The sequence below is a fragment of the Bos mutus genome, chromosome 8 (assembly GCF_027580195.1).
Source record: "Bos mutus isolate GX-2022 chromosome 8, NWIPB_WYAK_1.1, whole genome shotgun sequence".
NCBI classification, from domain to species: Eukaryota; Metazoa; Chordata; class Mammalia; order Artiodactyla; family Bovidae; genus Bos; species Bos mutus.
The window spans coordinates 10,804,727-11,381,442 of NC_091624.1; the positions used below are offsets into that span (position 1 = coordinate 10,804,727).

The following is a 576,716-nucleotide window of genomic DNA, read 5'->3' on the forward strand; positions in this document are numbered from 1 at the left end:
GCCGGCTCTGGTCGTGGTTCATCCGCACCCATCCTTTCTGCTTTACTTGCTGAACATTGTCGGCCCACCTCCTCTCCCCCTTCACTGGTCTCTATTCAATCTCCCTTCCTAAATGGGACCATCCATGCATGTTTTCTTCACCATCACTCTGCCATCCTGGAGCCGTGAGGAAGACTCTCCTACAACACTCAGGAGCCCTGAGACTCTGCGGGGTGTTGGCCTGCCCTCTCCTGCTCTGCTACAGGTACCCTAGCTGGTGAGGCTCTTTCCTAGCCTAGGATCATACACAGAAGCTACCTACAAGTTCACGGTTAGAAGCTTGTCTGGTGCTTTTTTTTTTTTTTGCCATAGTGTGCAGCAGGCAGGATCTTAGTTTGCCCACAAAGAGGAACATAGTCCCCACCCTGCAGTGGAAGCATGAAGTCCTACTCACTGGTCTACCGGGGAAGTCCCCTGGGGCTTCTCGTGTGACTCCACTCTTCAGGAAGGGGAAGTAGCTCAGAAAGCAGGGACAGGCAAGGGTGGGATGACCTGGGAGATTAGGATTGACATACATACACTACTATATGTAAAATAGATAACTAATGAGAATCTCCTGATAGTACAGGGAACTCTACTCAATGCTCTGTGGTGACCTAAATGGTAAAGGAATCCAAGAGAGGGGATATGTGGATACGCGTAGCTGATTCACTTTGCTGTACAGTAGAAACTAACATGACATTGTAAAGCAACTATAATCCAATGACAATTAAATAATTTAAAAATTAAAATCAGGAAATAGCTCAGGGTCACTCAGGAACACTCACTAACAGAATTCTCTTAATATTTTCTTCCGTGGTTGGAAACATTTTTCTTCCAGGCCCTTTGTTATTAGTCAGGGAGTGCCTTCTAGACAGGGGCACCTATGAGTACAGCATCCAAGCCAAGGGGCCCTGCTTTGGGCTCCACTTGTGGTATCCATAATCGGAGGCTCTGAGGGAAGAAGAAGCCTGCTGCTGCTGCTGCTGTTAAGTCGCTTCAGTCGTGTCCGACTCTGTGCAACCCCATAGACGGAAGCCCACCAGGCTCCCCTGTCCCTGAGATTCTCCAGGCAAGAACACTGGAGTGGGTTGCCATTTCCTTCTCCAATGCATGAAAGTGAAAAGTGAAAGGGAAGTTGCTCAGTCATGTCCGACTCTTAGCGACCCCATGGACTACAGCCTACCAGGCTCCTCCATCCATGGGATTTTCCAGGCAAGAGTACTAGAGTGGGGTGCCATCTCCTTCTCCGAGAAGAAGCCTATTAGGCATTAAGTCATGTTGTGGTGTTAAGTAGACAGAGGAAGGAGGAGGTCACAAAGGCAGGGGGAAAGCCTGCTTCATTGCTGCAGCTGACTGACTATCGAGGGGGAGCCAGCTGCTGCTGGGGTTCTGGGGTGACCCCTGAGAGCTATTGCTATGAACCCTGCCAGAGCTTCCTGCTTTTCTAAGAAAAGCCAGGAACCTGGAGATGTGTGTGAAATGTCCTGGTTTTAAGAAATGCCAAGGTTGTGTGGACCCAGTGAGACCAGTTTGTGGGCCTGTGGGCTTCAGGTTGGTTTGCAGCTGCCCCCTCAGTCCAGCACCATGGCTGACAGGGCCTGATAAGTGCAGAGAGAGACAGCAGGGCTGCCAGGGTGCCAGCATGGCGCTTACCCACCCACAGTCTCTCTCGCAGCCAGGAATCCCACTGCCAGTGGCCTGGAGTCCACACTCGTTATTCCTTTAGCTGCTAAGGCCAGGAGTTCTGATGTTCTGCCATGGTAGGGCTCCTGGGCTTAAATACTTTCCTCCTCTGACCAGCTCTCAGTTGGAGTGTAGGCCAGGCTTCGGACTGTAGGTGAGTCAAATGACCCCTTCTGTTTCTACTGGAAGCAGAAGCAGCAGCTTATAATCTGTAGATTGAAAGGGCTGACTGGTTCTAGAGGCTTTAAGGAGCCAACCTTTGAGGGAAGGTGTTTTCGTTGTTGCTCAATTGCCAAGTCCTGTCGGACTCTTTGCAACCCCATGGACTGCAGCACACCAGGTCTCCCTGTCCTTCACTATCTCCTGGAGTTTGCTCAAACCCATGTCCCTTGAGCCATCTCACCCTCTGCTGCCCCATTCTCCTCTTGCCCTCAATTTTTCCCAACATCGGGGTCTCTTCCAATGATCTTTGCATCAGGTGGCCAACGTATTGGAGCTTAGGCTTCAACATCAGTTCTTCCGATGAATATTCAGGGTTGATTTCCTTTAGGATTGACTGGTTTGATCTCCTTGCAGTCCAAGGGACTCTCGAGATGATTCTCTGGAAAGTACTGGTGCACCTGGGATTCATTGTTAAATACCTTGGACTTGAAAAACTGGTTTTGCCCTTCTCCTTGCCCCATGCGTATGGTAAGCCTTTTGCTACATATACATGGCTTCTTGAAAAACATGTAGCATAATTGGCGTGAACTGAAACTCCATATCAGTAGCACCATACCATACTCTTCCTTCTCCAGCTGCTTTTTCCCACTCAGATCCTGATTGTAAGATTTAGATAAACAGAAATGGGTAAAATCAGAATTATAATGAAAATGTTTTCAAGTTGTGGTAAAATACACAAAAAAATTTTATGTAAAATAAAATAACAACATAAAATTTTATCATCTTAAGCACTTTAAAACATACAGCTTATTGGTATTAAATACATTTATAATGTTGTTTAACCCTCACCACATCCATCTCCAAAACTCTTTTCATTTTATAAAACCCAAAGTCTATACCTACCATCTTGGACTATTTTAACCTAGAAAATGACAGATCAAATAAATAAAAAATAAGAGTATAGAATTTTTAAATAATCATTATTAATAACACAAATATAGTACACAAATATAAGAAGACTGTGAAAAGAACATATATTCACTATTTGGAGAGTACAAATACCTTTGGTCATTTTTTAGACTACAAGGAAATTCTTCATTAATTCTGTGGATATAGAGAATATAAAACTAAAACTTTGATTTCATCTTTTAAAAATACTTTTTAGACTATAGGTGTTAAATCACACTGGTATTAAATGGGAAGCCTTGAAAAACTGCATCCTTGTTCAAACAAGTACTTTGAGAATTAAGAGTTTAAGTGAAACACCTATAGGGTGCTAACCATGCCCTATATAACTCATGCTTTGAGATGATCACCCTCAAATAATCAGGGTTTCAGAGGGAGGTGTTGAAAGCCTGCCTGTCCAAATGCCTGTAAGCTAAAACCAACTTAAAATTTCCTGCTTATCATGGGATATGCCCTTTTTGTTTATAAGTGAAATTGTTTAAAGGGATTCAGTCCATTCAGTTGAATTAATCAAGCATCAGCCAAAGAACATATGAATGACTAAATAGGAAGTCTAATGGAAAAACAAAACATGAAAAATCCAGTTATATTAACCAAGTGCATGTGGAAATTTCACGTAAATTAAGACGGCATAGTTGACACACACCACTGTGTAAGTGTAGGGTATACAGTGTAATGATTGACTTACACGGTACCGTGAAATGATGGTCACAGTGAGTTTAGCGAACACCCATCATCTCATATGGATGTAAAATTAAACAAAAGAAAAAAGGATTGCTTCCATATGATGAGAACACTTAGAAGTGTTCTTTTAATGACTTTCATTTATAACATACAGCAGTGTTAATTATATTAATAATGTTGTACATTATATTCCTGGTACATATTTATCTTATTTAATTAGAAGCTTGTACTTTTTTACCACCTTCATCCAGTTCTCCCTTCCCCTATACCTCCAGGGTAGACTTTTAATAAGTGGTGTTGTCACAACTAATTAGAAAAAGATAACACTAGTATAAACTTCAGCTAAATTAGAGAGCTGTATGTAAAGGAACAAAACAGAAGAAAATCTGGGTGGATTTCTTTACACTCGGCAATAAGGAAAACTTTGCTAATTATTCAAAATATAGCCATGAAATAATATGTTGATAAAATTGACTACACAATAACCAGAAAACTTTTGCATGCAAAAATACTATGTGGAAAATCAAAGGATAAATGACAGACTTGAGCAAACAATTTACTACCACGTCACAAAGTGTTATTGTCACTAAGATAAAAAGCTTTTTAAAATTTTTAATTGAAGTTTAGTTGATTGACATTATTGTGTTAATTTAAGGTGTAAAACACAGTGATTCAGTTATATATATATATTTTCAGATAGTCTTCCTTTATAGATTATTATAAGATATTATATATAAATTTTTGTCCTGTATAGTAAATCCTTGTTTCTTATCTATTTTATGTATAGCAGTTTGTATTTGTTAATCCCATACTCCTAATTTATCCCTCTTATTTTCCTTTGGTAATTGTAAGTTTATTTTCTGTCTGTGAGTCTGTTTCTGTTTTATATATAGATTTATTATATTATTTTTTAGATTCCAATAACCTTTTTTTTAACAGTTGCTTAAGAGCACCAAAAGGAATGATGATTGTGATGGATTGAATATATGAATATAAGAAATCTACAAGTGAGATATCTAACATCATGCTGTACCTCTTGTCTACATGTTTTTGCCATTTAAAGATGATTTACAGAGCACCACATCAAGATGACAAAGTGAGCCCCAAGTCCATTAAAGTATGGGGGTGTTTTAAAGCCCTAAGTAAGAGTGTTTGTTAATGAACATATTTTTCAAGCAACTCCACTTTATAGGCTTCCCTGGTGGCTCAGACAGTAAAGAATCTGCTTGCAGTGCAGGAGACCCAGGTCCAATCCCCTGAAGAAGGGAATGGCTACCCACTCCAGTATTCTTGCCTGGAGAATTCCATGGAGGAATTCCATGGAGGAGCCTAGTGAGCTATAGTCCAAGGGGTTGCAAAGTCAGACACGACTGAGGGACTAACATACACAGCACTTTATAATTGCAGCACACAAACCATACTTTACAATGGTGACATCTAGTGGCCACCATCTTAACCAAATGACTAAAGCGTCACCAGGAGTGAGACAATATGAGGTCATGTGGCTCTTTGTGAGTTACAAAATGAAATATATTGCACCACCTATGACCAATTCTTGCCCAAAATGTTTAACTCGAAGTTAATCAAGCCTTTAGTTCTAGTCTCTACTTTACAGGAAACCCAGGAGATACAAGAACAGGTTAAACAGCACTATGAAAAAAGACAAATCCAGAAGGTAGGGCATTAAAAAAAAAAAGGACTGGTCTATTATTTTCAAAAAGTCCATACTATGACAGTAATGGTACATCAAAAAGCAATGATGTAGAGAAAAGGGGGAGAACTGTTCCCAGAGAACTATTAATCATTGATCTGTTACTTGAAGTTTCTAATAAAGGTTCACTGCGATTAATTGGGTTTTGATAGATGAAATAAAGAACTATGTCATGCCTTTTCTTTCATTGCTTCCCCTAGTTATGCCAGCTAGAAAGAAGCCTCTCCAAGGTTTAAAAAAGTCAGGTTCTATTTGACTTAATATCTTCATCAACAAGATAACTACATTAGTCCCATAGTTTGGAAAAGATTGCAAAGAGCCAAGGGGAACAGTAGTAGCAGAGTGCTCCTCATAGAATAGCACTGAATGGTTACTCTCCCCTCCCTTTGCCCCAGTCAGCCTTCAAGGCCCCAGTGAGCCCCAGAAGCATGAAATCAGATCTAGCTCCAGTGTCCATCACCTCACAAGCTCAAAACAGTTTTCTCCTTTCCCGCTCTAAGATCATCACACTCTTTCTTTGAAGCCCAGAGTCAGACTGTTATCCTCTTTTCCCAGACAATGAGGCTACTTACATGCCTCTGCCAAAGGGAGGCTACAATTAGGAACACCAGGCAAACCCATCTCTACCCTCCTAAGGAATACTTCTAAGGAAACTACTTCAAAGTTCTGGGGTGCTACCTTTAATGATCCAAGGGGTGGAATTGCTGGTCCTTTTTTATAACTGAAAGTTGATTAGGGAGGGGAATCCACAAATTTGATCTTGGTAACACATCACTTTTGGTAAGACAAACCACTACATCTTATTTTGAAAGATGGCTTTTTAACCTAAAGAATAATGTAGACACCACACCCACTAGGCTGGTTATAATAAGAATACATTCTTAAAAGGAAATATAAGTGTTGGGGATACTCAGAAATTTCAGGGATTCAGTTGATCTAAATCCAAACAACTGATTTTAAGTATTCATATCTGGTTATGTTTCAACAGCTCCTTTGAGTTAAGTTTTCAGAGACCAGGTCCCAGTTCCTCTTTAATGTCTCCTAAACAATAGGTCTGTGAAGAATTGACTCATTGAGAAAGACCCCGATGCTGGGAAAGATTGAAGGCAGGAGGAGAAGGGGATGACAGAGGATGAGATGGTTGGATGGCATCACTGACTCAACGGACATGAGTTTGAGTAAGCTCTGGGAGTTGGTGATAGGGAGGCCTGGCCTGCTGTAGTCCATGGGGTCACAAAGAGTTGGATACGACTGAGTGATTGAACTGAACTGAAACAATAAGTCAACAATTGAGGAGTAGATACTTCTAACTGTTAGTGGAATAAGGAAGGAAGATCTGGAATTTTTTATTGAAGTATAGTTGATTTGTAATGTTATGTTAATTTATGCTGCATAGCAAAGTGATTCAGTTATATACATATATGTGAATATATATATGTATACAAATGTATATATACACTCTTCTTTTATACATATATATATTGGAGAAGGAAATGGCAACCCACTCCAGTATTCTTGCCTGGAAAACCCCACGGATGGAGGAGCCTTGTTGGCTAATGTCCGTGGGGTTGCAAAGAGTCAGACACAACTGAGCGACTTCACTATCACTATATATATATATTCTTTTCCAGTATGGTTTATTGTAGGATATTGAGTATAATTCTCTGTGGTATACAGTAGGAACTTCTTGCTTATCCACTCTATATATTTAGATATAGAAGCTTACCCCTGCTAACCCAAACCTCCCATTCCGTTCCTCCCCCTGAAAACCACAAGTCTGTTCCCTATGTCCATGATTCTGTTTAATTCACAGTATCATTTGTGTCATATTTTAGATTCCACACGTTAGTGATATCATGTGGTTTTTGTCTTTCTCTTTCTGACTTCCTTCACTTAGTATGGTAATCTCTAGCTGCATCCACATTGCTGTACATGGCATTATTTCACTCTTTTCATGGCTGAATCGTGTTCCATTGTATATACGCATTTTCTTTATCCATTCATCAGTCAATGGACATTTAGGTTGTTTCCATGTCTTGATTATTGTGAGCGGTGCCGCTGTGAACATAGGCGTCCTTGTATCTTTCTGAATTATACTTTTGTCTGGATATATGCCCAGGAGTGGGGTTGCTAGAGAAGATTTAAAAATTTAAGAAACCATCCCAGATAACATCTACCCAGGGAAAACTGTCCACACATACACTGAGATAACAATAACTCCTTCGTTCAATACAGTCTTCCCTTGAAAAATACACAATAGGGACCTCCCTGGTGGTCCAGGTGTTAAGAATCCACCTTGTAATGCAGGGTCCATGGGTTCAATCCCTGGTCTGGGAACTAAGAACCCACATACCATGGGGCAACTAAGCCCATGTGCCACAACTAAGACCCATTGCAGCCAAATAAATAAATTTTACAAAAGAAAAAGACACCATAGATGTATATGAAAAGTCCCTTTATATCAGGTTAGGGTATAAGAAGTGATTTTCTACAAAGCTGACTCAGGACCAACATTCAAACCTTCCCCCTTCAGATTACCAAGCATTACAGTCTTCCCTTCCTGCAATCCATCTTCTCTGCAGTCCCTCACCAGGGTGGCTGCTAGTCACAGAGTCCATAGACTTACTGCCAAGTCAGTTTTACCTTAAAAAAAAAAGCTGATATACCTACTCAATTCTCCCAAAGCCTTGCTTTCCCCAATTTCCCACAGATTTAATATGGAGTCTCTAGGGCACAATGAAACCATCTGAACAGGGCTTCCAGGCCTCCTCTTCCCTAGGAACCACTGTGGATAGAGGTTGAGTGGTGTGACAGCAAGATTGAAAGCAGAAGATTCAGTTCTCAGTAATACCTAGTCAAACAAGAAAATCCGTGGGATAATGCAGACCAATTATAGATGTTTCATGAATAGGTTATTATATTACTTAATAAGCCAATGAATAAGAAAGAATGAATTATAGGAACATATAAGAAAAAGATTTTAATGTCTTGATGACTTGACATGAAATAGTGACATCAATAAAGACAGCGTAATATCTCATATAGTAAGACCATCATCCATAAATAGGCTCACATGCCATTAATTTAAAGATTATGTAATATTAGTTACTGCCCAGTAAAAAATGAATTGCCCTGAAATCTCGCAGCTCATATTTGAAAGAACTTGTTAAAGTCTCCATATGTGACAAAAAATCCCAGAAAGTTGTATTACCAATGAGGTGAAAAGTTGAAAGAAACAAGAAGCTTCTCTAAACTATTGACTAAAAAATTATTGTCATGTCAAAAGGTGATCAAACAGTATGAAAAAGACCTGAAGGGGGAAAAGAGTATTACAGAACGGTGTCAGACAGCTAATTAATAGAAATATTAAGTAAAATTCAGAAAAATAATTCTGAATTTTGTGATATTTAAGTTATATTTTAGCTTTGTGGAATTTGTGTTTTGTTGTGATTTATTTTCTCATTCCCTTTCTTCAGTGTTTAGTTTTATTTGGGTAATTTAGAATTTGGTTAAGGAGGTTTCCCAAATTACATAAGCTTAAGGCCCCACCAAACTTTGATTTCAGGAAATTCCCTGGCGGTCCAGTGGTTAGAATTCTGGCACTTTCACTTCCGGGGCCTGAGTTTCATCCCTGATTGGGGAACTAAGATCCCACAAGACATGCAGCATGGCCAAAAAAAGAAAAAACTGATTTCAACGTGATGTCCAGTAAGTTACTTTCTCTCTGAGCTGAGAAACTAAAGAGGGTCTGTGGGGAAGCGGCAGTGATGAAGTTGGAAAAGGGGATTGAGGCTGAGCCACAAAGGGTCTTGATGCTAAGGACTTGAGGTCTTCTCTCCTGCAGAAAGCAGGGACAGAGGAAGAGTTTTAGGCAAGGGACTACCGTGATCAGAACTTCTATGAACACTGTGGAGGAGGCTATGGAGTCAAGGAGGCCATCACTCACCCAATGCCAGAGTCCAGGTGAGAAAGCAAAAGGATCAGCTTATGCCCTTCGACAGCAATGATCCAGCTGTGAACTTACCCCACCTTCGGGAGGCCTGGGGCAAGAAGACTGTGCTTCCCTTTTAAAGTGTCTATTTAACTATCCACTTGCTTTTTATACTCCCTTTAGATGTCTCTGTAGAAACAGTGTAGTACATGATTCTACAACTGAATCAGATTGCTCACAGTTTTTCGATTGAGTCTTCACACAGGGAGTTTACTTCATTTCACTTAAAAGCTATTATAAAGGTGCTGCAGCTCAAGCATCAGACCACCCTTCAGCACAACATGTAGCATAAAGCTATTTAAAACATTTCACAGTATCGCTTTTCTAAATCAAATTGGATCCCAATATGCAAATATGTTTCACACCATGGACAGGTGTTCCTCCTACCACAGTCAACCTGGGCCAACTTTCTATTTTATAAAACAATCTAGCTCTGTTGACCTGGGATGCCTCTTTGTTTGGAGACTTCCCCAAGTGGCCATTGTTTTTGACAGAAACATAAGTCATTTAGTAGTTTCTCAAAGGAAATCAGATACACTCAACAGTCATTTTTCCAAATACCAAATGCATCTGTGCAGGCACAGTCTGAGGGGAGGGGAAGGCAGATTGTAAAACAAGCTGGAATCAAGATTGCGGGAGAAATATCAATAACCTCAGATGTGCAGATGACACCACGCTTATGGCAGAAAGTGAAGAGGAACTAAAAAGCCTCTTGATGAAAGTGAAAGAGAAGAGTGAAAAAGTTGGCTTAAAGCTCAACATTCAGAAAACTAAGATCATGGCATCTGGTCCCATCACTTCATGGGAAATAGATGGGGAAACAGTGGAAACAGTGGCAGACTTTATTTTTTGGGGGCTCCAAAATCACTACAGATGGTGATTGCAGCCATGAAATTAAAAGACGCTTACTCCTTGGAAGAAAAGTTATGACCAACCTAGATAGCATATTGAAAAGCAGAGGCATTACTTTGCCAACAAAGGTCAATCTAGTCAAGGCTATGGTTTTTCCAGTGGTCATGTAAGGATGTAAGAGTTGGACTGTGAAGAAAGCTGAGCGCCGAAGAATTGATGCTTTTGAACTGTGGTGTTGGAGAAGACTCTTGAGAGTCCCTTGGACTGCAAGGAGATCCAACCAGTCCATTCTAAAGGAGATCAGTCCTGGGTGTTCTTTGGAAGGAATGATGCTAAAGCTGAAGCTCCAGTACTTTGGCCACCTGATGCGAAGAGTTGACTCATTGGGAAAGACTCTGATGCTGGGAGGGATTGGAGGCAGGAGGAGAAGGGGACAACAGAGGATGAGATGGCTGGATGGCATCACTGACTCGATGGACGTGAGTCTCAGTGAACTCTGGGAGTTGGTGATGGACAGGGAGGCCTGGCATGCTGCGATTCATGGGGTCGCAAAGAGTCAGACACGACTGAGCGACTGAACTGAACTGAACTGAACTGAAGAGGATTATTCATTACACAGAAGTGTTATACTTTAATTTGACTCAATAGCTAAACTAATATATCTCTGGCCTTTATTTATCAAGTAATAATCCAGAATCCATAAAGCCAGAATCCATAAAGATTTTGATTAGGTGTAAGCAAATAAGAAAGATAAGGAACTCATACATACAGATGCTGAACTTGAGTACTTTCTGTTGAGTCTCAGATCATGTTTTTAAGCAAATAAGAAAGATAAGGAACTCATACATACAGATGCTGAACTTGAGTACTTTCTGTTGAGTCTCAGATCATATTTTTAAACTAAAAACCTTTTATACTAATTAACCTGTCAAAGCATGAATACAAAAATTGTTCTTTTCAAATAATGGAAAATGAGTACTAGAATTTGTAATGGATAGTAGTAACACACTGTGAGATGCTCAATTATATGCCATTTTAACTATTAATATGTAAACAACATCTAGAGTCATCAAAACACCAAGAAATTTTTCTATGACCTTGTATGAGGAGAGCTTAAATGATAGGTAATAAACATGTATTTTCTACTTTAAGTACATACTCCTCCCAAATAAAGTAGGTTCTTGGGAAACACGGTCTGAGCTGGAAACAGGTAAGGCTTGTGGGGTACTCATGGCTGATCAGGATGAGCCCTCTGCTCTAAGATCTCAAAAACATGTGAGGGGCAAGGGAGGCTGCAAGTGAGGGAGAATGAGGTCAAACTGTTGCCACAAGGAGGAGAATGAGAACAGTCTCTCTGCCTCTTCTGCCTGTACAGTGTCCTCATCAATAGAGGGTCATCTAATCAACCACCCCTTTATATGCCAGGGGTTCCTTCAAGTTACAAACAGAGTCTTAATGCTGCAACTAGAATGTCCACTTCAAAATATTTATTGACGTTTCTGTTTATTTCAAAGATAGGCCTTCACCCTTCTCCCAGGGCCAAGTCCACTGCAGGCTACAAGAGAACGTGTCCTCCTTTCCCCCTCTTCTCCTCTCTCAGATTCCTCAGGGCAGTTTCTGGCTCTCTGAGGAGCACAGGGAGGGGCAAGGAGCAGGCAGGAGTGGAAAAGTTCACACTTGGCTGATACTATCCTAAGGTGACTTTGTGTTCTCTGGACTTGACTCTGTTTAAGGCAGATCCTTTCTCATGGTGATCCCCCTGAGTGTCCACTGAGTGCCATCCACATGCTGGGAGCAGCGCTGCTTTGACTGATTTCTTCCTATCTATACTTCACACCCCTACTTAGCATCTTCCTATAGCACATCACAGAATGTCCCCTGGAAGGCCATCCACTTGGGCAGGATTCTTGATACTCCTGGCCGACATTTTCTGTAACCATTTCTGAGAATGTGTGAGCTTTGCCCTGCCTTTTGGAGAGAAGGTGGTTATTGTCCAAATGCTGACTGTTCCAAGGCAGCTTTGGCTTTCTTAGCCCAAACTGGCTTCTGCATCTCTCTGGATCCCCAACAGCAGAGAGTGGGTGTTCAGACCCATCGGAAGATGTACTGGATCTCTGAAGGAGGCCAAACTGGGACGATGGAGCAACCACAGATAGAGAAGCCTGGCAGAACAGACCAGGTGAGAGCGACAAGCCTAGAGTTTGGAGTGAGCAGTCATTTCAAGCACAGAATATGATTTTCAGGATTTGACCATGAAAAGGAGCAAGCTCAAGTACAAAACGAACTAGAGACCCAACTGACAGGTGTCCTGTAAGAAAAACATCTCTCCTCTACCTTCCTTTCTCAGGATTCCAAGAGGATAAGTGATTCTAATATAAGTGGGCTATATTTGCAAGGATCCCTGAAAATGTCTGGGACTATTTAGGGAGCTGTTTCTAGGAAAATAACGTGCTTCAGACTAATAAACCAGTAGGGGCTTGGAGCATGCAACTGTGGGCAGTCTTCTAAATGTGATCATGGAATCCAGGAGGGTAGAGACTTGATGTTTTTTGTTTGTTTCTGTTTTTTATAAATTGGAGTATAAATGCTTAACAATCTTGTGTTGGTTTCTGCTGTACAACAGCATGAATGAGTCATAATTCTATACATATATCCCTCTGGAGCGTCCCTCCCGCTTCCTGTCCCACCCCTCCAGGCGAGGCTTCCTCTGTTATGCGGCAGCTGCCCACTAGCCGTCTATTTTATACATGGTAGAGTATATGTCAATCTACTCTCTCCATTTGATCCCCCCTCTCCTTCCCCGCTGCACCCATAAGTCCTTCCTCTACATCCGCATCTCCATCCTTTCCCTGCAAACAGGTTCCTCGGTACCATTTTTCTAGATTCCATATGTGTGCATTAATATACAATATTTGTTTTTCTCTTTCTGACTTACTTCATTCCGTATAACAGGCTCTAGGTTCAGCCACCTCAAGGACCACTGACTCTGCTTTCATTGCTGCTATATCCTCAGAGCCTAGAACACTCTTGTGTTAGTAAAGAATTAACCTTGCCCAAAGAGAATTCTGGCCTTTGCCCTTAGTGACTGGAAGGTGATCTCCAGGTGATCTCGTTTATAATATCCTACCAGAGAAGAGTGTCTTTGTTTACTGTAAGATGAGTGCAGAGAAAAAGAAAGTGAGCTGGGCAGTCAGGCAAGAAAAGGGAAATTTATTAGAGTGAAAAGAGAGGGTGGCCCTTAAGGAGAACCAGCATTCTCCCTTTCTGACAGAGTCCTTCTTATACCCCACCGATGACAAATTCTCTGAAGGGATGGTCACATAGCCGGAGGTCTGGAATCTGGTGGTCTCGAAGCTTTGAGAAGATAGGTGCCAGTGAGATAACAGGATGGCATTTGGTCAATTTGGTCAGTCTCACAGATCACTGTGATTTATTCTTTGTTTGCGAGGCTGACATAAAGAGCCATCTTACCAATGAGACCCCCTGAGGACCCTATCATTTACCTAGGGGCCTTGGGCCACCCAAGGTCGTTTGACAGTGTTGTGTATGATAGGGGTTTTGGGCTATGCAGTATTAGCCTTCAGAGGGGCTAGAAATTATAGGTCAGCCACATGTGCTGTCAACCATGTCTGCATGGTTGCTCCAGTAAAGTCTCTGGATACCAAGTCCCAGATGGGCCTCTCCAGCTGGCCCTACTCCAAGCACACTGGCACACATCTTTGCCAGGAGAGCAGTCTACCCATGACTCCACTGGGAGAGGACTGTTGCAGGTTCTACTCTTGGAAACTTCCTGGACTCTGCCCTGTGCATCTCTTCTTTGGGCTAATTTTAATTTGTGTTCTTTCACTGTAACAAAGCATAATTGTGAGTGTTACAGCTTTCAGTGAATTCTGCAAGTCTTTTGAGTGAATTATCAAACCCAAGGGTGGACTTGAGAACCCCCACCCCCGAATTTTCCCTTGCTGTCAAAAGTGAGGATGGTCTGGCAGTCTCCCTAACACTGCAAGTGCCTTGCACAAGCAGATGTTCAATAAGTGTTCACTGAAGGAAGGAAAGGATGAAGGTATTTGTATATACCAACTGAGGAAGCCATGCTAGTTACCTAAGGGTTCAGTTCAGTTCAGTTCAGTCGCTCAGTCGTGTCCGACTCTTTGTGACCCCATGAATTGCAGCACGCCAGGCCTCCCTGTCCATCACCAACTCCCAGAGTTCACTCAAACTCACGTCCATCAAGTCAGTGATGCCATCCAGCCATCTCATCCTCTGTTGTCCCCTTCTCCTCCTGCCCCCAATCCCTCCCAGCATCAGAGTCTTTTCCAATGAGTCAACTCTTCGAATGAGGGGGCCAAAGTACTGGAGTTTCAGCTTTAGCATCATTCCTTCCAAAGAAATCCCAGGACTGATCTCCTTTAGAATGGACTGGTTGGATCTCCTTGCAGTCCAAAGGACTCTCAAGAGTCTTCTCCAACACCACAGTTCAAAAGCATCAATTCAGCACTCAGCTTTCTTCACTGTCCAACTCTCACATCCATACATGACCACAGGAAAAACCAAAGCCTTGACTAGACGGACCTTTATTGGCAAAGGAATGTCTCTGCTTTTGAATATGCTATCTACGTTGGTCATAACTTTTCTTCCAAGGAGTAAGCATCTTCTAATTTCATGGCTGCAATCACCATCTGCAGTGATTTTGGAGCCCCCAAAAATAAAGTCTGCCACTGTTTCCACTGTTTCCCCATCTATTTCCCATAAAGTGATGGGACCAGATGCCATGATCTTTGTTTTCTGAATGTTGAGCTTTAAGCCACCTTTTTCATTCTCCTCTTTCACTTTCATCAAGAGGCTTTTTAGTTCCTCTTCACTTTCTGCCATAAGGGTGGTGTCATCTGCACATCTGAGGTTATTGATTGTCTTCTTAAATATAGCATCATCATAACGTTTTGTGTTTACACAATTTACATGACAAAATTAGACTTTTTAATCCTATGGTGTTCTTCCCAAGTATACTTGGACTTTGCTTGTCATTTCGTAAACATATTTCAATTACCACATTATTTCAAAAACCAAACACCAAGCAGATTTCTGCTTGAAGAGTGAGAATAACAGCAGTGTCATAAACGTCTTTACAGAGCATAGGTGGGGTGGAGGCTCGCCCGGAAGGAAGATGCCACTGCAAGTCCTCCTCCGGAGCTACTCCAACATGAATACGTGGAGGGCAGCTGGCCATGGGTAAACGCACCCTCCATCCATGGTTAGCTGAAGCTTCACACGAGAGCTCCTCACAGGCATAGCACACTCTCGAGAGTGCTATGGACATGGTGAGGTCTATCCTCAGTGTGTGAGACCATGTTATTTATGACCCCAGAGCAGGAGAAAGCCTAAAGGTGTAACTTTGAGGGCTTGTCCCTGCTCTCCCTTCTTCGGTGAACCAGAAAAGTTCTCTGTCTCCTCTGGCAGCTTCAACTTTAGAGTCCAATACATCCCCATTAGCAGGTTACTCTCCAGGGACTTTTCAGAGCTGCGATTTCCTCCCACGAGGTTTTCAGCAGTGAATAGCTGGGAGGCAGTTGCTCTCAAATCAGTAGCAGAGAACAGAGTGTTTGTATGATAATGAGGCATAGCCATGGGGGGAAAAGAACTTCTTATTCCTGATTCCTATCAGCTTTTTGGTGGTTTGGTATTTGAGTTTTCTCCCAGGATGTAATTCTGGCCTCGGAAATCACCAAAGAAATATTGGTTCCCCTACCCAGACCTGGGCTCACCGACCTTTCAACCTTTAGATCCCCGGTTTTGATCTGATATCCTCAGGTGATGCAAAATTTTGCCATAGATACCCATCAGTCTCTTTCTAAGAATTCCTACTTCAATTCCAGAAACATCCAACTTGTATTTTTAAACTTTGCTAGTGGGTCAGTTCCGCTTGAATGTAACCCAGATCTTATTAGGTGGTGCTTCTAGCCCTTTAAGTTCTACAGAACACTGGCTTGAACCGCCCTCTTCTAGAGTCTAGGATGAGTCTGTGCTAAGCCGCTTCAGTGATATCTGACTCTTGGCAACTCCATGAACTGTAGCCTGCCAGGCTCCTCTGTCCATGGGATTTTCCAAGCAAAAATGCTAAAGTGGGTTGTCATTTCCTTCTCCAGATCTTCCCATCCAGGGGTTGAACCTGAGTCTCTTACGTCTCCTGCATTGGCAGGCAAATTCTTTATTGCTAGTGTCACCTGGGGAGTCCATGGAGTCTATGGAGTCTAAAGCTTTTCAACATTTCCTACAAGTTCCCAGAGGGTACATTCTCATGGTCACTCAGCTTCCATGCTCCAGCCTCCTCATGGGCTACTGTTCTCTGTTCAACTCCTTCTACAGTTATCACAGAATTCCCATTTACATAAACAGTTTAAGTGTTTTATATTGTCTTCAAAATTTGGAGTAAGTTAGTAATGGAAACAACCTCACTTGACATCTCAGTTGAACTTGAGATCTCTCTCCCTTCTTAAAAATATCCATTAACTACCAGCTACATAGAACTGCCCATCTGATCATATACCTCTCTCTATCCCTTCTTTTCCAACCTCTCCAAACAAATTTCATTCTTTATTGCAGCAGAGCAATTTATTTATTTATTTATTTTGGATTGTTTCTCTTTTTTATTTTTTATTATTATAATTTTTTTTACTTTACAATATTGTATTGGTTTTGCCATACATCAACATGCATCCGCCACGGGTGTACACGTGTTCCCCATCCTGAACCCCCCTCCCACCTCCCTCCCCATACCGTCCCTCTGGGTCATCCCAGCGCACCAGCCCCAGGCTTCCTGTACCCTGCATCAAATGTTATTTAGCTGCTTCGGGTCTTGGTGGTGGCACACGGATCTTCGTGGCAGTGCGGGATTCTCTAACTGTGGTGCACAGGCTCAGTAGTTGCAGTGCTCAGGATTAGTTTCTCCGGGGCATGTGGGGTCTAGGTTCCCTAACCAAGAATCAAACCCATGTTCCCTGCATTGCAAGGCGAATTCTTAACCACTGGACCACTTGGGAAGCCTCTGCAGCAGAGCAGTGTAATCATTCCACTTTGTGGCCATGCTTCTTGCTATTGAGTTCCACTCTCTACCAATCAATTTATCAAGATATTTTCCTAAACCAAAAACAGCTCTCTGCCTGGAGAGAATCCTGGTGTAATCAATTCACGTGTTTTTCTTCGTTTCATAAAGAAGTACAGCTTACACTTGAACAACACGGGGGTTAGGGACGCCACCCTCTGTGCAATGGAAACCTGTGCAGTTGGCTCCGTATCTACACTTCCCCTGTATACTTGTTCCTCCCTAAACGTGGTTCCATACGCATGGATTCAACCAACCCCGGATTGTATAGTACTGTAGTATATACTACTGAAAAACCCTGGTATGAATGAACCCATGCCGTTCGAATCCATGTTATTCAAGGGTCAACTGTATTTTGCCTCTATTGGGTCCAATCAGTCAACGATCACTCCTTATCATTCATTGCTCATTCGTGGAGATGGGCACTGTTTTATTGGATTCCCTGGAGAAAGACTCTGAGACAGAGAACTGCTTGCAGAAGGCTTATCAAGGAGTGTTCTTGGAGGTATCCTTGTAAGGAAATCAGGAAGGCGGGGCTGGGCATAGGGAGCTGCTGACCTGCAGTGAGGCTGCAATGGACACCAGCTCTGTGAAGCTTGAACAACTCTGATAAGGACTTTGGAGCTGTCCCAAATTGAAGCAAAGGAATTGGACCTTTGTATCCTTTCAGTTGCCAGTTGTTCGTTGAGGGGATGATCCCCGGGAAGGGTGTAGAAGCTTGGGCAAAGCAGCCCATTGTGTGAGTGGACGCAGCTGTGGGCGGGCAGTACTTGATACTCAGCTGGGGGTTAGGTGCATTGGCTCTGAAGAGGGGATTTGGGTAAACACTACAATATTTGCTGCAGCTCACCTCTCACATCTCTCAGATCCAGCTGGGAATGACTTCCACAATTCTGGCTGACCTAGTTTACTAGGAAACTGACAAGAGATGGGTTAGTGTGACAAACTACAGATCCCACAGCCACAGCTAAATAGAGGCCATGAATGATACTCTCTCCTCCCCATCCCTTTATATATTCCTCTCACCACCCTTGCTGGTCTAACAGGCTGGTGAGGAGACCCGGATCATTGTTCCTGAGGTGTTTGTGCCTAAATCTGCTGTCTTACTCTGTCTGGCCACTGCACGTGTCCATTTACTATCATTAACGTGGGGCATGGGAACTCTGAGAGACACCCCATGGAACTCCTGAGCACCAAATATTCTTTCCTGTGTCACTGAGTAGCTTCAGCCCTAATTACCCCTACCTTTCCTTTTTTTTCCTGCTGTTCTCTTGTCACATGGGCCTGAGCAACAGCCATAGCTTAAAGTTTGATGGGATTCTGTGTCTCCTGATGGTATTGGCCCCTTCTAGATGCTAAAGCTGAAACTCCAGTACTTTGGCCACCTCATGCGAAGAGTTGATTCATTGGAAAAGACCCTGATGCTGGGAGGGATTGGGGGCAGGAGGGGAAGGGGACGACAGAGGATGAGATGGCTGGGTGGCATCACTGACTCGATGGACGTGAGTCTCAGTGAACTCCGGGAGTTGGTGATGGACAGGGAGGCCTGGCGTGCTTCGATTCATGGGGTCGCAGAGTTGGACACGACTGAGTGACTGATCTGATCTGATCTGATCTGAGACCTGCAGAGCTAAAGCTGCAGGGTTGAGAAACAGAAATTCCCCAAGAGGGTCACTGGAAGTGCTGATAAGAGGTGTCACACTTACTTCCACCTTTTAGTTTTCAGACCCACGTAGTCCACATTTTAAGGGTCAGAAAACAGCATCATGGGCCTCCTAGGTGGCGCTAGTGTTAAAGAACCTGCCGGCCATTGCAGGAGACAAGATACACTGGTTCCCTTCCTGGGTCAGGAAGATCCCCTGGAGGAGAGCATGGCAACCCACTCCGGTATTCTCGCCTGGAGAATCCCATGGAGAGAGGAGCCTGGAGGGTGACAATTTTCAACTACCCACGGTGGCAGTGGTGGAGCAGTTCCATCCAGTGAGCTCACTGCCATTTTTTTAGCAGTGTAAATCTTTTAAACACAAGGGTCCTGGGATTAGAGTCAGATTCTAAAAGAAACTTTAAGTTTCGCATCACCTCAGCTTAAAAAAAATTCTTCCGATGGAAGGAGTACAGTTCCCACTTAGCTTAGCCAGCTGTTCAGTCCTTTCTTTGTCCAGTCAGTGAAGAAGCCTTGACTGAGCACCTCCTATCTCTCAGGCACTGTGCTCCATGCTAAAGATTCAGGTGAGGATAAAAAGAAAAAAGCGTGGGCCTTTCTGATATTAATAAAAAATTCATACAAGCACCATTAAATTACAACAGTGGATATAATTACAGGTTTAAAGTACATGATGTTATGAGGACATCTAATAGACCAAAACAAGAAGTTCAAGGAAGACTTCCTTGAGAATGGGATGGCTGAGTTAACCTTTGAAGGGAGAGTAAGTGTTATTGATTGGATAACATGGAATGGAAATATCCTAAGCAGAGAAAAAAGCATGTTCTAGGGGCCCTGTGGGGGGTTCAGAGAAGGGAATGATGAAAACCAATGTGGCTGGACCACTGTGGGCAAGAAGGAGGGTCAAGTGAAATGAGACTGGGGGATAGGGAGGACCCGGCCTCATAAACAAGTTGGGAGATTATTGAAAGAGACCACAGGAGAGAAACCAGTGGCTTGTATGGAGTTGGCTTTGAAAAGCTCTATTAGAAATTCATTCCTTATATCAAACATGCGTACTGGCCCCCAGATCTTTCTCTGGAACCACAAAGAACAAGCAACTCCACATCAGTATGGCAGACTTTTCAGTAGATTGGGGAATGCATTGTGCTACACATACTTTACTTCTTGTACTCTGCCCCTTCCTGCCCTTACCACTTAGTCTCCTTGCTTTTTTTTTGGTCGCACCGAGTCTTCCTTGTTAGGGACGGACTTTCTCTAGTTATGCCGATTGGGAGTTCCTCTCTGTTGGTGGTGGGCAGGCTTCTCACTGCAGCGGCTTCTCTTGTGGAGCTCAGGTCCAGGTGCACAGGCTTCAGCAGTTGCTGCACACGGGCTCAGTAGCCGCACACGGGCTCAGTAGTTGCCGCACACGGGCTCAGTAGTTGCCGCACACGGGCTCAGCAGTTCCCGCAAACGGGCTCAGTAGTTGCCGCACACGGGCTTAGTTGCCCTGCAGCGTGTGGAATCTTCCCAGACCAGGGATCGAACCTGTATCCCCTGCCTTGGCAGGTGGGTTCTTATCCACGGGACCACCAAGAAAGTCCTCCTTTCTTCTTGTTTAAAAAGCATGATTCTTTTAACAGGTCCTCAAATGGCCTGAAAATGAATTCCCTTTGCCATCCTCACTGCCCTTCCCAGAACAGTCTCAGTTGGTTAATAAAGACTAAATCTCATGATGAGACAAAGCTTCTAGAGATTAAGATTAATATAAAAGATAGGCTTGATATGTTAAACTTTAATCACAGTATGAAAATAAACAAGGAAGTGTTAAACCTACAGCCCGACAGCAAGAAAAATCATAAATTAACTTCTGACTTCTCCATCAGGCTATTACTAATAGAAGTCAACATTTATTGAGACTTTTAAAAATATATTATGTACATTGACTCATTTAGTCCTCAAAACAACCCTTGAGGTAGGTCCTAATATTATTCCCATTTTACAGATGGGAAAAATAAGGTATGAGAGACTAAGGTTATGTAATCAGTCATCATGAAAGCCTAGACTCAAGCACTAATCCGATTTCAGGGATTGTGCTCTTACCACTACACTACACTGCCTTCCAAGGCTAGAAAAACTATCTTCAAACTTTTATAAGGGAAAAATATAAACATGATTAAAAGGAATTAAAGCCCAAAGTTAGAGAAGAAGATAATCAGAGAGTTGATAATTATTTGACTTTAATCTAAAGCCCAGATGAAGAATATTTTAAGACACTGAAAGAACAGTCAGACATAAACCCAAAATAATAATTGGTTATCTTTTAGAGGGCTTCTCTGGTGGCTCAGTGGTAAAGAATCCACCTGCAATGTAGGAGATGCAGGAGACGTAGATTCGATCCCTGGATCAGGAAGATCTCTGGGTCGGGAAGATCCCCTGGGGAAAGAAATGGCAACCCACTCCAATATTCTTGCCTAGGAAATCTCATGGACAGAGGAGCCTGGCCAGCTACAGTCCATGGGGTCACAAAGAGTTGGACATAACTTAGCTACTAAAAAACAACAACAAATATTGGAAGATGATTGGAGATGTCCAGTATATTGTCAGGCCACTCAAAATGGCTGTTTTATTGCTCTTTGTACATCCCCTGACCCTCAGCCCCTACTCACATGAGGGCTGTCCCAATGCCTCAGCGAGTAAAAAATCCACCAGCAATGCAGGAGACGTAAGAAATGCAAGTTCCATCTCTGGGCCAGGAAGATCCCCTGGAGGAGGAAATGGCAACCCACTCCAGTATTCTTGCCCGAAAAAACCCACAGAGAAGCCTGGCAGGCCATAGCACAAAAGGTGGCAGAGAGTCTTAAGCGCTTGTCAACATGAAGGCCCTTTGCCACTTACCCCAGCTAGTGCTTATTCGAATCCTTAAGCCAGAATGGCTCCATGTGCTAGTATATTGAGGGAAAGTTCTGCGCTTGGGATGATTGTTAATCCAAGGGGCTATGAGGGACACGCCCTAACTGCTGGTTTCCCTGGTAACTGATGAGCCAACCCAATGTTAATTCCCCCTATAAATGGTAGCCACGCCCCCAGTAGCGAAGTTTGCTGCCATTGCCTTCCTTCCTGCCTCCTCTGGGTGTTGCTCCCGGACCTTTCCTTCAGGCATATGAGATCCCCCTGTCCAACAAACCACTGGTGTCTCTGCCATTATCTCTGGGTTCTTTCTTTGGTCTTGAGGCTGGGCAGCTACGAGGCTTGCAGGCCTTTGGGGTGCAGCCCAACAACTGGCAAACCAGCTGGGAGGCCGAGGAAACTCTGATGAGTGCCAAGATGTTGGGAAATAAGAATGGGGAAGGGAAAGTGGTGGGGGTAATCCCACCCACTAGCATATGGGACCCTGTGGCAGCTGACCACCACAAGAGGTGTCTTTCTCTTATATTGATTGTGCATTATTAACCTCAGTCTCTTTCAAGTTTAAAAGTAGCAGCCCTGTGCTCGTGGCTCATCTGATTGCACAGAGGGTGGCTGGTGAATATACACAAAACATAAGGACCTGGAATATCTACAAAATACATGCATACTGCCTACTCACCACACCTAAACAACTACAGGCATGGGCATTGGGAATATTAACTCAGGGACAGGCTTATGAATTGGACATGGCCAATTCCCTGGAAGGGTTTGGAGGGGACCTGTGGCAACAGCAAAATAATAAAAGTACCCTTGGGCTTTTAGTCCTAGATGATGCTGTGAAAGTGCTGCACTCAATATGCCAGCAAATTTGGAAAACTCAGCAGTGGCCACAGGACTGGAAAAGGTCAGTTTTCATTCCAATCCCAAACAAAGGCAATGCCAAAGAATGCTCAAACTACCGCACAATTGCACTCATCTCACACGCTAATAAAGTAATGTTCAAAATTCTCCAAGCCAGGCTTCAGCAATACGTGAACTGTGAACTTCCAGATGTTCAAGCTGGTTTTAGAAAAGGCAGAGGAACCAGAGATCAAATTGCCAACGTCCGCTGGATCATGGAAAAAGCAAGAGAGTTCCAGAAAAACATCTATTTCTGCTTTATTGACTATGCCAAAGCCTTTGACTGTGTGGATCACAATAAACTGTGGAAAATTCTGAAAGACATGGGAATACCAGATCACCTGATCTGCCTCTTGAGAAATTTGTATGCAGGTCAGGAAGCAACAGTTAGAACTGGACATGGAACAACAGACTGGTTCCAAGTAGGAAAAGGAGTATGTCAAGGCTGTATATTGTCACCCTGTTTATTTAACTTATATGCAGAGTACATCATGAGAAACGCTGGACTGGAAGAAACACAAGCTGGAATCAAGATTGCTGGAAGAAATCTCAATAATCTCAGATATGCAAATGACACCACCCTATGGCAGAAAGTGAAGAGGAACTCAAAAGCCTCTTGATGAAAGTGAAAGTGAAGAGTGAAAAAGTTGGCTTAAAGCTCAACATTCAGAAAACGAAGATCATGGCATCCAGTCCCACCACTTCTTGGGAAATAGATGGGGAAACAGTGGAAACAGTGTCACACTTTATTTTTCTGGGCTCCAAAATCACTACAGATGGTGACTGCAGCCATGAAATTAAAAGATGCTTACTCCTTGGAAGGAAAGTTATGACCAACCTAGATAGCATATTGAAAAGCAGAGACATTACTTTGCCAACAAAAGTTCGTCTAGTCAAGGCTATGGTTTTTCCTGTGGTCATGTATGGATGTGAGAGTTGGACTGTGAAGAAGGCTGAGTGCTGAAGAATTGATGCTTTTGAACTGTGGTGTTGGAGAAGACTCTTGAGAGTCCCTTGGACTGCAAGGAGATCCAACCAGTCCATTCTGTAGGAGATCAGCCCTGGGATTTCTTTGGAAGGAATGATGCTAAAGCTGAAACTCCAGTACTTTGGCCACCTCATGTGAAGAGTTGACTCATTGAAAAAGACTCCAATGCTGGGAGGAATTGGGGGCAGGAGGAGAAGGGAATGACAGAGGATGAGATGGCTGGATGGCATCACTGACTTGATGGACATGACTCTCAGTGAACTCCAGGAGTTGGTGATGGACAGGGAGGCCTGGCGTGCTGCAATTCATGGGGTCTCAAAGAGTCAGACACGACTGAGCGACTGATCTGATCTGATCTGATCTGATGGGAAGGGACAGAGGAAAGATGTACGTGATGGAAAATAGCTACATGCTGAATACGATGTGTTACAACAGGTGGAAGACATCATGAAAGGCTACTTGAGTTGTCAAGCGATGCAGGAAAACATTATTTGGGGTCTAGAATGGCTGTGTGTAATAATACTGGACCACCGTGAACATGGATTGCAACCACTTCACCAGCCAGCTATGGGTCAGGACACTAACTTTTGCCTTTGTCACAGGATCTACCCCCAGGGAACACATTATCAAATGGCCCTGGGACTGGCAGATAAGTTCCAGAAGGTCTGGGTTTGCTGCCCAGTGGGAAATAGGGCTGGGAAGGGGTTTACAGAGCTCATCAGCCCCACCTGAGACTACTAAAGTTTATATGGGCCCCTCAGGGAGGAAGGCACCGTTGTATTAACCGGTGGTCTGTTGTCACACAGCCTAACCAGGATTTGGCCCCAGCTGTGGGGACTGGAGGTGGACAGGCAGTGTGGTCCTGCAGGCTGGGACAAAAATCACAAGCAGGGGTGGTGCTCTCTCAGAAAGCTGTTACTTCTTGCATTTGGCTTAATGGTCATGATCTTCCCTGTAATATGCTTATTAAACATCTTTCCACTCTAGTCTGAGAGGAGGGAATCTGTTTGCAAACTGGGTGACAGTGTTGGCCTTACTGTGAACTGAGTCTGGTTGCTGGGTCTACAGTGAGATGCAGTTGTTGTCCTCCTCTGGCCATGAAAAACTGACCTGATAAGCATCTGGCTTCCTCTTGCTACTTGTTAGCTGCTGGTAATCTGTATTGTATTTGTGGTATTCAGTTGGACTGCGTCTCTACAGACTGACCTCAAGGATTTAGCAGAAGAGGGGTGGACCAAGGGTCCACCATTGCAAGGGTCATGCAGAGTATGTAGGGACGGAGTGTATAGTCAGGCCATTCAAGATGGCTGTTCTCTTGCTCTTTGGACATCCCCTGCTTGACCAGTCCCCACTTTGCCTGCCCACTAATCACATGAAAGTGCTTTGCCCCGTTCCCCAGCTAGTGATTGTTGGAATCCTTAGGCCAGGCTGGCTCTACCTGCTAGCTTATTGAAGGGAAGCAATAAGTTAAACAATTAACTAAACGAGAGCAGAAACATCTGCTCTCCTGGTGGTCCTTAATCTGTAAGGTCTGCAAGGGACTTTCCCTTCCTGGTGATTTCCTTGGTAATTGATGAGTCAACCTGACATCAATTACCCCTATAAATGGTAGCCACACCCCCGAGTAGTGAAGTTTGCTTCCATGGCCTGCCTGCCTCATCCGGGTGTTGCTTCAGACCTATAAGATCCCCCTGTCCAATAAACTACTGATGTCTCCATCACTGTCTGTAGGCTCTTTCTTTGGTCTCGAAGCTGGGCAACAGGCTTGCAGGCCTGCAGGCTGCAGACCAACATCCAACAAATTAAAAAAAACATGCTTTCAAAACATAGGGTCAATTTTAGAAAATTGACTTTATCTTCATCATTCACCTTTCCTTTCATCTGTGTTAGTATCTTATATTATTGACCAGGAAGTGCTAAATGGCTTTAGAAAAAACTTTGGAATTGTAACTCTTAACTAATCATCCACTGATTTATTCACACATACTTAATATCTGCTGAATGTCAGAGATTGCTAGGTTCTGGAGAGTTAGAACAGGGTTTTTCCTCATGGAAATCTCGTGAGGAATATCATTATTGATATAACAATAACATAAATGTGGGCATAATGACACACTAAATCATATGCTACAATTTAAAATTGTGTCCAGAGCAATTTTTAATTTTAAGTGGCAAGCAAGAATTTTAATGACTATTATGCATTTTTAACGAAATTTATACAAGGAAAAAATCTTTATAATCTTTCGATGATTTAAAAGTTTGGTCATACACAAAGAGTAAGACAATGTCTAAAATTAGAATAATAGTAGTGAGATTCCATGGGGTCGCAAAGAGTCAGACACAACTGAGCGACTGAACTGATGGGCATCCTTGTCTTCCTGATTTTAGAGAAAATGCTTTCAGTTTTTTGCCATTGAGGATAATGTTTGCTGTGGGTTTGTCATATATGACCTTTATTATGTTATGTTCCTCTATGCTTACGTTCTGGAGAGTTTTTATCATAAATGGGTGTTGAATTTTGTCAAAAGCTTTTTCTGCACCTGTTGAAATGATCATATGGTTTTTATCTCTTGATTTGTTAATATGGTGTATCACATTGATTGATTTGCATACAGTGAAGAATCCTTGTATCCTGGGATAAAGCCCACTGGATAATGATGTATGATCTTTTTAATGTGTTGTTGGATTCTGTTCACTAGAATTTTGTTGAGGATTTTTGCATCTATGTTTATCAGTGATACTGGCTTGTAATTTTCTAAATGAAATTAAAGAATCTGTTTAGAGTCCACCTTAAAAATTGAGATAATTTATACATCATAAAATTTATCTTTTTAAGTATATAATGCACATGTGGTATATTTAGCAGTGGAATATTACTCATCCATTCAAAAAATGAAATAATGCCATTTACAGCAACATGAATGAACCTATGGATAATCATGCCAAGTGAAGCAACACAGACAAGAGACAAATATCATATTGCTTACATGTGGAATCTAAAAAAGATACAAATGAACTTATATTCAAGACAGAAATAGACTCACAGATACAGAAAACAAACTTATGGTCCCAAGGGAAAATGCAAGGGGAAGGATAAATTAGAGTTTGGGATTAACATATACACACTACTATATATAAAATAAATAACCAATAAGGACCTACTGTATAGCACAAGTAACCACACTCAGTATTGTGTAATAACCTATAAGGGAAAAGAATAAGAAAAAAATAGATGTGTATAACTGACTCTCTGCTGTATACCTGAAACTAATACAATATGTAAATAAACCATACTTCAATAAAAGCTTACAATGCAGTGGCTTTTAAATATTAACAAGGTTGTATAACCATCACCACCATATAATTCCAGAACACTTATCACCCAAAAGAAATCTGCTACCCATGAACAGGCTTTCCATTTCCCTCCTTGCAGTCCCTGGCAACCACCAGTCTATTTTCTCTCCCTATGGATTTGCCTAATCTGCATATAAGTGGAATCATAGAATACAGGGCCTTTTGTGCCTCATCTTCACTTAGAATGTTTTCAAGCTTTATCCATGTTGTAGTGTGAATCAGCACTTCATTCCTTTTTATGATAAAGTATTCCATTGTAAGGATATAACACATTTTTTAATCTGGTCATCAGTTGATGGATATTTGGGTTCCTTCCACTTTTTGGCTATTGTGAATGCTACTATGAACATTCATGTTCAAGTTTTTGTAGAGGCATATGTTTTCAGTATTCTTATATAAATATCTAGGACTAGAATTGCTGGATCATATAGTAACTCTGTGTGTAACCTTTTGAGGAATTGCTGGAATGTTTTCCAAAGTGGATGCACAACTTTACATTCAACCACCAAACTAGAGATCTCTTCAAGAAAATTAGAGATACCAAGGGAACATTCATGCAAAGATGGGCTCGATAAAGGACAGAAATGGTATGGACCTAACAGAAGTAGAAGATATTAAGAAGAGGTGGCAAGAATACACAGAAGAACTGTACAAAAAAGATCTTCACGACCCAGATAATCACGATGGTGTGATCACTCATCTAGAGCCAGACATCCTGGAATGTGAAGTCAAGCGGGCCTTAGAAAGCATCACTACGAACAAAGCTAGTGGAGGTGATAGAATTCCAGTTCAGCTATTCCAAATCCTGAAAGATGATGCTGTGAAAGTGCTGCACTCAATATGCCAGCTAATTTGGAAAACTCAGCAGTGGCCACAGGACTGGAAAAGGTCACTTTTCATTCCAATCCCAAAGAAAGGCAATGTCAAAGAATGTTCAAACTACCGCACAATTGCACTCATCTCACACGCTAGTAAAGTAATGCTCAAAATTCTCCAAGCCAGGTTTCAACAATATGTGAACCGTGAACTTCAAGTTGTTCAAACTGGATTTAGAAAAGGCAGAGGAACCAGAGATCAAATTGCCAGCATCCACTGGATCATGGAAAAAGCAAGAGAGTTCCAGAAAAACATCTATTTCTGCTTTATTGACTATGCCAAAGCCTTTGACTGTGTGGATCACAATAAACTGTGGAAAATTCTGAAAGAGATGGGAATACCAGACCACCTGACCTGCCTCTTGAGAAACCTATATGCAGGTCAGGAAGCAACAGTTAGAACTGGACATGGAACAACAGACTGGTTCCAAATAGGAAAAGGAGTACATCAAGGCTGTATATTGTCACCCTGCTTATTTAACTTAAATGCAGAGTACATCATGAGAAACGCTGGACTGGAAGAAGCACAAGCTTGAATCAAGATTGCTGGGAGAAATATCAATAACCTCAGATATGCAGATGACACCACCCTTATGGCGGATAGTGAAGAACTAAAGGGCCTCTTGATGAAAGTGAAAGAGGAAAGTAAAAAAGTTGGCTTAAAGCTCAACATTCAGAAAACTAAGACCAGGGCATCTGGTCCCATCATTTAATGGGAAATAGATGGGGAAACAGTGGAAATAGTGTCAGACTTTATTTTTGGGGGCTCCAAAATCACTGCAGATGGTGATTGCAGCCACGAAATTAAAAGACACTTTCTCCTTGGAAGGAAAGTTATGACCAACCTAGATAGCATATTCAAAAGCAGAGACATTACTTTGCCAACAAAGGTCCGTCTAGTCAAGGCTATGGTTGTTCCTGTAGTCATGTATGGATGTGAGAGTTGGACTGTGAAGAAAGCTGAGCGCTGAAGAATTGATGCTTTTGAACTGTGGTGTTGGAGAAGACTCTTTTTTTTTTTTTTTTTTTTTTAAACGCCCACCGGGAACTGCAAGCCTGCGCGAGACGAGCGCGACTTGGCCTTGGCGCGGGACTTGCCGCCTTGCTTGCCACGACCAGACATGACAGCGACACCCACTAACAGTTGCTCCAGCCAAACGCCCGACAAACTCTGGAGAAGACTCTTGAGAGTCCCTTGGACTGTAAGGAGATCCAACCAGTCCATTCTAAAGGAGATCAGGTCTGGGTGTTCATTGGAAGAACTGATGCTAAAGCTGAAACTCCAATACTTTGGCCACCTCATGCAAAGAGTTGACTCATGGAAAAGACTCTGATGCTGGGAGGGATTGGGGCAGGAGGAGAAGGGGATGACAGAGGATGAGATGGCTGTTTGGCATCACCGACTTGATGGACATGAGTTTGGGTAAACTCCGGGAGTTGGTGATGGACAGGGAGGCCTGGCATGCTGCAATTCATGGGGTCTCAAAGAGTTGGACACAACTGAGTGACTCAACTGAACTGAACCAAGTGAAGTGAAGTGAAGTGAAGTGATAGCTGCACTATTGTGTCCGACTCTTTTCGGCCCCATGGACTGTAGCCTTCCAGGCTCCTTTGTCCATGGGATTCTCCAGGCAAGAATACTGGAGTGGGTTGCCATTTCCTTCTCCAGGGTCTTCCCAACCCAGGGGTTGAACTTGGGTCTCCCACACTGCAGGCAGATTCTTTACCACTGATCCACCAGGGAAGTACTGTGTCTAGTTTTGTAAGTTACCTTCATACTGTTCTCCATAATAGTTGTACCAATGTACATTCCCACCAACAGTGTAGTAGGGTTTCCTTTTCTCCACACCCTCACTAGCATTTATTGCTTGCAGATTTTTTGATGATGACCATTCTGGACTGTGTGAGGTGATACCTCATTGTAGCTTTCATTTGCATTTCTCTAATAATTAGTGATGCTGAGCATCTTTACATATGCTATTTTGGCCATCTGTATGTCTTCTTTAGAGAAAAGTGTATTTAGACCTTCCACCTATTTGTTATTGAGCTGCATGAGAGTGTATATTTTGGAGATTAAATCCCTTGTAGGTCATTTCATTTCTCTGATTCTGTGGGTTGTTTTTTCATTTTGTTTATGGTTTCCTTTGCTGTACAAAAGCTTTTAAGTTTAATTAAGTTCCACTTGTTTACTTTTGTTATTATTTTCATCACTCTAGGAGGTAGATAAAAAAATGATACTCCTGAGATTTATGTCAGAGTGCTTTGCCTATGTTTTCCTCTAAGAGTTTTATAGTATCCAACCTTACATGTATGTCTTTGATCCATTTTGAGTTTATTTTTGTATATGGTGTTAGTGTTTTAATTTCATTCTTTTACATGTAACAGTCCACTTTTCCCAGGATTGAAGAAACTTTCTTTTCTCCACCATGTATTTTTGCCCCCTTTGTCACAGATTAGGTAACCACAAGTGCATGTGTTTATCTCTGGACTTCTAGCCTGTTCCACTGATTCACATTTCTGTTTTTGTGCCAGTACTATACTGTTTTAATAACCATAGCTTTGTAGTATAGTCTGAAGTCAGAGAGCCTGATTCCTCCAGCTCATTTTCTTTCTTAAGATTGCTCAGGCTATTTGGGGTCTTTTTTGTTTCCATACAGATTGTAGAATACTTTGTTTTAGTTCTGTGAAAAATGCCATTGGTAATTTTATAGCATTGCATTGAATCTGCAGATTATTTGGGGTTGTATAATCATTTTCACGATATTGATTCTTCAATTCAAGGACGTGGTATATCTCTTCTGTTTGTGCCATCTTTGATTTCTTTCATCAGCATTCTGTAGTTTTCTGAATAGAGGTTTTTGCCTCCTTAGGTTTATTCCTAGGTATTTTATTCCTTTGTATGTGATGGCAAATGAGATTGTTTCCTTGATTTCTCTTTTAAATCTTTTGTTAGTATATAGAAATATAAGAGATTTTTGTGTATTTTATATCCTGCAAAATTCCAAATTTATTGATGAGTTCTAGAAGTTTTCTGGTAGCATAGAAAATCCTAAAATGCTACCAGAAAACTTCTAGAACTCATCAATAAATTTGGAATATTGCAGGATATAAAATACACAGAAATCTCTTATATTTCTATACACTAACAAAAGATTTAAAAGAGAAATCAAGTCTATGCCCCAACCAGTAATGCTGAAGAAGCTGAAGTTGAACGATTCTATGAAGACCTACAAGACCTTTTAGAACTAACACCCAAAAAAGATGTCCTTTTCATTATAGGGGACTGGAATGCAAAAGTAGGAAGTCAAGAAACACCTGGAATAACAGGCAAATTTGGCCTTGGAATACAGAATGAAGCAGGGCAAAGACTAATAGAGTTTTGCCAAGAAAATGCACTGGTCATAACAAACACCCTCTTCCAACAACACAAGAGAAGACTCTATACATGGACAACACCAGATGGTCAACACCGAAATTAGATTGATTATATTCTTTGCAGCCAAAGATGGAGAAGCTCTATACAGGCAGCAAAAACAAGACCAGGAGCTGACTGTGGCTCAGACCATGAACTCCTTATTGCCAAAATCAGACTTAAATTGAAGAAAGTAGGGAAAACCACTAGACGATTCAGGTATGACCTAAGTCAAATCCCTTATGATTATACAGTGGAAGTGAGAAATAGATTTAAGGGCCTAGATCTGATAGAGTGCCTGATGAACTATGGAATGAGGTTCTTGACATTGTACAAGAGACAGGGATCAAGACCATCCCCATGGAAAAGAAATGCAAAAAAGCAAGATGGCTGTCTGGGGAGGCCTTACAAATAGCTGTGAAAAGAAGAGAAGCAAAAACCAAAGGGAAAAAGGAAAGATATAAACATCTGAATGCAGAGTTCCAAATAATAGCAAGAAGAGATAAGAAAGCCTTCTTCAGCGATCAATACAAAGAAATAGAGGAAAACAACAGAATGGGAAAGACTAGAGATCTCTTCAAGAAAATCAGAGATACCAAAGGAACATTTCATGCAAAGATGGGCTCTATAAAGGACAGAAATGGTATGGACCTAACAGAAGTAGAAGATATTAAGAAGAGATGGCAAGAATACACAGAAGAACTGTACAAAAAGATCTTCACGACCCAGATAATCACGATGGTGTGATCACTCACCTAGAGCCAGACATCCTGGAATGTGAAGTCAAGTGGGCCTTAGAAAGCATCACTACGAACAAAGCTAGTGGAGGTGATAGAATTCCAGTTGAGCTATTCCAAATCCTGAAAGATGATGCTGTGAAAGTGCTGCACTCAATATGCCAGCAAATTTGGAAAACTCAGCAGTGGCCACAAGACTGGAAAAGGTCAGTTTTCATTCCAATCCCAAAGAAAGGCAATACCAAAGAATGCTCAAACTACTGCACTGCTGTTGCTGCTAAGTCGCTTCAGTCGTGTCTGACTCTGTGCGACCCCAGAGACGGCAGCCCACCAGGCTCCCCCATCCCTGGGATTCTCCAGGCAAGAACACTGGAGTGGGTTGCCATTTCCTTCTCCAATGCATGAAAGTGAAAAGTGAAAGTGAAGTCACTCAGTTGTGTCCGACTCTTAGTGACCCCATGGACTGCAGCCTATTAGGCTCCTCTGTCCATGGGATTTTCCAGGCAAGAGTACTGTAGTGGGGTGCCATTGCCTTCTCCCAAACTACTGCACAATTGCACTCATCTCACACGCTAGTAAAGTAATGCTCAAAATTCTCCAAGCCAGGCTTCAGCAATATGTGAACCGGGAACTTCCTGATGTTCAAGCTGGTTTTAGAAAAGGCAGAGGAACCAGAGATCAAATTGCCAGCATCCACTGGATCATGGAAAAAGCAAGAGAGTTCCAGAAAAACATCTATTTCTGCTTTATTGACTATGCCAAAGCCTTTGACTGTGTGGATCACAATAAACTGTGGAAAATTCTGAAAGAGATGGGAATACCAGACCACCTGATCTGCCTCTTGAGAAATCTGTATGCAGGTCAGGAAGCAACAGTTAGAACTGGACATGGAACAACAGACTGGTTCCAAATAGGAAAAGGAGTACGTCAAGGCTGTATATTGTCACCCTGCTTATTTAACTTCTATGCAGAGTACATCATGAGAAATGCTGGGCTGGAAGAAGCACAAGCTGGAATCAAGATTGCTGGGAGAAATATCAATAACCTCAGATATGCAGATGACACCACCCTTATGGCAGAAAGTGAAGAGGAACTCAAAGCCTCTTGATGAAAGTGAAAGTGAAGAGTGAAAAACTTGGCTTAAAGCTCAACATTCAGAAAACAAAGATCATGGCATCTGGTCCCATCACTTCATGGGAAATAGATGGGGAAACAGTGGAAACAGTGTCACACTTTATTTTTCTGGGCTCCAAAATCACTACAGATGGTGACTGCAGCCATGAAATTAAAAGACGCTTACTCCTTGGAAGGAAAGTTATGACCAACCTAGATAGCATATTGAAAAGCAGAGACATTCCTTTGCCAACAAAGGTCCGTCTAGTCAAGGCTATGGTTTTTCCTGTGGTCATGTATGGATGTGAGAGTTGGACTGTGAAGAAGGCTGAGTGCTGAAGAATTGATGCTTTTGAACTATGATGTTGGAGAAGACTCTTGGGAGTCCCTTGGACTGCAAGGAGATCCAACCAGTCCATTCTGAAGGAGATCAGCCCCAGGATTTCTTTGGAAGGAATGATGCTAAAGCTGAAACTCCAGTACTTTGGCCACCTCATGCGAAGAGTTGACTCATTGGAAAAGACTCTGATGCTGGGAGGGATTGGGGGCAAGAGGAAAAGGGGACAACAGAGGATGAGATGGCTGGATGGCATCACTGACTCGATGGACGTGAGTCTGAGTGAACTCCGGGAGTTGGTGATGGACAGGGAGGCCTGGCGTGCTGCGATTCATGGGGTCGCAAAGAGTCAGACACGACTGAGTGACTGATCTGATCTGATGTATAGTATCACATCATTTTCAGACAGTGACAGTTTTACTTTTCCAATTTGGATTCTTTTTTTTCTTCTCTGATTGCTATGACTAAGACAAGGGAATTCCATAAGGCTATGAGCTGACTTCAGCAGAAACTGCAGGGCAGAAGGGAGTGGCATGATGTACTGATGTATTTAAAGTGATAAAAGGGAAAAAACCTACAATCAAGAATACTCTACCCAGCAAGGCTCCAAGTCAGATTTGACTGAGAGATCAAAAGATTTACAGACAAGCAAAAGCTAAAAGAGTTTGGTACCACCAAACCAGCTTTACGGCACATGTTAAGGGAACTTGCCTAAGTGAAAAAGGAAAGGGCACAACTAGAAACAAGAAAATTATGAAATAGCTCAATAGTAAAGGCCAACATACAGAAAAGGTAGGAAATCATCCACACACACAGTTAGCAGGGGGATAAAAGACAAAAGTACTAAATCAACTATATCCACAATAAGCAGTTAAGGGATACACAAAAATGGAGGTGTAACATAATATTAAGATCAGTAATCATAAGAGGAGAAGAGTACAAATGCAGGGCTGTTAAAATGCATTTAAAATTAAGAAGTCAGAAACTTTATCATGTATATAGACTGCTATATTAAAAAACCTCATGATAACCACAAAACAAAAAATATATAGTAAATACACACAGAGAAAGAAAAAAGGAATCCAAATATAACACTAAAGAAAGTCATCAAAGCACAGGAGAAAACAACCAAAAAAAAAAAAAATCACACACTATAAAAACAACCCCAAAACAATTAAAATGGCAATAAGAACATACATATCAGTAATTACTCTAAATGTAAATGGATGAAAGGTTTCAACCAAAAGACAGCTTTTATAGTGTTATCTCACTATCTAACAAAGGTCATAAAAAATCATGACAAAAATTTTTACCATAATCAATAATATTTTGTATAATATTTTAAGTGGTTAACCAAAAGGACACAATTTTACATGCAGTAAGTATCAGTGCAAATGTTGTTATTATTGTTCAGTTGCTAAGTCATATCCAACTCTTTGTGACCCCATGGACTGCAGCACACAGGCTCCTTGGTACTGAACTATCTCTGAGTTTGAGCAAATTCATGTCCATTGAGTTAGTGATGCTATCTAACCATCTCATCCTCTGCCACTCCCTCCTTTTGCCTTCAGCCTTTCTCAGCATCAGGGCCTTTTCCAATGAGTCAGCTGTTTGCATCAGTTGGCCAGAGTATTGGAGCTTCACCATCAGTACTTCCAGTGAGTATTCAGGGTTGATTTCCCCTAGGATTGACTGGTCTGATTGGACTGCAAGGGACTCTCAAGAGTCTTCTCCAGCACCACAGTTTGAAAGCATAAATTCTTCGGCACTCAGCCTTCTTTATGGTCCAACTCTCACATCCACACATGACTACTAGAAAAACCATAGCTTTAACTATATGGACCTTCGTTGGCAAAGTGACGTCTCTGCTTTTTAATACACTGTCTAGGTTTGTCATAGCTTTCCTTCCAAGGAGAAACCATCTTTTAATTCCATGGCTGCAGTCACCATCTGTAGTGATTTTGGAGCCCCTCCCTCATTAAAGGGAAGCGATGTGGAATAAACTAACTCAGATCTATTATGACTCAGCCTAAATCTTGAAAACATTAAATTGATTTCCGAAAGGAAAAGAAGATGGTCTTTTCAGTCCTACGGTGATTCTATAAGTTGGCGATATCTACACGTGGGAAAATGCCCTTGATTGTTTCTTTCTTCCTCTGGACTAGTTTCGGCCTTCCTCATAGTGTTTGAAATCAGAAAATGGTCATGTCCTAAGTTGATTTACCGCACTACAGAGGTGTTCCCAGGCCTATGCCCTTCATGTGTCTCTAAGATCTACTTTTTCTGTTTCACACACACAAGAAAATTTGAGTCGTAAAAATGATAGTGCAAACCAAGAAAAAAAAAATCGTGCGTCAGGATGACTCATATATGTGTATATTTCAGCTTTAAAATAGCAATAATGCTGCTTCCCCCTTTTTCCTTGCCTTCTTCCTGAATTATGAAAGATGGTTTTTGAGACAAAACTTCTTTAACTAGGAACAGACACTGTATTTTAATTTCTTAAATTTGGGGGGTGACATTTTGGAGATTTTTTTCACTCAGAGGTGGCTGAGCATGTGTTGGGTAAGGGGCATAATTACCGCACTCCTAAATTAGGGAACTTCAAGTTTCTGTCAGCTCCTGAAATGTAGGGATCTTTCCCCCTAGAGAATCGATATGGTGAAGTACCTGAGTGGAGGGAATGGTGGCATTAGCTCTTTTTATTTTTTTAATTGGAGGATAATTGCTTTATAATAGTATGTTGGTTTCTGCTGTACAACAATGCAAATCAGTCATAATTATATCTCCCCTCCCTCATAGCCTGCCTCCCCGCTCCCATCCCACCCCTCTAGGTGGCCATAGAGTGCTGGACTCGGGCTCCCTGTGTTATACAGAAGCTTCCCACTAGTTATTTATTTTAGCCACGATAGTGTATATATGTCAATACTACTTTCTCAATTCATCCCATCCTCTCCTTCCCCTGCTGTGTCCACAAGTCCATTATCCACCTGTGTCTCCATTCCTTCCCTGCAAATAGGTTCATCAGTACTATTTTTTCTGGATTCCATATATATGCATTAATATGATATTTGTTTTTCTCTTTCTGACTTGCTTTAAACAGGCTCTAGCTTCATCCACCTCACTGCCACTGACTCAAATCCGTTCCTTTCTGTGGCTGAGGAACATTCCATTGTGTGTATGGACTACACTGTCTTCATCCATTCGTCTGTCGATGGACATCTAGGTTGCTTCCACATCCTGGCTGTTGTAAATAGTGCTGCAGTGAACATTAGGGCCCATGTGTCTTTCTGAATTGTGGTTTTTCTCTGGGTAACACCCAGTAGCAGGACTGCTGGGTCATATGGTAGTTTTATTCCTAGTTTTTAAAGGAATCTCCATACTGTTCTCCAAAATGGCTGTATCAATTTACATTCATTAGCTTTTGACTGAGACAAGAAGCAAGGTAGGTGTATGTGTGTGTGTATTTTAAAAGTTGCTATATCCTGACCTAGGAGAACCAACAAGGGCTGATTTGCTAAGATTTATGTGATCCCTGAAGCACCTTTGCCAAAGAAGTTTCTTGGTTTATCAGGAGCTGCCAGAAGGTGATGAGATAGGAAATACGGGCTGTAGCCCCTGCCTCTACATCCAGCCCCACTGACTGCAAAGTTTTCAGCAAAGCAGGGCTTGCAGGATAGAAGGGTCGTGAGTTCTCCTTTGTCAGCACTCAGTAGAGTCTACTATGTGTCCAAAGTGTGGTGCTAATGAGCTCAAGCACCTCACCCCTAAGATACCAGTCAGTCAAACTGAGCCCCTTGGTCACGTGCTACTCTGCAGCAAACACACTCTACGTCGGAGGGTTTAAGCACAACCCATCACCACAGCCTGATGGGAGGGAGAGTGATACAACGGAAGGTGTGGGTCACATAATTAGACTAGGGTTAACATAACTATGGATAGGGGGCCTAAAGTTCCTTATAATGACTAATATTTAATTTTCCTGTCTCTAAAAGTCTAAACCCATAGGTTCCTCAGACAGTGGGAATGTAACATCTTTATTCACTTACCTAACAAATATTGATCCCATGCCTTCTAGATGCCAGACAATATATTAGGCTCTGGGGCTTTGGCAATGAAAATATGGTCTCAGTCCTCGTTGCTTTTTTTTTTTTTTAACAATCTGATGGCATCAAAAGACATGAAATAAATTTACCACCAAAAGTGAAAATTACAACTTTGACAAAAGGGATTATGAGGTGCTAAGGGACCCTCTAATGGGTGCAGTGACAGCTAGGAAAGTTGGGGAATGCTTTCCTGAGGAAGTGGTACTTGAGCTAAGACCCAAAGGATAAGTCAATGTGAACCAGTCAAAAATAGAACTTTAGTAGCTTCTAGAGCAGAGAAGACAATGGCACCCCACTCCAGTACTCTTGCCTGGAAAATCCCATGGATGGAGGAGCCTGGTAGACTGCAGTCCATGGGGTCGCTAAGAGTCGGACACGACTGAGCGACTTCTTTCACTTTTCACTTTAATGCATTGGAGAAGGAAATGGCAACCCACTCCAGTATTCTTGCCTGGAGAATCCCAGGGACGGGGGAGCCTGTTGGGCTGCCATCTATGGGGTCGCACAGAGTCGGACACGACTGAAGTGACTTAGCAGCAGCAGCAGCAGCTTCTAGAGAGAAGGAATTAATTACATGTGCAAAAGCCTATGATAGGAGTGCAAAGAATATTTGAGAAATAGAAACCCAATATGGCTGGAGTAGAGACAGCAAGGAATGTGGTGCATGAAGGGGGAAAGGAAGATAACAACCAGACTATGCGAGGCTGGCAGACCCTGGTAAGAGGATTTGTCATTCAAACAGGATATGTGTCTTGAAAAGAGAAATTTGATTTCATTCCTGAAGAAGAAAGAAAATAAGTAAAGATCAATTAGTAGTTGATTGTGTGGGTTAAACAAGAGATAATGATACTTTGAACTAGGGTGCTAATATCAAAAGGGAAAGAGCTCAATGGATCCTGGAGATGTTTAAGAGATTAAGAAAAGATGATTTGGTGAAGAATTGCATAAATAAGGCAAGAGAGAAAGATATCAAGGATACTTTTATAACATATATCCAGACGGATGGATGGTAGTACTGTTCACAATAACAGGGAATGCTGTAATGGGGCTGGGGAAAGGAGACTATGAGTATGGACTTGTACACGTTAGAAAGATATCAAGTAGGGAGTTGATATGTGGGTCTGGAGTTCAGAAGGGTCTGGATTGGAGGCAGAGCAATGAGTCATCTATGTATGAAAGTGAAAGTGTGAGTTGCTCAATCCTGTCCGCCTCTTTGGGACCCTCTGGACTGTAGCCTGCCAGGCTCCTCTGTCCATGGGCTTCTCCAGGCACAAATACTGAAAAGGATTGCTGTGCCTTTCTTCAGGGGATCTTCCCAACCCAGGGATTGAACTTGGGTCTCCTGCATTGCAGGCAGATATATATAAATGGTACTTAAAGCTATATGTGTAGGTGAAACAACCCAATCAAAAAATGAGCCAAAGAACTAAACGGACATTTCTCCAAAGAAGACATACAGATGGCTAACAAACACGTGAAAAGATGCTCAACATCACTCATTATCAGAGAAATGCAAATCAAAACCACAATGAGGTACCGTCTCACTCCGGTCAGAATGGCTGCTATCAAAAAGCCTATAAACAATAAATGCTGGAGAGGGTGTGGAGAAAAGGGAACCCTCTTACACTGTTGGTGGGAATGCAAACTAGTACAGCCACTATGGAGAACAGTATGGAGACTCCTTAAAAAACTGGAAATAGAATTGCCAAACGACCTAGCAATCCCACTGCTGGGCATACACACTGAGGAAACCAGAATTGAAAGAAACACAAGTACTGTTTACAATAGCCAGGACATGGAAGCAACCTAGATGTCCATTGGCAGACAAATGGATAAGAAAACTGTGGTACATATGCACAATGGAATATTACTCAGCCATTAAAAAGAATACATTTGAATCAGTTCTAATGAGGTGGATGAAACTGGAGCCTATTACACAGAGTGAAGTAAATCAGAAAGAAAAACACCAATAACAGTATATTAATGCACATATTTGGAATTTAGAAAGATGGTAACAATGACCCTATACATAAGACAGTAAGAGAGACACAGATATAAAGAACAGACTTTTGGACTCTGTGGGAGAAGGTGAGGGTGGGATGATTTGAGAGAATTGCATTGAAACCTGTATATTACCATATGTGAAGTAGATGACCAGTCCAAGTTTGAAGCATGAAACAGGGCACTCAAAGCCTGTGCACTGGGACAACCCTGAGGGATGGGATGGGAGGGAGGGGCGTTTGGGATAGGCGACCATGTACGCCCGTGGCGGATTCATGTCAATGTGTGGCAAAATCCACCACAATGTTGTAATTAGCCTCCAATTAAAATAAATAATTTTTTTTTTAAAAAGCTATATGTGTAGGTGAGATTGTTTAGAGAAGACACTGAGATGAAAGCCTGTGACTGAGCCAATAAAGAATTTTAACTTTATATTCATTTTTACATTCTTTCCCATTATGGTTCATCATCAGATCAGATCAGATCAGTCGCTCAGTTGTGTCTGACTCTTTGCGACCCCATGAATCGCAGCATGCCAGGCCTCCCTGTCCATCACCAACTCCTGGAGTTCACTGAGACCCACATTCATCAAGTCAGTGATGCCATCAAGCCATCTCATCCTCTGTCGTCCCCTTCTCCTCCTGCCCCCAATCCCTCCCAGCATCAGAGTCTTTTCCAATGAGTCAACTCTTCGCATCAGGTGGCCAAAGTACTGGAGTTTCAGCTTTAGCATCATTCCTTCCAAAGAAATCCCAGGGCTGATCTCCTTCAGAATGGACTGGTTGGATCTCCTTGCAGTCCAAGGGACTCCCAAGAGTCTTCTCCAACACCATAGTTCAAAAGAATCAATTCTTCAGCACTCAGCCTTCTTCACAGTCCAACTCTCACATCCATACATGACCACAGGAAAAACCATAGCCTTGACTAGACGAAACTTTGTTGGCAAAGGAATGTCTCTGCTTTTCAATATGCTATCTAGGTTGGTCATAACTTTCCTTCCAAGGAGTGTCTTTTAATTTCATGGCTGCAGTCACCATCTGTAGTGATTTTGGAGCCCAGAAAAATAAAGTGTGACACTGTTTCCACTGTTTCCCCATCTATTTCCCATGAAGTGGTGGGACCGGATGCCATGATCTTCGTTTTCTGAATGTTGAGCTTTAAGCCAACTTTTTCACTCTTCACTTTCACTTTCATCAAGAGGCTTTTTAGTTCCTCTTCACTTTCTGCCATAGGGTGGTGTCATTTGCATATCTGAGATTATTGAGATTTCTTCCAGCAATCTTGATTCCAGCTTGTGTTTCTTCCAGTCCAGCGTTTCTCATGATGTACTCTGCATATAAGTTAAATAAGCAGGGTGACAATATACAGCCTTGACGAACTCCTTTTCCTACTTGGAACCAGTCTGTTGTTCCATGTCCAGTTCTAACTGTTGCTTCCTGACCTGCATACAAATTTCTCAAGAGGCAGATCAGGTGGTCTAGTATTCCCATCTCTTTCAGAATTTTCCACAGTTTGTTGTGATCCACACAGTCAAAGGCTTTGGCATAGTCAGTGAAGCAGAAATAGATGTTTTTCTGGAACTCTCTTGCTTTTTTGATGACCCAGCAGATGTTAGCAATTTGATCTCTGGTTGCTCTGCCTTTTCTAAAACCAGCTTGAACATCAGGAAGTTCACGGTTCACATATTGCTGAAGCCTGGCTTGGAGAATTTTGAACATTACTTTATTAGCGTGTGAGATGAGTGCAATTGTGCGGTAGTTTGAGCATTCTTTGGCATTGCCTTTCTTTGGGATTGGAATGAAAACTGACCTTTTCCAGTCCTGTGGCCACTGCTGAGTTTTCCAAATTAGCTGGCATATTGAGTGCAGCACTTTCACAGCGTCATCTTTCAGGATTTGGAATAGCTCAACTGGAATTCCATCACCTCCACTAGCTTTGTTCATAGTGATGCTTTCTAAGGCCCACTTGACTTCGTAGGATACTATATATAGTTCTCTGTGTAAAAAGCAAGACTTTGTTGTTAATCCAGTCTATATATAAAAGCTTACATGCACTAACCCCAACATCCCACTCCATCCCTCCTCCAACCTCCTCCACTTTGGCAATCACCAGTCTATTCTCAGTGATTCTATTTCATAGATTAGATTCATTTGTGTCATAGTTTCTGACTGACTTCACTTATGATAATCCCTGGGTCCATGCTGCAAATGGCATTATTTCGTGTTTTTGTGGCTGAGTAATATTCCATTGTATATGGTACCGCATTTCCTTTATCCGTTCATCCATCAACGGATGTTTAGATTGTTTCCATGTCTTGGCTACTGTGAATAAAGTTATGGACATAGAGGTGCATGTATTTTTTAAAATTATAGTTCTGTCTGGATATATGCACATCATATCATAATTCTATATTTAGTTTTCTATACTATAGAAGCTAGTTTCTGTATAGTTTCTGAGGAGTCTGTATACTGTTTTCTACAGTGGCTGCACCAACTTACAAGGAATTTTAACTTTTGAAGGCTGGTTAGGGTTTGAATCTCCAAAAGTGAAAGAAAGAGTGGTTATAGAGAAAGGAGAGAAACCAGGAAGTGTGGTATAGGCAAAGCAAGAGCATAAACTCTCAAAGGTGTAAAAGAGAGGGCAAAACTCTCCATGGCTGCTCAGTAAAGTAGGCTGAGGACAGGAAACGTCCATTAGATTTAATGACATGGAATCAATGATCTCAGAAAATCCATTTTGTGACAGAGCTGAAGATAGAAAATTGTAGAGGTGAAAAGTTTGAATCGACTGTCTAGAAGTAAAATGGAAAGTAAAGTTTGAAGGGAATGGCAAAGTTCTGAACTTGTAATTTTGGAGGATGAAAGAGTGAGAGTTGACTGGAGAAATATCATAGGACTGCTGGGTAGCTTAGAGGGCCCATTTGAGATTGGAGTCAATAAATTTATAGTTCAAAATCTGCCTTATTGTTACACTTACAAGTCCTCAGCTACCTGAATACCAGCAGATAACCAGGTTCATCCAAGGTTGACATGCAAAGATAGAAAAACCAGAGAGTTTGATATGTGGAAAAGTGTATTGGTAAAATGATGTAAAATCCAAGATGGGAAAGAAGGAAAAATCATACATTGATTTGGAAAGTCATACATTAATGTAGGAGTGAGAAGGTCCTGAAAAAAGAAACAATTAAATAGAAATAGCTGAACAAGAAACACAGGAAAGGGGACTGTAGTCAGAATTTTGTTGTTCAGTTGCTCAGTCTTGTCCGAATCTTTATGACCCCATGAACGGCAGCATGCCAGGCTTCCCTGTCCTTCACTATCTCCCAGAGTTTGCTCAAATTCATGTCCATTGAGTCAGTGATGTCATCCAACCATCTCATCCTGTTGCCCCCTTCTCCTCCTGCCTTCAATCTTTCCCAGCATCAGGGTCTACTCCAATGAGTCAGCTCTTTGCATTAGGTGGCTAAAGTATTGGAGCTTCAGATTCAGCATCAGTGCTTCTAATGAATATTCAGGGTTGATTCCCTTTAGGATTGACTGGTTTGATTTCCTTGCCATCTAAGGGACTCTCAAGAGTCTTCTCCAGCACCACAGTTTGAAAGCATCAATTCTTTGGCACTCAGCCTTCTTTACAACTCAAACTCTCACATCCATACATGACTACTGGAAAAACCATAACTTTGACTATATGGACTTTTGTTGGTAAAGTGATGTCTCTGCTTTTTAATACACTGCTGCTGCTGCTGCTAAGTTGCTTCAGTCGTGTCCGACTCTGTTCGATCCCAGAGATAGCAGCCCACCAGGCTCCCCCATCCCTGGGATTCTCCAGGCAAGAACACTGGAGTGGGTTGCCATTGCCTTCTCCAATGCATGAAAGTGAAAAGTGAAAGGGAAGTCGCTCAGTCGTGTCCAACTCCTAGCAATCCCAGAGACAGCAGCTCACCAGGCTCCTCCGTCCATGGGATTTTCCAGGCAAGAACACTGGAGTGGGTTGCCGTTGCCTTCTCCGAATACACTGTCTAGGTTTGTCAAAGCTTTCATCCCAAGGAGAAAGTGTCTTTTAATTCATGGCTGCAGGAACCATCCATGGTGATTTTGGAACCCAAGAAAATAAAGTCTAACACTGTTTCCATTTATCCCCCATCTATTTGCCATGATGTGATGGGACCAGATGCCATGATCTTAGTTTTTGGAGTGTTGAGTTTTAAGTCAGCTTTTTCACTCTTCTCTTTCACCTTCATCAAGAGGCTCTTTAGTTCCTCTTTGCTTTCTGCCATTAGGGTGGTGTTATTTGCATGTCTGAGGTCATTGATATTTCTCCTGGCAATCTTGTTTCCAGCTTGTGCTTCATCTAGCCTGGCATTTTGCATGATATACTCTGCACATAAGTTAAATAAGCAGGGTGACAATATACAGCCTTGACATATTCCTTTCCCAATTTTGAACCAGTCCATCCTTCCATGTCCAGTTCTGTTGTTTCTTGGCCTGCATACAGGTTTCTCAGGAGACTGATAAGGTGATCTGGTATTCCCACATCTGTAAGTATTTTTCGTAGTTTGTTGTGATCCACACAGCCAAAGGCTTTGGCGTAGTCAATGAAGCAGAAGTAGATGTTTTTCTGGAATTCCCTTGCTTGCTCTATGATCCAATGGACGTTGGCAATTTGATCTCTGGGTTCCTTTGCCTTTTCTAAATCTAGCTTGTACATCTGGAAGTTCTCAGTTCACATACCGTTGAAGCCTCGCTTGAAGGATTTTGAATATTACTTTGCTAGCATGTGAACTGAGTCCAATTGTGGGGTAGTTTGAACATTCTTTGGCATTGTCCTTCTTTGGGACTGGAATGAAAACTGACCTTTTCTAGTTCTGTGGCCACTGCTGAGTTACCCAAATTTGCTGGCATATTGAGTGCAACACTTTCACAGCATCATCTTTTAGGATTTGAAATAGCTCAGCTGGAATTCCATCACCTCCACTAACTTTGTTTGTAGTGAGGCTTCCTAAGGCCCACTTGACTTCACACTCCAGGATGTCTGGCTCTAGGTGGATGATCACACCATTGTGGTTATCTGGGTCCTTAAACATTTTTTTGTACAGTTCTTCTATGTATTCTTGCCACCTCTTCTTAATATCTTCTGCTTCTATTAGGTCCATACTGTTTATGTCCTTTATTGTGCCCATTTTTCCATGAAATGTTTCCTTGGTATCTCTAATTTTCTTGAAGAGACCACTAGTCTTTCCCATTCTATTATTTTTCTCTATTTCTTTGCATTATTCACTTAAGAAGGCTTTCTTATCTCTCCTTGCTGTTCTTTGGAAATCTGCATTTAGATGGGTATAGCATATTCAAAGGCAGAGACATTACTTTGCCAACAAAGGTCCGTCTAGTCAAGGCTATGGTTTTTCCAGTGGTCATGTATGGATGTGAGAGTTGGACTGTGAAGAAGGCTGAGCACCGAAGAATTGATGCTTTTGAACTGTGGTGTTGGAGAAGACTCCTGAGAGTCCCTTGGACTGCAAGGAGATCCAACCAGTCCATTCTAAAGGAGATCAGTCCTGGGTGTTCTTTGGAAGGAATGATGATAAAGCTGAAACTCCAGTACTTTGGCCACCTGATGCGAAGAGTTGACTCATTGGAAAAGACTCTGATGCTGGGAGGGATTGGGGGCAGGAAGAAAAGGGGATGACAGAGGATGAGATGGCTGGATGGCATCACTGACTCAATGGACATGAGTTTGGGTAAACTCCAGGAGTTGGTGATGGACAGGGAGGCCTGGCATGCTGCAATTCATGGGGTCGAAAAGAGTCGGACACGACTGAGTGACTGAACTGAAATGAACTGATCTTTCCTTTTCTCCTTTTCCTTTCACTTCTCTTGTTTTCTCAGCTGTTTGTAAGGCCTTCTCAGACAACCATTTTTGCTTTCTTAAATTTCTTTTTCTTGGGGATGGTTTTGGTCACCACCTCCTGTACAATGTTATGAACCTCCATCCATAGTTCTTCAGGTACTCTGTCTACGAGATCTAATCCCTTGAATCTATTTGTCATTTCCACTGTATAATCATAAGGGATTTGATTTAGATCATACCTGAATGGCCTAGTGGTTTTCCCTACTTTCTTCAATTTAAGTCTGAATTTTGCAATAAGGAGTTCATGATCTGAGTCACAGTCAGCTCCCAGTTTTATTTTTGCTGACTGTATAGAACTCCATCTTTGGCTTCAAAGAATATAATCAATCTGGTTTCAGTATTGACCATCTGGTGATGTCCATGTGTAGAGTCATCTCTTGTGTTGTTGGAAGAGGGTTTTTTGTATGACTAATGCGTACCTTGACCAAACTCTGTTAGCCTTTGCTGTGTTTCATTTTGTACTCCAAGGCCAAACTTGCCTGTTACTCCAGGCTAGATACTCCAGGTATCTCTTGACAGTCCCCTATGATGAAAAGGACATTTTTTTTTTTTTTTGGTCTTGTAGAAGGTCTTGTAGGTCTTCATAGAACTGTTCAACTTCAGCTTCTTCAGCATTACTGGTTGGGGCATAGACTTGGATTAGTGTGATTTTGAATGGCTTGCCTTGGAAATGAACCAATATCATCTGGTCATTTTTGAGATTGTACCCAGGTACTGCATTTCAGCGGAGAAGGCAATGGCACCCCACTCCAGTACTCTTGCCTGGAAAATCCCATGGACGGAGGAGCCTGGTAGGCTGCAGTCCATGGGGTCGATAAGAGTCAGACATGACTGAACGACTTCACTTTGACTTTTCACTTTCATGCATTGGAGAAGGAAATGGCAACTCACTCCAGTGTTCTTGCCTGGAGAATCCCAGGGACAAAGGAGCCTAGTGGGCTGCTGTCTATGGGGTCACACCGAGTCGGGCATGACTGAAGTGACTTAGCAGCAGCAGCAGCAGCAGCAACTGCATTTCAGACTCTTTGTTGACCATGAGGGCTACTCCATTTCTTCTAAGGGGCTCTTGCCCACAGTAGTAGATATAATGGTCATCTGAATTAAATTCACCCACTCCTGTCCATTCTAGTTTCAAATATTGATGTTCACTCTTGCCATCTCTGTGTTTGACCACTTCCAACTTACCTTGATTCATGGACCTAACATTTCAGGTTCCTATGCAATATTTTTCTTTACAGCATTGGACTTTACTTTCACCAGCAGACACATCCACAACTGGGTGTCCTTTCTGCTTCGGCTCAGCCTTTTCATTCCTTCTGGAGCTATTTCTCTTCTCCAGTAGCATACTGGACACCTACTGGCCTGGCAGGGGGTTTATCTTTCAGTGTCATATCTTTTTGCCTTTTCATACTCTTCATGGGGTTCTCAAGGCAGGAATGGTGAGTGGTTTGCCATTACCTTTTCCACGACTTTAGAGGTGGTACAGGTACCGTTGATGATCAGACTCAGGATCCAAGGGAGTTTGTGGCTGAAGAAGGGTAGACGTCACAAGAGATAAGGGGTCATGTGCTTGGCTCCATCAAATCTTTTTCATTTGCAGCTGGTGGAAAACCCAAATCAAACTGGGATTGGGAAAGAATACAGAAACTTTTGTGATCAAAAAGTGAAGAGGTAGTTTAGGTTAGGCACAGCTCACAGGATGCCATCAGGGTCTAACTGTCCATTTTCCAGCTCTGATGTCCTTGATAAGGACTTCAATTTCAGGCAAGCTCTGCCTTAGTGAGAGCAAAACAGCTGCCAGCAACTCCAAGTTTTCATCCTTATCAGTCTAAGATGAGCAGAGAAGAATAAATGTCTCTTCCCTAACTATTTAAGCCAGTGTCCTGGGCCAATTCTTATTGGTCCAAATTTGGGTCATATTTCTATCTATGATCCAGTCACTATGATCACAAGCAGTCAGTGCTGTGATTGGCTAGAACTGAGTCTCATCTACCCTTGGAATGGTTCATCAGAGGGAAAATGGGGTGTAATATCAGAAGAAGAATCAGTGTGTCCTGGCTAGTAAAAACAGATGTCTTACTTCTACAGTATTGACCAGGTTGTTCATCAGGCCATTCAGTTTGGGAAATGAGCTTGGGGTGGAGAGGAACCTCATTAAGCCAGAATCTTTGAAAGAGGAGTTATGGGCTGGCATTAGTGACTTCATGTGTAAAATAGAATTTGGAGTGTTAGTACCCACTCCAGTGTTCTTGCCTGGAGAATCCCAGGGATGGGGGAGCCTGGTGGGCTGCTGTCTATGGGGTCGCACAGAGTCAGACATGACTGAAGCGACTTAGCAGCAGCAGCAGTACAGTGCCTGTTGATAACTCTTCAGACTGAAAGATCCTTGAGGGCAAAGGGTGTGCCTCCTTGGTACCAAATAGTGATCCTGATCCTCAAAAAATGCTGTAAATGATGGATGGATGATGAATGAATTAATGAATTAATTAATCACTGAGTTTGAAAATACCGTAGATAGAAACAGGCTCACAGTACTTGACAAAGTGTTCAATAAATACATGCCTTTTCAAAATGTATCTCTTCTATTCAACTATGTCAGAAGTGGAACATTGTGAAAATAGCATAGACTTTGAAGTTAAACAAATCAAGATTTAACTTCTAGCTCTGTGTGAAGAGAATGAAGCAAATGACTTCACTACCCTAGGTCTCAGTTTTCTCATCTGTAAAATTGGGCAGGGCCACCAATTGGTTAGAGTGCCACGTAGAGGGGGAATGGCCAATAAAATAATTTCCCAAGGGGATCCGTGGAGTGCATTCATTATTTTGATAACTTATTATAGTCAAGGCCTAGCTCTCAGCCTGACAGAGTAAAAAACTTCATTTCATCAGCACATAAAGAGGGAAGTCATTTCCCAAAAAGAGGTCCACATTGACCAAATTAGAAAGGCAGAGAATTCAGAATACCAGTGTATTAACTTACTATGAGAAATTATTTATTCATATAACTAGCGTATCTTCTCCCTGTGTGCAGCTATATAAGATTGATTGTGCTCAGGCACGGGTACTCGGGCTGCCTCCTGCATGCAGAGGTGGCCCAGCCATTAGGAAAGTTCTTGGATGGTCACTGACAAGATTCATCTCTGTATCTTAGGATGAGTTTGTGCATCTTTGTTCATTACATAGTTAAGTCTTGAAAGGCATCTTCTTTCTTTCACTTGCATTGTCTTGGGAAAAGGCTCTTCTCAGCCCCTAAAACATCAGCAATAAAGAACACCTTTCCCATCAATGCAGGCTGCATCAGCCACCAGGGTCTCCTTGGCGGTCAATGTCAGACGGCTTAACTCCCGCAGTCCACAGCCTGTGACAAGCCCATCCCAGATTACAGCCAGTCCTTGGGAGACTGGTGTTCCTATGGTCTCTTTCTGCTCATGTGATTTCTGCCCAGTTACGTTAATCCAGACTTGAATCACAGCTCCTTCACCAGTTTCTACCAAAGTAAAAAAATCCTACTCACACAATCCGTTCACAGGTAGACTTTTCTGTAGAACCAAGGAGGCGCGAGTGAGGTCTCAGGAAGCATTTATATACACAGGAGAGACTATAAGCTCTTTAAAGCCCTGTTAGACCTTCCTATTCTTTTAAAGTTCCTCTGACAGCCCTGACAAGGGAGTTCCTGTTCTCAACAGACCGGACTCTCACTTCCCCACATCTCCTGTCCACCTCCCCTCCTCCCCACCCCCTCTAAACTCCCCGCACCACTCCCCCTCCCTCCAAAGCAGCAAGCAGTGGCTCTCCTGACTCAGGCACAGAGGCTCCACCCCTTCTCTGGTGCCTCCTCCACAGCTGAAACCCAGGCCTGGGGATTTCGCCTTCTAAACAACCCAAGGCATTTTCCAAACAAAGACTGACTGTTCCTTTCTTTGGGGGCCGTCTGTTGAGAAAACAGATGTCCTGTTTGATTGAGAAGTGCCTGGGATACACATTCAATCAATAGATTTCATCCACCCCTCTGAGTCCTCTCCATTTGTTCATACACTGTTGATCAAGAAAGGTTTCATTATGACTTAAGTGTTCCTGCCCCTCTCCACATTCCTGCGCAGGTTGGGAGGACGCCCTCAAATAACATTCCCTGTCACCATATTTCCCCTATAGCTACAGGCTTTCAAAGACAAGTGCTAAATGCTGGCTCCCCAACTTCCTAGCTGTGTTATCTTGTGTGAATAACTTCACCTCTCTGGCCTCAGTTTCTCCTCTGACAAAATGAAGTGATTATAGTTTATCTATATTATAGATATAGATATAGAAACTATTATAGACTAGTTTATAGACTTTTGGCGTGGGGGGTGGGAGATGAAATTTATTCCTGTAGATTGCTTTGGGCGTGCTCAGTCACTTTAGTCCGACTCTGCGACCCTACGGACTGTAGCTGGCCAGGCTCCTCTGTCCATGGGATTTCCCAGGCAAGTGTACTGGAGTGGGTTGCTATTTCCTACTCCGACCCAGGGATCGAACCCACATCTCTTTTGTCTCCTGCATTGGCAGATGGATTCTTTGCCGCTGAGCCACCGGGAAGCCCCTGTAAATTGCTTAGTACATAATACAGGCTCAGTAAATGTTGCTGCTCCTTTTTATAAGTCCCTTTTTTCTCAAATAGTGTGACTTTATCAATGTAAAAAAATGAGAATTTAACCTTTGCAGTTGAATAAAGCCAGCCTTGTGCTAGAGACTAAAGTGTCAGGGTCAGGCCTCAACTTGGCTTAAGGGCTATACCTGCTGGTAGCCTAGACTACACAGGATGGCCAGGCATTCACTTAGCTATATCCTGCTTCAGAGATGGAGAGAGGAGTGGGACATGATGAAAGATACAGTGCTAACCTCAGTAGCCTAAACTGGGAGAGGTGCCAATTGCCCTGATAATAGTTCATTTCTGGGCCAGAGAATTCAGGTCCCAGGGCTGGCTAGCACCATGATGACACAGCTCTCATTAAATGTGTCCTGGACTGGGCATGAATCTCTCAGAGGCCCCTCTAATTTCCCTGGTTTCACAAAGTATGGGAAGAAGTGAGAGCCCAGGGACCCTCCCAGACCTCTAGGGCTGTCTTCTAGGCTCTGTGGCCCCAAGAAAAGACAGACCTCTTGATTAAATCGCTAAAGTGATCCATCTGGTCCAGGCTGTTGTTCTGGTGGCCATATCTGATGGGTGAATACCATCTTCCTCCACAAGCTATCCATCCCGTGGAGCCTCTGCCCGTTACAGGTACAGGCTGGTCGGACTGCTTTGTTGTTGTAGCCTCTGGAAGAACACGGTTAAGAATAGAGTGGGAGAGCCAGGCATGGGTTGGGTGAAACCAGCACCTCCCAAGGTGGGCCTCTGTGACGGAGTGCAAGAGGGCAGTGTGGGAGTTTTGAGGGACTGCCCGGCTTGTAAGGGAGACAAGGTGGGACGTTCTCTTTGCAGAAGGCAGAGCTGACTGGACCTGGACACAGGGCCCTGAGCACAGGGAGGGGTAGAGAAGATTATAGCTCATCTAAAAACTGTCTAAAGGGTGCACATCTACACGAAATCGTTTAGAGTTTAGTCCCTACTCCCACAGGTACATTATCCTTTTGACTTTATAAACTCTCCATGCAGATCTGATCCTCCCTTGTATGACTTCAGGTTCCTGCTTGCCTGAGCTGCGTCGGGGTTAAGCAGACAGGGAGAGAGCTGGAGTGTTCTGACTTTCCACCCCTGGGGATGATCCTGAAGAAGAAACGTTGCTCTCTGTGCTGCTCCTTTGCCCCAGTACCACCCATCGCCCTGGTCCTCTTTGCAGGAGTGTGTACAGGAAGCAAGCAGCCAGGGAAACCCGTCTCCACCTATCCAAGGCAGCGAGCCCATGAAATGGAAGAAGAACTGCAAAGAAAAGAGAAAGGGTCCTGGGGACTTTACTCAGAAGCAAATAATCCTGGTGACTCTTTTTGTGGAATCTGCCCCTGCCAGAGTCCAATTTAGCATCTGTAGGGACATGCCGGGCTGACAGGACCTCCCCGTCTCTTTCTCGGTCCTGCGGTTTGAGGCCAAAGCCTCCAGGCTGGGACCTATGCTGGCCTGGGTCCTGTCCTGGCTCCGGGCCCATTAATTCAGGTGCTCAAGCAGGACTCTTCTCTGAGAGGTCTTTGGTATGGAAGAAGGGCTAAGCATAGCTTCTCCTGAGGTTTTTGTTTGTTTTTTAATTATGGTAAGAATACTTAACATGAGAGCTCCTCTCTTAACAAACCTTTACATGTATAATGTTATTGACTATAAATACAACGTTGTACAGCAGGAGCTGTATGTAGCTTAACTGAAACTTTATGCTTGTTGATTAGTAATTCCCCATTTCTTCTTCCCTCTACCCCCATTCCTGGCAACCACCGCTCCACTCTGACGATTATAGATACCTCATATGGGAAATCATGCAGTATTTGTCTTTCTACAACTGGCTTATTTCACTTAGCATAATGTCCTCAGGTTTGATCCATGTTGACACAAATCTCAGGATTTCTTTTTTTTTAAATTTTATTTATTGGCTGCATCGGATTTTAGTTGCGGCATGCAGGTTCTTCACTGGGTCATGCAAGATCTTGTTGCGGCGCCCAGACTCTCTATTTGTGGCACATGCAGGCTCAGTTGCTCCTCAGTAGGCAGGATCTTAGTTATCTGACCAGGGACTGAACCCTCATCCCCTGCATTGCAAGGCAGATTTTTAACCACTGGACCACCTTCTTCTTAAAGGCCAAATAACATTCAGCTATATTTATATACCACATGTTCTTTTTCCACTCATCCATTAATACACATTTAGGTTGCTTCTATATCTTAGCTATTGTGAATAGTGCTACAATGAGCACAGGAGTGCTAATCTCTCTTCAAGAACCTAAAAATAAACAAGTGGGACTACATCAAACTAAAAAGCTTCTGCACAGCAAAAGAAAAAATTAACAGAGTCAAAAGGCAATTTACAGAATGGGAGAAAATAATGCACATCATATAGGAAGTTAATCTCCAAAATGTGTCAGGATTTCTACAATTCAGTCATAAAACAAAAATGTGCTGGCTTAGACAAAATAAAAAAAAGTTCTTTGGACAGAGATTTCTCCAAAGACAGACAAATGGCCAACATTCATATGAAAAGATACGCTAATCGTAGGAGTAATGCAAATCAAAACCACAATGAGGTATCACCTAATTCCTCTCAAGATGGCTATACCAGAATAGATATAGAGGTGATGGTGAGCCTGTGAGACACTAGAGCCCTTGTGCACTGTTGCTGTGAAAGGAAAGTGGGGCAGCTTCAATGGAAAACGATGTTTCCTCAAAAAAATGAAAGCAGAACTATCCTATGACCCAGCAATCCGGCGGCTAGGTATTTATCCACAAGATTGAAATCAGAGAGATTAGCGCTCCTGAGGGTTGATTGGTTTGTTTCTCTCGAAGTCTGGCGCTACCCGGGCTCCCTACAGCATGTAGGTCCCCGTTGCTTTTAAATCCCTTAAAACTTCACTGCCCTTCCCCTCCACTGATCCCAGGCAGATTCCTAGGCACCCCACTGCTTATTCCAAACTGCCTTCCAGGGCCAAAATTTTGCTTCCTGCCCGGGGGACTCCAGCCAGGCCTGGGCAAAGTCCCAGGGGAGAGCGCCCAGCGACATGCGCGCGGATCAGAGCAGCGTGACGCGAGCCGAGACTCGCTGTGCGCTCCCCAGACGCGTGGCTTCCCTGGGCCGCTGCCAGTCCCGCTCCCCCGGCAGGGGCGGAGCGTGGCCTTTTTTGGTCCGGGGAGGAGTGGCTGCGGTCCGGGAGGTCACCGGACCGCAGGGCGGGCTGCTGTCATTTGCGCCCTGTGCTCGGGTTCAGCTCGGCTCACCCGGTTCCCATGCGAACCCGGAGCCCCAGCCCTCGGGAATAGCAGCCGCAGCGCCAGCCCGCCAGTGCCTCCATCCCCCTATCAGAGGCCCTATCATGTGCCAGGGGAGCATCTGCCCGTGGCGGGACCCCCTGCCTCGCCTCCAGGTGTGGACCTGGATCGAGCCTGTGGTGGCCTCCACGCAGGTGGCCACCTCCCTCTACGATGCGGGGTTGCTCCTCGTGGTGAAAGCGTCCTTCGGAGTCGGGACCTCCTCTAATCACAGTTCCAGCCCGTCGCCTCGGGGGGCTCTTGAGGACGAACAGCAGAGGGCCATCTCCAATTTCTACATCGTCTACCACCTGGTGATGGGCCTGACGCCCCTGCTGTCGGCTTACGGGCTGGGCTGGCTCAGCGACCGCTACCACCGCAAGGTCTCCATCTGCGTGCCCCTGCTGGGCTTCCTGCTCTCCCGCCTCGTGCTGCTGCTCAAAGTGCTGCTGGACTGGCCCGTGGAGATCCTGTACGCAGGGGCTGCGCTGACCGGACTGTGCGGCGGCTTCTCTGCGTTCTGGTCGGGGGTCATGGCCCTGGGATCCCTCAGCTCCTCCGAGGGCCGCCGCTCCCTGCGCCTCATTGTGATTGACCTGATCCTGGGCTTGGCGGGGTTCTGCGGGAGCATGGTCTCGGGACATCTCTTCAAGCAGATGGTCGGGCACTCCAAGCAGGGCCTGGTGCTGACCGCCTGCAGTGTAAGCTGTGCCACCTGTGCCCTTTTGTACAGCCTGTTCGTGCTGAAGGTCCCCGAGTCCAAGGCCAAACCCCGCAAGGCCGTGGATATAGTGCCTGGCACTGTCGGCAGGTATGACACCCTGGATCCTGATCAGACAGACAAGCAGAATGTGGTGAGGCCCCCTCCACCTCCTGCAACGGCTAAGCCCAAACAAATCATCATTGGCCTGCTCTTTGTGGGAGCCATCATCTATGACCTGGCAGTGGTGGGCACCGTGGACGTGATGCCGCTTTTTGTGCTGAGGGAGCCTCTGAGTTGGAACCAAGTGCAGGTGGGCTATGGTATGGCTTCAGGGTACACCATCTTCATCACCAGCTTCCTGGGCGTGCTGGTCTTCTCCCGCTACCTCCAGGACACCACCATGATCATGATCGGAATGGTCTCCTTTGCGTCAGGAGCCCTCCTCTTGGCTTTTGTGAAAGAGACATACATGTTCTACATTGGTGAGTCCGGCATTCTTGGGGAGGCAGGACGAGGACACTGCTGATCCCCTAAGTAACGGGGCGTACACCCGAGGTGCTGTGGTCTGTCACAGCTCAGCACCAGAGATTACGTCTGTACCTAGGAGGCACAAGGGACAGAGGATTATGTGCACCTGAGTTTGGCTGTATTGTGCTATCTGTGTTGCCCACTGAAATGTAATCAGAGTGGGGTCCGTAGCTCTAGGAAGTCAAGGAAGAGATGGTCAGTGGTGCTGGGAGTCAGGAGAGGCTTTAGGATGGCCCTGAGTGGAAGAGATGGGGTTGAGTTTATCTCCCCGATTTAAAAGGGATAAAACATTTTCAAGTAATCCAGCTGAAAAGGTCCTTTAATTAAAATCATTTCAGGTCAAGCACAGGCTTTTCAAAAAGAGAAAAATCCTCCATAAATGCCTTCCACAACCAATATAATACATTCCCTCAAGGAAGCAGAATGAAGTTTCTGAGGACACAGACAACCACAAGCAGAGCACTCTGGAACAGGGCTCTAATAGAACTTTCTAGAGTGATAGAAATGTTCTGTAACATTTCCACCTAAAACAATAGCCATTAGCTGTGTGTGGCTATGAAGCCCTTAAAATGTGGCTAGTGCAACTTGAACAGAATTTTTCATTTTATTTCATTTAGGTAGTCATATGACTTGCCAGTGGCTAACGGAACAACTCTAGACAGTTCCCAGAGACCACCCTTTGACTGAGGTCACACAGCTCAGAAAAACATCTCACAAAATGGCTAGATTACTTTTAGCCAGCTCCCAGTTAAACAGGCCAAGTGCAAGCCTGAGTAACCTCTCCTCTTCCCTTCCCATCACTTATAGCCACTCCCACCCCACCCCACCCCTTCGCCACACACACACACACACACACACACGCATACACATCAGAATGATGAACAGGGCTACAGGGAAGAGCGGGGTGTAGTAGCTGTGGTAGTGGCACACGTTTCTGGATGCAGCTTGCCAAAGCTACTGGGACTGCGTCTCAGAGATGATGTAGGGTGAGGGCAGACACCTCCCTCCTGGGAGGCAAGGAGCTGAAAGTCACTTGAGTGACATCAGCTCCATTTCCTTAGAAACCACTTAACTCTGCCAATAAAGACGCCCTTCACCGCCTGTCACCATGTCCCAGGTGCCTTGCCACCTTCAAGATCGGTCTGCAGCATCTATAGCTCCATCTGGGAACTCAGGGAGTCAGCCTGCCCTGGGGCAGGGTGGGGCCACGAAAGGACTGTGGGAGGCGGCTTCTAAGGGAGGTTTTCCTGTTATTCTGATTTACTCTTTGGCCAAGGCTGGGCTCCAGTGAGGAGTGTTCTCATGTGCTTCTTTTCCAGCTCGGGCCATCATGCTGTTCGCTCTCATCCCTGTCACAACCATCCGATCAGCAATGTCCAAACTCATCAAGGGTTCCTCTTATGGTGAGTGAAAGGAATCTGAGAGGTTTCAGAGCCACTTCGTTTGAGGCACAGGGTTTGGACTGACAGAAGGCACAGGAGAGAGCTCCAGCAGCAGCCTTTAAGACACTGGGCACACATTAGTGTCCATCCAGGGCGGAAGGAGTGAGAGCAGGAGCAGGGAAAGACTGGGAAAGTCTGCCATTGAAAAGCCACAAAGGAAAATACTGCCACCCACGGGCCATGGGAAGAGCCAACTGGATGGAGGCCAGAATCCTGGTAACATGAGCCGTGAACACAGAGGGAATCAGGGAAGGGGAGGGGGCTCCGGAGAGCCTCCCAGAGACTCAGCTATCAGGGAACACGGAGCGACAGCACAGTAACCTCGGTAACCTCGGTCCCTTCCACAGGAAAGGTGTTCGTCATTCTGCAGCTGTCCCTGACGCTCACTGGGGTGGTGACATCCACGATGTACAACAAGATCTATCAGCTCACCATGGAGAAGTTCATCGGCACCTGCTTTGCACTCTCCTCTTTTCTCTCCTTCCTGGCCATCCTGCCGATTGGGTAAGACAGGAGCAGTTCCTGCTTTTTGGGCTGGGGCTGAGGTCAAGGACTGTTGGAGCCTTTCCAGCCTATTATCATAAAGTATTTACTTTTCACATTTACACAATGGGTTCTGAGTAGGCTCTCCCACTAAGAAAAACTTCTCCTGTGCCCCCAAACTAGTAATCTGGTAATTTGGGAATTCCCTAAAGTCATAAGTAATAAACAGAGGGCCTCAACATGCTGGCTCACTTCCTGGCAGTTTTGTAATAGGAGCCTCATACACTTTCTTGTAATCAGAGGCTGGGATAAAAAACCCTCTCGAATCACCCAGACCTCGTTGAGTCTCCTTTAGGTGACAGTCATCCGGCCTCACTTTCAAGTATTCTTTCTTCTCTGTATCTTGGGAGGGCTTTGAGCACCCCTGCAGGACATGGGTAATTCCTCTGAGCTCTCTGGGGAAATCGTCTCATTTGTAAATCAAGAGTGCTTACCTCCTGGGAGATAACAGGCAGGAGGAAGGCCGGAGATACAAAGGCCCACGGGGAGAGTTGCCAGCTGAGGTTATCACCAATATAGACCACAGGAAATAGTCTGGTCTTCAACCAGCCCCATTCAAAAGAAATACAAAACCACAAGCACAAGCCATATTATATGATTTTACATTTTCTAGTAGCCACGTTTAAATACAACACGAGTAACAGGTGAAATAATTTTAATAATATATTTGATTTGGCCCAATAGCTCCAAAATGTCTTTGTAATCAACCTACAAAATCAATGAGTTCTTTTGAATTAAGTCTTTGAAATCCCGTATGTATTTATACTGACAGCACATCCCAACTTGGACTCCATTTGAAGGCAAGAGTTCAGAAGCCAGTGTAACTAGTGGCTACATATTAGACAGCCGAGCTTTGGTCTGTTTAGGCCCTTTTCTCACGCTTGTACCAATCCCACAGAGGAGAAAGGAACACAGTAATGATATTGACAATAAGATACAAAGGACATGATACAGATTTGCTTTTTAAAGGGACCTGCTTGGTAGCACACTGGAGCCCTCCATATCATTAACGGTGGTGTTGTAGGCTGCAGAGTAGAAGGGCTGAAGGCAGGTTGGGAAAAGCTAAAGGTAGGTTGGAAAAAGTGGGAAGCGGATGGTGAAAAGGGCCGCCTTTGGATTCTCGCATCACATTGTATAGCTTGATGTGCTTGCATAGAAAGTTGAGCTTCCTAAGACAGAAGCCATCAATCATGAGGGTTCTTTGATTTCACAGTTGAGAGAATAAGATCAAACAGATGAGAGAATTTGTGCAAAACACCAGACTTGATTACCAGTGCCATCGCTGGCCAGTTTTCATTTTCAAACTGTCCAGGCCTTAGGCCTTTTCATGTGCCCCTGTTTTCATGAGAGTCTTGGCTGAATGGGTTGGGCTTAGCTAGACCTGACCCACAATGCAAACTTCTCTGGAGTGCCAGCTCTTTGTCCAAGTGAGTAGTGGATTAATAACTGTGCCACTTGGAAGTTACCCAGTTCTGTTTGATTGGCAGTTGCTTGAAATAGGCTCTTTGACCTAAACAGATAAACAAAAACAACAAAAGAAAACAAGTCTGACTAGACTAGTTAACATCTCATAGCTAGAGAGATAAACAGACAAATGAAAGCAATGAGAATGTGCAATAAATGGTTCCTTTCTACAGTTCCATTGCTTTCCCTTTTTAAAGCGCCTTTGGGGTATGTGAAGCAGGTGGGCTGCTCTCACCCCGGCTGGGGACACCTCACCCCAGTGGACTTGGGCCCTGTCCTACAATGTGTGCATGGAATTTTAAGATATACAGGATCTTCATCATCTTATACCACAGAAGCTGGGTCAGTATCTTGAACCAATCGTAAGGAGTAATGATTACATGAATTGAGGCACTCAAGTAGATGCCTCTGTTGGAGACATTTAGCAGTAGAGGGACTCACGTGCTAACAAAGCTTCCTTTGCCTGCTGTACATTGGAATCACTTGGAGAGATTTAAAAAACGACGACTGTCTGGATCCTACCTGCGGAGATTCTAACTCAGTTGATCTGGGATATAGCCTGGGCATGGGAATTTTTTAAAGCTCTCCAGTTTATTCGGATGTATAACCAAGGTTGAGAACCTTTGGTAGAAAGGGAGTGTTTCTAGTACTTTTCCCTCCACAAAGTCACTAAATGAACAAAATCTTGAAAAATTCTTTCAAGAGGCCAAGGCTGCACCACCAATCATTAAGCATGATCAACAGGAAAGACCAGTAGAACTCTCAAACTGCAGAAAGAAGAGCTACATTCCAAAGACAGAAAAGCCCAGGAAGACATGTCACAGCAGGGAGTGGAGGAGGGCAGAAGGTGGAGAGGAGAGGTTGCTGAGCCCAGCTGCCAACAGCTCAATTACAATAAGTGACTGTGGCCCCAGCCCTTCCTGGTACCGAAGTGAGCCAACTTCACGGCACTGTGAGAACCTGCCCTCTCGTCCTCACTCTTCTTTATGTGCAGCAGGGAGATGCTGAGGGAATGTCTGTCTGGTTCTGCCCATCCGCAAGCCCCCAACCCCTTGTCACACATGCACTCAGCTGCTGCCTGTGGTTCGTAGATGCCATCAGAAGCGAATGGGCTCATCTTCTTCAAAGTAGACCTCTAAGCCTGAGTTCTTCTGCACCCATCCTGATCCCCTCCCTCAATCTCTCAAAGATAGTAATAGCAGACATGTAAACAGCCTTGATTATGTGCCAGGCACTACTTTGAATGTTTCATATGTTTTAACCTTCTCAAACAATCCTCTGAAGCAATTACTATTTTATGCCCATTCTGCAGATGAAGAAACAAAATCTAAGGTGTCATGTAACTTGCCAAAGGTTACACAGTTAATAAGGGACAGTGGCAGGATTTGAACCCGGGAAGTTGGTTCTTAGTCACTATTTGACAGTGTGTCTCAGAAAAGTCCCTGGGTATCTGGATGCCACCTCTTTTCTCCCCTTAGAGTTCACTTGTACTACTTAGCAACTCCATCTCCTGAGTTCTTCCTATCAGAACTGACACGTGGTCTGCTACCCTCTCGCCTCCTCCTCCCCCCAGCCATGTTCTCCAGTGCTGGTCTGCATTTGCTTACTTCTCGTTCACTTTGAACCCACTCCAGACTGACTTCCCTGTTCATTGCCTCCAGGGCTGCGCTGAGATCCGACTTCCTCACAGCCGAGTACACTGGACTCCCTGCCATCCTCTCCCCATCAGTTCTCAGTGGCCCCCAACACTGTGGGTCACTCCTTCCTTGGAAGGCACTTGTCACTTGGCTTTCTTAACACCTCCTCTCCTGGGTTTCTCCTACCTCTCTGACTTCTCTACAAACCTCCACATGGAAGAATTCTTTGGGGCTCAGATCTGGGTTGTCTTTTCACTTCATCGTCTTGAAGTAATCTAAATTATTTTCAAAATTTCAAATTACCATCTCAGTTTCCAAAATTGCATCCTTGACGCCCTCCTAACATCTGCTCCCCTCCAGTCTTGCCCACCCCATTAAATGGCATCACACTCAGCCAGGAAAGAAATCTAAGAGTCACCAAAGTCCTCCTGTTTCTTCATCTTCCCGTACCTCCCATCCATCAAGCCTCATTGACCCTACCTCCAGTATATGCCTCAAACTACTGTGGCTACCCCTAGTCCAAATCACTTGGGGAATCAACTTCGCCCCTGAGCCAATCTCCCCGCATCCATCCACCCTCTTTTTACCAGGTGGCCTGAGAAACTTCCTTAGAGTGGACACCAGTTCGCATCATCTCCTGCTCAGAGCTCTGTACTTGGCTTTCACGGTTCTTAGGAGGAGCACCACTGTCTCACGGAGGACCACAGGTCCTGCATAGTCCAGCCTCACCCTCTTCTCCAGCCTGCTATTCCTGCCACTCACCACCCTCCCCTCTCCGCTTCAGCCCCAGGAGCCTCCCCCTCACGCCCTTCCCCGTTCCTTACCCACATGTCCCTTTTTCTTTGGCTGGGCTGGGTCTTTGTTCCTGCAGGGCCTTTTCACTGTGGTGGCTTCTCTCGTCCGAGTGCAGGTTCTAGGTCACGCGGGCTTCAGTAGTTGTGGCTCATGGGCTTAGTTGCTCCTTGGCATGTGGGATCTTCCCAGACCAGGGATCAAACCTGTGTCTCCTGCACTGGCAGGTGGATTCTTTACCACTGAGAAGCTGGACACCTCACATGTCTGTCTTAATATAGCTAGATGTGGTCTTAACTTGAACACCATTTTCTCAAAGAGGATTTGAGAAAATTCCCTTCCCAATCTAAGTTAGATCCTTCTATGATATGCTCCCCTAGCTTCCTATGGAGAAGGCAAATGGCACCCCACTCCAGTACTCTTGCCTGGAAAATCCTATGGGTGGAGGAGCCTGGAAGGCTGCAGTCCATGGGGTTGCGAAAAGTCGGACACGACTGAGCGACTTCACTTTCACTTTTCACTTTCATGCATTGGAGAAGGAAATGGCAACCCACTCCAATGTTCTTGCCTGGAGAATCCAGGGACCGGGGAGCCTGGTGGGCTGCCGTCTATGGGGTCGCACAGAGTCGGACACGACTGAAGCGACTTAGCAGCAGCACAGCTTCCTATACTTTTCCTTCAGAGCATGGCAGTTGATGATTACTTAGTGATTTAATTTTCCACAGGCTCCCTGAGGGCAGGAACCATGCCTGTTTGACCTTGTACCCTGTGTCCAGCAGAGAGCTTAGTGCATAAGCAGTACTCAGAGTCTTTAATGAAAGAACAATCTGACAGAGGGTGTGACACCAGCACTACTGACCACCCAGGAGCTGCCTGTTGAGCTGCCATGTCAGGGGTTGGCCACCACCATGATCAACAAAAGTTGATCAACAGTCAATCTAAGGAAGAAATAGAAAATTTTAGTCCTGCTAATCCAAGGATTATAACCCAGAGGGAGACTATTTCAGGAAAAGCCGAGTGTTCTACCTATAAGATGCCAAGGCACAGTTACAGTTCTATGTTTGTGAGACAACGTATTGTGGAGGGGGTGGGGGATAAATTAAAAGAGTTTGGGATTAACATATACACACTGCTGCTGATGCTGCTAAGTTGCTTCAGTCGTGTCCGACTCTGTGCGACCCCATAGACGGCAGCTCACCAGGCTCCTCTGTCCCTGGGATTCTCCAGGCAAGAACACTGGAGTGGGTTGCCATTTCCTTCTCCCATGCATGCATGCATGCTAAGTCGCTTCAGTTGTGCCCGACTCTGTGTGACCCTATGGACAGCAGCCCAACCAGGCTCTTCTGTCCACGGGATTCTCTGGGCAAGAGTACTGGAGTGGGTTGCCATCTCCTTCTCCTATATACACACTGCTGCTGCTGCTGCTAAGTCACTTCAGTTGTGTCCAACTCTGTGTGACCCCATAGACGGCAGCCCACTAGGCTCCCCCACCCCTGGGATCCTCCAGGCAAGAACATTGGAATGGGTTGCCATTTCCTTCTCCAATGCATGAAAGTGAAAAGTGAAAGTGAGGTCGCTCAGTCGTGTCCAACTCTTAGCGACCCCATGGACTGCAGCCTACCAGGCTCCTCCGTCCATGGGATTCTCCAGGCAAGAATACTGGAGTGGGGTGCCATCTCCTCCTCCTATAGACACACTACTATATATAAAATTGGAGAAGGCAATGGCACCCCACTCCAGTACTCTTGCCTGGAAAATCCCATGGATGGAGGAGCCTGGTAGGCTGCAGTCCATGGGGTCACTAAGAGTCAGAAATGACTGAGCGACCTCACTTTCACTTTTCAGTTTCATGCATTGGAGAAGGAAATGGCAACCCACTCCAGTGTTCTTGTCTGGAGAATCCCAGGGAGGGGGGAGCCTGGTAGGCTGCCGTGCATGGGGTCGCACAGAGTCGGACACGACTGAAGTGACTTAGCAGCAGCAGCAGCAGCAGCATATATAAAATAGGTAAACAGGGGCCTACTGTATAGCACAGGGAACTCAATATCTACTAACCTATAATGGAAGAGAATCCAAAAAAGAATATATATATCACTTTGCTGTACTCTTGAAAAAAACACATTATAAATGAACATACTTCAATTTTTAAACATTTCCCAAGAGGGACCGGGGCAGGACAAACCCAAGTAACATACTGACAGTTTACATAGTCCAACAAGGTGAGCGGTGGGTCGAGACCTATTACAAGATTGAGACAGGAATGTTATTTCCCAGGGGGTACTGCCACCAGGAAGAAATTCTTTTTTTTTTTTCCCCCAGCGAGTAGGAATTCCTGCGTCTTCTAAGGGGATCAAGTTAACACAATGCAGGTGCACAATACACTCTAAAGCGGAGGAGATAGTTACTCAAATGGGCAGAGAATCTTAAAGTTGAAAAGTTTTCTTGTCCTGCTTTAAAATAATCCACCAACCGCGGGGTTCTGCTGTCATGGTCCCACAGCTGGGGTGAGCTGTGGAGTCGGGCCTGGAACAGTTCATGTGGTCCTGGGCTGCCTGCCTCTACTCGCCTCTTGCCAGCTCTGACATACAGTGAGCTTTAAGAATAGTGAGTGGTCCTCCCTGGAGAGCCCTGGGGCTCACAGAGGGTAGGGAATCTGTGTTTGGAAGTTTCTACAAAGCTTTTCCTTAGAAGGATTTGGATTTCTGCCCACACCCCACCCACTAGCTCCAGATGTGGTCCATCCATTAGGAAGAACTGTGTTCCAGCTTAGAACCTGGGGTTCCTAGAGCTCAAACAGTTGAGAAAGAGAACGCCAGAGGTTAAAGGACATGTCAAACGTCACACAGATTCCAGACTTCAATACAGCTCTTCATTCCTAGGCGTCCATTTCATCTCCCAGTATTTTTAAACAATGTGATGATTTATGGAAGAGAGAAAAGGGCAATGCAAAGGCAGAAAGGGATGCAGCGAATTCCGCTTGGGATGAGTGAAGCTTGAGCTTGAGGTCCACATGGGAATGAATCATCAGACAGAAGTAAGATGGAAAGAGGCTCCAAGAAAGGGAAAATGTAGATGCAAATGGCTCTCCATATTATGGGACAGGAAGGAGGCTGGAGTGAGGGAAATTCTCTGGGGCCACTTTCCTCCAGAGAGTACAGCGGTTCTGCTGCCATGATGGACAGAGTCTCCGAGAGATGGCTAGAGACCCTCCCTCCCCATTCCAGCTGTTCCCCTGTAATTCTCTGTTGTAAATTCTTACAGCATCGTGGCCTATAAGCAAGCCTCGTGGTTGCAGCCTGGAGACATCACAGAGAAATGAAGGTGCTGATCTGCGGGAGCCAGAACACCAGCAACGGCCAGACTCCCTCTGAAGACCAAGGACGGGACCAGGAACTGGTGTCCACAGTAATCCATTGCTCAAGGAACCCAAGTTCCGGCCAGAGTCGGCCTCAGAATGACTTGCTGTGGCTCAGGGGTCCTGGGTGGGTGGGGGAAAGCACTTAACTGGTGATGGAGACACTTTCTCAGCTTTCGGATGTTGCTATTAGGCAGAGGTTGGGTTCTGCAGACAGTAGAGTGTGAACTTTCAAGGGAGATACACAGGCCACAGGCACAGCCATACCCAACATGGAAGCCAGTTTTTTTCCAGGAATGTTCTGGGGGCTCCACCCATCGTAACTAGTCACCCAGGAGTCCTGGGTGAGAACACAAAGGCAGTCAACCACCTGAGGGGGATGAGGAAGGGAATTTCGAAAGAACTGCCAACTGTGAACATCATTCAGTATTTTTAAAATTAAAACAGAACCTTGAAAACAAAGTTTAGCTTTCTTCCCTCAGGCCTTGTTAGCGTGAATGACTCGGGAGCTATCTAGGGCTCAGGCATTTGAAGTCAGCGTAGTTTTGTTTTTAAGAAGGCAATTATCAAAAAGGCTTTCTTCAAAGGAATACTTTCCATCAATAGCACTTCCCAAAGTGAGAGGTGTGAAAGGAGAGGGGAGATACGCTAACACCATTTTATTTTGAGGCACTTACTGTTTTAATTACGTGAATAAAAGACTCACCTCCTAATAAATCAACATCCGTAGCATGAGTGTGTGACTCACTGTCTCTTTGGTCAGCTTCCCTCTAGAACTCAGACATGGCATTCTCAGACTAGGATAAAACTTAAAGCTAGAGAATGCATTTAAATCTCAGAGCATTTGGGCTCAGAGTCTGTTATCATCACTGACGCCCTGCATGGACTGGTCCACAATTTCAAGGCACATCTACTCGGATCCTAGCACCATGCTAGGTGCTGAGGTGGAGCAAGCCTGTGACAGCTCCTACCCCACCAGTGTCTGACCTAGTGGGTGGAGCAGACAGAACAACAGGCAGTCATGTATCTTATAATGAACGCTAACATAAGGGAGCATATAACCCAAATCCAAGAGTGCAGAGAAGGCTTCTCGGGAGAAGTGGCATAAAACTGGAAAGATGAGTTACCAAGGCTGGATGTTGAGTGAAATTCCAGGCAGAAGGAACATGCTGGAAGATCTGATGGTGAAAATATCCCCCAATACAGAAAATCAACGTGAAGAGAGAAAAGAGGGATGGAGGGAGAGGTATCCAGGGGGCTGGAATCGAGAGGTGAGCTGGGACAGTGAGGAGGAACATCAAAACAGAGCCTTTAAAAAGTTTCTCTTTAGGGACTTCCGTGGTCGTACAGTGGATAAGAATCTGCCTCCCAATGCAAGGGACACAGGTTCGAGCCCTGGTCCGGGAAGATTTCACATGCCATGGGGCAACTAGGCCCATGTGCCACAACTTCTGAGCCTGTGCCCTACAGCCCAAACATTGCAACTACTGAAGCCCACATGCCTGGAGCCTGTGCTCCGAAATACCAGGAACAACCACGATGAGAAGCCCACGTACCGCAACCAGAGAAAGCCCTCACGCAGCAACAAAGGCACAGAGCAACCAAAAGTGAACACGTTCGTTTTTTAAAAAAAAATTTCTCTTTAGAAATGCAAATCAAAACTACAGTGAGGTACCTACCACCTCGCACCAGCCAGAATGACCATCGTTAAAAAGTCTACAAATAACACATGCTGGAGAGGGTGTGGAAACCCTCTTACACTGTTTCTGGGAACGTACATTGGGACAGCCACTATAGAGAACAGTATGGAGGTTCCTCAAAAACTAGAGTCGCCATATGATCCTGTAATCCCACTCCTGGGCATATGCCCAGACAAAACTGTAACTCAAAAAGATTCATGCACCCCTATGTTCATAGCACTATTTACAATAGCCAAGACAAGGAAAAGCCTAAAATGTCCATTGACAGATGAATGGATGAAGAAGATGTGGTACATATATACAATGGAATGCTAATCAGCCATAAAAAAGAATGAAGTAATGCCATTTGCATCAACATGGATAGACCTAGAGATCATCATACTAAGCAAAGTCAGAGAGAGAACGACAAATACCATATGATATCACTTACATAGTGGGATCTAAAATACAATACAAATCAACATATCTATGAAACAAAAACAGACCCATAGATACAGAGAGGAGACTTGAGGCTGCCAAGGCAGGGCGGCGGGGGTGGTGTAGAAGAGGGAAGGGACGGGAGTTTGGGTTTAGCAAACTATTATATATAGGATGGATAACAACAAGGTGCTACTGTATAACACAAGGAACTACATTTGATATCCTGTGACAAACAATAATGGAAAAGAATATGAAAAAGAATATATATATGTGTGTGTATAATTGAGTAACTTTGCTGTACAGAAGAAATTAACATTGTAAATCAACTATACTTCAATAAAATTTTTTTTAAAAAGGAAGAATCAGTTTCTCTTTAGAGTAATAGGCTAGCTGTTGAATGGTTTTGGGCAAGAATGTCGAATGCTTACATCTGTATATTAGAAAGAGGACCTTGGCAGCACTGAGAAGGAACTGGCTTTGGAAGGAGTGAGCAAGACTTGCAGAAAAGCGACAAGCAGAGAGGCCTGTTGAGGAATCCAGTTGAAGGTGATAGTGGGCTGCTACTAGGTAAGAAGCTATGAGGATGGAGAAAGTTAGACAGACTTGGGGGAATATTTGGAAGCTAGAGGTCAGCAGGAGTGGGTAGTGGATGAACTGCACAGAGAGAGGCATATGGAGGCAAGAATGATTCAGATTTGGGATTCAGGCAACTCGGAGGGAGGCAGAGGTCCTCGCTCAGACAGGCAACAGGAGCAGAGAACGTGCGATGGGGAAAATGAGTTCAAGGCCACGCTCTAGGCAAACTCTAATCAATATCCTCATTCCTCTTGAGGCCTTGCCTTCCACTCCAGCCCCTGACCAGTCCCCCAACCTAAATGAATCTAATCACTAGCTTCTCCATTCAAGCTTGCTCTCAACATCTAGAAAAATGTCCTTACTTGTCCATACTGACCCTGCCATGAGCTTGTGGGTGTTCACCTAAGCGGGGCTCACAACACCATAGTATTGACTTTTTCAACCCCATCTGTCACCAGGGTAGTAGTTTCAAAACTTTTCAGCTTTCTCCAGGTCTTTCCAGCAGATGTTCTAAACCATTAGTTCTCAGAGTGCGGTTCCTGTAACAGCTTCATCAACATCCAATGGGAACCTGTTAGAAAAGCAAATTCTCTAATTTGATCTGAGACCTAGAGATTACCATACTAAGCAAAGTCAATCAGAAAAAGACAAATACCATCAGACTCTAGGGGTGGGGCCCCCAAATTGGTGTTTTCACAAGTTCTCAAGCTTAGAAACCACTATTCAAATCTATGGAGATCTTTTTCTCTTTGGAACTTTCCCTGAGCCCCCCTCCACCTCTCCCAGGATCCCTAATTCCTGAGGACCCCAAAGCCCTGCCCTTGGTTTTCCTCCCAGGTAATCTAGTCTCCCAGAACTCTCTTTCCAACAATCTAGTCAACACCTCCCCCTGGGTCTCCTCAAATGTAAGTCCAAACCAAATTCTTCTCCTACCCCACCATCTAAGCCTACTCCATCTTTTACGTTTTTCTGCTGATTGATTTCCGTAAATGGCATCACCTCCCAGCTCCCAGGCTGGAAATCACCAAGTCATCTCTGACCTCTTTGCCTCACCACTGAAATCCATCTCCCTTTCCATCACTTCTAGTTTATCATCCACTCCCTTCTATTTCCCCAGACCTTCAGTCTGCCTACAATCCTCCAGCATACTATTTTCATAATCTTCTTAAAAGGAAAACAGTTTTAAAAAACGATATATCCCCCTTTAAAATTTTCAACTGGCAATACATAAATTTTCAGTAAAGCACACAGGAAGGATTCTTACGGGAACATCTCTGATATTTAAGTTGGCTGGATTTGAACAAGTAATAGGATAAGTCTTCCTATAAGGGTTATGACATAAGGAGGGCCCAGCAGACACTTAGGTGCTTTGTAGACATTATTGCTAGTCCTATCGGCCACCCTTCAGGAAAGGCATGTCTTCATTTCAAAGATAATAATGCTGAATTTCAGAGAGATGGCACTTGCCCAAAGCTACATAGCTAGTAAGTGGAAAAGCTAAGACTTGATCTCAAATCTCTTATCCCACACCTTACTGCCTCATTTTGTGTGACTCAAGTCTTATATTCATGATGTCTACTATCAAAAAGCCAAGCTTAGCACCTGTAGGAGTCTAGTTCCAGTGCATGGCCATCATTAGGTAAGTTTAACTGAGCATTGTGGTCTCTGATTTACAACACACGCAGATGCGCTAAAGAACCACAGATATTTCTCCTTTCTTTACAGATTTTTTTAAAAATAGCAATTAAAAAAAAAAAAAAGGCAATGACTGGCTCTGACTCAGAATATGACACTGTGCTTTGCTATGGGATAAAGTGGGAAGAAATCCCTCATGTAGTTACCTAGGCTGGCTGCCAGCCTTCCTGCCAATCACAGTTACAGATGGACAGTAGGTGGTTTCTTCATCTTCTCAGATCAGTGCCATCTTGTAAGATGTAGGAGAGGGTAAATTGAGGATAAGAAATGAAGAATAAAACAGTTGGTATTTTTTCCTGTTGCTTTGCATATCCTGATTCTTGCCTATAAACGGATACCTCCTTAGAGAAAATGAGAAAATACGATTAAAAGTCATGCATGTACTATAAAGCTGTACAAATGGAACATGACTCAAGGTAAAGAAAGCATCTTTTATAGGTTTATTGGTCCATTACTTTAAGTTAATTGAGGTAAAGAAACCTTTTTAAAATTTACAAGCTAATAGTTTTTATCAAGCAATACAAATTCATTTATCTTGAAATGTAATACTAATCCCATAGTAAACAATGGACAGAATTTTTTTTACAGATATGAAAAAAAGTGGACAAAATTCTCATGCCAGCATCAAAAATGCAACAAGAATTTTTTTTTTTTAATAATCTCTGGGTTCCGTAATAAAAAAAAAAAGTGACATTCTTTTTAAAGTTTGGTAGCTTCATGAAACAAAGACTTTGATCTGTAAATCACTTTCTCATCTACAACACACATTCTCAAGCACATTTTTTTTTTCACAGCTTTTAATTTGGCTTAATGGCAACATGGACAGAAGAGAACACATTTACACGGAGGACTTCATCAATACCTCAAGGATTTCCTTTTAAAATTTTAAATGTAAAGAATGATTTCTCAAATAATAAACAGTCGATAATTTGGACATGACCTAAGCAAAAAGGTTTGGTTTTTTTCCTCCCCCCGCCCCCAACAGTTAAAAGTTAGAAAGTTTGCTGGCAGTTTATTTCATGGGAATATATCAGATGTACCTCATGTCTGAACACATTCCCGACACACAGACATCAGGGAACAGGCACAGGGGACAGAGGACAGGGCCCTACAAGATGGGACCAAACCGCAGGGGTGCCCAGGGCAATGGCGCTGACTGTTCGGACATGCTGGTTTGTTATTTGACGAGGACCCAGCTGACACAGGCCTCACTCTATCCCACTGAGTCACGTTTTTGTTTGCAGTGTCCTATCTCCTCCTCACGTCCCCACTGGGGAAAACGCATCCCCCTTCCCTCCTTCCAGCAGCATCCGTGACTGGAGGGATGGTCTGAGACTGTGAGCCAGCCTGCCACACAGCCGTGTGGGCAGGGTCTGCCTGCTCACACCGGCCTCCAGGGAGCCCAGAATCACCTGGCGAGGGCTGCGCTGCCTGGAGAGGTGCACGTGCGGTACCCAGTCACTGGCTTTTATTAACAGCGAAAGCTCTGTGACAAAGGACGAGATTCTGTGAGTCAACACCGTGTGTTCGCTGTTTTTGGCATTTCGACCTGTGGAGAATTTCTATGTAAAATACACTGCTCGGAGGCCCCACAGTATCATTTAAAAAGCTCTTCTACAGAATCGGGGTAAACCTTTAATATTGTCATCATCTATAGAGTTCTTTGTATCTGTGATTTGTCGATGCTGATACCGTAATATCCTCTACAATAAAAAATGTGCCAAAAGGCACAAGATGCGTCTTCCACACTTGAAAACAACAACGAAAAAGGTTTTGTGGTCCCTGTATTTCCTGACATTATCAAAAAATATCATTTGGCAATAGCAGTACTTAGCTTTCTCTTCCCAAAAGGCAGCCCTAATTATGAACCTCACTTTCTGGCTTGTTTCTTTAAGTGGAATGAAGACTGGCTAGGTTAGGCCTCAAGTGTTTAAACTGAACAACTGATTACATCTCTAAAAACTCTTTTCTAACCAGAATCTAAACAACAGTAGTTGAAGAATAAGGCATATTAGTAGTTGTTGACAAATTCTCAAAAAGTACAGTTAGGCTTTTAACAGTCTGTGGCATGTCCAAAAGTCTGGATTTGTTGTTTTTCAAGTGCTAAATACACAATGTTTATGAATGAGACAAATATCTTACTGGTTTGTTAGAGTTATTTTTTCCAAGCACTTATTTACAGGCTACCTATGGTAATAAAAACTACCTGGATAACGTGTTTTTTTTTTTGCCACACAGAAAGGGTTAGGCAGTCATACCCAGAGAACATTTCAAACACGTATGATTGAGAGAACAGTCACACCCCCTGTAATACCCCTCCCCCAAAGCTTTTCTAACACACACAACCCTGTGCCTGCTGCGATCTGTGCAACATGAGGAGACCAGGGACCCTCAACCTAAAAAGCTGGCCACCTACTGGGTGGGCTGATGAAAAAAGTCAGGTTTCTTAAATTCACTGAATTCAAAACCGCAAGGAGGTGAGCAACTCCAACACACCCAGCTCCGTCTGTAGGTCTGGCCCAGAGGGTGGCAGGCAAATTCGAGGGAAACGCCGTCGGAAGAAGAGAGACCACAGTGAGTGAGTGGGTGCGTGGGCATGCTCCACCTGGTGGCCCTCGGGGACTCTGGGAAGGGAGAAGGCAGACCCAAATCCCCAACATAATCTTGTGTTACCCCAGCCTGATGATGAGACCATCCTATTTCCACAGACCTTGAGAGCAGGCCGTGAGTGAGGAGGCAGGGACCAGCACTGGCACGCCCTACCCTGACCACACACAGACCGACACTGGCCTCATCTGTTTGGGTCTTGGGATGGGTTGAAAATGGGCTCCACCCTGGCTGCTCTAAAGGGCTGTTTCTGCTCAGAAGATGGGCTAGTCTGGACTTTGCTCTCCCTTCACTCTCACCAGCTCAGGACACAGGGCAGAGAAGGACTCTCATGAGACTCAGTGAACGGCGTAGAAAAAGAATCAAGTGCTCTCGACTTGAATGCTGTCAATGGCAGGGCCAAGTCATACAAACTCCAGAGTGCCTCTTGGGCTGATACTGTCCCAAGAGCAAGTCCACGTGCAGACAGCCACACGGCAGGTTCCCTTCTCTAGGCTGAACTGCCCGGCATCCCAACGCAAATGGCAGCCTCGCAAGCAATGAGGGCCAGGTGTGCCTTTTATTCCCCCTGTTGCGGATGGCGACTGAGAAAACACATTCAAGTCAACAACATGTAAGACACCCTCTGGGTGTGGCTGAAATTTGGCATGAAGACACCCTTAGGTTACATTCACCACCATCCCTAGAGGTGTGCTGGTTTGTTATTTCAGCTAAAGAAAGGTGTGTGGCGGGTTCAATGAGCAGCACAGTGAAAACAAGCCAGTCACGTCCACAATTGCACTTATCTGAGCAATCATCATTAAGTCTTAATAAAGGGTAAAACCCAACCCCGAACCTGGCCTGAGCAGGAGTAGAGGTTCCTTGCTTTGAGCACAGTAGCTGAGAGCCTTCTTGGCAATCCAGCCCTGGGTAACGACGAGCAGTGTCCCTAAAATGCTATAAATCACCACTGCTCTCTTCAACCTCATCTGCATCTCTAAGATCGCTCAGTTTCTACAAGTTCTGTCTTCTGCCCTAGCCTGGACTTCTAACCCAGGTGAATGGAACCTTCCACTTCCCCAGCCCAGGGACAGTCAACAGGCTGACTTTCCACTCCACGGCCATGTACTCAAGTTTCAACCTGTCCACATGCGTCTACGGTTAAGACACAGCCTCAAGCAAACTTCTCCTGGAAAATAAACACAAGAGAGGACTTGGTGATTCAAGACTTTGTGGAGCCATGAAGGATGGGGTGACGAACCAGGAGGCAGTCTTTGGCACAGAGGTCTCTGGGTTACGCTTCTCATGGGGAATCACCTTTGTGATGATGGAGATAAAGAGGTGAATGCTTGGGGCTGCGGACCTTCGGTGGTGGGGCCCACGGGGATGCGAAGGGCTGGAGAGCCTCCACCACTGCCTACTATCCCTTGCCTTCTGGGCCAGCCTCCTCACCTCATCAGATGCCAGCCAGAAGTAAGGGACAAAGGTTCATTTTCTGGAACGACCACTCCTCCAAGGAAGGCTGCAAGGTACCCTGGTCCTCCAAGCTCTGCCACCAGTGGCAAGCTGGAGGTTGGTTTGCCTCATTCCAGCTCTCCCTGGAGGCTTAAAAGTACAGGCACTTCACTGAGGGACCACACAGAGAAAGAAAAAGCCCAAGATGCCTGCAGTGCTTCAGAACCAGTCTTCTGCCTCCAATCATGTAAGAGGATGACTGTGTACCCCACCTATCTCCATATGTCCCAGCAAGGAACCTGATGGGTTTCTTCTGAAGGGCTGCCTTCTTGCCCAACTGACCTCCCACAGGAACGTCCCTGGGCTCTGGCCAGTAGCAGCAGACCAGAGTCTAGTCTTCCTGTAACTCCTTCCATGGTTCTTCCCAAGCATTCGTCATGCTGGACATTTTTAAAGCATACGTTCCACCAGGCAAGACTTTGCACGTTTGCCAAGATAAGTGTTCACCTCTAGGACAGTCTAGTGTCTTCTGCAAAATATCCACAGAAGGCCATCAACCCACTATCAGATACACGCCCTGATTCTACCAGCAAGCTGTCAGGCTGGACCCGCACCACCTCAGCCACACCAACAGGATGGTTTAGAGGTAGAATGAAACACTGAATCACCACTCGGGGTCAATGAACTCTTCTTACCCTTTTTCTCCACTGAATCATCTCTAATTGTACCAAACGGAAGATTCACATCAGAGGATTTTAGAATGGCATGAACGGGGTCTAACAGTGCATGAAAGTACCAACTGACACACAAATTATCCCTTAAACCATGACTCTTTCAAACATGATGAAAACGAAACCAAACTCTTCTGGGCTGTCCAGTGGCTGCCCCAAGATCACCTCTGCAGCTGGAAGCAGGATGCAGTGCCCTCAGGAGGCTGCGTGCTGACCAGTATTTGCAGGTTCACTTGCAAACACAGCAGGGTCTCAGCACAGCTGTTTCATTAAAAAAAACAAACAAACAAAAAAATAATACCACTTATTTGAGGCTCAGATTTGTAATTTTATAGAGATGAGCCACAGACGAAAGAACACAAACATGACATAGGTAGTTTCACTTCAAGAGGGGAAAGATAACGAGCTGGAGGAAGAGATCCTTTTTGTCTACTTTGTGTTGACACACTTGAGAAGGAAACCTGTTAAGAGTCTGAAATGAAGCCTCAAATGGAGCCAGGAGGAGATGTGAGCTGAACTAGAAGCAAAGAGTTTGCTGTCACACGTGTCATCTTCGAGGCCCATCTAGATGCAGGCTCTTCTTTCTGACTAGGAAACAGTAAAGTTAAAGCACTTCACGTGGACCGTTCATTCACACTAGAGTTTACAAACCTTCACTGTATCCTGAGAACACGCCCACCTCTCTCCCAAAGGCTGACCAAACGTTCAGTGGACACAGGAGGAAACATTAAACCAGCAATGTTTGGTGAGGTAAAGGCAAACTGCAGAAAGTGGACGTGGGAGGTGGGGCTCGGTATACGCCCGCCGACCTCAGCAACTCTCAACAACTCGATTATTCCGACTTCAGGACAACAGATGACCCTTCTCAGGCCTGTCTCTCTACCCTGATGACATTTAACAAGCAAAAGAACGGTGAAGAACGTCACAGAGAAAAATGCACCCTTTTTTTCATTTTACATAAAACAGTTCCCAATCTACTACATTTTAGTGTCAGAAAACGAGTTTGGGGAACACTGCTCCCTCCACTTCCCAAGGCATTGGCATGAGGACAAAGACCCTGGCTGGCTGGCTGTAGCGTGGCTGCACCAAGACACCGATTTAAATGGTCCCACATGAACCAGAAACTGTAACATAGGTGTCACTCGTGACGGGCAGGCAGCAGGCCACACTCAGAGCCACACAGACCCCTGTACATTAAGGACTTTTCCTGGAGGCGCCGACACCACCTTCCAGGCCGAGACAAGTCAAGGCCCATGGAGGCTGATGTCAGAGCGGCCGGGCATCCACAGAAGGCAAGCGCTGCCTCCTGTTCATGCCTTCCTCATGGCCTTGCGAAGCAGGACCCGGTTATCTTCCTCAGCAGGCAACTCTGCTGGCCCCAGAGACGGGACTGTAACGAGATGTCAGAATGTCAGCTGAGGGCTGACGTGTCCCTCAGTTTCAAATCTTCGTAGTGTCCCACCGAGCAGGCTCCTTCACACCACCAAGGCAGCTTCTTCCACCGAGAGATGATGACAGCCCTTTACGGACTCCACCAAGGAATAAATACTCAGGGAAAACAACTGTTGGACAGAGGCAGGGGGAGGGGGAGGGAAAGGAATACACCGAGGAGAGATGCTGCTGCGACTGTTTTCTCGGTGCCACGTGTCTGGAACCGCAGGGACATTCCAGGGTGGGTGCCAGGCCCTGCGTAGGTAGGAGAGTCTCGGTCCCGAGAAGGAGCTTACTTGGCCTCTTGCTTCTCCTGCAGTAGCGGGATGATCGACTCCCACGCCATGAGGCACTGGAATGACAACACACACGCAGCGCGTCAGCGTGGAGATGCAGATTTCAGGGTCAGCTTTGAGCTACCCTCCCAGTCAGTCCTGCTGGGTCACCTTTGTCTAATGATGCCCTACACGGGTTATTCAGAGCTGGTGGAAAGAAGGGAGGCAATGGGTGTTTGTTTCGACTACATCCTCCTCCCCCATCTCTGTGAAAGACAGCAATGTCTCTACGAAGCCTAAGTGAACTATCTGTAAAGCTCATCCCAGTGAGTGGAAAGGTATTCACTGAAAGAAACCCCCTCCCTTTCAAAAGCAGAAGAGAAAGGCAGGCTGCAAACCCCTGGTGAGGCCCCAGGTTCCCATCCGGGATGGAGACACTGCTCCATGTGTGGGTGGGAGGTAGAAACCATCTTGGAATGGGCCAGACGTGTGACTCGGGGCGCTCTCGTTCAGCCACCTCGGATCTGAGGTGGAGAACTACACAAGGTCTTCCTGAGAGGCAGCACTGGGGTGAAGCAGGACTTCGTGCTGAGTCACTAGGGAGGAGGATACATGGCAGAGGGGAGCAGACACACATCCCCAAGTCAAGCCAGGGGAAGGGAGTGGTGAATGGCTCACTGCTTCCTTCCTTGGTGACTCTGAAGTTGGAGAAGAAGCTGGACTCAGACCCTGCCTTACAGAAGGAAGCCTGGGGAGCCTCAAGGAACTTGCTGTCAGAGAGAGACCCAGAGCGGGGTCCGTGGCATCCTGGATCCCGCTCTCTACCTCTGCCATCATCTCTCCTCTGGAAGGTTCTATGTCAGTGATGGGGACCAAGGCCATACCAGCTTGCCTGCTTGCTTTCTTCCTTTTTTAGCATTTTAAAGATATATTTTATTATACAACTATTACATGGAAACATTTTCACTGTAAAAAAAATTCAAACAATACAAATGAACCAACTAAATATGAGCTTTCTTTACCAAGTGAAATACTGGCCAAATGCTCAAGCTTTTCCCACCCAAGGACCCTTACACACGTTGCTCCCTTTGCCTGGAATACTTGTCCTTCGTCTCTGTGACTCAGGTTAAAAGTTGTGTCCTCAGACTGGCCTTTCCTGCCCACTCTGCTTGCCCCTTCCATCCTGATCTGAATGATGCCTCCCTCAACTTTTCTCCCAGCTTTCTGTTCTTTTCCTGGAGGGCCTGCATCTCTCTGAAGAGGTGGGATTCTTGGATTAACGTGTCTCCTCCACTAGACAGGGGCTTTCCTGATAGCTCAATGCAGGAGACCCCAGTTCAATTCCTGGGTCGGGAAGATCTGCTGGAGGGACAAGCTATCCACTTGAGTATTCTTGGGCTTCCCTTGTGGCTCAGCTGGTAAAGAATTCACCTGCAATGCAGGAGACCTGGGTTTGATTCCTGGGTTGGGAAGATCCCCTGGAGAAGGGAAAGGCTACCCACTCCAGTATTCTTGCCTAGAGAATTCCATGGACTGTATGGTCCATAGGCTTGCAAAGAGTAGGACGCGACTTTCACTTTCACTTACCACTAGACAAGGGGTCCTTATTGGAAGGACTGATGCTGAAGCTGAAACTCCAGTACTTTGGCCACCTCATGCGAAAAGTTGACTCATTGGAAAAGACTCTGATGCTGGGAGGGATTGGGGGCAGGAGGAGAAGGGGACGACAGAGGATGAGATGGCTGGATGGCATCACCGACTCGATGGACGTGAGTTTGAGTGAACTCCGGGAGTTGGTGATGGACAGGGAGGCCTGGCGTGCTGCGATTCATGGGGTCGCAAAGAGTCAGACATGACTGAGCGACTGAACTGAACTGAACTGAATGGCAGGAGTCCTGCTGCTCTGTGTATCGATGTGTGCAAGGGACCAGGTACACAGATAGTACACAAAAAGCATCTGCCAAGACGAGCCCCAGGGCAGGGGCCTGTTTGTGGTGTAGTGGGAGGACACAGATAAAGGCCCTGGGTTTGAGATCTGGGCCCTGGGAACACTGGAATTAATCACCAAGAAGAGGAGGACATCAGCTGAGTCAGCCCTGGTGCAGTGGGAAAGTGGGGGACAGTGAGGGTGGGAGGGAGGGAGGAATGGAAGCCCCATTCACTGCGTATCAACCACTTGCCAGGCACATTCCAGGTGCTCCGGCATCATTTCAGTGTTTCTTCACCATCACTCAGTGGAGGAGGATCACCCCCATTTTACAGATGAAGAAACAAAGGCAGAGAGAGGCACCCTGCCTAACAGCCCAGTCAGCAGACGAATGAAGCCTTGGCTGCACCTGGAATGATCTTTCCACCTGTGGGCAGGCAGGACTGTCCCCATCACTGACAGTGTGTGGGAATCCTCAGACCTGTGGACCCAGTGGAGCCAACTCTGACCCTAGTTCAGTCATTCACGAGTTGTGTGACCTTGGGCAGAGTTTTAAAACCTTGCTGAGCTTCCATGTCTTCAGCTTTAAATTGAGAGCCTCTAAAACCCACTTCACAGTGTTATGGTGAAGATTAAGTTTAAATTTAGCAAGCTGACATATGCAAAGCATCCAGCCCAATGTCAACTCAGACACACAGCGAGCATCCGGAAGAAAGATACCGAGAAAAGGAGGATGGCCCCTCCCGCTTCCCCGAAGCAGTCCATCCTTGACCTGGCAGGCAAGGGCCGTTCCATGACTCTTTCCCTTAACCCTCCTCCAAACTAAGACGCAGACACGCTGCCTCTGAGCAGTGGCCAGAGCATCAATGTTTTTGAAGGAGATGGATTCCTCCAGTTTGGGCCAAGGACGTGTTTCTAGAATTGTGGTGGGAGTAGCTGAGTTAATGCTTGTCCAGCTTGATTTCAAGTCTACAGGTTATTTGTTGAATTATGATTGGGCCATTCTTCATCTTCATTAAGCTTTTAACAAATTCATTAGGATTCATTAGCAACCATGCTCTAGAGTTGGATGTGCTAGGGGCAAACCTTGACTGAGGATATTCAGCTGCAGCTTGATGACAGTCGAGCCTGTGTGCGTGCGTGTGTGCGTGTGTGTTGGGGGGCTTAACCTGAAGTCCACAGATCAAGGGACTCGTGAAAAAAAAACCGTTTTTAGTGTTAATAGTTTTCCTTTGTAATCCTATATCCTTTTGTATTAGGTATTTAAAAACAGTATTTTAAAGTCTATTTTAAAAAACAGATAGTATTCTAATAAGGAGTCTCTAGGCTTCACCAGATGACCAAAGGGATCCATAGCAGAATAAACGTGACGAACCCTTGGGTGCAGAACCACAGAACAGCCTGACAGGGCCCCAAAGCCTCCATCAACTGGGCGCATCCATGTGCTACAGGCCTGACTGGGAAGCAGCTGCTAGAAGAACTAAGAGGGCTTGGAGGGTAAAACCAGTTTCATCAGCAGGGTGTGCAAGTGGAACCCCTGTGGGCACCTGAGGGGGACCCCTGGTTCCAAACCCAGCACCATATCTAGCAGATCGGGGCAAGGACACACGGGTTCACTAAGGCTAAACACGTAAATTAAGGGAAGGAGATGGGCCTGGCAGGATCCTTCTGGACTTCTGGCAGGCCCTGACCAGAGGCTCTGGCTATTAAGGGGAGGGCTGTCGTCTCATCATCAGCTCATTACCTTCTCGTAATACTGGATGTTCTTGTCAGCCATTCCCATGAGCAGCTGCCGAAAGTCCTGTCTCTTGTTGTTCTGCCACCTCTCCATGTCGGCTTTCAGATCAGCATTGAAACACTCCATCCGATCCTGACACTTCTCTACATCTGCTGGGACCTGGGAGGGGGATGCGTACATGAGAGCTCTGTATGTATAACAAGGACCTCATGCCCCGGGCTCATGTTTGTGAGAGGCCAGATTACTGTCTTATAATGCCACGAACACATTCCCTCCTCTGGAGGTGCAGGCATAGCCTTGGGTTTCCAAGTGAAAGAAGGAATTCTGAAAAGTGCCATCCCTGACCCAAATATTCAAACCCATCCAAGCTAAACAGTGACTCATGGGGGAAACACCTGCCTGTTTACAAACAGGAAGAAGAAACACTGTGATTCAGAGTCATTTGTCTTTGGTTCCTTTTAGGAGTTACCCATCTGTAAGTGAAAGTGTATGTAGGTTTTGCGAGTGTACAGCAGTGTTTGGTACCGCCCTGCTATTCTCCCATGCCCCATACTGAAAGCAGAAAATCGGTGTTTTCACATCACATGAACTGTCCCATTACCCATGATGTTTCTCATTAACCAGAGAATTCACTGCAATAAGAAGACAATTGGTCCACTTTACAAATCAGCTGGAGACTTATCCATGCACTCTCAGGTAGCAGATAATCAAAAATAAAGAGTCAAAGAGATTGTCTTTAATCCATTGTATATTCTTGCCTCCTTCAGAATGGGAGAAAATAATAGCAAATGAAGCAACTGACAAACAACTAATCTCAAAAATATACAAGCAACTCCTACAGCTCAACTCCAGAAAAATAAATGACCCAATCAAAAAATGGGCCAAAGAACTAAATAGACATTTCTCCAAAGAAGACATACAGATGGCTAACAAACACATGAAAAGATGCTCAACATCACTCATTATCAGAGAAATGCAAATCAAAACCACTATGAGGTACCATTTCACACCAGTCAGAATGGCTGTGATCCAAAAGTCTACAAGCAATAAATGCTGGAGAGGGTGTGGAGAAAAGGGAACCCTCTTACACTGTTGGTGGGAATGCAAACTAGTACAGCCACTATGAAGAACAGTGTGGAGATTCCTTAAAAAACTGGAAATAGAACTGCCTTATGATCCAGCAATCCCACTGCTGGGCATACACACTGAGGAAACCAGAAGGGAAAGAGACACGTGTACCCCCAATGTTCATCGCAGCACTGTTTATAATAGCCAGGACATGGAAGCAACCTAGATGCCCATCAGCAGATGAATGGATAAGAAAGCTGTGGTACATATACACAATGGAGTATTACTCAGCCATTAAAAAGAATACATTTGAATCAGTTCTAATGAGGTGGATGAAACTGGAGCCTATTATACAGAGTGAAGTAAGCCAGAAGGAAAAACACCAATACAGTATACTAATGCGTATATATGGAATTTAGAAAGATGGTAACAATAACCCTGTGTACGAGACAGCAAAAGAGACACTGATGTATAGAACAGTCTTAACTCTGTGGGAGAGGGAGAGGGTGGGAAGATTTGGGAGAATGGCATTGAAACATGTAAAATATCATGTATGAAATGAGTTGCCAGTCCAGGTTCAATGCACGATACTGGATGCTTGGGGCTGGTGCACTGGGACGACCCAGAGGGATGGTATGGGGAGGGAGGAGGGAGGAGGGTTCAGGATGGGGAACACATGTATACCTGTGGCGGATTCATTTTGATATTTGGCAAAACTAATACAATTTTGTAAAGTTTAAAAATAAAATAAAATTGTAGTTGGAAAAAAAAAGAGTCAAAACTGGGTAATTCTGGGGAAATGGAAGGCAAGTTGTTTATGAATGCCATAAACCATGAAATTCAAAGAAGAAATATACAGCAGGCTGGTTCTAGTTTTCCTTAAGGAAGTTTAGAAGACTTTCTCAAAATAGAACTAGGTTGCCTGAATTTCACAACTTTCACTTTGCTTTGGTGAGTTTCACCCACTCTACACCCAATATTGTTGGGTGTAGATAGTTGGATAGTATAGTTCCAATATAGTTGGAAAGAAAACACCCAATATTATAAGAAGGTAATAGGAAATGGTAACCCTAGTACCCAAAACATAAAGCTGGCTTCTCTCCTAACTCAAGAGGCTCCACTGGACTTTGATGGTGGCCAGGGGGTTGGGGGCAAGGAGGGAACCTGCCCAAAGCTGGGTCACACAGTCACCTACCAAATGCTTTCCCAAAACAAGTGAGGCCTTGTACATTTTGTGTGCTGGGGCCTCTGATCCCGAATGTAACCATCAAGGTCAATCTCTACCAACCAGGGAAGTTTTATACCCAGACATTATGGGCAAGGAGCCCAGAAACAAGGCCAAGCCTGGGGAAGTTGACTCCTTCAGGGCTTCCAAAGTGCTGAGGGCACTTGGCCATCTGCCAGCCAGACTACTTGGCCATGGCTGCAGTATACAAGAGCAGGGGAATGGGAGCCACCCAGGCGAGGGAATTCAAGAGTTACCTGGCATGGAAACTATCCTGGGAGAGACGAGGATGAGTGAGAGAAGAAGATACAGAAAGATATCCTAGGCAACTGAAAAGAAAAGAAATGTGGGGGATTCCCTGATGGTCCAGTGATTAGGACACTGATGGTCAGTGCTCTCACTGCTGTGGGCAGGTTCAATTCCTGATTGGGGAACTGAGGTCCTGCAAGTTACTCAGCAAAACAAAGTAAAACAAGCAAGGAACTTCTAAGGGCTGGGGTGAGTGTCCTCTAAAGCATGTATTCCTGGAGGAAATTTTAAAAAGGACTCGATTTTTATCTTCTCATGCCGGAACTGAAGTCACTTTTGCCTTTCCCTCCTGATTAACCTGTTACTGTTGGCCACCTTGGGGGGAAACTGAAGTAAAAACAATACTGCCTTGACTTTGCGTCTGCAAAGTCTGCAGAGCATCCCTGGCAAACACCCTGGGAACCAGCCTCCACCCAGCAAACCAGGCCTGGCCTCCCCGCCCTCCCGGCAGGCACAGTCCACTTCCCTTATTCCTCTTGCGACCACTGCTAATTATAGCATCTGGGGGAAAAGTGTCCAGAAACAACATCCTGTTTGCTTAACAAAACTGCTGCAGCAAGGAGGAAAGCCAGGCTCTGAAAGGAAGACTTCCTAGACACAGTGAGAAGAGGCGGGTAGGCTCTCTGATTCCAGGGAGTGCTCGCCTAGGAAAGATTCCTGGGTCTGGTCTGGGGATGGAAACTCTGGATTGTATGGTTGCCTGAGCCTCACTGTGGGAAATGTTTTTAGCTTATCATTTTCCCAACATATTCCACATGGGGCACAGAGGGGACATCAAAGTGCTTAGGTCTCAGCAGGCAGATCTTGTCTCAAGTCCCCCAGAGTCTAGGTGGGAAGAAAACAAACACAGCCGGACGTGGAGGCAGATGGTGCTTTCACTTCACTCGGAGCCTGTGGCACGCACACTGTGAGGAGAAGCTGGAGACTGAGGACAGCGCGGATGCGGGAGACGGGAGGGGTACCACTGAGGCGACCCCTCACAGAAGATGGAGGGACCTCGCAGCATCACTGTGGGGATTCACCTTGCAATGCAGGACGTGGGTTCAACCCCCCGTCCAGGAACTAAGATCCTACATGCCGAGGAGCAACTAAGCCTGCACCCCACAACTAGCAAGGCCGTGTACTGCAAGGAAGCATCCCACGTGACCTAGCAGAGATCCCAGTGCTACAACTAAGACCCAGCCAAACAAGTATTAAAAAAAAAAAAAAAGGTGGTGGAAGTGACTCCAGAGGGACAGACAAGCGTCAAGAGGTGAGACAACCCCTGGACCCACCTCAGGAACGGCTCACAGGCCACAGACCCCCAAAGACAGAGAGAGAGAGAGAACCCCAGCTGGCAGAGAACAAAGAGTAGAACTCATGGAAGGGCCTACACGCACAGGGTTACTAAAGGAGTTGGCAAAAGTTATTAAGAAACCTGGACACAGAAGCAGGAAACAAGTCAGACAGCAGAGCCATAGAAGCACAAGGATGGAGGAGGCGGGGGGGGGGGGAGGTGGGGGTGGAGTGGGATTTAAAAAGAAGAGAATAACAGCAATTTTGTGTTAAGAGGTGAGCTGTACTCTGAAGCAACCAGCTACCGAATTGCCCAACTTTATGGAGAGGAGGGCCACTGGGGCTTGCATTCCTCTCATTTTTGTTTCTTTCTGGATGATGTCTCAATTTACCCATGAGCAACAACCAGCATTCCCTCTTATCTCAGTGTTTTGACTTTTTGACTGAGGTACTCTTAGAGGTATTGTCTGGAGGGGTTAGAGATGGAAATATCCAGTGCTTAACGGTTGGGGGCTGCTGTTCACAACCCACCAAGGAGGACAAAAAACTCTCCAGATAAGACTTCGCTGTTAATTAGGTGCTAAGTCACGTACAACTCTTTTATGACTCTGTGGACTGTATTCTGCCAGGCTCCTCTGTTTATGGGATTATCCTGGCAAGAATACTGGAGAGGGTTGCTATTTCCTTCCCTAGGGAATCATCCCAACCCAGGGATCAAACCTGCATCTCCCCTGGCTCCTACACTGGCAGGTGGGTTCTTCACCACTGAGCACCTGGGAAGCCCCAGATAAGACTTCATGAGACCAAAATTTCTGAAGAGAGGACAAGGCTGCGTTCTTCTTATTGGTTCCCCTAACTCTCATGAGAAGTTCCATTATAGGATATGAGTTATGGAGTGAAGGGGGAAGGGTAACACAGGATGAGATAAAGCATATATCTGTGTTAGAGAGCAGGGCGGGAATGTGAGTTCACTCAGCATTCACTGAGAAATGTATCACTGAGCTCTTTCCATGAAACAGGCATTGCTCGGCCCTACATATAAATCTCTAAGTTTCCTTCTCAGGGGTAGGCTGGAGACATCATATTATCTGTTCCCATGATGACAGTAGGTGAATAAAGTCCTCAAAGATTACATAAGGCAGACATGACCCCAGTACTGGGGGAGAGAGGGGACTCACGGCTGCTGGGGGACAGGTGCCAGGACCAAGGACAGAGTCAATTCGAGACAGCTGTCTTCTCAGTCACATGCTGCCAACTGAAAAACGGGCAGAGCTTCCTAACTGGCGCCATGTGAACGACAGCAATACTGGTCCCCCCAGCCCCCAAGGAAGTCAGAGCTGGCCACCTCCAGTTTCAAGCAATCTGGTCTTCAATCCCAATGTTCCATACAAATATTTTCATTTTCTATGTGACCTGTGAAATGGAAGAGAAGTTGAGAAAACACTGAGGCAGGGTAAAGTTTGAGAAGAGACTACTGAATTTGGCAAATATTCAGTAAGAATGCTTTAAAAAAAAATAGATAAAAAGAAGCAAACTTCAGAGAATGGCTGGTGAGGAGGGAAAAATGAGCGCCCAAGATGTGTGGAGAGCGGACACACTGAGGAGGGGAGCCCTGGGCTCACATGCACGATGGCTTAATGGACGGCCAGACACAGGCTGAAGAGCCAAAGACAGGCCCAGGTTCTCCCCCCAAGTCGCTCCAGCATCAGCCACACATCTTCCAAAAGCAGGAAGCCTCCCCCTCAATGAAGCAAAGGTTGCTGGGAGCCCTTGCAGTGGGGATAAAGGGCTCCAACTTGGGAACCAGACATATCGGGGGTCCAATTCACCATGTGTGAGCTTTTGTGGGTGGGTCACATAAGTCCCCTGAGCCCTGGCTGCTCATCTGTAAGGTGGGAACCCCCTTGATAGAAGGCTGTTGTAGGAATTAAACAACGGAGGTGACAGAGCCCTTCCCTGCTGTGGTGCATTACTCTAGCTTCCTAAACCAGGCTGAGGTCATGGCTCCTGTGGAGAGAACTGGGAGTCATCAGGCGTGCCTCTCCTCACTCACCAGAGGTATCTGGAAACAACAGATATTCCTACAGAACTCTCAGGCCTACGGAGCTCCATATTCAGAAGTCCCCCGTTTCTATCTGCTATTTCAGAACTGGAGTTCTTGCTACCCACTGGCACATCCCCCTCATTCCAGAATGTTCACCATTCTGGTGGTTCTAAGAATTTGTAAAGGCCCACCGCCTTTGAGAGGCTTGTCCAAGTGGCCTCCAGCGCCCCTTCCCCTCCTCACCTGCGCTCACCCTGAGAAGTGGCACATCTTGCCTTCTGCTCCATCCACGTCCACACCACACGCCTCCCCCCATGATGGTGCTACCTACTTCCAACAGCCTCTGGAAGGATCCAGTATCAGGCTTCAGTGGGTCGGGGCCTGAAACAGCCCCTCTCTTTCCCTTTTAACCTTTCATAAAACATTTTCTCTTGGCATCCCTTCTTTTTTAATTTTTTGAATCAACGTGTGACTATATACGCATTTGAAGAGAGTCAAACACAGAATACCTGGTCCCCCAGGGTTTGCCCTCACAGGAGTCCACATTAGAGTGTGCATGCTTCCCGTCCAGTTTTAAATGCAATTCCTCAGGCCCCCTCTGTTTCCACTAACAGCTTTGATAGCTTCTAAGGAAGGGCAAATTGTCCGTGGTCCTGACAGAGGCAGCAAAAAGCAGTCAGCTCCCTCCCTGCTCAGAGCCTTTCATTTCTCCAAATTAAAATCAAAATTAAAATAAGGAAGCCAAGTCTGCACAACCAAAGCTCCACTTGCCTGAGAATAAACCACCTCAGGGTCTGCAGACTTTCCTTCACCTAAAACCAAAACAATCTTTAAATTCTACGATACAAACATTTTCCTCCGTTCCAGAGGCCTCATCACTGCCTGCCCCCAGCACAGCATACGCCTAGAAGCCGCAGCCACCAGGCTCCCATCCACCCGGCCAAGCCGGAGTCACAGGGCTCAGTCCTCTGTCCAAAGGCATCCATCCACACCCCTGTGAAATCCCAGTGAGGGACACTGAGACCCAAGAGGCCAACCCCTTCTCCTGGGTTACAGAGAAGTGGTCAGTTTTCAACACCTCTCCGTGGCTTCACATAAAATCAATTTTGCCTCACTCTTCAGAGCAACCTTTCAAGACTTCACCTCAAAAGGAAGTCAGCCCCCAGACTCCCTCAGATCTTCTGTTTTCCAGCCCAAACCCAGCCTCCCTGTGAGAACCCCCCATCTTCAGGTGGGAGTCCTTTCCTTGCCTACAGCCCTGGGATGGATCTGTGAGCAGTCTTGCTCCCACGACAGTTACCAACGGTAGAACCTGTTGAGTCCTGGGGGAATATCAGCCCTGACCCGCTTCCTGAAAGCCTGGCTCTTTTCTCACCAACAGCAGCTCTGGAAAGTGAAGCTCAAACGTAAGACATTAAACAGAACACAGCCAAACCTTAAGCTCCTCATTTCCCACAGCAGCTGTCTCTCTGTTGCGGGGACATCTGGGAGGCGTGGGGACGCAGGGGACACTTTGGGACACAAGGAAACAATGCCCCCAACAGTGCACTCAGAAAAAGAATTTTAATAATTAAAAAAAAAAAAAAAAAAGTGGCAACAAACCTGGAAAACGAAGTTCTCATTCAGCATTCCTGCTAGAAGCATGGGGAGCCAGTCGACAACAGAGGACCCACCAGCAGAGCATCTGTTATTGCATCAACTGATTCTCCCATCTTAACAGCAATCACATGGATGAATCCCACAGAGGCTGGTGAGCAAACCCAGTCTGAGCTGGGAGACAGAGTGGGGATTCAAACCCAGGGCCATCTGATTCCAATCCTATGCTCCGCCTACCAAATGGTGGTTGATTGAACAGGCCGCCAACCAAGCCCTCCACGCTCCACCAAAGCAGCGGCTGCTCCAGACCCCAAACTGGAGACGCAATTTCAGCTGACCCCGCTGTTGATTACACTTACCTGTGTTGTTAAATATCACCATTGCTATATGAGAAGCAAGTTCACTTTGGAGTGGCTCAGAATCCCACAAGACAGAGGGAAGACAGACACTGAGCCCTTCCCCGCCATGCTGTGCTTAGGGTGCAGGAATGTTTGGAACCTCCAGATTGGAAAGAAACCCTTCCCCTTTTTGGAAGAACTCTTGTGGCCAAGAGAATGAGTCGGATGGGTGAGCGAGTGATGCTCCGGGGAGGTGAGAGCAACAGCAGCAGGAAGATTTCAATACCCACTGGGAGGAGAGAAGTCACCCAGGCCAGCACAAAGGGTAGAACACAAGGCCCGAGCCCCACAGCTGAGGTGGGTGGGACGCGGGAGCCAGAACAGCAGCGTCCTCTGCTCCCGGGCGGGTGTGACCCGCAGGCAGCCCGCGATCCCGGGCACAGTCAGCACTTAATTCCGCCTATTAGTCATACCGTTTAGTTCCTGCCTTTGGTAAGGCGCCACCCCAAATCGGGCTGAACATCTACCAGAAGACAAAACTGGCCTCTGAGAAAGCTTGCACGGGGTGCTGAGTGAGTAGGACGGCTGATAGAACTATTTAAGTGACATCTTTTAAACTGGATTTTCAGCTTCCAAGCTGGGCTAGAGGCAGAACTTGTTCTCTCTCCTTCCATCCCTCGCCAGGAAAAGTGACTTCTGTACTTATATTTAGAAGCTAAATTGTTAAGAGTGAGATTTTTAAATACAGTATCCCTTGTCATTCTTTTAAATGAGACTGAGACGTGGGCTCAGCAGGCTGCATGTGTTCCAGAAAATCAGAGGAGCAGCTTGGAGCTGGCCAGCGGGACCGGCAGCTGCAGACAAAGGGCAGCTGGGCACACAGCACTTTAATAGTGTGCCTCTCAGCTTCGGTGCTTTTGGGTGGGTTACAGTTTTGACAACACTGATCTAGACTGTTCTCCTTTCTCGGTCCCATTTCATAGACAGGAACTGCCTCTGAATTGCGGAGCTGGAAACCTAAAAAAAAAAAAAAAAAAATCCCAGGAAAGAGTAAGAAAAAGCTCAACTCTCAATGTACATCAGACATAAAAGGGAGCAAAAAGAGGAAAAGGACAGCACCAACCCCATCCAGCTGGCACTGGTCACTATGGTCATCCCGATCAGGGGACGTGCATTCACCTGGCGCAGCTGTGGGGTGCCGCAGCCCGCCCGCCCCGGGGTCCCCTGACCTTGGGCCGCTCTTCCTTCTTCAGGGCCACAGCTTCCAGTTTGGTTTCGTACTCGGCTTGCACTTGGTCCCTCTTCTTCAGCACGCTCTGTGGGCGGGAGAAAGGGAGGCATGAGCACGCCACTGCTTCTGCACCCCGTACCTGCCCAAACCACCGCCACAAGCTCCCAGGATGGTCTGGCTGCAGCTGACATGGGCTCTGTGCTCCTAGGACTGTCTGGTCGTGGCTGACATGGGCTCTGGAGAGAGCAGTGGAGGAGGGAGAGGAGAATCGTGCTTAGAGAGGGAGCTTTCCAGCACAGTAACTCAGCCTGATGCTCAGTCACAGAATCCCCGGGAAGGGTGGGTGGGGGGAGCAGTGCCCACTCCATGGGTATGCGGATGAGGGGACCCTCAGCCCCACTGTGCACAGAGACCTCAGCTGTGCCGGGACATGGAGCCTGGCAGGTGCCAAGGTGGGATGTTGTCTGAACTGTTAATGGAAAAGTCTAAGGAGAGTTCTTGTCTCTTTAATTCATTGAGTTGACCCCTGGTGGACTGATCTGCTCATTGATCCACTATTAGCCACATATCTGTCCTCCACTCTGGGTCGGGTACTTGAAGAGCAAAGATACACAGCTCAGACCTGAGGGTTCTGTCTATGGGAGACGTGTGGACATGGAACAAGGATGCTTGTGCTCAAAGATCCATGGATGAGGCCAGAAGCCCTGCAACCACATGGGGAGACTGCCAGACCCAGGCTGGACGGGCACAGGGGCCAGCCTGGGCGGAATTAGGGGGAGGCAAGCCAGGCGCCCAGGATACAAACTCTAAGGAGACACTCAGTCCTGGGTCTGTGCAAGTTCAAGGCTGGCACCCGAGTGTGAGTCCCTAAACTTATGCCCTGGGCGCCTCCCTCTGTCTCTGCCGCTCAGATCCCAGCAGGTAGAACAGAAAAGCTTATGGTCAACCTTCTAGAAAAGCATGTTTCATCCAAAGGTTTCTTTTTCTTCTTTTAGTAGAACCACAAGTGGCAAACCAAGAGTAACAAGAACTTTCTTTGCCACTGACGCAGAAGCTTCTAATCTCTGAGTTTCTAATCTCCTGTTCTCCAGCAGAGCATGGGGTCCGGTGGGAGGGGGCCATTCCTCGGCCACCGCAGCGGACGCATTCAGTTGTACAACGTGCTGAAACGTGATGAGTGACTGAGTCACTGACAACACTCTGGGGACAACCTTCTCATGGAAGGTGTCAACATGGGGAACCCCAAGTCTCCCCTAAGTATTTACCTGGAGAAGTGTTTCTCCATGAGAAGTGTTTCACCACGAGAAGAACATGAGATGAAACCTGTAATAGCTTCGCTTTTCATTGTTTTGCTCTCAGCTTTCTTGTAGGTGCTCTGAGGTCTCCTCCCCACACTCATCAGCCTCTGGGCCTAGAGCCTTCTGCTATGATGGAGAGGATCCACGACCTGCATGGACCAGCTCAGCAGCTGCTGGCCCACATGCCGACTGAGCTCCTGAAATGTGGCTGGTGTGACTGAGGGACTGGATTTAAATCTTTATTTAATTTTCCTTAATTTGAGTTTAAACTGAAACAGCCACCAATGGCAAGCGGCTGTCGTACTGGACGGGACAAATCTATAAAGTAAACACAAAAGAACAAAAAAGCCAGGGCTCCTTTCTAGAAGTCACAGAGCCGAAAGCATTCTAAATCCACTGGTCTCGTATGAGCAGTAGCTGCTCTCTGTGGGGACACAAACGTGGTTCCCTGGGGGCCAGGAGGACAGGGCTGGGGGGTGTTGTTGAGGAGCCTGGTTCTGCCTTGCACTCCCTTCACAGGATGCCTCACGTGGTCTGGGGAAAAGCACGTGTATCCAGGCTAGGAACAGGCTCCACAAACGATGAGTTGTTCCAATGACACACCCCTATCAGTGTGGCAAGAAACTCCCAGCAAAGCTAGAAATGCTCTTAAACACCTTCCAAACACAGTAAGCACGGTGCGGCACGCTTCCAGCCCTCAGTTCTGCTGAGAGAGTCTCAAGTCTCTCTGATGAAGTTGCCTAGGCCCTCAGGCACGGTGCGGCACGCTCCCAGCCCTCAGTTCTGCTGAGAGAGTCTCAAGTCTCTCTGATGAAGTTGCCCAGGCCCTCAGGCAGGGAGAGACGGTGACAGGAGTCCTGTCAACTCCACTCAGCTCAGTGCGTGGCCTCTCCCCTGCCTCAAGGCAGACGAGGGGGCCCAAGACTCAGCCGCACTCCCTCCCTTCCTCAGGCCTGCCCTGGCGCCAAGGAGAGCTAAGGGCTCTTTCTCTTCAGCTGCTGCCAGTCCAGAGCAACCCGGACGCGGCCTTCTCCTGAAGCCTGAAGAGGGGCTCTGGGCTAACGCCCCTACCTCACTGGACTGCAGAAACAAACTCGTGACAACCACAAAAGCTCAGAACTCTGCGGAAGTGAAAGGGTGCTATCTCCGCTCTACAGGCAAGAACGCTGAGGCACCACAAAGAGACCTGGCTGAGGCCACACCACCAGCTAAGAGCACAGTGGTGACTCACTCGGGCCACCAGAGTGCGTGGTTCCTCAGCCTGCCAGCCAGCCAGCCAGGGCAACCTGTTCCGAATCAAGATAAACTGCTGAAGACTACCGTCCTTGTGGGAGCACCTTCGCACACCATGGGCGGTGGTCTGAAGGAACTGGCCTCCCTCCCCAAACAGCACAGGCTCTGCCGATAGACCCGGCCACGCTGGCCTCTGGTTGAAGGGGTCTCAGCCTACAATGGAGTGAAAGGGCCTTCAAGATACTGGGTCAGCATCTGCAGAGAAGTTTCTCCAGCACCGAGTGATGGGCAAAAGGCTTTTCCCCTCTGATGCCAGTGGATGGGGGGATACACGCTTCCCACCCTGTGTCCTTCTGCCCCGGGTCTGCATGGCCATCCCCACCCCATTTCTGTCTTGCCGTAACGTCTCTTCATTTACCCACGTGCTGGAGATACGGCAGAGAGCAAATTACACAGAACCCTCGCCTTCGTGGAGCTTACCTTCCAGGGAGGAGGCAGACAATACACAGATAAAATATAATCAGCATAAGAGTCTGGAAGGTAATGCTGGGTGTTCAGGAGGAGAAACAAAAACAGAAAGGAAGATGTGGGGCACTGAGGGTTTGGGAGATGGCGAATCGCACACGGGGTGGCCAGGGAGGACCTCGATGAAAGCAGACTTTTAATCAGAGACACGGAGTAAAGCTCTCTCAATGCTATATATAGATCTAACGTAGAGCATTTCATCATGATTTCGAAATGGGCCCAGTAACCTGGAACTTCACTACTTCTCTTTTCAAATGCAGAGGGGAAAAAAATGACTCCTTACTTTAATAAATAAATTGCAAGAAAGAAAGTGAAGTTGCTCAGTCATGTCCGACTCTCTGCGATCCCATGGACTGTAGTCTACCAGGCTTCTCTGTCCATGGGATTTTCCAGGCAAGAGTAGTGGAGTGGGTTGCCATTTCCTTCTCCAGGGGATCTTCCTGACCCAGGGATCGAACCCAGGTCTCCTGCATTGCAGGCAGATGCTTTACCCTCTGAGCCATTGCAAAGAAAAATAAATAGAGGGAGAGGTATTCTTAAAATACTTAAGAACTATATCAAGCAATGTATGGGTTTGATTTATATCCCACTTTGGAAAAAGCCTAGAAACAGTGCCTGAGACAACTGGGGAAACTGAACACTAACTGGATATTTGAGGAAATATAAAGGAAAAAAATATCTATTTAAGTGTGACACTACAAAGCTAGTGGAGGTGATGGAATTCCAGTTGAGTTATTTCAAATCCTAAAAGATGATGTTGTGAAAGTGCTGCACTCAATATGCCAGCAAATTTGGAAAACTCAGCAGCGGCCACAGGACTGGAAAAGGTCAGTTTTCATTCCAATCCCAAAGAAACGCAATGACAAAGAATGCTGAAACTACCACACAATTGCACTCATCTCACACGTTAGTAAAGTAATGCTCAAAATTCTCCAAGCCAGGCTTCAGCAATACGTGAACTGTGAACTTCCAGATGTTCAAGCTGGTTTTAGAAAAGGCAGAGGAACCAGAGATCAAATTGCCAACATCTGATGGATCATCAAAAAAGCAAGAGAGTTCCAGAAAAACATCTATTTCTGCTTTATTAACTATGCCAAATCCTTTGACTGCATGGATCACAATAAACTGTGGAAAATTCTGAAAGAGATGGAAATACCAGACCACCTGACCTGCCTCTTGAGAAACCTGTATACAGATCAGGAAGCAACAGTTAGAACTGGACATGGAACAACAGACTGGCTCCAAATAGGAAAAGGAGTATGTCAAGGCTGTATATTGTCACCCTGCTTATTTAACTTCTATGCAGAGTACATCATGAGAAACGCTGGACTGGAAGAAGCACAAGCTGGAATCAAGACTGCCAGGAGAAATATCAATAACCTCAGATATGCAGATGACACCACCCTTATGGCGGAAAGCGAAGAACTAAAGGGCCTCTTGATGAAAGTGAAAGAGGAGAGTGAAAAACTTGGCTTAAAACTCAACATTCAGAAAACTAAGATCGTGGCATCTGGTCCCATCACTTCATGGCAAATAGATGGGGAAACAGTGGAAACAGTTGCTGACTTTATTTTTTGGGGCTCCAAAATCACTGTAGATGGTGATTGCAGCCATGAAATTAAAAGACGCTTGCTCCTTGGAAGGAAAGTTATGACCAACCTAGACAGCATATTAAAAAGCAGAGACATTGTCCACAAAGGTCTGCCTAGTCAAGGCTATGGTTTTTCCAGTAGTCATGTAAGAGTTGGACTCTAAAGAAAGCTGAGCGCAGAAGAATTGATGCTTTTGAACTGTGGTGTTGGAGAAGACTATTGAGAGTCCCTTGGACTGGGAGGAGATCCAACCAGTCCATCCTAAAGGAGATCAGTCCTGGGTGTTCATTGGAAGGACTGATGTTGAAGCTGAAACTCCAATCCTTTGGCCACCTGATGCGAAGAGCTGACTCATTTGAAAAGACCCTGATGCTGGGAAAGATTGAGGGCAGGAGGAGAAGGGGATGACAGAGGATGAGATGGTTGGATGGCGTCACCAACTCAATGGACATGGGTTTGGGTGGACTCTGGGAGTTGGTGATGGACAGGGAAGCCTGGCGTGCTGTGGTCCACGGGGTCACAAAGAGCCAGACATGACTGAGCAACTGAACTGAACTGAATAATGTGGTCCTTTTTCTTTTTTAAAAGAATGTTTGGGGACTTCCCTGGTGGTCCAGTGGTTAAGACTTCACCTTCCAAAGCAGAGTGTATGGTTTCAATCCCGGCTGGGAAGCTGAGATCCCACATGCTACATGGTCAAAAAACCCCAAAATATAAATAGAACCGATATTGTAACAAATTCAATAAAGACTTTTAAAAATGATCCGCATTAAAAAAATTTTTTAAAGAATGTTTGTATTTTAGAGATATGTATTTTTGTACGAAATGATGTAATGCCTGGGATTTGGTTTAAAATAAGCCAGGGGGTGGGGGCTGGGAGCAGGTGGGAGGAGAGCTAGAATAAGACAGAACGTGAGTGGGCGAATGTTGGAGCAGGCTAATGGGTACATGGAGGTACACCTCCACTTTACTTTTGGATATGTTTGAGCATTTCTATAATAAAAAAGTTAAGCAATGGAAACATAATACGTGTCATCCAAAATGTTTACAGAGCAAACTAGTAACAGCTATTAAACAAAAGCATCAGGAAATTAGATCACAGATACTCGGCAGGCCAACACGTTTGTTCAGGTTTTTTTATACCATCTTACGGAAAAACCCAAAGTTACGGAAAACCCGAATGAACTTTTTTGGCCGACCCAGTACATCCTGTGGTTTGGCTCTCGGCATCTGCACTGGATGTTTTCCAAAGTGCCATGGTGGTCAGGATCAACCGGAAAGCCCGACACCCAGGAAACAGGAACGCCTCCCCTTAAGGAGGCTGTGGGTTCACAGACGTGGGGGCGGAGGAAAATGCAGTCCAAAGGCAGCCCCGGTGCAAATGGTCAGCAGCTATTCCGAAGGCTCCCAGGGTCCGGAAAGTTTTTAAGCATCAAATCCTTTTGCAAGAGGTGAAATGGGATTGAGAGAGTAAATGAGAGCAGCAGGAACAGCTCAGCCACATGAAGAGAATGACAGTCCAGAGTGGCCTATGGTCTGGCATGCCTAGAGCTGACAGCCCAAAACACCCAGGGGGAATTTGTGTACAATGATGAGTGTTCCATAACAAAGAAGCTCAAATGAGAATAAAACTCAAACACACAAAACCAAACCAAGTCCAGACTCACAGAGAACAGATCAGTGGTTGTCAGAGAGAAGAAGGGTTATTAGGAGGGTTACGAAATGGCTAAAGGGGATCCAGAGGTACAAAATTCCAGGGATAAAATAAATAAGTCATGAGGGTGTACTGTCAAGGAGAACACGGTTAATAACACTGCACTAACTTTGTTAGGTGACAGAAGTGTTAGCTGACACTTATCTTGGTGATCATTTTACAATGTATGTAAATGCGGGCTCATTATGGGGCACACAGGAAACTGATACATCAAATACACTTCAATTTTGAACATTTATAATCATTAAAAAACATCTGACACCCAACATAGTCCTGCGGCCTGTCTTTGGGTGTCTGTCTATGAGAGCATTTCCCTAGAGGCAAGAAAATCAGTCTGAATTTGACCTGGTGACATAATGTGTGATTAAATGGCCACACTTAGGTCGTCCTTCCCAACATGCTCTTTTTCACCCATTCCTTCTTTGATGACAGACCACCTGTGAGTTCAATTTTCTAGGACAATGTTGCTAATACTAAAACCATACATCATGCCTTCATTTTAAACAATATTTGTTACAGATAATTTGAAAAATAAAGAAAAATGTAGAGGAGGGGGTTAAGCATCAACCACCTCATCTTTCAGGCACGGCCTGCAACATGTCTTATCTTCACTTCCAGTTTTTTCTCTTGAATGCCTCTGATGCCCCCCCATTTCTCTGTTTTCTCTTCCTGTTTTTCAGATATTGGATCTGAAATATTAGATGTCTGGTCTGGTCCTCTCATTTTTACATATTTTTTTCTCCAATCCTCCATCTGTCTTTTTGTTTCATTTTATAGTCATTTCCGTAAACTGTTCTTCTAACTCTCCTGTTTGTGGTTTGTTTTTTTTTTTTTCCATTTCTATCCTGATCGTCATTCCATGAGCTCTTTGCTTATTCTCTGGAACTTTAAAAATGCTTGTTTTATACCTGTGACATCTCTTTCTGAAGACATCAGTGAGTTTGTTTCCCGGAAAAGTTCTTCTCCCTCAGTGATGTTTATGTTTTTCCTTCTTTGTATTTACTTGTATTCACATTAGAAGCTTCCCTTAAATATTTGGTGAGCCTTTTCTGCACACTCGCCCAAGAGGGAAACACTAAAAACTGGCTGAAAGTTCTCTGATATTGAGGGCTTCCTGACAGTTCTCTACAGGGACTCTGCTGGGTCCTTTCATTGAGGATTCCCTCTACCACTAAATATCAGTATATTCTAGTCTCTTCTCCCAGCCTGTTTAGATTTTTCTAAAAGGCCCTCCAACTCTACCAGGAAAGACAACCAAGAGTTTCAACATTTAGTGACCTTTTGCTCTTGATTTTAGGATTTCAGTCCCCACCCTCAACTGTGCCTGGCGTCCCTTGGAGCAGAGACCCTCTATGGGGACTTTCCCAGTGGCTCAATGGGTAAAAAACCCACCTGCAATGCAGAAGATACAGGAAACGTGGGTTCGATCCCTGGGTTGGGAAGATCCCCTGGAGGAGGAAAATGGCTACACGCTCCAGTATTCCTGCCTGGAGAAGCCCATGGACAGAGGAGCCTGGCGGGCTACAGTCCACGGAGTCGCAAAGAGTCGGACACGACTGAGCGACCAAGCTTGTGCAGCAGAGAATACACCTCCAGTTCTGCCCAAGTGGCGAAGGGACAGTGCCCCAGTGTTTGGAAGGAGGACAGAATTGGAAGCTCTAATTGCTTCTTAAACAGACTCCTGCTCAACCCTTGTCTTCAGCTCCCTCTTTCCCACAGTCCCAGGGGTAGCTGGTGCTGTCCACTCCTCACCTTTCTGAAGGAGTCCACAGTGTAAACTAGGTGGCTTCTCAGTTTTCCCCACAGTCAGCGTAAGCAGCTCTGAGTCACCTGAGTCTCTATCACCTCTCAATTCGCTTTTGGTTCCTAATTGTACTGCTGCTGTTTCCCTTCCTGCTGCTCTTCCCTCCCACCATACCCTCCTCGGCCCCTGGACTTAAGCCTTAAAGAAAAAAAAAAATCATTCTGGAGTCATTTTGATTGTATGAAAAGAGGAAGTTTCAATATGTATCCAGTCAGCCCTAACTGGGAATCTCAGAGTTTTGATTTTTATATTTTTCTAAATTTAAAAATATTTGAGATCATTATATACTTTGATACATTCCTAATTCTTCACATTTTCAAGAAATCAGGCCCTCAAGCCTATAGTCACTTTTGTTTAGGAAGGAGGACTTTCTTTCCCTCAAATTAGCCTTCTAGAAAATGTCTTTTTTAGGTTTTGAAAGGCACCCTAAGTGGGCAACCTAAAAGCATAGACTAGTCACTTGACTCATTAGCTCCACCTCGTGGTCTCTGGGGGAATACGCGCATAGGCCAAAGAAATCATCAGACTGGACCTGGACTTTACCATAGTAAGTGAAGTTTAAGTCAGACAGAGAAAGATAAATATCATATGTAGAATCCAATTTTTAAGAAATGATACACCTGAACTTACAAAACAGAAACAGACATATATATCAAAAACAAACATGGTTAACAAAAGGGAAATGTGGTGATCAGGAGCTTGGGATTAACATGCACACTACTATATATAAAATAGATAACCAAGAAGGACCTAGTGTATAGCACAGGGAACTCCACTCAGTATTCTGTAATAACTTACATGGGGGAAGGTCTGAAACAGAATGAATATACGTATAACTGAATCACTTTGTTGTACACCTGAAACAAACACAGCATGGAAAAATCAACTATACTCCAAAAAAATTTTTAAGAAAAATTAAAGTCAAAAAATCATATGGCAATGAAATAATCAGAATTTTTAAAACAAGCTGTCTTCCAACCCAAACTTCGTAGCTACATCTTACACCTTGAATCACGATGGCAGTGACTTCCACATTATTAATTCATATGGTCACTGCTTATCAAGCTCTTTCTAACAGTTGTTTCTCTTGGCTTCACTAAGGTCCTCCTTTACTCTTTCTCATATTACACTGACCATTCCTTCTCAGGCTCCTTCCTCCTACTTGTCCACCCCCCTAATTAGGCGTTAGACCGCTAAATACTGGAAGATACAAGGAACACTCCTGGACTATTTGCCTCAGTCTCATCTCACCAGATGATCGCCCCAACTCTCATAGATTTAAATGCCATCTATAAACAAATGACTCCCAAATTTCTATTCCTTCTGAACTCATAACCAGCTGCCATGACAGCTCTACTTTAATGTCTGATAGGCACTTTTTAAAAACTCAGTATGGCCAAAACAACTTGATTCCCAACTGTTCTTCTCCAAACTTCCCCACCTCACTAAACAGGACCACTATCAACACAGTTGCTGAAGCCCAAAACGCAGGAGTCATCCTCGATTCCCTCATTTCTCACTTCACATTAATGGAGCCGCAAGTCTAGCTGGTCCTGCACACAAAATACACCCCAAGTCTGCTCACTTCCCCAAGCTCTACCACTCAGTTATCTGCTACTCGGCTCCCTGCAACAGTTTGCTGATGGTCTCTGGACCTTTATCTCTTTCTCTCTCCCTCTCCCCGACCCTTTCTCTCCACAATCCATTCTTCATTATTATAGCACTAACTGTCTTCTTAAAAGTGCAAACCATAGCCTGTCATTTCCCTGCATGAAACCAAATGGCTGGTCTTTTATTCCTAAGAACAAAATCCAGACTTACCGACTGTGACCTTTAAGATACTACCGTGTATCTCCTCATATCTTATCCTTTACTTATCTGCCCTCCCCACTCCCACCTTGACTTATGTATCCTCCCCACCTCCCACCTTTACTTATCTGACCTCCCCACCTGCCACCCACTCCCTTGCTCAACTGGCTCCACTCACTTTGGCCTTTACCTTATCATTCTCTCCTTTGACTCTCATCTCACTAGTCATCACCAGTACCTCTGAGATAAGCATGCTCTTTGACTTGTAGATAAACCTACTACAAGTTATTAAAAATAACTAGATGGGTGTCATACAATAGTTATATATCTGTAAACATTCCAAACTGCACCACACTGTCAGCTTCAACTAAATATTCGCCGACTACCTTCCATGAATAAGGCAGTGTGAGATATGAAGTATAGGGCCCTTCCCTAACTTTCTTAAATAAAGCTTCTCCAACTCCTGGCCTGGTCATAATGACACCAGTGCTCAAAAAGCACTGCTAGAACTTTGCTAAAGACTCTAACGTGTTCTCTCTCCCAGCCCATCACTCTCATAATCATATTTTATATACACGCTGTGTATAGAATGTGAGCCCATATAAGGGGCTCACCTGCAGATGTCTATAGCATATTTGAGTCCTGGGCCTGAGGGTAACTTTGGTACCCTTCTCTCTCAAGCTCTGTTCACTCCACAGTGTTCTTGGAAACACACATCTTCAACCACCAATCCAGCACAAGCTGTCTTCTTTGTCCACTGAACATGATCCATCAGTTCCACGTGGCCTCCTAGGGCCCGTTTCCTGTGCTTTCTCTCTGCCTCTGAAGGGGACAGAACGTGCCGTGCCACGACGACACTTAAACACAGACAATGTGCACCGCAGCCTTGAAAAGCAGGAACTGATCCAGTTTCTCTCGCCAACAGTAAAGACACGAACATAAGGTGGCTGCTCATTAGAACTGGGACCGTGGAGCAGAGAAAAGGCCCACCCGTGAGCCTCTGCTTCTTCATCTATAAAAATGAGCCAGTTAGCCAAGATAAACCTTGCCCACCAGCATAGGAGTCCCCCGCAGCTACACTCTCCAACTGGTCTAAGTGCAGGCTGGGGCAGTTTCTAACGCAGACATTAAAGCATTTGATCCTGTACCTGAATCTTATCACTTCTGTCCTAAAATTTTACAATGATATGCTTTGGGTTGGTTTTCTGTCCAGTCCTTTTGCTGGGTAATCAACCTGTCCTTTTAATCTTATGTCCTTTAACTTATGCCCTTTGGTTCAGGGAAACTTTCTTGTACTGCTTCTTTCATAATTTTCCTTTCTCAGTTTTCTCTATTCTTTCAATCAGGAACTCTTATTAGTCGGTGATTAATTAACCTTTGAGATTAATCCTCTATGTCTTTTATCATTCTTTCACATTTTCAGTATTTTTGCATTTTTGTTCTACTTTCCAACTACATTTTAAGTTTGTTTTACAATACTTTCCAAGATTTCCTCAGCCTCATTTTCCAACTGTGCTCTTCAATTTTATTTTAGCAATCACACTTTAACTTCAAAGAGCTCTAATTATTATTCAATTGTTCTTTTCCCACAACATACTGTTCTTAATCAGATGTTATATCTCAAACTCTCAGAGAACTCTAGCTAGCTCCCCCTCTAAGATTCTAGTAAGAATCTTTTCCAAACTTTCTTTTTTTTTTTTCATTTAATTCACATACTTGGATTCACCATGTGTTCTTTTTACATGTTCAAGAAAGAGGTCAGTCCACACGTCTGATCCTGCCCATCTAGAAAGAAGGAAACCTAAATGAAGTGAAGTGAAGTGAAGGTAGCTCAGTCGTGTCTGACTCTTTGCAACTCCGTGGACTATACAGTCCATGGAATTCTCCAGGCCAGAATACTGGAGTGGGTAGCTGTTCCCTTCACCAGGGAATCTTTCCAACCCAGGGATCGAACCCAGGTCTACCACATTGCAGGCAGATTCTGTACCAGCTGAGCCACCAGGGAAGCCCAATACCACAAGCAAATAGGCAATAACCACTTAGTTACTGGTTAATGACCACAAAGAAAGTACCTGGGTACACAAGGAGGGAGCCAGCTCACCTTCATGGAGTCAGAGTACAAAATATATTCCCTGAGCACAGGTAGAAAGTCCTCTGTCATGTCATCGGTCAGTTCCTCCAAGGCTGTAGAGCAGTTGCCGATGCAGGCTGACACACCCTCCAGGGGCTCGGCCAGCTCCCCCTCTAAAGCGCTCCACGTGGAGTACACGGGCCCGTATTCTCTCAGCTCTACAAGATACTCTAAAAGGGGAAGAGAAACCAGTTGAGATCTGGCTGGGCAATAAACTGTGGAAAATTCTTCAAGAGATGGGAATACCAGACCACCTCACCTGCCTCTTGAGAAACCTGTATGCAGGTCAGGAAGCAACAGTTAGAACTGGACATGGAACAACACACTGGTTCCAAATAGGAAAAGGAGTACGTCAAGGCTGTGTATTGTCACCCCATTTATTTAAATTATATGCAGAGTACATCATGAGAAACACTGGGCTGGAAGAAGCACAAGCTGGAATCAAGATTGCTGGGAGAAATATCAATAACTTCAGATATGCAGATGACACTACCCTTATGGCAGAAAGTGAAGAAGAACTAAAGAGCCTCTTGATGAGACTGAAAGAGGAGAGTGAAAAAGTTGGCTTAAAGCTCAACATTCAGAAAACTAAGATCATGGCATCTGGTCCCATCACTTCATGGCAAATAGATGGGGAAACAATAGAAACAGTGGCTGACTAGTTTTTTGGGCTCCAAGGTCACTGCAGATGGTGATTGCAGCCATGAAATTAAAAGACACTTGCTCCTTGGAAGGAAAGTTATGACCAACCTAGACAGCATATTAAAAAGCAGAGACATTACTTTGTCAACAAAGGTCCGTCTAGTCAAGGCTATGGTTTTTCCAGTAGCCATGTATGGATATGAGAGTTGGACTATAAAAAAAGCTGAGTGCTAAAGAATTGATGTTTTTGAACTGTGGTGTTGGAGAAGACTCTTGAGAGTCCCTTGGACTGCAAGGAGATCCAACCAGTCCATCCTAAAGGAGATCAGTCCTGGGTGTTCATTGGAAGGACTGATGTTGAAGCTGAAACTCCAATACTTTGGCCACCTGATATGAAGAGCTGACTCATTTGAAAAGACCCTGATGCTGGGAAAGATTGAGAGCAGGAGGAGAAGGGGACGACAGAGGATGAGATGGTTGGATGGCATCACCGACTCAATAAACATGAGTTTGGGTAAACTCTAGGAGTTGGTGATGGACAAGGAGGCGTGGCGTGCTTCAGTCCATGGGGTCGCAAAGAGTCAGACACGACTGAGTGACTAAGAAACCAGTTGAGATCTGGCTGGGCAGCAATCACTGGTATTACTGACTCAGTAACTACTGCAGCAAAGAGCTCTCTGAGGATGCTTCCCTTTAAACACAGCACTGATGGTAACAGAATATTTTTTACAATCTCTGTAAGCTAATGTTACAGCTAACATCATAACATCAATCAACTCCACTCCATAGTGGAAATGTCATGCCTTTGGATAATGGGAGCCACTATGCCTTCGGGGGGAAAGTGCTGGGAGTGACATCCACTAAATATCTTCCCCAAAACCTACTCGCCTACCGCTACAGTGAAGCAGTATTTTGACAGGCCATGGAAGCAGAGTTTCATATAGGTTTGGGGGGATGTTTTCAAAAGGAAAAAAAGTAAAAAAAAGAAAATCAGTCACGAGGGAAAAACAATGGAATTTTAGGAAATTCTTGATATAAGAAAGTGTGGTCTTACATAGGCAGACTTGCTTCTCACTCAGGGCTCACCCCAACACCTTGGGCCCATCAGAAGGCGCTTCCCCAGGCAGGCTTCCTGGTCCCCAAACGCCCAGGAGAGGCGGCAGGACCCAGACCATGAGGTGCCGAGAGGTCATTGTGTTAGTGCGGGCAAGAAGCAGACTCTGGCCCCTGGCCCAGGTGCCAGAGGCAGCGTTGCTGCACGTCCTGTCAGGACCCCGAGAGTCAGCCCTCTAAAGCCATCTCTAAAACCTGCAGGCCCACATAAGACCAGCAGCAGGTAAAGGAGAATTAAAACACAGAACAGGGGAAAATGTCGTTTTATTTCTCCTCACAAAGAAAAGCTGGCCATCAATTGTCACCAGGATTCTTGCCATTACGATAAAATGTTGCTGCCATTTTTTAGTAACCAATGGACTGAAGCTACGGGGGAATCCTTTCCTACGTTTCACATCACGTGCCAGCGTGATCACTAATACTGTTCACGTGCGTTTGGCCTACACGTGTGGAAGACGACAAAAGGCCCCCACATTCTGGGATACAGAAAAGCAAGTGGCCAAGAGACGGGTGGGGATGAAGCAGTGGCAGCAACCAGGAAGGTTAAAGAAAGGCCTCATAGCTCTCAGGAAGAGCGGGCTTGAAATGAAGCCACGGCGAGGCAGGTGAGTCAGTTTCAAGTCTGAAACCTCCTTAGGATCAGAACTTTGGCAAACACAGGCTGTCCTTCTGAACTGCCTTTCTGCCAGAAAAGATACTCAAGTTTAATTTTTAAATGATCGTCCCTATAGATGAGAGAGAGGATGGCATCTAACCATCTCATCCTCTGGTGATGGAAGAAGGGAAGTTGAGAGAGAGATAAAACTAGAAAAGCCTAGCAGCTCAGAGTGGCTGTTTGCTGTGGGGAAATCAAACACAGGATGAAATGCAGGGCCAGGGATGGAGTCCAAAAGTCCCCTCTGGCCTTAACTACCTCCCCCGCTCCGTGTATATACATGTGTGTGTGTTGGTTTTATGGGCGTAGTGTGGCCTGGTGCTGCCACTCCCCTGGTTCAGCAGTTTGATTCTGCCTGGCACACATGTGCCATTTCTGCAAACGTGGTTTGCGGGCCTGATCCAGACCTTGACACAGAGCTCACCTATTTCTTCCTTGATGATCCGCTGGGCTATTCGATCGATGGTTCCCAGCTTGAGCGCAAACGTGTCTAAGTACTCGCCGATGGCTGCGAATTCAAGAGGCCGATTTCTCAGCTTGTAGCCGCCAGCGACATGCTTGACTGACTCACCCACTCGAGTCAGCAATGCCATCCCTTGCTTCTTGTGGGCGTTCAGGTCCTAAGGATGACACACGAAGAGACAGACTCAAAGGGCTCACCCGCTCACACGGCCAGGATTGGGTAAGCCAATTCCTTTAGGAAATGGAGGACACCAAAAATAAGGGACTGGGGTCTTCCCTGGTGGTCCGGTGGTTAAAAGTCCACCTCGTGATGCAGGAGAGGTGGGTTCAATCCCTGGCTGGGGAATTAAGCTCCTATACGCTGCAGTACAACTAAGATGCAACAAAGCCAAATAAATATATTTTTTTAATTATTAAAAAAGCAAAAGAAAAGTAGCTGCGTTAGGTAGGGCGCTAACCACACACACAGACACACACACGTCTCCTCCCCTGCGTCATCGTGGCCACCACGCTCACACCCCCGCACCTGCACACCAGGTCTCTCTCTCCAGAGCTGGACTCCTTCCTTTCCAATAAGGAACACTGACCCTGCACACATTCCTTTAATCACAACTTTTTTAAAGAGTCCCTTTCTCCTGTACAAAATATCCTAAACTGTCTTTAGGAGCAAAATTCAAGAGCTGAGATTCATTCATTTATACCCAACCGAAGCCACGTAAGGGAAGTAGAGGGTGGGAGGCAGGACGCAGTGACAGGAAAGGCTGTGCGACAAAACCCATCAGTGCTCTGCGATGCCAGAAATCGGGCCAGTGTTTATTCTAGGGAGGAGGAGGACGGGAGTGATTGGGAGCGGGGGCTTCCAGGGTGCTGGAGATTTTCTGTCTTGATACAGGTAGTGATCACAAAGGTGTGTTCATTTGCTGATCACTTACTGAGCTATGATTGGCATACTTTTCTGGACGTGTGTTCTTCTTCAATAACAAAACTGAAGACATTTTAAACATCATTTCATCTTGCTTGGCCCACAAATAAAAACCACACATACAAAAAAAAAAAAAACCTTCCTCCTTATTTTTCACACAAATTCCTAGTGACCAGGGGTCTAAGCTTTCTCCTGCTTTGTCCCTTTATTCAATAAAAATGATGAAACTTGAAGGCTTGCCTGGATGAAGAACCTGTGATCTGGGTGAAGCGGTGTGTTGTACTTCTGGAGAACAGGGGGGACTTCACTTTGTGTTTACTCTGGAAGAACTGTGCCTGAGGAGCAGTTCACCAGGAAATACTCTCATTTTTTAAAAAGAACACAAGTTTGAACTGTGGAGGGAAGGCTTCCAGGGAAAAGAGAAGATAAATAAGAATGTCATCCAGGAGGCTGAGTGCCAACTAAGATTTGGCAAAAAGAAAACAAACAAACAAACCACAACATGGGCGGACTTTGGCATGTGGTCCTCACTGTCTGGAGAACGGCATTCCCTCTAAGGTCTTTACGTCAGGTGACGCTGTTTGTAAATATTTCTCAATTTGGGATTTTGAAAAAGGAAACTGGAAAGTCCCTGGACCTCAGCATCCTCGCCGATGCGGGAGGAATTACCTATGGCCTGAATGTGAGACTAGGAGGCATGAGCGTAAACAGATAGGGGGTGGAAGGCAGCTGGCACAAGGGTCTGAACACGAGCTCTCACTTCTGCAGACGGTCAGAGTTGAGCACTCGGGTTCTGGACCAGCTCTGCCAACAGGGGAGTTCCGAGACTAGTCAGGGGGTGGCCACCTGGAGTCTGCTGCAGCCCACAGGTTTGCGGCTGTCATGTTCCCGTTGTCATTTGTTTCCAGGAATTTTTTTATTTCCCTTTTTATTTCTTCAGTAACCTTTTCGTTATTTAGAAATGTATTGTTTAATCTCCATGTGTTTGTGTTTTTTACAGCTTTTTTCCCCCTATAATTGATATCTAGTCTCATAGTATTGTAGCCAGAAAAGATGCCTGTTATGATTTCAATGATGTGTGATAATGATTTCAATTTTCTTAAATTTACGGAAGGGGAGACGGCCAACCTGAGTCTGACTATGTAGAATCCAGCACCTGTGTTTGTCCTAACTGTCCCTGGCAAGTGCCTGGAAAATGCCCGCCTGCTAGGAACTTGGCTGCAGGTAAGTAATGCTATATTCACTGGAAGGACGGATGCTGAAGCTGAAACTCCAATACTTTGGCCACCTGATGTGAAGAGCTGACTCATTGGAAAAGACCCTGATGCTGGGAAAGATTGAAGGCAGGAGGAGAAGGGGACAACAAAGGATGAGATGGTTGGATGGCATCACCGACTCAATGGACATGGGTTTGGGTGGACTCCGGGAGTTGGTGATGGACAGAAAGGCCTGGCGTGCCGCAGTTCATGGGTTCAAAAAGAGTCGGACACGACTGAGCAACTGAACTGAACTGAACTGAAGTAATGCTAAACTCCTCTTGGTCAGGTGGTCCAATACCCAGGAAAACTGTGGCCTCAGGAGCCACAAAGACCCAGTTTACATCCCAGTGATGCCAGCTGAACTCGTACACACGCCCTGAGCTTCAGTCTCCTCACCCGTGAAATGAGACTCTGAGCCAACACTCACGAAGTTCCTGTGAAAATGTCCTTACCAAACACTCAATGAACATTCTCACCCTTTCATGCCCACTGTTGATCAGAATGGCCTCGTCCGGTAACATCGCTGGTAAGTGTTCAGGAAAACATCTCTGCTTTTGGCAAGTGAAAATAGTCTAACTTTCTCAGCTGCAGCAGGGGGATATTTCTCCTGAACTCTAACACGGAAACCATGCCAGGGCAGATGAGCACCAAGAAAAAACACTAAAGACACAAACCCAGAGCAATTCTATGCCACCCACTAACTACACGTGTGCCTTGGAGAGATCAGAACAGCTTTTAAGGGAGAGTAGAAAGAATGCTAATTTGGGGGAGGAGTATGAAAGAGTCTGCCTTACCTTGGCCGTAAGGAAAACATTAAAGTGTTCATTGAAGGAGAGCACAGGGTGATCTGTAATTCTTTTCAGGAATTTATCCAAAGCTTTTCTTCTGGTCTCCACAAACTCTTCTGAAAATCGATCCACGACACCTTTCACCACAAACTTCTCAGGAAGTGGCTACAATGACATGAAGAAAAATATTCAGAATAATTGATTGGAAGGTGCAAAGAAAAACTAGGCTAGCAAATAAGTCCTGGGACCCATCCATCAAGAACGGTCTTTCTTAAATCAGTTAGATCTTTATGTAGTCATCAGTATAAACAAGCCTGAGAAAATGCCGGTGGAGTAAAATTACAACCACACTGTCAATTTCATAATAATAAAAAAATGAAACAGCAGAGCACGGTCTCTGGAACACCAACAATAGTCGGGTAACATCTACCAGTAAATCCAGTTGTTATCTTTATGCCGCTTGATGCACAGGTGACCTAGTGGGAAAGTTAAGGCAAGATAAGAAAGACAGGAAAGGAGCCAGACACAAATCATATTATTTAAATATCTCAAGATTCTACTTCCAGTTCAAGGAATAAAAGAATTTGGTAAATGAAAAAATAAGTGTATTAGGGAAACCCCTGTGTCTATAAAATACCCTCTTTTCCAGAGCCCCCCCCCTTTTTTTCATTTAGGTTTATGTTTAAAAGTTCTTAATGATAGAACTAACTTCCTTTACTCCTTACTTGAATTTCTCCATTGTATTTACTTTGAGCCAACACTGTGGGCAATTTAATACTACCTGGCCGCCAAGGGATCTTTGAGCTTTAACCTATTTCCGTAGCGGCTTCATTAAAAGGCCTTCCTCATCACTGCCCCACAGGGAAAGACAGTATCCACTAATGCACAATTTGGAAGTGTTTTGATTATGAAATATTAAAAGAACATTTACATTTTTAAAACGTTAAGTGACCCAGTAGACATTTGTCCAAAGAAGACAGACAAATGGCCAAAATGCACATGAAAAGATGCTCGACATTATTAGTCACTAGGGAAATACAAACCAAAATCACAGTGAGATGCCACTTCACTAGGATGATATCTCACTAGGATGACCAGAATGGAGATGGAGAACGACAGGAAAGGAAAAGAAACAACAAGTGCTGATGAGGAGACGGAAAACTGGAACAAGCATTTAAGTCTGCAACCTCCTAAAATTCTGTAATATGTCTAAAAAGAAAATTTTTTCTTTTAAGTTATAAACCCTTAAGCGCATGCGTGCACACACACACACACACACAAATGTTGAAATAAGTTACATGAACAGGAACTTAGCCCCCCAAAGTAGAATCCTAAGCACTTAAGTGTGGGGAAAGCCAAGAAGCAACCCAGATTTTATAACACAAGACATTTGAAATATTTAGGAATTGGCAATACCAGCACCCCTGGAAAAGAAGCACTTGGCTACTGACCATGAAAAAAAAATCTATCTCTTAACCTTATATCTTCTCCACTCTCCTTCCCATCTCATTCAACCCTTTTGAAAAGAATCATTTACCTTTACTTTCACTCTTTCCCCTTGATTTCTCCACCCCTAACCTTTCTTCACTGCAAAACGAAGCCATCTGTGGTACTGCCTTCAAGGCTGCATTTCTCTGCCCCATCCCTGCCTAATGCAGAAACCACTCTTCTCAAATCATCAAAACTTTCTAATTACCAAATCCAGTGACATTTTTATCTCATGAGTCCTGCTGCGCATACTCCCATCTGCTTATGCTGAACAAGAATTAGGGAAAAGGCCTAATGAACAAATAAGCAGTTAGGTGTGCCTCGTTTCACATAACAGACAACCTTTTGAAAAGAGTTATCCATTCTTCAGATTTAGTACCTTGAACGTGGTTTAATGAACCAAAGAAGCTTGCTAGTTAAAGGAACCTGGGAGTGAATCCTTCTGCAAACAGAATTTCCTTCTGTAATAAGCAATCTCATCGTCAGATGTCTGTGGCTTCATAAATTTGTTTCTTCCCATTTCAAGCTTCCTTAAAAGAATACACCTCTCTCTTCCTCACCCTTATAATTACCTACTGGGTTGCTTATGCATAGGAATCTGAAGTGAAAGTCACTCAGTTGTGTCCTACTCTTTGCGACCCCATGGACTATATAGGCCATGGAATTCTCTAGGCCAGAATGCTGGAATGGGTAGCCTTTCCCTTCTCCAGGGGATCTTCCCAACCCAGGGATTGAACCCAGGTCTCCCACATTGCAGGCGGATTCTTTACCAGCTGTGCCACAAGGGAAGTCCAAGAATACTGGAGTGGGTAGCCTATTCCTTCTCCAGAGGATCTTCTGGACCCAGGAATTGAACCCAGGTCTCCTGCACTGCAGGCGGCTTCTTTACCAACTGAGCTATCAGGGAAGCCCATATATGAATGTGGATTGCTGCCCAAGTCGAGGGTAACTACACCCCGTAAATGAAATAATACAAGTGAAGAGCTCAACACTGCTCCCAGCACATGGTAGATGTCAAATGAATGCCAACTATTTGTATTAACTTGTAAATTCTGAGGACAGAAAGCAAAAAAGGAAGTGGACTAAACAGCAGCACCTCCATATATGTTTTAAGCCAAAGTATTAACAAAAAATATCACCTGGGATAACATTTCAAATCCACTAGGATGGCCATAAAAGGCGGGAAAGAAAGGAAAATCACAAGTGTTGGCACACACATAGAGGAACGGGAATTCTCATACATTGCTGCAGGAATGTAAAATGGCACAGGCCCTGGCACAACAGTTTGGCAGTTTCTCAAAAACTTAAACTTAGAATTACCATAGGATCTAGCAATTCTATTCCTTGGTATATAGCCAAAATCACTGAAAGCAAGTTTTCACACAAAAGCTTGTATAGTAAATGTTCAAACAGCATTATTCATAATATTGGGGCTGGAGAAAAAGAAGGGATTGGATGTGATTACTTAATGGGTATGGGACTTCTTTTTGGGATGATGAAAATATTCTGAAATTAAATAGTGATGGTGATTGCAAAACACTGTGAATATAATAAAAGCCACTGAATTATACACTCTGGTGAATTTTATGTTATGTAAATTTTATCTTAATTTTAAAAAAACGGAAGGATGGAACCAGTTGTCAGAGAGGAGAGGAGATGCAATGCCACTGGCTTTGAAGATGGAGGAAGGGGCCTGAGCCAAGCAATGCAGGCAGCCTCCAGAAGATGGAAAACGGAAGAACAAGTTCCCCCTAGAAACTTGAGAAGGGATACAGCCCCGTGTACATTAATATACCAACTATTCTGCTAAGCCGCCTGCAGTGCAGGAGATCTGGGTTCAATTCCTGGGTCCAGAAGATCCGCTGGAGAAGGAACAGGCTATCCACTCCAGTATTCTTGATATTAATCCATGAAAACTGATTTTGCACTTTTGACTTCCAGAACTATTAGATTAAAAAATGTTGTTTAAGTCACTTTTTTGGGAAAAAAAAAAATCACCTGGTGTGAGGATGAGGGAGTAGCTAGGGACAGAGATGAAACAAGACTGGTTATGAGTTGATAGGTGCTAAAACTAGGTGATGAGTACATTGAGGGGTCACTGCACTGAAGCGACTCTGACATTTTCCATAATGAAGTTTTTAAAAAACTATATATGCATATATATATGTTGGAACCTTCAAATCCTATTTCCAAAACGTTACAACAATCTATTAAATATATCAAGGTTTAATCTTAAAACATTTACATTTTAGAGCACTAAATACTCTGGAAAAGTACTTTCATATATACCATACTTTATGTTAGTTTATAAGAAAGTATTTAATAATCTATGAAATAAAAGTATAGTAGATTGTCACAGAAAAGCTACTGTTTCTGGGTAGGAAATCTGAACGAAGATTTCAACTGCTCAGTCTTTATGTGTCCGATGTCCTCTTCTCATTTTTCTAATTGCTTCTTCTATACAATTTGACAGATATTTACTGCATAGCCACTATGTGACAGAAAACTATTTTTCCTAGTCATATCACACTAACAGAAAATATTGCTAACCAAAAATAAAACAAATAAAAGAGCATCAAGATTAAAAGGAAATCTTAACCATCTGAAACAACATAGATGGGCTTGGAGAGTATTATACTAAGCGAAACAAGTCACACAGAGAAAGGAGAATACTTATGATGCCACTTATATCCCCGTGGTCACGGACATTGTGAGAGCTGGACCGTAAAGAAGGCTGAGTGCTGAAGAACTGGTGCCTTTGAACTGTGGCGCTGGAAAAGACTCCTGAGACTCCCCTGCACAGCAAGGAGATCAAACCAGTCAATCTTAAGGGAAATCAACCCTGAATACTCATTGGAAGGACTGATGCTGAAGCTGAAACTCCAGTATTTTGGTCATCTGATGCGAACAGCTGACTCACTGGAAAAGTCCCTGATGCTGGGAACGACTGAGGGCAGAAGGAGAAGACAGCATCAGAGGATGAGATGGCTGGATCACCGATGCAACCGACATGAACTTGGGCAAAAGTCAGGAGATGGTGAGGGACGGAGAGGCCTGGCATGCTGCGGTCCATGGGGTCGTAAGGAGTCAAACGAGACTGGGAGACTGAACAACAACAACATCACTTATAGGTGGAATCTAAAGGATACAACCAGCTAGTGACTGTAACAAAAACGGAAACAGACTCACAGATACAGAGCGCGAACGAGCAGTTACAGCGGGGAGGGGGGGGCAGTCACAAAAGCAGGAGAGTAAGAGGTACAACTATCAGACTCACAGAGACAGAGCGCGAATGAGCAGTTACAGCGGGGAGAGAGGAGGGGCAATCACAGAAGCAGGAGAGTAAGAGGTACAACTATCAGACTCACAGAGATAGAGAGCGAACGAGCAGTTACAGCAGGGAGAGAGGAGGGGCAGTCACAGAAGCAGGAGAGTAAGAGGTACAACTATTCGGTGTAAAATAAGCTACAAGGAAATACTGTATGTACAACACTGGAGATATAGCCAGTATTCTATGGTAACTATAAGTGGAGCATAACCTTTAAAAACTGTGAGTCACTACACTGTATACCTGTCATTTATATAATATTGTACCTCAACTATACTTTAATAAAATTAAAAAAAAATTTGTTCCTAATAAAGAACAGTCACCAGGCCTGATTTAATTCAAGGTTCAACCAGTGAATTCACTGCTTATGAACTTACGTGCTTGATCAGCTAAAAGCACATATACTGAACAGTACAAAAAAAGGAGCCAACTAAAGAGTGAAGTGAGACATTTTACTGATTATTTCATATTAAGAAAAACAAACACTGCATTACAAATTTCTCCTTATTAATTCCTATGTGTTTACTGCTACCCAATACATAAATGGGTCCATAATACACACATATGCAGCCTTCTAGAAGGCTCCCATCATAAAAATTGAAGAATTAAATTTCCAAGTGAAATTAAAAACTAAAGATTTTAATAAATGTATTTGCTTCATCTCCAAAATCTGTGCCCATCGAGTTATGAAATCTCTCTGCTGTGTAATGAGTTGTGCCCTAGTTAATGAAGCAGTGTTAAAACCCACTTCTGAGACAAACTGTAAATTAAAAAGCAAAAACCATGTCACAGTGAAGATTCTGGTGGCTCCCACTGTCAGATTACAAAGAAAAACAAAGTGAACTGCCATTGCTGCTGCTGCTGCTGCTGCTGCTAAGTCACTCAGTAGTGTCCGACCCTCAGCGACCCCATGGACTGCAGCCTACCAGGCTTCTCCGTCCATGGGATTCTCCAGGCAAGAACACTGGAGTGGGGTGCCATTTCCTTCTCCAAGGCATGAAAGTGGAACTGCCATCACGAGATGACAAAATACACATCCAGCACAACTCTAGCTTTAGGGTGCCGCTTGAAAAACATTTGATTCTTTCTGCTTTTCAAATTCCAGAAAAGCAAAGCGATATAAAAAGAGAAAAATTTTTTGCAGCACTAGAGAACATAATGGTACTGTTAATAGGACAGAATTTGTTAAAGACACAAAGCAGAAAAGATTGGGTTGAGAGAAAAACCCATCACCATTAACCATCCTGTGATACTATTCAGGCAAAGCAACAGTCGACTTAGGAAGTAAGCGGTTGACTTTCCCTGGGAGAGCCCCAGAAGCTACCAAGTTCAGAGCCACTGGGGCTGAAAACAGCACAAGCCTCAGGGCAGCCAACGGGAAGAAGCAAACTTGGGGGCCCCCAAGAACCACAGTCTGGCTGGCTGTTTATCTACCATTTCACATGGCTCCAGCGAAGCCCTCCAAAAAGTGGGAACTTTATCTCTGTGCTCCTAACATAAGCAATAGGCTCTGAGAGCTCAGGAATTCTCACAAAGTTTTAACCATAGCCGACTAAAATTGTCAAAAAGAAAAAGCAAAAATTCCATTTCTCCACCATCATTCCCAGTTTTCCAGCTGATTCACTGAAGTTCTAAAGTTCACTTGAAAAATAAAGCATGTGCAAATAGCCATAAAAACTTGGAAAACAAAGAATACTGTGGGTAGATCCAACCAGATGCTGATACATTCTGTAAACTTATGTAATAAGTATATAAGTACATTCTGTTACACTATTACATTCAATAGTGTAGCAGGGATACCACACTAAAGAGATCGATGAACCAGAAGGTTCAGAAACAGCCCAAGACTATACAAATCTAAGGCATGACAGAGTCTAACACACGAGCTATGATATAGGTGACTGACTACTCCTAAGTGGCTGTGGGGCAACTCACCATCTGAAAAAAATAAGATCTTCCCATCTCACACCAAAATACACTCTAGCTTTAAGCACTAAACATAAGGACATAAAAGTAATAGAAGAAAAGAGATAACTTTTTTTTTTTAACATCCTAGGTTAGAAACAAGGTTCAAAGCCAGAAACTGTATGGGAAAAATTACCTTGGCTGGGAGGGAAGGGATATTACCTATTACAGAGTCAAGTTGAAGGAAAAAGGTAACTAAGAAAAAAATAGATATTCTCAACTGGGTTAATGGCCTTTGCAGATATACAGAGTATTCACAAAGCAATGAGTAAAAATGTTTAAATGAAGAGGCAATTCATAAAAGAAATGCCAACCTCCAGTAAAGTCACAGGAAGATATCCAGCTTCACTAACTGGATAATGAAAACTAACCGTACAAAAACAAACTCAAAATAGGTTAAAGACCTAAACATAAGAGCTAAAATTATAAAAACTTCAGCGAGCAACATACATGTGAATCTCTATGATCTGGGATAAGGCAACGGTCTCTTAGCTAAAACACCAGAAGCACACACACAGTAAAATAGGCAAACTGGACTTCATTAAATTTAAACTCTGTGCTTCACAGGACACCGTCAAGAAAATAAAGAGACAGGTCATTAAATGGGAGAAAGTTTTTGAAAATCATATACCTGAGAAGGGACTAGTATCCAGATTATATGAAGAACCATTTAAATGCAATACTAAAAGGACAACCTGGCGCTGGAGAAGATTCTTGGGAGTCGCTTGGACGGCAAGGAGCAAAGCAGCCAATCCTGAAGGAAATCAACCCTGACTATTCATTGGAAGGACTCATGCTGAAGCTCCAAAACTTTGGCCTCTTGATGCAAAGAGACGACTCACTGGGAAAAGACTGGAAAATGTTGGAAACTGGGAAATGCTGGGAAAGACTGAGGTAGAAGAAGAAGGGAGCGAACAAGGATGAGATGGTTGCATGTTAGCTGTCAGGGAAATGCAAATCAAAACCACAAAGAGATACCAATCCATCCCCACTAGGGTGGCTGTTATCAAAAAGAAAGGTTATAACCAGGGTTGATGCAGATGTGGAGGAAACAGAACGCTCATACACTACTGGCATGAACATAAAATGAAGCAGCCACTTTGGAAAACAGCCTGGCAGTTCCTCAAAAGGTTAAATACACAGTTAAACGTGATTCAGCAATTATAGTCTTAGGTATACACCCAAGAAAAATGAAAACAGACCCACACAATGACTTACACATAAACGTTCACAGCAGCATCACTCACAGCAGCCAAAAAGTGGAAACAACCCAACTGTCCATCAAAGGCAGCGAACAGGGAAAACGTGATACATCCATAGAAGGGACGCTCATCTGACAACAAAAACAAAGCACTGACTGACGCGTGCCAGAACATGAATGAACACTGAAAACATCATGCTATGAAAAAAAAAAAAACCTCACAAAAGACCATTGTGTATGATTCTCCTTATATCAAATGTCCAGTAATAGGCACACCTATAGAGACAGAACATAGAGCAGTGGTCGCCAGGCAATGGGGAAGACAGGGTTTGGAATTAACAGGCAAGGATTAAGAGGTTTCCTTTAGGGATGATGAAAGGGTTCTAAAACTGATCTGCTGATGGCTCTCTGAATACACTATAAGCTCTTGACTTGTATTTTCAAATAGGTAAATTGTATGGTATATTAATCAGATCTCAATAAAGCTTTTCTAAAAAAAAAAAAGAAATGAAAATTTAAACAATAATTATGCTGTATGTTTACTGGGTCTCCCTCTGAGAAGAAACTCTCCTGGATAGGAGTCTGTCTATGTCATAATCCCTCACCCTCCCAAGGGCGGTAAAAGGACCAACACAAAGTCGATTATTAATAACAGACAATCACCTCCTAGAAAAGCTGCTGTAAAGTGGACTTCTGGGGGGAAAAATGGTTTGTTTCCAGTCTGACTTTTATGTTTAAGTCAGAGATGCTCACCTACATTGACTCTCTCTCCTCCCCAGATATGCACTAAGAATTTACGAAGAAATTTAAATCTCTACATGCTTCAAAAGTACCTTCTACTCGATGCTTCCACCCAGACCGAAGGAAACCAGACTTAAAGATACTGGTTAAAGATACAGACTTAAAAATTCACCTTGGGCATTCTGGAAGACTCCAGTCTCCTGATTCTGGCTTGTGTCTGCACAAGAGGCTCCTATGTTTTACCAGCAGGTGTCGCTGTCTAACTTTGGTCTTTAAGGGCGGAACTTCAAATTCGCCTAGTTGCCAGGAGGTGGCGCATTAATTCCCCTTATGCATAGTATGAACTACACATAAAGAGCAACTTTCTTCCAATACAGTACAGAGAAGGAGAGAAATAAAAGAGGAACTGCACAGTGGAAAAATCTGACAAGCAATACCTCAAATCAGGTGAATAAGATTAACATCCACAGTGATAAATACCGTTCATGATAGTATGTACCCTTGACATGATGTAATGGGGATTGTACTTAACCTCTGTGCTTTTCCTCCACAAAACACATCACGCCTGGCTAACTGCAAGCAAAACACCAGACAAATCTCAACGGAGGGACATTCCACAAAAAGCCTGACCAGTACTCAAAGCTATCCAGGTCATCCCAAACCAGGAAAGCCTGAGAACCGTCACAACCAAGAACAGCCTGGGACTAAGGAAACGACGACTAAACGTAAAGTGGTTCGTTATTTGTGGCAAACGCGCCGTGCTAGTAGAAAATGTTAATAGTAAGCCAGACTGGCTGTGAGGCCTATGAGAAGTCACTGTACTGTCTCCTCAATAATTCTGTAAGTCTAAAACTGTTCTAAAATAAAAGTCTATTAAAAAAAAAATTCACTAGCCGCCAATTTTGCCAAATTAATATTTTTAAGGGATAGTTTCAACTGCTTACAAACTATTGGCTTTTCTTTTTTTCTTTTGGCATGTCTTTAAGTGATCAGAAGAAGGAAAAGGAAAACTTTAGGCCTCGAGAGCAAAGGGAACGGGAGTAGGGAGTAGGGGGTGGGGGGTGGGATTCATTCTCATCACAGCACTAGCAACATGGCCACTTGAAACAAGATGCCAGTCCAGGTTCAATGCACGATACTGGATGCTTGGGGCTAGTGCACTGGGACGACCCAGAGGGATGGTATGGGGAGGGAGGAGGGAGGAGGGTTCAGGATGGGGAGCACATGTATACCTGGGATGGATTCATTTTGATATTTGGCAAAACTAATACAATTATGTAAAGTTTAAAAAAAAAAAATTTGATCTGGCCCAACAAAGAAAAAAAAAAAAGAAAATTAAGAAAACTGCTGTAGTGTTCCCAGCATAGTCAGCCTGTTCCAACCACGAGGGGATGACTGGAAGACGCAGTAGGCAGTGCTGAGCAGTTACCCAGCCGAGGTTTTTACTGAAAGATAAAGCCCTGCTAAAGTGTTTCATGACCCAAATTTCCCTAAAGCCCCAAAGCTCAAGAAACATCTAGGATCTAAATAGTCATTTATACTTCAAATAGAAAGTAATCAGAGAAGTACTCCACATGTATGCTGATTTTAAGTAGTCTTTTAAATTTTATTTGCTCTAGTTTTTTTTTTTTAATGTGCAACTAAAGTAACGGATGAGTAGTATGTTTCTTCAATAAATAGAGCTAGGTGGCTTTGGGTTTGTTCTTTGAAAGGAAAAGCTATGGTTGATGGATTGTGCGCTAGATCCCTGCTCCCTGAATTACCCATGTCTAAAGAAAACCCGGCCAGCTGTAATCTGAGGCATCTCTCTCCACCTGGTGGCAGCTCTCCAAACCTCAGAACTGTATCTAGGGAGGGTGTGACAGCCAGCCTTTGAGGAGGCAGCAAAGGAGAACTAGGACTCTCCATACCTGAAAAAAATCAATCTCCTTCTCACAAGGAATATGAAAATCTACCCCACCCCATCCAAGAAACCAGCATACTGTATAGCAGATCAGAAGTCAAAACCCAAAATATGAACTAATTATACTGCATCCACAAAATGAACAGTTGCTGGGTGGATCTGGTAGCAAACGTAAGGCAGTGATTGCCCATAATTTGAGGGGTTAGAGTGAACACTGTCAGGAAAGAGAAAGAAGGAAAAGTGAGTAATAAGCTGTACTGACTTAGTACCTACGGGAATGAGATGAGTGGGCTGGGATTCTTCCAGTTTGTTCCTCAACCAGTCAAAATCCTGGTATCTTCGACGGACAGAATATTCTGGCAGGTCAAACTCCACCCGAGTACTCTGCAAATGAGAAGAGCAGAACAAAATCAGGGTAAGGAAAGAGCAGCTGTCTTGGCAGAAGGGAAGGAAAAAAGCTCTTTCTGGATAACCTAACTGGGCAAGAACACACTTTCCTTCCACCAAACACGCCAGCCACATGGCAGGGTTTACCAGGATGGAATGACGAGTCTAGGCGTGGGGTCCAGTTAAACATTTCAAGGATCTATAAGGAAAATGTTGAGATTTCATTCCCTTCCTTCAGGAATTGGAACTATCCCCCAGAACTGTGTTCAGAAAACATTTGATTCATCTTCTCCAAGCTTAACTTTGAAATTTTCTTTTAGTAGATCCCTGGAGAAGAAAATGGCAACTCACTCCAGTATTCTTGCCTGGAGAATTCCATGGACAGAGGAGCCTGGAGGGCTACAGTCCACGGGGTCGCAAAGAGTCGGACACAACTGAAGCGAATAACACACACACAGAGTAATTCCGCTGAGAATCCAAATCTGTGACTCTGTTTTAAAAAAAAATGTTTCCACCTTCTGCTAAATATGCTGACAGGTTTTGCCAAAGGCAGAGGAAAAACAAAAAGTAGAGATAACAGATTACCTGCTCATTTAGGAACCAGATTAGATGAAAATAGAAAAGGTTTCGCCTACTCTGCCATATCCTGCCAGGACCATAAGCCTGAAACTATACTGCATTTTAGATGATTTTTTTTTACTCTAGAAGGAAATAATACTAAAATATCATCTTTTGGCAGAAAAAATATTAATCACATCCCCTTCCCTGAATATAAGTTTTCTGAAATGTGATTTCAACACTTAACAATAAAAACCAATACTAAATAAAATAAATTTATACCAAAGCAAGATTTTCATTCATTAATTAGTCCAAACCAAAATTATGTCTCAGATACACCACTTTTCCCTGTGAGGGTACCGACTATATGACAGTCATAGTTCTCAGAATTTAAAGCACAAAATAAAAATGGCTCAAGCTATCTTTTATAAACTTATTGAACTCTTTCACATCAAAAGTCTGTTTTAATCCATGGAACCAAGAAAACCTTAAAAACACATAAACAAGAGTCATCCATCACAGAAGCAGCCACTGAACAGCTCTGGCATCAAAAATTATGATTTCATCCTCCCCAGAAGCCAGGCTCACAGACTGAGCAAAACTGTGAAGTCAAAGGACTCGATCTTGGACAAAACCCCAACTCTTTCTGCCTCTTTTCCCCTTGTCAAAGTTCTGCACAACAGCATATGCCCGTGAAACACAACCTTCCCCTGTGAAGCAGAGGCAGGAGCAGGAGACATGGGCACGTTTGTTTAATTAGGCATTTATGATTTATTAGAAGACTCCCCAGAGGAATCAGTGTTGTAGAACTAGAGAGAGAGAGAGGGGGGAGAAGGAAAAAACTTAAATCGAAATCACTATTTATGAATCTTTAGGCACAAGGGTGACAGAAACATGGGCAGTAGCCTGGCACTTTGGCTACTTGTTGCAAAGAGCCAACTCACTGGAAAAAAACCCTGATGCTACAAAAGTGAAGAGACGTGAAGTTGCTCAGTCGTGTCCGACTCTTTGCGACCCCGTGGACTGTAGCCCGCCAGGCTCCTCTGTCCATGGAATTTTCCAGGCAAGAATACTGGAGTGGGTTACCATTTCCTTCTCCAGGGGATCTTCCCGACCCAGGGATTGAACCTGGGTCTCCCAGGTTGGAGGCAGACGCTTTAAACTCTGAGCCACCAGGGAAGCCCCCTAGAGGCTGGGAAAAACTGAAGGCAACAGGAGAAGGGAGCAGCAGAGGACAAGACAATTGGATAGCACCACCGACTCAAAGGACGTGAGTTTGAACAAACTCGGGGAGACAGTGGAGGATAGAGGAGCCTGGTGTGCTTCAGTCCACGGGGTCACAGAGTCGGACACAACTGAGCAACTGAACAACAAGAATGATAACAGCAAAGCCCGGCACTGCACCAGAAGCAGGGCATGAGCAGTCCCAGCATCTCAGGATGCCACCAAGACTCCCAGAGGCGCAGTTCCCTCAACGATAGGAAGGCAGTTGGAATGGAAGATCTTCAAGCCCCTGCAGAGTGCCCCCAACAGACTCTGTCTGGGGACTTGCCAATGATTATGGGCTCATGAGAAGTAGATTTTTAAAGATGACAAATTAATGCAACTCCTTTTCATTGTAAACAGAACTGGTAAAAGGGCTCTGCTTTCTGCCCTCCTAAATGTTAAATGATATCAACTGGTTGCTCCTCTTTATTATAGTTTGCAAAACCATTTCACTGAATTATAGTCTATGCAACATTTCTACTCTTTGAAATCAATCTTTGATAACCACAAAAAGTAGTATGTATGATGAAACACAAGTTTTATTTCTGCTGTAACCAATTTTACTTTCAGGCAATTGCTTTTGTTTTTTTGTTTGTTTTTCCTTCTTATTTAGACTAGACACATTTATTTTTAAACTTCAGGAAAATTAAAGTAATATAAAATAAAAACCATAATCCCTCTAAACAGAGAAAAAATGCAATTATATTATGGTTTCCATGTTTTTTTCTATGCATAGTCACTCATATTTTCTCTCTCTTTAATACATCGGATATCTTTCTATATCAACAAGTTCAGATCTATATAATCATCTTTAATCCACATGGATATACCATAATTAAACCAAATACCTATCATGATTGCAGCAACCTATCATGATTGCCAAATAGCTTTTATTACACAGAATTTTTAAAATCATTAAACAGTCAAATTTATCCATTTTTCCCCCTGTAGGGTTACTACTTTTAGTGTTACTGGTAAGAAGGCTGCCCTCATTGTAAGCTTTTCAAAATTATCTTAATTATCTCCTTTATTTGTGGCTTATGTGTGTGTGCGTGTGTGTGTGTTCAGTCACTCAGTCATGTCGGACCCTTTGCAAACCCATGGACTGTATAGCCCATCAGGCTCCTCTGTCCATGGAATTTTCCAGGCAAGAATACTGGAGCAGGTTGCCATTCCTTCTCCAGGGGACCTTCCTCACCCAGGAACTGAACCCGCATCCCCTGAGTCTCCCGTACTGGCAGACAAATTCTTCACCACGTGCCACCTGGGAAGCCCTTTATATATTTGTCTTTAACTGCTACTATTCTATGTCTAGGGCTCTATCATTAGAAAATACTTTTTAAAATTGTGGCAAAGATATTTGTATAATGATGTTCACTGCAGTATTATTTAAAATAAATTCAAAGAAACTAAACATCCAACAATAAAAAAAATGGTCAAGGAAATTATGGTATAATTATTCTACGGTTATCAGTAATCATGCCTACAAGACGTTTTTAACAACAAAAATGTTTCAATATAGTTTTAAGGAAAAAAGCAGGATGCTAAGTCATTTCAGTTGTGTCCGACTCTATGCGACCCCATAGACGGTAGCCCACCAGCCTCCCCGTCCCTGGGGTTCTCCAGGCAAGAACACTGGAGTGGGTTTCCATTTCCTTCTCCAATGCTGCTGCTGCTGCTGCTAAGTCGATTCAGTCGTGTCGGACTGTGTGTGACCCCACAGACAGCAGCCCACTAGGCTCCCCCATCCCTGGGATTCTCCAGGCAAGAACACTGCAGTGGGTTGCCATTTCCTTCTCCAATGCATGAAAGTGAAAAGTGAAAGTGAAGTCTCTCAGTCGTGTCCGACTCTTAGTGACCCCATGGACCGCAGCCTACCAGGCTCCTCCGTCCATGGGATTTTCCAGGCAAGAGTACTGGAGTGGGGTGCCATTGCCTTCTCCGAAAAAGCAGGATACAAAATTGTGTATGATTTCATTGGTATTAAAATTTTGGACATAAAAAGTTAGAAGAAAAATCTAGAACTGATAATGACAACTATCTACTTTACATTCAACTTTACTTCCAAACTTTCTAATATTCTCCTATAATACTTTTAATAGTTACAAAAAACCTGCTCATTTAAAAAAATAACTCATTTAAGGACAGAGGACTTAAGAAATCAGTGAAACTTGTTTGATGCTTTGGAAAGCAGTAACATTAAAAAAAAATCATCATAAAACAGAAAGGATGCTCACAATTGCTGACCCAAAATTTATTTTACTTTTTACCACTTGTTCTAGAAAAGATATAGTGATACTTGGAATATGATCAAGTGACATAAATTAGAAGTAGGTGAGCAAGATAGAGGAAAAATAAGGACAGAAATAAAAAGTAGAGCTGAGAACGAGGCTAGCAACACGCACTCACCTTGGAATTCTGCATGCTTGTTAAAACTGGGCCACAGACATTACTGTGAATTTCTGGAGGGAAATCTAGTCTGTTGTAAGACACGTAGTGCTCGTAAAAGATGCAGGTCAATAAAACCCCAACTCTGAGTCTGTAATAAAATTTTCCTCTCTGAAATTCAGGGTCTAACTCAGAAAGAAAAATAAAGTACTAACAAGTGTTTATCTCTATTTTCTAGTATCTGTAGTCAACAAAACAATAAAAAAGGAAGTGTACACCCACAATCCCATGATGAGAGGCAACCACTTCACACCTTACTGTGTTCCACAGTCTAGAATGTTCCACAAAGACCACCAGATCATGTGTACACACCTAAAGTCAGATCTACAAATAGGCAACTGAGCACAAGAGTGGTAACGAAGAATATCCACTTTCACCGTTGCACCCTACGAGTATCTCCTTGGTCATTCTTAAGCATCTCCACCCTGTTTTGTTAACACTCTGGAAGACTACAGCACAGAGCCACAGTAAAATCAACCACCCAGGAGCTCACCCAGTCCCCCGGGCCTCACCTTCCCACAGAAGAACGCCTCTTTATTCCCTAGGGGCTGATGGGCCCAGTGACTGTGGACTGAAGCTTCTCCCAAGACTTTTCATTAAATTCAAAATTTACAGTCCTTTCACTCTAGAGAGATTCAGTCTTTTGTAATAAATGCCATCTATCTAGGCCACAGCTGAATCCTAAGAAGCCTAAGCAACTCCCTCCCTGTAGAAAGGACCTCTTCCCTTATCAAATGGTAGCTAGCTCCTCTCATTCTCAGAGAAGGCAATGGCACCCCACTCCAGTACTCTTGCCTGGAAAATCCTATGGACGGAGGGGCCTGGTGGGCTGCAGTCCATGGGGTCGCTGGGAGTCGGACACGACTGAGTGACTTCACTTTCACTTTTCACTTTCACGCACTGGAGAAGGAAATGGCAACCCACTCCAGTGTTCTTGCCTGGAGAATCCCAGGGACGGCAAAGCCTGGTGGGCTGCCATCTATGGGGTCACACAGAGTCGGACATGACTGAAGTGACTTAGCAGCAGCAGCAGCATCTCATTCTGCTTCAAAGCCCCGCGGCGCTCAGCACACCTGAAACGATACCTGAAGAGGCTTCTGGCTGCGTCCCTCTGAGCTTCCATCTACCTCCTCCTTAGATCTTCCCACCTGGTTCCCTGGGACTCCTGTTCCTTAAGTAACAACGTCCTGCAGTTCCCCGACCTGCTCAAATCCTGAAAGCTGGCTCTCCCCTGAGAATATACCCCGCCCTCCACCTTGCTGTGCCGTCAGGTGGAAAGCTGCAGGCGTTCTCACATCTCACAAACCTCTGAGAGCAAGACCGAGAGCCGCTGGTGACAGCCAGCTCACTCCTCCCACTCTGCCACGGCCCCCGAAAGTCCTAGCGAGGCCCCTGCCATCAGGACACAGACCTCTCTGCCTCTCCTCACACTGTCACCCGCTGACACACCGGCCCTTCTGCTGACTCCCTGACAGCACCAGGCTCTCAGGCTTCGTAACCGGGCTGCCCTCAAGACCCAGGTGTTCCCACACACAACACTCACCTCCAAGCCAACAGCGCCTTACCCCATGCCCACGGCCGCTCCACAGACGTTGCCATCATGCTGAAATTCAGATATCTCCCATACTAACTGGCACCTCCTACAGTACAGACTCTTCCATTTCCCAGGACCCTTGTTTATTCAGCCTCGGGATCTACAGTTCCTGACAATCCATCCACTCCTGTCTTCACTTTCTTCCTTATTCAGCCATCAGTTCCACGATGAATCACTTCAACCTCTGACCTGCTGATATCCTAAACACCCCTTCCAAGCTGTCATTCACGAGTGCGTGCGTGCTAAGTCGCTTCAGTCCTGTCTGACTCTTTGGGACCCTGTGGACTGTGCCCTCCAGGCTCCTCCATCCACGGGATTCTCCAGGCAAGAATACTGGAGTGGGTTGCCATACCCTCCTCCAGGGGACCTTCCCAACCGAGGGATAGAGCACGCGTCTCTCATGTCTCCTGCACTGGCAGGCAGGTTCTTTGCCACTAGCGCCATCTGGGAAGCCCATCATTTAAGCAGCTCTGGCAAAAATGCAACCACCTACTGCCTGCTTTTCCAGACTTAGGCACCGTCTGAAGGAAAAACAAAATCAGGGAAACACACGGAAACCATGAATTCTACAACTGGACCCGCAACACTGCCAAGCAATCTCTGGATACTTCCTTAGTCAAGTCTCTTCCCCATTTTTCCTGAGTTAATGCAGTTTTGAAAGCTTCTAAGCCCCACTTCAAAACCTCCCCCTTCACTCTTTGTAAAGACTTGGTTATCTCTTCATGGGAAAACTGAAGATATAAGCAAAAAATCCCTCAACTTCCTGCCACAAAAAACTCCTACTTTCCTTTTTCCTCCAGAAACAATGGGAAAAGTAGGCTCCCTCAATGGAGGCTGTTCCTTCCCCCAGTTCTGCTCAGGACTCTCTCCCCTCCTCAGTGGCTTCCATCCTTACCTCCAACCTCTGACCCAGTTCTTCTCTACCAACATTGGCCACGTGGCACTTATACAAGTGTCTTCCATCCTAACAAAATGCCTCTCCTATCAAAGCCACAACCCCACTACAGCCGTTGTTCTTTCTCTCGTTGACTTTCATTGCCAAACGGGGTGCTGTACCACCACTGCAGTGAAACTGCTCTCACCTTAGTCAACAACAGCCTTCTTGTCGTTAAATCTAACATTCACTTTGTAATCCTTATATATAACTTGACCTCAGCAGCATTTAGCCTCTTTTGACCACTGAGGCATTTGAAGAGAGGAATTAATTGGGGCATAAGCCTTGGGCTCCAAAATCACTGCATATTGTGACTGTAGCCATGAAATTAAAAGACGCTTGCTCTTTGAAAGGAAAGTTATAACAAACCTAGACAGCGTATTAAAAAGCAGAGACAACACTTTGCTGACAAAGGTCCGTATAATCAAAGTTACGGTTTTTCCAATAGTCATGTGCAGATGTGAGAGCTGGACCATAAAGAAGGTTGAGTGCCAAAGAACTGAAGCTTCTGAATTGTGGATCTGGAGAAGACTCTTGAGAGTCCCTTGGACTGCAAAGAGATCAAACTAGTCAATCCTAAAGGAAATCAGTCCTGAATATTCATTGAAAGGACTGATGCTGAAGCTCCAATACTTTGGCCCACCTGATGGGAAGAGCCAGTTCATTGGAAAAGACCCTGATGCTGGGAAAGATTGAAGGCAAAAGGAAAAGGGGGTGAGAGAGGATAAGATGGTTGGATAGCATCACCAACTCCATGGACATGAATTTGAGCAAACTCTGGGAGATCGTGAAGGACAAGGAGCTTGGCCTGCTGCAGTCTATGGAGTCGCAAAGAGTAGGCCACGACTTAGCAACTGAACAACAAAAAAGCTTTAGTGATGACTATCTGGTGATGGGATAAAAGTCAAGAAGAGGATGGCTTCTAAAGGGAGCAGAAGGCGCCTCTCTACTTCTAACACCCAGTCTACTTTCAATTTATCATCAGTTTCAACAGTCAGACCATGGTAGTAGACACCACAGTGTTGGGGGAGTAGGGGTGGGACTTTCTGGAAAATCATGCTTTTTGAAAGCACAGCACAAGACAGATCTGGGTTTAAGTTTCAACACATGTTAGCTGCATGTCTTTGAACAATTTTCTCAATTATTGCTGTGTCTTAGGTTCCTCATTTGCAAAAGTAAGAATACTATCAGTACCTACTTTGTAAGGATTAATGGGTGATATATTTAAAGCACTTTGCACAAAATAAATGACAGCTCATCCACAGAATGGGATACTGCTGCACTCTTAGAAATGATAGCATAAAAGTGTGCTCACTGGCATTTACTAGCAGAGAAAGACATTTGCAACATATTAAGTGAATTGGCCACTAGCAAAATACTCATTTTTGTGAATGGATAGAGACAAATAGTTCAGAGAATTCTAAATCATTATTTCTTGCTGGTGAGCTTGTGTTTTTTTATTTTATTGTTTTAACTTACTTGAGTTTTTTAATTTCTCTGTAATGGGTACATATTAGTTATATAAAATTTGAAGGGTTCTGACTGCAAAAAAAAAAAAGTACAGCATGTGGGAAATGCTCAGTAATTCTCTATATTATGATGTTATCTTCTAGAAGTTGTAGAGAAAACTGCTAGGATCTGCCAGCCCTGAGAAGGCTGCTCCCCACAAATGGAGAGATAAGACACCCATGACTTAGACCTGGGTGGGGAGCACTTTGCCTGCATTGTCTCCCAGCCATAGGTTCATCTGAGCTCAGGGAAAGCAACTCTGTACTTTGGCCAGTTTTTGTCATCAGAAATCTGAACTAGGCCTGGGAGTCAAAGCAATAAAGTATTTGTACAACCTCATCCTCGGACCATTAACTCTGCTTGATAATCTCACCAGGAGTGGGGGTCCTGGACAAGAGCAGGTGTTGGGAACCCGTGTTCCCATCTGTCCTCTCTCATCCACAAATATCCCTCAGTTCATTCAGTTCAGTCACTCAATCATGTCTGACTCTTTGCAACCCCATGGACTGTAGCACGCCAGGCCTCCCTGTCTATCACCAACTCCGGAGCTTGCGAAAACTCACGTCCATCGAGTTGATGATGCCATCCAACTATCTTATCCTCTGTTGTCCACTTCTCCTCCTGCCCTCAATATTTCCCAGCATCAGGGTCTTTTCCAATGAGTCAGTTGTTCACATCAGGTGGCCAAAGTACTAAAGCTTCAGCATCAGTCCTTGCAATGAATATTCAGGACCGATTTCCGTAACGATTGACTGGTTGGATCTCCTTGCAGCCCAAGGGACTCTCAAGAGTCTTTTCCAGCACCACAGTTCAAAAGCATCAATTCTTCAGCACTCAGCCTTCTTTATGGTCCAACTCTCACATCCATACATGACTACTGGAAAAACCATAGCTTTGACTAGATGGACCTTTCTCGGCAAAGTAATCCCTGCTTTTTAAAATGCTGTCTAGGTTGGTCATAGCCTTTCTTCAGAGGAGCAAGCATCTTTTAATTTCATGGTTGCAGTCACCATCTGCAGTAATTTTGGAGCCCAAGAAAATAAAGTCTGTTACTGTCATTGTTTCCCCATCTATTTGCCATAAAGTGATGGGACCAGATGCCATGATCTTAGCATAATCTTTCTAAATGTTGAGTTTTAAGCCAGCTTTTTTATTCTCTTCTTTCACTTTCATCAAGAGGCTCTTTAGTTCCTCTTCGTTTTCTGCCATAAGGGTGGTGTCATCTACATATCTGAGGTTATTGATATTTCTCTCTGAAATTTTGATTCCAGCTTGTACTTCATCCAGCCCGGCATTTTGCATGATGTACTCTGCATAAACAAGCAGGTTGACAATATACAGGCTTGATATACTCCTTTCCCAATTTGGAACCAGTCCGTTGTTCCATGTCCAGTTCTAACTGTTGCTACTTGACATACATACAGGTTTCTCAGAAGGCAGGTATGGTGGTCTGGTTTTCCATCTCTTTAAGAATTTTCCAGTTTGTTGTGATCTACAAAGTCAACAGCATAGTCAATGAAGCAGAAGTAAATTTGTTTTTGAATTCTCCTGCTTTTTCTATGACCCAAGGGATGTTGGCAATTTGATCTCTGGTTCCTCTGCCTTTTCTAAATCCAGCTTGAACATCTGCAAGTTCTCAGTTCACGTACTGTTGAAGCCTATCTTGGAGAATTTTGAGCATTACTTTAACAGCATGTGGGCTTCCCTGGTGGCTCAGACAGTAATGCATCTGCCTGCAATGCAGGAGACCTGGGTTCGATCCCTAGGTTGGGAAGTTCCCCTGGAGAAGGAAATGGCAATCCACTCCAATACTCTTGCCTGGAAAATCTCATGGACAGAGGAGCCTGGTATGCTACAGTCCATGAGGTTGCAAAACGTTGGACACAACTGAGTGACTTCACTTTCTTTCTTTCTTTCTTCCCTTCCTTCCCTTCTTTCCCTTCCTTCCCTCTTTCTTTCTTTTTTGCCAGCATGTGAGATGAGTGCAATTGTGCAGTAGTTTGAGCATTCTTTGGCATTGCCTTTCTTTGGGATTGGAATGAAAACTGAACTTTTCTAGTCCTGTGGCCACTGCTGAGTTTTCTAAATTTGCTGGCATATTGAGTGCAGCACTTTCACAGCATCATCTTTTAGGATTTGAAATAGCTCAACTGGAATTCCATCACCTTCACTAGCTTTGTTCGTAGTGATGCTTCCTAAGGCCCACTTGACTTCACATTCCAGGATGTCCAGCTCTAGGTGAGTGATCACACCATCGTGATTATCTGGGTCGTGAAGATCTTTTTTGTACCGTTTTTCTGTGTATTCTTGCCACCTCTTCTTAATATCTTCTGCTGTTAGGACAATGCTGTTTCTGTCCTTTATTGTGCCTATCTTCTGCATGAAATGTTCCCTTGGTATCTCTAATTTTCTTGAAGGGATCTCTAATCTTTCCCATTCTATTGTTTTCTTCTATTTCTTTGCATTGATCACTGAGGAAGGCTATCTTATCTCTCTTTGCTATTCTTTGGAACTCTGCATTCAGATGGATACATCCATCCTTTTCTCCTTTTCACATATCCCTAAGCGTCCTTTTTATATAACACTCAGAAATAAGGCTCCAGATGAATCACCAAGGTATTAAACCTGGTGTCACTATTTGACACAGGAGAAGAAAAGTACTCTGATTTGAGGTCAGAAGTGGAATTCACAGTAAGAAGTAAAAAACCAAACCTTGCAACAAGTTCAGCCTTGAGGTGTTGTCCTTGAAGCCAAGGGAAAATGTGGGATTGGAACTTGGAAGAGATCATTCTGAGATAATCCTGACTTAAGAGAAAATAAAATAACCCCAGGAAAAGAGGCAGAAGTAAGAGCACCACAGAGAAAGGGGCCAAGGGAGGGCAGAGAGGAGGCAGAGGAGAGCGTGGTGAGCTGCAGGACCGCGTCAGCCTGAGAGCCTGATGACAGGGAGGCACAGTGCAGGCGGAGGACAGAAGGGGCGGGGACGCGTCAAGACGGCGAGCGCTGCTGTGCCAGCAAGGTGGTCACCTTGTCATTCAGCTGTTTAGAGCGCAAATGCAAGAAAACCAGGTTTTGCATTTCACTGACTACAGGCTAAAAAATAAGTTGGCCCCAGGGTGAAAAACGCCAACAAAGGTACATATAGTCAAAGTTCTGGTTTTTCCAAGGCTTCCCTGGTGGCTCAGTGGTAAAGAACACACCTGCAATGTAGGAAATGCAGGTTCGATCCCTGGGTCAGGAAGATTCCCCGGAGAAGGAAATGGCAACCCACTCCAGTATTCTTGCCTGGGAAACCCCATGGACAGAGGAGCCTGGCTGGCTACAGTCCATGGGGTCGCAAAGAGTCAGACACGACTTAGCGACTGAACAACAACAAGGGGAAAAAAAATGAGTAGCTAGAAATGACTCATGGGAATACATGTATCAACCTAGGACCTCCGAGGACATAATACACACTGAAGCACCTGGCGATGCTGCGGAATATTACCCAGTGGCAAAAGAGATGGGGGAAACCATGTCAGCACATGTGCATGTACACCCGCACGAACTTTCAAATGTCAACCAGCGCAGAAAAGACCAGGCAGTTAAACAGTGGCACATGGCAGAAGGTCAATAGATATTAGTTCCCATCCTTTTTTGACATCAAGTCTAATGACACCAGATTAAAATCATGGTCTCATCACAGAACTTCAGGCTGATACAAGGACTCATAAATTTCAAGAGTAAAGAGATTCTGGGACTTCCGTGGCAGTCTAGGAGGCTCAGGTTCAATCCCTGTTTGGGGAACTAAGATCCCACATGTTACACAGTGCAGCCAAAAAAAAAAAAAAAGAGAGAGAGAGAGAGAAAGTAATGAGATATTAACATGTTAAACACTATCCCCATAGAAAGTAAGTGTCTTACTTTTTATGACTAAATTTGAAAGACTGGAGTCACAATTTCTCCTTCATTTTAAGATAAAAGAAAAAACTTGCATATAACCCTTTTAAATCTGAATATACCCACTCTCTGAAAAAGCTGTACCCATAGCTGTGATAAAGGTGAACAGAGTTGTGCGGACGAGGGAAAAGGAAAAGGCAGGGATCACGGCGGCAGGACGGCTTCTCCAAGCAGTGCACACAGGCGGACGAGGACACAGGGACCTACTTTGGTGGTGATCCTGTACGTGATGTAGGTCTCCATCGTACAGACATGCTTCTTGGGGTCGTCAACCGTGACAAAGAGGTCTCTGGTCTCACCATCCATGTCATCATCAAGCTGAAGTCTGTTGAGAAGGGAAGATGAAGAAGCTGGACTCGCCGTGCCTGCTGGAGTACCACCATTGGGCAAAATGAGATCCTGAGGGAAGAAAAGAATCACCTTACACGTGAGCTGAGACACTCGAGAACACCAGTGAAAGCGGCTGGTGGGGCCAAACCGAGAAACACCTTTAAATACAAAAAAAAACTTTCGGAGAATCTGATCCTCTCCTTTCTTAACATTTCTTAAGTGAACAGAGTCTTTTATGACCACAAGAAACACACAACAGGCAGCACTCTCCACCAAATCCTGTTGATTCATCTCCCAGCGCTGCAGGAACCAACAGTTCAGGGACGGAGAACCTAAGACCCACCTGCATCATCAGACTTGGACAGAGAAGGAACTTCTGAGCACGCCACAGTCTCTCATTTCCCCACTTTCTCAAGACCACCGCTTGGGCCCAGGTGTACATTAAAGGGCCAGAACCCTCTTAAATACCTAACACATTTGAAAACTCAACCAACCATCACAAAGAGATAATTAAACATTACATATCTGGAATAAGTCACACCATTACCTAGTAAGCATGCTTCCCAGAAAACTGAATCTATATCCCGAACAAAGCACCACATCAATTTACAGGAAACACAGAGGAGCGAGGAGCATGTTAAAACAATCTATAAGGACAAGATAAGCAGAGTCTACACTCTGTGACACTAAAGAGAACTAAAGATCCAGTTTTTTCAATAAATAAACTGCAAGGAGAAAAAAGAAAGAGATAGAAAGAACACCAATAGATGTAAAGAAATTCAAGAGATCTATCAACAATTGCAATGGGTCCTGATTAAAACATAGGATTAAAACATTTTTGGATACTCAGGAAAACTTTAATATCAAATAATTATTTGATGACATGAAGGAATTATTAGGTGTGGTAATGAAAGTATGATGATTTTACAAAGTCTTCATCTTTCAGTAACATGTAACTATGGTATTCATAGATTAAATGATAGAATGTGTGGTGTTAACATTTGTTTTAAAATAATTAAGGACAGATAGGTGGGTAATCGGAGAAGGCAATGGCAACCCACTCACTCCAGTACTCTTGCCTGGAAAATCCCATGGACGGAGGAGCCTGGTGGGCTGCAGTCCATGGGGTCGCTAAGAGTCAGACACGACTGAGCGACTTCAATTTCACTTTTCACTTTCATGCATTGGAGAAGGAAATGGCAACCCACTCCAGTGTTCTTGCCTGGAGAATCCCAGGGACAGAGGAGCCTAGTGGGCTGCCGTCTGTGGGATCCCACAGAGTCGGACACGACTGAAATGACTTAGCAGCAGCAGCAGCAGGTGGGTAATGGGCTTCCCTGGTGGCTCAGACAGTAAACAAACTGCAAAGCAGGAGACCCGGGTTCAGTCCCTGAATCAGGAAGATCCCCTGGAGAAGGGAATAGCTATCCACTCCAGAATTCTTTCTTGCCTGGAGAATTCCACAGTCAGAGGAGTCTGGTAGACAACAGTCCATGGGGTCACAAAGAGTCAAGATGCACCAAAGTTGATCATTATTGAAGCTGGTACTTGCAGATTCATTAAAAATTCTCTCCTCTTCCATATTTGTTTGAAAATTTCCCACAATAGAAAAGCTTAAAGGAGGTGGGGAGAGCAAATACCAGAAAAGAAAGGGAAGGAAAGGTTAAAAACTTAGGGACTTCTTTCTTCTTAGGTCTCAGCAGGAAGCCACTTGAATCAATTATGTCCCTTTAATATCAAAAAATATGTAGCCTTCCAGTTACCTTTTCTGCTTTTCTTCCAGTTACCTTATGCTACTGCTGCTTTTCTGGTTTTAAGATTTGACAAGAGAACAAAACCCTGTCCTAGCAGATGTGAATGTCACCTTGGAATAATTAGAAGGCAAAGACTAAGGAATATGGCAAGAAATGACATGATACTAAGCAAAGGGCCTGGTCAGGAATGCTGTCTGCATTCCTGGCCTGTGGGGCAGTCGGATCACAGGCTGCGAGTGGGGAGGTGCTTCCCCTGAATGAGGTCTCCTTGTGTGCAGGCTGGATATGACTTAGCCCCCAGAGAAAAGAACATACAGGAAATGAAAAGTCAACCAAGCCATCGTATCCAAGAGCTCCAGCTGAACATGGCACATCTGGGAACAGGGTCTGGAACAAGGCGGAGGGAAGCACGGCCTGGGGTCAAGGGCAATGTTACCCAACTCCATGGGTGACAGAAAGTAAATTAAAAAAGCACCTTCCTTTGTCTCCCTGACCACAGATAATTTAATCACATTCTTAACATATGCCATCAAAAATACTTTTGTAATTTCTGAAAGGGTAGCATTTCACAGAAGATACTCAATGGGAATGGACCCCACCCCTCCACTTCCCAGCCAAGGGGCTTGTTAGCTGGGAAGGCAAGCCCCTCAGCAGCTGCTCTTGTGTGGACCACAGAACCTTGATGCAGCAGTATCCTGCAAACTGCTTCCTCAGCACACTGATGCCACGGGGCATGCAGTGTCCCTAACACAGGGTCTAGGGATCCAGGAGAGGACATCTCTGGAGCTCTGAGACAACCATCACATCTTTATCTCTTCTGTAAATATTTAAACGCTGACCTCAGGCAAGACACTCAACTAGGCATTGAGGGGCTCCCCTCTGATTTTTTTTTTTTTTTTAATCAACTCTAGCTCACTGGGCCTCAGAAAAGCTTCATCACCTACGGCTAAACATTGCACAAAAGAATAAAAGAATTCAAAACCTTCAGTCAGATAAGCCAACATCAGCTCAGACAGCAATGTTCCACAATCTGGCCTGAACTGATCCTGGAACTCACTATGCTATTTCATATTCCTCATCATGGCTTGCACGGCATATACACACCCCTCTTTCTATGCAGGGGGCTCCAAGGATCTCACAGGAATCTGCCCAAATGACCCCCTCTTGGAATTCTTCCTAGATCCATGCCCAGGCAGAACAGCCACTCCCTTCTCAATACCTTAAAGATACATCCATGGAAGCAACTTTCATAGTTTTAATTATTTATTTACATATGTAGCTTTCCCACAAGCACTGTGCAGCCTCTGTAACTGTGCCTTGTTTGCGTGTGTGCGTGATTATCTGTTTGTTTGCAGGTCCCCCCATGACTCCAGCCAGCTCCCCTAACCTTTGTTCTGGGGACCTGAGTCAAAAACCCTCCAGGAAGAGCCCACAAGAAGGTCTAAAAAATCTTGGATGGAGAGTGGGAACTTCAGTTCTCAAGTCAGTGGGGTTTGGGGAGGACAAGAGCACGTCAACCAGACCCTGTCACATAGCAGACTCTTTCCTTTGGAACTACACGACCAGGAAAAACACCCGTGCCTATCCTACACGTGTTCCCTGGGGTGTTATTTGAGCATATATGCACAGCCAATGAGCGATATGCCCGGAATTTTCTAAAAAGGGAAGCTACGGTCCTCAAGTTCCACAGCACATCTGTGCATAGGGCTTCCACATTCTTATTTCACTGCCCCCTGCGTCAGCCTTGTGAGGTTAGCAAGCAAACACTATCTCTACCAATAAGGAAGCAGACTCGAAAAGTTGAGGACTGTGTTCAAACGTATGGAAGCCAGTCATCACTCTGCTGAGTTGAGCCCAGGCTTCTGGGGTCAAGGGTGTGATTGAGCTGAATCCCTTTTGTGTTTCCCAACCCAACATTGTCCCCTGTCTCCATTTTCAGGCCATAAATCCTTTTGGGTAAACATGAAGCATCTGTTTTTAAAACAAATCCAGGAATGCAAGCATTTTCCCTTAGGGTCTGAATACATTATTCCCCAGATAACCCCCTCAAGATACTGTCCCCATGAGGAACAAATGTAAAGAGAATATATGAAAATCTTCCGAGGAAGGGCAGGGGGTCAGATGGACACAGTGACCTGATTCCTCTGCCCCTGGAGTCCTCCGGCAGCGTGTCTGCTTCACTGAGACCTGAGCAGGTACTGTGGGAGAGCCGTGCCTTCGCAACTAGCGTAAATTACAGGACGGGAGAAGTGAGCCCCTTGGCTCAACACAAAAGCCTCCTATTTCCTTGCTGCTATCTTATGGTCAGTCCTCCTTACTGCAGCCAGAATGTGCTCTGAAAAATGTCATTCAAAACATGTCACACACACACATACACACACTGGCTCAAAACTCTCCAAGACTTCCATCCACTCACGTTCAGAATAAAATCCAGATTCCCTCCCATAACCCACCAGAGCCAGCATGATCTTACCAGTGTCTCTGACCTCCTCCCAGACATCCTCCCCTTCCCCCCAGCTCATCCTGCTCTCCACACTCTGGCCTTGGCTTATCCTGACCTCAGGGCCTTCATGCTTGTAGCTCACTCTGCCTGGACATGGCTCTCCCTGCTCTTGTTGCCACTGGGCTGGCTTTTCTCCTCAAACTGGTTTTTGCTCAAATGACACCCACTCGGAGAGGCATTCTCAGCCCACAAAAATCTAAAAACAGCCCTGCACCCCTCCAGCATTTTCCAGTCCCTTCCCTGGCTTTATTTTCATTGCAGGACTCACCTCTCTCTGAAAACGTATTGTATATTAATTGATCATCTGTCTGACTCCCCACCAGTCCATAAGTTCCACAGGAGCAGAGACATTGTCTTGTCCACTCCTCTGTTCTCTGACACATAGTAGGTACTCAGTAAGTATTTGATGAATGAATGAGTTTGGAAATGATCCAACTCAATCTCTTCCCAATATAACGTACTCAATAAATGCCAGTTGAATGAGAATGAAACAGGCCAACCTAGCCAGACTGCCTAGTTTTGAACCCCGGTTCCACTTCCCTGGTGGCTCAGATGGTAAAGCACCTGCCTACAATGCGGGAGACCCGGGTTCGATCCCTGGGTTGGGAAGATCCCCTGGAGAAGGAAATGGCTACCCACTCCAGTATTCTTGCCTGGAAAATCCCATGGACGGAGGAGCTTGGTTGGCTACTGTCCATGGGGTCGCAGAGTCAGACACGACTGAGCGACTTCACTGTCACTATCATTATGACTTCAGAAAATTCCTAATCTCTCTATGCCCCGATTTCCTCACTTATAAAATGGGCATAATGAGACTGAGTTAACATATGGAGCAACTGGAACAGTACCTGGAACACGGTAGGCTCTACATCACTATTAAAATACACACACACAAAAAAGTCAACTTGTCTGCACATATTCGTGCATACCCTTACCGACTATGGGGCTGGGTTCACAGTAGACAATAAATGCTGCTAAATTAAAATTAAAATTACACCTAGAGTCACAGTCCCTGCCTTAACCACATCTTTGTTAATATTTCACTGTAACAATAGATCTACCTACAGTAGCCCTTGTGAGAGTTACAACTGCAGAGTTGACAAATAAATAAAAACTTCTCATTGCTCCAAATGATCAATTCTTACTATGCAATTTCAGTTATAAGAGAATTTCTTCTCCCGGCTCCCCCTTTTTACTTAGGAAGAGAAATACATAATTAGGCCACTCTGGAAACTCCTCTTTTTCAAAGAATTTCAGTTAAAAGATCCAACATCATGGTCAGCCAACCGCAAGACAGGTTATTAAACTAACAGAAGTCACCAGTAAAATTCTATTGCTATATTAAACCCAGGGTTTAGGAAAGAAAGTAGTATGCATTAGGAGCCAACATGGATGTAATGAAAACAAGTCAAGCTAAAACACTGCAGTTTCTCTTTTTGATACCGTTAGAGAAATGTGGGCACCACGATGATCTAGTTTCAGAAGAGCCTGCCAAAGCCTCTCAAGGCACCCTGAACAGGAGAATGGTCAGAGGAACAAGAAGGTGCCTGCTTACACCTTCATGAAGTCAGCTGCCCTGGGTGGGTCCACCACACACAGAGGAGGCAAGATCGCACACTCTGAAAACGCTGGACGCTACGAGATGAGGCGAGCACCTAAAACGAGGAGGAGGCCAGGCTATACTGCACCCAAACAACAGAGGAACCAAGCCAAGTCTTCCTAACTGACTGTCCCTGACCTGGCTTGCTTTCTTCTAGAGCTTTTTCCCACAGACAGACCACTCAACTGACCTGTCAACTGGTCACTCAACTTAACCTACAGTCCAAGAAGACAAATGTTACTTTAAGTGCAAACAGGGTATCTGATTACTCACCTGTTCTGGTGAGAGGCAACTAGCGGGCCTGTATTACCTCATTAGACCCAAGAAAACCGAAAAGTTTATCCAGCCTATATTCACTCATCATTCAGGCCCAAGAAAGCTGAAACATGAGGAAAGCAATAGTCCTTAAGAGCAGATAAATGTATACATTTGAAAAAGATTTATCCCAAACAGTACACTTCAGTCCACATTTACTCTGTACTCTCATTTAAAAAGAAAAGTCAACAGAAAGTAGAAGAGGGAATAAAAAAATTAAAGCATAAGTTGAAAACAAACAGGGGACCTCCCTGGAGGTCCAGTGATTAGGACTCTGAGCTTCCAAGGCAGAGGGCACAGGTTCAATCCCAGGTCGGGGAACTAAGGCCCTACATGCTGCCTGGCCAAAAAATGGTGGTGTTTTTTTTTTTTTTTTTTTTTAATTTTGTAAGTTATAAATGAAACAAAAATTTAATTCTTCTAAAAGATGAATTACATAAACTAAAACTTAGGAAGCCTGATCAATACAGAAAGAGTGAGGGGAAAATGAGCAGGCAACAATGGTTTAAATCTTACCTCTATGTGTGATTATAAATTACAAGGGTGTGCTATGAATAGCTATGTTAATAAATCTGTAAGTCTCTATAAATTTGAATGACTTTGCAGGAAAATGTATGGCCAAGGAGAAATTAATTGAGGCAGAAAATCTAAACAAATAAATAACCTCAGAACTATGGTCAGAGAACTTTTACTGAAAGGTGAGCTAAGTCCCAATGGCTTTACAGCTGAGCTCTAATGAGCCTCAAGGAAAAAAGCTCTGTTTTGTTCAAACACTCCAAAACACTTCAAAAAATGAGGAAGGTTTCGAATCATTTTATTACAGGAGTTACCTATGAAAAACTGAAAGTGTTAGTCGCTTAGTCAAGTCCAACTCTGCAACACCATGGACAGTAGCCCACCAGGCTCCTTTATCCATGGGATTGTCCAGGCAAGAACACTGGAGTGGGTAGCCATTCCCTTCTCCAGGGATCTTCCCAACCCAGGGATTGAACAGGGTCTCCTGAATTGCAGACACATTCTTTACTGTCTGAGCCCTCAGAGAATATCTGATATCAAAATAGTAGGACAAAAAAAGGAAATTAGATTAAGTGTAAACTTTGTCAATAAAGTAACAGCAAATGATACATTAAAAGAATTGGTTTTTAAAAGAAAGAAAGAAAAATAATATATCAGGGTCGAGTCAAACATTCTCCAGGAAATCAAAAATTATTTAACATTAAGAAAGTTATAATGCTATGTATTACATTAACTGATCATTGTCAAATATAATAATGTCCACATCTGCCAAAATGTTTTTGTTGGCATCATTCACTGGTAAATATCACTCATTCCATTAAAATCTCTAAGAAAAAAAGATCCCGAAATATGTTAAAGAGTATATATCAGAAAACATCAGCTCTGAATCTTGAAAACACTGCTCTAAGTGAAAGAAGCCAGACACAAAAGGCCACATGTATAATTCCATTTACATGAAGAAGCCAGACAGGCAAATTAGACAGACAGAAAGCAGACTTTTGGTTGCCAGGGGCTGGAGGCAAGAGGAAATGGGAGTGAACACAATAAATATGAGGTTTCTTTTTTGGGTGACAAAATAATCTAGAATTCAACATTAATGATGGTTGCACAGTGCTGTGAGTACACTAAAAACCACTCAATTGTATAGTTTAAAATGATGAATTTTAGAGCATGTGAATTAGATCTCAGTAATATAGTTTTAAAGAATGAAGCAATATGAAACCCTGAAGGCATGTGTATTAAATTCAGAAACAAGACTCTGATGCCTAATATCACCCCTTTATTCATATCGCTCCGGAGACTTGAGCTGAAGCAACAATGCATGGCAGGGCTCCATGCACTGCAACCATTCAAGCCAGACACGCGCTGCTCTACCACATCACTTTCTGGCACAAGGCTGGTTTCGTCAAAAATTAATCTAAAATTGTGATACCCATAATAGGGAGAAAATGCATTTAAAGCACTTTAAACCGAGGTAAGGCATTTACTACATGGTTCAGCGACCAAAGGAGAGGACAGAAACCAAACCGTATGGTAGACTGTATTATTGTCCACAGCTATTCCCTCCGTACCTTTAAGAGGATTATATACCCTCACTAGTGCCAGTGACTGCCCCCAGGAAGGCTCATCCCCACTCCCTAAGTAACCTGTTTCGGCCAATGGCGCATGAGCAAATGAGACCTACGCCAGATGGGAGCAGACACGTTAGGAGCCACGGCATGTTTCCATCAGCTCTCATGGTCTCTTCCCTCCTCTGCAACGAGCATGTGCCAAACAGGCTGAGCTTTCAGAACGGAGACTTGTGGAAAAGAGCCATAGCAACGGACTCATAGCCACCAACACATAACTTGACCTAGAAATGAATGCTTGCTGCAAACCTCTGTATTTTGGGAGCTGTTCACTACCACAGCAAGGCTAATACATATAATTATAAAAATGTCTATGCAATTTATTTCGTGGCTGAGCTATGCAGCACGATGGACCTTAGTTACCCGACCAGAGATCAACCCCCGCCCTGCATTGGGAGTTCAGAATCTTAATCACTGGACCACCAGGAAGTCCCAAAAATGTCTGTGTAATTTTTTTTTTTTTAAATCTGGGTAGGAAATAGTGTATAAAGGACATGGAATTTTAAGAGGTACAGTTGTTGTTTTTTTTTTCCTGCAGAGTTACATAAAATTCATCTTAACCATGTGACCTAAGTCCTAGAACTCTTACTTGCTCATCAGCAGAAGTTCGGTCTTCCTTCCTTTCCACCCCTGCCCTACAGCCTCATCTCCAATATTCTCCCAGACCTCCAAGGTTGCTTGCACAAGCATCCCCAAGTTCCCACAGCCCAGCAGTCTGTGATTTCTAGGTTAGCATCTTCCCTGAGCAGACTTACATTTTCCCACTTTGGATTCTGAAGCATTACTTATAAGGGAAAGACTCTTCTTTAGACATGGGTTAAGAGATCACTTTTAATTATTTGTAGGTTAATAAAGTCATCTCAAATGAAACTGTTTCCCCAGCTTTTCTATTAGAAAAACTTCCTTCAAGTAAAATCCTCTATTGGCCTGACCCAAAAGACGACCTCCGACAAGATTACAAATGAAGAGCAAGAGCCCACGTCCACATTCTCCAGCTCAGCTTCCAATGTCTACTACCAGCTTTTTCTAAGACTCTTCAGACATTCCTGCGATTCTTGGGAGGAAAGGTTTTTCTCCTACCCTCAGATGAATTTAAACATGATCTCTTTCCATCCTTCTAAAGAGGATATATACTGTTCAACCACATAGTGAAACAGCTAACACACGTTAGTCAAAGTGCTGACAGGGAGCTACGAGGATGTGACACCTATGTTTAGATGACTCAATCTGGCTGGGCACATGGCCACAAAAACCTCTACCTATGACGCAAAAGAATATGGGATACAATGGAGGTCCATGCAAAATGAGGGAGGCACGCAAAGGCTGCTGGGGCAACTCGAGAATAACAAGAAAATCTGCTGAACAGGAAAACAAGATAGTGGGAGAGCTTGGTCTGCACATTCCAGGCTGAAGGAGGAGAGGTATTTCTGCAAGCTTGTCCCTAACTGAATGATACCTAGGACCAATATCACAAAGGTTGTAACTCTGTTGCTGGTCAAGTACATGCATGATGTAGAGGAATGAAAAGGCCAAGCAGACAGCTTTCTGAACACATGAATTAAACCTCAGCCAAAGTACCCAACAAAGAGAACATGACTCTAAAAACCTCTTTGAAAACCTCTTTCCTTTCCACCTTGATGCATTCTGCCAACTGAAAGCTCAGCAGTAAAGGCATTCCTCCCTGACGTTTCTACATCAAAATCATGCAGGGGCGGAGAACCCCTCAGATCATCCAAGTTGTTTGTGTCACTTATAAGAAAGACTCAGAAGTTGCACGTCAGCGGTCACGTAGGCAGTACTGTGAGGACGTCAGGTCTTTGCTCTCTCACCTAGTGCTGTGGTACACCACACAACCCAGACACCCCACACAAGAATGAGAGGGAGGCACAGGAGCACATAGGGAGCTCCACAAGACCAACTGAGAAAAAGTTACACGACGGGGGGCAATCAACAGAGGAGAAACAACGTTTCATAAAGACCTACTGGGGGCACTTCCCTCCAGGTCCAGAGACTAAGACACCAAGCTTGGGCCTGGGATGGCTCCCTAGTCAGGAGAACTGGATCCCACGAGCTGCAACTAAGATCCAGTGCAGTCAGATAAAATTAAAAAAAAAACCTACTGGGGATATTCAGTCTAAGGGTCTCATTTCTATACTCTCCCAACCCTGCTGCTGCTGCTGCTGCTGCTAAGTCACTTCAGTCGTGTCCGACTCTGTGCGACCCCATAGACGGCGCACTCCATCTACCTCTGGTCTTTCAACAGAAGAGGCAAGGCAGGAAGAAGACCTGGGCTTAGAGTCCAAATGACTGGGCTTGAATTCTGGCTTTGCTCCTCACCAGGCCTGGAGTAAGGTACTCAATCTCTCTGAGCCCCAGTTTCTCCATCTATGACACAGAGGGTGTAAGGATTCAAGGAAACACACAAGTAATGTGCCACCATAATCCCTTACATGTGTTAGTTCTTTCCCACCCTTCACATAACACTCCTTAACTGTACCATTTGTTCACCTCACAAACTGGTCCTAACTGACATGATTTTTGTTACCATCTGACACAGCACTGCACACGTGGAATGCACTCAAGAATTTGAGGTAATGAGTCAGACGCCTACGGAAAGATAAGGGAAGCATCTTGGTTTTCAGAACAAGGACTGAGACAAAACAATATACTTATATTGTTGAATATCTACTAGGGGATCAAACACTTGTTGATTAATCATCACTTCAGACCAAATCCCTTTCCAAGGACAAAAACCATTTAAGTGAGGAACAGACCAGGGCAAGACTCCACCACCAATTCAAGTGAAGTGGTTACTCTTAAGGCCACGCTTACACCATTCAGCTGTGCTTAAAACAGCCTGGAACATTGAGCAAGACTAAAAGCGTCTTGTCCTCAAAAATGACCTGAGGCTCACCATTCCTCCATAATCGGAACTCTTTCTCTAGAGTCCAAAGACACCCCATGCCAAAAATAATGTGCAAGATTTTGCACGTGCCCTTGTAAATCTGAATCTTCTTTTGGAGAGAACCTAGCATTTTTAGAGTCCCAAAGGTACCCATGGGGGATAAAGTTAAGCCCTACTGCTTCTAAACTGTCTCTCTCAATTAAAAAAGGAAGCAGAAGTATATCTGAACTTACATGAGCTCCCTAAATTCAAATCGCTCCTTAGTTGAGTACTGTCACACTCAATGATCTGTGCTCCTTAGCTGAGCACCCTCACGCTCAACGATCTGTGCTCCTTAACTGCATACTCTCACGCTCAACGATCTGTGACACACAGACCCTGCCTTTAGGGGCAGGGATGCCCTTGAACCTCCATCCAAGCCTAAAACTAACCTGAGGTGAGCAACTGTCAAATCAGAAGGAAATATGTGACTGTACTCAAATATGTCACAGTTGGTTGATCTATTAGGATTCTTTCCCTAATAGGATTCTCTCAATATTAGTCGTGTGGATTAAACACTGTTGTGTTGATTCAGGAATCTGCATCTAACTACAGAGGAGCTAAAAGAGATGGTTTTCTGAGAAATTCTTCAAAGCCTGAGATACGCAATCCCCATGGCATCCTTTTTAGAAGCCTGAAGCGTGCCCACCTCCCACCCAAAAGTACAGATGCATTTCCAGGCTTGAGACCTACCTGGCTACCTGGTTGCTCCAGATCTAATCCCCACACTCCTATTGACATGACTCGAACTGGACCGGGACATGGGGGATCTCTCTTTATTTCCATGGAGAATGGATTTACTGGAAAATAAGAAGGCACTCAACATCCAGCTGATCACAGTCCTAAACAACCAGGAGTGAAAGAAAAAGCCAGAGTAGGGCATTCTACACCAAAACAGCTCAAGAGAGTTTCACAACTAAGTAACCAGACAAGGAAAGTGGTGGAAAGGCAGAAACGAAGGACATGCAAGAAAAGGGCCCCCTGCTTCATACTGGTTGGTCTGGCCCTCTTACGTGGGTGTTCTGAGCTCAGAGGCAGAAATGAGCCCTATAAATATTAATATAAGGATGAGTGGAAGTATTTCAGACTGGGTACAAACGTAGAGGGCAGAAACAGATAAAAGAAGTCAAGGAATGAATGACAGGAAAAAAAAAAATACTGCGACCTTATCTGCCTATGAACTATGAGGATAAAACAAAGTCAGGGACTTCCTTGGTGGTCCAGTGGTTACAAATCCACATGCCAATGCAGGGGACACAGGTTCGATCCCTGATTCAGGAACAGCCCACATGTGGAGGAGCACCTAAGACCCTGCACCGCAACTCCTGAAGCCCGTGTGCCTAAAGCCCACACTCCAAAAACAAGAGAGGCCACCACAATGAGAAGCCTGAGCTTGGCAACTAAGAGAGTAGCCCCTGCTCACCGCAACTAGAAAGAAGCCTGCAGAGCAACCAAGGCCAGGCACAGCCAAAAATAAATAAATAAAATGACACATAAAAACAAAGTCAGAAAGCGGGCAGCTTCCCTGTGGTGGTGCAGCAGAGGCTGGAGGGTATGCATCCCCGTGGGGAGGTGAGGAGGTTTGTCTTGAAGCCAGTATACAAGAGAGCAAGACACAAGGATTTCTCAAGATGCTTTCATTTACACTTCACACACGACAGAGAAAGATGTCAACTGTCGACAGTAAAGATGCTTATTATTACTCTTCAGTTAAGGTGGTTGTTGTGGGGAGGTGGGGCCTGACAGATCAAGGGAGAGTTAGCTTTCTTCAAAGCCACTTTTAGGTATAGCTGTTGTTTGACAAAATTTAGCTGAAGGATTACCTTCTTACAATAGATATAATTAAATGTTTTCAGCATCTTACTTCAAGGAATCTCTGTGAGATGGCAGAGGGAATGGGACAAAATAATGGCCACTTTCTATTTCTTCTGTAGCCAAAAGAGATGTTTTCCTACACACAGGCATTTTAAGTAGCCTAATTACCAGGGTACCATCTTCCCTCAAACCACAAATTACAAGATATGGAAAGAAAAAAATCTACTCATTCATGTCTTCATCCAAACAAACATTTATCGAGTTCCCACTGAGTGCCAGGGGAATTTGAGGAATCAAGTTTCGGGGTGGAGTACGGGTGTGGCAGGGACCCAGGACAAACAGCAACATGATCTAGTGAGACACATACATGAATAAGGGAACAGCACTGTGCTGGAGTCCAGAGAAAGCGAGAGTAACTGCGCTCCAAGGCCGGCTCCAGAGAGGCACCCTGCCACCCCAGCCCTCCTACCAGCTCTGCGGCAGCAACAAAACCACTTGAATTCACCAATGCTCGCTGGAAAATGGTAAGGCCAACCCATCCAGGTGGCCAGGCAGCATGGAGGATACAGAGAATGCCTGTGAAAGCCCGTGTACACAGCGAAGAGCCACTTGAGGTGGGGCTGAGGTGTCCCCAGTGTGGAGCGCCGCCTCGGCAAGACAGACACAGGCTAAGAGGCAAAGGACACGGCTGGGGTCTGGCCTCGTGGGCTGAGCCAGGGGCAGCGGCTGGAAAGAAGGCCTAGAGGGCCGGTGAGCTCCAAACTCTGAAGGATCTCAAATACCAGGCTTAAGAATTTGTGGTGCACCCTACAGGCAGTAGCTAAGCTTGTAGGGCTTCCCTGTGGCTCAGAGGTTAAAGTGTCTGCCTCCAATGCGAGAGACCCCAGTTCAATCCCTGGGTCAGGAAGGTCCCCTGGAGAAGGAAATGGTAACCCACTCCAGCATTCTTGCCTGGAGAATCCCATGGACGGAGAAGCCTGGTAGGCTACATACAGTCCATGGGGCCGCAAAGAGTCGGACACGACTGAGCGACTTCACTTTCACTTTCAAGCTTTTAGGCAAGAAAGTAGCAATCATACGTAAGGTTTTCAAAAAGACTTCAGAAAGAAAAAAAAAAAAAAACACAGATCAAATAGAGAGGAGAAGAAATAGGAGACGAGAGAGGGATCCTTTGGGGAGCCCTTGTAATTGTCCAGGCACACCTCCCCTGCCCTGCCCCTGGTGGTACCTGAGTCAGGTGGAAGATGCCAGAGAAGAAAGGACAGGTGAGAAGAGTCGCCAACAATAATGTCGGGTGGCGTGGGAGACTCTGATGAATGTCTCCTTGGCAGGAAAAAAAAAAACAAACAGAGTCTGGCCACACTAGAGGGATCATGTTTCAAACATAGGTGAATTACAGAGGATTCGAAATTCCTGAAGTTCCAGCAAAACTGAGTAAGCAGAAGGTCAACAGCCCTGTGTGCTGTGGTTAAATCCATGAAGCCCATCCCTGGGACAAGCGGGCAAATCCTGCCAGAGTGACTGAGTTCAGCAAGGCTTACAGCAAGTGGCCAGGGACCTGCCACTCTGACCCGGGGGTGGGGAGCCGCCTCCATCCAGCAGACTCCACCCACTCACCTTCCATCACCTGCTGCCGGCATATCTGTCTCAGGTCATTTTTTCTCTGTCACAGCCAGCACACTCACTCAGGAACTCACGGGGGGAATCTCACATCAGCATCCACTTAAGGCCAGGTGAGACTGTCAGCACCGCCTGGTTCCAGCACCTGGCTAGAGGGTTCTGGCTGTCACCTGAACCCACCTTTGGCAGAGAGCCAGCTGAGTGCCCTGGGAGCCTGGGCTATAAAGCGACTCAAAACAAAACAAAATGCCAAAACCGAAAGCAAACCCTTGGGACTGAGAAAGATCACAAGACTTGGAGACAAAAATCCATACATACACGCACACCTCTAAGTCAAGGAAAAACAAATCAAATATTTTAAGCTCATACTCTCTGCTGAGCACCGTGCAAGCTTGACTTGGTACGTATCAACACTCAAAATAATACAGGGGTGGGATGGGGGGAGGTGAGCTTGATTATGCATGTTCCTACTAAGAGAACAGGTCCAGGGAAGGTTGAGGATGGGCCTAAGGTCACTCTGCCAGTACAAAGCAGAATGCACAACTGAAGCCCAGCCCCAAGAGACCAGAGCAGAGGCTATGGCTGTCGCGCACTGGCCCCTGGTCACAGCTCTCTCTGAACAAGGACCTACCCAACAAGAGACCCAGCACCACCGCGCTCACCTCGGAACCTGCAGCACAGCCTGGTCGTGAGCAATCCTTCACGTGTGTTCCTTCAAACCAGTAAATTCCCAATCTACCAGTGCCAGAGACCTTGCCTCTCAAAGGATGTTTTAAGAGCCAGCCAGCTCCAGAGAAGATCCAACATAAGGGACCAGAGACCATTAACCAACAGCTCCATGTGGCCAGCCATGATCCCCCACAGGCTCCAGAAGAATCAAGCCAGGGCCATCACAGGGTGTGCAGGCAGAAATAAACCTGCGAGGCCAGCCACCACTGTGCACGGGCACATCTGGCTTGAACACTTAGTGTTAATGCAGAAGGCGAGGGCTTCTCATCCCCAGAGAAATCCTGGGTAGAAAATACTCTGCCAAAGTAGCCTAATGATTAATCCCATCAATATCTAAATTGATGGAACAGATCTGAGTTTTTAGTATACAATAACTATGGAATTTCAAATAGTGAGGAAAGAACAGATTAGTCAATAAATGCTGATGAAGAATTTGGTTAACCAACCAGGAAACAATTAAGTCATATCCTTACAGCAAGTGCAAAAATAAATATCACGTCATGTACCAAATTAAATGAAATACATTGACCATACCTCAAATTGTTTAAAAAAGAATGAAACGCGAGATTAAAAAAGTAACCAGATGATGTTTTATATCAGAGGCTGGCAAGCTTTTCTGGTAAAGGACCAGACAGTACATATTTCCATCTTTTCGGGTCACACAGTCTCGGCTGCAGCAAGTCAAGTCTGCTGTTGGGGTACAGAAGTTGTCTTACACAGTACGTGGACAAACAGGTGCGGCTACATTCCAGTAAAACTTCAGTTATGGACACAGAAGGCTGAATTTCACTAATTTTCTTATGTCATGAAATATAAATTTTTTTCAGTCATTTAAAAATGCCATTCAAAATCTCTTAGGACTGAAGGTGTCATGGAGGACGGGGTGGGCGTGGTTATTAAAGGACAGCAGGAGGGAGCCCTGCTCAGCGTGGGGAGAGCCGGCGTGTTGACTGTGGTGGTCCTGGTTACAAAATCTACACACGTGATAGAAATGCACAAACAACGGGCACACGCGCGTACTCACAAAGGAGCGCTTGTGAAACGGGCGAAATCTGGACGAGTTCTGTGGATTGTACCAATGTCAGTGTGCTGGCACTGTTAAGCAAGAAGTTAGCTTTGGAGGAAAGTAGATGAAGAGCACCTGGAATCTTCTTATACACACTTTTGGTGAATCTATAATTGACTGTGAATTATAATTATTTCAAAATAGAAAGTTAACAACAACAATTCTTTACTCATGAGTTATATATATTTTAAAAAAAAACAAGGTAGCTGGCCAGAGTTAGCTTCTTGGATTTCATTTGCTGTTTCCTAATTTAGATGAAGTAATGCTAATTTAGTAAAGTAATGCTCAAAATTCTCCAAGCCAGGCTTCAGCAGGAAGCCTGAACTTCCAGATGTTCCAGCTGGTTTTAGAAAAGGCAGAGGAACCAGAGATCAAATTGCCAACATCTGCTGGATCACTGAAAAAGCAAGAGAGTTCCAGAAAAACATCTATTTCTGCTTTATTGACTAGGCCAAAGCCTTTGACTGTGTGGGTCACAATAAACTGTGGAAAATTCTGAAAGAGATGGGAATACCAGACCACCTGACCCGCCTCTTGAGAAACCTATATGCAGGTCAGAAAGCAACAGTTAGAACTGGACATGGAACAGACTGGTTCCAAATAGGAAAAGGAGTACGTCAAGGCTGTATATTGTCACCCTGCTTATTTAACTTCTATGCAGAGTACATCATGAGAAACGCTGGGCTGGAAGCAGCACAAGCTGGAATCAAGACTGCCGGGAGAAATATCAATTACCTCAGATATGGAGATGACACCACCCTTATGGCAGAAAGTGAAGAGGAACTAAAAAGCCTCTTGATGAAAGTGAAAGAGGAGAGTGAAAAAGTTGGCTTAAAGCTCAACATTCAGAAAACGAAGATCATGGCATCTGGTCTCATCACTTCATGGGAAATAGATGGGGAAACAGTGTCAGACTTTATTTTTGGGGGCTCCAAAATCACTGCAGATGGTGACTGCAGCCATGAAATTAAAAGACGCTTACTCCTTGGAAGGAAAGTTATGACCAACCTAGATAGCATACTGAAAAGTAGAGACATTACTTTGCCAACAAAGGTCTGTCTAGTCAAGGCTATGGTTTTTCCTGTGGTCATGTATGGATGTGAGAGTTGGACTGTGAAAAAAGCTGAGCGCCGAAGAATTGATGCTTTTGAACTGTGGTGTTGGAGAAGACTCTTGAGAGTCCCTCCTCTGCAGCCACACCTGCTGCTAAGTCACTTCAGTCGCGTCCAATTCTGTGTGACCCCATTGACAGCAGCCCCATCCCTGGGATTCTCCAGGCAAGAACACTGGAGTGGGTTGCCATTTCCTCCAATGCATGAAAGTGAAAAGTGAAAGTGAAGTCACTCAGTCGTGTCCGACTCTTGAAGAACCCATGGACTGCAGCCCACCAGGCTCCTCCGTCCATGGGATTTGTCAGGCAAGAGTACTGCAGTGGGGTGCCATTGCCTTGTCACCAATACCTCTCTCAAGAACAAAGACGCAGGAGGCATGACCCACATGTATCTGTCTCCAGTGACCCATGCTTTTCCTCTGTCAGCTGAGACTAACAGCAGATGGTAAATTTATACCCAGTGAGTTTCGTCTTCCTATGAAATTCAAGCCCAGTCCTCAAAATCACCCAACGAAGCAAAGGACACAAACGACAGTCAGCCAAACGGTGTACTAAAACTCAGAGTAAGGAGCAAGTTGTTTTACGCACGGTGGTGTTACTACAACAAGGGAGGAGTCTGTGTAAAGCAGGCAGGAAACCCATTCTTTGGGTGTAAAGATAATAGCTTCCAAAAGTGCAAGTAAAAGGCCCAGAGATCTCCTTCCAGCTGCTATCAGCAAATCCACACATCAAGTGTTCAGGACTCTAGAGTGATTTCCTTTTCCTTAGGCTGTGCCAAACAGGTCCCGTGCTTTCTTTTTTTTTTTTTTTTTTAACTGTGGCAAAATACACATAACATGAAACTTAACCATCTTAGTCATTTTTAAGTGTACAGTTCAACAGTGTTAAGTACATTCATACTGTTGTGCAATTGATCTCTAGAACTCTTTTCATAACCTTCACCTACCTAATGTCCCTGTGTGCTTTAAAACTCAGCTCCAGAGATATTCCTGCTAAGATGCCACCTTTCTTAACAGAGCCCCCCATCCGCACCAGCACTTGCCCAGTTTGGGTCAGATATCTCCCACACTGCTATCATGCCTGTGCCTACCGTTCTCAAAACACATTATCACCTGTGCTGTGACTGCCTGTTTATCCACCTGCCTCTGTCCCAGAAGGTCTGAGGATCTATGGTCCTGGGATTGGTTATCTTTGTGTTTGGGTCAGTTCATGTATTTTAAAGGACAGACATAATGGTATCTCCCATCCCACATGTTTACTGCAGTGTGCCCTGGCCACGTCCCCATCAAGACATGGAGGCTATCAACCCACCCTAATGAATCCGCGCAGGCCCCATGTATGCTTTGAACAAAAGAATATGGCGGAAGTGATGCTGTGCTGATTCTGGGCGCAGTCCTCACATGGCCCAGGAACTTCCATTTCCGATCTCTTGGGATGCTCATTTTTGGGACACATCCCCAGGAAGCCAGCCAGCCTGCCTGGAGCAGTCCAAGCCACATGAAAATGTCACTTGAGTTAACTGCCAGCCACGAGCCAACTCAGGCACCCAACTCAAGCAAGCCTTCAGATGACCACACGAGAGACACCAAGCAAGAACCATGTAGCTGAGTCCAGGGAACGCATGGAGCCACAAGGCATAAGAATAAACATATTTTGGGACTTCCCTGGTGGTCCAACGGCTAAGACTCCTCGTTTCCAACGCAGGAGGGCCAGGTTCGACTCCTGGTCAGAGAAGTAGATCCTGCATGCTGCAACAAAGACCTTGCATGTTGCAGTGAGAAGTGAAGCTCCCACATGCTGCAACTAGGGCCTGGTGCAGCCAAATAAACACATAATTTTGTTAATGTGTCTTTTAACCTGCCTCATTTGGGGTGGTCTGCTAAGCGCAGTGCGTAACCAAAACGCCGTCCACCTGGTACACAGGGGGCACAAAGTGAAGGAACAATTGAATCAGCTCTGATATAACATGCAGCCCAGAGCGCTCAATTTAACAGCTGCTGCTGCTGCTACTAGGAGAAGGCAACGGCACCCCACTCCAGTACTCTTGCCTAGAAACTCCCATGGACGGAGGAGCCTGGTAGGTTGCAGTCCATGGGGTTGCAAAGAGTCAGACACAACTGAGCGACTTCACTTTCACGTTTCACTTTCATGCATTGGAGAAGGAAATGGCAACCCACTCCAATGTTCTTGCCTGGAGAATCCCAGGGACGGAGGAGCCTGGTGGGCTGCTGTCTATGGGGTCGCACAGAGTCGGACACAACTGAAGGGACTTAGCAGCAGCAGAAGCTGCTGCTGCTACTGATTTTATGTGGAAGGGGAACAAAGAGAAACGGTAAAAGAGGCAGGTACATTCCTGCCAGTGAAAAATAACAAAATCCACTACGTCCACGGTGGGTATGAGCTGAGCCCTGGGCTTGACTCTTGCATTCCATCAAATTCCACAGAAATGACAAATGAAATACAAAATTAAGAATAAATCTGTTTTCAAAATCTGGAAAATGGGGATGGATGCCATCATTCAAAAAAAAATTTGCAGTATTTCTGGAAAAGGTGTGAAAAGACAGGATCAAATTTATATAAAAATCAAATTTAGCCAGAGTTGAGAGATCACAACCTAACTGGACCACAGTGGGAAATGCTGGATATGGGAATGGTCTGAGAAAACCCCAAATTCAGAAGTGAGTAAGAACAGAGCAGGCACTGAGTTGGCAGGTGGGGTAAGGAAAAGGGAGTGGAGTGCTGAGTTTCTAATGCAACTTGAAGAGAAGAGGAAGGGGGACTTCCCTGATGGCTCAGTGGTAAAGACTGTGCCTGCCAATGCAGTAGACAGGCGTTTGATCCCTGGTCTGAGAAAATCCCTTATGCCGCAGAGCAACTGAGCCCATGCACCACAACTATTAAGCCTGTGCTCTAGAGCCTGGGAACCACAGCTACCGAAAATCTCTCACTCCAGTGCCCAGGCTCCCCAGCAAGAGAAGCCACCGCAATGAGAAGCCAGTGCACCTCAACTAGAGAGCAGTCCCTGACTGTGGCAACTAGAGAAAAGCCTGCACAGCAATGAAGACCCAGCAAAAAGAAAAAAACAAAAGAAAGAAAAGAGGAAGGGTATTTTTGGATCAACTGTGAAGTTCTCCATCTGCAGGGCAACTCTCTCCCCACTTCCTCAATTAAGAAGGGTCCACCCAGCCTATTGTCCTGTTATCTGCCACCCACCCCGACAGGAAGCCTGCCCAAGAGCAAAGCCACGGAGCTCTTCTCCATCCTCTTCTTATCGCGTGGCATCCCATCCCAACCCAACCACTGCAGTCAGGCAGAGGCTGACTACACGGTCTCTGTGTATTGCTTATGGCCATGCTGCTGCTGCTGCTGAGTCGCTTCAGTCGTGTCCAACTCTGTGTGACCCCATAGACGGCAGCCCACCAGGCTCCTCCATCCCTGGGATTCTCCAGGCAAGAATAACTAGAGTGGGTTGCCATTTCCTTCTCCAATGCATGCACGCATGCTAAGTCGCTTCAGTCGTGTCCGACTCTGTGACCCCATGGACAGAAACCCACCAGGCTCCTCTGTCCACAGGATTTTCCAGGCAAGAATACTGGCGTGGGTTGCCATTTCCTTCTCCAGCTTATGGTCATATATGCATATATGGCCTATGTTTGTATGCAAACATAGGTATGACATGGCCAAACAAATGCATGCCCCAGAGGAGGCCCAAGAGCAAATCTCAGTACTTGGGACAACAGCATGTACCTCTCCAAGAAGGGAGAAGCAGCCAAACCCCAGGTGCAGACCAGAAGGTCCACGCACCTCCATCTAAAGGTGGTCAGCTCTTGCCCGACGCCAGGATCATCATTGTGGACACCACATTGTGAGAGCACGTCTAGAAACATGATTGCTAAAACAAGTTAGCTTCAATTTAAACAGAAAAGTAGAAATAGTGGAGTGGAATGAAATTAAAAATAAATCCATCATTCAGAAGATCAAATCAATGAATCTTCCCAACATAAAGAATGAAAATATAACCTGATAAAATCAGCCCAGAGTGGAGCCTCGAAAAGTACAGACTAAAATCCAAACAGCCACAAGTCCTTTCTTCTAAAAAAGAGAATGAAAAATAAAAAGGATGTAGACAAAGCAGAAAGGCTTTACAGTAGAAATACCTAAGAAAAACAGACACCTAAATACAAGCAGGCCGCTAAACTTCTCAATTGAAGAAGAAAACCCTAGGCATACATGGAAGATCGGGTAAAGAAGAAAAAGGCACTGGCACAGACTTCTCGCCTGGGACTCTAAGTTCTGAACTGAGACCAAGGAATACTATGCGGTCATTAACAGAAAAGGCAGGGAGGGGAGGGAGGAACAGACTTATGCACCATATGGAAGGGTCTCTGAGATCTGTAACAGTGTACAGCAAGGCACAAGACTCTGTGTACAGTATGCTGCCGTTTGACTTTCAAAAGGATTACATGTGTGTACTTTCACATTCGTGCATAACATCTGCCTCTAGGAAGTTTCTCCAGAAACTGGTAAAGCTGGTTGCTTCTGGGGAGGGAAACCTGCTGCCAGAGGAAGGGAAATGATGGGGCCTGGGCAAAGGGGACACTTTTCACCAGATAAAATTTTGTCTCTTCTGGATTTTGTGCCATGGCAATGCACTGGCTATACCACACACCAAAAATTTTCAGTCGTGCTCACTCTTTCCTCCCCTTCTCACACACATAGTCAAATTTAAAAAGGCAAGCTATAGAATGGGAGAAAATACAATACACATATCTGATGAGCACCTGTATCTAGAATATACCAAAAACTCTTAAAAAGAATATATGTGAGATACATATATATATATATACACACACACACAATGAAATGTTATTCAGCCTTAAAACAGAAAATTCTGCCATTTGCAATGACATGAAGGAACATGGAGAATATTATCAGTATTATGCGAAGTGAAATAAGTGGGTCACAAAAGGACAATGCTGCATGACCGCACTGATCTGAGGAATCTGAAATAGTCCATTTCATAGCTGCTAAGAGTAGAACGGTGACTACCATTCTCCTGGGAATGGGAAATGGGCTGGGGAACGGGAAGAAACGTTTCCATTATGCAAGATGCAAAGCACTAGAGATCTAATGTACAGCATAGCATCCATAGTTAACAGTGGTGAGGCTTCCCTGGTTAACACTCTGCACTTCACTACAGGGGGTGTGGGTTCCATCCTTGGTCAGGGAAATTCTGCATGCAGTGAGGTGTGGCCAAAGAAAAAACTTAAAAAGAAAAAAATTGTACACTTTAAAATTTGCTAAGAAGGTAGATCTTATTACAAATAACAATATTAGTAATAGCAATATAAAGAGGGTAGGAGGAAACTTTGGGACATGATGGACATGCTTATGGCATAGACTATAGTGACAATTTAAGCAGAAACATACTTATCTCCAAACTCAAATTATATACATTAAACATATACAGCTTTCTGTATGTCAACCATACCTCAGTAAAGTGATTTTTTAAAAAAGAAGACTATGTGACTCGTTCAATATATATAGTATATTCAATATATAGATACAGTATATATATTATATTCAAAATATAAATAGATATGTATATATCTCAATAAGAAAAACAACTCAATAAATACAGGCAAAAGATGTGAAGATACTTCGAAAACGTATACAAATGATCAATTAGCATTTGAAAAGAGGTTTAACATCGTTAGTAACCACATAAAAAAAACTAAAGTCACAATGAGACACTCCTATGCATCCACTAGAATCGATCAAACCACACCAAGCCTCAGCAAAGACGTGGAGCTGCTGGGACTCTGGGACACCGCAACTCTATTGTGAGGTACTTACCCAAGAGAAACGAAAACCTGTCAACTGAAGACATGGACGCGAATGTTCACAGCAGCTGTATGTGTGTCCGAGAATGTGTCCCTTCCCTCTAAGTCACACAGCTCACTGACACTGCTCACACCATGACTTTATAATCCTTCATTATTTCTGCAAGGTCAGGAACATGTACTCTTTCATGTATGATTTTAGTACTTTGAATCGTCTCTTTTTCTAGGTCAATTCCAGCTAAACGCTGCCAATTCTGTTGACTGTTTTCAAAGAATGAAATTTTGGTCCTATTAATTTTCTCTATTGTTTTCCTATCCTCTATTCCACTAATTTCCACTCTAATCTTAATTTCTTCCTTCTGTTTGCTTTAAAGGTCAGTTTGCTCTCCTTTCTTCAGTGTAGTAGCTTAATTTGTAACAGCCCAAAGCTCAAAACAACCTACATATTCATTAATGAGTGAACAGAGAAACAGATAGTGATTATATTCATTCAATGAATGAATGAATATACTCAATAATTTTTTTAAAAAAGAACTATAGATAGAGCAACAATATAAAGTCATCATGTTGAAAGAAACTAGAGAATAAGAGTATATATTTTATGATTCCAATTATACAAAATTCTAGAAAGTGCAAACTGACATAGTGACAGAAAGCAGATCAGTGGCTAACTAGGCCAAAGGTGGGGGAAAATATGAACGACAGAAGTGCATGGAAACCGCTGGAGAGGATGCTCTGTATCTGGATTGTGATAGTAGCTCCACAGGTATATATGCAAGAGTTAAAACTAATTGAATCACACACTTATTTTATATAAATTACACCCCAAGAAGTTACTTCTTAACAATGCTTTAAATTTATGTTTTTAAAGTGGAAAAGAAGGCAGTGGGGCAGTCTCTATATACGTCTCAAGAGGAAATACTCAGCCAAATTACCATTCAGACAAGAAAAGAATAATATATACCACTCAGCTGTTGTTATAGAATATATATCATCCAGGGTGGTTGTGTTTTTTTTCCTTAAGTTACTCTCAGACATAAAATATAGTATACTGAAAAACAGACAAAAATTTGTTTGAGAAAGAAAACATTAGTTTAAGGGAGAGCTGATGCTTCTGTGAAATTTGACTCAACTGTTAAAAAGAATTCATAAAATATTTATGATAAAAACTCTCCAGAAAGCAGGAATGGAAGGAACATACCTCAACATAATAAAAGCTATATATGACAAACCCACAGCAAACATTATCCTCAATGGTGAAAAATTGAAAGCATTTCCTCTAAAGTCAGGAACAAGACAAGGGTGCCCACTTTCACCATTACTATTCAACATAGTTTTGGAAGTTTTGGCCACAGCAATCAGAGCAGAAAAAGAAATAAAAGGAATCCAAATTGGAAAAGAAGAAGTAAAACTCTCACTGTTTGCAGATGACATGATCCTCTACATAGAAAACCCTAAAGACTCCACCAGAAAATTACTAGAACTAATCAATGATTATAGTAAAGTTGCAGGATATAAAATCAACACACAGAAATCCCTTGCATTCCTATACACTAATAATGAGAAAACAGAAAGAGAAATTAAGGAAACAATTCCATTCACCATTGCAACGGAAAGAATAAAATACTTAAGAATATATCTACCTAAAGAAACTAAAGACCTATACATAGAAAACTATAAAACACTAGTGAAAGAAATCAAAGAGGACACTAATAGATGGAGAAATATACCATGTTTATGGATTGGAAGAATAAATATAGTGAAAATGAGTATACTACCCAAAGCAATTTATAGATTCAATGCAATCCCTATCAAGCTACCAACGGTATTCTTCACAGAGCTAGAACAAATAATTTCACAATTTGTATGGAAATACAAAAAACCTCGAATAGCCAAAGTGATCTTGAGAAAGAAGAATGGAACTGGAGGAATCAACCTACCTGACTTCAGGCTCTATTACAAAGCCACAATTATCAAGACAGTATGGTATTGGCACAAAGACAGAAATATAGATCAATGGAACAAAATAGAAAGCCCAGAGATAAATCCACGCACATATGGACACCTTATCTTTGACAAAGGAGGCAAGAATATACAATGGATTAAAGACAATCTCTTTAACAAGTGGTGCTGGGAAATCTGGTCAACCACTTGTAAAAGAATGAAACTAGAACACTTTCTAACACCATACACAAAAATAAACTCAAAATGGATTAAAGGTCTAAACGTAAGACCAGAAACTATAAAACTCCTAGAGAAGAACATAGGCAAAACACTCTCCGACATACATCACAGCAGGATCCTCTATGACACACCTCCCAGAATATTGGAAATAAAAGCAGAAATAAACAAATGGGACCTAATTAAACTTAAAAGCTTCTGCACATCAAAGGAAACTATTAGCAAGGTGAAAAGACAGCCTTCAGAATGGGAGAAAATAATAGCAAATGAAGCAACTGACAAACAACTAATCTCAAATATATATAAGCAACTCCTACAGCTCAACTCCAGAAAAATAAATGACCCAATCAAAAAATGGGCCAAAGAACTAAATAGACATTTCTCCAAAGAAGACATACAGATGGCTAACAAACACATGAAAAGATGCTCAACATCACTCATTATCAGAGAAATGCAATCAAAACCACTATGAGGTACCATTTCACGCCAGTCAGAATGGCTGCGATCCAAAAGTCTACAAATAATAAATGCTGGAGAGGGTGTGGAGAAAAGGGAACCCTCTTACACTGTTGGTAGGAATGCAAACTAGTACAGCCACTATGGAGAACAGTGTGGAGATTCCTTAAAAAACTGGAAATAGAACTGCCTTATGATCCAGCAATCCCACTGCTGGGCATACACACTGAGGAAACCAGAAGGGAAAGAGACACGTGTACCCCAATGTTCATCGCAGCAATGTTTATAATAGCCAGGACATGGAAGCAACCCAGATGTCCATCAACAGATGAATGGATAAGAAAGCAGTGGTACATATACACAATGGAGTATTACTCAGCCATTAAAAAGAATACATTTGAATCAGTTCTAATGAGGTGGATGAAACTGGAGCCTATTATACAGAGTGAAGTAAGTCAGACAGAAAAACACCAATACAGTATACTAACGCATATATATGGAATTTAGAAAGATGGTAACAATAACCCTGTGTACCAGACAGCAAAAGAGACACTGATGTATAGAACAGTCTTATGGACTCTGTGGGAGAGGGAGAGGGTGGGAAGATTTGGGAGAATGGCATTGAAACATGTAAAATATTATGTATGAAACTAGTTGCCAGTCCAGGTTCGATGCACGATACTGGATGCTTGGGGCTGGTGCACTGGGATGACCCAGAGGGATGGTATGGGGAGGGAGGAGGGAGGAGGGTTCAGGATGGGGAACACATGTATACCTGTGGCAGATTCATTTTGATATTTGGCAGAACTAATACAATTATGTAAAGTTTAAAAATAAAATAAAATTTTAAAAAAACTGCACTATTAAAAAAAAAGAATTCATAAAATAGAAGAGGCATTAATCTAAAAAAAAAATTGATCACAATGAGGAACTCAGTAATTTCACTAAAACCTAAAAGAGGAAGTAAAAACTAACTCAAGGTCTCTCCTTGTTCTGGAGAAAGTTACAAATACTAATTAAACCTTGATTATGGTAGAAGAATATAATTATAAACTTTAGTCAAATAGAAACAGGAAACAGAATTTGCAAGAAAATAAAATTGAACAAAAGGACACTTGATCGATGTATCCAGAGTCAGGAAAAGGAGAAAGAAAACAAAAAGAAAGCATAATAAATAGAAAATAAAGAATAAAAGTAAAATTCCACACAAAATATTAGCAAACTGAATCCAAGACTAAGTAGGACTCATCCTGAGTATAAATATTAGGAAATTAACTATATTAAAATATCAATGCAGAAAAAAATAATTTTCATAGATGCTAATAAGGCATTTTATTAAACCCAATTCCATTCCTAATTTTTTTTAAATTGGTAAGCAATGAATTAAAAGTAAAACAAAACTTAACTTGATAAGAAAACAACAACAAACATATCTAATGAGAAAATACTCGATATATCCCCTTCAACAAGAAACAAGATAAAAATGCCCTCACTATTTTAAGAATTTCCATAGGTCTTGGTCAGTACAACAAAATGAAAAAAGTATATTTTAGGAGAGAAGCATTCAGTTGCAAAGTATATGATTCTCTTGGATTTCCAAGTAGAAAATAAATGAAAAATGATTCAAAACATGTTAGGAATTCAATAAGGTGGCTAAGTGCATGATAAAATTTCAAAAATAAATAGCTTCTCTATATACAGGCCATAAGAAACTGCAATTAATAGTAATTTTTATTTTAGAACTTTATCTTTTGATCTTGGGGCAGAGGAAGAGAAACAGGAACCTGAAAAGCCCAGAAATGCAATGGTCTGTCCAAAGGGGATTTGGCTAGAAGCACCTAGAACAGTGCCGGGCACTGGATAAATATTTTATGAATAAATGAATGGAATATGAGCTTCCTGATTAGGTCTGTTTCCTCTCATCTATTTCCTCTAGGAGGGAGTTCTGTTTTCTTGCCAGCTGAAACAGACCTTTCTTCTCAAGGTATATAGCTCACACATCAGAAAGATTTCTCCTTTCCTTTTTAGCACGTTGAATGAGCCAAGAGTAATTTACTCTTATTCAAACAAAATGAAAATCAAATAAAGGAGAGGAAGTGAAAACATCTACCATAATCAAGTCATGGCAATAATCAGATCAATGTTAATGTAAATATGACATGATTGTGAATGTTTATTGTGAGCTGTTTATTGGTTAAAGCTATCTATAATCTGGCCCTGAACTGCAGAAAATAACCCTAGAGCTGACTCAAGGTTTTCTTTCCCACAATTTATGCATTCTTTCTGTAGAACTGGGTCTGTTTCCTCTTCCTTCCGTGCAGTCTTATAAAAATTCTTAACTATACAACCTTGCTATAGTCCAGGAAGCATTTTTCTTTTCTTTCACCTGTATTATTATGTTCTGAATGTTAACACACCACATGATGCACATATGCCTACCACTGCTGCTGCTAAGTCACTAAGTCACTTCAGTCGTGTCCGACTCTGTGCAACCCCATAGACGGCAGCCCACCAGGCTCTGCTGTCCCTGGGAGTCTCCTGGCAAGAACACTGGAGTGGGTTGCCATTTCCTTCTCCAATGCAGGAAAGTGAAAAGTAAAAGTGAAGTCGCTCAGTTGTGTCTGACTCTTCGCAACCCCATAGCTGAAGCCTACCAGGCTCCTCCATCCATGGGATTTTCCAGGCAAGAGTACTGGAGTGGGGTGGCATTGCCTTCTCCACACCTACCACTGGTACCTATCAAAACAGGCAAGGAATCTTTGTAGTCATCTAAAATATGTTGTTCATATCAATTACAAGGATCAGTCATGGGGCCTTTCTGGTGGCTCAGTGGTGAAGAATCCATCTGCCAATGCCAAAGACATGGGTTCGATCCCTGATCCAGGAGATTCCACATGCCACGAAGGAACTAAGCCCATACACTACAACCACTGAAGCCCGCATGCCCTAGAGCTCATGCTTCACAAGAGAGGCCCCCACAGCCAGGAGCCTGCACACCACAACGAGAAAGCAGCCCTCGCTCTCCGCAGCTAGAGAAAAGCCCACGCAGCAACAAAGACCCAGCACAGCCAAAAATAACAACTAAATAAATAAAGTTATGAGAACAGCTTTTGGGGCCCACTATGCATGTCATTAAGTTATCAGAACCACCTTACTAACTCAGACGGTAAAGATCTGCCTGCAATGCAGGCGACCCAGGTTTGATCCCTGGGTTGGGAAGATCTCCTGGCTGAGGAAATGGCCACTCACTCCAGTATTCTTGCCTGGAGAATCCCACGGACAGAGGAGCGTGGCAGGCTACAGTCCATGGATCCCAAAGAGTCGGACATAACTGTGCAACTAAGCAGGTAGGCACGCACTATAATTCTCATTTTATTGACAGGATAACAGAGGCTCAGGGCAGGTAAGTGACTTCCCAGCCAGTAAGTGATTATATTAGGACTCCCTTGGCTAACTCTCAAGGTTCCATTTTTTTCTTTCTACTCAGTTGCACCAACTTCAAACCTACATTACTCTAACTTCTCTAATGTAACAGTTTGAAATTACATTGATTTGGAACCAGAGGAGCAAAAAAACTTTATTCCTCCTGCTGCTGGTAACATTGTTTCTCATGATGGACAGATTCTCTCTATCCATTTCCTGCAACATCACAGACCAACAGAGAAATGAAGTTTCCCTGATTCATGAATAAGTCAACAGCAAGACTCTTCTGTCAGTTTCATCATAATTTAACCTCCAAGAGAGTTTAAAGTGGACAGTATTGTGATTTTAAGTAAGCAGCCAGCCTGTCAAGGTTAATACCTGAAAACATATTCAGCTATGTGATACCAAAACTGGTTTATTTAAAATGCAAACACTGCTTCTACAGCTTACAATCTTGGGACGCTGTGGTGTGTCTTTAATGAATGTTATCCTTCTCCACTCACATGTTCAAGAGAAGAATGATTTGAGAGAAAAAACAAGTGGCTACCTTCTTCAGAGTCAGGTTGAAAGTGGAGATGTGACCATTTTGCTCAAACCACAGCACTTGAGACATGCTTAGTAATCTGCGGGGACTTTCCTGGTGGCTCAGTGGCTAAGGCTCCACACTCCCAAAGCAGCACGCCCAGATCTGATCCCTGGTCAAGAAACTAGATCCCACATACCACAGCCAAAAGGATCTCATATGCCAGGACTAAGACCCAGTACAGACAAATAAATAAATAAAAATAAAGATTAAAGAAAAAAAAAAGAAAGAAATCTGTAGATGCACGTTAGCCCCGAATTTGGATCTCAGTCTAAAAATCTAAACAGTCTAGTAAAAAATACTATATAAAATACTACCTAGGTTACTCAAAAGGCTCCATAGATACCTACAATAATGTGCCGAGCCTCCCAGAAGACCTGGGAAGGAGAATTTGGTTACACTGAAAAAGTCAAGTCCACTGCACTGTTTCAGACAGAGCTGTTGGTCTGCCCCTAACATAAGCATGCATACATGCAAAGTAAGTCGCCTCAGTCGTGTCCGATTCTGTGTGACCCCACGGACAGCAGCCCACCAGGCTCCCGTGTCCACGGGATTCTCCAGGCAAGAAGACTGGAGTGGGCTGCCATCTCCTTCTCCATCACTAACATATCCACCCCCTGGTACCACGTCTTCCATTTGCACTTGTTTGTAAGTTGGTCACCCCTCTCTCTAAAAAGCTGCAGCGAAGCCCAGAACCCCTCACCCGGATAAGGACTGCTATGAGGAAATCTGGAAGGGAGAAGAGCTCACATCACTGGCTGAAAACGTGTCTCTTTCATGGAGCCAAGCAAGGGCCACGGCAGCCCTGTGGTCAGGGAGGGAGGGGGCAAGAGCATGAAACAGGGTCTGACAAGGTCCAGACAGCTGGTGAAACACGGCAAGGTCCTGCTCCTCCTCGGTGACTTGAGGCAGGAAAGAAAAAATATCTTAACTCCAGGGGAAAAAAAGATAGTTCAGAAAATTGAATGATCATTGGGAGAAAAGGGTAAAAGCTCACTCTGAGCCAGTATTCACCTGTATTTGATGAGAACAGATTAAAATCTACAGAAAAGGGCTTTCCTGGTGGTCCGGTGGTTAAGAATCCACCTTGCGATGCAAGGGACACTGGTTCAATTCCTAGTCCGGGAAGATTCCACATGCCTCAGAGCAGCTAAGCCTGTGGGTCGTAACTACTGAAGCCTGCGTGCCCTAGAACGTGTGCCCCACGACAAGAAAAGCCACCACAATGAGAGGTCCGTGCACCACGAGAGCCTAGCCTCCACTCTCCACAACAAAAGAAAAGCCTGCACAGCAACGAAGACCCAGCAAAGCCAAAAATAAATATTAACAAAAAACGACAGAAGAGCACTGTCTCTTCCCTCCCCTCGGTTAACAGCTGAGTTGTGTCCTCTTTACGTCTAGCGCAGGTTTAATTGTTTTCAGGCAGGAACAACGTACACATCCCACTGCACGTGACTGCGAGTGAGAAGCCCCACTTTTCTTTCTTTAATAGTTTTTACTGGAGTACAGTTGCTTCACAATATTGCGTTAGTTTCTACTGTACAGCAAAGTGAATCAGCCACATGTATGCGTATGTGTCCTCTTTTTTGGATTTCCTTCCCATCTAGGTCACCAGAGAACACCAGAGTAGAGTTCCCTGTGTTATACGGTAGGTTCCCATTAGTTACCCACTTTACACATGGCATCAGTAGTGCATATATTGTCTATTTGAAACACTGAGTTACACAAGGGTTAATCAAGTTTTCCCCTTTTCATCAATACCAACTATTACTAACCAAACTAGAAAGAGAGAAGGAGCGCTCTTTCTCTCTGATTTGGTCAGAGAGCCTCCAAGGAAGGAAGACTACACTCTCAAAGGGTCAGAGAATTACCTTCTGAGACGCATCAGCGCACCCTTCCGAGGCCAGTATACACATGCACCCCTGAACTACTCTTGCACTTGCACACAAGCCACAGCAGGCCGCCTGTGGTTTGTAACGTTTCTTTTTTTACTTACTATATCTTGCCATTACTGCAAATGAGTATGTGTGTATACTCTTTATAATACATTTTAAAGATTATCATGGTTTACAAAACTAGCTCCCTATTGGTGGATATTTAGGCTCCTTATCTTTTGCCATTAAAAATAATATTGCAACAAATACAGTTGTGCACATGTCTCTTTATTGAGTCAGCACATACTTGGTACTCACCCCTCCTAGGCTTTGTTCACACGCTGCCATTACGGCATTAAGCAATGAGAGCCCCTGCCCTCACAGATTTTACAGTACAGTGTAGGAGATGCCAATGTCTGAGGGCGCGTTCCCTCTGAGTGGATCAGAGGATCCTTTTAAAGCAACTGATCTCTATCTTGGCTACATGTTATAATTCTCTGGAAAACCCTTTTTAAGAAATACTGGTCTCTGGACCATCCTAGATTCATGGGATCCAAATTTCTTGAGATGGGGCCCAGGTAACAACATTGTCTACAAAGTCCTCGGACGATGAGTGTTTAGCTGCATACACCTTGATTAGGGTATTCACAATGACAGTGGAAGTGAAGAAGGACATTTAAAGAACAGTGATGTCAGCCGTTCTCGCCTTCTGAGACGGCCTACACACTCTGTGGAGCGCGTTTCTTTCTAAATAAATCCGCTTCTTACCTATCACTTTGTCTCTTACTGAATTCTTTCTGCAGTGAGACATTGAGAATCTGAGCTTCACTGAGTCCTGAGACCAGTTGCAGGGGATCACACCTCGGTCACACCACACTGGAGTAAAGCAGACCTGGAGAGGTGACCTGCGGCAACAGACCTCCCTGACTGCTCACACGAACTGCTCTCTGGCCTGAGGCTTCTCGTCTGAAAACACAACAGAAGTGCAGCCAGGGATATGCAGGCCATAGCAGTGAGCCTCCACATCGGGCACACAGCTGCCTACAGGCAAAAGACCTAGATTCCTGCATTTTTAGGGAAAATCTGCTCTTGATAATACTTGGGCCCTGTATCTTTAGTATTTTTTCTCTTTAAAAAAGAAAAAGAACAGTGATGTTATATACAAAAACAGCATGTTTAAAAAAGAGACAAAGAAAGATGAGGTTTCAAATACTTTCACCATAGGGAGATTATAACGTGCTAAAAACAAGAATCACAGAAATACCTGGAAAGATGTGTTTAAAGCTAAAAAGGAAGATGTGGGAGTCCTAAGCCCTGCTGCAGTGGTAAAGTCCATCCAGAGACGAAACCTAAGGAACTAGCAAAGGGCAGGAAGCATGGCTGGATGGGCTTACCGTTGGAACTTAGAAGGAAAGAGAGGAGAGCCCAGCAAAGCGGGGCAGAGCAGGGGAAGGAAGGCCGAGAGAGGAGAGAATTAATTCATCCAGTGAATGAAGCATCCACTATGTGCCAGGCATTGGGCCGTGAACAGAGTTTAAGACCCTGAGGAAAAAAAGGCATAGAAAAAAAGCATTGAGGGGAAGCTAGCTAATGATATCACTCAAGGAAAATGAGCACTGAACCAAGGGTCTAGAAACCTGGGTCCTGACCTCAACTCTGCCACAAACCAGCCGGGTGACCCTATCTGATAAATCACTCCTCTCTCTGAGTCACAATTTCCTCTACTGAAAAGAGAGGGTCCTGGAGGGAGAGACCACGGAGTCCTCTGCGGCTCTAAAGGCCTGAGTTGTTAATGGCACAAAAACAGCTGCTGCGGTTCTCCCTGAGCTGTGAGAGGTCGAGGCAGGACCTGGCCCGTGGGGCTGGATGCTGAGGCAAGAGGAGGCAGATGGTGAGGCAGATGGAAGCACTGCACAAAGACTGCTCATCCAAGGAGCCTGACGGTGACGGGAGAGCGAGCAGGCAGCAGGCAGCGAGCCTTGGGAGACTTCTCTAACAAGGGAGGCTGCTAGGGGAGGAGGAAGAGGCTGGAAAAAACCAGAAACTGAGATGAGGGAAGAGACACAGGCTAAGATACACAGGGGTTGGTTTCATTTCCCTTGGCCTGAAACTGCGTTTTGTATAAGAAACGCAACCCACAGTGCCTGATGCAAATAAACGCTCAAACAGTGGGGAGCGGGTCGATGCCAGTTTGCAGCAGTCGTGGTGATGACGAGAACATGCTCTAAGGCGGGACAGATCCAAGTTCAAATCCCAGCCCCACTCTCTTCTAGCTCTGTGACCTTGAATATGTAAATACAACTTCATCTTTCAAAGCCTGTGTTTCCCCAGCTGTCAAAGGAAAAGGAGATAGTAAATGCATGCTAGGGGAGTGCTCTGGGAGGATGCAGTATGGCTCCCAACCAAAAGAAGTGCTCCCTAAAGGTTCGTAATGATCACAGACACATGGTACTATCATCGCTGGGTAAAGGTGATAACTGAGGGGACACCCTCGACAGGGAAGACATCAGAACAAAAGGAAAAGAGAAGAGAAGCAACAGTTAGGGACGTGACAACAGTCCCAAGCAGATGTTAAACGTGACAGTCTGGGCATACAGGAGACCGTGTTAAGTTAGTCTAGATGTTGACTGGGGGATGGAGTGTTCCGGGCAAGCCCCGCAGTCAACCCAGAATGGAGAAGCCAGTCGGGGGGACCCCGACTCACTGCAAGCATACCCCCAGAATGGCAACAGTCCTGAACCAGAAGACTGAGATGGTCAAGAGGTGATTTTAACAGGACCTGGAAACCAGGACATCCAAAGGGTACACTCAGGGCCAGCTTCACAGGGACCCCATGTGCCGAGGGATTTCACACTAGGTTTAACGCTCTGCTATTACTATCTTGAAATTCTTAACAATTTTTTTTTAACATGGGGTAAGAATTTTTATTTTGCACTGGGCCCCACAAATTACATGGCCAATCTTGGATATACATACACTGGTGAAGAACAGTCACTGCATTAACGTGCATATACTAAAAGCTAAAGGACTGAAAAATTTACTATTAACTCAGGCCAAAAAACAATTATTCAAATCATTGAAATCCCAACACTGACTAATTCAGAAGGCAAAATGCAGTTGTTATCTTTAATAGCTAACCCAAGACCTCCTTCCAACATGCTTCACTTAAAATTTTCTTTAATAAATTACTCTGACTACCCCCCTGGCATTCAGCACGTACCCCTGTTATAATGTTAAACAGCAGTGACTCACCTGTACCTCCCTGTCTCCCTTCCTGGACCTTGAGTGGCTAGAAGGTAAGGTCATCTGATCATCTTTGCATTCCCCAAGCATGGCACATGAGAGGCCCATATAAATCTCTGAGGAACGAACAAAAAGTCCAAGCGTCCTTCACTAGTGCTGATGCACGTCATGAAACAAACAAGATTTACTGGACCAGACAGTGCAGAAAAAAGGCTGCTATACTGCGTTTTTGCAGCACAGATGCTGACGCAGCAGGATGATAAGCCTAATTCCTTACAAATGTTGTTGTTGTTTATCACTAGTCGTACTCGACTCTTTTGTGACCCCATGGACTGCAGCCTGCTGGGTTCCTCTGTCCATGGGATTTTCCAGGCAAGAGTACTGGAGAGGGTTGCCATTTTTCCTTCTCCAGGGGATCTTCCTGCATTGGTAGGTGGATTCTTTACCACTGAGCCACCAGGGAAGCCCTCCTGAGAACATACCTCTTCCCTAATTAAATAGCCTGAAAAGGGCTAGTTCTCCATTTTCACAGTAAAAGAATTATTCTACAATCATTTTTATTCTATATATCCAGTAAGACATTTTTCACCTGGAATATCTGAGCCCTGACCTGTCCCAGGTAATTGTTATTTCCAAAATGTAGGTATCTTAACTCCCAAGGAACATAATGCCTCCCACTCCACAAGACAGAGGAGGTTCAAACACATGTACAAAAATTCATGTTAGCACTTCAAGTATTGATACGCTCTATTGATTCTAGTAAGAAATTATATTTAAAAGTATGTGTGTGTGTGAAGTCGCTCAGTCATGTCCAACTCTTTGCAACCCCGTGGACTGTAGCCCACGAGGCTCCTCTGTCCATGGGATTCTCCAGGAAAGAATACTTAAAAAGAATATACACCCTCAAAGGAGAAAGAATAATTTTTTCAGCAAGTGATACTGAGAAACTGGATATTCACATGCAAAAGAATGAAATTGGACCCTCTTCTTAACACCATATACAAAAATTAACTCAAAATGGATTAAAGACCCAAAACTACAAAACTTCTACAAGAAAACATGGTGGGGAAGCTTCATGCCACTGGAATTGGCAGTGATTTCTTGGATATGACACTAAAAACACAGATAACAAAAGCAAAAATAGACAAATGAGACTACATCAAACTTAAAAAAATTTGTGCAAAGGATTAAAATCAAAAGAGTTAATAGGCAAACTACGGAATGGGACAGAACATCTGTAAATCATATTTGATAAGGGGTTAATATCCAGGATATAAAAAGAACTCCTACAACTCAAAAATAAAAAAAATCAGATAATCTGATTTTGAATAGACATTTCTCCAAAGATGATATACAAACAGCCAACAAGAATATGAAAAGATGCCCAGCATCCTTAGTCAGAGAAGTGCAAATCAAAACCACAAGATACAACCTCATAGTCATTAGGATGGCCACTACCAAAAAGATAGGGAAAAAAACGCTGGTGAGGATGCAGAGGAATTGGAATCCTTGTGCACAGTTGGTGCGACTGTAAAATGGTGCAAACACTATAGAAAACAGTATGGAAGCTTCTCAAAACTTTAAAAATAGAATTAGCATATGATCCAGTTTTTATATATATAAACTTTTGGGTTTATACATCCAAAAAAAAAAAAACGAAGACAGGATCTTGGAGAGATAGCTGCACATCCACTGAGGCACTGGCAAGAGGTGGAAGCAACCTAAATGCCCATCAGTGGATAACTGATTTGTTAAATGTAGTAGTGTTCTTGCCTGGAGAATCCCACGGATGGCAGAGCCTTGTAGGCTGCCGTCTATGGGGTCGCACAGAGTCAGATACGACTGACACGACTTAGCAGCAGCAGCAGCAACATACATACAATGGAATATTTTTCAGTCTTAAAAAAGAATATCCTGTTACATGCTACAACATGGATGAACCTTCAGAACATTATTCTAAGTGAAATGAGCCAGTCACAAAAACACAAATACTGTTATGATTCTATTTATATGAAGAATCTAAAGTAGAGGCTTCAAAGTCATAGAGACAGTGGAATGGTGATTACCAGGGCCTGGGGGAGGGAGATAATGGGAGTTGTTATATTTAATGAGTACGGCGCTTCAGTTTTGCAAGATGAAGAACTTTGGAGATCAGTTTCACCACAATATGAATATACTTAACACTACCGAACTATATCCAATACTCTGGCCACCTGATGTAAAGAGCCAATTCACTGCAACAGACCCTGATGCTGGGAACGACTGAAGCCGAAGGGAATGACAGAGGATGATGTGGTTGGATGGCATCAACGACTCAATGGGAATGAGTGTGAGCAAACTCTGGGAGACAGTGAAAGACAAGGAAGGCTGGCATGCTGCAGTCCATGGATCGCAAAGAGTCAGACATGACTAAGCAACTGAACAACTGAACTATATACCTAAAAATGGCTGAGATGGTTAAAAAAAAAAATAATCAGGGTATTGACGACCACCTCATTGTACGTTCAAGTCTAAAACTACTACTAACTTCGAATGTCAAAATTATTGTAGAAAATTAAATAAATTGTATTTTCTTTTCTTTTTTTTTTTTTTTTTTTTGGCCTCACTACAGGGCAGCTGGAATCCGAGTTCCCAAACAGGAATCGAACCCAAGTCTCCTACATTGGAAGCATGGAGTCTTAATCACTGGAGCACCAGGAAGTCTAGTGTCTTTTTTTTTTTAAGTATACAGTGGACTGTTGAACAACATGTGGGTCCTCTTATTATTCGATTTTTCTCACTACAAAATCCAAGGTTGATTGAAACCGTGGATGTAGAACTGTACTGACTATAAGGTTAAAATGTGGATTTTCAACTGCGTTGGAGTCACCACCCTAATCCCCAAATTGTTCAAGGGTCAACCGTATGTATCTAAGAAACAAACCCAATGCTCATTAACTGCTGAATGGATAAACAGAAAGTCGTCTATCCATACAATGGAATATTATCCACCCATAAAAGGAATCAGTACTGACACACACAACATGGATAAACTTAAAAACATTAGACTGACGGCCACATATTCTGTAACTCCATTTTTATGAAATATCCAGAATAAAAAAATTCATTGAGAACAAAAGCAGATTAGTGATTGCCAGGGGTTGGGAGTCGGGGAAATGGAGTGTCTGCTAATGAGAATGAAGAGTTTTCTGGGGTCACAAGTTTTATGGGGTCCAGAGGGTCACAAAAACCCTCTGGAATTAGATAATGGTGTCTGTCAGCTGTACAACCTTGTGAATATACTAAAAATCACTACATTGTATGTTTCTAAAAGGTGGCTTTAATGGTCTGTGCATATGGTATTGCTTAAAGTAGTGTGAGCTGGGTTTCTATTGTTTGCAAACGAAACTCCTGACCAGTACACCCCCTGAATCCAGTGAGTCAAAGCCCTCCTGAAGCTGCCTCCCCTCTACCCACCACTCCTGCAAAAAGACACTGCCAAGCTTTGGCACAGACTGGTTCTTCTGCTCCAGTTACCCCTCTTTCCTGTCCATTTGGGAAACATCTACTTCAGCCTCCAGCTTAAACGGCATCTCCTTTGGAAAAGTCACCACGCTCCTGGAGCACGGTCACTCCTTACCACACTCCCTACACATTATTTCCATGTAGATGCCGTGGTGCCCATCTGTCTCCTCTCGCTGGCCAGTTCAGTGCACACTGGCCTGACTTCCAACCACCAACAACCCACACTTCTTGGCCCAACTGCTTCCTCCACTGCTGAACCTGCTTCACCCATCCATGGGCAGGCTGGAAAAGTGCTCAGAGTTTAATGCTCAAACACCACATCCATGCAGTGGTCAACCAGTAACGGACAAGGGCTGCTACAGGGTGGGGACAACTGAGGTGCATGTTCTGTACAGACTCCCAGGACCCCCAGTTATTGCTTCTAAGGCAGTAACAACACCTAGCACTTTCACAGTACTTACTATGTGCCAGACACTATTCTAAACTTCAGAACACTACTGTGCAATAATCCAAAATTTAACAAGGGAGACACTGAGGCATTACAAGGCTAAGGAACTTGCCCAAGGCCGCAGGGCCTTTTTTATTATCTAGGGTTTTCACGTTCTATTGCAAACCATCTGGGTATATGTCTCCTCTCTTCTGCACTGGACCATGACTCTCTCAGGAGACAGACATTTTTTTTTTTCGTTAAACCATGCAGCATGTAGAATCTTAGTTGCCCAACCAGGGATTGAACCCATTGCCCTCCGCAGTGAAAGTGCAGAGTCCTAACAACTGGACCACCAAGGAAGTCCCGAGAGATGTTTCTCTTTTTTTTTAATCTTTCTCAATGTCCCTAGCATCCAGCACAGAGCCAGGTATGTAACAGATACTCAAGAGGTTCAGGTTTTGAGAAGTGCCCAAACTTTGACACCCAAAGATGCCATATGCTTTTCCTGCCTCTGTGCCTTTTTTCAAATAAGAGTCCTGAAACACCTTTTCTGCATGTCACTCATGCCCTTGTCCCCTCCTGCCCCAACACATACACACACACACACACACTCACACAAATTCTTGATCCCTGCTCTGTGGCAGCCAAAATGAGGAATTCTGTGGGCAAGGCAAACGTGAGACAGTGTATGACTCCCCGCCCCAGGGCCTAGGAAACAAACCCAATTGCTCACATATGAGTTACTGCACCTTCGACTACCTGTTACTTAGGTACCTATTCTGAGAGACTCTCATTTACCAAGGAACATCTGTCTTCCTCCCCGTAACCTCTATTAATCCCTGATCCCCCATCCTAAAGACCTTCCCTCAACCCTGTTTTTCCCCCAAGCTACCACCTTTCGTCCTACAAACTGCTAGGATCGCCTGCCTTCCATTTGACGGCTAATATCCACTTTGTTTAAATTGTGACCTCAACCTCTGCATCTTCCACTCTCATCTTGCTTTGGATTGCTTGGAGTTACACATTCGTATAACAAAGAAGAGCTTCCCGGAGGCAGCACGGGTGCTAAACCTTGAAGTGTGAGTGGGCTTTTAGCAGCAGGGTTCAGACAAGCTGTCCCAACTTGACTTCATGCTGCATTCTGGCCATCTTTACACCTGCTCACGTGCGCTTCCCCAGCTGTGCTCTCCCTCTCAGTGAGGGCGCCAGTCTCTTTCTCAGACTAGAAAACCAGCCATCCCCACTGCACCAAAACTAGTCATCTTTTCATCTTCTCATTTTTCTTCTTCCAGGCCGCAACGGCAACCTAAACCAAACTGACACCTTTCTAACTTAGCTGTTTCACCGCCAGACTCTCCCCACCCCAAGCACTGATCACAACGCCCCTGCTCAAACATTCTCACGGGCTGGCTACTGCCTAAGAAATACAACTTCCACATCAGAGCATCCAAAGCAGTCTCAGCCTCCTCTTGCTCTGTCTTCCCACCTCCTCTCTCCCTGATCCCCATACTGGCTCTCCAAACCGACTCCCGACACACGACCTAATCCAACGCAACCCCAGTGGACACAAGTCTCTTCCATCTCAGGAACTTTGCTCTAGTTGCTCCCTGGGCCCATGATGCCCTCCCCACTCCGCATCTGAAAGCCTCCTTGAACTTCAAGGACCTGGTGAAAACACACCTCTGCCACCGAAGCTGATTTGCTGATAATACACTTGTATTTATAACATATCCAGCAGTGGGGGTGGCCAAGAGGAACTAATCATCCTCCACTCCAAGCTCCCAAAGTAAAATTTAATTTTCACTTCATGTTTTAAAGTAGACGTATTGGTCTTTTTTTTTTTTTTTAGGTTTCAAGGGACAAATCAAATTGAAAAGAGTATAAACAAAAAGGCAATCATGGAACTTCCCTGGTGGTCCAGTGGCTAAGAATCTGCCTGCCAGTGCAGGGACACGGGCTCTATCCCTGGTCCTGGAAGATCCCACGTGACGCGGCAACAACTAAGCCTCTGCACCGCAACTACTGAGCCCACTCTCTAGAGCCCAGGAGCCACAAGAGAGGCCACCGCAACGAGAAGCCCACGCACCGCAACTGGAGAGCAGCCCTCACTCACCGCAACTAGAGAGTAGTCCTCACTCTCCGCAACTAGAGAGCAGCCCTCACTCACCGCAACTAGAGAAAGCCCGCACGCAGCCACGGAGACCCAGCACAGCCAAAAATAAAAACGAACTTTTAAAAAGGGCATCACGCCCTCCTGTAACCAGGATGCCCGGGCAGCAGTGCTGGCTTCAGCCACAGTCGGCACAGGTGGATCCAGGCTTCAAGTGATCTTCAGCGATCGTCCCCCTCTTCCTCTCCAACTCCACCTTCCTCTCTGGCTCTACTCTCCACATCACAGGGAACAATGGCTCATGATCTAACAAAAAGAGAGATTCTTTGCCCCCAGCAGCCATCTGAGCAAATCTCTGTTTGGTTACTTGGCTCTGCTGGGATCACGTGTCCATCAAGGACGCTACGGGGGCCAATGGATGCCACAGATGAAAGGCCTTAAGCGAGAGGAGGAGAGAAGCCAGAGTGTTTCTCCCCAACCCTAAGCCCTCCTCTCTGGGTCACAGAGCATCCCTGGCCGCAGCTGCTTCCTCTCCAGCGCTCCCTCTTCCTGTGGTCTCTGCACTGGCTCAGCTGTCCAGCCATGGTCTAGTTCCCACAGAAGCTCCTGGATTCTGCTGACCTCACCTCCTCCGGCCCATCAACCCCCGCCGCTTGGGTGACTGCAGCTTCCGGCTATTCCTAGGCTCTGGGTTACCTCCCTGTCCTCGGCGTAACTTCAACATGTCTTCCAGCACCAATGTAATTACTGCATTATAGTCTCTCAGTTTGAAAAAACCTACTGTAGTTTTTAACTCCCTGACCAGACCACAACCAATATTCAAGTTGACAAAGAACAGACAGAAATGTACCAAGAAAATGTGAAGAGGTCAGTACCAGGGAATAACAAATCCCATTACTACCACCTCGCAGCTGTTCAAGGCTCACTTTGCATCAGGCGCTCCTCTAAGTGTGAATCACTGCATCTTCGTATCAATCCTGTGATGGAGGTACTCACTTCTGTTATCCCCTTTTCACAGAGGAGGAAACTGAGGCTCAGAGAGGTTGAATAACTTACTGTCACAAAGACTACACGTAGTGGAGCTGGGATTCAAATCTAGACAACCTGGCTCCAGAGAGCACACTCTAAAACACAAATCCCAGCGAGGAGAGAGTTTCAAACAGGGGGTTACTCAGCAGGATCGAGTGCTGTTCAACCTAAAAAGAAATCAGGGAAGGCAAAGATATGAAGTGCCTACTGGATTTAGCAATAAGGAAGTCACAAGGGACCTGTAGTAAAGCCAGAAGCCAGACAGCAGTAGGCTGAGTAAGCCAGAGGTTAGGAACTAGAGACAAGAGGAGCAAACCTTTCTTTCAAAAGGTTTGGCTCTGAAGAGGAGTCACAAAATAGGGCATGAGATGGAGAAGGAAGCATCATAAGAGTTTCCTTTGCTCTTTGTTTTAGAAGCAAGAACAACTTGAGGACGTGTAAACACCGATGGGAATGCAGACACAGACCTGCAGACATGGAAAACAAACGTATGGTTACCAAAGGGAAAAAGGGTAGGGGATGGATAAATTCAGAGCTTGGGATTAACATACACAATAGTATATTTAAAGCAGAAAACCAACAAGGGCCTACTGTATAGCACAGGGGACTACATTCAATATTTTTTAGTAACCTATATGGGAAAAGATTCTGAAAGATACATATGGATGTAGGTACATAAACTGAATCACTGTGCTTGTACCCCTGAAATTAACACACTGCTAATCAAACATACTTCAATTTTAAAAAATATTTTTAATAAAAATTTTCTTTAAATTTTTACAAAATTGATGGGAATGAGCCAGTTGACAGAGTGGGTGAAGACACAGGAGTGAGGCAGGCCAACAAAAAGCAGGGCCTCTGAGAGGCCAGAGCAGGTGGGCTGTACCTATAGTCCAGGATGGGCCTTGGAATCTCTTCTACTGCAACCCGGGTGGGAGGTACAGAAAGGGAGGCCACAGATTCTGATCATCCTGAGTTTGGTGAAAGGAAGTTCTTTTACAGCAGCTTCTAACTTCTCTAAGGCAGAAAGTGAGGCCAACAGAATGAGCGGGTAGAGTGGAGGTGGGGGGTGCAAGGTGTGAGGAGCAAAGCTTCCATCAGCCACGGTGCAGAATGGGAGGAAAGAAAGGAGGGCCCAGCCCAACATCCCCTAGGGAAGGAAATGGCAACCCACTCCAGTATTCTTGCCTGGGAAATCCCATGGGCAGAGGAGCCTGGTGGGGTCCTATAGTCCATACAGCCCCTCTTCCAGCACAATTGCAGAGGGGTGGAAAAGGGAATGTAAATATGAATGTAATGTGTGGATGTTAGGCTCATCAATTTGGGCTATAGTAAAGACAGGACTAACAGCCCCTCTAGTCCATGGGGTCGCAAAGAGTCAGACACGACTGAGCACAACACAACAAGCCCAACATCAGCAAGGCCCCGGCTGTGCTTGGAAGCTGTGAGGCTACACTGGCAGAAGCTCTCAAGGTACCTCGCCTCCCAAGGCACGGGCAAAAGACAGGAACAAACAGAAGGACCCAGACTGGATGTAGAGGAAGGAGAGTGAGGGGACTGCGTCAAGGACAGCAGCAGAAGAAACTGACAGGCTGAGCCATGGAATCTAAAGGAGTCCGGTGAGCACAGGCCTTTGGGGAACAGATGCAAGCAGTTCTCACTGACTGGCAGCAGGACAGGCAAGATAAGAGCTATATGATGGCACTATTTCAGAGTGGGCACAGCTGTGTCACGGTGTGAGGGTGTGGCCACAGAGAGGGCAACTGAACTGGGAAAAAGGATGGAGGTGAAAGACACGAGGTCAAGCAACTGACAGTTTCAGAGATTTGGACAGAGTTCTTGCAGTGAAGATGTAATTGGGGAAGATAGCTGGGGGTTTAAAGATTTTAACGAATAAGAGAAGCAGGGAAGTTACGAAGAAGTAGGGACGAAGGCGGCAGTGGGAGGTCTGTAACGGACAGTTGTGAAACAACAGATGCTTGTCCAACATTCATTCATTCCTCCTCCTCCTAGTAGCATCCTGACCCTGCTTCGGAAACCACCTCCTTCTTCCCAGGCACAAAGAGGGCTTCCAAAATATGAGTAAGAGTCTATGCCTTAACTCTATGTCCAGAGGGTGGGGGTAGGAACATAAGTGCTCATTTTATTATTCTTTAAACTGTATAGATACATTTTATTAATACAGATAACATTTATATACTTCATCTATATTTATATTCACAGTTAAAACATACATACAAAAACTTCCCTTCTCTACCCTCCAAAGATAAGGACCTGGCCCAGGCTTTGGGCAATCAGTTACAAAGATTCAGCACCTGACCCAATTTAGGCCCAGAAGACTGTAGCCCAGAGCTTTGGCTGGAATTATTAATATCAGGAAAGAGGTGCTCTCTTTCGGCTGGAGTTGCAAACCTTGTCTGTAGACTGTATCCCTTCACCGACTTGAGAACATCACTAGTTAACACAGAGAGAAGGAAGCAGAGCGAAGAGTCAGAAAGTGACAGACTCCCAGCATCGTTTGAATACCTTGTTCCAGCCATTCCAGAAACCAAAATACCTGTGGCTTTTCAACACGAGCCAAGAGATTTTTTTTTTCCCTTTTCTTCAGCCAGCTTGCACTCAGTTTATGTCCTTTTGACTAAAAGGAAACTAAACTCAGTGGAGCAAGCAAATAAAGGATTCTCAATTCAACAGCCTGTGTGATCCTTCAATACTTAAGTCAAATCATACCCTCCTACTGTTCAAGTCCCTGCAACGGTACTCAAGTCAAGGCAAAAGTTGAGAGTGGCATACCAGGCCCTAGATCATTGGCCCCTTCCCCCTTCTACCCATGGTCAAGGCCTCCCCACTAGCACTCTGCCCCTACACACTGGCTTCTAGGGTAGCCCCTGACACGCTGAGCAGGCACCTTGAGGACTTTGCTCTGGTTGTTTCTTCTACCAGGACACTCCTCCAGACATCCACTCGCTAACTCCCTCACCTCCTTCAAATTTTCTGCTCAAATCTCAAGTTCTCAATAAGGTTACCGAAACCCACCTCTGTACAGCCAGTGATCCTGAACACTTCCCCCGCCCCTCCAGTTTGACTTCCTTTCACAGCATTACTTAGGGACTTCCCTGGTGGCTCAGATGGTAAAGTGTCTGCCTGCAATGAGGGAGACCCGGGTTCGATCCCTGGGTCAGGAAGATCCCCTGGAGAAGGAAATGGCAACCCACTCCAGTACTCTTGCCTGGAAAATTCCATGGACAGAGGAGCCTTGTAGGCTACAGTCCATGGGGTCGCAAAGAGCGACTTCACTCACTCACTCACTCACTCACAGCATTACATAAAATCACTAAAAATATAACCAACCAGGACAGGGGTTTTCAGCTGGTTGACTCGAGTTCCTAGAACAGTGCCTGGCTTGTAGGAGGCCCTCAAACATATTCTGAGTGAGCAAATACAATGACATGAGCCTCAAAGGAGCAGCACTTGGTCTTTAAAAGGAAGTGGAGGAAAGGACACCGACCCCCATCGCCTGAACTTGAAATAAGCAGAGTGGAGGAGGAAAGGACCCCGACACCCATCGCCTCAACTTGAAATAAGCAGGGTGGAGGAGGAAAAGATACCTCCGTTTTGAAGACTTTGAAGGGGAAGTAGTTACCTAAGGGGGCAGAAAGTAGGTGGAAGAGCTCAGTGAAGAGGTTGAGGATGTGGGTAGAGGTGTTAACCACAGGTGGGGCTTGAGAGGACTTGGTGTTATGTTTTGGGAGGAACACAAGAGCTGGAGGCTGAGTTAGGGGGAAAGCAAGCCCAGAGTGGTTTGCAGGTGAAAGTAAAAAAGATAAATGGGCCGAGTGGTTTATTACATTTCAGGTGGCGATAAAAGATAGAGCGCTAGAAGACCTGGTGAGTTTAGCCAGCATCAAAAGCATTTCTAGCAACCCTTGGTCGATAGAAAGGATTCTGCCCTTCACACCAAGGTTTGAATGATTTTAGACTTTGTGGGTGAAAAGGCCATCACATTTGGTCTTTCCTTCCTTCCCCAAACCCCAGAGGCCACTGAGAAGTGTCTGCTGGACTGAGACGCAAGGCTTTCCCTTTCATAGCACTACAAAAAGCAATTCCCCTCTGCATAATACAATACCCCTGCACTATGAACAGCCTGTCAAACACTCATTCTCCAGGTCCAGAACTGACTATGAGTCAGGCATCCAGGGTCACAACCCCAGAGCCCCAAAAGGCAAGACGACACAGGCTCCTTTTCAAAGACAGACCATAGCACTCAATGCTCCTACCTGCTCTCCCATGACCCCGATATTTCCTGGGCAAGAGAAACCGGGACAAAGGGAAGGCTTCCTTCCATCGGTCCTGATTCACCTCCGTTGCTTGATAAGCTTCTCTCTGCAGAATTTTCTCCAGAGTTACAAGAACATATGTGTATGCCAAGCCTCAAGGAAAATGTTCCTCCCAGTCAAAGAAAGAAATTCTATTGCTCTATAAGCCTCTAAGGAAAAGTGGCTCACTATAAATCAGGCCCTTGGGAGGAAGGTCATTTTGATGCTCCTCATAGCTCTAATGAGACATTAAATATTCCAATAATTAATAATAATGCCTTCAAGTTTGTCTTTCTCAGGGAACGGTCCCTGTAAAGGAAGCAGGGATGATCAGACTTAAGCTTGACTTCAGGGCCACCAACTAGATCCTGGGGGCACAGGGCATCTGTCCTTTCAGTACTTAGCAAAGATGCCCACACTTCTGAGTCAGGTGTCCAACAGTGGTTCATTAAGCAGTCAACTTCCAAGACGGCCCCAACAACTCTCACTTCCTGGGATTTATACCTTCTTCCCAGACTGTACCAGTGATGACCGGTGTGGCCAATAGAATATGGCTCAGCTATGTCACTTCTGAGATTATGCATCTTGGGATCTCTCCATCTCTTGGATTCCTTGCTCTGGGGGAAACCAGTTGTCACCTCAAGCAGCCTTATGGAAAGGAACGAAGCCCTGACAACAGCCAAGTGAGTGAGCGTGGAAGCTGGAGTCCACTCCCCTATCCAGTCTTCAGTGACTACAGCCCGTGTCAAAGCTTGAAGGGAAGCTCGTGAAAGATCCGAGTCAGAACCACCGAGATTTAAGGTGCTCCCAGATTTCTGACCCAGACACTATTTTCAGATGCTCAATGTTGGAGTAATTGGTTACACAGCCATAGATAATTAATTCACTATCCTATATAGACCTGAGAAAGAAATCAGAAGTTTAACCTCAATTCCTGTTCTACATGCACACACAGGACCAAGTTCTCTGTCCCTAAGAAAGCAACAAATTATCATCATTCAACAATTACTTATTAAATAGCAAATATAGGCAAGGTATTTCCAAGCGACTGAAACCTTCATATAGTTTATAATCTATAAAATAAAGAGGAATATTTACAAACAGACACGCACATATCTCCAGTTGCTCAACCCATTGGTTTCCTTAGCTTTATAAGTTCCCTTACTCCTAATGCTGTCCCTTCCCTTGCTCCCCCAACTCTACTCTTTGCTTTCACAGAGCTCTTGGGAAGGTTCATCAAGTCCCACTCCCTGGCTATTCTGACTGCTCAGTGCTCTCACATTCATTTCACTCACCACCATATGTCCTCCCATCTAAGGGGGAAAGAAAGTTGGGTCTCCTGATTTCATTTAGTACTGGGACAAAGAGGCACTCATTTAGTATTTTACTAGGAGAGACTATCCTGATCACAGGTGTTGAGAACAACTCTAATTTCTGCAATTAGTGACTAAGTCACAACAGCAGCGCTGATAATGCCTGTGGGGGGAAGGGAGATGCCGTCCGTCCCTAACCGCTCACTGGACTCTCCTATCCCTCAAAGCAGCAGGAGGGTCATGCTGCTCTAAGAGAATCAGGAACCTCCCTCTACACAAAGGAGGTCAAAGGGCGACCTTTCTTCCCATCAGCCACAAAACCAGCCTCTGCCAAGCCTAAACAGCGTGGGAGACCGTCAGAGGTAAATGGAGCCCCAGACAGAAAACCACAGGGGCACTCTCCTCCCGCAGCCGGCAGGGATCTGAGTCAGGTGACTCTCCGGGGCACACAGCAAACCTAAACAAAGATCATTCCCCACGTGACAGACGGGGGGTAAGAAGCCTCTGGCAGTTAAGACCACGGAAACCATTAACTCTTTTTTCTTTGCAGTCCCAGCAAACTGGTGGAGCTACAAGTGACTGCATCTGGAGGAACCGGGACCCCATCCCCGGACACAGGCGCTGAGCACTGCACACACGCCTCCAGCCTCAGCGAGCAGGGACCCCTCCCCACCAGCTGTCACTGGCGCTCGAGACCAGCCAAGCCCGGCCAGCCCTCGACTCTGACCGCTCCCCCTGCGCGGCTGCGACCCCGCGGGGGCGGCAGAGAGGAGACGCTTCTTCCCAAGGCTCCGGGGTGAGGGCACGCCGGCCCCCGGGAAACGGGCGGCAGGGTGGGCGCGGCCCGGTGCCCAGCCGGGCTCTAGATCCTTCATCCCCCTCGGGAGCCCAACCAGTCTCCCAACCCGCAGCCCCGCGCGTCCCACCTTGTCGCCGAAGCTGCGGGCAGTCAGCAGGTCCGGGCTGGGCGTGCTGTCGCCGCCCACGGCCTCCTCGCTGCTGGAGCCGGCCAGCGGGTGCGGCATGTCGCGCAGAGACTGGGGCCCCGTGGACGGCAGGGCCTTGGGGGGCCCGCCAGACATGGCGCGCTCGGCTCGGGACGCGCCCGCCGCCGCCGCCGCTTCCTTCTACGGCCCGCCTCCGCGGGCTCCCCCAGCGCCCCGGCCGAGGCCGCGCTCGAACGGAGGCCCAGCACCAGCGGGGTCGGGAGCCGCCGCCACCGCCACCCGCCGGCTGCGTCTGCCCGCGCCGCGCTGGGCTGGGCTGCTCCGCTCCGAGCCGCGCCGCGCGCCCCCGCTCGGCACCCGAGCCTGCGGCGGGTCCGCTCGCACCTTATCCCGGGCGCCCGGCCCGCACCGCCACGCCGCCCAGCCAGCTCGCGGCCCCGCCCCCGCGGCGCCCGGCGGTCCCGGGAGGGGGAGGAGGAGGGGGAGGGGCGGGGAGAGCGCCGGAGGGGCGGGAAAGGGGAGGCGGTCAGCTCGGTCCCCGCCCGCCGTCCCGCAGGAAGTGCGCCCCCGGCCCTCTGCGGCGGTCGGGCTGGTGTCCAAGCTCCGTCCCCCGGAGGCCGGCCCCTTGGGGTCTGCGCAGAGCTAATGTTTAACGGAAATCAGAGGTGGAAACAGACGTTGGAGGACCCTGTTCTATTCCAGCCGCGTTTACTGCTGCGCCCAGGGGCAGCCACGCTTGGGGCTGGGGCGGGGGCTCTAGGGACACGCACGTGAGTTGAGATTTTCTGGCCTCTCAAACCCAAGATAGAAGGAACTACGAAGCAAGAATGGCATAAAAGGTTATGAGGCTCCTTGAGCACAGAGAACATCGGGCGGGGAATTCGAGGAGGCATTGTGGATTTCATCAGAGGCACGCTGAGATCCCTATGCCTTCTTGCTGCTGCTGTTCACCGGGTTTATGTAAGTTAGAACCTCAGAAGAGAGAGCATCAGTAAATAAAAAGCGAGTGCTACACTTGATCTATGACTCTTAAACACACACCTTGACCGAACTGCCGTTTGAAAGCATCGTGAGGTTCCCTGTTGTTGGTTTTCATGCTTCTGTGCTTCCTTTCCAGGCTTTTGGCTGGGCTGGATTCTGACCTTCGTTAGCAGGATGGAGATAGTTAAGGCGTTACTTGGCTATTTGAAGATGGTAGTTCACCTCCTTTCTCCACTTTACCTGGCTTCACTGCTTCTGTGTTCAGGGCCAAGTCAGTAGAGGTCATCAGCCCATGTTAGAAGAGATTGATACTACACTAACAGGGAGGGGGTCCTTGTAAGGGACCACATTTCCTGATCTATTTCCCAACTCTTTAGGTCTATCCAGTTTCACTTGACTAATTTTTTTTTTTTTTTGGCTCCCCTGGGTCTTAGTTGCAGCAGGTGGGATCTTTAGTTGCCTCCTATGGATTCCAGTTCCCTGAGGAGGAATCAAACCCAGCCCCCAGCGTTAGGAGCACAGTCTTAGCCACTGAACCACCAGGGGAGTCCCATCACCTGACTAATCTTGAAGCTGGGATTCACTGTGGTCTCCATCACATGTTTTGTTTTTTTTTTTCCCCACAGAAACAAATGATACTTTAGCAGGAGGAGAATGCCAAGAGCTAAAGCTGACCCAAAACATCTCCCAGGGATTCACTGAGACCTTCCCTTATTTCCCCTGGTCTAAATCATCCGACCTTAGTCCTCAAGTTATCATCTATTCCCTTCCCCGCACCCCCAATGTGGGTCTACCTTGGTGGAGGAGAATAGGACTCAGAGGATACTGGGAACAATTTTAAATACTAAATCTACCTCACAAGAATGCCAGTGTCCAGTCCTCTTGGAGTTGAATATAATTAATACTTCTATATTCAAGGGATGTTTACAACTATGACAGACCCTGTTCTTTCAATTAAAGCAAATAGCATGAATATAACTAGACATGAGAGTTCTACAGATGTACAACAGATTTTTTTTTTATTGAATGGTTTTTTTTTTTTTTAACACCCAGGCCACCTTCCCATAATCAAGATCTTATTTTATTCAGACTGCACACAGCTTTCTCTTCAGAATGCCAAGTAAGAGTGAAAAGGGACCAATATTTGAATTCATGATTGCAAACTCTAAGTGGGTGACCATGAGCAAGTCACCTAACCTAAATGAACCCATTTCCTAAACCAAAAAGGACAAGAAGCAGGTAATAAAACTTACTTTACTTGGTGGTTGTGAGAACAAAATAGCATTTGCTATCTAACATTCCCAGCAAAATGCTGGCATGGATAGATGTTCCCTAAATTTTAATCCCCTTTCTTTCCCTCTGTGCTTTCTCTACTATTCTTATGAAATGATAATCATAAAGCTTTCATAAACATGCTACTCTCCAAACTCCTCTATTTGCTCATTTGGGGTCAGTGTATCATTTTTCTATGCTCCTACCATTTAAAAAAACCAAAAACAAAACAAAGTCTCTGAAAGCCCATATGAAACAGTTTATTTTCCAGTTTCCTGGTTGGTCAATGGCTTGTGGCCACAATGATCCAGTGGGTAGTCATCAAAACTAAAGAAAGTGAACTTCTATGGAAAACATTTTAGAATACAGTTTCCACCATTCAAATTTAGCCCAGGATGGCCTATTCATACTTACCATTTCCTGTTGTATTTCAGTGTTCTTTGTGGTGGAAAACTGTCACTGAAATAGAGCCAGTGTCCCGGACTATGCGCCTGTGCTTCTACTAAAAGTTTTTCAGAGCAACATGGTGGCAAGGAGGAAATGTGAAGTGTCTGTGTCGGAGCGAAAGGTTGTACTGTTGACTGGAATTTATGGAAGGAAGCTTGGGTTTCTAGGGCTCAGCTCTGAGGAAAATGCACTGGATGTATGTGCATAGGGGAGGTGCCCGCAGAACCCAAGAACACAGCATGGGGCCTTCCCCCACCTCCCAGGCCCCTAATCCCTGTCCATAAGGACTCCCAGGCACTTAGGCTGGAACCTTGCAGAAGACAGGGCCTTAGGCCCCAGAATTCGGTAAGTACGCCTGAATCCTGAAACGTCATAGCAAGTCTCAGGGCTTTCCATGAGCACCCAGACCTCAGAAACAAAGCAGAGTCACAGCAAAGCATTCTCTCTTTCCCTCCCCTGGTACAGCATGTGCTTAGGCCTTATTCATGTTTGTGTTAGCTGCTTATCCTCTTCTGGTTTTTCATACAATCATAGCTTTATTTTATATGACATCCCAAACCCTGCCTCAAAATAACACCACCACTTCTGAAGTGGACGGCTGATGAGGACAAAGGAGGGTTTCAGAGGGCATTCAGAGTGACATGTAGAAAGCCACAGTGGGCCGCCTCCAACAAGAGGGGCAACTGAGAAGGCGCTATCGCCAACAGAGGCAAAATTGTGTGCACAGTTGAATTTAGCCAGTGATGTCCCAGGAGAAAGCAAAAGCCAGAAGGTCCACTGGAGGCCTTTTGCAAACAAGAAATTAGAACTTACCCCAGAAACAGCAGAGAAGCTTGTGGGTAAGTGAGAGGATTGTTTCATCTTTCCATGTAGAAACTCCTAGCTTGAAAGCGTGGAGACCCTCTGCAGCAGGGAATGTAATACAGATGGTGGAGTTGGTGCCTAAGAACCACCAGTGAGTTTGTTAAGATGCAACTTTCTAGACCCACCTAAGAGAGTCTGATTTAGGGATGATGGTGTCTGGAATCTGTATTTCTTAAAACAACATCCTAGTGATGCTGATTCTGGTCTATACAGACTATACTTTAAGAAATACTGTTTCTCATAGCTCCACCCATTTCTCTAAATCATATACTGATATGCCTCTTTTTGTCAATAGCACTTTTAAACTTGTTACTTTGGAAAATTTTCCTGTTTGATGAAAAGTTGCTTAGAAAGGCAATTTTCTCTTATAAAATTCTAATTATTTGGTCCTTTTGCCCTTAATTTTATGCTTATTTTTATTGACCATTTACCAGGTGCTTAAAATCTGGGCAAAGAGCTCAGATGAACTATCTGCTGACAGATTCATATCAGCTCTGGTTGTAAAGACCCTCACAATGAAGTAGATGTTTTCCAGAGCTCCCCACTCCAGACTTCTCTAGCTAACCCTGCAGGCTTCCCAGAGCTTCATCTGGCCACGGAAATGTGATTCATTGCCAGTACAGAGTTACCTGACTGTCTTTACAAGATGGCTCTGGAATGCGTAGGTGTATGTATATTCCTTGTAGTGTCTACCCATTTGAGAGGCTAGGCTGGAGAAGAGTATTGAGCTGACGAGTACTGGAAGCCTTGGTATTGAGGCTTATTAGTGAATCTTTGGACAGAATGGAAAGCCTGTTTATTAGCTGTGTGACCCGTGATAGTCTTTGGTTCCATCACGAGGAATGATCTTTAAAAAGCATCTAGAAAAGGAACATTCAGACATCATATGACTCAACAGTTCCACTCCTAAAACATACAAACAATGCATATGTATATTCATCAAAAGATGGATTCAAGAGGGACTTCCCTCATAGTCCAGTGGTTAAGACCCCTTGCTCCCAATGCAGGGGGTATGGGTTCCATCCCTGGTCAAGGAGCTAGATCGATCCCACAAGCTGCACAGCATGGTCCCCTCCCGCAAAAAAGAAAAGATGGATTCCAAAATCTCAAAAGAAGCAGATATTTATAGTAACCAAAACTAGAAAAAACCCACCTGTCAACAGCGTAGTGACACAAATATAATGTTATACCTCAAGGAGAATGAAGAAACACGTGGTGGGGAGATCCCTGGTGGTCCAGTGGTTAGGACTCTAGGCTTTCACTGTGTGCGGTGGTCTGGCTTCAATCACTGGTATGGGAAACTGAGATCCTGAAAGCTGCACAGCGTGGCCAAAAAAAAAAAAAAAAACCAAAACAGATGCAACATGGTGAATGAATTTCACAAACATAGTGTTGAGTGAAAAAAGCCAGATATGAAAGAATGTCTCCAGCTGATTCCATTTGTAAAAAGTTCAAAGACAGACAAAACTGATGTACTGAGGTAAAAGTGGGATAGTGTTACCTTTGTGAAGGTTTCTAAGGTAATGGTATTGTTTCTTAATAGGGAGGCTGCTGCTGCTGCTGCTAAGTCGATTCAGTCATGTCCGACTCTGTGCGACCCCATAGACGGCAGCCCACCAGGCTCCCCTGTCCCTGGGATTCTCCAGGCAAGAACACTGGAGTGGGTTGCCATTTCCTTCTCCAATGCATGAAAGTGAAAAGTGAAAGGGACGTTGCTCAGTCGTGTCCAACTCCTAGCGACCCCATGGACTGCAGCCTACCAGGCTCCTCCATCCATGGGATTTTCCAGGCAAGAGTACTGGAGTGGGGTGCCATTGCTTTCTAGTTCTTTGTAAAAATTCATCAAGCAATACCTTTCTGATCTGTGAGCCCTTATGTAATACATCAGTAAACAGCTTACCTACATAAGGCATCTAGTCTATGACCCTCACTTCCTAAGTGTGGAAGCTGAGGCTCAGCAGTGTTAAATAAACTGCGTGAGGTTGACCAGTTAATTCTACTGCTCGTGCCCCTCCTGATGTGGTGTGGGTTAGCAGAATGCTACTTCAGGTAAAGCCAAAAGGCAAAGGAGGGAGGAAGTAAGCAAGAAGGAAAGAAATGTGAGCAGCTGTGAGTTGGCTGTCCCTCCTTTGCCCCTCATGACTGCTTGTGTCCCTGTCTTCCTCTCCCTTCAAATGCAGCCTTGTGAGGCCCTGATGCCTGGAGCTGCTACTGCCATCTTGTGGCCACCAGCAAGACGTTCCCAATACCCCGAGGATCACTGAGCGCATAAATGTAAAGTGTGTCTTTGATGGCATCATTGAGCCACTACACTTAACTCCGGCCTTCTTAAATGGAAAATGCACATCCCAGGACTTCCCTAGTGGTGCAGTGGCTAAGACTCTGCACTCCCAATGCAGAGGGACCGCGTTCAATCTCGGGTCAGGGAACTAGATCCTACATGCTGCAACTAAGTTTGAATGCTGCAACAAAAGATTCTGCATGCCTTGTCAAAAGATCAAAGATCTTGTGAGCTGCAACCAAGTTAAGACCCAGCACAGCCAAATAAATAAATATTTTTAAACACAAACACACACACACACATCCCTAAAGTCTCAGGCAGTTTAATGGGGATCCCTGTAACATGCAGCTGAACTCATCCTTAGGGATTCAGAAGATGAGGAATACAAGCAGGCAGGGCAAAGTCTAAGAAGAGAGCATGCCTTGGTGGCAAGCAACGTTCCCAGCAGCAGCAGCATCCTTCAATAACATGCATTCCCAAAAATGCGAGGTGAAAACCAGTTCTTGGGTGCCGGTGAGGGGAGCAAATAGTCTTAGACATTACAATGGCTGTGGCCTGGCAAAGCTCAGTCCCCCCACCCCCAACAAAATCTGATTCCTTAGTATTTAGTTATTTATTTTCGCTTGGGAAATCTGAAATCTCATTAACCGTTCCCCTCTACAGGTAATGATAATGAAAAAGAAAAAAAGGTGGAAAGGAAAAAAACACTACTCTCTAAAGATGCAGGAAAAGCTCTAAAATAGAAGAGCAGTTTCATGCATTGGAGAAGGAAGTGGCAACCCACTCCAGCGTTCTTGCCTGGAGAATCCCAGGGACGGGGGAGCTTGGTGGGCTGCTGTCTATGGGGTCGCACAGAGTCGGACACAACTGAAGCGACTTAGAAGCAGCAGCAGCAGCAGAAGAGTTCCTGCTTCCCTAAGGCAGAGCTCCTGAGCCTTCCCCAAACCTTTGAACGCACCACCAGCTCTTCCCAGATCCTTGCCACCCTGGTGGCTCAGGGCAGGCCTGCTCTGCCCAGCCCCTTCTGTGCTTTATACACGGTGATAAACGATCATGCAGGCCCACAGACTCATCTTCATTATACAGAGGTAGTGAGACTGTGCAGGCATGAGGCCTTGTCTTTCTAACTGCTAAGCAGTGTAGCAAGATGGTGCTGAAAGTTACACTCAGGACCCAGATTTATGGGCTTCCCTGGTGGCTTAGATGATGAAGAGTCCACCCACCATGCAGGAGACCTGGGCCCAATCCCTGGGTTAGGAAGATCCCCTGGAGAAGGGAATGGCAACCCACTCCAGTATTCTTGCCTGGAGAATTCTATGCACAGAGAAGCCTGGCAGGCTACAGTACACAGGATTGCAAAGAATACAACATGACTGAGTGACTAACACACACACACAGCAGATCCAGATGACTGTGTGCGTATGCTCAGTTGTGTTCAACTCTTTGCAACCCCATGGACTGTAACCTGCCAGGCTCCTCTGTCCATGGAAAATTTCCAGGCAAGAATACTGCAGTAGGTTGCCATTTCCTTCTCCAGGGGATCTTTCTGACCCAGGGATAGAACCTGTGTCTCCTGCATTGGCTGGCAGATTCATTACCACAGTGCCACCTGGGAAGCCCCCAGATGACTGAAAACTGGCTAAATATCAAGGACAACAAACTTTATTTTTCATATCTGGGGGGGTCTGTTGATATTTAATATGAGTAGCAAAATAAATATATAAACAGTTTATAAAATTAATTTCTCTTGCCTTTATAGCAGCAAAATATTTACATTATAAGATGATAAGATTTTTCACATAAATGGTGTGTTCAAAGATAAACCAAGGTGACTGGGAGATTGGGATTGGCATATAAAACTACAATGTGTAAGATGGATGACTACAGAGAATGACTGTATAACACAGGGAACTCTACTCATTACTCTCGTGACCTGAATGGGAAGGAAATGCAAAGAAGAGGGGATATATGTGTACATACAGCTGCTTGACTTTGCTGTTCAGCAGGAACTAACACAACACTGAAAAGCAACTATGCTACAATTAAAAAAAAAAAAAGATGAACTGAGATGTATTCAAAGTTCTAAGAGTATTTCTCAAAAATTGTAAGAGTTTATTCAAGCAAAATCTACTTGAATCAGACAGCGCCAAACCGGAAGTGGTTAGGAGTGCTCCATGGATAGGAGCTGGGGAGAGACTTCAGGAGAAAGGGCAGAAGTAAAGAAATGATGGGTTGTCTCTAACTTAAAGACTACTTGGCTGTTAGTGATTGGTTGTTCAATTTCATAACCTTGAGTCATTTACAGGCTTACCTTTGGGTTTGCCACAGCTTTAGAGCCACCTCAGCCTAATGGCCTCCTTGTTTAATTTAACAAAAGTAACGTCAAACTGGACAAAGTCTTCCAAGTGATTGTACTTCTCAAGACAGTTTTAAAAATTAATTTCAATTTGAAGAAAACATGTTCTCTGGAAAGTAAACAACTGAAGTTGCTGATTAAATTCTTAATATTTAGATTCAGAAATGAACCAAATTTTATATATCATATTAAAACACGGAAATTGGGATACATATGATAAATGATTATCATAGTACATTAAAATATATTTTATATCATAAATTATCTTATATTGCAATTTTACCATCTCTTAAAGCAATAACTAGAGGCAGACAGTAAAGAATCAGTATTATGCTTCACTCTGGGTTGGGAAGATCCCCTGGAGAAAGGAAAGGCTACACACTCCAGTAATCTGGCCTGGAGAATTCCATGGACTTTATAGTCCATGGGGTCGCAAAGAGTCAGACACAACTGAGCCACTTTCACTTTCCTAGTACATATAAACCGATACATATACAAATATGAGAGTACAATTGTTTAATATTGCAAAAATGTCCCTCAGTCATAGTCCAACTGTACTAACTCATGAGCAACTCCAGAATCACAAGTGAGAATAAGAAGAAAAGCAAAGAAATGGACATTCAGCACTAAAGAGAAATGACTGTTGGTTGTGCAAGAATTTATTGAATTCACCTGGTATTTAGAAATTAATAATTTGTTTTCCTTCTTACCTAAGGACTTCTGCTCCTTAACTATTCCTTGCACCAAAAAGCAGTGTCCATTTTTGACCTTGTGAGAAAATAGAAAAAATATATATTGGTTTCTGCCTCCCATTCCCCACCTCGTTCCTGGCACAGAGTTCGTGAAACTCTTGTGAATTCCTAAGTGATAAGAACACTAGGAGCATCTGCTATTCTAATTGCTGGCCTTTGCCTCTGGTTTCTGAAACAGGGTTCTTAAATCCATTGGAAGTTTCTGGGTAATAGGATTGGGTTTGTTCTAATGAGGTGATTCTGGGTGGGCTCCTGGATGGTAGTTAAATCACCACCGGAAAGACCAAGTCATGATCAGAAGTTTGGGATTTTCAGCCCTATTCCCCAGTCTCCAGAGAGGGGAGAGGGGCTGGAAATGGAATTAATGATTCACCATGCCTACATGATAAGGCCTCCATAAACATCCCAAAGTATGGGATTTGGAGAGCTGCCAGGCTGGTGAAGTCCCCACATACCAGGAGGGTATACACCCCAACTCCACCGTGACAGAAGCCCTTAAGCTCAGGATCCTTCCAGACCTCACCTTATGTATCTCTATCTGGTTGTTCGACTGTATTCTTTATCACTGCTAAGCACAGGTGTTTCCCGGAGTTCTTTGAGTTCCTCTAGCATATAATCAAATCCTGGTGGAAAGGAGGTAACAGGAACTGCCAATTCGTAGCCAAGTCAGACAGAAGTTGTGGGTAACCTACTTGTGATTGAGGGGACTGGGGGTGGTGGTGGGGGCAGTCTCCTGAGACTGAGCCCTTACCCTATAGGGTCTAATGCTATCTTCAGGTGGATGGTGTCAGAATGGAGTTAAATTGCAGAGCACTCAGCTGGTATCCAGCTTCCCAGGTAGCTCAGCAGTAAAGAAGAATCTGCTGATGCAGGAGCCGCAGGTTTAATCTCTGGGTGCGGAAGATCCCCTGGAGGAAGGAATGGCAACCTGTTCCAGTACTCTTGCCTGGGAAATCCCCCGGACAGAGGAGCCTGGTGGGCTGCAGTCCACGGGGTCGCTAAGAGTCGGCATGACTGAGCAGCTTCACTTTCACTTTTCACTTTCATGCATTGGAGAAGGAAATGGCAACCCACTCCAGTGTTCTTGCCTGGAGAATCCCAGGGACGGGGGAGCCTGGTGGGCTGCCGTTTATGGGGTTGCACAGAGTTGGACACAATTGAAGCAACTTAGCAGCACCAGCAGCAGCAGCCTATAATCAAATCCTGGTGGAAAGGAGGTAACGGGAACCGCCAAATTGTAGCCAAGTCAGACAGAAGCTGTGGGTAACCTACTTGTGATTGAGGGGACTGGGGGTGGTGGTGGGGGCAGTCTCCTGAGACTGAGCCCTTACCCTGGAGGGTCTAATGCTATCTTCAGGTGGATGGTGTCAGAATGGAGTTAAATTGCAGAGCACTCAGCTGGTATCCAGCTTCCCAGGTAGCCCGGCAGTAAAGAAGAATCTGACTGCCGATGCAGGAACCGCAGGTTTAATCTCTGGGTCGGGAAGATCCCTGGAGGAAGGAATGGCAACCTGTTGCCAGTACTCTTGCCTGGGAAATCCCCTGGACAGAGGAGCCTGGCGGGCTGCAGTCCACGGAGTCACAAAGAGTAGGACACGACTGAGTGCAGCACAGCTGGTGTCTCAGAACAGTGTGAACCAGCCCCCCCCCACTTCTGCTGTCGGAAGTGTTGTGAGTGTGACAGTAGTGTAAAGGAGACATACAGGAGGGAGACTGCGTTTTTCCCCAACCCAGACCTCAGTGTGGACAAGACCAATAAACCTGCACAGGATTTCAGCCCAGCTGCCTTTCGCTTTAGAAGCAGAGGGCAAGAGATATGAAGTGTTTCCATGGGGCTTGAGTAGTGTTAGGAGCAGATGTTCTAGGCTCTAGGTTGTGTTGGGCCAGTGCCAAGGGCCAGAGGTTCTCATCTGTTCCTTAAAGAACGTGCGTGTGAATGGAATATTACTCAGCTATTAAAAAGAATGCATTTGAATCAGTTCTAATGAGATGGATGAAACTGGAGCCTATTATACAGAGTGAAGGAAGTCAGAAAGTAAAATACCAATACAGTATGTTAACAAATATATATGGAATTTAGAAAGATGGTAATGATGACCCTATATGCGAGACAGCAAAAGAGACACAAATATAAAGAACAGACTTTTGGACTCTGTGGGAGAAGATGAGGGTGGGATGATTTGAGAGAACAGCATTGAAACATGTATATTACCATATGTGAAATAGATCACCAGTCCAAGTTTGATGCATGAAACAGGGCACTCAAAGTCGGTGCACTGGGACAAACCAGAGGGATGGGATGGGAGGGAGGTGGGAGGGGGTTCAGGACGGGGGACACATGTACACTCATGGCTGATTCATGTCGAGCAAAAACCACTACAATATTGTAAAGTAATAACCCCCAATTTAAAAAAAAACAAACGTGTGTGTACATGTGTGTATTATGCAAGACCATCTAAAAGGTGGAGGCAGGAGCCTCTTTTGCTTGGGCCTATTGGTAGTACTGGGCCAAATGAAAGCCAAGTGACTTCACATTGTGCCAGAGATGAAAGTTTACAATCTTGAATAGAGAAAACTGGTGGAAGAGGCAAGCAAACCCAAAGATGCATGCAGCTGCTAAAGGCATCCTCTTGACACTGTGAATAGTGGCCAAGTTTGCCAATACATCAGTGTCACATAAAATTTAATGTAGTAATCTGAATGAATCAATTTTGTGAGTTTTTTTCTGTGATTAAGTTGTAAACAACTCTTACTTTTGATAAGTATTGTCATATTTACCTTGAAAATCTCATAAAGATAAGTGGGAGTTGTTGCCTTACAGGTGTTAGGAATAAAGTATAGAAAATGATCATACCTGGTGTTGCCAATGAAAAGATTTCTCAAAATGATAAAATGATGTTTGCTCTGGGATAATCACATGCTTTAAACTGCATCAGTGTAAGAAGAGAGGTAGGCATGTTATTAGCTCAAAGTTATAGTCACATATTTAGATATTAGATGGTAGATACTGTTCAAGAAAAATGAAAATGGAGTCAGAATTGCTAAAAGACCTCTTTAAGTATAGCCAGGGTAATTCCTGGAAGTCCAGTGGTTAGGACTCTGTGCTTTTACTACTGGGGAGTTGGGTCGGGTTTGATCCCTTGTGGGGGAACTAAGATCCTTCAAGCTGTGTAGTGGGACCTAAAAAATTTTTCTTTAAATAAAACACAGCTGGGAGGCCACTGAGGAAGTATGCCTTATGTACGTCTCAGCCCAGATGGCAATCTGACCTTTGACCACTTACTGTCTTATTAAGAAGCATCCAGAGCATCTGCCCAAAGTTCCAGAAATTCAAGATATTTAATGGACCCTCGCCTTAAAGCAACTTGTGACAGCCATCCCTTCAGGATACACATTCCCTTTCTTCTGTCCGAGCGCATGGCTCTGTACTTTGTACTCTTCTATTATGGCTTTTGCCTTTATAAGCCCCTGACACTTTATCTTCCCCAGAACACTCTTCTGGTTTTACCCAAATCTGTCTCCAGAACTGCAATTCTTAAACCCCCCAATAAACTCTTATTTGAAGCTTTCTGCATTATTTGGATTGACCTTACTGAGTAGGAGCCTTCCTTTAAAACCATGGGGAAATACTGTAATAGCTCTTTTAACAGGATAATGTTGGTGCAAAAATTTCCTGTCCAATTTGTCTAGTATCATCCACATTGCCCAATATGCTACTTTGCATGTAGAAAGTATTCAAGGAAATAGCTGCTGCTGCTGCTGCTAAGTCGCTTCAGTTGTGTCCGACTCTGTACGACCCTAGAGATGGCAGCCCACCAGGCTCCCCCGTCCGTGGGATTATCCAGGCAAGAACACTGGAGTGGGTTGCCATTTCCTTCTCCAATGGGTGAAAGTGAAAACTGAAAGTGAAGTCGCTCAGTCGTGTCCGACTCTTAGGCGACCCCATGGACTGCAGCCCACCAGGCTCCTCTGTCCATGGGATTTTCCAGGCAAGAGTACTGGAGTGGGGTGCCATTGCTTTCTCTGCAATTACCACAATTACGAAATAGCACAATTACCAAAAAAGAAGAAAAACTGCAAAACAATATATATACATATATATATATATCATATAGAGAGCAAGATAGAATGTTCACATTTTTATAAGTTTTAAACAATTGAATATGTTTTTTAGGAATTCAATGTAGCAAAATTTTAAAAATATGTATTGGAGCAATGACAACCAAATTCAGGAGAGTGACTTACCTCAGATATGGATTGAGAGGAACACAGTGGAGGAAGGGTGTCTGGAAGAATTCAAATATACTTGAAATGTTTTGTTTTTCAGCCAGTAAAGTAAGTTCCATGGTGTCTATTACATTATTATATATTTTTATAAGTCTGAATCATTTCATGAAAATGCAACCCAGACAAAAAAGTCTTTCCAGCATTTGTTTCTCAGGTACTCTCGAATGTGCTCTGAGTGAAAAGAAATGTATTACTTTCCTGTGAAGGCTGTAACAGATGACCACAGACTCGGTGTCTGTACACAATAGAAATTTATCCTCTCCCGGTGTTGGAGATGAGAAGTCCAAAATCAGTTCGTGCTGAAACTAATGGAGGGGAGAATATTCTTGCTTCTTTCGGCTCCTGGGAGCTGTCAGGAATTCACTGGTTTGTTGCTTCATCACTGCAGGCTCTGCCTCCGTGATCACACATCTTCTCTTCTGCCTGTGTCAACTCTCCCTCTCTCTCTTATAAGGATGTTTGTGATTGTGTTCAGGGTTCACCTGGGTAATCCAGGATACTCTCCCCACCTCAGTACCCTTAATGAAATCACATCTGCAGAGACCCTTCTCCCATATAAGATAACATTTATATGCATAGGTTCCAGAATTCAGGATTGCATGCTGACCACAAGGTCCTGGGGGGCTGCCCAGGTGGTGCCAGTGGTTAAGAATCAGCCTGCTAAAATCATTTGACGAAAGGATTAGATCAGCTTTTCAAGCAAAAGTGAGATTCTGGCCTACACACTCAAAAGCATCCTATAGAAAAGGACACATCATTCAGCCTGTATTTTTATTAAACTTCTATTGTAAATGAACGGAAGGGCACATTTATGCTTCATTATGTTTAAAGATCCATCAGCAGGTGTACCTGCTTAGCACTCTTCTGGGGATTTTGAGGACACTGGCATGTCCTGGAAACCTGGTCCCTTACATGACCACATTAGAGGAGATGACATGAAGCACTACACTGCATTCAGGCTGCCAGGCCCCAGAAGGGCTTAAAGAAGTGTCATGAATCCTCTATATAGCCCACTGAAAACAGTAGGGTTCAGTCTATTTAATTAAAGGGACAGAACAGTGGCAAAATAAAAGTTTCTATTTTAAGTCAATCAGTCTGGACTTCCCTGGTAGTCCAGCTGTTAAGAATTCTGCCAATGCAGGAGACACGGGTTTGATCCCTGGGTCAGGAAGCTGGAGAAGGAAATGGCAACCCACTCCAATATTCTTGCCTGGGAAACTCCATGGACAGAGGAGAATGGTGGGCTATAGTCTGTGAGGTCACAAAAGAGTTGGACACAACTTAGTGACTAAACAAGTTATCATACTGGCTTCAGAAGGAGGCACCTCACAGACTGTTACCTGGGAGTTTCCTTACCAGTTAACAGAGCCCCAGGTATATCACATGCATTCCTTTTGTCTTGGACTTTCCACTAGTAGATATGTAGGATTTACATACTTATCAAACCAGTCAATCCTAAAGGAACCAACCCTGAATACTCATTGGAAGGACTGATGCTGAAACTGAAGCTCTAATACTTTGTCCACCTGATGCAAAGAGCCAATTCATTGAAAGAACTTGATGCTGGGAACGACTGAGGGCAGAAGGACAAGGGGGTGACAGAGGACGAGACTGTTGGATGGCATCATCAATTCAACAGACATGAGTTTGAGCAAACTCCAGGATATAGTGAAGGACAGGAAAGCCTGGCATGCTGCAGTCCATGGGTTGCAAACAATTGGACACAGCTGTGAGACTGTACAACAACAACAAACTTACCTGAACTATTGACTAGATAGATGGGTGACACAGTGGTAAAGAATCTGCTTGCCAACGCAGGAGACTCAGGAGATGCAGGTTTGATCACTGGGTCGAGAAGATCCCCTGGAGGAGGAAATGGCAACCCACTCCAGTATTCTTGCTTGGAAAATTCCATGGACAGAGGAGTCTGGTGGGCTATATATAGTCCATGTCATGTCGAAAAGAGTCTGACATGACTGAGCAGGCACATTGACCAATATATCCAGTAAAACACAGATCTTTTTTTTCTTTTCTTTTTTAAGAGTTTACATTTTGAAAACTTTAACATTTTCCTTTTTCAAACTGTGGTTTCAGATCTGACCAGACAATGTATTGATAGGCATGCAGCTCTACTGTGCTGGCATCAGGCTATCCTACAAGGAGTGACTTCTTGATCTGAGATGTGGCATATCCACTCCTTAAATACACATTATTGCAACTGCACAGCAGTAAAAAATTTCTACAACTTTAGTGCTTATGTTTAATTAAAGTAGAAAAGTATCCCCGGGATTTGTGTACACTAAGATGCGCAACCCCAAGATGGTTGTTAAAGCTCGCTCTCCGAGTGCCAACCGCAGCTCCGCCTCAGTCCCAACCTAAGGGGATTCACACTTGCTGGGCTGGTGGCTTTTCTCCCCCCAGCGGTCTGGACGGAATAGCTACTTGCGGTGCTAGGGACCCATTCTGTCTCTGCCCCGCCCCTACGTCACTGCGCGCCCCGCCCTTTTCGGGCCCGCCCCCGGCCTGCAAGCTCCCTGAGCCTCTCTGGCTGCCACTCTTTGGAAAGGAAGTGGCGTATGCAGGAGGTTGGCAGTTAAAGTACGAATCACCGTGAGGAGCGGCAGTTGGGTCCAGGCGGGAGGCGGGACTTCCGCTCCCTCGTGGGTAAGTCTCCGGGAGGCGGAAGAGCAGCGGGCGCGGGAGGGTTGTAGAGTTGCAAGTTGAGCTCGAGTTGCGAGTCTTTAAGTGGTCGCGCCCCCTTGGAGAACGCGACCTGACGGCTAGGCGGTCCTGGCTCTTCCGCCTCGCGGTAAGTAGGATCGCCTGGCGGCACCGGTTATGGAGGTGTGTGGCCCCGTCGCTGACCTGCTGCCGCCATCCCTTGCTATAGGGTAGTGGCTTCCCTGTCAGCTTTGCCTCCCAGCATTCACTCCCCGTGTTGTCCTGGGTCTCGGCCGCAGCCGCAGTGCCAGCCCTCCACGCACGCCCCAGGGACCCTTCTGAGACGCTGGTACAACCTTGTCACGTCCCTGCTTGACGTCCCCCATCACAAGATGGCCCTCTTGTTCCTCCCTTCCTAACCCGGTTTCGCCTCCTCTGTACTTAAGCCGCAGGAGACACCTAACATTATTTTGTTCAAAACCGACATGTGTTTACTAGCTCTTGTCCTTTCGTGCGCATATTAAAAGGCATACCTCGTCGCCAGTAGAATCAGTTCGTCTCTGCTCACAGAGCGTTGTTTACGCCTTGTAAAAAGCGCGTGTTAAACTTTTAGTATGGTTGCTTGAATGAGACAGTGTTTTCCCACTGGATTATACATTTCATGAGAGCAAGAATAGGGTGTGCTCATTTGGGATCTACCCAAGGCCTAGTTCAAAAGCACGAAGTTTAAAACTAACTATTCGCACTAGCTTCGTGACCGTGGGCACAATCTCCCCATTTATAAAGTGGTGATAAATAAGATAACTAATTTCAGTCATATAGTGTAGAGTGCAGAGTATATACTGGAGAAATATTCGGCTTTTTTCCCTTTTTAGCCTTAAGTAGTATACACAGTAGTTGTTAGCTGCTGCTGCTGCCGCTGCCAAGTCGCTTCAGTCGTGTCCGACTCTGTGCGACCCCAGAGACGGCAGCCCACCAGGCTCCCCTGTCCCTGGGATTCTCCAGGCAAGAACACTGGAGTGGGGTGCCATTGCCTTCCCCGAGTTGTTAGCTAGGTATCTTAAATGAATCCAGAGGCACTATAGTTGAGAGGTTTTTGCTTCCTAGCCCTGTAATCGCATTGATACCATCAATTAGTTGATACATTTGGTAGTATTTGGTAAACATAACCTAATGATGTAATTAAAGAGAGTAATGCTAACTGTTGGTATCAACATCTGCAAGAATAAACATTTGACTTTCACTCTCTAAGTGGGCTTCCCAGGTGGTGCTAGAGGTAAAGAACCCATCTGACAATGTGGAAGACATATAAGACGCTGGTTCCATCCCTGGGTCAGGAAGATCTCCTGGAGTAGGAAATGGCAACCCACTCCAGTATTCTTGTCTGGAAAATCCCATGGACAGAGGACCTTGCAGGCTTTAAGGTCACAGAGTCAAACATGACTGGAGCAACTGAGCCCTCTAAATAACTTGAGGTTCTTGCTTTAAGTTGTGTGCCTTTCAGACATATGTTTCTGAAGAGATGAAGATAAGTGTGTACACATTATTTTTTACAGGTGTTTGTAAAGTGCTGACCCCTGAACATAGTTGAAACAGAAAATAGGAAGATGGCAGCAAACCCTTCAGGACAAGGTAAGTGCATCCTGGAATTTCTTTTATTCCTAGGAACTTTTCCCTTCTGTAGTAAAGTATTTTGATAGAAAATTTAGCATAGGGCAGTTATTGTAGGCAGAATTAAAAATGAGTAGCAAAAAAAAAGACTAGCAAAGTAAAATCGCATATTTGAAGCAATTCCATCATTTTGTCTATATGTCAGTCAGTTCAGTCACTCAGTCATGTCCGACTCTTTTCGACCCCATGAACCAAAGCCTGCCAGGCCTCCCTGTCCATCACCAACTCCCAGAGTCCATCCAAACCCATGTCCATTGAGTTGGTGATGCCATCCAACCATCTCATCCTCTGTCGTCCCCTTCTCCTCCTGCCCTCAATCTTTCCCAGCATCAGGGTCTTTTCAAATGAGTCAGCTCTTCACCTATATGTAACATCCTTAATATCTATTAATCCTATATATTCAGTTCAGTCACTCAGTCACGTCCGACTCCTTGTGACCCCATAGACTGCAACACGCAAGGCCTCCCTGTCCATCACCAACTCCCGGAGTTTACTCAAACTCAGGTCCATTGAGTCGGTGATGCCATCCAACCATCTCATCCTCTGTTGTCCCCCTTCTCCTCCCGCCTTCACTCTTTCCCAGCATCAGGGTCTTTTCAAATGAGTCGGTTCTTCACATCAGGTGGCCAAAGTATTGGAGCTTCAGCATCAGTCCTTCCAATGACTATTCAGGACTGATTTCCTTTAGGATGGACTGGATGGATCTCCTTGCTGTCCAAGGGACTCTCAAGAGTCTTCTGCAACACCACAGTTTAAAAGCATCAATTCTTTGGTGCTCAGCTTTCTTTATAGTCCAACTTTCACATCCATACATGACTACTGGGAAAACCATAGCTTTGACTAGATGGACCTTTGTTGGCAAAGTAATGTCTCTGCTTTTTAATATCTTGTCTAGGTTGGTCATAACTTTGCTTCCAAGGAACAAACGTCTTTTCAGTTCATGGCTGCAGTCACTATCTGTAATGATTTTGGAGCCCCCAAAAATGAAATCTGTCACGGTTTCCACTGTTTCCCCATATCCCATGAAGTGATGGGACCAGATGCCACGATCTTAGTTTTCTGAATGTTGAGTTTTAAACCAAATTTTCACTCTCCTGTTTCACTTTCATCAAGAGGCTCTTTTTTTCTTCTTTTTCTGCCATAAGCGTGGTGTCATCTGCATATCTGAGGTTATTGATATTTCTCCCGGTAATCTTGATTCCAGCTTGTGCTTCATGCACTCCAGCATTTCTCATGATGTACTCTGCATATAAGTTAAATAAGCAGGGTAACAATATACAGCCTTGATGTACTCCTTTCCCGATTTGGAACCAGTCTGTTGTTCCATGTCCAATTCTAACTGTTGCTTCTTGACCTGTGTATAGATTTCTCTGGTTAGGTGGTCTGGTATTCCCATCTCCGTAAGAATTTTCCAGAGTTTGTTGTGGTCCACACAGTCGAAGGCTTTGGCATAGTCAGTGAAACAGTAGATATTTTTATGGAACTCTCTTGATTTTTGATGATACAGCAGATGTTGGCAATTTGATCTCTGGTTTCTCCGCCTTTCCTAAATCCAGCTTGAACACCTGGAACATCTAAATCCTATATTTTAATCTGTGTTAATATTGCTCACATTGTAAACTTAGGTCCTCCTCTGACATTAGTTCTCTTACTTTTTTACTTGAGATAAGAACCACTTTTAAAGAAGTTAATGTTGTCATTGGGCCATATCCATGCCTTTATTTTCATTTGCTTGAAAAACTTTCCATACACATTTCATGTGTGTTAAGAGCTCCCTTAAGCAAATCAAGTTAGAAACATCCCGAGTAAGGAGTTTTTGTTTTGTTTAAAAATAAGTTTTCAAAAACAAAGTTTAATCTCCAGAAAGTATTCAGTTCCACCTTGTGAAACTTACAAACTTACAAACCTACTTGAAAAATTGAAACTTCTGTTTTCCTCTCCGTATCAAAATTAAGCGTCTATTTGACAGATCTTATTTTTAAACTAAGCTTAGTCGTGTTTCATTTTAAACGTCATGTAAACATGTTTGTGTCCAGCTCACACTCACTGTACTGTCTGTGAGAATCATCCATGTTGTGCCTTGTATCAACTGTTTATTCTTTTTTACTGCAGACTAGTATTCCATTGGGGAGAAGGCATTGGCACCCCATTCCAGTACTCTTGCCTGGAAAATCCCATGGACGGAGGAGCCTGGTAGGCTGCAGTCCATGGGGTCGCTAAGAGTCAGACACGACTGAGCGACTTCACTTTCACTTTTCACTTTCATGCATTGGAGAAGGAAATGGCAACCCACTCCAGTGTTCTTGCCTGGAGAATCCCAGGGACAGGGGAGCCGTCTCTGGGGTCGCACAGAGTCAGACACGACTGAAGCAACTTAGCAGCAGCAGCAGCAGTATCCCATTGCATGAATTTACCACAGTTTCCTTATTCGTTTTCCTTTTTGGAGACTTTGGGATTCTGTCAGTTTGCGTCATTGTGAATAAAACTGCTTTGAATATTTAAGTCCTTTTGCAGATATTTGGATAAATAGCTAGGAGTGGAGCAGTGGAGTGTACTTTACATTCCTTCTGGTAAAGTGTGATATTTCTGGTTGCTCCCTATAGAGCACTATTGGTCTTTTCAATTTTAGCCATTTTAGAGGGTGTAAAGTGACATCTCATTGTAGTATTAGCTTGCATTTCCCTGATGACAAATGTTGAGCACTTTTTAATATGCTTATTAGCCATTGCAAATCTTTGTGAAGTGTTTATTCAGACTTCCTTTTGCTTATTTTTTTAAAAAATTGTTTTTATTATCAGTTTTTTTTTAAGAGTCTAGATACAGGTTCTGTGTCACTGCTAATTACATCACCTAGATCATTTTGGAGTTGGTTTCTGTTGACCGCATTTTTTTTTTTTTTTTTTTTGGAGCATGGGTCACATTTTTCTTTTTCTTACTGTAAAAGTGAAAGTCACTCAGTCATGTCCGACTTTGTGACCCCATAGACTGTACAGTCCATGGAATTCTCTAGGCCAGAATACTGGAATGGGTAGTCTTTCCCATCTCCAGGGGATCTTCCCAACCCAGGGATGGAACCCAGGTCTCCCACATTGCAGGTGGATTCTTTACCAGCTGAGCCACCAGGGAAGCCCAAGTTTCTTACTACACTTAGTGACTTGTTATGAAATCTGGGTACTATGACTAATAGGTTATAGAGACCCTGGATTCTGTTATATTCCTCTGAAATGTGATTTTTGTTCTAGCAGATGGCTTGGCTCAACTCATACTCCAAACAAATTCTTGTCTCCTTTACGTTGGGCTGCAGCAGCTCAAATCTTGCTCACTTTTTTTTTTTTTGTCTTAAACAACAGTCTTTATTTTTACACAAAGCAGTCAAAATGGGGCAGTTCCTCAAAGGGTACTTGGAATTAGAAAATCCATCCTGGGTGTGAAAGTTTAAGTTGCTAAGTTGCGTCCAACACTTTGTGACCCCATGGACTGCAGCCTGCCAGGCTCCTCTGTCCATGGGATTTCCAGGCAAGAATACTGGAGTGAGTTCCCATTTCCTTCTCCAGGGAATGTTTCCCAGGATTGAACCTGAGTCTTCTGCCTTGGCAGGTAGGTTCTTTACCACCAAGCCACCTGGGAAGCCCTTTATAGAAGTGCGGTATTGTAAAAACCTAGCTGTGGTGACCGCTTTACTGGGTGTAACCAGCTAATGCAGTTCTGTTCTCTCAAATACCCAAGAGTGATTTGTGTGTTCTATGGACTAATTACAGGTCAGCCTTCCCCTGTGGTCTTTGACCTCTTTTCAACAGGTTATAGGGATTCAGATTAAAATTTTAATTTGAACCAAAATGAAACTAAGAGAAATCCATTTTGGAGAGAAAATATGCTTCCAAAAGTCACATCATGAAGTCCAAATGAAAACAAAATAAATGTTTTTATCCTTCTGTTGTAATAGCACAGATATTCAAGATTTATAATTTTTTTAAGCAGTTGGAATAAAACACAGTCATTTTTACTGTTGCCTTTGATTGATCCGTAGTCAAATCCACTATGAAACATCCCCTAAATAGAAGCAAATTTAGGTTAGTCCTTTGACTTCTGTTGCTCTTTTGTCAGTGATTTTTTGGTGTCATGAGCTGCTGCTATTAGACACCAGCAGAGGGAGTCCATATCATGTTGTGTAGACTCTGAGACTCTCAGGGAAAAGAAACTATTTGGAGCTACTGCATTTTACTCTTTATGTTAAATTACTTCTGTACTGTTTATGTGTATTGGAACTACTTACTATGAAGATTGAAGACAAAGTTCCATAATTATCTGACAATAATAACTGAAAGAACAATGACGTTTACAAAAATCTTCATCTGTGTGGTGTAATGTATTAATGTCTCTACTGTAGGGGACAGGCCATCTTTTATTTAGATCTAGCAGTCTTATCATACTACAGTAGCAATCTGAACTGCTAAATTTCACAGGCTCTTCAGACAGTTACTGAAGTCTCTCAATTCTCCTTAGCGTTCATCATAGTGTAGAACATTTGATGGGTTCATAACAATTATTTGATTGATAAGTAACATTTTGAGAATTTAATATGTAGAGGCAGATTGTCAAACTGGAATTTGGCCAAGTACCATTCCTATGGAAAGAGGCTCTCATGACTGGCAAATATCAGAGTCCTTGATCATGTGTTGGCAGTTGGGAGATTCGTCTAACCTGATTTTAGCTACACAGAGAAACCTGGTGAAAAACTAAGTAACATCCTAGTTCTTTTAGTTCTTTTATCGTTATCTCATAATGCTTGGAGTAATAACTGTAATTCCTGTAATCCAGTGATGGGAACTATTGATTTGGGCCCACTTCGGATGTTCGTGGCTGTGATTTCAGGATGCTGTGTAGGATTGGAGTAGCGTAGCTCCTGGGAGGTGTCTTGGTGACCTCAGACCCAAGTATCTAAACCATCTATGTTCCAGAAGGAAAGCAAATTTACCCTTCAGGCTTGTGCTAAGGTATGCTACCTCTCAATTAAGAATTTATCCTAGTGATGCATAAAAATCACCTTAAAATTCTTATATTTGTACCTTTTTTAAAGATGAGAGTGTGGATGCAAAGACACAATTTGGAGTTGATTTTTTAAAGCTAGATTTCTAAATAAATAAAGCGAGATTTTTTTTTGTCTCATTTTTCATTGCCAAGGCAAAGGCACTACAGTAGTTTTCTGGTGCTGGAATTGATCTATAGGCCCAGGTTCAAATAGGAATGAAACTGAATTGAGGCAGAATGTTACATAAACTAGAATGAGATTGTTTGTATAGTAAAAGAGAGCTTGTGATCCCCAGGTCCATTCAGACTGACCTGGGAGGCCAGTCATGTGAGTGTAACCTTGAAAGCTGTGCTAATCAGTTGTACCCTTTGTAATGGAAACCTGTTTACTGAAAGAGAATTGTCAGAATGGGGCTGACAAGAATCTAGTGAGGGACTTTTCCCTGGTAGTCCAGTGGCTAAAACTCTGGGCTCCCAATGCAGGGGGCCCAGGTTCGATCCCTGGTCAGGGAACTAGATCCCACATGCCTCGACTAAGACTCAGCGCAACCAAATAAATATATATATATATTTTTTTAAAGAATCTAGTGAGGTTAACAAACTAAATGACAGAGAACACTAAGTGATAATAAAAGTAATAGCTAGTATCTAGTAAGCATTGGAAGGACTGATGTTGAAGCTGAAACTCCAATACTTTGCCCACCTGATGCAAAGAACTGACTCCTTGGAAAGACCCTGATGCTGGGAAAGATTGAGGGCAGGAGGAGAAGGGGACGACAGAGGATGAGATGGTGGGATGGCATCACCGACTCAATGGACATGGGCTTGGGTGGACTCTGGGAGTTGGCGATGGCCAGGGAGGCCTGGCGTGCTGCGATTCATGGGGTCACAAAGAGTCGGACACGACTGAGTGACTGAACTGAACTGAATGAATCACGTGGCAGGCAGTATGCTAGGTACTTTATTTATATTTACTGTATTTCATATAACCATCCTTCAAAGTTGTCATTGTTATGCCCATTGGTCCTGCATAGTGAGGTAATTTTCCCAATATTAAATAGTAACTGGTAGTACTGAGATGAGAACCCAAATTGAGTCTGTGCCCAGGTTCCCTGTTGATTGTTTCCCACACTGCACTTTTGCTGTGGGTTAGAACATTCTAATTAGAGCATCCAAGAAAAAATTGGGAGCTCTAAACTAGGGGCAGAAGACCTCATCTTTATTTTTGTATCTCTTATGCAGCTGTTATTAAGCAGAAAATCCTTACTATAAACTCTAAAATATAAAATCTTAACTATAAAATCTAAAAATACTAAAACTATTTACTATAAATAAACTCAGAGAAATGAGTTTATCTGTAAGAGGAAATGAAAAATGAGTGAGGAGGAAAGGGTGATTCAAGCAGAAGAGATTTCATCATCTTATTTAGCCACTGATGAAGACAAGGAACCTCAATGGATAGAAAAAGAGGCAGCAGCTTAAAGGGATAAGTCCTTGGGGTCTAAGAGAGAAAGAACTTGAACACAGGGAGATCACCTGATCAGACATCAGGGCTTATTCTTTTCCCTGATCTGTGTTTTCAGTAAATTCTGAAAGGTGGCTAAGAGTTGAATAATTTTTTTTTAAGAGTTGAATTTTTTAATCTTGCAAGTTATAGGAAGTGTTTGCCATTAACTAGCAATCTAGAAGACCAGATACTGCTACTACTTAACTCAGACTTAGATGCAGGCAATCTCTCCTGAATTAGTATAAGCTTGAAACACTGAATACATTTTATGTATCATTAAGGAGGCAGAATAATATTCTGCCTTCCTACCCTCCAAAAACGTGGCAACCTGCTCCAGTATTCTTGCCTGGAAAATTCCATGGACAGAGGAGCCTGGCGGGCTACAGTATGGGGTTGCAAAGAGTTGGACATGATTATTCCTTATTTCCTATTGATTCTCTGATTGTCCCGTTGATTTAACTGCCCAAAAAGCTCTTGGGTTTGTTATGTCTGTTCATTTCTCTGGCCATAAACAACCTCTCATCTCTAGCTTGTTCTACTGGCTTTTTTTCTCTTATCTAGTCTATTCTCAACCTTGTAGCTTCCATGATCTTTCTACCAGGGGAAGGGTTATTTTGTCCCTCCACCCCTAGTTAAACTAATTCGTCTAACATTTCAGCTCAAGCATTCCTTCCTGGAGGAGACTGCTTTGACACTGCTCCCCCTCCTTCCAGTCTGAGTCAGGCTGATTCAACATTGAGTCCCACAGTGATTGTTATAAATGCTGATAGAATTTTATTTCTTTATTTCAGACTGCTCATCTTAGACTTTAATTATACATTCATCTGTGTAACTATTTGATAATCTCTATCTTCACTGGAATGTTTAAAGAACCATGAGAGCTAGAATGAAGTCAAGTTGTGACACATCGTTGCATTCTTAGCATCTGCCTTAGCGCCTGTATGTATGTCATTTATACACAATAAATAACTTAAAACATGTTGAACTAATAGTTTATTAGTAAACCAATAAACTAATTGGAGGAGTGGACTCCTCCAATACTAAACGGCTGTTTTGTTTTTTTGAGGACGGGACTCACTAAGCTTGTAGGGTCTCGGTTACCCAGTCAGGGATTGAACCTAGGCCATGGTACTGAGAGCGTGCCGTGCTGACCAGTAGGCCACCAGGGAACCTCCCCCTAAACAGCTCCCTCAGGATGATATAGTTCGATTCACTGTAGAGTTGTGAAGAGTATATAGCTTGTAAGATAACTATTTGAAAGATTTGAGTTTTTTAAATATCTTTAAAAATAATCAGTTATGAAAGCAGTATAATAACTGTAATTGGAAAGTATATTATCCATACCCGCACTTATCAAACAGTAATTTTCATTCTTTAGTTTTAGATTTTTTCAATAAAAAGATTTCCTGTTAGTCCTTGTTTAAGTGTCATAGAACTATTCACACAATGTGAATTATTAGCTGTTAGGTTTTAAGTGCAATTTGATGTAATGCTGGTTATTCCAGAATATTTTTAGTGACACAGAAATGTGTGGTATTAAAATGTTTCTATAAGTGAATGTGGAAATGAGGGTACATATGATTGTGAATGGAGACAGAGTTATAGTTCTAAAAGTGGAACTTTTAGAGTGTGCTGCATTATAAAATAATTTTATTAGGAAAAAGTTTAGTTATGAAGAAATAGTATTTCCTACTGTACATGAGATAATATGTTTTACTACCCTTATGCTTCTAAGAATGTAAAAGTTACCTTTACCTTTAAGATACATGTAAAACATCATAAAAGTAAAATACTGAATTATGGCAAGGATGGTTTGTCTTAAAACAGTGCATGTAGTTGACTGTAATAGAAGTTCAGTTTTATGTATCTATGCCCTTGAGTTAAGTTTGTGCAAACCTTGACAGTGGGAGAATCTTGCTCTAGAAAATTATACTTAACTGCTTCACATAACTCACCTTCCCAGGTGGCTCAGTGGTAAAGAATCTGCCTGCCAGTGTAGGAGACTCAGGTTCAATCCCTGGATCGGGAAGATTCCCTGGAGGAGGAAATGGCAACCTGCTCCAGTAATCCTGCCTGAAAAATCCCATGGACAGAAGAGCCTGGAGGGCTGCAGTTCATGGGGTCGCAAAGAGCCAGACATAACTGAGTGACTAAGCATAATGCACTTCATGTAACAAATAGACTACCTAGTATTTTGCCTTAAGTTTCAAGTTTGAAATAAGCTATTATTGTTACTTAAGTTCTATTGACTATATATGTCTATAATATAGTAAATGTTTTGTGCAAAAACTGACACATAAATTATTTTTGAAAGGTCAAGAAGGAAGTACAATTTTGGGACATCAGACAAGATCAGAAAATAAGAGCCCTATAGACCTGACCATAGCCTTTCCCTTTCAGTTACGTTCCATCTCTCTCGCAGAACTGTTTGCTAGTCAGTTGCAATTCTTTGACTTGTTCCTTGAAAGACTGTGTGTGTCATTTCTGAATGAAAGTGTTGAGAAAAAGAAATACTGTTTTGACCTGAGTATATCTAGTACTTTTCATGCTTTCCACTTCCAAGAAAGAGGCATTCATAAAGACTCCTAAAACTGAGAACTAAGAAAATCTCCACTTCAGAGATTGACTGAGCAAGGGAGAGATTGGTCCCTGCAGGATTTGGGGCCGCAGAGATTTTAAGAAACAAATGCTGTTACCCATCTTTGGCGATTAAAATTCTGTAGAACTCACTCTTAAAAGTCCTCAGTCAGTATTATACTTTGCTTTTATCTGCATATAATGCCGTTACAGTTGGTTGAAGACAGGCAGTAGAGAAGGAAACTGCTTACTAGTAGTTTATTATCATGTTAGAGAATAAAGTTTTGCTTTCTGGATGTCTAGGTAGCCTAGGCTTATAAAATAGCTCTAATCTGTTTTCTTTCTTTCTCATTCCGCCCCCCCTCTCTTATTTTAGGTTTTCAAAACAAAAATAGAGTTGCAATCTTGGCAGAACTGGACAAAGAAAAAAGAAAGTTACTAATGCAGAACCAATCTTCAACAAATCATCCTGGAGCTAGGTATAGAATAATCTGGTTTTTATATTTAGTGATATAAAAAGTGTCTTGGACAGAATTAAAATTGGTTGGCAGTGATTTGTTTCTTTAACATGTGACGTTTTATTTCCTAGTTGGATTTGAAGAAATTAGATTTTTAAAAATTGATTAGATTTTAAATATTTTCATTCTAATCAGAATATTTAATTTTCTCTACAGGCTACTTGCAAAAAAAAGAAAAGAGTTTTGTGTTTTTTGGTTGTTGTTATTCATGAAATTATTGTTAATGTCCCACTTTTTAAGCATTATGCCAAGTAGGTAAAATTGAGGTAGCTTAATGATCTTTATTTCATTTCTGCCATCTTAAATCTCTTCCCTGACACCCATTATTCTTTTCAGCCACCACCTTAACTTCCCCTTCTCTCTTTCAGGCAGATCTCTTAAAGGAGTTGTCCGTACCTGCTCATCTCTGCTCTCTCACTTACTGACTCCTTAGCTTACTACAGTCTGACTTCCAGGCCTCCCCACCCTAGCCCCAAAGAATGGGTTGGAGCCCAGGTCATTTGCAGCTTCCTTGTGGCTAAATCTGATGAACCAAAGTCCTTTTCTTGTTAGACTGCTTATCATTATTTGAAACCACTGATTTCTTCCTTTTCAAAAAATGGAAATGTAGTTACTGTACAGTATTGTGTTAGCTGCAGGTTTACTGCATAACGATTTGACATCTGCGTACATTGTGATCTGATCACTACAGTAAGTAACCATCTGTCCCTACACAAAGGTGTTACATTGTTGATCACATTTCTTATGCTGCATATTACATTCCTGTGACCTCTTTATTTTCCAACGGGCTGGTGCCTCTTAATCCCCTTTACCTGTTTCTCCCACCTCACACCCCTTCCCTCTGTTAACCAGTTGTTTATCTGTGAGTCTGGTTAATTTTTTAATTTTTATTGGCATATACTTGATATACAATATTGTGTTAGATTCAGGTGTATAGAAGTCTGTTTTCGTTTTGTTTTTTAGATGCCACATATAAGTGAGCTCATATGGTGTTTGCCGTCACAAATGACAAGCTTTTTATTTTTTTATTCCATTGTATACAGCTTCCTCCTCCTTAAAGGACTCTTCTTGGCCTCCATTCATTCACTGTTACACTGTCCTGGTGTCTACTTTAGCCATTTCTCCACCGCCTGTCTCTCGAATGTTGGTGTTCCTCTGAGTTCTGTTCTAGAGCCAGTCGCCCAGTCTGCGTCTTTTCACTGGCAGTTGCGTCCACTTTCACAGCCTGTTATTTATGTGCTGATAACTTTTACACGCTTACATCTCTAGCCCATTCCTCTCTCAAGCACCAGACTGCCTCCTGGACATCTGCACTTTGATGTCCTACAGGCATCTCACACTTGGTGTGTTTCATACTGAACTCATCTCCCCTCTCTACCTACTTAGTATTCTTGGCTTACTTGTTGCCATGAGTGGTACAGATCTACTAGTAATCAAAGTCAGAAACATGAACTTTAATTGTTTATTATTCCCTCTCACTTCCGTCTCCAAGCATTTATCATTCTCTTATGTTTAATTTCCTGGCCTAGGAATCGAATTTCTTGATTTCTTTCACAAGGCTGTACATGTCCTGGTACCTGCCTTCCTTCCTAGACTCATTTTTTGACAACCCACTTCTCCCCTCTCCAGACCTCCAGTCCTACTGAACCATAAATTTCTTCAAATGTGTCAGGTTTGAACCCTGCCTTCGTATGCTCTACCATCTGCTTGAAATAGTCAGCTCTTTAGTTTTCATCATAAATGTAACTTTATGATAGACCAGAGTACCTCAAATCAGTTTGAAAGCAGAAGGCCATAAATCATTGATAAAAAGGAGATAATCTGAAGCACTAGTAAATAATATGTATGGGCTTTTCCATATAAATTACTGTAAACAGTGGAAGAAGGGAAAAAGACTTATTCAGGAAGGTGTTTTGGTTTTTAAATAATCCCTATATAGAATATCTAATGAAAAATGTGATTCAGAAGTAAAGGAGTCTCTAAATAGTCAAGTAACTAAGATTCTCATTTTAGCATTGCGCTCTCGAGACCCGCCCTCAACAAGGACTTCCGGGACCACGCTGAGCAGCAGCATATTGCAGCCCAGCAGAAGGCAGCTTTGCAGGTAAGAAAAGTGTGACTGACATTCTTGTCTCACCAGAGATTTCCCGGGGCTTGGAAACCAGCACAGTTCTTATTTTGTATTGCATTGGAGCAGTATCAATAAAAATGTTCCATACATAATTGCAGTGGTTTGCTGATGTTCAGTCATGCCCAAAGGATTTGAAGGACCAATACAGGAGTAATGAAAGTATCTTTTATATTGTTGAAGTGGTCATGATTGATTTTTTGCCGCACCTGGGAAGAGACTGCTTGTGCACAAAAGAGTGTAGGATATTTGGATGGCCTGAATGAACGCAAGAAGCCAAACTGGCTGGCTAGTTTAATAGTACATACATATTTTTCAAATTGGTCATGCTGTTATGTCCTTTGATAGTCTTACTGATTTATTGTTGCTTGGATTCTTTTTTTAATGGTCAGCATATCTGTTTTGAGTGGTGCTAGTGGTAAAGAAGAGATAAGAAAGCCTTCTTCAGCGATCAATGCAAAGAAATAGAGGAAAACAACAGAATGGGAAAGACTAGGGATCTCTTCAAGAAAATCAGAGATACCAAAGGAACATTTCATGCAAAGATGAGCTCGATAAAGGACAGAAATGGTATGGACCTAACAGAAGCAGAAGATATGAAGAAGAGATGGCAAGAATACACAGAAGAACTGTACAAAAAAGATCTTCACGACCCAGATAATCACGATGGTGTGATCACTGACCTAGAGCCAGACATCCTGGAATATGAAGTCAAGTGGGCCTTGGAAAGCATCACTACGAACAAAGCTAGTGGAGGTGATGGAATTCCAGTTGAGCTATTCCAAATCCTGAAAGATGATGCTGTGAAAGTGCTGCACTCAATATGCCATCAAATTTGGAAAACTCAGCAGTGGCCACAGGACTGGAAAAGGTCAGTTTTCATTCCAATCCCAAAGAAAGGCAATGCCAAAGAATGCTCAAACTACCGCACAGTTGCACTCATCTCACATGCTACTAAAGTAATGCTCAAAATTCTCCAAGCCAGGCTTCAGCAACATGTGAACCGTGAACTTCCTGATGTTCAAGCTGGTTTTAGAAAAGGCAGAGGAACCAGAGATCAAATTTCCAATATCCGCTGGATCATGGAAAAAGCAAGAGAGTTCCAGAAAAACATCTATTTCTGCTTTATTGACTATGCCAAAGCCTTGACTGTGTGGATCACAAGAAACTGTGGAAAATTCTGAAAGAGATGGGAATACCAGAACACCTGATCTGCCTCTTGAGAAATCTGTATGCAGGTCAGGAAGCAACAGTTAGAACTGGACATGGAACAACAGACTGCTTCCAAATAGGAAAAGGAGTTCGTCAAGGCTGTATATTGTCACCCTGTTTATTTAACTTATATGCAGAGTACCTCATGAGAAACGCTGGACTGGAAGAAACACAAGCTGGAATCAAGATTGCCAGGAAAAATATCAATAACCTCAGATATGCAGATGACACCACCCTTATGGCAGAAAGTGAAGAGGAACTAAAAAGCCTCTTGATGAAAGTGAAAGAGGAGAGTGAAAAAGTTGGCTTAAAGCTCAACATTCAGAAAACGAAGATCATGGCATCCGGTCCCACCACTTCATGGGAAATAGATGGGGAAACAGTGTCAGACTTCATTTTTCTGGGCTCCAAAATCACTGCAGATGGTGACTGCAGCCATGAAATTAAAAGACGCTTACATCCTTGGAAGGAAAGTTTTGACCAACCTAGATAGCATATTCAAAAGCAGAGACATTACTTTGCCAACAAAGGTTCGTCTAGTCAAGGCTATGGTTTTTCCTGTGGTCATGTATGGATGTGAGAGTTGGACTGTAAAGAAGGCTGAGCACCGAAGAATTGATGCTTTTGAACTGTGGTGTTGCAGAAGGCTCTTGAGAGTCCCTTGGACTGCACGGAGATCCAACCAGTATATCCTGAAGGACATCAGCCCTGGGATTTCTTTGGAAGGAATGATGCTAAAGCTGAAACTCCAGTACTTTGGCCACCTCATGCGAAGAGTTGACTCATTGGAAAAGAGTCTGATGCTGGGAGGGATTGGGGGCAGGAGGAGAAGGGGACGACAGAGGATGAGATGGCTGGATGGCATCACTGACTCGATGGACGTGAGTCTGGGTAAATTCCGGGAGTTGGTGATGGACAGGGAGGCCTGGCGTGCTGCGATTCATGGGGTCGGTCGCGAAGAGTCAGACACGACTGAGCAACTGATCTGATCTGAGTGGTAAAGAACCCACCTGCCAATGCAGGAGACATAAGAGACACAGGTTCAATCCCTGGGTTGGGAAGATCCTCTGGAGGAGGGCATGGCAACCCACTCCAGCATTCTTGCCTGGAGAATCCCATGGACAGAGGAGCCTGGTGGGCTGTAGTCTGTAGGGTCGCAAACAGTTGGACACGACTGAGCAAGACTTAACTCTTAATATGGAAATCTGACAACCCATCATCTTAAAAAAATTGACTGTGATGAACAGTTTTAGTATTTCATTGATCTTGGATAATTTAAGATTCTCAGAGACCTTGGACAAGACAGTGTTACTGATGCTTTTAAGCCTTAGAATCTCAGAATTGCAAGGGACATTACACTAAAGATCATCTCCCTTTAGACCACCTATAAACAGTCCTTTGTTTAGTGACAAAGGACATCACTGGTGGTTTTGTTATTTACATTCCAGCATTCTCTACAAAATGTTGGCATCTTAATCACCAGCCATCAGCTGCCTTCCCCCTTCTCCTTCCAACTTCTGCCGTTCTTTCTCACTCTCCTGCTTTATTGACCAAGGGCAGAGCACTCTGGGACCTTGTTGCTAGTTTTCCTTCCCACTTGCAGGAACAAAGTAATTCACGTCTTTGACTCAATTACTGACTGATGAGAACCACAACGAAGAGAGTAGGGAGGATAAATTAGTACCTGGTGCAACTTGTTAATGTGAATTCTTTATTATTGTAGATCTTCTGTGTATTTAAACAAAATTAGCAGCAGCAGAACTGGCTTTTAAAACAAATTTGGTCTTAAGCACTCAGAAAGGGTAAGTAATTTTAATGCCTTGGTTGAAGAACTGTGACTCTTAATAACTAAATTGCCTTTTTTTTTTTTTTAAACCTCTCTTAGCATGCACATGCACATTCATCGGGATACTTCATAACTCAAGATTCTGCATTTGGGAATCTCATTCTTCCTGTTTTACCTCGCCTTGACCCAGAATGAAGAAAACATTTGTAACGGAAGTGACTTTGTAATATCAAATGCCAAAGCTACTATCATTCAGTGCTATACAAACTGTGACTTTCAGAATTTTGGTGGACTTTTTTTAATATGTTTTGTTTCTTTAAAAGAAAGATATGTTTAAGTGAAAGCAAAAAAAGAAGGCTGACCAGGATGATGAAAGCTCTGGAAGCTGTATTATCTGGGAACTGATGCTGCTGCTCAGGACTATAATCTGTGTGTAAGGCAGTTTGATTTTTAATTCTGAATCAGACCCCAAATTGGGTGTGGTCACAAAACCCACCTTCCAAACTAGTTGGACTGAATATATCATGTCTACAGTAGAGTTTCAAGAACCATTTAAAGTACTTTATAAACAAATGAGGGTGCTTTTTAAAAATGTGAACCAATAAGCTTAAGCTACATTCACATTTGCTGTTTATAGAATTGATATCAGTGTACCTTTTGTGTTTATAGTCATCAGATCCTAAAATATCCTTTAACTAGTTTCCCTATTCTCAATTTTAAAAGAAAACCCAAGATGCGAGTAAGTTACCAGCCAGTCGTAAATACCTTTTATAAACCTATGCCACTGTAAATTATGTGATTAAATGCTATTAAAAACAATAAGAAATATAGCTTTAAATTTTGTACATGCTCTTATTTAGTGTTACTACATAAATGGTGTGCCTGAACAGTTTTACTGCCCATTTTTGCTCTAATTAGAAGCAAAGTTGAGCCCCTTTTCAGTTAAAGAGGAAAGAATTAGGTTAAGCAAGTTTCTCAACATGATACAACTTTGAACAGAATACAGGATGCTTACTTAAATATGCAGTCCCCACAACTGACCTTCAGTTCAGTTCAGTCCAGTTCAGTTGCTCAGTCATGTCTGAATCTTTGCGACCCCATGAACTGCAGCACGCCAGGCCTCCCTGTCCATCACCAACTCCCGGAGTTCACCCAAACCCATGTCCATCGAGTTGGTGATGCCATCCAACCATCTCATCCTCTGTTGTCCCCTTCTCCTCCTGCCCCCAAATCCCTCCCAGCATCAGAGTCTTTTCCAATGAGTCAACTACCTTAGTCCTACGCAATTAGTGTCTCTAATTCAAAATAAAGTCTGAAAACCGTGGGCTAGAGAATTCAGTGTTCACCATATCTAAAAATCCATACATATGTACGTCCCTGAACCTTAGAGGTCATTGAGCTAACAGTATTTTTTTTTATTTTTAATAGGATTGAAATTACGTTTTATACTATATCACAGATATAGTATTTTTTATAACTGACCTCATCTTGGCCATAAGTCCCCATCCTGTCTGGTGGTAGGATGAGATTTTAAACTGGAAGTTACAGTTTGAGTCAAGAATTAGAAAAGTTTATGTCCCTTTTTGAACAGATTCTCCTTCCTTCCCTTAGGTATTTGTTCCATGCACTCAGCCCCATCTCACCTAAACTGTATGAAGCAGGAGTGGACAGTTCTAGATATGGCTGTGCCATTTAGATTCTCTCTGTTGAGAATTGGGACTGGTTTTCCTCATTTGCAAAGTTGGCAGCTGTCCCCACTGTAATGGTCACCGTTACAGCAAAGGTGCCCTTTCTCCCACTGCTGGCGAGCACCCGGGCCTTTGCCTCTGCCTGTCCAGGTTCACACAGCTAGCCTTGGCCCTTCTTTTCTTGAATCAATGTAAGTTACTCTTCCGTGCAATCCCTGAGCAACTGGCATCATTCTAAATCTACTGATGCTAGGGATATAACATTTTTGGATTGAATAGTTTTTATACTATTGATGCTTCTACCAAACATGTAACTTTTATAACCTGGGTGAAAAGATCTTTTTTCCCAGTGGTATCTTTTCTGGTCTCAGCCCTTATATATCACCTAAACATCTGAATCTTTCAGTCCTGTCTTATAAGCACTTCCTCTACCCCTCTCCTTACAAATTCAGTTCAGTTCCATGCGTATTTACTAACGCCTGCTCTGTAAAGCACTGTGCTTTAAGGGGAAGAGCTAAGACCTGCTCGTAAAGAAGCCGCAGTGCAGAGGAGCCCACTCTGGTGCAGCATCGAGGAAGCAGCATCCAGTGTGGGGCCCGGAAGCAGCCAAACCTGAGCCACGCGGTCTAGTCAGGCCTAGAAGGTACTAATGTGGTCTTCCCTGGCAGGGAGAGAAGGTCTGCCCCAGGCAGAGCTCAGGATTTCATCATCAGAGTAGGGGCTGCGACAGCAAGGACCACAGAGGATAATGGGGAGGGTGGCAGTGAGCTCCAGTGGTGCTCCCTCGGTTGCAGGTGAGTGTGGCTAACCCACTTAACCTTAGGACTTGCCTGTCGCTCTGTCTCGTCTGTAAAAGGGGAACAATGCACACACGGCCTAATGCATAAAGTACCTAGACCAGTATTTTTCAGAGTGCAGGTCTCAGTACATTACCGAATTGAGAGACCAACTAAATGGCTGAATGGGGTGTGGCCCGCTTTGTTTTTTTAATAGAAAATAACAGAGTACATGGCATGTAGAACTAGGAGGTTTTGGTTCGTGAATCTTCCTTTTCTGTGCGTTTGTGAGTTTACTTTATCATAGGCTCCACCTGCATGTAAGGCCTTTGAGGGCAAGGGCTTTTGTTCTTCCTGTTTACTACTGTATCCTGCTGAGAATAGTATTTGGCATATAGTAGGTGGTCAATACTTAATGAAGGAATGAATGAATATGACCTGAATTGTGATGTAAAGGGTATTTTTTTTTTTATATACTATGAGTCATGGCAAAAATGTTTTGAAAGCCACTTCTAAATAATACAGATGATAGTGCTTTGTATGACTCTGGAATAAAAACTGAAATGACTCAGTAATTTCAAAGGCTGATTTTTTTCCTGAAAAAATTTTAAGCTGTCTCATTAAGTTGTCTTAGTTCTTTGCTTTACTTTGGCAATAAAAACTCAACCTTGCTATGCATTTAAGACCTGTTGAGGCAAATGTTTTGGTAGATATGGTTACATTCAGAAACGGAATATCAACAGAGGACGTCAGTTCGTTAGTGCAGCTGGTCCCCCTAATTGGAATCCCTTCAGCGGGCATGAGTCCCTTTTCAGTAGCATTAAGCCCAACTAGTGTCTGCTCAGTGCGGCTTCCTCACCTCTGTGTGCATAGTGACTGGTGTGCAGTAGACACCCACAGTTTTTTAAATGAGCAAATACAGAATGAATTGTGCTGGAGAAGACTCTTGAGAGTCCCTTGGACAGCAAGGAGATCAAACCAGTCAATCCTAAAGGAAATCAACCCTGAATATTCACGGGAAGGACTGATGCGGAAGCTGAAGCTCCAGTACTTGGGCCACCTGATGTGAAGAACTGACTCACTGGAAAAGATCCTGATGCTGGGAAAGATCGAGGGCAGGAGGAGAAGACGGCATCAGAGGATGAGATATTAGATAGCATTACCGGCTCAATGAGTTTGAGCTCATTGAGCTCATGCTCATTACTGGACATGAGTTTGAACAAACTTCAGATAGTGAAGGACAGGGAAGCCTGGCATGCTGCAGTCCATGGGGTTGCAAAGAGTCAGATACGACTTAGGAACCGAACAACAACGAAAGAATGAACATGGATGGAGGAGGAGAACCTCACTGTCCTCAAGAATCTGACAGTTTAGAGCAGGCGACACTAGTAGCAAAGGCTAACAGCACACCAGTACTGAGGAAGGGACGACTACATGAGCGTAGGACTAGTGAAGGCTCCTTCAGAGAACAGTCATTTGAATTTGGCTTTCGAAATGAGAGATTCGGCCAGGAGTGGTGGTAGACCAATATTCACAGCATAGGAAAAACCTGCACAAAGGCAGGCAGGAGAGCTGGTGTAGGGGGCGTTGTGAAGCAACCAAAAGTCCTGTTTGGTTGATTTCTTTGGACAGATTTGGATAAATTGGTTCAGTTCAGTTGAGTCGCTCAGTTGTGTCCAACTCTGCAACCCCATGAACCACAGCACGCCAGGCCTCCCTGTCCATCACCAACTCCCGGAGTCCACCCAAACTCATGTCCATTGAGTCAGTGATGCCATCCAACCATCTCAGCCTCTGTCATCCCCTTGTCCTCCTGCCTTCAGTCTTTCCGAGTCAGCTCTTCGCATCAGGTGGCCAAAGTATTGGAGTTTCAGCTTCAACATCAGTCCTTCCAATGAACAGCCAGGGCTGATCTCCTTCAGAATGGACTGGTTGGATCTCCTTGGAGTCCAAGGGACTCTCAAGAGTCTTCTCCAACACCACAGTTCAAAAGCATCAATTCTTCTGCACTCAGCTTTCTTTATAGTCCAACTCTCACATCCATACATGACCACTGGAAAAATTGGTATACAGCAATAATTAGAAATGAGGCCAAACACAGGCTGTACTCATTCTAGAGAGTTTGGAATTCCAGGGTGAGGCAAATGTCTCTAGCCTGACATAAAACAGCTGGGAGCAACTGAACATTTTTGAGCACAGACAGGTACAGAGATGAACAAATTAGGCCCTAACCAGCTCTGGGGAAAGGGGAACTTGGAAGGCACCAGAGGAATATTTACTCTCAATTTCTTTTGAGAATTCAGACAGGCATGCTCTCGTTACATCCATGCCTCAGCTCTAGTCCCATCCAGCTCCGCTCTCTTCCATTTAGTTCTTGGATCCTTAACTCAAATTTCTTGTTTCCTCACCTCCTTCCACCCCCATCTGCCTTTCGTCTCTCCCACAGCTCTTCCAGAGTGCTACCTCCAAGAACCGTTAAGAAAGAAGAAGCATGGCACCCTTGCACAGTATTCGTTGAGTTTGCATGATGGCTCAGTTTATGAGTAGACAGACATTCTTAGTAATCTACTTGTTCTCCTTCCTAATAGTGTGTGCATGCTCAGCCGCTCAGGCATGTCCAACTCTGTGACCCTAGGGACTGTAGCCTGCCAGGCACCTCTGTCCATGGGATCCTCCAAGCAAGAATACTGGAGTAGGTTGCCATTTCCTACATCAGGGGATCTTCCCAACCCAGGGATTGAACCTGCATCCCCTGTCTCTTACATCGGCAGGTGGATTCCTTACCATCAAGTCACCTGGAAATCCCATCTTCTTGACAATACTCAGATTTTATTCAGCATGAGCCTTCCCCATTACAGCCAATATGCTGACTGTCTCAGCAACAGATGGGCCTTACATGCTCCAAACTGATCAGGACAACTCCCTTTTGCCATAGCCAGTCGACACACGGCATTTCACAGACCATGAGAACTAGTTCAAGAGTGGACATGTTACCCAAATTCAACCCCAGTGAGACTGCTGGAGAGGTTTTCTGGGTGTATAGAGGTGTGTTTACATTTTTCTGAGACTGCTACTAAAAGGGAGTCATTCTAAATGTCTCAGTTCAGTTCAGTTCAGTCCCTCAGTCATGTCTGACTCTTTGCGACCCCATGAATCGCAGCACACCAGGCCTCCCTGTCCATCACCAACTCCCGGAATTTACCCAGACTCACGTCCATCGAGTCAGTGATGCCATCCAGCCATCTCATCCTCTGTCATCCCCTTCTCCTCCTGCCCCCAATCCCTCCCAGCATCAGACTCTTTTCCAATGAGTCAACTCTTCGCATGAGGTGGCCAAAGTACTGGAGTTTCAGCTTTAGCATCATTCCTTCCAAAGAAATCCCAGGGCTGATCTCCTTCAGAATGGACTGGTTGGATCTCCTTGCAGTCCAAGGACTCTCAAGAGTCTTCTCCAACACCACAGTTCAAAAGCATCAATTCTTCTGCGCTCAGCCTTCTTTACAGTCCAACTCTCACATCCATACATGACCACAGGAAAAACCATAGCCTTGACTAGACGGACCTTTGTTGGCAAAGTAATGCCTCTGCTTTTCAATATGCTATCTAGGTTGGTCAAAACTTTCCTTCCAAGGATGTAAGCGTCTTTTAATTTCATGGCTGCAGTCACCATCTGCAGTGATTTTGGAGCCCCCCACCCCCAAAAAAAGTCTGACACTGTTTCTACTGTTTCCCCATCTATTTCCCATGAAGTGATGGGACCGGATGCCATGATCTTCATTTTCTGAATGTTGAGCTTTAGGCCAACTTTTTCACTCTCCACTTTCACTTTCATCAAGAGGCTTTTTAGTTCCTCTTCACTTTCTGCCATAAGGGTGGTGTCATCTGCATAACTGAGGTTACTGATATTTCTCCCAGCAATCTTGATTCCAGCTTGTGCTTCTTCCAGTCCATGTCTAGAAGGAAATTATGCATTTTTTTCCTGAGTATTCTTGGCAGCCACCATGTGACCATGAGGTGAAACCAGTCTTAGAATGAAGCCACCACCATAAGAGGTGCAACAGAGAAATATAAAGAAACTGGGTCCTTGAGGACGTAACTGCACAGCTGAGTCAGTTCCTAAAGTGCTGCCCTTCCTCTTTGGAAGGGTATGTATGGGAGTAATAAGCTCTCATTATTGTTTAAGCTAGATTAAAGTAGCTATCTAAACACAAGATGTGGAAAATTCTTCAAGAGATGGGAATATCAGACCACCTGACCTGCCTCCTGAGAAGTCTGTACACAGGTCAAGAAGCAACAGTTAGAACTGGACGTGGAACAACAGACTGTTTCCAAGACAGGAAAGGAGTACATCAAGGCTGTATATTGTCACCTGCTTATTTAACTTATATACAGAGTACATCATGAGAAATGCTGGACTTCATGAAGCACAATTTGGAATCAAGATTGCCAGGAGAAGTATCAATAACCTCAGCTATGCAGATGACACCACCCTTATGGCAGAAAGTAAAGAAGAACTAAAGAGCCTCTTGATGAAAGAGGAGAGTGAAAAAGTTGGCTTAAAACTCAACATTCAGAAAACTAAGATCATGGCATCTGGTCCCATCACTTCATGGCATAGATGGGGAAACAGTGGAAACAGTGACACACTTTATTTTGGAGGGCTCCAAAATCACTGCAGATGGTGATTGCAGCCATGAAATTAAAAGACACTTGCCCCTTGGAAGAAAAGCTATGACAAACCTAGACAGCATATTAAAAAACAGAGACATTACTTTGCCAACAAAGGTCCATCTAGTCAAAGCTATGGTTTTTCCAGTAGTCATGTATGGATGTGAGAGTTAGACTATAAAGAAAGCTGAGTGCTGAAGAATTGATGCTTTTGAACTGTGGTGTTGGAAAAGACTCTTGAGAGTCCCTTGGACTCCAAGGAGATCCAACCAGTCCATCCTACAGGAGATCAGTCCTGGGTGTTCATTGGAAGGACTGATGTTGAAGCTGAAACTCCAGTACTTTAGCCACCTGATGCGAAGAGCTGACTCATTGGAAAAGACCCTGATGCTGGGAAAGATTGAGGGCAGGAGGAGAGGGGGACGACAGAGGATGAGATGGTTGGATGGCATCACTGACTCAATGGACATGAGTTTGAGTAGGCTCTGGGAGTTGGTGACAGACAGGGAGGCCTGGCATGGGATTGCAAAGAGTCGGACATGACTGAGCAACTGAACTGAACTGAAACACAGGATGTATGACCTTGCTAAGTGACCTCTTAGGCACACAGCTAGCGGGTGAGAGAGCACAACTCCTCCCACCTCGCCTCCGGTGCTGCCCCCATTGCTGGCCTTCTGTTCTCAGTCAACACCTGAGTGAGCTGCCAGGGCTTCCCTTCCTTGCGGTTCAGCCTCTGGCCATGCACCCGCGGCCCCCAACCCTCCCACAACGTGTCCTTTCCTGATGATACCCTGCTGTGATCTCTGGAATTCCTTTGGTTCAATCACCAAAATACATCTACAGGTGTGAGCTCTTCCTAGTTCCTGCCTTCCTCTCAGGGTCTACAGGTCTCTGGTGTCTCTCAGGGGGGCAGATCAGGGGTTCACATCCCGGCTGCAGGTTCACCTAGTGTCGGGCTCAATGACCATTGCCACTTTAGAACATTTATTTTCTTTCAAAATTCACTTCTTAAAAATCCCTGCCCCCTCCTCCCCTTAAAGACGCCAGCACCGCCATTGCCAAGGATCCTGCCTAGGCGCTCCCTTACCTTCCTTCAGGTCCTGTGTCCTACTCCAGATTGTCTCCTCCCCTGTGTTATCCCTGCTACTGTCCTGTGGATACAGGCAAACACTTTGGTGTGAACTAATACCCTAGTCTCCCAGGGTTCCAGAGGACATCCTGGGTTCCAGAGACTGCCCTCCCCCTTCTCCAGTCACCACTTGGGCCATGCTCCTTACCTGGATGGGCCATACCTCCTTACCTTACCTTATCCCTCTTCCTTCCCAAGTTCCACTGCTATCATCTTGTTCCAAGCCACCAACACCATATACCCAGACTACTGTGTGTATGCATGCTAAGTCGCTTCAGTCGTGTCTGACTCTGCGACCATATAGACTGTACCCCGCCAGGCTCCTCTGTCCATCCGGGGTAGAATATTGGAGTGGGTTGTCATTCCCTTCTCCAGGGGATCTACCAGACCCAGGGATTGAACCTGTGTCTCTTTCATCTCCTGCATTGGCAGGCGGGTTGTTTACCTGGAATCACCTGGGAAGCCCCTCTAATTGGCCTTCATCTCACCTCACAGTTGAGAATTTCAACACAGCAGCCAGAGTGATATTCAGCTGGCCAAAGAGTTCCTTTGGGTTCTTCCATAAGATGTTATGGAAAAACCTGAATGAACTATTTGGCCAACTTGATACTTTAAAAATGTACATAAGGCCTCTGAAAAGATGATCAGCATCTCTAATCATTAGGGAAATGCAAGTAAAAAACCACAGCGAGACCACTTCAGACCCAGGACGGCTGTTGTAAAACAAAAACAAAACAAAACAAAACCCAGAAAACAAGTGATGGTGAGAATGTGGCGACACTGGTGCACTGTTGGTGGGAGTGTAAATGGTGCAACTGTTGTGGAAAACAGTAGGATGGCTCCTCAAAAAATTAAACACAGAGTTATCATGTGATCCAGGGATTCCACTTCAGAAGATCTGAAAGCAGGGACTCAAACAGGTATGTGTGCACCCACATTCATACCAGCATTATTCCCAAGAGCCAAAGGCGGAAATAACCCAGATGGCCATCATCGGATGAAGGAACAAAGTGTGGTATATACATACAACAGGATATTCAGCCTTAAGAAGAAATGAAATTCTGATACATGCTACAACATAGATGAACCCCAAAGCCATATGCTAACTGAAAGAAGCCACAGAAGGACAAATATTGTATGAGTCCACTTGCATGAGGTGCCTAGAACAGTCAAATTCACCAGAAACAGAAAGTAGAGCGGTGGTTACCCAGGGGCTGGGAGAAGGGGGAAATGAGTTATTGTTTAATGGGTACTGAGTTACACTGGGAGAAGGCAATGGCACCCCACTCCAGTACTCTAGCCTGGAAATCCCATGGACGGAGGAGCCTGGTAGGCTGCAGTCCATGGGGTCGCTAGGAGTCGGACACGACTGAGCGACTTCACATTCACTTCTCACTTTCATGCATTGGAGAAGGAAATGGCAACCCACTCCAGTGTTCTTGCCTGGAGAATCCCAAGGACAGGGGAGCCTGGTGGGCTGCCGTCTATGGGGTCGCACAGAGTCGGACACGACTGAAGCGACTTAGCAGAGTTACACTACTGGGTGGTGAAAAAATTTTGGAAATGGATAGTTGTGATGGTTACATAATAATGTGAATGTACCTAACGCCACTAAACTGTAACATTTAAAAATGGTTAAGATGATAAATTTTATATATATTTTACCATAATTTTAATGTAAGATCATGTCTTTAATAAGTTTCCATCTCACTAGGAGTAAAGCCAAAATCTTCATAATGGATTACGAATCTACAAAATGTTGTCAAATGAGTCTATTTGTTGGAACAAAGAGAATTTAGCTGAAAACAGGCAATCAAAGTTAAAATTTTCTCCCCCTTGAATCTTAATATACTCTCTTTTTCCCTTATAGTTAGTAAGCTTTTCTACTGAGAGGCTGTTGATCTCCTGAAAATGGCCAGTGACCAAAATGACGATTGGAAATTTGAGCCAAAAGTTATATGTGCTTTCACCTCGTGAAAACTAACAGTTTAGTTAGTTTTTCTAACTCGTGTTAAAACTAACAGGTTTGACTGATAATGAATGTTGCTCCCTGGTCCAGAGTGATACTCTCTGCCGCTCTGGTTAGACAGACTAGCCTGGTCCATCCAACAGAAAATGGTTTGACCGGAGATGCTCAGTGGTTCCACTCTGCCAGGAGGTGGTGATATTTTCTCAGACTCTGCTGTCTGCCTTAATGTCAAGTAAAAGTAACTTTGAAGAGATTGGGATATCCCCCAGGTGTTCACTGCTGATCCCTCTGCTTGGCACGCTCTTCTTCCCTTTACCCATGCTGTTATCCATGTAGCTTGCTCTCTCAGAGGTCTCAAGTCTTTACTTAATGTTATCTTTTCAATAATGCCTTCTTGGACCACTGTATTCAAAACTTCATCTATCTCAAAACAACCTTGCTTACTTTTTCTCTGTGATGCTTGGCACCCTCTAATATAGAATGTAATTAACTTTTTAATTATCTGCCTTCTCCCACTAGAATATAAGGGCTGTAAGTGCAGATACTTTTCTGTGTGTGTGTTTTACTGATATATGCCCCCAGTGCTTAGGATGCGTGCATACTCAGTCACTTCTGTCGTGTCCTACTTTTTGTAACCCTATGGACTGTAGCCTGCCAGGCTCCTCTGTCCATGGGATTCTTCAGGCAAGAATACTGGAGTGGGTTGCTGTGCCCTCCACCAAGGGGTTGTCTCAATCCAGGGATTCAACCCACATCTCCTGCATCACAGGCAGATTCTTTACCGCTGAGCCACCGGGGAAGCTGTGCTTAGGATAGTGTCTGGCAAATTATAACAAGTGTTCATTTTAATGAATAAATGAAATAAGTCTAATCATCCAAAGAGAAAACTGGCATCTTGGTCCCCAGCATGGACCCTCTCCCCAAGCAAATGTACACACAGACATTCAAACTACGCCTATAATCTTAGGGGATTCCTAGACTCCTTGAAGCCCAGCCATGGGTGCCAGTTAAAACCCTTTGGTCAAAACCAACATAGCTGTACCTCTTTGGATGATTTTTCAGTGCAATCTTTTGGAAACCATCTCCATGCCACAGATGTTATATCTACTGGGAGTCTCCCAGGAGATTCCAGAGCCTTGCAATATTGTAGCAAACACAGTGAATCTGGCAGCCATAATTCTGTTAAGAAAACAGGAGTGTGTGCCAGCCCCTCATTATTCATTACTGAGCTATTAATTCAAGTTCTCTTAGGAAAACATCCAACAGTGGAAAGACAGGCTCTGAGCAGCCACAGCTGAAGCGCAGCCCCTTGCCTGCTCTCCAAGGTTAGCCAATTCGTGGGGCAAAGGCTCAGCTGCTCCCTTTGAACACACCTGGCTCCTTGGGGATGGGAGTGGCCCTGTAGGGCGACAGTGACCAGCTAGTAGGTCCAGTTCAAAGTTGCTAACTCGAGAGGCTGCTAACCCAAGAGCATCGGCTGCTCCTTAGAGGAGGAGTTCACGTGTCCAGCATGCTGGACGAAAACTGAAGATCAAGACTTTCACAAAAGAAAGGGGTGAAGGTAGAGGAGTGGGTGGAAGGAGAGGGTATGCCAGGCAGAGGTGAAGGAGGCGCTGGCCCAATGCAGAGAGGAGAGAATGGGGTAACAGCACGAGCCGGCATCCACATGGAGGATATGGAGCTTTATCATAAGGGCTTTGGAGAACCATGGGTGGGAAAATGACGTAATAAGGTGTGCACGTACTGAGATTTTCCAAAGGAGCAGTGGAGGATAGAATCGTGGAGGCACGAAAACCACTGAGGTTGATGTATGTCATCCTGGGGCAAATGGTATGGGCTGACCAAGCTGGTGGCAGAAAGGAGAATGGGAAGGGAAGAAATTCAAGAATTATTCCCTGTAGCCCAGATGGTAAAGAATCTGCCTGCGATGCAGGAGACCCGGGTTTGATCCCCGGGTTGGGAAAATCCTCTGGAGAAGAAACTGGCAACCCAAGCCAATATTCTTGCCTGGAAAATCCCATGGGCAGAGGAGCCTGACGGGCTACAGTCCTTGGGGTCACAGAGAATCTGACATGACTGAGCAACTCACACTACTAACACTAAGTCAGTAGTGGGATTATCCAGAGACGGAAACACAATGGAGGATGGGAGGGGAACGCGGAAGAGGGAAGACGGAGGTCGGAGAATAACTGCCAGGCTTCTGCCTCGGGCAGCACGGTGGACATGGGTGCCATTTCCTTAGGGAGACGTGCCGGTGGGCCAGGGGGCTGGGGAGCCTTTCTCAGCTGGGCTTCCGCTAGAGCAGTAAGCGCTAAGGCCTCACCATCTGGAAGGAAGGAACATCTCTCCCCTGATCTAGAAAGGCACTAGCTCTCCCCGGGAGAACTGAGCGAACAGGCAGTTGAGTCGAGTTCTGCGTTCTGTGGTTTGGATGGAGAGCCCCAGTTGAGAAAGGTTTCGATAACATAGGTCTGCTTATGCTCAGGCCCTGGGAGTGGGTGAAATCACCCTGACCAAGTGTATAAAACTGAGTCAGTATGAATGAGAGTCAACGGATGAGATGCCTGAAAAAGAATCTAGAGACGCAGCGAAAAAACTTGGAGACAGTGAGGCCTTAAGTCATGGAAGCCAAGGAGAATGGTGGCCAAGCTGCTTCCCACAGGGTGGTTACTGTGTTACGCTAGAGAGGATTCTTGAGGTGTATATGGGTGAACATTTTTAACTTCAGTAGTTATGCATTTTTATCTCAATGTACTGCAAGTAATACAGCAATTATGTGGCAATATAAATAACCAGGCATGCGTGTGCGCTAAGTCGCTTCAGTCATGTCCAACTCTTTCCGACCCTATTGACTGTACCCCAGCAGGATCCTCTGTCCATGGGATTCTCCAGGCAAGAATACTAGAGTGGACTGCCAGGCCGTCCTCCAGGGGATCTTCCCAACCCGGGGATCGAACCCGTTCTCTCTCACGTCTCCTGCACCGGCAGGCAGGTTCTGTTATTAGTGCCGTCTGGGAAGCCCATAAACAAGCGTAGCTAATGGTTATTATTTTTTGACAGTTGCTAGGTACTGGTCATTGTACTAAGTGCTCTATATATGTTAAAATCCTTATTCAATCCTCACCACAACCCTACAAGGTAGGTATTATTATATCCATTTTAAAGATGAAGAAATGGAGGCAAAGAGAGGTCAAATACCTTGCCCATGATCACAGAACTAGGAAGAGGCAGACTTGGAATCTGAACCTGAGAGGTTTGACTCCAGGAACTCTGATTTTTGAAGAAGTACTTATTTCTAGCTTTAAAATAAATTCAAGTTAAAAAAAAAATGGATCATTAAAAAAAATAGTAAATAACAGAATAGCTATCACAGAATTGTGGAGGAGGGACATGAATGACTGGCACTTGGGCAACAGTGCCCTGTCTGGGTTGTTACACTAAGGGAGAAATGCGTGACAGAGGACTGTGCATAGTCTGCACATATCCTGAGACTGTAGGACAAAAGGAGCCATCCGGATCATGCTGTCCCCTGCCTAGGGGAAGACTCAATTATATCCTTTCAATTCTGGGCCATTGTCCTAGGGACCGACAACAGCAAACCACAAATACAGTATTAACTATTAACTGTCGAAAATGTTATTTGCTATTGGTGGGCGTTAGATTCTGTAATAATGTCCTGAAAGATTCACAGGGTTCTTTAAATGTGACCAAACTCTTACACATTATTACCATACTTAAGTGTATTAGAAATGTGCTAAATTACTTCCTTGATTGCATTTGGAACATTTCAACAGCTGAGTACATTGTAAATACTCCGGCAGGAATTTTTATTTCTCATCCTTATTTCTTTGGGATCCCATGAGAAATACAAGAAGCTTGTTTATTGCTGAAATAGATCTTGTTTAATGTCTTTCGTGTCTGTCCCTGGTGTGTTCCCAGCAAAAATGGTAGTGAAAATGGTCCTAAGCAGAGCAGGAAATAAAATGGAAACCGAGCAGAAACGGAAAAGGAAATGTGCTGGGGAAGGTAGACAGGCTGCACACCGGCTGGGGCTCCAGGTTCTAATCTGGGAGAGTGAGAAAGAGGAGATGGACAGACCGAAACAAGCCAAAAGGCATGGGTCACGAGAGAGACCCTCAGGCATTGAGAGATACTGTCTTGACACCCAAGGGAGAGTGGGGGCACCAGGCCACGGACACGTCTGTGTCTGTCCACCCTACACTTGCAGCCTTGCTGGCCCTTGTCTGCAGGTTCTCTGTTCTTCCAAGATTCTGGTAGCATGTAGTTTCCAGAGCAACACCGTGAGGAGTATTTGTCCTCAAGGCCAAGAAAGCCCTGTGCTACCCCAGGCCCTTGGGACCCCAGCTCAGGGTGGCCATCTTCACAGCACTTTCAGTGTGGTGGATCACATCTCCATCGTTAGAGACCTGTTGTACCCATCTCCACGTCATACCTAAGACCACGGGAATCAGGAGTTCCCCAGATCTTCTCTCTATATTAAACTGAGAGACAAAAATGTGTTCCCATCTGGTAGAAATTTCACTTGTTTTTGCCCTTACTACTGCAACTCAGCATTCTTGCCTGAAAATTTCCCTCGGGTATTATCTAGAGGATCTTTCTTATCAGCATCGTTACTCTTGACTTTCCTTAGGTCCTTCTTTTCAGCTTGAAAATTCTGTGAATCTCTACGATTGGTGAGGAGGGTTGGGGAATCTCTAATAAAAGAATTTTTTTGTGTGTTTGTTTTAAACTCTGCCTTAGAGAAAATTTCAAATATATCTACAAAAACCCAGGAGAGTATAATGAATTCTCCTGTACCCAATGATCTGCTTTCATAATGATCTACTCTGAGGCCAGTTTATGTACTATCTACACCTCCACCTTCTCTATCCCTCTGGATTATTTTGAAACAGATTCTTAACTATTTTAGCATAAATCTCAAAAAGATAACTTTTAGAAATCTAGTGCAGAAGTTTTTAAATGTGGGTTTATATGTGTAATGTTGCATGCAAATATGGATCTTCTTCAGAAGATGACCTATAGCGCTCATCAAATTTTTTAACTGGTTCAGGAGTCTTTTAAAAAATTATAAGCAAAACAATGAGCAGAGATGAAATTTGCCTTTAGGGTCAATAACTGTGAAGGAAACTTCTCATCTTTTCACTATTACCACATTATACTTATCCTTAAGTATTTTTCAGAAACTTGTTTCTTAGGAATTATTTTAACTCATATATCTAGAGAGCAGTAAATTTCAACTTTAAAAGGCTTTAGGATTAAATGCACTCCCTTAAAACCATAAATGCCACCTGATGCAAAGAGCCAACTCACTGGAAAAGACCCTGATGCTGGGAAAGACTGAGGGCAGGAGAAGGGGGCAAGAGAGGATGAGATGGTTGGATGGCATCACCGACTCAATGGACATGAGTTTGAGCAAACTTGGAGAGATAGTGAAGGACAGGGAAGCCTGGGCATGCTGCAATCCATGGGGTCGCGGAGTCGGACACAACTTAGTGACTGAACAACAACAAAGTCATAAATACTAATTTAAAGAGCAGAAAAACATTAGAGACATATATACAATGGTCAATATACAGTCACTGAAATTTATTGCTCTCTCTATATACAACAGTTAAGATCATTCCTAACAAACAAGTTTCTGAAAAATACTTAAGGATTTGAGTTTCCCAAATGGGCTCTCAGCCCACCTAGTGAAGAAACTCAAGTCAAAGAACCAGAGGGAGAGTCAGTCAGAACTATTTCACCCAGAGCAACAGCCAGGAGACACAGGATACAGGTACAGAGCAGCTCAAAATATCCTAACATTTTGCAAAATACAAAGGAAAACATATTTCCAGAAACATGATACTAAAATAAAAAAATCCAGAAACCATACATACTGCTAAGTAAGTTAAAATGACTCAGTTATTTTAATAAAACAGACATAAAATATACATTAACATTTTATTTTTAAAAATCTGGGTTAAACAGTCAAGCTGCATGTACATAAACCAAACCGAACAATACACCAACAGCTTAAAAAAAAAACCCAGAACCTTGCAAACCGTTAAGACTCCACTAGACTATCAATGAGAGGGCTGGGCTAAATGAACAAGAAACCCTGACACTCTTATGACAGAAAATCAAGGTTTTGCAAGCTTTCCCACTCAGGAGATCACATGTGCACAAAAATAGGAGTAAATGTGCAGGCCACACTGGAGGAAGAAAGAAAAAGTTGAAAATGATACAATAAAATAATTCAAGGTACTGACCATTTCCTCTGTCATTCAGAATGATGTTCCCAGTATTAAGAAATTATGGACAGCCTCTCTACATTAAAAAAAAGATCCAAGACAACAAAAACATCAGGACACAGTTTTGTTGCTATCTTTTGGAAGATACAACTACAGAGAAAGCATTACCATTTTAAATAAAAGCATCGTGTTTCTTGTCCAAATAGTTAGAGTGAACAGACTTTTGTCAGTTATAGCCAAGCAAGAGGAGACCCTGCGAAAGGTTACACTTGGAATTTATCCGTAAGAGACTCCTTCCATCTGGAAGAGGTTTTGCTGTGCTTCAGAAGAAAAACTAAACAAACGCAAAGCAACCCACTCACTTTTCTATCGCTAAATTTAAAGCAAATGTGCTAAGGCTGTTTAAAATGTAAATTCCAGTTTCAATTGTCATGACCACTTGGGGGCACAGACAAAACCTTCATACCACCAGGAAGGACCTGAGCAAGGTCAACGATACTCAGTATTACTGGGTGTTTTCAACTCTGTCCAGTGCAACCAAATGAAAACCAAAACGAAGCAACCCAGGTTTAAGTTCTAACACTGACACTGTAGACCCTGGAAGTAACTTAGTGAGCTCTTTTGTTTTTGTTTTTACTGCTTTTATTCTCTTACTGTCTGAATTTAAACACAATTACGTAAAACTTCAATTACAGCTGAGGAAAGCCCCTCAAATGCCTCTGGCCAGTTTCCTGTTGTTGAAACTGAACTTTTCTGGCATTTGTACTCTTGTAAAACAAGTTTCATTTCTCCTGGTCTCTTGTTACAACACACATTTATCTTCTGTAATTTTCTACTTTTGCACCTGCTGTTAGTTCTGAGTTTGGGAATAGTGGAGAAGCACACAGGACGGCCTCCACAAGCTCTGGTCTGGGCTCTCAGACCCCAAGACAAACGTGGGGACCCCCCTCCCTGTTCTCATATGGAAGCAAGGGACCATCAAGATAGTGTTTTAAATGGTAGTGAGGAAAATAGAGCAATTATACTTGTAAAAAGATATCTAAATTTTCTATTTATACTATGAAAGTGAAAGTTGCTCAGTTGTGTCCGACTCTGTGACCCCATGGACTGATAGAGTCCGTGGAATTCTCCATGCCAGAACACTGGAGTGGGTAGCCTTTCCCTTCTCCAGGGTATCTTCCCAACCCAAGGACTGAACCCAGGTCTTCTGCATTGCAGGCAGATTCTTTACCAACTGAACTATTTGGGATCAAGTATTACTTCAGTAATTAAAAAATGAAGAAATATGATGCTGTGCGGTGGCAACTGTTTTTCATTTTCTTGTATTAGTTCAGTCCATTTAGTGAGTGAGGACTTTGGGCATTTTGGGATACGTGGCTTCTGGCCATATTATCTATTTAAAAGCAAACATATCTTTCTTCTAGTGGGTAATGATCTGATACTGCAGAGTCCCTTGAAATCATATTCAGTAAAAAAAAAAAAAAAATTAACCAAGCTTTGTAGGTTGCAGTATATCTTTATAAGAATAGTACATAATATGGTTTCTTTCTTGAATGTCATAAGAATATGTCCCTTATCTTTACACATAAACTGTGTACAACACATAAATGTTATCATATCCCAGAGTCACTTCCCCCCTCAGAATTCCCTATTGTTTCCTGGCACTTACTTGGTGCAACAGCGAAAAGTCAGTCTGGAGTCTGACTGAATGAAAGGCTGCAGGATTTTTCATTCTCTCTCCCTGGTAGTTTAAAATTTTGCCAGGAGGTGATTAGGAACAAATTTCACTTTTGGCCTGGAATGCAGTGAGACCTTTCAATCTAAACACAGATTTTCATTTCGTTCAGGGAAGGTTTCATTTTTATAGTCTAATGATTTTTTTTGTCAATCTGGTCTTTCCATCAGGAAAGCAAATGTCAGTAGTATTTAGCTAATGTTCTGTTTTTTGAATCCATTATCTTTCCCATATTTTCTTCTCCTGTTTCTTTTGAAAGAACATTAGGAAGAAAATATCAAGTTTGTCCTTCACGTTTAGTTTTTTTTTTTAAGCATCAGTATTATTTTCTATTTCCAATGTGGATTTTAATCTGTTACTGTGTTTTTAGCTCCCTTGAAATCCTTCTTTCTGGTCTTTTTCATTGTATTCCACTGTCTTTCTCGTTTAGTCCATCCCCATCTTAAGGTAACATATTACTGCCACATAGAAGTGATTCTTCAGTTCCTTCAAATATGACACAGAGAATTCTAAAATTTTGTTCCCTGCAGGAGATCACTTTCATTTTCAAGTGTTCTGGAAGCTATTCATTTTCCTTGGTTCAGTCATTTTTTTTTAATGCCCCGTTTTTTTCTCTATTCTCATACTTAAATGCTGTCCTTATCCCTCAAACTCCGTATTTGCCTTTGGTTATGCCATCTGTCCACCTAAGTGTTTGTCAAATCCCTTCTTTTGGATGTACAGGTTGAGGGTAAAGAGATGTGCATATTTCCAAGCCCAATTTCTACTTTCACACTTTGCTATTGAAGTGGCATCCTCTTCCTTTTTACTGCTTGGTTTTCTGGATCTCTCTATGATCCTACACTGTATGTGAAAAATCACAATATTTGCATATTCTGCTACTTGCTTATCTACTGTTCCCGTGTTTTTCTCAAAACGCATGATGCCACTGACAGGCCCTCTCTGCTTTCTGCTCACGTGTTAGCCCCAGGACTTGGAGTTGGACTGAATGAAGAGGAGGTGGCTGGGGAGACGGAAGAAAGGGCGGGATAGAGAATCTGGTTAAGAGAAAGGATAAGCCAGTTACTTCTCTAGCGCCAGGGCTTTGAGTAAGGAGACAGACATGGTTAATGAGAACAAGTATTAAATACCTTTCAGATTTTCTGTTTCACAGAACCTCTGTTTCATGAGTCAAAACAAAAGAAAGCAGTGAGCTACAACCTGAAACGTTTTTTCTCAGTCCGCCTCCAGATGCCTTGTAAATTGTAAGATTTCTCCTAGATTCTAGAATTGAGAGGCAGCCTTCTTCTGGGTCTTTATGAGTGTTTTTCTGGGAAGGCTGGAACTCACCAGAGGCTTCTGCTAGCCAGATGTTCTGCCAGACGCAGTCCCGTTAATGAATTTTAAAAAAATCCAAATCTTCCCAGCTATGGTATAGAAGGAAGATTCTGGATTAATTTTCTAGTCTTCACTCCACTACTTATTGTCTTGCTGACCTTGGATGGGCTCTTTGGTATCTCTGAGTTTCCATTTCTTAATGGTAAAATAGGGGGATTTGCCTAGGCTATCTCAGAGTTAACAATCAAAACAACCAGAGCCTTTTGTTTTTTTAAGTCTCATAACAGAAAAACATGTACTCATAAAGGAAAGAACAGAAAACAAATGACTAAATAAGTATATTTTGCTATAAGCATGCTTTAGCCTAAAGATTGTAAAAATTCTCTGATGTCAAAATTAAAAAGCAAAAGTAAAAACCCTGAGCATATAATTGTGACGTAGGTTAGGAGGTCCTTTACATTTCAGCAGTAATACCCATGTCAAAAGAGGTACACTTTGTAAACGACTTGACTTTTATTAGACTAAACTGGCATGATCATCTCCCTTTAAGGTGGACAAAAGATAACACAAGTAATTTACTGGATAAACACAGAAGGTTCTCGATAAGCAGACTATGTCATACTCATTCACAAAAAACAATCAGGCTTTCCAGGAATTATTGAATTATATAAAAATACTGAATTAGTGAGAAAGCACATACAAGGTATGACACAATATGGTTTGAGAAAAAATATTTCCCAAACAAGCAGAAACTGTTTAATTTTTCAAAAGCTCTGTGATAGGGAGTTCACTGGTGGTTCAGTGGTTAAGACTCGGGCTTCCATTCCAGGGGACATAGGTTGATCCCTGGTTGGGAAGCTAACATCCCACATACTGGACAGTGTGGCCAAAAAATAAACATTAAAAAAAAAAAAAAAAAGCTCTGTGATAAATTGACCTCTTTGGGCCTGAAGAAGGTAGTTTAGGGTTGGGGTTTTTGTTTGTTTTTTTGGCTACCCATGTGAGATCTTAGTTCCTGACCAGGGATTGGGGTTGGAGTCCATGTCTCCTGCTCTAGGAGCATGGAGTCTTAACCACTGGACCATCAATGCCTTGAGCACATTTGGAGTGAGAAGACTTGGGCTCAAACTTAAGTTCTCCAATTTATTAACTCTGTGAGACTTAGGGAGATTTACTTAACTTCTCTGAGCCTTGGTTTCTCAGTTAATAGGAATAATTAGACCTAGCTTGCAGAGCTGTTGTGAGAATTAAATGAGAATACAAGGCAGCCATGAGAAGCACTTACCATAGTCAAATCTGAATCTTTCAGAAACTTATTGGAGTAAATCAGTAACAATAACTACGGCTAAATGTAAATTAATCAAATCTGTTTTACTGTTTTATTTAGGAGCCCATTCTCATCTCAATGTCAGGGAGGGATCTACCTAATTGCTTTTAATATTAATGGAAGCAATATGCATCTACATATAATCCAGTGATCTTTTTCTGGGTCTTAATAACTATTTCCTGAAATTATTAATTTCCAAATGAACCACATTAGATAAATAATAAAGTATTTTAATTGAGCATAAAAATCTGATTCTGATCAACAATGAAAACATAAGGAACTTCTCTGGATTTCTTGGGCTGTAAAGAACTAGAAGTGCTGAAAACCATCATCATCATAATTGGTGAACTTGGCCAGGACAGGACACCTCCCCCAGAGGAGTTTTAGGAAACCCCCCGGTGTCAGGATACATGGGTACAGAACAGAGCAATTTCCAGATAAACTAGTTCTCATCTCCCAAAGCCACCTCTTCTCTTAGAAAGGGAGTTCGGCTTTAGGTCATCACCAGTCTCCCCCTCATGTTTTTGCTCAGATAATAATTTATATGGGAAAATACAACAAAGATTCCTACCTAAGAACTCTGCCTAAACAAATTTGTTTTCTCTTAAAATAGAGCATCATTAAAAGATCACCCCCAAAGTAAAAGCATTTAAAGATACACATGAATTTGAAACTTTTAATGTATTCTTCGGCTCAGGGCTGTTGGTTAACAGTTACTCAGTATGTATGGGCCTTAACTTAGACTAAACTGGAGCTCCTTAGAGGAAATGAGGTAACTCTTCTTTGAGGTCTTCATTGTTTGTATTCCTGGATGGCTAAAGGTAATTGGTTACTAGCTCAAAAATGGTGAGCAATCCAGATTTCAAAAAAAGCAACAAAGGGATGTATTATCTGATAAGCGTAATATTTAAACATTTTAAGTGGTAACAATACATGTTAATTACCAATGGTCATTAGGTGTTGGCCTAATCTAAGAAAAATAATCAATATTCTGCTGCCTCCAGAGATAACAAAATATTAATTTTAAGGAGTTGTGAAACTTGAAGAAAATTATTATTCCTAAAGAAAGCATTCCAATATACTGAGAAGCACTCATTGAGGAGACTGAGTGTATGGCCTTGAGGAATTAGGAATTCTGTCTCCTGGTTTTGCCACTTCCTGACTAGATGGCCTTAAGGAACTGCAGGGACGTTAACACTGACCACTCTGGAGATGATCAATTCCAATCATCTCACCGCACAGCTGAGGAAACGGAGACCAGCACTGACCACCCGAGGAGAGAAGGCGCTGCCAATCTGGCCATCCTTCCTGTATAGCCAGAGGCTTCCGCTTCTATGGGAGGACTATTTTGTCTAGATTTTCTCCATGGCTGTCTATGAACATGCTGATAGAAGTAGGCACAGTGCTTGATGTTCTAATAAGGCTGAATTGAGATAAAAATCAAAGTAACAAGAGTTTCACACTTCTACAAACACCATGAGTCAGTCAGGGCAGGTTAATACAGCACATAACCCAAGGAAAGCTGGGAAATGCCACATCACTGAGGAGACCAATCCTTTCACAACTTTGGTTAGGTTTTCCCATAACACTCCCCTTTGCAAACACAGTAAACAATGGAAAGCTTTCTCACAAAGCCTCTCAGGGCTTCTCTGAAATTCTTTAATCGTTTTTGCTTATATCTGAGGTATCCGGGCTTCGAGGTGTAGGAGGTAGAATTTGATGTGTTGGGTATAAATGTGACCAGATTATAAGGTTTGGTTTCCTCTTCAAGTTTAACAGTTTAAAGGAGACTTTCCATCATGGAAGGAATAAGTGGTATAAAGCAGATTAGCTGAATATCATTATTGCTTTTCCCAAAGACTGTAACTAAATAGGGAGACTTATTGCATAATTACTGTGTGTCCAGTGCTGTGCTAACGCCTTTACATTTCAATGAATCACACCCTTAAAGCTGATGCCCCAGGTGTCTCTGGCAGAATAAACTTCCCAGGGGAGACTGGGGAGATTCTGGGGAGGAGGTACCAAGCAAGCAGGGCTCCCTTTAGAGCAGATGCAGAAACACTGCAGGCAAGAGCTCACCCACAGGACTTGCGGGGTCCTCCCGAAGTACCTTCAGCCCCACCATTCCTGACAGGAGCCACAGCAACTTCTGCCTCTGTGAACATGCCAATTCCCCCTACTCAATTCCACTTATGAATTAAAAAAAAACAACAACTACAGGTAAGTGGAGAAAGTACTCATAACCTTCCCCTTTCTTCTCTTGGGGTTCTCCCTTCCGCTGGCTTATCAGGCCAAGAGGAGAAAATCCCCGAGATCCCAGCAGGTATGATTTAGAGCTGGCTGAAAAGACAGAACGACGGCCTGAGCTCTGAAGGCTAGAGAGCTAGCTACGCAGCCCCCTTAGATCGTCTGACCGTGGACACAGCCGTGTAGCAGGACAGGTGTTTGCCAGGTTAGCGGGTTTATTACGTGTTCCTACCTATAAGCTTAAAGTGTGCACACACACACCCCTACATACAAATACACAGTGGATGGCGCAGAGCAACACCTGATACATGTGCTCTTTCTCACTCCCAGTCCCCAAGGAGGAACGGGAAGGGCATTTAGGGCAGTTTGATGAAGGGCAGTTCGGACAATGAGATAATGACTCTTTCCTTCCATCAGGCATCACTGGAGATTCTACCTCCTGACTCTAATCATAATCATCCCCTTTAGAACTCTGAGGGTTGAAAGTTCACCACATGGGTGATAAGCGACAAAGCTGAGGCAGAGACTGTTATTCAGCTGATGAAAGCCACTGTCGACAGAAAGATTATAGCCTCTGGATCAGTTATTACTACTTTTGGAAACGTTAAAATCTGAAAAGATCCCAGCGACACCTAACGGCAATTTTTTCTTGAATCTATTTAAAATAAAAATGGAAGTCTTATTAATTAGGCTGCAGGCTCTGCCCAACAGTTTCACATAGGTTATATTTCTGTTTAAGAGCAGTACTGACAAGAAAAATGACCATTTGCTATCTTCAAGTGAAATTTCCTTTGGGTGTTCAGCAAGTGAGGGAAACTGTACCTCAGGTTCTGTCTCTTTTTAATCAAAATCCTAAAATCCCTATAGGAAACCACAACAGAACAGTAGTCAATAGCTTATAATACTGCTTATTACATATTACCTGTTATTTACACACAGATGGAGACATACCAAAGTTAATCTACATTCAGGAAAGATCAACTAATAAAATAAGTGTTGCAGGAACTAAAAAGGGAATAACATGAAACCTTAAGGCAGCATTGGTTGAGTCCTCTCCAGTAAAGGAAGTATTACATATTTCAAGGGCCAGTGAATGATTTTTTAAAAACAATTAATACTGAAACAAAATTTTGAAAAAGAAATATGACTAATTTTAGGACTCCTGCAAAATGAACGTATACTGGAATTTTAATTGTGGGTTAGAAAGCACACACAGGAACAAAATGGTGTGAGGTTGTGGCAGTCTTTCCTCAGATACAAAATGAAGATTCCCTAGAAGTTATTTTTATCAATTAGTACTCTTTGGGTTCCTTTTTTAATTTATAATTGAGAGCAGTTATTGTAACTTTCTGTTAATGTGTGAATAACATATGGTCAGATTAAATCCCACCTGAGTGAAATGTGTTCACACTGTTAATAGCCTATCACCGGTCTGATTTTTACCATTATGTCCTTGATGCTGGGTTTGCTTACCTGGTAGGCTGGCACATCATCGTGTGCCAAGCATTGGTGCCAACCTCAAATGATGACATCTCTTGTGGCTGAAAGAGTCGTACTTTGACAAACATACTTCAAAACTCTTTAATAAAAACACATTTGGGGATTTTTTTTTTCTTTGCAGCTTATTTTGTTGGATTTTTTTCCTGGTTAAGCCTGAAAATTACTTTCAGTTGTTTTACAGATCCAGTGCTATATGCTGACAGAACAACTGCAGGGCACAAAGAACAGATGAAAAAAAAAACACAAAAAACCTCTAAACAGTGTTCAAACGAAAACAGCTTTCACAGCACACTGAGAAAGAAAATGTAGGCACTTCTGCTTCAGGAGGTTTTTCACGTTTTGATCACAGATCGCTTTTCCAAGACACTTTCTCTCACTGCAGGATGTTCCCTCGAACCACCTCGTTCACTGGAAATCTTGTTCTCACAAGCACTGTTTGGTGTATTAATCTTTTTTCATAAAACTGTCTCCATTGATGCAGAGCTCAAGTTCCTCCCAGGGCTGAGAGCAGCCCTGCTTTTCTATCAGCATGACTGAGTGGAGCTCCATGACCTTCCACCAAGCAAGGCTGCATGCTCTGCAGGGTCAAGTTATCCACCAACCAAACACAGAGAGGAGTGCCAAGCACAAGTTTTCTCCCGGAAGTAGTTAACCTGTCTGCCTCTCTCCTCCTAGATCCTTACTGTAATTCATTAAAGTGTTTAGAGTCTTCAAAACATTCTAAAGCTACTAGGCTACTGGGATTTTTTTTTTTTTAATGACTACTGAAAGTTTTTTTTCTTCTTTTTTTGAGAAAATCTGTGCTAAAAAGGCACTAGATAAAATGAACTTCTTTGCTTTTGTGTATGTAGTCATTTATACATTGTATTAGATACTATAATTTAACAGAGGTGACACACATCTGGATAAAACATTCTAAATCTTCACTTGTCTACTTTCAGTTAAAAAAACAAATCTGAAGTCAAAGAAACAGGAAGTCCCACACCCTGACCATGAAGTTATGGTCATCCCGGCGGCCTCGGAGCTCTAGCCTTGGCTGCAGGGGGGAGCGCCCCCTGACTAGGATGAGCCGGGTAGTGGCCGGGACGCAGGGGGCACTCACTGGCAGCAGCTGTGGGAGCTGAGCCTTCTGGACACCTGAGTGAATGAGACGAAGGTGAAGTTCTCACAGTTTTCCAGCTTGACCTTCTTGGCTAAGTTCGGGACAACTCCCCGAAGAGACCGCAGGCCCATCCTCTGCTCCTCATACCACACCCTGCCCATGTCTGCAGCCTCCTTCCTGGCTGTAAGGTAGAAAGGGGACTTGGCCTCCATTTGGGTGGGCGGCCGGTGGACATACATGTACTTGTAGAGGAGGCAGTAAGGACACTGTTTGTGGCCCCTGGAATGCTCGTGGTAGATCTTGCCATGGCAAACGCGGGTGGAAGCGCTCCGGCTCTCCCGCTTGACGCTGTCTGTCCGGGCGAAGTAGGAATGGTTCTGCGGGTCTGTGAGCAGCTCGATGTCGCCGTACATCAGGTCGGCGTGCTCCTGCAGCGTCCTCATGTTCAGGTACTGGCTGTTGTACTTGACCACGGTGGACAGGAGCGTGATAGGGCTGTCATCCCCCAGACACCCCGTCTGCCACATCTCCTCCTCGTCCGAGACGGAGAAGTAGACGATGTTGCGAGAGCGGGCCCCTGACATCCCTGCCTTACTCAGCACCCACAGCTTCTCCTTGAGTTTCTTGGTGGACGAGCTGAAGGTGCTGCTGGTGATGGAGAAGCCCACCCCTGCGTTCTTCAGGATGCGGTCCAGGCCTCGGCGAATGGCGTGCAGTGACGTGGCCAGGAAGTCTGAGCCGTCACTCTTCTTTACGGTGACGTAAAAGTTCTCGAGCAACTCGTTCAACTTCACTGCAGGGATCTCAAATGAGACAAACACTGAGGTTACACGTTTTGCGGACACCCAGGTAGCCAGACCCCTCCTTCCTTCTCCTGATCCTCACTGGGGGCTGTGCTGGGGACAGCCCTCTAGAGGGCTGCCTTCTTAGCATGAAATAATGGAAAAAACAGTGGGCCTCACGCTGGGAGATCTAGGTTCTACACTAGGCTCTTTAGACATCAGTGTTTCAAGCAACAAGACAGGAAATAATAATTATACCTTCTCAAAGAATTATTGTAATGCTTAGGGAGATCTAGGTTCCACACTAGGCTCTTTAGACATCAGTGTTTCAAGCAACAAGACAGGAAATAATAATTATACCTTCTCAAAGAATTACTGTAATGCTTAAAGTAGTGGACATGAAAGGGTTTGTAAACAGTAATGAACACATATACATACAACAGAAGTATATATACACATATGTTTTATTACTGGCCTTTGTAACTATTTGTCTCTGGAAAGCCCTTTCTTCTCTTCTCTAGCAAATCATTTCCTTCCCTCCTCTTCAATAAAATCCAACCATCCTCTCTGAACCATGCCTGAATTAAACTGATCAAACTGAATCATTCCAACATTAATTTCCTTGATCTCTGCACTGTGTGGCACAGCTGGTATGAAACATTCTATAGAGAAGGACGACTGACATGTGCAATTTGTACAGCAAGATTTTGCCTTGATTTTTTACCTGAATTTATCTGAATAAGTCTGGAAATATCTCTGACTTAATGCTCCACAGAGTTTCAATATCAATATTTGCTCAAAAGATATGAAAAACTTAATGATTATACTGACAATTAAAGACTGCTCCTTAGGTATGGTAGGAGGAGCAGGAAGGTTGGCTGGAAAGAAAGCTTTACTTTCAAGAGGAAGTCATAAAGATAAAACCAGACCCTGCTCATTGTCAATTTAGGTTGAATACACATTCTAGGACAAAAGATCGTCTCAATACAAAATGTTTTAAAAGTAGACACTATACAGGTAACTTTCATTCTTCTAAGAGCCCTTGGGTCAAAGAGAAAATAAAAACAGAATTATACATTAATGAATGACCCAGAGGGATGGTATGGGGAGGGAGGGGGGAGGGGGGTTCAGGATGGGGAACACATGTACACCCGTGGTGGATGCATGTTGATGTATGGCAAAACCAATACAATATTGTAAAGTAAAATAAAATGAACCAAACTGAAAACATTAGATATCAAAATGTACGAGATGTGTCCAAATACATTCCAAAAACATCACAGCCTTAAATGACTTTGTTAGATACTTTATTGAAAATATGAGAACATTATTCAACACAAAAGGCTAGAAAAAGTAGATCAAATTCAAAAATAGAATGAATCAATAAAAATAAAACAAATTAATGAACTGGAAAAGATCCTAGCAAATATGACAGAAAGAAAGAGAAGGAAAAGGAAATATACATATAGACAATTTCAGGAATGAGAAAGACTATAAGTACCAAAAACAACGAATATTATAAACTTTATTCATATTAATTTGAAAATATAAATAACCTGAACAATTCCCTAGTAAAATATAAGTTACCAAAGTTGGTTCAATAAGAGGTAAAAGATCTGAGTGAAATGATTGCCAAAGATGGATGTCACTCATAAAGAAATGGCATTATGGAGTCAATTCAGCTTTTCTTTTGTATTTAAACAATTTCAGAGCACAGAAAAAAGAAGCGTTCTTCATTTTTTCCCCTAATCCAACTCTGTCAGATATTATATCAAAAAACAAAGTATATGAGTATAAATGTAGTAAGTAAAATACTGGTGATTTCTGTTTTGCAAGGCACAAATGTTAAACAAAATGTATACATGTTAGAACCATGCAAACAAGGACATGGCTCTGGGCTGCTTATGATATCACATCAAATTCAGGACTGCAGGAAAGCAATGGACATTGAGACCAGCAGGGATTATGACAGAATGTAAGGACGATTCAAACGTAATAAATAAGGTAACTAACTTATTCTATATTCTAAGGAAAAGTAATATGAACTTGATAATTACTGAAAAATTATTTGAAAGAATGTGCTACCCCATTTCAAATTTTTAAAAATTCAAACTAGGAACTTCCCCGGTGGCACAGTATATAAAAGAATCTGCCTGCCAATGCCAGGGATTTTGGTTCAAGCCCTGGTTCAGGAAGATTCCACATGTCTGGGAGCAACTAAGCTGGTATGCCACAACTACTGATCCAGTGCTCTCGAGCTGAGAGTCCCAACTACCGAGTCCGAGAGCCATAACTTTCGGAGCCCGCACACCTACAGCCTGCGCTCCGTAACAAGAGAAGCCACCGCAATGAGAAGCCGGAGCACCACGACGGAGCGCAGCCCTGCTCACCGCAACTAGAGAAAGTCTGCGTGCAGCAACGAAGACCTAGTGCAACCAAAAAAATAAATTAAAAGAAAAAAATTCAAACTAAACTCAGATTGGAAGAAAAAATACCCTCTCAGTATGATGAAGACTATTTTACAGACATGAACTATAAAAACTATACCCAAGATGAAGACATTAAAATCTTTTTTCATGAAGTGAGGAATAGGATAAGAATGATGAATATCACTGCTATTACATAACACTGCTCTAAAGATTCTGACCAAGAGACGAAAAAGAAATTACACACACACACACACACACGTATATATGCATACAGGAAAGCAAAAAGACAAAATATAACCTCTCTGATAATCTAAATGTTGGTCTAGGAAACTCCAAGAGATTCAGTCAAAAAGCCATCAGAAAGAGGAGAGTAGCTGCACATAAAATATAAAAAGCAGTAGCTTTCTCACATACCAGTAAGAGTTAATATAACTTCCAATTACAATGACCCCAAACTCAGCTGGTTTCAGATTTTTATGCTGTCATTTGAAACTCCCTACGTGCAGGTGTTAACCTCTCTTTGTATTAGCTGGGATTCCTGTGGTTACAAGAGAGAGAGACCAGACTTGAACACGCCTAGGCAAAGAGGGCTATCAGAATTGGTGGATTCCAAGGCCTTCAGGATTCCATCTCTCACCTTCTGCTTCTCTGTACAAAGCAGCTTTCTTTATGTAGCCACCTAGCACTCCACAAGGTTTCTATCTCACAGCTTCAAATATTAGCAAAAGGCCAACCCTTATTTTCAGTAGAACAAAAAACATGAAGGGAGGATTTCGACTGGCCCACTCTTGATGCAAACAACTGACGAAAGGGTGGACCACTTACTAGCGTAACGGCTTCCGTGGCAACCACGGGGACTGCAGGACAGCGCTGGTTTCTTACATAAGAGGTTTTGAGCAGAAAATCCCATTACCTTAGTGTCTAAAAATAAAACAATTAACTTCTGATAGCTTCCTGTTGCCCTTAGGATAAGTTCCAAATCTTTCCCTTATATGCAAGTCTTCACAATCTGCTTCCATACAACAGTAGACTGCTTGCAAAGACGGACACCACGACCTCTCCCCATCCTGTTCCTATCCGTTCAGTTCAGATCAGTTGATCAGTTGTGTCTGACTCTTTGCGACCCCAGGGACTGCAGCACAACCAGGCTTCCCTGTCCATCACCAACTCCTGGAGCTTGCTCAAACTCATGTCCATAGAGTCAGTGATGCCATCCAACCATCTCATCCACTGTTGTCCCCTTCTCTGCCTGCCTTCAATCTTTCCCAGCATCAGGGTCTTTTCCCACGAATCGGCTCTTTGCATCAGGTGGCAAAAGTAGTAGAGCTTCAGCATCATTTCTTACAATGAATATTCAGGGTTGATTTCCTTTAGGATTGACTGGTTTGATTTCCTTGCAGTCCAAGGAACTCTCAAGAGTCTCCTCCAACACCACAGCTCAAAAGCATCAATTCTTTGGTGCTCAGCTTTCTTTATAGCCCAACCCTACATCCATACATGACTACTGGAAAAAACATAGCTTTGACTAGATGGGCCTTTGTCAGCAAGGTATGTCTCTGCTTTTTAATATGTTGTCTAGGTTGGTCATAACTTTTTTTCCAAGGAACAAGTGTCTTTTAATTTCACGGCTGCAATCACCATCTGCAGTGATTTTGGAGCCCAAAAAAATAAAGTCTGACACTGTTTCCACTGTTTCTCCATCTATTTCCCATGAAGTGATGGCACTGGATGCCATGATCTTCGTTTTCTGAATGTTGAGCTTTAAGCCAACTTTTTCACTCTCCACTTTCACCTTCATCAAGAGGCTTTTGAGTTCCTCTTCACTTTCTGCCATAAGGGTGGTGTCATCTGCATATCTGAGGTTACTGATATTTCTCCCGGCAATCTTGATTCCAGCTTGTGCTTCATCCAGCCCGGCATTTCTCATGATGTACTCTGCATATAAGTTAAACAAGTAAGGTGTGAATATACAGACTTGTCGTACTCCTTTCCCAATTTTGAACCAGTCCATTGTTTCATGTCTGGTTCTAACTGTTGCTTCCCAACCTGCATACAGGTTTCTCAGAAGGCAGGTCATGTAGTCTGGTATTCTCATCTCCTTAAGAATTTTCCACGGTTTGTTGTGATCTACACAGTCAAAGGCTTTGGCATAATCAATAAAGCACAAGTAAATTTTTTCTGGAACTCTCTCACTTTTTCTATGATCCAATGGATGTTGGCAATTTGATCTCTGGCTCCTCTGCCTTTTCTAAAACCAGCTTGAACATCTGGAAGTTCTTGGCTCATGTACCACTGAAGCCTGACTTGGAGAATTTTGAGCACTACTTTGCTAGCATGTGAAATGAGTGCAACTGTGCGATAGTTTGAACATTTTGGGGCACTGCCTTTCTTTGGGATTGGAATGAAAACTCATCTTTTCCAGTCCTGTGGCCACAGCTGAGTTTTCAAATTTGCTGGCATATTGATTGCAGCACTTTCACAACATCATCTTTTAGGATTTGAAATAACTCAGCTGAAATTCCATCACCTCCACTAGCTTTGTTCATAGTGATGCTTCCTAAGGCCCACTTAACTTCACACTCCAGGATGTCTGGCTCTAGGTAAGTGATCACACCATTATGGTTATCTGGGTCATGAAGATCTTTTTTTGTACAGTTCTCCTGATGAGGTCACAAAGAGTCGGACACAACTGAGCAACTGAACTGAACTGACTCTGTATTTGTGCCAACTGACTCTGTGTATTCTTGCCATATCTTCTGCTTCTGTTAGGTCCATACCATTTCTGTCCCTTATTGTGCCCATCTTTGCATGAAATGTTCCCTTGGTATCTCTAATTTTCTTGAAGAGGTTTCTTGTCTTTCCCATTCTATTATTTTCCTCTATTTCCTTGCACTGATCACTGAGGATCTCCTTGCTATTCTTGCTCCTCCTTTCTTTTCTCTGCTTGCTATTCTTTGGAACTCTGCATTCAGATGGATATATTTTTCTTTTCCTTCTTTGACTTTTGCTTCTCTTCTTTTCTCAGCTATTTGTAAGATCTTCTCAGACAACCATTTTGCCATTTCCTTTTCGTAGGGATGGTTTTGATAACTGCCTCCTGTACAATGTTACAAACCTCTGTCCACAGTTCTCCTGGGACTTTGTCTATCAGATCTAATCCCTTGAATCTATTTGTCACTCCCACTGTATAAGTATAAGGGGTTTGACTTAGGTCATACCTGAACGGTGTAGTGGTTTTCCCAGCTTTGTTCAATTTAAGTCTGAATTTTGCATTACGGAGTTCTTGATCTGTTCCAGTCAGCTCCTGGTCTTGTTTTTGCTGTAGAGCTTGTTTTGCTATTGAGCTTCTCCATCTTCAGCTGCAAAGAATATAATCAGTCTGACTTTGGTACTGACCATCTGGTGATGTCCATGTGTAGAGTCGTCTCTTGTGTTGTTGGAAGAGGGTGTTTGCTATGACCAGTGGGTTCTCTTGGCCAAACTCTGTTAGCATTTGCCCTACTTCATTTTGTATTCCAAGGCTAAACTTGCCCGTTACTTCAGGTATCTCTTGACTTCCTACTTTTGCATTCTAGTCCCCTATGATGAAAAGGACATCTATTTTTTGTGTGACAATTTTCTTTATACTCTGCTTTCCAGCCTCACTGAACTCTGTGCCAGTCATATAAACCACAAGGCTCTTTCATGCTTCCAAGTCTTTGCATATGCTACTTCCTCTATCTAGAAAGCTTTTTTCCCCCACTAATCTTCTCTATTTGGAAAACCTCTATTCCTAATTTCAGATCTAGCTCAAAATAGAAGACTACTCAAGCTTCCCTGAGCAAGTTACTCTCTCAAGTGGGATCTCATGAATCTTTTTAGAACAAATAACTGTGTTTATTTCTTTTTGGTTGTGCAGGGGCTTCATTCCTGCTCTGGCTTCTCTCTAGTTAGGAGAGAGTGGGGGCTACTCTCTGGTTGCAGTGTGTGGGCCTCATGGCAGTGGCTTCTCTTGCATGGACTGCTGGCTCTAGGGTGTGCTGGCTTTAGTAACTGCAGACACGTGGGCTCACTAGCTGTGGTTCCCAGGCTCCGGAGCACAGTCTCAGTAGTTGTGGCACAAGGGCTTAGTTGCTCCGCAGCATGTGGGATCTTCCAGGATCAGGGATTCAACCCATGTCTCCTGCATTGGCAGGCAGATTCTTTACCACTGAGCCATGAGGGAAGCCCCCCATTTATAGGTCTCTCAAAGTGGACTGAAAGCTTCCTGAAAGCAAGAATGACATCTCATACACAACTGGTTCTTTATGTTGAAGATCCCCACTAGCAGGTCTGAACTGTTATCATTGATACCCCATGCATGGACAAACGTGGGTTAAAGCAAGGAGTTAACCTCAGAGTCAAGAGAATCAAGCTGACTTAGGGTGCAGATCATTTCTCTTGATTTATACCACAAGTTTCAAAGAAAAATTACAGCAAAAGCAATTCCTGGAGAAATGTCAAGTCACAAAATTTATATTCTCAGCACACAAGAAACTCTTCATTCTGGCCCATGTTGGCTGCCTCCTTCGTTTTCTCAGATTGAGTTTTGGATGATGGTCATTCCTCCAGGTCTTTAATTTGTTATGAAGACATTGCCAAAAACTATTTCCCTCCATGAGCCACTCTGAATAGATTTACTACATTAAATTCACTATGGATTGCAAACCTGGCTTCCTTGATGTGAAAATGACCAAAGAGAAATAAGAGCTTGGTCATGGGGCAGACGATTCTAAATAGGAAAGAACAGTATAAGAAGACTGACTTGCTGATAAATCCCAAAGTTTTGGAACTATGTAGTAATCCTTGGCAATTTAAAGAATTGTAAGACATGTAAAACCAAGAGTTACTTTTGGGGAATGCCTCGAACTTCCTTTTGTGATAATCTTGAACAAGGGATGAAGAAAGTGGAGAAAATGCTCATGAACTATATATACTCTAATAGGAAAACAAAACAAATCTTCAAGTAACCATTGCTGACAACAAAAATGATTTCACTTTTGTAGCTACCAAATTTCCATTTATTGAGAAAGACAGATACAAACTTCAAGAGACTCTATTTTCTCAGTAAGGCTAAGGAATATATAAATCAATGAGACAGCAACTTTGAGAAAGACGTATTAGTGAGGATTAGATTACATTTATGAAGAAAAAACACTCTGTGGAACACATGTAGTAGACCACAGAGTAATGAAAGAGTGAGACTGGCAGGGTTCATTCTGCTTATTGAGATGAATTGAAGTCTGATCTGATTCCTTGCTTTCCTCCTTAAAAAAATAAAGAAACTAAATTTGAGGTCTGAAGTGAAGTGTTAGCTGCTCAGTCATGTCTGACTCTTTGTGACCTAACGGACTATAAGCCTGCCAGGCTCCTCTGTCCATGGGATTTCCCAGGCAAGACTACTGGAATGGGTAGAAATTTCCTTCTCCAGGGGATCTTCCCAACCCATGGATCAAAGCCAGGTCTCCCACATTGCAGGTGGATTCTATGCTGTCTGTGCCACCAGAGAAGCCAGCTGCCAGACCATGATCAACGGCTGTAACTATCTTGTCTGCTGCTAGCTATATCTATCTTTAGAGACACAACTAGACTCAAAATACCTTGCGCTGGGACCAAAAAAATGAGATTAAAGACTGTAGACCTTGATGCCACAATTCCTTTTAACTGAATACTGCTGATTCTCTAAGAGACTGGCTTTTCTTAAGAATTTATCATTAAAAATATTTAAGTGGCCCATGTGAGACAGAGGACTGAAATACATTTTCTTCTTCATCCACATTCCTCTAGACAACACAGGAAAAACTACCCAGAAGGCACACTCAACTGGACAGGTGAGATATTTTCACCATCTGGGATGTATGTATGTTACCTAAGCTGTGGAGGTTGTGGGGATGCGGCTCTTTCCACGGGTTCCTGCAAGGAAGTGGAAAGCTTCCCAGTAACAGATAACTGTCTTCATAGCGACTTCACAAAGTCTGGAAGACAAGATCCTCTGGCCTAGAAAACGTTAAGGTTAAGGGCTGAAGAAATGGTGATGAGGGCCTACGAGAATAGATGAGTTTTTATATTTTTATGAATGAAGGTGAATTGTTACATTTACATTGATTTGCTAGGTTATTTCAGTAAGATACACATACAATTTACCATCTTAATAATTTACGAGTGTACCATCCAGTGGCACTAAAAGTACATTCGCATCACTACTTATTTCCAGAATTTTTTAAAAAAGAAACTGTACTCATTAAACAGTAACTCCACATTTTCTCCTCCCGCCACCCCTAGTAATCTCTATTATACTTTTTATCTCTATAAACTTGACTGTTCTACGTGCTTTGCATAAATGGAATAAGACATATTTGCTCTTTTGTGTCTGAGATTTCACATAGTATAACACATTCAAGGTTCATCCATGCTGTAAGCCATGTATCAGTACTTCATTTCTTTTTGTTGACAAATAATATTCCATTGTATGGATATGCCACATTTTGTTTATCCCTTTATCTGCTGATGGACATTTGGGTTGTCTGGATTATATTTTGGCTACTGTGAATAATGCTACAACAAACACTTGTGTACTGGTTTTTGCATAAATATATGTTTTAAATTTTCTTGAGTTTATGTCCATGAATGGAATTTCTGGGTGATACAGTAACTCTATGTTTAACTTTTAGGGAACTGCCAGACTTTCCAAAGCAGCTGCATCATTTTACATTCCCACCAGTACCGTGTAAGAGCGTATGAAGGTTCCAATTTCAACACTTGTTATTATCTTCTTCTTTTTCATTCTAATCTTCCTACTGAATGTGAAGTAGAATCTCATGTGGTTTAGACTTGCATTTCCCTGAGGTCTAATGAAGTTGAGCATCTTTTCATGTGCTTTTATCTTCGTCAAAATAACTGCTTAATGTCCTTGTCTGCTAATTCTAAAATCTGTATCAGTTCTGGATTGGTTTTGATTGATTCATTTTTTAAGTGATATATTTTCTTGCTTATTGGCATGTCTGCAAATTCTTGCTTAGTTGTCAGACATTCTGAATTTTATTTCTTGGGGTCTGGATATTTTTATAATCCTATAAATGTTGTTAAGGTTTGCTCTAGGACATAGTTAAATTACTTAGAAACTGTTGGATCCTTTTGGGTCTTGCTTTTTCTTCATTAAAAAATTAAGATGTAATTTCTATATAACATTGTATCAGTTTTGGGTATATAAATAATGTTTTGAAATATATATATATTGCAAAATGATCACCACAATAAATCTAGTCAACAGCCATCACCACATATAGTTTAATTTTTTTCCTTGTATTGAGAACTTTTAAGATTTACTCTCTTAGCAACTTTCGAATACACAATACAGTCTTATTCACTGTAGTCAACAAGCTGTAACATTACATCCCCAGGCATTTTGACTACCTTCACCCATTTCAATACCCCTCATTCCCAATGTCTAGCAACCACCAGTCTGCTCTGTGTGCTCTGAGGTTTTTGCTTTTAGATTCCACATAAAAGTGAGATCACATGGTATTTGTCTTTCTCTGTCTGAGTTATTTCACTGAGTGTATAATGCCCTCGAGGTTCAAACATGTTGTTGCAAATGGCAAGATTTTCTTCCCTTTTATGGCTGAGTAATATTCCACTGTGTATATAACACCATATATTCTTCATCCATCTATGGACACTTAGGCTGCTTCTATGTCTTGGCTATTGTAAACAATGTTGCAATGAACAGAGGGGTGTATATATCCTTTTGAATTAATGTTTTCACTTCCTTTGGATAAAGGATTGTATGGTAGTTCCTGTTTTGATAATGGCCATCCCAACAGATGTGAGGTGACAGCTCATTGTGGTTTTGAGTTGCATTTCCCCTATGATTAGTGATGTCCTACCTTTTCATGTAGCTGGGCCTTGCTTTTAAGATTTGCTGGGTGGGATCACAGCAAAGTTTGTTCCATGGCTAATTCTTCTCCACATGTGATGCAAGACCTCTCTGAATACTCTACCGAGTGAATCCTGAGGTCTCTCCAGTCTGACCGGTGGGGAGAGGCACTATCTCCAGCTCGGTGGAGCCCCAGGTTCTAACACCTTTCATTCTTCAGGTGTTTCGTTTTGCCCTCCTCAGGCAGTTTCCTCACATGCAGATGTTGATCAGTATTCAGCTCAATATTTGAGATGGAATATGTTCAGTTCCCTCAGGTTTTCTCTCTGGGTAACTCCACTTTCAAATATTCTGTTATGACAGTTCTAGTCACCTGGGTCTCTCTGGACTCTTAGCTCCATTTCCTCAACTCAGCACGGGTGCTGGGCTCTGCCTGCATGCCCTCTCCCTGTACCACAGCCCCGCAGATTCTCAAGGCAGCACGCTGGGACGCACCTAAGGCTCACCTTGTTTCCCGTCTCTCAGAGATCAGGGCCCTGTGTGCGTTACATAGTAACTTGCATATTAGTTGTATCATTTGTCTGCTTTTTGGTTGTTTTTGGCAGGAGAGCAAATCTCCTTCAACAAATTGGTTGGAAGTGAAAGATTTAACTAATTTTTCTCCTGGGTATGGGTTACATGTTCCCATCCCATGAATAGCAACTTCTGATCGGATGCTAGAAACTATGGATTTTACATTATTAAATTCTGGAATTGTTCCATCTTTTCAATGAATGTTGTAATTTCTTTTTAGTTGTTCTCATGTCCCCATCCTCCCTGAGTTCTGATTTCTGTCTCCCCTCAACTCAGCAAGATTGCCAGGCTCAGTCTGGGTTCCCCTCTCGTCCCTGAAGTTTAGAAACTGTCTCCAGGCAGAGAGCCTGAGAGGGGGTGGCACTCGTCTTAGGGATCAAGCCTGTGTTGTCTGCTCTGTTGGAAGACTTATTCCAAACATTCTGCTCAGTTTTCCGGTTGTTACAGAGGGTAATTCTGGGCCCTTCTATTCCCTTATGATCACAAGTGGAAATGATCTGCTGGATCATTTTGATTAGTGTGGTGTTGCTTGTTCATTTTTATAATTCTTTTCATTCTTTCAACAAACATTACATACATGCTTAGCCTATAATCTACTATCTGAAGTTCCTGCTGTCTAAATCTGTTTTCTGTTTCTAATCATTCTCATTCATGGTGGTTTATTTCCTTAAGTAACTCGTGATTTTTTTTTTTAATGAGCACATATTTAGTTGATCTTTATTAACCTGTGAAAAATTTGCATCTACATGTTGGATGTTTTCCTTCAAAGATTATTAGCATATGACTCTGCAAGGAGCCAGGGTATGTTATTGACTTAGAACTTCTTTAGACCCTTTCAGGGTCTTCTCAATAAAGGGTTCTTCAGTTTCACTCCTAGTCACTTTCCTTCCTCAAAGGATGCTATTAACATAAGCCCTGAGGGGAGAGCCTGATTTTCATATGTGCTTATCTCACACCACTTCAGTTTCAGCCCTTGGATGACTCCATTCCTTTTTGCAAAGGTCCCTCACAGTATCTAGGGCACCATGCTTCCAGAAGTAGAAATGTGGATTTCCTACTTTATCTTTAGTTGGTACCCTAAACACATCACCCAGACCTAGAGGTATCGCTCGCCTTTGGGCTTCAACTTTGACTTCTATTTGCAACACCTCTGAATCTAGACTTCCGGCTTTAATACTTCCCCCATGTTTGAAATTCATGTTCCCAAATGCTTATTTGACATATCCATCTGGCAGATGTATCTATTATTTAGAAGGCAATGGCACCCCACTCCAGTACTCTTGCCTGGAAAATCCTATGGACGGAGGAGCCTGGTGGGCTGCAGTCCATGGGGTCTCGAGGAGTCGGACACGACTGAGCGACGTCACTTTCACTTTTCACTTTACTGCATTGGAGAAGGAAATGGCAATCCACTCCAGTGTTCTTGTTTGGAGAATCCCAGGGATGGCGGAGCCTGGTGGGCTGCCATCTATGGGGTCGCACAGAGTCGGACACGACTGAAGCAACTTAGCAGCAGCAGCAACATAACCAAATCAAAGTACGTATTTCTCTTCTTTTTTGTCTTAAAAAAATGTTAATTTGATATAATTTTAGACTTACAAGAATAGTAGAGAGAGTCCCCAATGAATCTTCACTGAGCTTCTCCTAATGTTAATATCTTACAGAACAGTTATTGAAACCAGGAAATTAACATTCTTGCAATGCTATTAGCTAAACTTCAGCCTTTACTCATATTTCCCCATTTTCCAGCAAAATTTTCTTCCTGTACCAATATAATCCCACATTTCATTTAGTTGTCTTGTCTCCTTCAGTTCAGTCCAGTCGCTCAGTCATGTCCGACTCTTTGCGACTGCATGGAATGCAGCACGCTTTCGTTTCCTCTGAACTGTGACCATTTCTCTATCTTAATATCTTCTGTGACCTTGATACATCTGGAGAGTACCAGTTAAGCATTTTGTAGAATTTTCCTCAATTCGGATTTGTCTGCTTTTTTTATCATGAGTACACTGAAGTTATTAATTTTTAAGAAAAAAATCCCATACATGCAATGTGTTGTTCTAAGCACATGGGAAATATTAATCTTGATCACTATTAAAGTGGCATCTGCCAGGGTTCTCCTCTGAATAGTTACTATTTCTCTCTAGTACATATTTAAGAGGGTCTTACGTTGACGCAACACAAAAATCCTGTTTATCTTTAAACTTTCACCACTAATTTTGCCAGTACCAGTGGATCTTGCCTGTAGCAATTATCATTGTGGTGTTCTATGGTGATTTTATACCTCTCTTGTTCTACATTTTAAAAAATTAATTTATTTTAATTGGAGGCTAATTACTTTACAATATTGTGGTGGTTTTTGCCATACACTGACATGAATCAGCCACAGGTTTACACATGTTCCCCATATCAAACCCCCCTCCCACCTCCCTCCCCATCCGATCCCTCTGGTTTGTCCCAGTGTACCAGCTTTGAGTGTCCTGTTCAATGCATCAAACTTGGACTGGTCATCTATTTCACACATGGTAATATACATGTTTCAATACTATTCTCTCAAATCATTCCACCCTTGCCTTCTCCCACAAAGTCCAAAAGTCTGTTCTTTATATCTGTGTCTCTTCTGCTGTCTCACGTAATGGGTCATCATTACCATCTTTCTAAATTCCATATATATGCGTTAATATACTGTACTGGTGTTTTTCTTTCTGACTTCTGTCTCTATACGTCCTAGAATTTTTCCTTCTATTAACAACTGTCAAACATTTCAAGTTAGAAGAGATTTTAAGAGCTTGTTTTACAACTGGGAAAATTAAGAATCTATCAAATACATTTTTGCTCATCACTTCCAGTTAATTGCTCTAAAATGTTACATTTCTTACATTCTTTCCTGCTAAAAAAAAATTCAGTGTTTCCCTTTCACCTGACCCTTAGGACACTTGCAGATCCTGTGGTCAGTGTTCCCTGTTACGACAGTCCCTTCCCTGCTGCTCCTGCAGTCATCTTTCAAATAAAATCTCTCCTTATAAAGAAACACAGGAAAAATCTTTAGTGGCCAATATTCATAAGATTTTACCTTGGCATTTAAGGGTTATGAGAATCCAGCTTTTATAGTTCATTGTTCCCATACGCAAAGCCTCTGCTGCAGGCAGGTGAATATGTCCCTCTGAATTTTACTCTTTCTTACATGATTCATTTAGAAGACTCATGTCTTTATCCAGTTCTCTTGAAACTCTACCTCTTTCTCAAAATACAAAATTAAGTTTAAGTATCAATTCCTTTGTCAGTCTCAACAAAGTGAAATTAATTTACCCATCTGGATTTTTTGGCATTTAAATTCTTCTTTGTACTGTGGATATTTTTCTATTTTAGGGTCTTTTCCAAGTTTCCCCAGACAGAAAGCACCTGTTCCATGTTCCCCAGTGCTTAGCACCCTGCCTGACACAGGCAAGCTCAGTAAAGCTGGCTGTAAGGAGAAGTAAAGTCAAGAGTTTCTTACCTTGGTGATGTCTGTGTGATCTTTGAGCCCATTGGTCATGCACCAATATCGCCACACATTCAGGGCATACCGCGTGGCTTTGGTCGTGTTTGGGCTTACTGCACTGGTACATAGATCATTCAAGTCATCATTAATATTAAATACAGGAAATTTGTTGAGCTTAGTAGAATAGGCTAGAAAGAAAAACAATAAAAGGCATTAAAATAATTTGCCATTCCCATCTTTGGAGAATTAAATCTTTGGATCATGTTAAATAACAGAAAACTTCTAGGAGACAACCCTTTAAGAAAAGAAAGTTTCTATCAAGTATATCTATATTAGAATATAGTATATATATATATCTATATATAGAATATAGTATATATATATCTATATATAGAATATAGTATATAATATAGAATATAGTATATATATATATATATAAATATATTTCTAACTTTAAATCATGCAGTATCCTTGGATTTAATCCCCAAATTTTGCCATATATACTAACTGATGCACTAACGCAGGCATTACAGTAACAGTTGTGGAAAAATGAACAAGGAGAAACAAAGAATGATTCTAAAATTTTCACTGAAAAACATAGCATTTCAACTAGAAAGAAGGGAAAGAAAAGGGAAGACAAGTTATACGTTCTTCCTCTTTACCTTAAGCACATGTAGAACTGTTATTTTTCTGTAATAGTCTCAAAAGTGTTATGTGTCATTCTGGGCAGCTTCAAATTAAATGGTATTAGCATATTTCTTTATTTCTTTTCACAAACTGACAGACAGAGATTTCAACCCTGAATCTACAACCCATCTGTTAGCTCAGAATCTGAATGGAAGGTCAAGTAGAATATTAGGGAAAGAGAAGGGGTACACCAGACAGGCTCTCGTCTGAGAGTGAAAAGATTGTAAATTGTAACTGCTAAATGATTTTAGATGAAGACTCTTCTTTTTCAATGTGTCCACTGGTTGCCAAAGAGACAGCTAAATCTACAACCATTAGCTGGCCTTTCTTCACACTGTGATCTACTAAAGCTGGGCTTAAACTGTTCAAATTGTTGTCTTTCGATAGAAAAAAAAGTCAAGGTAAAAACCACCACAAAGTTAAAACAATGCCAACTTGTACTCTAACCAGTGATTGTGACCCACTTTGGAATGTTTCTGTATTCAAACCAGGCTCAAAAAGGCTGAGAAACAGCAAAACCCATAGCTAACACATTACCAAGGTGATCTGCAAAGTGCTTGTATCTGACTCACCTCGCCTGTCTCTGCTCCCAGTGAGGAACCCAAACCACCAGCCTCCTGTGTTTTCCAGCATCCACCTGTGCCCAAGACACCACATCACCCCCTCCCCACACACCCTGAGAAATCTCACTCAGGTCTTTGTGCCGATCAAACAGCGTGTTTTTTCAATTCCAATTGCAAACTCGTTTCCCTTACAATCCAACTCCCTTATTCTGGCTTTGGGTATGAGCCCCACATTTGCTCTCTTATTCCTTAGAACTAATAATCTAATTTTGCCTGGAAGATCTCTTCATTTGGTTTATATGCTCCTTAAGACTGTGTCTTCACCCTTTAAGGTGGCTTTGAATTGCTGAACACACAATCTGCTTTAATAAATGCTTAAAGTAAGACAGAAACAATGCTAGAAATGCTTTCCAAAGCAGCTGAGACATGTAGGCATATTCCTCTCACCACCCTCCTAAACTGACATGTAGCTTCTATTATTTCTGGGACTTGCTTGATATTAATGAAAGAATTCTAGTATAAAATTTACTATTATGTCCAGCACTAATTAAATGCTCACTATAGGCTAAGGGTCATATAAATTATCTGTGTCTCTAAGCAATCCTACTGTTATACCTATTTTACAGGTAAGGAATCTGAACCTCATACACTTAGTAAGTTCATCCATCATTAATCCAGTATTTACTGAAGTACTCTCTCTGTACCAGGCACTGTGCTGTCCCAAGTTATGGAGTTGGAAAATATTACAGCCAACTCCTGGTTTGCTCCTGGGTCCTGCTGACTCCACTCTGGTCACTACAGCAAAGGAATCAGGTACTATAGGGATACAGCGTTTAGTAAGGAACACAATTTAGGTACTAGCCATTTGTGCTTCTGAAAAACATCCTTGCCTCCCAATTTACTCAGACTAACCTTCATAAGTCTGATTTAAATAACCACTATAGTTTCACTATAGCTTTTCTGAACAACAATACAAAAATGACTTATTTGCAACACTGTCTAGTCCCTATCACTTTAATATACATAGGAGTAGAAAAGAGTACATTGCAAGACAGGATGCCTAAGTTTAATTATTACATTAAACAATTATAAGGGCTTAAATAATTTAGTTTTCTATCACAGAAACAGAGACTGTACACTGACAATGGAAACCAAGTCCTAGTATATAAAGAAACAGGGAAAGAATGCTTGTATGCTTACATAATGGGAAAAGAAATCTGTGAAAATAAAACAGCATACACGGTTCCTTATTGACTGTATTTAAGGATTAAATTATGTCTCTTTAACTGCTTTTTAAAAATTCTGAGTATAAGTTGTAGTGTTGTGGTGCTGGGGACATTTTTAGGAGAGCATCCTCATGAAGAAACAAACAAAAGTAAGAACTTACAGCTGAATACAGGGAAAAGGAGGGACTACTAAAGAAGCCTTTGAATGTTTCCCACTAGAGAATAGGCAAACTCTGAGCTCAGAGTTAGGAGGGGCCGTGGGAGTAGAGCCTAAGGATGGCCAGATCTGAACGATTATCCTACTTTCTATACACAGCTTCCACTTACATCATTTACAGCACAGTGTGTAAAGTGAGTGGATCTGCAGTGGAAGGCTACTACCCCCAAGGTCAGAGAGAAAAGGGGGCACTGCCTAAGGTAACTCTGGGCGGCCCCACTGGATAGAGAGGGGAGAACAGGAAAGCAGCTATAAAAAGTAAGAAACCCCCAACGTGCTCCATCTCTCAGGTAGCACCCCTGCTGCGTCTACACTGGAGAGGGCTCCTGGCTCCCAGCCTGTCTTCTATTTTATACCGTGCAGGGAAGCTTCTTCATGGATACTTCTTTGTCCAGCATTACAGCCGGGTGAAGTCCACCTGCAGAACCCTGTGCTCAACTATTACCCACAAAAGTGAGCTCTGCCCAGGCTCAAACAGGACCCTTGAACATGGTCTAAGGAAATCCCTATAAGCTATCAATGTTAAATCCAGACTTTCATTTTAAAATGTGAGCATACAAACAAGCATCACCTGGCAACTGGGTAAAACTTAAAGGCGTGGAAGTTAACAAGTTATACAAGCAGAGCAACTAATTTCATGTTCCCTATCCTCTACTTGAAAACAGACAATTCAGAAAACCAGAAAAAAAAAAAAAAAGAATTTTAAAGATCAATACAGAGGTTTGAGAGGATAATGCATACTTAAAACAAGAACAGTTCTTATTGTAAAAGGAAAAGAGAACCAAGGGGAAAGGGGGTGGGTGGGAAGAACTGGGAGGTTGGGATTGACATATATACATTATTGACACTAGTATAAAATAATTGATGAGAACATACTGTATAACACAGGGAACTCTAATGAATGCTCTGTGGTGACCTAAATGGGAAGGAAATCCAAAGAAGAGGGGAGACATGTACATGTACAGCTGATTCACTTTGCTGAACGGCAGAAACTAACACAACGGAAAGCAACTATACTCTAATAAAAATTAATTTTTTTAAAAAAGGAAAAGAGAAGAACAAGAAAGATCCTGGAAAGTTTAAATGATGGAAAAACACATTTTAAAAATCCTCCGAAGAGCTGAGTATTAGAATGAACATGGCTAAAGGACAAATTAGTTACTAGGAAGCACTTTTCCATGAAGGGCAGGCAAAGTAGTAAAAAACTGATGAGAGTGAAGCTAAGAGGCATACAAGATAGACTAATGAAACTAAAAATCCATCTTATAAGAATTTAAAAGAAAAAGTTAGAGAACAGGATAAAATAATCCAAGACATATGAAAACCCCATTGATCAAAGACAGATTTTAATCCTTAGAGTGTTAAGGTTCATGAACTGTCTAACACACACATTGAAAAGACACATAAACATATCTTGGTGAAATTTCCAAAGCTTGAGAACAAAAAGAAAACTTTGTAATCTTTCTAGAGCAGGGGCTGTGGACAGCCACTGCGACAGTAACAAGAATTAGATTTTTCAGCTGTGATACCAAATACTAAAATACATTGACTCAAGTCTACTCAGAGTTGTGAGGGAAAACAACCAAAATTAAGAATTCTATTACCTAACTAAAGTATCACTTGAAAAAGAAAGGTATTATCAATCATAAAGAGAGTATCATCCAAACATCCTTTCTTAAAAAAAAAAAAGGTCATGGATATTTGCAAACAAAAGAAAAACTGAATCAAAGAGAGGGAAAGATATTGGGTACAAGGTATAGTGAGTGAGAAGCAAATAATTTACTCCTAACGCTAGGTAATGTGGCAACTGAGCTCAACACAACTGTTAAGACTGTGAAAAGAGATGGGGTGTGATGGAACAAAATCTTGAACTAAAATTCCCCATAATTTCAATAATAAGGGAAAAAGAAGAGAAGAAAGATATTAAAAAATATGATTAGGATCTCATCCTCTTTGGGAAGGATAACAAAACAAAGAAAAAAAAAGGGAGAGATGACCAATGTGAATTAATTTTTATATTAAATATATATATTTAAATTTGTTAAAAAAAAAAAAAACATGAAAGAAATTAACTATTAGAATGTATTTTCAAATCAGAGAGTAAATAAAAGGTATTAGCCAGAAAAAGTTAAACAAAAACAAAAGTCTAACATCTGCAACCTATCAAGCAAAACTTGAGACAAATTAAAAACAAAATAAGGAACCAAGAAAGCAAGTATTATGTAAAGAAGACATACAGATGGCCAACAGGCACATGAAAAGATCCTCAACATCACTTATCACTAGGCAAACGCAAATCAAAACCACAATGAGATACCACCTCACACCTGTCAAGAAGACAAAAAACATAAGTGTTGGTGAGCATGTGGAGAAAAAGGAACAACTGTGCCCTGTTGGTGGGAATGAAAACTGGTGCAGCCACTGTGGAAAAGCACACTTGTTCTTTTAGACATAAAGCTTATTGCACACTTAACAGACTACAGCATAGTATAAACATAACTCTATGCACTGGGAAACCAAAACTCTACAATTTATCCCGGAGAGTAAATAATGCTTAAAAAAGCAAGGCAATTATTGCTTTCACATTTTTAGATCATTATGAATTTCAATAAAGCAAAAAATATTCAGTCTGAAAATGTTTGCCACCAAATTCAATGTTTTTTTAAAGATTACTTTTTAGATATAGTACCAACATTAAATATTTTATACATATTAGTTATTTTTAGTAATTTGAAACCTTCTTAGAAAAGATTATCATTAATTTAAAATAGATGAATAAAACTTTTAAAAAGAAAACATTTTCTGACTTGTAGGGTAAATATTCCTCAACTTAAATTCTAATATTCTTCCCCTACTGGGAAAATAAAATTTGTTACATTTTAAATGCTTAACTTGTAAACACATTTAAAGATGAATCCCTTGTGTCTAGAGTTCTAAAAACACAAACTTAGTTATAACTATTTATAAAGTAGTTTCCAATACAATTTAAAGTATTATAATACAAAAATACAGTAATTATTTCTATTAGGAATATTCAGCTTTCTATGAATAAATACTTTGGGAGACTATCCACAGATATGGAAGAAATTTATTTGCACTTTTGCAAAATAATGAACTGTGAGAGAGAACACTATATTTTCTGGGGGTTTATTAAATAATCTTAGTGACACAACAAGGATGTGTGAAACTGATAATTATAATCATTTTGAACAACCATTCCTATTCCAAAGAACATTGTCAAATGTGCTAAATGCAACAAATTGCACACAGAGAATTGTATCTGAACCGAAAAATTTTCCTAAAAATGAGGAAGTCTAGAACCTGACATCTACTTAGCTTGGCATGACTTCATACAACTGGCTGACACAACTCCACAGATGGACAGAAAGACCGAGTTTGCAGTGGAGACTTCTGCTCCACCAACAGGACTTTTAGGCCTGGGGCTCCAGGAAGCATATGATTAATTAGCTATAAACGCCTTCTGAAAGTGTCTTCCCTACTCAGGAGCTTCGTCTGAGCACTTGCATGACCTGCCCTCCTCAGTGGTTAGAAAACAACTGACGCAGAACGCTCCGCTCAGTCTGCACTGACTGTAACCTGGGCTAATGCGTGGTGACAGGACAAGTTTTTTTAACTGTGGTTTAACTCGCCTTTTAAACTGTTTGTTGTAGCTATAAAAAATCAGCCAGCTTTGCAGAAAACCATTGAGTAAATGAATGAAGACTAGTCATACCCAACCACAGATAAAACACTAGGATTAAAGCACGCTCTCATTATAGAGACATCACTGATGTTCATTAACTGATTTTATTGGATTTTTTTATTTCTATAAGTTTTAGGCTGTACCAACAAATACTGAAAACGATAGAAAGTCACACTACATTAGAGATAACCATTATCACATAACAGAATAAGCCACTGGGACATAAAACTATAATTTTATTTAGAGCACAGGTACACAGACAAATATGAAGCAAAAACTGAACTGATAAAGATGAAAACATCTTGGTGTTAAAGATCAGTGAGCAGCAAAACAAAAATGAAACCAACAGTATATTCTTAATAACAAAAAAATTCTCCTGTATTATTACAAATATCAAAAGGCAGAGGATTAATTAACCAAGGGTATCACAGTTACACATTTTAAATATTAACAGAAATTTCCCTCTTCCTCAATTCACCTTTCTCTTTCTTCTTTCATATATTATAATTGTAGCAGCTTAAAAAGAGAATTTTAAATATGGTTTGAGTGAACAGGCACACATATGCTTTTTTTCACGTAAATCAATTAAAAGCTAAGTGGCCAGAAAATATACATTCATATTGACAATCCATCAAAAGGGGGGAAATAAATCCATCTTCAAAGAACAGTACTGTATTTTTCTATATGACTTTTCTAAGTATTAACTGTGGTGATTACATTTCTAAACAGATGCTTAGTGTTAAATTATACTAAATTGGTAAATCTACCTTTTTATTCCCGATTAACTTGTAAGTGGTAGAATAAAAAGAATCTTAAAGTCATTCTTCCAAGAAAGATGGAAGAACTTGAGTTGTGTACAGCTTTCATTTTATGAAATCACCGAGTTCTTTACATTAACAAATAAATGAGTTTCTATAAGAGATTCTACTGAATCCAAAATGTTTCTAGTCATCATCTACCAGGCCTATGGGGTTATAAGCTACATTTTCAGGTTACAACAAAAAATGTCCAAACTATGAGGCTAATCTGGCAAATCTATGTCTAACTTTAGCAATGAAATAAAGTTTAAAGTCATGGTGAGAACAAACTCTATACATTAGAAACCTAATAAATATATATGTATTATTTGATTAAAAAGTTGCCCTAGGCATAAAGGCCTCAGGACAGACATACAAAATGTACAAAAGACCCAAAGAGGGCAAATAAACCCAAAAGCAGGACTCAATAAATGTATCCATAGCTATTTAATAGAAACTATTAGTCATCGTTTCAGGACATATCATGCCAGAATCTTTGGTGTTCATATAAACAGAATTCTAAGTACAAAGATCTTGCCTGAAAACTCCAGATGCAGGAAACAAGAAATATTTTTGTGTCACTCCAGAGGCCACTGTACAAGGACATGATTTCTTCAGAACATACATAATTGAATTTCCTTTATTTCTTTGTCACCTCCATTGAGTAACAAATGCTTAAAGCATATTCTGGAGAAAAGGCTCAACATAAAATATACCTTTCTTTTCCTATAAGCAAAGAAGTGGCCGGGGCTTTGATGAATTCATTTTAATATTCTTAGAATTAAACCAGAATTTCAGAAGCAACGTTTCCAAATACAGTATTGCCTGTCACCGACAGTCACACAGAAAGCCTCAATGTAACTCAGAAGACTGTCCCTTTATTATAAAGATATTATAAGTATAAACCCACTGAACAGACAGAAGGAAATCCTGCACTTGAAGTGAGGAGTTTTGCAAAGTTGGTGTGAAAAGGTTCTTTAAGAAGAGCCTTTTTTCTTAACATTTTATGATATTTCCCTTCCATTTTAAGTGAAAGTCACTCAGTCGTGTCCGACTCTTTGCGACCTCATGGACTATAGAGTCCAGGGAATTCTCCAGGTCAGAATACTGGAGTGGGTAGCCTTTCTCTTCTCCAGGGAATCTTCCCAACCCAGGGATCAAACCCAGGTCTCCGCATTGCAAGTGGACTCTCTACCAGCTGAGCCACAAGGGAAGCCCAATAATGTATTAAGTACGTATGCAATTTACCTCCATTAAATTTTAATAAAGTAGAATTAACCCACTGAAATAATATTCTAATGTCACAGTAAGTTGGGAATTGTTGAGGCAAGTCACAAATATCAGGAAGCAAACTAAAGACAGGTGGGCATGAAAGGATTCTGATGGTCATAAGACAACCAGGTATGTTAAGTCTATGCAGATGCTGAATATAAAAGTTAATATTTGGGAACTCTGGGGTTTTCATATTGTTGTTTAGTTGCTAAGTCATGTCTGACTCTTGTGACCCCTTGGACTGTAGTCCGCCAGGCTCCTCTGTCCATGGGATTTCTCAGGCAAGCCTACTGGAGTGGGCTGCCATTTCCTCCTTCAGATCTTCCCAACCCAGGGATCAAGCCCCTGTCTTCTGCATTTGCAGGTGGATTCTTTACCACCTAGCCACCTGGGAAGTTGGGCTTTTCATGGTCCCTTATAAACAAAATGAAAATGCTAAATACTCTTTATTAAATGAAATTCAGACAATATGGCATGATAACCAACAAAGATAATGTATCCGCCACCACAGTCTTCTGTTATTATATTCTTCAACCTAAAATACCTAGATCAAGGGAAATTATGCTGCTACACTGACATTCTATGGAATTTCTCTAGTATTGGGGGAAAAAAAATTTACGGTGGGGGGTACTAGGAAAGCTCAGAATTCTTGCTTTCTCTTTTTACAAATGTTTCCCTTTCAAAGAGTTAGGGAAAGTGCAGAAGGAAAGCTGACCTGGAATTATAAATATGAAGCAAGAGTTTGACGTTGGCATCACCTGACAACTACAACACTTCCTTCTGTAGAGGCCACTAAGTACTGGCTCAAAGTATCAAACAGCGAAGTACGTACTTTCACAAGTCACACGTACAAATGTTGACGGGCACAGCCTCTTCGCACAGTTTTTCAGATTAACTACAATAAGTGATAGCAGCAATGGTTAACAATTCCACATAAACACCACAAACACACATATGAAAGAGCACCTACAACAACATGCAAAATCTCAACAGTGACATCACAGAATATACACAATGCATAGAGACTGTAATGGTTTTTGGCAAGATGGTGTTTTTTTGTAACAAATACTTTATAAAACAAAATTCTTTTGTTATAAATGCTATTTAAAAAGTTGTAATATAATGAATTGTAGATATAAAAGTTCAGTTAATCTGAGTGGATAATACTAAAATGAAACTTCTACTTCATCCAGCATAAATAATCAATTATAAATTAATTTCTAGTGGAAGTATGCTAAGGTATTTGATTTATAAAATTTAAGAATCACAGAAAGTAAACAGGCATAAAAATCACTTAAATACAGTATGCACAAATACTGTTAGGACTCTATATTGCTGATTCTTCCTAATTCTACTTACCACAAATAAATAAACTATGCCAAAGCATTTTTAAAGCTCCTTAAAATGAGTGTATGACGGAAAAATGTCTAAGTCCAGTGTAACACCAAGAACATTAGAACCCTAGAAAAATCCAACTCTGCATTCAAAAGACAAATAATTCCCCTGTACCTTTTAACATCTTAGAATTTCATCTTTCATTGTCAACTATGATCTGGTAAATATAACTTACAAAATAAAAATTTGTGAGATTTAAAGTATACTTGTTTGAATCCTTGTTTAGAAGAGTAATGTGGATAATATAGAAATTTACAAACAGTTTGTATCTGTGGATCTTCCTGCTGTAGGCCTCTTTCATTAGTTCCCATTTTCCTTCCCCTGTCTATCTCTAAATACATTTCACAAACATCCTAGTCATGTTGATAAAAATTTAATCGTTTTGATTCAAGATGTCCCAACCCTCTAAGACGATTTTACCTACAAACTAAAAACTTTCCAGGCTAAAAAAGAGCACAGTACATTAAAAAACCCAATAATACAGATGCTATATATCTGGATAGTCAAAAGAATATCACTTTAAATAAAAAGTTACTTTTTTAAGTTCATAATCTATGACTGGAATTCACATATTTGAAAACTATAGTTTGTTTCTCCTCTAGAAATGAAAACTGAATATAAATGGGGTAGGCTGAAAGATGTTAAAAGATGACTGATTATATTTAAGGATTATCCCATCAAATCTCAAAAGAAGTTGCTGTAATCCAGGTATAACATTATACAATGAAATGTAAAAGTTCACATGCAAAATAGCCTATTTGGAAACTGGCAGTTTGAATCTATTTCTTAATAGAAACTTGAGAGCTTAAAAAACTATTAAAATTTTCAAAACAAGAAAAGGATACCGCTTCTTACTCAGTGGGAATGTAGGGTTGTTCTTCCTAAGCCCTATCTACAGACTGGAAGTCAGGGTGTCTGGATTACACTTCGGCTCTAACAAAGTGTGTACATCTAGGTATTCATCTCAACTCTCTGGGGCTGTTTCTCTCTTCTATAAAACAAGAGGGATGGATTAGATGAGATGTTTCCAATCTTATTTTCCAGCCTGGCACACAAGAAGGATATGCAATAGAGGTAGTTCATTCAGTCTAGTGAGTCTCCAAGTAAGAAGTTAGGAGCACAGGGAACATGAGAATTCTGGGGATCTGTTTTAGAAAGTGCTCCCTATGCAATCTCCATCCATCTGTTTGCCCTCCCTGCCCCCGCCTCCTAAGAAGACATGGTGACTCCTCACAGCACTGAAAATCACCAGGCCTGATGATCCTAGGTCCTTTCCAGGTCTGCTGCTGCTAACTCACTTCAGTTGTGTCCAACTCTGTGCGACCCCATAGAGAGCCCACCAGGCTCCCCCGTCCCTGGGATTCTCCAGGCAAGAACATTGGAGTGGGTTGCCATTTCCTTCTCCAGTGCATAAAAGCGAAAAGTGAAAGTGAAGTCGCTCAGTCATGTCCGACTCCTAGCGACCCCATGGATTGCAGCTACCAGGCTACCAGACTGCAGACTACCCTACCTGGCTCCTCCGTCCATGGGATTTGCCAGGCAAGAGTACTGGAGTGAGTTGCCATTGCCTTCTCCATTTCTAGGTCTAGCCTTTATGATTATAATTCACTCAATAAAGATGAAGGTTACTTTAATACTCTGACCTAATTAATATTCCGATCAAATTAGTACTATGACCTAATTAAAGAGTCTAATTCAATAAAGTCATGGTTTACATAAAAACACAATTTAAAGGTATTACAATGCTTTCTTTCAAAAACTAATGCAATCTTCAATACCAAATTATGTGTTTCCTTCAGCCTTGGCAGGCCCAATCAGTCAATTCACAAATAGGGCGGTGTACGAGAGATTTTGATTCTTTCTTTTCTGTCTAGAAAGTGAAATCACAGTTGTAGGGGGTTTAGCAAAATCATCCCCTCTTTTCTGTTTTTGTATCATTAGATACAGATCAACCACCATGAGACTTCTCTGGTGGTCCAGTGATTAAGACTCTGTGCTCCCAATGCAGGGGGTCTGGGTTCCATCCATGGTCAGCAACTAGATACCTCATGCCAAACTAAGACCCAGTGCAGCCAAATAAATAGACGTATTTAAAAAATTACACCTGCCACCAAAGGATGATCACGTAGTACATTTCTTTATCCCAGAATTTTGCACGACAAGATCTTTTAAAATCATATTTTCATCACTTTGCCTTATGAGAAGCTATGCATTCATCACCTCAGCCAAATTCAATGGGGAGAAGAAGCAATTATTTGAATACCATGCTTGAATACCATGCATTAAGGGAAAAATGAAACAAAAAATAATCGAGGGTGCCCTTGCCAATGATGTTTCTTATTAAGTAACTATATCATATCATACGGTAGATATGTAGAGATAAATAATACCTTGTATAAAGGAGTTCTATTTGAGAGAGATCTTTCACACTGATTGATAAAGAACTTGTTAATTCCTTAGTATTTATAACTACTTTTTCATGAATAAACCTTTTAAAAATACCTTACTGTAATAAATTATCATACACTCTCCCAGATTTTTCTCCCTAGGTTTAGAAATTTATTTCTGTTATCACATGGTAGAGAGTTTTTATCTATAGATGTTAAATAGTACAGCTTTATTTTGGCCAGAGGAACAAAGATCAAAACTTTTCTTTCCTGTAGATAAAGAAAACTAATCAGAAGAAAGCTGATTAAAATCAGAAGTGTCTGTCTCTAATATCTAAAACTGTGGAGATAGTCAAAGTAGAAAAAATTTGAGTGGTTCTAGTTGATCTCCAATACTGAGAATCACAGGATAGCATTTTCCTGCAGTGTTAGTCCCTGAGTCGTATCCAACTCTGTGACCCCATGGACTGTAGCTCACCAGGCTCTCCTGTCCATGGAATTCTTCAGGAATTCCAAGAGTACTGGAATGGGTAGCCATTCCCTTCTCAAGGGGATCTTGCCAACCTAAGGATCGAACCTGGGTCTCCTGTATTGCAGGAAGATTCTTTACCGTCTGAGCCACCAGGCTTTCTGTTAAAAACAATTCTGACTGATTAAAAAACCAAAACAAAATAATAACAAAATCCTCTATTAAATAGTTAATTTGCTAGCACCGATTTGCAGAGAAGACTAAACTTTCTGGCAGACTGGCAATCAAAATTCAGTATCTAGTGGATGACAATATCAGCTCCTGGGCTTAAGAGAGCTATTCCCTCTGCCTAGAACCTCCCCTGTTTCTGTCTAAATTAGAAGAAACTTTTGAAATAGGATTTTTGGTTTACATGGGATAAAAACAAAGGACAACCATTTGTTAAAAATATAATTATTTGTGCATATGCACATTCACCAGAAGACAAAACTAAGAGTTCTTTAAAGAATGATACAAACTTTTGCGCTCTATTCATGGCTAAGCAAAAAAAAAGTAAAAACTTTGCTGAATGTTTCATCTCAAAAGAACCAGTTAGAGGGGCTTATACAATTTTATGCCAACAAATAGCCAGGTGAGGGCGCTGCTCTCAATTCAGAGTTGAAAAAATATGGATGATTTTATTACACCAGGAATTCCATTTATAATTTATCACTTCAGAGAGTCCACAGAAGCACAGTAAATCATCTGGTGAACAGGCAGCTACAGCAGAAAAGGCCAGTGCTTAATGGTATCTGGATCTAGTTTCCGTTCCTGATGCCCTTATGTATTAAGTGATGTGGGCAACCTATTTGACTTTTCTGGATTTCCTCATTTGTAAAACAGAAATGATGATACTCTCACAGGCAATTGTAAGAATTAAGTGAAACAATCTAGAAGCACTCAGTACCATGGTACACTGTAAGAACTCAGTAACTGGGATAACCGGCACCCACGGACGATCATCTGCACATTCCTATGCATGTGTGCCTCTATGTAAACACATTGGATGGTGTAGAAATGGCTTTGTCTTATTACTGACTTTAAAACAGGGTCTAAGGAAGATCCACCACAAAATACTCAAAGCAGTATTAAATATTCTACAACAAACCAACACATTAAATGGCTAAATAATGGTCAGACAGTATGAGTACAAAGTTCGAGAAACTATGCAAAATAGTCCTGGCATAGAGTATTTTGCTGGGCTCTCAAAAATGAAATCAAACTTTTATCACGGTATCTTTTATAAACCTTTTGAAGGCAGGAACTATTTTATACATCTCTGTACCCCTCTTAGTCTCCAGACACTAGGTTTTCAAGTATTTGATGATATGACTATAAATTTTCATCTCAGTTAAGTCGTCTGATTTCACGGTACCTAGAACCTAAGCCATGTGACTTAGACAAATTAATTCAATGAAAGTATCGGCTAACCAGGGAGACCCGATCTTCACTTCGACCATTCTTCTGCAGATCAGAAGTGATTTAATATAGGGAAAAATAACTATAATAAAAATACTTCAAGTACCTGATATAGTATAAATCATATTCAGACCAGCCCTAACCATGGAAACAGATGGACTCTTCAGAGTAAGTTCCGTTGGATAAACATCCTGAATATCTCTAACCTTTCAAGCACTATGTTTGATTTTTTTTAAAAAAACTGCTACCGTCTACGATGTTCAATAGCCAGTCACTCACATGAATATAGAAGAAAAACTAAATTATGCAGCTATGTCATCCAAATGCTGACAAATGGGTTTGGCATTTTTGCTGTAGACAGACCAAAACTTCCAGTCATAGGAGGGGCACTAGAAAATTTCTTACATGACATTACACTGACCTTAAAGTGTAAACTTTGCAAATACGGTCTTATTGTCTTTGTATGAACCATGGGATTGCCTGGAAAGGCAACACGGTCAGTTATAGTGAAGACTGCTGGACTGCTGAATTTTTGCTAAAGCACAAACACGATTTTGGCATCTACTACTGCCACAATATGGATGTACGTTTTTTAAAGTTAAAATAACAAATAAAAAATATGGCATCTGGCAGTAGTATATCCTCAGTATCGTTTATACAAAAACACAAAATTTAGAGGTAGCTGCCAATAATTTTTCATAATTTAATTATCCCAGATAATACAATTCAGTGAAAATTCTACCAAGTCACTCTTCGGAAGACAGTTTTCTAAATCTAAATGTCACAACGTTCCTATTTGGTTTAAGTTACTAAAGCAAAATATAAATAAGTAAAAAATAATTCACAATCTGCATTCTTCCAAATGAAAATGCTAGAGGATTAAACAGGAGCTTTTCACTTTCGTACCTCAACATACATACACAAATAGAAATTCGAAATTTCCTAGTTCTGCTTTCTAAGAGCATACTGACGAACCTTCCCCATGACAAACCTACTTTGCTGTCAAATAACAAATTAAGAATTTTTAAAAGTATGTCAATGCAAAAACAAAATGCACGATGTAAATCTTTTTTTATGAGAGGTAACCTATGTTAAAAAAGAAAAATTGTTTTAAAAAGAGTTCTTCCACAGTAGGCTGTCATGTGCATTTCTGAGCCCACTACAGAATAAGAAGAGGAATGTTTTTCAAGAGAACAGGGAGAATGAGGCTCTGTGGTTCAAAATAAGCAGAAGAGGGGGGACTAGAGGACAGACAGTGTGCCATTATGAAAGATCACTCAGTCTTCCTTTTAATCAGATAGACTTGATAGATGGGAAGACATTGTGTCCCCATCTCTGGCTCAAATCACTGGAAACTAATTACAGGCTGGAACTCAGGTAAACAGAAAAAACTCTGGAGTCAGACAACAGTACCATCTCCCTAGCATATAACCTGTTATGGATTGATCTCAACGTAAAATGGAGATAATTAACCTTCTTTTCAAAGTTGTGGAAGGGATTAAAGATTACGTATACAGAAATAAATATGTATGTACTGAAATCTGAATATATAGTTACCAAAATATTGGGTTGGCCAAAAAGTTTGTTTGGGTTTTCTATATGATGTTATGGGAAAACTCGAATGAACCTTCTGGCCAACACAATATTAACAGTGGTTATTTTTGGCTAGCAGATTTATGAGTATATATTTTGTTTTCTGTATGCTTATCTGGATTTTCTAATTTTCATAAATTAGTTCTACTTATATAAGGAGAGCATGTGCATCACTCAGCACACACACTGCTGGCGCAGAGAGTGGCTCAAAACTAGTGGCTATCATCATCACTAACACAAAAAATTAAAGAAAGGTATCTTCTGGTCTTGTTTTTGGCTGCTTCTCTATGACAGAAAAGTCATGAAATGAAGCTGATTGCTTAACACAAAGGCCATGGCAGACTTCCCACTCCTAAGCCAAGGAAAGGTCACAATTTAGAGAAATGGGTTTATGTGTTTACGACTTAGTGTTGGGAAGAGCTGCCTGGTCATGGGAAAGCTCAGCTAACAGGATGACTCAACAAAGCAAATCAAAACAAAATGTGTCCTGGTCGTATAATTAAAACATAAAATGCCACCTACCTTCCTAGCTAATGTGAATTACGAGGATGCTTTGAAGAACAAATACTTGCCAACAGGAAGCCCAGATCCAACAAAACAATTAAGATTGGGACTTTTTTTTTAATGTGTTAATGATTATACAGGATAGGAACCTTGCTCATCTAAACTCCTTTATTATTATTAAAGTATCTCAAGTAATAATTCACCACAGGCTTAAAAATAAAGACCTTGGAAAAACCACCACGAAGGGTTGCTTAATCAAAATTATAATTATTATGATTGAGGATTATCACACATAAATGCATTTATATTTACTGTAGCAGAAACAGCACATGTTCAAGAGTGCTTTGAATTCAACTAAATTTGATAATAAAATGTTCCCTAAAGTGAGTGTCAATATTCCTTTGATCGCAACTACAGAGTCAAGCAATCCCCTTGGGAAAAGACTGAAATTCAGTCCTAATAAATAAAGTCAGGGGATTTGGGCTTCGAAGAGTGTACGTTTTTTGTGGTCCTGACTAGTGTTTCTCGATTTTCAGTAAGACTTTTCCATTTTCTACTCTCTCTTTATGTTTGATACACAATCTAATGCTTGGGAACATTTCAAAGCTTTGGTAGTTTTTTAAATTTCTTGTAAATCTGATAATAAAATTTCATTTACATTGATTTCTTAGAAAACAACTAAAAAATTCTATTCAGGTTCAAGAACAATAAAAATGAGCTAGTAACAGTCTTTTTTTGCCATAATATTGGACTTTGCATATTAAAAATTATACAGCTTCTAAAAAGAAGGGCACCTTCATTCCCACCTTCTCACCCGCTTTGCCCCACAACAAGTTAGCTAAACATCTAGATTTTCATAAATTGCAAAAAATGAGGCAGAGAAGTTAAAATCTAACTATTCTTAAAAAAAAGGCGTATAAAAATCTGTCCAGTTGATATCAACATTTTCATATTCTGGACCTGACAGTTTTGCGTAAGCAGGAAAGTTAGTGTTGTCTCCTCCTGATTAATGGAGAATTTTAAAAATTAAAAAGATACTGCCATTTATTAAATAGACTAAAAATGAGAGGCAGGGGGGTGGGAAGGAAAAGCAAGAGTTGAGGACACAAGTATCTAGGCTGACTCTCAGTTTCCTTTTTGACAGTTTAAAAAAACTCCAAAAACGAAACTCCTTCTCTGGTTTGTGTTGCCTGAGAATATGGTTTTGTAAAGTCTTTAACAGTAATTACATTTCATCACCACAAGTACATTTGTTTTAAGCCTATAAATGCTATGTCAGTAATACTAAACTATCTGCATTGACTTATTTGTAAAAAGAAAAATATATTATATATTTATATTTGTATAAAGTTAATACTGAGGGCAGAGGAAAGGGAACAAGAACCAGTGCTTAATCACAGTTTCTCTGGACACAATAACCAGACTGGGATCTTGCCCAAGCCACCTGGTCAAGCCGTGTCTGAGGACGAGTCATAGGAGGCAGAGACGATGAAATTGCCACTGCTGGAGTGCCCAGCCACTGACTGGGCGGCCTGCTGGCTCAGATTGTTACAGATAAGCACCAGCTGGTTGCTCTGGGCCTCGGACAAGGTGCTGCAGCTCTGATACACACTGAAGTTGGTCTTCCTGCCCGGGATGTTCCCCTTCTCGCACATGGTCTTCACCATCTTGGCCAGCTTGTTCTTGCCGAGGGCCTGGCAGTTGTACCAATGCAGAGCCGCCAAGTTCACAACTGGCTTGATGGACAAGTAGAAAGGGGCATCCTCATAGCGCATGGCAGGAGGCCGCCGCTGGGCATACTCCTTATAGTCCTGTACGGGGCAAGTCTGTGGCGCGTGCTGGGTGGCATACACACGGGAGTCTGTGCCCCCTCTCTTGGTTTTGGCATTTAGGTCACCAGTGTCTTGACCCATCCACTCCAAGTACTCCAGTCCCGTTTCTGTTACCCGGAGCCGAATGTCACCCCACTTCAAGGTAGACCCGTGGAAGCCTGTGCAGTGCCCAAAAGCTTTTGTGTTGTTGAGCCAGACGAGGTTGAGCAGGCCCTCAGGGTTATAGCGACTTAGCAGCCCTCTCTTTCGCAGAATGAGCTCATCAGCAAAGGTGAGCTTCATGGACTTGTGTGGCTTATTTCCTTTTCCTTTGCAGCGGAGTTCAATCTGCTTCTGTTTCAGTGCCTCTTGGGAGCGCTTGAATTCCTTATCCCTGGTGATACTGTAGCCATACCTGTGTTCTTTTAGGTACCGTTCAAGTCCACACTGGTAATTGGCCAAGCTGTTGGGTTCATACTCGGATCCATCCTTCTGCCTGGCATCCACAAAGAAAGAGGCCAGGTAGGCATCCAATTCCTTGCAAGGGATGACATAGATCTCTCTTGTTTCAGAAGGATACTTGGAGATGAGGAACTCCCGGAAATTGCGGAGCGCAGTCTGCGTGCTCCGGATGGTTTTCTCGTTCTGCTCCCTGCTGAGCTCAGCTGCTCTTTCATCCTGGTCTGCAACAAATTGGGGAGGGGAGGGATAGAGAGGGTGTTCATGAGTTCAGACAATGCACTTTCTACTCTGAAATAAAGTTTCCTTTTATAATGAAAAGGGGAAGAAGGAAACAATTTTACAGAGATCACTGATAAATGTTATTTACATACCTGTTGCATTATAATAGCCAACTTCAGTTTCACAAATGATGTACTAGACATGAGATGACTCAGTATCGTCAAAATGAGCTTCTCATGTCACTGGCACATAGTTTAGTGCACGAAGATTTGTGGAAAGAGTGAAATTAGAGGTAGCCTTTGTTTTAGGGGGAAAAAGAAAATAACAGAAATGTGCTATTTATCTTAATGCAGTGTGCAAGGGCCCCATGAGAGCAACAAACTCATTTTGAACCACTTCATTTGTGAAACCAGAGGTTGTACTGGTTCCATTTTATTGAATTAAAACAAAAATATTCAAATTTGTTATTTAGCATTAACTCTATAGAGATCTATATTTAATAATTACTAAATAGATCATTTATAGCAGTTAATGTGACATTCTACAGCAATTCAGGTAAACATAGTTTATAAATATTCCATATGTAATTACAGGGCAGATTATAAAAAGTGATAAAAAATATTCTATGTTTTGCAAAATGAAAACAGACTCACAGATACAGAGAACAAATGGGTAGTTGTCAGATGGTAAAGAGCTGGGAGGGTGGGGCAAAATAGGTGAAGGGGAGTAAGAGGTATATATAATAAATAATTCACAAGGATGAAATACACAGCATGAGGATTATGGCCATGAATAGTATAATAACTATGTATAGGGGCAGATGGTTACTAGATTTATTGTGGTGATCATTTCATAATGTATTCAAATGTCAAATAATTGTGTAATATACCTGAAACTAATATAATACCATACATCAACTATATTTCAACACACACAAAATTTGGTGTTTTGGGAAAGTAATGAGGATAAAACTTCATAGCTAAAAAGAAAGGACAATGAAATCTGAGTAAGGCTATTATAAACAAGATGTCAGGAAGGAGGTATGTTTCCTGGATAGTTTTACTTTATTAATTTATTATTTATATTCTGCCACCAAAGATTGGAGGTACCTCTTTCCATTATGAATCACTCATGATTAAGTAATGTTGCTCTGGAATAGCGGTTTTCACACTTCAGTAAGTTTCAGAATCACTTAAGATCCTCAATCAAAATCAGATTCCTAGGTCAGGCCCAGGAATCTGCATTTAGCATTACCTCTAGGCTCAGGGTAAGGTTCAAGAGAACACACTTTGAGAAAAAGTTCCAGTGTTTATGGCTTATGAAGGAAGCCCTACTCTGTTTTACTAGATTTTTTTAAAACAATGATTAAATTCAACGGTATCATTTAAACAATTTCCTCTCAGTAACATGTAATTTAAAATTGGGATGTTAACATTAACAATGAAAACATTTGTCAAAATTACCACAATTATGTCAGACATGGTCTGGGTGAAACTCAAAAGAGAAATTCTAAAAATGAAATCACACAATAGAAAAACCAGGTTATCCTAAGGATGTTGAGAGGCAAACACTAAGGTTAATTTAAAACAACATAAAAATATAATTTCTGACTCTATAAAGTATAATATAAAATTATTTTGTTTATCCCAATTATTTTATTTAGGAAAACTTTAATTTGTAAGGCTGTTTGGTAGGAAGTCTTTGAAATAACCACAAATAAGAAAAATAAAATTTCTAATAAGTTGAATTTTATTCACAAAGCATACTATTTTTGTATTGTACACATTTATGAATGTCCATTATTATTTTAAAATGACAGTTGTAAGGTATAACCGCTCAAGTCCTCGTAACTGTATAAAATGAAAAAAAAATCACTAAGCTAGCTAGCTAATTAGATATTTTTATAGGCATATTTTTGAGATATTTCCAAAATTCCAATACACAACAGTGTATTTTATGCTTCATTAGACTTAACTTTTGGCTGTGCTACCTTCTTCTGGTTGAAACTGTTTCTGGATCAACAATAAAAATGTATATCTTTCCATTAGAAAGGTGAAGCCACCTTAACCTTTTACCATGCTGACTTCCCTGTTTATGTGCAAAGCCAAAGTGGTCAGCACATCTGTTCATTGTGGCTACTTGTTCAAACATTTATCACAAGAGTTTTCAAACTTTAAACAAAGACTTTTTAAGAAATAAACATTCATAGACAACTTTAGGGGAAACATTTCCAGTTCTTCAACTTTCACATGGAATCTTCTCTAAAACTTATTTTTCTCAGATGAAGATCGAGTTTTCCATCTCAAACCTATTGTGTTATGTACTCTGGGGATATCAAAGGCTTTGAGAAGCCAAATAAAATTTAACTTTAGTTTAAGGCAGGTACTAACATATTTCCTCCTAGACAGCCACGTAGCTGTTAATTAACAGAGGTGATCAAGGTTGTAGAGAAGCCAACGGTCAGCATAATCTTTCTCCCTTAGGGATCTCTTGATTGCATTATAGGAGTGGGAGCTGCGTAGCTAAATGATTATTTCTGTATCTGTGAATGGCTATAACTTTACTGTGCATCCATCTTTTTTTCTTCTGGTACACAGTGTGCCCTTCCAAGCCATAAATTCAAGCATTTCTCCACTGTCTTATCACCACAGCAAGTGACTTCCTGCAAAGACGGCAAGTGTGTCTGTGGTTCTCTATTCAGTCCTGCTTCCTCTACTATTCTCTGGTGGCAAACAGGGGCCAGGGAAGCTCTGATCACCAACCCAAGCTCGCCATTCCAGTTCTTCAAAAGTGATTATTAATTTTTTCATTTTTTGGCCACATCCCACTGCACGCGGAACTTCCCTGTGCCAGGAGGAAACCCACGGTCCCTGCTATGGAAGTGCTACCACAAGGGGAGTCCAACAGTGACTGCTAATTCTGCTGCTCAGCAGAAGAAAGCTGAGGTCTCACAGCTCCATCTGATAGTTACAGTCACATTTCTCTTAGCAGCATATCCAAATCCCTGTTTCATCACTGCATTTGGCAGCCTTTCTTTACATACCATGGTTCCAGCTGAAGATTTCTAGTTTTATTTGAGAAAATGTTTGTTTCTGCTGCTTTTTGTCTTGAAGTGCTCTCAAACAGTAGTCAGAATTCTGATGCAGCTCTTTGTATCTGAATGAGACTGCTGCAACTTCAGTTAATTTTTTTAATTTTACTTTTGGCCCACACCACGCAGCATGTGGGGTCTTACTTCCCTCATCAGGGTCGAACTGGGTCCCCTGCATTGCAAGTGCAGAATCTCAACCCCTGGACCGCCAGGGAATTTCTAACTGTTGCAACTTCTAGTCCCTGACTTGGTGCCTTGCACTGAACAGGGATCCCACAAATGTTCACTGAATGCTTTCTGATCCATGGAATATACTCTATGAAGTAGTGTTACATTCCTGAAAGATTCTGACATTCATCAAAAACTCAGCAAACTTCATTAAATTTTGCTTGAATGCACGTGGTAAGAAATAGAATTTGGATTCTAAATAACAACAAAAATTGTTTTCAACACAAAGATAAAGATCACTTTCTATTTTCTTAAAAGAAGTACGTATATGGTTTAGCAGACAAACTAAATGAGCCACTGTCATTAATGAATAAAATGCACTGAGATGAGCACAATGCTTTTATTGTATCAAGGAAGTTGTGATTAATAACAATTTTTTTAAACTGAATGTGGGTAAAATCCCAAAGGTCTTAAAAACTGGATGAAGAAGACAAGGTGGCAGTCCAAAATATGCAAGTACAAATTTTATTTTCTAAACAGGTCGGGCATTTAACAATTAGAAACTAAGTTTTACAAACGATGAATGAGTAAGCATCAGAATCACGTTTCCTCTGCCTACTTTGACCCTCACACACCAGCCTAATCAATGTAAGTACCCAGACCTAAAACGTAGCTTAGCCCTGTCTCCACAAATCTGCTCTTCCACCGAGTCAGTGCCTCCACCACCAGCCTATGTTCCCTAGCCTGAAACTCGAGTACCATCCTTGACACCTGCTTTCCCTCCCTGCTACAGCTAATCCATCAAGTCCTGCTGGGCCCGCCACATTTCAAGCACATTTAATAAGTAACTAAAACATGTCAGGAATTAAGTAAACTGAGTATGAATGGATGAGTGTTTTTGTGGAATGTATCATAGACTGAAGGAAACAGACAATAACACAAATAAATAAATTTTAGACAAACTGACAAGTGCTATGAAGTAAAACAACTGAGTACTCTGAAAAAGAATTAAATGACCTGCTTAAGGATGGATGTTCCAGGGAGGACTCTAAGACCTTTCAGGTGAGACCTGAAAATGAGAAGCCGATTACACAAAATATAGGAGGAAGTAGGAGAAGGCGATGGCACCCCACTCCAGCACTCTTGCCTGGAAAATCCCGTGGATGGAGGAGCCTGGTAGGCTGCAGTCCATGGGGTCGCTAAGAGTCGGACCCGACTGAGCGACTTCACTTTCACTTTTCACTTTCATGCACTGGAGAAGGAAATGGCAACCTACTCCAGTGTTCTTGCCTGGAGAATCCCAGGGACGGGGGAGCCTGGTGGGCTGCAGTCGGACACGACTGAAGTGACTTAACTAACTATAGGAGGGAACAGCACGTGAGAAGCTCCTACAATGGAAACTGAGTTAGAAGACCTGAAAGAACGTCAGTGTACCCAGAGAAAAGTGATCCAAAGGACAGTGGCACAAGGAGAGGTCTGAAAACCCACAGGCCAGATGTCGTCGGGTCGTGTCTGTAAGTCATTATTAATACACTGCATTTTACCCTAACAAAACTAGTTGCTCAGAAAACTACATGGTCAGATTCGTACTACTCTATTATGATATAAACCTATCTCCTCCCATGCTAAGAAAATCTTCAACAAACTCTGCTCTATATTAAAATAGGGGTTAGTTCACATCTGCATGATCTGGTGGAAAACATTCCCAGACAATGAAATGATCCATAACCTGAACCTCTTCAGTAGAAGCAGAAGGTCAGAGCCTGAGGGAACAAGCAGAACATCCAAGTCAACACCCACCTCCCCTCCAAGAAAGGGTATTAGAAAAGGTATGAAGTTTTAAAGCAGATAGCTTTTCTATACTTATTTATAGTCTCTATGCCCCATTAATCTTCCCTGGTGGCGGTAAAGCATCTGCCTACAATGCAGGAGACCTGGGTTCAATCCCTGGGTTGGGAAGATCTCCTGGAGAAGGGAATGGCAACCCACTCCAGTATTCTTGCCTGGAAAATCCCGTGGACGGAGGAACCTGGTTAGGCTACAGTCCATGGGGTCGCAAAGAGTCGGACACAACTCAGCGACTTCACTCATGCCCCATTAATTACATTGCTTTTCATGTATTTATCATCTGTGAATTCTGAGTAGCCGGCATGTGTTCCAGCACACTAGAGCTACCAAATGGTGACTGGGTTTGAAGACTGCCTGAATATGTACCAATAGTTTTAAATCCACAGATCCTGCACATGTATTTTAAATGACTCAACATCTTGAATTTTGGTCTAAGTCTGATACAAAAAGGGAGAACTTCTGGACATGCATGGCTTGCAAAAATGGATTTTAAGAAGGTCTGCCCCTCCCCCAGACCTTCAGTCTAGATTACGTCCCTTCTCACCACATCACAAGCCTGCTGGGCTACTGCTGCTATCACTATCACTAGTATGGTTTTGGTTATAAGTTGAGTGGATAAGCTCAGTACACAGAAGATGTGAGTGACCTTGGTTCTTCGGATCAATGGTTACTTATTTCTTGCCTGTACCATCCATAATATTTATTGCCATAATATTTATTACTAAAACGTACTCAAAGTTTCTAAAAAAGAGAAGCCACCCCATAAAACTAGTGTAGTGACATGGGCCTTTGACAAATGTAGCCAACAGACTGAAAGGTTTTAGATTACTGACTTTCAAGGGATCTATGATTTGGAGAAGGGCCCCAGGAAAGAGCCTCAACACCGGCCCAGGGACTCTTTGGAAAGCCTGCGTAAAGTTTTTATGCAGAGAGCTTTTCTGTACTTATTTACATAGTCTCTATGCCCCATTAATCCAATTATTTCCTCCCTTGTTAGGAGATAGCATGAGAAAACACACAATTAGTTCAGTATCTTGTGTTCTCATTTAATCTGAGGAGATTTATGTTAGATTTAAGTTCAGAGCAGTTTACTCCTATTGCTGTGGTACTCAATTTAACAAAAAATAAACTTACCTATCTCATCCCTTTTGTGATTTTATTAAAGCCATACATCTGAAGCAATAAGAAACATTTAAACATTTCCTGATGTTTAACTTCTTTTTAACTCATTCAAGAAGACTATTTTGTCTTTTTACTTGATACAGAAATGATGTTCAAATTCTAAAACCAGTGAAAGATAAGCCCATAAGCTTATTAAATAAAAGTATATTTTAAATTTGAAAAGTAAAGAAAGTAAAAGAAATCTGGTGTGTAGATTTATATTTATGAGGCTGCAGTGGAATTAATATTTAATCCACATGTGTGAGTACACACTGTGCCCTACCTAGCATTTTAAGACGACTTGTGGGGTGTAGTCAAAGGCAAGTCTCTGAGGCTTACACAGATGGCATCGAAGAGAGAAGAAACACACATAAAACTAATTAAAAAGACCATGCACGACTGTGTAATTAGGCTCTGAGTTTGTGGCATGGGTTGCAGATCCTACAGGAATTCAGAAAGAAAAGAGAGAGAAGTCAAAATGAGTTTGAGATGGGTTGGAGCTCTATACCATGGGGGAACAGAGATTTGGGTTAGGTATTAAAGGATGGGCATCACTTGGTTACACAGAACGGGAGGGCAGAGCATTCCAGGAAGAACCGCATGCGCAAAGGGCAAGGGATGGGAAGGTGTGTGCTCATGAGGACTGTGAAACACTGACCCTGGCTCATGGGTGGGAGAAGGGGAATAAAGCGGGATGGGAGGTGTGTGCTCATGAGGACTGTGAAACACTGACCCTGGTTCGCGAGTGGGAGAAGGGGAATAAAGCCAAGCCAGCAGGATGGACACTTAGAGAGTCTTATATAGTAATTATAAAGATATACATTAAGGAAAGGAGACTGAATGTACTAAGTACAAAGATCCTCCACATGCTAAGAAAGCTACTTAAAAAAGTAGAAGCTACTTAAAAAAAAAAAATCAACCCAACATTTCTCCACCTCTGACAGTCTCTACTCCTCTTTTTTTTTTTTTTTTTTTCACCTTTAAAAGCTCTAATATATTTTTCTGGGTCCTCTAGATAGTTTACCAGATCCTCCTTGATTCTTTGTATTTCTTGGTAAGAGAAAGGCTTATTAACTCTCACAGACTGATTATTTCTCCCGGTGGGTGTTTCATAAAGAGGCAACAGCTTGTGTGGCTGTTCCTCAGTCTCTCTGGCTGTTCTGCGCACATGATCCCAGGGATAGATTGGAGAAACCTGTTTTTCCTCTTCTCTTTGTCTCCTGTCCTCCATCTCATCTCTTACTTCGATGCTCTGAGTTTCTACTGAAAGCAGAGTAGTCTGAGGTCGTACTGGGACAGGAGTTGTTTGGACCTCCATGTGGGCAGTTTGAATCTCAGTTTGGATTTCCACTGAGACCAAGGCAACCCTTCTGAGGGGGGTTCTCTGGCTTTCAGTTTGCTCAGCTTGGAGCCCCGGGTACGGGGGCAAAGTGGGAGGACAGGAGGGAGCTGAAGGTTTCACGCCCAAATCTATACCCTTAGGACATAAGTCTGGCATATTTCGCAGAGAGAAAAAGGGCAACACATATGCCATTTCTACCCATTTCCCTTGTTCCTTACAGAACCGGTCTAATTATAGAACAGTATTAAGTATCCCTCCAACTGGCCACCGTTTGCCGTCCTCCAATGGATACAGTGGCCATGCAGTATCACATAGGAAGACCAGGTATGTCCTCTTTAAAGCCCTGGGGATCAAATCTATCCCAGTTTTCAGGATACAGTTCAAAGGAGTGAGGCTGGAATTGTTAGCTCCCATCTTGTCCTGAAGGATCCCGGACGAGCCTCCAAGATGAAAGGTTGTTGTTGAATCACACGAAGACACTGGGATTCTTGGCCCCCGGAGAAGAATTCAATCTGGGGCCAGAGACGAGGCTTGATCGCTCAGAGCCTTTGTGTAATAAAGTTTTATTAAAGTATAGAGGAGATAGAGAAAGCTTCTGACATAGGCATCAGAAGGGGGTAGAAAGAGTACCCCAGTCTCTACTCCTCTTACGCTGTTATTTTCTTCCATATACCTACTACCATCTAACATAATATATATTTACTCAACAACCTATTTAGCATTTATCTCTGCCCAGGTGAGCTGTGAGCTCTGTAAAAGCCAGGACTTTGCTGCTTTATTCCCAGGGTCTGAAAAAGCTCTTGAGAAGTAGGAGCATTCAATAACCATTCATATTTTGTTGAATGAAGTAACATCAAAGCTGAAAGGACAGTTTCGAAATAACTTTGTGTGCATAATTATACAATATACTTTAGACCAACTGTACTGACTGCATTTGGGAAGAACTAAAAATTAAAATAGGTGACATAAAATTCAATTTGGGGACTCACAGAGTCTCAAAGTCACTTTATCCTTTATTAAGGTTCTTCAGAGTCAGCTGTGGTCAGGAACAGTGATCTGGATGTCTGTAATAATGAAATGACTTATAAGCCCACTGAAAGCTTTTCCTAGGGCTATTTCCTTAAGAAATAAGGATCTATCAGCTCTCACACAAATTGCTACAGGACAGTATCTTTATCTTACTATTGGGATAAGAAAAAACAAGTAGTAATTCTTTAACCATACCAGAATTAATATATCCACAAAAATCAATATATCCCCCCAATCCTAACCTCCACTTTAAAAAGAGATTATACTGGCATTTTGGTGTCATCCATCTACTACGTTCTTACTTCTTCTATACATATGTTCATTTGATATAAATTTTCTTACGACTCTTTCTATGTTCAAGGAAAATGATCTTGGTACTTTAAAAAAATATGCCCTTGTTGGTAATCTTATGATCAAGGCCTACTTTAATTTTGTGAGGGGATCCAAAGTCATATTTGTCAATATTCATGTTTCATTTTTAAAATACAGCAATAGCTTCTAACCCCTGTAAATTTATTTTAAAAAAAAAACAGGTATATTTACTTTATAGGTAGAAAACAAAGTGAGATACCCTTATAACTACCATAAAGTGTATTAAAAAGTCAATGTCTTCTTTCTCCTTTAAACACTCAACTCATTGCACATTTCAATGCTTTTTCCTTAAAACCTTAAAACTCAGGCTATTTCCTAGGATTGTTAACATAACTAATTGAAGCCGGACTTACATGCTATTATAGCTACCTGACCAGCAAATTATTTTTATGCTCGGTTAATCATTTCCAATAATGGCAGTAAAATATATTTCTTACATCTACACTCAGGAGCATGAAAATTTAGCATGATAGTACCAGTCAGTCTGGTATGATTTCTGATAGTATTTTTCACTGAAGCAGAAATCACTTAAACATGAGTCATCTGCTCATTTCTCCAGGTTGTACAGCATGTGACTCTAGAATCTCTGGACAGTTCTCTCCTTGCTAAAAATTTAGAAAAAAATAGAGCACAAAAAACACCAGTATTCATTAAATAAACAAAGTGCAGGCCAAAGAAACTGAGGCCTCTTCCTCACCCATATTCACTGCTGTCTGCATATATGAATTAAATCAGGCCAAGGAGCTATGTTTGTAAGGTAAGGTAAGACATCACTTGTGTAAAGACTAGGCACTGACTTGCAGATCCTTGCAACAAGGAATTAATTTATGGCCAACAGGGTGCAGAGTCTCCATTTTTAATGAGTTCTCAGGTGGTTCTAATAGAGCTGTGGGTGAATAGGCCATGCTTTGAAAAACAGAGCTTCATCTCTACTACCCCCTACAAGGCCTAGAAAATGACTCTTTCTTCAAATAAGCCTCAGCCCAAGTCTCAGAGCAGCTGCCACACTGCTGGGATGGCCAGATTTTCCAATCTGAACGTTTTTATGTCCCAGACAGAAGAGGTGCTTCCTAAGTGTTTAAGTGACTTCTATTCAGTGAAAAATACTATAAAAAATCATGCTGGACTAATATTGTCATCCAACAAAACAACGGATGAGTCAAAGAATTGTTTCCCTCTGAAACCCACTGGATTCAGATTTTTTTCTTTCATAATACCTCCAAATTTATTAAGTTCAATACTGCTTCCCTAATTGCCAAACATCATTTTTAAACTCTAACCTTGCCTGCTCCATCCTTCAGGGCAGTTGATGTAGGCAGTGTAGTGAATGGTTAATGGCTCCTGCTGATAAGAACACCTATGTTCAAATCCCAGCTCTGCTACTTAACTAGTTATGTGAATCTGCATACGCTTTTAAACTTAAGCCTCGGTTTTTTCCACTGTTAAAATGGATATAATAATTGTACCTATGTCTTTAGAGTTGTATGAGAATGAAGGTCGGAAAGCAAACCACTTAGCTCAGTGTTGGACACATAAATAATCTAATTCAACTCTTTATACATATCACTGCTGAGAAATGTCTTCCAACTCACTAAATCAACGTCTTCCTACTTCACTCGAGTCCTTCTCTACTGATGCTTTAATCTGTAGCAAATATTTACTAATTCTTCCAAGACAGATTTATAAAGGCCACCAACATTGGGCATAAGTGAACATATCCCACCATGGGCACATGGAAACAACTGGAGTTAACATCTATCTCTAAAACGGCTCTCAGGAGACCTTTCATTCCACATGACCTAGAATCCTGTGATTTGACAAGCTCAGTGTGTCACTGTAAGAAGATGTGACTGTATGACTCCAGTAAGGCACTAAACAAAGGTATAAGCATGGAATTCTCTCTTCTAAGAAGGCTGCTATTTTGAATTAAATGAAGAAAATGAAGATTTTTCCTCAATTGCTCCTCCTACTCAAAAAGAGATGCAGCAGCCCAACTGTGACGCAGTAAGTCTTGAGGGCAGTCCCGTTAGCTAGGGAAGCTCAAGGCCAGCCATGCTTGCTTAGAAGGGAGTAAATTCAAACAGGCTTCACAAAGAGGAGATTCAACATTCCGTGACAAACTAAGGAGACACAAAAGGCAAAAGGGAGACCAGATGACAGGCATGAATAAAAAACTAGATGAAGCTTCTCAAATCTCAAACTTAATTTCAAGTCACAGAAAAGAAATTTAGTATTCCAAAGGCGAAAGCGTAGAACGAGAGAATAAATATTGTACTGTATTAATCACAATAAGGAGCACTTTCATCTGGGCCAAAATATATTCTTAAATCAACCTTCGAATGTGGCTGCATTTTCAAGCTTAGCAGCATGAAACCCACATGACTGTAATTAATGTAATAAATCATGTTGTGGAATTTTCTACAGAATCTGACAGCGCTCATTGATATACTGCTTATTAGAGACTAGAGATTTCTCCTGCATTTTTTTTTATTATACTGCCAGAGACACTGAATCAACAACACCTTCTGATGTGTCTGAAGTATCTGCTGCTGGTGTGATACATAAAATATACAGTGAGCTGCTATCAGACTTGGATATACAACACTTAATACCCAATTTCCAAAAAGAATTTGTTTTTTAATTTTTACTTTTCTTGACTTAGGTCAGTCACAGAAGATACATTGATTCACTAGAGATGTGACGTTCATATTTTCCACGGTTTCAGTCCTGAAGTCACATGCTTCACAGCGTGACTCTCCTACTCAGTATATTTCATGACAACTCCGTTAGTTTCTAGTGCGGAACACTGTGAAACAGGCACTATTTCACCAACCTCTGTGTGTCCTTTCCCTGTCTTTCAAAATCTGACTCCTGAGTAAAATGTTCTTGAATGTTAACCCCTTTTCAAAAGTAAATCTTAGTCCTTGTGCAGTTCAAGAATTCAGCCATGAATGCATTTTCCCTCAGTGGGTTTACATACTCTTAAATATGCTTTACATATGTAAGCATTTTCTAATTTAGAAATACTGAAAAATTTTTAAATACATTAAAAATTTTTTTACTTTTAATTGGAGGATAACTGCTTTACACAACACTGTAAAACAATTATCCTTCAATTAAAAAAATTTTTTTTTAAACCCACACTAAAAACATATGGCTTAATGGCCCTTTATTCACACGGGTACCTATTTACCTGAGGAAAAGATCAAGTATACTTCCCCTAATAAAAATAATTTTATTCATTAATCATGAAAGTAACACATTTAATAATAAAAATAATTTTATTCATTTTATCATAAAAGTGACACACTTAATATAAAAAATTTCCCCAGAAAATAAAGGTTAAAAAAGGGAGAAAAACTGCCCATAAATCCATCCTTCAAAGACAGCCACTGGATACATTTTGGTATATATCTCTTCAATTTAAAATTTTAATTAAAAATAGTATTCTTTAATCACCAAGAGTCTAGTCCATTCTGTATTAACTATACACTTTTCTTGCAGTTTTTTTCCTGAAAATATTGCTCTGTCTCACATTTAAGAGGAAAACTTTAACATGGTAATTCCTGGATAAGTTACTATTTCTGACATATTCCTTTTGATCATCTGAAATCACATATTTTAAGACTTTAATAAGAGTTTAGAACTGGATTTATTATCCACTGATTTCACAGAAATTCCTTTCTTAGCTATTGAGAATTCCCTATGTCCACTCTTGCCCCTTTTCAAACTGTTTTCCACACAGCAGCCCTAATGAATTTTCCTAAAACAAACAGGAAATGAACGTTATCTCTTATTTTCTTTCTGGAAATTTTTGTATTTGCATATTTGGTTTACCACTTAATAAAAATATATTTGGTGCTTCAACACGATAGGCACTGTTGTAGGCACATCTGTACACGTCTCCTCAACTGTTAATTTTCATCCCCTTGTGGTGGAGACAATTAGACAATAAAAGCAGATGGAAACTGGAACTAAAAAAGAAGAGTAAAAGTTTTGGCAAAGTTTTGGGGAAATGAAAAAAACTAAGGGAAAACTGGGCCACATCCTAAGAGGCCTGTTACGCGCTAAAATGATGAATGCTGAAATGTGTAGGAGAAGAATCACCACGGTGAGTAGCCTAGTGGTGAAGAGCATGAAACCTGGGAACCAGACTGCCTAGCTGAGAATCCCAGCTCCCCCATCCTCTTATTGTCTGACCTTGGGCAAGTTCAACCTGCCTTTGCCTTAGTTTATTCATCTGCGAAATGGAGTTAATTATAGTCCTAACTTCACAGAGTTGTGAGAAATGAGTTACCGGAAGTAATTAGTGAGATAATAAGCAGTCTGTAAGTACTAGCTATTATAACTGCTATTCTGCATGCAGTAATCAGAGAGCTAACCGTATATGACCCTGCCTACTGACGAGGATTTTGAAAGTAAAACAATCATCACCATTTGTTGTTAACAGTTCATCAGTATGTCAGTACTGAGTATTTGAAAAGTGACTGTTCATGAGTTTGCTAAAATTCTATGGCTTCAATGAGTGAGAACAAACTCAAGCACAATACATGAGGCAACATTTGATGAATTTAGGAGATGAAATGGTATATCACAATGGAAATGGTTACAGAAAACTTCTTTTTATTAGAAACCATTTCTTCCTTTAAATGTCCATGCAATTTACAGAACTGCATATCTTAATTAATAAGGATCAAAATGTGACAGTATCTTTTACTGAAAATGCATAATACAGTAAAAACCACAAAGGAATTATTCATCAACTCGGAAACAAAAGATGTATGGCACATAGAGTAAAAGAAAACAGATAACACGTAAAAATGAAAATGCACAAAACTCTAATAAATTATCCCCTCCTTTTCCGAGTGATGCTATTAATATTCATTAGATTCCATCCAAGAAGTAATAACCCATTGGATAGGAAGATGCCAATTCCTCTTAATTGAGTCAATGGATAATAACAAAACATATTTTTGAAAAGTTCATTATAAAATAAAAATTTTAATATTTATCTATATGGGTTGGCTTTCTATTGCACATTTATAAGTACAGGCAAAACAGGAAAATAAAGCCCTTTTCTTAACAATGAGATGGCTGTTTTCCATTATATAAAATAATAACTTAGCAGCAGTAATTATAACAGTATGAAGGTGTTGAAAAGCTAATGACTTGTAACATAAATCTGAATATACTCCAGAGACTAAAAATACTATATGAAATATCATTTCAGGTATTAATAAATATGTATTTCTTATTCACTGAACCAAACACTAAAGTCAAATTTACAGGCACAGCACATTCTAGGATCATAAAGATCCTTTATTTTTCTTGCTGAATGAAGTTAGGTAAAAAATTAAGTAATACTTAAATCATCAAATTTTTAAATTTCTCAGGGCGTGACATCAGCAAGGTGGCCAAGTAAGACATCCCCACCCTGTCTCCCAACAACAATCTGGCATCTATCCATGTACAAAAGTGCCTTTGTGGGAGCTTTGGGACTGGGTCAGAGATTGTGAAACCCTGGTACAGTCCAACAGCAAGGATGGCTGTTTTGAGAAGGCAAGCTCGCGCCCAAGTGGCTGACTCGCCGACTACGGTCCTGGTTACAGAGCCAGAAACAGTGCCATATCATGAGGGACTCAGCTACGCCCCCGTGTGGCTGTGATCCTGTCACCAGCACTATATGCCAAGAGACGCAGAAGGAGTCACGCCCACCCATAGGCTGGGTAATAGCGTACAGATTTCGGTTCTGGCTGTGGACCCTAAGTGCCTCCAGCTTCTCCTGGCTGCGGTGTGGAGTCCCAGAGGGAAGCCCACACAACTTAGTCTGGAGATTCTGAAAGGGCCTGCAACAGGGCTCTGGCCCATCCCAGCCACAGTCACCAACAGTCAGGTTGACATAGGGACCTCGCAGGAGATACACTCATCCGTGCCCCTGGAAAATCGGAAGGGACCCTGAACTTGGCTCCAGCCCCATCACAGGAACAGGCCTGCATGCCCAAGGACACAGAGGGAGATGCTCCTGTTCACACGACTGCAGATGCTAAAAGGGCCAGACAAAACTGCTAAGAAAACTGAACAAACACGTCATGGCGGGAGAGCTGAGGCCTCTAATGTTGCGCTGGTGCCTGAGACCTGCCTTTGGAGGCCTGCTGACCAGTCACCAATTTTCCAACTCTTCTCTCTACAGAGCCCTGCCTGGCAATACCTGGCAATACATTTCACTCAGGAAAGGACCGAGGGGAAGCAAACCTATTTACACAACTAGAGAAGAAACCAACACCAGATTCCTGTCCTGCGTTCTTCAATGTGAACAATTAGGTGAGACATCAGAAGAAAAGCAGCTGCACTGAAGAGAAGAAAGAAGAAAAAAGAACACAGACAAGAAAGGAAAAAAATTCAAAGACAGAAAGTAGTTTTTTTTAATCGAATTTAAATTCTCAAAGATTTGATAAATTATTATAACTATAATCTTCATAAAAGAAACAAGTACTAATGGAAAACTTTCAAAAGTTATTTCAGAAAGGAATTTTCAGCAATTTAAAGACTCAAAGTTTACTTCCTACCTATCCATTCTTGGGAAATTATTTGATGAACACAAAAAAAAAAAAAAGGAGAAAGTAAAGGGAAACATGAAATCTAGAGAACAGTGGTTACAACCCAGGGGAAAACTCAGGATAGGTGGGAGGGTTACCTCAGGCTTACATTAAATCAACTTGTCCAAACTGCAGCAGCAAGGCTGAAGGCCCAATGTGCGAACGTTGGTGGGACCACAAAGCTATGTAAGAACACACTGTTCTTTTGTCAAAATATGCTACCAAAATCTTAGGAAAACACATACACACACAAAACCCCCAAACTAAAATCATACCATATTTCACTGACTGTAAGATGCACTTCTTCACATTTTAACAGCTCTGAAAGTATGCTGGGACATACTTGGTGAGAACTTACTCTCTGTACCAGGCAGTTTTAAACCCTTTACATGGATTGAGTCATTAATCCACATAACAGCCCTTAGGAACATTCTCCTTTCAGTGTCCCAAATGCTGTGAAATTCATCAAAATGAAAAGTAATTCAATCTGAGAACACTAATAGTTATGCACAATATGTACACTGTCAAAACAATATAAATGGTTTTGGATGCTTACAGTCAACCTAAGGATAAAGAAGAAAAGACCAGTTATGGCCACAGAAGAAAATGAAAATCCTGACAATCCTGTGAAGTTAAGAAGATGACAAGAAGAGGGGGAGAACAGCAGAAGGCAGCATATGAACACTAACACCTTCACCCTTGGGTTGAGAAAGCATATTTATTTCTTCTTTCATTATCTTTAGTTTTCTGTTGGGAACTGTGTGTTTTAGTGACGTTATAATCAAATAATGGGAGGGTAATACAAACTGAGTTAAATCCTCACCATTGATAACAAGGAATCTGAAGATATTTTCTGAAGTTGATAAACCAAGAAAAAAAAATCAAGAAACAGAAGTATAAACAGTTTATTTCAAATTTTGGAAGAACTAAAAATAGAAAGACTCAAAAGAAGTTTCCTTTGAAGAGTGGAATTATGAGGTGATGAAAGATGAGGTGAGACTGTTATTGTTCAGCATTTATGGACTGCCAAATACATTAATAACTTTGACAAAAATGAAGAACACTGAAGAAGGCAATAAAATTATTGTTTTTGTCTAAGAAAGCAATCAAAGTTTTAGGGCAGTACTGAAGAATCAGGCTGCTACGTGTATCATAACTGAAGTCAATAAAGCACCTAGGATGCATCAATCACTAAGTCAGATTTACTGTTCTCTGATCACTGTACTCATCACTGTTCTCATCTAAAATAAAGCTTAAAATTACCTTGCAGTCACAGAAGCACAACTCATCATTTTTGCCATGTTACATAAATACTTTTTCTGGGTCTAATACACCCTTGGGAACACAAGCCATTAGTTATATAAATGAGATCCAGACTGAAAGAGAAGTTATTGCTGGGCCTGACTACAGTGGGTCACCTGCACTCTGCCCACCCCTGCTGAGACCCAAGATGGTCAGGCAGCTCAATCTGGGAGGAGCGGGAGGAGCCTGCTGCTTCTCTCAGGAAACAGAAACAGGGATGACGTCTGAAGCTAAGACTGCGGTACTCTGACACTGACTTGTCTGCCCACAGGTTGTACATTATTTCATCTCTCCAGACCACAAGGGATGAATACCATGGCTAGAAAATCAAGGTCAATGCCTCCTCAATTCTGAACTGGCGCCTGGTTTCCTAGCAGTCTTACTCAAATCCAAATTCACTGAAGAGAATTAGATCTTCAGGTTTACAGCAATTTGCCAGGCTCCTGTATTTGGATGCATTTTGCATATCTGGGAGGTCTCAATCATATGCTGATGAGCTTTAAATATATAAAAACAACAGTTTTTGCTACTTTTACTGGTAAAATAGAAAAATGCCTCTATTTTAAAGAAATAAAAAGTCAACTGGGAAGATTTTCCTGTAAAATATTAAGACAAATGATACTTAAAAAAGAAGTGAAGCATTGGGAAAAAAAGCTGATAAAACTGATTAATTTCTCAGAAAATTATGCATTTGTACAACTGAGAGCAATTAACTTGATGTTCTACTTCTGCCTTTCAGAAAACTAGTAAACAATTATATTTGTAATTCTTAAAGAAAGATCATTAGTTGTCTGTAAAAATAAGCAATATTACAAGTTTAACTAAGTTCATGTTATTTTTAGGTATGTAAAAAGTGTCTCAAATAAATTACGATGTGAAATAGGTTGCCTGTAGCCCCTGTACTTTTAATTCCCAGCTGAGAAAGACCTTCCTTTCATTTATCATAGTGGCCTAATTGTTCACTTCATCACTTTTAGCCATATATCACCCTCATCTTCATAAATATGCTCTCTAAAGGCAAATAATTCAGTCTTATAAAGTCACTGATAGTTTAACAGCATCTTAGCTCAGGATATATAAGACAAGAGTTTTGTTTTTTTCAAACTAGGAATGTTTTGAGAGAGGAAGAGTTAAATGCCTATCTCCCATTTAGAGGGCAGGCAGAGTAAGAATCATGTTTTTGTCTTGTTCATTACTTGTCCATTGAGTAACTGCAGTACCCAACCTGGACTTGGCACTTGGTAGGCTTCCAATAGATATTTGCTGAATAAATGGTCATAGCATGTTTCAGAATTCTTAATGGCTGTTTCATCCTATATACAGAGAACCTTGAATATATTATAAGTATTTGGGGTCCTGAAGATCTTTCAGTGTTACTTAAATCAGTGTTGCGCCTTGGACAGAGAAGTCATCAAGTCTAATTCCCAAATCATCTACCTGTCTCCTGCTCTCCAATGCCTTTGTTGTTGCCTCATTTGAGCATTTATTGCCATTTCCCATCTGAATTATTGCAATTTTTACCCTGTAAAACAGTCCTCAGTCCCAGTCCCTACTTCCCCATTGCTCTCAGGGTGATCTTCTAAGATCACACAGAGGAACTGTGCTCCTCTGCTCTCCCTTTAAGTTTGTGACTTCACGTGCAGTCTTCCACAGGTGGCTGCAGTCCATCTTTCCAGCAGCAGCTCTCCTGGCCTCTTTGAAATTCACTCGCACCACACTCAGACCTTTGCCTCCCTGCGTGCTCATGCGCCCATGTCTTTGCTCATGTCGCTCCATCACCCTGAAATACCCTTCCTTGGGTCCCAAAGGCTGAGACAACTGCGTTTCATGTGTTCCACAGCATTTTATATACCTCTTAGATATGGTCTTGTTGGTCTGTCTGCCTCCTTCTCTACGCAACGGTATTCTGGGGTTAGGGAATCTGCCATTCATCTTTGTATTTTCACTAGTCCTGTCACAGAGCAGATCTTGCAATAAATGTTTAATAAACTGAAGTGCAAGCAACTTGTCCAGGGGTTTAGTAGAAAAAGAGACTGTGATACATGATTCCTGCTTCTGGTTAAGTGACTCCTTCTATTAAACCCTAGGTTTTCCTAAAAATGATTCTCAGAAAAAATAATCGCTTTATGATATACTCTAGCAGCCCAAACTCTGGAAAAGTGATAGGCATGACCTAAAAATGAAAGAAAGGGGAGGAGAAACAATTTGGTGTGGGCTATTCCTACACCAAGACAGCCAGAGATAAGAGACCAGGGACCAGAGTACCAACCCTTTCTCTCTTAGATAAAAAGTAGGAAACTACACTTTTGGAACTCCAAGCAAATCATCTAGTACTTCACTTCCAGTCAGTAAACTAAAGGAAACAATCCCTTCTTCACAGAACTCAAGTAGTGTTGATCCTGGAAATGAAAGTGCTATATATATAGATAATACAGGACATTTTGCTTTTGTGGTTTTTATTCATTCCAATAGAAGAACTCAAAAAAATAATTCACCCATCATATCATAATCATAAGGAGGAAAGCCAGAGTGAAATCTGTGAGACTAATTCTCTAATTCTTTGTCTATAAACAAGTATACTGGGAGACAATGTTAGTAAAATTTGCTTTCTTACCAAAAAACCTTCTATATTCAGTAATAACAATAATGTCATAAAGCCTTTATCTCATAAATATTCCACAATCAACTTGATGCTTCATGAGCTATATTATAAAAGTACTCACATTTAAAAACATACAAAAAAGCATACTAAATTACGCTTACCAATGAACCAGAGGGCTTTATATGGATTAATTTAACCCTTATATCAACCCTAGGGAATAGATCCACTATTTTCTTCATTTTACAGATGATAAAGCTAAGAGACAAAGAGGTTAAATGACCTGCCAAAGTCACCCAGAAAATAAGTAACGGAGCTGGGACTTGAACCTAGGCAGTTGTGTGCCCAGATTTTCATAATGAAGCACTGTGCTTCTGTTACCTGTATATAACATGAACTCGTGTTTCTGCCAGATTTAATACATGTTAATAATGTAATATGTTCCATAGTTTTAAAAGAAAACATCATAGATACAGTTCAAGTTTCCGTGTACTCAATGTCATCCCTCCTCTCTCCCAAAGGCACACATCGTGTACTGGTATGTCTCCTTCCAGCCTACGTTTCGTAACTACACGTGGTATGTGAGAACGTAACATACAACACACAGTGAGGTTTATTCACTTTAAAGTTTGGTACTCTATCTATTAGTCTGCAACTCCATTTCAAAGATATATCTATACTAATTAATGCAGATCTGGCTGATGTCTATATTCCACTGAAAAATATATCACAATTTATCTTCTGACAGACACTAAGGTTGTTAACCGATTTTTCTTCCTTGTTATCACAAAGGAAGTTGCAATGTACACCCCTGTACTTTTCTCCTTTTCCATGTTAGGAAGTTCTCTAGGACAGGTGCCTAGAAACTGGACTCCAAGGTTGTATGATATGCACACACTTAACTTTATAAGATACTATAAATTGCTCTTCCAAGTGGATGTGCCAAGTTATATTGCTGCCAGCATTTCTCCATAGTTTAAGCAACATTTGGAGTAAAGTTAATAATTTTTGCCTTTCTGATGGTATCATATTGCTGTTTTAATTTGCGTTCCCTTGATTACCAGTGAGGTTGAGCATTTTTCATATGTTTATTAACTATATGGGTTTCCTCTTATTAGAAATGCCTCTTCACTTCCCTTGCTCATTTCCCTACTGGATTATTTGACCTTTTCCCTACTGATCTGTGGCAGTTCTTCACATATTCTGTAAATGAATATTCTTGGTTATGTGCATTAAAATCGCACAGATTATTGCTTGTCTTTTAACTTTACAATATCCCTTGTCCCAGTTAAAATTTTAATAGCTGTCAGCATTTTCAATATTTTCCTTTATGGTCTGTGCTTTTTTTGCATGTCTCATTTAAAAAACTGTTCCCAACACCAAGGCCACTTAGCAAGATTTCCTTAAAGCTGTTTCAAGTTTTATATTTTCATATTTAGATCTTTATATGAGACTTACTATCATGCCTGATGTGAGGTAAGGATCTAACTTTATCTTGTTCTACATGAGAGACCAACTGTGCAATGCCATCCACTGTCTGGTGGATCCTCTCCCACTGATCCATGACACCTCTCTTTCACATACGGTTCCCACACACGTGTAGGTGTCTTTCTGGGTTCTCTACTCTGTTCCATCGCTCTATTTGTCTATCTTTTTGGTCAGACTATTCCACTTTAATTATTACAGCTTTATAATAAGTTATATATAAGTTATCATAAGTTATAAACTATATTATATAAGGTATAATGGGTTTTCATTACTGCCTTGGTAAAACTTTCTTTATAAAAACCTAAATACTCTGAAAAGACATGACAATATAATCAATTCTTTTTTAGAACAGAGGGTGTATGTACTTAATCACATTATCTCCTCCCTATCCCCTTCCCCAAGTGTAGAAAACAAGCCCAAAAACTAACTTAAAACCACAACTTTTGTCTTGTCTAAGAACTACAAAAAAGGAAGGAAAGAAGGAAGGAGGAAAGTGCCCCTCAGCCAGAGGCTGGAGACCACCATCCCCAGTTCCTTAAACTCATTCTGATCACAGGTGTTCTGCTACACATGATAAAACCTAAGACAACTCCCACCACCACCACCACCACCACTCTGAGAACTGCCCTTTGATCGGCTGGGGAGAAGGGAATCTGTGACACTTAGGTAGCGGACAGGAGACCCTGTGACACTCAGGCAGGAGAGTTAAGAGGTGGTTATCTTCATGTACAGAAACAACTGAGACCTGTGACACTCGGCTGAAGAGTAGAAGGTAGCCTCCAAAAGGCTATGGGAAGGGGTGCTGATAGAAATATCTTAACAGGTTCATAGTGTCAGTAACACGTTTAAGGATATGCAGTTTCATCAAGGTTTCGACCTGCTCTTTCTTCCTTTGGACAAGAAGTCCGTATCATAATGGGAGAGAGGGACCTGATTTCCTCCTTGTGCAATTAGGTGAGTGAAGAATTGAATGGAATAAAGTCATTGTTTTTAGATAATGTTGCAAATACCAAGCAGTGAGTCCTGGAAACTCCTAGGAGCAGGTATTTAACTTCCCCCTGGATACATTCTCAACATTGACTACCTATCAACACATGACTGCATGGGTACTGTGCACAACGCGTTGGGATTGAAGAGAAGAGTGCTTGGTAGCTCCAATAAGCCGCCCTGAGCATTACAAGAGAAGAAGCATGAATAAACTCGGTAAGCATCTAGTCCACTTACCTTCTTTTAAGAGGTCTACGACAAGCTGTGGAAAATTTTTAAAGAGATGAGAATACCAGATCATTTTACCTGCCTCCTGAGAAACCTGTAAGAAGGTCAAGAAGCAAGAGTTAGAATGGGACATGGAACTACAGACTGGTTCAAAATTGGGAAAGGAGTACATCAAAGCTGTATATTGTCACCTTGCTTTTTTAAAATACATGAAATGCCAGGCTGAATGAATGATGAATCATGAGCTGGAATCTAGACTGCTGGGGAAAATATCAACAACCTCAGATATGCAGATAATACCACTCTAATGGCAGAAAGTCAAGAGGAACTAAAGAGCCTCTTGATGAAGGTGAAAGAGGAGAGTGAAAAAGCTGACTTAAAACTCAACATTCAAAAAACTAAGATCATCACTTCATAGCAAATAGATGGGAAAAAAAATGGCAACAGTGGCAGATTTTATTTTTTTTGGACTCCAAAATCTCTGGGGATGGTGACTGCAGCCATGAAATTAAAAGATGCTTGCTCCTTGGAAAGAAAGCTATGACAAACATAGACAGCATATACTGAAGGACAGGGAAGCCTGGAATGCTTCAGTCCATGGGGTTGCAATGAGTCAGACATGACTTACCAACTAAACAACAACAAGAGGCCTAATGAAACAAAGCTCACTCTCCCTTATTAGATCTTACCAAACTTTCTGTATTTTTGCTACTCACTACCGAAGGCAATTCAAGGGTAAAATTATCCAGAGGTTCTATTTCTCCAGCTTCTTTGTTTAAAACAATGAAAGCCCAGTCTAGTTAGTTTAGGCAGAAAAAGAATTTAATAAAGGCCACATAATTTTCGAGAACACCAAGAAACCAGATATGGAAGTGGTCAAGCCACTGATTTGCCCTGGTGGAGACAAACCAGCCACCAAACTCCAGCTTAGGCCTCGGATGGTGGAATCCTGTTCCTGCTGCCTCTAGAAATTGGAATGTATTTTCCAAAACAGATTCCTGTAGGGAGCTCTTTACTTATTTATTTTTGGCCATGCTGTGCAGCATGTGGGATTTTAGTTCCCCTAACAGGGCTCGAACCCATACCCCCTGCATTGTAAGCATTGAGTCTTAACCACTGGACGGCCAGGGAAGTTTTAGGTACTTCTAGTTAGAGTCTACAGTGAGTGCATTTGAATGGCAAAGCCTCAGGTCACAAGATTGTGCCCTCACTGAAATATCAACTTGGAAAAGAGAGTTTCTGGCCTCTCCAATGGGGTAGTGCGTATACACAAAGGAGGGAATTCTCTCAAACAGGAAGAGTGTTCAAAGTCACTGTGCAGTCAGAAGGAGTAACAATGTGCCATCTAACGTGGAACCTGCATTTCCTACATCCCTGCTTCTCATGTTTCAGTGTGCATACAAATTACCTAGAGATCATGATTAAAATGCAAATTCTGATTCTGTGGGTTTGGGGTGGAACCCGAGAATCTGCATTTCTAGTAAGAACCCAGGTGATACTGGTTCATGGACCATTTTAGTAGATGAATGAATGTTAATGCACAAAATCAGAATCTACTTGACTATTCAAGAGTATTGAGCACAATCTAATAATAGCAACAATGATAATGAAAAGAATAATGATGGAGACTACTGTTCATTGAATGTTTATCATATGTCATATACTCTCTTTAGTGCTTCACCTATACTTTGCATTTGGTCCTCAAACAATCCTGTGAGACAGACAATTGTTATTACTTTTCAAATGAAGAAACTGAGTCTCACAGAAATGAACTGAGTTAAGGTCACAAGGCCAGTAGGAGACAGGGCTGGGAATCTACCTAGGCACGTCTGATCCCAAACTCTGAGTGGCCAAGCTCTACTAGCTCAGTGCTCACACTCCCTGCCATATCAATCCTCAGATAAGCACCCCTTTATAACAAGGAGGAACTGATGGTATAAACTAAGCCTGACTTTTAATTCTGCTTCTCTTAGCTTTCAGAATTTGTGTTGCACATCCTCCTGCAGGAAGGTGCCAGAAAGACTGTGCCTAAGAAAGCAAATTTAGTATTGGTGCATCTGATAAGAAGAGTCATATATTTCTTGTGGAATAAGGAACTTATAAAATTATGTCTGCATGTATATGTATGTATACATATGCATACATATACACATAAGCATATATTTACTTACGCATATTTTTATCCCTTAGATTAGAACATTGTTCTAGTACATCCAGCATTTGAATGATATATATATAACTCCTCTATCTGCCTCACAAAGAAAACTAAATGATCAAAAAACCAAAAAACAACAACAAAAACTAACCCTATATAAATAATAGTAGGTAGAGAAGGGAAAGGCTACCCACTCCAGTATTCTGGCCTGGAGAATTCCATGGACTGTATAGTCCATGGGGTTGCATAGAGTCGGACATGACTAAGCGACGTCCAAAAAAAAAAAAGCAGTAGGTATCTCTGGTATGCTGTCTCTTTAAGATTAGAATCCAGAATGGCCCTGGAAGAACACTGCCATCTGACTCCCACAGTCAGCGGTGTGGTCTGCTGGTCTCGGTATCCTTTCCAGGGCAGGAGTTTGACGCATCACTGGAAACAAACTAAATGTTCACTGACAGATGAATGGATAAAGCAAATGTGGTACATGTATACTGTGCAATACTCAGTTCAGTTCAGTCACTCACTCGTGTCCGACTCTTTGCAACTCCATGGACTGCAGCATGCCAGGCTTCCCTGTCCATCACTAACTCCCAGAGCCTATTCAAACTCATGTCCATTTCGTTGGTGATGCCATCCAACCATCTTATAATCTGTCATCCCCTTCTCCTCCCACCTTTAATCTTTCCCAGCATCAGGGTCTTTTCCCATGAATCAGCTCTTCACAGCAGGTGGCCAAAATACTGGAGTTTCACCTTCAGCATCAGTCCCTCCAATGACTATTCAGAACTGATTTCCTTTAGGATGGACTGGTTGGATCGCCTTGCAGTTCGAGGGACTCTCAAGAGTCTTCTCCAACACCACAGTTCAAAAGCATCAATTCTTCGGTGCTCAGCTTTCGTTATAGTCCAACTCTCACATCCATACAAGACTACTGGAAAAACCATAGCTTTGACTAGATGGACCTTTGTCAGCAAAACAATGTTTCTGATTTTTAATATGCTATCTAGGTTGGTCATAACTTTTCTTTCAAGGAGCAAGCATCTTTTAATTTCATGGCTGCAGTCACCATCTGCAATGATTTTGGAGTCCAAAAAAATAAAGTCTCTCAGTTTCCACTGTTTCCCCATCTATTTGCCATGAAGTGATGGGACCAGATGCCATGATCTTTGTTTTCTGACTGCTGAGTTTTAAATCAACTTTTCCACTCTCCTCTTTCACTTTCATCAAGAGGCTCTTTAGTTCCTCTTCACTTTCTGCCATAAGGGTGGTGTCATCTGCATATCTGAGGTTATTGATATTTCTCCCAGCAATCTTGATTCCACCTTGTGCTTCATCCAGCTCAGCATTTTGCATGATGTACTCTGCATATAAGTTAAATAAGCAGGGTGACAATATTCAGCCCTGATATACTCCTTTCCCCATTTGGAACCAGTCTAAATGTCTGGTTTCCGTGTCTAGTTCTATCTGTTGCTTCCTGACCTGCATACAGATTTCTCAAGAGGCAGGTCAGGTGGTCTGGTATTCCCATCTCCTTCAGAATTTTCCACAGTTTGTTGTGAGCCACACAGTCAAAGGCTTTTGCGTAGTCAATAAAGCAAAAGCAGATTTTTTCTGGAACTCTCTTGCTTTTTCAATGATCCAACGGATATCGGCAATTTGATCTCTGGTTCCTCTGCCTTTTCTAAATCCAGCTTGAACATCTGGAAGTTCACGGTTCACATACTGTTGAAGCCTGGCTTGGAGAATTTTGAGCATTACTTTGCTAGTGTGTGAGATGAATACAATTGTGTGGTAGTTTGAACATTCTTTGGCATTGCCTTTCTTAGGGATTGGAATGAAAACTGACCTTTTCCAGTCCTGTGGCCACTGCTGAGTTCTCCAGATTTGCTGTACTACTCAGTCATAAAAAAGAATGAGATAATGCTGTTTGCAGCCTGGTGGCTCAGATGGTAAAGAATCTGCCTGCAATGCAGGAGACCAAGGTTCAGTCCCTGGGTTAGGAAGATCCCCTGTAGAAAACCCACTCCAGTACTCTGGCTTAGGAAATCCCATGAACAGAGGACCCTGGCAGGCTACAGTCCAGAGTCACAAAGAGTTGAACACAACTATCACACACACACAGATGCAACTAGCGATGACCATGCTAACTGAAGTCAGAAGGATATACCACATGATATCACTTGCACGTGGAATCTAAATATGGCACAAACGAACCTCCCTACAAAACAGAAACAGACTCACGGACACAGAGAGCAGACTTGCGGTTGCCAAGGGGATGGGGCAAGGAAGAGGGACAGACCGGGAGACGGGTCGCTAGGGCTTCCCTGGTGGCTCAGATGGTAAAGAATCAGCCTGCAATGCAGGAGACCTGGGTTCGATCCCTGGGTTGGGAGGATCCCCTGGAGGAGGGCATGGCAACCCACTCCAGTATTCTTGCCTGGAGAATTCCATGGACAGAGGAGCCTGGAAGGCTACAGTCCATGGGGTTGCAAAGAGTCAGACTTTACTGAGCGACTCAGCATACAAACAGAGGAAACGATTACATTTAGAATGGATAAATAACTAGGTCCTACTGTGTAGCACAGAGAACTATATTCAATATCCTGTGATAAAAGATGATGGAAAAGAATATAAGAAAAGAAAGTATGTATGTGTATAACTGAGTCACTTTGCTGTATAGCAGAGGTTGGCACAATACTGTAAATCAGCTATACTTCAATAAAAAATGGGAGAGTTCCTGCACAAAATCATAAAGGAAGCTGTGTGTGTATATATATATTTAATACACACATAAAAACTCAACTTATAATACAATAAAAAATTTAAATTTGTGACAAATGCTCCAAATTTACATAAAAATCTCAAAAATTAATAGAATCCAAACCACTTGGAGATAGTCAATAATTCTTCTAACAATGGATATCCTCTTTACGCATGACTGCTAAGATTTGAGTTGAGCTTTCTAACAGAGCTAACATGAAAATTGGTAATTTTATCCACACCTTGTTAACATTTTATAACTCTGTGAGTTTAGTTCTGAACAGAAAAGAAATAAGAATGGCTTTCCAATAGGGGGAGGGGGCATGCTGTAGCCTATGGGATCTTAGTTCCATGACCATGGACTGAACCAACGGGCCGTGCTGGTGAAAGCACGGAGTCCTAACCACTGGCCCACCAGGCACTCCCAGGAAACAGAATTTAAATGGTATCAGTAAAACTAAACAAAATGCACAGTTTCTTCTTGTTTCTGGCTAACTCAATAGTCATTTGTCAAATTATTTATTTTAAAAATATTATTCAAAGATACACAGTATTTCTACAATGATCTGATAAATACTTGAGCGTATATAACATCCATTTTAAAAGTGCCCGATGTCGCTTTCAGCTAGTTCTTCTAGAGCCTCTCCTTGCTTCGTCCTAAGCACGCTTTACACAGTAAGTGCTTATTGTCCATCTGCACATATTCACCCACATACATTTGGATGTGCTGGATTCTGAATTTCTTTTAAAAAATCTATGTTTCAAATAAATTTATTCCATTACTATCAGGGCTTCCCTCATGGCTCAGATGGTAAAAAATCCGCCTGCAATACGGGAAGACCTCGGTTCGATCTCTGGATTGGGAAGATCTCCTGGAGAAGGGAATGGCTACCCACTTCAGTATTCTGGCCTGGAGAATTCCATGGACAGAGGAGCCTGGCAGGCTACGTTCCATGGGGTTGCAAAGAGTTGGACATGACCAAGCGACTTTCACTTCACTTCATTTTATTACAAATAGGCAAAAAACACAAATACTGATAAATAAATAAAACTTTTAAGAGCACAGAACATAGTTTGGGCTCCACAAAACAAAGGTAAATTGTAAGTTAACTTTATATCTCTCTCATTAAAGAAAAGTGTCAATCAGATTTTCATCGGTCTCATTGATGCTTCCAGTTCAGAAAGTGTTTCTCTAAAGCCAATAATTTCCTAACAATATAACATCTTTCATGGAACAATGGATCAAAATATCAGGATCACTCCTTAGGAGATTCCCGTTACAGTTAGTTCAAGCTTTAATTTCTAATTTACTATACACGTACAGTGGACTAATATCCACTAGGCAGATGCAAGGAAATCTTGCAACGTGCTTTCTGCATGGGTAAATTATTAGGATACACACCACAGACGGCAGTTTACTGAGCTGGTTGGTTTACTGGACCACTTTGTAAGATACATTTCTGAATTCTATCCTCAAACGTCAAGTAGCATGTAGAAACTGTTGTCAGGCTGTCTCCTATTTCACACACAAAAAGGGGAAGGGGACAAGTAAACTAGATTCACAACTATTTAAGTGAAAAGGTACTACTTATATCCTACAGATATCAAGAATCAGATTTCTTAGAAAAAACTTCCACCAGCCTAATAAAGACAATGTTGTGTCTTATGATGGGAAGATTAAGTCAAAGACCATTTTGTGATTAAGTGATTGAAGTAAAACAAGAAAGGAAGGACAAAAGAAAGACAGCCCAAGGAATGGGAGAAAATATTTACAAAATGTATATTTAATAAAAGGCTTAAAGCCAGAATTCACAGAGAACCCTTACAACTCACCAATAAAATGGCAACATAACTAGAAAATGGGCAAAGGATCTGAACGAATTTTTCTCAAAAGAAGATATACAAATTAAAACCACAGCAAGACACCACTTCACACACCCAGCAGGATAATTTTTTCTTTTTAATGGAAAACAAGTGCTGGTGAGCATATGGAGAAGCAGGAATCATTTAAAATTGTTGGTGAGACTGTAAAATGGTGAAGATGCTCTGAAACACAGTGTGGCAGCTCCTCAATAAGTTAAACGGAGCTACCATATGACCAGAGACTCCACTTCTAGACAGCTGCCCAACAGAAATGAAAATGTCAGTTCAGTTCAGTCGCTCAGTCGTGTCTGTAGGTCCACACAGAAACATGTACATAAAAAAAAAAAAAAAGAAAGAAACATGTACATAGATGACATTAGCAGCAATATTTACCACAGCCAAAGACTGGAAACCACTTAAGTGTCCCTCAGTTGATGAAGGAAAAACAAAATGTGGTCTATCCATACAAGAAATATTATTTGATAATGAAATGGAAAATAATGCTCGTAGACACGACCACAGAGATTAACCTTAAAAAAAGTATGCTAAGTAGTACAAGAAGGCTGTCACGAAAGGCCATAAAATAAGAATCCATTTACATGAAATGTGCACAACAGGCAGATCTATAGAGACAGAAGTAGATTAGCAGTTGACAGGGGCTGTGACAAGGGGAAAAAATGACTGCTAATGGGTACTGGGGTTTCTTTCTGGGATGATGAAAATATTCCAAAATGAGACAGTTGCAACAGTTACACAACTCTGTGAGTACACCAGAAAACACCAAATTGTAAAACTTTAAAAGAGTTATTTTAAGATACATGAATTTTATCTCAATAAAGCTGTTCTTTTGAAAAGAAAGATGAATAAACTGAAAACCACAATTCTGAATCAGATATGAGTATTTTCATTGTATATTTTATTATTAATATCAAGATTATATTTGGAAATCATAAATTGAAGATTTCCTTTTGGAATCTTAAAGCTGACACTAAAATGGGGAAAGCATGTTTGCAAAGCAATGTCATTTCAGGAAGTTAGAGCGTAAAAGCATAGGTATCTTGGCTTCCAGAAGCTTTTCCTAAAATACATGACTTTATGAGAAGAACTAATATGAAACCAAAATGTGCCACGAACGTCTGCTTTCTACATTGTACTCTGCATGTCTGTTCATCCCTTCCATGTTTCCGCTTCTGGCCTATCAGATTTGAATCATGAACCCAAAAGCATGACACTCAAACCCCTTCTATATAACAACAGCTCAGATTAAATAATTACAGAATGTTTAGAATGTTAGAATTACAGACAGGGGCCTCATGTAACTATTTTCTTCTCCTCTCAATCCAGTCTAGGTAGATCCATGTATTTCAGAAATGCAAGTTATCTGATTATTATATATTTTGAGAAAAAAGATAAACTACTTCCAGATACATTTGGGTGTTTTGTTTTGTTTTTATTTTTAAAAACCTGTCTTAAATTGCCACACCACTAAAATGAATAAAGTGCTAAATTGGTTCCTATAAATAATAGTGGCAAAAAAATTATTAGGTTTATTTTCGTTATATGCCTAACCCAACATCATTTTGGCTTCAAAACTGTAACCAAATACCTTGATACTGATAGGAGAGCAAAGCTTTCAAAAATCATTTTACTATATAAAAATTCAGCTTCAGATCAGATATAAACCTTAAATCTAGCCATGTGATATCAATAGCACAATCCTACAGCTGTCCTCTCAGCCCTGAGGTACATCGACTGGATGATGAATTTCCTTTTTATATCACCTGAGTATATTATATTTCATTATTTCTATCTTTCTGAGAATAACAAAGGCCCAAATTCTAGCAAATTGGGCCAAAGGTTTTAGGAGTGCTGACGGCGCACAAGTCTCTGATGTACATGAACGAGGGACTCTGTCACCTCACGCGCCATACCTGGTATGCACTGTGCCGTGGCCTCGGTGGTTATGGTTGGAGCGACTGGGGGCTGCTGCTGACTGGAGCTCACTTCTGGCTCTGTGTTAACTGAGGGAGAAAGGGCCACCTCACAGGAGGAGACCTGGCTGGGCAGATGGGACAGGAACTCTTCGGAAGCAACTTGTTCATCCTGTCCTGGCAGCTGCAGGGCAGACAAAGGGATGCTGATCTGTTTGTTAGGATGGGATGTGCTCACGGGCATCTGCATGGCCACGTGCTGGCTGGTGCCATGGGAACTAGGGGGTCCTCTGTTAGGTGAAGCCAGAGATACCCTGGTGGTCTTCTGGACTACTGGTCTAGACATCACAGAGGGGGATGCGGACACACCATGTGGGTCTAGCTCTGAGCTGATGGCAGATGTTACGTGGGAAATCAGCTTAGCAGACCCTAAGGAGGGACCAGCATGAGTCTGAGACTTAGGTTTTGCCATCTGTGTCAATGACAGGGCTGGTCCATCTACCCCTCCAGTCAGCTCTGCATTTGCCACAATATAGTAATCTTCAGGAATCTCTTGTTTGATCTTCTTAATGATGACATCACTGCTGCATTCATCAATCATTTGAGTTTGGGAGCTCGAATGAAGAGAAGATGGTACTATTCCAGGCCTTTTTCGCGCAATGCTTTGAGGCCTCTGCGGTTGGGGTTCAAAGTCACTATCTTCATCAGTAACAGAAGACTCACAAACCATGTCAAACAGAGTGTTTTCATCTTCATACTCTTCAACAGCTTCATCCAGTTCAGAGGGCTCACTGCAATAAGAGAAGTCACAAGAGTCTCTGGTCCGATTACAGTCTAGCTTCGTTTTCACTGGTCTCCCAGGGTACCTTTCAACGGGGCTAGTTTGAGTCTCAGAGGGCACACCAATTATACTTGGACTATCAGAGTTAAAACTTCTGTTATCCTGGAAACAGACCCTTTCCTGGGAGCCAGCTCTGCAAGTAGCTGTCAGTGGCCAGTGATAAGCGTGGCCTGCACTACAGCCCCACATTGCTGTCAGGTTCCCATGGGAACCTTCTGAAAGTAAATGTTTCAGGTTTGGAATGAGGCTGCAAATGGTCCCATGGCTGTGGGCCCAGCTGACCAATTTGGATAGATTCTCAGATGAGGTATGAAGGCAATCCTCCATGTTACAGGATCAGCAGTGTCTTTCCTAAAAGGAAATAATCAAAATAAGAAGCCATTATTACCCAATATATTCCCAGATCTCAATCACTTCAATTTCCTTGAACTATGATTAGGTGGCACACAATAAAAGTAACAGTTAATATCACGTATATGGGCAGAGACTGGAAGAGAATGTAGGGGAAAAGTAAAAACAGTTTATGGTTTCTGGCTGTGAGATTTGAGAATTTTCTGTTATTTCCTTTACTATTATTAATATAATGTCTACATAAGAAAAAAAAGTGAAAAAAAAAACAAGCAATAAAATAGAGGTGAACTTTCTCATAGCACATTTTACTTTCATAGCACATTTCTCTTTACAGAGAGACAGGTTCAATTAACCAGGAGGATGAACTTCCCCTTTCACCTTCCACCACCATAAACTTCATTACTAGAGGAAGAGTCAACAAAGGCTCAGATTCATTCTAGGATGGATGGGAAAGAAGGGAAGTCTGGCTGTTTTCTGCTGGATACCAGAAAACAAATGACATTACTGGGAGTCCATGAAGAAAATGTGGGGCTAAATCAGATGTGGGGAAGAAAAATCTTTTAACAGAGAAGAGAAAACAGACTGAAAGGAGAGCCACTAGAGGCCCCTGCTGGGATGGGGCGCGGGCAGGCTGCAGACCAGAAGCAGGGATGGGTAGGCCGGGTGCCAGACCCTAACCAAGTCTTAGGAGCAGGCTTCCCATCTTCTTGCTGTCTGAAATTCCTGAAACACTGCCTTTACCTCACAATTCAGGTTAAAAAGATTCATCCGGTCTATTTTACCATCTTAGGTTCCTATACACACAAGCTGGTATATAACCAACTACCAAATAGAAATAAATCATTCTTTATTGGACAGAGGTCAAAAAGAATACTTGTTACGGGTCCTTGACTGGGTAAGAGTAAGGACAACATAACAGGCAAAAAAAATGAAAAAAGGTACAGACGGAATCTGTGTGCGATTGGAAACGTCTAACAAGGCTCTGCCAAAAGGAAGACCCTGGGAAGAACTAGCAAGAAGGAACAAGGATCTTGATGTGTGTTCCCTGGTCATCTGCAGCTGGAGTAACAAGAGGCACCTCGCTGGCAGTGGGCTCTGTACTAAGGTGCCATGGTCCAACTGCAATGCCATGTGACCACACAGAAGGGTGCATTTGAGCCTCTATTCTCTGCCCTGCTCCATGGCACACCATCAGCAGAGTCTGGTAAATTTAAACCCTTTAACACATTTCATAATGTGTGCTACAACCTCTCTAATACAGCCATGGCCACAGTCAACGTCCCAAGCCTCATTTTCTACTACGGCCTTCTCTCACATTTCTTGTGGCCTCCTCCTCCCTAAACACAGTTTCTCACTGGCCCTGGGCCGCTAAAAACTTTCTTTGCCTTGATATGCAGCTGCCTTCTTTCTTTACCTGGAAAACCCATTCAGGGATGACCTCAGGACCACCTTCTGTTGAAGTCATTCTAGATCCTCTTTGCACCTCAGAGATTTTAGATTCTCTTCCTGTACTTCCATCATCTCAAAGAACCTGGCCTTTACTGTACCATTATCACTGACTTTCTTATCCATCTCCCAGACTTGCCTAAGGATTACCTGAGGACAGGGACTATGACACAATTTTTCATTCATCAATGAGGACCTACTTAGGGATACAGAAACTAATAAGATACGGTTGTGCTTGAAATCTCATAATCTATTGTACATGTTGAATATATAAATGAAGAGTGAATGCATAAATATATAAATACTGAAAGAACCATCCACACTAACAAACCAACATATAAGACCCTCAAATAAGAAACATGAAATTCCCTATGACTTTTATTGTAATCATTTAAGGGATAAGAGGACTTTCTCCCCAAGGGTGTAAACAGAAACAAGCTGTCTTGTGTATGTAGGAGAGTAATACATGAACAACCAGATTTTATGAAGCAGCACAAGCTGGGAAGATCCCCTGGAGGAGGAAATGGCAACCATTCTGGCGTTCTTGCCGGGAGAATCCCTTGGACAGAGGAGCCTGGCGGGCTACAGTCCACGGGGTTGCAAAGAGTCGGACACAACTGAGTGTTTGAGCACACAGACACAACAGATCAAAAGACCAGGGACTGGTGTGGGAGTCAAGAACTTCAGATTTTCCTTCTAGAACTTACGTCTTTGGCCTCTAATAATTCACTAATTATCTCTAAGTCTAAAATGACAGGACTATGATCTTCATGTTTCTTTCATGATCTAGCAATTTAGGATCTTATTTCATTCATATTCCTTTCATATAACTTTAAAGTAGAAATGCAGATAAAAGAGAAAGACTGGGGGAGGCGTTGGTATTTGTTTTTTGAACTTTCTTAACATACCTGCTTATTAGTTAGTGTGGCAGAGACTTCTATTTGCCTACCCAGTATCCATTCTCTCTTATTTATTACAGAGTCCCAGTCTGTTGGGGCAGCAATATGCTCACCTAAAACATATTTCCCAGCTTCCTCTGATATGGAAAAGATCATATGACACAGTTATAGCCAATGATACACAAACGGAAGTCACTGGGTGGGGCTTCTGCCAAAGCCCTCAGAAATATAGACTTGTCCAGTTTTTGCCTTTCTCCCTTTGTCCTTTCCTTTCTTCCTGCTGGGAACAAGGACATGATGGCTGGACCCCTAGAGGTCATCTCAGGAACAGGAATTAAGGACTTAAGGATGGGAAAGAATAGCCAGAGGAGCTTGGCAATATGATGGAGCCGCTGCATCAGCTCTGAACTGCCTAAGATTCCTTGTTACACAAGGGGAAAGATTAAACCCTGATCTAGCTTAAGTCACTGCCACTGAGTATTTGATTATACAAAGCTAAACGCAACTGCTAACACAAAAAAAGAACATTCACGTCTGGTTTTAGAAACCTTACAGCAGAATCCTTCTTTTTCTTTGCACTATGCTCTAGGACAATCGTTCCTCAGGCTGGATCCAACAAATGAGCCTTGGGAGGGCTACGATTCTATGTCGTAATGTTAACCCTTTTCATTTTTATCATAATACAATTAATATAAGCATATTATGCATCATCTAAATCTTATATCTAAGTATTGCCTTGTAATTTCAGTTCTGCTCTGCCTTTGTATGTATACTCACATTAGTGTCCATAATCACCGAAAGTGACATCATTCAACTTTCATTTGTTGGGAAACCCGTTCATGATGTATTTTTACCAGATATAAATACAAAACTACTTTTCTGCATTATTAATTGCCAAATGAAAAGTATTATGATCTGACATCAGGAAAATGGCATATTGGAAGGACTGATGCCGAAATACTTTGGTCACCTGATACAAAGACCTGACTCATTAGAGAAAGACCCTGATGCTGAGAAAGACTGAAGGCAGGAGGAGAAGGACGACAGAGGATGAGATGGCTGGATGGCATCACTGACTCGATGGATGTGAGTCTGAGCAAGGTCCGGGAGTTGGTGATGGACAGGGATGCCTGGTGTGCTGCAGTCCATGGGGTTGCGAAGGGTTGGATATAACTGAGTGACTGAACCGAACTGAAACGGCATATGTGATGGTGAAGTAATACACCTCTTTAAATGTCACAGGCTAATGAGAAAAGAAGTAAATGATAGGCATGCTCATAGGAAAAAATCATATATATTATGGTACAGTATTTAAATGATAACTGTTCAAACTGTAAAAATGTGGCAGAATCAAAATACAAAACTGTATATGCCTGTGGAAGTCAAAAGTACTTATTGGTCCAGGTAAAAGTTACCATACAGAAGTAAAATAGTATGTTTGCTAAAGACCCACAGCCAGAAAAAAGTAATAATTAAAAGGCAAAGTGGATAAAATTTTATATTTTATTAAAAGCTTAGCCACTTAATTCTATAATAATCATCAACTTTAAGAACAACAGGTAGTAATAATAAGTCATTTTTATTACATTCTGAAACTCACTTGCAATCTCATGAAGAGGCTCTTAAACTTTTCTTAAGTACCATAAAATGAAAATATTTTTCCAGTATTACTATTAATATAATTTAACCAGGCAACCAATGTTAACTGGTAGTTATGAGAACATAATTAGCTAATATTTAAGGTACTTAAATGAACTGAGTCTAAACTGACAAGGAATAGCTATCAATATACTACAATATATTCTAAGTTTATACAAAAGAGAATCAAAAATAAGGCAATCAAGGTATTTTCAAACTACTGAGAATAGGTACAGCCAGCTCTTGAACAATGTGGATTTGAACTGTGCAGGTGTACCTGTACACTGGTAGTTTTCAATAGTAAGTAGTACCACGGTACTACACAGTCAACAGTTGATTGAATCCGTGGTTGTTGAGGAACCAGAGATATGGAGCTCCTACTATAAATTATATACAGATTAACCCAGAAGCAGTTCAAGGATGAACTATAGTTTCTAGAATATGCTGATTTCCTTCAGCAGTTTGATGACAAGCTCTATGCTGAAAAATAATGCTTTTTCTGTATTTTCAAGAATTCAAAATAACTTCAGGAAAGATTTTCCCAAATCGTATATGGATGATGATTGGATTAGACACTCAATGTTACAGATTATGGGACACCTCATTAAAAATATCATGTATGAAACGAGATGCCAGTCCAGGTTCGACGTACGATACTGGATGCTTGGGGCTAGTGCACTGGGATGACCCAGAGGGATGGTATGGGGAGGGAAGAGGGAGGAGGGTTCAGGATGGGAAACACATGTATACCGGTGGCGGATTCATTTTGATATTTGGCAAAACTAATACAATTATGTAAAGTTTAAAAATAAAATTAAATTAAAAAAAAATTTGAACCTCAAGGAGGCCTGCCTAGCAGAGTCTAAGTTGAGTATGAGATCTGATTATCCTAAATCAGCAAAGCTATAAAGTTATTATCACCACACCATATGTTAACCTAAGTAAGCAGACATTCTATGTGTTAGTATTCATATCGTTAAAGCCAAAATCAGAAACATATTAAACATAGAATCAGACTTACTACCATCAAACCTAACATTAATCATTAGGTTTCAGAATGACAATATAAAACAATTGTTACAGTTAATATTTATTGAGCAATTATTGATTGCCAGGCACTACTCTAGGACTTGACATCTTAATAATTCTATCAAAAATCCTAATAAGTTAGGTAACTTATCATCTTGGGAAAAATAATGGTAGAGCCAAAATCTGAACTTCGGTCTTAACTCTAGAGCCCGTGCTCTTAATTAATATACTATACTGCTTCCAGCAATATAACAGTAGAAAAATACTATCTCAAGTCTAGTCCTCTAGCACATTAATGTTGTGAACTTGAGCCTATGTTGGTTTTATAGTTTTACTTAGTTGAATTTGTATATCTTTTCTGATTTATAGCTTTATCAGAACTATAAGCATGCATTTTATGTATAAACATACTTAAGTAACATTACGATAAAAAATAACTTAAACCAGCACTAGGTATAAAGAAGACTCATGAAAATATTTTTTTCAAAAGTTTGAACAAAGTTTTCTGTAGGAAAAAAAAAAGGTATAAAAAATGATGTCACTTTTCCAAAACCTGACAAAGCGGGCTACCAGTCAAATACTGTGAATATCTAGTTGGCTTTCACCTGACTTTGGTTATAACAATCGCCCCACAGTTGTTGCAGTCTCTCTCTTTAAGAGGTAGTGAACCTTTCAAAGGATTTGTTATTTTAATACCATTAAACGTGGTGGTAGTTTAGCTGCTAAGTCACTAGTCAGTAAGTCCAACTAATGCAACTCCATTAACTGTAGTCTACCAGCGCCTCCATCCATGGGATTGCTCAGGCAAGAATACTGGAGTAGGTTGCCATTTCCTTCTCTGGGGGATCTTCCCAACCCAGGGACTGAACCTGAGTCTCCTGTGTTGCAGGCAGATTCTTTACCAGTGAGCCACCTGGGAAGCCAGTATATTAAATACTTAGGAATAAATCCAAGACTTCTATACTGAAAACTACAAAATGCTAATGAGAGAAATTAAACATGACCCAAATAAATAGAGATATATACCATGTTTGTAGATTGGGAGGATTCAATATTCCTAGGATCAATTCAAGATCAATCAATTCAGGATTCAATTCAGGATCAATTCAATCCTGAACTGATTTATACATTCAATGGAATCCCAATGAAAATTCTATCACATAAAATTCATATGGAAATACAAATAACTTAGGACAAGCAAAATTCTAAAATAAGAATAAAGTTGGAAGACTAACCCTACCTGATTTCAAGACTTAAAATGATTTCCAAGATTTTTAATCAAGATCATGGGGGTACCGACGAAAGAAAAGACACGTACATCAATGGAACTGAGTAAGCATCTAAAAACAGACCCACACATATTTGGTCAACTGATTTTTGACAAAACTGTAAAGATAATTCAATAGGAAAGGAAAATCTTTCCAACAAATGGTGCTAGATCAACTGGATATCAATTTAAAAACAAATCGACCTTCAGTTACACTACACATAAAAATCAACTCAAAATGGATCAGAGATCTAAATCTAAAACCTAAAACTAGAAAACTCTGAGAAGAAATCATAGACTACCTTTGTAAACTTGGAGTAGGCAAAAGTTTCTTTGGATGCAAAGAGCACTAGCCATAAAAAAATTCTAATAAATTTTACTACATCAATTGTTAATGGAATGTAACTATTAGGCCTTATCAGGGATGGAGAGGAGATCCATTAAACTTAAACACACTTAACATAGTTACTTCTTTCAAGAGTTCCCCTGAGTAACATTCAGTGCAAAGGAAACTTGGGTATGGTCTAAAAAGCTGATGATGTCTCACTAAACTAACAGATCAGTGACTTAAAAACCCAGAAACAAAAGAAAATAAAACAAAAAATGGGAAGTACTGGCTCTTTAAAAACAAAAAAACAGAAATAAGGTTACCCTGTGTTTTCTTATTTACTGAGGATGACACAGCTTTCTATTTTACTTGCCCACTAACTAGGACTCTTAGAACCTAAGAAGTAGATCACATAAGCTTAATTTCTCCATATTCCCATTAAAGAATACAATTTATTATATAGGTTAAATATGGAAAACTACTCAACAGATTTTCCAAAAAAAAAAAAAAAAATATGAAGAAAAAAGCTACAACATTAATGTAAAATAGTGTGCAGAAAGGAGGTACAACTTAAAAAAAACAGAGTAAAGGATATAGACAAAAAAAAAAAAAAGGATATAGACAGGGTATTTACTGCTATTGAGGCCTACAATGTGCTTTCCAAATTTAAAATACATCTATTGTTTCAAAACTTTTACATGTAAATTATATAAATTAGTACAGACATTAAAAGCGGACTTAAAAATAAAGAATTCAAAGAATATAATACTTGCTTTTACTTTTAATATAGTATATTTATTAATTTTTAAATGTCACAAGTACCATGTAACTATTATGTAATTTTTTGAAATAGATAAATGTAAAAGATACTTTGTACATAGTAATTTTGAAAATCACACTAAAAATATTTTAATTATATATCATGACTGTATAACATATATTTATATTTCAATTCAGTACATATCTACTGAATACTTACAAGCTAAACACTGGAGTAAGTTGTATCCCCTCCAAATATATATTTTAGTCCTAACTCCCACTACCTCAGAATCATCTTTCTTGGAAACAGGGTCATTGCAGATGTAGACAGTTAAGTTTCGATGAGGTCATAGAGAGGTAGGGTAAGGCCCTAATCCAACATGACTGGTGTCCTTATAAGAAGACAGATACCTACGGAGAAAGCCATGTGACAGTCAAGGCAGAGACTGGTGTTCCGCAGCAGCACGCCAAGGAACACCAAAAACCGCCAGCAAACCACCAGAGAGAAGCTGGAAGAGGAAAGATTCCCTGCAGTTTTCAAAAAGAACATGGTCCTGCCAGCATCTCGATTTAGGACTTCTAGCCTCCAGAACTGCGGGACAATAAACCTGTTTTTTTTAATGCCATCCAGTTTGTGGTACTTTGCTAGGCAGCCCCAGGAAACTAAAGACATTGTATGAAGCATTCCAAAAAAGATACACAAAACGAGTGTTCCTAACTTCTACAAGTTCAGAGTTTAACAGCACACTGTGTAAGTCAATTAATTAATACAATGTAAGTAAATGTTTCAAGTATGGGGATAATGATTAATTCTACTTCTTGGCTGAGGAATGCAAAGGAACTCAGGATCTGCTTCCCGAAAGAGATTCTACACAAAGGCACAGTGACTTGAAACAGTATGGTGACTTTAGGCAACTATAAGGATTCAGATATTACTGGCCTGTGTCATGTAAGATGGGAACAACGGAAAAAGATTAAACTGCAGAAAAATGCAGGGGCAAAGCATGATGATCAAAGAGCTGGAGAGTTTACCTTGTGAAGGACCTAAACCAGAAACAAACGCATGGGCCAAACTTGTATAAAGATCATTTCTGAGGCAGATTAAAAGGTAGCAAGGGGCAGAGGAGGCTATTTTAGAAGTCTAGACCAGAGGCCTAAGGAATTAAAAACAAAGAGAAAGAGAGTACAGATCTGTTAGAAGATAACAGGCAGCAACTGGGAATGAACTGCTTTTGAGGAACAAGGGTGAAGAGAGAGGTTGGAATAATTTCCAGGTTTCTATCCTGAGGGCCAGCCAGAATAGACCTGTTCTCAATCAAGACAAATATCGGAAGAAGAGCAAATGTACAGGTTAGAAGTGATGATTTGTTCCATTCCCTTTAAAAAGTAATAGACTCAGGAATCACTGATATTAATAGCACAGCATGAACAATCTATGCAACTTACACATAAAAATCTCCCAATTTATCTCCCAGGTAGACAAGTGTGCCTTTCTATGAAGGGTATATGCCTTGTCTGACTTTGCAACACCAGTTAAGGTAATTTGAAAACTGAAAACCATTTCAGTTGACTTTTAAAGTCATTTTAGTCAGGTTTCTTGGCTAAGAGTATACAATACGTGCCTTCAGAGAGATTCAGTGTTCACTGAGTCAAATGTAAAACGTCACCTGTCAACCATACTTTCAACAAACGTGAATTAAGCATTGTGAAGCACTGGCTGCATCCTGGAAAGAGAAGCGTGATAAAGACTCACAGTCTGCATCATCACAGAGCTTAGTCCAGAGGGCAGCCAAACGATAAAACAAGACATGCAATCAAGCGTAGTAAGTGCAACAAAGAGACAGAACGTGGTGTTACAGGAACACAGGCATGGGCATCTAATCTGGACCAAGACGAGTCAAGGAAAGTTACCTAATGATGTGCAAGCTGCGTACAGAGGGATGCATAGAAGCTAGTGGAGCGAGAGGCAGGAAGAGAGTCCCATTTGAAGGTTCAGAAAACACAGAGAACAACAATGTTTGAGAAAATGGAAGTTGTTCAGTACGGCTGGACAGAAGAATCTAAGGAGGGATCCACAAGGAGTGAAGAATGTGTAAGATGCATCTGAAAAAACAGGTAAGGACCAGTTCAAGAAGATTTTCTAGACTATGTAAAAAAAAAAAAAAAAAAACTTTGGGCTTTATTATAGAGATAATAAAAAAGTATTCTATGATTATAAGAAAGTGACTTTTGAATCATCATTCTAGTAATAGTTGGAAGTGGGCCAAGTTGGAGATACTGCTAAGTCACTTCAGTTGTGTCCGACTCTGTGCGACCCCATAGATGGCAGCCCACCAGGCTCCCCTGTCCCTGGGATTCTCCAGGCAAGAACACCGGAGTGGGTTGCCATTTCCTTCTCCAATGCATGAAAGTGAGATGTGAAAGTGAAGTCGCTCAGTCGTGTCCGACTCTTAGGCGACCCCATGGACTGCAGCCCACCAGGCTCCTCTGTCCATGGGATTTTCCAGGCAAGAGTACTGGAGTGGGGTGCCATTGCCTTCTCCAAGTTGGAGATAAGGATCCAGATAGGAGAGAGAATGCAGTAATTCAGGCAAGATATAATGGTAACCCACCCTGGATAGTGGTAGGAGGGATTTTATGAGAATGACAGATTTGAAAACCAACTTAAGATGCAGAAGATGAAAGATTAGATTTGGGAGGCAGAAGGAAGGAAGAACTTGGCTACTGAGAAAAAGTTTGGTTTATGCCATATTAGTTTAAGGTGCCTTTAAAATATCCAAAGGGAGGTATCAAATAAACAACTGAATATATAGAGTTCAGTTCAGTTCAGTTCCTTAGTTGTGTCCGACTCTTTGCGATCCCATGGACTGGAGCATGCCAGGCCTCCCTGTCCATCACCAACTCCCGGAGTTTACTCAAACCCATGTCCATTGAGTCCATGATGCCATCCAACAAGCTCATCCTCTGTCGTTCCTTTCTCTTCTAGCCTTCAATCTTTCCCAGCATCAGGGTCAGCTTCCCAGCAAATGAGTCAGTTCTTCACATCAGATGGCGAAAGTACTGGAGTTTCAGCTTCAACATCAGTCCTTCCAATGAATATTCAGGACTGATCTCCTTTAGAATGGACTGGTTGGATCTCCTTGCAGTCCAAGGGACTCTCAGGAGTCTTCTCCAGCACCACAGTTCAAAAGCATCAATTCTTCTGTGCTTAGCTTTCTTTATAGTCCAACTCTCACATCCATACATGACCACTGGAAAAACCATAGCTTTGACTAGACCAAAGGTCCAACAAAAGGACCTTCGTTGGCAAAGTAATGTCTCTGCTTTTCAATATGCTGTCTAGGTTGGTCATAACTTCCCTTCCAAGGAGCAAGCATCTTTTAATTTCATGGCTGCAGTCATCATTTGCAGTGATTTTGGAGCCCCTCAAAATACAGTCTCTCACTGTTTCCACTGTTTCCCCATCTATTTGCCATGAAGTGATGGGACTGGATGCCATGATCTTCATTTTCTGAATGCTGAGCTTTAAGCCAACTTTTTCACTCTCTTTCACTTTCATCAAAAGGCTCTTTAGTTCTTTTTGCTTTCTGCCATAAGGGTGGTGTCATCTGCATATCTGAGATTATTGATATTTCTCCCCGCAATCTTGATTCCAGCTTGTGCTTCATCTAGCCCAGTGTTTCTCATGATATACTCTGTATGTAAGTTAAATAAGCAGGGTGACAATATACAGCCTTGACATACTCGCTTCCCCATTTGGTACCAGTCTGTTGTTCCATGGCCAGTTCTAACTGTTGCTCTCTGACCTGTATACAGATTTCTCAAGAGGCAGGTCAGGTGGTCTGGGATTCCCATCTCTTTCAGAATTTTCCACAGTTTGTTGTGATCCACACAGTCAAAGGCTCTGGCATAGTCAATAAAGCAGAAGTAGATGTTCTTCTGGAACTCTCTTGCTTTTTCAATGATCCAACGGATGTTGGCAATTTGATCTCTGGTTCCTCTGCCTTTTCTAAAACCAGCTTGAACATGTGGAAGTTCACGGTTCACATAGTGTTGAAGCCTGGCTTGGAGAATTTTGAGCATTGCTTTGCTAGCGTGTGAAATGAGTGCAATTGTGCAGTAGTTTGAGCATTCGTTGGATTGCCTTTCTTAGGGATTGGAATGAAAACTGACCTTTTCCAGTCCTGTGGCCACTGCTGACTTTTCCAAATGTGCTGGCATATTGAGTGCAGCACTTTCACAGCATCATCTTTTAAGATTTGAAATAGCGCAACTGGAATTCCATCACCTCCACTAGCTTTGTTTGTAGCGATGCTTCCTAAGGCCCACTTGACTTCTCATTCCAGGAGGTCTGGCTCTAGGGGAGTGATCACACCATTATGATTATCTGGGTTGTGAAGCTCTTTTTTGTATAGTTCTTCTGTGTATTTTTGCCACCTCTTCTTCATATCTTCTGCTTCTGTTAGGTCCATACCATTTCTATCCTTTATACGTATAGATCAGTATCAAAAGATGGATAAAAGGAATGATGTAAAGTATATATGAACATTTTTCCACAATCATAATATAGAGGATAAAAACTGGACATACAAAATGACATTAGCATTAGCCTGGTGAACTCTGAACTCAAGGATTTTGAGTTCATTTAGGGAATTACTTAAATTTGTCATGGTGCTGGGGGAAAAGACGGGGAAGCGTCACCTTGGCAACTGACGGCTAACTTTCCTTTATCTCAGTGTTGTACGTCCCCTCCCCCGTTTCTGTTTCTGTATACAGGAATTCAGGATGAAAGGGAATGAAATGTATGACCTTAAACTGAGACTGCAGAAACACCATCTGACAAGTGTCAATGTTGAGATTACCTGAGAGATGAGATGCGGAAAATCAAAATAAGGATTATAGGAAGACAGATACAAAAGGACGTTGAGGTCACTCAGGTGCAAAGCAAAGAATCAGGAACATTCTCCAGTGACTAATGTAGATAAAGGGACTTCTAAGTCTCCCAAAAAGCGCCTCACTGGTAGAAGTTGTGGATAAGTCTGGTTAAGTGAAGGTTACATCAAACTTTCTAGAAATCCAACTCCAACCCTCCTCCAAAACCAATCTTACATTAAAAAAATAAATAAAACTAAAGTAGTTGTGTACATAGACTATTCTGGAAGTGTACAAAGGGCCATCCCGTGTGGGCTGGGATAGCACAGGGGGTTAGAGCAGGCACTCCACTGCCAGATGCCTGAGTTTGCATGGTGACTCTACCACTTGCTAGCTACTGACCTTGGGCAAGTTACTTCACTTCTCCGCACCCCAGTTACCTAATCTGTAAAATGACAGTAAGAATAGTATCAACCTCAGGGACTTCCCTGGTGGTCCAGTGGTTAAGACTCTGTGCTTCCACTGCAGAGGGCGTGGGTTTGATCCCTAGTGGGGGAACTAAGATCCCACATGCCTCACAGCATGGCCAAAGAAAAAAGAACACCACCAACTTCATACTGTTATTGTCAGGATTAAACTTTTCATACTACAAAACACTCAGAACAATTACTTGACAACTGTTTAACTGAAATTAGGGGCTTTCCCCCCCATTTTGGTGGTCTGAATATTGCACAGAGAACATGAGATACAGCACCATACACTCACAGAAGAATGAGATTAAAAAAAATAACACTACAGTATGGTATGCTCAGTCAAGAATGAGGTCCTCATTTAACTTTCTCAGACTCTTCAGATTAACACAGACCCATCAAAGTCCACTCCTAAATTCAGAGCAGCAACACAGAACAAGGCTCAGTTACCCTGACATCCCTAGGAGTCATGCATATAGATCCTTAAACTCGATACAGGACTTATTCTGCAGCTACCTTAAAAGTTCAGTCCCAGTGTTTCTAAAGAACAATCTTCTGGACTTCCCTTCATCTACCATTACTGAATGACCTTAGGCCATTAGGAATACTAGTGAGCAAGACAGTCACACTCTGTCACTACACAAAGCTCAGGGTAGCAGGGTGGGAGGGGACAAACAACTAATCATACGTGAAATATTTTTGTTGCAATTGTGATAAAAATTTTGCAAAGTCATATATATTGAGTGCTAACAGAGCATAAAAGCAGAGAAACTTGTTCTATTCTGGGAAATCAGAGAAAGCTTCCCTGAGAAAGTGGGATCTAAACTAAGAGCTGAAGGATTAGTGCAATTCATAGATGAAGGTGGAGGGGGCAAAAGGAAAGAAGAGATTACCGTAAGGCAGAAGCAGAAGCATAAGCAAAGGGCCTAAGAAAGGTTCTGAAATTCCCCCTTATAAAACCACCTTTAGCAACTACCCTGCCACATCCTAGCACACCACGCTGCTGCTGCTGCTGCTAAGTCGCTTCAGTTGTGTCCGACTCTGTGCGACCCCACAGACGGCAGCCCACCAGGCTCCCCCATCCCTGGGATTCTCCAGGCAAGAACACTGGAGTGGGTTCCCATTTCTTTCTCCAATGCATGAAAGTGAAAAGTCAAAGAGAAGTTGCTCAGTCGTGTACGACTCTTAGCGACCGCATAGACTGCAGCCCACCAGGCTGCTCTGTCCATGGGATTTTCCAGGCAAGAGTACTGGAGTGGGGTGCCATTGCCTTCTCCAAGCACACCACGCAGGGTCAGGATAATAGACGCAGCAATGTGAAGTAGTTCTTACACAACCCATTCCACCACAGTTCACCCACTTCCTCCTAACAAATGCTGTTTACCATCTCTTTGACTCATCTATTTATAAGTCCTAACTTAAAATACACATTTATATCATATAAGCCAGTTACGCCTTTACCAGGAAAATAAGTAATTTAAAAATAATTTTAAATAAAATTTCTACTCTTTTTTTTTTTTTTTTAATTTTATTTTATTTTTAAACTTTACATAATTGTATTAGTTTTGCCAAATATCAAAATGAATCCGCCACAGGCATACATGTGTTCCCCATCCTGAACCCTCCTCCTCCTCCTCCCTCCCCACACCGTCCCTCCGGTCGTCCCAGTGCTCCAGCCCCAAGCATCCAGTATCGCAAGATCGAACCTGGACTGGCAACTCGTTTCTTGCATGATATTCTACATGTTTCAATGTCACTCTCCCAAATCTTCCCACCCTCTCCCTCTCCCACAGAGTCCATAAGACTGTTCTATACATCAGTGTCTCTTTTGCTGTCTCGTACACCAGGTTATTGTTACCATCTTTCTAAATTCCATATATATGCGTTAGTATACTGTATTTCTGTTTTTCCTTCTGGCTTACTTCACTCTGTATAATAGGCTCCAGTTTCATCCACCTCATTAGAACTGATTCAAATGTATTCTTTTTAATGGCTGAGTAATACTCCATTGTGTATATGTACCACAGCTTTCTTATCCATTCATCTGCTGATGGACATCTAGGTTGCTTCCATGTCCTGGCTATTATAAACAGTGCTGCGATGAACATTGGGGTACACGTGTCTCTTTCCCTTCTGGTTTCCTCAGTGTGTATGCCCAGCAGTGGGATTGCTGGATCGTAAGGCAGTTCTATTTCCAGTTTTTAAGGAATCTCCACACTGTTCTCCATAGTGGCTGTACTAGTTTGCATTCCCACCAACAGTGTAAGAGGGTTTCCCTTTCTCACACCCTCTCCAGCACTTATTATTTGTAGACTTTTGGATCGCAGCCATTCTGACTGGTGTGAAATGGTATCTCATAGTGGTTTTGATTTGCATTTCTCTGATAATGAGTGATGTTGAGCATCTTTTCATGTGTTTGTTAGCCATCTGTATGTCTTCTTTGGAGAAATGTCTATTTAGTTCTTTGGCCCATTTTTTGATTGGGTCATTTATTTTTCTGGAGTTGAGCTGTAGGAGTTGCTTGTATATTTTTGAGATTAGTTGTTTGTCAGTTGCTTCATTTGCTATTATTTTCTCCCATTCTGAAGGCTGTCTTTTCACCTTGCTAATAGTTTCCTTTGATGTGCAGAAGCTTTTAAGGTTAATTAGGTCCCATTTGTTTATTTTTGCTTTTATTTCCAATATTCTGGGAGGTGGGTCATAGAGGATCCTGCTGTGATGTATGTCAGAGAGTGTTTTGCCTATGTTCTCCTCTAGGAGTTTTATAGTTTCTAGTCTTACATTTAGATCTTTAATCCATTTTGAGTTTATTTTTGTGTATGGTGTTAGAAAGTGGTCTAGTTTCATTCTTTTTACACGTGGTTGACCAGATTTCCCAGCACCACTTGTTAAAGAGATTGTCTTTAATCCATTGTATATTCTTGCCTCCTTTGTCAAAGATAAGGTGTCCATATGTGCGTGGATTTATCTCTGGGCTTTCTATTTTATTCCATTGATCTATATATCTGTCTTTGTGCCAGTACCATACTGTCTTGATAACTGTGGCTTTGTAGTAGAGCCTGAAGTCAGGTAGGTTGATTCCTCCAGTTCCATTCTTCTTTCTCAAGATCGCTTTGGCTATTCGGGAGGTTTTTTGTTTTTCCATACAAATTGTGAAATTATTTGTTCCAGCTCTGTGAAGAATACTATTGGTAGCTTGATAGGGATTGCGTTGAATCTATAAATTGCTTTGGGTAGTATACTCATTTTCACTATATTGATTCTTCCAATCCATGAACATGGTATATTTCTCCATCTATTAGTGTCCTCTTTGATTTCTTTCACCAGTGTTTTATAGTTTTTTATATATAGGTATTTAGTTTCTTTAGGTAGATATATTCCTAAGTATTTTATTCTTTCCGTTGCAATGGTGAATGGAATTGTTTCCTTAATTTCTCTTTCTGTTTTCTCATTATTAGCGTATAGGAATGCAAGGGATTTCTGTGTGTTGATTTTATATCCTGCAACTTTACTATAGTCATTGATTATTTCTAGTAATTTTCTGGTGGAATCTTTAGGGTTTTCTATGTAGAGGATCATGTCATCTGCAAAAGTGAGAGTTTTACTTCTTCTTTTTCCAATTTGGATTCCTTTTATTTCTTTTTCTGCTCTGATTGCTGTGGCCAAAACTTCCAAAACTATGTTGAATAGTAATGGTGAAAGTGGGCACCCTTGTCTTGTTCCTGACTTTAGAGGAAATGCTTTCAATTTTTCACCATTGAGGATAATGTTTGCTGTGGGTTTGTCATATATAGCTTTTATTATGTTGAGGTATGTTCCTTCTATTCCTGCTTTCTGGAGAGTTTTTATCATAAATGGATGTTGAATTTTGTCAAAGGCTTTCTCTGCATCTATTGAGATAATCATATGGTTTTTATTTTTCAATTTGTTAATGTGGTGTATTACATTGATTGATTTGCGGATATTGAAGAATCCTTGCATCCCTGGGATAAAGCCCACTTGGTCATGGTGTATGATCTTTTAATGTGTTGTTGGATTCTGATTGCTAGAATTTTGTTAAGGATTTTTGCATCTATGTTCATCAGTGATATTGGCCTGTAGTTTTTTTTTTGGCATCTTTGTCAGGTTTTGGTATTAGGGTGATGGTGGCCTCATAGAATGAGTTTGGAAGTTTACCTTCCTCTGCAATTTTGGAAGAGTTTGAGCAGGATAGGTGTCAGCTCTTCTCTAAATTTTTGGTAGAATTCAGCTGTGAAGCCATCTGGACCGGGGCTTTTGTTTGCTGGAAGATTTTTGATTACAGTTTCAATTTCCATGCTTGTGATGGGTCTGTTAAGATTTTCTATTTCTTCCTGGTCTAGTTTTGGAAAGTTGTACTTTTCTAAGAATTTGTCCATTTCTTCCACGTTGTCCATTTTATTGGCATATAATTGTTGATAGTAGTCTCTTATGATCCTTTGTATTTCTGTGTTGTCTGTTGTGATCTCTCCATTTTCGTTTCTAATTTTGTTGATTTGATTTTTTCTCCTTTGTTTCTTGATGAGTCTGGCTAATGGTTTGTCAATTTTATTTATCCTTTCAAAGAACCAGCTTTTGGTTTTGTTGATTTTTGCTATGGTCTCTTTTGTTTCTTTTGCATTTATTTCTGCTCTAATTTTTAAGATTTCTTTCCTTCTACTAACCCTGGGGTTCTTCATTTCTTCCTTTTCTAGTTGCTTTAGGTGTAGAGTTAGGTTATTTATTTGACTTTTTCTTGTTTCTTGAGGTGTGCCTGTATTGCTATGAACTTTCCCCTTAGGACTGCTTTTACCGTGTCCCACAGGTTTTGGGTTGTTGTGTTTTCATTTTCATTCGTTTCTATGCAAATTTTGATTTCTTTTTTGATTTCTTCTGTGATTTGTTGGTTGTTCAGCAGCGTGTTGTTCAGCCTCCATATGTTGGAATTTTTAATAGTTTTTCTCCTGTAATTGAGATCTAATCTTACTGCATTGTGGTCAGAAAAAATGCTTGGGATGATTTCTATTTTTTTGAATTTACCAAGGCTAGCTTTATGGCCCAGGATGTGATCTATCCTGGAGAAGGTTCCATGTGCGCTTGAGAAAAAGGTGAAATTCATTGTTTTGGGATGAAAAAAAATTTCTACTCTTATGAAAAACAAATACCTCAGTCTTAGTCAATAATTTGGTACTGATAGTATATAAAAAATGCTTTAAAAATATTAATGTATCTAAAATACTTACCCCATTAAAAACCTCCAAATTCTTGATAACTCCCAGTTATTCAAGATTTTAATTTCTGTAGTTTATACTAAGCATAATGTCTACTACTATTAGAAAAGAATTAAAACTAATTACAATTACAACAGCATTCCATTCATTCCAAATGTTCCCTGTGCTGACTAGTAGTATTACTCAGTGACATTTTTAAAGTGGCTTTCCCGTCAATGAACATGATTTGACAAGATGATTCAGGCTTTACAGCCCACTCAAAGAAGCACAGTAAATAGAAAAACTGAAATTCTATCTCAAAGTGACTGATGTTAACAATTCTAAAGCTGGGTTTAAATTCACACAGCCTCATCCTCCTGATGGAATCTTCCAGGACATAAAGGTCTAATAATGAAGAATCTGTCCTAGAAGCTGAAAATACAGCCCCGTCTTGGTAAGCGACGTAAAGGAAGGCTGATACCAGATTTCAGAGAACAATGTGCAAGAACACGCTGCTCTACTGTCCACTGCAACCGCTCTGACCAAGGTCAGCAGTAACCTCCAGGCCAACGACTTCACCCGACATGCCTCGGTTCTCTCATTTAGCTCTCAGTGGCTCTCAGAGCTGCTCTCGCCTTACTAGAAACTCTAATTTTCCTTGGATTCCATGATACTGCCTTGTTACTTTCTCAGTTTTCTTTGCTGGGATCCATCATCTTTTTTTTTACTTTTAAAATTATAATTTATCAATAATCCTGGCATTCTTCTCATATTACTCACTCACCAGATGATGCTCTCATCCACCCCTACAAATCTGGTTATCAGGTACATACCCTGACAATTAACATCCAAATTAATACTGCAATAAATGGCATTACCATCTCCTCACTAGATGAAGTCCAAACCCTACAAGTCACCTTTGACTCCAATACGTTCTTCACATCTCTATGCAGGAAAAAATGGGAACAGTGATAGACTTTATTTTCTTGGGTTCCAAAATCACTGTCGACGGTGACTGAAGCCATGAAATTAAAAGACGCTTGCTCCCTGAAAGAAAGCGATGACAAACCTAGATAGCATATTAAAAAGTAAAGATATCATTTTGCTAACAAAGATTTGTCTAATCAAAGCTATGGTTTTTCCATTAATCATACAGGAATATGAGAGATGGACCATAAAGAAGTTTAAGTGCCAAAGAAGTGATGCTTTTGAATTGTGGTTTGGAGAAGACTCCTGAGAGTCCCTGGGACTACAAGAAGATCAAACCAGTCCATCCTAAAGGAAATCAGTCCTGAATATTCATTGGAAGGACTGCTGCTGAAGCTGAAACTCCAATACTTTGGTCACCTGTCTCAAAGAGCTGACTCACTGGAAAAGATCGTGAAACTGGGAAAGATTAAGGGCAGAAAGAGAAGAGAATGCCAGAGGATGAGATGGTTGGATGGTATCACCAACTCAATGGACATGAGTTTCAGCAAACTCCAGGAGATAGTGAAGGACAGGGAAGTCTGGTGTGCTGTACAGTCCATGGGGTTACAAAGAGTCTGACACGACTGAGCACTGAATTGAACTGATTTCTATGCAGAGGAACCTCCTCGCCTGGTTCAATTCTAAGACCTCACCTCTGGCCACTTGTTTCCAAAATTTCTAGATTTTACAAAGCTTCTAGTTTACATTACTGCTACACTTCTAAAGCATGTAATAAAAGATGAAACATTCAGACAAAGATGTATTTTCTTTATGCAGAGTGGATAAATCTTAAACATTTAAAATGTGGTAATAAGTTTTTTAATAAGTGTAGATATAATTACATAATATACAGCTATATATATAGCTATGTAATACATAAATTAGTTCTTATATCTTAACTGATTCTCAGAAAGGCAGGACAGGTCTTTCTTATTAATGTGAAATATTTGCTTCTGTGAATGAGATTTTGAAACTACTATATATATCTTATTAACAGTCTCTCTATTCTGACTCCCATTTTTAAGAAAGAAGATGGTGAGTACTGAAAGGGTAATAATTGTTTCAGATGAGATGGTGAGTAAGTGACAGGAATTGAGAATGTGAGTAACCTATTTTTGTTCATAAAGCTAAATATTTTAGAAACTCTGAAAAAGGTTTAATAGGTATCAAGATGACTTGAATTTCAGGGCACTGGTAATAGGACTAAATCCTCCAATTTAAGACCACAGCATTCATCTGTGTACATACTCAGAGAAAGAGACCATTTCCCTAAGAAATGCAAAGGAATTTAAAAAGTCATATGGTTTTGGTTGAGAATTATGGTCCCTTTGCAAAAGCACAAAAATTTCCTTGCTTTTAAATATATTTCTATAGTTTATATTCTGATTCACTGATCTATGTATCTATTTGATAATACTGAATCATTTAAAATCCCAGTAGCTGAATATGTTCTTATATTTGGGAAGACAAATCCCTCTTTGTTACCCTTACATTTCAAAAGTATTTTCTGATTCTTAATTTTATGGCCAGGTTAACAAATTATCATGTTAAATGTTTGTTCCTAGTAAGCTTTTAACTATGTTAAAAATGTGTTCTAGGTTTCTTAATTAAAGGATGTTGGATTTTATCAAGGATTTACTCAACTATACATGTGATCTTTTTTCTTTTTTACATCATAAGTTACATGTATAGATTTCTCAGTCTTGACCAACCCTGCATTTCTGCCCCTACGCCTCAATTTCTGTCATTATACCACCTCTCAGTGATGGTCCTGGACCCTGTATCCACACCAGGCTCAGTGTGCTCCCCAACCCCTTGGCCCATCAGAAAGGGATGATGTGCTGCAGCGCTCTAAAAAATGGTACTCAAGCTTGATGCCAACTTGAGCTCTTGCATCATTCAGTAAGAGATAGCTCCTCCCTTGCACTTTCACAGCTGCATCCATTTCTCCATAACCCCAGGTACTAGAGAAGGAAGATTTTCCTTGTTTCAAAATTAGTACTCCCCAATTCACCCATGCTGATAATTTTTTGGTAATCATCTCCACATTATAACATATTAGAACATTAAGCACCACTGTTTCATGAGGATGTGGGGCGGGGCGGGAGGGAAGTCCAGTTATTTCTGATTTACAGACTTCTCAGGCTAAGAGTGACTGCTTCATGTGATGACTCTGGTTGACACAGAGTTGGTGCCCATAGGCTGGCAATCTGTTTCTATACTCACATGTGCATTAGGTCTATAAACACTAAGGATGAGTACTTTGAACACAGTGTGAGCAGACAAGACATTAGAAACTGGGAAACTTGTGAAGGCTTAAAACCAAAAGCTTCTGTCATTCTGCCAAACTTTTTAAAGTATGACAACTTAAAGAAACACATTCTGTGGGATTTCTGTGAGGAGCATTCACTTACTTTGGGCCCTGAGTGAATTAATGAGCTAAATTCTCTAACAAATTATTGAGCATTCACTCACTATTCTCATGAAGTACAAGAGTCCTCATTATCCAGATACATTAACCATGACCCTATCATGAGACTGTGAAGAGAAGCAAAAGTTGTCATAACACAAATATTCATCAATGAGCTGACCAGTCCTCACTCCCTCTCTAAATACTAGAACCTCTTTAAGTCACTCTCTCACTTTTGAACATGGCAAGTACCTGACCACGTAAGTGCCCCAAAAGTGAAAGTGCTAGTGGCTCAGTCATGTCTAACTCTTTGCAATGCCATGGACTGCAGCCCCCTGGACTGTAGCCTGCCATGGCTCCTCTGTCCATGGAATTCTCCAGGCAAGAATACTGGAGTGGGTAGCCACTCCCTTCTCTAGGGGACCTTCCCGACCCAGGGATCGAACCCAGGTCTCCGGCATCGCAGGCAGATTCTTTACTATGTGGGCCACGAGGGAAGCCCACATAAAAGCAGGATGAATGTAAACTGAAATTACAAACTTTTCCAAAAATGCATGCATGATTTGAATAAGTTGCTGAAAAATGCTGGAGAACTGCTTTAATCACATGCAAAACCATTTTTACAAATTAATGTCTGGCAGACTCAGACCAGTTAGCAAATGTGGAGAATTCTCAAAGATGATACAGTAGATATTCCAAAAAAGAGTGAATTAAATCTTCTGGTACTAAGAGAGGCCCTTAGGGAAACTGAAGAAACCAAGGACATTTCTGCAAAAATATCCCTTTTCCGACCTGGCTCCGTGAGATGAGACTGGCGAAGCGCACTGTATTGTACTCTCATATACTTTTGTCAGAAAAGCATGCCCCTCAAATGATCATTCTAGCTCTTCTTCATTCTAAGGGTTAGCACAGAGCTTCAATCATATAAATTTTGTTACATACAAGATTTTTAAAAAACTGTTATTAATTTAGGTTTTTCCCCCAAGTTGAAGCCTGTATAATAAAGAAAAGTGTTAAAAAGGAAAGATTCTAATTACATGCTGGAACATGGAAAGAAATTCTAATTACATGCTACAACATGGATGAACCTTAAAGATACTACGCTAAGCGAAGTCAGTCAGTCACAAAAGGACCAATACTACATAATTCCACTTACATGAGTTATCTGAAACAATCAAATTCAAAGAGACAGGAAGTTGAATAGCAATGACCTGGGGCTGAGGGAGACTCGAATGGGGAGTAACCATTTAATAGGTACATATAATTCAATTTAATATAATTTCAATTTCAGATGAGAAAGTTCTGGAGATGAACAGTGGTGTTTTGACTGCATAATAAAGTCCAATGTGAATATATTCAATACCACTGAACTGTACACTCAAAATGGTAAATTTTATCATAATTTTTAAAAAATCATACTAAATCAGGAATAAAACATAATTTCCTTAAACCTTAAAGAAAACAAAAAACAAAAAAGCCCATGCAGTAAAAGGTTAATTCAGCAGGCTGCTGCTGCTGCTGCTAAGTTGTTTCAGTCGTGTCCAACTCTGTGCGACCCCACAGACGGCAGCCCACCAGGCTCTGCCGTCCCTGGGATTCTCCAGGCAAGAACACTGGAGTGGGTTGCCATTTCCTTCTCCAATGCATGAAAGTGAAAAGTGAAAGTGAAGTCGGTCAGTCGTGTCTGACTCTTCGCGACCCCATGGACTGCAGCCTACCAGGCTCCTCCGCCCATGGGGTTTTCCAGGCAAGAGTACTGGAGTAGGGTGTCATTGCCTTCTCCAATTCAGCAGGCTAGGGTTGCTCAAACCCTGTACATTCAATGAAAGGAGAAGTAACCCTTTACCAACTTTTGGGAGATAACCCCTAAATTCCTGGAATACCCTGCCTAATAAAGAGCATTTTCTATGCCTGAGACTGGGCCACAATACGTAGTCTGACCTATGCATGGTTTCTCCTGGACTTCACCCACCTGCCTTTTCCCTTAGCTAGCTTTAATCTATATTCTTTCACTGTAGTAAATGGTAACAGTGAGTGTAAGAGCTTTCCTGTGATTCCCAGAAAGTCATCAACCCTGGGAGTGGTCTTGAGGACCACTCAAGACAAAGCTCCCATCAAGTCTCCTCACTAGCTACTATAAAATTTTTGTCCCTAATTTAAGCGGCTCAGTGCCAATTATCCTCAGCTAACAAGGACCTCCCTTACACAGCCTCATGAATAATCCTTAGTAGACAGTAACCAGGAAGAGTTCAGACGTGATAGAACAACTGTTCTCAGTCACAGTGCTTTACCATCGTATCTACTGATAAACAGATTTGTTACTAGTTATCAAGTGCCAGAGTTGTATAAACTGTTTACCTGTCAGTGAATTTACCCTAGTGTGTGTTCAGGGTTTGCCTAGTAAAATCACTCTCCATCAGTCTCCAAAAAGCCAAGGAGAAGACATTCCAATTTTCTCAACATGGCTTTTTGAGGCATGTGGATAGGCCCTGCTAGTGAGGCTTACTGCTCTAACCTAATTCATTCCCATTCAAAGGCTGAGCTCCAGCCATATGAATTCATTCTTGTTTCCAGCTGTGGTATCTTAACTAACTTCAGATATTTACAAAAACTGCTCTTTTTTTGGCCTAACTAAGTATCATCCTACTCAATCTTTGCAGCTTGATTTAGTGCGAGGTTTTTCACCCATCAGCACTACTGACATTTGGACAGGATAATGCTTTGTTGTGGTGACCGTTCTGTGCACAGGATCTATGTATAGCTTCCTTGGCCTCTACCCACTAGAAGTGAGTAGCACACTCCCTCCCACTCAAGTTGCGACAAACAAAAATATCTCCAGACATTGTCAAATGCTTTCTTCTATCCCAATTCCATGAGAATCAATGATTTAGAGGCATTTCTTCAACCCCGTTCCCCCACCCAAAGACTCTGTAGGTGCCACTTCATTTGCTCCTCCGGGACTTATGTTACCCTACTTAAATGTCCACCTCTGTTAAGAGTGTTAACAGAAGTGGCTTTTCAAATCCACTCTGAGCATGATTTTATTCATTACACTCTCAGCTCTGAGCCCAGTGCCAGGCACATAATGAGGTCTCAACAAATACTTAGACTAACTAAATGGATAGGGTTGGGATATGCAGAATGTCAGAATTATAGGGAGGAAACAATGTTGAGTAAAGGAAAGAAGGTGGGAAGTTCAAGATGTACAGAGAAGAGCAAATATTTTCATTTGCTTGAGAATGGAGGAGATAAGGAACATGGCAGAAGGAGTTAAGAAAAATAGACTGAAATAACATGGAGAGTTACAAAGGTCAAGCTACAGAGCCTGAACCTTACTGGGAAGATGAAAGCAGGGGACTGAAACAGAAGCTATTTGCTACAGTCCCTTCCACGTGAGAGTCCCTTGGACTGCAAGAAGATCAAACCAGTCAATCCAAAAGGAAATCAACTCTGAACATTCACTGGAAGGACTGATGCTGAAGCTGAAGCTTCAATACTCTGGCCACCTGATACAAAGAGCTGACTCACTGGAAAAGACCCTGATGCTGGGAAAGATTGAGGGCAAGAGAATAGGGCAGCAGAGGATGAGATGGTTAGATAGCATAACCAACTCAAAGGACATGAATTTGAGCAAACTCAGGGAGATAGTGAAGGACAGAGGAACCTGGCGGGCTAGTCCATGGGATCACAAAGAGTCAGACATGGGTGAATTGAGCATGCATGCACATCTGATGTTGAGAGGGTTCTAAATTAATTTGCCAAAAAACTATTCACTAGGAGCCAATTCATAAACAGATCAATTCACTAAATGTACCAAATTTATACTTTCACTCTTTGAAGATTCCAGCGAAATTTCAGTATTTGCTTTAGTATTTAGTATTTGCTGCTTTTCAAAGCAGCATTTTAAGAACTATTTAATTAAAAAAAAAAAAAGCAAGAGCTATAGAGTGGTTTAGTTTTCTTATGAATATATTCTTAACAAATATATTCAATAAAAGTGAATATATTCTTTGTAAGATTATATTCATGAATATACCCTCCTTATGAATATATTCACAAATATATTCTTCTTTGCCCTACTGGGAAAACGTTTTAACGCAGGTTAAAAATTAATGAATACCAATATATTCATGAACATTTTCATAAGTTTATATTCATATTCATGAGCTATGTTCTTGACCATATTGGGGAATTTTTGAACCTGGTTTAAAATTTAATGAATATCAACACTATTCATTAAGATGATATTCGCATTTTCATCAGCATATATTCATATTCATGACCTGTACTCTTGACCATAATGGGAAATTTTGAGCTCAGTTTAAAATGTAATGAATATCAATAGATTTGTTAAGAATATATTCATGAGACTATAATCATATTCATTGTATATATTCAAGAAGAGTATTATTTCTCAAGGCAACTAACCTATCCAACGTTTTAACCTATGACAAAATGAACATTCCTTTAAACAGTGCTAAGAATATATGTTTTTATTGGTGAATTGGCATGCTTCCCTCTAGAAGGGCTTTTATCTCCAAGCATACATTAGCCCCAGGATTTACCCAATGAAACCTATTTGGGCATGCACCAGTACTACCCCAGTGCTTCTTGGATCTCTCTGCTTTTCTTCTTTTACGCTAACACTCTATATTGATTTGGCATACATTCAGGACTAACAGGATTTTTTTTTTGCCTGAATGTAAGAACTTCTAGCAATCCTATCAGCTGATTACTCCTCTCTGCCTTCATTAATCATTTCTGTTCTACTTTTTAGAATTGTTTTTCATCAGTTTTTTTCCCATTTAATTCTCTGATTTGATTGTTCTGTTTTACCTAACTAAAAATTTTACTGTTAGAAGAAAACTTCATTAATCCAATAAACAGTATTTATCCCAAAACATAAAATCTTAAAACTAGAACAAGAGATTGCCATCAAAAATTAGAAATTAATAGTCTAATCATCATCATCATCATTCAAACTGCTCAAAATGTGCTAACCTAGCTCTACAATACAAGGACACACTAAGAAGATGCCTGTGAATGAGAAGGAAAGATTTCATTAGACTTCGAATCAGCCGGTGCCATGACTCTGGACTTCCCAGCCTTCAGGATTAGCACCCCAAAGTTAATGTCTTTTTATGATTAAAAATATTCTGGAGAGCAGCCAAGATGGAGGAGTAGAAAGACCCTAAGTTCACCTCTTCTCATGAGAACACCAAAATCACAATCTGCAGAACAACCATCCTTATTAGAAAAGACTGAAATCTACCAGAAAAGATCCTCTACAACTAAAGACATGAAGACAAAATCACTAGGAGGAGGGGTGGACTCATGATATAATCAAACCCTATACTCCTTCAGTGGGTGACCCAGAAACTAGAGAATAACTATATTACAGAGGTTTTCTTGCAGGAGTGAGAGTACAGCCCCACAGGTAGGCCCCTGACTGTGTGGGATCTGGCACCAGAAAGAGGAGCCCCCAGAGCATTTGGCTCTGAAGGCCAGCAGGGGATGACTGCAGGAGCGCCACAGGATTGGGAGCTTGAACACATTATATTAATGGTCCATGGACGGACCTTGAAAACATTATCTCAAGTGAAATAAGTCACTTATGGGACTGAAAGTGAAGTGAAAGTGTTAGTCACTCAGTCGTGTCCGACTCCTTTCGACCCCATGGACTGTAGCTCGCCAGGTTCCTCTGACCACAAAATTCTCTAGGCCAGAATACTGGAGTGCGTAGCCAGTCCCTCCTCCAGATCTTCCCGACTCAGGGACTGAACCCCAGTCTCCTGCAATGCAGGCAGATTCTTTATCATCTGAGCCACCAGGGAAGCATACATATCACGCTTACATGAAATGGGCAGAGTAGGCAAACCTATAAAGACAGAATGTAGACTACTGTTTGCTTACAAACAGGAGTGAGTTTGAGGGAAAACTGAAAGTAAACACTAATACATACCAGGTTTCTTTTCAGGGTGATAAAAATGTTCTCATTGACTGAGAGTGATTGGATTGCAAAATTCTACAAATATGTGAAAAAAACATTGCATAATTTAGCTTAAATGGGCATATCTATAGTATGTGAAATATATCTAAAAGTTATTAAAAACAAATTAGTTACAGTGATATCAACTGACTTCTTTTTTTAAAGGTGTTCCCCAAAGTATGCTTATATAAGGAAAGCAAGATGCAGAAAAATGTGCATACGATTTCATCTCTGTAAAACAAGACAAAATTGCATATATGAATATATGTGTATGTGTAATTATAACAGCATGGAATAAATATGGAAGGCTACATACTAGGATGTCAATATGAGTCACCCAGATAGGGGGTGCTAATGTGAGGAGAGGGTAACAGGAGGGTAAGGGAGTAGTAGCCGGGCAACAGGTGGTCTGTTCAGACAAACTGTACTTAAAAAGAAAGCCATGATGTGTCATGTCTGCAACTTACTTTCAAATGGTTCAGTGAGAAAGTCTGCGTGGGCATATGCACACAATTTCATATGTACATATATACATACGTGTATATACATATACACATAAAGATGGATAAAGTAAACACGACCACAAGTTAACAAGTTTTTTATTATATGATATATAGTTATATCTCAATTTTGAAATAATTTTTGGAATAGGTAGGTTTTATTGCAATGATTTTGAAGGGCTACTCCAAGGGCCATTATTAAGAAAAGAAACACTGCAGTTTTGTAGTTTTTTATCATTTTCGTGTACTTACCAATCCCATTATGAAGAATTCATGGGCATTCTACTAAAAGGTACATTCCTCTATCAAGACACAGGACAAGCTGATACCACAAACTGGCACACCAGCAGACTGGAGGATCTAATACCCCTCACATCATGAAATGAGGGTACTACTAGAATGCAGACCCCAGTTTTGATGTTGCAATCTTAACTCCAGAGTCAGGTTACCAAATGCTGCGGGAATGACTCCACTATTTTATATATGAATCAGAATCTTCTATTAAAACAGCCCAGGAGGCAACCAAGTAAATAATCACTCCAGTCTTTCTTCTCTTGCATGTCAAAGTATTTCCTAGTGGCAGACAAGTGTCTTATAGAAGAAATCTTCCTCTGGCTTAAGGCCAAAAATAATGTTCCTTTGAATGTATCTTTAAACATAAACTTGGAAAGAAAAGTATGATCTACTTTTTTTTTAAGGCTTTACAAAAAGAAAAGATTGTAAACGCATCTGCCTTTGTGTTCAGTTCAGTCGCTCAGTCGTGTCCAACTCTGCGATCCCATGAACTGCAACACTCCAGGCCTCCCCTTCCATCACCAACTCCCGGACTTTACTCAAACTCATGTCCACTGAGTTGGTGATGCCATCCAACCATCTCATCCCCTGTCGTCCCCTTCTCCTCCTGCTCTCAATCTTTCCCAGCATCAGGGTCTTTTCAAATGAGTCAGCTCTTTGCATCAGGTGGCCAAGGTATTGGAGTTTCAGCTTCAACATCAGTCCTTCCAATGAACATCTAGGACTGATCTCCTTTAGGATGGACTGGTTGGATCTCCTTGCAGTCCAAGGGACTCTCAAGAGTCTTCTCCAACACCACAGTTCAAAAGCATCAATTCTTCGGTGCTCAACTTTCTTTCTAGTCCAACTCTCACATCCATATGTGACTACTGGAAAAATCATAGCCTTGACTAAAGAGACCTTTGTTGACAAAGTGATGTCTCTGCTTTTTAATATGCTGTCTAGGTTGGTCATAACTTTCCTTCCAAGGAGTAAGCGTCTTATAATTTCATGGCTGCAATCACCATCTACAGTGATTTTGGAGCCCAAAAAAATAAAGTCAGCCACTGTTTCCCCATCTATTTGCCATGAAGTGATGGGACTGGATCCCATGATCTTAATTTTCTGAATGTTGAGCTTTAAGCCAACCTTCTCACTCTCCTCTTTCACATTCATCAAAAGGCCCCTTTAGTTCTTCTTCACTTTCTGCTATAAGGGTGGTGTCATCTGCATATGTGAGGTTATTGATATTTCTCCCAGCAATCGTGATTCCAGCTTATGCTTCATCCAGCCAAGCATTTCTCATGATGTACTCTGCATATAAGTTATATAAGCAGGGTGACAATATACAGCCTTGACATACTCCTTTTCCTATTTGGAACCAGTCTGTTGTTCCACGTCCAGTTCTAACTGTTGCTTCCTGACCTGCATACAGGTTTCTCAAGAGGCAGGTCAGGTGGTCTGGTATTCCCATCTCTTTCAGAATTTTCCACAGTTTGTTGTGATCCACACAGTCAAAGGCTTTGGCATAGTCAATAAAGCAGAAATAGATGTTTTTCTGGAACTCTCTTGCTTTTTCCATGATCCAGTGGATGTTGGCAATTTGATCTCTGGTTCCTCTGCCTTTTCTAAAACCAGCTTGAACATCAGGAAGTTCATAGTTCACGTATTGCTGAAGCCTGGCTTGGAGAATTTTGAGCATTACTTTACTAGCGTGTGAAATGAGTGCAACTGTGTGGTAGTTTGAGCATTCTTTGGCACTGCCTTTCTTAGGGACTGGAATGAAAACTGACCTTTTCCAGTCCTGTGGCCACTGCTGAATTTTCCAAATGTGCTGGCATATTGAGTGCAGCACTTTCACAGCATCATCTTTCAGGATTTGAAATAGCTCAACTTTGTGTTACTCTTGCAAGTTTTGTGAAGGCTGGAACATGTTTGTAAACTACAATTACCTACACCCAGAGACATCAGTCTACAAAAGCTATTCTGCAACTTCCAAGGCTCAGTTCACCTCCCCTTCACCACCATAAGCTAAAAAATAAGAAGAAGAAGAATCAAAGCAGATAGCCCAGGTATTTTCAATCCAGAGAGGCTCCCAAGGTATCCATTGAGGCCATCAGTCTCCTATGAGAGAAATGTAAGGCTGTCCCTCAAAATGTGGTCCCTCTTGTTAGCAGCTGTGGCAGCAGCAGCAGCAGCAAAGCAGCTAAGGCTTCTGTGGCCTTTGAGGCCCTGTGTCTCCACCGCTGCCCCAGTGGAGTGATGACCATTACCAAAGTCATGGTTTCAATACATCAACACCAGAGGTTAACCTCTGATCCATTTGTGTGTATAATTGAAGGAAAATCTATTAAAGATTTTAGATGAAATAGGATATAGTCTAAATCTGTAAACTGTATTATTATTATAAAAATAAGAACTGACTCACCAGATCATTAGTGGAGAAACCAACCAAATTACAGAATATTTTTTAAAGGCCATTTAACTTTCAATATTCAGAATGGAGCAAACAAATTCTCAACTAACAGAAATCCTTTTCCCAAAATTCAAAAAAATGCCCTCATTTCCTCATTAAACAAGTAACACATGCCAACTTTTTTTAAATTGGAAAATAACAGGAAAGTTGTGTCACACCACAGAATAAGAGACAGAATAGGCATTCACTATTAATAATTTCAGTTTTTACCTTCTAGTCTTTTATTTGTACTTGGGGACACTCAGATTTCCTTTTAAACAAAAGTTATAATCAAACTAAATATTACTGTTTACATGCCGTTATCTTAAGCATTTCCCATGGTGTTGTATAATCACATGTCATTCGTTATTCCATCAGTTGTAACTCAAGAATAAGCTGAACATATAATACATAATGGAATTACTGACAGTTTCATAACAGTCTCTGAAATATTTAGTTAGAGATAAACATATGAGGAATTCCAGGCTTCTAAAAGCTAAACTTAATTTCTGGCAAGCACGACTGGTAATTATAACCAAAAGCCAAATATTATGGAGTCCTTTTTTAGACTAAGCAATCTTACCACTCAGCATACATAATCACTGAAACACTTCCAGCATAATGATATCTGCTCAGCTACTGGCAACCATAAATTTCTCTGAAAGCCAGAGAAATGTAAAAGTTCTCTAATATGAGTTGCAAAGCAAAAATTACATCTGAACAAACTGAATGTATAAAACTGATCATAAACATAATATATTCTGAGAAAACTCATATATATATATATATATTTATCTATGAGAAGTAGCTAGGCTTCCCTGGTGGCTCAAGTGATAAACAATCTGCCTGCAATGATGGAGACCTGGGTTCAATCTCTGGGAGAAGGGCATGGCAGCCCACTCCAGTATTCTTGCCTAGAGAATCCTCATGGCCAGAGGAACCTGGGAGGCTACGGTTTGTGGGGTCGCAAAGAATCGGACACGACTGAAGCAACTGAACACATGAGAAGTAGCTACATAAATCATCACAGAAATAAAACCAATCAATATTGAAAGATGTTTTATCTACCTAATAATAGTCTTAAATTCATCAGTTGCTCAGTAGTGTCCAATTCTTTGCAACCCCATGGACTGTAGCCCACCAGGTTCCTCTGGCTGTGGCTTATTGTAGCAAGAATACTGGAGTGGGTAGCCATTTCCTTCCCTAGGGGATCTTTCCAACTCAGGGAATTGAACCTGGGTCTCCTGCATTGCAGGCAGATCCTTTACTATCTGAGCCATCAGGGAAGCCCTATAAGCACATCAAATTATTTTCAAACTCTATATGAAATCACTGAAGGGAAACTAAATTTTCAATAAAAAGGATATTCAAGCACCCTGATATTATCAGAAAATAAGAAAATGCTCAAAGCACAAACCTACAGGAATATGCCAAAGGAATACAGAGCCAATTCAAAGAGCTCCAAATGGCCCAAAGTAGAACAATTTGAGCAATAAAATAAAGCAGAATTGGATTATAAACCAAAGTCATAAAATAAATATCCATCAGTCCATACTGATATAAATAAATGATTGCCAATAAATGGGAGAGTAGAGACAAGTCTACTGTACAGAAGAATTCAGAAAAACTTATGTAAATGCAGCTTCCTCAAGAAGGTGGAGCATCATTCCCCAACCCTTAAATGTGGGATCCACATAGTGACTTCCTTCCAAAAAGTAAAGAATGGTGGCCAGGGAAGAGGGTAGTACTTTAGTCTGTAAAAACCTGATAAACACTACCTCAGCCAAGTGATATCTGAGTCAAGGCCTCAACAGTGATAATGCATGTTGATAGCATGCACCATTAATATGATGTGCTGAAAATGGCACTTTACCACTGCAGTCTTCTCCCCCAAGAACCCGTAATTCCCATCTAATCATGAAAAAAAAATCAGACAAACCCAAACTGAGAGGCATTCTCAACTCTACAGAATGCACCACCACTCCTGAAAACTGTCAGGGTCATCAAAAACAAAGACTCGAAAAACTGCCACAGCTCAGAGAAGCCAAAAAGGGTATGACGCCAAATGTAACGAGGTCATGAATAGGATCGTGGACAGAAAAAGAAGATCAGGAACAAACTAAGGATTTGGAATAAAGAATGGACTTTATCTTCACTGCTTTTCCGTAAATCACAAACTATTCAGAATTAAAAGGGCATGTATATATACAGATACATGTGCATACATCCATGTACATACACACACACACAAATACACAGATGACCCTTGAACAGCATGGGAGTTAATCCAGATATCATTTATCGTCAGTCCCCTCCATATCTGTCCTTCTTCCACAACCACAAATCCAACCAACTGCAGGCCATGGAGTAGTACAGCGTTTACTGAAAGATATCTGAGTATAAGTGGGCCCGTGCAGTTCAAACATGTGTCGTACAAGGGTCAACTGTGTGTGTGTGTGTGTGTGTGTGTGTGTGTGTGTGTGTGTGTAGACAGACAGAGAGATCAAAATGGATATACAGGAATAGACAGATTATACACACATCTAAGTTCCAAGACAGCAGGGACTTTGTTTTTTCACTACTCATGCTCCACTGTTCTCCAGGGAGTCTAATAAACATTTTTGGAATGAATAAATGAACATTTATGTTATGTGACACTGGTTTTATTTCTATAATTTCATCCACAAAAAGAATACAATATAAGCTATCACCTAACACCAGCCAAGAAATTATAAAACATTAACAGATCCATGCAACAAACATTTTATCTTTACTATAATCTAAAAACTGTGATGGATGTTGGGGATTCAAAATCAAAATATACAAAATTCACAGTCTAATACTGAAAAACAAAGTTAAGTACCTGGTCAATTCATAGATGACAAAGACAGAAAATGATTAAGTATCAGGGTCTTGCTTTGAGCACCATGGGAGGGCATACCAAAGTGCATCTAACTCTGAGTGAGATGGCAGGTGGAGAAGGATTCATAAACAAAGAAGGTCAGGTGGGCCCAAACAAGTTCTGTCTACGGGGTACAAAGCATAGTGATGGCTGGTGCGTGAGAGGCAAAGAGCACCAGACAGTCCAGGGGTCTAGGGAATCACTAGAGGGTTTTAAGGAAGACAGTGGCATGGAAAGATGGGTGGGACAGGGTTCAGGCAGAGCGCTATCAGTTGTGAAGTTGTGGGAGCAGATCAAAGATGGTGAACTGAAACAGAGGGGAGGGGACAGAGTTAAGAACTATTTAGGAGGTAAAATAGGCAAGTCTGACAATTATTGAATATGGATGGTGATGCCTCTTACTTCTCCATTTTACCCCTTGCCATCTTCAATCCATTCCCCCCACAGCAGATATAATTATCTTTCTAAAGCAGGGCTTTCCTGGTGCTCCAGGGGTTGTGAGTATGCCTTGCAATGCAGGGCACTGATTCCATTCCTGGTCCGGGAAGATCCTACATGCCACGCAGCAATCAAGCTCACGTGCCACAGCCACTGAATCCCTGTACCCTACAGCCTGTGCTTTGCAACAAGAGAAGCCACCACAGTGAGAACGTGCCCACTGAGATGAAGAGAGCCCCTGCTCTCCGCAACTACAGAAAGCCCATGCACAGCAACAAAGACCCAGGGCAGCCAAAAATAGCTAAATATGTAAATTAAATTATGTTTTAAAAAAACCTCACCTGCAAATCTTGTGAATTTTATTTAAAAAAATAATAAAGCAGATCATCTCACCCTTGCAATTAAAACCTGCCAATGCCTTCATATTAAATATTCCAAAACTAAATTTCTCAGTGTGGTCTCCAAAAGGTAACATAATCAAATTCTTGCTTTCTTTTCCAACTTCATCATGTGCTATCCTCCTCCAGCTACAATGCTTTTCTTTCATTTCGTTAAATACATCAAGCTCCTTCCATCTTAGAGCCATTACTTCTGCCTGAAATATTCTTTGTCTATTTGTTCCATGGATCTCCACTTAAATGTTACCTCAGAAAAGGTTCAAACCAAAAAGAAGGTCTCTTTCTTATCAATCACTCTCCATCACAGCATCCTGTTTCCTTTTTGCACTTAATATAATTTACAAGTACAGCTGATTCTTGTTATCTGCAGTGGTTATGTTCTGAAAATCACTGCACTGAATTAGTGAATACTGAACTCCCAGAGGAAATATATGGTTAGGTTCCTGTGAGCCTCTGGTCAAAAACTTTTCACCAACTGAACACCACATGATTTTGTTTTATCTGTGTTTCTGTTTAAACGATACCTATTCAATACACGTACAGTATTGATTCATGAACACTGAATTCATGGCCAACAGTGCTATAACTCATGCCTGAACAAAGCTTTTGTTGCTGTTCACACTAAGTCGTGTCCAACTCTTTGTGACCCCATGGATACAGCACGCCAGGCTTCCCTGTCCTTCTCTATCTCCCTCAGTTTGCTCAAATTCATGTCCATTGAGTTGATGATGCCATCCAATCATCTCATCCTCTGTCGTCCCCTTCTCCTCCTACCTTCAATCCTTCCCAGCATCAGGGTCTTTTCCAGTGAGTCAGTTCTTCCCATCAGGTGGCCAAAGTATCAGAGCTTCAGCTTCAGCAGCAGTCCTTCCAATGAATATTCAGGGTTGATTTCCCTTAGGATTGACTGGTTTGATCTCCCTGCTGTCCAAGGGACTCTCAAGAGTCTTCTCCAACACCACAGTTCAAAAGCACCATTCTTCGGTGTTCAGCATTCTTTAGGGTCCAACTCTCACATTCGTACGTGACTAATGGAAAGACCATAGCTTTGACTAGATGGACCTTTGTTGGCAAAGTGATGTCTCTGCTTTTTAATATGCTGTCTAGGTTTATCTAACAAGTACTTTCTCTGTAAGAGACATCACAGCTTCTCGTGTTAGGAATACTACACAGCACTCTGGTGCGCTCTGGGGCCACGAACAGTGGAAAGACCAACAAAAGCACAAATACACAAAAAACACACGGCACCAAATAGACCATGAAAAAGAGATTTGTGTATAGTATGACAGGTGAAATAAGAAGGTCAAACGTTGCCCTGTTCAGCTTCAGCTGGGAATGTGTGCATCAATTCTAATTTTTCGCTGCTCTGTGCATGTCTGTGAATGACTACAGACGTGCAGCAAGTACTGATTTCAGTTACACACTAATGTTAGCAAGTACGCAGCTTCACACATTATGTCAGAGACCAGGAGTGTTTGTCCTCTTAGCATCTGGTACTCAGAAGACACTCAATAAATATTCAAGAATAAATAAACACATGAATGTCTCATGAATGTCTAACAGGTATGTGGATATAGAAACGTGAAGGTCAATCAGAGAAGAAGCTTAAGATAAAATACAGACGTGAAATAATCACAGATATGGTTAAATGCTGGAAAAGAATTTAAACAAGGTGCTATATGATATGGGCTTCACTGGTAGCTCAGGTGGAAAAGAATGTGCCTGCAATGCAGGAGACCCCAATTCGATTCCTGCGTAGGGAAGATCCACTGGAGAAGGGATAGGCTACCCACTCTAGTATTCTTGGTCTTCCTTGGTGGCTCAGACGGTAAAGAATCCACCTGCAATGTGGGAGACCTGGGTTCAATCCCTGATTGGGAAGATCCCCTGGAGGAGGGGATGGCAACGCACTCCAGTATTCTTGCCTGGAGAATCCCCACAGAGGAGCCTGGCAGGCTATAGTCCAAGTGGTTGCAAAGAGTCGGACACGACTGAGCAACTAAGCACAGCTATATGATAGAGAATTATTGAGGAGACTTAATTAAGATGGTTCAGGAAGGCAATTCTGAAAAACTGACTCAAGCTGAGAACTGAGAAATATGAAGGAGCAAGTCATGAAGCTGAGTGAGGGGGAAATTTCCAGGCAAAGAGAACACTGAGTGTAAAGAAAATGAAACAGCCAAGTGTCTTAATGCCTAGAAAATACTTTCTATTTAAAAGCTGAGATGAAAAGGTGGATACATGAACGTGTCAGTGCCTGAATGACTTCATCACAAACACCTCCCAAGCTTTTAGAACCAGTAACTTCAATCAGTTTAGCGCTTCTCAAAAATGTACAAAGGGAGTTACTTTCACTCAACTCTGTAGAACAACTTAAATAAATATGGACATCAAGACTCCTGACAGTCAAAGATTAGGACGGCACTGAGGGGAATTAATTCACAGGGATAAGTCAAATAAAAAACGTAAAGGGAGTTTTCCAACTTCTCCCACTCCCAGTGCCCTTAATAACAGGGCCTGAGTCCCTTTGTTTTAGTCCTCTTTGTGCTCAGATTCAGTAAGTTAAGGGTATGTTTGTTCCTATTTGGACTATACAGTAAGTCTACAAAACAGAAACAATAATCAAGGGCACAATGTGGCTTCTCTCATCCAGAGGAAGTACCAACCGGGACCCTATGAGGACTAGAAAATTACTTACAAGAGAGATACATAATAAATTTCCCTTCGTGTAACAAGTACTGGGCAAAATTACTTTTATATATGAATAATTGCAGCAATAAACAGTAATGGCATCATTAGGATCAGCCAAATAATGCAGGCAACACACAGACCGCCAGTGGTCCCCAGAACCAGCCTACTTCACCTTACTGAGAACAAACCATTATGAGTAGATGGAAACCACAGGAAATGCTCATTTTCTCAAGATTTGTATGTTTATAGAGAGGTCAACTGCTGTGGATTCCAGGAGAGAATGTACTTCTAGGGTTTATGGTCCTGAGAGGATGGGCAATGGGTGAATAATGGGAAACCAGAATAAAGGAGAAAAGAAAATGTCACAGTTAACTCATAGCCAGCACAGTGAAATGTTCTCTGCTTGTTCAGTATATCGAACACCTGTCCAAATACCTTTAGGGATGGAGTTATCTCTGACACACCAGTTAAGAGTCAAAATGTGTTAAATCTGCCTTAAATACATTGTGTTGCAACCCTCTGTGGAGGGAACCTGGGGAAATACAACACATGGCAAGTCTCTTCGAGAAGACTGAGGCCCACAGATGGTAAATCAACGGGTACAGGCTACAATTAAGGATTTTATCATAAAACACTGCTATTATGATTAGGTTTTCAGGTCACCCAAAAAAATTCATTTAGCCCACTGTGTTGACCAGAAATACAGAACTTATACTTCTACTTGAAATAGCCAATTAAAAACTTTTATCATTTCTATGAGAAAATGCAGTCCTAATTTACCATAGACAGTAAGCAGTGACTCCTTTGGAGGCATCAAAGCCCTATCCAGCAAGACCCCTAAGGCATCAGTGCGGCACTAGGGTCACTGAAGTCTTACTAGCCCTCTTCTGCCGTGGCTATTTAAAGTAAAACTTAATGAAACATAAGTAAAATTTTGGTTCCTTACCAGCCACATGCAAAACGCTCACAGCCACATGAGGCTAATGGCAACCATATCAGACAGTGCAGAAAGAGAACATTTCTAGAACATTTCCATCATCGCAGCAAGTTCTAGACAACACCACTCAACATCTTTATGAAGGAAAGCATCTCAGAGCACCATAAAAGAGCTCTCTGGGAACAGATGGTAGTGATGATAGCACAACGGTGTGAATGTACTTAACGCCACTGAACTGCACACTTAAAAAGGGTTAAGATAGTACATTTTATGTTACCCACCCCCAAAAGGCAGATTTCTCAGTTACACTCTCCCCTCGTATTCCAAGGTGTGGCACAAACTGTGGCTAGTTAACTAAACTGAATCCCCGTCAACTGTGGGCCTCACCAAAGCCAAGAATTTGTAAGTGGTTCTAAACATATGAAAGAAGGCTAATGCCTGCAGTCCGTGTGCAGGACCGCTACCCGCGCTCTGGTTTTGAGATTTCACATATCCTTAGTTGGATCCATCCACACTCTATTTCAACAGCATTGTTATTAGACTGTTCTCAAATCCACCAGCCCCAACACACACACACACAATTCCCCCCTTCAGAGTTGTTAATCCCTTGGCACTAATATCGGTGCCACCATTACATCTTGTTGGCTTTGCATACATGGGAATACAGATGGGAAATGATGGATCAATACTGAAAAAAGGTGGGGGTGGGAGGAGGTTCAAGAGAGAGGTGATACACGTATACTTATAGCTGATTCACTATGATGTACAGCAGAAACCAACACAACTTACAAAGCAATTATCTTCCAATTAGAAAGAAATTTAAATATTTAATTTAAAATAAAAAATACTGAAAAAAAGAGCTGAAATCAACAAGAGAAATAAGATGGGTGGAGAGAAACACCAAAAAACCCACAAAATTCCATTCTTTAGAAATTCAAATTAGAAATGGTAAATCAGTTTGCAGGACAGAACAAGGGCAGCAAAAGCCTGCGGGGTAAAGGGGGGGGGGTGGGGAGGGAGGTGGGTGGAGTTGACTAAGGGCCTAAGGTAAGAATAGCTCAAAATCTCTGTAATGTGATCTATAATTGTGCTTATTATTCAACTACCATCCTCAGTGCTCCCTCAGTTATGAAATCTTACTCAAAAATCCTGCTTTAACCTATGAGGAGGGGTTGCCCATTTGGAACATATTTGATATACGCAGAGACTTCTAAGAACACAACTCTCCACATAAGCAATGCCTACCCACCCATAGGTCCGAGAATAAAAATGGAGCCATTTGAATCAGAGCCAACTTTATCACGTATTTCCATCTGGGGTTTTGATTTAGCATGTTCTTTATATAGAGAGAAATGCTAATAACAACTTTATCAACCATGCTTAGGTCATATACACTGAATTTTCTATGGTTCTGATAAAATACCCACACTTAAACCTTTCCAGTCTGATGGAACAACCTGCCTTTGAAAGAACCCAACATGCCTGAAATGGCATCATATGTGTGATGTGGGCTCGCCTGTAACAATACACCAACTCACTCAGATGCACTGTTGGATGGATCCTGAACACACCAGCCCTCATCCCAAACACAAATCTTAAATGTAAGGGCTACTTGCAAATTTCCATTCATGACAAAGTTCCTGTTAAGTCTGTCTGTTAAGACAGAGTAGGACAAACTTAGAGCCTTTTTTTTTTTTTTCCAGAATTCAAGAAAAGAATTTAAGATACACATTACCCCATAGGTCCTATCTCATCTGCTGCACACAGTAGGTCAGTACACCATGCACAAGCTTTGGCATCAGACAGATATGTTTCAAATCCTGGCTCCAGCAATTACTAGCTGTATAACTTTGAACAATTCACTTAACCTCTAAGACTCAATTTTCACATTTTAAAGATGAAAATAATAGTACCTTGGTTTTACGGCTGTAGTAAGATAACACATGTAAAAGACTGACATCATGTCCAAAAAAAAAAAAAAAAGGCTTTTAGAAACCTCTGCACGACTGCCACTGCCCACTCCAGTCAATCCCCTCTCCAGTTTTGCTATATATTCAGCGCTCAAGTCACATAGTCCATCCTCAATAAGTGGTCACTATTATTTTTACAGAACAACACATCTCATCCAAACTAGCCCTATCCCCTGACCTCACCTCTGCTAGTTTGCAGATTCACCGATCCCATCTGCTCACTAATTATGGCACCTCAGAGTACACTCTTCAGCTAGCCAATGCCCCTTCCTCTCTCCACATGGCACCCTGACACCCCCTCAATAGCTGATTCGGCAGTGCCTGCTAATACTGGGCCGGTTTCATAGAGGCCTAGACTGACAACCTATACTAAAATGATGTTAGAGCACGTGTTCATATACACACCTTCCAGAATGATTTTGCACAAAGGCTCACTTTTAATCATTTTTAGAAAAACATTTCACTAAGAAATTCTAAACTACCTTCCCTAGGACTTCCGAAAATGTAAAACAGGATGAGGAGATTCCAGGCCCGAGATCAGACTGACAAATGGCTTAAATTTCATGTAATCCAGGACAAAGCTTCTAAAGCCACATGGTTTGTGCTTTAAAATCAACATATCTAATAATGCGTCTATCTGAAAAATCTCACCATCTTTCCAAAACCATCCTCTATCCTTAGCATCTGATTCTGATGTCACTTCTCAAATTAGGAGTCATGAGCACCAAAAAGAAATCAGCCTCGGATGAGTAGTTGTCATGATGGATGGCTATGATGGCAGAAAAGATACTGGCCAGTTGTCATCACACAGCCCTGTATCTTGCAGATGCTGAATACTAGGTCCACATAATGAGACTGAGTCCCTGTACCAGTGCCATGGGCAGCTATACCAAAGACCCACTAGGGGCTAAGCCAAGTCCTCCTGAATTAGTATATTCATCTTGCCCACATGTAGACTCATGCATAAAGGGAATAAGCTTTATGGCTATACCCAAGGATCAAGCCACAGAAAAGGAGATAGGACAGATGGAAATAAGGAAGCTGATCTCAATTGGGCTCAACAAGGGTCAGGGTCTATGTCAAAGCAAGCAATGAGAATGACTGCATATTTCAAGCCAATCGTGTCCACGGCATGGAACCAAGGAGGAGGGAATCATTCATGGTTCTTTCAAAGGCACCAGGAGCTGAGACAGGTGTAGGAAGCATAGCAACAGGATAGATATCAAACATGGTTCAGGCAAAGGAAAGCTGGCCTAGAGCTACTTAGAGATGGTAGAATACTAAATACCAAGACAGTATTAAGATTTGGGTGGCTATTACTGGAGAGCAGTTATCAGGGATAAAGCACTAAAACAGAATGTGAGTTACTTCACCAGCAACATAAAATACTAGAGGACAAGAAAGATCTATAGTTTCTTGGGGAAAAGCTATTCAAAATCAGAATTCTATGTCCAGCAGTGATCATTCAAGTATATGGACCAAAACAAAGTCATTTCATTCAGGGCATTTAAAGGTATAAAATAATCAGCCCAATTCACTTTTACTGGGGCCAAAAATAGACACTGTACTCTGATAACATGAAAAATAAATAAGAATAAAGATTCAAAACAGATAAGAAAAAATCAGAAAAACAGAATTAGACCAGAATAGATATAAAATTTTTTTCAAATAGAGAATACACTCTTTCAATGCACATAGAACCTTTCTGGAAAATGATAATGCAATATGCTAAAAAGAAACTCTCAAAGTTCCAAAGCCCCAAATCATATACAGATCAGGGGATTCCCTGACAGTACAATGGTTAAGACCCCATCCACAATGTTATCGCTGAGGGCCTGGGTTTGATCCATGGTTGGGGAACTAAGATCCCTTAAGTCATGTGGCATGGCCAAAGAATAAAATAAAATACATTAAAAAAAACAAACCAAAAAACATAGAGACCCTATTTATAATCAAAATGTACAACCCAGAGGGAGGGTAGGGGAGGGAGGAGGGAGGAGGGTTCAGGATGGGGAACGCGGGTATACCTGTGGCGGATTCATTTCGATATTTGGCAAAACTAATACAATATTGTAAAGTTCAAAAATAAAATAAAATTTAAAACCTGTTAAAAAAAATTTAACAAACCTGAAAATTATAATAATAATCAAAATAAAAAGCATTTTTAAAATACTATTTTAAATAGTAGTGTGTAATTTGGAAATACAAGACTCTAAGAATATCACACTTTAAAACCCAAGGAGAACAGGCAAACTAATGGACCCAGGAAGAGGACTGCCTTATCTGCTTTAGAAAATTAGAAAAAATGTTTCAAAAGATTGAAAAATTTAAAAATTAAATATTAAACTAACAAGCTTGAACATGATACAAGAAAACAGAAGAGATTATAAGGTAAAAGGAGAAATTAACAGAATCGAAAACAAAACAAAGGAGGAGATGGCAACTTAGCAAGTCACATGGTAAGGGAGAATAAAGATCAAATATAAACATCATTTAATAAGCACCGCCTAGCTCCAGGCACTGTATGCCAGAATTGGGGACAGAATTGAAAAAGACCAACATACTCTGGAGGTCAAACCACAGACGGTCTAGAAAGGTTTACTAGAAGGAAAACTTGACATTAGCATTTCTAGCTCCCATTTTTAATCTTTGTAGTTTGACTTTGGAAACTGAGTTTACATTTATTTGTATTTAATAATACAAACTTTTGATGATCTGGGCTTTTTCCTCTTTTAGAATACTTAGAGTGAAACTGAAAAGTTTACATTTATTTGTATTTAATAATACAAACTTTTGATGATCTGGGCCTTTTCCTCTTTTAGAATACTTAGAGTGAAACTGAAAAGTTTACATTTATTTGTATTTAATAATACAAACTTTTGATGATCTGGGCTTTTTCCTCTTTTAGAATACTTATAGTGAATAGTTACAGTGAAAAAAATCCATGTTATTTCTCACAGTTTCAAGTCTTGTTTACTTTTCTGTTCCTTCAGTTTTCTTTCTGATCAGCGCTTCCGCTTCCCCTGCCACTCTCTTATCTGTAGGTTAAGCTTGTGGGTGTTAATTTACAAAGGATGCCCACAATTCTTGACTGTAAAAATGTTCACCTAGGACCAACATATCTACTTACCTGGAGTACAGAGTGTTATATAAGTGGTGGTAAAAGCATCAGGTATATGCTGTTGTTTTATCAGACATACTAAATAATGCACAACTAATTCAAAATATCCATTTCATTCTGTCTCTAGTTACTCAAGATTATACTACACATTATCTTATCTACAACTGAAGGGCAGTACTTGTACTCAAAGCCACTGCTAGACTGAATTAAATTTACTTGTAAATAATATACACGTAGTTTATCTACCTTTGTCTTTTCTATTTTCCATCTTAAGAGTCTTTAAAATGTAAAAGCAATTTGAATTATTTGCTTCCTCTCTATTAGCCAATTTAATCGATCAAGCCAAGTGTAAAATAGCAAAAAACTGTTTTCACTTTGCCATTTTCCCAAACACATGAAACTTAAGAACTCTTTGATCTTAATTAAGATGACATTACCGAGGGGACCGAAACACCTCTCCTCTATTATACTGGTCCACTTCCCACAATATTGCATAATTAGGAACAAGAGACAAAGTGATGTATTTATATTAGCACTTACTGAAATACTAATTAAACGCTTTAATAATTCAACAATTACATGAACATAGTCCAATGGGATCAAATCATTCCCATGCAGTTTTATCAGAAACAAGTTAGTATAAAAATGTTTTTGAGCTCTGAAACGTACATCAGCACTTCTCATTATTATCACTTGTAGCAGCAATATTTAACTGCTGGAAATGCCTGAAAGAACTGTACGATTTGGAATTTATTTTCATGATCACCACACCTATTTTGCTTCTTTTAAACAGTATTTATTCTTCCAATAAGCAATCACTGAACACCTATGTACCAGGCATGAAGAAAGGCACAAATTATTACAGAAATGTTTAGAAGAGACACAAGGATAATTCAAAACCGCAACAAGTTCCTAAAGGCCATCTATATTTGCCTTTGATAAGGCTTTTGTTACTGTCAAATAACACTTAAATACCAGAGCATGTGATGTCTCGCTGTGTCCAACACGTAAAAACTAGATAACTTGCCATTTGTGACAACATGGATGGATCCGAGGGTATTGTGCTTAGTGAAATGTCAAATACTGTAGACAAAGACAAATACTGTATCATCTCACTTATATGTGGAATCCAAAAAACAAAACAAACAAACAAAGCAAAATGAAAACAGACTCACCGATACAGAGAGCAAACTGGCTGGTGGTTGCCAGAGGGGAAGAGGCTGAAAGGTTTGGCAAAATAGGTGAAGAGAATTAAAAGGTACAAACTTTCAGTAATAAAATAAACAAGCCAAGGAGGATACAGTATACAGCACAAGGACTATAGTCAATAATACTGTAATAACTTTGTATGGAAACAAATGATTACTAACCCTACTATAGTGACCATTTCATAATGTAGGGAGATATCAGCATGCAGCACACTTGCAACGGACATAATATTATACATCAACTTACATTTCAATTAAAAAAATTAGATGATACTTTCAAAAGGATCCTAAACAGTTTGCAATGCTATGATCATAATCTCAGACATCAAAAAGAAACATCTAATTTGTGTTAAATCTCATGTTAGTATAATAGTAGTATAGATTAATAAAAACCACCTGATGCTCTATAGAGCAATCTATACAGAAATAAATAATGAGTTAAAAACAGCAAGGAATGATATTTCTTCTGCTTTATTTGAATGTCACTTATTTTAATTTAATTCTGATTATTTTGTTTATATTTATTTTATAGTTTTAGCTCTTACATATTTTTGTTGATCCATTTTGAGTTAATTTTCACATTATGGCAGTCACTATGGAAAACAGTATGCAAGTTCCCCCCAAAATTGAAAATCAAGTGGCCATATGATTCAGCAATCCCATTCCTGGGCATGTATGCAGACATAATGCATATCGAACTATAATTCAAAAAAGTACACGCACCCCCATGTTCACAGCAGCACTATTTACAGCAGCCAGGACATGGAAACAACCTAAATGCCCATCCATAGATGAATGGATAAAGAAGATGTGGTGTACACACACACACACACACACACACACACACGAATATTACTCAAGCCATTAAAAAGAACAAAATAATGTCACCTAGAGACCGTCATACTGAGTGAAATAAGTCAGAGAAGGAGAAATAGCATATGACAGCCTTATATATAGAATCTAAAAAGAAATGATACACATGAACTTACTTACAAAACAGAAACGGACTCGCAGACTTAGACAGCGAACTTACGGGCGCCAGGCAGGGGAAAGGTGGGTAAGGGGTTAGGGGGTTTGGAATCAATGTGTGCACACTGCTATATTTAAAACAGATAACCACCAAAGTCCTATTGTATAGCACGGGGCACTCTGCTCAACGTTATTTGGCAGCCTGGACGGGAGGGGTTTGGGGAGAATGGGCACCTGTGTATGTGTGACTGAGTCCCTTTGCTATCCACCTGCAACTACTGCAAAATTGTTAATGGGCTATACTCCAATAAGAAATAAAAAGTTTAAAAATTTTTGTGAAATAAGTCAGAGAAAGACAAACACCACATGACTTCACTTATATGTGGAACTTTAAAAACAAAGTAAAACAGAAAACCAAAATGAAAACAGACTCATAGATACAGAGAACAAACTGGTGGATTCCAGAGGGGAGAGGGCTAGGGATGGGAGGGTTAAATAGGTGAAGGGGATTAAGAGGTACAAACCTCCAGTAATAAAATAAGTAAGCCACAGGGATGCAATATACAGTGTAAGGAATTTGGTCAGTAATACTGCCATAATTTGTATGAAGACAGATGATTATTATGTTTATGGTGATCATCCATAATGCATGAAAATGTACATCACTATGTAATAAACCTGAAACTAATATTGTACATCAACCACATACTTTTAAAGCAACAGCAAAATGGTAAGAATATATTAAAAACAAAACAAAAAACAATTCTCAAATGTTTAATAATATATATTTTTAAGACATGACTTTCAGCTGCTGTCTCACCTTCCAGCTAGACTGAATCAGATTTTAAACCATCCTATGGCATTGTACATATGCAGGGAGCAAACACAATCTATTGAAGCGAAGCAGTGTGTGTAAAAGGGCTCAATTAAATGGTGGAATGTTTCTTGTAAATTAAAGCCCTACTGAATAATCATCTTCCATGCAAATTATCTTTCATGGGGTGTTCCAACAATGTGCCATCATCATATGTAGCCACTTTAATACATGCTTATTTGTAATGCTTGACATAATGAATTCTCCCTCTTTATTCCATAGAAATGAGAATGAGAATTTAAGCTTTTTAATTTTTCCTTGCTAGACTGCCTTTGTGAGTGCACCAGTAGTGAGACACTATTTTTTTAAAACCTATAGTGCAGAAAACTGATTTACCCAGATGCACACTACTAGCGCATTTATCAGAAACAGCAGTTTAAATGGATTTCTGATGAAGAAAAAAAAACCATATTATCCTCTTCTCCTTCAACAAAGTAAAATTTCCCTGGATGCCCATGAGCTCACTCTCCGAATCCTTATCTCAAATCTTTAAGGTTTCTATCCTTAAACAAAAAGTCATATGCTAAAACAAAAATACACAAAATAGAATTTGCTGGCATAATGCATCAGGGGTCCACATATTTCCTAAAATTTATACAAAATCAGATGTTGCATGTGCAAGTGTGCACTTTCTGAGAAGGCAGTTTTTTATTCTTTTCAAAAAGTATTTTATTGAAATACTACTGACTTATAACGTGTTAATTTCTGCTGTACATCAAAGAGACTCAGTTTTATAATGTACACACATACACATTCTTTTTTCATATTAATTTTCTATTATGGTTTATTACAGGATACTGAATATGTTCCCTGTGCTACATTAAGTAGGACCTTGCTGCTTGAGAGTGCAAAGTTTTTAATCTGATTCCTAAAGGGGTGAAAAAAAGACAAAAAGATTAAGAATTAACAAGTAAAGCTAAAAGATACACTCTCACAGAGTCATAGTTGATGGTACAAGTACAGAAAGTTTGACTGATGTCCAATGGATACAAACTTAGTTCCCTTGGTGCTAACATGCTACACATTTATCACACAGAACAAAGATTTCTACTCAAAAGGATCAAATTAAAATACTCATAGTCATTTCTTTAAACCTAAAGAGAGATCCCACACATCCTTCCTAAGCACTCCAGATTAATTACATGCATTTGAAGTATCAACTGAAGCCCTGAAAAGAGTAACTGACAAGGGTGTTAAGGGGGAGTCATATCTGAGGACAAGAGCCTGGTGTACCAGCAGGAGGCTGGTCAAGACAAGCTAATTCAGGGGCACAGTTTCATGTTTCACGAAGGTCTCTGTAAACATAAGGTTTCCTTCTCCTCCCCCTAAATGGTCCTAAAAGTCCTTAGCTTAACTATTAACTAAACCATAAACACTGAACTACATTTTAGAAAACTTCTCAGAAGTCTTTCCAATCACTTTAATATAATGAACTAGAAAAATTCCCAAGCACCTGTAGGTTCAATTAAATACCACAACTGCTACAACAGCAATATACTACTGAGCACTCCAGTACCGGAGTCCTGTTAGGAACTCACTACGAAAACCGCTACACTTCTAGTTAACAAGCACCATTCCCAGGTTCTATTCAAAATTAATGTGCCCACAGAAACCCTAAGTAACAACGCATGATTTTGCAAGGGAGGCAGAACTTTCTTATAAAGCTCCTGTGGCAGAAACACTGCTGACCGTATCTGCATTGATCCAAATATGTTTAAAAAATTTCTTTAAGAAAAGCAGCTTGAGGAAGGGCTACTTCTGAAGACATAGCACTGAACAATATCAACATTGCAAAAAAATTTCAGTTTTTTCCGAGTGAGTATAAAGCAACAGAATCTTATGCAATCCACTAATAGGCAAACATACAAAATACATTAGGGACGTTCTATGTGTATAAAATTATCTTTAACTAAAACAAAGAACACGAAGGAAAACACAATTAACTTTTTCCCCGCACTTTTTTTAATAAAACGTCACAGTACGCTGTAAGTTAAATTTTATTTGTCATATTTCAAACTTTACCAAAAGCTTTCCCATATGATATTTTGGAAACTGTCATTTTCTAGAAAAAAAACTTAAATTGTTAATTCTTAAATACAACCATTACATGAGCTCAATGGTCTTTAGCCTGTCTGAATTTAGGGAACACCCAAATACTAGAATCCTGGTTATATACCTCAAAGGACAGAGTCACAGCCTCATGTGTCACTCTCTATTTGATCCCCTTTCCCTACTGTGTGTCCATTTAATAGAGTTCTTTACTGTCCTGACCTACATACTCACAAAGCAGAGTTCTTGCACGCTCCAGTAAACCAGCAATCTTCCCTAGAGGTGGCTGGACACTGTCCTTTACCTTTTACCACTCATTCTGCCCCACGTCTCACTACATGACCCACTTAGATCTAAGACGAGTCTCTCCTACTGAAATAAAAATAAACACGATTTTCCATGAACTCTGATAACCATATGTAAGGGTTTATAGTGTAAGTGCTACAACTGTTGTTGTTCAGTCGTTCAGCCACGTCTGACTCTGCAACCCCACGGACTGCAGCACGCCAGGCTTCCCTGTCCTCCACCACCTCCAGGAGCTTGCTCAAACTCATGTCCATCAAGTTGGTGATGCCATCCAACCATCTGGTCTTCTGTCGTCCCCTTGTCCTCCTGCCTTCAACCTTTCCCAGCATCAGGGTCTTTTCTAATGAACAAGAACATAGTGTGAGTGCTACAATAGCACACTGTTTGAAGCCATTGTGCTGATTAAAATGATTAGGTTGTGGTGCTGGAGAAGACTCTGGAGAGTCCTTTGGACTGCAAGGAGATCATGCCAATCAATCTTGAAATTAACCCTGAATATTCATTGGAAGGATTGATGCTGAAGCTGAAGCTCCAGTACTGTGGCCACCGGATGCAAAGAACAGACTCACCGGAAAAGACCCCGATGCTGGGAAAGATTGAGGGCAGGAGGAGCAGGAGACAACAGAAGATGAGATGGTTGGATGGCATCACTGACTCAATGGACATGGGTTTGCGTGGACTCCGGGAGTTGGTGATGGACAGGGAGGCCTGGCATGCTGCGGTTCATGGGGTCGCAGAAAGTCGGACACGACTGAGCAACTGAGCAACACATTCTTAATAAATTCCTATACGCCAGCTTTGCAACCCATGGACTGTAGTCTACCGGGCTCCTCCATCCATGGGATTTTCCAGGCAAGAATACTGGAGTGTGTTGCCATTTCCTTCTCCAGGGGATCTTCCTGACCCAGGGATTGAAGCCAGGTCTCTCACGCTGTAGGCAGACGCTTTTACCGTCTGAGCCACCAGGAAGTCTATGTGCCAGCTATGAAGTCAAAGTAGAGAGGCATACACAGACTTTCAATAAAGAAGTATCTGTTGAACTTGATTTTCTCTAGGATCTAGTGTTTAAATGCCTTCCCTTGTAGATACCTAAACCTCAATAACAATCTGTCCTATATGCCTCACCTTCTGCTCACATAAATTCATTTAATGTTCACAACAACCCTATGAGGTATATACTTAGTATGCTGTGTGCTTCAGTTGTGTCCAACTCTTTGTGACCCCATGGACCATAGGCCACCAGGCTCCTCTGTCCATGGGATTCTCCAGACAAGAATACTGGAGTGGGCTGCCATTTCCTTCTCCAATACTTAGTATTATATCCTTTTTATAAATGTGAAACTAAAGCACAGAGAGATTAAGTACCAATAAGGATCAGCAACAAAATTTAAACCGAGGCAGTCTGAGTCCCAAATCCATGTTCTTAACTAGGGTGCTGGTCAAAAGAATTCATTACTATCACCATATTTGCTACAATAGTTCTGTGCTGAGAAGGTATCAACAGAACAGATTTAGACATTATTATTTGCAAGAATTTTCAAGTTAAAAATTAGGTAAATTATTAATCATAGAAATCACTGAAGTGTTAAGAAAACCTCAGATTAAATGGTGCTGAAGCATACAAACACCTACAAAAAAGAACTAGAAGCCCAAATTCTTTCTCTCCTCTTGATCATTTTCTTATCCATAAAATATAAGGGCTAAAATGTAAAACAGATCATTCCTACAATGTACAAACACTGAAAAATTAATCATTAAAAAAACAGCTATGGGGAACTCCCTGTGGGCCCAGTGATTAGAACTCCTAGCTTTCATTGCCGAGGGCCTGAGTTTAATCCCTAGTTGAGTAGCTAAGATTCTGCCAGCCATGTATGTGTGAGTGTGTGTTTGTGTGTCTGTCTTAGTCACTCAATCATGTTTGACTCTTTGTGACCCCATGGACTGTAACCCACCAGGTCCTCTGTCCATGGAATTCTCCAGGCAAGAACACTGGAATGGATTGCCGTTCCCTTCTCCAGGGGATCTTCCCAACCCAGGGATCAAGCCGGGACCTCCTGCATTGCAGGTGGATTCTTTACCAGCTGAGCCACCAGGGTGGAACAACCAAAAAAAACCCTCCAAAATGCAGCAACTCCTCAGATGATTTAAGACACTGCTGCCTACCAGCAGATTACAATAAACTTCAGGAGGATCTAAAGTACTCAATTTCTAAAGTATTCAAAGACAAAGATATCTTTTAAGTTTCTTTAAAATCCTTTTAAGTTTTAAAATATGTTTATTATAAAACATGGCCAAATTATAAGCATTGGTGCTATAGTGGTGAGCATAGCTGCCTTCCAAATTATAGAACGTTTAACAAAAAGAAAAATGTAATTCACAACCCAGGACATTAGCATGTTAGTGTGTTTTCTTCCAATCTTTTCCTTATGTATTGCTTTGCATAACTATCATTATTAAACAGAGAAAGAGGGAGGGAAAGTAGAAGAGGGAAAGAGCTTTTTTTTAAACCTGAACAATTTATAGCAGGGATTTCTCATGCTGCCACAAGGCCCTACATGATCTGTCATCACCCAATACCCTGTGCAAGCTCAGCCCTTGGAACTCTTCCCTCCTCCTCTCCGCAGCAGCCCTTTGCCTTATTGCTAGTCCTAGAACACCAGAGTCACATTTCCAACTCTGGCCTTTTGTCCTTTCTGTTTCCTCTGCCTCAGAAGTTCCTCCTCCATCTACCTCAGTGTCAGGTCCATACACTTATTTTAGGTCCTTGCTCAAAAGCTATTTTCTCAGTGAAGTCTTCTTTAGCAACTGAAATGTCAAGCCCTCACCCTGAAATGTTTCACATCTCCCTTCCCTGCTTTACTTTTTTCCATCTTAGCACTTACCCCACTTCTCTGTTGTTTTCCATATTTATCTTGTTTATTCTGTCTCCTCAACTGAAAGTTCAATGAGGGAAGGAATTTTTCTACTAATTTCCTGACACTTAGAAAAGTGCCTAATAAATAGCAATGCCCAATAAATATTTGCTGGATGAAAAACCTCTATAATCACCATTTTAAATGGCTATGTTCTAGTCCATCAAATGTTTACACCAGGATTTATCTAATAACTTCCCTTATGATGGATATAATGGTTATTGCCAATCTTGCACTATTCCATATAATGCTTTATTGCAAGAGTCATCAAGTTTTTTCTGGAGAGGGTTAGGTGGCAGACATTTTCTATAACAACTTAAATCTGCCACTAAAACAGCACAAAAACAGCCATAGACAAGGAATGGTTGTGACTGGATTGGGGCTGCATCAGGCCAGATTTAGCCTGTGGTCCCTGGTCTCTGCTTCCCTAAATCCACTTCTGTAGTATCTTTTCCTATCTTTGCAATTACTAGAATCACTAGATAAATGGGTATGAATACATTTATGGTTCTTGATATATTTTATCAAACTGCTTTTCAAAATGATTAACATGAGGAAGGGAAACAAGAACGGAGACACACTGGTGGTGGTGGTGTCGATAGATACGACTACTTTGAAAAACAAACAGTATTTACTAAAGCTGAACATATATAACATATACCCCATTACTCAGCAGTCAGAGTATCTGTTTTTCTTCAGAAAGGCTGTGTTAGACACTGGAAGGAATATAAGAGGTTCTGCAGGGGTGCTGATAACACTGCTTATTGATCACAGTGCTAGTCACAGGTTCAATCTGTAAAAATCTATCAAGTGTACACATGACACATTCATTTTTGAATGTAAATTATACTTAAAAGGGGTTCATAACATGCCATCCCCTAAAATATGCTGCTTTGGCATACTGATTATTTTGAACTGATGGCATTTGAGAATCATCAGATGCACAAAAGGCTGACCTCCCTCTTTCTACCTAAAAGCAGGTCATAAAGTTTCCCATGAGAAAGATGCCCTCTTTATACAGGAAAAGAAGAACATTCTTATCACTGGTAACTAGGAGTCAATGCCAGAATGCATCTATACAAACAAACCTACTAAAATAACCCTTATCTTCAATTAAGTGTCCCCATTTACTTCCTAGTCTGACAATTTACAGGCCCTAGCTAAAACTCCTTTGCCTACGTCTTCTCTACAAATTTATCATTTGTTAAAAATACAAAAAAGCTCTCAATCCTAACTGCTTCTTTGGGTCTTCAATTTCCTTATGAAGACTCCTATGTGCACACAAAACTATTAGCCAAATTTGTATGCTTTTCTCCTAATCATTTGTATCAGTTTAACTCTTAGGCCAGGAGTTGCATTAGTCTTTCCTTGATTAGCTGTAAGAAAAGAGAACTTGGAGGGCAGTGAAAAAATCTTGAAAATGTCTCTGCTATCTGCTTGGACTCATCCAGATGCCAGGAGATGATTCCTCTGGCAAATTTCTAAAAGCAACTGAAATGCCACCTTTACTTAAACTACACGTGGGGTCCATTTTCATTAAAAAGGATTAAAATCTTAAGTTTTGTCCAGGAGTTAAATTTTAGTTATACAGAAATGCTTTAATATAGAGTTTCTTGTTTTCTCAAGATGCCACATAAATAAAGAATATTATTGAATCATGCTGCTGCTGCTAAGTCACTTCAGTCGTGTCTGACTCTGTGCGACCCCATAGACGGCAGCCCACCAGGCTCCCCCGTCTCTGGGATTCTCCAGGCAAGAACACTGGAGTGGGTTGCCATTTCCTTCTCCAGTGCATGAAAGTGAAAAGTGAAAGGGAAGTCGCTCAGTCGTGTCTGACTCTTCACGACCCCATGGACTGCAGCCCACTAGGCTCCTCCATCCATGGGATTTTCCAGGCAAAAGTACTGGAGTGGGGTGCCATCGCCCTCTCCATTATTGAATCATAACTGTCATGAAAATGTTAACAACCTAAGTTAGAAAAGAATTAAACTCTCTGAAGCAAATACATAAGGGCTTATCACTATATTATAAAACAGACAAACTACAAAATTATTAAATTACTGCTTATCTTCTTTTTAAACCTACACAGATACCTGTCCTCTTCAATCAATAGGAAAAAAAACAATATCCAATCTAATAACAAAAAATCATTCAAAGGAATAAGGAGTTCTAAGCAAGCAGGATAGTGGCAGAAGCTTAGTTTTGGACTCTCCTCAAATCTACTCATAAAAACAGATGGAGCAGACCAAGATATAGACCCACACATATGCTCAACTAACTTTTTACAAAGGTGCAAAAGCAATTCAATGGAGGAAGGATAGCCTTTTCAACAAATGCTACGGGAGCAATTGGACATCCACAGGCAAAAATGAACCTCGACCTAAACCTCACACCTTAAATAAAAATTAGCACAAACTGGATCATACACTTAACTGCAAAACAACACAGGAGAAGATCTCTGAGATTTAGGGCTAGGCAGAGAGTTCTTAGACTTGAACCAAATGCAAGATCCATCAAAGGAAAAATTGGTAATACTAAAACTTCTGCTCTGTGAAAGCCCATGTGAGGACGATCAAAAGACAACTATAGACAGGAAGAAAGGATCTGCAAACCAAATCTCTGACAAAGGATTAGTATCTAAAACATATAAAGAACTCTCAAAAGAGTAAAACAAGCAAACAGAAAAACCAATTAGAAAATAGACAAAAGACACAAACAGACATTTCACAGAAGGGGATGTACAGATGCAAATGGGCAAATGAAAAGATGTATAACATCAGCCATTAAGAAAATGCAAATTAAAACTACAATATTATTAAACACACATCAGAACAGTTAAAATAAAAAATAGCACCACCACCAAATGCTAACAATGATGGGGAGAGACTGGATGTACTGCTGCTGGGAATATAAAATGGTACAGTCACTCTGGAAAAGTCTGGCAGTTACTTAAAAAAGTAAACCTGTGGATTCCCCTGGTGACAGTGATCAAGAATCTGCCTGCCAACGCAGGGGACACAGGTTTCATCCATGGTCGGAGCACTAAGACCCCACCTGCTGCGGGGCAGCTAAACCTATGTGCACAACTAGAGAGTGTGTGCACCTCAACAAAAGATCCCACAGGAGGCAACAAAGATCCACGTGCCACAGCTAGGCCCCAACACAGCCGAGGAAATAAACATTAAAAGAAAAAATACAGCAAATATGAAAAATTAAAAAGAACTTGAAGGAAGAGACATAAAAGATAAGCAAAGAAGATCCAACATAAATTTAACAGAACACCTCAAAGAAGAAAATAAAAAGAATGAAAATGAATAAATACCAAAATATAAAACTGATGAAAATATTTATTAAAAAAATTGAGCCAACATAATAAAACACACTGTATATCTGGAAAACTTAACAGGACAGACAACATTTAAGATATATTCTAGTAAAATTATCTGCCTTTAAAGATGAGGGGAAAAGGTCTTTTCGGCATCTAGGGAAAAAGATAAGACACTTAAAGAAAATCATACTGGTATTAAGACTCTGACAACAACATTTTTATCAGAATACAACATAGTAAGACTTAGCAGACTACAGCTTACGGGCCAAACATGCCGACTTTCCAGTTCTGTAAATAGAAGTTCTGACTGGGACACAGACATGCTTGTTCATTTATACATTCTCTAAGGCTGCCTTTGCACGGATGCTCATGTTCACGCTGAGTTGTGTCTGACTCTTTGCGACCCCATGGACTATAGCCCTCCAGGCTCCTCTGTCCATGGAATTTTCCAAGCAAGAATACTGGAGTGTGTTGCCATTTCCTACCCCAGGGGACCTTTCTGACCCAGGGACTGAACTCGTCTGTGTCTCTTGCCTTTCCCGCACTTGGCCGGAGGATTTTTTGCACTGATATGGCACAGTTAAACAATTGTGACAGTGACCTATGGCCCACAAAGTCTAAAATAATTACTATTTGGTCTTTTTAAGAAAATATTTGCCAAATCCTAAAACAGAATAGCATATTTAAGATTCTTGAGGGAAGAAAATGCAGGCCAAGTAATTATATTCAGACAAACTGACCTTCAAGTACAAAAGCCACGGATAAACAGTTTTAAATGTGAAAGACAGAGATAATACTCACATGAGCTATTTATGAGGATTCATTGAGTTTCAGACTATCAAATGATTACAGAAGGCTTAACACAAGGACTTATGCTATAAACTGAATATATGCAAGTGTAACTAAACCAATGATGGGCAAAGGTGACAGGGTAGTATGTGATTTGTCTGGGGCAAACAGCAGAACTGAGAAATCTTGGGGAGCAGGAACTGACTGCTTTAGGACCTTGATTCTATACAGAAAATAGGACTGAGAATAAGGGAGAAGTCACAGATAACTCAATTTCTGGACTGGGAAAATGGATGGACAGAACCACTCACTAAGCTAGGGAATGGTTCCCTAGTTAACAAGACATGGATTTTAAGAGAAAGGTAAGTCAAGTTTGGGGCATGCTGAATGTGAAGTGTTTGTGGAATATCAAATGATTGTGTCCAGCTGGTTGGTACATACATCTGAAATTCAGCAGAGATGCCCTGAGTGGTTATCAGATTCAAGAGTCATCAGCCAAGGAAGGTGTGAAGTTATCAGAAAGGTGTGTAATTTACCATGCAAGTTATCAAGACCAATATCTGAAAAACACCACCAAAAGAACCAGGTTCTTAGAATTCATAAGAAAACAGCATTAGCAGTTTCATCATATTTGGCTCCACTGAGATTCTCTTGCATTTGAAACCAATGATTAAGACTTTTCTACTTAAAACTATTCAAAATAAAGCATTTAAAAATAATATGAAAAGCCTTTAACTACCCATTTTGGTTATTTTTAATGCATACAAAGTTGATGATGTTGCTGTCTACTGGGCCCTGCACTCAAGTGAAAAAATGCTGAGTAAAAAAGGTATTAAAAAGATGAAAACGACTATAAAATTACACACATGGAGTGAAGTATGTATGTATGTATGTATGAAAGACAAGGTGAGTGACAGTCGCTCAGTTGTGTCCAATTCTTTGCAACTCCATGGACTGTCACCCGCCAAGCTCCACTGTTCATGGAATTCTCCAGGCAAGAATACTTGGAATGGGCAGCCACTTTCTCCTCCAGGTGGATCTTCCCCACCCAGGGATCAAACCCAGGTCTCCTGCATTGCTGGCAGATTCTTTGCCATCTGAGCCACCAGGGAAACCCATGAAAGACACCGGTGAAAGAACAGGCTGTTATGAGCTGTAACTGTATTCCCCCCACTCCATACACTGATGTCCTAACCCCCAGGACTTCAGAAGGAGACTGTGTTTGGAGATAGAGCCTTAAAGAGGGCATTAAAATAAAATGAGGTCATTTAGGTGAGTCCTAAGGATACAGAATGATGTCTCATTGGAAGAAAGGAGATGAGGACACAGAGAGGCACACAGGAAGGACCATGTGAAGATATCTTAAGAAAACAGGTATCTACAAGCCAAAGAGAGAGGGCTGAGAAGAACCAACGCTGCCAACATCTTGATCTGGGACTTAAAGCTTTCAGAACTGTAAAAAATGAATACATTTTTGTTGTTTAAGTGACCCAGTCTGTCTTACTTTGTTTCAGCAGCCCTTGCAAATGAATACAGGCTGGAGAGAGAAAGTAGTGTCCTAGTCGGGTAAGAGTTCACAGATACTGATAATAATTCAGTAAGTATGAAGCCTCAAAACAGCAAAGTAGAGCTTTTTCTATCTGGTGACTATGGCTTATATGCAGCAATGAAAATGTTTAAACAGCAAGTATTTACAAGGGAAAACAGGGAAGATATTGATAAGGGGAAGTGAAGGGATGCAATACCGGCAATTAGAAGAGGACAGAAAAGGTTAAAGGGTCAGTTTTGAGGAAAACCAAGAAGAGACAGACAAATCCAACCAAGATGTGTCCTATTCCTGAAATCTGAATTAAGTAAAAAGATAAATAATCCAAAAACAATTTAGCCAAGCAAGGGAGAGTGAAGTGAAGTGTTAGTTGCTCAGTCATGCCCGACTCTTTGTGACCCCATGGACTGTAGTCCACCAGGCTCCTCTGTCCATGGGATTTTCCAGGCAAGAATACTAAAGTGGGTTGTCAATTCCTTCTTTGGGGGTTTTTCTGACCCAGGGATAGAAACCGGGTCTCCTGCACTGCAGGCAGATTCTTTACTGGCTGAGCTATGAGGGAAGCCCTATTTATAAAATAAAGTCTGTCAAGGTTTCCATACTGGGGTGGGTAGCCTTTCCCTTCTCCAGGGGATCTTCACAACCAGGCTTTGAACCCAGGTCTCCCACATTGCAGGTGGATTCTTTACTTGCTGAGCCACAAGGGAAGCCCAAGAATACTGGAGTAGGTAGCCTATCCCTTCTCCAGTGGATATTCCCGACCCAGGAATCGAACCGGGATCTCATGCATTGCAGGTAGATTCTTTACCAACTGAGCTATCAGAGAAGCCCAATGGGGGCAACTCTGGATAATTCTCCAAAATTCAAAAGAATTTTTTTTTAATTTCAGCTAATGGAATCCTTGATGATTAACAAATAAAAATCAATTTTCAAGTATCAAATGAAAAGATACTTGCAATGGGTATTAAAAGACAGACAGCAAAAGGAGAAGGGGGCAGAGAGGATGAGATGGTTATATAGCATCACCAACTCAATGGACATGAATCTGAGCAAACTCTGGGAGACAGTGAAGGACAGGGGAGCCTGGTGTGCTGCAGTCCATGGGGTCTCAAAGAGTCAGACACGACTTAGCCACTGAACAAAAACAACAATTTATGGAATTCTTTGGAAGTTATTTGTGTGGGTTTAAACACACACACACACACACAAACAGGTAACAACTGCTAGCAACTGCACTACTTCTTGCCTGCATCCAGAGGTACAGAGGCCTGAGAGTAAAGTAAGGTGGAAGGGAAAGCTATTCTCCAACCTGAAGACCTGCTCCCTGACGTCAGGCCAGTCCACATTCAAGCAGATTAGAGGGGGGAAAAAGCTAGGAGAAAACTGCACCATTTTATGGTAAGATTTTTAATGTTTTTAAAAGTTTCTTAAATGATTTAATGCCTTCTTAGAGTTTTTAAAAGTTCTTTTTCACATAAAGTTGCACAATTTATCTTTTGAGACATCTTTTGATACTACTTTTCTTTCAGTACAAAAGGACCAATTACTGATGTCCTAGACCACATCCCCTTGCTTTCTATATTAAGTGTGATAAAGTGTTTCTGAAATACATCTTCTTTGTCACTAGAGACACTGGTTTTACCAATATGCAATACTCAAAAATCTCTTTAACTGTTTAAGTTTGAGACTGTGCAAGACAAACCCGAATAATGCTGCATAAATTGTCTTTCTCTAGAAAAGGGTATTAAACTTTGTTGACACTGGCTACAAGATGAAATGCAAAAATTTGCATTTTCAGTACTTTTAGTTTCTTGACCTTTATTTGAATTTGAGACTAAGCTTTACCAAACAACAGAATTTACACTGTAACTAGCCAACCACAGTCCTCATTATGGAATCTATGCAGTGCATTTGTTACCTAGGAAACAGAAGAGAGCACAGGCAGAGTGCAATTTCAGTATAGTTAAAGAATTCTCCAATCATGCTGGTAAATAAAGTCCATAAATCAACTAATCAGAAGCTAAGTCAAGAAGTACCACAGAAGGGTTAAGCTCTATGGAAACTTTTTTCAAGGCAAAAAAGAAAACCTGTGGGGTTTCTTCAGGCAACTATGTGGATCTCTTCAGTAAATATTATGAGCAGGTTTCTTTACAAACACAAACTGTCAAAAAATAAACTGTTCAAAATAAATGGCTTCTCTCCAGTCTTCAGCTTCTCTATTTTTGACAGTATTTAAGAGAAAAAGCTTCTTTAGAGCCAGCCTCATACATCTGGTAGCAGAATATTAATCCAAGAATGAATTCTGCATTTTTCCATGAGAAGCAGAGTATGTACTGCTCTTAAACAATGCAGGGCGATAAAGGCTGGAATGAGAGGTCCCTGTCCTCACCTCTGACAGTCAGGCCTGCTTTCCCAATCTACAACAGGCTGCCTGAAAAGAACTTGAAAGTCACAGAAATTATATAAAGAATATAATTGTTAACTTTGCAGCTTTCCCCGTGGTGATTACTAATGATAATCCTAGTCATTTGAGGGTTCCAGGTAACATAAAGTGGCCATTTTGAGTGTCCTTTAATGGCAACACACTAATAACCAACAAACAGGAAAAGACTAGAAAAGCCTATGGATTTTAAAGTCTGTCAAATTTAACCATGGACAACTTAGTGTTTAAAAAAAAAGAAAACTGATAAATATCAGATCCTACTACTCAGCTATATTTAAAAATCCAGATTTGCACAAATTCACAATTTCTGGAAGTAGCATTTGTCATAATCAAAAGCAGCAAAAAAGTTTAAACCATGAGATGTGAGAAATAATTTACATCTTCCTAAACACCAATATACAAGAAACATTAGTTGAAATATGAAAGATTATCTGGAATGCTTTAACTAAAACAGTACTGTTAATTGTAAAAAAGCAAATTATTTAATAGTAATAATATCTACATATCACAGTCAAAAAACAAAAACAGACAAAAAAAACTAGGTGTTACCTTTTAGCCAGCCCAAATAAATCCTCCGTGCCAATCCCAGAAAACTGTTAGACACAGCTGCAACTCGGCCAAGCAATTCTCAATGCAAGGCCACACTTTCTTAATGTTTAGTTTACACAGTGACTCTCTGTTAAGCCTTAATGCCACAACTGACAGCCATGTAAACCAATACAATGTGTTAGCTTACCTTTCTTAATACTGGGGAGAGCTGATGAAGAGTGTGTATCTGAGAGCTGCAACCATGGGAGTGTTTTAGAACTCCATTCCATCATTCATGATAAAACCTGCACAAATTTCTATACTTAACCTCTTTGGGCCATCCTTATTAGAAAAGGAAGAGGCATCCTGCTCAAGGGTTTTACCAGTGCCTGGCACAGAGCCCTGTGCAGAGTTTAAATTCATTTATCTAATCTAGGACAGAAGTCAAAGCAGGAACTAATCAAAGAGGCTGGCATGATCTTTGTTAGATGTAGCCTCTTCTAAGTTTTAAGAGTATAATAATGTACACTCCAGGCATATACAAAATGAGGCATGCAATAATATTAATCTGTTAATGTAAAACTAGGACAAGAATCTAGGATACCTTTTTCTCCTAGAAAAAGACCACTATTTTAGGCATACTTAAACTGTCTCCTCTTTATAATGACAAAAATCAGTTTGCCTAGTTGATGCTACCGTATATTGTTTTCTGACGAATTTCTACATCTTACTTAACAAAAATTTAAATAGCAAATATTTTTCCACCATAATATTCCTTCATGTTTGGATGATAATACTTTTTATTTTTTAAGAAAGATTCCGTTTCCTACAAATAGCTATAGATATAACTTAGTGTCCACAGAACTTTTTTTCTTAATCTCCTTGGTAATCATCAGATCTAAGTTTGTCAATAAGGATTCTCACACAATAGGCAAAAAAAAAAGAAAAAAAAAACCTCCAGAAATGACCAGGTAGACGGAGGTTAATGCAAAGATATAAATCCATACCTGCGTTAAAAATCTGAACAATTAATTTTCTGGGCGCTTACTCGACTTTATTATTTGAGTATCTAAAAATACATAGCAACCGTCCATGAAAAACTGAGATAAATAATATAAATCAGAAACATCACCCACGACACTTTTCAAAAATTTTATCCACCATATACAACGCGATAGGTTATAAACAGAGAATACAGAAATACATATAATAAAACAGGGAGAGCATAATCACAGGGGGAAATGATTAGTTCTAACATTCATGTTCTCCCCATACGTCGTGAAAGGTCTCATATCTTAAATCAGCGAAAATAAAGGTTTTAGCCTGAACAGAAAGCTAGATAATTGTTTATCACACTCCAGTTTAACTAATCTCCACTAGGGAAGCTGTTTCTACCTGATTTGCTTGTTAACTATTTAACAGGTAGAAGATTCTGTCATGTTAATCCTAAGGAGTCTGGGAAATAACAAAACTTTACCCCCTAAAGTTATATATACACAAAATATACATATATGTAAAATCACAGCCATATTTATCTTTTATTTCCTCCCTTTAAGTCCCCACTTAATCTTTAAAAAAAGAAAGAAAGAAAGAAAACTACCAGAAAACTACAAAACGTTCTTTGATTTTGATTTGATTTTCGTCAGCCCAACCTCCTCCTCCCGAAGGAAATCTATATCTCGATGTATTTGATAACAAACACAAAGCACTGTGCGCAGCCTCAGACCGGGTGGGGGGCGGAAGAGCCCTTCGGAGAAAGCCCTCCTCCGTTAGAAACAATAAATAAGGGACCGAAGCGATGCACGTTCCTTCACACACGCCCCAAAACGCACCTCGGCGAGCCTCGAGTGAGGGAAACAAGTCGGGCAGAGCTCCGAAAACACCTCTCTCCCTCTCTCTCCCGTAACCTCCTCGAGACTTGGAAACTAAGAGAGATTTTTTTCTCCCCTTCCCGCCCTCCTGCCCACCTCCAACAGACCCTGGAGCTGGAGCCGGCGAGCCAGACTCGCAGCGCGCCCCCGGCCGCTGCGACAGGAGACAGCCGGCGGCGGGCCGGCCCCGGAGAGACAGCCCAGAGCCGCGGCCCCGCCGCCGCCGCCGCTGGCCCGGTCGCCGGGGGTCTCTACCCGTTTCCCGCCCCCCCAGCCCGTCGCAGGCGACGTCCGGCCGCCCGGCTCTCAGCCCTGACTCTCGCCTTTCCACGCCCCCGCCCCCCCTCCACCCCCGCAGAGGAACAAAAGGAGGGTTCAGCCGGGTCACCGCTAGGCCGCCGAGGGGGCGGCGGCGCGGACCCCAGTGCGGCCGCCCCCCACACAAAGGGGCTGCCCACCCCGGGCGCAGCGTCGGCGCGCTCGTCCCCGCCCCTCGCACGGGCTCTCACCCACCTGCAGGTGTCTGTGCGTCTGTCCATAGGAACGCGGGCAGCGAGGGGGGCCTGCGGGAGCCGGGCAGAGCGGGCTGGACGGGGCGGGACGGAGGGGAGGGACGGAGTGAGCGCGGCCGCGGGGCCGGGGAGCGAAGGCAAGTGGAACAGCGAGGGCCACCGGCTCGCCACGGACAGCGGGGAGGGAGGGCGGGGGACGCCAGCCTGACTCGGCCGACCGGCGCGCGCCGCTCCGTGCGCCCCGGGCTCCGCGCGCCGGGCTCGGAGCGCGGCGGGCAGGCGGGGGGCGGGGCGCGGGCGGGGCGGGGCCGGCGCGCGGGGCGGGGGCTCGGACCCCGGGCTCCAGCCGGCACCGGAAACGCGCCGTGGTCCGCGAGACCCACAGGAAGTGTGTAACGGCACCTCCCACGACGCGCACCGAGCTAACGGCCGTCGCTGCCCGGAGGCGGTGTGCACCGACCTTCCTACTACACACACGCGCGCGCGCCCGAGCTCGGTCTCCGCAGCCCGACAGGTGTGGGATCCACGATCCCCACTGAGTTCTCAAGTGGGCAGCACCCCTTTCTGTCACACTTCCCGGGCCAGCGGTCTCCGCTGCCCCTCGGAGCTCTGTACAGCTGCACCCTAGAAGCCAGGATCAGAGCTTGCAGGACACTCCGTTGGTCAGGCGTGTGACATCTGTTTTAACGCGCTGAGTGGAGTCACCTCTACACCCAGGCATTGGCAAGAACACCTCCCATCGACAGATGTGCAACCCACAGTCACGTTGCGTGGTGGAAGTTTCTAAATCCAACTAAAACCACACGCACCCATCCCGTGGAGGGAGCCAGATCGCTGAATAACACCTAAAACACACTAAAACCTGGGAAGCATACAGTAACACCACCTGCACACCTGGGCACCAGGGAGGTAAGGCTGGACCAGGTGCCCTCCACCTTCATTTTATCTAGCAAACGTGGCACGAACTATGTGCTTGGGGTTCACACTAAGTGCTTAGCGAATACTGATTTACGTAATCCCAAAGATGCCACGAAGTGGGTGGGGTTAGCACTGCCACTTTCTAGAGGCGACACAGAGATCTTAGAAATCAGCCCCAAATCATATAGTAGCTGGAGGAACCCAGATTCATCCCAAGTAGTATGCCTCCGTGCTCTTCTCTTCCTACAGCACTGTCTCCAAAATTATAATAATGATAATAAATAGCGTTTAAAGCATATCTGATTAGCTGTATGTAGTGCTACTCTTGCCTGGAAAATCCCATGGACGGAGGAGCCTGGTGGGCTGCAGTCTATGGGGTCGCTAAGAGTCCAACACGACTAAGCGACTTCACTTTCACTTTTCACTTTCATGCATTGGAGAAGGAAATGGCAACCCACTCCATTGTTCTTGCCTGGAGAATCTCAGGGACAGGGGAGCCTGGTGGGCTGCCGTCTCTGGGGTCGCACAGAGTCGGAGACGACTGAAGCGACTTAGCAGCAGCAGCAGCAGTACTTACATCTTGACCTCATCCCAACTGTGACAGGGAAGCCGCAGTCCCTCCTACCCTGAGGTAGGTGAGAGGAAAGAATATGACTGAGCAGGAAAAGAGTAACTTCTGAACAAAATAAAAAGGATTCGTAACACCTTTGTCTGTAAACATTCCTCCTGGTCAAGGCTGAATTTAAAAATCTGTAAAAATTTTTGATAAAATAATGTGTCCAAAGAAGCCCCAATTAATTGCCACATTTCAAATACATAATCCTGTGGAAAAATGGAAACCCTGTGCACCGTTAGTAGAAATGTAAAATGTGTGCAGCCACAATGGAAAATACTAGGGAAGTTCCTCAAAAAACTAAAACTGGGGGCTTCCCTGGTGGTCCAGTGGCTCAGACTCCATGCCCCCAGTACAGGGGCTCTGGGTTCAATCCCTGGTTGGGTGGCTAGAGTTCCACATGCAGCAACTAAGACCTGGTGCAGCCAAATAAATACAAGATACACAAAAAGGAACTTACAAAAAAAAAAAAAAAAACAAAGCTGAAAAACTAAAAATGTAATAACATATGAACCAGAATTCCCACCCCTGGGTGTATATTCAAAAGAATTTGAAGCAAGACCTCGAAGAGATATTTGCAACCCATGTTCACTGCAGCATTATTCACAACAGCCCAGAGACAGAAGCAGCCCAGATATCCATGGATGGATGAATGGGTAAACAAAATGTGGCATATACATATGGTAGAGTCTTATTCCGGAGAAGGCAATGGCACCCCACTCCAGTACTCTTGCCTGGAAAATCCCACAGACGGAGGAGTCTGGTAGGCTGCAGTCCATGGGGTCGCTAAGAGTCAGACGACTGAGCGACTTCACTTTCACTTTTCACTTTCATGCACTGGAGAAGGAAATGGCAACCCACTCCAGTGTTCATGCCTGGAGAATCCCAGGGACGGGGGAGCCTGGTGGTCTGCTGTCTATGGGGTCGCACAGAGTCTAACACAACTGAAGTGACTTAGCAGCAGCAGAGTATTATTCAGCCTTAAAAAAGAAATCCTGTCACATGCTACAGCATAGATGAACCTTGAGGACACTATACCAAATGAAATAAACCAGTCACAAAAAGGACAAATATTTTATGACTTCACTTGTATAAGGTACCTAGAGTTGTCAAAATCATGGAAACAGAGTATTGTGGTTGCCAGAGACTGAGGATGGGAATATGAAAAGTTACTGTTCCATGTAGAGTTTTAGTTTTGCAAGATGAAAAAGTTCTAGAAATCTGTTATACAACAGTGTAAATGTAATTAAACCACTGAACTGTACGCTTAAAATTGTTAAAAAAATAAATTTTATATTATTTGTTTTTATCACAATGAACTTTTTAAGTGCAATCTCACTTGTTTCAAGGATATTTCCATCTTGATGAGTTTTTTAAAATAATGCATGCTTCTAGCTATGATGAGGTACTTGGTTGAACCAAGTAACTCTCCCCGCAAAATACTATAAAATGTGCATTAAAATAAAAAAGGCTGTATAAATCTGTTATATAGCAACCACCCAGGCAGCCAAGGGTTGAGAGTCCCAAAAACCCAGCAAGAAGGGAAACACACTAAAGTGAATACTCCATCCTCAGCTACCTTTCCTTCTCAGAGCTTTGTTGATGTGTGTCTAGAAGTATAGAAACCACACAGAGGCACCCTAGTGCTCTCAACAGTCTGATTGGGCTGGAGATACACATTTTGGAGATCAGGTCTATCAGGGCAGCTTGGACTTGAGAGGCTAAGAGTCCAGAAGAAAGGCAATCACAGTAAAAGGAGTCAATCATTGTCATGACACCCCACTCCAGTACTTTTGCCTAGAAAATCCCATGGACGGAAGAGCCTGGTAGGCTGCAGTCCATGGGGTCGCTAGAGTCAGACATGACTGAGCGACTTCACTTTCACTTTTCACTTTCATGCATTGGAGAAGAAAATGGCAACCCACTCCAGTGTTCTTGCCTGGAGAATCCCAGGGACGGGGAAGCCTGGTGGGTTGCCGTCTATGGGGTCGCACAGAGTTGGACACGACTGAAACGGCTTAGCAGCAGCAGCAGCATTATACATACCATTTCACCTCAAAGTATTTGCTGATTCCTAACTTGTTCATGGAAGAGTCAAGAAGTTAGGAAATAAAGCAGAAAGCAGTTCGTTAAGAGAAAAAAAAATCTAAATCTTTCGCCATCTCAAGTTGTATCACTGGTAAGAGAATTAAAAAACAATTTATTGAAAGGGCAAAAGTATTTGCAAATACCTGAAAATGACATATATCCTGAATATATATCAGTTCAGTTCAGTCGCTCAGTCGTGTCTGACTCTTTGCAACCCCATGGACTGCAGCACGCCAGGCTTCCCTTTCCATTACCAACTCCCAGAGCTTACTCAAACTCGTCCATCAAGTCGGTGATGCCATCCAACCATCTCATCTTCTGTTGTCCCTTTCTCCTCCCACCTTCAATATTTCTCAGCATCAGGGTCTTTTCCAGTGAGTCAGTTCTTCACATATATATATAGAGCTCCCAAAATTCAATAATAAACAATGGAATATAATGTGGGCAAAGGTTTGAGCAGACACTTCATCAAGATATACACATGTCAAATAAGGACATGTAAAGTGGCTCAGATGGTAAAGAATCTCTCTGCAATGCGGGAGACCTGGGTTGAATCCCTGGGTTGGGAAAATCCCCTGGAGGAGGGCATGGCAACCCACTCCAGTATTCTTGTCTGGAGAATCCCCATGGCAGAGGAGCCTGGTGGGCTACAGTCCATAGGGTTGCAAAGAGTCCAACACGACAGAGCAACTAAGCACAGCAAAGATGCTCAATTGCATCAGATTTGGAAGTTAAAATACAATGAGATACCAATACATACTTATTAGAATGGCTAAAATTTTAAAGACTGAATATATCAAGTGTTAATGAGCATGTGGAGAAATAAAATCCAATACATTATTAATGAAATGTAAAAATAGTACAACTGATTTGGAAAAAAGTCTGCAATTTCTTAGAAAGTTAAATATACAGATACCATATGATCCAGCCATTTCATACCCAAGAGAATACAAGGACTCGGTACATGAATATTCATATCAGCTTTATTTTTAATAGCTAAAAGCTGGAAACTACCCAAATGTCTATCACCAGGTAAATGGATAGACAAATTGTGGTATATTCCTATAATAACAAACTACTCAGCAGTAATAAGAAGGAATTAACTATTGATATAGATAATGACAAGAATAAATCTCAATCGTGCAGATTGAAAGAAGTCAAACAGAAAAGAATATATACTGTATGATTCCATTAAAATAAAATTCAAGAAAATGCAAACACTTGTTGTGTCCTCACTTGGTGAAAGGGATCAGCTAACTCTCTGGGGTCTCTTTTATAAGGGCACTAATCTTTATCACGAGGACTCCCACCTTTGTAACCTAGGTGGCACTGCTGCTGCTGCTGCTCAGTCATTTCAGTCGTGTCCGACTCTGCGCAATCCCATAGACGGCAGCCCACCAGGCTGTGCTGTGCTCGGGATTCTCCAGGCAAGAACACTGGAGTGGGTTGTGGTAAAGAAAGCCACCTGCCAATGCAGGAGATACAAGAGACGTGGGTTCAACCCCTCCGTCAAGGATCACTAAAAAATACCCTGATGCTGGGAAAGATTGAGGACAGGAGGAGAAGGGGGCAACAGAGGATGAGATGGTTGGACAGCATCATTGACTCAATGGATATGCGTTTGAGCAAACTCTGGGAGATAGTGAAGGCAGGGAAGCCTGGTGTGCTGCAGTCCACAGCACACAGTTGCAAAGAGTCACGACTCAAGAGTCTGAACAGTGAACAACAACAAAAAGTACGAGCGTTTAAAAAAAAATAAGTTTTGCTTTTTTAAAGAAAGAAATGGAACAAAGCATGACCCTATGTGACTGTCCCAGGTACAAAACTTTCCTGTGTTCAGTAGGCTTCATTCAGCCTCCTTGACCTCTACTGAATTACAAAGGGCAGATTCAAACCGTTGCTGATCAGAGAACGGAGGGGAGGTGAGGTGAGGTGCAGTAGTCAAGAAACAATAGTGCCTGGTGGTCCAGTGGTTAGGACTTCAACTTCCAATGCAGGGAGTTCAGGTTTGATCCCTGGTTGGGGTGCTAAGATCCCACATTCCTGGAGGTAAAAAAACTAAAACATATAACAGAAGCAATATTGTAACAAATTCAATAAAGACTTTAAAAATGGTCCACATCAAAAAAAAAAAAAAAAATCTTACATAAGCAATAGTACCACCTTGGGGCAGGGTCCTGGTTCCTCCTCAAGGGATACATCCTCAAGGGATACATATATAACAATACTTTTGATTTTACTGCAGGAACTAAGGCTCCCCCTCCCAGGTGGAGAATGGTTAACTTCAGGCTCACCTCAAGATTCCTGACACACCTCCCTGTTACCTCACTACCAACTAATCAGAATAAGGTCACACACCCTGCAGCCCTCACCCCAAAGTTTGCCTATTAAAAACTTCTCCCTGAAAATAATTGGGGAGTTTGGGTTTTCTGGGCAGGAGCCACCCGTTCATTCTCCTTGTGTGGGTGACCCTGTGATAAACCTTTTTCTTCTCCAAACTCCCATGTTTCCGTTTGTTGGCCTCCACTGTGGGTCAGGCACAGGAACTTGTGTTTGTAACATAAATACAAACGAACTATTGTATTACTTTGCTAGAACTACAATAACAAATGCCACAAACTGGGTGGCTAAAGCAACAGAAGTTTCTTCCACTTCTGGAGACGCGTCTGAGATCAAGGTGTCAGTGGTTCGGTTTCCTCCGGGGCCTCTCGCCTTGGCTTGCGGGTGACTGCCGTCTTGCTCGCCCCCCATGGTCATTCTGTGCCTCCCTGGTTTCTGTGTTGTGTCCAAATTTCCTCTTACAAGGATACCAGTCAGAATGGATTATGACCCACCCTAAAAGCCTGGTTTTAACTTAATCGATTGTTTAAAGGCCTCCAAACACAATCACGCTCTAAGATTTTCAGGGTTAGGACTTCAGTATATAAAGGGGGCATACCATTCAGCCCATAACCATCTATTTTAATATTATCATTTCAAAACACTGTGACCAAGTGCATGCTTCTGGAAAGAAAGTATTTTATTTTAGAATATCCTTACATAATTTAAAATAGGATCTATACTGCAATTAGTTGAATTATATCAATAATATTTTCCTATAGGTAACTTACATTTAGAAAAGTAGTTAACAAAATGAAAAAATGTTTTTAATTCATATTCACAAACAGTATTTATTAAGTAGTCTATTATATGATTTCTCTGAAAATGCACTATAAAAGATCTTCTTTAAAACAAATTTTTAAACCTAAAATATCATTAGTATACAATCCTAAACTGAAAATTTGAAAACAGTCTAGTCTCATTTTACACAGGAAGAAGATACGAAAAGAGTTAATGTTACTGCCTGACCCTGACTGATCACTAATAATACTTTTCCTAGAAGATGATGGTATATGAGATACAAGACTACTTAATGATGCTTATGTCTAGTTGGATAGCTGTTTTAATTACAATTTCAAATCTTATAGATACAGAAATTCTATTTTTTTTCCAGAACAAACATGCATATCCTTGTAATATAATGGGGATGAAAAGAAACATTCAGTTTTAACTGTTGAGGCCTTTTACTTTTTGAGCTTAGCAGTCAACATATTTTCTTTTCTCTTTATAGCTTGGAGTTCATCTGATTCATTAGCTTCTCCAATTTGATTGCCAGGGCCATGTTTCCTTTAATCTTCAATTTTCCTGACATGAATGCCATTGTTGGTTTTAGTTTCCCTAAAATGAGAAAATGAGAGAGGAAAAAGCAGCATTAATGCCCGTAGGGATATACCACTTCAAGAACATGCATTATGAAAAAGAATTTCTGAGTTCTATAAACCTCTGAAGCACAAAAATTTCTTTTATACCATTTTTTTTTATCAGTGTCTTGGGAATCCCAACTCCTCGATTTAGATTTTAACAGTATCTTATAAGAGATAATATAAAAACAACAATCAACAAAAGATGTCAAAAAGCTGCAACATTTATATGTTAGATACACAACACTAAAGAATAGATGGCCCTCAAATGAGTTGTAGTAAACAAATACTACCTATTTTAATTAATTTTTCAACCTTTGTAGTTCATTAAAACTCTTAATATTTCAAATTTAGATTCAAAAACTCAAATGGCATAAATGAGTATAACAGTTTTAAGAAATGACAGTAAAAGTATAGATACAAAGTATGTCTCAACAGTATTTTAACCACAGAAATGCCAGAATATAAAATGGAGAGCATTAAAACAGAATTGTAGGCAATAATAACATATAATAAATAGGAGCTCCTGGAGGGACAGAACTTTGTTTTTGCTTGCTGCTTTCACTTCCCGGTCTTTTCACTGTTAGGCTTCAGCTAAAAAACTGCTCCTTGCTCTCTCACTCTCTAGTAAAACCCACCATAGTCCACAGCCCCACTCATGCATACACAGCTTCCAATCAGCTTTACAGAGCTTTGCCTGTAAAGATGCTGCTGCTGCTGCTTGGACATCAAATGGAGACAAATATCTCTGATATATATATATATATAGATCACTCCAAACCAAAAACAGATGAAAGCAATTTGGGGGAAACAGACTGCAGGCGCAGGAAAAATGGAAAAGTAGTAAATAAACAAAATTCATGTCCTCATTGATAAGAGAAGCTGTAACAATGTATCAAGAACTGGATGCTGGAAGAAAGGGTCTGGGAGGAGCAGAAGCCCTGGAAAGGGAGAAAAAGAGGAGGGGATGAAATGCAGGAGAGAAAAGAGGAAGGAAAGGAAGGGGGAGAAGCAGGTGAAAGGGAACAGAATGGAGTAGAGTGAAGAAGAAGAAGGGGACAGTAAGAACAAGAAAGAAACTGAGAAAACGTGAGTGAACTCTTGGAAATTAAGATTTTGATACATCAACAATATTAAAATGTAATAGAAAGGAGACACTTGCAATCTTCTTCTGATCACAGCAGTCAGTCTCTTTATTGCAATACTCCTCCTCTCACTACTAAAAAAGCCTCTCTCCACAAACTAGTCCCCCCATACACACAATAATCTTTTCAGAAGAAGTCTCTCCTTACTATCTACATATACATGTAAAGTGAAAGTCGCTCAGTCGTGTCCGGCTCTTTGCGACCCCACAGACTATGCAGTCCATGGAATTCTCTAGGCCAGAATACTGGAGTGGATAGCCTTTCCCTTTTCCAGGGGAGCTTCCCAACCCAGGGATCGAAACCAGGTCGACCGCATTGCAGGCAGATTCTCTACCAGCTGAGCCACAAAGGAAGCCCAAGAAGACTGGAGTGGTTAGCCTATGCCTTCTCTAGTGTATCTTCCCAACCCAGGAATCTAACTGGGGTCTCCTGCATTGCAGGCGGATTCTTTACCAACTGAGCTATCTACAGATATATATGTATATATATGTAAAGGAATACAAAGGAAAGAATAAGAAGGCCTTAAATGTGAGATGATTATATCAGAGATATAATATTTCCTTCAGAATGTGAGAAGTGAGAAAATTGAGAACTAACAAAGAAATAATATAAGATACATTCCCAAAGAGCCCATCAACTATCCAGGAAGATGAATGAAAAATGACCAGACCACCTAGGATCATTGTGAAGTTTCAGAACACTACAGAGAGAGAGACCGTTTTGATTCCAAAACTTTCAGAAAGAGGAGGAGTTGATACAAAAGATTAAGAATAAAGAATAATATCAAATCCTCCATGGTAATCTTAGAAGATGGAGCAATGACTTCAAAATTCTAAGGGAAGATGAATTTCAAGCGGGAAATCTCTACCCAGAAAATAATCAATTCCACTCTTAGGAATCAACCCAACAGAAATGAAGATATATATCTATACAAATATGTGTATGAAAATATTCACGGCAGCATTATTCATAATAGCCAAAAACTGTTTGAAAGTGAAAGTCGCTCAGTCTTGTCTGATTCTTTGTGACCCCATGGACTATACAGTCCATGGAATTCTCCAGGCCAGAATACTGGAGTAGGTAGCCTTTTCCTTCTTCAGGGGAGTCTTCTCAATCCAGGGGTCGAACCCAGGTCTCCCGCATTGCAGGTGGATTCTTTACCAGCTGAGCCACAAGGGAAGCCCAAGAATACTGGGGTGGGTGGCCTATCCCTTCTCCAGCAGATCTTCCTGACCCAGGAATAGAACCAGGGTCTCCTGTATTGCAAGCAGATTCCTTACCAACTGAGCTATAAGGAAGCTGTTTAAACAACCCAAATGCCTGCCAGCTGGTGAGTGGATAAGTATGAGCTATATCCATATAATGGAATATTATTCAGCAACGAAAAGGAACTGAACTATTGATACATGCTACAACATGATGGATGAAGTAAAAGAAAATGAAAGACTATATTGTTTAATTTCATTTATATGAAATGTTCAGAAACAGCAAATCTATAAACAGCAAGTCAGTGTGGGCTGGCTGGGCAATAAAGAGGAACTGACTGCAAAGAGACAGAGAATTTTGGAAGGAGTTATAGAATGTTCTCAAACTGGATTATAAGTGATGTTGTACAATCCTATAAATTTACTAAAAATCATATACACTGACAGTAAGTGGATGTTATGGTATGTAAGTTAACAAAACTGTTAACAAAACTGTACTTTAACAAAACTGTTCTGAAAAATACTGCTAGTAAGCACAATCTTTTGTCACCCTGTTTGTTTAACTTATATGCAGAGTACATCATGAGAAACGCTGGGCTGGAAGAAACACAAGCTGGAATCAAGATTGCCGGGAGAACTATCAATAACCTCAGATAGGCAGATGACACCCCTTATGGCAGAAAGTGAAGAAGAACTAAAAAGCCTCTTGATGAAAGTGAAAGTGGAGAGTGAAAAAGTTGGCTTAAAGCTCAACATTCAGAAAACGAAGATCATGGCATCCGGTTCCACCACTTCATGGGAAATAGATGGGGAAACAGTGAAAACAGTGTCAGACTTTATTTTTACAGGCTCCCAAATCACTGCAGGTGGTGATTGCAGCCATAAAATTAAAAGACGCTTACTCCTTGGAAGGAAAGTTATGACCAACCTAGATAGCATATTCAAAAGCAGAGACATCACTTTGCCAACAAAGGTCCGTCTAGTCAAGGCTATGGTTTTTCCAGTGGTCATGTATGGATGTGAGAGTTGGACTGTGAAGAAGGCTGAGCGCCGAAGAATTGATGCTTTTGAACTGTGGTGTTGGAGAAGACTCTTGAGAGTACCTTGGACTGCAAGGAGATCCAACCAGTCCATTCTGAAGGAGATCAACCCTGGGATTTCTTTGGAAGGAATGATGCTAAAGCTGAAGCTCTAGTACTTTGGCCACCTCATGTGAAGGGTTGACTCATTGGAAAAGAGTCTGATGCTGGGAGGGATTGGGGGCAAGAGGAGAAGGGGACGACAGAGGATGAGATGGCTGGATGGCATCACTGACTCGATGGACGTGAGTCTCAGTGAACTCCGGGAGTTGGTGGGAGTTGGTGATGGACAGGGAGGCCTGGCGTGCTGCGATTCATGGGGTCGCAAAGAGTTGGACACGACTGAGGGATTGATCTGATCTGATCTGATCTGAAGCACAATTTTATATGTATGCGTGTGTGTGTGTGTGTATTTCTCCTCCCAAAATACTAATCAGGTAAATCTTGTACAATTTATTTTCTTTCTGTTATAATGTTTTACCATACAGTGGCCTCTACTGGCCAAAAGGAGAGATTTTGATATTAATAACACATCCAGATTAGGTCACAGACATGGCTATGGTTTCTTAAAGGAAAATGCTTACAATATGAGGCCTAAATTGCACCAGTTCAAAGGAGAGTAGATGGGATAAAGAGTAAGAATGAAAAGACGTAAGAAACAGAAACAAAGCTTATCTGTTCCCAATCTGAACTGCTGCTATAAATCTTGTAAAAAAAAAAAAAAAAAAATATATATATATATATATAAATTACTCATTTAGCTGACTGACCTCCCCCAGTCAATCCAGGGGCACGTTCACAGAAAGACATAAATGTAAAGTTCACTGTTACAAGTTTATTTTACATAAATAAAATGTAAATTAAAGAGGTCACTGGACTCTTTCTCCTCTGAAGGGCAAAATACCATAATGATTTAGAAGAGTAAGAGCTTGGGAGTTAGCTTGGATTCTAATCCTAACTCCAACATTGACTCACCCACCAAGTGACTCTGTATTTATTATTTAATTCATCAATACTTTAGTCTTTCTTTTTATAAAATGGAGACAATCTTTTATCTCAAGCCATTATTGGGAATATTGCTTAACTCAACAGTAATCATATACATGTGAGCTATAACTACTTGTGAAATGACAATAATATTTTTTTAATTTTTAAATATTTTTAAGTTCAAAATATTACGTATTTATAAGGTTCAAAATCTCCAAACATTTACTGAGCATCCAAAGCACTGTGTTTAAGCCCTACAGGGAAACAGATTTTGAAATACTAAACAAACACTAAAGAAACCATTAAAAATGATTACAAAGATAACTCTTCATTAACATTAAAAGATGTTGTAATAAGTGAAAAAGGTTACCAAACAATGATATAATCATGTTTTTATAAGCACACATACATATTTATATACATTCTATATATATATATATATATATATATTTTATATTTATAACATATCCACTATATAGATTAGGTCACAGACATGGCTATGGTTTCTTAAAGGAGAATGCATTTAAACCAAACATATTTTGCTTAAACTTTAAACCAAAAATCAACTGATGGTCGTTCTTCAGTAGTACAATAAAGATATTTTTATTTACTTTCCTTACTCCTAAGCATATTTTCTAATTTTTGAACCACGAATATTTAGCATTACTGTTTAAAAAATAGGGGCAGGGAGCAGATGTTGAAGAAACCTCAGTCATTAGTAACATCATACACATCAAACACAAACTGGCTCTGATAGTATGTAGGCCATGAGCATCCCGGGCTAGAAATGGAAAACAAGATTTACACACCGCAGAGTACATTCTGACTGACCTTCGATTTATGAAGGTTAAAAGAGAACAAAGAATAACATTCATAACTCAAATGAATCTGTAGGATCTTGAGGCTAAAATGTTATAATATTTTTGTTTAAAGTGCTACTATTTCAGTATTTGAGCTGGTGGCTCAGATGGTAAAGAGTCTGCCTGCAATAAAGAAGCCCCAAGTTCAATCCCTGGGTCTTCTTAGGTTCAAACCCGGGAAGATCCCCTGGAGAAATGGCAACCCACTCCAGTATTCTTGTCTGGAAAATCCCATGGATGGAGGAGCCTGGCAGGCTACATACTATGGGGTTGCAAAGAGTAGGACACAACTGAGCAACTTCACTCTATAAGTACATGTGTTAATTAACTACCCATCTGGAGTTGTGTTGCAGAGTAGAAAATAGAAAAGATTACCCTAACATTTTTCTAGTACAATTAAAGATACATAGGCAGAATAGAAAATGATGTACAAGCTTTTCTTGGTTATGGATTCCTCAGAAACAGGGTCACTGGGCCATGGGATATGGCTACAGTTTCCTATTACAGTAGCTGGCAAGACTGAAGCATGATCTTACTCTCTATAGATGAGCTGCAGCTAAGTTCAGCACCTCCCGTTTCCAAGCTGTTATTGGAAATGATATCTTAGTCCAATTGGCAGAAATGAAGTCTACCTAGGAGTTCTTCTGATTTCTCTCTCAGTTCCCAATACTGTCTTATTAGCTTTTCAGTCATGAAAAAAGAGTATTTTCACATCTGTGCCCCATTGTTGGATGAAGTAGAAAGGTCAGTAGAGGTAACAGTAAGAATCACCATTCCAAAACTATGTACTCTTCAAATCAACAAATAGTCACTAAGATTGCACTGCTACAACATGTTTGAGTCTTGATTATTTGAAAAGGGATAAAGTAAAATGTAATGTAAAGCAGAATATTAAAAAGCAGAGATATTACTTTACTGACAAAGGTCCATATAGTCAAAGCTATGGTCTTTCCAGTAGTCATGTATGGATGTGAGAGTTGGATTATAAAGAAAGCTGATCACCAAATAATCGATGCCTTTGAATTGTGGTGTTGGAGAAGACTCTCAAGAGAGAGTCCCTTGGACTACAAAGAGATCAAACCAGTCAATCATAATGGAAAGCAGTGCTGAATATTCTTTGGAAGGACTGATGCTGAAGCTGAAACTCCAATACTTTGGCCACCTGATGTGAAGAACTGACTCATTAGAAAAGACCTTGATGCTGGGAAAGATTGAAGGCAGGAGGAGAAGGGGACAACAGAGGATGAAATGGTTGGATGGCATCACCGACTTAATGGACATGAGTTTGAGCAAGCTCAGGGAGTTGGCAATGGACAGGGAAGCGTAGCATGCTGCAGTCCATGGGGTCACAAAGAGTTGGACGTGACTGAGTGACTGAACTGAAAGAAAAATGTTAGAACAAAATTTTTCTTGAGCAATCAGTCAACTAGTAAAATTTAAAAACTCACCTGAAAACATTTTTACAAAATCATCAGTAGACATACTCATTACCACATCTGCCTGATCAGAAGGCTCTCCATATCCAACATTACCACCCTTGCTTTTAAGATCAAGAAACCATGTTCCACCATCTTCACCTACACAGAAAACAAAGATATAGAAATAAATGTCAATGAAGCTCTGTTCTTCTTAATAACTGTACAGTTAGAATAATCATACATAATGCTGTTACCCAGGCTGAAATTCCCAGGCCTCTATAAAATTCAATATTTAAGAACTTATTATGTGCTAGGCACTAGGCTAGGCTCTGAACACTCTGCAATACATGGTTCATGCAAAAGACGAAATAGAGGGCAATGTGGAGTCAGGAAAGTTCAGCCAAAGCAGAGATTTAAAAGTTAGGTAAGAATTTGCTAGAAGAGGAACTGAAAAAGTACAGAAGATAGAAAGAGAGTGGATGGTGGCCTCCGATGAACTCATAAGGCAGTCCCTGTCTTTATTCCATGGGATATACCATGGAAGGAGAATGGCATTAGGTTTGCACTTTACAGCAGTGTAGAGAATACTATGTTAGAGAGGGATAAAGAGGATGCAGAGGGACTTTCCCGATGGTCCAGTGGTAGAGAATCTGCCTGCCAATGCAGGGGACATGGGTTCAATCCCTGGTCTGGGAAGATTCCACATGTTGCGGGGCAACTAAGCCCATGAGCTGCAACTATTGAAGCCTGCCTGCCCTAGAGCCCATGCTCCACAACCAGAGAAGCCAGAGCAGTGAGAAGCCCACGCACCGTAATTAAAGAAGAGCCCCACTCGGCACAACTGGAGAAAGGCCGTGTGCGACAGCGAAGACCCAGTGCAGCCACACATAAAGAGAGGATGCAGAGGACAGTTTAGGAAGGGACTGGGGCTGTTCAGGAGCTTGAGGCTGTATGCCTGGGTCAGGATCACAGCAGTGAAAATGGGTAAAAGTTGGCATATGTGAGTGAGAACTTATCAAAGCAGTGCCACAGAATTAGGTAACTGATTGCATATGAAGAGGGAAAGGCAGGGAGGGTGCAGAAGAATGATTTACTTTGCTAGTTTTTGGCTTGGGAAGCTGGATAAATAATGGTGGGTTGTTTTTTTTTTTTTTTTTTTTTTTCTGAGAGAGGACTATTGAAGAGTAGATTTAACAAGTAGTGCCAAAGGCGGGTATTGGGAATGGTGAATTATTATGAACATTTTCAGACTGAGGCATCTTTGTGATAGCTGGGTGAAAATGTCACATGAAGTCTGACCAGGCTAGAAAGAGAGATACATAAGGAAGCAGCTCTGATGGTCACTGAAGCCATGTGAGTGGTTGGGGTTTTCCTAGACAAAGTCTGGAGAATACAAAGAATTCCAAGACAGTGACCTGAAGAATATCAACATTTAAGAAAAGGATGGAGAAGCATGTAGCACAGGAGACTGACAAAGCATGATTACAGACAGAGAAGAAAAGCAAACAGACATTTCCAGAAGGAAAGCGTGGTCAACAGTATCCAGTGTTGCAGAGTGGTGACAAGGCAAGAATGACAAATGCCCATTGGTGACAAAAAAGTCACTGAGGACTTTGGTGAGAGCAAATTCAGGGGATGGAAGAAAATGACACCAGAGCAGAGAGAGTTGTACGTGAAAATAAGTTTGGCTCTGAAAGGGAGAAGAAAGATGGGGGGTGGGCAGTGTGATTGGAAGGGTTGTATTTTTTTTAAAGATAGAACAGACTTTGGGAATGTTAAAAAGCCACTGGGAAGGAGGCTTCAGGACAAACAGGTGAAAGAGACAACACATATTCCCTAAGGAGGCCAGAGAAAAATGGGATCTAGAATTTTGCTACTCAAAGTGTGATCCACGAACTGCAATACTGTCATCACGTCAGAAATGCAGACTTCAGACCCTACCTCAGACCTACTGAATCAGATTCTGCATTTTAGCATGCCCTGCGGGGATCAGTATGGATCTTAAAGCTTAAGATGCACGCATCTGGAGTTGAGCTCGACCTGCTGGGAGAGGAAGATGAGAGGTCTATCGGTTTGGTATCAGATGGCAGGAAGCCAAATAAATTCCTATCCGTTGGCTTCCCTTATCTCTGTGAACGAGGAGGTGGGATTATCTGCAGAAATGTGCAGGAAAGTGGTAAAGGGAGAGAGAGGAGATTTGAGGAGCACTGAAAGGTTTAAAATAGTCACTGTGGAAAATGAGGCAAGAAGCTGACTATGGAAACAATGAATTCTGATGTACTGCTTAGACCCCAGGTGCAGAGGGCCAATGATGAATTTTTATTGGTACAGATTCACTGGTGGTGTGACTCCCCTCCCACATTTTCCCAGCAAGACTTGGCAGCCTGGACTCGAGTGTGGAGCAGGCAGATAGTCTGATCATCCAGGACTAGGATTTTGATAGTTGGTGACACAAGCAGTAGGTGAGGAAGTTCAGGATACAGGCAAGACAGTGACTGAAGCAATGGACTGTGGCTTCTAGGGAAAGGAAGTAAAAACAAGAAGATGCAGATGGATTAAGATAAAGTAGAAGTGATAAAGGATAAAAGAATTGGTAATGTCAAAGTTTGTGTGCAATGGGACTGTGATAGCTAATTCTTAAAACTATCATTAACATGTATTAAAACTGTACTGAGAAGAAAAATATTGAGAGATTTTAAAAGCTGACTGCATTCAGACTGATCAGAATAATCTCAAAGATTAAAAAATAGCAAGAGCATTCCCTGGCAGTCCAGTGGTTAGGACTCAGTGCTTATCACTGCTATGGGCTCAGGTTAAGTCCTTTGTCAGGGAAGTAAAATCCCACAAGCCGTGTGTGGTACAGCCCAAAAAAAATAAAAAAGGCAAGGTGCCCATGGTTAATAAATTACTGTATTATACTACCTGTCTTCTAAATAAGATTTTCTCTCAATTTCATACACCAAGATGTTGTATGAAAGGAAGTAAGACTGGAAGTATCTATGAGGAAATTTTATTTTACATATGTCCATATGCACTGATATTAACTTAAAAATACAAATAAGAACTACAAAAACAGGTAGAAAACAAGTGTATCACTTATATGTGAACTACCAGTTTAAAACAAGTAGATATAATTATAGGTTGACATATAGGAACCCCAACATAACCACAAATCCAAAGCTTTGATGTTGATGGTTTAGTCTCTAAGTCATGTCTGATTCTTGCAATCTCATGGACTGTGCCTGTCAGGCTCCTCTGCCCATGGGATTCTCCAGGCAAAAATACTGGAGTGGGTTGCCATTTCTTTCTCCAGGGGATCTTCCCGACCCAAGAATCAAACCCACGTCTCCTGCATTGCTGGCAGATGGTTTACCAACTGAGCTTTGACAGACGCAAAAAAACAAAAAGAAAACACAAAAATACAAATCAGTAGTTATCTGCTATTCTTAAATGTCTACATTCTAGGGTAAAGAATTCTGGATATAGCCATCTATCCAGGTGATTACTACCGGAAGCTGATATACTTCTATAGAAAATACCCTACTTTGTTTCAATAAAAGCTACAGATTACCAGAAGTAACCGTTACCTGAGAGTTCAAACTGATAGACGGCTTGAGTGGCTTTAACAATGTCATCACTGAGCGAGTCCTTAACAATTCTGAATGTTTCCTCCACAGCTCCAGAACGTGCTTTTGGTGGTGGCTGCGTCTTCTCTTCTTTCAATTCTGGAACAGCACCTATAAAATGTTATTGATGTGAGTGCTTTTAAGGCCCAGGCAATGTAAGGTGCCACACAAAATTAATTAATTAGCAGAACAGACTTGCTACCATTTGACCAAAATGACCTTAAATATGTTCAATGGCATCTTAAAAGCACAAATCAAACATATGGAATGACAACCAAACACATCAGTTATGACTGCAAATCTAAATGGTTTATACTCTTCAAGTAAAAAGCTCTCAAGATTAGGTTAAAAAAATTACAAACTATACAGTGTTTATAGTAAATAGATCTAAACAAACTACTGGAGTTTTAGTGGTAACAATTAATCACTCCTTCATCATCACCTCTGAGTTCTAAAACCAAATGAGGAAAGAACACCATGGAGTCAGAAAGATGGAGATCAGAATATCACTATATAAATTAGTGGAATTGAACTGGAAACTGCAGCTTGAATCAACAGCCAAGTGAACTCCTCAACAATTTTACCTCTAAATTAAACTTATTCACCTAGTCTCTTCATCCCTGGGTTGGGAAGATGCCCTGGAGAAGGGAAAGGCTACCCACTCCAGTACTCTGGCCTGGAGAATGCATGGACTGTATAGTCCATGGACTGTACAGCATGGACTATACAGTCCATGGGGTAGCAAAGAGTCGGACATGACTGAGCGACTTTCACTTTCACTGCATCCCTGGATTGAACCTGCCTCCTCCTTTCAGGGAATGGAAATGCCTCTTTAAGTAAAAATCATGTAAAACCTGAGAATATCCTACTCTGAAAGAAAGAAGGCTCAAAATGTCTTAAATCACACAAACTCATTACTTTTCCCAATTTCAGTCCAATTGGTCCCTCCCACTTGATGAAGAGAGAGATCAAACCACGTATTAGTTTCATGAAGGCCCCACTGCCTAGAAACCAAGGCCATGGGAATACAGGTTGCAACATTTTGTATTCACTTAAACCACTGGCAATGACCAATCGGCATACGATGGACCAGGGGAGAAGATCTGCAGTGCACAGGACTGTTCGTATCCCTTAGTATGAAGCTGTCCCTCAACATGAACAAGTCTTTATTTATCCTCTTGGAATCATTTGTGGGCAGTTTGGCTGCACCCAGAAACAGGTGAGAGTAATTTGTTACTTAACTCAAAGGACAATCTATACTTTAGGCTGAATATCAGTTCTCCATCTATTTCCCAACTCAAATTATACCTAGTCATATTGCCCAATCGGAGAAGGCAATGGCACCCCACTCCAGTACTCTTGCCTGGAAAATCCCATGGTCAGAGGAGCCTGGTAGGCTGCAGTCCATGGGGTTGCAAAGAGTCAGACATGACTGAGTGACTTCACTTTCACTTTTCACTTTCATGTATTGGAGAAGGAAACGGCAACCCACTCCAGTGTTCTTGCCTGGAGAGTCCCAGGGACAGGGGAGCCTGGTGGGCTGCCGTCTATGGGGTTGCACAGAGTCGGACAAGACTGAAGCAACTTAGCAGCAGAGGCAGCAGCAGCATATTGCCCAATAAAACTCACCAAAGGCTATTAAATAAAATCTAATCAGCAGCACAAAGATATACCTAGGACAATATAATCAATTAAAAGTATCTTAAATTTGTTGAATACAAATTACCTTCCATTATGCTTCCACAGACAAATTAAAAAAACAGTAAAAGCCTTTTCCTTTTCTAAAGTCCAGCAGATTTTAAAGGTGGAATACTTAAGATCCAAGGACTAAGGTATTATTATTTAGAAGCCAATTAAAAAATTCAGATATATATTTCAATATTTAATGCTGACAGCGCAGTGAGGGAGATACTCATATACAACCAGTATTTATAATTCTGGAAGGAAACTTGGTAATATGTGTCAGGAACCCTCCCATTGCCTGATCATCCACTTTTAGTGATCTACTAAAAGAAAATCCTGTAACATTTATACAATGAAACAATTATGAACCACTAAAATAAACAGTACATTCATACAACAGGACATTCACTCAACACTAAGTTGCCATTTCAAAAATTTGTTTTTGAAAACATGGATAATAGTCAGGATATAATATTAAGTAAAATGAAGCATATACAATTAAATACAATATGATCCAATCAGGTGAAATATATATTTGTAGATATGAATTTTAAGTTATAGTTTCAGAAAATGTAAGTGACTGGAAACAAATAAACCAAGACACAAACAGTATTTATATTTGGATGGCAGGTTACACATGGTTTTTGAATTTTTCTTCATTCTTTCTATACTAAGCTTTTTATATATAAATTGATTTAAAATGATATCAGAATTGATTAAAGTACATTACAAAATCTCTTGGATGTGGACAAAGTTATATTAAGGGGGTAAATGCATGAGTCAAAATAATTTTATTATTTTTAAAGAAATAAAAATAAAGTATTAGCCTAGCAAGCATGAAAAGAACAAAAATATGCAATCTGAAAAAGAAAACAGAAAAGAAAGAAATAAAGCAAGAAAATTTTAAATTAATGAATCAAATGGTTGCAGAATTTTGTGAATATACTAAAAATTACTTAACTACATACTTTAAGTATGGGCCTTAGAAAGCATCACTATGAACAAAGCTAGTGGAGGTGATGGAATTCCAGTTGAGTTATTTCAAATCCTGAAAGATGATGCTGTGAAAGTGCTACACTCAATATGCCAGCAAATTTGGAAAACTCAGCAGTGGCCACAGGACTGGAAAAGGTCAGGTTTCATTCCAATCCCAAAGGAAGAAAGGCAATGCCAAAGAATGCTCAAACTACCGCACAATTGCACTCATCTCACATGCTAGTAAAGTAATAATGCTCAAAATTCTCCAAGCCAGGCTTCAGCAATATGTGAACCGTGAACTTCCAGATGTTCAAGCTGGTTTTAAAAAAGGCAGAGGATCCAGAGAACAAATTGCCAACATCCGCTGGATCATGGAAAAAGCAAGAGAGTTCCAGAAAAACATCTATTTCTGCTTTATTGACTATGCCAAAGCCTTTGACTGTGTGGATCACAACAAACTGTGGAAAATTCTGAAGGAGATGGGAATACCAGACCACCTGACCTGCCTCTTGAGAAACCTATATGCAGGTCAGGAAGCAACAGTTAGAACTGGACACAGAACAACAGACTGGTTCCAAACAGGAAAAGGAGTATGTCAAGGCTGTATATTGTCACCCTGCTTATTTAACTTATATGCAGAGTACATCATGAGAAATGCTGGGCTGGAAGAAGCACAAGCTGGAATCAAGATTGCCGGGAGAAATATCAATAACCTCAGATATGCAGATGACACCACCCTTATGGCAGAAAGTGAAGAGGAACTAAAAAGCCTCTTGATGAAAGTGAAAGAGGAGAGTGAGAAGTTGGCTTAAAACTCAACATTCAGAAAACAAAGATCATGGCATCCGGTCCCATCATTTCATGGGAAATAGATGGGGAAACAGTGGAAACAGTGTCAGACTTTATTTTTCTGGGCTCCCAAATCACTGCAGATGGTGACTGCAGCCATGAAATTAAAAGACACTTACTCCTTGGAAGGAAAGTTATGACCAACCTAGATAGCATATTCAAAAGCAGAGACATTACTTTGCCAACAAAGGTTGGCCTAGTTAAGGCTATGGTTTTTCCAGTGGTCATGTATGGATGTGAGAGTTGGACTGTGAAGAAGGCTGAGCGCCAAAGAATTGGTGCTTTTGAACTGTGGTGTTGGAGAAGACTCTTGAGAGTCCCTTGGACTGCAAGGAGATCCAACCAGTCCATTCTGAAGGAGATCAGCCCTTGGATTTCTTTGGAAGGAATGATGCTAAAGCTGAAACTCCAGTACTTTGGCCACTTTATGCACAGGGTTGACTCATTGGAAAACAGTCTGATGCTGGGAGGGATTGGGGGCAGGAGGAGAAGGGGACGACAGAGGATGAGATGGCTGGATGGCATCACTGACTCGATGGACGTGAGTCTCAGTGAACTCCGGGAGGTGGTGATGGACAGGGAGGCCTGGCGTGCTGTGATTCATGGGGTCGCAAAGAGTCGGACACGACTGAGCGACTGAACTGACTGACTGACTGTCTGACATACTTTAAAATGATGAGTTTGGAGTATATGTAGATCATACCTTAAAGTTGTAATAGAAGTAAAGAATCAGTAAAGAAAAAAGCAGAAGTATGAAAAATGAAATAAAATTTAAAACCTGGTTCTTAAGAGCAAAAAATAATAAAATACACTAAAATTGAAAACTTTCTAGAAAACTAATCCAAAAAAAAGGAGAGAAAAATAAACTCAAAAGAGGGATAAATAAATAAAATAAAAAGGGATAAAATAGACAAAAAACTTAAATTATAAATGAATACTACATGACAATACTTAAATAAATTTTAAAACTTTAAATGGCTGGTTCTGGGTTTCTTCATTTAAAAAAAAAATCATTAATTGACTGAGAAAGTAAAAATATTTTCAAAGAAACAACTTCAGAAAAGACTCAAATGACTTAGTGAGACATTTCAAACCTTCAAGAAAAAGAACATGGAAAAACAAAGTTACCCTAATTGATGCCATATTCAAAACAGAACAAAAAATAAAACATAGGAAACAATAACAAAAATTTAGACATTAATCTAAATAACTGATGAAAAATCTTAACCAACATCTAACATCTTACTTATGGATAAAATCTAAAGATTTTCTCAATAAAATTAAGAATAAAAGAAGAATACCTAAAACAAATAATTTCAATAAATATTTCCAAATGCTTCTGGAAGTTTGAGTCAGTAATATTAAGATACATGCCAGAAATAATCCTGTAAGATACTATTATATGCAGATAATAAGTGTGACCACTTAGGAAATTCAAGAAATTACTCAATGATAATTATACCAACTTATGCATATAGAGAATTTGCTATATAAAATTCACAACATGATACTCTATCATACCTAACCTCATGATACTTGTATAAGGAAAGTAAGAGATGAGAAAACTGTTTCAAAGAGCTGAAGTGACTTGTCCAAGGTCAGAGACAAAAGTAGCAGGGACAGGACTCGTCCCCAGATCTGTCTTACTCCAAAGTCTATGCTTTCAGTAACTGTTTCTCTATGAGAAACTATTAGAAGTCTAAAACAAAACAAAACAAAAACTCATGAAGGTGACCAGATATAAAGTCAATACAAAAAGTTAGTTTCTCCTTATTGTTTATAACATATCTTGTTTCAGAAAGCACGTCAGTATGCTTAATAAAATAAACGCAATTCAGGATTAAAGTAAAAAGAAGTGAGTGAGGTTCTAAAAATGGCAACTGAAATACCCACCCAAGGTTACACAGCAGTAAGTGGCACAGCAGGAATCCCAACCCAGGCAGTCTGACTGGGTAATATTCCTCCACATTGTGTTCTATATCTAACTATGTAATTTTTATATAGCCAACATACAGGCTGGGCATAGCACTAAGACAGAAACTCAGCAGAACTGGACCCAGCAGAGGCTGCTAAAACTGCAGAAGGCAAAGACATAGGCTTGCTTCATGTTTCTGGAGGCAGGAAACATATAGGGATGTATTTGGTTTTAGAAGGCACATCAGACAGAACTAAGTTTATCATACAATTACTGTTGGAACACCTCTCTTACTAATAGGTGACTACTTTAGGTGACTTGTCCATTAATCAAGATATATCATCTGTATCATCTGAGGTGCCAAAGAGATGGCAATGAAAACTTCAGGGTAGTCTTGAAAGACACTTGCCAAGGGATAAACTGCATCATTTATCACCTAGACTATTTAAGCAGAGCATGATGACTACACAAGAGAATAAAACTATAGGAGACAAACAAACCATAGTATATTTCAAAGGGACAGTCAGTAGACAACAAACATGGAAACTTTTGGGAAGGAAATGAAATCAAGTTCTCCTAAAATGAGTCTAGTAAGTTATGACTAACCTCTATATCCAAAACTTCATTCCTTTGCTTGTTTCCTCTGATCTCAATTCTGTGCTAACTGAATACCAATTAACTAGAGTTGACTAAAATTCCTGTTGTTGGTAACATCACTGATGTATTAAAAATGCTGCTGTAGATATCACTAACACACGAGATGAGCTAACAGGCCTCTGAGCCATGGACCACCTGGCCAGAGAATCCTAAACCAGAGACATCCTGACTCCCAAAACTACAACGTAGAAATGTCACAGAGGACTTCCCTCGTAGTCCAGTGGTTGAGAGTCTACCTGCCAATTCGGGGGACACAGGTTTGATCCCTCATCTGGGAAGATCCCACATGCCAGGGGCAACTAAGCCGGTGTGCCACAACTCCTAAGCCCACTCTCTAGAGCCCACACACTGCAACAAGAGCAGTCACTGGAATGAGAAGTCCATGCATTGCAATGAAGAGTAGCCCCATTCACCGCAATTACAGAAAACCCAAGAGCAGCAACGAAGACCCAGTGCAGCCAGAAATATTAACTAATTTAATAAAAAGATTAAGCTGGAAATAAGGTTTGGGACTAAAATGCATTGCAGTAAGGTTCTATAGGTTTGCTAAAGGTACAGAAGAAACGTTGTCTTCAACTTTCTAACCGCATCTAAAAAATCTATGGTCACTTAGGAGACTCAGTCTATAATACAAAAATAAGGTGCGGGTCCAGAGGAAGCGCCACTATTCTTGTTAATAAACTACGAGAGAAATTCTAATGGGTTTTCACTGAAGAGTGTTTCTTCTGACACCTTTCAGTAAGTTAGTGGCATAATGCCAGAACACAAAGATTAAAATGTAAACTCTGGACCAATTTAAGGGAGCTGTTGTTTCTAAATTAAAAAAGGAAACAAAGAAATCCAAACCTCCTTTGAAGTTAATTTCACAGCACAAACTCTGTGAATGGTGTCAGACGTACTATAACGTGACACATTTTCCCTCAAAATAAAATATCAACACAAAACACCTAAAAAGGGTGCCAAGGAAAAGAAATAAAACTGTTAAAAAGTGCATTTTAAAGACAACTTTTTTTTCCTTAAATGAAAAGAATATAATAAAAACTTCCTACTAATAGAAGGAAAAAAAAAACACCTCCTCTGCTAGAATTAACTACAACATTACTTGTCTAGTTTAAATTACAAAAATAGGGAATTCCCTGGTGGTCCAGTGGTTAGGACTCGGCACTAAGATCCCTTAAGCCGTATGGTGCGCTGCCCCCAACTTCCTGCCAAATACGAAATAGTTTAAAAGCAGAAACGTACAATTCTACATTTTGGGAGATATACGTAAGCTAGTAACTTTATTTTCCCACAGAAAATCCAGTCTACATCTTACCATATGAGTCTGCTTTCTTTGTAACCATAGCTGGCTGTTCATCCAAGAAGAAATCTGGTAACAAAGGATGGCCTGAAAAATTGATCCCCAAACACTCAGGTTAATGGAACAACTTCTGCATTCAGATTTTAACATCTGTTTAAGAAAAATTATATGTTTTTATTACACTGATCATTCTGGAGCTGTGGAAAAGACTCCCAGGAGGAATATCAAACTCTGACCTTCATTAAGCTAAAACTCTTTTCCAGTAACGTAGTTATCCTCCTCTCCTATGGAAAATTTCATCTTTAAGATCCAACCAGAGTTGATAAGCCCTAAACTGCTCTCCCCAGAGCTTTCTACCCCTTCTCATCTACTCATGCAACCCTTCTGTCCTACCTCCCTCCAAAATACTCAGGGCTCATTTCTTACCTGGCCCCCTTAAGACAAGGGGGTTCCTCATTAAGAACTTGGTTTCCATCTCTGTCAGTGTGTGTCTGTTTTTCCCTCTCAGAAGATTAAAAAAACTGGAGGGCAGGGATGCACCAGTCTTTGTTATATCCTAACACTTAATTGTAGTAGATGATCATATTGTTTTCAATACAATATGATAGAATTTTTGATTTAAATTGAATTTAAAATTTTGTGTATAATGACAAGTTTTAAAACCTAAACTGACAGTTTCACTATACTAGAATCCAGAAGACCTGGGTATGGTTCAGGTTCTGACACTTACTAGCAGCTGACTGCTCTTAGGCAAAGGCTTAATCTCCTTGGAACCTCTTTCCACTACAAATATTAACTACTGAATACTCTGATTGTACCACAAGCCAGGCACTGTGCCAAGCACATGATATACATTTTTGCATTTAGTTCTTACAAAAATCCTGTGTAGAAGCTATCTTTCCCGTATTTTAACCGATAAAGAAAGTGAGGCTCAGAGGAAACAGGTGACCTGCCTAAGGCCGCCCCGCTAGTGAGCAGCTAAACAGAACTGGGAACTGGGTTGTCTCTTCCGAAACTCCACAATTCCTAATCTCTGCACAATACTGCTTCCTTCAAAGGACTGCTATGAAAGTTAAATAAACACTATATAAAAAAATGTTTTGTTAAACTATATAGAGCTACTTCATTCAATTTGTTTCAGACTGAAGAGACAGGGACAATACAAATAGAAACATGTGGTTTCTGTCACCAAGGAGCTCAACTTAATTACTAATATTTAAAATACACTTCTGCACAAATACAATTCCCATTTGGGACTATGATTGTCTATTATACATTATATTTTATATGTAAAGTAGAAATGCATTATCATCACTATCATCCCCTGTAGTTACAACAGGAAGAATTATTTTTGAACAAGGGGTCTTCTGAGAACTTCTCAAATCCCTGCCTGGTATGTGAGGCAGACCCTGTTCAGTTACCTTCACCATTCATCATGAAGCTACACTTAGACTGCACTTAAGAGATAACAGTTGGAAAGAGACAACAAAGTTTTTGTAAGAAACTTATCACTGAATCATCTGTACCATGTGCTTGAACAAAATCTCTACTATGTTATTTTAAGACCAACTTCAGAAACTATTTTTCATTTTTGGCTTTAAGATTTAGAAAGGGTTAGAAGCTGAGGGGACCTTTTCTGTATATCTGTTAAAAAGTCTTCGGGCTCACTTCTGTTTTCCCTTTCTCTTTTTTGAAAGTTGTGTTAGTCTGGGTCTTTCCCTTCCCTGGGAAGACAGTTTTTAAAAAGAGTGTATCAATGTTATAATCACATAAAACGTACACAAAACAGATGTATGTCCGTCGCAGACAACATGGACAAACACATCACTACTTTTTAAAACTAAATGCATTACCTGGTGTAACGGCATAGACATCAAAATTTTTTATTCCTTCTTCTTTTAAGATATTTTCATCGATAATAAAGTTGCCCGTAAAACTTTTTGGCTTTTTGAAAATGCAATATGCAGCATCTGCCATGATATCGACTTTTCTACATTGGCTTTCGACACCAGATCCTCCCAGCATATCCATAGCAGCAGTGTGTATGGCTGTAGAGAAAACAGACATACACGGACATAAGTTAAACTGAGTAACAGAACTGCGTGAGGAACAAGCAAGACAATTTATCTCTTTATAGCTCAGGTGATGAAAACATAGTCCAGAGAGCTTAAAGGATTTGCCAAATGTTTTACTGACATAACTAGGTAGACAACACGTTCCTTACTCTACACAACACTTCCTTATATAAGACTCCTTCATGAGACTCACAGCGAAATTAGATTGCTGATTAAGAATGCTCAAAGAATTTGCATACCGTTCTTGAGAGACAAGAAAGCCGGTGAGGAATACTAGCAAGAGCGCCGAACTGTAAATCAGGTCAGTGATATTTTTATGCCAACTACGCTGAGATTTTTGGCAGGCCACTTTAACATCTTTAGGCTTTGGTTTCCTGTCTCTAAAATATGGAGTCCCTTTCCTAAGCTTATTTTCTCTTTTCCCTCTACTAGAATAAAGAAACTTTATCTTTCTGGCTTATCACTGTATCCCTAGTGCCTAAAACAATGACAAGTATACCATAAACATTTGATAAATACTGGTTGGACTTGAGGGCCCTTTTACATCCAGATACTACTTTCATTTATGAAATACTAGAAAATAAGAGAAGGAAATAGAAAAAAAAGTGTTGTTTATTTTTTGACTGCACCTCACCTCACAGTTTTGTTCCCTGACCAGGGATGATGAATCCATGCCCCATCCAGGGGAAGCTCCGAGTCTTAACCACTGGACCATCAGGGAAGTCCCAAGGAAGAATGTTTAAACTATCTATAATCCTTCTCCCCAGAGAAAATTATTATTAATGTTTGCATATAATTTCCACTGTTTTCGGTGCATATGATTTTTAATTAATTAATTAATTTCTGGTTGCACTGAGTCTCACTGCTTGGTGCGGGCTTTCTCTAGTTGTGGCGAGTGAAGGCTAATCCTCCTTGCGGTGCAAGGGCGTCTCACTGCGGCGTCTTCTCTGCTTGCGGAGCACAGGTTCTAAGGCTCGCAGGCTCAGTAGCTGTGGCCCTCAGGCTTAGTTGCTCTGAGGCACATGGGATCTTCCTGGACCAGGGGTTGAACCCATATCTCCTGCACTGGCAGGTGGATACTTATACACTGTGCATCAGGGAAGTCCCATACATATAATTTTTAAATTATGTTTTTGTGAAGTAACCTGAAACTCTACCATTAATACTACATTATTAATTACGCACTGTCAAAGTTGTGAATAGTAACTTATCTCAATTTACATTTAAAGCAACGAAAATCAATTTGTTTAAATGTATTTTAGGCTTCAGTTTCTAGTAATTTAGATAAACGCCTCTCCATTCTACTGTTAAACCACCATTTGAAATCATTACTTACTGAAATAACCTATGTAATTCAGTCCACAAGATGAAAAGTTTGTAGTTTTTAAGAGCTACTGACTCTTCCTCATTCAACAGTTACTGAATGTCATTTAAAAAGGCAGGCACTACTGGGGGTACTGGGCACAGATGAGTGGGCAAAGCACACAAAGGCCCTACTTTCATGGCAATTACCTCCTAGCACACTTCCCTCTTTCAAAGCGTACACATGAACTTGGGGAATTTCTCAAGTGCACTGAATTAGAAGATACTTCACATTGTAACTAAAATTCCTTTTCTAGGAATATATTTTTTAACTTTACCAATAGTTCAAGAGCTCTGGCCTCACTCTTGAAGTGGTACCTTATGAATGAAAAATAGCAGCTAACATTTATGAAGTGTACCCTGTGCTGGGCATGCTGCTACATACTTTACATATATTATCTGAATGAATTCCACAAGGCATGCACCATTATTATCCTCATTTTACAGATGACAGTACTCAGGCACAGAGGGGTCAAGGAGCTAAGGTCCAAGGTTACAGGAGCTAGGATTCAAACAGCTGGCAGCTGGACTTCAGAGCCAGGCCCTTAGCCGCTATGTGATTAATGGGTCGTACTTTGTTAATCAACATTTGTAGAGTTCAGTTATCATCTTAGTCCTATAAACTCAAGAATTTTTCTATAAATATTTCAATACAGACAATGAGACCGTAGGCATACATACACACTCCACTCTGTGTACTATATTAATGGTATGCAAAGTCTTAAAAATGATTAAGAATATGTCATGTACGTGTGTGTGTGTATATTTACACACACATGCAATATAAGAATAAGGGATGGTTTCCCAAACAACCTATCATTACTTTAATTACTTTTCTATGGAAAATACAAACAAGGCATGAATAAACCCCCTAAATCAGGAAGTGAGCCATGCAGTTGCTCTCAACAAAAGTTTTGCAATGTCAACAGGCCAACCCAAGAGCTAATACAACTGACAATAAAAGCAGATTAATAACAGGATGAATCAAATCAAATTCCCTGATGATTTCTGGCAAAAAAAAAAAAAGAAATCAAGATTTATAATGAAAGCTGATATGCCTTGGATCACAAGAATCCTAAAGCAACCCTGAAACTTAAGTCTTATTAAGCAATAACTGGAAAGTATGGCCCTCCTGATTATAGCTTGGTATATGAAAAAAAATTTATGTCTTCTAAGCACAAGAAATAATTTTAGTTTTGTTTCTTTTTTTAAAAAATACTTTACTGAAGAGATGAATACATATTTTAACCATTTTCAATCATATGTACATATATTTTAACCACTTTTTTGCTGGAGTGCATGCAAAATCGCTTCAGTTGTGTTCGACTCTTTGCAACTCTATGGACTGTAGCCTGCCAGGCTCCTTTGTCTATGGGATTCTCTAGGCAAGACTATTGGAGTGGGTTGCCGTGCCCTTCTCCAGGGGATCTTCCTGACCCAGGGATTGAACCCACATCTCTTACGTCTCCTGCACTGGCAGGCGTACTTCACCACCGGAGAAGCCCTTTTGATGGCGTAGGTGTGTGTTATTGGTTTTCTTTCAGATTAACCTTTTTTAAAAAAAATTAATTTATTTATTTTAATTGGAGGCTAATTACTTTACAATATTGTAGTGGTTTTTGCCGTACATTGACATGAATCAACCATAGGCACACATGTGTTCCCCATCCAAAACCCCACTCCCGCCTCCCTCCCTATCCCATCGCCCAGGGTCATCCCTTGGCACCAGCCCTGAGCATCCTGTATCATGCATCAAACCTGGACGGGCAATCTGCTTCACATATGATAATATACACGTTTCAATGCTACCCTCTCAAATCATCCCACCCTTGCCTTCTCCCACAGAGTCCAAAGACTGTTTTTTACATCTGTGTCTCTTTTGCTGTCTCGCATACAGGGTTATCATTACCATCTTTCTAAATTCCATATATATGCATTAGTATACTGTATTAGTGTTTTTCTTTCTGACTTACTTCACTCTGTGTAATAGGCTCCAGTTTCACCAACCTCATTAGAACTGATTCAAATGCATTCTTTTTAATGGCTGAGTAATACTCCATTGTGTATATGTACCACAGCTTTCTCATCCATTCATCTGCCAATGGACATCTAGGTTGCTTCCATGTCCTGGCTATTGTAAACAGTGCTGTGATGAACATTGGTGTACACGTGTCTCTTTCCCTTCTGGTTTCCTCAGTGTGTATGCCCAGCAGCAGGCTTGCTGTGTCGTATGGCAGTTCTATTTCCAGTTTTTTAAGGAATCTCCACACTGTTCTCCATAGAGGCCATACTAGTTTGAATTCCACCAACAGTGTACGAAGGTTCCCTTTTCTCCACACCCTCTCCAGCATTTATTGTTTGTAGACTCTGATAGCAGCCATTCTGACTGGCATGTGAGGGTACCTCATTGTGGTTTTGATTTGCATTTTTCTGATAATAAGTGATGTTGAGCATCTTTTCATGTGTTTGTTAGCCATCTGTACGTCTTCTCTGGAGAAATGTCTGTTTAGTCCTTTGGCCCATTTTTTGATTGGGTCATTTATTTTTCTGGAATTGAGCTGCAGGAGCTGCTTGTATATTTTTGAGATTGATTCTTTGTCAGTTGCTTCGTTTGGTAATATTTTCTCCCATTCTGAAGGCTCTTTTCTCCTTGCTTATAGTTTCCTTCGTTGTGCAAAAGCTTTTAAGTTTACTTAGGTCCCATTTGTATATTCTTAGTTTTATTTCAGATTAATCACTTTTAAGTGCACAATTCTTTGGCATTAAGTACATTCACAATGCAGTACATCACTGCCATCCATTCCCAAAACTTTTCAAAATATCTTTTAAAAAATTATCTCAATAAATTGGTTTATAATAGTATAGATGTTTCAGGTGTTTATATTTAGACTTCTGTATACACTACAGCATGCTAACCACCGAAAGTTTAGCTTCCATCCATTACCATACAGTTAATCCCCTTTACCGATTTCACCCTCCCCACACTTCCCCTCTGGTACCTGCTACTCTGTTCTCTGTATCTGCACATACACATATATTCTTGTATGTGCTCACTGAACCAAAGATACCATTGATTATCAAGTGTAACCACCAAGGAGAAAAAACCTGCCAGTTAAACTATAACACATCAACTATATATGAGCAACCTGGTATCAAAGATGTAAACCTGAAAACATGGGCATCTCAGAATCAAGGAAATATGGTATAAACTGCTTAACCTAGTTGATAAGTAGGTCCCTTGAAAATGGAAACCAGTTTTGGTTTTGGTTTCTAGTACCACAGAGGCCAGCTGCCACCTTGACCTCCCTGGTTAGCTGAGTTTTCATGTCTGGACCACGCTATATGGTCCAGAAAGAAAAGATGTGTCTTTTAAATAGAGGCCTCAGAAACCGTGAGGAGCCTGAACACCCTTTCAAATCCATTTTCAGTGTCTCCATCATAAATAATGCAATATTCTAGCTAGGTTTCCTGCCTCCTCTTTCCACAATCTTACAAGTTAGCCTATTCAGATGCTAAATTAAACTTCCTAAACCTCATCAACAAACCACTCCTCCTCTTTGCCTTCTGCTTATTATTGCTCTCCTGCCTCTAAAATTCTAAAGTGACTCTCTACTGAATACAGGTTAAAATTCAAGCTCCTAAACTTGGCAATCAAAACCCTTGGACTCAGTCTGTCCATCTCACCCACAACCGCACACCCACCCAACATCCAGGCCAATCCGAACTATTCGCCAGTCGCTCCAGTTCAGAGGGAAATAAAAAGTCCACACCCCATCATAGATACACCATAACACCTTCTTGCAGTTCCACCAAACATCCAGTATTTTCCCATACTTCAGACTCTGTTGTTCCCTCTGCCAAGAATGCCTTGTTCAGTTCTCCTTGTTAATTCCAACATCCTCAGTCTTATTTCAATTGTTTCATTAAAGGACCTCCCTTTCTGACTTTTCATCTGAGCTACATGGTCCTCTTGCTATGTTTCAAAAGTATCCTTTACATCATTCATCATGCCATGTAACATAAGGAGCATGACCGTAAATTCAATTCACTATATTATACAAGTCTAGGACCCAAACGATACCAAGGGTTCCAAGATGTCAAGTAAACCTTCTATTAATAAAATGAACATCTCAACTAAAGCAAAGATCTAGGCAGTGAGCTGATTTCTCCTGCCAATCCTGATAATGTCCTTCACATTCCAAGTCATACAATATTCTTCCCCTTTCTTATATAAACCTTTTATTTGGAATGTCTGTTATGGACCTACATGGAAACTAATCATACTGCCTTCATTCATTCATCAATATCAATATTTATTGAACGTCTGTAATGATGATAACCAAATGGACAAAACAGATACTATATCTTTAAGAAGCTTTTCTAGCAAGAAAGACATTAAACGACTATTGTTATTGTTATCAGTAATTTAAATTCAAATGCTGTAAGTGATGTGAAGGAGATGTAGATACTAACTTTCTGACTCTATCAACTTTAACAGCAAACAGCAGTGATTAAGGCAGGGAGAGGAAGCTGAGAAAGGATGAGAGAAGGAAAAGAAGCTGAAAAAAAGAGGCAAAGAAAAGTCCAAGTTTTAAACTGTTTTACTGTGATTCACAATAAGTAACAGTTCTTATGAGCAAGACTAAAAACACATAATACCTACACATAAACACTCATAAACATATGCATGTTTCATTTATATAGGATATTCATATATAAGTTTTAAAGTTTACCAAAAAACACTATTACAATGTGAAATGCTCTCTAATATTCTCTATTTCAATTAAAAATAAAATGAAACAACAGCAAAATTCTGGCTGCTATCCACTAAATCAATTTCACAATCCACCAAATTGATTTCATGCCTCACTAAATTGATTTCATGACTCACCAGTGAGTCTTCACATGTAGTTTGAAAATATCGTAGAAGCAGTTTTTTCACTCTCATCTTTTGCCTGATTGCAACAAATACCATTCTCTAGAAAATCTTAAAAGAATTTTGTCTGCTAGAGTAACATAAGGGAAATGAAGAAGCAATAAATCATGGTTCTGATACCCTGGTAGATTAGGAAATAAAGGAATCTTGGTCAAACTGGCAGATGGAATATTAAAACAAAAATTGATTCCTCATAAAAAAAAGTTAAAAATAGAACTGCCACATGATCCAGCAATTTCACTTCTGGGTATTTACCCAAAGAAAATGAAAACACCAATTCAAAAATATTTATGCATACCCATGTTCACTGCAGCATTACTTACAATAACCCAGATATGGAAGCAACCTAAAAGGCCATCAATAGATAAATAAGATGTGGTTATATATAATACATACATACACAATGGAACACTACTCAGCCATTAAAAAAATGAAATCTTGCTACCTGTGACAACATGGATGGATTTAGAGCATATTATGCTAAATGAAATGTCAGACAGAGGAAGACAAATATCATATGGTTTCACTTATGTGTGGAATCTGAAAAACAAAATAAATGAACAAAACAAAATGAAAACAGACAGATACAAACAGGTGGCTGCCAGAGGAGAGTGGGGTACAGGGTGGGGCAAAATAGCTGAAAGTGATGAAGAGAGACAGACCTCCAGTTATAAAATAATAAACCACAGGAATATAACATGTAGCATAAGGAATATGGTGAATGTTAGTGTAATAGCTTTGCATGGGGACAGATGGTTACTAGACTTATCACAGTGATCAGTTCACCACGTACGCAAGCATCAAGTGCCAATGTTGCACACCTGCAACTACCGTAAAACTGTAAATCAGCCGTGTTGCTGCTTTGTAGTCACCAGGTTGTGTCCGACCTTTTTGCGACCCCACGGACTGTAGCCCGTCAGGCTCCTCTGTCCATGGGATTTCCCAGACAAGAATACTGGAGTGGGTTGCATTTCCTTCTCCAGGGTATTTTCCCAACCCAGGGATCAATCCTGCATCTCCTGCATTGGCAGGCGGATTCTTTACCACTGAACCACCAGGGAAGCCCTACATCAACTACACTTCACATAAAAACCTTTTTTTTTAAATTCCTGGAGTTCTTATTAGAAAACAAAGATGGTGATGAGAGAGCTGGGTGCAATGGCTAAATTTTCCTGACAGTTACATTAGCAACATATCCCAGGGCTCCATAAATTCTGCCCCACAGCCTCCTGTTCTCTCAGCTTCAATACCATAGACCATTAGGCCTCTCACCAGTGCCAGGGCTGAGGAAATGTCCTCACCTGCACACAGTAGATGGGAAGTGAAAGAAACCCCTCCTTTGTTCCTAAGCTACGACTCTGGGTACAGTCCACACTGCTGTACGTGGCAGTTCCATTCAAGAGCACCTCTAGGGCCATTATAATTTGCCAAAATACTAAATTAAATGTTCTTTTGCAGACAGCTCTATCAACTGACTCATTTACGAGCTGAAAAGGCCAAAGAGGTGTCCACTGAACCCTGCACAATGTCTGCCCCATGGCAACTGTCCACTAGGTATTCGTTGAGTGATGAATGAACAAAGAAAACAATGCCAGAAGGAAGAAGAATGGGAATAAACAATATCAAGGTCCTTAGAAGATATAGGAATACATTAAATGACCCAATGGGGAGAATCAGGAAAATCCTGTATTGACCCTAAGGAGATTCCCTAGAAAGGGGTCACACTAACTTACATGTTGGAGTTCTGATGTTAGTGCAACAAAGGTTCTGTTAATTTTTTTTTTAAGTGAAATGAAAAAGTGATTCCCACTATGTTTTCTCTTTTTCATACTTTTGTGGGGTAGGATTGTCATTTAGAGTGAAGAAAATAAAAGAGGTTAAGGTTTTCATAGGCACTATTAAATATATGAAAAAAAGGTAGAATAAGAATAGTTTTTTTTCTTTTTCTTCCTTTAAGTTGTTCTGATATATAAGTGGAGGATAAGTAGGACAAGCCTTCCCTTTCTGTCATTTTCCTCCCCTCATGTTTACACAACATGTTCCCTAACCTGCAAGCCATCAGCTTCCACTGTACATTTAACTCAAAAGCTGCATACAAAGCCCAGCCATAGGCAGGTTACCCTGTCACCCAAAGGGGATCCAGACACTCTGTGAACTCAGAACTTATGTGAAAGTACAGAAAAGTCAGCTTCTCATAAAGGAAAAAGACAAATCAGTAAGAGTACAACAAAGTAAAGAAGCATTTTCTGGGATGTGTGAGGAGACAATAAAAGTAACTGCAAGAGAATCTGCAGAATTTAAGGTACCAAAGACAAGGGTGGAAAAAGGTTAGGGAAGTGCAGCTGGCTTCCTATGGGCTTTTATGAGACTCTTCCAGCGTTAGTGTTTCTAGTACAGCAACCATGTAGTCAAATAGAAGGACTGAAAAGGGTCCTTCATATACAATAAAAAGCTGAACTTGTTTCCAGACATACTGAGGTTTCCTTTTGATGATCTACTCATTTGCACCCACCCCACCCACCCAGTACTCTTGCCTGGAAAACCCCATGGATGGAGGAGCCTGGTGGGCTGCAGTCCATGGGGTCGCTAAGTCGGACATGACTGAGCAACTTCACTTTCACTTGTCACTTCCATGCATTGGAGAAGGAAATGGCAACCCACTCCAGTGTTCTTGCCTGGAGAATCCCAGGGACAGCAGAGCCTGGTGGGCTGCCGTCTATGGGGTTGCACAGAGTTGGACACGACTGAAGCGATTTAGCGGTAGCAGCACCCACCCGAGAGTGTCTAAGTGTGTCTAAGTGTCTAAGAGTGTCTAAGTGTCTAAGTGTCTAAGGCAGTAAATGAGAATCCAACAAATGGGTTTCTTTCATAAGTACATACCTGTTTTAGGCCACAATGCATTGACTGCAATTTCACCTTTAAATTCTTCTGCCATTCCAAGTACACACATAGACATACCATATTTAGCAATAGTGTAAGCTGAAAGAAACCATCAAGAATTTAATTAGGAAACAAATTAATTTGTGAGTATAAATAACCAATTTCCTTCTATTACTGTTTTTCCTTGATACATTTTTCAGAATTATTTAATATTTATATTAGTACAAAAACTTTGGGCTTGCCTGGTAGCTCAGACGGTAAAGCATCTGCCTACAACGCGGGAGACCCAGGTTCGATCCCTGGGTAGGGGAGATCCCCTGGAGAAGGAAATAGCAACCCACTCCAGTATTCATGCCTGGAAAACCTCATGGACCGAGGATCCTGGTGGGCTACAGTCCATGGGGTCACAAAGAGACGGACACGACTGAGCAACTTCACTTCTTCATTTCACAAAAACTTTTAATGTACTATTTTTAAAAGAACAGTTTTCTATGTAAATAATTTTATATATATCAGGGATGAACTACTTTAACATATTTCCATCCTAGTAATTGTTTAAAAAAAAAGAGGCAGTAATAAACTTTTATTCCTCTGAATATTATGGGGATAAATTACATTATTGTTTTTTTTTATCCTTTTTTCAATGAAACTGGCCATTTAAAGGAAAACTGCTGTTGCTGCTGCTGCTAAGTCGCTTCAGTCATGTCCGACTCTGTGCGACCCCATAGACGGCAGCCCACCAGGCTCCCCTGTCCCTGGGATTCTCCAGGCAAGAACACTGGAGTGGGTTGCCATTTCCTTCTCCAATGCATGAAAGGGAAAAGGGAAAGTGACACGACTCTTAGCGACCCCATGGACTGCAGCCTACCACACTCCTCCGTCCATGGGATTTTCCTGGCAAGACTACTTCTAGTAAAACATAAACAAAAGGTTGCAAATTCATTTAACGGAGTCAATTAAAACAGAACTTGTTTTAGTTTTGTTCTGTGGGTTCTTATTCCAAATGTCCTCCTTTCCAAATTTTATGGAATTATGTTGAAATAAGGAGTAAGTATATGATACAATAAACTCAAAGGAGGCACCTGTACATAAATCTTGTTATTTAGCACAGTTACTTTTTTTTTTTTAAGGGTTTTATTTTTATTTTTTTTTAATTTTTAAACTTTACAATATTGTATTGGTTTTGCCAAATATCTAAATGAATCCGCCACAGGTATACATGTGTTCCCCATCCTGAACCCTTCCCCCTCCTCCCTCCCCATACCATCCCTCTGGGTCGTCCCAGTGCACCAGCCCCAAGCATCCAGTATCGTGCATGGAACCTGGACTGGCGACTTGTTCCATATATGATATTATACGTATTTCAATGCCATTCTCCCAAATCATCCCACCCTCTCCCTCTCCCACAGAGTCCAAAAGACTGTTCTATACATCAGTGTCTCTTTTGCTGTCTCGTATACAGGGTTATTGTTACCATCTTTCTAAATTCCATATATATGCATTAGTATATTGTATTGGTGTTTTTCTTTCTGGCTTACTTCACTCTGTGTAATAGGCTCCAGTTTCATCCACCTCATTAGAACTGATTCAAATGTATTCTTTTTAATGGCTGAGTAATACTCCATTGTGTATATGTACCACTGCTTTCTTATCCATTCATCTGCTGATGGACATCTAGGTTGCTTCCATGTCCTGGCTATTATAAACAGTGCTGCGATGAACACTGGGGTACACGTGTCTCTTTCCCTTCTGGTTTCCTCAGTGTGTATGCCCAGCAGTGGGATTGCTGGATCATAAGGCAGTTCTATTTCCAGTTTTTTAAGGAATCTCCACACCGTTCTCCATAGTGGCTGTACTAGTTTGCATTCCCACCAACAGTGTAAGAGGGTTCCCTTTTCTCCACACCCTCTCCAGCATTTATTGCTTGTAGACTTTTGGATCGCAGCCATTCTGACTGGCGTGAAATGGTACCTCATAGTGGTTTTGATTTGCATTTCTCTGATAATGAGTGATATTGAGCATCTTTTCATGTGTTTGTTAGCCATCTGTATGTCTTCTTTGGAGAAATGTCTATTTAGTTCTTTGGCCCATTTTTTGATTAGGTCATTTATTTTTCTGGAATTAAGCTGTAGGAGTTGCTTGTATATTTTTGAGATTAGTGGTTTGTCATTTGCTTCATTTGTTACTATTTTCTCCCATTCTGAAGGCTGTCTTTTCACCTTGCTTATAGTTTCCTTTGTTGTGCAGAAGCTTTTAAGTTTAATTAGGTCCCATTTGTTTATTTTTGCTTTGATTTCCAATATTCTGGGAGGTGGGTCATAGAGGATCCTGCTGTGATGTATGTCGGAGAGTGTTTTGCTTATGTTCTCCTCTAGGAGTTTTTTAATTTCTGGTCTTATGTTTCGATCTTTAATCCATTTTGAGTTTATTTTTGTGTATGGTGTTAGAAGGTGCTCTAGTTTCATTCTTTTACAAGTGGTTGACCAGTTTTCCCAGCACCACTTGTTAAAGAGATTGTCTTTAATCCATTGTATATTCTTGCCTCCTTTGTCAAAGATAAGGTGTCCATATGTGCGTGGATTTATCTCTGGGCTTTCTATTTTGTTCCATTGATCTATATTTCTGTCTTTGTAGCACAGTTACTTCAGTCATGTCTGACTCTTTGCAACTCTATGGACTATAACCTGCCAGGCTCCTCTGTCCATGGGATTCTCCAGGCAAGAATACTGGAGTGGGTTGCCATGCCCTCTTCCAGGGGACCTTCCTGACCCAGAGATCGAACCTATGTCTCCTATGTCTCCTGTATTGCAGGTGGATTCTTTACCGCTGAGATACTGGGGAAGGCCTGTTATTTAGCATACTCATCTTACATCATTAGGTGTGAAAAGTAAAGTAATTCATGGACAGTTTTTTTTTTAATTTTATTTTATATGAGTTTATCAACAATGCTGTGCTAGTTTTAGGTATACAGCAAAGTGATCCAGTTATGCGTATACACATATCCACTCCCTTCCAAATCCTTACCCATTTAGGCTGTCACATAATATTGAGCAGAGTTCCCTGATCCAGACAGCAGGTTGCTGTTGGCTATCCATTTAAAACATAGCAATGCATACATGTCAATCATGGTAGTCTTAATCAACTTTATTGAAGAATAAGTTATATACAGTAAAACACACCCACTGGTACTTGAGGGAGCTTTCCAGGATGGTGGATATCCATATCTTCATTTGAGTATTGGTTATTCAGGTGTATCTATTTGTCAAAACTCATCAGACTCAACCATTAACAACTATGCATTTTATTTAATGTAAATTATACCTCCATTTAAAAACTGACAGATAAAAGATTAAGAATCTACTTACCAAAATGCTACCAACTTCTGCAGAGAAAACTTAATGTTATCAGTATGTACAAACTGTGATTACATCATCAATACACTGATTTAATGTGAAACAGATTGACTAAACAAGTCATCCCCTCACCTACCACCTACCACAGTGCTGTTTGAACCACAGTGGATTCAGGTTCAGAGGTGGGCTGAGATTGAGGATATGAGCAACTTTACTCTTTTTCAAATAAGGAATGCATGCTTTAGATCTGAAAGCAAAAGAAAACACAAGTCAAACTGCTAGCTTTCTAACAGCTTCATTACTTTTTTAAATCATATGTTAAACTACTTCTACAGAGCAACTGAACTTGTTCAGTAATTTATAGGATACTTTTGTTGGCTTTTTTCCCATTTATCAAGAATGAAGATAGGAAAAGCAACTAATATTCATCCTTTGAAACTTTATATAATGGCCTGACAATATGATCTGCCTGATGAAAACAATCAAGTAAGTAGCACATTAGGCTTAAATCCAACTTAGATTATCTTCAACTACATCATTCCAAGTCAGACAGACCTGGGTTCAAAGTCTCCTTCTGCCCTTCATCGTGTGATCTGGGGCAGATACATAGAGTATTCCGATTCTCAGTTTTCTCATTTGCAAATGCTGGTAATACTTGCTACTATCTAGGACTGACCAAAGGATTAAAATGAGACAATATATATGAGGTACTTAGAACAGTACATATATTAAACATGAAATAAACAACTGAAATTATTAGTTTACACATTCTGATTTTTTTCATCTTGGTAGGTATGGTATTTCTACCACAAAGGAACTGTAAGTTAATAATATTAATTCTCAACACATTACCTAACTTAATTTGTGCCAACACACAATGCAATATTCCTTTGGGGGCAATTTTAGTTGTTTTTTTAAAAATCCCATTCAAAAAGATAGGTATTTTACAAAAGACACAGGTCCAATATTTTCAAATATTTAACTATTAAGCTATAATACACAGCTTAATAACATATTGTAGCTTACTAACTTCATAGTGTTTAGTTTTATTTCACATTCAATAACTTCTAGGACTTGAAACTAGTCCATTCTTCTTAAGTTAGTTTCTTTCTTATTAATGTACAAAATTCTTGTTACCATCTACAATGTCATTTTAAGTTTATAAACCAAATACAATTAATATCACTAAAGTAAAGGGTTTTTGTACATATTGTTTTTCCATTCCAGAGGTATTTCATAATTATGGGAGTGAGAAAGAAGGACAAACAACATTACCACTGATAGTCATTAGAACAGTGAAGCCGCACCTCAAAACACTGATAGGAAACAAACAACCTATTCCAAGCAATAAGACCATATTTCACACTCAAAGGAAAAAATTCATTTTATTTACATTATAAACATGAGCTTCTCCTTTGATCTATTAGACAAAACCTTTCCACCAGCACTTTGCTTGCCTAACCCTCAGCATCACTAACCCTAACCAGGTACATTTTCCATGGCAACATGCCCTATCTTACTCATTATACTGAAAACTCAGTGCCACACTTAGATACTAGTATCTTGAGCTTAATAAAGCAGCTAAGTTCACTGTGTGCTAGGCACTGCACTTCTTAGCTTTCACATGAATCATGTTATTTTGAGTGCTGTAAGCTCAAAGGCCTACAGGGCATTTGAATAAATGAATAAAGTGAGCTGGGTATAAGAAAGATCAACTGTTCAAAAATACAGTTGAGCCTTATTATAGAATCTCTATAAGCATGCATTTAACATGATACAAACACATATAATACTGGAGATGATAAGTTAAGTGTTAGTTGCTCAGTTGTGTCTGACTCTTTGCGACCCCATGGACTGTAGCCCTCCAGGCTTCTCAGCCCATGGAATTTTCCAGGCAAGAATACTGGGGTGGGTAGCCATTCCCTTCTACAGGGGATTTTCCCAACCTAGGATCAAACCCAGGTCTTCTGCACTGCAGGTGGATTCTTTACCATCTGAACTATGAGGGAAGCCCATTGGAGATTATATGTTTAATTAAAACTTAGAAATACAAATAAGGATTGACTAGATTTCAAACTGATTGCTAACCTATTCAAATATGTTCACAACTAGTTCTCTGACAAAGCACTGCAACACTCATAGCCATTTTTTTCTTTTAAGTATTTATTTGGCGCTCCGGGTATTAGCTGTATCACGTGGCATCTAGTTCCTGACCAGGGATCGAACCTGGACCTCCTGCATTAGGAGCAAGGAATCTTAGCTACTGGACCACCAGCAAAGTCTGTCCCACAGCTCTTCAACTTACGTAAGATAGGTGCCTCTGGTGTTGACGTTCATCATCAAATCCACTTTCTTCGTAGGTGTTTCCAATGTGTTGGTCAAGCTAATTGCACTGGCATTATTCACCAAAATATCAATTCCTGTTTTCAAATAATCAACTTCTTAGTAATGTCATTTAGACTTTACAACAGAAAGAAATAAACAATATTTATACAGTTGAATCCTGAGTTCACAAACACTTCTTTTAGATAATATGACTGACCAATTTCCCAGCGTAGGACTCAGTAGCTATGTCAAAACAGCACGCAAATGATTTTCACTGGCACTGTGAAGTCAGCCCATCATCAGGGCTCCACAGGAAACCACAAAGACGCTTAGTCCTCAGTAGTTTGTCGCTTCCGTCCTTATCTGTTCTCTTAATTCCTGATCTCTTAATTCCCTCTTTGTCTCCAAAACCTTAGGTCAACTTCCTTAAAGTTTTCCCTCCTCTCCAGCATCTTTCCAAGGTCTGCCTTCCTTCCAAGGACACTGGTCTCCCTTCTCCCTTTAAGGCCCTTACTTAAATGAAAGAACTCCTTTCTGGTCTTGGAACTGGGAAAGTAGAAATGACTCAGAGCTTCAATTCTAGGCAAATCATCAAAGTAGATAAACTTATACACAAAATAAATTAAATCTAGAATCATAATTATTTCTGCATATTCTATCTAGTCCTTATCCATATGTAACATTTATGGCTACAAGCTTAAATAATGTTAAATGAAAATGGTAAAATACAAAAGCATCTCAACACATTTTTGCACTTCTACATGGCCTTCATAATTCATTTTTTTTCAAACTAAAGTAACGTTGATTTGCAATGTCAATTTCTGATATACAGTAAAGTGACTCAGTTTTACATATATATACATTCTTTTTTATGTTCTTTTCCACTATGCTTTATCTCAGGATATTGAATATAGCTCCCTGAACTATACGGTTGGATCTCGTTGCTCATCCATTCTATATGTAATGGTTTGTACCTGCTGATACCAAACTCCCAGTCCTTCCCTCCCCACCCCTCTCCCACCTGGCAACCACAGGTCTGTTCTCTGTGTCTGTGCGTCTGTTTCTGTTTCATAGATAAGTTCATTTGTATCATATTTTAGATCCCACATATAAGTAATACTACAGGGTATGTCTCTTTCTGACTTACTTCATTTAGTATGATCATCTCTTGTTGCATCCACGTTGCTGCCAAAATTCTTTTTAAAGAACATTTAATATTTTGTCAAATAGATATATGACAACTTCTATTGCTGGGGTTAGACTGTTGCCATAAATGTCTTTTACTATTCTCTTGACTTTGCTTTGCCCCTCTCTCACATTGTGTGAATAATGGTTTAAATGAGGTTATTATGAGTGAGTGAGTGAGTGAGTGATAGTCGCTCAGTCATGTTCGACTCTGTGCGACCCCATGGACTGTAGCCCACCAAGCTCCTCTGTCTATGGAATTCTCCAGGCAAGAATACTGGAGTGGGTTGCCATTTTCTTCTCCAGGGGATCTTCCTGACACAGGAATAGAACATGGGTCTCTGAATTGCAGGCAGATTCTTTATCATCTGGGCCACCAGGGAAGCCTACTATTAAGGCATTTCTAAGTTTAAAGACAGGTCTTTAACTTTTCAGTTTTAAAACAGGTCTTTTACTTTTACTTGAAAAGTATTAGCAGATACATGCTTGACTTTATCTTATAATCCATAGACAATACATTAGAATATGTAATGAATTCATCCACCTTTCTAAAGGAATACCCGAGACTGAAGTAGCAATAAAATTACAAGTGACAATTAACAATCAGATGAAATAATTTAGATGAAGCTTTATCTCTCAAAGAAATGGGGACTGGGCAAGTGGTCAGAAAGGAGATACAATGTGCTTTTAACTTTGTAGGAAAAATAATGTTCAGTTCCATGTTGCTGAATATAGTTCTGTTTTTGCCAAATAAATCCTCTAGTGAGCCCCAAAGCAAATGAAAGTAGATGAGGACTGAAGCTACAGATTGTGCAAACTGGATCTGACTTGCCAATGATAAAGAAAAAAAACCTGGGTCCAATTAAGGGGTAACAAAATTTTTAGACTCAGATGAGCCAAATAAAAATATTAGGTTGGTGCAAAAGTAATTTAGGTTTTGCATTGTTGAACTCTGCCATTTGATATTGAAATACATTCTTAAATAAATGTGATTATGTTATATATCATTTTAATGCACATTTCTTGCTAATGAATTATTACTTGCTGCTTATTTTATATGTATTTTAGACTATGGAAATAATGTTAGACAAAAAGCAAAACTCAAGAGATTTTCTTATGTAAGTTCAAAATGGGTCATTAAGCAGCAGAGACAACTCACAACATCAACAATGCATTTGGCCCAGGAACTACTAATGAACGTTCAGTGCAGTGGTGGTACAAGAAGTTTTGCAAAGGAGATGAGAGCCTTGAAGATGAGGAGAGTAGTGGCCAACCATCAGAAGCTGACAATGACCAATTGAGAGGATAACTGAAGCTGGTCCTCTTACAACTACACGAGAAGTTACCCAAGAACTCAACAGACCATTCTGTGGTCATTTGGCAGTTGAAGCAAATTGGAAACATGAAAATGAAAAAGCTTGATAAGCAGGTGCCTCATGAGCTGACAGCAAATCAAAAAAAATCATTTAAGTGCTGTCTTCTCTTATTGTATGCAACAACAACAAACCATTTCTCAATTGGATTGTGACGTGACAAAAAGTGGAATTTATACAACAACTGGCCATGACCAGCTCAGTGGCTGAACCAAAAAGAAGCTCCAAAGCACTTCCCAAAGCCAAACCTGCACCAGAAGAAGGGTCATGGTCACTGTTTGGTGGTCTGCTACGAGCCTGGTTCACTACAGCTTTCTGAATCCCAGCGAAACCACTATATCTGAGAAATATGCTCAGCAAATTGATGAGATGCACAGAAAACTTCAATGACTGCAGCCAGCACAGGTCAACAGAAAAGGCCCAATTCTTCTTTACAACAACACCTGACTGCACTTAGCACAACCAACGTTTGAAAAGTTGAATGAACTGGGCTACAGAGTTTTCCCTCATCTGCCATAGTCACCTGTCCTCTAGCCAACTCTCACTTCTTCAAGCATCTCAACAACATTTTGCTGGGGAAATGCTTCTACAACCAACAAGATGAAGAAAATGCTTTCCCAGAGTTCGTTGAATCCCAAAGCATGGATTTTTATACTACAAGGATAAACAAACTTATTTCTTGTTGGCAAAATTGTGTTGACTGTAATGGTTCCTATTTTGATTAATAAAGATTCAGGGTCTGAAACCATAATTACTTCTGCACCAACCTAACAGATCAGGGATGGGACTTCCCTGGTGGTCCAGTGGTTAAGGTTCCAGGCTTCCAATGCAAAGGGCACAGGTTCAGTCCCTAGCTGGGGAACTAAGACTCCACATGCCACATGGTACAGCCAAAAAGAAAAATTTTTTTAATGAATCAGGGCACAATGGTGGGAAATGATACAGAATAAGAAGCATGTATGCCTGCTGCAGAAAAAAAGATGGCAGGAAATATTATATCTGTGGTTGATGAAATAGTGTAATCTACTCAAGGCGTAAAAACTATGAAGATGAAGGAAGGCAAGATGATAGGCAGTACTGTGTGGCAGAGGTCCCCAAGGGGCACAGGGAAAGCATCATCCACTGCTCAGGACTTTGTTAAGGATAATTCCCTGGCAGAGAGAAAAGTTAGGAGAAAGGTAAAGTCTTCTCTAAAAGGCAGACTTCAAAGGCCTACAAAACTCCAAACCACACCATAACAGCAGCAACCACAGCATGGAACTGAAACCAAACAAACCAAAAATAAAGGCTTGGAAGATCTAGAGGAAAAAAATACACAGAGAAGAAAAGAGCAGGCCTTGAATCATCTCATAAATGTGACATCCATCCTGATTAGGAGGTAGCAGCAGTTGAGTTGCTGAGCAGAGCTCACCAAAGAATTAAGATTCTGCATCATTACGCCAGAAAAGCAGAAGTTCATGGGCAAATGGAAAGCAAAATATTTTAAATACATCAACGTGGATCCTAAGGAGGAGGGAAGGAAATGTTAGGGAAGATTCCAAGAGAGGTAACTCCACCACCAATTTGCACTTTAGCAAGAAAACAGAAGTGTTTCAGATGCCCATCTCAACAACAGGAAGCAAAATACATTGGCAGATTTTCTTCCCCCAAAGATATGAAAAGTATATCTTCTCTTTTTTTAAAGTCTTCATTGAACTTCTTACCATACCTCTTGATTATGTTTTGGTTTTTTGGCTGCGAGGCATATGGAACCGTAGCTCCCTGACCAGGGATTGAACCTGCACTCCCTGCATTGGAAGGCAAAGTCCTAACCACTGGACGACCAGGGAAGTCCAAAGCATATCTTCTTGACTGAAGATTTCTACCAACTCAGCTAAGTTCCAGGATATGAATGCCAAATCAATTAATATGGATCAACTGGCTTCTGAAGAAACAAAAAACAAGATTTGCTTTGGTCCCTTTCATCTTCTCTGTCTGTTCCTGGGAAAGTAGATCACTTGATAGACAAAGCTGGATCAATCCCACACTGAAGATGCTGAAGGAATGATGCCGGGTTCAATGGAAGACAATCTAAGCCATGGTGGCTAAACCAATCGAGACCATCCATGCATCTGAGTGAAACTTCCTTGGCTGGGACAAAACAGAGTTAGGAAATTGGAGAGGAGAGATTTCTGGGCTTTAATTCTTCCAAGAAAGAGATTTCAGTTTGGCTCTTTAAATTCTCTGTGGCAACAACAGGAGAAGAAACAAACTTGTGAGATGCCAGCTACTCTGGAAGAGCCCCAACCTGGAAAGTGGAGGTCTTCACATTTTGACACTCAGGTGCATATTTTTGGACTATGCTGTCACTAATACACAATGTGTAACTCCTTCTGGATCCAGCTAGAATTCAAGATGGGAAGTTAAAAAGGAGGTGAATTCTGGGCTTATTATGGTATGGCCTTCAGTATCTATAGTTAATGTCCATCCTGACCCATTTCAGAGGTTTCTTGGGACAACACCAGACAACAACTGAACTGTTCATGTTCTCTAACAGAATTAGAGGACAGAAACTAAGACTGAGAAAGGACACAGACAAAGGTGGTAGCAGTCCTCCCCTACATTCTGATGATCTCCGTCTCCAGAAAGGATAAATTCACTCTCAGTTGACAGAACCAATGGATCAATGGAAAGAACTAAAACTGGATGAATACAGAGGAAGGAAAAGCTCTATTCTTCTACCCTTACCACCTTATCCCTTAATTCCTTCCTAAAAAGGAGTGGCTAAACTAATTAGGTTAAATCCTAATTGGCACTAATTGGTCACTTTTCCTAGTAGGTAGAAGTCTCACTTTCAAACTAATTAGGTAAAGTCCTAACTGGCACTAATTGGTCACTTTTCCTAGTAGGTAGAAGTTATTTTAGATAAAGGTCCCCCATTTGAATGTGGCTTCTTCTTCTTCCTTCATATTTTGGACCCTATCAGTAAGAAGAAGAAGGAAAAAAAAAAAAAAACACCCAGTAATTTTGCATTCTCTCTCGTCTTCTCTCAGGGGCATTCACATTACTTTGGGAAAGGTTGCCAGCCAGGGGTAAGATTTTGAATTTAAAGGAAGAGATCCCATTTGAGTCAAAGCTTTGTGCTCCAGTCCAGAAGAACATAGCACTCTCCATTAGCGGTTATAAGCATGAGACTTGCTAATAAAGCACTACCTTGTTCCCCAATATCCTCTGCATATACATACAGTCTCTGGAATAATATAAGGAGAGAATGGTAATGGTTTGGACAGGATTTGGACACAGCTAAATACCATGCTATAATACCATCAAAGTCTTAATTCAACTCCCAATACTTGCCTTCTAGGAGATTACGAATTAATTTGGGAAAAGAAAAAATACTAAGATCTGAAGTTTTACAAGAAGAGGACCAAAGGAATGTTCTACGAATTCAGAGAAAGAAAAATGTACATTTGTGATTACTTTGCATAGTTGGGAAATTGGCTTCATGAAGTAGATGAGATTTAAGCACAAATATTTCTAAAGAAAAAGAAGGGGTCATTTCAGGAAGGGTGGGAGGTGGAGGAGTGGTCATTGAGGAGCTTCAGGAATGGGATGAGAAAAGATGAAGAGACAAAATTAAGGTAAGGAAATGGAAGCAAACTCTTTTGGCTGGATTAGGGAGTTTACATAGGCATATAGAAAGAATATGGAGCCAAAACACATCTGTTAACATCAGAATGCGAAATGTCTTGAAAGCCAATAGGTAATCTGCACTTTACTCAATAAATATTAAAAAGTCATCAAATGATGGGTTACGTGAAAACAAGTGGATGCGATCTGGGGTATAGATGTATATGTTATGGTCAAGGTCTTAACTTTACGTTGGATGGGAGATTGGTTATATTAAAAATAATTTTTAACAATTATTCAGTTACTCATCAGATGGTTTTAAACTGTGCTTCTGTAGGAACAAATACTTATTTCTGGCTATACTCTGAAGACTTAAAGAATAAAAATATCAAAAGAAAGTTAAAAATTAAAGTGATAGTTATACCGATACTTTACCAATATTCAATAATTATCTCAGAATGAAGGCACTACCTCCAAATTTTTCCACTGCCTTCTCCACAGCACTGCTGATTTGCTCTTCATCTCTTACATCAACAATACATGGCAAGGCCTTTCCTCCAGCTGCTTTGACTACAGAGGATAAATAAAGATGCATTCAAATGTTAAAACTTTCATCGATACCACACCTCTGACATAAGTCAAAAGGAAAAAGTACCCCATTTTCAGAAAATCAGTATAAATAATGATGTCTTCCAACTACTAGCAACTCTGTCCTGCTGTAGGACAGACTGAATTCATAGCCATCTACAGACTAGCCAGGTCATCTCTATTTAAAAAACAAACAAAAAAGAGGGCAATTTTTAAAAATGCTATTAAAAAGAAATAAGGGGGGAAGGTAATTTAAAAGATGTTTACTATGGAAAATTTCTTAAAATGTACAAAAATATAAAGAATAGTATAATGAACTATCATGAATCCATTAACTATCTTCAATGATTGACCATGTTTTGCAGTAAATTTATCTACCACCAATTCTGTTTCGTTTTTTGCTGGTATGTTTCAAAACAAATCCCAGGCATCACTTCATTCATAATTGCTTCATATGTATTCCCTTTACATAACCACAGCACTATTAACATAACTAACAAAACGAGCATATCAGCTGAAGCTGAAGCCCTCACTCCTGGCACAGTGCCTTGAATATAAGCACTCAATAACTATTTGTGTTCCCTCGGCTCGGTAACAACCTAGAGGGGTAGGATGGGGTGGGAGACGGAAGGGAGGTTCAGGAGGGAGGGCACATATGTATATCTATGGCTGATTCATGATAATGTCTGGGAGAAACCAACACAGTATTGTAAAGCAATTATCCTTCAATTAAAAGTAAATAACTTTTTTAAAAGAAAAAAAGTAACTGTTTGTGACCTGAAAGTATTAAAATAATGACTTGCAAATTATGCAGAGAACAGGTAACATGGAGCGTTTTTTCATTCACACCATACACCTCTTAAATTCTTTCCTCTGCTTCTACTCTTCTGCTCTTTGCTCTCATCCAAGAACCACTGGCCTCATGACATATGATTTTTAACAGAAATCACTCCCATTACTTAAAAAAGCTAGGGAGAAAAATGATCCCCAAACACCACTCTAAGGTGACAAAATATTTCTTTAACCAGATAAAATTATTTATAGGATAGACTTCAGAAAGATATAATTAAACTTTCCAGCAAATTCTCGATTTACTGAAACATACTTTCTTCAGCAGCAGTATAGATGGTGCCTGGAAGTTTGGGGTGTGCCTGGGCAGTCTTCGCAGCAATGACTATGTTTGCTCCATCCTTGGCTGCTTTCAAAGCAATCGCTTTGCCAATGCCACGGCTTGCCCCTGTGATGAAGACAGTACATCCTGCTAACTTCCTACAACAGAACAAATATGGCCTTATTAGAAATCTCAAAGTTTCTATTTATTGATATCAGTACCAAAAACTCATGCACATATTCACAAAACATGTTTCCTCTTCTATCAAACTTTCTCTAAACCCTCCTCCTTCCCCATCTGATACCTGATTACTCCCATTGTATAATGATCTATAAATTATTATAACTGCAGTGGCCGGATTTGCTATGATTTTTGCAAACAAAATCTGCTCAAATGAGTAAATCTTAAAAAGAAATGAGGAATTAATGAACTACATGAACATTTATTTTTTTTCCCCACAGAAAAAGTGTTAAAGTTTTTTTTTGAAAAATTTGTAAAAGGACCTTACTTTTGAATGGTGGGATTATGAATAAATTTTATCATAGTCTTTATATTCTTCAGGGTTTTTCAGTTTTCTGCAATGAATACATACCACTTAAAAGGAATTACGTAAAAGCTAATAATTATTTAACAGATGCTCATCATTGCTTATAATAGCTAGAGTTGAAACAACTTAAATGTCCATCAGCTGATGAATGGATAAAGTAAAATGTGTTATATATAACTGATCACAGGGACTGTAGCCTTGTCTAACTCAATAACACTATGAGCCTTGCCATGCAGGGCCACCCAAGACGGATGGATCACGGTGGAGAAGATGTTCTGACAAAACGTGGTCCACTGGAGAAGGGAATGGCAAACCACTTCAGCATTCTTGCCTTGAGAACCCCATGAACAGTATGAAAAGGCAAAAAGATATGACACTGAAAGATGAACTCCCCAGGTCAGTAGGTGCCCAATATGTTACTGGAGGAGAGTAGAGAAATAACTCCAGAGAGAATGAAGAGATGGAGCCAAAGTAAAAATGATGCCCAGTTGTGGATGTGACTGGTGATGGAAGCAAGGTCCAGTGTTGTAAAGAGCAATATTGCATAGGAACCTGGAATGTTAGGTTCATTAATCAAGGCAAATTGGAAGTGGTCAAACAGGGGATGGCAAGAATGAACATGGACATTTTAGGAACTAGTGAACTAAAATGGACTGGAATGGGCAACTTTAACTCAGATGACCATTATGTCTACTACTGTGGGCAGGAATCCCTTAGAAGAAATGGAGTAGCCATCATAGTCAACAAAAAAGTCTGAAATGCAGTACTTGGGTGCAATCTCAAAAAACGACAGAATGATCTCTGTTCGTTTGCAAGACAAACCATTCAATATCACTGTAATCCAAGTCTATGCCCCAACCAGTAATGCTGAAGAAGCTGAAGTTGACTGGTTCTATGAAGACCTACAAGACCTTCTAGAACTAACACTCAAAAGGGATGTCCTTTTCATTATAGGGGACTGGAATGCAAAAGTAGGAAGTCAAGAGATACCTGGGGTAACAGGCAAATTTGGCCTTGGAGTACGAAATGAAGCAGGGCAAAGGCTAACAGAGTTTTGCCAAGACAATGCACTTCTTATAGGAAACATCCTCTTTAACAATACAAGAGAAGACTCTACACGCGGACATCACTATATGGTCAACAGAAAAATCAGACTGATTATATTCTTTGCAGCCAAAGATGGAGAAGCCTTATAAAGTCAGCAAAAACAAGACCAGGACCTGACTGTGGCTCAGATCATGAACTTGTTACTGCCAAATTCAGACTTAAATTGAAGAAAGTAGGGAAAACCTCTAGACTGATCATGTATGACCTAAACCAAATTCCTTATGATTATACAGTATAAGTAACAAATAGATTCAAGGAATTAGATCTGATAGACACAGTACCTAAAGAACTACAGACGGAGGTTTGTGACATTGTACAGGAGGCAGTGATCAAGACCATCCCCAAGAAAAAAAAGTGCAAAAAGGCAAAATGGTTGTCTATGGAGGCCTTACAAATAGCTGAGAAAAGAAGAGAAACTAAAGGCAAAGCAGAAAAGGAAAGATATACCCATCTGAATGCAGAGTTCCAAAGAACAGTAAGGAGAGATAAGAAAGCCAACGGTACCCCACTCCAGTACTCTTGCCTGGAAAATCCCATAGACAGAGGAGCCTGGTAGGCTGCAGTCCATGAGGTTGCTAAGAGTTGGACACGACTGAGCGACTTCACTTTCACTTTTCACTTTCACGCATTGGAGAAGGAAATGGCAACCCACTCCAGTGTTCTTGCCTGGAGAATCCCAGGGACGGGGGAGCCTAGTGGGAGGCATCTATGGGGTTGCACAGACTCACACAACTGAAGCGACTTAGCAGCAGTGATCAATGCAAAGAAATAGAGGAAAACAATAGAATGGGAAAGACTAGAGATCTCTTTAAGAAAATGAGAGATACCAAGGGAACATTTCATGCAAAAATGGGCACAATAAAGGACAGAAATGGTATGGACCTAACAGAAGCATAAGTTATTAAGAAGAGGTGGAAACAATACACAGAACTATACAAAAAAAGAGCTTCATGACCCAGATAACCATGATGGTGTGATCAATGACCTAGAACCAGACACCCTGGAATGCGAAGTCAAGTGGGCCTTAGGAAGCATCACTACAAACAAAGCTACTGGAGGCGATGGAATTTCAGTTGAGCTATTTCAAATCCTAAAAGATGATGCTGTGAAAGTACCACATTCAATATGCCAGCAAATTTGGAAAACTCAGCAGTGGCCACAGGACTGGAAAAGGTCACTTTTCAATCCAATCCCAAAGAAAGGCAATGCCAAAGAATGTTCAAACTACTGCACAATTGCACTCATCTCACACGCTAGCAAAGTAATGCTCAAAATTCTCTCCAAGCCATGCTTCAACGGTATGTGAACCATGAAATTCCAGATGTTCAACCTGGATTTAGAAAAGGCAGAGGAGCCAGAGATCATATTGCCAACATCCGATGGATCATCGAAAAAGCAAGAGAGTTCCAGAAAAACATCTACTTCTGCTTTATTGACTACATCAAAGCCTTTGTCTGTGTGGATCACAACAGACTGTGGAAAATTCTTAAAGAGATGGGAATATCAGACCATCTTACCTGCCTCCTGAGAAATCTGTATGCAGGTCAAGAAGCAATAGTTAGAACTAGACACAGAACAACAGACTGGTTCCAAATCAAGAAAGGAGTACGTCAAGGCTGTATATTGTCACCCTGCTGATTTAACTTATATGCAAAGTACATCATGAGAAATGCTGGGCTGGATGAAGGACAAGCTGGAATCAAGAATGCTGGGAGAAATATCAATAATCTCAGATATGCAGATGACACCACCCTTATGGCAGAAAGTGAAGAACTAAAGAGTCTCTTGATGAAAGTGAAAGGGGAGAGTGAAAAAGTTGGCTTAAAACTCAATATTCAGAAAACTAAGATCATAACTTCCAGTCCCATCACTTCATGGAAGATAGATGGGGAAACAATGGAAACAGTGACAGACTTCATTTTGAGGGGTTCCAAAATCACTGATGGTGACTGCAGCCATGAAATTAAAAGATGTTTGCTCCTTGGAAGAAAAACTATGACCAACTTAGACAGCATATTAAGAAGCTGAGATATTACTCTGCCAACAAAGGTCTGTCTAGTCAGAGCTATGGTTTTTCCAGTAGTCATGTATGGATGTGAGAGTTGGATTATAAAGAAAGCTGAGTGCCGAAGAATTGATGCTTTTGAACTGTGGTGTTGGAGAAGACTCTTGAGAGTCCCTTGGACTGCAAGGAGATCCAACCAATCCATCCTAAAGGAAATCAGTCCTGAATATTCATTGGAAGGACTGATGCTGAAGCTGAAACTCTAATACTCTGGCCACCTGATGCAAAGAACTGACTCAATGGAAAAGACCCTGATGCTGGGAAAGATTGAAGGGAGGAGGAGAAGGGGGTGACAGAGAATGAGATGGTTGGATGGCATCACCGACCCAATGGACATGAGTTTGAGCAAGCTCCACGAATTAATGATGGACAGGGAAGCCTGGAGTGCTGCAGTCCATGGGGTCACAAAGAGTCTTACACGACTGAGCGACTGAACTGAACTGAACTGAAAATGTGTTATAAATCAATACACACAAAGGGATACATTCAGCAATAAAAGGGAATGAAGTACTGATCTGTCCACATGGATGAACTTTGAAAACATGCTCAGTGAAAGAAGCCATCACAAGGCCTTCATAATGTATGATTCCATTTATATGAAACGTCCACAAGAGGCAAACCTAGAGACACACAGGACTAGTGGCTGCCTGGGACTGGGGGTGGGAGGAGGAGGGGTACGGGGTTTCTTTCTTGGATAGAAGAAATATTTTAAAGTTGACTGTGGTGTGTACACAACTCTGTGACTATACCATTTAATTGTGTACTTTAAATGGGTAAATTGTGTGGTGCGTGAATTACATCTCAATAATGATGTTAAACAAACAAACATAGAAAGCTGACAAAGAACTGTGGGTGTTGTTCAAAAGATTCTCTGATCCAAATGTGAGGGAAGTTCTCCGTGCCCATTCCCTTTTTTTATAATATATCCAACCACCCACTTTTAACTTTCTACTTATTCAGGTGTTAGATGAGAAGAAAACCTGAATTAAGTCAGAGCGGGAAACCCATTTCTTATTTACTTTCTAAAGGCATATAAAGTTCAAGGAGAAGGCTGAAGAGAGGGCAGCAAAGTGACAATGACTAGCAGAAAAAGGGGCAGTAACCAGAGACAAGGGTAACAGATAAGCAGGCTTGCTAGGAAAGAATGTAAGGCTTTTGCCAAGATCAGAAAGACTACACTTTAGAAGCAAGTTCAGAGGTAAAAGTGGGAGAAGTGTTTCAAAACAAGAAATAAACGGTTTAATAAGAAAGAAGGGGAATAAAGAGGTGTTCTTTTTACTACTTTTAGTAAAAAAAAAAAAAAAAAACCCACAAAATACAAAAAATATATATAAATAATGTGTAAAGCTTAAAGATCAAAATAAAAAGCATACCAAGAAATAGAATATTATCAATACCCTAGAAGCCACCTGTTTACTCCTCTCTATCCTTCTTCTTCCTTCCGACCCACAAAGTAACAACTACTTTAAATATTATTACTAATTTCCTTGCCTTTTTTTTTCATTATTCCTAATACCTACTTATCTATGTCTAAGCCAGGGGCCAAATCCGACCCTCCATCTGTTTGTGTACAGTGTGGGAGCTAAGAACAGTTTTGAACACTTATGTGTATGAACACGTATGATCGATTTTGAACCCCAATTCAGCAAACACTATTTCGCTATTATAAATTGAACTGTATTCACCAAAATACAATTGTACCTCCCTGTCATAGATTGAATTTTATCTACCAAAGTGTTAGGGTATTTTGAAGTCCTAACCTCCAGCATCCCCTAATGAGACCTTATTTGGAAACAGGGTTGCTGCAGATGTAATTAGTTACAATGAGGTCATACAGGAGTAGGAAGAAAAGAAAGTGAAGTCGCTCAGTCGTGTCCAACTTTTGGCAGCCTCATGGACTGTAGCCCACCAGGCTCCTCCATCCACGGAATTTTCTAGGCAAGAGTACCGGAGTGGGTTGCCATTTCCTTTTCCAGGGGATCTTCCCAACCCAGGGATTGAACCCAGGTCTCCCACATTGTGGGCAGACGCTTTACCGTCTGACAGTAGGTGGATCCTTACTTCAGTTTGACTGTGCCTTTGTAAGAGGAAGAAAGACTACATACAGACAGACACACAGGGAGGACACCGTGTGACGAGAGAAGTGGAGAGTGGAGTAAAGCAGCCACCAACTAAGAATGCCAAGGACTGCCGATGATAACCAGAGCTAGGGAGAGGCAAGTAAGGGTTCTGCTCATAATTTCAGAGGGAACACTAGCATTGCTAGGGCACTGCTAACACCTGGACTTCAGACTTCAAGTCTTCAGAACTTAAATCTCCATTTGAAGCCACTCAATCGGTGGTCTTTTGTTATGGCAGCCCTAGGAAATAAACACATTCTTTCTTCCCCTCAAAAAAGAATTTCATTTTTGTTGTTGCTGTTTGTTGTTTTAGTTGCTAAGTCATATCTGACTCTTTTGCGCCCCCATAGACTTCAGCGCACCAGACTCCGCAGTTCATGGGGTTTTCCAGGCAAGAATACTGGAGTGGGCTGCCATTTTCTACTCCAGGGGATCTTCCTGACACAGAGATGGAACCTACATCTCCTGCACTGGCAGGTGGATTCTTTACCAGGGAGGAATAAAGGGAGCCACCAGGGAAGCCCAAGAATACTGGTGTGGGTATCTTCCTGACGCAGAAATTGAACCGGGGTCTCTTGCATTGCAAGTGGATTCTTTACCAGCTGAGCTACCAGGGAAGCCCTTCATACAGTATATGTCATTCTATAGTTTGCTTATTTCACAAAACATGGAGACATATCCATACTGGTGTAAACAGTTACACTTACTTTATTTAATATACAATATTTTGCATATGAGCATGTCCATGGGGTCGCAGAGTCAGACACGACTGAGTGACTGAACTGAACCGATACTATTAGGTATTTAGTCATTCTACTGTTTATGGACCTTGAGGAGGGTTTCCAGGTTTTTTTTTTTCTTTTTTTTTCCTATTATGAACAATGGTGCTAAAAGAATCTTGTACACTTCTTCCAGTCACATGTACAAGAGTTTCTCCAGGGCATATGCCGACCCGATGACCTACATTTTCCCCGACATGGACAACCAACAGTTCCAGTCTGAAAAGCCTATCTTTCCCACAGATCTTGAATGCCAGCTTTGTCATAGACTGAGTCTCCAGAAACAAACAGATCTATTTCTAGGCTCTGTCTTCTGTTTAATTTGGTTAAATGGATTGCACTATCTTAACAGCTTTCTTGGCTATACTTGGATCTTTGCTTTTCCACATATTAGAAATTAGCTTATTTAACTGCACATGCAAAATCAGTTGGGATTTTGATAGAATTCAATGGACAGAGGAGCCTGGAGGGCTACAGTCCATGGGGTCACAAATAGACACAACTGAGTGACTAAGCACACAGCACAGCAATGTGAGAAGAACCACCAGCTTTAAGACATTGAGTGCTCCAGTCCATGAACACGGTATTACTCTCTATTTCACACCCAGAACCACAGGATGTCCCTCTGTAATCAAAGGTAATATTCTGACCATCCAATCATGGTGTTATCAGATTTTCCCATTATTTAATTACTCTAGTTTCCCTCGCAATCAGTGCAAAGTTACTTAAAGACCATTTTTTATTATAGAATTTTCAAATATTTTCAAAAATACAAAAATACTGTAATAAGTATCCATGTTTATTTAACAATTCAACAACAATCACAATTTTGAAAATAATTATCAGAAAGCAAACCTCAAAAGTCATTTAATTTCACTTACAAACATTTCAGTATGTACCTCCAATTTTTATATAATAATGTCATTATCACAACTAAGAAAAGTAACAGTAATTCCTCAAAATCAACTAGTACCTATCCTTATGCAAAGTTTCACAACTCTCTCAAAAATATCTTTTTACAGTGGGTTTGATCAAATCAGGATCCTGTAAGGACTTTACATTGCATTAATTTGTTACAGACACACCTTGAGAGATTGCAGGTTCAATTCCAGACCACCACAATAAAGTGAATATTGAAATAAAGTGAGTCACACAAACTTTGGTTTCCTAGTATATAAAAGTTACACTTACATTGTGGTCTTTTAAATATGCTATAGTACTATGTCTTAAAAAAATGTGCATATTTTAATTTAAAACTATTTTATTGCTAAAAAATGCTAACCACCATCTGACAAAGCAGGGTTCCCACAAACTTTCAGTTTGTAAAACACAAAATATCTGCAAAGGGCAATAAAGGTACAGCACAAATAAAATGAGGTATGCCTGTACATCTTTTGAGTCTCTTATAATCTATAACAGATTTTAGATTTTCTTTATGCCATTTATTTGCTGAAGAATATAGATCTGTAGACCAACCCATATTCTGGATTTTGAACTTCTCATTTTTATAGCCATTGTACTGTACTTGCTGGCTGTTACTTGTGCGTGTGAGTGCATGCTAAGTTGCTTCAGTCATGTCCTACTCTTTGCAACCCCATGGACTGTAGCCCACCAGGCTCCTCTGTCCATGTGATTCTCCAGGCAAGAACACCTGCAGTGGGTTGCCTACCCTCCTCCAGGGGATCTTCCTGACTCAGGGATGGAACCGGAGTCTCTTACTTCTTTACCACTAGCGTCACCTGGGAAGCCCTTTTGCTTGTGTGCAGAAATCTAATTTTTATCATTGACTTTTGTATCCTGACAGTGTATCAGACTCTTATTAAATCTAGTAATTTAGTTGTACATTATTTTGATTTTCCAGTTAGATAATCATATCATCTGCAAATAATGACAGCATTATTTCTTTCATTTCAAGCCAAATATTTTTTCTTTCTTTCTCCTGCCTTATTTACTAAAGAAAGAAAAAAAAATGTTTCCAGATGGAAGGTCAGAGCTACAGGAAGAAATAAAAGCCAAAGATAAATTAAGTACAGAAATCTAAAAAAAGTTTTTATACTGCTAATTAGTAATAATATAAATGATATAATAAATAATAACATTTAGAGGTTAAAATAGAATTAAAATATATTATTACAATAACAAAAGTTAAACTGGAATGACTTAAGTTCAACTTTTCTAGATCCTTGTATTGTTTGGGGGAATGATAGAATTTTATGTACTTCAGACACTGGTAAGTTATATACACCTTTAAACTGTTTATGTTAAACATGATAAATACAAATTCCAGGTCTTAACAGTTTTTGTGACAAGAATGGGATTCTAAGAAAGACATGGCTTTCTAACAGAAAAAGGACAAGAAGTCCGTAAGACGGGTTGTAAAGTGAAAGTTGCTCAGTTGTGTCCAACTCTTTGCTACCCCGAGGACTACACAGTCCATGGAATTCTCCAGGCCAGAGTACTGGAGTGGGCAGCCTTTCCCTTCCCTTCTCCAAAGGATCTTCCCAATCCAGGGATTGAATCCAGGTCTCCTGCATTGCAGGCAGATTCTTTACAAGCTGAGCCACAATGGAAGCCCAAGAATACTGGATTGGGTAGCCTATGCTTTCTCCAGCAGATCTTTCTGACCCAGGAATTGAACCTGCATTGTAGGTGGATTCTTCACCAACTGAGCAATCAAGGAAAGACAGGTTAGAGAAGAGAAGAAGACTCCAGGAACACACTCTCACTCGTGGCAGAGGGAAGGGTAAGGATCACTGGTTCTTCTGCTAAAGAATCAGACCAAGAAGAGGTGGTATATTAATATTTATTAATTTTATTAATATTTATTAATACTGTAAGATGCAACAGTATTCAAATTACTACACTAATACAACTATCAATAATAAATCTACCAAGTACAGTTCAAGATTTCTTTGTACTCTCTTGTCCTTAGAGCAGATGTCTCTAAAGGTATACAAATTACTATGTTAAAATTATTTGAATTATTTTTCTATGTATATTTATGTGAAAAGCTTGACATACAGTTAAGGTCCTCTGTTTATGATGACAGTCCACTTTAGTTTATCACTTTCCCCTCATCTTTGATGAGGGATACTATAAAACCTATACTTGATTTAAAAGTCAAATCTGGAAATTCCCTGGTCGTCCAGTGCTTAGGACTCCTGTGCTTTCACTGCCAAGGGCCTGGGTTCCACCCCTGGTTGGGGGAACTAAGATCCTACAAGCTGCACTGTGTGGCCAATAAAAAAGTCAAACCTTATAAATGTGTGTATTGAAAGAAGTTCAATCCTTTGTCTATAGATTCCTTATTTTCCACTTACCCTTATTATATTTCCTTTTTTAAAAATATGCAGACACACACATATATAAAACATATCCTGTGTGTATGTGTAATTTTCCCTTCCTTTTTATACAAAAGGTAGTATACATAGTGTTAAAGTAATTTTTAAATGTAAGTATTTAGATGAAAACGTCCCAATTATTGCTTTAAAAAGCCCTATCCATAGCAGATACAAACTATTACATATAGGAAGGATAAACAACAGGGCCTACTGTGTAGCACAGGGAATTGTATTCAATATCCTGTGATAAACCATAATGGAAAAGAATATGAAAAAGTAAAAGTGAAAGTGAAGTCACTCAGTCGTGTCCGACTCTTTGCGACCCTGTGGACAATAGCCCTCCAGGCTCCTCTGTCCATGGGATTCTCCAGACAAGAACACTGGAGTGGGTTGCCATTTCCTTCTCCAGGGGATCTTCCCAACCCAGGGATCGAACCCGGGTCTCCTGCATTGCAGGCAGATGCTTTATCCTCTGAGCCACCAGGGAAGGGAAGCCCCATCCAATGATGGGGGTAGGTTAAATAAATAGAACATTAAAAGTGAGAAAGATCTAAATGTACTGAAAATATGTCCCAAGACATATTAAATGACAGGTAAAAATAGCAAGATGCAAAACCGGGCTTTGCTACTATTTTGTAAAGTGGGAGTGTGTTTATGCGTGTTTAGGATTGTGTACCCAAATATGTTTATAAATACACAGAGTACCTTTGAAACCCACCAGAGAGTAAGTAGGGGATTGAAAGTTAAGAATAAGGAAACTCACCCTTCTGAGGTGTTTAAGTCTTTTGGCCACGTGCCTGTATGTTTCAAGCTAACTTCAGAACGAACATGTCACTCAGCTCAAAACATCCATACAGTACATAAACGGAAAACAGAATGGGATGGGAGGAGGATACAGAGTTTACTTCTCAAGTCGAAAAAGTTCTGGAAACTGGTTGCACAACAGTGCAAACATATTTAACACTACTTAACTGTACACTTAAAAACGGTGACGATGGCAAACCTTATGTGTATTTTAGCACAACTTAGTATCATCTCAAAGTAAAAAAAAAAAAAAAGCCTCGCCAAAGACACTCATCCTTTAAGGTTAGCTTAGTTTGTTACTAACTTGAAATCCCTTTTTAAACACCCCTTATTTTCTCCTTCCAGAACCTCAGATATGCAGATGACACCACTCTTATGGCAGAAAGTGAAGAGGAACTCAAAAGCCTCTTGATGAAAGTGAAAGTGGAGAGTGAAAAAGTTGGCTTAAAGCTCAACATTCAGAAAACGAAGATCATGGCATCTGGTCCCATCACTTCATGGGAAATAGATGGGGAAACAGTGGAAACAGTGTCAGACTTTATTTTTCTGGGCTCCAAAATCACTGCAGATGGTGACTGCAGTCATAAAATTAAAAGACACTTACTTCTTGGAAGGAAAGTTATGACCAACCTAGATAGCATATTCAAAAGCAGAGACATTACTTTGCCAACAAAGGTCTGTCTAGTCAAGGCTATAGTTTTTCCAGTGGTCATGTATGGATGTGAGAGTTGGACTGTGAAGAAGGCTGAGTGCCGAAGGATTGGTGCTTTTGAACTTTGGTGGTGTTGGAGAGGACTCTTCAGAGTCCCTTGGACTGCAAGGAGATCCAACCAGTCCATTCTGAAGGAGATCAGCCCTGGGATTTCTTTGGAAGGAATGATGCTGAAGCTGAAACTCCAGTACTTTGGCCACCTCATGTGAAGAGTTGACTCATTGGAAAAGAGTCTGATGCTGGGAGGGATTGGGGGCAGGAGGAGAAGGGGACGACAGAGGATGAGATGGCTGGATGGCATCACTGACTCGATGGACGTGAGTCTGAGTGAACTCCGGGAGTTGGTGATGGACAGGGAGGCCTGGCGTGCTGCGATTCATGGGGTCGCAAAGAGTCGGACACGACTGAGCGACTGAACTGAACTGAACTGAACTGAACAAGTGGGGGACTCATTAAGTGCACAAGAGTTTCGGTGACCTTTCACCCAGAACTCGCGACTTCCAGCAGGACACACAGCTGTATGTCTAAACCCAAAGTTGGGACCCTCTCCAGAGGCGGCGGGATACCTCACTCGGGATCCTTTATGTGTGAGATATTAACACGACTGACACCCTGAAGTACATACCTCTGCGCTACTTTTCACAAGTTACCGCAGGTTAGAGGAACACTGCATCGAGGGCCAAACAGCGTTCCAGATCGCTCCGAGCAGTATCATTAATCCTCCCACATGAAAAAGAATGTTCATATCCTTTTCCATTATGGTTTTGAGAGAGTCAGTTCCTAGGCAGGTTGATAAGAAGTCCGGGGTTCCCCAAGGAGAGAGGGGTCTGGGGTTCTCCAGGAGGAGAAAAGGACAAACTTTTTTTTTTCCTCTACATTTCTTAGTCTTAATCACATAAAATGTTTATTTTTTTTTTTCCTTTAAGCCCAGAACTGATGATAACACAACAAACAACTCAGTTTCAACTTTGTACTAGGGATTATATAACAACAAAGTATCCTGCTTGAGGACAGTTTCTCCTTCCTGAAAACCTTCCTATTAACCCTGATATTTTAGAATGTATATTATGGGAGTGGGTCTGGTAGGATCTTTCTATTGTTAAATTCTAATCTGTTATCCTAAAATGTAAATTGTGGGAGTGGGTCTGGTAAAAATTTTACAACCTTGAGACATTCTTTTGATTTACTATAATAACTAATTTAAAAAGTATATAACTCCCTTGCTAACACTAGCAAAGGGAGGCGTTCTCCGACCCCTTCTGATATCTATGTCAGAAGCTTTCTCTGTCTCTTTTCTTACTTTAATAAAACTCCGCCACACAAAAGCTCTTCAGTGATCAAGCCTGATCCCTGGTCCCAAAGCTAACTCTTCTTCGGAGATCACGAATCCGACATTGTTCCCCATAAGCTATCAGTTTATATATATACATATATATGTTTGTGGGTTTCCCTGGTGGCTCAGACGGTAAAGAATCTGTCTACAATGCAGGATACTTGGTTCTATCCCTGGGTCGGGAAGATCCCCTGGCGAAGGGAATGGTTGCCTGGAGAATTCCACGGACAGAGGAGCCTGGTGGGCTACAGTCCATAGGTTTGCAAAGAATCAGACACAACTGAGCAACTAACACACACATACATGTTAGTGTGTGTGTATATATATATGTATAATTGACTCACTTTGCCATACAGCAGGAATTAACACAACATTGTAAATTAGCTATACTTTAATAAAATAAATTTAAGAAAAAAAAAAAAAAAGCTCTACTCCTTTGCCTTTGGTCCACTTGGATTGATTCCCAGTAGGATGAAGGGCATTTTCACGCTGAAGGTCTCAGGCGTTGGCACAAACAAGGGCAAAGTCCGCTTTCCTCTTAACCTGAAAACCACTGGGTCTATACCTCCATTTCTAAAGCATCAGAACCAGAGTATAGAAGGTGAGAAAGCAAAAAGATTCCAAATTCCTCATTACTACTGGTAGATGACTAAAACTTGCTAATGCAGAGTTAGCACTACAATTTACCAAAATTCCCTAGTACCTCAAAATCATGGTAAATGTGATGAATCTTTAACTATTTAAAGAAAAAAAACAATCACTTCAAAAAACACTATACAAGTTAAAGTTCATTTAGAAAAATAAACATCTGAAAGTAACAAAGAAAATTCTGAAAAAAAAAATCCAGATGAGGCAGTAACTAGCCTTCCAAGATACTAAAACACTTTATAAAATTAGAGTAATTAACATAATTTAGCACTGGTACATGAACAGATAGACCAAAGTAATAGAATAAAAAAGATCCCTATACATACAAGAATTCAGAGGTGGAATTTTTAACAGAAAGAACAAATAGTCAGTAAATGGTGCTGGAAAAACTGTACAGCCAGCCATCTGAACCAAAATGAAGTGGGTTTCCTAACTCACTTGCTATGCTGAAATCTGAGTTGGTGGGGAGGGGGGAGGGGGAAGCCCACAAAAATTCCAGAAGAATACTTATAAATTTAAAAAATCTTTGTTTAAGATGGCCTTTTATAGCTTTGTCACAAAAACACAAAAGTCTTAAAAGATAACTTGATTATCATTGATAACTCTGATTCAATAAAACCACATGGTTCTGCATGATAAACAAATAGCATCATCAAACTCAAGATGCAATGAAAAAACACTGAGAAAAATTTTCTAACATGTATGATATAGAACAAATTACTTTTCAGTAGAGAGATCTCAGAGATCAATCAAAAGCCTAACTGTGTAAGCCAGGCAAAGGGAAAGATACACAGATGGTTTTAAACCAGGATTTCTCAATCTCTACACTATTGACGTTTTGGACAAGATAATTCTTTACTGTAGAGGGCTCTCCTGTACCTTATAAGATGTTTGCCAGCATCCCTGGACCCCCCATTAGATGCCAGTAGCACCCCCACTAAATTGTGACAATAAAATGTGTTCCCAGATATTGCCTAATGTCCTATGGGAATCAAAAATACTCCTCAACAAGAACTGCTGCTTTAAACATATAAAAAGATCTGCTTCCTCACTCTTTGGTGCAGATTTTAACTATAATGAGGTGCCATTTTTTTCTCTAGTTAGATTTTTATTATCAAAACAAGTATTTTTTTTAATCAGACATTTTGCTGTTTACCAGTATATTGGGTTAGGAAATCGCATTAATTCTTTTCAGCGTGCAACCTCTTTGGAGAGCTTTTGGTATTAACTATGACCTGCCTCTTGAGAAATCTGTATGAAGGTCAGGAAGGAACAGTTAGAACTGGACATGGAACAACAGACTGGTTCCAAATAAGAAAAGGAGTACGTCAAGGCTGTATATTGTCACCCTGCTTATTTAACTTCTGGACTGGAAGAAGCACAAGCTGGAATCAAGATTGCTGGGAGAAATATCAATAACCTCAGATATGCAGATGACACCACCCTTACGGCAGAAAGTGAAGAGGAACTTAAAAGCCTCTTGATGAAAGTGAAAGGAGAGAGTGAAAAAGTTGGCTTAAAGCTCAACATTCAGAAAACGAAGATCATGGCATCCGGTCCCATCACTTCACGGGAAATAGATGGGGAGACAGTGGAAACAGTGTCAGACTTTATTTTTGGGGGCCTCCAAAATCACTGCAGATGGTGACTGCAGTCATGAAATTAAAAGACGCTTACTTCTTGGAAGGAAAGTTATGACCAACCTAGATAGCTTATTCAAAAGCAGAGACATTACTTTGTCAACAAAGGTCAGTCTAGTCAAGGCTATGGTTTTTCCTGTGGTCATGTATGGATGTGAGAGTTGGACTGTGAGGAAGGCTGAGCGCCGAAGAATTGATGCTTTTGAACTGTGGTGTTGGAGAAGACTCTTGAGAGTCCCTTGGACTGCAAAGAGATCCAACCAGTCCATTCTGAAGGAGATCAGCCCTGGGATTTCTTTGGAAGGAATAATGCTAAAGCTGAAACTCCAGTACTTTGGCCACCTCATGTGAAGAGTTGACTCATTGGAAAAGACTCTGATGCTGGGAGGGATTGGGGGCAGGAGGAGAAGGGGACGACAGAGGATGAGATGGCTGGATGGCATCACTGACTCGATGGATGTGAGTCTGAGTGAACTCTGGGAGTTGGTGATGGACAGGGAGGCCTGGGGTGCTGTGATTCATGGGGTCGAAAAGAGTGGGACAAGACTGAGTGACTGAACTGAACTGAACTGATCAAATTTGAAATGCTTACATTCTTTGCTCCAGCAGCTTCATTGCCAAGAATTTATTATGTGGATACACTCAAATATGTGAAAAACAAGATATGTAAATATGTGAATACAAGGATAATCATGGCAGCAAAGATGGAGTAACAGAAGACTAGAAATGATCTCGGAGAAGGCAATGGCACCCCACTCCAGTACTCTTGCCTGGAAAATCTCATAGACGGAGGAGCCTGGTAGGCTTCAATCCATGGGGTCGCTGGGAGTCGGACAGGACTGAGCGACTTCACTTTCACTTTTCACTCTCATGCATTGGAGAAGGAAATGGCAACCCACTCCAGTGTTCTTGCCTGGAGAATCCCAGGGATGGGGGAGCCTGGTGGGCTGCCGTCTATGGGGTCACACAGAGTTGGACATGACTGAAGCAGAAATGATCCGGTATCCAATGATGAAAATTAAAGTGAAAGTGAAGTCGCTCAGTCGTGTCCGACTCTTTGCGACCCTGTGGACGGTAGCCCTTCAGGCTCCTCTGTCTTTGGGATTCTCCAGGCAAGAACACTGGAGTGGGTTGCCATTTCCTTCTCCAGGGGATCTTCCCAACCCAGGGATCGAACCCGGGTCTCCTGCATTGCAGGCAGATGCTTTATCCTCTGAGCCACCAGGGAAGGGAAGCCCCATCCAATGATGGGGGTAGGTTAAATAAATAGAACATTAAAAGTGAGAAAGATCTAAATGTACTGAAAATACGTCCCAAGACATATTAAATGACAGGTAAAAATAGCAAGATGCAAAACGGGGCTTTGCTACTATTTTGTAAAGTGGGGAGTGTGTTTGTACGTGTTTAGGATTGTGTACCCAAATATGTTTATAAATACACAGAGTACCTTTGGAAACCCACCAGAGAGTAAGTAGGGGATTGAAAGTTAAGAATAAGGAAACTCACCCTTCTGAGGTGTTTAAGTCTTTTGGCCACGTGCCTGTATGTTTCAAGCTAACTTCAGAACGAACATGTCACTCAGCTCAAAACATCCATACAGTACATAAACGGAAAACAGAATGGGATGGGAGGAGGGTACAGAGTTTACTTCTCAAGTCGAAAAAGTTCTGGAAACTGGTTGCACAACAGTGCAAACATATTTAACACTACTTAACTGTACACTTAAAAACGGTGACGATGGCAAACCTTATGTGTATTTTAGCACAACTTAGTATCATCTCAAAGTAAAAAAAAAAAGCCTCGCCAAAGACACTCATCCTTTAAGGTTAGCTTAGTTTGTTACTAACTTGAAATCCCTTTTTAAACACCCCTTATTTTCTCCTTCCAGAATTGAGAGTTCTGAACAAGTGGGGGACTCATTAAGTGCACAAGAGTTCCGGTGACCTTTCACCCAGAACTCGCTACTTCCAGCAGGACACGCAGCTGTATGTCTAAACCCAAAATTGGGACCCGCCCCAGAGGCAGCGGGATACGTCACTCCGGATCCTTTATGTGTGAGATATTAACACGACTGACACCCTGAAGTACATACCTCTGCGCTACTTTTCACAAGTTACCGCAGGTTAGAGGAACACTGCATCCAGGGCGAAACAGCGTTCCAGATCGCTCCGCGCAGTATCATTAATCCTCCTACCGCCGGGTCAGGGCCACCCAAGCTATCCACTCCGCCTGGCCCGGTTTCCTCCCCCACGGAGCCAAATTATGCTTACCCAGTGTTGGGCAACATGATTGCGGCAGATCGAAGTCAGAGGCGACAACGGACTCAACGAGCGACCACAGAAAGGCTGATTTTCCCCCAGCATTTAGCCCCGCCCCAGACCCCGCCCCTGGGGCCCCGCCCCCGAGCTCTGCGTGGAGGTGCCGGGCGCTCCAAGAGGCGGGAGGTGGCTGAGTGCGCCTGCGCACGCAGTGGGCCTCGGTGGCGCGCGGCGCTGGTTTCCCTCTCTCCGCAGCCTGCCCTCTGGAAACAGGCGCTACGCGCAAGCTCTGTGAGAAACAACTCCGCCCCGCCCCTCCTGCGGGGTCTCTACGGTGACAATTGGTCTCCAGCCTGCGCGTCTAGAGGTACTGGGCGCGTCAGCCGCCGAGTACGCCTTTTCCCGGCCTATGAACGTTTCCGCGCTGCCACGCGGAATTCCTTTGCCGGGGGGGCGTGGGGAGGATGGCCATTTGAGATGTGCATTAGGGACCTTGAAGGCTGAGATGCGGCTTCCCAGCGGACTTTGGCTCTTGGTCCCCTCGCCGTCCACGCTGGCACCAGGACGCCTGGCTGCCCGCGCGCCCTGGGAGGCCCGTCTTAGGAACGCTTTTCCTGGGCAGATAAACACACTCTTCTCCTAGAAGCCGGCCAGCGGCGCATTTCGACTCTCCCACTGAATCTGGACTAAAGCCAGCCGGAGTGCAGCTAGACAGCCCTGTGGTGAGGAGTAGCTTCTGAATCAGAGCTCTGCAGTAGTCAGTCTTGCCGAAGAACTCAGAGTTAACTCTGATTTTTCTACTCTTTGTCAATATCTCGGCGAGGAAACATCCAGGCTCAGTGCTAGAATAAGGTGAATTCTGGGACTTAGTATTGCTTTTGTAGTATACCTTGGCCGTAACTCAGCTACCCTAATGAACTAGAGACTGGCACAATACTTTTAGGGAGACGTGAAGAAATTCTGTTTTGAAGAGGTTCAGTTCAGTTCAGTCGCTCAGTCGTGTCCGCCTCTTTGTGACCCCATGGACTGCAGCACTCCAGGCTTCCCTGTCCATCACCAGCTCCCAGAGCTTACTCAGACTCATGTACATCGAGTCGGTGATGCCATCCAACCATCTCATCCTCTGTCGCCCCCCTCTCCTCCCGCCTTCAGTCTTTCCCAGCATCAGGGTCTTTTCCAAGGAGTCAGTTCTTCCCATCAGGTGGCCAAAGTCTTGGAGCTTCAGCTTCAGCATCAGTCCTTCCAGTGAACATTCAGGACTGATTTCCTTTAGGATTGACTGGTTTGATCTCCTTGCAGTCTGAGAGTAGAACAGGGTAGAACAAGGGTGAAGAGGTAGAACAGGATAATGTTGTTATGTGAGGACTAGCTGAAGAAACTAACCTGGAAATAGGATATGTGCTCACCAACTCGATGCATATGAGTTTGGGTGAACTCCGGGAGTTGGTGATGGACAGGGAGGCCTGGCATGCTGCGATTCATGGGGTCGCAAAGAGTTGGACACGACTGAGTGACTGAACTGAAGTCTCCCTTTTATCAGAAGCCATTAAATATCTCTCTTTACTCGTTTATATCACTTTCCAGTGTCATAGGCATTTGAATTTTCCATCTATGATATGGTCCTTAGAGACTCCAGAGAATTTACTTATTCAAGAAGTATTAGCAATTATGGGTGCTAGTCAATGGAGATACAGCTGGACCAAGCAAAGCCAAGGTCTCTCCCTATGTAAGAGGAATGAGGAGTAACCAATGTGTTCTTTAGGCTGTCTAACTCTTTGCAACCCCATGCACTACAGCCCATCAGCCTCCTCTGTCCATAGGTTTTCCATGTGAGAATACTGGCATGTGTTGCCATTTCCTTCTCCAGGCAGTCTTCCCAACCCAGGGATCAAACCCCTGTCACCTGCACTGGCAGGCAGATTCTTTAACACTGTGTTGAAATATTGCTGCTACTGCTGCTAAGTCGCTTCAGTCGTGTCCAACTCTGTGGGACCCCATAGACGGCAGCCCACCAGGCTCCCCCGTCCCTGGGATTCTCCAGGCAAGAACACAGGAGTAGGTTGCCATTTCCTTCTCCAATGCATGAAAGTGAAAAGTGAAAGTGAAGTCGCTTAGTCGTGCCTGACTCTTAGCGACCCCATGGACTGCATCCTACCAGGCTCCTCCGTCCATGAGATTTTTCAGGCAAGAGTACTGGAGTGGGTTGCCATTGCCTTCTCCGGGAGTTGACATATTAGGTGTTCTGAAAAGAGTGATGATAGAAACTGTTAGGTGAAAAAAATCCTCTCCATTCATTCAAGAAAGTGAAGACAACCTACAGGACGAGAGAAAATATTTGCAAATCATACATCTGATAAGGTATCCAGAATCTATAAAGAGCTCTTACAACTCCAGCAAGGAAAAGATGAGCAACCTCCAATTTAAACATGAGCAAAGGACTGCAATAGACATTTCTCCAAAGAAAACGTGAACAACCAGCAAGCACATGAAAGGAGGCCCAACAGCATTAGTTATTAGGGAAACACAAATCAAAACCACAGTGAGATTTCACTATACCCCCACTGCTGCTGCTAAGTCACTTCAGTCGTGTCCGACTCTGTGTGACCCCATAGACGGCAGCCCACCAGGCTCCCCCGTCCCTGGGATTCTCCAGGCAAGAACACTGGAGTGGGTTGCCATTTCCTTCTCCAATGCATGAAAGTGAAAAGTGAAAGTGAAGTGGCTCAGTCGTGTCGGACTCTAGCGACCCTATGGACTGCAGCCCACCAGGCTCCTCCATCCATGGGATTTTCCAGGCAAGAGTACTGGAGTGGGGTGCCATTGCCTTCTGGATATTTGTAATAGAAAAGATGGAGCAACTTTCCTGGCAGTTCTGTGGTTAAGATTCCTCACTTTCACTGCAGGAGGCCTGAGTTTCAACCCTGGTGAGGGAACTAAGATCCTGCATGCCACCTGGTGCAGCCAAAAAAAAAAAAGATGGAAATTACTGTGTTGGCCAAGATGTAAAGTAGTTGACACCCTCAAACATTGCTGGTGGGAATGTAAAATAGCACAGCCACTTTGGAAAACAGTTTTGCAGTTCCTCCAAAAGTTAAAGCATAGTTACCAGCCACTGGATGTCTACATACAGAAGAGCAATTCCACTTTTGGGTATATACCCAAGAGAAAGGAAATGTGTTGAGAATAACCACTAGATGGCACTGGTATTTTAAAATTCTCAATTATATAACTGCAAAACGTTAATTTGTTAACGTTGTGATATATGCTATAATCTGATTTGGATTAAGGCAAAAATAACATAAATTTCTTTATAGGATCGTTATAAAGGGGAAATAAGAGGATGCATAAATTTTAAGTTCCTTAAAATAATGCTTTATATCAGTGAAACAGGATGTGATGGTCTAATCTGTATTACTATTTTTTCAATTATCACAGAATAAGCAAATGTGCCTTCAGTTTGACTTCTAAAGTCTGTCAAGTTTAATTCTTCAGTGTTCGTGGTTTTCAAATACATAGATTGAAAATGAACTTAAATTGAAATATCAAAGGATATGTTAAAAGGGGCATTCCAGGTGGCACAGTGATAAACAATCTGCCTGCCAATGCAGGAGATTCAAGAGACTCAGCGTGGATCCCCGGTTGGGGAAGATCCCCTGGAGTAGGAAATGGCAGTCCACTCTGGTATTCTTGCCTGGAAAATGCCATGGACAGAGAAGCCTGGTGGGCTACAGTCCTTTGGGTCCCAAAGAATCAGACATGACTGAGCACACACACATGATGTTAAAAACAAGTTTAATCTTAAATTATCAAATAAGGATTCTTCTAATCCTGACCTTGTATAATAATATATTTTTTTAAGTGTATAATGCATTCAAGTTTGTTGACCACAACCCACATAAATAAATTTTTTATCCAGACCTAGTTAACTTTTCTATTTTATTTCAATCCATTGTATACTACCCTGTTTTTTGTTTTTTTTTAAGTTGATTGTAACCTACAACATTATTTCAATGACTCATTTATGGATCATAACCTACCATTTGGAAAACACTGCTTTAGTGTGTTGTAATTTGCCATTGTAATTTTTCAACTTGCCTTTTAAGATATTCTAGGTTCCTTCAGTCAAATGTAAAATTATTATTTGATGGTTAGAAGCCAACAATGGAGAAGGCAATGGCACCCCACTCCAGTACTCTTGCTTGGAAAATCCCATGGACGGAGGAGCCTGGTAGGTTGCAGTCCATGGGGTCGCTAAGAGTTGGACACGACTGAGTGACTTCACTTTCATTTTTCACTTTCATGCATTGGAGAAGGAAATGGTAACCCACTCCAGTGTTCTTGCCTGGAGAATCCCAGGGATGGGGGAGCCTGGTGGGCTGCCGTCTATGGGGTCACACAGAGTCGGACACGACTGAAGTGACTTAGCAGCAGAAGCCAACAATACCATGTGACTAAGAGCAGGTGCTTTCAAGGGCATTTGAAGAGTCAGGGATCACTTGAAACTTTCATTTCTTTCACCCACAAGATAGCACACCCTACTTTAGAAGGTGAAATGGAGAAATCCTTGGGGGTTTTTCGTATACAACAGTGGTTTCTGACAATGTACCAAATCTTCCCAGTAGGACTCCTCGCTGTACCTTTTGTTGTTCAATGACTTTTTGCCACTCATTTAAGATATTAACCTCTTTGCTGTATTATAATGTCTGTATTTTTCTCATAGTACATTATTCCAACAATCTAACAAAAGTGAAACTTTCTCTGTAATATCACCCTTGAGAGATAATCATTGTTAATAGTTTGGCATGTATGCTCTGAAATTTTAATATAGATTTTGATTGCATTTAAAGCAAAAGGGTGGATCACAACAAACTGTGGAAAATTCTTAAAGAGATGGGAATACCAAAACACCTTTCCTGCCTCCTGAGAAACCTGTATGCAAGTCACGTAGCAACAGTTAGAACCAGACATAGAACAGACTGGTTCAAAATTGGGAAAGGAGTACATCAAGGCTGTTTATTGTCACCCTGCTTATTTAACTGATATGCAGAGTACATCATGTTACATGCTGGGCTGGATGAAGCACAAGCTAGAACTAAGACTGCCAGGAGAAGTGTCAATAACTTCAGATATGGAGATGACACCACCCTTATTGCAGATACAGAAGAGGAACTAAAGAGCCTCTTGATGTGTAGGTGAAAAGAGGAGAGTGAAAAGACTGGCTTAAAAGTCAACATTTAAAAAACTAAGATCATGGCATCTGGTCCCATCACTTCATGACAAATAGATGGGGAAACAATGGAAGCAGTGACAGACTTTTCTTTCTTGGGCTCCAAAATCACTGCAGACGGTGACTGCAGCCATGAAACTAAAAGATCCCTGCTCTTGGAAAGGAAGCTATGACAAACCTAGACAGCATATTCAAAAGCAGAGACATCACTTGGCCAACAAAGGTCCATATAGTCAAAGCTATGGTTTTTGCAGTAGTCATGTATGGATGTGAGAGTTGCACCATAAAGAAGGCTGAGCGCTGAAGAATTGATGTTTTCAAACTGTGGTGCTGGAGAAGACACTTGAGAGTCCCTTGGACTTGCAAGGAGATCAAGCCAGTCAATCCTAAAGGAAATCAACCCTGAATACTCATTGGAAGGACTGATGCTGAAGCTGAAGCTCCAATGCTTTGGCCACCTGATGCAAAGAGCTGCCTCATTGGAAAAGACCCTGATGCTGGGAAATGGAGGGCAGGAGGAAAAGAGAGTGACAGAGGATGAGATGGTTTGGTGGCATCACCAACTCAATGGACATGAGTTTGAGTAAGCTCCAGGAGTTGGTAATGGACAGGGAAGCCTGGTGTGCTACAGTCCATGGGGTCGCAAAAAGTCGGACACAAGTGAGTGACTGAACAATAAAAAGCAAAGGGGAGATTGTTAGTGTTACTCACTTAGTCATGTCCAACTCTTTTCGGCCCTGTGGACTGTAGGCCTCCAGGCTCCTCTGTCCATGGAATTCTCCAGGCAAGAATACTAGAGAGGGTAGCCATTCCCTTCTCCAGGGGATTTTCTCAACCCGGGGATCAAACTCAAGTCTCCAGCATTGCAGGTGAATTCTTTACCATCTGAGCCACCAAAGAAGCCCAAAAGGGAGGTTATATATACTCTATTGTTTTGGAACCTGTTTTTGTTTTACTTAGTGTATCACAAACATCTTTTCAAATTTACACCTAAAAGTTCACCTTAAATTTAAAAAATTAGATGTGTTATCCACCCGGGTCCTTAGACTCTTTAATCAGCAGAAATTTGTAAGAGGCTGGAGGAGAAATTCAGGCAAGGCTTTCCTGGGACTTGTACTGCAGCACTAGGGAGAGAAAACAAGTTACAGGTGCCCTTGCTAGCTCTCCTTAAATGGAGTGAGGGTAGGGGCAGCTCCATGGGTCTGACAGAAGGGGTGGCTTAGGTGGTCTGCCACCCTTGTGGTGGTGCTGTGTGCACAGATCACGCTCAGTACCCTGCTTTTGCTCCAGGCACCTCAGAAGTGGCCGTTGGTTTGTGGCCTTTTTGTATCATTGTTCATAATCACCCTGACTGCCATGCATTCAGCTGTTTTTAGTCCCTTATAGTTTCTTTGTATTCTGTTGCTCCATGAACTCCTTTTGTCCAGGTTCAGGCACTCCAGTAAAAGGTCCCTGATCCCAGGTCCAAGACTATCTTAGGTTCATGGTTTTCTTTTATATGAATGTACTCCAAATTAATGTTACCACTTGTGATGGTATTTCAATAGTTTTTATTTTTTATAAACAGTATTGCAATAAAAGCCATTGTGTGTACATCATTGTTCACTAGTCAATGTCTTGCTTAGCAGTGGATATGTTTTCTAGTTCTGGCAAATGTGAGGTCTGCTGGAGAAGGTTTTCTGACTTTAAGAAAGAGACCACTGAATATATCAGCTTTCTTCTTCTAATGTTATTTCTGGACATGATGCTTGGAACAGCTGCTTTGGTCTTGAAACCACGAGAGGAACTAGCCTTCCCCTTTCCATAGCTCCTTCAAAGGTGAACTTTCTCCTATAATATACAGGAAAGGGAGTTAGGGGGCAGTTGTCTAAGAACCCACCTAGGTCTTCACCTAGCTTTCTGATACTCCCCCTGCTCAAAGGCACAGTGTGGGTTTTCCTCACTTTGCAGCTAGCCAGCTCTTACAATTCTTGGAGACAGTTCCCTCAGTAGACAACTGCTTCCTTGCCTGAGTACAGTAGTGGAGTGGGTGTGTGGATCAGGCCATAGTCCATTTTTCGCTCTGTTGGTTTGTTTACTACTCAATTCCCACACAGCTCTTTACCAAAGAGCTGAGGCTTACATGAGGGAACTACCATCTCTCTGTGTGCTGTGTGTGCTAAGTCACTTCAGTTGGGTCCAACTCTTTGCAACTCCATGGACTGTAGCCTGCCAGGCTCCTCTGTCCATGGAATTCTCCAGGCAAGAATACTGGAGTGGGTAGACATTCTCTCCTCCAGGGGATCTTCCCAATCCAGGGATCGAATCTTGGTCTCTTGCGTTGCAGGCAGATTCTTTACCATCTGAGCCACCAGGGAAACCCATCTCTCTCTCTCTCTCTCTCTCTCTCTCTCTCTCTACCATCTGAGCCACCAGGGAAACCCATCTCTCTCTCTCTCTACCATCTGAGCCACCAGGGAAACCCATCTCCCTCTCTCTCTCTCTCTCTCTCTCTCTCTGCATGACAACTGCTGTGTCAGACTTATTTGCCTACCCATTACACATTCTCCACTTCTTACCAATGGTATATCTCTATTATTAGAGGTGGCAGTATGCCCAGTAAAAACATTGCATCTCTCCAGCCTCCCTTGACTAGGGGTGGCCATGTGACCAAATTAAGGCTAATGAGGTAAGCGGAAGATATTGGGAAGAACTTCTGGGAAAGCTTCTTTAAAGGGCTTCCAGACATCTTGTGATGTTAAGAATGAAAGCTGTATGTTCGCATACGCAGCACTGTTTATAATAGCCAGGACATGGAAGCAACCTAGATGTCCATCAGCAGATGAATGGATAAGAAAGCTATGGTACATATACACAATGGAGTATTACTCAGCCATTAAAAAGAATACATTTGAATCAGTTCTAATGAGGTGGATGAAACTGGAGCCTATTATACAGAGTGAAGTAAGCCAGAAGGAAAAACAGAAATACAGTATACTAACGCATATATATGGAATTTAGAAAGATGGTAACAATAACCCGATTATGCGAGACAGCAAAAGAGACACGGATGTATAGAACAGTCTTATGGACTCTGTGGGAGAGGGAGAGGGTGGGAAGATTTGGGAGAATGACATTGAAACATGTAAAATATCATTTAAGAAACGAGTTGCCAGTCCAGGTTCGATGCACGATACTGGATGCTTGGGGCTAGTGCACTGGGACGACCCAGAGGGATGGTATGGGGAGGGAGGAGGGAGGAGGGTTCAGGATGGGGAACACATGTATACCTGTGGCGGATTCATTTTGATATTTGGCAAAACTAATACAATTATGTAAAGATTAAAAATAAAAAAAAAAAGAATGAAAGCTGTATGTTCGCATAACAGAACATAAAGGAGACTGGATCTTTGATAAACATGGAATGCCATTGCAGCCCTGAAACCATTACTTCTTTTGCACAATGAATTTTTATCTCGGGCACTATTATTTTTTGTCTTCTGTTATAGGTATCTGGACCTAACTCTTAAATGATACTTTGTCTCAAGGCAAAGTATCAAAAGACTATAAACCACTGAAGGGAGTTCCCTCTGGAACCAACCAGATCCTTGGTTTCATATCTGCATTTTTCCCTGAGAGCATTAGTTTTGTTCAGATTTCTTTCTTTAAAATTGTCTTTAATATTTCCACCACTTTTCAGGAACTCCCAAGCCCTGCTCACAGGAGTTGGTCTCACGCTAACATCCATCCTCCCTTCCCTAGCCATTTTCCCAAGAGTGAATTATTCATTGTATTTATTTTTGTTACTCTTTCTTTATTTGGCTGCGCTGGGTCTTAGTCGCAGCACTGTGGATCTTTGGTCCTTGTTGTGGCATGCAGATCTAGTTCTCTGACCCGGGATCCAACCTGGTCCCTGCACTAGGCGCGTGGTGTCTTGGCCACTGGACCGCCAGGAAAGTCCCCTACTCACTGTATTTAGAATATGACTTTAGCAAGAGATCCGTGATGGTTTAGGTATTCCAAGTCCACTTCCCTTGGAGATAGTCTCACCTAATTCTTCCTGGTATCCAGTAAGTGACTACTATGTTAAACACACCCACCTCTCCCAAACTCAGGCATTACTTCTGAGATACAGTGGTCTACTGTGAGTACATGTACTCTTTCCAAGCCGAGAAAAAGAAACATTTGATTCTTCTGTAATCAACATAGCTTCAACCCTGCTCACTGTAAAGATAGCATTTTATCATTTTATACTGAGGAACAATGTCAGTTTTTTTATCTTCTAACTTTCCAACTGTGCCTACCATTGGGAAAATACGGACATTTTAAGTTAGCTTAAGGATCAGGCCCATAATTGAGCCATCTATCTCTTGCTGGCCATTAGTTTGCTACACAAAGACCAGACTTTGGAATTCCCCCATGTCTTTCTGCTATGCCAAATTAAATTCTCAGAGGTGTCATCCTCCCACTACACTCTACTAAATTAAATTTTTGATTAAGGTCTCCTACTCCCTCTGCTCCAGGAGAAGAGAGGCTATATGAAGACATTATCCTCTAATACAACCAATCCTCCACCTCCAAGAGTGGGGTGTGGAGGTGGGAAGACTTGCTTTTCCAGTTACATAAATAACATTCTCATAGCGAAATCCTCCAGATTGTTCTTTCGTTTTTCTGCTACTGACCTTTTGCTTGTTTGCCTGCTCAAGGCTGAATGTTTGCCTGGTGCCCTGGAGGATCACATGAAGCAAACATCTTCTAGAACTACACTGGGGAGGGACAGCAATCATTTTTTCCAGTTGTCTGGCATCGCAAGAACCATTCCACCAACCTTGTAAACTATGACCAGATTTTTGCACAAGACTATTTCAACCAAGGGCAAATAAGGACAAAGAAAAAATATATATATTCTCTAACCAATCAATAGCCAGATATGACTCCTTGTTAAACAGTTGTATCAAAAATTTTAGGGGAAGGTTTGACTTGACCATAGTGAAGGCTTATTCTAGTGAAAAATATAAGTATTTCCTATTAAAGATATGGTCTCAGATTGCTAAGAAGGGACTATTTTGTCTCATATAAGAACACTTACAATATTATAGACATCTTTTTTTTTTTTTTTCACTGTGCTGGATCTTCACTGCAGCATGTGGGCTCTTGATTGAGGCTCGTGGGCTTGCTCCAGTTGCAGCACGCAGGTGCTTCTTGTAAAACACAGCCTCTCCAGTTGTGGTGCGTGGGCTGAGTTGCCCTGTGACATGTGGGATCTTAGTTCCTGATCAGCCGGTAAGGGATCGAACCTGCATCTCCTGCATTGGAAGGTGGATTCTTAAACATTGGACCACCAGGGAAGTCCAATAGGCATCTATAATATGTATTGACCTCATATATCTGTAGACAAAAGGAATACCAAGGCAGTAAAGGCAAATCAACTCATTATAGTAAGCCAACTTCAGCTCAGATGGGAAGAGTTACAGGCAACAGGTTCATGGGAAAAGACGGGTGAAAAAAAGGAGTTGTCCCTTTCCTTCTGCTACTCTACTCACAGCTACTCCTCCACGTTCCGTCTTTGAAATGACTAGGGTGAATCTCACATTAGGTAACTGTTTAGGCATAGATAAGTTAAGGGAGAATCATGATAAGGACTGGTGAAAGACAGTATAGAAAGCTGCCAGAGAACAGTGGGAATATTGTAATCAAAGTCATTAGTTATCACATAATTTGCAGGGAAAATGGAAGTCCAGGAAAATGAAAAAAAAAATGAACCTGAACCAGAGAAAATTTCTAGTATAATAAACTAGGAAACTGACATAACCCTACCACAATATGAAGAATACCCTCCAATTTGTATCCAAATTAAGGAAGAAAGTGACATTTAACAAGTGTTTCTTCTAAGAAACAACTCAGAACCATTTTTAAGAAAATAAATGGGATAGACCTAAAGGTCCAGCAGCTATCTGAAATTTGACAAAATAAGGACTAGTGCTTCCACAGTATGTGTACTGAGAACGTCCAGATGTTCAAGCTGGATTTAGAAAAGGCAGAGGAGCCAGAGATCATCATAGAAAAAGCAAGGAAATTCCAGAAAAACATCTGCTTCTGCTTCATTGACTATGCCAAAGCCTTTGACTGTGTGGATCACAACAAACTGGAAAATTCTTAAAGAGGTGGGAATACCAGAACACTTTACCTACCTCCTAAGAAATCTGTATGCAGCTCAAGAAGTCACAGCTAGAAATGGACATGGGACAACGGACTGGTTCCAAATAGGGAAAGGAGTACATCAAGACTGTATATTGTCACCCTGCTTATTTAACTGATATGTGAAATGCCAGGCCGGATGAAGCACAAGCTGGAATCAAGATTGCCAGAAGAAATATCAATAAACTCAGATATGCAAATGACATCACCCTTATGACACAAAGATAAGAGGAACTAAAGAGCCTCTTGATGTGGGTGAAAGAGGAGAGTGAAAAAGTTGGCTTGAAACTCAACATTCAAAAAACTAAGATCATGGCATCTGGTCCTATCACTTCATGACAAATAGATGGGGAAACAATGGAAACAGTGACAGACTTTTTTTTCTTGGGCTCTAAAATCACTGCAGATGGTGACTGAAGCTATGAAATTAAAAGATGCTTGCTCCTTGAAAAAAAAAGCTATGACAAATTTAGACAGTGTATTGAAAAGCAGAGACATTACTTTGCTGACAAAGGTCCATACACTCAAAGCTATCATTTTTCCAGTAGTTATGTACGGATGTGAGAGTTGGACCATAAAGAAGGCTGAGCACCGAAGAATTGATGCTTTTGAACTGTGGTATTTCGAACTGAGAAGACTCTTGAGAGTTCACTAGACAGCAAGCATATCAAACCAGTCCATCCTAAAGGAAATCAACCCTGAATACTCATTAGAAGGACTGATGCTGAAGCTGAAGCTCCAATACTTTGGCCACCTGATGCAGAGAGCCGACTCATTGGAAAAAACCCTGATGCTGGGAAAGATTGAAGTCAGAAGGGGATGACAAGGAGATACAGAGTAACTCTTCACTCCTTAAGTATGGGCTGTACAATAGTGACTTCTTTCTGAAGAGTACAGTATGAAAAGGGGAAAAAAATAACAGTGAAGAAAGCTGACAAATATTGTCTCAGTCAGGTGATCAAAGTCAACAAAGCCATATTCATAATATGTATCCTTGACATAATGTGATTCCTCTATAAACTTCCCCAGAATCTATAACCTCATCTAACTGTGAGCAAAAACATCAGACAAATCCCAACTGAAGGACATTCTGCAAAATACTTAACCCGTACTCCTCAAAACTGTCATGGTCATCACAAAAAATGAAAGTCTGAGAAACTGTCCCAGCTAAGAGGATCCTAAAGGGGATATGATAACTCAATGTAATATGGTATCCTGGATGGGATCCTGAAACAGAAAAACAACATTAGGTAAAAACTGATGAAATCTTAATAAAATATGGGTGACAGATGATAACACTGTATCAATATTGATTCATTAATTGTAACAAGTATGTCCAACTAATGTAAGATAATAATAGAAACCGGTGTAGGGCATACAAGAACTCTGTGCTATCTTCACAATTCTTTTGTACATCTTAAAACTGTTCTAAACAATAAAGCTTATTTTAAAAATTTTAAATCTTATAATGCTACATAAATTAAAAAACACACACACACTATTTTAAGTGACTGAATGAATTTGGAAGAAACTAAGGGAAATGTCTAAGGCAATGATTCTTAATGGAATTTACACCCCAGAGAATATTTGTGAATGAATGTCTAGAAACATTCTGCTGTCCCATGTATGTGAGGGATGGTACCGGAATCTAGTGAATGGAGTCCATGGATGCCGCTAAGTGTTCTACAGTATACAGGACAGTACATCCCATCTCCCTGAGAATTATCCCATCCAAAATGTGCTGAGGCTGAGAAACGCTACCCTAATGCATGAGGTTTGGGGACCTATATCTGTGCTGACAGAAATAGGCTAGATTTTGTGCATGTGTAATATTTGACACATCCAAAATATGTATGATATATATGTAAATTATGAGATAATAATAAACATCTGTGAAACTGTCACCCAGCTAAAGAACTAGAAATCATGAGTCATGTGCTTCTCTGATTTCCACCTCCCTGCTTCCTCTCTAAAAGTCACCTCTGAGTTTTGTCTTTACTTCTCCTTTGTCTTTTATAAAATTGTGCACGTGTTTTTGTGTGTGTGTGTGTGTGTATACATAATACATTGGTCAGCTTTGCATGGTGGTGGTTCCTTTCCAACTTTATAGAAATAGTATCTTAGTATACAGTTATTTTCTGATTTTATTTTTCATTCAGTATTTTGGTTTGACTTATCCATATCATTACTTATTGTGTTTTATTCTTTTTCACCGTTGTATAGTATTCCATCATGTGCCTATGCCACAATTTATTTGCCCATCTCTCTTGATGGACATTTGGGTTATTTGCATCTATATTATATAGAATAATAATAGCATAGAATAGCAGTGGTGCTATGAAGAGTCTTTCATATGTCTCCTAGTACATATTTTAAATTTCTCTAGGTTATGTACATATAGAAGTACTCAAGTATGGATGTCTTTAAGTTGAAATTATGTTAAGAATTCGTCTTGTATCCTGAAATCATAAAGACAGTCTCCTAAATGTTATTCTAAAAGCTTAAAAACTTTGCCTTTCCTTTCTGAGTCACCTGGAGCAACTTTAAGGTGGTTGTTATCTATATTTGGAATGAGGTAGAGATCAACGTCCACTTTTTCCCCCCAATTGATCTAAATGTCTCCTGTGTCCTACATCAAGTTTTCATTTATATCCAGATCTGTTCCATTAAATAACTTATCTATCTCTGTGGAAATGCTGCATGTTCTTGATTATTTGTCTTTTTAAATTTTAATACTTGGGGAGGCAAGTCCTCTTACGTTGTTATTCATCAAGATTGTCTTAAGTTATTATAGAAGTTACTTCATCAAACTCCTGGGAAAATCACTTGGGACTGCCTTGAATCCATAGATCATTTTGAATATCTACATCTTTACAATTTAGTGTCTTCTAGTCCATACATGGGAGAAGGCGATGGCACTCTACTCCAGTACTCTTGCCTGGAAAATCCCATGGCGGGAGGAGCCTGGTAGGCTGCAGTCCATGGGGTCGTGAAGAGTTGGACACGACTGAGCGACTTCCCTTTCGCTTTTCATTTTCATGCACTGGAGAAGGAAATGGCAACCCACTCCAGTGCTCTTGCCTGCAGAATCCCAGGGACGGAGGAGCCTGGTGGGCTGCCGTCTATGGGGTCGCACAGAGTCGGACACGACTGAAGCGACTTAGCAGCAGCAGCAGTCCATACATGATGTATCACTTCTTTAGGCTGTCTTTTCTAAGTTTCTTTCCATAAGATACAACAGATACTTGGTCACATGTATTTCTAAGTATCTTTAATTTTGCTTTCATACAAAATTTGATGGCATTCTGTGTGTCTGTGTGTGTGATAAAATGTACAAAATAAAACTTTTATACTTTTAACAGATTTTAGGTGTACAGGTCTGTGGCAATGGTATTACCATTTTTCAGTGACATTTTCTCACTGTTGTTGCTGGTATATAAAATGCAGTTGATTTTCATGTACTCTGATTATACCTAGATTTCCTACTAAACTCATTAATTTTAATACCTTTTACATACTTCTGGATTTTTCTATATAATCCTCCTAACTGCAAATAATAGCAATTTGCTTTCTCCTTTCCAATATTCATAGCTTTCATTTCTGTTTCTTGTCTTACTGTACAGGAACTATGGTATAATACTGAATAGAAACTTAAGCAAAAGGACCAAAACATAAGCAAAAGAAGATTAAGACCTTTTATTTTGTTAAAATTAAGAGTTTTTGTTCATCAGATGATAACACAAAGAAAATGAAAAGAGAAGCCACATTCTGGGAAGAAGGTATCTACTATGGCTATTACCAGGGACACCTAAAAATCAATAAGTAAACAACAGTCAAATAGGAATTTAAAAAAGGTAAAATACATCAACAGACATACTGAAGAAGATTCGTGACTGGCCAGTAAAATATGAGATAATATTCAATTGTATTAATAATCAAAAAGTGAAAATTTAGGGCACATATGACATTTTTAGACTCAATGGCAAAATTTTAAACTTGTATTAGTTACAATACCAATTGACCAATTGAGGGTATGAGCAATGGGAGCTTTCAAATACTTGATAATGGTGGTAGTGAAAATTGATAAAATCACTTTGGAAACACAGTAAAGATGAAGATTACCAAATTTCATGACTTTTGAATGCATAACCTAGATTGTCAAACCTAGAGAAATCTCTGAGTGCCTCAGGAGACAGGTATCAAAATATTCACAGAAAAATTATTTATAATAACACAACAAGAAGCAGAAACTAGAAACCACTCAAATATCAATCAAGAGAAGAAGGGATACATTGCAGCATATTCTCACTGAGAAATACTGCACTGAAAATTAAGGAAACACATGGAATTAACCACAGAATCAGAATATTAAGTGAAAAAATCAAGTGGCAAAAAGATATTAAAAATATTACACTGTTTATATAAAGTTCCTATGGTTTAGGAATTTGCACACCTTTTAAAACTATTAAGAAAGCAAGAATGAGTAATCATAAAACTCAGGATTACCATTCTTTGCACTGGGATGGGAGAGATTAGAAATGGGGTTAGAAAAGTACATAAAAGAATCTTTGAGACGTCCATGGTGGTCCAGCAGCTAAGACTCCACACTGCCAATTCAGGGGTTACAAGTTGGATCTATGATCAGGAAACTAAGATTTCACATGCCATGTGGCAATGCCAAAAAAAAAAAAAAAAGACCTTCCAATTTTGCCTTTGATATCAATTTCTCAAATTCTCCTTGGTGGTCATTTTATGATTATGCTTAATAATTTATGTAAATGGAAATGGCAACCCACTCCAGTATTCTTGCCTGGAAAATTCCATGGACAGAGGAGTCTGGTGGGCTACAGTCCATGGGATGGCAAAGAGTCAAGCACGACTGAGCAACTAGCACGTGTAAGTTTATTAAATTTTTATTTTGAAATAAATGTAGACATTCAGAAAAACTGTAAAATTTCTACAGAGCATTCCTGAATACGCTGTCCAGCTTCCCCTAATATTATTCTCTTGCATAACCACTGTACAATAATCAACTAATAAATTAATAATCATACATTATTAGCGAACTACAGATGGTGTGGGGTAGGCAGAATTTTAGCAGTTTTTCCCACCTTCCATCCAACAATATTCCCATTCCCTGGTTATTTAAACACTAATTGTAAGTACTGCTGTGAAGGGATTTTCAGGTCTAATTAAAGTTCCACATTAGCTGACTTTAAGAAACAGGGATTACCGGACTCAAATAAGAGCCCTTAAAAGCAGAAGCTTTCTCTGGCTGATGGAAGAAAGCAGAAGGAGAAGTCCTACAGATCGAGGGTATTAGAAGGACTAGCCTCAGCAATGCTGCTGCCTTAATCTGAAGGAACTGAGGGTGATCCCTGGCTGACAGCAAGGAAACAGGAATCTAGGATCTACGGTCAGGAGGAACTGGATTCTTGCAATAACAGGAAAGAGTTTGGAAGCCGATGCTCCCCGAATGCTCCAGATAAAAGCCTAAGCTGGACAATTCCTTAACTTCTGCATTGTGAGATTAAGGAGAGACTCAGTCAAGCCCATGCAGGTTTCCGACCTATAGAATTGCCAGATAAAAATTTGTATTGTTTTAAGCTTCTAAACTTGTACGTGGTAATTTGTTACAGTGGAGAAGGAAATGGCAACCCACTCCAGTATTCTTGCCTGGAAAATCCCATGTACAGAGGAGCCTGGCAGGCTACAGTTCATGGGATTAGAAGAGTCAGACAGGACTGCGAGACTGAGCAACAGTTTGTCACACAGCAACAGAAAACAAATAGCCTTTGTATTGTATCTATTTATCTACTAATGTCCTTTTCTGTTGTAAAGTCTCACACTGCATTTAGTTGTCATGTCTCATTAGTTGCCCCCAATCTGTAATATTTTGTCAATCTTTGCTTGTCCTTCATGGTGTTGACAGTCTTGAAAAGTCTGTCAATTCTTCAAGAAAAAATATTTTTTTTAAATTGCAATTTGAGTTTCTCTGATGTCTTCTCGGGGTTAGACTGAGTTATGCATTTTGGAATGGGATATGATAGCAGCAATGTAACCTTGCCAGTGCAGTCTATCAATAGTTTATCAGTTCACGTCAACATGTCACATTACTGCTAATTTTGACTGCTTAGCTGAGATGGTGTCTGGTGGATTTCATTGTAAAGTTATTATTTTTCTCCATAATTAATAAATATCTTAGGGGAGATACTTTGAAATTATGCCACTATCCTATTTCTTAAGGTTTGCTCACTAATTTTAGCATTAATTGGTGGATCTTGTCTGCAGCAATTATTCTAATAGTGGTTTTCTATTCCCTGTATTCCTTCTATGCTTATTAATTAGAATTCTTCTGTAAGAGCTATCCTTTCCCCCTTATTTGCTTATTCAATTATTTATTTATGTAAGTATTGACTCATTATTTTACTTTAAAGGCTGTATAATACTATTGTTATTTATTTTGTTGCTCAAACTATTCCCCCTTTGGTCCCTGGGAGATCTTTCAGCTAGACTCCTGTGTCCTTTTGGCAAGTCCCTATCATTTTAAAAGTACTTTGCTGCTGCTGCTGCTAAGTCGCTTCAGTCGTGTCCGACTCTGTGCGACCCCATAGACGGCAGCCCACCAGGCTCCCCCGTCCCTGGGATTCTCAAGGCAAGAACACTGGAGTGGGTTGCCGTTTCCTTCTCCAATGCATGAAAGTGAAAAGTGAAAGTGAAGTCACTCAGTCGTGTCCGACTCTTCGAGACCCCATAGACTGCAGCCCACCAGGCTCCTCCGTCCATGGGATTTTCCAGGCAAGAGTACTGGAGTGGGGTGCCATTGCCTTCTCCGCAAGTTTCTCTAGGCTCATGTATTATTTTTATTTCTGCAGCCCTAGAATCAATGACTTCTCTGTGGAGTCCTGGTTCCTTTTATTGGGGACTGATATTTAGTAACTAAAATGTTGGTAAAGTTAATGGGGTGTCATTGGCTCTCTCAGCAGACAAAACTTAGAAATACAAGTATACATAGCAACCATACATACCAACCAATGCCTATACACATATCTATATCTAATTCTGCTATATTGTACCTCTCTCTCTATATATATATGTATACACTGTAAATCAATTATACTTCAATAAAATACATATGTACATGTATATGTAAGATAATACCATGAGATGAAAAACAGAAAAAATCTGACAAGAATTGAAAGAATGAGGAGAAAAATAAAATTATATAATTTTAAAACATAAAAATAGAAAGGAATCAAACCACTACTATAGAAATCTGAATTATGGTTGGAGAAAATAGGCTTGAGAAGTTTTACAGAAAGTAAAGGAAAAACAGAAACATGACACTAAAGAATAAATATGGAAATGATCAGAGATCCAATAAATAACTAGTTAGCAATGCTAAGGAAGAAAACAGACAAAGTGAAAGTGAAAAGTTGCTCAGTCTTATCTGACTCTTTGCAACTATATAGTCCATGGAATTCTCTAGGTCAGAATACTGGAGTGGGTAGCCTTCCCCTTCTCCAGAGGATCTTCCCAACCCAGGAATCAAACCAGGGTCTCCTGCATTGCAGGCAGATTCTTTACCAACTCAGCTATGAGGGAAACCTAATAAATATTGAAATGATCAGAGATCCAATAAATAACTAATTAGCAATGCTAAGGAAGAAAACAAAGCTTAACATAAATTTAAAACAAAATTTCAAAATCAAAAGAAAGACTGTCTCTGCAAGGAACAACGTGTTTCACGTATTTATTTAATAAGATAGTCACTGGTTACTACGTGGGAGGCATTGTTCCAGTTGTTAAGAATACATCAGCAAACACACACAAGTATCACTGCCTTAATGCTTTTACATTTTAGTGGAGGGAGACAAACAATGAATAAAACAAGTAGGTTATGTATGTCAGATTAAGGAGAAAAATAAAGCAGGGAGGAGAAGAAATAACAGGGGTGAGCATGATATCCAGTTTCAAGTAAGAGTGGCCCAGAAAGGTCTTACTGGGAAAATTACATGCAAGGAAGGCTATGAAGGATTCTAGAAATGAAGGAGCAAACCATGCGGGGGAAGAGCGTTCCAGGAAGAGTGAACAACAAGTATAAAGGACTCTGAGATGGGAACCTGCCTGGTCCCAACTAGGAACAACCAACCTAACGTTCAAGAAAGAGTTCTAGGCTAGAGAAATTTGGTACTCTTCAGGCTATAGATGATATTTAAAACCCTAAGACGTATCAAGAGAGTGAGTATAGGAAAAGAAGGTCAAAGGCTGGGTCTTGAAATATTTGAAAGCTGTTAAGGCAGAACCAGGCAAGAAGATGGGAGTGACCAGAGACAAAAAACGTAACAAAAATGCAGTTTCCTGAGAACCAAGTGAAGAAAGTGTATCAAGGAAGAAAGTCAAAGTCACAGTCACTCAGTTGTGTCCCCCTCTTCGCAACCCCATGCACTGTATCGTCCACGGAATTCTCCAGGCTGAAGTGGATCCCCTTCTCCAGAGGATCTTTCCAACCCAGGGATGGAACGCAGGTTTTCCACGTTGCAGGCGGATTCTTTACCAACTGAGCCGCCAGGGAAGCCCATCAAGGAAGAGGGAACAGCCAACTACTGCTGATGGTTTGATTTAGATGGGGTCTGAGAACTGCCCATTAGACTGATTCTAGAAAAATCAAAGACTTAAAGACGTAGCCTAAATAATTATCTAAATTTCAAAGATGAAGAAAAGCTCTTCTAAGGATCAGTCTTTTCCATCACAGTTATACGATGCTGAAGGAAAGTAGGGCTATAGTTACAGTGTTCCTGACTCAATAGTTCTTCATCTACTGAAGTTTTACCTTAGATAAGTGATGGAATATATAGACTCGGGAAACCACTCAAGGTTCCTTCTAAAAAAAATCTTGAAAATTTATTCTTCTAACTGAAAGATGATTAAAAAACACAACACTGTCAATTATTTCTAAATAATGTGATGATTATTTTTTTAAAAAAATTTATTTTGCTGCACTGCATCTTCGCTGCAGCATGCCGACCCTTAGCTGTCCTCATGTGGGATCTAGTCTCCTTACCAGGGACTGAATGCAGCCCCCTGGTTGGGAACCCAGAGTCTCAGGGTAGAGAGTAGATTGTCCCAGTTGTACCAGTTTTAAGGACAAAAGCTCAGTGCTTAAGGGCAATGATTCTTTAAAGAGGGTAGTGATTATCACTCAAATTGTTCTCTGGCCTTGTCTCAGACTCATGCCTAAATCTCAAAGGACTTTCTCAGAATAAAAATGGAAAGGTCTGTTTTATTAAAAACTCTGAGTGACACTGGGACCTCGGTGATATAGTATGACAAAAGGAAAATTATTCTTGAAAATCCACAGCAACTTCAACATGGGCTGGCACGTGCCACTACCGGTCAGGGACTGAAGACAGCACCTTCAGCACAAATGCTCAAGTCCTCTGGACTGGTCTTACTCGGCGCTTCACATGGAAATGACTACATCAGGGCCAGGGATGCGCTCAGGAAAATGGGTACAACTCACGATGGCAGAGAGGTCAGTGAGTAGGTGGGAAACACTTTCAAGTCTCTTCCTCGAACAGTTGAGAAGGACTTTGAAGGAAGGCGCATCATTCAACAGATTGGGCAGAGTCTGTCAGACTCAGTGTGTGTCAGCTATTATAACCTAGTCTGACTACCAAGTTGATAGCACCTGAAAAATATGAATTATACACCTATACATTTTCCTTCAGCCTCTGAAGTTTGCTATTGGCATTAACTATTGAACAAATAACATGTATTTAAGGGAACACTTGGCAATTTTTTTTGTTTTATTTTTGAAATAATTATAGATTCACAGTAAGTTTTAAAAGAAGTACCAAGAGGTGCCAGAAACTCTTCACCCAGTTTCTACCATTGGTAACGTCTTAATAATTGTAACAAAGTCAGGAAATTGACATTGGTACAATCCATAAATCTCACTCAGATTTTACTGGTTTTACATGCACTGTGTGTGTCTAAAGCTCGATGCCATTTTATCATGTGTAGGTTTGTACAACCTCACAATCAAGACTTGCACCATCACCACAAACATCCCCCCTGCTATCCTCCCTTATAGTCACACCCGTCTCCTTCTCCTTCTGTATCTTCCCTCACCACCACCCTGCCGTCCCCCTTCTAACCCTTGGCAACCAGTAATCTGCTGTCTATCTCTGTCATTTTGTCATTTTGAGACTGTTATATAAATGGAATCAGACAGTTTATAGCCTTTTAAGTTTAGCTTTATTTCACTCAGTATAATTTCACGTTTGTATTTTAGTGTATATATGTCAGCAATTATGATTCTGTATTTGTCAGGGGATAAAATGATATTAAAATGTCTCCCTCCTAGATTCATCAAATGGCTGGTCTTATCTCTGACTTAAATTGGGATCTTTTTATTTTTCTATCTTAAGTATTATATTTATATCTTAAGTAATCTTACCTATAAACATGAATAGGGTAATGTGTGTGTGCTAAGTTGCTTCAGTCATGTCAGACTCTGTGACCCCATGGACCACAGTCTGCAGGCTCCTTTGTCCATGGGATACTCCAGGCAAGAGTACTGGAGAGGGCTGCCATGCCCTTCTCCAGGGGATCTTCCCCATCCAGGCATCGAATCCACGCCTCTTATATATGTCTCCTGCAGAGAGGCCCTTTCTTTAGCACCAGCGCCACGTGGGAGGCCCAAGCAGGGTAATAACGTAGGTTAAATGTTAACTCCACTGCATACTGCAATGTTTTAAGGCAAATGTTCAAAGGTTACATTTTGTCCAAACATTATAATTGAGGGAGTAGGGAGTCTCATTTGATGAAAGTGTTTCAGGGCACTTTCTTACAATAAAAATTAGAATAAAAACAAAAGAAGGTAAAGTGTTAGAAAATTTAAACTAAATTATTTTAACTGTCTTACTTTTCAAAAGTATAGAGCAATTAGCAAATAAAGACTGTGTTATCCTCTTCATCATCAGGAAGCCAGTATACAGAACATATAGCTCTTTATGTCAAGCCAGGTCACGTGGGTGATTATCTGATTGTTCCAGAAACTCAGAAACTTGTTAGGCCACAGCTTTCTAATGCCATATGGATTACAGGAATAGCTAGTATTCTAAAAGTGGTCATAGAAGAACTAAATTCTATTCTATATATTGCTTTTGAATCAGAGAAACTCACAAACCTATGGCACTCAATCCATGAAAAATCTTTTAAACTTACGACCAAGAGGCAGGGGAGGGGGCAAGGTTTCACCTTGTGTTCTGTCCTGAGTTCTTTTCTTACTATCTAGGCTTCTGTTGTAAAACTGGATGTGAGTGGTCTAGGAAATGCCATACAGCTCTGTTCATTTCAGTCAAGTACACTTTACACTGGAGACCTTTCAGAGTTATTGTTGGTACTATGGACAGGGAGTGTGAGACAGACTTCACATTTATTTTTTAATCCTGAAATCTGCTAGCTATCATAAGGCATTGGCTAAGAGAAATACAACTTTTAAAAGTATAAACTGGTTCAGCTTTTGGGAATAATTTTGTCAATATCTATGAATCTGAGAATGCTTATGCCTTTTGTCCTGCAATTCTGCTTCTAGGAATCTATTCCTTGATACAATCATATACAAGCAAAGATGCTCATACACATATGATGTTCTTTGCAGTACTGTTAATTATTTTGAATAATTAGAAACAAGGTAAATTTCCACTATTTTGGAAAAGCTTAAATAAAATTATGGCACATGAAACTGAAATAATAGGCAGTATTAAAAAGAATTAAGTAGATGAGAAAAATCTCTAGGATTTTTAAGTGGAAAAAGGAAAAAATGGTGAGGGTCTTGGAAGTATGCATGCACAACTGTTAAGTGGCTATCATGGGCAGGGGTAGCTTGTGAAGAAAAATAATAACTTTTTATATTTAATATTGTTTTGAATTTTCCAAAATGAGCATGTATGTATATTATTACTTGCATAGCTTAAAAAAAATCAAGGCAATTTTATCAACAGAATATATCCCTCAAACAACAGGAAGACCTCATCAGCTACTTATCTTGCTGGTATTTTTAATACCCATCTGGCAATGTAGGGTGGCAATGTTTACAACTGCAACTTCATATTTAGATTTAACATAAGAATCAAAGTATATTTGACCTTTTGAAAAGTGGGATTTAGGTTAGATACAGTATTTTTAAAATGACCTTTCTTAATAAGATACCTGAGCTATTCAAAAATTGTGTTTTGTCAACAAACAAATAATACACTAAGGGAGGAATGCATGCAACCGTCAAGACTGGAACCTGATTTTCTTGGTCAGCCCTGCAGTGCTCGGCAAATAGTAAGCAACAAATATTGACTGAACGATGGGTGAATCAACCGTTTAAATCTTTTCAGTAGCACCCACTTTTTAAAAAGCAGGATAGTAGCAAGGATAGATGATGGAGCTTCTAGTTACTGGCTTTTCAAATGAGGCTGAGAAGGAGCTGTCCCCTCTTTCTACCCAGGAAGTTAAGAATTTGGTGGAGGACAGTGTTCAGTGGCTCACGTCTTGGCGATCTGTGAATCGAAAAATCATTCAATTTCAGAACCAAACAGAATATGAGGGGAAACAACTGAGTTGCCACTAGTTATACTCTTATAATTTTGCTCAGACTAAAAGGAAAGGGTTTCGGTGGGTGTCAAACTGTCGGCAAATCACTTATGTCTAAATTTTCATCTGAAAAACGAGAATAAGCACTTTCATAGGTTTCTGTTGTTTATTTTTTAATAGGGAAAATGTGTAAACTTTAATAAAATGCTACCAATATAGTGGCCATTCCATACAGTGCAATGAATGTTTCCTATAAATTTAATGTCAGACTGAGTGGAAAAGCACTCAGCGACTAAAGCTGTATATTCTCAAAGTTCGGGGTAATCTCATTCACCTCTTTCATCTTCATCCCAACCTCATCTACCGAGCCGGTGCGGGTCACCAGGCGGACGACCGGCGCTTCCCTGGGCTGCCAGGCCGGGGAAGACCACAGCCGGCGCCTGGCCTCGGTGCTCGGGGCCGAGCCGACAGTCTCGCCCACCCGGGGCAATTTCGCGGCGGTTCTGGGGCTCTCGTGGGACACTCCTACCTACTGTCCGGAGTCGGGTCCCCAACGTTTTCCCCGCTGGTAGAGGGAGGTGTCCAAGCTAGGGAGCCCCGGGGCGGAGAAGCCGGAAGGCAGGCGAAGCCCGCGGGGGCACGGGGCGGAGGGCGGGTGGGAGGCGGAGAAGCGGGAAGCACAAGGCGCGCGCTCCCGCGAGCACAGGCGGCGGGCGGGGACGGGGGGCGCGCGCCGGGGCGGGGCACCCGGAGGCGGGGTCTCTAGGGCGGCAGCAGGAAGAGGGCGCCCTGGAGCCGAGCCGGAGGGCGGCTGAGGGCGGGGCCCAGGGAGGGCGTCGACGCTGAGGGGCGGGGTGAGGCGAGGCGGGGACGCGCTCGGGGGGTGGGGAAGGCGGGGGCGCGGCGGTGGCGGGAGCGTCCCTGGTCTCCGCCCCTGTTTCCCACTCTCTCTCCACCTCCGACCGGCCCGGGCTCCGGAGAGGCGCCGTTTGCCGGTTCCCGGAGCCGCCCTGTTGCCGCCGCCTCCTTCCTCCGCTCGCGGTGAGCCCGTCAGTCCCCGCACTGTGCTCGCCTCCGTCTGGGCCATGGATGGGTAAGTGCTCGGCGGCGCGGTGGTCACCGGGCTGCGCTCGTCCTCTTTTCCGCAGCTCTCGGCCGGACGCGCCGGAGCTGGGAAGCCGGGCGCGGCGCCGGCGACCAGAGGAGCGGCCCCGGCCGAGCCCGACGGCGGGGCTTCCGGGCGCCTCCTTTGGGGAGCCCCGAATCGCGGAGAGGCGGCCCGCTGCAGCCTCTCTTTCCCCCTCGGAGCGCCCCCCGACCCCGTTCTGCCGCCCCTGTACACCCTCGCCCCGGGAAGCGGCGGAAAGCCCGGTGCAGCGCCCGGGTTCCGAGGTCCGCCCTCCGCCCGAGAGTCGGGGGAGCCCGGCCCGGCCTCCCGACACTTCCTCTCAGAAAATGGTGCGCGGCGCTGGGGGAGGCGGAGGCGGCGCTCGGGGCGGGCGTCCTCCCGCTCGGGGAGTTGGTGTTTACCGGTGAGGTGGGGCGAGCGCTGGAGCTTCCCCTGGCGGGGAGACGAGTGGCGGCGGAGTGGCGGACGGCGAGGGCACGCGGCGGTAAACGTCTGGGCGGCGACCCGGTCCCGGAGCCGGGCCCCACGCGGTCTCCGGGCTTGTGCTGGGAGCTGGTTACGATTACGGTACTCCGGGCGTCTGGACTCGGTGAACGGGGATGCGTCCCCTTACCAGCCCCACCTCCGCCCCCAAGGAACTTCGTGAATTCCCTGCGCTGTATGCAAAAAAAAAAAAAAAGTGCGATTTTCCGGGCACTTTGAAACGCTCTAAAAGTGAATGAAGTCTGTGGCCAAAATAAAGATTTGGGATCATCGGTGTAAATATTTCTCTGGGGACCCAGGCTCCTTGGGTGGGACCAAACCAATATTTGAATGATTAAGAAAATAACTAGATTAAGATCTTAGTGAATTAGTTGAAGATCCTAGTCCGTCAAGGTTAAAAAAAAAAATCTCCTGCTGTCTTAGAGCCTGCAGATCCACTTACTTATTTTCATTATGCACTTGAGATTTTGGTTGCCTGTTACTTGATTTTGATGGCAAGATTTCTGTAAACCTTTTGGTTGTAGAATATATGGAACTTGCATGTACAGTAAAATCACGTATATGTTGCCATGTAGTTGACTGTTGTCATGCTGTGTTAAAGACCTTCCTGTGTAAAAGGATCTTCGAACAATTTTTCCCTTCATTAGATTTCATTTATCCTAGTTTTATAAATTATAAGTATATTTGAATGCAGATTGCACACTATTACAGACGTTAGGCAGAGTGCAGTTTTAGATTTCGCTTATTGTGATGTTCTCAAGTATTTTTAAGATTTAACTGAAGCTGTTTTTATTGTTTAATTGAAGCTTTTCTGAGAGCATTGTTCAAAACTCATTTTACTTCACCTTTTTTCAACTACACTTTCTATGGGTGCAAAATTTTGCTATCTTAAGTATTTGTGTGAGTATGCCAGTATTTCAGTTGAGGAAGGCTGTGAAAGTAGTATTTCATTATGTGTAGTGAATTGTCTGGACTAGTGGTTTGACGTGAGACGTGGAAGCAGGCTAGCTTTTTGTATTGGAAACTTTACAGTGTTATAAAGAGGACTCTTGGATTATGCATCTTGGCTGTTAAACTCTTGAGCAACTGTGAAGTGCAAACTTACTCTTTTGGGTAGTGTTTAAGAAATTAACTTTTTCTTCCTCCTAAATGTGGTTTGAAAGCTAAGAATGAGTTTATTGGTTTAAGTATATGAGGCAATAAGAAATACTGAAAGGTAAGTTCATTTGGGAGTTCAAGTAGAAGCATGCTCTTTGTATCCAGACCAATACTGTGGTATACCTTACACAATCTAATTTTTTATGTGCAGATGTCAGAGATATCACATTTAAATTTAAAACAAACCAAATTCGAGTTTCCAAAGTGTATAAGAAAAATTTTTAATCTATATCGTTATTGTTTAAAACAAATTTGCATCATTAGACAAATATAAATTTATTTCTAGTAAGTAATGATATAGGTTATTAACAATATATAGAATTTTATTAGAGCTTTCTTTTAGAAGATATTGAGACAAACTTAATTGAAAACAGTTTCTTTTGGGTTAGAAGAGATAGATTTTTGTTTGGCAGAACTATATAGGGTTTTTTACATCTTGATGTTAAGGGATATGGTTTTTAACTCAGTGAGCTTATGCTTTCAGGAAGCTAATTAAATTTCTACATTTTTCCATAGCCTGAAAAAAGGTCCTTTTTCATTATTTTGGATAGTTAAAAAGACAACAAACCTCCAGTCAACATATCTTTCTAGTTCCACCTCAGATGCCAACTGTCCTTGTGTGTGTGTATGTGTGTGTATGTTCATTTCTTTCTGAGGTAATTTAATCACAGACATGGTGTGGTAGGACTTTTTTAAAAGCAAATCTTTGACAATTTTGATGTCTTAAGTTTGGTGTTTGTAATTATTTCAGTTCTAAGGCTGTCTTAGCTATATTTTGGTGAGCCATTTGGGTGGTGGATGCAAATTTTCAAGATATTTTCTATTTCTATAAAATCCACTCACTGATTTTGTTTCATTTAAAACTTGAAGTATGGTTACTCATGCCAGTGATTTAAAAGAATGAACTTTGGTGATTATAAGGCTTGGCTGGATTTGTTAAATAGAGGTGAATGGATAAACCCATTTTCATTTTACTGAAACAATTATTTTTCTAAATCCTGAAAGCAAATTTGATTTATTGTTTCTTACATTGCTGTTGAAGCTTTGCTTTTACACTCTGTTGGCTAGACTGTCCCATCGCTTTTCTTTGTACTAACATTTCACAACTTGTCACATTCTTATTTTTATTATTTATTATAATATTTTTCTTTTTCTTTATCTTATCTCTGTCTTTTAAAAACTTGTTTCTAACTTTGTTTTCCATTTTCTCTTTTTACTTTTTCCATACAGTGTTGTTACAGATCTTATAGCAGTCGGTTTAAAGGTAGGAGTCTTTTAATATCCTTCCATAAGCATTTAAAAATCTTAGTTTTGGCATTTTTTTTCCAATGGTGAAATCATCTCACCTGTTCATAAAATTACCTGTTTTACTGTATGGTAATAATCTTTAGTCTTTATTTAGCTCCACCATTAGTAGATCTGTAGGTTTTATGTGTGTATAAAAAGTGGTGACAATATTAGCTTGTTTCTATAAAATGTGAACAAAAAGTTTCACTTGAACTGTCAGTGTATTTGTTTTTGTCTTGTTTTAACAGTTACATGTAACCTTGGCTCTGATTTATTTTCCTGTCATGTCCCTCCTTTTATCTTCTCTTGGATACATTTCTGAGTAATAAAATAAAAATAGCAGCTAAAGTTTCTTCAGTTCCTATTATATGCAAGCTGCTTTACATATATCTCACTAATCATTAAAATATTTATTCAAATTAGGTATTAATATTCCCATTTTAGAGATGAAAAAAATAGGTTCAGAAAGTTTATGTTTAAGGCATGGTGCCTCGGAGTTCAAACCCATGTCTTTGTGGTTCCAAAACCAGACTTTTTTTTTTCCTTTATTTTTACCTCACTGCCAGTAATGAGGAGGGTACTGCCTACAAGATGAACAGCAGGAGAGCTGGATTATTAATATTTTACAATAATGATTCTTCTAAGTTACACGTCATTTCAGTTTTATCAAAGTCGTTTCATTTATTGGATTCTGAAATATAAATCAAGTTCGTTAATATGAGACTGTTAAAATATAGATGGAAGTTTAAGATTTCTTTTTAGCAATTTGGTATTTGATATACCTGAATTGAAAATCTAGTTCTAAAGGCCACTGACAGTTCAGATTACTGTAAAAAATAGAAACAGTTCATGTGTACATTGCATGTGTTTTATGTAAAGCTGTTCTGCTTTCTGTCCATCAGCTCTTGCTAACCATTTCAGTACTTTTGCATTTGGGCTTATTAGATCTGATGGTGGTGCTCATATTCTTAAAACATCTAAAGATATAAGCATACATATAGTGAACAGCGTTTTAGTTAACAATAGGTTGCTCAAGATAAGCGTAATTGGGAACTACTATTTATATTGTCTTTTGAAGTTGAATGGTGTTAGCTTACTTTAACAAACTTTGAATGTATTTTATGAGTTGAAAATAAATGGAGAAGCCGCTTTTGGTGGGATATACATTTTTTTTTGGTAGATCCTTAGGTCAGTTTGTTTGGGAGTGAATACTCCTAGATTAGAAACTGCAGGCTTACATTTTTGATCCCTTTTGGTGTTTCGGTAGGGGCCTATGAAGGAAGGGATATTTAAAGTGAGCGTTGCTTTGGTCTTAACAGAAATGTAATTTGTGATTCTAGAGTTCATCTGGGAAAAATGAATACATGAGACATTTTAAAAATTTACCACTTGGGAATTGAGGAGTTATGCTTGAAGGACTGGCATGCCTGTTTTGTTGTGGGGAAAATATATATCTTGATGATAAATAAAAGAAAAATTTATATGCAGGGCGCAAGGGACTAGATTTGAATATACAATTTGGATTTCTGAGTACCTGTGTTGCAGCAAGCACTTTGGAAAGAAAGATCAAATCCTACTATGAAGAAAAGATGAGCTGATTAGTTGGTTCACCAGGCAGTACTGGAAATGTCTGTAAAATTATTCATTATATGAAGAACATTCTCATAAGGTTGTTCTGCTGCTTTCTTGGATCCCATCCAAGGAAGTTTAGCTACCAAGTAATAGGCCAATAAGGCTCATATTTCCTCTAAATTTTATAAACCAAAATTAGCGAATTTAAAATAAGTCCTTCAAGAATGTCTGTTACTTTTTTTTTTTTTTTTTTTAATTTGCTCTCTGAATATGGTGACACAGGAAAGAGTTTTAACCAGTTAAAGAGTGGATTTCAGGTGGTACTCTGTCAGTTGCTTTCCTGGATGCAGGAAAGTAATATGCATCTTATTTTAGGGACTTGAAAATACCCTTAAATATGAAATCCATTATCTTAGAGAAAGAAAACTAAATTGTTTTTAGAGATTAAGTGACTCACTGGAATGTGTCATGAGGGCAGGAATTTTTGATATTTCCTTCACTACTGTGTTTCCAGTGTCTGGCACATACTAAGCTCTCAGAAATGCTTGATGAATGATGAGTGGATGCCAGATTCTCACACAGCCAATTAGGTGGCAAACTTATACTGGAACCCAAGCCTCCTAATTTTGCTGGTGTTTCTTCTAATAGGTATATACCATGGTGAGAGAGGATTAAGTTCATTTTTTAGATTGGGATTTTCTTGAAGATGGCTAAACATTTTCAGGCAGCTTATGTGTGCCATGTTTGAGATTTACTTATACCTAGTTGTGTACCCTGGATGTTCTTTGCAAGATACCAATTTTTGAAGTGAAGTGAAGCCGCTTAGTCGTGTCTGACTCTTCACGACCCCACAGACTGTAGCCTACCAGGTTCCTCCATCCATGGGATTTTCCAGGCAAGAATACTGAAGTGGGTTGCCATTTTCCTTCTCCAGGAGATCTTCCCGACCCAGGGATTGAACCCAGGTCTTCCACATTGTAGGCAGACCTTTACCATCTGAGCCACCAGAGAAGCTCAATTTTTGAGCCTTGTCTAAATTAGGCAAGGAAATTACTTCTCAGAAAATGCTTGCTTTATTTCCCTTCTTTTTTTAGTTTTCTGAAATGCTTTTTAAAACATCAAGAAGGGATTGCTGTTCTTAATTTTCAATTCTTTTAAATAAAGAACGAACCAGGTGGTTATGAGTGATACTGAATGTTTCAAAAACTTTATTATACCAGATAAAGCATCACCACTGTGGGTAACAAAGCTTTTAATGTGTGTACCTAAGTATATTTTAAATTTCCAGTTCATACTTTAATTATTACTACCTAGTTTATCTTAAATATTTTTCATATTCCTAGATAATTTTTCAGGATACTATTATAGCTGTTAAATGATTTTCTAAAATGATAATCTTGCGTATCAACCATATTAGGGATTTTCTGGTTTGTCTTTCTATTTTAAAATGATTCCATGAGTGTAGAAAAACAAGTTTAGGAAGGATTATAATAGGCTTCTAATAATTATCATTGCCTGTCACCATATAGGAAAGAACAATGCATCGTATTTAAATTAATTTTTTTTAACTTGACTCTGAATTAGAAATTAACCTAAATTAATTTTGAAGATCAATTTTCTGTTTGCTCCACCAGGAGTTAGCAGACTACATACAGCCTGTGGACCAAATCCAGCTTGCCGCCTGTTTTTGTAAATAGTTTTAGTGGAACACCGCCATGAGATAGTTTTAGTGGAACACCGCCATGCTCGTTAGTTTGCATATTGTCTGGGTACTTTGATACAATGACAGAGGGGTTAGATCAGCCACCGTATGACACCAAATTCTAAAAGATTTACTTTCTGACCCTTTGGACAAAAAAAATTCATCTGCTACTTGTTGTGCTTCAACTACAGAAAATACTGAAGGCCAGGAATTTTTTTTTTCTTTTAAACTGAACTTAATTTACATAGAGTGAAATGCACGGATCTTAAGGGTACAGTGCAGTAAATTTGACAAACTTATCCCCCTGTTTCCTGTTGCCCTCTTCCAGACCCAGTCTAGGCAACTCTTTTGATTTCTGTCACCACAGATTAATTTTGCATGTTTTGAACTTCATATAAATGGAATAAAATATTCATGCGGCGTATATACAGTATGATCTTCCCTGATGGCCCAGTGGTAAACAGTCTGCCAGCCTATGCAGGAGACTCAGGTTCCATCCCTGGGTCGGGAAGATCCCCTGGAGAAGGAAATGGCAACCCACTCCAGTGTTCTTGCCTAGAAAATGTCTTGGACAAAGGAGCCTGAAGGGCTATAGTCCAAGGGGTCGCAGAAGAGTTGGACATGACTTAGTGCTAAAACAAAGATACACAGCATAAGCTCTTTGATGTCTGGCTTTTACTCGGCAAAATGGATTTTTAGATTTATTGATATCTATGTTTTATGTATCAGTATGTTTTTCTTCTTTCTTAATGAGAGTATTCCATTGTGTGAATATGTCATGATATTTAAAAATCCATCCTCATGTTGATAGGCATTTAGATTCTTTTCAAATTGGAGCTATTACGAATAAAGCTACTATAATAAACATTTGTGTATGTCTTTGCGTAGATGTTTGTTTCATTGTACACCATGCCTCAGAGTAAAACTGGGTGTGTGTATATTTAACTTGGTTATTTTGCAAAATGTTGCACCACTTTACATTCTGACCAGCTTTGTATTACAGTTCAGGTTGCTTCACGTCCTTGCCAAGACTTTACTGTTAGCCATGCTAGTAAGTATAACTAGAAGGGCCAGTAGTGTCTTACTGTAGTTTTAATTTCCATTGACCTGATGCCGGGTAGTAGTGTGTACCCTTCCATGTGCTTTTTAGCCATTCACTCACCTTCTTTTATGAATGTTAACTTTTTTGCTCGTTCCTTTAAAGTGGATTTCTTATAGACCACATACAGTTAGGTCTTTTTTTTTTTAAACCCACTCTGAACAGTGTCTTTTAATTGGTATATGTAGACCATTACCTTTCATACTTCAAGGGATGATTAAGAGGGGTGAATTAATAAGTATCTTCACTGACTTGTTCTTTGTTTTTATTTTTTCTCCTCTCATTTTTTTTGCCTTCTCTGGTTTTAGTTGAGCATTTTCTGTGATTCCTTTATCTCCTTGTAGTCTCTCCTCATAAGGAAAGGAAGACTACTGAAGAAGGAATTAGTGAAGGTATTTTATACTTCTTATTCTTAATTTATCTAAAAGATTTTATTTAAAGTAATAGTAACAATATATTGGGTGATTATAGCATTTAGTCTCTCATAGTTTAAAAGCATTTTTAGTGGTTGCAGTCTGCATTTACAACTTTAAGTCCACCTCCAAATAATACTATACTGCTTCATGTGTAGTGCAGGTAGCTTAAACAGTGAAAGTGAAATCACTCGGTCGTGTCCGATTCTTTGTGACCCCATGGACTGTAGCCTACCAGGCTCCTCCATCCATGGGATTTTCCAGGCAAGAATACCAGAGTGGCTTGCCATTTCCTTCTCCAGGAGATCTTCCCCACCCAGGGATCGAACCTGGGTCTCCCACATTGTAGACAGATGCTTTACCATCTGAGCCACCAGGGAAGCTTAAACAGAGCATTCCCAATTTGTCCTTCCAGTCCGTTAGGACATTGTTATCTTTCCTTTTCTAAAAAAGTATTTATGTGTTTGGATCTTCATTGCTGAGTGGGATTTTCTGTAGTTGTGGTGAGTGGGGGCTGCTCTCCACTTGTGTTGCAGGGACCTCTTATTGCGGCGGCTCCTCTTGTTGGAAAGCACAGGTTCTAGGCGTACACGCTTCCGTAGTTGTGTCTCCCGGGCTCTAGAGGCTCAGTAGTGGTGGAGTGTGGTCTTAGTTGTCCCATGGCATATGGGATCTTCCCAGACCAAGGGTGGAACCCATGTCTCCTGCATTGGCAAGTGGATTCTTCACCACTGGGCCATCAAAGAAGCCCTCATCTTTCATTTTACTTAATTATATGCTGTAATCACCCAATATATTGTTACTGTTATTACTTTAAATAAAGTCTTTTAGATAAATTAAGAATAAGAAGTATAAAATACCTTCACTAATTCCTTCTTCAGTAGTCTTCCTTTCCTTATGTAGGTCTGAGTTCTGATCTGTTTAATTTTTCTTCTTCCCAAAGACCTTCTTTTAATATTTTTTTGCAGAGGGGGTCTACTAACAGTACATTTCCTTGGTTTTTGTGTGAGGAAGTCTTTTTCTTCTTTACTCTTCATATAGAAATTCTAGATTGGTGTTTTTTTCTTTTTTTCCTTCTCTATTAACACTTTAAATATTCCACTTTTCTTTCCTCTTTCTTCCATGGTTCTGATGAGAAAGTAACCTCTGTAATTCTTATCCTTACTTCTCTGTTAAGTAAGATGTTTTCCTCTTTTTTTTTTTCCTCCAATATTTTCTCTTTGTTTTTGGTTTTCTGCAGTTTGAATGATACGCTGAAGTACGTATTTTTTGGCATTATCCTGTTGGTGTTCTCTGAGATCCTGGTTTTGTGGTTTGGTGTCTATCATTGATTATAGAAAGCTCTTAGTCATTCATTATTTTCAGATTTTTTTTTTCTTCACTCTCTCCTTTTCTTTCTGCACCACCCCCCATTCTTTTTTTCTTCTTGCATTTCAGTTTGGGAGGTTTCTATTGGAATTAACCTTCAAGCTCATAATTCTTCCTCAGCCATGTCAGTCTGTTGATGAGAATTATATAAGATTGGTATTATTTCTTTCTTAAATGTTCAATAGAATTAATCAGTGTAGAATTAATCAGTGTAGCTATCTGTGGATGATTTTCTTTGTGGGAAGGTTTCTAATTATGAATTCAGCTTTAAAAATAGATATTGAGCTACTCAGGTTTTTTTCTTTCTTTAGTTATATCCCACAGAATTTGGTATACTGGGTTTTAATTTTTACTTAGTATAAAGTATTTTCTACTCTTCCTGTGATTCTCTTTTTACCTATGATTATTTATAAGTACATGATTTAACTTCTGAATATTTGGGAGTTTAATTTCTAAATATTTGGTTTCCAACCCAAATCTTGGAATTTCTACTTTTTAAAAAAAAATGCTGCTTTGAGTAGAGAAAATGCTCTGTACCGTTTCAGCCCTTTACATTTCCTGAGATTTGTTCTAATGTCAAGCTATGGTCTGTCTTTGTGAATGTTCTATGTAGACTTGAAAAAATGTATAGTTTACTTTTGTTGGGTGTAGTGCCTCCTTATAAATGTTGGTAGGATAAACTGGTTGAAGTTGCAAGTCTTCTGTAATCTTCCTGATTTTCTTTCTCTTCTGTTCATTATCAAAAGAAGAGAGGGATATTGGAATTTTCATCCACAGTTGTGGTTTTCTTAAATTTTTTCTATAGTTCTGTCCGTTTTTGCTTTATATATTTTAAAGTTCAATTACTCTAGTGGTAAAGAACCCACCTGCCAATGCAGGAGACGTAAGAGGCCTGGGTTGGGAAGATCCCCTGGAGGGAGGGCATGGAAACCCACTCCAGTATTCTTGCCTGGAGCATGGACAGAGAAGCCTGGCAGGCTCCAGTCCATGGGGTCACACAGATTTGGACATGACTGAAGCAAAGATGCATTCACATTTAGGAATGTTATATTTTCTTGATGAATTAACCTTTTAAAAAATCATTTGTGATATACATCTTTACCTAGTAATAGTTCCTGTCCCCAAATCTACTTTGTCTTATAGTAATAAAGTCATTCTAGTTGTTCCATTTTTCTTAGGATTAATATTTGTGTGGTATATCTTTTCTTCCTGTTCCCCCTTTTTTTCCCTTTTAATTTGTCTGTTTTTAAGATAGATTAAAGGGTGGATGAACCAGAGATAGTAAGGAGCAAGATGGTAGTCTTAAATCTGCTTGAAGGATTAGTTTCCAAAAGACTGGCTTCTCTTGCTTTCTCTGATGAAAATGAGCTACCTTATGGAGAGGCCCGTTTACAGACTGAACCCTGCCAGCAATCACTGGAGTGAATGCGGAAGCAGGGCCTCCGTTTCCTCTGTTGAGCCTTGAGATATTCTAGTCTGTGAGAGACCCTGAACCAGAGAATGGAACTAAGCCATGCCTAGATTCCTGGCTCTCAGAAATTGAGTTTAAAAAAAAATTTTTTTTTTTTTTTTTTTGAGAACTTGCCTAGTGGTCCAGTGGTTTAAACTCTGTGCTCCCAATGCAGGGGGCAAGGGTTTGATCCTTGGTCACAGAACTAAGATCTCGCATGCCACATACCAAAAATAAAAAGAAAAAAATTTAAAAACTTTAAGTTACTAGATTTTGGGATAATTTGTTAGGTATCCATGTATACCTAATATAACTAACTACCAGTAGTGAATAAATATTGAAAGATGAGTAATAAAATAGCTTATTAATGTCTAAGGTTTCCCTGGTGGCTTAGTGGTAAAGAATCTGCCTGTAGTGCAGGAGACACAGGTTCAATCCCTGGATTGGAAAGATCCCCTGGAGGAGGGCATGGCAATCCACCTCAGTATTCTTGCCTGGAGAATCCCATGAACAGAGGAGCCTGGCAGGCCACAAACCATAGGTCATAAAGAATTGGACATGACTGAAACAACTTAAAATGCACGCAAGATTATAAAAAATGCAAGTGCTTTTTTGGTTGTAAATCACTGTGCATATGACTTTTTATATTACCGCATTCTCTCTTCTCTGATAGCTTACTGTAGTTTGTACATATGATTTTTACTTTATATTTTCTTTTTTCTTATTGTACTGATGTGGTGAATTTCATTGATACCTTATTTTTTAAAACTTGAATACAAACTTACAGAAAGGTTGCAGAGTACTATTAAAAAAAACTTATATAATCATTAACCAGGCAATTCACATTTGCTCCATTGTTTTTTCATTTATAGTCTTTTCTCTATATATATCTATATGTTACTTTCTGCAGATACATGTATATCTATTTTCCTTTTTTATCCTTCTGAATCATCATTTGGTTAGCATGATTTTCAGCCCAGCTCTCCACTATATTAAGTTATTAATTTTCCCTTCTTAATTGTATGTCAAGGAGATTCCTTGCAACTTCATTGATATATTATTTTACTTTATTCTTTAACCCCTAAATACTTTAGAGTATATCATCTAAAAACAAAGACATTTGACATTACTGTAGCATAATTATCAAAATCTGGAAATTAATCTGAAGTGTTGCTTCAGTCTTTTTGACTCATGATATTTACATTTTAAAAGAATATAGGCATGTTATTGTGTAGGATATCCCATACTTTGAGTGTATATGTTTCTTTTAACTAGATTTAAGTGAATACCACAGAAGCTATGTTGTTCTTAGTGTATTTTTTCAGAAGGCAAAGGATGTTGATTTGTCCTGTTACTTGTAATGTGTTAACTTTGATCGCTTTAGGTTGTATTTGCCAGATTTTCCACTGTAAATTTACTGTTTCTCTCTTTGCAACTAGTTAGTATTTTGGGGAGTGATACTTTGAGGCCACACTAATATTATTTTAATTCTCAAGCTTTAACATACTGGTTTTAACATCTATTTTGATGATTCTTGCCTGAAATTGTTATTACAATGATAGTTGTAAAGTGATGATTTTCTAATTTTACTTTTGGAATCAAGATTTCATTCACTAGCTGCTTCAAATGAACTGAGAAACTCTCATTCTTTTGCTGTTTTGTGGAATAAATGTTTTCTTACCTCACTTGTGAAGTCATCTGGACCTGGATCAGTAGTGGGGAGTAGGGATGTCTTTGTATATTATCTCACTATCTTTAATCCTTATGGTCAATTCAGATACTTTATTCCTCTCACACTAATTTTGGGATTTGGATTTGCTCTGTTGTTTTGTTTTTTTTTTCAGTCAGATTATTAACTCACATATTTTAAAATCTGCTGTTTCCTCATAAATGTATTTTCAACTATAAATTTATCTTTTAAGTGCTAAAGGTGGATCCCACAAGTTTTCGATTTGTGTTTTTCATTTTCATTATATCCAAATGTTTGTTTGTTTTCCTTATGATTTCAAAAATTTTATTTATTTATTTTTAAAGTACAGTTGAGTTACAGTGTTGTGTTTGTGATGCACAGCAAAGTGATTCATTTACATATATATGTATATTTATATATGTGTACATATATCCTCTTTTTCAGATTGTTTTCCATTATAGTTTATTACAAGATATTCCCTGAGCTGTACAGTAGTTTATCTATTTTTATATATATATATATATAGCAATTTGTATCTGCTTATTCCAAACTCTTAATTTATCCCTCCCTCTTTTACCTTTGATAACCTATGTCTGTTTGATAACAAACCTAAGTTTGTTTCCTATGTCTCTGAATCTGTTTCTGTTTTGTGCATAAGTTCATTTATATCATATTTGAGATTCCACATGGAAGTGATATCGTATGATACTTCTGTTTCTCTTTCTGACTTCCTTCGTTTAATACGGTAATCTGTAGGTCCATCTGTGTTACTGCAGATGGATTATTTCATTCTTTTTTAAGTGGCTGAGTAATATTCATGTGTGTGTGTATCTTACAACTTCTTTATCCACTCATCTGTTGATGGACATTTAGATTGTGCCCACCTCTTGGCTATTGTAAATAGGACTGCTAAGAACATTGTGGTACATGTATCATTTTGGAAAAGTTGCCATTTTAACTCCAGGATTATTTAGTAGCTTTAAAAGTTTAGTTGTCAAACATTAGCTATTCTTTTCTTATCATTTCTAATTTTATTATAGAAACCATAGTATGTTCAGTATATTCCTTTGAATTGTATTGAAACTTCTTTTATGAACTAAAATGGGAATTGGCAACTATTGTCCAAGGACTAAACAGGGCTCACTGCCATCTATATTTATACATCCTTTACTAAAATGGTCTTTATACTTCCAAGTGCTTGAAAGAAATCCAATGATTAATATTTTGTAACAGGTGAAAAATAGATAAGATTCAAATCTCAGTGTCTATAAATAAAATTATATTGAAACACAGCCATGCTCATTCATTTTCACATTGTCTGTGATTGCTTTTGTGAATTGTGACAGAGACTGTATGGCCTACAAAGTCTAAAATATCTTACTATTGGCCCTTTACATATAAAGTTTGCCAATCTGGCACAGTGTCTGTTTTTATAAATGTTTATTCTTAGCTGGCTGTCTGGTTCTGCATTCAGTGTATCTGTTAGCTCACGTTATTGATTGTTTTATTTGTTTTTTCTGGTCATATTTTATGTGTTTAGTCTATTGGTTTCTAAGAGAAATATATTAAAATTTCAATTCAGCTGTTGATTTGTCTTTTTTCACTTATATTTCATCAAGGCTTTCCTTTCATTAGTTTGGTTCCAGAGATTCACACATCCCCTTAGCTTCTGCAGCTTCTCCATGGTTGGAGATGGGAGTTAACAGTTTATGCTAACTTCAGACTTCCAACTAACTTATTGCTTAATACAGAGAATGCAAAGGACAGTGGTAGTCTCCGGCTTCAGACCCACCTGTTTATCACCTAGTACAGCAAGTACAAAGCATTATAACTTAGATATGTTATTGTGAAATTTTAGAATTCCACGGGTGGAGAGATGATTCAGAAAACTTCCAGGCAGAGGAAGAAAAGAAGTCAGTTTTAAAGAAATGAATGTCAGACTGGCATCTAATACTGTATGCTAGATGAAAATGGGACTGTGTTTACAATTTTCTTAAGAAAAGTAATTTTTAACCCAGAATTCTTTACTGTCAAATGATTAATTATGAGGATAGGGTTTTTAGACATGCATGGACCCATAAAGTTTAACTTGGTGTCTACCGTCATTTAGGTAGTTATTTAAGGTTGCAGCAAAATAATGTGAACCAAGGACACGGAAGACAGAAGTTCAGGAAAAAGTTAAGTCAACCCAGATGAAAATGAAAAGAAGGCTTAAGTTAATGACTGTTCAGAAGTCCTAGAAAGCAGTCATTCAAGATTGAAGCAAGAGAAAAGAGGCTTTTAGGTGGGAGATCTTAGGAAGGAAAGTGAGAACTATATAGAATGAGTGGTATCATGAAAGGTTTGGGGAAAATTTGATGATATAAAGGATAATAGTGTCAGAAAAGTAAATACAGTTTTAAAATGTCATGGGAAGCAAAATGAATGAATGAGTGAATGAATGAATAAATAAACAAAGATGTCTAACTGTGAACCAAATTAGAATATATTGTGGTGTTAAGAAATTGATAGAGTGTAATACAGAATCCGTTTAATCTTGATTCTGAGAACAGTGTTTTTCAAGTGGTTCTAAGGTTGTGACGTTAGACATGGAGAGTAAGAAGCTAAGTGTGCCAGGATTATGTTTCCTTGTACAGTATTTACATAGTAATAAAAATATAAATATTGTTTATTGATACTCAATTTCGAGTCATCCTTTGGACAGGACAGAAATGGGCAAAGCCAAGAATGCTATTGTTGGAGGGCAGAATATAACAACTATATCAATAAAAGTAAAAGTGAAGCTGACAGAGAGGGAAGGAAGGGGAGGAACAGGTTACTAGTCCCAAAAGCTTTCTTTCAAAATGGAGAATCAAGAGATAATGTCACCTGTGTTCAATTCCTGGTCAAGGAATTAAGATCCCACATGCTGTGCAGCACGGCCAAAATAAAAAAAATCGAAAAGAATGAATGTATGTATAACTGAATCACTTTGCTGTACACCTGAAACTAACACAACATTGTAACTCAACTATACTCCAATAAAATTAAAATGTTTTTAAATAATAAAAAATAAGAGAATAAGATCTAACATTTCAAAATACATACAAAAAGAGATAACGTCAAGTTGACAAGCAATAAAGATATGTTTAGTATTTAAAGTTCAAAGATACTTAAACAAGAATTAAAACTAATAGCATGTATTTCAAACATTGAGAGAACAGAAAAGGGAGGAATTTTAGAGATAAATTCTTAAGGTTTCATATTAGAGGTCAGTCAGTTTATTTTCAAGTTGATAACTTATAACTAGTAATATAAACATGTTGTCTACTAGTGTTGTAGTGGCAACCATTAGAATAAGAACTGTTTAAAGACTGGGTTTGAGTGCTGAGATCTGCTTTTACCATATAAACTCTTTTGTAATATTTGTTCTAGTACACATATTTGATAAAAGTAAAAATTAAATTCATAAAACAAAAGAACAGAAGTATTTCAACAAATTCAACTGTGTACGTGTGGAGAACTCTTATTCAGTGTTGCCCCTCTTCTTGTCTTTTCCATAAAGACAACAATTTTATTAGCTTTTTCTTTACCCTTCCAATACCTTTCTAATGCATATATAGGGCTTCCCTGGTGGCTCAGACAGTAAAGAATCTGCCTGTAATGCAGGAGACCTGAGTTCCATGCCTGGGTCAGGAAGATCCCCTGGAGAAAGGAATGGCTACCCCACCAGTATTCTTGCCTGGAGAATCCCATGAACAGAAGAGCCTGGTGGGCCACAGTCTATGGGGTCGCAAAGAGTCAGACATGACTGAGCAACTAACACTGCACCAGAGACAACTATCCATATTTTTTCTTCCTCTTCTAATACATTATCAGTAATCTCAGATATGCAGATGACACCACCCTTATGGCAGAAGGTGAAGAGGAAACTGGAGAGGAACTGAAGAGCCTCTTGATGAAGGTGAAAGGGGAGAGTGAAAAAGGTGGCTTAAAACTCAACATTCAAAAAAACTAAGATCATGGCATCCAGTCACATCACTTGATGGCAAATAGCTGGGGAAACAATGGAAACAGTGATACACTTTATTTCATTATTTTTCTTTCTTTCCAAAACTTGGCCTGTCTGTTGTAGTTTTAATCTAATTATACAGAAGAACAAACCTATGGTGTTAACTATAAGCTAATACCTTAGAGCAAACCTAGTACCTAATAAAAAAAGATAGTTCTAGTATCATGGAAAATAATGAGTTTTTTTGATAGCTTATTTTTTATGATCATAGTACCTTGATAGACGAAAATAAATATCTTATTCTTGAATTTCACATGCATTTAGGTATGATCTGAAATTTAACCATAAGCTAATTAATGGTTTATTTTCAGAATCTTCCTTACCTGTTATTTTATTGGCTGATTTGCAGTTGTGTGGATTGCCTTTTGTCATATTAATAATCTCACTTTAATGCTAAACAGAACCACTTCCCATCAAATTGATAATAAAACACTTTGTTTGTGGTGCTTAATTGCAGTATTCCTTTGCTTTGTTGGCCCTGTGTATTTAATTATTCTTAAGCAGGAGAGAGCTTCAATAATTGATACTTGAGGCAGTAAAGCTGATTGGTGTGTTGACTTAACCAGAAAGCTAACAAGTCCGCAGAAAAACTGTTGCACTTTTATAAATTTACTGTGTGTTTCTAAGGAGACTGTTGAGCAAGTATTGTTCCTGCTCCACCCTCACCCCATGATGTCTTCATTATTTGATTTGTTAAAGCCTTTTTGTTTAATGCTAATTTGTTTACCTGTGGTACAGTCATTTTTCTTTCACTTTTTAACTTTTTTTTTTTAACAGTTTTCTGCTGTTGATCATCTGCAGTCACTCATCCAAATAAGCTTTCCATCATTTATTTAGAGTCTTCATTCTGCTTATCTTCTCTTCATCTCGCAAACTATAATGTCTCACCACAGCTGGCACAGAGTGCTGTGCTTAGTCGCTCAGCCATTTCCGACTCTCTGCGACTCCGCAGACTAGCCCACCAGGCTCCTCTGACTATGGGGATTCTCCAGGCAAGAAGATTGGAGTAGATTGCCATGCCCTCCTCCAGAGGAACTTCCAAACCCAGGGATCGAACCCAGGTCTCCCGCATTGCAGGGCAGATTCTTTACTGTCAGAGTCACCAGGGAAGCCCCAGCAGAGAGTGAGGTGGAGCAAAATATGCCACCCTCAAATAGGCCATTTTGGTGTGTTGATTATTTTGAATTAAAGTTACTTAAGAAACAGATGATGCAAGCATACTGACCCTCCTTTGTCTCCCTGAAAGCAGGAAATAAATCTTCCAAGTGAAAGTATCCTCCTTACATTAGTACAAGGAGGGTAGAAGTCATCTTTATCACCAGAGATAGGAAATTCAAGGCAGAGAAGGCTGATTAAGCCCCAGGCCATTTGTTTTGTCAGAGTTCCACAAATAATTGTTTTCTTTGTCTAAAAGGCATAAAAATTGCATGCTCTGGTCACTTCTTAAAGTCTCATATCTTCATGAGTTCCTGTATGTATGAAATTAAATTTTGTTTCTCTCCTGTTAATCTGTCTTGCGTCAGTTGAATTTTTAGACCAGCCAAAGAACCTAGAAGAGAAGAAGGCAAACGTTTTCCTCCCTTACAAGACAGTCAGTTTTACCTAGGTCTGCATTGCTCTTCCTTAACTATAATGGAAAATTAGTTTTCAGACACTTAGGATATAAATATTAAGCATAATTTTCATAAATACTTTTTGTTTTTTGTGAAGTAGTCTGTTAATTACAGGCAGTGATTCCCCACCCCCACCCCAGGAGAAAGAATTGATGTCAAGGAAAGAATAGTTGTTTAGTGAACTGATTGTGTTTTTGTCACTTTTTACAAAGCTTACAAAGTAATATGACTTGGGATTTGAGCTTTATAATGTCTTAAAACCTTTATTTTCTATGATTTGAAAATGAATTTTGGGGAGCAAAAAAGCTTAGCTAGTAAATTTTGATTATCGGTATATTTTTTATGACTGCATTTTCAAATGTAAGCTCTTTTTGCTATCTTTGTCTTTTATCATATCCTGAAATCATTAGGGTCAAAAGTTATCAGTTTTTTAAAGTGTCAAAATTATTTGAGATACGCGTTGTTTATTCTGTAAAATGAATAGTAACCCCCTCTCTGCTATTTCCAAGTATAAAACTTTGGAATCAAATATTTTAATTTTTCTTATTGTATAATAAGACATAAAAATAGCATTCCAGCATTTCATTGGATCCTATAGGGTTTGCTTTACTTATGCATTATTTTAGATTATTGTTATTACTACTATTACATTATTATTACTACTCTTTTAAAAAATGCTTCTTGTTACTATTAGAAGATCTAGTAGAATTATCAAACTTAAATGCTTTTATTTTGAAGACTAATGTTCACCATTTCCTTTTATAGTTTATATTTCGTGTAGAAACATGATATATAACAGTTAAGATGTTTCATTAATTTACTTAATATGCCATATAAATTTATCTTTTTGTAAATATTTGACTAGTAGATCACATTTTTGGACTAAATTTGTCTTTTACAGTTAGAAATCTAAATGGTGATTTAAAGGTGAAGAATAAAGTTTTAAAAAATCCTTCAAATGAATAGTTTTAATATATTTGCTCTATTGATTCATCATTTATCCATGAGAGGAATTAGGCCAACAGTCAAGTTAGGGAACAGGCTTCCCTGGTGGCTCAAATGGTATAGAATCTGCCTGCAGTGCAGGAGACCCAGTTTGGATCCCTGGGTCGGGAAGATCCCCTGGAGAAGGAAATGGCAACCCACTCCAGTGTTCTTGCCTTGAACATAGACAGAGGACCCTGGTGCACTGCAGTCCATGGCGTCACAGACATGAGTCAGACATGATTTAGCGACTAAACTACAAAACAGCAATTCTATGTAGCATGACCAGCAACTCTGTGTTAAGCATACTTGATTGCTCTGGAGGCTAATCTTAGAATTCACTCTCCAGCCCCTCCAGCCATGTAGTCAACCTTGCCTGTAATACTGTCTGGTGACTCAAATCCCCTCAAGTTTAAAAAAAAAAAAAAGACACTTTCTCAGGCATAACTTTACCAGGGATTTAGAGATTACCTCCTAGAAGGAGAGGGCAAAAACCAGACCTCTCTTTGAACAAGGTTAGATTCTTTATTACACAGACTGTGAGCCAAACTGAGTAATATTAAAATTGTGGCGGTCATGTGCCAATTCCAACAATATTTGAAGAACCCTTTGGAAATAGCTCATCTGGTAAAGAATCCACCTGCAATGCAGGAGACTGGTTTGATTCCTGGATTGGGAAGATCCGCTGGAGAAGGGATAGGCTACACACAGCAGTATTCTTGGGCTTCCCTTGTGGCTCAGCTGGTAAAGAATCCACCTGTGGTTCAGGAGACCTGGGTTCGATCCCTGGGTTGGGAATGACTACCCATTCCAGTATTCTGGCCTGGAGAATTCCATGGACTGTATAGTCCATGGAGTTGCAAAGATTCAGACACAACTGAGTGACTTTCACTTTTACTGTAGAAGCAAAAATGCATCTTAGTAGTCATTTGTAGTATATTAGTAACTTGAAGTTACTATATATTGTTAAACAGAAGTTTGAGATTTCTTACAGTTTTACCTTCACTCAAAAAGAAAAGATTGTCTCTTTTACTTCTGAATATTTATTCTATGGATAGAAGAAAATATTGTATTCTAAATGCAGCATAATTTTGGGGATCAATAACTTACATGTGGTGCTAATATTGAGTAGTAGGGAAATAGTAGGCAATTACAGAATTTAAGAATTCATTAAATAATTATGATGGAGACTAACAATGTGACAAAAACTTATCAGTTAAAAAGATTACAGAGAAACATAGATTCATATTATAACTTTGTACAGTGTGTATTAGGATAACACAACTATGAAAATGATCTAGCTAATTAACATTTATATATTTTCCTGATATAATTGGATAAGTATGCAAAAATGTTTAAATGAAGATGATTATAGTGAAAAATTTGACCTCCTGTTTTTTTCCTAAACAGATATCATCAGTGTGCTGAAGGAAAGTTCTAGTGCCACATTGTTTATTCTTCTTATGTCCTACTCTTGCCATCTCATGGACTGTAGCCCACCAGGCTCCTCTGTCTATGGGATTTTCCAGGCAAGAATACTGGAGTGGTTGGCCATTTCCTTTTCCAGGGCATCTTCCTGACCCAGGGATTGAACCCGGGTCTCTTGCACTTCAGGCAGGTTCTTTACTGACTGAGCTACCAGGGAAGCCCCTCTTATTCTCAAAGGTTAATTACAAATGGAACTTTATTAAATCTCTTTTGCAGTCCTTTCCATTTTGATTTTGTCAAAATCCAGTCTTTTATCAATTTATCTGACAGGGAATTTGCTTTTTGTTGGTATCAAAAAGTTTGCATTTCTTTTTAAAACTTTAGAAAGTTTCCTTTATTGAAAGAATATTTTTACCTTTAAGGGATTGCTATTCACTACTAATTACATTGTGTATGTATAACTAGATCTCCCCCATGGCTCAGCAGTAAAGAATCCACCTGCCAAGCAGGAGACATGGGTTTGATTCCTGGGTCGGGAGGATCAGGAAATTCTCTACTGCTGTCGGGGGCCAGGTTTCGATCTCTGGTCAGAGAACTAAGATCTCACAAGTGGTGACATGTGGCCAAAAACATTGACTGAGAGCTGAACAAATTACCATTTGAAATAGGTTGGTTTTAAATTTATACATGTTGCTTATTGTCATTCCTATATATAAATGTTTTAATCTTGGTAATAGACCTCATGGTTACAATGAAAAGGCTAGGCCCGCTCACTTACCTTTTAGCTTTGATAATTCAACTTTGAAATTGGTCAAGCTCTTACCTGAAAAAAAGTCTAAATTACTTAAAAGAGTAGTTATTTAAGAAATAATACACAATAAAGACCATTTAAGGAATAATGGAAGAAAAATCACTTATTTAAAGGATTTGGCCAATATAGAAATAAATTACATCTTTTTGTTCAACTTTTAAGAATATATGTATACAATATATATATCATGAAAAAGTATATATATATTTTTATATATATGTCTGAAAAAGGAGTGCTGCACAAATTATTCACATGCAAATGCTTAAAAACATACTAAAAAACTTAACATGCTTAATATACCAATTGTGTTTAAAATACACTAAATATACTTAAAAGTATACTGCAAAAATAATAATTAGGATACAACCCCTGAATATGGTTTTTGGTACTTCAGCTGTAACATCTCAGAGGGTTTGATCAAAAAAGGTTATAGGATTATGCTCCCAATTATGTGATGGCAGTTCTTTTTTTTATTGTTAACAACCATGTAGATGTGCAATAATTTTCCTTTACTGTTCTCTTCCAGCCTTTAGATGTTATGATTCTTGAGGTGTTCTCCTTAAATGCCGTGATAATCAGATTTAAGTAATAGTACTAGCTTTTAAAATTTTTAGTAGTAAATTTATGGATCATTATCAGAGACTCATTTTTATTAACACAATATTGCTCTTGCTTTTCAGCGGGGGTCTGATGAGCTTCTTTCTTCTGGCATCATTAACGGACCTTTTACCATGAACAATTCCACTCCTTCTGCAGGTGTATACGGTGAGTTTTTTTTTTTTTTCAAAATTTGAGAATTTTCTTCCCTGGGTTTCAAACATTTTTTCCACAGTGTTCTTATTTTGCTCATCTTATAACATCAAGTGCTACTATTTATAACAAAAACTAAAATCTGTGGCAGTGAAGTTCATATAGATGAAGTTACTAGTTACAGCACCCTTAAATTTCAAGGATTAATTTGGATCTAATTTTTGACTGGCATTCTTTGTTACATAATTGTGATAAATTATCAATAAGTTGGTGATCTAGAACTATTGAGTAAAAGAGCTAGATTTAAAAGCTTGCACTGAATGATGATGACTTTAGAGGTATTAAAACTAAGTTAAAATTTTATAAACTCACATGATTTTAAAACTAAATGTTCTTGAAATTTGAGGACTGTAAAATGAATTGGAGGAGTGAAGTACTGAAGAGATAGCAAGGGAGTTAGGAGGCTATTGCTGTACAGGAAATCCTGGTAAGGGAGGAAGATTTCTACTGTAGCAGTAGCAGTTGTGATGGAGAGAATTAGAGAACATAGGTGAAATTGATGGTAATTGGTGATTAGTTGAATGTTTGAATAAGGAATTCCACTGATGATTTTCAGATTTTAGATTTGGATAATTGTGTAGCTGAATTGTAGTGCCTTCATTTATTTTAGAAAATACAGAAAAAATAGGGTTGGACAACATAGCATGTTCAGATTTCATACATTGATTTGAGGTTCCTCTGGGAACATCCAGGTGGAAGTGTCAGGTAGGTAGTGGGTTCTTCTGGTTTCAGCGTCGTAAGAGACATTTGGAAATCTATATCACAGCCACTTAACAGTGGAAGCCATGAGAGTAGAGAGTCTCAGAAAAGATTTTTTTTATCCAAAGGTTTTTGGAGTTACAGGAAGTTAGAGAAGAGTGGACCTCACCTTCTAGACACTGATGTTTGGAAGAGTGAACAACCTTTCTGTGAGAACCCCTATAAGAGAAGTGACAGTTAAGAGAAAAATGAAAAGAAAATTCAGTGAAGAGATTAAAAGTATATGAGAATTGGTCAGCCATGGACCATTACTCTAGAAGATTCGTTGGTGGGGCAGCAACAGGGGGTTTGTTCTTGTGAAAGTGTGAACAGTAGATAATAGGAGCAGGAGACTGAAAGCGCTCTCAAATTTGACTTGGCTTCAGAATCATCTGAGTGTTAAAGCACATTTGCAGAGTTCATCGTCAGAATTGCTAGGCCAGTAGGTCCAGGATGGGTCCTGATAATTTTGCATTTCCACAAGTTCCAGGAATGATGATGCTGACATTTGAGGAGCCACACTTAAAGAGAATTACTGAATGAAGGAAATAACTAGAATTTGAAGTTCTAAAATCTGATTATCCTCTTGATCTGTTAGACTTTTAAGGAGAATTTGGCTCTTACTCCTAGAGCTAGGTACATCTAGGCGGGGGGTGGGGGGGGTGGGACACGTGTTTGCTTTTAACTTTAAAACCGAGGTCAGTTTGTCTGATCATATTTATAAACTACTGGAACAGATGACCAGAAAGACTGACATCTGGATTGATTGATTACTTAGGAAAAGAAAGATGTATGAGCTGTGAGTTTATCTGGCAGCAGTAGTCTGCTCTGTTTTGTCTTTATGTTTTGAATTTCCTCTTGTATCCCGTTTCATTCTAGGTTCAGTGTTTTTAGGTTGACAGTTATTTTCTCTTAGTACTTTGCAGGTACTGTTTTATTATTCTTTTAGCCTCTGTTGTTGAGAAGCCTTTTGTCAGCCTATGTTATTATTGTGTAGATAGAATTAATTCTCTGTAATTGTTCTAACAGTTTTCTCTTTAATTTTGTTCTGTGTCTCTAGCTATGTCTGGGTGTGGATCGCTGGTTCTCTGAGGGTTCACTAAAATAGCTTGGGAAACTTTGAAGAAAATACAGATACCTTGACCTACTCCACACCAATTCTGAAATTGCTGGTTGGGGAAGGAGAGGCCTAGGTACTGTTTTTAAAGCTTCTTAGCTGATACATGTCGGAGAAGGCAATGGCACCCCACTCCAGTACTCTTGCCTGGAAAATCCCATGGACAGAGGAGCCTGGTGGGCTGCAGTCCATGGGGTCACGAAGAGTCAGACACGACGGAGCGACTTCACTTTCACTTTTCACTTTCATACTTTGGAGAAGGAAATGGCAACCCACTCCAGTGTTCTTGCCTGGAGAATCCCAGGGAAGGTAGAGCCTGATGGGCTGTCGTCTTTGGGGTCGCAGAGTCGGACACGACTGAAGCGACTTAGCAGCAGCAGCAGCTGATACATGTAAGGTGCAGCCAGGGTTGAAGACCATTGCTGCAGACTTACTTTAATTTATCCTGCTTAGTAGTGACCCCAACTTTCCACAGAATTGCCTCCTTCTGGAACTCCAGTTAGACATGTTTTGGGCCACCTCATTTAGTCCTGCATTTGTTTAACCTCTTGCATTCATTGTCACCTACTTCTCCTTAAAGTCCTGTATTTTGGATAATTTCCTTGAAATGGTTTTCTGATTCACTCAGTGTTCAGCTTTGTCTGGTATGCTGTTTAATCCTTCTGTTGAGTATTTGATTTCAAGGCATATATTTTTCATTTTTCTGTGTCCATTTGATGCGTTTTTTTAAAGACCACCTAGTTTTGTTTTTTTAATATCGTGTTCTTTTTTTATGGTCACTATTGTTTTTTCCCCTAATTTTTTAATTATTTAAAACAATTTTTATAGTCTCAGATTTTACAATTATGGAGTTCTTAGGGGTGCTAATATTCCTGGGGTTTGTATCAGCTAATCTTTGCTTATGGTATATTATTTTTACTTGATTCATAATTTTTGGTTATGAGATAAACTTCAACTAAATTCTATTTTTCCTTCTGTGAGAATCTTTTGTGTTTGCTCTGCTAGATTTGCTAGGGTAGAAACGGCAACCCACTCCAGTATTCTTGCCTGGAAAACTCCATGGACAGAGGAGCCTGGCGGGCTGTAGTATATGGACTTGCACAGAGTCAGACACAGCCAAGCGTGCACACGTAGCACAGTATAGTCCTGCTAACGCACCCTAATGTGTATGCTAATATATTGCTTTGGGGATTCATACCAGAAGACAAGAGAAAGTAAAAATCTGGGTATTTACATTTCTCCATTCAGATCTCTGAACAGACATATACTTCCTTGTTCAATACCTGTGGTAGATGGAAAATTTCTAATTTTACTTTGCCTTTTACTGAAAGGGGGCCTCCTAAGGGGCTGGCATGTTGGTACCTAAAAATTTTGCTTCTATTTTTTAGGTCACCTATACATTAAAAATACTTTTGTAATACTTAATTCAATATTTGCAATTCTCTAAAAATTTCAAAAACTAAAGATTATGTTACTCTTAATTCTTGACTTCTTTGAATAAATATTTCTGATTGATTTTGAACAAATTTTATTGGAAAGTTTCTAGGGCTCATTTAAAGAGTTTAATCCCATTGTAAGATACTTAAGTAGTTCTTCAAAGACATAAATAATTTTAAAAATCACATTAATAATGGGTTGCTAAAGGAAAGCCATGTATAGTACTGTGTTGAAAGATCTTTTTGTATACTGTCTTCATCACAAAATTTTTGTAGTTTCAGTTTAGTTAAGTCACTCGGTCATGTCCAACTTTGTGCACCCCCGTGGACTGCAGCACGCCAGGCCTCCCTGTCCATCACCAACTCCCAGAATATACTCAAACTCATGTGCATCAAGTCGGTGATGCCATCCAGCCATCTCATCCTCTGTCATCCCCTTCTTTTCCCACCTTCGATCTTTTTCAGTTTTTCCCAGCATCAGGGTCTTTTCAAATGAGTCAGTTCTTTGCATCAGGTGGCCAAAATATTGGAGTTCCAGCTTCAGCATCAGTCCTTCCAATGAATATTCAGGACTGATTTCCTTTAGGATGGACTAATTGGATCTTGCTGTCCAAGGGACTTTAAAAGTCTTCTCCAACACCACAGTTCAAAAGCATCAATTCTTCGGCACTCAGCTTTCTGTATAGTCCAACTCTCACATCCATACATGACCACTGGAAAAACCGTAGCCTTGACTAGACGGACTTTTGTTGGCAAAGTAATGTCTCTGCTTTTTAATATGCTATCTAGCTTGGTCGTAGCTTTTCTTCCAGGGAGCAAGCATCTTTTAATTTCATGGCTGCAGTCACCATCTGCAGTGATTTTGGAACCCAAGAAAATAAAGTCTGTCACTGTTTCCACTGTTTCCCCATCTACTTGCCATGAAGTGATGGAACTAGATGCTTTGATCTTAGTTTTCTGAATGTTGAGTTTTAAACCAACTTTTTCACTCTCTTTTACTTTCTTCAAGAGGCTCTTTAGTTCCTCTTCGCTTTCTGCCATAAGGGTGGTGTCATCTGCATATCTTAGGTTATTGTTATTTCTCCTGGCAATCTTGATTCCAGCTTGTGCTTCCTGCAGCCCAGCATTTCTCATGATGTACTCTGCATGTAAGTTGAATAAGCAGGGTGACAATATACAGCCTTGATGTACTCCTTTTCCTATTAGGAACCAGTCTGTTCCATGTCCAGTTCTAACTGTTCCTTCCTGACCTGCATACAGATTTCTGAAGAGGCAGGTCAAGTGGTTTGGTATTCCTGTCTCTTTAGGAAACACAGTTTGTTGTGATCCTGTCAGTGAAAGGAATCCAGCTTGAACATCTGGAAGTTCACAGTTCATGTACTCTTGAAGCCTGGCTTGGAGAATTTTGAGCATTACTTTGCTAGTGGATGAGATGAATGCAATTGTGCAATAGTTTGAGGATTCTTTGGCATTGCCTTTTTTGGGATTGAAATGAAAACTGACCTTTTCCAGTCCTGTGGCCACTGCTGAGTTTTCCAAATTTGCTGGCATGTCGAATGCAGCATTTTCACAGCATCATCGGATTTGAAATAGCTCAACTGGAATTCCATCTCCTCCACTAGCTTTGTTTGTAGTGATGCTTCCCTAAGGCCCACTTGACTTCACATTCCAGGATGTCTGGCTCTGTAGACAAATGTTTTACACTTGTCTACATAAATCATATGCTTTGCCTTCTAAATGTAATCTTACGATGATGGCAGAGACTATTTATTGTGTGCCCCAATACTTTCTGTTTTCTTAAGCAACAGAGCACTAATTTTTATCAGGGCATGTTGTCACCCAGATTAAATGACTGCTTGTCTAGTCTTCTTATAGCTAGGTGTGTTCATGTGATTGAGTGCTGTCTAACAAGATATAAGTGGAAGTGTTACATTTCTACATGGGTTTTCCTCTATTATCTTTCTGCCTATAGGAGTACTAGTTTCCATCTGTGAGAAAAATGCTCCAGAAATCTGCCTTTGAATTTATTGCTGAATATTAAGCCATACATGCCTGACCAGTAGGGGTGATATTTCAGCTCTACCATAAAGACTATTCTAAACCCACCCTAAAAAGACTTAAAAACAAGCTATAAAACAATTAGCTGATCTGAAAGTAACTTTTTTCCAGAAAGGAGTTTGGCACTTTAAAGGAATGAAACAAATACTGGTGCTCACAGTGTTGAGCATTCAACCAAAAATTGCCAGACATGGAATGAACCACAAAATTGTGACCTGTAGCTAGAAGAAAAATCAGTCAACAGAAACAGGTCTAAAAAATGACAGATGATGAAATTAGCAGATTTGGACTTTGGAATAGTTACTAAAGTATGGGAAAGGATTTAAAGGAAAATACCAACAAGGAGAAAATAAAAATCAAATGTAACTTCTAGAGATAAAAATATAGCATCTAAAAAGAAACAGGTATGGCTTTAACAGCACTAATATTCTATAAAAGAAATAGTCAGTGAATTTAAAGTCAACAGTAGAAACTAAACACAGACCCAAAAAAAACTGAAAAAAAAAAAAAAATCAGAGCCTTAGTAACCTGTAGAACAAAGTAAAGTGGTTCTAAACATATGTATATTTGAAGTCCCAGAAAAGATGGGGGTTGGGAAACCAATATGTCTAAAGAAATAATGACTGAAAATATTCCAAATTTGGTGGAAACTGTAAACCCACATATCCAAGAAGTTCAATGAACCACAGGCAGGATAAATACAGTGGAAACCACACCAAGGCTCGTCATAATCAAATTGCTGAAAACCAGGAATGCGGAACAAATCTTAAAAGTAGCCAGAAGGAAAAAAGTCACATTTTTCAGAGAAACAAAGATAAGAGTAACGAGAGTTCTTGCCCCCAAATGGTGCAAATCAGAAGACAATGGAGAAACATCTTCAAAGTACTGAAGATAAATAATAATCAGACCGAAATTCTATGTTCAGTTAAAATATTTTTCAAAAATAAAAGTTAAAGCTTTTTTGAGGCACACAAAAGCTGAGAACATTTGTTAGTAACAGACTTAAATTTTATGAAATGGAAAAGGAAATTCCTCAGACTTGAGGAAAGTGATACCAGGTGGAAATTTGGGTCTACACAAAGTGGTAAATATGTGGATATGTGACTTTTCTTCCTCATGTTTTTGGTTAAGTTCAAAGATAATTGAGGGATTCTGGAAAGGTGGTAGAGTAAGAAGCACCAGCAGTCTTTCTACCTAAATGACAATTGGGCTGGCAGAATCTGCCTGTAACTAATTTGGAACTCTGGAGTCTTTTGAAGGCCTGCGAGTTCCAGGGGAAGACTTGGAAGGTAAACTGTGGTTAATTATGGTCAATTTTAGCTCTCAGCACAGTAGCAGCTACCATCCCTCACCCTCAGTCACATGGCAGGCAGCTGTGTGAGTTCCAGAGCAGCTTACAAATAGGAGCCAGGGTGGGCAAAAGCTTCAAGGATCTGTGCTCTGATTGCTCCTTCTGATCACATAGATGCGAAGAGGCAGGCAGCCATTCTTCTTGCATCTCTCCCTTTGGTCAGCACCTCTCACCCCCAGTACATGTGACTTTCAGAGGATATAAAGGGTTGGTGTTTTCTACACCTTCCTCCCCTTCATTTTCCTTCCCCTACCCCCTTTTGGGAAGCAAATATTAAAGACTAGGACATTAAAAAAACAACTGCATCTACAGAGAAAATTAGAAAGTATTAGTGCATGCCCAGGAAAAGGCTCAGAAGACACTTGAGAGGGACTTAAATTTACACCTCAAGCTTATTCTTGGCATAGAGACAGTCCAAAAGAATCAGAAAAACAATAACACAGACAAGAAAACCCTGAGAAAAGGGAAGAATCTGATTTCCAGCATTACCACAATACCAAATTTGATGAAAAATATGAATATAAACATCTAAGAACCTTTATGAACTCCAGGTAAGATGAATTTGATGAGACCCACACTGAGACACATTTGAAACCAAACTTTTGGAAGTCAGAGATAAAGAGAAAATCCAAAAAGCATTGCGAGAGAATCGACTCATCGCATGCAAGGGATCCTTAATAAGAATATGAGCAGATTTCTCTTCAGGAACTTGGACAAAAGTCAGTGGGCCAATATATTCAAAGTTCTAAAAGAATGTAACTGTTAACCAAGTATCCTATGTTTGGTAAATTTGTCCTTCAAATGTGAGAGAGAAATTAAGACATTCCCAGATGAGTAAAAACTGAAAAAGTTTATTACTTAACTAGATCTGCCCTGTAAGAAATATTCAGAGGGGTCCCTTGGGGTGAAATGAAAAGACAGTAGACAGTAGCTCAAAGCCATTTATTTGAGGAAGTAAAGATCTCAGTGAATGCCACTGTAAAAGCCTATATCATTCAAACAGTGGTTTGTAATCCACTTTTTCTTCTCTGCAGATTTAAGGGCCTAATACACTTTTTTTTTATTATTAATCTAAAGTTCTTAAGTGACTTGGTTTGTAATTCCACATTTTGTTTTCTACATAATTTAGGAGACTAATAACATTTAAATGAATTGTTAGTTTGTTTTTCTGGGCACACATTGTTTAAAGATCTATTTTTTGTGGTAATAGTGGAAAGAGGTGGGGACAGATCTATAAAGGAGCAGAGTTTTTGTATGTTATTGAAGTTAAGCCGGACTAAATTCAAATTAGAGTGTTATAACTTTAGGATGTTGAAAGTAATCCCCATGGTAACCATAAAGAAAATAGCTATCTAATATGCTCAAAAAGAAATGAGAAAGAATACTTAGAGTAGACAGAATCTTAGAGCGAGAGAGTAGAATGGTGGTTGCTAGGGACTGGAAGAAGAGGGTTTAGGGAGCTTCATTTAATGGATATAGAATTTCAGTTTTATCAACACAAGGTGAAAAGTGTTATGGAAATGAATGGTTGTGATAGTTGCACATTATGAATGTATTTAACATCACTGCATTCTGTGTTTAAAAATAGTGATTTTATGTGTATTATACCATAGTAAAAAATTTTTGAAAAAAACTCTAGAGTGCTCTCTATGGAAAGCTCCATAAGATACAAGTGATTAAAACAAGATGCAAAAAGGAAAAAAGGTAATTGATTATTTAAAGCAAGATAAAATTAATATAGTTGGGGGGGTTGTAGCAAATGTGAAAAGTACAATATATGACAGTAATACAAAGAATATGTATGATAAGAGAAACAGATGTATACTTTGAAAAGTTCTTACATAATACCTATGTATTATAGTATTATTTTAAGGTAGACTGGGGTAAGTTAAAGAAACTTATTGTTGATTAAACTCCAGAGTAATCACTTAAAAAAAACTAACCAAAAAAGTAAACATAATTGAAAACCAGAGGTTATCTGCCATTTATGTGCATGCTTTATGTGTGATGTATTATGTTTTCTTGATAAATTGATCCCTTTATCATTATGAAGTGTCTTTCTTTATCCCTGGTGATATTTCTTTTCCTGAAGTCTACTTTGATATTAGTACAGCCACTTTATCTTTCTTATGATTAGTGTTTACATATTTCTCTTTACTCGTCTTTTTAGCTTTAACCTGAGATTTTTATATTTAAAATGAGTTTCTTATTCACACCATATAATTGAATTTTGCTTTTATCCAGACTGTTGTAACTTCTGCCTTTGAATGGGAATCTTTATGCCATTTTCACTTTATATAATTATTGATATGGTTGGGTTTAAGTTTGTCATCTTGCTATTTGTTTTCTATTTATATTCATTCTGTTTCTGCTTTCTGTCCTGGTTTTCTTAAGATTATTTTTTATATTCTATTTTATTTATCATTTATTACTTTGTATTCCATATATTTATTTATATTTCTTGATACATATATATATTTTCACCTAATTGTAGAGCTTCAGAATACATAATACTAACAACTAAATAAAGAAATAGAAAAATCCACAATTATAGCTGGAGATTTCAATACTCCTCTCTCAGTAATTGATAGCCCAGTACATAAAAATTAGTAAGGATACAGAACAGGGTTAGCAAATTCTCCTGTTGGCCAGATCCATTCCAGTTGCTCATTTTTGTATTGCCCATGAACTGAGACTGATTTTTACATAAAAAAATAAACTATATACCTCATATTATTCCATTAAAAATTTTTTTATTGTTATTTTTTGACCCTATGGCACAGCATGTGGGATCTTAGTTCCTCAACCAAGGATTGACCTGGAGACCCCTACCTTGAAAGCATGGAATCTTAACCAGTGAACCACCAGGGAAGTCCCTGATTTTTACACTTTAAATGGTGAAAAACACAAAGAATATTTTGTTATGATTGTGAAACTTACATGAAATTAAATTTCATTGTCTGTATATAAAGTTTTATTTGAACACAGTCGTGCCTACTTGTTTACATCTTACCTCTGACTGCTTTCATTTTATAACTGCAGAGATGAATAGCTGGGTCAGAGCCTGTATGGCCCATGAAGTCTAAAATATTTATGTGACCCTTTAAAAGAAGTCTGTAGGTCCTCTAATACTGAAGTTTTCAGTACTCTCAACCAGCTTGACCTAATTGACAATGGAATAGTCTCCCCAGCACTATCAGGATACATGCTCAGGTTCACATGAAGTGGTCTGCGAGGTAGACTATATGCTGGGTTCTTAAATAGGTCTCAGTTAAATATGAGTGCATTAAAATTAGGTATTAGAGTTATATTAGAACTAGAAATTTTAAAAAATAATACTCAAATATTTGAGAAGAAATCTCCAATTGCTTAGGAAAAGAAACTATACATATACAGGTATACATATACATATATCCCCTCCTTCTTGAACCTGTCTCCCATCTCCCTCCACATCCCACCCCTCCATGTTGACACAAAGCCCCTGTTTGAGTTTCCTGAGAAATACAGCAAATTCCCATTGGCTATCTATTTTACATATGGTAATATAAGTTTCCATGTTACTCTCTCCATACATCTAACCCTCTCCTCCCCTATGTATATATGTATACATACATATATATGTCTATCTATGGCTGATTCATGTTGAGGTTTGACAGAAAACAACAAAATTCTGTAAAGCAATTATCCTTCAATTAAAAAATAAATTTGGGGTTCCTCCTTCCCTAAGATGGCAGCAGCTGAAGACGAGTTACTGCTCCCGCGGCTCCCCGAGCTGTTCGAAACCAGCAAGCAGCTTTTGGATGAAGTGGAAATCGCAGCTGAACCCACCAGCTCCCAAATAATCCAAGATAAGGTGTTCAAGGGACTGGATCTCCTGAAGAAGGCTGCTGAAATGTTGTCACAGCTTGACTTGTTCAGCCAAAATGAAGATTTGGAGGAGATCGCGTCCACTGACCTGAAATACCTGATGGTGCCAGCATTTCAAGGAGCGTTCACCATGAAACAAGTCAGTCCCAGCAAGCGTCTAGATCATTTGCAGTGGGCTCGAGAACACTTCTTAAACTTCTTAACTCAGTGCCAGTACTATCACGTGGCAAAGTTTGAGCTGCCCAAAACCAAGACCAACTTAGCTGGAAATAACACTGCTAATTCCTCCATGGCCTATCCTAGCATCATTGCTATGGCATCTCAGAGACAGGCTAAAAAAGAGAGATACAAGCAGAAGAAGGAGGTGGAGCATAGGTTGTCTGCACTGAAATCTGCTGTGGAAAGTGGTCAAGCAGATGACGAGCATGTTCGTGAATATTACCTCCTTCACCTTCGAAGGTGGATTGGTATCAGCTTAGAAGAGATTGAGAGCATTGACCAGGAGATAAAGATCTTGAGAGAAAAAGACTCCACACATGAGGCATCAACTTCTCAGTCATCTCATCAGGACAGGCCTCCAATGAAACCGTTTGTTCTCACTCAGAACATGGCCCAAGCCAAAGTATTTGGAGCTGGTTATCCAAGTCTGGCATCTATGACAGTGAATGACTGGTATGAACAGCATCGGAAATTTGGAGCGTTACCAGATCAGGGAATAGCCACGACAATGTCAGAGTTCAAAAGGGCAGCTCAGCAACAAGAAGATCAGGAGCATGAGGAGGAAGAGGATGATGAGCAGGCAGTGTGCAGAGCTCGCGAGTGGGATGACTGGAAGGACACCCATCCTAGAGGCTATGGCAACCGGCAGAACATGGGTTAGCCTCCCCACAACGAGACAGGACAACAGGGGCTTACGTCTTCCCCGCCAAGGACAATAGTGCTGTCTCCCCCTCCCTGCCTTTCTGCTTCAGCTCTGTACAACGAAGGCAGAGATGCTTAGTCTTGCTTAGCATTCAATAAAATGTCAAGCAATGAAGTGTGTATTTGTACCCTAAATGATAAGCCAGAAATCTTGTTTTGGCATTAATCATTCTCATCATGATACATTTTAATTTTCTTAAGTGGAAAGAAAAGAGGACTGAGAAATGGCTCTGTATAATCAATCAGTGGTTGTATGAATTATCTTTAAAAAAAAAAAAAAGGTCCCTTCTATCACATGTGCCTGTGCAGAAAATAAATAAAACAATTAAAAAAAAAAGTAACATATAATCCATAGATCAAATAAGAAAACACCACGGAAATTAGAAGATATTTTGAAGTGAATTAAAAGGAAAACATGGCTTACTAAAGTTTATAGGATTCAGCTAGAGCTGTTCTTAGGAGAAAATTTACATCTTTAAATGTTTTATTAGAAAAGGAGAAAATGTGTAAAATGAATAAGCTTCTAAGTGTAGCATAAGAAGGACAAATTAAACCCCAAGTAAATAGAGGAATGAAGAAAATGAGGATAATGAAAGCAGTAGCTGCTTTTTAATAGATCAGTAAAATTAATAAACTTCTAAGTAGACAGAAAAAGAAGGTAAGTTACCAGTATCAAGAAGGATCCTGTAGACATTAAAGAGGTACTTTTATGGACTGAATACTGGAGTGGATTGCCATGTCCTCCTGCAGGGGATCTTCCCGACCCAGGGATTGAACCTGTGTCTCTTTGGTCTCCTGCATTGGCAGGTGGGTTCTTTACCACTGATGCCACCTGGGAAGACCTGGAGAAGTTATTTGAAATCCTAAAAGATAATGCTTTTAAAGTGCTGCATTGAATATGCCAGCAAATTTGGAAAACTCAGCAGTGGCCACAGGACTGGAAAAGCTGTTTTCATTTCAATCCCAGAGAAAGGCAATGCCAAAAAATTTTCAGACTACTGCACAATTGCACTCATCTCACCCATTAGCAAAGTAATGCTCAAAATTCTCCAAGCCAGGCTTCAACAGTACATGAACTGTGAACTTCCAGATGTTCAAGGTGGATTTAGGAAAGGCAGAGGAACCAGAGATCAAATTGCTGACATTTGCTGGATCATCAAAAAAGCAAGAATGAAGTTGCCCAATCGTGTCTGATCTTTGCAATACTATGGAATGTGGCCTACCAGGCTCCTCCATCCATGGAATTTTCCAGGCAAGAGAACTGGAGTGGGTTGCCATTTCCTTCTCCAGGGGATCTTCCCAACCCAGGAATCAAACCCGAGTCTCCCACACTGCAGGCAGACTCTAACGTCTGAGCCACCAGGAAAGCACCCAAAGTTGTGCCTTGCTCCCCTCCCTCCTGTTTCACCATTAATAGGAAGAGACTAAGTTAGGGCCCACTCTGTTTCTTGAAGGGCAAGGAAACCACCTCATCACCAAATGGTTCTAACAGAAAGGGAAAGTGAAGTGAAAGTGAAAGTCGCTCAGTCATGTCCAACTCTCTGCAACCTCATGGACTATATACAGTCTGTGGAATTCTCCAGGCCAAAACACCGGAGTGGGTAGCCTTTCCCTTCTCCAGGGGATCTTCCCAACCCAGGGATCGAACCCAGGTTTCCCACATTGAGGGTGGATTCTTTACCAGCTGAGCCACCAGGGAAACCTGTGTGGATAACAACGAACTGTGGAAAATTCTTCAAAAGATGGGAATACCAGAACACCTTACCTGCCTTCTGAGAAATCTGTATGCAGGTCAAGTAGCAACAGTTGCAACTGGACATGAAACAATGGACTGATTTCAAACTGGGAAAGGAGTACATCAAGGCTGTATATTGTCACCCTGCTTATTTAACTTATATGCAGAGCACATCATGTGAAATGCAGGGCTGGATGAAGCACAAGCTGGAATCAAGATTGCTAGGAGAAATATCAGTAACCTCAGATATATAGATGATGCCATCCTTATGGCAGAAAGCAGAGAGGAACAAAAGAGCTTCTTGATGAAAGTGAAAGAGGAGAGTGAAAAATCTGACCTAAAACTCATTCAAAAACCTAAGATCATGGTATCTGGTCCCATCACTTCATGGCAGATAGATGGGGAGACAGTGGAAACAGTGAGAGACTTTATTTACTTGAGCTCCCAAATCACTGCAGATGGTGACTGCAGCCATGAAATTAAAAGACGCTCGCTCCTTGGAAGAAAAGTTATGACCAACCTAGATAGCATATTAAAAACAGAGACATTGCTGTGCCAACAATCCATCTAGTCAAAGCTATGGTTTTTCCAATGGTCATGTATGGATTTGAGAGTTGGATTGTAAAGAAAGCTGAGCGCCAAAGAATTGATGCTTTTGAACTGTGGTGTTGGAGAAGACTCTTGAGAGTCCCTTGGACTACAAAGAGGTCAAACCAGCCCATCCTAAAGGAAATCAGTCCTGAATATTCATTGGAAGGACTGATGCTGAAGCTCCAGTACTTTGGCCACCTGATGCGAAGAGCTGACTCATTAGAAAAGACCTGATGCTGGGAAAGATTGAAGGCAGGAGGAGAAGGGGAAGACAGTGGATGAGATGGTTGGATGGCATCACCGACTCGATGGACATGAGTTTGAGTGAACTCCAGGAGTTGGTGATGGACAGGGAAGCCTGGCGTGCTGCAATCCATGAGGTCACAAAAGAGTCAGACATGATTGAGCAACTGAACTGATGGGATGAATGTTTGTATACCCCTAAAATTCATATGTTTAAGCTCTTATCCCCAGAGTCTTTGGAGATGGGCCCTTTGGAATGGGGTTCACAAAGGGATTAGTGTCTTTTTAAGAAGAGAGCTTGCTTTTTCCTTCCACCCTGCCATGTGAGGACCATGTGAAAAGGTGGCTGTCTATAAGGCAGGAAAAGAGTCCTCACTAGAAAGTGACAATGCTGACCCTTGATTTTGGACTTCTATTCTCCAAAACTGTGAGAAAGTAAATTTTTATTATTTAAATCACCCTGTCGTATTTTGTCATGGTATCCTGACCAGGTTAAGATGGATCTCAGATGAATACTATGAACAGTTTTAAGCCAGGAAATTTAGATGAAGTGGACAAATTGCTTTAAAAACATAAGTACAAAAGAAATAGAAAACTGGCTTCCCTAGTGGCTCAGACAGTAAAGAGTCTGCCTGCAGTGTTGGAGACCTGGGTTTGATCCCTGAGTTGGAAAGATCCCCTGGAGAAAGGAATGGCTACCTACTCCAGTATTCTTGCCTTGGAGAATTCCATGGACAAGGGATGGGCAAGCTTCCATCCGTGATGTTGCTAAAGTCAAACACAACTTAGTGACTAACACAAATAGCCCTATGCCTGTTTTAAAAATCAAATTGGTAATTTAAAAATTCAGGTGAAGTTTTCTTTTTTGTGGTCATATGAGTCATTTGTCAAAGGTTGTCAAACTGCATTTAAAATGTAGGTGGGTTTTACCGTATCTAAAATCTGCCCTAATAAAGTTAAATTTTAAAAAAGATCCATATTTCTAGGATAGTTTTTTTGGTAGATCCCTTCACTTTTGAGATGGGAATATATGAATTTTTTAAAAACCTCTTCCACTTTTATCTTTGGAACATGATTAATATAAGTAGCCATTCAGTTCAGTTCAGTTCAGTCGCTCAGTCGTGTCCGACTCTTTGCGACCCCATGAACTGCAGCACGCCAGGCCTCCCTGTCCATCACCAACTCCCGGAGTCCACCCAGACCCATGTCCATCGAGCTGGTGATGCCATCCAACCATCTCATCCTCTGTCATCCCTTTCTCCCCCTGCCCTCAATCTTTGCCAGCATCAGGGTCTTTTGTAATGAGTCAGCTCTTCACATCAGGTGGCCAAAGTATTGGAGTTTCAGCTTCAACATCAGTCCTTCCAATGAAGACCCAGGACTGATCTCCTTTAGGGTGGACTAGTTGGATCTCCTTGCAGTCCAAGGGACTCTCAAGAGTCTTCTCCAACACCACAGTTCAGAAGCATCAATTCTTTGGCACTCAGCTTTCTTTATAGTCCAACTCTCACATCCATACATGACCACTGGAAAAACCATAGCCTTGACTAGACGAACCTTTGTTGGCAAAGTAATGTCTCTGCTTTTTAATATGCTGTCTAGGTTGGTCATAACTTTCCTTCCAAAGAGTAAGCGTCTTTTAATTTCATGGCTGCAGTCACCATCTGCAGTGATTTTGGAGCCCCAAAAAATAAAGTCAGCCACTGTTTCCCCATCTATTTGCCATGAAGTGATGGGACCGGATGCCATGATCTTCATTTTCTGAATGTTGAGCTTTAAGCCAACTTTTTCACTCTCTCCTTTCACTTTCATCAAGAGGCTCTTTAGCCTTTAGCCTCTTAGTTTAGTTCTTCTTCACTTTCTGCCATAAGGGTGGTGTCATCTGCATATCTGAGGTTGTTGATATTTCTCCCGGCAATCTTGATTCCAGCTTGTGCTTCCTCCAGCCCAGCATTTCTCATGATGTAAGTTAAATAAGCAGGGTGACAATATACAGCCTTGCTGTACTCCTTTTCCTGTTTGGAACCAGTCTGTTGTTCCCTGTCCAGTTCTAACTTTTGCTTCCTGACCTTCATACAGGTTTCTCAAGAGGCAGGTCAGGTGGTCTGGTATGCGCATCTCTTTCAGAATTGTCCACAGTTTATTGTGATCCACACAGTCAAAGGCTTTGGCGTAGTCAATAAAGCAGAAATAGATGTTTTTCTGGAACTCTCTTGCTTTTTCGATGATCCAGTGGATGTTGGCAATTTGAACTCTGGTTCCTCTGCCTTTTCAGCTTGAACATCTGGAAGTTCACGGTTCACATATTGCTGAAGCCTGGCTTGGAGAATTTTGAGCATTACTTTACTAGCGTGTGAGATGAGTACAATTGTGCAGTAGTTTGAGCATTCTTTGGCATTGCCTCTCTTAGGGATTGGAATGAAAACCGAACTTTTCCAGTCCTGTGGCCACTGCTGAGTTTTCCAAATTTGCTGGCATATTGAGTGCTGCACTTTCACAGCATTGTCTTTCAGGATTTGCAATAGCTCCAACTGGAATTCCATCACCTCCACTAGTTTTGTTCGTAGTGATGCTTCCTAAGGCCCACTTGACTTCACATTCCAGGATATCTGGCTCTAGGTGAGTGATCACACCATCGTGATTATTTGGGTTGTGACGATCTTTTTTGTACAGTTCTTCTGTGTATTCTTGCCACCTCTTCTTAATATCTTCTGCTTCTGTTAGGTCCCTACCATTTCTGTCCTTTATCGAGCCCATCTTTGCATGAAATGTTCCCTTGGTATCTCTAATTTTCTTGAAATCTGTAGTCTTCAGGAAGCCATTCGGTAGCCATTCACGAAGTTTCTATCCAAAAGTACAAGATTTATTCAAGTTAAGTATTTTGAATGCTTATTTTCATAATACAGTTTTCAGAAAGTCTTTAATCTTTCATATAGAGAATAATTTGTCAAAGTTGCATATTCAATACAGTAGAATTTCCTTGTTTCCTCCTTAATTAAATTATGATTCCCTATATGCTTATATATGCCTTTCCATTTTTAAATTGTTATATTTATCAAGTCTTTATAACCTTTTTTGGGTCATCTAGATGAGTAGTTCTTTAGGTTTTTAGATTTCACAGTCTAATAAAATTTTGAATTAATTTTGAGCAATGTGTTAATTTTGCAAAGTTAGGACATCAAGAGGAAAAAAGCCACTGTTGTCTACAGTTTTCATTTTAGCACCAAAAAAAGTAGAAAGAAAATACTTTCCAGGTAAAATAAGCTCTCTTAAGAAAATCAAGACATATGTTGTTGATCTCTTTGTAGTGGACATTACATCTAGCATTTAAATATTAATGTTGCTGCTGCTGCTAAATCGCTTCAGTCGTGTCCAACTCTCTGGGACCCCATAGACGGCAGCCCATCAGGCTCCTCTGTCCCTGGGATTCTCCAGGCAAGAATACTGGAGTGGGTTGCCATTTCCTTCTCCAATGCATCCATGCATGCTAAGTCGCTTCAGTCGTGTCCGACTCTGTGCGACCCTATGGACAGCAGCCCCCAGGCTTCTCTGTCCATAGGATTCTCTAAGCAAGAATACTGGAGTGGGTTGCCATTTCCTTCTCCAAAAGAAAAGGATGAGCAGTATCTTATTAAAGATGGTATTCTTATACAAATCAAGTTCCCAAATGTGTTTCATACCAGTGTCCTGAATATTGGAGGAATAAAAGAAAGACCTCACATTTAGATGAAAACAAATGATCTGGAACTGGTTGCTAATATGTTACCAAACAAAAACTAGTTACCTCATTAGAATGATTCTCTAACAAGAGAACCAAAGGCAGAGAAAATATGCTAACATTGCAAAGAATCCTGCATTTAGGTTATATATGAGGATGAGTGGCTTAAATGAGAAGGTTGCTTAATTTGGGGTTAGATATTGTGAGATCTTTTTGACATCTCTAGACATAGGCTGGATTATAAACTGTATATCTTGCTGTGATATAATTTAATTTTCCAAATACTCATACTACAATTTCCAAGTACTGTTGTTATACTCATTTTATAGGAAATGAATATAAGGCTCAGTTATATCAGAACAAGATGTCTGATTTTGTAGGCCATGCTTTTAACATAGCAGAGACTTTTATAACACAGAAGAACTAAAAACTTGAATTGGTTATGTATATACTTCTTGATAAAAAGTTTGTCACGATTGGTTTTTATTTGATAGTGCAGTTCAGGTTCAAGTAGCTTGTGTAGGTATTCATTTTATTTCACACGTGGTTTTGCAGAGATTATGAACACCTCAGTTAAAGAAATAACCTTCTTAATGTTCATTCATTTATTTTGGATTATTCTGGATAAACTTCTAAAAGCCTTTGCTCCTTAGGATGGTTTTCTAGTCTTTTAACACCTTATGCTGGTTAAGAATGTACAAGGTTGTGATATTTTTGTCTAGCCATCTAGGCTTACAGAGAGGGGAAGTGCAAAAAGGCACTTTATACTTTTCCAGGAGGTGATAGTTTAGCATTTAATTTAGTGACAGTATTATCACTATAATACTGTATACTGACAGTATAATCCTCATAAATCTGCATATATTCTGAAAATTTATTGTCATCATCAAGTTGCTTAGTTTTTTTTCTAGGGATGGTAACACACTTTGAGATTTTTGTGATTAAAAAGTTACCTTTAAACTTAAGTTTGAATAATGCTCTTTTCACTTCCTAGCTGTGTACAAAAATTATTTAATCTCTGATCTGTTAAATCTCTTAATCTCTTCCATCTGTTAAAGTTAATAAGATGTAATTTAATGTATTTTTATATGTCAACTCCAGTGAGGCAGTGTAAATGAAAACAGCATGAAAAGTAGAAATTAAGGATCTTTTTAAGTAGTTGGAAGCTTGTCAGGGTTTTTAGAACAGGATAATGACATGACATATACATTTAGGATGATAAGATGTTAGATCTTAGTGGAAGTGGAGGGAGTGAGACTAGAGGAAGGCAGAGTAGAAGTTATCGTAGATCATAGGGATCATAGGTGAGGTGACATTGAGAGTCGAGATGAAAGTGGAATCAGTTATTTTGGAGGGAAAAATCAGTGTTTCATGATGATTCATGAGGAAGGAGAAGGAATCTTTTTGACTCCCAGAAATTAAATACATGATTTCCAATAAGTATTTGTTGATTATTTTCCACACACTGTCCTAGGCATTTGCTATATACAGGCACAGACCTGTAAGGACCTCTTGGAATTGATAGTATTGGTAGGATGTTGCCTGCATTCATGAACATAGAGAATTTGGGAGCAAGTGCTAGTTTTGGTATTAAGTCAACCTGTTTACCTGTAAGCAAGTGGTGTTCTCTGCCATAGGAACGGGTACAAAATATTGCCAAGACTTTTATGTGGTCCTCATGAAATTTGTTTATTTAGGGTCACAGACATATGACTGTTTTTTTAGTGTTTTAGAAATTTTTCTAGTATTTAGAAAAATGGTAATCTCAGGTGTTTGGAAAGATTATATTTTTCTTCTAATAGTGCTAAGTATGGTGAAGTGAGGTCGCTCAGTCATGTCCGACCCTTTGCGACCCCGTGGACTGTAGCCCACCAGGCTCCTCTGTCCATGGGATTCTCCAGGCAAGAATACTGGAGTGGGTTGCCATGCATTGCTCCAGGGGATCTTCCCGACCCAGGGATCGAACCCAGGTCTCCCACATTGCAGGCAGATGCTTTAACCTCTGCTGCTGCTGCTGCTGCTAAGTTGCTTCCGACTTCCGTGGGATTTTCCAGGCAAGAATACTGGAGTGGGTTGCCATTTCCTTGAGCCAGTATTAAAAAAACAACACTATAATGAAACTTTGGCTTTTAGATAATTTGCATTTAGTCTTACGTGGTGCTATTTCTGGGGAAGAAAAAAACCTTCCTGAATCTTATGTACATAAATTTGACTACTTGTTACAGGCTTGTCAATTCTAGTTACTGTCAGTGTTAAAACATAAGCTTTAAATAAAATTTGGCTATAAACTGGCATACTGGATTACAACAGTGGTTCTCATACTTTAGGTTGCTTCAGAATCGTCTAGAGAGCTTGTAAAAACACAGGTTGCTGGGATGTTTCTGATTCAGTAGGTCTGAAATAGGGCTTAAAATTTGCATTTCCAAAAGGTAATGATACTTACGTTAAGAGCTGCCTATTATATCATAAAGAATAGGATTATCCTAAGGAAATCACAGTTTAGCTTCTGAAAGTACTTTAAAAAGTGAATTGGCAAAAATTGTATAATGCCTGAGAAATAAACTTACTTTCATAAATGTGCATCTCAAATTTAAATCCTTGTAGGGTGTGATAAACATGAAATTTTTATTACCATCTATCCTAAAAATTTTTATTCTGTTTAATTAGTAACAGGACAAACTAGAAAAGCATCTTTTAAGATACATTGAAGATAATATAAGTATTGTTTTCTATTCATAACAAATAGTTTCCCATTTAGAGGTTTTTGGTACCTCAACATATGTAATTCATATCCAGCACTTTTGCTTGAAGTTAAAAATCCAAGTTCAGTTTTAAAAAAAATACACCTGCAGTGAAAAATTTTAAAAAACCCACTCATTGAAAAGTGGATGGTTTTGTTTTCAACTGTCTTCTACTCTTCTCCCATCAGCCCCGTAGTTCCTGAATTTCAAAACCTGAAACGCTTGGAAGATCAAATGTGATGATATGGTTAATGTAGTATGTCAACCCAAATTAGTTTCAGTAATTAAAAAACAAATCTTGTATTTTTTAGCTAATGGGAATGACAACAAGAAATTTAAAGGAGATAGACCTCTCTGTTCGCCTTCCCGTGTTCTCCATCTTCGCAAAATTCCAAGTGATGTCACCGAAGCAGAGGTCATATCATTAGGTCTACCGTTTGGCAAAGTAACTAATCTTTTGATGTTGAAAGGAAAAAGCCAGGTATGTAAGTTTTAAAGATTGACCCACAATTATTATTTCTGGGTGTTAGTGAAAAAAAAAAACAAAACACTTTGTTTTTAAGGGAATGCCCTGGTAGTCCAGTGGTTAGGACTCTGTGCTTTCACTGCCAAGCGTGCAGGCTCAATCCCTGCTGGGGGAACTAAGATCCTGCAAAGTGCCGCCAAAATTTAAAAAATGAAAGCTTTTTATTTTCTTGAACTTTTTTTCTAAATTTTATTCTATTTACATAGCTTTTAAAAATAGAACTTTTTAATGACAGGAAGCAATAAATAAAAATATTATATAGGAAACAGGATTCTCTCTTATTTATTATCTTGACCAAACATATTTTACATTCTTAATTACAAAATGGTTTATGAAAATATCCTGTGATTATCAGAAGAGATCAGATTGTTTACCATCCAAGATTGGATAATGATGTCTGATTCAGACCCCTATCTTTAGTAAACTATTTATTTAAATTAACAGCCTTGTTTAAGGTAGTTGAGGTTGTTAAGAACTGGAGAAGTTAAATAGTATGTCTTAGTATTCAGTCCTTGTGTTTATACATTTTTCTTACATCTTTTAGAGGTAGTGTAGGCACTTGGATCTTAATTTTCTTTACAGATGCCACTATTGAGACTAGTATGGTTCGCAGAGTTTGAAAAGAGCCAACACAACCACGTCTAATGGCTGTCTGATGTCTAACAGGCACGTGTTACATACTTATTATGTTTCATGTAGTATATCCTATATCTTATGTCAAATAACTGAGAGGCAGCAGGCAGTGTCACAGTTTCCTTTGTTTCTGCTATTGGTTCTAGGTTTATATTTTTCTGTAGTGCTGATTGCTGTTAATTGCTTGTCTTTTGATCCTAAATCCTGTTCAGAAAATACCTTGTTAGTAATTTACTTCAGCAAGAGATTCTGATGTGAGTCACTATAGTAGTACTTGTCGGCATAATCATTCCATGGTTCTTGGGAGTGTTGAGGATAGAGTAAGGGTTATTTTCACCAGCCTTTCTGTGGGTAGTGATTTTTTATTTTCTCTTCATCCTACATTATGGAGGTTGATCCTTGGCTGGATACTTTGGGAAAACATAAATAATTCTTTTACTGGACTCCATGTGGAAAATTTTATTTTTACATATGAATTTTTAGGTTGTATATACATATAGGAATGATTTCCTGACTAGAATCACAATATCCAAAGACATTGTTCAGCCTTTCCTTTGTGTGACGTTGCAGGAGTCTCAACATTTAGTAGGGAGTTTGCAGGAAGAGACTCTCCCCATATGGTGAATATTATTAGAATACAGTTTACAAATTCTTTGTTGAAAAGATGACTTTAAAAAACCAGATAGTTAAGAAATACTGCCATAGCTATTTTTGTTACCTTGATCATTTTTATCTACTTCTCTTAGAAATATTAGAAAAACTGTATTACTTATACAATTGGATAGCAGCTTTAAAGTGTATCACAGACATTTGTACCTTTTAAATACTGTAAATGACTTAAAATCTGTTTTATTCCTCGAAGATAGTGATTTGGATCATGAGTTCTTCCTGTACTTTAAATTGGAAGTGTTCTTAGAGGTAGTCAGGGCTCAGAACTGTTAGTATATGTTTTATCTTCTTAACCATTGAGACAGGGTGATAAAATCTGCCACCTTAAAGATCTGTAAGTATCCAATTCCTGTCACATAAGTTAATGGGAATCATGACAGTGAGGAGAAGCCATAAACAGAATAAGACATGAATACTAAGGAGCTTCTTCCATCTCAGTTCTTTTTAGTTTTCAAGTAGCTAATATCAGTACAGTGATTACCAATAGCCAAAAAAGGTCACTTGAATGACCCAAATCAAATCAATATTGACTTAATGTAGGATGTTCTCCCATTTCCCTAATTTGTACAATTGAGCCTTGGCACATGAATGTTCTAATTACATTCATAAAAAGGCAAAGGAGAACAGATCATTGGAGAAATTTTTAGGAAGAAACTGAACGCATCTATTTATAGTAGTGATGCACATACTTATTTTTGCTTTTTTAGTTGTTTCTAAATTTTAGAAGAAACAGAAGTAAGAAGACCAAAAACCACACAGAGTCATTTAATCAACTGTCAATTTCCCAATCCCAAATCCTTTATTGAACCCAACTTTTGTCAAATATGTTTTCAGTAACTATCAGTGATAGAGTTTGAAACGAAAGTCTTTTCATCCCCTTGAGGGTAATATGACTTCTGTTAAGAATGCATCAGTTTTAGATCAGCTAGAATGACAAAATAGTTCTTAGCTGCCTTTCAAAAACAGGAGCTTTCACTGTACTTTCTTGTGTTTATTGCAGGCTTTCTTAGAAATGGCTTCTGAGGAAGCTGCTGTTACTATGGTGAATTATTACACTCCTGTTACTCCTCACCTTCGAAGCCAGCCTGTTTTTATTCAGTATTCCAATCACAGAGAACTTAAGACTGACAATCTGCCTAATCAAGCTGTAAGTATTAATGTCATTTATAAAAATAGTTTTAAGAATACATGATATAATAACTAAGTTTCTATTTTTAAGTGGAAAAAAAATCATGTGTTTTTCTTCATCATGAGATGCTCTATTGATAAAGATTGTATATATAAATTCTTATCCAAAGACTCCAATAAGAAAGCACTGCCATTTGAAACTGTGTTTGAGGATATGGCCTTAGAAATGGCAGGCAATCAGTTTTCCCTTGAAACTGTTTCCATAAGCGGGGAAAAAGTACATTGTTAATGTCTCTTAAAATTTCAGATCTAAAGGAACTATGGAAGTCAGTCCTTTCTTTTTATAGAATATGTAACAAAGGCATTGAGAAGTTGAGTGGTGATCCTATTGTTATAATAAGAATTTATATAAATATGTTCATTATATGATTTTAACTCTCCAAGATAAATGTGGAATATAGAATATGAACATTTCTTACCATACTGAAACTTTTTTGTCTTTCCAGGTTGATTTTTTAAGTAGTTAAAATAGTAATTTGAAGTAATTTAAGGGTAGGAAAAATTTATCCATGAAGCAAGTACATTTTATTTTATTTATTTTTTTTTTAGCAAGTACATTTAAAAAAATAGGTTTTATATTATGCTGAGAGCATTGTTTGGCCCTGATAGTCTCACCCTAGGCAAAAGAACTCCTTCAGCTCTTTGTTTCTGTGTTGAAAGTCATTATAATACAAGCTGCTGAATTTAAATTATAGTTTTCCACATTTTTAAAAACAATGACATTTCCTGCATCCAATCCTTAACTTATTCTAAGACATATTAATGACATACAATAAATTATCTAAACTTGAGTAAATGAAATGTTAGATATTTTTAAATATATAAAATTTTTAAAGTAAAACATTGCCTTGTAAGTAGGATACATGCTTATGGTAAAACATTCAGACAATCCAGAAAAATAAAAAACAAAAGACAATCCAGCTACCTAGGTATAACTGATTAACATTTTGCAAACATTTTACTGTGTACCCTTCTCTATTCAGGTTTTGTCTATGTATGTAATTTTACACCAGTGGACTCCTAATGTTTTAAGAGCTATTATTTTTTCTCTACAGTAGGTCAGTGATGTTTCATGAGAAGAAATACACAATTACTTCATACTTTTTATTTTACTTTTTATTACGTCATCATTTTTAAATGATTGCATAATACTTGCTTCAAAAGGACAGCCATAATTTATCTAGTTTCTTGTTAATAGACATTGAGATTGTTTGCAATGTTATGCTTTTACAAATAGTACTATAGTAGCATTCTTATATATCTTGGCACAGTTGCGGCATTATCTTATAGTTTTTGTTTCTGGCAACAGAATTGCTGGTACTTAGCCTATGTATGTTTTATGTTTTGATATACATTGCAGTATTGCTTTCTGTAAAGATTATTTGCTGATTCAGGGTGCCACTGATAATATATGAGCAAGCGATTTTCCTGTCCATTTTTGTTAATATGATAGTTAACAAATTATATCTTATTATTTTACTTACTTTTATGTAATAACTTGTGACGTATTTACAGTGATTTCTGTTAATGCAGTTTTCCTCCCCATTTTTTCATTTGTGATAAAATACGTATATGAGATTTACCATTTTAATCATTTTTAAGTGTATGATTCAGTGGCATTCCCTGGTGGCTCAGACAGTAAAGAATTTGCCTGAAATGAAGGGGACTTAATTCACTCTCGGGTCGGGAAGATACTCTGGAGAAGCAAATGGCTACCCACTCCAGTAATCTTACCAGGAGAATTCCATGGAGAGAGGAGCTTGGTGGGCTACAGTCTGTGGGGTTGCAAAGAGTCAGAAATTACTAAGCTAGTGAATAACACTTCAGTGGCATTAAATACACTCACATTGCCCAACCTAGCACCACCATCCATCTCCAGGACTTTTTCCTCTTCCCAGACTGAAACTCTGTACCCATTAAATACTGACTCCTCATTTCCCCCTACCCCCACTGGCAGCTGCCATTCTGTTTTCCGTCTCTGGATTTTGTTTGCTAATTCAGTTTTTAAATTATTTTTATGTAAGAGTCAAGTCTCTTAAGTTGTGTTGTGATCTCTGACATGGGTACCATACTCATAAAAACCCAGTATAGCAAGATTAAAAAGTTTTTTCTACCTATATTTTCTTATACGTTAATGTTTTGGTTGTCTTTATTTTAGTGTTTAAATCTTTGTTAAGACTGTTTTGTGGGTGGAGAGGGAGGCTAGGGTCTTTCACTTACTCCACTGACCAGTTTCTCTTTTGTTGTGGTTGAGTAGCCCATGTATTATCCACTCATGTAAAACTTGTCCTTTGTCATGTTCTACTTTTCTTTCTGTACACAGGCTTTGCCTACTTAGAACATGCATAAATATACTTGTTAGACATGACTGCACATTTTGCTTGCGTGACCTCCATCTGCCCTCACGTGTGTGCTGCTCACGTGGTATGCAGTCTGTGTCTAATCTGGATTGCCTTTTGGATTCCGTTCTGTTCCGTTCCTGTTTCAGTGTCCCTGTGGCTTAACCTACTGTAGGGCAAAGCTCAATTCTTTCCCCTCTCTGTTGAGAAATTAAATGGATAATAGGTTTTGTTTATTTCTCAGGATATATTAGAATTATTTTGATAACTCCTAACACCCCCAAAACACAGTTGAATTGGGTTGATTTTATAGATTAATATGGAGATAGTTAACATATCTATATCGCTAACTAATCCTTTTGAGGAGGAAGTTATATTTTATTTCCTATCTCTCAGTAGAATTTTCAGTTCTCTTTTGTATAAGTCATGCAGTTTTGTCATTAGCGTGATTCCTAATTATGTTTAAGTCTTGAAGAAGAAACAAACAAGTTAATAAAACTCTTAAAGACTGGATTATTCTAAAGGGAAACGGTGAGAAATCCCAGTTGCTTGGCAACCAAAGCCAGCCCAAATGACCTAGTTTATTCTTAGATAGCCTTGATTTCTTCCCAGTACCCTTGCCATTTTGTTACTTTTGTCCATTTTTTGCATTGACTTTTGATAAAATAATGGTTTTCTTTTATTCAGAGTCCTACAGAAAAGCTGAAGTCAAAATTGAAGGTACCTGTTTACATACATATTAATGAGAGGTACCAGATGTTTTTTATTCTGACAGCCCTCAGAAGCTGATAAATTACTGTTTCATTCTCTTTTCTTCTCTGAATAGCAAGATATCCCAAAACATACTTATGGACATACTTAGCAGAGGGCCAGGTGAATATCAACTATTTCCCTCCCTTGCTTTAAACTAAAATTGGAGCTAAAAACTTTAGATGGTATTTTTGAGGTGCAGCATTTGAGAAATGGTTGTATTAGTAGCAGTCATTTTTGTATAGACAGTTTTTCTTGGTCTTGTAGGTAGAAATTTATAAATTTGCAAAATAATGACCACGGAAAATTTTTTCCTTAAAATATTTCCCCCAGAATCATCAAACTGAACATTTAAAGATCTGTGAATTTTGTTGTATATTCATTTCTATCTCAACTTTAGAAATACCTTCTTTATATTTTCTTCTACTGCTGCTGCTAAGTCACTTCAGTCGTGTCCAACTATGTGCAACCCCATAGACGGCAGCCCACCAGGCTCCCTCATCCTTGGGATTCTCCAGGCAAGAACGCTGGAGTGGGTTGCCATATTTTCTAGGCATATTTAAATTTTACATGAAGTATATATACGTTCCCAACCTCAATAAGTATTTGTTGGTTTTTCCATCACAATACTGCTATTTCCTTTACTACTAGTTAATGTAACCATTCCAGAGGGTTTGTGGCTGAAATGTTGAAAAATTATCTCCCATAATAAGAATTCTGCTGCCTTGTAATGTTTAGCATCAGATACACAGAAAATATGTCTTCTTTGTACCTGAACTGTCTCTTCATATTAAGAAGACATTTCTTTTTTTCTCCCCCTCCCTTTTCTTTTGTCCTCAGTGAAGCATGTCCCTCTACTTTTCATTTTCTTCCTTCAGTATTTTTGCCTAATTAAAAATTGAAACTAGAGTTACTTATTAAACAAATCTTTCTCAGATTTTTATTGTCAAAATAATTTTTTTTGCATGCCTGCTATGCGGAGACTTGTACTCAATGCTCTGTGAAGTACTAATGCGGAGTATATTGACAACTGTAGAATGATTAAAACAATATATACCATATCTTCTCATATTTCTGCAACATGATGTCTTTTATGCCAAAGAAGAAGGAGTGGAGGAAGAGAAACAGCAACAATAGCAACAATAACTGTAATATAGCAGTAGTAAGCATACATATAGAATTATTTAATAAAAAGAATTGATTGAATGATTGGTAGATAAGGAAGTAGAGTCAGTGAGGTTGGGAATTCCCTGGCGGTTCAGTGCTTAGGACTCCACACTTAGTACTAAGATCCCACAAGCCACACAGTGTAGCCAAAAAGGTTACATTTACTTTCAGTTATTCAGGCTTAGTTTTGATAGGATGATTAAATCTTGAATAATGGTTCCTTTTTCTCTCCTGATGTGAGAGAAAAAGGAACCATTACTCCACTGAGAGCCTCACTGTGTTGATGTTTTTTCCTGAACATTCTAAAGTTGTGAGTAACTGCTCGCTGGTTGTTCAGTAGGTTTAATATGGTAACTGCTCGCTTGTTGTTCTTTAGTCACTAAGTCGTGTCCAACTCTGTTGCGATCCTGTGGACTGTAGCCCGCCACGCTCCTCCATCCATGGGATTCCCCAGGCAAGAATACTGAAGTGTATTGCCATGCCCTCCTCCAGGGGATCTTCCCTGCCCAGGGATTGAACCCAAATCTCCTGCACTGGCATGTGAATTCTTTACCACTGAGCCACCTGGGAACCCCTCAGCTGCTAGCTAAATGTGAATAAATTTAAATAAATTAAAAATAAAAAATTCAGTTCCTCAGTTGCACTAGGTACATTTCAAGTGCTCACCAGCCACCAGTGACTAATATCCAATATATTGTAGATGTTGAATATTTTCATTATCACAGGAAATTCTATTGAACAGTGCTGTCTTCCATGTCTCTACTTAACCTTTCGTGTGTGTGTGTGTGTGTGTGCGCGCGCATGCGAGAGCAGTTGATACAGATACAATAACTACTTTAATGTTCTTGTTTGCTAATTCTAATCCCTGTGTTAATTGAGTCTTTTTTGAATGACCTCCAAACCTCATCATTGCCTATTTAAAGGCTTTAAGTGGGACTGTGAGCCAATTTTCAAATTTAAAAGCAGTACAACCCTGTTTTCCAAATAACATCTTCCTGGAGAGCCCAGTATAAAATAAGATAAACTGCTACGTGTGAAGCAGAATTGGGGTGCTCAGTATCACACACTTGACTTTACAGGCGCATATGTATTTAATGATATATTCAAATTATTCATATATTGTTCTCAGAGATGATTTGGAAACTGAACATTTGGCAGTTCGAGTATTACTTGATACATAAAAGTCTTTATATGGCATAAAAATGTTGTTAAACGGTTTAAAAAAGAGTTGTATGTAAGTACAAAAGTGGAAGTTGTTCAGTTATTAAGCATACAGAAAAGACTGCCACTTTTCAGAAAGACGTTTATTTTAATGTTATTTTTCATAACAAAATGTTAAAAAGCTAGTCATCCCACTTTTGAAAGGTGGTATAATAAATAGTAAACTAAAATTAAAGTCATGAAAACAAAATAAATGTTAATATAAAATAACAAAGAACTGTGACACAATACTATGATCTTTAAAATTTCAAGTGAATATAAGATGTAGAAATGAAAGAATCTGCATTAAAGTGGTGGGATGTTTTTTCATTTTTTGGCATAAACATTTTATTCATTATCACTATTGTTAGGAAATTATAAGTACAGAACACAAGATTGATTAAACTTGCATTTGATTTCACTAATTATTAGCTTAATTATCAACCATGCTTTTTTCCTCTTCAGTTTCCCCTTTTCACTTGAATAATTGTTTTAAATTTTGAGGCAGTCAAAAAATTTTTAAAAAGAGTCGTAAATATAATACGAAGACATTCTGATTACTTTGAGGCATTTGGGGAAAAACTATTAATCTGGCCTGTCTTCATTGGCCAAACTTGTAGTGTGCATTTCCTTCAAAGAAGGATATTCTTTTACAAACCAGAATACACTGGTCAAAATCAGGAAATTAACACTGATGTATTACTTCCCTCCAACCCTCAGCCCGGATTCAAGTTTTGCCAGTTGTCCCGGTGATGTTTGTTCTAGCAGAATAAGCATTATTCAGAGTTGCATGTTCCATTTAGAAATCATATCTTCTAGTCTCCCTTTATCTGAAACAGTTAAGTTCTTTTTCTTTTTTTTTTTTGCTTTCATAACCTTGATACTTTTGAAAATTATGGGCTACTCATCTACTAGGCTATCCCTCAATTTGAGTTTGTCTGATGTTTCCTTGTGATAAGATTCAGTGTATGCAGCTTTGACAGGAACATTACAGAAGTAATGCTCTTTTCTTCTCATTTCATCATATCAGGTGGTACATAATAATTTCAATTTGCTGCGTTGCTGATGGTGTGCTCTTTGATCACTTGATTTGACTGCTGTTTGCCTGGCTTCTCTAGTATAAAGTTATGACTTACAAAGGGGGAAAGAAGAGTATTTGACGGGAGGTACTTTAGCAGTGTAAATAGACTGTTCCTTATCAATTGTCAATTTTTATCAGCCTGTGGACTTGCAGGTTTCCTGTTTCATCTGATGGGTTTTTATTTGTTACAATCACTATTTTGGTTCTCAAATAATGCCAGTGGGAGCCCCTTTCAAGCTGTCTTCTGTGTCCTTTTGGCTTGCTTCTGTTGTTCTTTGAAAACTGTTTTGCATTCTGATACAAAACAACAACAGGAAAACCCCACAAAACTGGAAATGTACACTCATCTTATGCTTTCCTGCTCCAGTTTTAGACCTAGACATTTTTTAGAGCACCCTGGTTCCTTTTAATAGAGCATCATATTTAGAAACTTTTCTGCCTTCCTTTTCTTGGGTTCTGACATCTCATACCAGTCTGCCCCTCCGTTGAACTCTCTCCCTACTCGAATTATCTTTACTACATTGGCTACCTATTCCCTGCGGCTGCTTTTGTTAGTTGCTAAGTAGTGTCCAACTCTTTTGTGACCCCATAGACTGTAGCCCGCCAGACTCCTCTGTCCATGGGATTTCCCAGGCAAGAATACTGGAGGAGTGGGTAGCTATTCTCTTCTCCAGAGGATCTTCCCGACCCAGGGATTGAACCCACGTCTCCTGCATTGCAGGTGGATTCTTTAACAGTGAGCCACAGGGGAAGCACCCAATTCTCTGTGGCCCTCTTCTTGACTCTCCCTGAGCTCTGATAATCCTGGCTAGGCTGCTCTCCTCTGGATAGCTTTCTTACCCTTGTTATGCTCCCCAGGTTCTGACAGCTGGCAGTGAGCCACCCACTCACAGATGCCTTGCTTACCTTGTTCGGGCTCAGGTTCCCCTTGCCAGGCAGATGGATGCCTTCCTCTTTTTGCTCAGGCTCTGATGCTTCATGCCAGGATGCCCTCCCTGCCCCACTCTGAACCACCACAGCTCTTCCATGTTTATGCCTATCATATGCCACCCAGAGGTTTTAGAACTCAATTGTTCAGAGAGGAAAAAAGAAGAGGGATTTGAGTGATTTTTTTTAAAGTGGTCTTTAATGTTACTTTCACATTGCTTTCTTCCCTTTTGTCATTAAAAAATTAGGATATGAAAGTTGTATACAAGTTTTCTTTTTTTGGCTATAGTTTTTTCATTTATTCAAGTAAATTTAAGCAACTCTATTAAATATTGTGTCACTGTGATAAGAACACAAGACTTTTGATTCTTGACTGATTACAATATTAGGATATATACATCCAGAGAAAGTTCAACAGATATGTATATTTTTATTTAACCATAGTACTTCATATTAATTTACATCAACTAAGGATTGTATAATGTGTCTGTGTAACCACAAGTTCTCGTTTTGGATTGTTACATAGAGAGCCCAAGCTGCACTGCAGGCTGTCAGTACGGTCCAGTCAGGAAGTCTGGCCCTTCCTGGAGTGCCTACCAATGAAGGCACAATCCTACCTGGGCAGAGCCCTGTGCTCCGAATAATTATTGAAAACCTCTTTTATCCTGTTACCCTGGAAGTTCTTCATCAGGTAAGGAGGAACACTCTTACGAAAGCAGAGTCAAATACGACCTCTGTAACTTTTAATGTTTTCCGTCTTTAGTTTTTCAGGTTGTTGATTCTGGTTAATATATTTACTTAAATAATAAAAGTCTTCAGCATCCTGTTTCATGCAAGGAATAGTGTCAGTTAGAGATAGTTTTTGAAAGCCTCCTTTTTCTAACCTAAATACTTGATTTAAAAAGGTGTGTAAGAATTCTGTGTTTTTATACCTAAGCATGAAAATGAACAAAGCATAGATTCCTATAAAGAAAAAATTGGTACTAGTTATTTCTGAGAAAGTAACGTCAATATAGAAAACAACAAATTTATTTCTATAGATTCCTCCATACATTTGAGCACTTTTATTTTTAAAACTTTAAAAGGAAGATGTGAGTAACTTCACATGTAGTATGGAAGTATCAAATTAAATACTGACTCTCAACATAACTTTCATAGACTATCCATTACTATGTCTAAACCGTCTTGATAAGAGGCAGTGTACCACATCATGGCCTACTGTGAAGAGATGGAATTTAAGGCAAGATCTGTCACCTAGTTATTACATAATTTTGTAATGAATAAAACTAAATCTCCGATAATTGTTGAGTATTGTAAAGAATAATTGAAGAACCAGTCAGAATTCAAGCCTCCTGATGCCAGCTCTAGTATTCCATTTCATTATACTTAACCTATATATAAAAATTATTTTAAAACACTGAAACATATGCTTATTTTCACATTTATGTCTCTATATAATATTAAACAGCATAACCCTAGGCCAATTTAGAATCATTTTAACTGTTTTCTAAAACTTTGGGTTTGTACTACTGAATGAAGAGTCATGGGGAGTCGTATGTGTGCACTTATATCTAAGAATTGACATGTATCCTCTCCTCACATTTTACAAATAAGGGAACTGGGGACCTTAGAAGTTGTTACTTTCCCCACTGTCATTGTACCAACTGGTGATAAGAGCTCAGATACATTTCCTTATATGGTTCATGTTGGGCTCCCTGATGGCTCAGACAGTAAAGAATCCACATGCAGTGCGGGAGACCTGGGTTCGATCCCTGGGTTGGAAAGATCCCCGGGAGGAGGACATGGCAACCCACTTCAATATTCTTGCCTGGAGAATCCCCATTGACAGAGGAGCCTGGTGGGCTACAGTCCATGGGGTCGCAAAGAATTGGACATGACTGAATGACTATGCACAGCCCGTGGTTCACATGCTGTGCATGTAAATATCAGAATATACCACTTATTATGCCTACTCTATTCCCTATAATAGTTTCCTGAGTACCATTTTCTAAATATGTATGTTTGTGAAGCATGTCCTGTGGAGGGCTTTAGCAGTGGTATTCATAGCCACTGTTGTTTCCTAAAAGGGTTCAGCAGTTACTTAATTGATTGGCTTCTTTGTCCTGATGAATTTTCATTTTTTCTGTTTATCCCACCAAGTAGCATCGAGCTCTCTGTGATCCATCAGCGTTTTTTGTTTGCTTTTGCTCCTGTAGCACTGTAGCTGCTGCTGATAACTTCTGTTGCTTCACAAAAGATGTTATTGCACCTGTGGCTCAACATTGCTATCAGTCAGCAGTGAACTTAGCCCAGGTTGCGTGGTCCTGTTTTGTTATTCCATTTGTCACTTCGCTGAGACCAGTAACAAACCTTGTTTCTTTCCCTAAAGATCATGGGTCCTTCAAGTGAAGTATTTCTGAGTCTTCAATGGTAACCATTGGGATAGGACTCTCAGCCCTTTAGTTATATCGGTCTCTTGTTTAATCCTCCGTCACACTGCTGCTGCTGCTGCTGCTAAGTCGCTTCAGTCGTGTCTGACTCTGTGCAACCCCAGAGACGGCAGCCTACCAGGCTCCCCGTCCCTGGGATTCTCCAGGCAAGAACACTGGAGTGGGTTGCCATTTCCTTCTCCAATGCATGAAAGTGAAAAGTGAAAGTGAAGTCGCTCAGTCGTGTCTGACTCTTAGCGACCCCATGGACTGCTGCCTACCAGGCTCCTCCATCCATGGGATTCTCCAGGCAAGAGTACTGGAGTGGGGTGCCATTGCCTTCTCCGTCCGTCACACTACTGTTGGAAAAAGCAAAATTCCTTACCAGGGCCCTTAATGCCCCCATATCAAGACCTCTCACTGTCTCTGTAACCTCACGTCCTGACTGTTCTGCTTATTTAGCACCCTGGCTTTTCTGGCTCTTTGACCCTCTTCCTCTTACCCTTCTTATTTCTGTCTTAGTCCGTTTCTGTCTTCTGTTTCTTAGGCCTAGCCACTTAGCTGAATCTACATCATTCCGTTTTCAGCTCAAATTCACCTCCTCAGAGTGTCTTTCTCTAATTACATTAACTAAGCCCTTACCCCTGGCACTCTATTCCATTAGCCGATTTAAGTATAGTATAGCAAAGTAATAAAGGATACAGTTTCTAGAGCTGGTTTGAACCCTAGCTCCACCACTTACTACCTCCATAACCTTGGGCAAGAAACTTGCTGCTTTTATGTCTTTTTCTTATTTATATGATGGGGATGAAGATGGTATCTCTTTTATACATTTGTTATGAGGATTTCATGGGTTGATGCATTTAAAGCACTTAAAGCAGTGCCTGTTACATAGTAAGCGCTCAAGAAATGATGGCTGTACTTACTGGATTCTAGTAAGAAGCTGGCATTTGCTTTGTAAGAAACAGATCCTTGCTCTTGTGGCCTCTGGGTAAGATGTAAGTAATAGTGTGAAATGTGATAAATATTGTGATTGGGAAATACATGGAGTTGGTTGTACATGTTATAATTAGCAAATTTTTCTGTATTCTCTGCTGAAGAGTTGACGTTAGCTAAACTGCTAACATCTGTGGAAGCTAGTGTTTTTCCTTTAACTCATGGTAGGGGAATTAAGAGTGACTGAGATGGGAATGGTGCTATTTCAGAAGTATTTACAATATGAAGACATTTGAGCAGAAGCCTGAAGAATGTGAGGGTGTTAAATTATGTGTATAAGTGGCAGAAAGAACAGCAAGTGCAAAGTCCGTAAAATGGAAGTGTGCTTAATGTATTCAAATATCAGAAAAAAGACTGTCATTGGATATAAAAAAATACGAAAGCTATGACTGATAGGCTCAGAGAAGAGCCTTTATAATCTTTACACTGAGTGAAATAGGAATCCATGGGGGGTTTTGAGCAGAGGAGTGAGACGACAGGCTGAATGTTTTAACAGAATCGCTCTTGTTTGCTATGTTAAGAATGAACTATAGGCATAAGTGATGGAGAAAGAAACGGCAACCCACTCCAGTATCCTTGCCTGGAGAATTCCATGGACAGAGGAGCCTGGCGGGCTAGTCCATGGCGTCGCAAAGAGTCAGACACGACTAAGTGACTAACACACACACAGGCATAAGTGAAGGCTCTTAGCACAGTCCAGTGAGAGGTGGTGGCAACCAGGTGGGGTGTGGGCACTGGAAGTGGTGATTACATGGCATAAGTGAAGGCTCTTAGCACAGTCCAGTGAGAGGTGGTGGCAACCCAGGTGGGGATGTGGGCACTGGAAGTGGTGATTACATGGCATAAGTGAAGGCTCTTAGCACAGTCCAGTGAGAGGTGGTGGTAACCCAGGTGGGGTGTGGGCACTGGAAGTGGTGATTACATATGTATTTGGAAAGATGTGCTGATGGGATGAGTAGATGTGAGATATAAAGAGAAAGAGAGTAACCGTCAATGCTTTCCAGATTGTGGATGTGAACTTCTGGTAAAGCAGAGCCATCTTATACTAGATAGTAAAGACTGAGGGGGGGAAAGATGTGGGGCAAGGGTGGGAGATAGGGGAGGAATCAAGAGTATATTTTCAACTTAAATTGGAGATACCTGTTAGACATCCAATGGGAGGTATTGAAGAAACATTTGGGAAATAAGTCTGTATTGAGCGTAAAAATTCAGGACTGGAAAATTGGTGATCATTTGCGTATTATTGGCACTTAAGGCTGTGGGATTGAATGGCATCACTTAGTATTTGTAGGTAAAGAAGGCATTCATCAACTGATCCATTATGTAAACTCAGCCCTGCATTCTAAAAAATTTCTTTGTCTACTAACGGAGTAAGGCAAAACAGTATTTTTTTGGAATTTATTACATTGAAGTACCATCATGTATGGTGTTAGTTATGTCCAACAGAGGTCCAATAGATGAGTCTCTTCAGGATGAAAGACAGATAAGTCCTTTTTGAATTGAAGTATAAAGATAAATAGCTTGCAAAAATCAATTATTACCGTATCAAATAAAAGAATCGACACTAGTAATATAAAATTCTAATTAAAAAAAAGTACTTATTTATTTCTTTTGGACTGCAGGGTCTCCATTGCTCTGTGGGCTTTTCTCTGGTTGTGGCAAGCAGGGAGTACTGTGGAACTGCAGTGCGCGGCCTTCTCATTGCAGTGGCTTCTCCTCTTGTGGAGTGCGGGCTCTGGGCTGTATGGGCTTCAGTAGTTGCAGCCCTTGGGCTCAGTAGTTGTGGTTCCCAGGCTCTAGGGCACAGCTTTAATAGTTACGGCAAACAGATTTGGTTATTCACAGTGTGTGGGGTCTTCCCGGATCAGGGATCGAACCTGTGTCTCCTGCATTGGCAGGCAGAGTCTTTAGCACTGAGCCACCGGGGAAGCCTCCAAATTCTAATTTTTAAGTCACCTTTTTTGTTGCCTACAAAAACTATTGTAAACAAATTGTAGCTAATGTGCCTGCTATTTTAGAAATTTCTAGTATGAATAATGCTTTTTTCAAGTGAATACTAGTGAACATTTTCAGTTTCTGGCAAGTTCTCTTTATTAATCTTCATCACCCTGAAGATTAATGTTACCAGAATCTGATCTCTTGTATTTTATTAGTCCCATTTTGAAGTCTGAAAAGATTAAAATGCACAAGACGTATCAAGAGTTGAGTCTCTGTGTATTTGAATTTATGACAGCAAAGTATATTTATTAGGGAAGTTGTCAAAGACCTTGTAATCAATAAAAATATATATGAAACTTTCCTAAATATTGATCTTTTGAAGCCAAATCTATTTAAAAATAAGTGTTTTGATAATTATAAAAAGTTGTTAAAAATCACACTTAAGGCATTGCTGAATTCCCTGATATTGGTGTTTGCTTACTTTAATAATATCAGATTGATCTTTGTAGCTCCTCAGTAAATACAGTCCAGGAAGCTCTAGAGAACATGGTTAACCAGATGAGTACATTTATATTCTCTTAGCACATTCAGATGAAAATTATATAGCCAAACACATCTGCCAGGGAGGATATGCTTCAGGCTCTTGTTCAAATTAAATAAGAGAAAGGGATCTAAACATTAACAAAATCTGAAGATTAAGTGATATTTAACTAGGTCCTATAGCATAATATAGTATAAAAATCCCAAATTTTAGAGCAAACTATATGTTCTTGTTACTTCTTTAACAAGATAGTTTACATAAGAAATGTTTATCATTTTAAAATTTGCGTGTTGCAGTTATTCTTCACTCAGGTCTCAGAGTGTAATTTTCTTATCAATTAAAAGTAAACTTTTACTCTGTGCCTCTTATGTGCCAGGAATTGTAGTCAATGCTAACGAAATGACCAAGACAAGCAATATACCTCCAAGGAACTTTCAGTCTAATTAAAGGAGACATATATAGACAAATGTATAATACAGTATAAGTAAAACAACGAGGCCAGGAAGGGGATAAAAATATTTGGTAAAGAAAATGGACTCTATTGAGGTTTGGGTGGGGCTAAGAATTTTCTGGTGGCATTATTGCCTGAGCTGAGTTTTGAAAGAGAATAAATGAAAATTTCCTAGACATTATATAAAGAGATACAGGAACAGGGGAAAAGTCACATATATAGGCATAGAAGTCTGAAACCGCTTGGTGTATCGGAGAACTACTGTAGTTGTTGATGTAAATAGTGTGGATGAGTCTTACAGATAAGTCTGTATTGAGACTGTAACCATAACACACACACACATACATTTTGAAGTTATTTATTGATTTCTCTGGCTGCGCTGCGGCACATGGGGTATTTCATCGTGGTGCATGGGCTCAGTAGTTGCGGCTGCAGACTCTCTAGGTGTGGCACATGGGCTTGGTTGCTCCACAGCATATGGGATCTTCTTAGTTTCCTGACCAGGGGAACGTAGGGATCAAACCTTGCAGGGCAGATTGTTAACCACTGGACCACAAGGGAAGTCCATGGTATTATTTTATAAACTTTATTCTCTAGGATATGAGGGTGTATTTAGGAAGTACTTATTATAAGACCAAACCTTTCATTAAAAGAGCAAAACAAAAATTTCCTAGTGTTTTTCAAAATAGAGTTATATGAGGGATTAAGGTCTTAACATTTTGAACCCTGAAGTATGACCATAATGAAATTAACTATATATTTTTTTAAACATCTCAAATTTCAATAGAGAGCCTTCAGACTACATCTTTAAGATTGGAATTTTCTGGTGATCCTTTCCAAGACAAATTAGTTTCACGAGTCTTGTTGATCTCTTATAAGAATTGTTTGACTCTCTTCAGTGGTATAAAGAATCCGCCTGCCAATATAGAAGACAGGTTCAATCCCAGGGTCGAGAAGGTCCCCTGGAGAAGGAAATGGCAACCCACTCCAGGATTCTTGCCTGGGAAATCCCATGGACAGAGGAACCTGGCAGGCTAGAGTGCATGGGGTCGTAAGAGTTGGACACCACTTAGTAACTAAACAACAACAAGGTTCCTCATAAAAGTGGAGTCACTCATCATTTGCTGTTTTGAGACTGGCTTATTTCACAGAACAGCGTCTTCAGGGTTCATCGGTATTGTAGCATGTGTGAGAATTTCCTCCCTTTTTAAAGCTGAATAATATTCCATTATATGTATACACCACATTTTGTTTATTCATTCATCTGTGTATGGACACGAGTTGCCATTGAGCGTCTTTTCATGTGCTTGTTGCTATTTGATTGTCTTCTTTGGAGAAGTGAAATGAAAGTCCTCAGTTGTGTCCGACTCTTTGCAACCCCGTGGACTGTCCATGGAATTCTCCAGGCCAGAATACTGGAGTGAATAGCCTTTTCCTTCTCCAGGGGATCTTCCCAACCCAGGGATCGAAGCCAGGTCTCCCACATTGCAGGAGGATTCTTTACCAGCTGAGCTATCAGGAAAGCCCTTTTTTTGGAGAAAGTTCTTTTCAAATCCTTTGCCTGTTTTTTAAATTGGGTTTTTGTTGTTTTTGACTTGTAGGACTTCTTTTCATATTTCTGTAGATTACCTCTTATCAGATAAATGATTTGAGAATATTGTCTCTGATTTTGTGTGTTGCCTTTTCAATCCTGTTGATAGTCTTGGTGAACATGGGTTTTAATTTTGATGTAGTTGAATTTTTCTATTTTATCTTTTGTTGCCTGTCCTCTAGGATAGTTATTCATGATCATTCTTTCTGATAATAAAAAAGCAGGATATTTGCCTATTAAGGAAACACATACATAGTGTGTAATGACAGCAAATTCTTACCAGCATAGGGAATACTTAGGTTTAAGAAGCAAGACACGTTTCTGTCTTATGAAAAAACAAATGTAAAATGAGACGTCAGAGGAAAGCATAATGCATTGTAGGAACCCTGGCCGTGAACTTCTGTGCTGGGGAAGTAGAACAAGTGTTGTAAGAGCATTGGTGACCAGAGCTCTGTAGGAACCTTCCCCTCATTCTGTTAATTCCTCTTCTCCAAAGACTTGAGAGAGGCCTTCCTGGAGCACCCTTGCACCTTTCCAACTTGCATCACGCTCATCCCTTTCCCTTTTATTTAAAACAAAATACTTTTGTATGACCAGGTATTGTTATTTATTTGCTTATTTATTGTCTTGTCTTTCCTTGCAAGAGCAGAGACTCCTTTCTTTCTTTCTACCTTCCTTCTGATTTTCTAGGTGTTTTTTCCTGTTACTGGTTTCTTGTTTAAATCTATAATTGAGAATACACATTGTATGATTTTTATTATTTTAAATTTAAGTGTGCTTTATGACTCAGAATATGTCTATCTTGGTGTTCATGCGTATTCTGCTGTTATTGGATATATTATTCTATAAATGTCAATTAGATCCAACCCTTCTCCCCTTTGGTACGTTTGTTCACAGTCTCAATACAGACTTATACAGACTTATCCATAAGTCTGTATTGGAGGGATATTAAAGTCTCCAACAACAATAGTGTTTTTGTAGTTCTAACAGCTTTTTTTCTTAAGTATTTTGGTTCTTTTTTGTTACACACATACATTTTAAAGATTGTTCTGTCTTCTTGGATAAATGACTCCCATTATCTTATATAGCATCCCTCATTATCCCTGATAATTTTTCTTCAGAGGTCAGCCTTGTAAGAAATGAATATAGCTCTGCCAGCTTTTCTTAAAAATTAGTGTTAGCATGGTGTATCTTTCTCTCTCTTTAGCTTAAGTCCTTATATTTAAAGTGGATTTCTCCCCAATAACCTAGAGTTGGGTCTTGCATGTACTTTTTAAAAAGCCCACTCTTAACAGTTATGTATTTTAATTAGCGTATTAAGAACATTGGCATTTAAAGCGACTTTTTTATATATCTGCCAAGATATACCTGGACATGTATCTGCCAACTTGATAACTGTTTCCTACTTAACTGCACTTGTTTGTGGTTTCCTCCCCCGTTCTCTTTCTCTTTTCTAGTTTTTCTCCCGTTTCACATTTTGTTTTCTTACTAGAATTCTTTAGAGCATTTTTAGTTTACAAAACACTTTGAGCAGAATATGTATGCCTCCTTCCCCCACAGACGTACTGTTTCCCCTGTTATCAAGATCTGGCATTAGTGTGGTGCTGTTGTTTAAAATTGATGAACCAGTGCTGAGATTCTTGTTTCTACTTTGTTCACTCCTGACTTTTTTCAGAGCTTACAACGATTCTCTATGACTATTTGATGAATTAATAGAGCATTGGACATTTTGTGCTTCATTTTGTTGAATATTTTGTAGTTTTCTTTCTACAAAAGTTTCAGGAAATAGATGCTGATTCTCGGGCTGAAATAGTCGATCTGTGTGTGACTCTTCCATCTCTAGGCATACGCTTTGCAACACCACTATCTCATAGCGCTAATTAATCCCTGTTGTGACCTTCTGTTTCAGTACTGTGCAATTGTGACAAGTTACAAAATAGGTTAAATATTTAGTTCCTATTGTATGTCAGGCACTGTTTTAAGCCATGTATGGGTGTTAGAACATGAACATCTTAGGCCTGATTTAAGTAATTTTGGTACCAGTAGTTTTAATAAAGGATATTCTTTTCATTTAAAACTGAGGTTTATGAATCAAGTTGTATTTATAAGGATAAGTTAGCTAAATTTTTCCCTTAAATTTAACCTAATGTGAACTTTTTTCCAGATATTTTCTAAATTTGGCACAGTCTTAAAGATTATCACCTTTACAAAGAATAATCAGTTTCAAGCCTTGCTTCAGTATGCTGACCCATTGAATGCACATTATGCCAAAATGGTAATTATGATCTTTGTTTCATTTTTCACTTGTTATTATAGTCACTTTAGTGATACCAAAGGTCATCATGTCTTCTCCTGTGCTATAGTTTACTATGTTTTTTTTTTTAATTGTAATAAAATATACAAACTAATTTATCATTTTTAAATGTACTGTTCCTTTTGCTCTTTTTATAGTCTAAAAACTACTTCTTTCTTCATATGAAATGGTTTCAAATCCCTTATCATTTCTTATATTTCTGGGACTCATTTCTGTTTGTCATATTTGAAGTCAGAGTTGCACAAAGTTCTCCTGATATAATCTAACTAATAGAATAGAATTATCTTTGCTCTAGTGCCCTCATTTACTTCTATTAAGTGAGCCAAAGATTGATTGATTTCTGTATTTTTGCAACCGTATTCACTGTTGAATCTCATTGAGCTCTAAATTGACAGACATTAAGTCTTAGGAAATATGCTGCTTTCAATTCATACTGTCTTGTTTTTGGCACACAAGTGCTTGTCTTTTGACAAAACATAAAACTTCACGTTCAGTTTGGTTATGTTTGATCCATCTCCTACTGAGATCTATCCCTAACTCCAATTCTATCTTGTATCAGTGTCTGAAGCATTTCTAATTTTTCCCGAAGATGGAGACTGAGGTGGGCACACTGTGCGTGTCACGTAGTGTCTGGCTCTTGACTAGGAATGACCGTGGTATTTGCTGCATCCTCTACCTGCATGTATTGTTCTGTACCTTTACGATGGCATACTCGTCAGTAATGGTTATGATAAGTAAGCGTTTTTTAGTACACGTATTTTTTGTGTTTTAGTTTCTGATATCTATTTTTTGTAAATTCAAGAGTTTGTGGAAGTCATTAGTAGCTATAAATATCCCTTCGGAAGATCTTTATCATTGTGAAAGAAGAGATTGCTAATTTTTGGTCTTGTATCTACTCTGACTTAAAACTTCCCTCAATCTTGTTACTCAAAGAAAATAAATTTACAACAACAACAAAAAAAAGTGGTTGATACTGTTTCACATATTGTGGTTCTGACAAGTACCATTTACAAAGACTTTATATCATCTTAACCTATATAAACTACACTAATATAAATTAAGATGAAATGTTAAATATATTTAAACATTTTAAAATAATCATAATCATAATTAGTAGTGTACAATAATGTATTATAGTTTTTCAAGCTTATACATTTCTCCTCTTCCACTTATCTTACCATGGATAAAATAGAAATTTTCACTTTACCAAAGAAAAAACTGAGAAATAGAGTTTTCATTTTCTCTCTTAGGCTCACACAGTTAGTGATAAAGGTAAAAGGAAATACAATTCTTTGGCTTTTAGTTTAGTCCTCTCTGCTTTATGCCTGATTGCCACTTTTTGTCAAAGTAGAGGCTACTTGATTTATTGTTGTCTTGCAAAACATCAGTCCCTTTCTTACATGCTTTAGGCTCTGGATGGCCAGAATATCTATAATGCATGCTGCACTCTGCGTATTGACTTCTCCAAGCTCACCAGCCTTAATGTGAAATATAATAATGACAAAAGCAGAGACTTCACTCGCTTAGACCTTCCCACTGGTGATGGCCAGCCATCCCTTGAACCCCCTATGGCTGCTGCTTTTGGTGAGTAGTTCTGTTTTGGGTCGTAGAACAAGTTTTCTGAAGTTACAAGTTTAATTTGTTAATCCATATATGTCAGATGATTTCTTCTTGGATTCTCTCAGGGTTTCAGGAGAAAAAGGAGACTCATGGAACAAAAATGTCTTCATTAACTGAATCTTAATATTAGTAGATTCTATTAGTTGTCAAAAACAAGTGGATACCTAAAATTGAATTTATTTTCTACCATTAATTAAAGAATATTGCTCATTCTTTATAAACCATACAACCATTTGTCTGGATTTAATAGTCTTATATATTACCATTGGTTTAAACAAGTTGATTTATAGCCAGCAGAATATTGACCTAAGTGCTCTTGAGAGAAATACTTCTCCTTTTTAAAGTAGTGATATTTTAAAACAAGGGCCTGAATTGGTAGTATGTTCTTTCTTTATTCAGAGAAGAGGATTTTGTTTTTTAAACATCAGAACTTTTCGTCATTACGCTAAATTTGTGTGAAATTGCATTTTTGCACTAATAAGAATACAATCTTCTGCATTACTCATGCTAATGTTGCTTTGAAGAGCTTCCTTCTTTTATTTAAGATCAGGTCTCAGTAATCTAAACTTTTGAAGTAAACCTTTATGTAAAAGGAAAAGTAGTGAATAGCCTAGTTGAATATATCACTAGGTTAATGTACTTTTTGGCTTTGCAGCACTCAAATGTGGTTTATTATTTAGATAAGGTATTAAATTTTATTACCCTTTGTGATTGATTTTTCTTTGCCAGATGACACCATAAAATATTAATTGAGACTTTAAGTGGTATTTAGTTTATCTTCATTTTACAGGTGAGAAAAAAGAATCCTTAGCCAAATAGTTGTCCAAATTTTCTAGAAAACAGTAAATTTAAAATAAAAGCTTTTTATTATTTATAACTGAAAAAAGTCAAGTGGATTGTTCAGTTCATGTCCCTGAATTGTTAAAGTTTCTGTTTTAGTCTAACCAAGTTTTTGTGTTTTATACATTTGGCCTTCCATGTCTACAGGTTTGGCATCTGTGGATTCAACAAACCGCAGATCAAAAATAATTGGAGAAAAAAAAAAGCTTCATAAAGTTCCAAAAAGCAAAATTTGAATTTGCCTTGTACCAGCAACTATTTACATAGCATTACATTGTCTTTACAACTATTTACATAGCATTTACAACATATTAGGTATTATAAGCAATTTAGAGATGATTTCAAGTATTCAGGAGGATGTGCAGAGATTATATGCACATACTGTGTGCCATTTTATAAAGGGACTTGAGCATCCTTGAGGGGGCTGGGAGTGTCCTGGAACCATCCCTTGTAGATACTGAAGGGGGCTGTATTTGTTATCAGCCTCTACTCATATGTACAACTTGGCAGAGCCAAAGGTCTTTGTAATTAGCATTTTAATAGCAAGTGATAGGAACTGGGGCTGTCATTCAAGTTTGCCAAAGCTTGGCTATCAGGTGCAGAACTGCACATATTCCAGTAATTGAATACATACTGTTGGTGTAATTGATGTTCTGCATTGTGGGAGGAGGACACTTTAAAAATACAATTAAGAATTTTGGTTTCTGAATATAAAATATCAAAATGTTGCTGTCCTTTCTTATTGTGTTAATAAGTCCTTTGTCATTGCAAATAGTATGTACATTGTAAGATAAGTAATTTATCAAACAGAGAACAATACCTTTAGGTGTTGTATGAAACTTTACTCTGCCTCTCACAAATATTTGACATGGTTCACTATTCCCTCTTTTTTTTTCTCTTGGCTTTGAAAATGCTACACTTCCAGGTCTCTGTTCCTTACTTACCTAGCTGTTCTTTCTTTTAAAGATTACCCTTTCAGGTTCTTAGAGCTAAGTTGTAAGCATTCTGGGGTCTTCCTGATCTGTTTTAGAGATATTATTTATATTATATTATATTATATTATATTATATTAATAGAAAAGCTTGTAAAAATATGTGAATATAGTTTTTTATTTTTTTTTTTCATGAAATGTTTAACATTATTCTACTAATTTCATTTAGTTAGTTATGGCTGTGCTAGCTGCAGCGAGCCAGAGTCTGCTCTCTAGCTGGGGTGGATCCCCTTGTTGCAGAGCATGAGCTCTAGGGCGTGTGGGCTTCAGTAGTTGTGACTCTTGGGTTCTAGAGCACAGACTCAATAGTTGTGTCCCACGGGCTTAGTTGTTCCATGACATGTGGGACCTTCCTATATCAAAGATCCTCCTGCATTGGCAGGCAGATTCTTTACCACTGAGCCACCAAGGAAGCCCCTGAGTACAGTTTTAAATATCCATATTACCCAGATTAAGAAATAAAATGTATACACATACTGTGGAAGCACCATTTGTACCCCTCTTGTTTATTGTGTTCCCATTCTCCTGCTCCAATATATCTGTAGTCTCAAATTTTTGATGGTAGTCCTGCTTTTGCTTTTTTGCTTTTCTCCTGTGGTTTGGTTTTGTTTTTTTTACTACTCATTATGCAGCCCTAAGTGCTAGAGATTTTTCTCCTATATTTAGAAGTTTATTTAAATGGAAGCAAACTGTTTTCCTTTTTGATTCATCTATGTTCACATATATGGCTCTTGCTTATCCATTTTCAACACTGTCAAGTGTATAGATTTCCACTGTATGAATATTTTATAGTTGGTTTATCTGTGCTACTACTGATGGACATTTGGGTTATTTTAGTTTGAGGCCATTATGAACAGTGCTGCTTTGAAATTTTCCTAATTATCAATGAGGTTAAACTTATGTTTGTTGGCCATTCTTTATGAATTTTCTGTTAATTCTTTTGCCTGTTTTTATATTTAGTTTCTTGTCATTTCTTGTTTATTTGTAGGAATTCTTTAATATCCTAGACACTAGTCTTTTTGTTGGTTTTATGTGTTGCAAATAGTTTCTATCAGTTTTGGCTTTTTGGTTCATTCTCTTCATGGTATTTTTATATGGCCGAATTTACTTGCCATACCCTTTATGTTTGTGTTTTTGTGTCATGTTTTAAAAAATCCTTTGTTACTTTGACATTATAAATATAAACACTTAGAAATTTTAAAGTGTGTAGTATTTTAGTGACTATTGCAGTATTTCAAGTTACAGAAATAGTTGAAAGAATCTCCTGCATCCTTCAGATTCTCTGATTATTAACATCACACCACATTTACTTTATCATCTCTCTTTGTGTGTGTGTGTGTGTGTGTGGTATTTTTTTCTTCCTCTGAGTCATTGGAAAATAAGTTGCAGTAAAAAGAAAAAAATAAGTTGCAGGCATGATGTCCCTTCTAAATACTCATTGTATATTTTCTAAGAACAAGGACATTCTTATGTAAATAACAAAATCAGAAAATTAACATTCATATGATACCATTATCTAATCCATAGATCTTTTAAAAATTTTGCCAGTTGTGAAAATAATGTTCTTTATGAGAAAATGTTTTTCTAGTAGGGATCCAAACCAGTATCAGGTTAATTTATTTGTCATGTCTTGTGGAGGCCTTTAATTTGAAACATTTCCTCATTCTTTGTCTTTTATGACCTTTAAGTTTTTGAAGAGTTCAGGGTTGAGTATTTAATAGAATGTATCCCAATATGTGTGTCTGGGTTTTTGGCTGAAATAATGTTGTGTCTTTCTCGTTTCATTACATCAGGATTGCTGCCAGTTTATCCTATTCGTGGTGATGTTAACTTTGATCACTTAAGGTGGTTTCTTCCAGTGGTCTTACTTTTTTCCTCTTTATAATTAAAAACACTTTTTTGTAGGGAAGATATGTTGAGACTATATAAACAGCCTGTTTCTTACCACTTTTCACCCTTTAGTTGTTTTTTTCTTTTTAAAGATTTTTATTTGATGTGATCCATTTTAAAAGTTTTTATTGATTGTTACAATATTGATTCCGTTTTATGCTTTGGATTTTTGGACACAAGGCACGTGGGTTCTTAGCTCCCCAATCAGGGACTGAACTTGGATTGCTTGCATTGGGAGATGAAGTCTTAACCACTGGACCTCCAGGGAAGTCCTTCACACTTCAGCTTTAATATCCATTGCCTAAAATAGTTGTCACCGTGATGGTTGTTGCTGTATTGGTGATTTGCTAATTTCATCTTTCCTCCTGATTTGATAGCTGGGGTTTTATTATAAAGGACTTTTTTTACCACTCCATTCATTCATCCATTTTTACTGCATTTATGTGAATGTAAGTTTATAATGTGCTACTTTCTATTTACATGGTATAGTGTGATCGCTGGGATAAGTGATACTTACCCCATTGCATCATTTTACTATTACTGTCTATATTCATTATACTGTGCATTGGCTCTGTATGACTTATTTACTATTCATTCTACTTATTTTTTCACATTAATATGCACTTGTAAATTCTTATTATATGGGCAGTAATTTCATATTATTGTTTTTCATTTTATGTTCAAACTATCCCAGATTTGGCCAGTGGGAGCCCTTTCATACAAGTTTCTGTGGCCTTTTGACGTGTCCTCATCATTGTATGCACACTTCATTACTTTCTGGCAGAAGATGTGTCAAATCTTCTTTACTTTCCCTGCCTTAGCATTGCAGTCAGCCATTTCTCCAATGAGCCCTGGTTCCCTTTAGTGGAAATCAGTATTAAGGCACTATATATATATGCTCATTGATAATACGGTATCATTGCTTCTAGAAACTTTAAGTGGATGTGTATGTGTACTTCATATATTTCTCTGTGTGTGTTTTTTAAAAAACACTGATACTTCCAATTCTAATTGAGCACTGATACTTCCAATTTAACTGGTACTTCCGATTCTCATTGAGCACCGTTTTTCATATTGTGCTTCCTTTCTTCAGGAATGAGAGATCTAGTTTCCATTGGCCTCAACATATTTACCCGTTTGCTCAATCCTATAATACACAGAAAGTTTCAGAATTGTTAACACATACCATTAACTGGAGGTTAATATTTGCATAAGTAGTTTTCTGGGCATTGCTCCAGTGGTCTATTTATTATTTTTGTCATTACCGGAAGTCTCAGTGTCTGACAGAGTTAAGTCTCTTATTCTTCAAGAGGATCTTGGCAGTTCTTGACCATTTACACTTAGAAATTTTAGGATCAGCTTTTCAAGTCCTCAAAGGGGGAAAAAAGCACTCTTAGGGTTTTGATTAGATTATATTGACTTTATAAATCACTTAGAAGACAATTGACATCTTTACAATAGAGTCTTCCAGGTTTTGAACATTGTGCACCTCTCCATTTGTGTATTCTTTAATGTCTTTGGGTAAAGTTTGACGACTTTTCCCTGTGAAAGTATGTTTACATATGTTTGTTAGAGTTATTCCTAAGAGCTATACTTTTAAGGTTCTAATTCTCAACCAGTCTTTTTGATCTGTGTAATTTTGGGCAAATTGCTTAACTGCTCTGTACTTCTGTCTTTTTATATGTGAGATGAACATAATAATACTTAACTGGTAAGAGTTGTGATGAATATTACATGTGCTAATGTACGTAAGAGCTTAGAATGATGCAGTGTAAATTTTAGCCATCATTTGGTTTTCATAGTGTTGCTAATATACAAATGCAGTGTTGTTGTTTCTTGATTTCATACTCAACTTTTATTAACTCCTTTCTCTAAATATTCTAATTTTTTTCTCTTTACTTTAATAAGATGCATTGAACTTCTAAAATTTATGTAGAAATGGAAAAGTATCTAGAAGAGTGAAAGGAAATAAATGCAAGACTTAACATAAAGTGCAGTAATCAAACGACTTTGACAGTGTTGAAAAGATAGATATATAAATCAGTAGAGAAGCATATAGAGTCTAAAATTCACCCACATATATAGGATGAGTTGATTTTGAGCAAAATTGCCAGTGTAAAAATTCAATAAAGGAGAATCTTCCAACAAGTAGTTTTTGGACAGGTGGATATCCATATTGGAAAAAATAAATTTTGATTAGTATCTCACACCATACTGACAGATTGACTTGAAATGGATCTTAGACCTGTCTGTAAACTTAAACCTAAAAAACTCCTAGAATAAAACATAGGAAGGGGGACTTCCCTGGCGGTCTAGCAGCTAAGGCTCAGCGTGCTTCCACTGCAGGGGACACGAGTTTAATCCCTGGTCAGGGAATTGGAATCCCACATGCTATGCAGTGTGACATGGCCAAAACAAAACCAATAAATAAGTCTATAAGGCAAGCTTATAGACTTGAAGAAAACAAATTAGTTACATCAAGGTATACAGGGAATTCCCAGCTCAATAATAAGAAAACAAATCATTAAAAATGGGCACAAGATTTGAAAAAATATTTTACAAAAGATGGTATATGAGTGGCAATAAACACATGAAAAGATGCTCAGCATCCCTAGTCATCAGCAAAATGGAAATTAAAATTACCATAATATATTATTACATACCCTTTAGAAGCATCTTAATTTGGTGGATTGTTGTCTTTTACTGGTCCTAGAAGTGATCTTTCCACATATGCCATCTTCACACTGTTTCTTTTCTTAGTTTTTGGAATTTTGACTAGACCTGTTAAATTTTCTTACTCTGATCTGAGTATCTTAAACTTTCTGTCCTGTTTTTTCCTTTATCTCTCCGAGCTGCATCTTGAATAATTCCTTAAGGCCTTTCATTTTATTAATGATCTCTTCAGCTTTGTCTAATATGTTGTTAAACTTGTCTGATAATTTTAAATTTGAGTAATTGTGCTTTTTATTTCTAGAAATTTTATTCTTTTTTTAAGTATCATCTGCCTTGTAGATACTTTTCAGCATAGCTTTTATTTTTCCAAACATACTATTTAGAATCCTCATCTGATAATTCCAATGTCTGAAGTCTTTGCAGTTATTTTTCTGCAGTTAGATATTTCTTTTTCTACTTTCTTCTTTTTGAGTTATTCACTTACTTGGGAAATAACTTGTGAGACTTCTTAGTCTCAAGATGGTATGTTCTTCCAGAAAGAATTTACTTGTTTGCAACATCAAAGGATCTGTGTCTGGGACCATTTCAATCTAAATCCATAATTTTGTTAATTTTCCCTTGAATTCCTAAGAAATGTGAATTTAGGCTGAAAATTTGCATGAGAGCTTACTTTTGGTTAGACCTTTTCAGAACTTATTTTGTCTCTTCTCTGTTAGACACAAAGTCAACTTTCCTTGTAGTCTTCTGAAGGCAGGGGGAGTAGGTAATGGAATGGGTTATTTTAGGTTTATACTGTTGGATTAATGTCATGGATGTCTCCTGTTGACTTCCTTCCTCTTGGGCTAACATTGGGATTTGCATCTTGTCCATTAAGCGTGAGGATGATAAAACCAAAGCTGTTTGATAGAGTTAGGTTTTTAGCCAGGTTACTCTTAATCATCTTGTTGGCTGTTAGGTTTTTTTGTTTTTTTTTAAAAGATCTTTTTACTGTTCATTGGACATATCTGCCACAAGGTTGGTCTTTAGTCTGCTACTATATCCACATTTTTAAAAAACAATAATTGGACCTCTTTTCCATAATATATATTGTTTGTAATGTTTTAAATGTCTCTGTATTTTGTCTAGTGACTCATAATTTATATAATAATTCTCCAATTTAGACATTAAGCTTGTTTCTTTAGGGTTTGCTACTATAAACAATAGCACTGAGAAACACTGAAACATTGATAAACTGATTTCATAGATAAAAATGTTATCTATTTGTATTCCCTTAATTGCTATTGGTAATACATTTTCCAAATGTAAAATACCTGTGATATAGCTATTCAAATCTTAAACCTTTTCCTTTAAAGTTTGTGTAAACCAATGTCTAACAGGTTAATTTGCTAAAATGTTTCTGTTCCTGCTTACTTGAGGAATGTAGATTTATGGAAACTTTACAAATGTTTCTTTTGTCAAATATTAACAAATGTTCTTGTACTTGGAAACAGTTATTTAAAATTTGGCCCTGGAACAGTTTGCCAGTTCTTTCATTTATTGCTGTTTAATGTTCAAAGAGAGTTAATATCAAAAATGTTCCTCATTTCTCTCAAACCTACTGCATATCTTCTGCCTCATACCGCACCCCCCCCATAACCACTTGTATTAGACTTGTTTTGTTTTAAAAGTACCTCCCTTCCCTTTCTGACAAATCTGTGATTTACAGTAATTAACGTTTATTCCTCTCACATAACTGACACTTAAACAACTGTGAATCAACTTTTGCAAACTTCCCTCACATGTCTTTTAGATCGAGGGTCCAAGCTGAAGGTGTCACTCCATTTGAGACGTGGCATTCTTATGGCAGAGGGTGAAAGAAATCAGAGAACTGGTGTAAACCCATAATGCTTCTTAACGCTTCTGTATAGCAGTCTATGTCATGACTGTCTGTGTGTTCCTATCATGTGAGTGCGTGGTGTTGCCTACAGATGTATGTTCTGCAGGAGACACTGCAAGTCACATAACTAGCCAGAGTTAGATGGAAGGGTCAAGTGAATACTTGACAACCATATTTCTTCTTTCGTTTAACTTCCCAGTGTAAATTTTCATAATAACTCATATCCATATTGAAGTGTCTCTGGTAAGTCTCCCTCTATGCCTTAAAATAGTTATTTGTTCTGAAAATGAATCATTTTACCTATGAGCTTCAGCCTACTTGAATATAGGTTTAGCAAGGGCAGAGATTCTTGTATGTGTTACTCAGTGCTTCCTTAGCGCCAGAGGGGTGCTTGCCTCCTAATGTGCTTTCAGTGATATTTCTCTTATTTCATCACTCTGTCCGTTCTCATTTTTGTGTCTTCATTTATTGTCAGTTCTCTCTGCTAGCTCTGTCCCTGAAGTCTCTTTATAACTATGTTTTCTTGAATTATTTTAATAAGTCATAGCACATATTTAACAAATTCTGTTAAATAATTCTCTTTAATGAAGAGAATAAACTTACGTGATCTTTTAACTTCTCTGGAAAATTCAGCCTACATACTTCCTATAAATATGCATATCACCCTATCATTAAAAAAAAAAACACCAAATCCCTCCCTTTGACTCATACAGTCTAGCTTCTCACTATTGCTCTAAACTATTGCTTCCCGTTTATGTTTCTCACTCTCCCTGACTTTCACTGAACCCTCTCCCTGAAATTCCGTCTCTGGATCCTGAGGGACTGTGATTCATTGTTTTGTTTTCTGAGGCTGTTCTCTGTCTCTTTTCCTTAGAATGCTCATCTTCCACTTAAGTGTCCTGATACTCCCAGGCTCTCTTTTTAGCTTCCTTCATTTCTTGTCTTGTGCCCTAAATTTTTAGTGGAGTTCTTCTTCATATGGCTTTTACATTTATTTCTATATAGATGATTTACAAATCTGTATCTTGTAATAGTTAGAAATTCCGAGTTTACCCCCTCATTTCCACTTGTGGCATTGCCATTTGAATGTCTTAGTATCACCTCGACCTTAATTTGTCCTAAATCAAATTGTTTTCTTAGTAATAATGATTCCACCATTTAGAGCTAACTCCTGTATTTGTTGATGGTGCACAGTCGCCAGGCTTCTAAATGGAGAAGGAATATCAGCCTTTGTTTGGCATCTGGTACACACTAAGCACTGCTTTTCACTTAATGTCCAGCTCAAGTTTTACTTCCTGAGAAGCCTTCAGACAGTCCCAGAGAGTCTTTGCAATCCCTTCTTCTTAGACCACTTGCAGTATATTTGTATTTAAACCTCTAGATCCTCAGCATGTGAATCTTCTGTAATTCATAATTTTAGTTTGTAAAGCCTCTCAAAGGCAAGGATTTTTATTTCATATTTCTTTTTATCAGCACAGTACCCCAGCAGTACAGCATCGTTTAGTGAATATTTGATGATTTTTACATAGAAACAGTGCTCTAAATAAGGGCAGGAATATCAACCTAAATAACAAAACCAGATAAACTAAAACTAAGTAGCAAACTAATAACTCAGAATGAAATACTAATAACATTCTAGCTGTAGTCTTGAACCTTGAACCCAGTTGAAAGGGATTAGCCTCCAGAAGTGGCAGAGGCTCTTATACAACACAGCAAGGATCATCTGTTGGACAAATCTTTACTCCGTGTTAGAATCTCTTTGTCAACAATATACTCTCATATGGCCATTTTATTGTGTTGATAACCATCTTTATAGAAGGTAGTGTATTTATTTCAGCTTCTCTTCCCCATTAGGTGCACCAGGAATCATTTCCTCACCATATGCAGGGGCTGCTGGATTTGCCCCCGCTATTGGATTTCCTCAAGCTACAGGTGACTCTTTTAAAGATGAAGTTGAAATGATTTCTTAATGATGATTTATATATTCTAGAACTTATCAAAATGAAAGATATGACCATGTTTGAAGGATTTACCAAAAAAGCATTACGTATATCAATCATGGAAGTGGCTCATGGACAATAGACGATTGTACAGCTTCCTTGTGTTTATAAATAATTCTCTCTGGTTTCATTCTCAACACTAAAATTCTATTATCTGTTCTGCATCATTTATACTTGTCATTGGCCCAGATAACTATAGGTTGACTATATTAAATAACCTTAGGTTTATCTCTTTGGTTATTATATAAATAGATGAGCTGCTTGCTGATAAGCAGCTCAATTACATGTTAAACAGACTTCTGTCTTACTTATCTTTGTGTCCTTCTGCCTTTAATGACATTCAGTACTTATTATGCAGACAGCAAACATTTGAATGAATAAACATTGACTATTTTATCTGTAAGTACTTTTTAAAAAAAAATTAATGGGTTTGGAAGATTACTATAGAGGATATGCATGCTGTTTTATTTCAGAAAAAAAATACATGTATACACATTTTTTTCTTCAGCTAATGAAAATAATTAAGAGAGAGAACAATCAGTTAATACTTTGATAATGACTCTAACTCTTCCAAATAATAAAATGAATTTGATAATAAGAAAAAATACTTTATGGTTTTGTGCTGAAAGAAAATAATTGAGGTGGATGGTTGGAAGAGTGATGCAGTGTTAAGTCTAGTCTACATACTACCTTTATAGCGTCCAGCTGATCTGTGAATAGAACTATCTTAAACTGCAGCATAGCTACTTTCTGACAATGATCTTAGTATCCTCCCTTTCTAAGTCTGGGAATTGTAACTCTTCTCTTCAGGAGAGAGGATGAAGTTAACTAAAAAGAAAGTGATTTAAAAGGTTGAGATTTATTTTTTAGGATATTTGGTCGTTTTAAGACATTTTAACATATGTTTAATTAGTGAGTGATCTTATCTATCTCATTAAAATGAAGGCATTATACATTGTGTTTATGTATTTGAAGATCCCAAGAGTTACACATTTGGAGGTAGTGATATATGGTTTCCTTCATTTTAGATATTTTTTTGACATGCTGTATCTGTAAGACACTGTAGTAGATGGTAAAAAAGAGGAAAAAACTGCATAAAGAGGGCTCCTGAGTTGATAAGGCTTTCCAGGTGTGATAGGGGGTGTATGCACACACATGATTTGTGATGAAGTGGCCAGACTCTATTATAAGGAATTTTGAACTTAAAGAATCAATACCTTAAAGAATTGGCTCATTTTACATCAGTTTGGAATTTTATCTTATATAGTTTTTAAGCTGAGAATACAAATGGTTGGACCTTATGAGGAAGTGTAGTGTTTTATGTATTGTATGTAGTGTCAATATTCCAGTATCATAGGGCTTTCAGTAGCTTCTGCAGTATCTAAGGGAATAGAGAGCTCTGAAAATTCTTGCTCCAAAAGCATATTGAATTCCATAAATTTGTTGTTGATGGTAATAATGTTTTACAAGGTTACAAAATGTTTTTTTCCCCATGCAGAATATATGTATACAGTTTACCTGTTTTAGATGTACAGCCCAGTGATTTTTTAATAAATTTACAGAGATGTACAGTCATTACCACAGTCCAGTTTTAGAACATGCATTACTACCTAGCTTGCATATATGTGACTTCTGCTGAAGGGCTTTTAAAATGTATATATATAAACACACACACACACACACACACATATGATTTAATGGTAGAAGTCAATATAAAAATTCATCTGCTTTAGAGAAATGTATTGGAATATATCTATTTCAAGAAATAGAAGGAGTACTGGTAGTTATAGACCCTTTTAAAAAACCTCATGGCTTTAAGACTGGTGAATTTGGTTGGTCTGCAAAGTGTTATATAAATAATAGAGTATTAAGTATGATAATGTCAACAAATGAGAAGCTCTACCTCCAGAGTCTGGATTGACCTTTGTTATCCTTAGGGTAGCTTTGAAGCATTTTCTTCTCTATTTTTGCTTTTTCATTCATTTGTTTTCTTAAGTCTCATCAAGTGTTCCAATTCTCCAGATAACTAGAATGCAAAATGCTTTTGCTGTTTCATAAAGGTCTGTCAGTCCCAGCTGGACTAGGTCCCGGAGCGCTTGGTCCCCTCGCAATCACCTCCTCCGCTGTCACTGGAAGAATGGCCATTCCTGGGGCTGGTGGGATGCCAGGAAATTCCGTTCTGCTTGTCACCAATCTTAATCCTGATGTGAGTTGGAAAGTATCATACGTAAAAAGTCTTTCAGGAGGAAATACTGTACCTTCTGACTTCGAGTTGAATTCAAATGGAAATGTTTAAGAATTTGTATTAAAGTTCATCACTAATATATATAAAGAAGCATGTAAAAAAGCAACACTTTAAACACAGTCAACTCTCGTTTTTACAAGTAAACTTTTAAAAATTTTTAGTTAAATGAGACCCTTACATTTTGTGTTCTCCTTTTCAAACAGCTTATCACGCCACATGGACTTTTTATACTATTTGGTAAGTAATTTCTTTTGCTTTGCTGTTTTTAGTTTTTTTTTTTTAAGTTAGCTATGATGTGAATTGAGCCCATTGCATCATTCAGTAATACTTACTACTGCTGTGTGCCGATTAGAGTGAGGATAGAATAACAAGGAACATTTGTTAAGTGGTTATAGATACAACAATGTTTTATAAAAAGGGAAATATAGGTTGTAATAAGAACATACAGCTGGAAGACCTAACCTTGCTGAGGGAATCAAAGGTGATGTACAGAGAAATGATAGTTAAGCTGACTTGTGAGAAATGAAGAAGTGTTACGTTAGCCAGGCAGAAAGGGAGGGCGAATGTCCATTCACAGATACTGGCAGGGAGAGACAGAGCTCTTGGAACATGGAAATAAGGAAACTCAGTGGAGAGTATAAGGGAGAGACTTGTTGAAGCTGGACAGACGAATAGGGAGCAAGGCCATTAAGAGCTTTGTGAACTATATTAAGGAACTTGGTTTTTAACCTAAGAACAATGGGAATCCATAATGAGATTGAGATTTTAAAAATAATCCCTAGACTTTTTGATAGTGTACCTCTCTCAGTTAAAAAATATTTAACATGTACTCCTAATCTATATATGATTAATTAATCATAAATTTCATCAATCTTTTACTGTACTCTGTATGTATAGTTTTATATTACAAACAGAAATACAAGAACCATGAAGTAAGCAATGTTTAATATTTTAAAGATTTTTATTAATGAAAGTTTTTTAAATAAAAATCTTGTTAACATTTAGTGAGAAATAAGATTTAATATGCTTCATTATTTTCAAAAATCTTTTTCACTTTGAATCAGTATTCCAAAATCTGATTCTAAATTCACTTTATTTTTGTACTTGATGGTTGTCAAAACTGAAAAAGATACCTCATAAGGATACACGAGGAAATTCCCTGGCCGTCCAGTGGTTAGGACTCAGTGCTTCACTGCTAGGTTCTGGGTCCAGTCTCTGGGTGGGTAACTGAGCTCCCGCAAGTCACGTGACATGGCCAAGAAAACATTTTAATTGAAAAATATAAAAATGTGATATGAATGAAAGTGTTGCATTGTTGCTATACTAATTAAGATACTAGTTTTTTGGTCTAATCCACTAAATTTTGATGTATTTTACTTGGAAAAAGTTCCATGTTTCCTCTTGTTAAATTAGTTGATTTTGAAATCTATTGTATTAGAATAATGGGGCTAAAACTCACTAATCTTCATTTGAAAAAATTTTTAATAGAAATCGTTTCAAAAAAGTGGATAATAGGTTTTTTTTTTTTACAGTGTCTTTCAGATATAATTTACAGCCATACAATTCACTAACTTAGGTATACAACTCAGTGATTTTTAGTCAGTGTACAGAGTTGTGCAGCCATCACCAGAGTTCAATTTGAGAACATCTCTGTCACCCCACAGAGATACTTCATACTCAGGTGCAGTTTCTATAATAGTTTTAATTCATGATACATTTATATGATTATCAGTAACAAAATCATATGTTCATGCTAATTTTCATATGTCTCTTTAGTAGCCAGAGCACATTTCTTTCCAAAAATAGTTAATTTCTCACTAATTTAGAAAAAAATTACCCTCAGCTTGAAATACAAATTGTATGTTATTTTTTAAAGGCTATTTATTTTGGCCAAGAGGGACAGGGAAGCCTGATGTGTTGCAGTCCATGGGGGTGCAAAGAGTTGGACACTACTGAGCAACTGAGCAACAATATTTCAGCCACTTGTCATTTCTGAAAAGGACAGCAAATTTGGGATACTTACATATATATATATATATTTTTTAGCTACTGTTTATCTCTCAGTTTAGTTGCTTGTAGGGGCTTGCCCATGAGATAACCAGTTCTCCTATGTGCGCCCTGAAGATTGTCGTAGTTGTTCTCTCATCCTGTTACACAGTATGGTAATGGTGCTGCTGTTTAAGGATCTTATTTTTATGATATTGGTGGTACCCTGTTCCACATGAACTGCAATATATTTTAGCACACTAAATGGAAAAAGATGAGGAAATGTCCTTCACACTGTAGAAAATTTCCATCTATAATTTCTTGTATATGTTTAAAATTAGTAAAATGTAGTTTTTCACATTGGTTTATATAAACAAATCAGGATAAATAACAGTTTATTATCCTCTCGGGCTTCCCCGATAGTTCAGTTGATAAAGAATCCACCTGCAGTGCAGGAGACCCTTGTTTGATTCCTGGTTCGGGAGATCCACTGGAGAAGAGATAGGCTATCCACTCCAGTATTCTCCATAGGGTTACAAAGAGTTGGACACAACTGAGCGACTTTCACTTTCAATCCTCCCACACCCCAGTGAATCATTTTGTCTGCTTTTTGGGATGTGGGACCCACTTTGGGGAACACTAGTATAGAAAAATTGGATGTAATGAGATCAGTTTGGAGGCTATTGTGATTGTCCAGTTGTGAAATAGTGATAATAGCTTGGATGGTAGGGAGGATGGGGAAAGTGGACAAATGTGAGAGGTATTTAGGCCATAGAATCAATGAGTACTGGTAGTTGATAGGATGTAAGAACTTAGGGAAAGGAATAGGTCAAAAGATGACTCCCAGGTGTCTGACCAGAGCAAATACATGCATGATGATACTGTTTATCAAGAGAGTTCATGAACATAGGAGGGGACAAAAAGGGGAGATGAGTCGATTCGGAATATATTAAATTTGAAGTATTTATGGGACATCCACGTGAAGGGATTAATAAATCTAAAATATAGATACAAATTTGGGAGCATATATATGAAATTGCTCAGGGAAAGCATATAGCATGAGAAAAGAAGCTTTCTTTAAATATATTGGTAAAATTAATTGAACACTACAGTCAACACTAAAAAACTGTTTTGTCTTTTTAATTAGGAGTATATGGTGATGTACATCGAGTGAAGATAATGTTTAATAAGAAAGAAAACGCATTGGTTCAGATGGCAGATGCAAATCAAGCTCAACTAGGTACTAGTGATTAATAATAGTCCTTATTATATGTACATATTATATGCTCCTTTTGTATGTGAATTTTCCTATGAAGTAAACTTACGGCTTAAGTAGAAGGAGTTCCTCTTTATGTCAGTGTCTGCACTATTATTTGGATCTGCTTACATTTTAAGATTTTAAAATGTTTATAACTCTTTGAAGTGCATTTATCTGTTTGAACATATCATTGATGTTTAGAGCTTTGACTCTAGGATTTTTCCATTAGCTTTAAACTAATAAACATGACTTGTTTTCTTTCGTTTGCGTGTTTGTTTTCCTTTTAAGTTTTCTAGAACTGTTGCTTAAAAGTTCATAATGATAGTGCAAGAAAGTGTCATTTTGCTATCTCACCATTCATTATTATAGTGGCTGTTGAAATATACTAGTCAGATATTTATTTTAAAAAGCTTTACTTGAGATTAATTTATTCAGTAGCCATTTCCTGAGCTCGTGTTATATTTCAGGCATTCTGAAACGTTTTAGCACTCTGCTAGGAAAATAGGTATTTTTTGTTGTATTGCATTTCTTTATGGTAAAACCAACTCATTTAATATATTTTCATATGTAAGAGTTTTTAAATTTAAAACTATTTAAGCCCTCAAACTGACAATATAATTTTAAATGACTAAATAAAAAGAATTATGATAGTTTTACAGAGACTCTACCTTAATACCCAGGATTTCCTTATTTTCTTCTTATGCACCAGCAATGAATCATCTGAGCGGTCAAAGACTTTATGGGAAAGTGCTTCGTGCTACACTGTCCAAGCATCAGGCGGTTCAGCTTCCTCGAGAGGGACAAGAAGACCAAGGTCTGACTAAGGATTTTAGCAATAGTCCTTTGCATCGCTTTAAAAAACCTGGCTCTAAAAACTTCCAGAATATTTTTCCCCCGTCAGCTACTCTGCATCTTTCCAACATCCCGTATGTATCTTAATTTGTTACTATTCATTTCAATGATAAATAATCTAGAGTATATGGTTTGGGGAGATAAAAACTGAAATTATTGTTAACGTAGTAGTAGAAATTCACTGATTTCTTGTCAGATGATTTATTTGCCATCATGTCTTAAGAAATTTATCTAAACTTACACTCCAAAAGTAAAGGTAGCAGTGTTTAAAATTTTTCTTTCCAAACAGGGAATTAGCAACTAGTTACCTTTCAGTTATAGAAGGGCAAAATTACATTTATGCAGAGATATTCCATTGGTACAGACTTATTCATCCTTCTGTAGAAGTGAAGACCTTTCAGCAACCAGCATAGCAAAATCAAATAATTTATGTTTTTAAGAATTTGGTAAGCTTCCCAGGTGGCTCAGTGGTAAAGAATCTGCTTGCCAGTGCAGGAGGCACAGGAGACATAAGTTCAACCCCTGGGTTGGAAAGATCCCCTAGAGTAGAAAATGGCAGCGTTCTCCAGTATTCTTGCCTGGAAAATGCCATGGACAGAGAAGCCTGGTTGTCTACAGCTCATGGGGTTACAAAGAGTCAGAGGCACGCAAGAATTTGGTAAAACTGAATTCTCTGTTTTTTAACCTACAAGCCACATATATATCTAAAAGCTAGAAATTATTTTCTTATAACCAGTCTGTAGTAACCAGTGTTGTAGCAGACTTGTTCTTCAGTCATCATCTAGCTTAGAGATTGACAGACTACAGCCCATGGGTCAAATCCACCTGTAAGGCCCATGAGCTAAGATCAGTTTTTACATTTTCAGTGGTTGGGGAAAAACAAAAGAATAATATTTCGTGATTTGAGAAAACTGCATAAAATTTCACCTTCCATGAGAAAAGTTTCAGAGAACACAGCCACATTTATTGATTTATGTATTAGCTATGGGTGCTTTTGAGCCAATACGACAAAGCTGAATTGTTAGAATAGAGACTGTATGGTCATCAAAGCCTAAGAAATGTAAAACTGGAAATCCCAGTTTTAATTTGTGAAATCCTTGACCAAAAAAGATGACAGTTTTATATAACATGGAGGAGGATAGCTTTGGAAAGAAAGGGTAAAAGCTGGGGGGTATAGTTGTATGCCAGCATGTGTGTGAAAAGTTAAAAGGGAATGGAAAAGGGTACAGTTCTGGGACATTTCTGAAAATGAGAATGGCCGTTGAATGGGAACAAAAAATAATTGTTTAAAATACTGTTGAATGCCCAGGCTCCTCACTAGTCTCCAGTTAGGCACATGGAGAAACTTTGCATCTGAATTGGGCAGTGGCTCAAGCCTTATGCCTTCCAGGCAACAGGAGGAGTCGCTTTAGAAAAGAAAACTCAATTATGTGCGTCTAGAAATTTAGCACCTCATTACTACAGAATGAGGGAGAGAGGCAACATATTTAAAGACTAAAGCAGGCTCCCTCTTAAGGACATTTATCCAGGAGCTGGTTTCAGGTTGTATCCTACACTGGACATGTAGGTAGGAGAAAGAATGTTAATGTATTTTTTAACCATCTACCAAGTATCGGGCACTGTGCTGGTGTCTTACATGCATTACCTCATCTAATCTCCATAATAATCTTTTTAAAATTGTGGTTAAATACATAGCCATTTTAACCACTTTTGAGTGTGTGTTTCAGTGTACACTCACATTATATACTTTCATAGTGTTCAACCATCACGTGTATCCATCTGTAAATCCTTGTCATCATCTCAAATTGAAGCTCTGTATCCATTAGACAGTATCTCTCTGTTTCTCTCTACCCTGTCCTTGGTATCCACCATTCTGTGTTCTGTCTTAGCAGTTTATCCATAATAACCCTTGGAGTAAAGGTTGTTAGTTTCATTTTAACACTGAAAGTGAGAGGCTCAGATTAAGTAACTTACTCAGGAGTGACATACCAGGTGAACATGAATTCGAATCTCTCTCCTAGCAGAGCCAGTTGTTGTTCTGTAAGACCATCCTTGCTGGTAGTTGTGAAATGACGAAGAGTCTACTTTTAGTCCATTGACTGTCATGTGGTAGACCACTGTATTAGTTGTCCACTGCTGTGCAACAGATCACTCCAAAACCTAAAGCTTAACACAGTAGTAGATGTTCTTTATCTCAAACTGTTACTGTGAGTCAGGAATCCAGAAGTGGTTTAGGTTTTGGCTGATTCTCTCACAAAATAGCATCTGAAGGCTGTAATGGGGTTAGAGTCCACTTCCAAAGTGGCTCCTTCATATGCTTAGTCAGTTCCTTGCCACAAAGACCTGTGCATAGGGCTACTTGACTGTCTTCATGAAAAGGCAGCTGGTTTCTTCCTGAGCTAATCATTCAAGAAAGGGCAAGGTGGAAATCACAGTGTCTCTAAGCCTCAGAAGTCACGTGTCATTTCTGTAATACCCTGAGGGTTACAGAGGACATCCTTATTCTGTATGGGAGAGGAGTACCCAAAGGGTATAAATACTAGGAGGCAAGTGTAATTGGGGGCTACTTTTGAATATAATTGGCGCATATACATGTTTGTAATTATCCTGAATGTAATTGAAAAGGTACTGGATTAGTACTAAAAATACACTGGACTAGTAGTGGACTATAGAAGACAAATCAGAGCTAGGGAAGGGGCTTGGAAGTACTGCTGCTAAGTCGCTTCAGTCGTGTCCGACTCTGTGCAACCCCATAGACGGCAGCCCACCAGGCTCCCCCATCCCTGGGATTCTCCAGGCAAGAACACTGGAGTGGGTTGCCATTTCCTTCTCCAATGCATGAAAGTGAAAAGTGAAAGTGAAGTCGCTCAGTCGTGTCCAACTCTTAGCGACCCCATGGACTGCAGCCTACCAGGCTGCTCCGTCCATGGGATTTTTTTCCAGGCAAGAGTACTAGAGGGGGTGCCGCTGCCTTCTCCATTGGAAGTACTAGTTAGGTACTAAAGCCGTATGGGTAATAATCCCATTGAAAGAGTAAATATAGAAAGATTTTCTTGTTCTTTAGGTACTGCCCATGTCTTATGCAAAAGAATTGAGACAACATTCCATTGTCTGAAGACATGCATGCATCAATCTTGAACATCTTTTTTTTTTTTTTTTTTTTTTGCGACTCTATGGAAAACCCACCAGGCTCCTCTGACCATTGGATTTTCCAAGCAAGAATACTGGAGTGGGTTGCTCTTTCCTCCTCCAGGGGATCTTCCCAACCCAGGGATCAAACCCAAGTCTCCTGCATCTTCTGCATTGCAGGCAGATTTTTCACCACTAAGCCATTGCGGAAGCCCAACCTTGAAGGTCTTTAAGGGCACTTGCAAATCATGTCTTCATTGCATGGCTTTATGCTCTTTGTAATGTGAGGTATTCTAGAGACCTGATGATGTCAGGAATTAATCATTGCTTCATTTGAAAATTAGGGATAAGATAGTTGACTGTCTCTGTGATGATGTTTTCACAGCCCCTCTGTTACAGTAGATGACCTGAAGAATCTTTTCACAGAAGCTGGATGTTCAGTGAAGGCTTTTAAATTCTTCCAGTAAGTCCATTCTCTTAAAAAATACATGATTTGCAAATGTTTATGGTAATTTAATGAAATCTTCTAGGGTTGGGGAAGAGGTTTGTAGGCAAAATTAATTCTGTGTACTTTTTCTGTTTCTTCTGCCACTTTAGGAAAGATCGCAAAATGGCACTCATTCAGTTGGGATCTGTGGAAGAAGCAATCCAGGCCCTCATTGAGCTTCATAACCATGACCTTGGAGAAAATCATCACCTCAGAGTTTCCTTCTCAAAATCTACAATCTGACTTTTCTTTGAATTTTTCTCCTAAGACTGAACCATAATTTCAGTAAAACCTTCAGACATAGACTGAAGCAGCTCAAGACCAATTTTGCCTCTTTTTCAAAAATAACTCTTTCTGACTTTGATGTTAAAGTATATTAAAAAAAATCAAGGGATGTTCTCTTTTCCCATTTCTCCCCTCTGCCAGTACGTCATCAGAGGTGTGTTTTTCCTTTGTACCATTGTTTCTAAAATGAAAATAATCTTCAGGAAAAATTTTTTTTCCAATAATTTAATTCCCTGTATTAAATTGGATTTCAAGAGGACAGACTCTTTTAATTTGGGTCCAGATCAGCCTTATACAACATTTCTAAACTCCTTTGTACTTTGAAAAATTTAAACATACAGACTTTTAAAATTACTTGGCATAAGTAATTTAAATGACCTATAACCAAGTTTTTAACTTTATGATTCAGAAGTTTGAGTCCTGTAGGAAACTATGTTCTCTTATAAGTTATAACAGTTATTTGGCATATATTGATACTTATTATACATAAATGGGGTTGTATTGGAAGCAAATTGATAAACTTGCATGTTTTCTTTCAATTATTTTTTTCCCACTGTAAGACACTCCTTTGCATATCTTTAACTTTTTAAAACTATTTGGAGAATGAAATGTCTCAATTGTCTCCAGGGAAATTACATGGAATCCAACCAGGATCTATTAAGGGTCAGAATAATTCATTTTATTTGGGAAAATCATGGTTTAAATTTCACAATGACAGTTGCCTAGTAATATGATCTTGGAAAATTTAAAAAGAAAAATAATCCTACTTATAAACTACTTTTTTACAGTTGTTTTCAGAAAAAAAAAGTTTACAGTCTTAAGGAAAATATTCAGGTCTATTATATGGTTTGACAGATTTTTTAAAAGTTATTTTTGGTAAAGTCTTCTTTTAGAAAAAAAATTAATCTCAAGGGTTTTTTGTACCACTATAATCTCTAATACTTATTCAGAATTACTGTGTATTTACTTAATTTCCTATTATGTGCCTTATTATGTGCTTATGATATAATAGGTTAGAGTTTTATCTAAGTATCTTAAAAGCTATATTGTCGGCTTGTTGAGCATTTGTTTTTTCTTTTCCTTGTTTTGGCAAGAATTTTAAAGTTGTTTTTTTTTTTTTTAATTGCAGTTTTAAGTGATTTTTCAAGAAGTAATAGTTTCTATTCAAATTTTTGGTGCTTTGGTGTAGAGGTGGGGTGGGGAAGGGTTAAATGGTTTGGGGAATAACTCAGTGCACACCTGTAGGCCTCTTCATATTGTGACCAGCAGTGGTCATTGCAGTTATAGCATACCAGTTGGGGGCTATAAAATGCAGTCTCCGTTTCTGGATCTTGTCTAATCTTTATCCATTAGAATTTGTCTCAGGATTGCTTGGTTTTTGTCATATACTCAAGTGAGAACTTGCTTTTCTTGGCTAATGAAGCTGAGTACTGAGTGAGTGCCCACATAGGTGGTGTATGAGGAGTGGGCTCTTTCTCATACTCTGTCCCTCTCTCTCTCTAGTTGAACGTAAGCATACGTTTTAATGTTGTTTCAGTGACTGTATAATGTAAAACTGTTTCTTTTAAATTAGATACTTGGCATTGATTACTTATTCCTTCAGTGCTTGAGTAGATTTTTTAAAGCAGAATTTGTTAAAAGGGTCGTTTTTGTCTATTCCTTTTTCACTTTTCTCAGATTCTCAGAGTGGCTCATCTCACCTTTTAGAAGAATATCTCAATCTCGTATTATATTCCAGCTATTAAATTAAACAGGAAAGTTTTAACAAAAACAATTTTGCAAAAATATTCGGAGAATACAAAAGACATTCTGGATTGTTCAAAAGCAAAATTCCCTCAACGCTGAGCAGCAATTAGTCGGTAGAAAATGAAGGACACTAAATTGAGATCTTTCGAATGGATCAGTTTTAGTATTGGCTGATCGGTATAATCATTTATCTAGTTTTTTTTTTCACTTATGAAATATATTTTTACCAAAACACTGAGTAAGAGGGAAGGGAGAAAAACCAATTTCTTTAAGAAATCACTCCAAGTTTGCTTCAATTTTTCCTTCTTTACAAGCACTATTGTAATTTTCAGTTATATTTTAAATTGGAATTTTTTTTTCTTTTTGAGTTAGGAATTACTGTGTAGTTTCAATTCATGATTCTCATAACATTCAGTGTAAGTGTAGCAGAATTGTAGCAGAAGGGAGATCATAAATGGTGTTGAATGTAATTTTGAAGTAGGAAATGGCCTTTATATTTGAGAGAGAACATTTGAATCCTTTTCAGGGCTTTGTGTGTGTATGTGTATGTGTGTATAGATGAGTGTATATACATACATACACTCCTCTAATGTTGTACATACATATGTACATTACATGCATCTTAAATTATTGACCAAAAACATTAATCAAATTAAGATTTGGAAAAGTGAGATATTCTTATTTAAAACAGTGTGTTCAAAACCATCAATTTGTGTCTAAAATTAGCTGTAGCACATGGATGTTGTCCATATTGGGCTCTTTGCTCTTTGAATTATAGAGGTCTACAGTATTTGTGTTGACATAGTTTCTGTAAAAAGATTTAAAAATATCAGGGCAGTGAAAAAACTAGATCTTTGTATTTTTTGTTTTGGCATGCAATTAGTTGATATCTGCTAAGCAATGTTTTGTTGTTGTTGAGCTGTCGTAGTATCCTATTTTAAAGTTTATTTACTTTATTTCCAGGAGAATTGTCTTATTTTTGGAGGTGTCTGACTTTGACACAAATTATATATATTCAGGACTTTTAAAAATAGCAGTACAAAATGAATAACCAACAAAAACCCATAGTATGAAACTCTGAGAAAAAAATAGCAGTACACATTAAACGGTAGCAATTTATGCCAAAAAGTTTTACTTTGAGATTTAAATAACTTGCATAGTAGTAAATTGTGTTTTGTGTGAGATACAAATAGGAAAATAAGCTTAATAATTTGATAACTTCCTGGAAAGTATCAGAATTGCCCAGTAGTTCCTACAGAATGCAGTAAATTCTTTGTTTAAGGCTAAGTTGTGATGTTAGTTGCAGTAATGTTTCTGATTTTGTTGTTGAAAGTTGGCAAATCTCACAGTTTTTAGAGACACAGTTTTTGCCTGCCTGATTCCTTATGGAAGCAGTGTTTCTTTGGCTCCACCTAGTATGGTCATCATAGGTTCTGCTTCAGTTGATTAGAAGTAGTGCCCATGAATGTCTCTGTTCAGTTTTATATAAACTTTTGGAAACTTCCATGTTATTAAGCAGGCAGGTTATGCACTGATTGTATTATCATGTAATTCCCCTTCTGTTCCCACTAAATATTTTTTGGACGAAAGATGACAAGCTCAAAAGTATGTGTCCCCTGCCCGCAGTGAGTCACTTAAAAACCCTGTTTGCCAAGTTGTCAGGCTATCTCTCAGAAAAACTAGTGTGTATTGCTATTTTTAAAACCAAAAAGACAGCATGACTATGGGTAAAAGCGTTCTTAACCTTTCCTTTGTCTTGATCTGTTATTAACAAGAATAAAACTGCCAGACTTAAAATAATCTACTATTGTGCTGAAAAGAAATACCATTAGATTGCACAAAACTTTTCCCTTAAAGAAAATGTAATTCAGCTGTCTCTTAATTCAGCTGTGTTATTATTTAGAAGACTATTTGCAGTCTTTTTTCAGAGCAAATTTTAACAGCTAGTTGTGAATAGTTTAAAAAATAGAAAATTACTAAAATATCAGTTTGGGGGGTTTTATAGAGGGAGAAGAACGAAAGAAACAGGACCAAAGTGTATGTGCCTTCTTCAGTAGTCTTAATTGATCTTTCTTCCTAATGAGGTTTAGGTGGTAGTATCAACATTCTGGTTTTCAGGAAATGCATACTATATAATTTTAAAAGAATGTTATCCCACAGACCATTCTTTCAAGGAAACAGTTGTAACTGTAAAATGAAGTCTCAGTTATGCTTTTTGCCTTCCTCACATAATATTCATAGCATGTGCAGGCCCAAGAACAGAGCTGCTCGGAGTCTTTGTGGTAGTCATCTTCATTTCTGTAACCTGAGGCATGTGTTCCAGAGAACAGGGGTATTTTTCTGGCCCAGTGACCTTGGTGATAATAGTCATGGTTGAAAGCTGCTTATGGCAAGCTGAAATCAGCACTGTAAACAGATTTTTGTTGTTGTTGTGTTTAGGTTATTTTTAGTTCTTGAATCTGTGTAGTAGTTGTAATAATAAATATTTAAATAACTATTTTTGATGTCATTTAAAAAATCATACTCTGGCCTTTCTTCCCTTTACCATTGATACCCAGATCTTTAAAAAATTCATCCCACATCCAAAAAGTACTAATTATAAAGATTGCTAACCAAGCAGAGTTTTGCATCAAAATGTCACCTCATTGCTCTGACCAAAGACTGACTGTTCTGGTTTTGACTCCTTTCTGTTAAGCATTTTTTCCCAAGCTCCTTTCTGAAAGAAGACGCAGTGCAAAGCGGCCTTTACTTTCTATTTCCTATCGGTGAATAGACTACTTAGAGAAAATGGGAGTTTAAATGTGAACAGAATGGATTAGATGATAAGGGTTCGATGGGCATTTTCAGTACTGTATTTAAGGAAAAAAAAAAATAGCACAGCTAGGAGCCTCTGACATTGTCTTGTGTTTTATGTGGTCTGTTCATAAAATTCCCTTTTTCAGTTTGTAAGAATGTTCATCTAACAGAAGTAAATGCTGTAAATATTTGTAACAACATTTTTTTAAACCAGGCCAAAAAAGGGGGGAAAAAAGCGGTTTTAGGGAACAAGTTGACATACAAAGTGGTTTTATATAAAACATCAATTGTCTTGTATATTTTGATAAGCTGCAGTACCAGCTTTCATTTGTAACACAGTTTGTGGCTTTGGAAGAAAAGGATTCTGTGATTGTTGAAGTGAATCATGTTATAAATGCAAAGAGATGATAAAATATTAAAAAACATATTTTCTAAGTGCGTAGTGCATGGTTAATTAAAGCTTCTGTACACTACAGTATATTCCATTTTCGTTCAGTTTGTATATTTGCTGACTATTGATATCTCTACTCTTTTCCTAACAAGTATAGCATTGTAGCATGCCTTTTAATAAATGTCATGACATCTGTACTCTCTTAAAATATTTCTGTGTTCTTGTCTGTACTTTGGGTTTTCCCTTGTCTTACCTGTAATTCTAATGATGTCATATTTTCTTTTCTTTCTCATAACCATCCATCTAAACTTGTTACAGCATAGCAAGCACATGTGCACACAGCTTTAAAAACTAAACGACCCTAAGTTTGCTGATCATCTCTTTTTTAGTTCAGGAACAGTTCTCATTTTGGGAAACAAAGTGCTTTTCTAATCATCCTACAAGTAGCTTTGTAAATGGCACACTCCCTCTGTATGAGTACACGTTGGTATATTTGCATGAATGCTGTCTTTTGCTCTCTGTGTGTATATATCTCTCTCTCTCCTTTCTGTCTCTCTCTTTCACACACACAGACAATATATGTACAATGCCAAACAAGAGTTGGAACATTTTTTCCAGTTTTTGGCTTCCCTAGGGAGCTAATATACATAAATTTTGAGACATGAGGTGTGATCTCAAACCAAGTTTGTGTTCTTTTCAATTAAAGGGTAACATAGTTACCAGCTGCCTATATATTTCTTTTCCATAGACAAAAATGTTTTATTTCTAGGTTCTTTAAAGTATTATTGGATTTTGGGAGTCTAAGCAGTCATTTATTTTAATCTTTTATTCTTAGATCTTTTGCAAGTGGAAATTTATGTGTGTGTGATTATTTTTAATGGCATAGAAGACTCTTAACTACTACTGATATTTGCTCATCTAAAAATCTATTGTCTCCATGAATGTAACTAGGTCAAATTTTTTTTTTTCTTTTAGATCTAGAGGCATTTTTATCAGGGAAAGATAAAATAACCCTATGGCCAAAACAGTTTTTGTAAACTTCTATAAACTATCACTTCATGGGAAATGGATGGGGAAACAGTGTCACACTTTATTTTTTTTGGCTCCAAAATCACTGCAGATGGTGATTGCAGCCATGAAATTAAAAGACTCTTGCTCCTTGGAAGAAAAGCTACGATAAACCTAGATAGCATATTAAAAAGCAGAGACATTACTTTGCCAACAAAGGTCCGTCTAGTCAAGGCTATGGTTTTTCCAGTGGTCATGTATGGATGTGAGAGTTGGGCTATAAAGAAAGCTGAGCACTGAAGAATTAATGCTTTTGAACTGCGATGTTGGAGAATACTCTTGAGAGTCCCTTGGACTGCAAGGAGGTCCAACCAGTCCATCCTAAAGGAGATCAGTCCTGGGTGTCCATTGGAAGGACTGATGCTAAAAGCTGAAACTCCAATGCTTTGGCTACCTCATGTGAAGAGTTGACTCACTGGAAAAGACCCTGATGCTGGGAGGGATTGGGGGCAGGAGGAGAAGGGGACGACAGAGGATGAGATGACTGGATGGCATCACTGACTCGATGGACATGAATTTGAGTGGACTCCGGGAGTTAGTGATGGACAGGGAGGCCTGGCGTGCTGCGATTCATGGGGTCACAAAGAGTCAGACACGACTGAGCGACTGAACTGAACTGAATCTGACCCCATTGAGCTGTTAATTACCTCTTTCCAGGCTCTATCTCCAAATATGGTTACATTCTGAGATACTGGGGGTTAGGATTTCAGTAGAAGAATTTTGAGGGGACACAATTCAGCTCACCAAGTACTGATCGTACCAGAATTAAGCTATGTGCTGGGAAAGATAATGAAAAGTTAGAGATATCATGATTTACCTTTTAAGAACTGTGTAATCTAGTAGAAATGTCAGTCTAAATCCATAAGTCAAATAGCCTTGAACTCTTGCCTTCAATGGGAAGCTCCCCAAAGGGATCATGAGGCCTCTCTAGGCCATTCTAATCAGAATATATATATGGCTAAAGCTATCCTACAGCTAATTATGAACATGTAGGAACACATACTGTGTGATAGCTATCTCTAGAAAGTAAGCCATTTCAGGACAAGGATCATTTCTAAGACATATACCATTACTTGAAGAACAATTGTAGAAACAACACTATCAAATAAGCTGTACCCAATTTTTAATGCCCAATATTTGCAGATAATTAAACTGAGATGCTGTTAGGAATAGTTGGAAGTAAACCCGCCTTGTTTACTCTCTCTGTGGTTGTACATCAGTGAATTTTTTTCTATGCCACTTCTGGTGGAATTCTTCACTATATGTTTCTGTTGATTTATGTTGAGCTGATAAAATTCTAATCATTTTCTTAGAATTACCACATTCATAATCATAGGGTTCTGATATAGAATTCCTACCTCTGCTAGTATAAAAAAGTATGATTAAATAGAAAAAAATTAGTGATTCTAATGTCCCATGGATATCTCTGTATTTTCTTCATTCCTGTCTTTGTTCTAAGGATATACACAGGGTAACAGGGAAAGATTCAGTGGTTTTGTTGGAGTAAGTTGCACATCGTTTGATTAAGTAAAGCACCTATATCCTTGCTCTATGCCTAAAGTTATGGAATTACCCCAGTCCTTGATCCTGCAGAAAACAAGTATTAAATTCTAACCTGTTAAGAGATTGTTTTTAGCCAAATGAAAGCCAGTATTAGTTACATAAATGTTAGGCAAAGTCACATTAGGACAACAGGCACTGTGGGAAAGAAGTTCATAAAGATGTATTTTTATAGTGGAATACTTCATACAAGTGAACACAGTAAAGCTACAGGAAAGAATCTCTCAAATGTGATGTTGAACAAAGGAAGCCATACAAAAAATGAATATATAATGTGTAATTCTATTTATATCAAGTTCAGGAACAGGTAATTGAGGGCATGAGGAGAGGTTTCTGATGTGTGGTTAATATTTTTTAAATTTTGTTCCGGTTATCCTGGAGTGCTTACTTTCTGATAATTCATTGAGCTTGTACACTTAAAATTTGTGCATTTATCTGTGTATTATGTCAATTTAAAAGAATTTGAAAAATGGTTATAATTGAGCAAGGAGCTGTAAACCATTTTGCTTACTTAAGTCAGCTGATTATTCTACCCAGGAGGGCCATTTTATAAAGTACTCAAGATAGCATGTACTGAGTCTCATCATGACACTCTTCCACATCTATATATTGCATTTCTCTGACCATGGCATACCTATGGGAAAAATGTTTCTCTGACAACACAAAAAAAAACAGTGTTTTCAAATAAATGTTACCTTTTTGAATGGTTTTACACCCCACTAGATTCAGGAAAGATTTCAGTAGTACATTTTAGTTTTGTTTTTGCAAATAAAAGCCGAATCTGATGGCCTATCTGATATCTAACTCCTTACACACTTCCATCAAGAAAAGCCGGGAAAACCTACCTAGCTCCCTGGCACCCTAAGAGGAGACTTTATACAAAAGTATTGGCAGAAAGCTATATATGACAAACCCACAGCAAACATTATCCTCAATGGTGAAAAATTGAAAGCATTTCCTCTAAAGTCAGGAACAAGACAAGGATGCCCACTTTCACCATTACTATTCAACATAGTTTTGGAAGTTTTGGCCACAGCAATCAGAGCAGAAAAATAAAAGGAATCCAAATTGGAAAAGAAGAAGTAAAACTCTCACTGTTTGCAGATGACATGATCCTCTACATAGAAAACCCTAAAGACTCCACCAGAAAATTACTAGAACTAATCAATGAATATAGTAAAGTTGCAGGATATAAAATCAACACACAGAAATCCCTTCCATTCCTATACACTAATAATGAGAAAATAGAGAAATTAAGGAAACAATTCCATTCACCATTGCAATGAAAAAAATAAAATACTTAGGAATATATCTACCTAAAGAAACTAAAGACCTATGTATAGAAAACTAGAAAACACTGGTGAAAGAAATCAAAGAGGACACTAATAGATGGAGAAATATACCATGTTCATGGATTGGAAGAATCAATATAGTGAAAATGAGTATATTACCCAAAGCAATTTATAGATTCAATGCAATCCCTATCAAGCTACCAACGGTATTCTTCACAGAGCTAGAACAAATAATTTCACAATTTGTATGGAAATACAAAAAAACCTCAAATAGCCAAAGCTATCTTGAGAAAGAAGAATGGAACTGGAGGAATCAACCTGCCTGACTTCAGGCTCTACTACAAAGCCACAGTCATCAAGACAGTATGGGACTGGCACAAATATAGATCAATGGAACAAAATAGAAAGCCTGGAGATAAATCCATGCACATATGGACACCTTATCTTTGACAAAGGCAAGAATATACAATGGATTAAAGACAATCTCTTTAACAAGTGGTGCTGGGAAAACTGGACAACCACTTGTAAAAGAATGAAGCTAGAGCACTTTCTAACACCATACACAAAAATAAACTCAAAATGGATTAAAGATCTAAATGTAAGACCAGAAACTATAAAACTCCTAGAGGAAAACATAGGCAAAACACTCTCTGACATACATCACAGCAGGATCCTCTATGACCCACCTCCCAGAATATTGGAAATCAAAGCAAAAATAAACAAATGGGACCTAATTAAACTTAAAAGCTTCTGCACAACAAAGGAAACTATAAACAAGGTGAAAAGACAGCCTTCAGAATGGGAGAAAATAGTAGCAAATGAAGCAACTGACAAACAACTAATCTCAAAAATATACAAGCAACTCCTGCAGCTCAATTCCAGAAAAATAAATGACCCAATCAAAAAATGGGCCAAAGAACTAAATAGACATTCTCCAAAGAAGACATACAGATGGCTAACAAACACATGAAAAGATGCTCAACATCACTCATTATCAGAGAAATACAAATCAAAACCACTATGAGGTACCATTTCACGCCAGTCAGAATGGCTGCGATCCAAAAGTCTACAAGCAATAAATGCTGGAGAGGGTGTGGAGAAAAGGGAACCCTCTTACACTGTTGGTGGGAATGCAAACTAGTACAGCCACTATGGAGAACAGTGTGGAGATTCCTTAAAAAACTGGAAATAGAACTGCCTTATGATCCAGCAATCCCACTGCTGGGCATACACACTGAGGAAACCAGAAGGGAAAGAGACACGTGTACCCCAGTGTTCATCGCAGCACTGTTTATAATAGCCAGGACATGGAAGCAACCTAGATGTCCATCAGCAGATGAATGGATAAGAAAGCAGTGGTACATATACCCAATGGAGTATTACTCAGCCATTAAAAAGAATACATTTGAATCAGTTCTAATGATGTGGATGAAACTGGAGCCTATTGTACAGAGTGAAGTAAGCCAGAAAGAAAAACACCAATACAGTATACTAACGCATATATATGGAATTTAGAAAGATGGTAATAATAACCCTGTATACGAGATAGCAAAAGAGACACTGATGTATAGAACAGTCTTTTGGACTCTGTGGGAGAGGGAGAGGGTGGGATGATTTGGGAGAATGGCATTGAAACATGTATAATATCATGTATGAAACGAGATTCCAGTCCAGGTTCGATGCACGATACTGGATGCTTGGGGCTGGTGCACTGGGACGACCCAGAGGGATGGGATGGGGAGGGAGGAGGGTTCAGAATGGGGAACACATGTATACCTGTGGCAGATTCATTTTGATATATGGCAAAACCAATACAATATTGTAAAGTTAAAAAAAAAAGTCTTGGCAGAACTTCTTGTTATTAAGATTCTTAAATATATACTAATTAGTACAATGGAGGCCCATTTACACAATACCCAACTTCAACTAGTGGCCAAACTTTTTCATCTACTCCTTGTTCCACTTGAATTATTTTAAAACAAATCCCAATCTTCATATAATTTCATCTCTAGATACTTCAGTACTTAGTCTACCAGTTCAGTTCAGTAGCTCAGTCGTGTCCAACTCTTAGTGACTCTATGGACTGAAGAATGCCAGGCTTCCCTGTCCATCACCAACTCCCAGAGCTTGCTCAAACTCATGTCCATCTAGTCGGCAATGCCATCCAACCATCTCATCCTCTGTCGTCCCCTTCTCCTCCTGCCTTCAATCTTTTCAGCATCTGGGTGTTTTCTAATGAGTCGGTTCTTTGCATCAGGTGGCCAAAGTATTGGAGTTTCAGCTTCAGCATCAGTCCTTCCAATGAATATTCGGGACTGATCTCCTTTAGGACTGACTGATTTGATCTCTTTGCAGTCCAAGGGACTCTCAAGAGTCTTCTGCAACACCACAGTTCAAAAGCATCAATCCTTCAATGCTCAGCTTTCTTTATGGTCCAACTCTCACATCCCTATATGACTACTGGAAAAACCATAGCTTTAACTAGATGGACATTTGTCAGCTAAGGTCTGCTTTTTAATATGCTGTCTAGGTTTGTCATAGCTTTTGTTCCAAGGAGCAAGTGTCTTAATTTCATGACTGCAGTCACCATCTGTAGTGATTTTGGAGCCCAAGAAAATAAAGTCTTTCACTGTTTCCATTGTTTCCCCATCTATTTGCCATGAAGTGATGGGACTGGATGCCATGATCTTAGTTTTTTGAATGTTAAGTTTTAAGCCATACATTGTAATTATTGATAGCCTTTTAAGATATAGCTTCCTTTCCCATCATTTTTTTTCATGTAACTTACTTGAAGAAATTGAGCTATTTGTTTTGTGAAAATTCTAGCAGTCTAGATTTCACATGCCCTCCATGATATTATTTCTTAACATATCTCCCCACCTCAGAGTTTTTGTAAATTGTCAGTTGCTTCTTTCCTTAAGTTTTGCCTGCCTCCCCCTTATTTAGGGGTGGTGGGAGGCAAGAATATTTCATAAATAGCACCAGGCACATACAATGTGTCTTTTCTTGGCATGGTAATAGCCATTGCTGATATTGCATAGGTCAGTTAATATTTAGAAATTGCAAAACAGCAAGGTTCTATCCTTTAGGGTATTTTCTTGTTTTGAAATATTTATTTATTTATTAAATATTCCTTGTTGCTGTGCATGGACTTCCTCTAATTGCAGCGAACAAGGGCTGCTGTTCTCTGTGGTTTGGGTGTTCTCACTGCAGTCGCTTGTCTTGTGTGCAGAGCATAGACTCTCGGCACGTGGGCTCAGCAGTTGCACACAGGCTTAGTTGCTTCATGGTATGTCCCCTGCATTGGCAGGTGGATTTTTTACCACTGGACCACTAGGGAAATATCTTTCAGGTGTTTTATTTGTATTACTTTTATGTAATAAGAGAACTTCCCAATATCAACTATTTGGTTACTCTGAGGTATAGTCTCTATAGGAAAGAAAAGATAAATGCTTGACTCTTTGTCTGTTTTTGAAATAATTATTTTGTTTCCTATCATGCTCTAAAAATGTATTTACCTTGTTTTTTTTTTTAACTTGTTTTTTTAATGGAAAAGAAAGAAAGTGAAGTCAGTCAGTCTCTTCCGACTTTGTGACCCCAGGGACTGTAGCCTACCAGGTTCCTCCATCTATGGGATTTTCCAGGCGAGAACACTGGAGTGGGTTGCCATTTCCTTCTCCATTTTTAATGGAAAACTTCAAACATTTGTGAAAGTAGACTAGCACAATGAAACTCATATTCCTGTCGCCTAAACTATGCCTTTATATTCAGTATTTGGGTCTTCCCAGATGGCTCAGTGGTAAGGAAACTGCCTGCCAATTCAGGAGACACAGGTTTGATCCCTGGATTAGGAAGATCCCCCAGAGGAGGAAATGGCAACTCACGCCAGTATTCTTGCCTGGAAAAATCCCATGGACAGAAGAGCCTGGCAGACTACAGTCGAGAGTGTCACAAAGAGTTGGACATGACTGAGCGTGCACACACACACACATTCAGTGTTTTATCTTCTATAACCATACTCATTCTCCCATTCTACCTGGAAAAATATTAATTCATTTTACACAGTAGTTTGCAAACTTGTAAAATGTTGTATGCAGGTAACTATAGCCATTTTTAATTGCTGTTTTTTTCTGTTGTACTTCTTTTTTCTTTAGTCATCTTGCCAGAAGAATTTTCAAAGAACCTGCTTTTCATCTGATTTGATCCCCCAAATAAGTTTATCTTTTAGTTCATTAATTTAGAAAAAAAGTGCTGTGTTTGGATTTATATTGTGGTTCTTCTGCAAAAGACTTTTGGTGTGTTAATCATAACTGTCTGCTTTGATTTTTTAAATTTATTTTTAATTGAAGGGTAATTGATTTACAGTATTGTGTTGGCTTCTGCCATATAACATCATGAATTAGCCAGAAGTATGCACATGTCCCCTCTCTCCTAAACCTCCCCACAACTGCTCACCCTATCCCACTTCTCTAGGTTGTCACAGAAGACCAGAATGAGCTATGCCCATACAGCAGCTTCCCACTGGCTATCTATTTTAAACTGGGAACTGTCTGCTTGATCACCTTATTTATCCTAAGGATTTCCACTGCATATCTATCCCTTATTGTTTTTATGGAAAAAAACAAACAAACAAACAAAAAAGGCTTGGGAGTGAAATAAAACTAAGTAGAAATAAAAACTTACTTGGAAAAAAAAAAGGTTTAGGATTGTCCCAATGACTCTCTCACTCCCATACCTCTTTTTTGATGGACAAATTTGCTTGCAGGAGGGTTCAAAGTGGTAAATTAATCTAACCACGCCATCAAGGAAGTGGGTTAAGCTCTGGTATGTATATCCTTTCTTGCAACATACAAGAGCTTACAAACCAAGTCTCAAGAACCTTACTCGCTAACATCGAGTATTTTCTAAATATCTCTTAATATAGTCCCCAAACAGTGACTCTCAACCCAAGGTTTTCCAGAACAGGCATAGAATCTCTGTATTTTCAGATAATGTTTCCAGTTTGGGTTGGTTTTTTTTTTTTTTTTTTAACATACAGTTCTTAGAACCACAGAATTAACTGTTAATTAATGTGTCTGGCATAGACAAGTTGGCTCACTTCTAGACTAATCTGTGAATTCTCACAAATAAAGACATAAAGATTAAAGAGATTACAAGGTTGTGATGATAAGCTCTATTCACTAAACAAGCAGACTCTTCCCTTAAGTAAACATTCATGCAGAGAACATCATACAGTAGATTATCAGCTAAATAAATAAAGATTTGCATTTCCTTACAGCTGGTAGGAGCTTCTGGTGGGAGCAGCTCCCCATTTTTTCCCTTGGCAGTTCCCATTCTTCACCCCTAAAGTAAAACTACTGAGACCCTTATAGATAGAACCTTGGTGCTTCAGGTGACTTTATAGACAGCAAACTGCTTATTATAGATCAACATCTTGTCTAAAACAAGCACCAGCTGTTCATCGAACTACACAGGGAGCTGAGTGAATACTCATAAAAGGAGATGGGGGCCCTGGCTCAACCTACAACAACACCTACTTTCCACTTCCACTTTAGGGCTTGGGGAATTGGGTGACAAACTCCAACAGAGCATATGTATTCACAGATCCCTACTCTTGCTGCAACTGTTGTTTCTGAACTATACATTTTTGGGGTGGCCATAACTTGTTCCACCATGATCCCTAAAAGCATTGTTGTTCAGTTACTAAGTCATGCCCAACTCTTTGTGACCCCATGAACTGCAGCATGCCAGGCTTCTGTATCCTTCACCACCTCCCAGAGTTTGCTCAAACTCATGTCCATTGAATCAGTGATGCCATCCAACCATCTCATCCTCTGCTGCCCTCTTCTCCTCTTGCCCTCAATCTTTCCCAGCATCAGGGTCTTTTTCAATGAACCAGCTCTTGTCATCAGGTAGCCAAAGTATTGGAGCTTCAGCATCAATTCAGACTTTCCCAGATGGGATCAATCCAAAGCAAGCGAAAATATTCCCTTGCACGATGTATTAGTTTGCTGGAGCTGCTGTAACAAAGTACCACAGACTGGGTGACTTAAAGAGCAGAAGTTTGTTTCCTCCAAGTTCTGGGAGTTAGATGTCTGAGATAAGGTTGTTGGCAGGTTTGATTTCTTCTCTGTGTTGTGTCCTAATCTGTTGTAAGGACCCCAGTCATACTGGATTGGGCCCACCCATCTGACCTCACTGGGAGATAGTGAAGCACAGGGAAGCCTGGCATGCTGCAGTCCATGGGATCGCAAAGAGTTTTGAGCGACTGAACAACTTCTGAGCTCGTTTTTACCACAATTACCTCTTTTAAGCCTCAATCGCTAAATACAGTTACAGTCTGAGGTCCTGGGGGTTAGAACTTCAATATGTATATTTGGAGAGGCATAGTCCAGATCATACTACACATTTTTCCCTTAGGAACCCAGGACCCTGCTTAGAATCTTCAGGACCTTAGGAGAAGACTCTGAGAAAAGCTATCTATTTTTTAATCTCATTGATCAGGGCCTGTGCTGTTTGTGGAGGAAAAAGAGAACTGGGACTGCAGTGGTTTGAAAAGGAAAATTCTTAGAAACATAATTCTCATACCAAAGATAGTGAGCATGAGTTTAAATTTTATTTAACTCATTAATGAAGGAGTTGGCAGAATGACAGAACTGGATAGGAAAGAATTAGAACTAGTTTTCATATAATTAGTGGACAAAGGAATTCTGAAATGAGATTTCTTACTTAAATATAAAACTAGTTAATCTTCTGCAGACAATTAAGTTAAATAGCCATTTGAGGTTCTCTTCTCTCCTGGATAGTTTTTAAAAAATAAAAAAATGACACCCTTAACAGTTTTCCATAAGTTAACATCTAACTTTGTAGAATTGTTAGTTACCTAATCATCATTTTGTATTACCTCAAAGTTTTTTTTCTCTTGCATGAATAAAATCACCACTTAGAGTCTAATATATATTTTCATTTATCCTGAGTCTCCTTCAACAATTTTGCCAGCTATGGACCTTAAAAGAAACAGTTCTAAAGATTGACTTCTGCCATGATTGCAGGAGGGGCTTCATTGACCTGCTGTCTAGAAAGATTGATGAAAATTAAAACATAAAACAGATTAAGGACTCTGGAAAAGGGCCTTGAAGACAAACAGCACACAAAGAAGCATGTATTCAAGAACATTGACAAAAACTTGTAAGAAAGGTCAGAATCTATGGTATTTAAACCAAGATGGCTCCCTCTCTTCCCAGTACCAGCTCCCAGACAGACAGCTGCAGTCAAGAACATCTCCCAGCACACAAAGTATTTTCTTCCTGGGAGCAGCAGAACAATAGCTTTTCACATCCTGCACACAGCCATCTATTGCTGAGGCTAAGACCTGAGTGGTCAAGGAGTAGGGGGTTCTTTCTCCCACCCAGCCCCTAATCATGGAGTGGAGGCTGTCCTCAGATGGAGTGTGTTGAGAATACTGGGGCCCTGTCACTTCTGCCGTGGCCTGTGAAAGGGGGTCTCCAAGCTGGGAAGGCCAAGCCAGGAGGACACTGGGCTGCTCCCCATTAACAAAGACCATGTCATTGATGGCACTTGAGCCAGTCTCCACTAAGCCATTTTCTTGACTAGGCCTCCTCCTTGTGCCGGGTCTCAAGAGCCCAGTTTTATCAGGAAGCTTGCCAAGTCAGTTTAGAGAGACTCTCCCCATCCTTCATATCCAATCACTCTGGTCTACCCTCCAGGAGTCTCCAATGTAGGTAAATGGTTTGATTTTTCATATAGGATCTTCCAGAAAGACTGATGCAGTTTTCAATGGGAAGTATCAATAGTTTGTGTCCTAAGATTCTTTGAATACCCTTTACTAGGATGAGGAATCTTGTATATCAAAGCACATGTGTTAAGTGCAATTTAGTTCTAGACGTTTACATGTCCGATGTGCTAGGCACAGAGACAAAGCTTATCCTCTGCTCTTGAGCTCACAGTCTAATCAGGGAGGAAAACACACGCACAAATCATTGTAACAAAAAGTACTAAATGTCAGGATGGATTAGGATGAAATACTATGGGCTCACACAGGAGAAGTATTCAGCTCAGTGTGAGCTGTAGGAAAGGCTTCCTGGAAGATACCTGAGCTGGGTTTCATAGAATGGGTAGGAGGAGGCAGTCCAGATGAATGAGAAGAGGGGCATCCAGACAATGGGAAAAGTATAAACAAAGATGCCAAGATAAAAAGCTGTGTAGGTTGCACAGAAGCCTAACATTTAAGTATTGCCAATTTAAGGAGTGTAAAGTATGAAGCTGGAAACATGGATACATCAGGACAAACTTTACATGTCCATTTAAGGAGTCTTGACTTTATCATGCCATGAAAGTGCTTTAACCTGTATTGTCAGTATGGCAGCCACTAACCAAGTGTGGCTTATGGAGCACTTGAAATGTGGCTAGTCCAAACTGAGATCTGGTGTAAGTAGAAAATAGACCCTGGATTTTGAAGATAAAAAAAGAAGAATGTTAAGTCTTTTATTAATAACTCCTCATATTTATTATATGCTAAAACAATACTTTGGCATATTGTGTTACATAAAATATGTTATTAAAATTAATTCCCTCTGTCTTTTAAAATTTGACTACTAGAATATTATAAATTACCTGAGGTTCAAATTTGTGGCTTGTAGTTTTTATAGTTATTTCAATTGTACAGTGCTACTGTAACCCACTGGATGAAGACAGATGAGTGAGATTTCTGAAATCTGGGTTCAAAAGAGCTGAGCAAAGATCCTGAGCTAAATTTACTAGTTTTTTGGTGTATTAATTTGCTAAGGCTGCCATAACAAAATATGAGACTAGGTGTTTTAAATAACAGAAATTATTTCTTTACAGTTGTGAGGGATGGAAATCCGAGATCAAGTTGTCAGCAGATTTGGTTTCTTCTGAGGTCTCTCCACAGCGTCCTCACACGGCCTGTTCTCTGTGCTCACGCATCTCTGGTGCTTCTTTACTTCTTCCTCTTCTAAGGACACCAGTCATGTTGGATTAGGGCCCCATTCTTCTGACCTCTTTTAACCTTAATTACTTCCTAAAGGCTTCTCTCCTAATATAGTCACATTGGGAGTTAGGGCTTCAGCTAATGAATCTGGGGGGACACAATTCAATCCATTACACTCTGCACTTTGGTTGCTTCTCTGTAAAATGATGGTGATAATAATGTTAGTAGTACATTTCACACAAAATTGCCATGAGAAATAAATGAGTCACTATACATAAAGTACGTAGTGATTTCACATATGAAATGTTATCCAAAATCTATTATTTTTAAAATAATTTTTATTGGAGTATCCAGCCATCTCATCCTCTGTCATCCCCTTCTCCTCTTGCCCCCAATTTCTCCCAGCATCAGAGTCTTTGCCAATGAGTCAACTCTTCACATGAGGTGGCCAAAGTACTGGAGTTTCAGCTTTAGCATCATTCCTTCCAAAGAATTCCCAGGGCTGATCTCCTTCAGAATGGACTGGTTGGATCTCCTTGCAGTCCAAGGGACTCTCAAGAGTCTTCTCCAACACCACAGTTCAAAAGCATCAATTCTTCGGCGTTCAGCTTTCTTTATAGTCCAACTCTCACATCCATACATGACCACAGGAAAAACCATAGCCTTGACTAGACGAACCTTTGTTGGCAAAGTAATGTCTCTGCTTTTGAATATGCTATCTAGGTTGGTCATAACTTTCCTTCCAAGGAGTAAGTGTCTTTTAATATCATGGCTTCAGTCACCATCTGTACGTCTAAGTGAACTCTGGGAGTTGGTGATGGACAGGGAGGCCTGGCGTGCTGCGATTCATGGGGTCGCAAAGAGTCGGACACGACTGAGCGACTGATCTGACCTGATCTGATCTGACAGTTGCTTTACCATACTGTGTTCATTTCTACCGCACAGCAAAAGGAAGCAGCCGTTGTTGTTGCTGTTTAGTCACTAAGTCGTGTCTGACTCTTTGTGACTTCATGGACTGTAGCACACCAGGCTCCTCTGTCCTCCGGTATCTCCCAGAGTTTGCTCAAATTCATGTATCAATTGAGTCGGTGATGTTATCTAACCATCTCACCCTCTGCCGCCCACTTCTCCTTTTGCCTTCAATGAACCATACGTATACATGTATCCCCTCCCTTTAGAACTTCCTCCCCATAAGGAAATGATCCACATCTTCCAACAAAGCCAGAAATTTTAATTAAACAGAGTGCTATCAGCAAGGTGGAGCCTCTGCAGACAACTATTGCGTATCCTTCTACTAGTGTCTTTTTTCAGCACTATTTTTTCCAGTTATAGCAGTTTTTCTCAACTCTTCTTTACTCTCCTTTGATAAATATGTAAATCTTGTGCTCCCCTTTAGGGTTGTTAGAACATATATAATAATGTAAACAACCATCATAACTAAAAACAAACAATAGCAATTTTTGAGAGCAAATGCATATTGTTTTGTTTTGTTTTTTAATTCATATTTTTTAGCCACGTTTTTGTAAGGTGGTTAGGGCTTCCCCAGTGGTTCAGTGGTAAAAAAAATCCACCTACCAATGAAGGAGACACAGGAAATACGGGTCCAATCACTGGGTTGGGAAGATCCCCTGGAGGAGGGAATGGAAACCCACTCCAGAATTCTTGCCTGGGAAATCCCATGGACAGGGGAGCCTGGAGGGCTACAGTCCCTGGGGTCTCAAAGAGTCATACACGACTGAAGCAACTGAGCGAACGAGCAAGCCAATAACATGGTTACTGATGTGAGGGCTGGGAGAACAGCTTGCCATGAAAGCCTTGCCTGTTATGCAGTGTGGAAGACGCAGCCTTTTCCAAGTCAAGTCTGCTCCTGCTTGGTTTACATAGCCAGGGCTGTGGACAAATCAGCTTACAAACATACAGTGATGGAAATGATAATGATGGCACATAAATTGCTTCTCTTCTCCGTGATAAACTGGGAACCGCTTTATCCCTAAATTCTCCAAAGTGCTTTTCTAAATGTTTTCTTATGTAACTGACTCAAACTTATCTTCCTTTCAACCCTTCTTGAGATTTTTCCTGGCAAAGACCGACTATCAGGAAGGAAGAGTTTTCCCCTGGAGGAGTTTCCCCAAAGAAATTTGGGTCTACCCCTGACACAAGGAAAAGTTTGCCTGAATTTATCTTGCAGCTGGACTGAAGGGGGTTGGAATTTGTTTTTCTTGGAAGCCAATCTCAAAATCCTTGTCCTCTAGAACATCATCAAAATGAGATAATGAAAAGACGTTTCAATGTCAGCTGGAACCTAGAAATGGGTTTTTGTTAGACCACGCTTAAAAGAACAAACAGGGTTGCTATTTGAGCCTTTGTTATTCAGGTTCGGTGTTTTCACAGCCTCAGTTCTACATTCCAAGCAAAACAAGCTCCATTGCAGAGTTAGGCTGTTCTGAAAAGTTTGCAAAAGTCGGCCTCACCCCAAAGTACGGTAATAGTTTCTAAATTTAATGAAGTGAATATTTATTTGACCACCCACAAACTTCAGTGTGGAATTGAAGAAATTTGTACAAATTTGGCATCGTCATTCAGATGTTCACAAAAAATAGATAATCCAATTGTTTTCTACCTGCCCCCAACTGCCTTGATGGCAACCTGCCAGAGACTCTACAGCTTACTGCAGCCATGCCTGCTGTTTGTCCCTTTTCCTCTTTCCATCCTGTGTCCAGGTCCTCATCCCCTCCTGCCTCCCCAGAGATCTCACTCTATCCATGATCCATTATCTATGTCCACTGGCCCATCTCTCTTGCTTCTTCCATCTCATCTGCTTCATGGGGTTTTCCTGTCAGCCTTTTAACTGTGCTCAAGTCTCTCCAATCTATTATTTATTTACTTATTTATTTTTGGCTGCAACAGGTCTTAGCTGTGGCACTTGGGCTTAGTAGTGGCGGCGCTGGGACTCAAGGAAATAAAACCTCCAGTGCTCCTTTGCCTTCCATTCTACATCTCATCTTCCCTTCTCAGACTTCCAAATAGAATGGTCTCTGCTTCTTCAACTTTCTACTCTCACGAGAGCCCCCTCTTCTGTGCATTGGATGAACTCAAAATCAGAACTTGCTTGAAAATTAAAAACCTACACTCCCCTTCAAATAGAACACTTACTTTCTGTCTGCAGGGATGGTAGCAAAAGTACACTACAAATGTGTGCTGAGCACCACCTTGGTTCCAAGGGCTGTTCTAAATGCTTACTCATTCCATATTCTCCATGTGCCTGGCATCCTAGAGTGTCACACTTGAATCTCTGAATTTTTAAAATATTTATATTTATTTATTTGGCTGTGCTGGGTCTTAGTTGCAGCATGTGGGATCTAGTTCCACGACTGGGGGTCGAACCCCAGGCCCCTGCATTGGGAGCTCAGAATCTTAGCTGCTGGACCACCAGGGAAGTCCTGAAATCTCTGTATTTTGTATTAGGAAGTAAGTTTTTAAAGGTAAAATAGAAATATTTTCTATGTTTTCTTCCATTCTGAGAGTCTGACATGTGCCCTTTCCACCCCTCTGGTTAAGAATTACTGATCTAGAGAGTCAACAGTTGGGGAAATAATCATTCCTTCTTTCTTCTTAGTAGACTATGGATGCAACTTTTCTGCACCAGTGGCGATGGCGTCTCCAGGAAGAATAGCCGATTAGAACGGAAGCACAGCCTTGCAATTAGGGCTTCAGAATGCCAGGTGACCTTTTCTCTCACAGTGGAAATGTCATTGTCATGTTTCTCTTTTAATTTGTGACTAAGAATGAATGTCATCACCCACCATCTCTTGCTCAGAAGAGATTACCAGTCACTGTATAAATAACACAGCTACCCGCAATTCAATTTCCCAAGACTGCAGACCTTTAAAGAGAGGTGATCCTTTAAGAAAAAACAGAAAACCTGGAGAGGTGATGTTCATAGTGAGACCAAGGGACATATGAAGATACCTCCTGGCTCCAAACCCAGGACATTATTGGCCATTCATTTATCACACACTAGAGTAAATACTTTGTGAGGTCCTGTGGTCACAAGGTCAAATAAGACAAGGCTCCTTGCCCTGGTTAAAGGGAGAGAAATAGCTAAACATTGTAAAAGGTTTACAGAACACTGGAGGAGCACCATGGAAGGAGAAGGAGCCAGAGTGAAGTCTGGGCAGGGTCTTGGATGATGTAATAATCAAGAGACTCTAGGTGATGCTATGATAACAGATAAACCCTAAACATTCACAGCTTCCAACAATAAATAAAATTCAGTTCTATGGACCAGGCGTGGTCGCTGTACCATCTAAAACACATGGCCTCCAAAGTCTCCTTAGCACAGAAAAAGCAATGTTCAAAGGCCACAGTTCTTACTTGCCCCACTGCTCGTCTAAGAAGTGATACATGGGACATATGATATCATATTATACAATATTATGTCATGAGATATTTATATCATAGTGTGCATGGGTCATACGTATACTGAAACTATTTGTTGTTGATATGAAATTCAAATTTAACTGGGTATCCTATATTTTCATTTGCTAAATCTGTGGAAAATTCTTAAAGGGATGGGAATACCAGATCACCTCACCTGCCTCCTGAGAAACCTGTATGCAGGCCAGGAAGCAACAGTTAGAACCGAACATGGAACAACGGACTGGTTCCAAATTGGGAAAGGAGTACATCAAGGCTGTATATTGTCACCCTGCTTATTTAACTTCTATGTAGAGTACATCATGCAAAATTCCGGGCTGGATGAAGCATAAGCTGGAATCAAAATTGCTAGGAGAAATATCTGGAGAAGGAAATGGCAACCCACTCCAGTGTTCTTGCCTGGAGAAGCCCATGGACGGAGAAGCCTGGTAGGCTGCAGTCCATGGGGTCGCACAGAGTCGGACACGACTGAAGCGACTTAGCAGCAGCAGGAGAAATATCAGTAACCTCAAATATGCAGATGACACCACCCTTATGGCAGAAAGCAAAGAGGAACTAAAGAACCTCTTGATGAAAGTGAAAGAGGAGAGTGAAAAAGCTGGCCCAAAATTCGAAATTCAAAAAGCTAAGATCATGGCGTCCGGTCCCATCACTTCATGGCAAATAGAGAGGAAACAATGAAAACAGTGAGAGACTTTATTTTCTTGGGCTCCAAAATCACTGCAGATGGTGACTGCAGCCATGAAATTAAAAGATGCTTGCTCCTTGGAAGAAAAGCTATGACCAACCTAAACAACATATTGAAAAACAGAAACATTACTTTTCCGACAAAGTCCCATCGAGTCAAAGCTATGGTTTTTCCAGTAGTCATGAGCTTCCCTTGTGGCTCAGCTGGTAAAGAATCTGCCTGCAATGAGGGAGACCTGGGTTCGATCCCTGGGTTGGGAAGATCCCCTAGGGAAGGGAAAGGCTACCCACTGCAGTATTCTGGCCTAGAGAAAGAGTCGGACACAACTGAGCAACTTTCACTTGTATGGATGTGAGAGTTGGACCATAAAGAAAGCTGAGCACCAAAGCATTGATGCTTTTGAACTGTGGTGTTTCAGAAGACTCTTGAGAGTCCCTTGGACTGCAAGGAGATCCAACCAGTCAATCGTAAAGGAAATCAGTCCTGAATATTCATTGGAAGGACTGATGCTGAAGCTGAAGCTCCAATACTTTGGCCACCTGATGCAAAGAACTGACTCATTAGGAAAAACCTTGATGCTGGGAAAGATTGAAGGCAGGAGGAGAAGGGGACAACAGAGGATGAAATGGTTGGATGGCATCACAGACTCAATGACGTGAGTTTGAGCAAGCTCTGGGAAAGGAAGCCTGGCGTGCTTCAGTCCATGGGGTCGCAAAGAGTTGGACATGACTGAGCGACTGAACAACAATCCTATACTTTCAGTTGCTAAATCTGGCAGTGAAGGAAAGGTTTGTGGCATTTTGTGATCAGTTGCTACCCCCAGGATGGATTGGCCCTGAGCATCAGCCTGACATTTTGAGTGGCATGGTCACCACAGGCCCCAACGGCTCTTGCAGGCACAGAGGTTCTGCTGGGGCAGGCAGAGCGGAGTCTGGACAGCCTCCAGGAGACCACAGCTGTTGGAGGAAACTCAGAGCTGCTGGTGTGGGCGAGAGGGCTGTCTCTGTGCTGACGATCCCTCAGGAGTTCTTCCCGGGGCCAAGCCACCCACACACCTGGCCTGGAAGCTCACATGGGCTTCTAGGGTCAAAGCTGGTCCCACGTGGTCTGATGCAGAAGTGGAGAGGAGACACTAGGATGTCCAAACATCCTAGCAGCCATGCAACCCTGCTCCCTCCATACACACTATCATCCAAGCCACAGGTTCAGGGCTTTCCCTAGTGGTCCAGTGGTTAAGGCTCTGTACTGCCAATGCGGGGGCATGGGTTCGATCCTTGGTTGGGGAACTAAGAGCCCACAGGCTGCCAAAGATATTTTTAAAAAAAGCAGCAGGTTCATCTCCCAAGCTCCTGCATCTAGGCCCAGCTCTCAGTACCTCAGAACAAGGCAGCATTCACATCAGAGGCTGGCAGTCCCCACCACCCCTACATTTGCAGAGCCTGGGACAAGACTAAACATACCCCATATTGAATAATATGTCTCCCTACAAAGTTGAAAAATATGGCAAACACTCTAACCCACTCCAGTGTTCTTGCCTGGAGAATCCCAGGGATGGGGGAGCCTGGTGGGCTGCCGTCTATGGGGTCACACAGAGTTGGACATGACTGAAGTGAATTAGCAACTGACTTTTATACAGCTAAGAGTTGGCAGACTGTTAAGATGATGGAATTTAATTATTACTGTGCATGTCTGGGTGTTCTGTTGAGTAGCCAGTGATGTTTGGATGAGTCATTGAATAAAGACATACACAGTTTATAAGATATATATATGTACCCCATGTTTTTCTATTCATTTTAGCAAAATTATATTGACATACTAAAGGTTTTCTCATAATTTGTACAGTCTTGACAGTAAACTCCAAAGCAGAGGTTGACAAACTTTTTCTATGGAGGATCACATAGTAAAAATTTTAGGTTTTGTGGGCCATATGGTTTCTTTGAAAATTACTCAACTCTGCCACCAGAATGGTCTTCACTGGTGGCTCAGACAGTAAAGAATCTGCATGCAATGTGGGAGACCTGGGTTTGATCCCTGGGTTGGGAAGATGCCCTGGAGGAGGGCGTGGCAACCCACTCCAGTATTTTTGCCTGGAGAATCCCATGGACAGAGGAGCCTGGCGGGCTACAGTCCATGGAGTCGAAAAGAGTTGGACATGACTGAGCAACTAAGCACAGCACAGCCACTAGAATGTCGTGTCTGACTCTTTGAGACCCCATGGACTATACCGTCCATGGAACTCTTCAGGCCTGAATACTGGAGTGGGTAGTCCTTCCCTTCTCCAGGGGATCTTCCCAACCCAGGGCCTGAACCCAGGTCTCCCACATTGCAGGCGGATTCTTTACCAGCTGAGCCACAAGGGAAGCCCAGAATAAGAAAGCAGCCATAGACAACTTGTAGGTGATGAGTGATGTAGCTGTGTTCCAATAAAACTTTGCTTTCAAAACAAAACCAGGTGGTGGGTCTGATTTAATTCTGCAGCATTAAAAACAAAATGTTACTGTGTTCACAGGGTACGAAATTTGAATATATTTTATCAAAAACAGTAAATCAAAATTTTAAATTATTTTAATATAATTTAAGAAATTGCCTTCTAAAACAAACTGTTTCACTAAAATCAATAGTAAAATACAAATTATGATAGGAAAATATCAACACTTGATGTCAAAGTTATTTAAATAAAGCTGACAATTTTTTGTAGTTTTATTTTAAAAAATTTTTATTTTTGATTGGAGGATAATGACTTTACAATGTTCTGTTGGTTTCTGCCAAACAACAACATGAACAACACCCCCTCCCTCTGACTTTTAGTTTTGTAAAGATTTGATTAAGCCTATGAAATCTAAAAAATAAATCTATAAAAATAAAACTATTCACAGTTCCAGCCTTTAATACTCAGTTGCCAACAGTAAAGAACTGGGATCATGCTTCATATACATTAGATGTAGACCAATATGTTTACAAAATTAAAAGTCACATGAATTCCTAATGTTGCAAAATGTTCCTCAACAGTCAGGGGCAATGGTTGCAAAACTACAAACTGGTGAGGCATGGATTAGCTATAACTTGAAGAAAAACAGACAGTGGACCCTCAGCACTGCTGGAAAATGGTATTTTATCATGAAAAAATCTGTTACATCCAAACTATCACAGAGAAGGGATTTAATAAGTTAATCTGTCTTCTGTCTCTTTTTTATGTTCTTTCAGTTCTCAAACCTCCCTACCCTTGGAGGCATCTACCTCTGACGTCAGCAGTGACACAATGAGAAACTCCTGGGGCATTTGGAAGCTGCTGAAGGAAATGGCAACCCACTCCAGAACCCTTGCCTGGAAAATCCCATGGAAGGAGGAGTGTGGGTGACTACAGTCCATGGGGTCGCGAAGAGTTGGACACGACTGAGCGACTTCTTTTTCTTTCTTTCTACATTGTGTTTCAATAACGTGAGGCAAGAGAAGTGGAGAAACATTTCCTGAGTTTGGGTGGGGTTGATCATGGGAGTGGATGTTTAGAGTTAGGAAATGGCAACCCACTCCAGTATTCTTGCCTGGAGAGTCCCATGGACAGAGGAGCCTGGCGGGCTACAGTCCATGGGGTTGCAAAAGTCGGACGTGACTTGGCGACTAAACCACAACCACATGAAGGCTGAGTGACTTTTAACGTAACGACTTTATTTTTCGGCCACACTGGGTCTTCCTTGCTTTTCTCAGGCTTTCTCTAGTTTGTAGTGAGCAGGGGCTACTCTTCGTTGTGGTGCTCAGGCGTCTCTCTGCGGTGGTTTCTCTTGTGGAGCTCAAGCCCTAGGTGCACAGGCTCAGCAGTGGTGGCCCCGGTTCCTAGTTGCTCTGGGGCATGTGGAACCTTCCAGCACCAGGGAAGATTCCAAACCCTGTCCTCTGCATCGGTAGGCAGATTCTTATCTACTGCGCCCTCAGGGAAGCCCCTTAGTGATTTTTGATAAATAATTTTCAGGGTTTTGCCAAGTCTTTTTTTTTTCTTTTTTCTTTTCTTCTTTGTAACTTCTTTGTATTAAAATGTTTTACGTTTCCCAGGCGGATGCCCAAGGTGGCAAAGGGTTGGTCCTAGGCTGATGGCTCTGTCCGTCTCCCTGGGCAACCGGATGCCCTTCAGGATCAAGCAGGTACCGCTGGGCTGGGAGGTGATGGACGTGTGCCGTGAGCGCACCAACATTTCTGGCAGTTGTGCAGAAACAAGGTAAAATCCCTGATCTTCCTCTGCAAGCGGATGAACACAAACCCATCCGCAGCCGCCGCCACTTCTGAGCCGCATCTTTTGGAGGGTGTGTGGCAGGCCTTCCCCAAAACCACGGGATGCCAGGCCATCCTGAGCCCTCAAGGTTTTTGATGGGACCCTGCTGCCCTCTGACCAGGAAAAGCAAAGAGTGGTTCCTGTTGCCCTCAAGGCCGTTTGTGTGAAGCTTGTGTGAAAGTTTGCTTCCCCCTGGGTGTCTGGCTCACAGGTTGGCAGTGGCAGCCCCACTGGAGGAGAAGTAGGAGTAGGTCAAGATCGGTTACAGGAAGGAAGAACAGCTCACGAGGCTACGGAAACAGGCTGAAAAGAACCTGAGAAGAAAACTGACGAATACGCAGAGGTCCTCAAGACTTTCAGGGTCCTGATCCGCGCCTAATGAAGACTGTGTATTTCTCAAAGGTTAAAAAAAAAAAAGTTCCTAATTCACTCATATGACTTTCACAATCAGATGATGAACCAGAAAGGATTATTACGTGCATTAATAAATTTAATTTTTGAGAAAATGTTTGTAATTGGCAGGACCCTCTGAAAAGTGGGGTTCAGAGTAGGGGGCTCTTCTTGCTATAACTAAAGAGCATCCTGGGTTGGAGATACTTCCTGGGGAAAGTCTTTGAGAGCCTGGAGGCTTAGGGCTGGGCATGAGCAGGAGTTTCCTTTCAATTTCTTTTTTCTTTATTAATGTGGACCACTTTCAAAGTCTTTATTAAATTTGCCACAATATTGCTTCTGTTGTTTATGTTCTGGTTTTTTGGCCCTGAGGCATGTGGGATCCTGGCTCCTCAACCAGGGATCGAACTTGCATCCCATGCACCGGGAGGTGAATTCTCAACGACTGAACCACCAGGAAAGATCCTCCTTTCCATTTCTTTTTTCTTTTTTTTAAATTTTATTTTATTTAACTTTACAATATTGTATTGGTTTTGCCATATATCAAAATGAATCTGCCACAGGTATACATGTGTTCCCCATCCTGAACCCTCCTCCCTCCTCCCTCCCCATACCATCCCTCTGGGTCGTCCCAGTGCACCAGCTCCAAGCATCCAGTATCGTGCATCGAACCTGGACTGGAATCTCGTTTCATACATGATATTATACATGTTTCAATGCCATTCTCCCAAATCATCCCACCCTCTCCCTCTCCCACAGAGTCCAAAAGACTGTTCTATACATCAGTGTCTCTTTTGCTATCTCGTATATAGGGTTATTGTTACCATCTTTCTAAATTCCATATATATGCGTTAGTATACTGTATTGGTGTTTTTCTTTCTGGCTTACTTCACTCTGTACAATAGGCTCCAGTTTCATCCACATCATTAGAACTGATTCAAATGTATTCTTTTTAATGGCTGAGTAATACTCCATTGGGTATATGTACCACTGCTTTCTTATCCATTCATCTGCTGATGGACATCTAGGTTGCTTCCATGTCCTGGCTATTATAAACAGTGCTGCGATGAACACTGGGGTACACGTGTCTCTTTCCCTTCTGGTTTCCTCAGTGTGTATGCCCAGCAGTGGGATTGCTGGATCATAAGGCAGTTCTATTTCCAGTTTTTTAAGGAATCTCCACACTGTTCTCCATAGTGGCTGTACTAGTTTGCATTCCACCAACAGTGTAAGAGGGTTCCCTTTTCTCCACACCCTCTCCAGCATTTATTGCTTGTAGACTTTTGGATCGCAGCCATTCTGACTGGCGTGAAATGGTACCTCATAGTGGTTTTGATTTGTATTTCTCTGATAATGAGTGATGTTGAGCATCTTTTCATGTGTTTGTTAGCCATCTGTATGTCTTCTTTGGAGAAATGTCTATTTAGTTCTTTGGCCCATTTTTTGATTGGGTCATTCATTTTTCTGGAGTTGAGCTGTAGGAGTTGCTTGTATATTTTTGAGATTAGTTGTTTGTCAGTTGCTTCATTTGCTATTATTTTCTCCCATTCTGAAGGCTGTCTTTTTACCTTGCTTATAGTTTCCTTTGTTGTGCAGAAGCTTTTAAGTTTAATTAGGTCCCATTTGTTTATTTTTGCTTTTATTTCCAATATTCTGGGAGGTGGGTCATAGAGGATCCTGCTGTGATGTATGTCAGAGAGTGTTTTGCCTATAAAAAATATGGAACGCTTCACGAATTTGCGTGTCATCCTTGCGCAGGAGCCATGCTAATCTTCTCTGTATCGCTCCAATTTTAGTATATGTGCTGCCGAAGCGAGCACCCTCCTTTCAATTTCTGACTTTCTTCTCTGAGTATCTCCAACCCTTAGCAAATTTCTTTGCAATTTTTTTTTTTTCCAGAGAAAAACTCTTTTCTGTCTGTCTTGTGTTTTCCTTTGGGTCCCTGTTTTCATCTTTTGAAAATCTGCTCATCTTTTAGGGTCTAGTTTGAAGGCTTCCTCCTTAATGATTTCTTTCTTGTTCTGGGCAGCTGAAAGGCCCCCTAATGTGAACTGCCCGCCCCCCGCCCATAGGATTTTGTTTAAAGCAGAGAAATGCTTCTTAAAAACTCGACTGGTCTAGAAGCCACAGTCCTTCCTGCATCTTGGCAGAGGCTACAAATGCGGTGGGTGGTTGAAGGAAGTCATGGAGTGTCCTTGCCTGGAACTTCCCCGCTTAGGCCACCCTAGACGGGTCCTGGGAGCTAACCTGAGGTAACTTCAGGCTCATTTCCCAGGAAAGTTGGAAAGTTCGTCTCTAGAAAGCCATTTCTAGGGTATTCTGGAGTCATTGTGTTCTAAAAGACCGGAGGTAAGCTTAATGAACTGCACCCAACAGTGTAAGGGGTATGCATTTAAGGTTGTACACCTGAGTTATACAAAATGTAAGACTATTACAAGGATTTTTATTATTAGGACCTGTGGGGAAAAGATCCACTTGATTCTACACTGGTCAAACTGTTCCCCAAGTACTGTGTTCAGTCTGGGGCATAAATAACTCTTTAAGTAGATATAGATTACAAGAACAACAATAATAAAACACAAAGTAGTTACCCACTCCAGTGTTCTTGCCTGGAGAATCCCAGGGACGGGGGAGCCTGGTGGGCTGTCGTCTCTGGGGTCGCACAGAGTTGGACACGACTGAAGCGACTTAGCAGCAGCAGCAGCAGTTACCCAGAATGGTGAGACTCAAAGCTACATCCTAGAATGCCATAAGGCGAGGGAGTCCAGCTCAGATAAGCTTTGATTTGTGAAAAGGCAGATCTGGTAAGCTGAGAAGGGAGGAGTTCTGAAGAGCCAGTGTGCTAACAAAGTTAGAGTCATACCTACTGTTCTTGCTGCCTGGCACCATTTACCCTGCTGATAAAAATGTTGCCCTATATCATGAATCCCTCCTTCCTGGCTCAGTCCTTGGGGTTTGGGTGAGGCTGACCCCACACTCAGGCTGAGCTCTGGTAGCTCCAGGCTATTTATTGATCCTATTATCCAGGACCATGGTGTGGCTATGGGTACCTCTGTCCCGAGGGAGAAAAAGTTTCAAGGCTTTTGTGTCTCTTCTGGGGAAGTGTCCTTTGTATTTGAAGCTGAAATGCTGTAAGAACTGATCTGCAGCAGCTATCATGTAGGAATGCAGTGAAAACCTGAAGAACAGAGCAAGCAGAGCTAAGAGAGAGAAACTGGATTCCAGGGGCACTGTTGGTGTTTGGTCAAGTCACACCTTAAGTCAGATCTGTCAGTGCACCTCTCAGATTATAGGAGTCAACAACTTCCAGTTTAGCTTTCAACATTTTGGATCATAGGAAGTCATGTGAACCAAAAGTCTCCCAAGTAGTATGCAGCAGAGAAGTGAAGCAGAGGGACTCAGGAAAGAGCAACTCTGACAGCAGCTGGTGAGTTGGTAATATGGAGAGCTAGTCTGTTTGGGAAGGTGCAGGTGACTTGATTTAGATGATGTTTGACAACTTGTGTTTTATCTGAGCGTCTAAGGTCTATGGCCTGTCAGCCCAATACTATGCAATATTGGCAAATTATTGATATACATAAGAAGTAACTGCCATGATGACAAAGAATAATTTGACTTAAAAAAATTACCCGTGAGTACTTAGGGTTTCTTCCACAAACCTGCCAGAGAAAATCAAAGCATAAGAAATCTTTTGAACTGGCTAATACATGCTTCCTTTTCCATTACCCACTTTGGCACAGACTCAAAGTTTCTCACTCATATCCATTTGAAAACCACTGTGGGAGCAAGTCAGTACAACGTGGGGTGACATCAGAGTCCAGGAGACAGTCACTGTGGGAGAGTCACCTGGGGATAGATCATCCAGGAGCATGGAGCCCTTGAATGAACAGGAAATGAGACATGTAGGGAGCTGACTAATCTGAGGATTGTCTACATTGGCTTCCTCCAAGGATGAGTAGCTGAGCTGAATGTTAACCCCCACTGGCAACTGAGGACAGACAGTGACTGACTCCAATCCTCCTTCCTTCTTCCAACATGTAGAATACTTGCTAGGTACCAAGAGTTGTTCCAGATATAAGGATAGCTGGTTAATATGGCATTCACAGCCTTGAGTCTAATGGGAAGGACAGACAATTAAATGCTGAAAAGTCACTTATAGGGAAACTTTGGAAGTAGAAATGTATACTTAATATTGGTGGATTTCACTGTATGTAAATTTTGTGTGTATGCAGTCACTCCAGTCGTATCTGACTCTATGTGACTCCATGGACTGTTGCTCACCAGGCTCCTCTGTCCATGGGATTTTCCAGGCAAAAATACTAGTGTGGGCTGGCATTTCCTACTCCAGGGAATCTTCCTGACCCAAGGATCGAACCTGCGATTCCTGCCTCTCCTGCACTGGCAAATGGATTCTTTACTACTGTGCTACCTGGGAATCCCATGTAAAGTATACTTGAGTTTAAACAACAACAACAACAAAAACAGACAGGAAAAAATAAAACAGAATCACCTAAAAGTGGAACTGGAAATCCAGGCAGGGTATTATCAGAGCACCAAAATAGAGGTTATTTGTGTAAGATATAAAGCTGATTGTGATCAGATTAATAAATGCATGAAAGAGCCGATGCACCTACAACCCATGAAAGCAGAAAGAGAGGCTCTTCAAAACAGTAAACTTTCTACTTGGAACACTAGAATAACCTCAAGTTCAGAGATATCAGGGGCAGGGAGAAGGAACTGATATGATGGTGCTGCTGCTGCTGCTAAGTTGCTTCAGTCGTGTCCGACTCTGCGACCCCATGGATGATGAGCTGGTAATTAATTCATGAGCTGCAAACATCTGCACCCATTCTCTGCCTTAGAAGTGGTGGATCCTGGATTTTTTCCTCCAAGTGAAAATTTTAAGTAAAGCTTATTTTTTACCAAATAAGATGAGAGTTATGATACCTGAGGCTCCCAGAGAAGGCACTGGAGCCAGAGAAAGTAGCCAGTGTACACTTTCTCCCTTCCACCCTCAAAACCATTAGAGCTAGGACCACTGAAACCAAATCTCTATTTACTGTTAAGAAAGCAGAGATTCTCACCTGGCCTTGGGAAATATATCCGAACTTCTTATTCTACATAGATGAAACTCTCATGTGAAAACTAACAGGCATTCAAAAAGCATGAAACAAATGAGGAAAACCAACAGAAGTATCATCCAATGCTACCAATAAACAAACGACCTGCTGATGAACGTGCTAATCAAGAAAGAAAAGAACTTTGCAGTACCATAGTTGGGGGACTTCCCTGGCAGTCCAGTGGTTAAAACTCTGAGGTTTCACTGCAGGGGGCACAGATTTGATCCCTGGTCAGGGAACCCAGATCCTGCGTGTCATGAGGGCATGGGCAAAAAAAGAAAGTTAAAATATGATAGTTGGTATACGTGAGGAAGTCAAGACATTCCATTTACAGAAATAAAGGCAGTCTATAAAAAGAAAGAGTTCTTGGAAATTCATGCTTGGGAAAAACATGAATGTGGAAATAAAAAACTATTTCAACGGATGGACTGAAGAGCAGGAAAGGGATGAATGAAGACCAAATTGTGAACAGAAAGACTGTCAGAGCTGTCTTCCATATTCAGTGAATAAACACAAAGAAGATGATGAGAATAAAACAAATACTGAGCCCTGGAAGCTATAGGCAAACTTTTAGAAGCTGTCTACCATACATTCCAGAAGAGAGAAATAGAATCAAGAGAACAAAAGAATCAATGAATCAAAAGGAAAAAAATGTCTCTGCTGAAAAAAGGCTCAAATCTACAAATTGAAAGGGTTCAATGAGTGCTGGGTCAGAATGATGAAAAACTACATCCTCATGAAATTTCTGAATTCTGAGGATAGACAGAAAACCCCCAAAGCTTGGGTTGAGCAGCAGTAGAGACACATTACCTGGAAGGAATCAAATCAGTCTGTGGTTCTCATCAGCAACGCTAATACAGAAGACAAAATTCTAAGGAAAGATTCTTTTGAACCCAGCTTCTAGAGGCTGTTACCCTATCATTTAATTATTGTGAATTCAGAATTCTCAACTCACTTAATCTTTAAGTAAATAAATGATGGGAACAAAAATCAAGATATATTTGGACATGCAAATGTTCTGAAAGTTTACCATCCAGGAACCACTTTCTGAAAGAGATACTCAGATGTACTAGAAGCTGAAGAAGAAGGAGGAAGAGGAGGAGCAGGAGGGTGAAATAGGAAGCCACAGGGCACAAAACTCAGCAGTTAGCAAAGAAATCAGTAAAACCTGTGGCTAAGCCCATTGTGAAATAATTGAGTACAGTATTTCTATTTTAAAGATTGTACTATTTGCTAAGGTCAGTGATTGGTCTTCACTGTTGGCTGGTTCTCATTAAGCAAGGCATAGCTCCATCAGCCTTCAGAGCTGTTGTGAGCTTCCTCAGCAACTGTGTCAGTCATGGTTAGATGCGCCCCACTTCTCAGGGCTGTGGGTGCCTGCAAAGGTCCTCAGGCCGATTCTTGGTCCGGAAATGGGCTGTCAGCAGGCTTCCTTTTGGGGTTTGTGGAACAAACATACCAACAGCTGAGGCATCCACTTGTGAGGCAGGTGACTCTGTGTGTGTGTGTGTGTGTGTGAGAGAGAGAGAGAGAGAGAGAGAGAGAGAGACTGGGTGGCAGAGCCCTAGTCTTGCTTGGTGTTACCCCTGCTACCAAGGGGAGGGGGAAGGGGCAAGGATGGGCCAATACTATGCCAGCTGCTCTCTGAACTTCAGCTGGAATGTCTGAAGTTTGCTTCCAAATCCACATCTTCCAAGGCTTTCCCTGGCGATCCAGTGGTTAAGGCTTTGCCTTCCAACACAGGAGGTGCAGGTTGGATGCCTGGTTGAGGAATTAATATCTCATATGCCTTGAGGCCAAAAACCAAAACATAAAACGTAAGCGATATTGTAACAAACTCAATAAAGACTTTAAAAATGGTCCACATTTTTAATACTGGATGCTTGGGGCTAGTGCTCTGGGACGACCCAGAGGGATGGTATGGGGAGGGAGGAGGGAGGAGGGTTCAGGATGGGGAACACATGTATACCTGTGGCGGATTCATTTTGAACTTTGGCAAAACTAATACAATTTGTAAAGTTTAAAAATAAAATAAAATAAAAATGGTCCACATTTTTAAAAAATTCCAAATCTTCTATCAGAGTGCACTTACCAGTGTAAAGTGGGGAGGGGCCACTGTTCTGCTGAGT

The 576,716-nt window shown here is 40.9% G+C and overlaps 7 protein-coding genes, 1 non-coding gene and 1 pseudogene across 21 annotated transcripts; 4 read left to right on the forward strand and 5 right to left on the reverse strand.

Annotated features, from left to right (window-relative positions):
• The first annotated feature begins 52,030 nt into the window (after positions 1 to 52,030).
• On the forward strand, positions 52,031 to 67,070 carry SLC46A2 (solute carrier family 46 member 2). The gene is made up of 4 exons (XM_005904124.3): positions 52,031 to 54,557; positions 55,923 to 56,006; positions 56,393 to 56,549; positions 63,743 to 67,070. The coding sequence occupies exons 1-4, from the start codon at positions 53,126 to 53,128 to the stop codon at positions 63,798 to 63,800; spliced, it is 1,731 nt and encodes a 576-aa protein (XP_005904186.2). The 5' UTR covers positions 52,031 to 53,125; the 3' UTR covers positions 63,801 to 67,070.
• Positions 67,071 to 73,936: 6,866 nt separating this feature from the next.
• SNX30 (sorting nexin family member 30) lies at positions 73,937 to 178,291 on the reverse strand. Of its 2 annotated transcripts, none has more exons than XM_070375089.1 (9): positions 177,827 to 178,291; positions 128,872 to 129,063; positions 116,303 to 116,413; positions 105,410 to 105,568; positions 102,397 to 102,592; positions 99,533 to 99,732; positions 87,455 to 87,541; positions 78,377 to 78,529; positions 73,937 to 74,782 (listed from the first exon to the last, which is right to left on the reverse strand). In XM_070375089.1, exons 1-9 carry the CDS (start codon positions 177,980 to 177,982, stop codon positions 74,723 to 74,725), a joined length of 1,314 nt encoding a protein of 437 aa, XP_070231190.1. In that variant the 5' UTR covers positions 177,983 to 178,291; the 3' UTR covers positions 73,937 to 74,722. The 2 variants fall into 2 exon arrangements, with proteins under 2 accessions (XP_070231190.1, XP_070231191.1); XM_070375090.1 differs by lacking the exon at positions 177,827 to 178,291 and adding an exon at positions 143,298 to 143,459.
• A 15,438-nt stretch (positions 178,292 to 193,729) lies between these two features.
• INIP (INTS3 and NABP interacting protein) lies at positions 193,730 to 213,231 on the forward strand. 3 transcript variants are annotated; one of them, XM_070375092.1, is made up of 6 exons: positions 193,730 to 193,896; positions 195,305 to 195,380; positions 202,746 to 202,893; positions 204,908 to 205,010; positions 207,063 to 207,153; positions 210,275 to 213,231. In XM_070375092.1, the coding sequence occupies exons 4-6, from the start codon at positions 204,973 to 204,975 to the stop codon at positions 210,368 to 210,370; spliced, it is 225 nt and encodes a 74-aa protein (XP_070231193.1). In that variant the 5' UTR covers positions 193,730 to 193,896; positions 195,305 to 195,380; positions 202,746 to 202,893; positions 204,908 to 204,972; the 3' UTR covers positions 210,371 to 213,231. The 3 variants fall into 3 exon arrangements, with proteins under 3 accessions (XP_070231193.1, XP_014337232.1, XP_070231194.1); XM_014481746.2 differs by lacking the exon at positions 202,746 to 202,893 and having other exon boundaries at positions 193,731 to 193,896; positions 210,275 to 213,230; XM_070375093.1 differs by lacking the exons at positions 193,730 to 193,896; positions 195,305 to 195,380; positions 202,746 to 202,893 and adding an exon at positions 200,393 to 200,413.
• A 12,780-nt stretch (positions 213,232 to 226,011) lies between these two features.
• On the reverse strand, positions 226,012 to 364,418 carry KIAA1958 (KIAA1958 ortholog). Of its 5 annotated transcripts, XM_070375098.1 has the most exons (5): positions 364,223 to 364,415; positions 300,727 to 301,918; positions 269,725 to 269,808; positions 251,059 to 251,231; positions 226,012 to 236,690 (listed from the first exon to the last, which is right to left on the reverse strand). In XM_070375098.1, exons 2-5 carry the CDS (start codon positions 301,892 to 301,894, stop codon positions 235,884 to 235,886), a joined length of 2,232 nt encoding a protein of 743 aa, XP_070231199.1. In that variant the 5' UTR covers positions 301,895 to 301,918; positions 364,223 to 364,415; the 3' UTR covers positions 226,012 to 235,883. The 5 variants fall into 5 exon arrangements, with proteins under 5 accessions (XP_070231199.1, XP_070231196.1, XP_070231198.1 ...); XM_070375095.1 differs by lacking the exon at positions 269,725 to 269,808 and having other exon boundaries at positions 364,223 to 364,413; XM_070375097.1 differs by lacking the exons at positions 226,012 to 236,690; positions 269,725 to 269,808 and adding an exon at positions 237,937 to 241,033 and having other exon boundaries at positions 364,223 to 364,412.
• Positions 364,419 to 370,841: 6,423 nt separating this feature from the next.
• Positions 370,842 to 431,586, reverse strand: HSDL2 (hydroxysteroid dehydrogenase like 2). Of its 2 annotated transcripts, XM_070375099.1 has the most exons (11): positions 431,446 to 431,586; positions 414,074 to 414,237; positions 412,852 to 412,950; positions 406,194 to 406,308; positions 404,032 to 404,135; positions 400,536 to 400,634; positions 391,136 to 391,330; positions 389,298 to 389,369; positions 381,862 to 382,011; positions 378,305 to 378,433; positions 370,842 to 371,557 (listed from the first exon to the last, which is right to left on the reverse strand). In XM_070375099.1, the coding sequence occupies exons 1-11, from the start codon at positions 431,460 to 431,462 to the stop codon at positions 371,445 to 371,447; spliced, it is 1,257 nt and encodes a 418-aa protein (XP_070231200.1). In that variant the 5' UTR covers positions 431,463 to 431,586; the 3' UTR covers positions 370,842 to 371,444. The 2 variants fall into 2 exon arrangements, with proteins under 2 accessions (XP_070231200.1, XP_070231201.1); XM_070375100.1 differs by lacking the exon at positions 400,536 to 400,634.
• A 23,338-nt stretch (positions 431,587 to 454,924) lies between these two features.
• LOC138988860 (proline-rich protein 2-like) lies at positions 454,925 to 456,515 on the reverse strand. Its single transcript, XM_070375108.1, has 2 exons — positions 455,763 to 456,515; positions 454,925 to 455,394 (listed from the first exon to the last, which is right to left on the reverse strand). The coding sequence occupies exon 1, from the start codon at positions 456,513 to 456,515 to the stop codon at positions 455,958 to 455,960; it is 558 nt and encodes a 185-aa protein (XP_070231209.1). The 3' UTR covers positions 454,925 to 455,394; positions 455,763 to 455,957.
• PTBP3 (polypyrimidine tract binding protein 3) lies at positions 456,381 to 546,841 on the forward strand. Of its 6 annotated transcripts, XM_070375103.1 has the most exons (15): positions 456,390 to 456,521; positions 459,429 to 459,462; positions 478,347 to 478,431; positions 499,304 to 499,473; positions 501,821 to 501,967; positions 509,999 to 510,163; positions 519,583 to 519,693; positions 521,142 to 521,316; positions 531,477 to 531,554; positions 533,683 to 533,828; positions 534,071 to 534,104; positions 537,001 to 537,093; positions 537,821 to 538,037; positions 541,478 to 541,555; positions 541,690 to 546,841. In XM_070375103.1, exons 1-15 carry the CDS (start codon positions 456,514 to 456,516, stop codon positions 541,820 to 541,822), a joined length of 1,674 nt encoding a protein of 557 aa, XP_070231204.1. In that variant the 5' UTR covers positions 456,390 to 456,513; the 3' UTR covers positions 541,823 to 546,841. The 6 variants fall into 6 exon arrangements, with proteins under 6 accessions (XP_070231205.1, XP_070231204.1, XP_070231207.1 ...); XM_070375104.1 differs by lacking the exon at positions 459,429 to 459,462 and having other exon boundaries at positions 456,381 to 456,521; XM_070375102.1 differs by lacking the exons at positions 456,390 to 456,521; positions 459,429 to 459,462 and adding an exon at positions 476,933 to 476,956.
• Positions 456,467 to 490,186, forward strand: LOC106701363 (immunoglobulin-binding protein 1 pseudogene; annotated as a pseudogene).
• Positions 546,842 to 571,180: 24,339 nt separating the features above from the next.
• On the reverse strand, positions 571,181 to 571,287 carry LOC138989061 (U6 spliceosomal RNA). Its single transcript, XR_011465294.1, has one exon. It is a non-coding gene; the product is annotated as a U6 spliceosomal RNA (small nuclear RNA).
• Between the last annotated feature and the right edge of the window lie 5,429 nt (positions 571,288 to 576,716).

What these genes read in the sequence shown, in the direction of transcription:
- SLC46A2 (XM_005904124.3), top strand. Translation starts at nt 53,126, where the DNA reads ATGCGCGCGGATCAGAGCAGCGTGACGCGAGCCGAGACTCGCTGTGCG. An exon ending in GACATACATGTTCTACATTG is followed by an intron (nt 54,558 to 55,922) that starts GTGAGTCCGGCA and finishes CTTCTTTTCCAG; the next exon opens with CTCGGGCCATCATGCTGTTC. An exon ending in CATCAAGGGTTCCTCTTATG is followed by an intron (nt 56,007 to 56,392) that starts GTGAGTGAAAGG and finishes TCCCTTCCACAG; the next exon opens with GAAAGGTGTTCGTCATTCTG.
- SNX30 (XM_070375089.1), bottom strand. Translation starts at nt 177,982, where the DNA reads ATGTCTGGCGGGCCCCCCAAGGCCCTGCCGTCCACGGGGCCCCAGTCT. An exon ending in CCCGCAGCTTCGGCGACAAG is followed by an intron (nt 129,064 to 177,826) that starts GTGGGACGCGCG and finishes TTCTTCCCTCAG; the next exon opens with GATCTCATTTTGCCCAATGG. An exon ending in AGCCCACTCATCTCATTCCC is followed by an intron (nt 105,569 to 116,302) that starts GTAGGTACTAAG and finishes ATGTCATTGTAG; the next exon opens with CCACTTCCTGAGAAGTTTGT.
- INIP (XM_014481746.2), top strand. Translation starts at nt 195,356, where the DNA reads ATGGCAGCAAACCCTTCAGGACAAG. An exon ending in ACAAATCATCCTGGAGCTAG is followed by an intron (nt 205,011 to 207,062) that starts GTATAGAATAAT and finishes TTCTCATTTTAG; the next exon opens with CATTGCGCTCTCGAGACCCG. An exon ending in AGCAGAAGGCAGCTTTGCAG is followed by an intron (nt 207,154 to 210,274) that starts GTAAGAAAAGTG and finishes AACCTCTCTTAG; the next exon opens with CATGCACATGCACATTCATC.
- KIAA1958 (XM_070375098.1), bottom strand. Translation starts at nt 301,894, where the DNA reads ATGGAGGATTGCCTTCATACCTCATCTGAGAATCTATCCAAATTGGTC. An exon ending in CACGGCACAGTGCATACCAG is followed by an intron (nt 269,809 to 300,726) that starts GTATGGCGCGTG and finishes AATTTGTTGCAG; the next exon opens with ACCAGGATGAAAGAGCAGCT. An exon ending in GACTGCGCTCCGCAATTTCC is followed by an intron (nt 251,232 to 269,724) that starts GGGAGTTCCTCA and finishes TTTTCTTTCTAG; the next exon opens with CCTATTCTACTAAGCTCAAC.
- HSDL2 (XM_070375099.1), bottom strand. An exon ending in GTGGTTCAAACAGCACTGTG is followed by an intron (nt 400,635 to 404,031) that starts GTAGGTGGTAGG and finishes GGTTTCTTTCAG; the next exon opens with CTTACACTATTGCTAAATAT. An exon ending in TGTCTATGCCGTTACACCAG is followed by an intron (nt 389,370 to 391,135) that starts GTAATGCATTTA and finishes TCAATTTTTCAG; the next exon opens with GCCATCCTTTGTTACCAGAT.
- PTBP3 (XM_070375103.1), top strand. An exon ending in ATGCACATTATGCCAAAATG is followed by an intron (nt 519,694 to 521,141) that starts GTAATTATGATC and finishes TACATGCTTTAG; the next exon opens with GCTCTGGATGGCCAGAATAT. An exon ending in TGGATTTCCTCAAGCTACAG is followed by an intron (nt 531,555 to 533,682) that starts GTGACTCTTTTA and finishes TGTTTCATAAAG; the next exon opens with GTCTGTCAGTCCCAGCTGGA.
- LOC138988860 (XM_070375108.1), bottom strand. Translation starts at nt 456,515, where the DNA reads ATGGCCCAGACGGAGGCGAGCACAGTGCGGGGACTGACGGGCTCACCG.